Source organism: Parasteatoda tepidariorum, chromosome 4 (genome assembly GCF_982258835.1).
Source record: "Parasteatoda tepidariorum strain Cologne lab strain chromosome 4, Ptep-v5.0, whole genome shotgun sequence".
Taxonomy (NCBI): domain Eukaryota; kingdom Metazoa; phylum Arthropoda; class Arachnida; order Araneae; family Theridiidae; genus Parasteatoda; species Parasteatoda tepidariorum.
This window is the reverse complement of record NC_141758.1, coordinates 59,390,398-59,908,046: the sequence shown is the minus strand read 5'-3', so window position 1 is coordinate 59,908,046 and position 517,649 is coordinate 59,390,398. Positions and strand designations below refer to the sequence as shown.

Genomic DNA, 517,649 nt, shown 5'->3' with positions numbered 1-517,649 from the left:
AACTTAATAAAGTAATTTTTTAATATGTTATGTGTATTTAAAACTTCTCTAAAGTTGTAATGCAAAATTTGTGCATAATGTTTAGATATTATAATACTATGTTACTACATATTACAATCTGGTTTTAATATGTAGGTCTCTCTCTTTTTTTTTAAATTTTTTTTTATTGTTATATATCATTGTTTCTTGTTTTTGCATGTATTTTAATTTTGAAATGCAATTATGTACATTGTATATATATGTATATATATATATATATATATATATATATATATATATATATATATATATATATATATATATATATATATATATATATATATATATATATATATATATATATTGATTGTGTGTTCTAATGTTCTTGATATTTAAATTTTTTTTAGAAAATAATAAACACTAAGCACATGTTTGAAACATTGGCATTTAAAATTATTTTACAGCATTAAGATTGATCTACTCCAGATTTACTTTATGATATATGATGTGTATTATTTTATGATGTATATGTTACCGGCAAAGTATGAAATCCGGCATTGTATAGAATGACTAGACATTATATAGAATGCCTAAAATTATGCTTAAAATTACCGTCAAAATGTTATTCAATAATGACAAATTCAAAACGTCATCCGATTTGATATTAATTTATTCATGGATATAATTACATTCATTCGTAATTTTAATAATTACTGATGATCAATTACATTTATTTGATATTTTAATACTTATACTGACGATAGATTAGAAGAAACATCAGTGTTTGGAGTATCGATCAAATATATACCGGGCAATGGCACTTGACCTTAAAAAAGCATCAGTGTAGGGTATACCGGGCAAATGTATACCGGACAGTGGCACTGAACCTTTAAAAAAACCTCAGTGTAGGGTAAACCGGGCAAATGTATACCCGGGCAAAGGCACTGAACCTTAAAAAAACATCAGTGTAGGGTATACCGGGCAGTGACACTTGACCTTAAAAAAACATCAGTGTAGGGTATACCGGGCAATGTCACTTAACTAGACCTAGTATATATTTCGGACATTTACCAAAGGCCTAGTTATACTAGGTCTAGTTAAGTGCCATTGCCTGGTATAAATTTGCCCGGTATATCCTACACTGATGTTTTTTTAAGGTTCAGTGCCATTGCCCGGTTTACCCTACACTGATGTTTTTTTTAAGGTCAAGTGCCACTGCCCGGTATACCCTACACTGATGTTTTTTTAAGATCAAGTGCCATTGCCCGTTTATATTTGCCTGATACTCCAAAAACTGATGTTTCTTCTAATTTATCGTCAGTAAGTATTAAAATATCGAATAATTTATTGAGAGATTATTTCTTATTCTTATGTTTACAGAGATATTTATCTCTTTATTGATTTCTAAAATGCTATGTTTTCAATTTATGTGTTGCGTTGTAGCTACAACATAATTTATTGTTATATACAAATACTGAAAGAAATAAAGCTGCATGAGTTTGCATTTGTTTATAATATGGAAGAAAGCTAGTTTGAAAGACAAGGTCTTTTCCGGTAAAAGTAGATATTACCAATCTTAGCTGGTTAAAACCTAAACAATCTCAAAAACTTTGACCTCTAATTGACTAAAATTATGTTAAAATAATAATAATTGATTAGAGCCTGAAGTTGTGTTATATGCTGATAAAATAATATGTTATTAAGTAATGCATAAACAGCCCCTGTCCTGTATAGTACCCATGAGTCTTGTTAAAATTTTGGATTCTCTACATGGCTTTATTTCATCATTTTTTTTCAAGGTTAAGAACTATGGCTCAGTCAATTATGTGTATTGTAGATATTTGCTTTGGGCTTTAATCAACAAGGATGGTTTGACCCACTTTTAGCTGGTTAAATGTGGAAGCTTTTGTGATTTTGTGGCTTTATGATACTAGGAGGATCTGTAATCCCAAACTTTAACTGGAAACCTAAGTTAGTCTTCCATTCTTACTTTATCCACTTATTATGAATCCTTAGTTTATGTTAAGGAACTTTTAAATAGTCAAGTTATAAAATATAGCAAAGCGAATTTGCAATGATTGTCTATGAAAAAGGGATGAGTAATAATTATTATTTTTGTCTCTTTTTATAAATGTTTCTTAATGAATTAGTTTTTACTGTTTTAATAGCTATATATATTTTTGATTACGTTAAAAGACTATTTTTTGTTTCAGATAATCAAAGTTTAGGTATGGCCAACAGTTTTACAGATTACCAACAACTACCTGGTTTTATGTATGCTTGCTCCTATTGCGCTTACAAAACAAGATATAAGGGCAACTTTAAAAACCACTTAAATATCCATTTAAATGAGAGTCCTTTTCAATGTTCTATATGTGGCAAGCGATGCAATTTTAAACACAATTTGAAAAAACATATGCTTACTCATCAAAAATAGATTTATTTTACTTAATTTCCAGCATACAAGTAAACAAGATATCAGTTGCTATATGATTACAATGATTGTTACGCGTAAATTATAACATTCAGGCTCTCTTGAATCAGAAAAGTAATTATACTTCCTTTGTGTTAACCTATGAAAAATACACGAACATAACTATTATTATTTACTAAGTAACAAATTAATATATTTGGATAATATTTTTTTCTATTGAGCCTAATTATGAAATTTTAAGTTTTCAGATTGTAATTTTTTTAAAAAACTTTTTCAATAATTTTTCTACATTCAAGTTTTAAAAGTAACTATGTAAAATAAACTCAGTGGCGCAACAGCCCATAGAAGGCCTAGGCCTACTGTGCTCATCTCAGTTTTCTTGACCTTTGGACTCTGAGGTGCAAGAGCAGATGTTCCGGTTGAATGATCAGCCCAACGCAGTACCCCCAGTGTTTAGCTCCCAAGCATGCTTGGTACTCATTTTATTGACCCACTGAAGGGATGTAAGGCTGAGTCAACTTTGCCTGGCTCAAGGATCGAACCAGGGACCTGTGGCACGGCAGCGCAAAGCGCTACCTCTCAGTCACCAAGCGTTAAATAGTAATAATAATAATTATGTAGAATACTAAAATTTAAATTTGGTAACTAAGTTCAGTTGAACAATAAATATTCGAAAATGTTTATTGTTACTTGTAAATAAACAAATGTAAAATGTCAATCATAATATTGATTGTTAGAGGTAAGAACAGCATTAAAGTAACAACAGAATTATTTCCTTTATGTTAACTACTTTGTGTTAACTTTATTTTTAATTTTTTTCCAAGTTTAAAAACAAATTTATAATCTTTATGTAATTTTCCCTAGCTTAACATGGAGAAAGTAGAATCTCTTTTCTTTTTGTAAAGATCCTTTAAAATAGTTTACTTTTTTCTCTGTGTATGAGAACACATTTGACACAAATTTAAATGGAAAATTTGTATCATTTGTGTTAAAGGTATTTCCTAGAAGCATTGAAATGTGTCTACTGCTTATATAATAACAAATTTTAGAGTTTATATACACTGTATTTTATTTTTTGAAATACTTTTCTTTTTGATCAATCTTGAAACATAAGTTATACAATGTAAAAGCAGTCTATTTATTTCATTTTGTGTGTCATTTTCTGATTGTGTAATTTGTGTGTTAGGTTTTTTAATAAAGAAATAAATTAGCCATATTTTTATGCATTATTTTACTAATCAACTTAATATTTATCCTTATCATTTGTTTTATTTATTCTATTCCTTCTTTAACCTACAATATCAAATATATTTTACTGACTTAACCCTGTAATTGATATCATTAATTACTGCACTCTTACGCAATTTTATTATATTATTATTATTTATTAACTAATTTTATTTATTAATTTTGGTTTCTTTTCCATCTAGTGTCAAATATATATTTGATTGACTTCTTTAAATGATACCTTTATCTATCACTGATTATTTGTTGCATTTCTTAATTTTATTTGTTAACTTCAATTCACTCTCAAATTCAATTCAAAGATTATACTTTACTAATTTGCTGCTCCATAATGATGCAATTATCAATGAACAAATACAGCATTTTTAATTGTTATATTATTATTAGTCATATACTAAAATTATTCCTTAATTGGGATTTACTTTTTCTTCTGCCAAAATTTCACTCATATCAATATCAGTGTTCTATTAATACACTTTCACTAAATTGTACTATCATTGCAATCACTGAGAAGACTCCAAGGTTTCCATTATGTACCAAATTTTATTTTTCATAGTACTATTTTTTCTCTTATTTAAATGAACTTCGTCTTAATTTTGTTTCATTTTTAATTTTATTTTAACCAAATTATGATAATACTTCACTTTTATACGCCATTTTAACATTTAATTTTGTTTAATTTCTATTTTCTCAGTATTGTTGTATCAGGCTTAGTTTAATACATTTTTTAATTTCTTTACCTTGAGCTGAGTTAGGTATAGCATATTGGCTTTGTACCATTAAATTATACATTCCATCTGTATACCACTTTCTTACAAGTAAAATAAATTAAACTTTTTTTTTGTTGGGAAGATAGACAAAGGTAAAAGACAAAATTCTATGTGAAGGCCACCAGGGAGTTAAATTAATGTAAGTTGTTTTTTTAAACTACAAATGCATTTAAAACCTTTTAATGTTTATGTTTCTTTGTAGTATCTTCAATAGGATTTGTATGTGTTTTGTATTAAAATAATTTGTTAAATAATTTAAATCTGAAAATGGTATTTAAAATTTAAAAATCATTTTTATTATTTAAAAATGGGAAATTTAATCTGACCTGAGGAAATTTTAGGTCTGATTAAATATAAAAAAAATTTTACAAAATGTTTTATTACACAAATTATTTTGTATGTCAATTTATTTAATAGTCTGAAATCTGTAAGTTAATAAGTGGGAACTTAGTTTAATAAATTATTACTGTTTCAATATATTTTGATTTCTTTTATTTTTAGCGCATTTGCTAGCTTATTGAAGAATTGTGTGTAAAATCAAGTGATTTTTTCAGTTCATGAGAAAATTATCAAAAGCTTTTTTTCTATTAACAAACTTTACTTTGTAAAAATGTTTTAGATAAATTTATTGTAACTAACGAAGAAAAGCAATCTGGGGGGAATTTCAAACCAAAAGACTGTGTTCTGGGGATATTTTAAGTTCTGAGATTTTTCTGCACCCCTGAAAAGCTGTACTGTTAAATTTTTAAACTGAGACTTTAGTTTAATTTGCTTATTTTTACTAGTTTTATTTAATTTTCCCCATGCAGTGAAAATTAATGAATTTTTATTATTAATCTTTTAAACGTTAGTCCTGGCTTTTTCTGAACTTTTAAATGCAGGCTTTTCTGCATCAAAAAACCGGTATTCCCCATGTTTTTTAATGGGAGAGAGTAGTGCGTAGGAGGGAAGTTTCTGTGCAATTTTACCAATGGACTCAACGCTTGCAGGGTTACAAAGTATTTTTAACAACTCATTAATCAATATTCCAGACATGGGGTTTAGAAATTATTAGTGTTATTTTTTCATGCATTTTAAATGCTGTTTATTGGTTTTTCTTATACTGAATATACTATTCTTTATTTCAGATAATCAAAATGTGATTATGTCAAGTGGTTTTTCAGAGATGAAGCAGCAATTAGATTCTATTTATTCTTGTCCCCATTGTTCTTACATAACCAAATATAAACACAACTACAAAAACCATTTAAATATCCATGCAAACCAAAAACCTTTCCAATGTTCTGTATGTGGCAAACGATGTAACTTTAAACACAATTTGAAAAAACATATGCGGATTCATCTGAAATTCAATCAATTCTAACTGACTCTTTGCTGATTTTTCAGTATTCTTTTTTTTGTCAAACAGTGAAGTACAAGCTCAGCATACAAATGTGTTTTCATTTTGTGTGCATTTAACCTCTTGATGTATTTATTTTATGTGAAATAGTTTGATTAAATAATTAAGCAGCTATATTTGATGGCAATATTTCTTTGTAAACAATAATAAATATTGTAAAATTATGGTTGTTTATAGAAAATTGAAGTAAGAAAATTCATCTCCATTTCTACACTAAGAGAAGCATTTATTTATAAAATAGTAAAAAATGGTTATCTGGTAATGCTTGAATAAACCATGAGTCATTTTATTTAATTTCAGCCATTTTATGTATTAAATTAGTTTGCATCTTCTATATTTTCTAATGTTAACTACTCTGTGTAATCCCACTTTCCACCATGTTAGCTATTTTTTGTTAAATTTAAGTTTTCTTCTCTTTTTCATTAGAAACATTTCTCGAATTTATAAATGACATCCATCAATATAAGATTCCCCATTATTATTTTATTTAACGAATTCTATGTTTTAAAATATCTTGCATCCTTTAGGCTTTCTAATGATAGTCTATCTAAGCCTACTTTTTCTCATGCTTATTACATTTTTATTAATTTTGTTTTTTCGCATACTATTGGAAAAATCTTTTACCTATATAAATGACATTCCAAAGAAAGATTTTCTATTTTTATTCAATATCACGAATTCTGTGTTCTATAGTAGCTTATTTATTTTAGGTCTTCTATAGTAGCTTATTTATTTTAGGTCTTTTAATATTAGCTACCCTGTTTGAATCCACTTTTCCTTATACTAATTACATTTTTGTTAAATTTAGTTTTTCTTCCCTATACCATTATTAACAAGTTTCATGTAAGTAAATCCTATTCAACACTGTAAGATTTCTCATCTCCTTTCCTATTTCTATTAAATTTGGAAACATCTTTTGCATATATAAATGACATTCCACAAAGTAAGATTTCCCACTTCTATTCAATTTCACGAATTCTGTGTTCTATAGTAGTTTGTGTCTTTTCGGTCTTCTAATTGCCTAACCCAACTTACCTGTGTGCGTATTACATTTTTGTTAATTTTACGTTTTCTTCACTATACCATTATAAAAAAATTTCATACAATTAAATGATATTTTACACCACATGATTTCCAATCTCATTTCCCATTTTTATTCAATTTAATGAATTCTATGTTATATTAAAACAGCTTGCATCCTTTTGGCCTTATTATAAGAGCTATCCTATTTTACTTAAATTTCTCCTATGCTTATTACATTTTCGTTACTATTAGGTTTTCTTTCCCATATGATTAGCTACATTATATTAGTGATATTCTATGAAGTGAGATTTCCCAACTTGTACAGATTTAATCATAAGCAAAATCCCTTTTGAACAAAATTTTGAGAATGTTTTCTTCTTATGAGTCATTTTCTTGTAAATTAAAAATTGAGTGTTAGGATTAGTTAAAAGCAGAATATTGTTTGCCGAATTATCAGCATTTCAAATGATTGATAGCACTAAATTAAAAAAATTAGAATATGTTTTACCATTTAATTATTTATATATAAGGTGTTTTAAGATATAATTATTTATATATAAGGTGTTTTAAGATTTAATTATTTATATATGATGTTTAAATAATTTTTTCTTCTTCCAGCAACTCAATATTTTAAAACATTTCAAAGTAAGTGCGTAAGGTAACGGTAAATGGAAAACCTGTTTCCTCTCTGTAGCATTTCCTAAACTTCAAAGTAAATGCGTAAGGTAGCGGTAAATGAAAAACTTTTTCCTCACTGTAGCATTTCCTAAATTTCCTTGAAAATAATGATACAAAAAAGTATTACCCTCTACCCTATTAAAATATCTACCTCCCAGAGTTATTAAGATGCCTGCTATTTGTTTCAATATGTGTATCACAATTTTTATAATCAATTAACAATTTATGTAAGCAATGTCATATTGATTAAACTGGATATTAAATTTCTTTCTTTGTGCGTTCATAGTTAAAATATATTTCATCTATATATCTTATATCACTGTGAAGTGTTAACAAATAAACATTTGCAGGCATATCAACTTATTCTGTGATGTTGGTAAATTTTTTTAGTTGTAGCTAAATTTGTACTTTTTTTGTATGATTTGCAGTTTAATAAATCTAATTGACAGTTACTTTGCCTCTATTACATATACAGCGAATAAATTATTCAAACATGCGTATAAAATGCCTCTATGTTCCTGTTATTCTGTTGTGAGGCTTTAGTCTCCAATTCTTTAAAAAATATTTTGCAGAAAACAGAATATCTGGCATGCCTGCATTTGTTCAAAACATTTACAAAAGTTTGTGCTCAAATATTAAAATTTTTTTCATCGTGTCCTGTTTCATACAGAAATTTTTAATTTTATTTTAGGTTTTCAAACTTTGACTGCCAGATATCCAACTCTTCGACCACCGCCTTTACAAGTTTGCCAGTTTTGTTCTTATTCCACGCCTGATAGAAGTAATTTTAGGAGACACTTGGTGATACACACTCATGATCGTCCATTTGAGTGTCCTGTCTGTGGCAAACGCTGTAATTTCAAACAGAATTTAAAAAAACACATGATTGTGCATATGAAATAACCTTATTGATACAGGATCATTCCTTGTCAGTTTAATCAAACTTGCTTTTTAATGAAACTCATTTAGTTAATGTTAAAATTTCTTGAGTTGTTTTATAATGTCTTGCATCCTTAAGGCTTTATGCTTAGAATTATTGATGTTTTTGTTTCAATATAGTAAGTTTCTGTTTTTCCAATTATATCATATTTTGTCATCAATCTGTCTTGACTTTAGTGTAAGTATGTATAATTCATCCTATGCAATAATTTTTTGGTATAGTCTTGCGTCTTGATTGTTTTTAGACTTCTCATAAGTTTAAAAATTTATCTTCATATTTTTTAAAAAAAAAACTTTGTGCTTTTGTTTCTTTTATTGGTAAGATTTCTTCTCTTAACTTTTTATTTGTTGTGGTAAAAAAAATGTTTTTCCTTTTCTGTGTAATTATATTAATGCTCAATTTGTTTGATTTTTTAATAATTACTAGCAAGAATAAAATGTAAGTTTGGTTTAACTGGTTAAAGTTGAGTAATTCTGATTGTAGTTGGTTAAAGCCTGAAGAATTCCCAATTTTCCACTTTTTTAACTAACTAAATCTGGGCTCAACTGGTTCTGTCAGTTTAAGTTGGAAACCAACATTTACAATACACATTATGTATATGGGTAATGGATCTTAACTTTAAAAAAGATCAGTTCAGGGAATATTTAACAAGTGCCTGGCAAAAAGGCTTTTAACCTTAAAAAACATCAGTGGAATTTCAATGTGCAAAGCTCTTGAGCAGTATTCCGTTTAAAAGGTTGCTTTTGTGTAACCTAATAATATATTGCTTCATCAATATTTGTAATGTAACTTCACACTTAAAGAAACTAATATTGGTTAGATGCAGATTTAGCTAGTTCATGGTGTGAAGCGTTTAGATTTCCGTGAGCTGAAGTTATTGTGCCTGGTTACACTAAGGTTTATCTTCCATTTTGTTTTCTGTATTTTTGTTTGCAACATATACTCATAATATATGACGCAATTTATTTTACAAATTTATTTAAATTATGTAATTTAATTACGAATTATTTAAAATGCATAGTAAAAAAATAAAAATAAAAAATATATGCAGTTATTTAAAGTATTCATTTGCTCTTTTAAATTTGAAAATAATAAGAGTTTTATTTATTTTATGAGTCATTATTTATGAATTCTTAAAACCTTTTAAGGTATGTTGGTTTGTCATATATTTGTACCAAGTTTCTTTATTATAGGTTTTCAAAGTACCATCACAAGAAGTTCATCTAAGTCCTCACTTCTGCGTACACCTTTACAAATTTGCCCATATTGTTCATATTCCACGACTGATCGAAGTAATTTTAAGAGACATTTAGTGACACATACTGACGAGCGCCCATTTCAGTGTCCTTTGTGTGACAAACGATGCAAATTAAAACAAAATTTAAAAAAACATATGCAAGTACATATGAAATTTATTTAAAAATCTGCTTAAAATAACACTTGTAACTTATTTTCTTTTTCAATGCTACTTTATGTTATGTATGAAAAACTTAGTGAAGCAACATGTTAAATGATTTTTTCAAAACAGCTTAATTCCCAGGCGGCCCTTGCGTATTTTTGTGAAGGATAAATTTTTTTAAAGTATTCTTGATCTGTGCAATGATTTTCTTTGTAAAAATGTGGAAAAAAATAGTTTCATAGATTTTCAAGCAAATTCATCGAAATGTGAATGTGTTTGACTGCTTGCAGGTTTATCAAATGATTAAATTTCACTCCTTTTATATATATATATATTAAAGGAGTGAAACTGAAATCTAATGAGCGAAATGCATGTCTAGCTGCGTATTAATGAACTTTGATCCCTAAGTATGTTTTGAAAAAATGTTAGCATGTCTTTTCTCTAAACTTTTCATCTATGCTAATAATTAAAACTTTTTATTTTGTGGAGTGTTATAGACTATTATCATGTTTTTAGGTATTTTTTTTCTCTGTGATAACATTGTTTATCGGATTTTTATGTTCTTGCCTAATTTTTTATTATCTTAAAGTTGTTTTTCCAGGGTATTAATTTTTTAATCTAACTTGTGTGAAATATGACAAATTATTATTTTGAAACAACTATTATATCACAATGTAATGTTGTACTTAGTAAGAAATTTAAGTCTGTTGTAAATTTATCATGCTTTCAATCATACAAGTATCTTAATTTTTTTTTGTTATGATAATTGTGACTGAAGTAATGTACATAAGAGAAATTAATTATTCAATTTAAAATCTCATGAAACTGTGTTAGTATGCCAAAAATGGTGATTAACTCAAGTTCAATATTGATCAATTATTGCTTTTGCCATCTAAGCTTAATGCTTGATCAGTAAGATTTCAGTAAGTCTTCCATTGGAGTGTTTTTTTTTAAATCTATATTTTATAAGAAATAAAATATTTAAAGTTACCATTTTCTAAAAGGACTATATTTTAGAAGTCATCGAAGCTTGAAACATTCCCATAAAAAGATATTGTTTTCAAAATTAGTTTGTTTGATATAGTCTTAAATTTGTTTAAAAAAAGCAAAAAAAGAAGAAAAATATTAAGAGCGATGGAGGGGAAGAAAAGATTAAAACATTGACAAAATACTAGTATTTAACTTGTTTCCAAGCTTAATTTTGAGTAATTTGAGATTTTTTAAAAATACCTCAAATTAAATTAAAAGAAAACAATTAAAATGAAGAAATATATTTTGTTTCTAGTCTTCCTCCTTTCTTATCATTTGTTATTTTCCCCTACTTTTAATTCTTATAACTTGGTTTATTTTATAATGTTGCTGTTTGCTATTTTCTGTTAGCTCTGTGTCTAAGCTGTGATAATTGTAGTAGTTACAAGTCCAAAACAGACCTCACCAAGATAATGATACTGAGTAAAATTAAATTGTTTGCGAAAAATCATGTACCTTTGGTAGCATTTTGAAGTCAATAAAGATAACCCCTAAGAACAACCAACCTTCACCAAGGACCATTCTACTGTGGAACAGAGAATGGTCACTCCCGGAAGGTTTCGCTGTAGTTACAAGTCCTTACAAACTTCACTTTACATTTGTTAAATTTTTTGTTGTAGTTCTACTTTATTAAAAACTTTAACATAAATATGTTATTTGTTCTTTAGATATTTTAATTTTATTTGTAATAGGGTAAACTAGAATAAAAATTCTTTCTATTTAAGCAAAAATTTATCATCACTTATTTGTTTTCTGCATATTTTCAAGCATATTAAAAATTTTACTTTTAATTCTATTTCATGCTGTGCATTAAGGGAAATTTTTAGAACATTGTAAATCATAATTTTTGTATGTAGTGATTTTTATTAAGCTATTCGAATATTTTAAGCTATTCAAAGTATTTTATTCCCGGTGTAAGAAATAAAATTCAAGTTCAAAATCTTCCAATCCGAAATCTTACAATGTTTTTTGTTCATTAAAAATTTATATATTAAGGAAAAACCTTCTCTGTTAAATAATTTCTTGGTACATTTGAAAGCAAAAAATTACAAGACTGTGAGCAAGATAATGTTTTGTTGCTAGAGTAAAACGAAAAGACTAATGTGTAAAAAAAATAAGGTGCTCTTATGAAATTTTTATTTCCCTTGCTTAGAAAATAAATCTGTACAAGTAATGTATTATTTATACTGTATATGAAGAAACATTTTTTGAGAAAAGATTTTATTGTGATTATAAAACTCATTGTAATGTTGAAAGGAGACAATGTAGACAAAACTGAGTGCAATTTTTATATGATATAAAATAAAAAAAATTGTTATTATATGATATAGAGTCTATTTATTAATATTTTAAAATATGTAATGATGAAGTTATGTCCCAAATTAAATTTGGTTGACTTTTTACAACTTCTGAATGTATTATGCTTATAAAAGTTTTACAATGCATATGTTTCATTTAAAGTTTATTATGTTTGTAAGGTATGTTATTTACATATATTCTTAAAAAAAAAAATTTTTTTAATACTTTTAAATTTTTTTAAAGGAAGATAAATATACATCTTTCACCTTATTGTCTATCCTTTTTAAAAATATTTATTACTGTAGTATTTATCAATTAATTTTATTATAATTAAACTGACTAGACATTTTCTAATTTCAACTATTCTTTTAAATTGACAAGTGCTACAAGTGTAGTCTTTTTTTACTCTTATGCCAAAATTTAATTAAGAAAATTAGCAAATTTTTAAAGAAATGCTCTTAATTTTTTTTATTTATTATTAAAATATAAATAAGTTGTAAAATGTAATATCTGCAGTTTTGGAAATTTTAAAGTATTAAGGTAACATCTTAACTTCACGAAACTGGTGAAAGTTTGCAGTGTATTTCACATGTTTATCTAATGTATTATGTGGGTGTATTATGTATATTTACTATTATTAATTCCATCTTTTCAACTCTTAAAAATTATTTTTGACGAAGTTTCATTTTGAATTTGTATATTTGTGTTAAATTTTTATTTTTCATTTATAATTTTAAATATTGAGATATTTGTTTTTAGGTGCCTGTAAAATACGTGGTCGACCTTCAAAACCGAACCCTACAATTCACATGTGCTTTTATTGTGATTATAAAACAAGACAAGCTACTCATTTTAAAGATCATATGCTGACTCATACAGGAGAGCGACCATATCTTTGTGAAGTTTGTTACAAATCATTTACTCAAAAATCAAATCTGAAATCACATATTAAGGTCCATTTAAAATCAATGAGAATGTAATGAAAGTGAAAATTTTCTTGTGAGTTTTTATTTTAATTTATTTTTTAACTATACTCCAAAACGTAGTGTAACTTAATTTTATGTTTATGCAACTACAGTGAAATCTCAGGTCATGAACACTACTGCAAAAACTAACACCTCTCATTGGAGACATATTTTTGTAATTCCCTTTGAATCTTATTTGAATAAATCATTATGTGTAAACCATTATTCTGCAAAGTGGATACTCCCTTAACCGGATGTGGACAGTCCTTTATGCCCCCAAACGTTATTTTCTATCTCTTCAAACTGGACACCATTTTTTCAAAATTTGAAAGGAAAAAAATCTTTTTTGCTTTAAATTAAAAAAAAATATATGTATGCATCTTTCTACCATTTTTAAAGCATAAAAATGTTTTGCTTTATTGATAACTAAAAGTATTGTTAAGCTATTTCACTATTAAAGAATTAATCATTCTCTTGTCACTTTCTTTTATCTTTGCAAAGGAAGGAGAGAAAATGATATAAGCTCATGTGAAATATTTTGAACAGCAGTATCTTTTTATCTGGATAACACAAATGGTGATGATATCCCAAAAATTAAAATGACGCTTTAAATCTTCTCAATTCACCTTCCCCACTAAAAATGCCTTTCTACTTCTAATTAATTTGACTCCTGTAATTAATACAGCTGTTTAAAAAATAAGATTCAAGTTATTGACATGCTCATATGAATCAAACGTTACTGCAGACACTTGACAAATGATCAACTGTGAGTAGAACAACTCTATAAGACCTTATGCCTTACAGGTAGGAATTTCGCTTATTTTTTTCTATGCATCACGTGAAATTTATCTTCACCTTCAAGGAGGTATTTCCAGGTTTTAAATCAAGTGATGACTAGGTGTTAGGGGTATAAACCTAATAATTTGAACCGATTGAAAAAGTAACATAAAACTAAAAGCATCTATTTGGTATCATATGAGTAACTTAAATACCTGAACTTAAACTTTTGATCATAAAGTAAATTTCAACGAATAACGTAACTTAAAAAACCTTTTCTGTAACTGCCTTTTCTGTAGCTATATATATCTTATTGTAAAAATTATAATTTTTAAAGTTTAAATAAATATCAAAATTGATAGCCATTATACATTATTTGCAATTATATTAAAAACAATTAGCAACAAACTTTGTAATTAGTTTAATTTTTTTCGATTCCAAGAGCATCCTCATAACCAGAGGTTTCACTGTAATATTCGTTTCATTTTTCCGAATTTCATTAACAAATACGAATGCTACCACATGTCACTGGCCAATTTAATCTTAAATTTTATGCACAAATGCGTTTTAAGGCTTACAAATTACGTATGAAAACTTATTTATTAATTTTTATTTTATCTGTATTGTTATAAAATTATAGTTATATTAAATATGTTCATAATTCCTTTTTTTTTTAACCAGTATACACAAATCATTTTGATAGTTTTAAAGCTTGAGTGTTTTCTTTAAAAGGATACTTCAAGGATATTTTTCATTAAAATGGATGCAATAAAATAAGTGTTTTTTAATTTTTAAGAATTTACAAACTGTTTTTCTAAAATAGTTTTTATTACAAAAATTGTTTTATGTTTACAAATTTTATACTTTTGTTATATGTTATAGATAAAAAGTTTAGATAACGCTTATATTAAAAAAATAAAAATTAATAGTTTCTGAGAAAATAATCATACACATTTCATCATATACATTATGGACAGCCAGCAACCTTTTTAATTTGTTTTCTTTTCTCTACTCCCAAACACTTCCCATAATGTAAAAATGATATTTGTGAATTAGTTCGTTTGGATGGTGCGTGCTACAAATTTTACAAACTTTAACTGGTATATATTTATAGAAAAATTTTCAGAATTAAACTTCATTTTGTACATTTGACAGTTTTAAAGATGTATTTATTCTTTTATTTATGCAACATTATGGTTTTATGTATATTCTAAAAATAAAGTTTTATAGTAAAAACAACATTGATCTGTGGTTGAATATTAGAACAACCGAAATTTTGCACTATCGGTTAAAGAAAATCCCATTTTTAAAATGCAAAAATGAAAGGACAAAAATTGCTTTCATCAAATTAGTTAAATATTCTGAATAGAAAATTATTTACTGAAAAAGTTATTGAAGAAATTGAATAAATTAAGTCAAGTATTCAATAATTGTATAAATAAGTTAAGTTTAATTTTAAAATTATTATTAATATATTAACTAAAATATTAGTTAATATATAATAAACACCTACTTATTTATTTTATTAAATGCTTAAAATATACTGTAGGAATCTTTTCAGTGTGTCTCATTATCCTTTTTTATCTTTCTACATATTATTTATTTTTCTTCCCTATGTTAAGGTTATATATTCCGTTGTTTAATTTTTAATGAATTATCTGAGTGATTAAATTCTTCACCTACCTATTTACTTCTAATGAATGATCAAATTGTACTGCAGGAATTCTTTTAATTTTTATATATGTGGTATGTTATTTATTTACCTTCCCTATGTGAAAGTTGTATATTTCATTATATAATTTAAAAAAAAAACATTTTTTCAAAATACAAATCAAAATTTAAATTTATATATAATTAATAGAGCCTGGATTTTGATGACCAAAAAAATCTCAATTAATGCCCTTAAAAAGTGCAAAAAATGCCCTTATGGACTGCAAAAAATGCCCTTAAAAGTGCAAAAAATGTCCTTAAAACGCGAAAATTGTGCTAAAAATGCCTTATGACATGACTTAAATAGAAGTAAAAATATTGAACTAAAACAATGTTTTACTCTTTAAAATTATTATGAGTCGTTTCAAAAAATATAAAGCAATGCAATACTTGTTCTACGTTCATTAAAGTTTGACAAATATGTTTTATATCCAAAAATAACAACAAAAAAAGGAAAATATATTGACTCCAAAACATTTTCATTTTGTACAGAAACTTAAATGAATATAACAACTTCCATCTCGTAATATTACTAAATATCAGAATTACAGTGGATTAGAAATTTTTTTTTTAATATTTTGAAATGTAAACGAGCGTCTTTTGTCTGAAAGCAAATTTTTATACCAGGAGAAGTTTGTTTCAACGTCTACTGATGTTATTGGTGCGTACTTGAAAAGGACGGTCACACTTACTGACAATTCTTCTTCAATTTGAAAAGATGTTGCTTCACCTGTTAATATCTTAAAAATTTTCTTCATTGTTTGGAAGCCAGTGTAATAATAAAAAATTATAAAAAATAATAAAAATTAGAAAAATTTAACAAAAAATTTAAAAAATGCTTTAAAATGCAAAATACGCCCCAAAATTTTAAAGAAAATGCCCTATAAATCTCAAAAAATGCTCTAAAGGACAAAAAATGTCCAAAAATGCAAAAAAATGCAAATGTCATAAAAATCCGGGCCTTAATAATTAATAATATTTTTTTGTAATAATAATAATAAATAATTGACTTTTTGTAGAAATGACAAAATTGACTCACTGTTTTATGTTCTTTTTGCACTAATGAGGACATATAGTTATAACAACAATTTGCCGCATGATGTTGGGTATGAAAGCGAAAGAGGAGTACTGTGAGAGTATGCCTGCTTGGTGAAACTGAAGAATACAATTATATAATTATAACAATTTGTATAATTCATGGCAATTATAATTTTGCTATTTTTTAGCTCTAAAATATTACAATTAAACATATTTTATAATGTATGCAAAGAAAAGGGGGAAAAATTTCTTTTTCATAGAAACTTATTCTGATAATGTATCTTAATACGGTGTATAGGATAAGCACATATCATATGAAACTTGCATATTTAAATAACAGCATTACATTAAAATAACATCACCAAATTATTTTTAAGGAAAAGCTGTCTTTTTGTTTATCCAAACTTATTCCATCAGTATATGTTTTAACCATCAGCATATGGGATAAATGTTAAGATGGGATAAAACTTAGAATTTTTTTATTTTAAATAATTGTAAAATAAATTTTCACTTTTAAAATTGTAGAAATTTATTTTGAAATGATTCTTTTACTTTGAAATGATTTTTCCCTACATTATTTAAAATTTATTTAGAGTTTGAATAGCCTTAATATTTTGTTTTCATGAGAATAATTTAAATAAATTATTTTTTAAAATATCAAGTAATTAAAAGGATTTAAATAATCAATTTTTAACCTTTGATTTAAATCCTTTTATCATCCTGATTCAATATAAGTAAAACTTTATCTAAAAAATATTGAATGGAGTAGTTTTTCACTTGACAAACAGCCACTGCTTTGGAGTGCAGTGTAGATCTACCTCCTCGTGGTGCACTCTGGACAACGTCTAGTACGGCAAAATGATCTACAAATGTGTCACACATTTGAGTTTATAATTCAGCAATTTTTTCTTTTGATGCATTCAAATTTTTTTTTCAATCATAGCTCTATAAATATTTCTATGTCAATAATGCATTGTGAGCAGTAAAGGAACATCTAAGGATAGTTTTTGATAAAATGATCAGATGCTCATCTTCTACTATCACCTGATCTTACTGTTTTATGAATTAGAACTTAAATATGCTGATGATTTAATCACCAAAAGGGAATAAAGAAGCCCAAAACAAAATACCAATGAAAAACTGTATTTTGAATTTATATACATTTCTTTTTTTATATATTCATTTTCTTTGTTAATTTTCCGAATTTTCACTATGAAATTTAAGCGCTTTTAACCGTTTCTCACTAACCGTTTTCTCACTCTTTAATTATTTACTGTATTCTATTTGTGGGACTCAAATGTTATGTTTTCATTCAAATTCATGTCAAATAAATTCTATTTTTATATTTCATTAGAATGATTATATTTTGGAGAATTTAATTCCCTTAGTTAATTTTTGAACATACTGTGATTTATTCACTCTTAAGTATTTTTAGAACATTATGCTCTATCTTAAGTTTATTTTTTACATAACGCTTGCATTGAATAAATCAAACAGAAAAAGAATTATTTGTTATGCAGAAAATCAGTCAAGCTCCTATTTCATGCCCTGAGGGATAATAGTTGTGAATGAGTCTTTCCCCCCTTTTTTTACAGTGAAGGCAAAAACAAATATTTTCTTATAGCATCATCATCGAAATCACGACAACCCAGGAATTCAATTTTTTCTTCTGCATGACAATGGTCCTCAAGTTTTTTAATGTTTATTATATCTTTTTATTTTTATCATGTAATTTTTATCTAAAGCTCTATATTTTTCAATAATTTCAAGGAAGAAAGTTAGTATTTCTTCATGTATTATTCTTATAATTTATATTCTTTTATTTTGTATTTTCTTTTAATTTACTCTCAAATTTCATTGAATCTAATTATGTCTATTGATTTATATGTAAGTTTTTCAAGGCATTGTAAAAAAATTTTTTTGCAGGGTTATCTGTGATCATCTTTTTCATCAGTAATTTGTTTATTCTTTAAATTAAATTTATTTAAAGTTAAGCCTGCTTCGATTCTAACAGTTGATAAATTTACATAGAGTAACAAATTAATGGTTACAGTAAAGTATGATAGACCATGGCAAAACAAACAATTTATGCCATATGATGTTGGGTAAGATAGTGAAAGGGGAACTGTGAGAGTATGCCTGCTTGGTGAAAATGAAGAATACAATAAAGACAAAATATAAACAATCCTTATTATTAAAAGTTTTTCAAAAAGTGTTTACATGAACAAATACTAATTGCAATACAATCTTTATATTGGTCGAAAATAACTGTCGAAACTTTAATCGTAACAATAACTGTCAAAAGTTTAATCGTAACACTATGGATTTACGAAGCAAAATTTTTTACTTCACAAAAGTACCACTGGAATCAAAAGATTCAAGAGGCGAAGAAACACGCCCATCCTGGATTTTTCCTTTGTTCGCGAGGCAATATCTATGTAGTTTTACTTCCCACGGCATGCCCTTTACTTTCCAACACTGCATTGTTAGGCATTGAAGTTGTTTGTTTCCGCTAGTTCTTCAAGCTTTACAGCAGGGATCATTTGTTTTTTACATCTTGCATTACTTCAGTAACTCATTATTTTTTAGCTGTTGCTTTTGGGAACTGAGAAGTTGATGATTTTAATTCATTCTTTTATCTCTGAGTCATTAGTTAAATTATTGCTGAATTACATTTTAGTAATATCTGTATTCAGATGAGCAAGAAAAATGTTTTTGTTAAATTTAAGCATATAAAACTCTTTGCAGGTGCTTTCTCACATTCTGCACAAATTTGGAAACCGGCAGTAAGGCGATTTCATTTATGTCCTTTTTGTAACTATTCAACGATGAAGAAGAGTCATTTACGGGATCATATATTTACTCATACTGGAGAACGTCCATTTACTTGTGAAGTGTGCGGTAAAAGTTTTACTCAGAAATCAAGCTTGAAAACTCATTCTATAGTACACAATAAACATATCACAATCTAATTGTCGCAATATGTTGTTTGGATAATGGGGAAAAAAACTCATTTTTGTTAATGTTATTTCAATCTGAATGTGGAACATGCCAGCAAAATTAAATATAAAACATATTTAAACAACTCATGTACAATGTGTAAAGCATATACTGTATGTTATAAAAATAAATGATTAAAATAATTATTTAGGAAATGTACCGGTATGAGATAAATTACAATTTGCTGTTTCTGTTTTAGAAATTAGATCATTTTTTATCTTCCAAACTCCAAAATCAACTTCAGTTTGTCAACAAATAGTGTTGCTGACTGTACTAATTGTTGACAACGGAATATATCAGTTGGACTATTTAAACTGAAATATTTGCAAGGACATGTGATAATTTTGCCCTCAGTTCTAATTCATTTATAAATTTGCGCCCCACATTGTTGCTATAAATAACATACCTGCCAAGTCTTCTGTTTTTTTAAAGAGGACTACTGTATTTTAGGACTATCTCCTGTTTACTCATATATTCTCAAATTTCTCCGTATTTCTTAAAGAAATTAAAAAAAAAAAAAAAAAAAAAAAAAAAGACTTTTGGCGATAAATATCCGCTGATGGCAAAAATACTTTTTTATTCCTCAATACTTGGCTCTTTGCCAGTACTGCAGTATGTTGAGTATTTATAGTTTAAGTAATTATATTTTATGGTTTAAAAAAATCTTCTTTAGATTAAGATTTATATAAATATTTTTTCTTTGCTAAGTGTGAGTGCTTATATTATTTCTAATTTTGACTTACATGATTATGCATAATGTATCAAAACTTTACTTATAGGCCAATAAATGGCGTTAGTAAAATCTCCGTCTATTTATTTCTCCAAAGTTGGCAGGTATGAAAGTGTTATTTTGAAAATACTGTTGTGTAGATTTCTCAACTCAACAGTACCATGTGTTGATGAACTTTGTACTTATTTTTGAAAATAATGACATAATCATTAATTTGAAATAATATAGTTTCCTAAGCGGAATGCAGCAAAATATGATTTTTTTTGTCTCCTTCCATTTTTGTTTAAATTATTTTTCAAACCCTTGGTCATTTTTAAGGTGCCTGGTGATAGATAATATTTAAATTTTGTTGTAATCTCTGATTGTTTTAAATGGTTTTGATAAGTTAAACAGTTTTTAAATGTTTTCATTTGTTATTTAATATTTTAAAGATAAAATGAAAATTATTATAAATATATGTTTTGTATTAAATTGTTTTAGGTAAATCAAATTTATAGCTCTATTTTATGTCAATAAAATATAAATTAAAAAATTTAAACATTTTTAATTTTCAACTAGTATTGTTTTAGTATACTCATTCCATAAAAAAGAAACACATTCATATATGCAAAGTGTTTATTAGTCATAACACTTTGGATTCTGTGTTCATTTTTTTGTGTATTTTATTTATTGTAAAGAAGTTTCAATAATAATTTTTTATAATATATTTGTTTCTCACGTTATTAAAATTTCATTTAATAAAATATGTATTACTTATTTGAACAGTTATTTTTCTTTTAAACTACATTTATTCTTTAATACTTTTAACTTCTAGGTTATAAGACTAAATATTCTAAAAGTAAGTATGTACTTTCATTAATATTAAAATCCTATTGTTTTATGCTTGTTAATACTAAATTTTATGTTTCTTCCTAAAACCTCTTGAGGTTGAGCATTTCAGTGCTTTTTATTCCTTCCAGAATGTACTTGCCTAATGATATAGCTGTGTCTTCAAACTTGCTAATTTTAAGTTGCACACAGTCCCCCACCTGTTATTTATCTCTCACAACACTGTGAAAAGCTAGTTTAGTTTTTTAATGTAAATACTCCTTAGTTTAATAAGAATTTTTTCACTTTGTCCAACGAATTAAAAGCAAAGTAGAGGAATTTATACAGGGTTTAAAAAAAGTTTGGAAACAGTCAAATATCTTGAAAACTGTACATCACATCAAAAAGTGAAATTAGACACATTCAATGTTTTTTGAAAGCTATCTGATGATACTAAACTTGATTTTCAATCTCACCTCCCGGAGCTGGGAAGGAGGGTAACTTTTAAATCTTAAATAAGAAAAAACAACCCTTATTTTTTTATTACAGATTCAGATTCTCCAGAAAAAAGGTAACCCTATTTGAGTTTTAAGTTCATCCATTTGCTTCACAGATGGCGCTGTAACTGAGAAATGAAATAGTGGTAACTTGAGAGCTGTCAGATTAAAAATAAAGAGTAAAACTAAAAGTGTTTCTGGATTTAAAAAAAATTGAAGTAAACTTGTCCATTTTAAACAGCTTGTACCCCATTTAATTTCTCTCAGTTGCAGCCCAACCTGTGAAGCAAAATGCATAAACCTGTGCTCAAATTGGGTTACTTTTTTCTGGAGAAGCGCAATCTGCAATAAAAAATTGAGGATTTCAGTGTTGTCGCATCCTGTCCCCAGGGAGTGGAGGTGTATGATTAAGTTTGGTATCATTGGATAGCTTTTAAAAAATATTGAATGTGACTATTTTCACTTTTTAGGTCCAATGTATATTTCTCAAGATATTTTCCAAGGTTTTTTTCCACTCTGTATATATATTTACGAAGAGTATGTATGATATTTTTTAAATGAAAAAAGTTAGCAGTTTCAAGAACTCTTTATATTTTACTTCCTTATCTCTTATTCACGTCTTATTTATTATGTTTATTAAATTTGTATGTCATTAACTTTATTATATGTAGAGATATATGTGTCTTCTTTACATATAATAAAATTAAGAATTTGTCATCAATGTAAGTAAATTTTAACAAGTTTTTGACGTTTTCCAAAGGAGAAAAAAAGTTGTTTGTATGTTTCTGTTTATTAAAAAACCTATATGTTTGAATTTTCAATAAGTCTTTCTACTACATTTGTATTAAACATACTTTGACTCATATTTATTGTTCAGGTTTTTAAAAAAATTATGCAAAAGGAGAAAAAGAGTAAAGATTTATATCTTTTAACTCTCACAGTGGTATTTCTGCATTTTGAAATTTTAATATTAATTTCTGTAGTGCTTATTTTCCATAGTATTTAATTTTTGTAGCGTAATTTTTGAGTAGTTTTTAATTTTTGTAGCAGAATTTTTGAATAGTTTTTAATTTTTAAGCAAATATTTGAACTACACGTTAATTAAACCTGTTTTGGTCAGATTTTGGTTAACAAGCCATAATAAAATGCATGATATTACAATTTTCTTTAAATGCTCTAGTTGGTATTTTTGTACATTGAATTTTTAATGTGATCATTTATTTTTTTTCTTCCATTTACTGAAATGAATTTCAAAAATTAAAAATTTTTTCTATGTACATTTTTCTATATTTTTTTTCCTGGTAGGCTTAAAAAATTTTTATGCCCTATTGGTCACGTACTTTTATTGGAAAGCCTTATACTGAATTCCACAATCAATTGAGAAAATTTTTCTTGTTTAATTAGTTTTTTCCTTCATCATAGTTTCATACTTCTCTTCATGTATTTAGGCTCATCTTAAAAAATATTAAAAAAAGGTGTAGTATTATTAAATATATTTACTAGTTACTAATTGATTGTAATTGTATAATTTTAATTATTTATTAGTTTTAGCAGTTTTTCTTTGAATTTAAAAATATTTCCTTTGAATAAAGGGTGATGGGAACTGAAGGGATACAACAGAATTCTATTATAATTTCTAATTTTTTACTTCCAGGTGAATCTCTAACTTTTAATACTTCTGCAATATTTCATGCTCCAACTACTCCATATTTTGTCTGTCGAATTTGTGAATATTGCACCACAGTTAAAACTAATTACAATAGGCACATGTTAGTTCATACAGGTGAACGTCCACATGTTTGTGCATTGTGTGGAAAAGGTTTTATACAAAAGTGGAATTTGAAAATTCACATGCTTGTTCATTCTAAAAAATAACTTGTTTCAAATCAGATTTTATTTTGCTGAATATGTTATTGAAAATGTTAGCACATGTCATTGATATCTTTATACAGTTTCTTGTCTTTGTTTTTTAAAAATTTAAAGTTATTTAAACTTGAGTGTACAGTAATGTTAATTGCTTTTCCTTTTAATTTAAGTTTATATTTAATTAAGCTATAAAAATGCTTTTGTGTTGAGTAAGAAATATCTAGGTGATCCCCAAATAAAAAATATACCATTAACCTGATTAGTGGGGAAAATTTCTAAATACTCCACCATGTGTAATATACCTTCTTATACTGCTGTGCACACACTAATAGTATACTTACTTACTTTGCTTTGGAGAGGGTCCATATCTTTTATTTGTGTAATGTGATATTTTTAAATAATGACTGCTGATTATTATAAATAGCAATAAGCTAGCGAATTAAAATAAAAATAAATGCAGCTTTTAAAAGGGTAATCAACACTGTACTTTTTGAAATGAAACAAAAATGAACAATAAAAAAGTACAGTAGAGCAGTGATTATCTGGTATGGCTAAACCGAAAGCTATTCATTTAACAAAATATCCAGATAGTTGGTAAACTCTAAAGAACAGCCTTCATGTTTTTTGGGTAACTTAGCTCTTTTTTTCAAGCCTAAGGCTAGCAATTGTAATGATACATGTTTTTAGTATATTATAAATGGTATAAATTATTTGGGCCCACTTTCATCTACATTCCTATTTTTAATCTGAAGAATATCTATTTATTTTTTATTTGTCTATAATGATGTTTCAAATTGACATTTAAACTTCATTTAATTTTTTAAACCTATTTTCTGACTTCTTTTCTTTATTTATCATTATTTTATAAATTTTTCGTTAAGGTACTATTCGGGATTTTTTTATTAAACACTATTTTGGATTTCATTATTTTCATTCTAAAATGCTTTTTTCTATTTTTTTATAGTTTGTATATTTATTCCAATGACTGTATGAATATTATTAAAACCTTTTGTATTGTTTATTACTGAACATTCAGTTATAATTACCTAACCATTTAACAATTTTCATGTTTTATAATTTTTATCTTCATATTTTCATATTTGTTTGGATTGCAAAAAATTCTATTTCCCATTTTTATAAACTATAAATAATCAAATTCATTTTTCTTATAGTACTATTGAATAAGTATGAATTTTTAAAATTATTTTTGTATTATTGAGGCACTTGTGTAAAAATTATAATGTATTAGCTTTTTATGATTATTTTTCAGTTACAGTTTTAAATTGTTTCAATTGTAACATTGAAAATATCTTCATTGTTTGGTTATTATTTACTTTTATAGATTTAATTACATATCTTATATATATTATTATCTATCTGACTATTGTTCTGTACTATTACAGATAATTTAAAAAAGAACAAGAATTTTTAATTCAATTTTATTTACTTTAAATCTGATGCTCAAATCACTTGCCTGGAAAAGTTTATACTATTGAATTTTGGTAATCCGAATTACAGATTATGCTAACCAATAGAACTTTTCAAAAATTATAAATAAAAAGATTCATATAATAAATACAAAAAAATAACCAACCATTTGGTGAATAATACAATGAGAAGGCAAAATAGGAATTTTAAATAGGTATTTTAATCGACAATTAAATTAGTTCCCATACTTTCCACAAGTACTCTAGTAATTATTTATCACATAAATAAGAGGGGTGGTTTGGTTGAATATTGAAAAATGATCAGACAGTAACACAATTTGCTTCCATCTTAAAAATAATTAGCATTGGAAACAAAAACACTAAATGCATCATGATAAAACTCTGTTTTAAGACAAAGTTTTGCTTCTGACACAAAAATAGAATGAAAAATCAAAAAGTATCAAAATTTTGGAAAATCTTATTAGGCTATGGTTCCTATTAATGAATTCTACTATATAAATATTTTTTTTATTAATATAATTATAAAACTTCAGTACTATATATTTAATAGTGCTTCTTCTACATTTGTTGCTTAAAATCATGTATTAAAAACAATAAAGTTTCTTGTATTTTTCTGTTTATAATTTTCTGAGTTATTGTATTAATATCAATGCAGTTAAAAACTTTTTATAAATTATGATTAATTATCATTGACTTTTCTTTGTGGTAAATCCTGTATTTTATTCTTAAAGTTGTTGTATTTTAAAGTTTTAAAGCAAAATTATACATTCATATTCATCCTCAGGGAATTTAAAATTTACTTTCACTTTAAGCCTGCATCCATATTTATAAAAAAGGCATTTAATTAATCCTTCAAGTTGGACTCAATTGGAATTAATGTTGTAAAATAAGTTGTTTTCTCTCACTTTTATGATGTGTCTGATTTATTTTAAAAATCTAAAGTTTAAAAAGGTTTTTGAAAATCTGCATTTATAGAATTATTTAATGGAATTAAATTTTTTTAAATAAAATTTAGTATATTATTTTATATTATATAATATTATTAATTATTCAAAAACAACACTTTGTAAATTTCGTTAAATTAGTTTTAAGATAAACCTTGTAGAAAATATGAATACAGAATTTTAAGCCTTTTTTACTAAGTTTAACAATGTGTCATGCATATATCTGTTAATTGCTGATAAACTCTTTCAGAGGTTGTAAATTTATTTGAACACCTTGTTGAATTTTTAAAATTCTATCATTCTATGAGATAAATTTTTTTTTTTCAATACTGATAATTTTTTATCTGTTGCATTTCTATGAAATTAAATAAAGAAGAAAAAATATTGAATTCATGTTTAAATTAATCACTAATGTGTGCCCAGAAAATTTATATAAATGATTCAAAAGCTTAAAATATTTACTAGTTACTACTTTAGTTTGGTATACTATTTGAAGGAAAAAATGAAACACATTTTGTTTGTGCAAAACTTTAATATTGAATTGAAAGTCTATTTTACACCTTGTTTGACTCATCATTTTATAAGATAGCCAATTATTTATAATTATCTTGTTAAATAACTTTGTTAAAAAGTTCATTTAAATAAATGATTAATTATGTGGAAAAAAAACTAATAACTAATTTATATTTAATTTATTTTTATGTGTTCCCTTGAACATATATGTAAATGTTAAAATAGGTTTTATTATCTATAACTTCTACCCAAAATAACTAAACGTTTGTCAAATAAATTTGGAAAGTCAGGTGTTACTGTAAAGCTTTTATGTATTAAAGATCGTACACATTAAATTTTATCTCTTAACCTTTTTATTATTTAATAAAAAAAGGTATTTTGATTAAATTAAGCTAATGGACATAAATAAAAAAATATGAAAATAAGCAAGTTTTTAATTCATTTTGTTGGAGTTTATGGATTTACTTTTAATTTTCTAGGGTTAGTTTTCATTGTAAAATTTGTTGTATATGTTTTTATTGTTCATAAACATCTTTTTCTATAAAATTAAATTTATTATTTAAATAGATTAGAATATTTATTTATAATTTCTTTATTATGTTTATACAGTGCAAATCTTAGTTTCTGAACAGTAAAATATTTTAAGAAACTTTCATTTAAAAAAATATTTGCGCTAGTTGTATATATTTTGCTATTTAATGATGCCAAATAGTTCCTATCACTAACCCTTTAGGGCAAGGGATTAAAATTAGCTGTGATTATTTAAATCCTATGTTTTTTTACAAATGTCAATATTTTTTTATTGAAGTTTTCGGAAATGTTATCAATATTTTCCAACTTAAATATTAATGTTATTTTCTTAGAAAATATTGATTTCTTCATTGCAATTTTTGATCATGTTTGCTGAAATTTTAATTTTATTTTATATTAAATTTATGACATATTATTCATAAAACACCATTGGTCAAAAGCATGATTTTTAAATTATATATTCTAAAACAATCCTGCTGTTGATACATCATAATATTTCTAAGTTTTGCTTCATTTCTACACAAGGGGTAAAGAATTTGGAAAATTTTGGCACTGTTGAATAGTTACTATACTTGTATAATCCATTTTATTTGTATTTTTGAAAAATTAGATTTTTACAGGACTTTTTATTATCTATGAATATAAAGTGCACGATATATTAAATCTTTCATCCAAAACTCCTTTTTTTCCCCATATTTTTTTAAATAGACTTAATTAAAATTCTTTTATGTCAGTCAAGCAATCATTATAAAATTCTTAAAATTAGTCACAAAATAAAATGTGAAGATTTAGGCCGCCATTAATTTCCTAATCCATCATTTCTAATTCGCTTTTCAATTTATTTTGACTTCGTTGTAATTGCTATATTAGAACATTTATGCTATTAAATTGTTGATAAATAGGCAGCAGATTTAGAGAGTACATTATTCACTTGAATATGTCCAATTTCAAGTCTTGTTTATTTCTTTCTTTTTTGATAAGCTATTGATAGCTCTGATAAGCCATTAATCTATTGCTACTCAAGAATTTTAAATTTTTTTCTCTCAATTTTTATTTTTGGTAAAGATATATTTTTAAGCATGTTAATTTAAATTTTTACTGATTACTACTTATATCAGCTTTTAAAATGAAATATAAAAGTTATACTGCATAAAAATGCCATGCATATATCTAGTAATCACAATTATTTTTTTTCTTCCTAAATTAGTTATTTTATTAAAATTGTAAGCCGTTGTAAAAAGGAACATTTTGGATCAAGGATCTAATTTACTATTAATTATTATTTTATAAATATTATAATTTTTAGATTTTATTGCTCCTAAATAAACTTGAAGGTGTTCTTCAAAGCTCTCTGGTTACAGAAAATTAAAAAAACAGCAGTTTGAGTGGCATAAACTTGAAGAAAAGCTTGAAATTATAATTTATATATATTATCTTGTTGATAAAAATTATCTATTAAATAAATGATCCCAAGAAACTGAAGCTGTAATATATTACTTAATTGAAAACTTCAAAAATATGCTAAGCAAATAATAGTATCAGGCCTGCTTACCACTACACTTGTAGCAAAATATTTTATAGAGTGGTAGATAATTAAAAACCAAAGCTTTCAGAAATTTTGGTAATTTTGCTAACATATTTAAAGCCTCACCACGAAAGAAGTAGACCAAAGTGGCGTTGCACATGAACTTTTAAATCATTTATATGTAGTGGTGTGGAAAATAAGTTTAAATGAATAAAAAATAATGCATTTAAACATATACTTAGCTACCACTCGAATAAATTTTGACAAAAAGAGTAGGAAGTTTGCAGTAGGCATGTTTCAAACATTCAAAGACAGGGACTTATTCTCAAGAATTGCCAGACATGATTATGTCACATCTGGTAAGTCTTGAAAATGGGAACCTATTTTCGAGCCCTTGAAACATGCTGACTGTTTTTTGCAATTTGCATATTTTTGAAGCAGCTGAAGTTTTTATCAAGTAAGAATTATCTATACTTTAAAAGAAACAATTTGCTTGAATATTTGGAAAAAAAAAACTATTTAACTTTCTAAAAAATTACCAGTTTGGTTAGACGTTTCCACCTAGGAGAAAGTCAATAAACTCAATATATGCATGTTTTTTTTTTTGTCCAATCCATGCAGCATTAAAGTTGTGCAAAAATTAGATCACTTACTATTTTCATTTCACTAAACTAAAGCTTTTCTTCATATTGCCATTTTGCGCTATTTTCATAATTATTATAGATAGTGATGATGAATATGGACAAAAACTAACCTGTCAGTGACAAGCTCGCAAATGTTATAAAAATAAGCATATTATTTTCTAAAAAATATTTTGCGTGACCACAGAGTCTTTGAAGAAAGTCCTTAACTTTTGATTTGTTCATAATTTTAATGAAGTTTTAAAAAAAGTATTTATATTTTTTAAAAAAAATTTCTTTTTCATTCTAGGATACAAAATTGTAAACTCTAAAATTTCTTCAATATCATTTCTAAAACCTCGCCGGACCACTACGCATCAGTGTTCAACGTGTGGATTTTCCACCACTTATAAACATGCTTTTAAGCGGCATATGTATCTTCATACTGGTGAGCGTCCATATGTTTGTAATGTTTGTGGCAAAGGCTATACAGAAAAAGGCAATCTGAAAACCCATATGATGATGATTCATGGAGGATATCCCATAAGTACTTAAAGAATAAGTATATATTCTTTGTGTCTTGAGAACTTTTAGTGCCTCCACACTACTATGCAGTGATGTGTAGAGTACATCAATGGTAAATGATTGATTACAATTTCAGTATTTCAGACAGGTACACAGTTAGTTGATAATTTATTTTTGTTTACCAATATCAATATGTTTTAATATTGTATAATATAATGAAAAAAGCAGTCTTAATACTCATATGATAATTCATGGGATGATCATCATATAAATACTTAAAAGTAAAGGTTGTAATCGTGTCTTCAGAACTTATCGTGCCTCCACACTAACTATGCAAATATGTGTACTGTGTATAAATGGTAATATGATTGATTACAATTTCAGTATTTATTTTAAGATAAGTATAAGGTTAGTTACTAGTTTATTGTTGTTTACCAATTAATACTGTTCTTCTCTCTTTCATTTTAAAGTTTGTGAACATTACAAGTGAATATTTACAGGGTTTTGCTATTCATGTGATGTTATTTGAAATTGTAAACATTTTGTGTTTACTTTCATTAATGATTTTTAATCATTATAGTTATTTTATTAGGAGAGTGGCTACGGTTTCATTTTAGTGTGACAAAGTATCTTGTGATTATACATATTTATTACTTTGTATGTAGTACGTAGCATAAGTTGTAAGCATTTACTTGATTGTACAGAAGCAAATTATTCTAATGATTTATTTTGTAGTGCCTATAACTATATTTGGTAATGATTATTTTCTCTGCCGTTTTAATTGAAAAAAAAAAGCTCACATGCTAAAAATATAGAGTAATTTTGGAGTATTCTGAAACATATTGTGTTAAATATTATAGGTTTCTATAATTATGAATCAGATTGAAATTAATTTTAGCTTAATGCTCTATTTGTTTTTAAAATTAAATTTTTTATCTAAAGAAACAAAGAAAAAGTGTTTCTTTAAGTTTTAAAACTTAAAAAGCACTTATACAATGCTCTATTTTATTTGGGCAGGTGCATTAAATTAACTTTCTTTTTTGAAGAAATAAGCAAAAAAAATGTTTACCAAGAACTTAAGATTAAAGCTCAAAAAGCAGTTTAAAATGCTTTCAAGTTTAAAATTACTAAAGTTAAGAATCAAAAAGCTTTATTGTAAACTAATTAATGCATTAAATTCAAAAAGCAGTTAACACGAAAAAGAAGTATTTGAAATTTCTTCTTGACTGGAATGTTAATTAAATTGAGAGTGTTAATTTTGTTTTTCTGTTAGCAAACATTAACAATATGCGTTTGTTTTTTTAAAATGCATTTAAAAAATTTCCCATCTAGTTTATACTGCGATTGTTATATTGTTTTAAAAATCAGTTAGAAATCCTTTCATAAAGAAAAATATACTCAATAGGTTTATTTTTTAATTGTTAAAGTTTCTTTGTATTCAACTGTTTTATAAACTATCTAACTCTGCGCAATTTTTATGTATATTTCTGACTGACACATGAAAACTTCCTTCCCCATATATTATTTTTTGTCACAAAATGTTTTATCTAATAATTTTTCATTTTGAAATGAAAGCTGCTATGTCATGTTTTGTCACATTTTTTTTATAGAATTTTTGTGGTTTTCCAGAGATAATTACCCAGAAGATAGATACATAGACTAATTATTATTAACTATTATTGTTCATAACAACTTTGCTTCTTGTGATGACTTCATTTTTTTCCTTTTCAGTCGCCTGAAATTAATACGATATAATTATTTCACCTTTCTCTTTATGTTATTTGGCATATATATTAGGTAGATAAATGAAATCTGAAATAGGATTCGATAATTATTACTTTACTTTGTTTTGTAGTAAAATGAATAGATTCAATTATTGGCATTTCTAAAAAACTGTTAAAAAAAAGGTTTATTAATTTTATACAAATTTAATTTTATTAGTTATTAACTTTTCAGTGTCTCCCAATCAATTTTTAAAACTGGTATTATGAAATTTCAAATGTAAATGGTTTGACCTATATCTGTGAACACAAAAACATTTGCAAAATAAACATATTAACATAGTCATACCCAAAAACATTTTTTGTTAAGTATTTGGTGTTAGTTGGTTAATCATCAAATATGGAATTATATAAACCTCACTTTTCCATCACCAGGACTTCATAGAATATCTATATATTGTTGTATAGTTACTATTTAAATAAATTTAGTTGAAAAAATAAAAATATAATAGGAGTGATCGTATCAGTAACAAAACATTGTTCAAATTAATTACCTGATCCTTCGTTCCAGAAGGATCTCCAGGTTTCGTAACTGGTCGATTAGTGCATTTGAGATGAAGTTAAAGAGGGCACACCACACAGTTCATTAGGAAGTGCTAGGAAACTTTTATTTTATTCATCAGACATACTGCTGGTTCACTTTGATGGAGCTGGCTCTCCTTTCACCATTTCTAATCATTCTATTAGAGCACACAGTTTCAAATTTCCATTCGAACGAGGCTTCCTTTTTATCTCCTTTACAAGGAATTATTCTCGCATAGACGATTCGTAAACACCTGGATTGTAGAGTTGGTAATTGTTATCATGGAAACTCGTCAACCATTGGCGACACTGCACACGTGCTGCTCATCTTAATTTTGCCAAAGATTAAATTAAATTAAATATGCTTTTCCTTTAAGAATTTAGTTTATTTGAGAGACTTTAAAATTTAAATATTGATTTACATCTTACACCTTATAAGGGGTGAAGCATTTGAAAATCTTATTGGGAGGAGAACTTGAAAATATCAAAAAAAGACCGTTGTTTCTCTCACGTTGCGGCTTCCTCAACTGCCGCCAAGAAGGCACACGGAAAAGAGCAAAGCGGTATACGGTTAAAGTTAGGGTGGGGGAAATCGATAAGAAAAATTAGTTGATCAAGTTAAATGTAGTGAAAGGCTATTGCGGTTAAAAGAACGAAAACTGCAAAAAACTATTGAGAAGTAGAAAAACAACGCACGTGTGATGTAGCAACATCACATATATCTATGAAGTGCTTGTGCCAATATTGAAATAAATCTCATTTCTTAATTGTTTAGGAGAGTATTTGATGTATACCATGATATTGTGAAGGCAGAAAGGTATTTCTACGCATTGTGCTGCTATCTAGTGAGAATTTCTAGTACTTGTTAAATACCTATCTAGGAACAATATTTTGAAAGAATTTAATACCTGTCGGAAAAAAATGTAGCTTATCACCCTACTATTTTCAGCCCTTTGTATATATTTTTAAAAATATTTCTTTTTTTAATGATTTATTAATTTAATGTGTAACTGCAACAAACACAGTACTGCAATATTAGTATTATAAAATATTATTTAATAATATTTGTTTACAAAAATTTCCTTATTGCTAAAAATTATCTTCATTGAATTGTAAAGAATAAGTTTTATTAAAAATTTTATTTCCTGTGTTTTTTGAAGTATTATGTTTTTAGCAATGTAAGTTCATTAATTATAAGAATATTTTTAAAAAAAATAAATTTGTAAAAGAATTCTTATTTATTTAGTCATGGAAACCACAACACCAGCTATCTCATTTCTATTCATATTTCCATCTCTCAAATTCTAAGATAACTTTATTCGTGTGTTAGGCAGATTCTATGATTTTCAAAATAAATTATAATAAATTTTTCGATCAATTAAAGAAAAAAAAGTTGAATCATTGAGTTAGGAAAAAAGTGACACATTGATTAAATTAAATTCTTAGTATTCACCAACAAATAAAACTCAGTTGATACCTAAACAATAATATTGTAAATTCTTTCATTTTATAATAAGGTGCAATAGATTTTATTCTATCAAACAAAGAGTGCTTGTATTACTGTTATTTGTAAAACATTGAAATAATCTATAGTCCAGTTGTGTGTTTTTCACTGTCCATCTTCTCCAGGTTTTATAAGTCTTCTGTAAAAATTTTCGCATTTGAATTACTGAGGGGGTGAATAATCAAATTACTTTTTTACGATTTGCAAGCATGAGATTCTTCTGACTTTTTTTTCAGAATTTCAGACTTTTCTTGATCAGAATACTTGTACAAATATGTATTAAAAATTACTATGAAGATTTCTTGAGGGAAAGTAACTAATTCGGTAGTTAATTATGTAATATTATCATAGTAATATTTCAACATCATTTTGTTGCTTTATTTTAATTATTATTTTTATCTGAAGCTTATCAATTTGTTGGACTGTAAATGTACACACGTAGTTGGGAAAAAAAATTCAAATAATTATGTAAATAATTTAAATATTTTCTTTTTGTGCAGAACAGTTTTTTAATTATATTTTCAAAAGTAGGGTTGATAAGTATTAAGTATTGTTCTTATGCCTGGTAATCGAACTTTGAAGCTTATACCTTGACTGTAGAAAATAGAAACTATACATTGCCTTTATTTCTTACTCACAAACTACCATTGGCGAAATCTTGTAAGCGAAATGTTGTAATATGTCATTTGCATTCTTGGCAATTTAATTTGCTGCTAAAAGCAAGTCTACAGTTACTCATTGACTGTGTGTTGCCAAATGCACTTGTATTGTTCTTCCACTTCTAAAACACTCAATGTTATTTCAAAATTGTAAGTTTTAGCAAATTAATGAATGCTGTATTGTTAAATAAGTTCAAAGTATGAATTTTCCATAGTAAATCTCAATTTTTTTCTATGTCATTTATACCCTTCATTCACTTAGCTCATCATTTATTTTGTAATTTTTAAGAGACCTTTGAAAGTATATGAAATAGAAATGTTTAATATCTTTTATATTTAACTATAATTTTACTGTGTGATGATTTTTGAAAATGAAATGGTATCTGTCGACTTATATTGTAATTTTGTTTCATTATGTTTTCATCCTGATAAACTAGTAAGTATTTTAAATATGTTAATATAATAGTAGTTAGAAAAGGACATGATTTAAATGTTAGTTTTTTTAAAAACTTTTATTAATATTTACTTCCAGTAGTTATTTTGGACACATTTATCATATTTTTCTTATCTGTATTTCCTAATCTGTATTAAGTGATGCAATTGCTTTTATATAAACTGTACATTTTCTGAATAAATTACAATATCACTTTGATTTAGTTTTTTTCATATTCATTAAGTTATAAAAATGGAAAGCTTTATTTTCTTGTAAAAATTACCATTTTAAGTTTTTAAAAATTTACATAAAAATCATTTTGAGATTTCTTGACTAATCTTATAAAAGAAAAGTATGTGTGCTATAATTTTATGTGAAAGGTGAAGCTTTTTTTCTTCTTCTTTTTCTGCTTTATCTTTCTAATAACACAGAATTATTTTGACCAAAATATTAAAGACAAATATAGATTACTTAATTAGAAGATTTAGTTAAAATATTTTGTTCTGAAATTTAAAGCCATCTCAGCATGTTCTATAATTAAAGTATTAGTCTGGATTCAACAAAATTCTGTTATGAAAATTCAATTAAAATTTCACTTTTGGTAAGCTGAGGTTTAAAATTATAAAAAAAGATAGAATAAAAAGATCTATAAATTTTTCCTTTCTCACTAACAACTCTATAACAAATTGTAGTGCATAAATATCAAAATATTTTTTTCTTAATCAATAATGTGGTTACCTTGTTCTGAGCTAAAATCTTTAAAAAATTTTAATATACTATGAAATTGAATTGAACATGATGTTCAATATTGATATTTTAAAGAAAAATTCTAAATAATCTTTCTTAAAGCTTGATAAAAATAATAAATTCACCTTAGCTTTTATCTACATCACAAGGTTTCAAAAAATTCTGTTATAAATCCTTTTTGGCATGTGTGTTAACATAAAGAAATTTTCTCAAAGTCAACATTTTTTTTAAAAAAAAAGCATTTAAAATACAAAAAAAAATCTGATGACAAAAAATTTAATTTTTTAAAAATTAATTTCTGAAAATGAATTATATTTGTGTCAAAAATATAATTTAGTTAAATAAAAAAGGATTAAAATACTCAGAGTATAATAAAAAACATTATTGGCTTCATTTTCTGAAGTTTACTTCCGTAACACTTCGCCTATGACTGGGGAGCATCTTTTTGATTGCCCCTCTCTTCTTGACATTCGTTCCTGTGATGACTTTTCTGCCCTCTCACCTTCTGGAGCTACTTCAGTGTTGTATTGGACTGCAAGACGCTTTATGTCTGAGAAGACGATGGTGGGCGTAATTTTAAAAAAAAAAAAATAATAAATTTATGACTTCCGTTTTCAGTTTAGTTTGCCAGCATACGAAAAAAACAACAACTATGTGTTGGACAGCATATGATCTAAAGTGGAAATATAGATATTAAAAAATAAAATGAATTTAAATTTTGCTTCCAAATTGCCGATTTTCTCTCAGTAGGATACCTTAAAGTTTAATTTTGTTTGATTGGCTTATGCTTGTATTTAAATAATTAACTGAATACACTTTTGAATTTACAGTACTGTATTAACAGGAAGTAATAAACTATATTAACTAAAAGTAGTAAACTATATTAACCAGAAATTTTTATTTTTTCTTGAAAGCTAATAGCTTTAAATCTAGTAAACACATTGTTATACATTTTTAAATTCTTTAATAACTTTGATAGAGTTCTGCAATTTCACACTTTTATTATAATATTTCTTAGAAATAATTTTTTTAATGAAATTTTAAACTGTACCACCAAAATTATCCTAACTTAATATAGAAGTCTTTGCTATTCACAAAGTATTTCACTCATTTATTTTAGATACAACCTTATATTATGATGCATCTGCTGTACTAACCAAAAGTTAAGAATTAAATTTTAGACTGTAACGATAAGAACAAGATTTGCATTACAAATAATGACTGCAATATAGCGTTTGTTGTTTTTTGTATGTTTTTTAAAATTTATTATTTTTATAAAACCATCTGAGCTCTTAGAAATGTAACTATCTTGTAAGCTATAATTTTTAACTTTGTAATCACATTAAATAACTAACTCCAAGAAACTAAAGTAATAAGATATTATTTGATTAAAAGACTTCATTTGCTTCAATATTATCTGATGTCTGGTAAGTCTGGAGAATGGATGCCTTTTTGAGGTCTTGAAAGATGTGGACTTAAATTTCCATCCATATAGTTTTGAAGCCAATAAAGTTAAGTAATATGAAAACACATTTTTGTATAGTTTCGTAATACTTATATGATTTTAATACATTCTATTTTAATTTTTGGTTTTTATTATATATATTTTTTTAAATTGTTAACAATTGCACTAAAGTTATCAACATTTTATTTAGAAGTTTTAGCTGTTAAAAAAAATGTCGTTTTAGTTTATTATCTGATGCTTATTATCTGATAAGCTTATATTCTGATGCCTGTCTTGCATGAGTCAAAAGTATAGAATTAAATCTTAGACTGTAACAAAAAAAAATTATTTTTTGGGTTAAAATAATATGAACAATATATCTATATGAACAATATATCTACAAAAAATATGAATAATGCATCATTTGTTATCTCTCTCTGTTTTTTTAATACTCTCTTATTGTTATTTTAAAAAATCATCTGAGACCATAAAAGTATAGCTTTCTTTATTTTAGGACAAATACAAATGAAACAAGGAATTGTTTCTGATGGAGTACACCAAAGAGAGGTAACATTCCACTCTTGTGCGCTTTGTGAATATGTTACTGCGAGGAAAAGTGATATGAAAAGACATATGCGAGTGCATAGTGAAGTGCGCCTTTACGGTTGCCCTTTTTGTGAGAAACGTTTCAAGCACAATTTTTCTTTAACTACTCACATAGGATTGCTGCATTCAAATGCAACGAATGATTGAAGTGTTACAAAATTTGCTAATTTCTGTTTTGATTTTAAATAACATTCATGTTACTTCCTTTATGATTATATTCAATGATTATATTTTAGCAAAAAATTTAAATATTGTATGTTGAATAGATATTTATACAAGGTTGTGCAATGTTGCATTAATTGTGAGTTCAGTTCATTTGTGATCATAAAAATTACTTGCATTAACTGCCCTTTAAATCCATCCTCTTTTTTTACAAAGTATAACAAAAGTTTTAATATTTTATTGTAGCTAGATATAGATATATATACTACAGTATTATGTACTAACTACGTGAATGGTCAGTAGTTAATATGCAATAGAAATACTATATGCAATCTTTGCATAATTTTTCAGTTCAATGAATGCTATCATTTGAGTAACTCACTATTATTCTATAGTTTATATCTCTAATTTAAGGGATATTCTTTTATTATGTATGAAATATCTTTATTCAACATTGTTCGATACAAAATTTAGTAATTAAGGAATGTTATCAATATAATTTACATTTGCCATTCTATAAGTTTTTTTTAGTTTTTACTAATAAATGTTAAGAGTTACAAGTTGTGTTATTTTTTTCTTTTGCCTGTTAATCAGTTTCTCAGACATAGATTCATTTAACATTATAGTCCTTTAACTGAAGATTCGAGATAAGATATTTGTTATTTCATCTATTTTATAGAAATGCCATTTTTATTATGTTAGATTATCCATTTTAAAATATTGTTTGTAAGTGTAAGTTGTTATTTTTTTTTTTTTAATTTTACGTGAAAGGGACTTATCTTAATGGTTAGTATTTCAAATCCTTTAAATAACATTAAAGAATTTGTATTCATTTATATTTCCTGCATAGAAATAAGAGTTTTGTGATTATTTCTTTCTTCTTCTCTAAATGTTTAACTTTAAAAATTGTAATTTGGTCCAGATAAAACATTAATTCTCTTACTTTAACCCTTTTGGACCTGTTTGTTTTATTTGAACATATGGGATATTCATATTACGTACAGGTGTAAAAATCGTGTTGAAAACTTTTCTTTTTATTCTTTTCTTCATAGCAAATAAATTTGTCATCTATTCTAAAGCAGTTTTCCCACTTAGAAATTCATCAAATTATTTCAGTCATTTTCCTGTTCCAAAAAATTTCCAGAAACTAGCTTTGTTGCTGTTACTTTAGTGTTAAAATTTAGTTTCAAGATATAAATATTTAAACATTTAAAAACCACATTCATAATCCAGCATTCACAAAGAAGTGGTATAATTTTCATTGCATATAACCAGTCACATAAATGAACAGAAAGTTGGATTTCCAATTATTAAAACGATTGGATTTTATTTGATTGTAAATAAATGAAAGCTCAACTATCTTGCAGCCAGTAAGAAACATAGCAAAATTTTTTCTTCTTCATGCAATTAGTATTATGAAATGCTCATAGAATAAGGCTTTGAATATTAATTATTTTTTAATTCTAATTGGTAAGTAAATGAAAGCTTAACTATCTTGTATTCATTATAAAGAAAGCATAAGTTTCAATAACATTGTCATGAAATACTCATATTTTTGAAATTTATTCAAATTCAACTGAGGAGAATTAAGTTAATTCTCATAATTTAAATTATGGCTACAATTGATTTGTAGTATCAGTTTTTAAAGGCATGATAAAATCTAAAGCTATTTTTTTCTCAATTTAGGTATTTCATCGTGCTTTATTTTTGATATCAAATCTTTTGTAAGGTATATGCATAAAAACATACAGGGAGGTGATTGTAGGAAGCTCAAATTAACATGAATTAAGTGTGGTATTTTGAGATTTCAGTCAAATTGAAGATTCAAATTATAAGATTAGTTTTACAATGTCAACCAAAAACAGTCAGTTTTTCAATTCATTAGTTTGGGATCTGCAGTGTGAAGTTGCCCTTGTATTCTTTCCTTCCTTTTATCTTAATTTTGTTTCTTATGTTCTATTATTTTGCATCATGTGTAGCATTATTTAATTCTGTTACCATAAAAAAGAAATATTGTTCATCTTTATCATTTGCACGTAGGACTTCAATCATTAAGGGACGTGATGTAATATTATAATTTTTCAAGTAAACATTTTTCTGAAATTAGAAAGAAAAAAAAATTCATTAGCGTTTAAGAGTTGTTTTTTTGGGGGGGGGGGGAATAAAATATTTTCTTATTGTTAAAAAACTATAGAATAAAATTTTTAATTCATATTTTATCGTTCAGCAGCACAGCAGCTAAATTGTTTACAATTTTTTATTGTTTCGGCTAACCAAAAATGCATTCTGTTTGTATATAATTTGCAATTTCTTGTCCCTTTTAAACTAATATCAGGAACGATTATCATTCAGAGAGACCTTAATTTTCCATGATTTTCATTACAATTAACACAATACTTTATGACATTGCTATGATACTGTATAACATTGCTGATATTATGTTGTCTTTGTATAATTTAATTTGTTTAATCATTTCTTTTTTGTATTACATTTGAGTCAATGATGATATTTTTCTGAGACTCAACAATTTTATTTATAAATACATTTTTTTAAAAGTATAGGTTAAAATTTCCTTTTTTATGTATAGTTTATTTTTTATGCACCTTCTATTTAGTATTTGTGGAAAGTTTTTGTCTTAACTTATTTTGTTTTATTTATTTTATGCTATTATTTTTTACAAATGTGGTGTTTTATGTTCCTTTATTTATGTTTATTATGTTTTTTATTATCTATAGTTTTTTATTATATGTAGCTTTTCATGTTTATTATGTTATAATGCATGATCATAGTAATTATCAATTTGAAAACAATTGAAAATTAGTTAGAAATCTTCATGTAGAGTTATGCAACTTTTTTCACAAGAGGATGCCAGGAAAATGAATTTAGACTACATATTAATCGGTGTTCATTTAAATACACCTTAGTATATTCTGAACAATATCAATATGGATTAAAAGTTACGTGACGAAGTATATATGAGCATTTTTTAATTAGGAAATATTCTGAAATGAAATTAAATTATAGCTGGTCTTGAGTTTTCTTTGAAGAAAAATCAATTTTATCATTTTTTTACTGCATATAAATTGTTTACCATATAAATTTTCATATTTTTTTTAAAACTTTATGTAAGAACTTGGTTCAGTTAAAGAAAATTCTCTACAAAAAACAAAAATATATATGTAAACATCAAAATGACAAAAGATTTAAGCTGTACACCTTTAAGCCAAGCCATTATATTTATTATAACAATTACAAATCAAAATTATAAAATTTTGAATATATATATATATATAAAATTAATTGAAAATAGTTTACACATCTATTATTAATGATAATAACTTTCAATAACATTAATTATCAAATACACTTTTGTTTTTAATACGGATAAAATTTATTTGTTTTTAAAAAAATATTTTTACTATTCATCCGGAAGTAAAGATAATTCCAGTGTATTGAATCTCTGAATATTAAAATTCTGATTAAAATTGTATATTGTTTGAAAATGCATATAAATCTAAATTTTGTTTTAATTTTTTGACTGTCTTTGTTTACGTAAAGAACTTTTAATTAAATATTATACAATTGAATTTTTTTTCTAGGTCTCTCACCAATCAATAAGACATTCTTAAACTTTAAGTCTGGGCTAAGAATTCATCAATGCTCAGTGTGCAGTTTTTCGACAATCAGAAAAGCTGATTTAAAAAGGCATTTTTTGACTCATTCAGGGAAACGTCCATTTGAGTGTTCTGTGTGTGGTAAACGTTTCAATCAAAAGTCACATTTGAAGTCACATTTATTCATAATTCACGCTTCTAAACAATTAAAATAATGCATCAAGGCTCATTTGTGTGTTATTGTTAAGAGTTGTAAGATTCCAAGATGTGTTTACATAATTATTTATGTGGATGTGTATACAAAGAATGAATTTAGAATATTTGTATTAAAATTTTTGGTGTTTTGTTTTTCGATTATGTTTTGTCCAAAAAAATTTTTGCACATATGTTCAATAATTTTATGATTTTATTTTTAATAAAAAAAAATCGCAATTTATAAATCAATTAGATTTGTAGAGTCTAAAAACTTAAACTATATTTAGATTTCTGAAGAGTCTTCATGATATTTACTATAGCTGAAGGCAAATAAATTATTGCTTTTCAATCCAATATCTTTTATCCGAACATTTTTAATTAGTTCAGAAAAATATTCTTTTATAAACCAATTGGACTTCTAGTTTTAAAATTCTTCTCACAATATAATTTGAGTTATAAAAATTTTTTTGCCATAGTTGGTGACAACATTTTTTTAAAAATAAACCAATCATAAATTTACTTTTGTTCATCTAATGGCTAGCTTTCAAGAAATAATCATAATTAATTTTATTATTTGTATCTAGAAACAGCAAAAAATCTAACATTTTTTTTAATGTCTGATTCATGACCTTTTTATTAATCTAAATTTTTGTGGTTGATATATAGTATATTTAATGTACCATCCATTTAAGATTGTTGTATATGTTGAGTGAAAAGTCACAAGTAGTGTTACTATTTAAATTTATATATCTTATCATATTTATGTTTTAACTAAATTCACAGTTCAAAAATTAATTAGATTATTTTTCTTCTGTGCACTGTTTTTGTAGAAAAATGAAAACCACTTCTCTATTCTGCAAAGTTCATATGTATTACAAAATGAAATTATGTATGCAAAGCTATCGAATTTAGTTAAAATAAATAAATATTTTTATACTTTATGTTACATTATTTTATGTTATGAAAACTGTTATAAAGACCACTGCTTTAACTAATAAAAATATTTTAATGATAATTTTCTTTTACAGATAAATCCTTTTGTACCAATACTCCTCCAAAATATAGACCTCAGCCAAAAGTACTTCATCAATGCCCTATTTGTGAGTTTAGTACTCATAGGAGGTCGGATTTTACAAGACATATGCTAATTCATACTGGAGAGCGCCCATACAAATGTGTGCAGTGTGGTAAATGTTTTAATCAAAAGTCGCATCTGAAAATGCATACTATAGTTCATTCTGTTAAATACTCATTACTAAAGTAATGAAGGGGAGTTATATGTTCAATATTTTAAAACACTAAATAGTACTTGAATCAATCATGTTTTCACTAAAATTGTCTTAGTGCAGTATTTTAAGGGGAGAAAAAATTACCATTCAAATTTCTCTCTTTTTACTTTAGGTCCCTTTTTAAACATGTGACCTTAGAAAATCGTATTGAAGTTAATCAATATTAAAAATTGTGTTAAGTATAAATTTTCTAAGTTTCAAGCTCTTCCAGGAAATCAGCAGGAAAATAAACTGCCCATTTTTTTTAATTAAGAAAGTTTTTATGTGTTACTATAGACATATATATATATAAATTGATACTTTTATTCCGTAAATTCATTAAAATTTCTATGAAATATTTTGTCAAAATTGTAAGATAAAATTAAAGCTGAAAATTTCAACGCCATATTTTCCTTTTTTTTTCTTTCAAGATGAGATAAGGTATATACCGAGTAAAATAAATTTTTTATTGCTGTAACTATTACATAACACAGTTTTTTCTTTTGTTAATTGTTATCATTTAATCATTTAAAATTCCATAATACAGATAATGTATTTCATTAAAAATACAGTAATTTACAGTTCTCTTGGAAATTAAAATGACAAATATTCTGTAATGTATACAAATAGTTTTAGTTGTAAAGGAATATAGATAAATCCTGAATGTTTAATTTGCTAAATTGTGTCTGTTAAATTAGTATATAAACTTTTTCACTGTTTTATGTAATATCAAATATAATAGGAATGTTATACTTTATAAAGATTTAATAAGAGTTGAAGAATACTGGTGCTTAAATGTTATACTTTTTTTGGAATAGTTATCCAAAAATGTCAGTTTTGTGAATGAAATAATGTCTTAATTTAATGTGTTTTTTTGTTACAATGTATCTTGCTTATGTTAATTAGTAAAGCGTAATTTTTTTTCATTATCTTTTACAGAATTTTCTAATGTTCATATTTAATGTGTAAGTTTAAATAAGATATGACTTGTTCTGGTCTTTGAGTGTTGTCTTCACTTCTTTAAACAGGTGTTGCTTCAAGTTTAATCAGTTTAATGATATCTTATAATATCTTAATTTCAAGTGCTATTTTGTGCAAATAAAAAATCAGTATTCGTTATAATTTTATTATCTTTTACAAATGTTAAAGAAATTCTAGAAAAAATGGTCTAATGTGTATTGAATTTCATTTTTCATATGTGTGTTGTTTTAATTACATAACCTGAAAAATTTTGTTTAAGTTAAAAAAGCAGTTAAGCCACATTAAAGAACTGAAAAATGTCTTATCTTGTTGGAGAATGCTAATTAACCGTTCAAAATGGTTCTGCATGTGGAAAACCATACTCAAACGATCTTGCACATAGAAAATGTCAATTTTTTTTGCGCTGAAACATCCATGCAACTAGAATTTTAAAAAAAGAAGAAAAATCATACTACAATTTTTTTAATGAATAATGGGGAGGGAGAGGAGAAATAAACCACTACAGTTGTTTAAAAAAATGTGCACTTTTGGTAGCAGTGAAAAATATATCAAAACAGTCAGTGGGGTAATAATCGGCTACATTTTCTTTGTAGCTGTATTTTTGATGATAAAAATTTAAATCTTGTTTATTTATCTTTTTATTGCTGTCAGACAATATAACTATTAATCAGAAATTATTGCTATTTTGAATTTAAAAAAATAGTGTTTTACGATAAAGTTGTTCAATGTATATGCATAATGATTCAACCAAATGCTAACCTATTACCAACATCAAAATTGTCATGTATGATGTTATAGATTTGAAAAACAAGTGTTTATTTTCATGAAAGTGGGAACTTTTTTGGAGGAGTAAAAAATTAGATTTCTTAAAATAATTAATAATTTTTCATTGCAAAGTTCAATTGATATATTTATAAAAAGTTACTCACAGTTTCAAAATATTTGGGAGAAAACTAATTTCATGAAGTGAATTCTGTCTCTGCCATTTTTATAATTTCATTGGACATTTTTTTTAAGCTTTTCTGACAATGCCTTGTAATTTGGTCTAGATTTCATTCAGCTTCATGTGCATCTATAAAATAACACTCTTCAACTGAAAATACTATGCATATCAGCATAATTTTACAGTTGTTAATTAAGTAGACCAGACCAGAAGCTTTCTGTGTAAATCTTTAAAAATTCGTATAATACAAATTTTGGGAAAGATTTCCTGTTATTTGGCTGTTTAATCTTTATTTTCACTTTCCAAGTAATCACAGCTCTCAAAATAATTTACATTTAAAATATCAGCTGTCATAAATGTATATTTGTTTATATTATGAATAAATTTGTAATCATGTAATTACTGTACTAAATAAATGTTTATTATGAGAAAATGTTTTTATTTTTAAATCTCTATTGTGCTTAATTAAATATAATCATTCCTTTTAAATATAATGATCCATTGTATAATGATCCTTTCTTAATCATACCTTTAAAACCATTGTATAATCATCTTTTCATGACACTCCCTATTCATTCCTTTAAATCAATTATACTGATTCAACTAAGTTTTATTTATTTATTGCTTTAAAATAGTTAATTTCTTACATTCATTGTCACTAAATCTATTTAGAAAATTTGAATCCTTGTTATTATATTTGTGAATTTTAGGGGGGGGGGGGTGGAGGAAGGCTTCCAGACAGTTTTTTTTTTAAATTTTAAAATTGAGTTTTTTTTAGATAAAATTTAGATCTTTTGCAGCATATATTTTTGGTCAAAGCAAAAGATATTGATGCTGATTAGTTTAAAAGCAATTATTTATTTTAAAGAAATGTTTAAAAAATTAATTAACATATAAAAACATATATTATAAACATATATTATAATTATATAATATTAACATATATAAGTCACTATACATATAAAACGGAATTTCTAATATTTGAACCTAAATTTTTTCTTAACTTGAAAATCTCAATTTTACTTACCGTATATTCCGGCGTATAACGCTCACTTTTAATGCAAAAAATAACATTGGAATTTACGGATGCGCGGTATACGCCGAATATAAAAAATTATAGATTAAAAAAATTTCAATTTAGAAAAATACTTTTATTTTAAAGAAATAACATACCTATATACTTTATTGATTTTCGTTATTACATAAATAGTTCATTATATTCGTCTTCCGTTATTTCTTCAGGCACGTCATCACAATCTGTTTCGTCTTCATCATCTGTGTTACCTTCATCCATGAATTAACAGTCATCTTCTGATCCGTCAAGATTATTTGAAATGCTGCATTTTTTAATGATTTTCTAACCATCTCAGGCTTAATTTCATCCCATGCTTTTAATATCCATTCGCACACTGTTTCTAAACTTGCATGACGCATGCATATGCCCTCCTTTCTTAAAGGTTTTCTCGCCCTCCAACATCCAAGTGTTCCACTGTTTTTTTAAATTGGCTTTAAAAGCAGAAGTCCAATGGCTGAACTAATGGTGTCAATCCGCCCGTAATAACTGCCACATCGGTGTTACATTCTTTTAACAATTTTTTTTGCATTATCTGTAAGGTGGGACCTAAACATGTCCCACACTAAAAGGCTTTCTGGTTTTCTATAGATACTAGATGAGATATTGCACATGTACAATCCAAATTTTCATGCTCGTTATACGAAGAGTATATCTTAAAATTTAAAAAAAAGTTATTAGAAATTACGGGTGCGCGTTATACGCCGGGACGCGATATGCGCCGGAATATACGGTAGTAAGATTTGATATTATTACTACTTTAAGATTTTTAAATAGAAATTCAGTTTTTGGAAAATGTAATTAATTGAAAACTTGCTAAAAAGCAGAGTTTAAAAAAAGGAATACCCTATCTCAAGTAAATAGTGCATAAAATTCTTTTTCAATAATTTTTTACAAAATATCTGACCTACTAAATCTTAATTATTCGCTTTCAATTTATTAAGAATAAAAACCTTGTTGATAAAAAGGAAAAAAAGAAAACTAATGTATAGATTCAAATATATTATTTTAAAATAGTTAAAAATTATATACAAGTTTCAATTCCTCATTAGAACATCAACTTCAATGTAGAAATATGGTTATGAAAATATGAGTCGAAGGGTATGAAGTACAAGTGAGTTGTATTAACTCTATTATATTTTTTTCAGCTGACTACTGGATTTTGCTAGTTTATTCATGTCTACTCTTGCTTTTGAAATTTCGAGTCAAAAAAGTTTGAGAAATTCCCTAATAGCAAATTTTCTGACAAAAATATCAATGTAGATTTTTGAAGTTTATTTGCTGTCTGAGCATTTAAATAAACATTAGTACTTAATAACTGTAATGATGTAATTATTTACAGTAAACAACTTGATGTTTTCCTCTGAAAAATATTCTGACATTTAAAGTTATTTTTTGTTTAGAATTCCCTCATTTTAAATTAATTAAAAATTCTTGAAACCATCAATTACATATCTATTGCTATTCAAAATTTCAAATTCAGCATTTTAGATTTCAGAATTTTGAAAGCATTTCATAATTAAGTTCATTCATTTTCTATTATAATTGGAAAATATTTCAGTCTCTTAAAACTTATAAAGTGTAATTAAGTTTTTGTATATTGACTATGTCTAAAATATTTCGTATATTATGCAATAGTCACAATAAAAGGATTTTGTGCTGTAAAATTTATTAAATTTTTCCTTTCTATGTTTACAGTTATGCTTAATATCTGAGCAGCTGTTTTTAAGAATGTTTAACACAAGCTTAAAACTTACAAAATTTACTATTTTAAATTTTGTAATTTGAAAGTTTATGTTCAATGTTTAAAGAAATAAATTTATTATTATTTATGCTTTAAAGATTGATCATTATTATGTAATCTGTTTATTATTTACAGATTAAATAATGTATCATTCGAGTCTAAGATAGAACAAAGAAATATTTCACCCGCTTTAAAAAAAGTTAGCTATAACAATAAATTAAATTTATTTTTCATTTAACGTTGCTAGTAATAATTTTTTTCAGGGTTTCTTAAACATTTTCTATTAAGGAACGTTTTTTATTACTTACACTGCAATGATTTGTTGAAAACACAGATGAAGATCATATGTTCAAGAAAGTTATATTATAAAGAAAATTTTACTATAAAGGCTTTATCAATCTCCAAATAATCAGCATTTTTATATTTTCTGTGTGACCGTATTTGTGGTCACAATTTACAGTTTAGGAAACTCTAAACAGTTTTTCTGAACAAGAAGGGAAAGTTGAATCTTTAGTAGTTAATGTTACACGTCGAAAGAATTTTTTGTTTGTTCACAAATAAATGGATAAATTTCTTAAATTAAACTTACCAAGTTTTTTAAATCTTTTTTTCGTTTTTGTTAATGATATTTTTTCACTGTAATAATTTTTTTTAGTTGCTCTTAACTTTTTAATTTTTTTAAAATTGTTTCTAAGTTTAAGAAAGTTATTCTATTTTATTTGCAATTGGTAGTTAAGCTATTAAGTATAGATTAAAAGCTGGATATTAATGAGATTACTGTATAATATATTTTGATTACCATATTTAATCATTTCAAACTCTTAATATATTTATATATTCAAGTATTTTATTTATTTAATTCAAGTAATTTTTTAAAAAAAATTCTATTGAGTTACTTTTTATTTTGCTAATTTTTTTTATTTTAGTATTTTATTACCTAATTCTTGTACTTTATTTTTGTATTCTACTATTTTATCTTGTATTCTACCATTTTATTTTCTTATTTTACCATTTTATTTTTATATTCAACCATTTAATTTCTTATTTTACTACAGTACAGAACCCGTTATCCGGAAATCAGAAAACCAGAAAACCGGAACGAAATTCGATAAATTTTCCCGCCATTTTTTAAACAAAATTTTTTTTTCCTTATAAGATTTTAGGATTTTTCTTTCTTTTTTGAAAGATGTTCACCTTACCATCATTTTGGAAATAATCATTAGTGTATTACTTCATCGTTTTTTCTTCTTTTCAAGATTATTTCCTAAAAAAATTTTTTTTTTAGTTGGGTTTAACAATAAAAAAACGGCTTTTTGTAGCGATTCAGAAAACCGGAAAAATCAGTTATCCGGAATAGTGATGGTCCCGATCGTTCCGGATAATCGGTTCCCTACTGTATTTTATATTTAAATTTTTCTGTTCTGTTTTTTATTCTACTATTTTGTTTTGTTTTCTACTGTTTTATTTTCTTATTCTACATTTTATTTCCTTATTCCATCATATTATTTTGAAATTCTTCTGTGTTATATTTTTATTCTACTATTTCGTTTTCTTATTCTACTTTTTTTTTTTGTTCGACCATTTTATTTTCTCATCTACTAATTTACTTTTTAGTTCTACTATTTGATTTTCACCTTCTCCTATTTAATTTTCTACCATTTTGTTTTCTTATTCTACCATTTTATTTTCTTATCTACTAATTTTTTTGTTTTACTATTTGATTTTCACCTTCACCTATTTAATTTTCTGATTCTATTAGTTTATTTTCTAATTGAATAAGTTTTATTTATTTTTTCTATTTTCTTCTCCCAGTTTTTTAACTTTCTTTTGTTGGCATGTAATACAATTTTGTCTTTTGTCTCTTTATAGGAATGGGAGACACATTTCCCAGAAATGCACCTTTTCTGTCTTTGAATCTTTATTTTTGTGACTTCTGTAAATTTTCAACACCTAAAAAGAATGATTTAGGAAGACATTTGTTAATTCATACAGGTGAACGTCCATTTCAATGTGAAATATGCCAGAAAAAATTTGTTAGAAAAACACATTTGACGAGACATGTGAGTCAAGTGCATGCTGATTATTTAAAACAATTCTAATATACAGCTATTAATTTAATAATTTATTGGTGAAAAATGAAGTTTTGAGCTCATCAAAGCAGCCAAATGTCAATAAGAAGAAAATCTATTACTGTGCTTAACTACTACAAATTCTGAAGTCGCTGTGTATTGTATACATATGATTGGTATGCAATAACTGGATATAAGCTGCAGCTAATGAACTATTAATTGATGGAGGTCAAAATTGGATTGTATATTGAATATGTTTAGCAGTTTTTGAGTCGGGTTTGGGTAAAAATAGATAAGCAATTGACAAAATAAGGTTGTTGTTAAATATGTAAATATTGAATTTTGAGACTTTTTCATTAGTTTTGCATTCAAATAAATCCCTGAGATTGAACATAGCAATTGAAAACTCTACAAAGCAGTGCAATATTATTTCAAGTGTCCCTCAGTGATAAATACTTTAAAATTAAGTTTTCTAGTGTATAATACATTCTGTATGATTTCTGGGATGAAAAGAAAGCTAAAATTTTATAAATATTTATAATGCTTTTAATTTTCTCATTTTTGCTAATGTGACCACACATTTTTAGGGAAAAAATTGTATATTTTTTTCATGCAAATCTGTGTAGAACAGTTTTAAAAATTAATACAATAAATGCAATTTATGACAAATGCAAAAGTACAACTTTGACTTTATTGTTAATAAACCTTTTTAAAGGTTCAATCAATTAAGTTATCTATAAAATAAAAATGAATAACTTGCAACATGTATTTCTGAAGATATAGACAGTCAGCACTTAATTAATGCAGTTTTTTAATGTTTTTTTTTTTTTAAACCAAAACTTGAAAATTTTGATTAGTTTTTGAAAATTTAAAAAAAAATTAGATGTTTTGAATGCATCTAAGTTTATCTAGAATGATATTTTGGTTTTAATTATAGTAATAATATAACGCATTTCTTCATGAACATGCATTGACCCAAACATGGAATCTTAAAACCAAATCATATAAATTTAGAAAATTGCTTATTGGTACAAACTTTAATTTTAATTTGGTTTATGGATTTTGCCAATGTAGGTTTGTGTATTCTGTATGTGTAAGAAACATATTTCTTATGTTAATATAAGTTGAAAGGAATTAAGACGTCAAATTTGTGGTATATTAATTTGAATAGTAAAATTTAGTGGTATATTTTTATTTTTATCATACATAAAAATTTTGTTAATTGTAATTTTTTTATTTTTTTATTTAATATTCCATATGTATGTGTACTATTTTACATAAAATGGAATTTTTGTTTAAAATTTTATAAAAGATGCAATAAAATACAAATATTTGTGTCAATGTTTAACCTATAATACCGTGTAGAATAATTTTTAGATTAAAATTGGTTTAATTTTGTATAGTGAAAATATGTATTATTAAAGTATAGAATAAATATGTGCTCAGTATTAAAGCTGTTGTTGCCCAATGTTAAAATATTGAAGTACTAAGTATGCTATTTTACTAATAGATATACTACTTGTTCTTAAATTCTAAAGATTGTAAAGAATGTGCAACAAAATATAAATATTAAAATTCAAAATAAAATTAATTAAAAAAAATTAATTCAGAATTTTATTATCTTAAGCTAACATGTTGCTATCATGTAAGAACGAATGTTTCTATTATACCCTTATCAGATTTGTTATTTCAGTTGTACTTTATATATATTCTTTTAATGACATTTTCAGTTGCTGTTTGCCATAATTGTGGCTATATTTAAGTGACAGTGTTTAATAATCTCCCTTAAAGCCTTTTATTTTAAAGACTCAATTAAATGGAGCTCAACAAATATGATAATTTTCTTAACAATTTTGGTGTGCAATGACATGGAATAAGTAAGATAGCTAAGTTTTACTTAAACATGTCTTGGTAGCTGTTTATATGTTGTTCATGTATAAAATATTGAAATCAATAATCCAATTCTAAGCTTTCAGATTGTAACTTATCTGATGGCAAGTTCAAAGCTGGTTTTTGTCTTCCCCTGACTGTGACAGAAAAAAGCCTATTTTAAGTCCAAAAATACAGACATAGAAAGAAACAGTACGCAAAAAAGATACTTCTGCTCTTTTCTCAGTTGTATTATTAGTGGACGAGCAATCTGCCATCATATCTTATAATTTGTTATTGCGTGTCAAAGTTATAACGAGGATTTTTATTGAAAAGGTGTCTTTAATAATATCTAATATACATAATAATAAATATTAATACAATAGAGTCCCGATTATCCGAGTTAATGTGGACTATGACTTACTTGGGTAACCGAAAAACTCTGATAGAATGAAGAGTATGAAAAAGGAAATAAAAAAGAGTATGTATAAATGTATTATAATTAGCAAGTACAAAATTTATACAAGTGCACCATTTACAATTCATAATATAATTAAAACACTTATAGAGCATATTTTAGGGGAATGAACGAGTTTTTACTTAAAATGTCCCTAATCGTTTTTTGTTTTACATTACTTTGGTGCTTTTCTGCAGCAATTTTTTGCTATTTTTTAGGGATAACATTATTGCTGATGTAGTCTCTTCTTGTTGTTCTATGTTCTCAATAGCTTTTAGTCCATTTTTTATATGTTGCTTTACGTCGTCACTGTCTTCATCATCTTTGCTAGATTAATTTTCATTATTGACAATATTAACGATCATTTCATCGGATCAAGTTGTTAGATTTCGTTTTCCTGAGTGTTTGGAAGATAAAATCCAAAACTTTTTTTGGCGGTAGTTCTAAAAATAAAAAATCTAGAACAAGAAAAGTCAGTGAATTATTAGATAGCTTGGTTAAAGCGGAAACTCGGATAATCAGGGCTCTACTGTCTATCTAATAAATATAGCTGATAAATATTCTAATCAATGGAAATATACCCAATACCTGTAGAAATAAGATACAAAAAACGTCTCAATTAATTTAAAGTTATTTAGATATATTTAAAATTAGTTTTAATATTTTTCACCTGCAATTATTTAAAAAAAAAAATTCGTTAAAATTCTAATTTGCGTAGAAGTTTAAAAAAGCATGTTTTTTCAAGAAATGCCAGGAATCTTGCATCACACAAATTAAGTAAGCTTTTCGAAATGTGAAACATATTTTTAATTATCGCAGTTTTATTTATTCTTAATGAAATGGATTGTTTATTTTAGCATTTATTAGTTTTACATACAGATAGCCTGTAATTTCTTTTTTTAAATTTTTTTTATAGATACATGAGATTTTTTTTATTGCTTGACATTTATTGTTTCAAAAAATATCAAGTTTAATTTAAAATCATATGTTCTTTTTTATTAATGCTTTCTGGTTTTTATATAAATTACTTTTTGTCTTTAATCTTTACTATATTTTAAAAAATCTTGTTCATTTTACTCAATGCTTTTTGTTTAAACCAATACAGTTTTACGAATAAACATGCATAATGTAGCGTAAAAGTGCTGCAAGGTTTTTCCGACTGCAAGTTTCTCTCCCCATTGACTGTACTAAAAGTATTATAAATAGTGCCAGCCTGGTTCTAGCCTTTAAAGAATTATAACTAGTGCTTATAAATTTCAATACCTTTTTTGGAAGGTGGAACACTTTTAGTTGATTTTTTAATGTAAGGTGCATTGCTGAATTGGGCAATAAACTTTATTTTTTACTAAATATTCTTTTTCTTTGCATTGAACACCTTTTTTTTTCTTATCCCAAATCATGTTATTTCTTACATTTTGCTTGTTTCATATATTGAGATATAAAATTCTTTATTGTAGATTAATTACACACGATTAGTTAGTCATAAATCATTTTAAATGTTAAACTAATGTCTACTAATATGTCATTTTTTAAAATTAAATACTGTTTGTTTAATTTTATTTTCTTCTATTTAGCTTTTTGTTTGTTGCAATAATTTTTATTTTGTCTCTTGTTTCCTTGTAGGAAGGGGATGCATACTTTAAAAAAATTCACCATTTTATCCTTTGAAAGCATATTTTTGTAACTTGTAAGTTTACTACACCTAGAAGAAATGATTTAGAAAGACATGTGCTAATTCACACAGGAGAACGCCCATTTCAGTGCAAAATATGCCATAAAAAATTTGTCTGAAAAAAACATTTGACGAGACACGTAAAGCTACTAGAATTTTTTGGAATGAAATAATGCACAGTTATTTACAGAATTTGCCGACTAACCTTTATTGTAAGATGAAAACCAATGCTATATGAAATTCGGAATTATCAAAAATTCAAAGTTACAGTTGCTTGCAAATTTTAATCTCACATTATTAAGAGTTATAGTTATTATAAATTTAAGGCTGATGATGCTATTTTTTCCAAAGCTGCTGTTTATGGTATCTGATATATATATTAAATCAGTTATGACTGGATGCAATTTAGCTGAAATTTGTAAAGCCAAACATAGCATCTAGAAAATCTTATTGTATGTTGAATTAAAAATAACATAAATAAAAAACATACATAAATAAAATGGGGATGTCAATTGTACATTTATTATTCTTTATTATCTCTTTACCTATTTTTTGTGCTTTTTTAATGTATTTGGCTATATTTTTAATATTTCAAGTGCATTTTTTGTGCCTTAAATTTCTTGTCTTTCAATAGCATGTTTATTTATTTTAAATGCATGATAATTTTCTTTGATTAATAAATAGCTTTCAATTCATATTTTAATTGGTTTGTTTACTATTTTAATTTAAATGTAATTTAGAATTATTTAATATTTTTATTTGATGACTTTTATAATATATAATATTTCATAATATAGAATATAGTTTATGCTTTGTTATTATTCTTTTATAGTTTAATGAAATGTCTTCAGATAAGAAAAAAAACTTAATGTATACTTTATTTAAAATAAATTTTGTAGCATTTACTTATTGAATTGCTTATTGATGCTAAATACAAAGCTTGGTAACTTCATTATTACAATTCATGCAGAGAAGTGTATGATCTCAAGAAACTGAAGTGAAATGTGTATTTGTTAATGGAAAAACTTCTTTGGTTTAAATATTAAGGTGAAAAAAGGCCAGCTTTTGAGCACCCGAAAAAAAGCTGCCCATTCTCAAGACTCAACAGCTGTGAATGTAGAAAGTACAATTTTTTTATTTATGTTTGTTGAATCTTGAGAATGGGCACATTTGATTTGAGCCCTCAAAACATGTCAACCTTATTCACTTCAATATTTTGAAAGTACAGTAGGGAACCGATTATCCGGAACGATCGGGACCATCGATATTCCGGATAACTGATTTTTCCGGTTTTCTGAATCGCTACAAAAAGCTGTTTTTTTATAGTTAAACCCAACTAAAAAAAAAATGGAAATAATCTTAAAAAGAAGAAAAAACGATGAAGTAATACACTAATGATTATTTCCAAAATGATTGTAAGGTAAACATCTTTCAAAAAAGAACGAAAAATTCTAAAATCTTATGAGGAAAAAAAATTTTTTTTTTAAAAAAATGACGGAAAAACTCATTGAATTTCGTTCCGGTTTTCTGATTTCCGGATAACGGGTTCTGTACTGTATAAAGTTTTCCCGTTATCAAGTATTACTGATTTTTTTAACCAGTTTTTAATAAATATTTGAAGTTTTTTCATGTTATTTTTATTGCAGTCCCATAGCTCAGATCCATAGATTAGGACAGATTTAACATTAGTATTAAAAATTCTAATTCCCCCCCCCCTTCTTTTTTCTGAAATTCATTGAGAATAGCGTAACTGTAACAGGCTTTGTTTAAAATCTATTTAATATATCTTCATCAGTTCTCTCTTTGTTGTTAATTATACTTTTAAGAAATGTGAAACTGGTAACTCGTATATTGTAACTTTTATGTATATTTCTGATAACTTTCTAACTGAATACTTCCTCAAGAATAAAAATGTTTATACATTACCTCAAAAATTTTCAGTTATCATATTCAAGGCCTTTATATTTTTGAATCCAAACTTTTTTGTTGATCCTCAAAATTTACTGACGGTAGATAAGTAGCAATGTTTTGAATTTTTTTTCTAACAAATGCTTCATTCTTAGGTGTTTTATAACAATACCCTTTCACTTAAGTATCTAATTATTTTCCATTATTCTTGGAATTATTTGCAATGTTAGAGTCATGTTCAGTTTGTAGGGGGAGAAGCATTTTCTTACCATAAAAAAACAACTTACTTTGTTGTAAATTGATACATAGTATAGGTCAGGGATGGCGAACCAATGGCACGAGTGCCATTTATGGCACGTGACACAATATTTTGAGCACGCCACCGATCACAAAGTTCACTATGAAGCATATTAACAATTAAATTATAATTCGCAAAAAGCAAACAAAAAAAAACAATTATTAACAAAAAAGTTAACAATTAATGCCAAAAAAAACCCCCAATTAATAGTCCTAAAAAACAAGCTAACAATAAATGACAAGCAAAAAAAATTGACAGTCCTGCTTAAACTAACATGTTACAACTTAATATAAGTTATTTGTCATCTAATCTGCAACAATAGAAGTCATACTGATGTTACTTTAAGTTGAATTACGCGTATAACTGAGACATTGCAAAATGTGTTTTCTTCTTCATAATAAATAGTTTTGAGTTGATACTATTTTGTATTATTATTTCTTCAATAATCGCGAAGTCAAAATTATTTGACGGCACGTCTATGACCTCATTAAACAATTTTTTTTAGAAAAAATGGCACGTTGGTGCATAAAAGTTCGCCACCCCTGGTATAGGTTATCTTTCACTTTAAATTAAGAAATCAATGAAAATAATGATGATAATTTCTTCTGATGAATTATACTAAATGCTATTAGAAATTAATTTTGTAGGTTATCTTTAAAATAATGCTTCAATTTGTATAACTTAACTAACTTAAGATTTAACTTCATAAGATAAATAATATAGGTCTTTCACTTTTAAATGAAATAAAGATAAGAATAATTTCTTCTTTAGTAATAATGCATTGTAGTAAATATGATGAGTTTATCATCTGCATTGTCAATTTTTCCTTTCAGTTCTTATAGCTCCATGTTATTTATCACAGCTTTAATTTAAATCATTTTCTTTTCTCTAGAAGGATATGATTCAAGATTGATTCCAGAAGAAGGTTATGATTCAAGAAGCTCAAGCATCTCCAAGTCAAGAAATATTATTCACTTTTGCCATTTCTGTGATTATACTTCAGTTAGAAAAAATGATATGGAAAGACATTTGCTCATACACACAGGAGAGCGTCCATTTTCGTGTCTACGATGCCCCAAGAGTTTCAACCGAAAGTCTCATTTGAAAAGACATTATATTACCGTTCATTTTATAAATGAGGAATGAATTTGTTAATATTTTACATTATGGATATCAAAGTGCCTCTTATAATATAGAATAGTGTTTACTGTGATAATGCAGAACAGTGGAATACTATTGGATTGAATCAGAGATGTATTAATACTCTCTTTCATTTATGGTGGTAATGTTCTTTTTTTTACTTGTTCATTTGCTATGAGAAAGCTCTGAATTTGGCTAGGAAATTTTTTTTCTCCTAAGGTTTGATATTCAGATGGTTACGACAACAAAATTATAAATTTTTAATTTCAAAATAGTTGGATAAAAATGAGTAACTACTAAATGAAACTGTTAATTTATAAAACCAAAGAAGAATTGATAGAAATATATTCAAAATTTGTCCTTAGATGGCACTAATAACTGAAAAAGCTATATAAAATTATCTTTTAGCTGCATATCAAATCATACTACCTGAAATATTTGAAAAGACACCTGTTAGATTTATCCCCATATTGCGCCACATTGTAGCTTCAAGTTTTGTTATTTTTAAAACATGCTTATTCTCCGGATATTATATTTCATTATTATATTGTTATTTTTTTGCCAAGATTTTTATAGTTTTTCTCAATTAGCAATGCCATCTGTTGACTAACTCTGTAACTAACTTTGAAGGTTGCTGAGAGAAAAAAAAACTAATATTTAAGTTCAATGTAGCATGTTTTATATTTCCTTTTCTTCAATTCATTTTATGAATGGTCTGTCAATTTATCAACAACTGGTACACTCTACTTTTTATAAAGGGAAATGTATTGTATTATTTTTATTGTAACTATTTTCAATTTGAAACTCTTAACATGTAGAAAAAGTCCTGACAATGTATGAAAGCTCTTTGGCATTTTTTCTGCTAGCTTATTAATTGCACCTATTATTATTTGACCAGAATTTCCCTCGATATTTTTATTCATGAAGAAAAGCTGGTGTTCTGTTTTGCATTGTAGCCAGGTTCTCAATTAAAATATAACAATTAAAACATTGGTGAATGAATGAATTATATGTTTTAAAAAGAAAAATTCTTACAAATATGCTCTTTTTCAAAAGTATTAAACTTTTTAAATTTTATGTTTCTTGTGTAGAAAGTTTGCAAGGGGAAAAATAAATGTACTCAAGTTTGTACGTCTTAATGCTTCAAAATAACAAATAGATGTGATAATGAAATTTTGCTGAAAAATAATGATGATCATTTAGCATTTTTTTTTACCTTCAACCTTAAATTCTCTGAAATATAGAAATGTTTCAGCACTTTTTATAATAAATAATTTTTAAAAAAGTCTCATTTCAATGTCTTTTTATCTCCTGAATGTTTATATTGAATTTTTTCTTCCATTCCACTTGCTTTTTGTTAACCGCACAAACTGGTTACACTTAAGACAGTTTAAATTATTTCTTTCCCATGTATGACATTCAATATAAAAATAGCCCCATGAAAATTTTTCCAATGTGTTCTTTTGAACTTGTTTTGATGCATAATATATAGAATATTCATAATAGTTTATATTAATTCTTTTGCAACATCGTAATTTATTTTTTAGTATTTATATATTATTCAATGTGGGATAACTTAATTGTGAAATATATCAAAGTTTGCACATTAAATGCTATAATAATACTGTTATTATCTAATAGGGTGTATTACAAAAAACTTTTTTTTGAAAAATTAAATTACAAGTTCATTAAAATTTGTTTATGTGCCCCTATGTCTGCCTTTTTTTTCAAATTGAAAGACACTTAGGTTTTCTAAAATAAGCCTAATTTTTTTTGTGGGTCCTAAGCATAAGTTTTATTTTTTAAAAAGCATAAATATAAAACTAATTTTCGTTTTAAAGAGAATATAATATGAAGAACCGAAAGAAAGAAAAAACATGAAATGTATTATTCATTGCCTTATATATTGGATGCAATATTTAGGTCTCCCAGAATCTTCATGAAAATCTTATATACTAAGTTTTATTAACCGATGCACATTTCTCTCAACCTCATCTTTTGGTGTTATGTAGCTCACAATACATGTGCAATCAAAATTTTCTTGTCGATTTAGGAAAACCTAACTGCTACTTTTTACACTTAAAATTTGCTTTCGGTTTCGTAAAATTAAATTTTTTAAAATTGTAACTTTACTTTTTTGATCTTGAAAAATAAGGTTTGTATTACATTTATGCTTTTAAAAAAATTCAAAATTAAAGTTTGTGATTGTGTGATGTAAAAAAAAAAATTAGTTCATTCCAAAAGGCTGAAATATTTTTCAATTTTACAATAAAGTTTTTTAGTAAATATGTGGTAACAGGAAAAGCTTTTTATCAACCTGAAATTTCAAACTTATGAAAAAAAAAAGTTTTCAATCCCTATTATGTATGTTTGTTATGTTTAACTACATTTAGTCATCTTGATTACATTAATGACTGGTGAATTTGGTTATGCATGCCCATAGGGGTACACATAAGCTTAAGGCAAGTGGTCCTATTGGATGATGTCACACTTAAAAAGTGAAAAGCAATACAAGTTTTTGTTACTAAAACGCTAGGAACATATTCCACATTTTAAAACTATACATTTTAAGCTACATTCTATTAACTACACATTTAATGTAGGTTATAGAATGTTTATAATTACAACGTGATAAATTGTTTAATTCTGTTGCTGATTATTTAAATATTTATGTACAATGGAAAATTGTGTTGAGTAATTCTTTATTCATTTGTTTGTTTATTTTGCCATAAATATATTTTATAAACATGTCAGCACTTTAGGCATTTGCATATATTTAATATAAACTTTTCTAAAATATTCCCATTTTAAATTTATAAGTTTTTTCTAATATTTTAATTTGAAAAATCCTATTGAACTAATTTATTTCATTAATTTTCATACATATGTTTATTTGAAAATAATTTAAGTATTCATATATTTTTACTGTGTGTTGTGCTTTAATTTTAAATGAAAGTTGTAATTAACACTTTTTATGTATTTGAAATCAATGAAAAATTAACAATGTTGAATATTTATTGAAAATGGCATTTACTTAAAACTAATGTATTTCATTATAATATTTTGTGTACTCAAAGTATTAAAATTATTGTTTTACTGTGTGCCACAAAAAATTCTTGTTTTTAAACATGTTTAATAAACGTTTGAATGATAAGCATAGACGTTTGATTGATTGATAAGAATGGATTAGACTGATAAGTTTGATTGCTAATGCTTAATAAAGACAATGCAACACATTATTGTTTTGTTTTTCCAATTTTGATCTATGTTATTTCTTACAGTAATTTTTACTGACTTTCAAATAATTCTCATTATTTGGATTTTATATAATTATGCATAGGTTTTTTTAAAAAAATTATAAGTATTTATTAATTGTTATTACAAGTATTAATTAGAGATGTAACGGATTTAAAATTTTGCCTATTTCCAGGTGCGCTATCCCCAGTGAAAATTCAATATTTTATCCAACTTGCTTTGGGTACTGCACTAAAATTTTATTCGTCCTAGGCCGTTCCCAGGTAACCGGTAAAATTTGGATTTATTACCCAGTCTGGTAATGTAACATTTCAGAAGAAGATTATTAAACCATATAATTTTCTGTCTATCATATTTTATAAAATATAGTTCTAAACAAATATATTGCTTGCTTGAAATACATTTCTTTAGAAAATGTACTGTAGAATGTTTCCCCTCAGGGTAAAATACTTATTAGCACAATCTCTTTAAATTTTGATACTCGGTGAGAAATTTTATCTTATTACCAATGTTGAACAGAAGACTCATAAAATGGTTTTGCTACCGCTAATGTTTTTGCCCTACATCTGTATTCTAGCATTTTATACAAAAATATTTCTGTTTTACAGAATATTGCAAATTTATATTTTAATTTATTACCATTCATTTGTGCTATGTAATTTCCCATTTATGGCTTATTTGTTTTTAGCAACTAATTTTAATTTTCTTTAAAACTGTTACTGTGTTTTGATTGCATTGCATAAAATAATGTTTTAAAATCATATTTTCTTCATTTGAAATCGGCACTACCTGTTTATCGGCAAAATAATTTTCAAATTCAAAACAGTCATTTTCTTTTTGTTGAATCACTGAGTTAATCAATTCAGGAAAACTGATTATCAGATATAATTCATTCTGAGATAAGTTAATTCATTCTGAAGATTCACCATCTGGGTGTGCATTTGTTGTAAACACTTTTGTCCAACTTCTGTTAAATGCAGATAAAGGTTAATTAAAAAAGTATTTAATTTAATTTTAAAAACTCAAGTTAAGATACTTTAATTTCACTTCATTTCAAACATTACATACTTAGCAGCAATTTGTGGTTCATTTTTTTTCAGGTATGATTATATTTATAATTTATGTAAGGTAATATTGTTATAGCTTATATTTGTTTTTGACATAATATGCCCCAAAAATATTTTAAAATTGTCCTATTTTCTCTTTTTTTAATAGCTACTGAATGTGATTATTCATCTGTTGGGAAAGCTGATTATCAGCGACACTGGAGAACAATCATTTGGGTGTGATTTTTGTGGTAAACATTTCAATCGAAAATGTCTCCTGATAAGCCACATGAAGGTGCATAAAAGGAAAATGAAGGTTTTTTATCAATGCACTGAATGTGATTATTCATCTGTTAGGAAAGCTGATTATCAGCGACATATGCTAACTCATACTGGAGTGCGACCATTTGGGTGTGATTTTTGTGGTAAACATTTCAATCGAAAATATACCTTGACAAACCACATGAAGGGTCATAAAAACAGAATGAAGTTCTTTATTTAATATTGAAAATTTGTGCTATTAAGATAATTTGGTTTAATTTCTATGTATGTGTACTTAGCAACCATTTGTGATTGATTTTTCAGGCATAATTTATGTAATTTATTCATTTATTTAAAGTATATTTTTGTTATGACTTATTTTAAAACAGGGTGCATAGCGTTTTTAAAAAGTGCTTAAAGGTGCTTATTTTCGTTTTTTAAAAGCCCTTAAAAGTGCTTTTTTCATTGGGTGTTTTTAAAAAGTGCTTAATTTTATCATTTTCAAAATGAGATTTTTCCTTTACTATGTTGATTTTTGCTTCGAATAATGCAGAAAGAGAGGGCTCACATTGTTCTGTTCTACGTTTTCACAATTAACAACCCCAGTCTATATCGGCGTATTGTCAGTCCGTAGCATATTAAAACAACATTCGTTTAACATGATTCAAAATTTCATGATTTTTGACAATTGTAAAAAACAATGCCAAAAGGTTTTTTTTGATGTGACGGTTAAAAGAAGATAAAACCGTTAATTGTCAAAAACTTTCCAACCCTGCCTAATTATGATATTTTTTAAGGTGCTTAAAAATATTTTTTGAGTGCTTAAAAGGTGCTTATTTTTTGTTGAATAATTTGGCTACGCACCCTGTAATATCAATTAATTGTTGTAGCCTGTAATTGTCAAATTTTTCAAAGTAATTACTACTAATAAAATGTATTTTAAAATTATCCTTTCTTTTCTGTAATAGGAACTACATGTTTATCTACAAAATCATCAGCAAATTCAAAATGGTTATATGCTTTTTATCAATGCTCTGAGTGTGATTATTCATCGATTCGAAAAACTGATTATCAGAGACATAAGCTAATTCATACTGGAGAGCGCCCATTTGGGTGTGAGTTATGTGGTAAACGTTTCAATCGAAAATCTAATTTGAAGACTCATATGATCGTTCATTTAAGTAAAAAATAACATTATTTGTGTTAAAATTTTGAATTTAAAACTACAAAGCACAGGATGTTTTTTTACCAAAACATGGGTCATTTTAGCTATGTTTAAAAACATATGATTTATTGATTGATTTATACACTGTAATGTTATTCTTATTATTTTCTCTACTACTAATTGCTACTTGAATATTATTTTCTTGTAACTTTACTTACGACGTCAACTATTATTTTCTCTAAGCTAATTGATACTTGTTATATTATTTTTTTGTAACTTATTTACTTTAGGCATCAATTATAATTTTCTCTAAATTAATTACTAACTGTTATATTATTTCCTGCAAACTTATTCATTTTAGTCATAAATTATCATTTTCTACAAATAAATTACTAACTGTTATATTATTTTCTTGTGACTTATATATTTTGTCTATCTATAATCACTTTCTCTCAGCTAATTGTCATATCATTGCATATGAAGTAATTTTATAGACGAAAACTTATCACAGGCAGAAATGTAATGTGTTTTTAAAATTTTATTCTTTGAATTGGATAAAGTGTATCGTTATGCACATGATTTTGACGTTTTCTTTGAAAAATTATAATTAATACTAATATTGTCAGAAAACAGTGTGTTTTTCAATGGTATACCAAAATATCTGAACCATGAAAAGGTTGATGTATTATGAAATGTAAGCAATCAAATCCTTCATTTGAGTTAAAAATGGAAAAAAATAATGCACTTAATATTTAAAAAAATTAACTTTTTAATTTTAATTATAAGTTTGTTTGCAAATTATTTATTTTGGGTATTTATAAAGTATTGAAAATTAATATGCTACAACAGAAACAGGTTAGATTTATGGTGCAATTGAAAATTGGTCATCTGAAATTTTAAGGAAACGTGTATCTAACATGTATATTTACTTATTTTAAGGGGCAACTTGGGTTACTTTTATTCTTTCATATTTTAAAATCTCTTGTCGTAATGACACAAATCTATGCTTTCAAATAAAACAAGTAAAAATCAAAGTTTTGCCTGCTATGATTAAATTTAATACTGTTTAAAAATACAGTAGAAGTCCGATAACCCGGCACGTTTGGGACCGGCTCAGTGCCGGACTACCGAAAATTCCGGTCTATCGGGTGGTAATTATACGAACAATTAGGTTAATAATTAAACTAGCAAATACATACAACAAAGTTTATTTTACATTTAATATAATTTATGTATGCGTACTGTAAAACATATTTCACTTAGATTTAAAAAAGTCACGAATGTCTTTTTGTTTTCTTGACTTTTGGCATTTTTGGAGTGTTGTATTTTTTACCTGGTTCCAAGACAGTGCAATAGCATAGACGGCATCTTTTACTGTAAACTTTTTTTGAAAATCAGTCACGTCACAGTCGGCATTTAACAGGCCTTGAATAAAAGACCTTCTTTAAAAACATTTAAAATTTTGAATAACCCATGGGTTGAATCAAAGATGCAAAGATGTTAGGTGGGAGCAGAGTAGCAACAATATTTCCAGAAACTGACTCATCTACTGGCGGGTGGGCTTTGCAATTGTCCAAAAGAAGGATGGCTTTAGTACCGAGCGCTTCCGGATGATCCCGAACTACCCCAAAAACTTCCGAATAGCTCTCGAGCGTTTTTATTTGCTTTAAAGACACACTTTTGGAGAAAACCAAAATTTTTACAATTTTCCGGAGCGATGCCGGACTATCGGGCATTCCGGACTGTTGGATGCCGGACTAATGGACTTCTACTGTATCACTGATATTAATATTGCAGATTCTTATTTTTTTTAAATAATAATTTCTTTATTTTAGTTAGGTTTTATGCAAGTAACAGTTATATAGCTAAAAAATCTTTCTAAAAGATGCTTTAAACTTCAGAAGTATGTTTTTTTCTAAAGAACTTAGAGGAAAACATGTTATGTGAAATAAACCTGTTATTATACTTGAATGATTTCTTCATTTTTTCCATAATATATGTATTTATAACACTATTTTTGTGCATATAATCATGTGAGCTGATGACAAGATTATTTCTTTTTGTTTTTTCTAATAGATTTTTTTGAAATTTTCATAGTTATTTCATATTATATTTAAAATTATTCCTTTTTTTGTCAATTTTTTTCTTTCTTTTTTTCATTTGTACAGTGTTTTTTTCTCCCTTAAACCATTGCTTTAATTGTACTACTGCTTATATTGTGGCATCCATAACATCCGAGGCATGTCATTTATCAATTAAAACGTGATCGATTTGATTTTTAGTTTCCCCGTCCGGGAAGTCCATGTTTCCTTATGAATCCTCTTATGATCAAAACATGTACCTCTAATAATCACATTGTTGCTAGTTGCAAAATCTACCGTTCTTACTCCATTTTCGTTTCTGGTTTCATGCAGGCTAAACCAGCCTGTAGTTGGTCTAAACCAGGGATCTCTTCATATTTTAGCATTTAAGTCTCTTAACAATATCTTTACATCATGTCTTGGTACCTTTGAAATTTCTTTATTGAGTTCTTGATAGAACTCATTCTTTTGTTCTTCCTCAGCATCTTCGGTAGGAGCATGCACACTAAACAAGTTAATGTTGAAGAATTTAGCTCTCAACCTTAATATACACATTCTTTCATTAACTGCTCTAAAATCAATTACTTCACTCTTTACTTCTTTTCTCACAATGAATCCTGTGCCGTGAGAGTTCCTAGAAGAGCTGGAACTGTTGAAAATAGTATGATTTCTAAGATCAGTTATATTGCTCTCTTTCCATCTGACCTCTTGAATTGCTAAAACGTCAAATCTATATTTATCACAATGCCTCTGCAGTTGTTTCACTGCACCCGTTCGAAATACATATTCCAAGTTCCAAATCTCTGTCTGTTTCTGTTATCCTTCATAGCAGTCCGGCTTTTTCGCATTGTTAGTGCTTTCAGAACAATGGATTTTTTACAGGCTTTATTTTTAATTGTAATTTTAGCTTTATTTCTAATGCTAAAAATTAAAACTAATACAGTTCGATTACTCGTAAACCACAATGCATGTATTAAGCTTTCAAAATATGTACTTGTTGTCAATGCTCAGTTATTACAGAATTTCATATAGGTACAGCAAAAAAATATATGTATGAAAAGTTAAAAGATATTTATGCATTCATTCATTTGTTTATTTGTATCACCTTTAGTATATACATTGTAATGTAAAAAATTGATAAATATTAATTACACATTACTAGTAACTTGTATTTAAATTTAAGAAATCTATTTCTTGTTTATTGAATTTCTCTGAATCTGGGAAATAATTTCATCTTTTAAAAATAATGGCAATTTTCAACCTTTATGATTCATCATTAATAGAATTATTATTTGTATAAAAATCATTTCATCGGTAATTTGTGGAGTTATTGTTTTGTTATATGCTTTATTTTGTACTTCAATTTATTAAATTTATGTTCTTTATTTAACTTCTGTTTTTTATTTTGCATTTTCTGTAAACACAAAACTAATGTGTAGTGTTCAGAAAAATAACACCCCAAATAACTTTTAATCTAACAATTGGATTTTAACTTACAAGGTCTCAATCTTAACGGTTCAAGAGAGTTATCTCATCTATATTAAATAATTAGTGCAGTCGATATTTTAGGTTACAAAATCTGACACAAAAACGTACTTCATCTGAGTAAACATACCTTTTTTTGGCAAATGATTCCTCACCCCAAAAATGTATGGGGAAGCCGCAATCTAGGAAATATGTTACTTATGGTTTGGTGAGGAAAGCTGCTTAAAGATTGAACCCCTTATTTTAAGTATTTGACTTTGTAAAAATGCTGTTACTCATTAACTATTTGTTCGATTTTGTTTAAATTTTGTATTTTGAAGTATAAAATTACATTCTTTAAAATTATGCAAAAATTTGTATACTTTGTAATTCATAAATTTTTCAACATAAAATAATAATAAAAAGTTATTAAAGTTTACTTTTTGTGTGGAAATATCTTTGGAAAAATGATTTTTATAATTGTGAGCAGAAATTTTTTAGTTTGCTTAAAAAGTTCTCGAGATATAGCAAAATGCAACAAGAGTAAAATTAACATTAAAGGGTCCAAACTAGAGACTGCTCACCTGAACAAACTATTAGGACTATATTTCCAAGATTGTAATTATTCCCTATACTTTGTGGTTAAAAATCGTTATCCTTCGAAAAAATGCATGTTTATGAATTATGATGTTATGAGAAAATATGATTTTGTAACTTAAAATATTGTCTGCACTAATTAACATATTTGAGATTACCGGCTCGAACCATTGAGTCCTAATATGTGGTCATTGGATTAAAAGTTATTCAAAGTGTTTGTTTTATATTCTTCTCTTTTCACATGCTGTTTATTATTTTTGTTTCAATTAAAACATTATTTATGAAATTTCTATGTTGCTTCAGTGTTGCTTTGTTAGACTTAGTAAATTTTAAGTATTAATAAGCCTGGATTAAATTTTAGAATTTCGTTAGTGTTAATTGGTTAGTGATTTTTTTATAAATTGAAAATCTATTAAATAAATTTTAATTCTTGTTATTATCAATAAATTTTCAAAACTAAAAATTCTCAATTTAAATTATGTGTATTTTCAAACTTATTAAAATTTGCATTAGCATCTACACTTATGTATGATATTCTACATAATTCATTTACTATGCTTTTTGAATGTAAAATAAAATGTTCAATTGTTTCAATTTTTTTTATCATCTTGCATTTGGTGAATGGAGGAGACATTGGACACATGGTAGAATTCTCTTATAGTTGAATAGAGTTTAGCGTTTGAATGAACAATTCTTGCATGATGTATAGAGAAGTAACTAATATTCTGCATTTGTAAAGTTTTATTACCAAATTATCACAAATAGGCATGCACTAAACATAATACAAATGATGTTCCACTTTTTTAATGTTTGCAAATACATATTTTAGTTATAGTGCAAGCTATTGAGGAATTTTTTTACTAAAACTATTTATTTAATAGACCTCAAGTGCAGCTTTTATCTCATTTGGACCAGTACACATTCTAGTGTCCTTTGAAGTTGTAAATTAGTTCTTGCTAACCCTGTATTTTAAGGTATCCTTTCTTTTCTTTACTACTATTATGTCTTAAAAATTCTAGATATTTTTCAAAGACATTAGTCCAAAATCTCTTTCCAAATATCATTGTCTCATTCATAAGCTGTCAGCAATTTTGCTTATAGCTGTTATATCAGGTGCATTCTGCCGTGCAATTAAAAAAACAAACAATGTAAGTGCTTCATGACCGATTCCGAGAAAAATGGCTTGACAACTATATTTTAATGCTACAAATACTCAAATATAATTTGAAAAAACTGATAAAGCAAAATTTATGCTTGAAAATTTGTAGCTTATTATTCAAAAATAAATGCCAAATGTATAAAAATCTAAATTTTGAATTTTTTGTTAGTTACACATTGGTTTTTCTATTGAACAGCAGTATTACAGTAATATGTGGTAAGTTGTTCAGGTACACCAAGGAATTGAGAATGAAACATAGACTTTAAGGTACTATTTCTTAGAAAGATTTAAAATTGTAAAATAAATTACTTTTTGAATTACTAGTGAAGGGTATTTTAATTAATACTGGAGAATGAATTTTATTCCACAAGGAAGCAGGCTTTTAAAAGAATATTATAGTATGCAACAAAATTTAGGTTAGGTTTTTAGGGGTTTTTTTGTTGATAATATTCATCAAATATAAATTTTTAGCTACCGTTAGTGTTGACATTTAAAATATAGGCTAGTAAAACTTTTTTTCTTATGTAATTGGAAAAAGTCTATGATTAGGAGTCTATCTATGAATCTTGTTTGAAGGAAGCAAGATTTTTTTACCAAGGACAGGTGACACTGAAGAGAGATGCTTGAGGCCTTCAATGCCCCCTAAAGAAGATAAGTAAGTAAAAAAGTATACTTACAATTTTAAATAAAGTGTGTGCTTGGTTACCTATTTTTAAAAAAATTTATAAAATAATGTTGAAAGTTCATTTCTTAAAACTTTTCTTGCAGTATTTTTATGTCAAAATTCCTGGTATTTGTAAGTGGCAAAAATGATTGTCAATGTGTTTTGTAGATTCGCTCTCTTTAAAGTTTTCAAACTTTTATTCACAGCCATAACTTTTTTAAATACATGGCAAGCAAAATTCATAATCCTTAATATTTGATTGAACATGTGTTTGTTCTATGTTTTTTTTTTCATAATTTATTTTAAATTAATTTTTAAAAATAGTAAATTAGGCAAGTTTTGCTTAATACTAATTATATTTATTGGTTTCTCTGTAAAAGAAAGTTTACGAAAAAAGTTCCTTAATTATTTTGAATTAGAAAAGAATGAGTTTAAATAATTAAAAATAAATATAATTTCAATTTTTTCTACGTATTTTTAGTTATATCATGATTTTTTTTAAGTTTGATTTTATCATTCATCTATTTACTATGCTTTCTCCAATGCTTAGCTAAGTAACACTCTACTTTCATTTGTTTAGTGTTGTTTGTGATAAGCAGACATCATCAATATCATTGTATAAGCATGTAAATAGTATGTTTGATTGAGTTTTCCAATTAAACTTGTTAATGCTTATATCTTATATTATTCATATTATTCTTCATATAATTATTTTTATTCATATTATTTAATTTTTTCCAGTTGATTAATTTTCTACTATAAAATAGATATATATTATTACAATTAATCTATATATATTATTACAACTAATCTAAAATTTTATTGTTTCATAACCCCCCAACAGTTTAAAAGTACAAGTTTTCTTTCTGTGCATAATTTTCTTATCTTATCTAAAAATATTTTGGGAACCTATAGTAACTAATTGTGTCTGTTTTTAAAGAAGTATACATTATTATGTTTCTGCTTATTTTACATTATTTCTGCTCAAAAAAAAATGAAAAAACTAAATTAAATTTAGTGTAAAAGCATTCTTCCATTGTTTAAATTATTATTTTTATACTTTTTTTGTATTATATGATTTTCTTTATCTTATTTTACTTATACTTCTTAAAATAAATTATTATTTAAGAATTATTAATAATTTGAAAATAGTTATTATGTAGTAATATAGTATGTACATTATGTTAACGAGCAATAGTATCAATTAAGCATAGTAATTACCATGGGATTAAATTCTAAAGTCTATGTAATTTAAGTTAATAAAAAGGGAAAAAAAGGCATTTAACATTAGAAGGACGGAATGTGAAAAAAACAGCCCTTTTAAAAGTTCTAAAAAATACTCAATTCTTAATACTTATCATTGATACTTATCATTAGAGTGATTTACATTCATCTTACAATGCATACTAAAATTATTAATGAGAAAATTATTTATCGTTAATTTTTTAAAAGTTTGAGCTTTTAAAGGGAACAATTTGGTCTTCTCTGTCTTTCTTGTGTTAAATAATACCTTGACATATTTTATTTAAATAATCCCGAGAAACTGAAGTGGTAAGCTGATACTTAATTAAAAACTTCACGTGCTCCTAAAATATGCAAGTTAGAAATAACAGTCGACACGTTTCAAGCGCTCAAAAATAGTCGCCCATTTTCAAGACTAGATGTGAATATTCACGTCTGGCAATTCTTGAAAATGAGTGCCTGTTTTTAGAGCTCATGAAACATGTTATTTCCAATTTGGATATTTGTGAATCGAATGAATTTTTTTTTATCAAGTAACTCTATAGATTTTTTCTTGTAAATTAAATTGATGAATGTATTATGATAAATGATTTTATTTAATTCACTTCAAATTAATGACAAATATTTTTGCATTATGTTTATCTAGGTATTTGCGATCCATATATCAAGAGACTAGTACCCAAAACATTCTATATGTGCTCATATTGTGACTTTTCATCACCTAAAAAGTCTAATCTTCAGAGACATGAATTGATTCACTCTGGTTTACGTCCATATGTTTGTAAGGTTTGTGGTATGGCTTTTAACAGGCAAGATAGATTGAGACATCATCAAATTTTGTCTCATTCAAGAAACGTGTTTAATCTCATGTAGTTCTATAGGATAAAGAAAAATGTAAAAATCGCAGCATATTTATTCAAAATTTGTGATTGATTGTTAACTAACATTGAAGAAAGCAATATTTTCAGGAAAAAAAAGTTTATACATTTTGGAAATGTTGATTATTTTATGGATGTATTTCTATTATTTCTATGTTTATTTTGTTTTATGCTGTTTAGTTTCATGAACTAATATCAGTACTCTATCAAAAGAAATTTTAAACTTGTTTTTTTTTTATGATTTAGGTTTTGTTTTTTCCTTAATCTTTTGTTTCTTCATATTATATAAGAAAATATCAGAGGGATAAAAAAGATCTTTTAAGAGTTTTTAAAATTTATTCATAAAATTATTTTTAAATTTTTTTTAGTACAAATTGCAGCTTCTTCAGGTTGCATAAAAAATAGATATTTTGTTGTTTTAATGTTATAAAGAAATTGACATAAATTTGTCTTTTTTCTCCATAATATCAACATAATGTTTTTTTAATCATTATTAATATTTTAGTTAAGGATACTAGGTTTTTTAAAAAATAAATTGTTATTAAAATGTATTTTTTTTTTTTGAAATAGTATTAAAAAGTGCAAAATTTGATGAATGATACTCTATCTAAAATTTTAATAAATCTTAGCAAATTTTCCATTGTATAACAAAGTAAACTTTACACCTGTAAAGAATTGATAGAAAAAACTTTGAAAATTTGAATATATATATGTCTTTATAAAGGTGGTTTTTTGTTTTAATTTGTTTTTAGATTCATGTGTAGTATTTGTCATTTTCATGAACTTGTTTATTGTTTTAGATTTTTTTTTTGAGTGTACACACTTATTAATGTCAAAAAAACTTTTTTTTCTCATTCAAAAACTAGATTCTCTTCATCCTGATTAATAATTACTTGATAAACTGGTTTATCAAGCCTACTTTTCTTAATAATTATGATCAATAATTTATGTGTGTTCATTTTGTTAATTGCTTAAAAAGTACCACATGATCAAAGTTTTACATACTGAGACAAAATCTTAAAATTTCATGAGACAAATTCAGTTTTAATTATTAAAAAAAGATTTAACGTGCAGATTTAATTATTATTATCATAATTATAAAAATTTAATTGATTATTAAATCAGACACAAAAGATATTTTAAATTTATAGATATTTTTATGACATCAGACGCAAAAATGTCTTTAAATAAGCAAAACATTTTTGCTACACATTGTGTTTTCTAAGTCTAAAAATATGGCTCTAAAATAGAGTAATTACCGGTTAGTGGAATGGTCGAACGTTTGAATGATATTAATGTTATTTTCAGTTTTTCTGTATTTATTCTTATATAATTGCACAAATCAATAAATTTTAATCGAAAAATTTAAATGTCGCACAGCTTAATGCAAAAGATAAGTTTTAAAATTACGTATGTTTTTTTTATCATTTAATCTAATAATGTTTGTATTATTTTGAATATTGGCAATTAAAATGATGTGACTTCTGTATTTAAACAGAAAATTAGTTGAAATGATTATTTTAATAATGTTTTATTGTCTTTTTAACTTGTAAATATAAGTTTGAGTTGCTTTTTGTTGGTAAAATGTTTTGTGTTTAAAAAATTTTATGCTTGGAACTGAACAAATTTTATGCTCAGTAATGGTTATATTATTAATATATATTTGTAAACCACTTTGTTATTCCTAAGGCAATTGTGTTATTTAATAAAAAAATTATTTATGAAAGACTGTTACTAATGTGTTTTTCTTTTTTATTTTCTTTTTCTTTTTTTTTCAAAAATGTAATGTAAAACAATTATAATGATTTGAAACATTTTCCTAATGATGTTAAACTGATTCCAAATTAATGTTAAACCAATTATAAATTAATATTAAATTTTTTAAACCATTTTATATCAGCATTTGATTTTAATTTCTCTATTAATAGCTAACACATTGACTTTTTAGTTTACTTTCATTGTTAATTAAATTATTAGAATTAATATAATTTTTTTATTTGCTAAATTTTGAATTCAAGTTTTGCTTTGAAAAAAATAAGTAAATATTAAAATAAAATGAGTTTTAATGTATTCATCAATCAACAATGACTGTTTTGTCTACCCAAGTTTTCTTTTATGAAATAATGTCTCTTTGAAATATTTCTTTAACCTTTGTGCAATGAAGTCAGACATGATAATTTTTTTTCCAAGTTCAAATTTGACAAAGATAAATAATTCGCTAGAAAAAAAGGAAATTATTATTTGACTTAATGACTCTTGTTTTCAAGAGAATTTATATATATATGTTGAAAAAAAAACTTTTAAAGGTGTTTGCCCATGAAATTACGAAGATATTTTTTTATTTTTTTTAGTTTGGGAAAAAGAAATTAATTTTGAAAAAATATTTTTCTTTTTTGTTCAAATATTTATTTTGATTACATATATAACTATGATAATAAATCTATAATTGTATGTATTGAGTATGTTTCAGTGTGTACATAACTGCTAATTTATACCCTATTTGTCAAAATTTTTCCACAGTGCTAATGAAATAATAAAGTAGGTAGGATGCCAGCACTTCAAGAAACTTATTTAAAAAAAATGTTGTGTATGTGAGTTATTAGTTTATTGTGGTGTTCAATATAACTTAAAACAAATAGATTAAAATAAATATAAAATTTATATAATATATTAAAATAAATGTTGCTTGCTACTATTAAGAACACTCTTTTCATAAAGCATAGAAGCTGGCAACTACATGGTGCGAGTATATATATATATATATATATATATATATATATATATATATATATATATATTTAATATTTTACAAATACTACAGAATACTTAAGGAATATGCGCTAAGTAAGAAAGCATAGCAAAGCAATTTCCATCCCCACTAGTAGGTACACATGAAAAGTTTTTAGCAATATTACAATAAACTACACTTTTAGTAAATTGTGACATTTTAATGTAAAACTGTTTTTTAGTATTGTTTCCATATAGGTATTTTCAAAGTTTTATAATACTATATGGCAATAATGCTACATCGCAATATTTTATGACTATAATACTTTATGGCAATATACTGTATGGAGCAACATACTATACTATATGGCAATGCAATGCACAGAAACACGTTATTACACGTATACAAATGTTGATGTTTTCATCAAAAATGCTCTCCTTAATAATTTGGAAATATGGCTTATCATTGTAGTTTCATTTTAAAGGCATTTAGCCTTTCAATTTCAAGAGCTTCAATTCTTTCATTTAAAGGGCTTCAAATGAATCTCCCTTTATTTGAAAGACTCTTGCCCTTTAAATGAAAAGAGATTTTTTGTAGCATAAGTGCAAGTCATTTAGAGTAATGATGCAGCTAGCAGGAGGTTCTCCAATTTTGTAGTTTTATTAGAAAAGTTGGAATACAATGTGAAAAGCTTATTACTACAGAGCCATGTAAAGTCATAAATTTTAGTGTTGCTTTATAAAAATTATTTTCGAAGATTTCAATATTTTCCATTAAAAATACCCTTTAAAGAATTAAAAAAAAACACTAATTATTTATTTGAGTTTTTATGTATTTTCTTTTTAAATCTTTCGTTAAGTTTCCCAACTTTTCTTTTTTTATTATTATTGATAGTTATTATTTTTTGCAATAATCTCTTCATATAATATTAATAAATATTTCGTTATAATAATATGATATGTCAAATAATCCAAATTGTTAAGTAAATTTTTATTTCTTAACATTTATGTGTGTAACATAATTTTTCTCTCTTCCTAGATTCTGTTTCACCAGGCAAGAGAAGCTCTCCTAAATCAACTAAAATTTTCTCCTGTGAATGGTGCGATTATTCTACAATTATAAGATCTCATTTAAAAAGGCACATACTGATACACACGGGGGAAAAACCTTTTCAATGTTCAGTGTGTGGAAAGTGTTTTAATCAAAAATCCATTCTTCAACGACATTATGTTGTGCATATGAGAGAAGTTGAGGTAAATTGGTAAAAGGATTGTATTCAAAGAAAAAAAGTTTTTTTTAAAAGGTTTTAAACTAGTCACTTCAGAAGGGTAATGCTTACTTTCATGATTTTACCTAAAGATTTCTCAGGTATTTAAAAAATTATACTTTTGTTTTCTGCTTTGATTCTTTCAAATAAACTTTTGTGTTTAAATTAAATGTTAGTTAAGTTTTGTGTAAAAACAATACGACAGGGGGCGTTGCGTTTTTAAAAAGTGCTTATTTTCGTTTTTTATTTTTCATTGGGTATTTTAAAAAAAGTACTTAATTTTCCCTTTTTCAAAATGAGATTTTTCCTTTACTATGTTGATTTTCTCTTCGAATTCTGCAAAAAGACACGCATTTCACATTGTTCTATTCAACGTTTTCACAATTAATTCAACCCCAATCTATTTCGGTGTATTGTCAGTCCGCAGCGTATGAAAACTCCACTCGTTTTACATGATTCAAAATTTCATGATTTTTGACAATTGTCAAAAACAATGCCAGAAGTCTTTTTTTTTTTTTTTTTTTTTGACCTGACGAAACAAGAGAAAACCGTCAATTGTTAAAAACTTTCCAACCCTGCCTAATTGTGATATTTTTTTTAAAGTCAAATATTTTTTGTTAATAAGTTTTTATATAAAGTTAAATATTTTTTGAGTGCTTAAAAGGTGCTTATTTTTTGTTAAATAATTTGCCTACGCACCCCGATAAAAGAATATATTTTTTTCAGTTCTACCTAAACTTGCAAATATAATTCAGACATGAATTTGTAATAATATATATGGTGGCACAACTCAGTGGTACAAAATAAAGTGTAAAAATGTCTTCAAAATTTATCTCAAGCATTTTATTTTACAACTGCCGTTGAAAAGTCGACCCGATTCTGAGTTTGCAGCTATCAATGTTCAACTCTGTAGCCATGTTTTTTAAAACCAACCCAGAAGACAAAGGAACTCCTGGATTAAGCATTGGGGGAAACTAGTAAAATGAATTTACCTAATTTTGAGAATTAGCAGTACCCGCAAAAATAATTTTGTGTCCAAAAGTGTTTCAACAATATTTATGTGTTGAAATCTGATAAACTTTGAAAAGGAATAATGCCAAAAGGAAATAAATAAACTGCACATATGTGTCACAGCCACATGGTGTTTTATGAAAATACAGTTCCTTTTGTATTGTCTCATAAATTTTATGTATTCATTCATGCAATTTTAAATTTGTTTTGTGATTTTATTTACTATGTTTCCTGCTAATTTATTTATGTGTCATTATTCTTTTAAACAAACTAATGATGTAGTATTCTTGAAGAAATATTATTTATATGGATGTTTTTAAAATAGTACTGAAATTTAAAAACTATTAAAACAGAGAGGATTGCTTGATAATTACGTCAGTTGAATTAAATGTAAAACAATTAAACAACATTTATTAAAGGCCATGTTGTGAAACTATGAATTTAGAAAATGCTTGTGAACCTTTTATGTTTGAAAATTAGTCCTGTTAAACTGTTTAAGACTACTGTTTAGGAATAAAAATAAAAATTATAATTGTCAACAATCTAAGTCTCTTTATTGCTTTACTAACTAACCTAATAAATATTGCTTTTTATATAAATAAACGTGTGTGAAGGTTTATGAGGAAAATGAGTATTTCTTTATGAAAGGTTTTATAAAGGGGTATCAGGAAAAAAAAGCATACTGATTTAAAAGTCGAAGAATCTGTCATAGTAAATTATTCCTTCCTCTTACATGTGCTTTCATTTGTCACAAAATTGTACTTGTAGCTCCATGACCTCCTGCCCACACAGGGCTGTTGCTTTGCTTTACTTACATATACTTATAATAGAATAATTCTTACAAATATTGATAACCTACTTATCAGCTGTGGCTTAATAGCTGAAAAATACTATTTAAGCAAAAAAAAACACATTTTTTCCTATGTTTGTATCAACATGCCATGATGTTATTAAAGTAAATAACTGTAGCTCTTCTGCTATAACCTTATTTGCGAAAAGATATTTTCAAGTTTTGGAATATAGGATAAAATTTCTTTATTATTTTTAATGTTTAAGTACATGACAATGTAAAATTTCTGAAACTTATCTGTTTATTTAAAATGGAAAACAAGAATATTTTGTAAAAAAAAAACATTCTCACTAAGTTTAATATTTCCTAAAGCTTATTTATTCAAAAATACAAACAATTTGTCTTTAAAAATTCAAATTTGTTATTAAAGTTCAAAGTACTGTACTGTCATGTTTTTTCTTTATAGCTATTATATTGTAACAGCAGTTAGTAATTATCCCTTAATAACCATTATGCTGCAGATAAAATGAGCTATTGTAAAATTTCATTAACCAATTGTCTTTTTTTTCTCATAAATTCTCCTTATTTATGCATAAGTATGCTTTCTGTTATATAATAAAAGTAAACTTTTTTTTGGTGACAGGTTTCCAAGGCCTACTGTGGGAAAATAATCAGAATTTTAAGAAAAATTGGAAGACTTACTCTTGTGAATATTGTGACTATACCACCTCAAGAATTGGGAATTTCAAACGTCACAATTTGATTCACACTGGAGGAAAACCATTCTCTTGTCATACATGTGGAAAACGTTTTTCACAAAAGTCTAATCTTAAAGTCCACATGATTGTGCACTTGAAGAAAAAATTAACTGACTATTAAAAAAGAAGCTTTTGTAATTTATGCTACTGAGTTGAAAGCGTATGGAGTTCTTAATAAAACAACGTAACTTAACTTTAAAAAAATCTTTTCCTATGTTGTCTTTCCTTGGTAATTGTAATTGTATAATTTTTTATTTAAAGCAATAAATTTCATGTAATGTTCTGCCACAAGTTTTATATTATGACATCTTAATTATTTTGCTGTGTTATATTAAGTAATTGATGTATGATATATTAATGAGTATGTAAATTTGATACATGATTAAATGTTCCCTTTAGTTAAAAAGAAAAGGGAAAAAATGCAAGATAACTATATTGTGAGTGATTAAAAATAACACAAGCATTAATTTATAACTTGGGAAACGTGAAAAAATTTTAATTAATGTGTTCATATAATAATTTTTTTAAATACTTAAATTGGTAGTTTTGCTAACAGCATAATAAACAAATTGACCACAGGTTAATAAGTAGCATTGTTATACTTCATTTAAATGTACAGTGCTAAAAAAAAAAAACGCGGACCACCCTGAGTAACTTTTGATCTAATTATCGGATATTCACATTCTAGGACTCAATCTTAATGGATTGAGAGGGTGACTTTAAATATGTTAATTAATTAGTGCAGACAATATTTTAAGTTACGAAAATAGGCACATAAATGAACTTTCTCTGAATAAATGTACCATTTTTTCAAAAGACTCGGATTTTTTAGCTTCAAAATATAAGGGGTAGCCGCAATCTGGGAAATATGGTCCCAATAGTTTGGTGAGGAAAGCGCTCCTATGTTTGAACATCTTAATGTTGATTTTACTTTTTGCGTATTTCGCTATATCTCGAGAAATTTTTAAGCGAATTGAAACATTTTTGCTCTCAATTATAAAATTCGTTTATCCAAAGATAATTCCATGCAAAAAATAACTTTTAGTATATGATTATTATTTTATTTAGTTTCTAAAAAATTAGTAATAAAAATTGTAAGGTATACAATTTTTTGCCTAATTTAAAAGAATGTAATTTTATATGATAAAATACAAAATTTGAGCCAAATCAGTTAAGTAGTTCTTGAGAAATTAAATTTCAAAAACGTCAAATATTTAAAATTCGATTTCTCAGGAACTATTCAACCGATTTTGCACAAATTTTGTATTTTGCCATGTAAAATTACGTTCTTAAAAATGTTGCTAAACCTTACAATTCAAATTTTTTTTTGACTATTATTAAATGAAGTAATAAATATTTACTAAGTTATATTTTGCATGGAATTATCTTTCGATAAACGAAATTTAAAATTGCGTGCAAAAATTTTTCAATTCGCTTAAGTACTGAGATATAGAAAAGTACGCAAAAAATTAAAATTGGCATTAAGGGGTTCAAAACTTAGGAGCGCTCTTCTGACCAAACTATGGGGACCATATTTCCCAATTAGCGACTACATTTTGGGGGTTAGAAATCTGAATCCATCGAAAAAATTGCATGTTTTTTTTCAGAGAACGTACTTTAGATTTCGTAACTTAAAATATCGTTTGCATTAATTAATTAGCCTATTTGAGGTCATCCCCTCTCACCATTAAGACAGTCATAGAACGTGAAGTTCCAATCATTAGATCAAAAGTTATTCAGAGTGGTCCTTTTTTTTGTGTTTTTTTCACACTGTACAATAATTTGTGCCCATCTTATATTTAGCAGTACGATATTTCCGCTAAGATTACATAAAAATGTGTGCCAAAGAAAAACGCTATATTCATTTACTAAGCATTTGTAAGTATATTATTGTTATATCTTCTTACAATAATATTTAATGTGAATACTAAATAGCTTGTGTGTGACGAACATGATTAAAATTTTCTAAAAAATTCTTTTAAGATAGCATTCTTAATTACTCAATGTTTGTAAATTGATGGCTATTTTTTATTCTCTTTAAACATGCCTGTACTGAATAACAACTTCACTATTATTTTATGGCAGGTTTGCGAGGTATGAATCTGGAAAAAAGACCGGTTGTTGGAAAAGGTTGTAAGATTTACGTTTGTGAATATTGCAACTACAGCACTCTCAGAATCGGGCATTTCAAGCGCCACATTCTAATCCACACTGGAGAGCGACCGTTTTCCTGTGATCTGTGCGGTAAAACCTTCACCCAGAAGTGTAATCTCAAAGTTCATATGCTTGTGCATATAGCCAAAAAATGACTGAGAGTAGGCTGTTGTGTTATCATGTTCCAAGATATTTCTCTAACAAAGATTTTGTTATAATTGTGATTAATCAAATAAATTCTATTAATTTTTATTATTGTCTCAGTATGTATTTTTTTATAAACATGATTGCTTTTTTTCCATTTCTGGTTTATTTTAATAATAGCGTTGAACATACAACTCATTTTTGAGTTCACGGCTATCAATACTCAATTCCGTGGCCTTGTAATTTTGAATTTAACCCAGAAGACGAGAACTCCTACACTGTAAAAAAAAAAAAAAAAAAAAAAAAAATTTCGAGCTATGCTGCACCGTACATTGGTATTCATTTGCTGGCTACATAAAGTCGTGCTCAGTTTTACTAAATATTGGTGCTTTTACTAGCTCCAAACAACGAGAGAAGGTTGCACCAAAAATCGGAATTTTGAAAAAGCCTAAAAGCGGCAAAAAGTTGCAACAAAAATATGTGTTTCGAAGGGAACTAAAAATGGAGGTAGGTTGCACCATGATTCGGTATTTTTGAAGGGAACTGAAAGCGAGGAAGGTTGCACCATTATTAAATATTTTTAAAGCGCCAAAAAGCAGAAAAAGATAGCATTATTAAATATCTATTAGAAAAAGAGGAGATTATTTAAATCTATAAAAATTAATAAAACTATTTTTATTTTAGATATGTTATGTAATATATATTATGTAATATATATATTAAATAATACATCTAAAATAAGAATAGTTTTTTTAATTTTATATATTTAAATAATTAAATTATAATTTGATTTAAATTATCGTCTCTTTTTCTTATAAATATTTATTAATAATGCTAGCTTTATCTGCTTTTTGGCGCTTTAAAAATATTTTCGTTCATATAAAAACTTTCTTTCTTCAAATTGATATATGTAAAATTTGAATTATTTTTTACGTTTCATTTAAAGCACCAACAGATGCTCTAGAGTTAATACCGCTAATGTTTTAAAGAGAAAATAAAAAAGAATTTTAATTTTAGACTGAATCAAATTCTTATTACTATGTATTTTGAAATTATTTTATTATTTAAAAATGAAAATATTAATTTCACAAATAAAATTGTATATAAAAAAGTAGACAAATATTGTATTGGTCAACCCCCAATCTCTAATTCAGGAAACATTCTAATATTAATTACATTGGTGTATGGAAATATTAAATTTGAAGTAAATTAAGAAATGTAAAAATAATGAAATAACTTGGAAATATTAACAAAAAATATGCAGATCAATATTTAAACATAATTTATTCATTTACAATCACTTTGATATTTGTGTACATAGACAGAATGTAATAATTGCAAAATCTTAAAATTTAAATATACTTTTTATACATATCACAGCATTCATTAAAAAATACAAAATATTCACTCAAAAATATGATAGATAGTATGTTTTTGCTACTAAGAAAGGGCATTCAATTCAAACTTATTTTAAATTCACAGTAATTTAAATAAAAATTATCGTTATGCCGCAATGTTTAGAGGTTTGAAATTTGGGATCATCAATATTTAAACATAATTTATTCACTTACAATCACTTTGATATTTGTATACATAGACAGAATGTAATAATTTTTAAGCAAAATCTTAAAATTTAAATGTATTATACTTTTTATACATATCACAGCATTCATTGAAAAAAAAATATTCACTCAAAAATGTGATAGATAGTATGTTTTTATTACTCAGAGAGTGCATTCAATTCAAACATATTTTAAATTTACAGTAATTAGAAATAAAAATTATCGTTATGCCTCAATGTTTAGAGTTTTGACATTTGGGTTCATCTGAAAATAATTTTCTATATTTTAATAAGATACTAAATATCTTGATGCTTTCTGCCTCATCTGAATTTTAATCTACAATATAGCTAAATTGCTTTTTTACAAGCATAATTTACTGCTTGATAAAAAAAGTAAAATTTCACACAGTTTGGAAAAAAAATACTGTAATTTTTTTTTACAAATTAATAAATGATGGTGAGTATTTGAGAAAAACCAATATTTTTATTACATATTCATTATTATAGCATTTCTGGTGCTATTACTTTAACTATATCACATTTTTCAGTTGATTGTAAAAAACACAACAAGATTTAAAAAGATTACACACAAATCAAATTTTGGAGCTTATTGACAAAAGAATAATTGTTTTTTCAAACACAGGTTCTTCATTCTCAAAACTTGAAACTATACAAATTCCTTGTTTGTAAGCTGTTCTTGAAACTAGTACTTTTCAAGTGTGAAAAAGCTGTTTATAACCTTCTGGAATTCTGGTAATTTTGGCAGAATAAATATTGTTATCAATAGGTTCGGCACTGGGTATAACAATATTTTTTCCTGTGTCTCTTTCTCAATTAAAATCATTGAAGTTGTTGGTGCCTTTGTGCTAATGGAAGAAGATTAAAAATAATGTAATTTATGCAAATAAAACGTGCAGAAGAAACAAAATTTGAATCCTTACTATTTTAAAACATAAAAAGATCAATCAAAGCAAGTCATATTTTAATTACTGTTTTTAAAATGCAATATAAAAAAAATTGAGAAATTGTAGTTCTCATGTTAAAAAATGTTAACATTTCACTACCTAAAAAAAATTTAGAGACCAACTATTTATACAGGGGGGGGGGGATTTTATCTTAAGCCTCCTTTCACCCACAAAGATCCCGGAAAGGAAAGAAAGATATTGATATTTTAAAATATTATTAGGGTAAACTAACCAGTGAAGGAACACAAGCTTCGCTTGCCTTTTAAAAAATCATATTAATTTCAAAATTCGTAATTTCAGTTAAATGACAGTGTCAACATATTTGTTACTAATTGCAAACTATGCAAAAAAATTGTAGAGAACTTACATAATATTGTTTTAAAGTTTTGGAGGTTCAAATAACAAGTAGTAAGAAGACCCAGTGAAGGAACAGCTCTACCCAGTGAAAGAACACAAAATTGCCCAGTAAAGGAACACTTAATTTTGGTTATTTTTTAATGCTCTTTATGAATTTTTTAGGCATACAAATACATAAAAACAAGACTATTTGTGAAATTATAACATACAAGTACTTGTAAAATGCTAACTTTTTTCTGTAATCATGAACTAGAAATTAAAGTGATGTTAAATACAAAATAAATATAAAAAAAAATCATTCTTTCTTATAATTTGACAGTCAAATCTAAATCATTATGTCATCCGATGCTGTTTATTATCATTATTATTTTATCACCTTTTTGTTTACTCTTTTTCCTCTTATTTCTTGAAGCTTTTTTTCTTTTTTAAGTATTTTTTCTTTCTTTTTCTTTTCCATGTTCTCTTGTTTTAACTTTTTTTAGATCTTTCAGCCTCTTGAAATTTTTGCCATTTCTCTGAAATTAGTGCAAAAGGTAATTTATTCGTTTTTCTTCTTATTTGACCTTTCTTTCTATCATCAATATTTGGCCAATGTAAATGGTTCTTCCAAACTTCTTCTGATTTTTCAGCAACATTTCTAGAATGCCTTTCTCGAAAATAGGCGGGGGAAAGGTGTCTTGAAGTTTGAGGCTAATCCATCTCTTGTTGACTTACATCTAGAGGATCTTTAGAAGTACTGATTTTACTTCTAGAATCATTTCTTTTTTCAACTAAGAGAGAATTAGCATGAGGACTCATTTCAAATTCGATATCTAAGATGCATTCATTATCAATACTAGCTTCAGTTCCTAAGTTTGAGTTAACCAAGTGGTCTTCTTTTAATACGTACTTCTTCCATACTGAAAAAAGTACAGACTCTTGGATATTTTCGATATTAGACTCTTCAGTCAATGCTGCGTTAAAAATTTGCACCATATCTTGAGGGATTTTCCTCTCAAGCTTCTGAAGAAATTGAGTATCGTTTCTGTTTAACTCTGTTTTTTGTTGAGGAGCTTGCTTCTAAATTCTAACATTGTAAAGTCGTTTTTATAAATTATATAATCACTTTGCTATCCTATAATGATAGCATATTAGGAGTTCTTGGTGCAAAAGCCAGCGAAAAAATGTTCTATTCAAATTTTTATGATTATATTTAATTAGTTTTCGATTTGTAAACATAGTTTATTAAGTTGCCTAACATTTGATGTAACTACACCCCCCATTAATAAATATAAATTATAATGTTTTCATAAATTTAGCTATTAAATTAACATTTTGAACTGAAATTATTTCAGGAATTATTCATACAATTTTTAACAAAATTTCGGTTGTCATCTATATAGCAGAATTACTTATCATGTCATATCTATATAGCAAAATTACTGTCATGTAAAATCATATTTCAAACATTACTGTTATTCCCAGTGAAGGAACATGCCTGTTACAAGTGAAAATTTTCACCGTCAGTAAATTTGGCAGAAAGCTATGCTCCTTTATCCAAATAAACTGTAAATGCACTTTCTGTGCACTTAAAATCGTTGTATCTTCTTATTTACTGAAAAAGAGCTAATGTAGATTTTAAAATATTTAATTATTCATGCAACGAATACAGTTTCCTAGAAGAAATATGAAGCTAGCACTTTCAGAACAGACAACAAAATTTTTAAAGTTGATATGAAAGAAATGAACTGTAATTAATGCAAATAATTAAGAAAAGTTTACTTACCTTCAAAAGAAATTGACAATTTCAAAGACAACTTGTATGACATGATTGCAAGCTTCAACAACAAAATCGTCCATCTTGTCAACAGCTACAAAATAAGTTGTCGGTCACGTGCCTGTCACAGTACGAAAGTTTGGTGCAATCGATTGCGCCATAAACGCATTTCTTGATCATATTTTCCAATTTATAGTGCAACCTAGATAAAATATTTTTTTTATTTATCCAATTTATGGTGCAATTGGAAACTTTGCACCAAGTATTGGATAAACATTAACTGAGATTTTTTACAGTGTAGATCATGTATATTATTTTATTGCATAACCGTCGTTGAACAGCCGACCCAATTTTTTGTTTACTACTACCAATGTTGAACTCTGTAGCCTTGTAATTTTGAACCTAATCCAGAAGACAAGGGAACTCCTGAAACAAGTATTTTGAGAAATTTTGCCTTCGTGGACTACTTTTTGATGGAATTAACCAACTTTTGTGATGCATGGAAAGGAAAACTTCCCACGGTTAGACTGACGGCAAGGGGACTCTAACCCATGATCCTTCTACCACTGAGAATATTTTAGGTCAGCACTGCAGATTGTGCAAGCCGGGTGCGGAATTCGTATCTACCAGCCATCGTGGGGAGGCGAACACTTTATCCCCTGAGCCACACTACACGTATTTTCTGATTTGTAAATAAAAAAATTTTTATTATATTTTTAAAATTATTTATGAAATTAAGGTTGAGGCCATGCTGAAATATAGAAGTTCTATGCGAAGTTCTTAAAAGAAAACTCGCTTGACCGTTCTGACTTCACAACTATTAAGAATATGCTTGTTATTAAACAGCCTTTTACTGTATTTCATGATTTTAGAACCTTGTCAAAAAATATATACATTGGAACTATCAAATCAATATTTATGATACACGTTTATCAAATCAATAAATCTATACACGTTTAAAAAAATTATTAATATTATGGCAGCAAGATTAAACAGAAAAAAAATTCTTTAAATGCTGGTGAAAAATAAGAGAAGTTGAAATTCAAATATTAGAAACACTTGTTAGTTTCATACAGTAATCAAATTGAATTTGATGTTTTTAATCCCACTTAATAACTTTCCCTACTTAATTTCTTAATAATGTTTATGAAACATTTAGAACGTTTTATTTTTTTTATTTCATTATTTTATTGGGATTTTCAAAGTATACATTGGTATACAATTAGTTTAAAAGTATACATTGGTATTGGTGATAATTTGCATTATGAAAAATTAAATATAATATTTTCTAAGAAAACTTATAAAACTATTATTAAGATTTTCCAGCAAATATAATAATGAAATTCTTAAGCTTTGAAGAGCCGTGATTAGAGAATTAGATTCCCTCCCGGAAGGGTTAAAGTTCGATCCTCGACTCTGCTAAGACTCAGCGAGTACATGCGGTACACGTAGTGCGGTCGGTCGCTGAACAGTACCATGGGTACAAAGATCTGAAGATTTCCTTCCCCTTCAAATATATGTCTAAATTGAGAAAGGGGCCTCGCAAATGAAATCCCCAGTGCAGAGGATCAAAAATTGTGATGTCTCCATTGTGTCAGCATGTCTTCGGATCATCCTCATCGATGCTTTCCAAACCATCGCCTAAAGCTCACTGTGCAGCTCTAATGCAACGTAAATAAAGTACCTACCTAATATTTTAAAATACTAAAGGATCACTTATAAAATTTAATATTATATGCACGTAAGGACAAAAATTAAAAATATTTTATTAGAATTACATATTTTTTTTCTCGCAATTAAATAATTTCTCTTTACGTTTATACAAAATATATTAACTTTTTTTTTTTTTTAATGGTGGGCACTTGGGGTTTGTCCCATTGGCCACAGGAATGCCGGAACTGCTACTCTCTTCTCGTTACCCAGTGGGCACCTGTGGCGAAGCCAAGGCGGTGGAGCAGCGTCGCCCACGTCACACAACCACAAACCCGTTTATAGGGCGGGTCACATTCACACAAAGAGGAAAGGACATAGAACACAGAGAGAGAAAGAAACATCCATGCCCTGAGCAGGTATTCGAAACCGCGGCCAATGGCTCCTCAGTCAGACACGCTAACCACTCGGCCACCTGGTTGGCAAAATAAATTAACTTAAAATATGGATTTCAATTTTTATAAGTATATGTCTTTTCAATGTGCTTTCTTTTGTCTTGAAATTAAGATATTTTTTTGTAAGTTATAAGTTGGTAAATTATTATTATTAATGATTTTACGAGCATTAAAAGAAATGAAAGAATTTCTTTTTCAATTTTTTTTTCTTCAAAATTTAAAGTTTTGAGAAATATTTGTAACTATGTATTTTAATATTGCCAGAGTAATACATTGCGTTTCATTTATACTTACTTCCAGACCGAATACAAATATCGCAATAATTAGTAAACATCTGCGTTTTCCTGTTCATTAAAAATCTTGCTTTACAATTAAATAACCGTAAAACAAAAATTAACAACAAAGTTGCTTTTTGCAAAAAAAAAAAAAAAAAAAAAAAAAAAAAAAAAAAAAGATTTTCATACATCTAAGGATAAAGGTATTAACTGATAGCTAGAGTAAACCAAGTTTTTAAAACACCATTGACAACAAATTTTTTAAACATTTCATAAATTTGAACATTAATTAACTTTCCCTTGTAAATAATATTCGGATTATTAAAATAGACAATAATATAATCTTAATTTCAAATGCAAGGTTTAAGATATTAACCTACTTTTTGCTTATACCGACCATATCAGGAAACAAGGTTTTAATAGGGCTCCGAAACATAATTTTTTTTTTATACTAACTGATGCTCTTAATCTCTACTTAACCTCAGTTTAACAATAGTAGTCTATATGACGTCATATAGTATTGCTGACAGCTAAAAAATGGTGCATTTGCAGCCTGCATTATGTAGGGGTAGATTTTTTATTATTTGTTAAGAAATGAATTAAGGAAGTGAACTTGGTATTTCCGCATGTTAATTGCAATAAACATTCTTAGAAACATGCATAAAATTTTTATTGCTCGTTCAATTTATCACTTGATTTTCATAAATAATCGTTTAACTTAGAAAATAAAAATAAAAGATGTAGTAGTACTTTGATTATTAGAAGTAATTCTTATAATTTTAATTATAATGTACCAAAATGGAATGATTTGTTCACAAGGCTGAACTCCGGAATAAAATTCATTGGTAAATCCTACCTTAAGAAAAAAAAATAATGCCTTAGTTGGTAAACTATTTTAAAATCGTTATTTAAACAGTTGAGCTCCATTTGATTTTTAAAAAAGGGAAAAAAATTTTTTTCATAAACATACTAAATTTATAACTTAAATTTTTTTATTACTGTTTATCTTTGCAGAAATCCTATAGCGTTTACATTATTATTATTTTACATTATTATTTTATTTGTAGATTTTTTATTTAATATTATAACCGGCATTGAACAGTTGACTCAATTCTGAGTGTACGACTATCATTGTTCTACTTCGTAGCCTTGTAATTTTGTACCAAACCCGGAAGACAGGGGAACTCAAGTATCAATCATTTTATATCTGTCGTTGAACAACCGACCCAATTTTCGGTTTACGACTACTTATGTTCAACTTCGTAACCTTGTAATTTTGAACCAATCCAGAAGACAAGGAAACTCCTAGATCAGTACCTCCAGTGGTATTGATTTCTTATGGGAACATGGAGGACTTAGCGTCTCGACAGATTTAACGTGCATCAGTCACCATTTACTACACGGGGAGTCTTTGACCGGCGAGGATCGAACCCACGAACACCTGGACATGGGCCCAACGCCCTACCAAGGAGGCTATCCCGGCCTTTGTTTCAGTCATTGGAATGAACGAGCCTTTGTGGTGAACTTTATGATGGAATTAACCTGCATTTGCGATATATGGAGAGGAAATTCTCAATTGCGATAATTGGAGAGGAAGCCCGGAAGCAAAAGGATTCTAACCCATGATCTGTCTACCACTGAGGATATCTTACTTCATTGCGGTCGATACGAACCGGTAACAGAATTAGTGTCAACCAACCCCCGTTGGGATTTGAACCTAAGTCATTTCATAGGAAGTCGAACGTTCTATCCTCTGAGCCACAGCAGTTCCATTCTTTCTAACTTGATGAAATTTGGCCAATTCTGATCAAGATCATAACAGCCCCCACCCCCTCGAACAAATGTTCTGGATATCAACTTGGATATTAAGCGGGTCGCCACTAGGTGGAGGTTTTCGATTACAGGCATCGAACATATATGAATTGGAAATCTGTGTTCTGGAACATAAGATAAGTAACGGGTTCGATTCTAATTGTAACCATAGACATTTCCTCCAATCATCAGCTAATCGCCATGTATCTTCTTCTGCCCATGTAATGTTTTTCATTTTGACGAGTTTTTTCAAAGTAGTTTATCAATTAATTATACAAGTCTTGATTTGAGAATTGACTCGAATTTAATGGATTCGTGGAAGTAGTTATGGTTTGATTCCTGTTACAATTTGAGACACTTTCCTTGTGTCGTTAAGTCCAATTAAATTTGAGTACATATTATCCTATTAAATACTTATTTGAAGATTTCCCTGGCCCACAGTGGATTGACTGATCGTTAAGAAGCGGCTCCCAGTAGAACACCGAAGTCAAGTATCGCTGGATGAGGTCAGTGTGCGGGTGGGGAACCACTTTGATCAGGCTGCGAAGGAACCGAGGTTGCTCGGTATCGGTCCTCGTTAAACTGTTCTACCGTGAAGTGCTAGACTTCACGCGCAGGTCATTGAGCTACTAAAGCTGGGGGAGCCATTCCCTCTGCAAGAGATCAAAATTGTGATGGCATGTCTGCGGATCATCCTCAGGTCCCGCAGTGGACTGGTCGTTAAGACACGGTTCCCAGCAAATCACCGAAGTCAAGCATCACTGGCCACGGTCAGTGTGCGGGTGGGTGACCACTTGGATCAGTCTGCGTAGGGACCGAGGGTGTGCGGTATTGGTCCTCGTTAAACTGTTCTACCGTAAAGTGCTCGACTTCGCTTGCAGGTCGTTGGGATACCGAAGCGGGGGTGCCATCCCCTCTACAGAGGATCAAAATTGTGATGGCATGTCTTCGGATCATTCACAGGGATGTTTCTCAGACCATCTCCAATAGGCCATTGTGCAGTCCTGGTGCGACGTAAATAAGCAACAAAAGATTTGCCTGAACATTAGAGAGCATGAAAGTTGCGAGTTCAATTATTGTCATAATCTTTGTTTGCACCTTCTTTGGTGTTTCAGGAAATTGTATTATTTGACTTCAACTTGTCAAGGCTTTCGAAATCATACAGATGTTTGCACATTTATGCAAGCCAGAGAAAAAGCAGTTTGAATTTCTAGTTTTGGTTCGTAATTTTTATTATTGATATGTCTTGTAGCTAATTTCTTTTGAAACCTAAACTGACATTAGTTTCTTTCACGATCTAAAATTAAAAAAGAAGAATAAAGCATTTTTAACTTGTACAAATAAATTTAGAGGGAAAAGAAAGAGTATTTACGTATATAAATGAATTTAATTTTATATTTTTTTCTTAATAAGTATGCAATCGAACTTTTAGTATGTCTTATTTTTTCTCGGAAGAAAAAATACAGAAATTCGATTTCAAGTCAGCCTTTCGTCTGCTTCGTTTTATATTTAAAATCAATACTCCAATATTATCTTTTGTACCGATATTTTGATGTGAAAGCACATTCTTCAAACTTCTTATCAGTAATTTTTATTTTTTAAACTTGCTCCTTTTTATCAGATTGAGTTGTGGTATTAGAAGCAAAAAATTACGTAATGGCGTCAAGAAATACTGAAAAGAGAAGAAAAAAAAGTTCGAAACTTGTAACAATAGAATAGTAGCCAGAAGCTTGATGTTCCAGAATGATTCAAGAACGTGACGTAGCATTGATGTCTTTTCTAATATCCCAGAATCCCCTTTTGTACCAGGTGGGAAAGGACCTTTTATCAGACTAAGTAATGCTACAAGATGGCGTACAAACAGACATTTAGAGCGAAGAAATATTTGCTGCTGGGCTTTTGAATAGTTGAGAAATGCGAGACGTGATATCATCGCAATTCTTAGGCTTAAATGTGGTCATTATTGTTTAACCGAATGTCTTTATTGATGACTGTTAATAACGTTTGCTTTTTGAGTCATTGTTAAATGTTTTCAGTACTTCATATTTCCCTTAGACATTTCTTCAAAGGTTTAAAAAGGAGCTTAATTGATTCATTGACCCTTTGAAGAGTGGATAATTGAAAATTTAAAAAGGTAGCCTGGTGAAGAAGTAATTGCTCGCTTAAGAATACTATTTATTTAATATGTTATCTGTTACTATTAAGTTTTTATTAATATGACAAATTACAGAATTTTAGGATTTATAATTATCCACTCTTCATTTAGTGTAACTCAATAATTCGATCGTCCTTTAAGTTATGACCCCGCTATTTCTACCGAATTTTGTGATGACTGTTAATATCATTAGCTTTTTGAGTCATTTTAATAATTTAGTACCCTCACGACACATTACTTAAAATATTTAATTCCCTCAGAGAATTTGCCTCGTTTAGGCAAAAACTGAAGCCTGATGAGCTTCTGTAATATTTACACTTTTTTCTTTTTTTGCGCCATATACAGGTATGCCAACTTTCTTCGGACAGCGAATAAATATTTTCGAGTGGTAGTTTATTAATTGTGATTCTTGGATAAATAAATTCAATTTATTAGGTTTTTATCCACCACTATTTCTAAATAATTTGTAGGCTTATATAATTCGCCACTTTGTTATGGTTAAGTCTTGCTATACCTTTTAAAAAGTAAGCAAAATTAGTCAAATATTTAAAAATTTTAGCTTGTAGTTATTTACCGTTTTTTAGAAGTATTATGGCGTGTCCGGAGCAGTTGGCATCTCTGCATATAGCATTCTTTGATAACTTGCCAGCAATTTCGTAATACTATATTCGCTTGGTGCAAAGCAGTTGATTCCGATACTTTATTTAACCTTACATTCAATTCAAACTAAAGTGTTTAATAAAACAATTGAATAGCTGAAACTGTAATATGAAATCCAAATGAAGAACATTAAACACTAGATAAAGTTTTTTAAAAAAGAAAGAAATAGGTAACAAAAGTCCCAACAATACTTTTTAATAATTGAAGAAAGTTATAACAGATTACTTTTTTTTCAATTTAAGTAGCGCGCATACCAATTGAGATGTAGAACTAAGCATATGTAAGCGAAAAATAAAAAGCAAAATTTAATTACCTGAAAAGGGGAAACGAATTTGGGATCGCAATTATTTTATTTTAGTAAGTCAGTTAACATGATAACAAAACAGAAAAATAAGGATTAATGTGATAATCATGTAACATTAGCAAAATTAAAATAAAGTTTTCTTTATACATTTTAAAAATATGTAACATAAAATATGTTCAAAACAAGTAAAATAAATCAAAGTATTTTATTTTATATTATTTTATTACCGGCTTTAAAAAACCGATTGCACTCTGAGTTTACGACAATCAATGTTCAACTCCGTGACCTTGTAATTTTTAACCCAATCCAGACGACAAGCGTACTCCTGTAATGAGGTGAACCGGGTTCGATTCCCAGCAATGGCTGGTTGATACGAATTCTGCACCCGGCTCGCATCGACCAGAGTGCTGACGAAAAATATTCTCAGTGGTAGACGGATCATGGGTTAGAGTCCCATTGCCGTCAGGTCCTCCAGGAAGACAAATTTCTCCCAATACTTGATCCAGGAGTTCCCTTGTCTTTTGGATTGGGTTTAAAATTACAAGGTTTAAAATTACAGAGTTGAGCGTTAGTAGTCGTAAACCCAAAATCCGGTTGGCCGTTTAACCACGGTTATAAAATTAAATAAAAGGGTACTCCTGTATCAAGTATTGGGACAAACTAGCCTTACTGTTGAACTTTTTGAAAAGAAAATTAAATGCAAATTCAATCGTCCCCGCTGGGATTTGAACCCAGGACTTCTCTGGCAGAAGGTGGACAATCTAACCGTTACACAGAAGTATAAAAAAAAGTTTGAAATTTGTAACAGTCATTTAAAGGTTTAAAATACGTGCATCATACCCTTTCATAGATAAATCCCTGAGTGTCGCCTGTTTATTATAATAGCAGTTACCTTAAGTGCCATTTTTTTTTCTTTTTTAAATTTTAGTTAAACAATATTTTTCCATTAGGTATTGAAAAATTATTTTGTTACTAGAGAATTAATCTTCAACGTTGTAGTTAGCTCAATTAGTTGTTAAAACTGCTGTTAAAATTATTTGTGCACGTTGAATAAAATTGTGAAGATTCGGTGTAAACTTCGTTAAGAAAGGTTGTAAGGGAAACTTTATTGCATAAATGAATCGTTTTTATACTTGAGGGCACAATATTACATTGTTTAACATTTTACCTTATTGCTATAATAATAATAACAATAATAATAATAATAATAAAGAATTATTTTAAGGCTGAAAGTTATTGTTTCGACCTTCAACAATTTTTCTTGATTTTCAACTGTTCTGATTCATTATCGTTTGACAATAATATGTATATTATTGAAATTTTCATATAATCAATGTTTTAGCTTTGATAGAGTGAGAAATTTCGAACTATAAAATTGAATTCTAATAAAATAGAAAGACGGCAAAGATGTAGGCCTTTTTAAGGAGGAGATGATCACTAAAAAATTTTTTATCAATCATTTAAAAAAAAATGATTAAGATCTGATGATGAGAACGGGGGAAAATAAATCCTACCGCATGCTCGCTTACTTTAAAAAATGGAGTCATATTCTTCAATGAAAATACTCATGACCCTGTCCGACGCTCGATTTCACTTTTCATGAAATTCATCCCCCTTCCTTTTCATCCCCACAAAAGGTGTTTTTCCCGTACGATTTTCCTCTGCTTTTTTCTCTAGTGATTAACAAAAAAATTTATATCCTTGCGTTTACTCGATTTGGCGATTTATCATATTATTGGCTGGATTAAAAACAATTCTAACACCACGTGAGCGAGGAGTAGAAGTTGGACTATTTAAATTCGTATTATATGTGGCAGCTCACGCAGATATGTCTCTCAAATAATAACTCGGAAATTATTATCATAAAAAAAGAGAACAATTTAAATGTATAATATTTTTTTTAACAAATAGGTAATTTTCAAGTATATTTTTTATTTGATTTGAGAATTTTTTAATTAATTTCGAGAAGAACATGCAAATACTGTTTCATTAAAAATAATTGTGCTTGTTACATCGAATACTACAACAAATTAATACCTTTTTTAATGTACAAATTCTAAATGTATTGTATGCAGATAAAATAAAATATCGTTTATTAAAATACAATTTATAACTTTTATTATTGCGTTTTGATGACTCATTTTCATGAGGGTGAAAACTTTTAGTCAAAATTTTAACCATCTTCCTATTTGCTAGAGTACTTCACTTTCTTTTGATGCTCTATGCCTAGTTTTAATAATTTCCTAATGAATTTATAAAAGAAAATACATCGTTAATTAAAGTTTGACTACTACCCGACTAGTTATTAGGCTTAAATTGAATTTGAAGTCTGTGCTAGATGACAATATGAGTTCCAATCATTTCCTGACAGTAAAAATCAGAACTTATCACCAATTTGAATTTATCGTTAATCAAAATGAAATACTTTCCTACTAGCTAAAATGCTCAAATTTAAACTGGTCCCGACGATATTACAAGTTTCAATTTCTTCTTGCAGAATTTATATCGCCATTTTATTGCCAAATGGAATTTATCCATCCATCGAAAATTCGACCACTTTCCGACTAGATTATTCGCATTCTATTTGCAAATTTTATTTTCATTGTACAAATTTAATTTTGTACTTGATGTCAATGCAAGTTGCAATCATTTTCTAATTGATGTAAGCGATACATCATTTTATCGCCAATCGAAATGTAGACTTCTTATACTTATGAACTAATTTTCACTTATGAAACAAACAGCTACAGAACTAAACTGAAGAAAATAACAAGTGAATTTAAGAACTGTGTTTCCCAATAGATTGAAGAAAATTATTTTATTCTGTAAAGAAAAAAAAAACATGGTGCGTAGCGTTTTTAAAAAATGTTTAAAGGTACTTATTTTTGATTTTCGTTTTTTAAACGCACTTAAAGGTGCTTTTTTATTTAGGTGTTTTTAAAAAGTGCTTAATTTTCCCTTTCCAAAAATGAGATTTTTTTCTTTACCATGTCAATTTTCGCCATGTATTCTGAAAAAGCGTGCTTTTTACATTTTTCTATTAAACGTTTTCACAATTCATTCAGCCACAATCGATTTTAGCGATTATAGCGTCTGAAAGCGCCAATCATTTTACAAGTTTGATGAAATACTTGTGAGTCCGCATGTGCGTCTATTGAGCTGGGTTCAGTAAGATAATTGCACTATCATGTGCAATTCTGCTGCATTTTACAAGATATTCTTAATTCCACCCTCTGATATTGAACCGAAAAATCTCTTGATCATTTTATAATGGCTAATATAATCAAGAAAAAAGTTCTTTGTCAGAAACTAGCTATTTTATCATGATCATGTAAAGTCTTTTAAAATTATTTTGTATTTTGTTATTGTATATAGTGCTTAAAAATATTTTTGACTGCTCAAAAAGTACTTAAAAGGTGCTTATTTTTGTTGAAAGATTTGGCTACGCACCCTGGAAAAAGAGGCACATTACTTTTGTAACTATTTTATGAACATCAAAATTTCTCTTTACTTCTTCCTAATGGATCTATCCTATGGTTTTCGTTTTAGATTTGACCAGATTAAATTATCTTCCCTACTTAAACAAGTTTTAAATTTTTTATTTTATTATTATAGATAGCTTATTTATAGCATTTTCCCCATAATTTCATATAGTTAAAATCTAACAATAAATATAGTTATTTTTTTATTGTTTTTTGAATCATTTTTCCCACAATTACACAAAGTTAATATATAACAATAAAACTTTATTTGGCGCTATAGCAAAATATTTAATGCAGTCGCTTTCTGTTAGTAGTAGACAAAATAACCGCATCTCTCACGTTTGTACAAAGCAAGCGCCTTTTATCAAGGTCTCTTTACGAGGCGAAAGGTTAACATTTGTTATGGTTTTTTGCTGAGAACAGATGCTTTTCACACATGCTTGAGTGTTTAATTGTATATAGATGTTGATACATTGCGAAGTAAAATAGAGCCTCTGTGTGAGATGTTAAGGATTTATCTGGTGAAAAAATGTATACTGAGTGATTTTTATTGAAATAATGTTTTAGTACATTCTTTCATGGATTGATAAAGTTGATGAAGTATTGTGGAAATGCTTAATTGTGATTAAACTGATGATGCAATAAATAAAACAAGGTTGTTGCTCTGCAGAGTTAGTGGTTGTTCTTTTCTAATATTAAAATATAAGGAAAACTCATGAGGCAAAAATTTGTCCGGTTTGCTATTTTTTTACAACACATACGCATTGCTGCCAACATGAGAGGGAAAAAATTCATTACGAATATAAAACAGATTTACTGCTAACATAACATCTGCGATTGTTGCATAACATTTCACATATTGTGAGTTTAATTGTATATCGATGTTAAAAGCTTACGAAGGAAAATAGAAACTCTGTTTGAGATGTTAAGCATTTAGGAATTATCTGGAGAAAAAATGTATGCTGAGTGATTTTTTTTGAAATAATGTTTTAGTACATTCTTTCATGAATTGATGAAATATTGTGGAAATGCTTAATTATGAACAGTCATGATTAAACTGATGATACAATCAAGAAAACAAGGTTGTTGCTCTGCTGAGTTACTTGTTCTTCTCTTATATGAAAATAAAATACGAACGATTTAGACAAAAAAGTTGCATACACATAGCTGGCAAAATGAAGTGAAGAAAAATTCAGTAGATGTTTAGAACGTAATATAGATTTCCTGCTAAATATTGAATAACATCTAAAATATTTTAGACACAACGGGGAATTATTAGAATTTTTAAAAGTTATGAAAACCTATAAAGCAGTGTTAACTATGAATTTAAATTGACTGCAATATGATTAACATTATCTATGATTAACATTAATAAATGGTTATAAATTAAGATTAACATTAAATATTTTTGGTACTTTTAGGTTAGCCGGGTGCGAGCGAATAGTTGCCAAAAAGTGTAGACCTCCGCCATCTTTTTATTTATTTTCTTAAACACGAAAAAATAAAATAAATAAATTTTTCATTTTTAAAAAAAAGTTGAATTTCTCTACATCCGGCTAATCAAAATGTATCATATTTTTATTATGCAATTGTTCTTCAAATTCTTAATTTTAAACAGTAATAAACATTTAATTTGTTATAGTTTCTAATAAAATTTTCTTAAGTTTTAACACAAAGTTTCATAAATTAACAAAAAAAAATTTTTTTAAATTTTAGAATATAAAAATAGTAATAAAAACTTCAAACGGATTATTATAAGTGACATCTACAACATTATGTAACAGTAATGCTGATAAAATAAGCAACTCATACATTGATATAATCATACATACAAGTAATAAAGCTATTAAAAAATTCATTCTAATATGGATTTTTCTTTGCAGAAACTATTCCAATCTTTAAGAATTTTTTAAAATATATCAAAGCTAGGAATATATTTTTTGATTAAACCTGGAGACTAGGACAATGGTAAATAATCTACTGGAAAATCCAGTAGAGTTGGAAGCAACGCATGCCATGCACCAGTTCAGACGCAAACGATTCTTTGAACAATCCAGAGTTAATTTAGTTGTAAAGAGTGATTACTCAAATATTCATTTTTTCCCCATCATCAACGACGAAACAGGAACACCGATATTGAAAGACACCAATAATGAATGTTTGTTTAATAAACATTATTATCGTACAAAAATAATTACTGCTCCCAGATCATCACTCATTTAAATGTATTAGCATTATTCAAACGCTGTTACATTCATTAATTATACGAATGCATAATCTGCAGTTTTAATAGCATTTCCCAATCTTGATTGCTTTTGAAAAGAAAAATACCTCTAATTGATCAAAGAAATTTAGAAACTAATTTTTGCAGTTAAAAAAAAAAAGGTTGAAATACCATCCAAAATGAAACTTTTAATCTCTTAATTGAATTTCTAGATACTAATATGATATGTTTCAAAATACTTTTTATCGTGATAAGAGATAATAAGAAGTAATTTAAGAAGTTAGATTTTTCTGGGTTAATACACTAGCATAGTTCAATGCGGAATTTATTCATAACTCAACGAAATAATTATAATAACCAATAAAAAAGGTAATTAATAATGAATTAATAAACATCAAATTTATTTCGCATTTTCTGTCGGTAAACAGGTTTTATAATTAATTTGAAAACCATTTTTTTTATTCGTTTCGAGCAAAAGATTTTAAAGATAATTTAAAGTATTGAGATTTTACATCTGTTATTATTTTTATCTCTCTATATAGGGTAAGTCTATGATAGATCACCATAGTTTTCCCAATCGAAATAAAAGTACTAAGTATAACGATAAAAGAAATATTTTTGCTCATATTAAATTCTTAAACATTTATTTACTGAACCTATTTTGTGCAAAAAATAGTGAAATATTATAAACAAAATCAGTGAGTCGTGATGGCTCAGGGGATAGAGCACTTGAGCACTTGCCACCCAATGAAGTTGATCTCCAGCGATGACTAGTCCATACACCGACCACACTGCTGACGGAAAATATCCTCAGTGGTTGACGGTCACGGGTTAGAGTCCCCTTGCCGCCAGGCTAACCGTGGAAGGTTTTCCTCTTCATGTAACGCAAATGCGGGTTAATTCCATCAAAAATTTTTCTCCCAATACTTAATCCAGGAGTTCCCTTGTCTTCCGAATTGAGCTCAAAATTGCAAGTCTGCGAAGTTGAACATTTGTATCAGTGACGGGTAAGAAGGGACCCTTGTCCCCGGGGGGCGGCTTTAGTAAATCACCAAATTTAAAAATGAATTCGAAAATAAATATTTTTGTTTATTAAACACCCCCAGTTTTATTAGCAATTACTTGACCCCTAACTTCTTTAAATTATTATCCGATTTACTTGAAAATGAATAGGATGTTTATTATTATTTTAGTTTGCTTTGAACGCAGTTATGGGTTCGCAGAAGGAATCCACAAAATATAGACTTTATTTTTGAAAAAATAATGGAGAGCTAAGTTTTTTTTTACCTATCAGACACATTTTTATTTAATAAATGAATTAAATCTAAGCCTTCAAGGCAAAAATAATACCGTTCCTTGCATTTTTATACAGGAGAATACCTGTGAAATATAGCATTCTTTCTACGATTTTATAAATACTGAAGACATTGATATGAAAAGCGTTATCAGCGTAATTTCGGAGCATTTAAATGAATTTACTTTGCCTTTTGATCAATATTATCTTCTGGAAAAGGATGTACGTGCAGGGAATTTATAAATAATAAATTCATTTATTGAAAACCCAAATAAAAATCTCACTACCACAGAAGCAGAACTTAGCATTGTTGAACTATCTGTTTGTATTAGAATCTGAAGACAGAATTGAACTATCACCAAATCTAGAATTTAAATCACCATTCAATTCAATGAACATGCATCAGTTCTTGACAAAATTTAGAAAAGATCCATCTTATTGCAAAAGCAATTAAGAATTTATTACACTTTTCTTCAAATTATTTATGTAAAATTATATTTTTGTTTATGAGTGCTATTAAAACAAAACATCAAAATGGACTTAACCTTGAGCCTCCCCTACGCTCTGCTGTAATTGGTTTGACACCCACAATTGACATGTTAGTCAGAAACAAACAACAACAGAAATCACAATATATTCAGTAACTAATTTTTTGAATGTTTATAATTTCCTTCTAACTTATTTCGCATGTACTTGTAATCTTATGCTGCTTAGATATGGTTACATAATTTGTTTTCGAATTTTTGATATTTGAATAGTAAAATTAATAATTTTATTAGAGTATTAGTATTTGGTTTAGGTTCAAAATATTTTTGCTTGTAGAGAGTATGTGAATGATCAAAAACAAACTCGTCAAAAATTGTTTAAGTGACTCAATTTTGTATACAAAAATAATTATGCCAATAAACCAAATTTATAACCTTACCGATCCGCGATAAAATCTGAAATATTTCACCGGGCCTTCAAGAAACACTGCTCTAAAGTATCATGATAATTGTTGTTGTTAATTTACGTCGCACTAGAGCTGCACAATGGGCTATTGGCGACGGTCTGGGACACATCCCGGAGGATGATCCAAAGACATGCCATCACAATTTTGATCCTCTGCGGAGGGGATGGCACCCCCGCTTCGGTAGCCCGACGACCTGCGCGCGAAGTCGAGCACTTTACGGTAGCACAGTTTAACGAGGACCAATACCGCACACCCTCGGTCCCTACGCAGACTGATCCAAGTGGTCACCCACCCGCACACTGACCGTAGCCAGTGATGCTTGACTTCGGCGATCTGCTGGGAACCGTGTCTTAACGATCAGTCCACTGCGGGACGTATCATGATAAAATTACCCAAATTTTACCACACATCAAATTTTGACACATATTATATAAAACAATATTTTATTGTTAATTTTACCAAAATCATTATCAAAGCGTTTTGAAATCATTACCGAACTTTTTGTTGTTCCCATAGAGCCAGAAAAACTACAAATTTTACCATATTCTAGTAATTCCAACCATACTTTTTCCCCCAGTGTATATTTTCAATTTATTCAATCTATTTTATATTTATACTGAAAATTAGGGCAAGGAAAAATTTTCTTCTAGCATTATTTATTTTTCAGAATACCTATAACAAGCCCCAAAATACAATACCGTAATCCGTTGTCGATACAAATAGAAATCTTGCTAAACTTTTATGTTGTCCCAACACTGTTGTAAAACTGTGTGCAAACATTCTGGTTCAGTAATTAAACTTAAATATTCTCTCTACAATCACATGAACCATTTTAAAATAGTTCATGACAATTCTAAAAAATTGCAATTGTAAGTAAAAAGTTAAGGAAAATAAATCAAACCATTATAATTATTTAGTCAGAGTGTTTTATCTTTCATCTGCGAGAACTTAGATGTCTAAATTTAAAGGGGTGGGAATTAAAAATATTATATAGATGTATAGGTATACATATACTTGTTTTTTTTTCAATTAAAAAAATTATTTTTGATATTTTTAAATATACATCAGTTGTTATAGTTAACTATAAATTTGTGCAGTTCAAAAAGTAGATAAATTTTGCTTAAATCTTGAATAGTTTTACAATTTATTACTTTTTGTATTATTTCATATTTATATTTTATTAAAATGTTTATTAGGTATAGATATATAATAGAATTTTCTAATAAATTATAAATTTATTTTTTTCACTCTGAAAACCAAAGAGGTTCCAGCATAATCTCATCGTTATTGATCATTTTTTAATCCCTTGACCCATATGGGACGTCGGTGTACCTTTTATATATTTTTCTATGACGTCCTAAATAAAAGCAAAAATATAGTTTGGTATTTTTCACTTATAAAACGCAATCCGATAATTACTAAAAAAAATATGTTAGATTATATGAATTAAATTCTTCTAAATTACAAAATCCTATTTTTTCCCATTCGTATTCAAAAAAGTATTAATTGATTTTTTAAATGAAAGAAATTTAAATGATTAATAACTATTTCTCTTTGATCTAAATAACTTCAAATAAGGGCAAATGTAAACAAACTACTGTTCGGAAGTGGGCAGCGTTTGGAAGATTTTACCTTTAACATCGTGCCGACCGGACTGTGTAGGGTCAGGGAACTGGCCTTGCATCAGAAAGGTTCTGGGTTCGAATCCCGGTCAAGACATGGGTATTTTTTCATTCTCTGTACTATGTGTCCTTACTATGGGAGCAACGTTGGCCCACCTAATATGGTACCCCTGAAAGAGTGGCCATCAAATCTGCTGGCATTGACGAAAGTTGGGCATTGGAGAAAGAAAAAAAACATGCTGCATTTCATGACCACGAATAATTAAACAGCTAAATATAATATTTTTCACTTATTTCGATCAAAATAAATACAAAATAATGAGAAAAAGTATTGAAAAATATGTTTGATTAAAAAATTCTGCGTCAAAGGGTTGTATTATAAAACAGAATCTAGTAAAAAACTATACATTTATTTTAAGAACCAGAGAAGTTTCAATGTAAATTCTGCTCTTATGAAAAATGCAGGAGTTCATTCATAAAATATTTTAGCCTTTTACAAATGGTTTATAGAAATAAAGACGAATAAAAGAAGAGAAAAAACGAAGCAAATGAAAAGATTTAATAGATGGGATCGGAAATGAAGCGGAAATTCAATATTCGAACAAAAGCGGCCCACATCGATTTGATCCAAATAGCTTCAGCACGATTTAGAGAATGCATAAAATTTATCATTTCTGAAAACGCACCAGTTGGTCATAAAAAACAATCGAATACATAATTTCCCAATTCGAATACTAGAATAAGTCTTAGCGTAATAAAAATGTATTGACTCAATATTTATACTCGGATTTCAAATAGATGCTGATTTTTTTTCTTTCCAAAATGTAATATGGGCTAACATAAGCGTTTAGGCTTAAAAATTCTGTGTAAGTATATTTGATTATTGAATTGGAACAAAAAAGAATAATTCTTTGTATAGATTTCAGCGGCTATTTAAGTAATTAGAATAGAAAATGAATTAAGAATTGCAAACATTATTTAACTGATTAATTTATTGATCATCATAAATTATACTCACGAAATATTACAATTAAGTAAACTCACGGAAATAGTGACATTTAAAGCTTAATTCATTACCATGAAGAAAAATAAAATGATTTTGAAACTGACTGCTAGTACTATTAATTCTCTTAAAAATAGTTTTACCTACTAACTTGATGTTAAAATTTAACTATGCATCCCCATTTGAAGTCGGAAAAAGTTGATGCTTAACTTCGTAAAGAATCAAATATTTTGTTACTGTCTATCTATCTGTACTATTAATTTTATACAAATGATTTTACCTCATTATTTCATATTAATCATGTAATCCCATTTGAGGTTGGAAAAAATAGATTTTTTTCTTCATAAAGAAACAAATAGTTAAGTTACTAACTCTCGGGACTATTGGGTATTTTACCTCGTACATCAAAATATTAATCATGAGTACTCACACTTTCAGAAATAAAACTCTTACTTTTGACGATTCAGTAATCCTTGAGCTGTATTTCAATAATTTTGAGAATCATTTCGTCGCGAAATCACGTGATTTGTGACGAAAAGCGTACTTTTAAATGTATGAAGATTAATTGAACAATTTTTATTTTTAATGCATCAATCTGTTTTAAGAAACAAGAATGATTGCGAAACAATCGTGGGGATAGGTGGACAAAACAAGCAAGGGACAGACCCCCTAAAATTGAGAATAAAAAGTCAATTAAGGCATATTAGAGCTATCACTTTCTACCAAAAAACTAAGATATAAAGTTAATATCAGAAATTAAATAAGCTTCGTTTTCTTCAAGTGTATTTCAAAATATATATATATATATATATATATATATATATATATATATAGTAATAATAATAATAATGTAAAAGCCCAAGTTCTTTTTTTTCTTCATTTTTTATTTTGTGTCGTAGCAACTTTGTAGCAAAGCTATTTTTTGACTAAAAAGACATAAAAAAAGAATGACTAAACAAAGGTACATCAAGAACAAAAAAGTTGGTTACTTTTAACGAGATCAGAAAGTATCTTTCACCTCATCTAATATTATTTTTTCTAAAGAAATCGGACATGAAACAAAGCGTTATTAGAACAGAACAATAATCCCATTGCCATCGTAAACTAAAAAAAAGAAACTTTCGATTTATCCTCAGCAATTTAATACGTTCTGAAATCGTTTGGTGAAATCATTTTCAAACAAACGATTGCCACATTCACGGAGTAAAAGAAAAAAATTCCAAAAACAAATCTCTTTAAGTTTTTAAACGTGAGTAAAAAAATATCAGTTATTGTTATCACTGCTAAGCCTATATTTTTATTTATATTTTTATAGCATAAAGTTCTTATCGGAATAAATCTGATGCCATTGTATCTGAGTAGATTTGGAATGGGTTTAGATTTCTCTACGCTATCTATCGAACTAAAAAACGTTAATGTGCTGAAGAAAAATGACTTTTTAAGTGACTTGTTTTCGATTTCTCATACTGCGATGAGAATTTTTGACTTGATGTAAAGTGATATAGAAGATATTTATCTCATAGTTTTTCGAAAAATTGTGAAACTTAAATATCATATAAGATAATGCTTAATCGATTTCAAATAAAAGTGCTGTGAAAAGTATTGTTTCAAAGGATTGATTTCATCGGATTGATTCCATCGAATTATTTAATCGATTTTAAAATTCTAACATAATGCGAAATAACTTTTAATTAAATTACGTCTTGTGTGATTATTTCATTAAATAATATTTTCATAAATCTATTTAGCAATTTATTAGCTTATTTTTCTGCAGTGCATCATATTTTAATTTATATACTTTAAAAAGAAAGGAATTTTTGTTAGGCTCTATGCATTATTTAGGATATCTGGATTAACTGGTATACTAACCTGACAAGGATGTGTGAGCCATTGCACGGTATTCTTTACGCAAAATTTTTTTAAAAAAATTTATTCATTGCTTAATACTTACTTCCTGATTTACCATACCTTTTTTAAATAAAGTTTAAGGGCCATTGTCCAGCATTTCCACCATTTGTTTTTCCTAATTGGATATTATTAAAATTAACAACAACAAAAAAACATTCAAAGTAACCATAATGTTTCAAGAAATTGGTTTATTAAATAATTTTTTTCTTTGGTTACCATTTTTGTTTAAAAAGTGAAGAAAAGTAATTCCCTGGTTTTTTCTATATGATTTGCATCCGACAAAACATACACTCATACTTTGCTTAGCAACTGTTATTGTATACAATACCCATATTTCGTACATTGCCTATTACATATAAAACACACATTGCTCAGTTGAGAAGAAGCAAAGAATAATAGTTTTAAAATGTAATTAATGAAAAGCTCTGAAACACAATTAAATTTTAATCGGTTTATTTCTTACAAAAAGTTTAAACTTTTTTATTATATGTAATCTGTAATTATTTAATACTGTATAGCAAAATTGATTGTAATTATCTCGGCCAAAAAATACGCAAGTTAGAAAATGCCTAAAATTACATTCTTTCCAATGAGTCCTGTTTTATTTTGTAGCGGTTGTAAAAAAATTAAACTTTTAAATGCTGTTAAAATAAAAATTAATTAAAAACAACTTTTTCATTGTTATTAGATTGTGTGAATTAATATTAAACTAGGGAGGTATTTTTTTTTCTCCCTTAAATTCGCTTGGTTTTTGAATTTTAATAAAATAAGCCTTTTAGATGATAATTTAAACCAATGGAATAATTAAGTTTAAGTAAAGTATTAAGTAAAAAGTGATTATTTGAAACAAAACAATTTTGAGTAGAATATTCATTACTTTTATTTTTATTTTTTTAATGTGAGTTTTGACACTGTTTTCAAAAAGAAGAATCCGATTTAGTATAATTAATTTGGTTACAAATAGCAATTCTGAGAAAATAATAAAACAAAAAGAATGAAGTCAATCAATTTTAAATATGTATAGAAGGCAAGATAAAAAAATAAAAAAAATGAATACCTTAATAGCTTATGATCTAATGATGAAATATTTGTGTAGTACAACTCAATTTTAATTATTCGAGGGCCCAGCAATAAATATGCTAGCTTATTCGTGCAGACGATATTTTAAGTTATGAAATCAGACGAAAAAACGTACTTTCTCTGAATAAGGAAACAATTTTATTTTTTAACGATGGGGGAAATATTGTCTTTATAGTTGAATCAAGAGAGCGGTCGAAAGTTAGTGCCTCTTAATTTCACTTTTTGCATATTTCGCTATGTCTTATGAACGAAATATTTTTGAATACAATTGTAAAATTTGTTTATTTGTTTATTCAAAGACTATTCCACGTCAAAACAATTTTTCATAATTGTTCATTATTATTTGATTTGCTAATGGCCCAAAAAATTTTAATTGTAAAGTATACAAATTTTAACACCCATTTAATCTGGTAAATTTAAACGACAAAAATCCAAAATTTGTAAGAAATTGGCCAAATAGTTCTTGAGAAGCAAAAATTTAAAATTAAGACTACTTTCAGATAGCTAAATATGCAAAAAGGTAAAATAACATTAAGGATCCTAAACATTTATATTGCCTAAATTATTGAGACCAATTTTCCAGATTACACTTAGCTTCTCTATTTTGTGGGTCAGGAATTAGATTCCATCAGAAAAAGGTTACGTTCTTTCAGAGAAATTACATTTCTCTGACCTATATTGTGTCTTAAATTATCATATGCACTAAGGAATTAGCATATTTAAAGTTATGTTTTCGAGCTGTTAAGATTGAGTCCTAGTGCGTGGTAATTAGATGAAGAGACATTGAGTTATTAACTCTTTTTTTAATAATTTTGTACACTGTACATATTTGTGTCGATATGCATTCTAACACTTAATTTATATATAAAAGATAATCAGTATTCCTGATATTCCGATTAAAAAAGAATGCTTATTATTTTTCCAGTGTATTACTGCAATTTTAGAAGCCTAAATTTGCATGCAATCATACATTACAAAGATTGTAGTAATTGGTATAAATTTGAGAAGATTAAAATCATAACAATTTAAAATTTAGGTTTAAAAATACTTAAATTCAAGATGAAACTAAATTTTTTAAAATTTCAATCTGTGCTGCTCACACCTGGGCCCAGTGGGTCATCTTTTACACTTTTGAAATGCAACTAATTATTCTTTCAAATAATTTTCTTACGATTTACTCTTTGAGAATTAACGTATTGAGAAGAATTAACGTATAAATGGAAACCTAATCACGAATTCTTTTTTTTTATTTTTACTGTTAGGAAAATTAGTTCAATGGTTTATCATATTATCGGTATTTTGAGCACCTAAACTTCAAAAAAGTCTTTAATTGAACCATGCTATCATTCAAAATAAACCGAAATATCATGTAATCAATTTTAAGAAACATGATAGTATGGTTTAAAAGCAGGTTGTGACAAATTTGAATGATATTATGGTTCAATGCGCTCTCATGTACCAAATTTTGTGCAATTCGGATAAAAATTGCGACTTTGTATACAAATCATATATACATTCAGACTAGCAAGCAGACAACTGTAAGGATTTTTATCAATTAAAGCATTTATTTCTGCGATGATTCTAATAATTAATTTACTAAATAACTAATAATTAGGTTTATGCTCTTATCTAAAACAGAGCATATTAATTTACTTTTACTGGGTCTAAAAATTTTGCTGAAATGTAATTCTCAGAGATTGGAGTAGCTGCACTAGTTTGATAACTGAAAATAATAATTAGCATGCACATTTTAATTCATTGAAGTGAAATATTATGTACCTATTCCATTTCGAAATTTAATTTATTTACTTTCCTTTTATCAATTAGGCTCTGAACAAATATGTATAATTCTCATAATGAGTAGAAAATTCATTTTATAAATAAATATAAAAGTTACGCTTCTGTGTAATGAAGAGAAGTTTCAAATATCTCATGATATTAAATTTGTAACAAATGAGATGTACTAACCAAATAATATTAACAACCAAATGCTTTTAATGGGTATTATTTTAACTTTATTCAAATATTCGAAGCATGGAAATTTACTTTATAAAATTGAATAAAGTACTTGATTTATAATAACGGGGTTTTCATTATAATAATGGATTTATAATAATTATAATGGTTTTTAAATTAATAACTCAGAAGGAAGCATTACTGAATTTTACCAGTTAAAGTAAAGGACAGCAATTTTTAATTAGACGCAGGATTTTCAAAAAAAAAAAAAAAGCGCAATTTTTATTCGATCATTTTCAAATTTTAACAGAATATTGGTAGCATTAGTCTGTCTACAAAGTTTTTTAAAAAATAATAATTAGTTTTAGTGTTATAGGTGAAAGTATGGTTTCTAACTGTTGGTAATTAAAAAGTTCCCTGCGAACGTCGGTTTTTCCTTACTTAACAAACCACTGCCAGTTTTACTAATATAAGTAGTAGTGTTCTGGAAAATTTGTTACAATTTGGGATTATAATTGAAATTTGCTGTAGAAGTTAAGTCAGTTTCAAGATACCACATATACTCACTGTCGCATATTCGAAGGCTGTTTCTACAGATAAACTCCTGTTTGTGAAAATTGCAACACCATGAAGGAATCGTCATAATTGAATGAAATTTACTACACGGTTGAGTGGTAGTGGTACAAATAAATGATTGAACTTTCAAAGCAAACAAACAATAACAAGAGATCGAAATCAGTATTTTGTGTAGCCACCACGCTCCGCAATAAGCGCTGTTACACGGCGTGGTATGGAGTCAAGTAAATTTTGTATGTCTCTCTGAGGAAGAACATTCCATATAGTTTGCATGCGTATCCAAAGTTCGTCTGTAGAAGTAACAGGACGAGGATCACGAGCGAGGCACCGACCAACGAATTGACACACATGTTCAATCGGTGACGTATCTGGGGAATACGCAGGCCAAGGAAGAAGCTGTACCTGCCGCAATGCAAGGAAGGATTGAACAGTCCTAGCAATATGAGGGCGGGCATTGTCTTGTTGAAATACAGCACCTGGCAAGGCTTGAAGGAAGGGAACAGCTTGGGGTTGTAAAACTTCACTGATGTACCGGTTGTTGTTCAGATTACCCACAATTCGTAACAATTGAGATCGTCCATGATATGCTATGGCACCCCAGACCATAACTCCGGGTGTTTGTCCACTGTGGCGTTCGATAATGCACTCCGGAAGGTGGCGTTAACAGGCATAGCGTCTGACACGAATGCGGCCATTATGGTACCATAAATTTAAGCGGGATTCGTCAGAAAACACGATATGCTGCCAATCAGCACGCCAGTCCTTATGTTGATTGGCCCATTGTAGCCGCAGGCGGCTATGGTTTAGCGTGAGGGTGATCCTGTATAAAGGAGTCCTTGCGCGCAGTCCACGCTGCAGTTGACGTCTACGAATTGATGAAGCACACAATGAAACACCTGTAGCTATGGACCACTGTGCTGCCAGTTGTCTAGAGGGAGCCGTACGGTCTGTCAGCGCCATGCGGACCAGGTGTCTATCATCGCGAGCTGACGTGACATTTCGGGGTCCACTCCCGGATTTCCGAGTTGTCTGACACTCATCCGTCCACTGCTTCCAAACACGCATCACTGTGCTGCTGTTACGCTGCACACGAGCGGCTACTGCACGATGAGACCAACCAGCTTCACGAAGGCCGATGATTCTCATCCTTTCAAACTCCGTAAGTTGTTGAAATATCGCTCTCTTTCATCAAAGAGGCATAAGTAACGTCTGAGCTAACGTTTACCACTAGCAGATAACCACCGATAACCATACACGCTCGTTCGTTCGTTGTAGTGGAACTGGGCGTCTGAGGCCTTACGGCCCTTTATAACCATACACGCCTCGCTACAGCCGTCTATTTATTCGGATCCATCCGCCGTTCAGAGGGCGCTGCTCAGCATACACATGCGCTACGGGTCTGAAATTCTAATCATTTGAATATTATGCTCTACTTTGCATTTCCTGAAAATTTCAACTCACTCGCGTAAGTCCTTCATGGTGTTGCAATTTTCACAAACATGAGTTTAACTTCACTATCACTTAATATAATTATTAATCTTAATGTAATTAAATACAATTGTTTTAAAAGAGGAGGAGAAGCAAAAAATGCTTCTTAGCTTTTTCGAAATTTAGTAAATAGGGCTGAAGTTTTTTCTACGATTCAATTCTGGTTCTCACAATAATGTCTGGAAATTAAAATTTGTCTATAAGCGTTTCGTTCAATTCATTCTTTTATTTGATCCTTAGAACTGGTGGTACAGTAATAAACATTTAAGTTCTTTCCATTAGAATCATTTCTAAATATGCTTTCATTTTCAAGTTCAGCTGCGGATTGATGTAGACATTAACCTCGTCTTGTTTATATCCTCGTCTCTAGTTTATATAGTCTCGTCTATCGTTGTTATTACGTCGTCTTGTTTATAACCTCGTCTTGTTGTGTTGCGGACTTGCAGCTTTAAATCTTACTGGCCACATTTTGGCCATCAGCGAGTCAAAAATCAGTAATCCTGGTGAGAAGAATATCTTCTGGATGTACGAGGTATGTATTTGTCTGAATGGACCATGGGGTGATATTTATTTCTTTATGATCTAAAGTATTGAACTTTAGTTTGAAATATAATATATTGAACTATAATTTGAATTTGAAGTATAATTTGAAACCAATGCAAACTTCAGTTTGAAGTACAGTCTAAAAGCTTTGTAAATTTGAGTTCGAATTTCAGTTAAAAACGCATTGTAAATTTAAATTCAAAACGTAGTTTAATAAAATTTTAAATTTCAATTCACACTATAGTTTGAATGCAATGCAAATTTCAGTTCGAAGTACAGTTTAAAAGCATTGTAAACTTCCAACTCGAAGTACAGTTTAAAAGAATTGTAAACTTCCAACTCGAAGTACAGTTTAAAAGCATTGTAAACTTCCAACTCGAAGTACAGTTTAAAAGAATTGTAAATTTAATTTCGTAGTTTCATGGCAATTTAAATTTCAATTCGAAGGAATTCAAATTTAACTTCGAAACATTTTTTCATTTCTTTGTCATTTTAAACTAAAGTTTATTAGCATTATAAAATTTAGCACATAGCTCTAATCATCTAATTAAAGTTATTCAAAACGTTATTCTACACTCAAGTAATTAGTAGACAGCTTTTACTATTTTCTCAATTATTACATAAACTTCAAAGCATATATTTTAAAATCAAGTTACTGTCTAAGTTTATCCCCTTTCTCCATCATAAATATTGCAATAAATGGAGATTTAAGTGACTTGCGTTCGCGTAAATCACACTACAGAATAGTAAATGAAATTTTCATGTTCCCTCTTTATCGTCAAATCTCGTCATTTATTTAATCTTAACGGTCTCTCTCAGTTAACTTGACATCAAACATAAAGATAAGATGAGACCATCATAAATTACCTCTAGCGCGACACCAATCATTTAAGAAATTAACAACATGTCGCTTGTTGGGGAAACTAACAGTACAAAGACGCGACGTTATTGTTATTGTTCTGGCGATAAATTTTATTCTTTATGTAGCAGTTTCGTTATTATAGATTTGGTTTTGGTATTTAATGCCAAGCAATAAAAACCATTAAAATTTGTTCCATGGGGCACTAAAAGAATTAATTTTTAATTGATTTTATTTTATTATTGTTCGTGATAAAGTATTACAATTTTAAGAAAGATATCAGAAATAAGTAATGGTATGCGATTAATCGTAAGATTTTATTTTTTATTTGTAAGAGATAAATGTTTTTAATGGTGGATAGAAAATTGGTTTTTAACTTTTTAAAAATCTTTTGCTCAAAATGGAATGAATTATTTATCTAAATTTGACACCCAATAAACATCAAATGAAATAAAGAAAACTAAATTATATTAATTGTACAGGGGTAAAGAATGATAGGATCAGAAATCAAATCAAATGACTTTATTTTTATCAAGTAAATTGCAATATTATTTTCTAATTTATACTTTATTCATTTATATTTTTAATGTTTCTTCATACATGTTCATGTGATACTCTACATTTCTTATAAGCATGGTTTTTCATGACTTTCCTGTTTATTTGTATACAAATGTTTTTATTTTAAAATTATGATTTATTGATTCTTTTGGAATGGGCTGGTTTGATCTTGAATGATTTGATAATACTTTCATAGAGGGTTGGTTTGATCTTGAATGATTTGTTAATATTTTCATAGTGGGTTGGTTTGATCTTGAATGATTTGTTTATAATTTTAAAGATGGGTAGGTTTGATTTTGAATGATCTCTTAAAATATCATTTGTTGTTTTTAAAATAATTTAGTTGTCGGACTTCTAAGTTCAAGTTAGCTAGTTAATACTTATTCACGTTGTAATTTAAGTAAGCAAAAATATAAGCTTTTGAAATAATTTGAATAATTTGAAATTTTTTATTTATTTATAATAAAAAAAGCATTTATTTATAAAAAAGAACTTTAAATAAATGTGATTTTTTTTACTGAAATTATTCTGTCTACAATTAAAATAATCTCTCTTATTTCTTCTGATCTGAGACGGAAAATTTGAGTGAGACACATGATTTTGAGGTGGGCAATTGAACTTTAACTGTCAGATTTTTTTTTCAAGTTAGTTTGTATTCTAATTTTATATATCGTGAATGCTTCACTAAATTTTTTAAACACGAGAGATTCTGGTTACGATGAAAAAAATTCCGATTCTAAATAAGTTACTATCATAATGTAAAATATGATATAAGCTTACTTAGAAGATAGAAGTTAACATAATATAGAGTAAAAATCTAAATTACTGTAACCAAATTCAACTTGAACTTTCAGGTCTATTTCTTTTAACACTTTTCCATTTTTCTCTACAATGCTTAAATACCAAATATAAATAAAAAATCAGCGTTTTGAAGGCAAACTATAAATTTAAAAGAAGAAAAAGTAAAAAAAAAAAACAATCAAAATTAAATCGAAATTCGTGATGCCTTTCCAATTCTTGGTAAGTTGCCATCATTAGGTAGAAGCAGGGGAAGTTTTCCGACACATTTCCGTGAAAAAGAGTTTAAATTACAATGGTCATATCCAACTTCATCTTCTAGATTTATTTTTTGAAACACATTTCCATCTTCTTACAATGCTTGCATATCAAACTTAAATAAAAAACAGAGTTTTGAAAGAAAAAATGAACTTAAAAACTTATAACTTAAAAAATGAAAAGAAAAAAAAAAGAAAAAAAAAAACACAATCAGAATGTGAATGTCAGAATGAAAACAACACTTAAAAAATGTTTGAATTTTGATGAGTTCCGATTCTAGGTAAGTTTCCATTGTAAAGTAAGATTTTCGGTAAATTTCTGAGAGCGAAATCTAAATTACAATTGCCGAATCCACCTTGAACTTTCAGGTATAATTTTTTTAAAACTATTTTCCAACTTTCTACAATGCTTACATATCAAATCCAAATAAAACTCCGCCTTTTGAAAGCAGACTATAGATTTTAAAGAATTAACAGAAAAAAGAAAATATCCAATTAGAACGAAAACAAAACTCATCATATCTTTTTGAATTTTGGCGAAGCTATTAGAACAATTGAGTTTCCGTGCAAAGAATACACGTCAAATAGCAAAATATGAAGAAAAAAAATTAAGGTTATCTAATGGACGCGTAACATAAAAAAGGACAATCATCAAGTGCTTTCGAAATTTGAAAAGGGAAAAAAAGTGATTGCACTGCCCACTGGCGAGGCAATTTTGCAATGTCTAATTAGTGTGGGCCTCTTGTAAGCATCGAGTAAATGGCAATCGGCATGTCGGCATCCATTTAAAGTTCTAAGTGCACGTAACCCCAGTCCATTTTAGAATGTCAGTACTTGCCTACGCTTATAGATTGGAGCAAAGAAGAATATGCTTAAGTACTTAGGGCTTGTGTCAAAATGGGAATTGCACAGGTGTTAATGATTTCGAACTTTCATATTAATCGTCTTTGATTTAGTTTGCTGGTTGATTGGTTCTTAATGGAATTCTTATGGAGAGTAAATTGTTCGAATGAGTTTTGAAGTGTGGTATTTATTCAGTGAAATATTTGGAAAGTTTGAAGAAAGCTAATAAAAATCTATTTCTTACTTAAGCAGTTTTCAGAATTATTATTCTTTTGGGTAACTTGTGCCGAATATGAGTCATATATTCAAATTTTCTGCATTTAAATTTAAATTTGGCATTTTTTCGTAAAATTGTTACTAGGAAAATTATTGTCTTTTCTTGCATCCTTTGGCAATATATATCTAGTTAAATGTTCCCTATGAAAAATATATAAATAAATTTCATCTGTACATACGATATAGAACGTGATCTAAAGCATTACTAAAACAAGAAATTTGTGACAAAAAAATTTATAATCACAGTCAAGACAGTGTGGATAAAATAAGGTAAGGAAATTTACCTATCAGAATAGTTCAAGTTTCTCTTGATGATATTAAAGTAGAAAAACTATGCAATACCATTTAATATCATTAAAATAGCGCAAATGAATAATTTACTACGAATAAAAAAATATTCTATTTTAAAGTTTAAAAAATGAATTTCATTTTTTTAATTACAATTTGTAAAATTTAATAAGAAAAGTAGAGAAAGCTTTATAATGGCGCAATTTTAATAATTTCAGATAATGGAATACCATTGGAATTATGGAAGCAATGGAATACCATTTAATACCATTAAAATAGCGCAAATGAATAATTTACGACGAATAAAAAATATTTTATTATAAAGTTTAAGAAATGAATTTCATTTTTTTTAATTTCAATTTTAAAATTTAATAAGAAAAGTAGAGAAAACTTTATAATGATGCAATTTTAATAATTTCAGGTAAGGGGGAATATTTAAGTTTTATGCTTAAAAAAATGAATTTCAATTTCGTACTTACTGAAAAAATAAATATTTTAATCATGAAAAAAATTTACACAAAACTTGTAAGGACCCATTTGTTACAAATTTATAAACGAAATTTTGCTTCGATAACGTTAGATTAATTAAAATATTCATCTAAAATTCATTAAATAAGTAAATTTGATTTTGAAAGATTGTATAAGATTTTAGCTCTCTTAAAAACTTTAAACTAAAAAAAATAAAAGTACACCAGAGTTTTTTAAATTTTTTTTTAAATTCTCTAAATGCGTTTTCCGTCATGAGAGCAGTACTTACAGTGTTAGGATATGGTGCTTGCGAACTTTTCATAAATTTTTCTTCTCTTTATTCACTTTTGTGAGGACAACTATAAATATAGAAAAAGGTGAAGCAATTGAACATTATAAAGACGGAGGGAAATATAATTGAACTTCGGTAAACGGTGCAATTTTGTCAATTTCACAAATGAACAAACCTCGAAAATTCTTTATTTTACTTTTATTCGTTTAATCTTGTGATATTAGAATCTGGAGTCCTTATCATAATAATAAAAAAACATTATATCAAAAGGATTTAAAATAATTTTCTGTGGTTTATTTACTAGACTAAACATCATCTTGATGTTAAGTCTATCAATGATGTTTCTGTTATTACATCGCATAACATAAAATTGACTTTTCTATTACTTTCCCGTAAAATTCTAAATGTTTTAAGTATAATTCAGTTTTCGCAATGAAAAATTATTTGTTGATTCGTTTTGTAAATATATTTGCCTAAAATATTTTTCTTCAGCATGCAAATTTTGCAAAATTCTTAACGGACTCGCTAGAGGTGTTGATATTTTTAATATTTGTCTACTAATATTTTTACAAATTTATGTTTAAATGTTTAAATGTACAATTTTCTTTTTTCTATTGTACACTACTGTAATTGAAATTTTACTTTATAATATGTGTTTCCTCAATGAATTAATTTTGATTTTTCTTCACTTAAATATTTGAGACCTAGGTATACCTTTTTGCTTTCATTTCTTATTCCGAAAATATTTATTAAGGACAGTCTTTACGGAACACCCTGCATTTATCAAGTGTAGACTTAAATTTACTGCCTTCTAGTGATTTTGTAGAAAATTCAAATAAACAATTCCTGTCGATAAAAAATCGAAACGTAGAAGTATACAGAGAGGTAAAGCAAAGAGAACAATGTCAAACAAAAAGCTCGATCTTGTCTCATCCCTGAAACACAAATAAACTAGTGATAGTTAAGATTCGAACTTAGGTTGCTTTGTTGGAAGCAACCCAGATGATAGTCTATCCTTTGAACCTTCTTGGTAGAGTCAATGTTTTTTCAGAAATATCCAGCTTTGGTGAAAATTTATTAATCATTATTGTTCAGTACTTATACCTTGGTCATGGATTTTAGAATGTTTTGTTCTCAACGGATAAATCAGTTGCTTCCCTATGAGGTGACTAAACTTCGAATCTCAACGATGAGTGGTTGATATGAATTCTTCTTCTGGCTCACTCATACCACAGTGCTGACGCTAAAATATCCTTACACCGATAATGAATTTTTAAAAAAAATTATATTATTTGTAACCGTCGTTAAGCAACGGACCCAATTTTGAGCTAACGACTACCAATGTTAACCTCTGCAGCCTTGTAATTTTGATCTCAATCCAGAATACAAGGGAACTCCTGGAACTATTGGGAGAAATTTCCCTTCATGCAGGACTTTTTTGAGCGAACTAGCCCACATTTGCATCACATGGAAAGGAAAATCACGTAAACCTCACACGGTTAGCGTGACGACAAGGGGATTCTAACCCGTGATCTGTCTACCACTGAGGATATTACGTCAGCACTATGGTCGATGTAAGCCAGGTGCAGAATTCGTATCGACCAACTATCGTTGGGATTTGAACCTGGTTCACCTCATTGCGAGGTGAGCGCTGTATCACCTGAGCCACCATGGCTACAGGTCATCGCATCTTTTTACCAGTATCTTTCAAACCGTGGGAAATCTTTATGGTTTTCCTCTCTGCAAATGCCGGTTAGTTCCATCAAAATGTAAGTGAAAAAGGTTAATTTGTTCTAATGCTTGATCCAGGAGTTCCCTTGTTTTCTGTGTTGGGTTCAAAATTACAAGGCTACGGAGTTCATTATTGGTGATATTGGTAGTCGAAAATCCAGAAATGGTCATAAATTATAAAGAATTATATACTTCTAAAAATATAATCCATCAATTGATTTATATTTTTCAAGGAATCTAGAAGGTTTTGAATTCGGTTTTGCGAAATAATTCTCAAAATACAGCCATTCCGTCATATTTAGAACATTTCATAAAAAACTGCAGAAAAATGTTTAAAAAGAGTCCATAACATATAATATTTAGACATAGAGTTATTTATTCAAAGAATACATTTGAGACAGTTTCGAATTTACGTCACCAACCCTACTTAGCGATCACTAGAAATTCTTAAGTTTCATAAATTCAGAATATTTTTCTTCTAGTTTCGTTTCAGCTTAACTCAGAACGAATTTCGAACTTTAAGTCGTACCATAAGAGAAAATATGAGATGAAAAAGAGGAATATTTGGGAAGAACTTTAAGTGCATTTCTGAATGCGAATCATTGGAATTGCAAATAGGAACGACTTCAAAGCAAACGAGCTCCTTGAATGAAGTTCCTGTTGATACGAGATTAAATTTTTCCTGAACCAACTTCGAATCGCCATTTTATCTTCGAACACAGCAGGACGTACGGAAAATCTCCACAGCTTAAATAGATCTTTTGTATTAGCTGCTTGGCTTATTTGCTCATTTATGTTTTTTTTTTTTTAGAACGTTGGTGCTATAATTCCAGAATAAAGAAAAAACAAGATTCTTTAGCCTCTAACAAATATATAGTTGGAAAGAAATGCTATTAAAATGTTAGTTCGTTGCTAGCTGCTTGATTAAGAAAGTTCTTAGAGTATATATGTTTAGCATTAATAGAAATCTTTTCTTAATTTTATTGGTGAAATGTCAAGAACAAGGAGATAACTGGTAGATTTATTGGCAGTTGTTGGAAAATGTTAACGCCAAGATTGTTGGTGTTCTGATAAGTTACGCGTGGGTGTCACAACAGGGGAGCTAAACTTAGAAGGGCCCTGAAAAGCAACAGCTAACTATTATTGACATATTGTATATATCTTTTCGCGGAAGTACTTTTTAAAACTTTCAGTGAACTTATTACATAAGGGAATGTTAATGATAAATTCATTTTTTTTCATTTTCCGTTTTTTTTTCTGAATAATACCGGGGAAATTTTTTTCTTTCTGTTTTTGTTTTCAGTTGCATGAAATTCTTTAAGAGATACTTTCGTTCTGATTTAAAATCTGCAAAAGGTTTCTCTTTCCAAGCTACAGTTTTTTTAAAATGACATTTTTAGTCTATTTTTTGTGAGTTTTGTCTGTTCAGAAACACACGGAGAAACAATTCATAATAGGGGAAGTGCCCTTAGCGGCGTATGACGGCATGTCCGGGTGGTGATTTTCCATTTTAGCGATCTTTAACGAAGAGCTCTCCTGTTTGGCATTTTCTTAAATAAAACTTGATCCTAGACTTTTTTTCAGTTTAGGAAGCAAATTTTGAAGGAAATTAAATCTTGTTTTATAATTGGGACCAACTACAGTCACGATGAAAATATCTAAAAAAAAAAAAAATCATTAAAGGTCGCTGGATTGTAAATTAGTTACCGGGAATTCACGGTAATTTTTGTGTAATAATTCCTACGTAATTTTAATTCTGATGATGTGCCCTAACTCCTTTAGAAGATTGTCGCAGCATATACGTAGCACCCAGTGATATATACGTTTTTAAATGCACATGTTTCGACAAAAAACAGAATAAAAATGTTATTTAAAAAAATTTATAACTTTGGACCAAAACAATTTTCTGATTTAAAATCCTCGCACCCGAATTAGGCAAGACCAAGTATTTGTATAAATGCAACAAACAATTTGTTCCTCAGTATAAATCAGTCCCGCAGTGGACTGATCGATAAGACACGGTTCCCAGCAGATCACCGAAGTCAAGCATCACTGGCTGCGTTCAGTGTGCGGGTGGGTGACCACTTGGATCAGTCTGCGTAGGGACCGAGGGTGTGCGGTATTGGTCCTCGTTAAACTGTGCTTCCGTAAAGTGCTCGACTTCGCGCGCAGGTCGTCGGGCTACCGAAGCGGGGGTGCCATCCCCTCCGCAGAGGATCAAAATTGTGATGGCATGTCTTCGGATCATCCTCCGGGATGTTTCCCAGACCGTCGCCAATAGCCCATTGTGCAGCTCTAGTGCGACGTAAATTAACAATAACAATAATAACAGTATAAATCACTTTTTTTAGGTCATTTCTTCCTTTTTAGATTTTTTTTTAATTTTTAAACCCTTTTTTTAAATATTTTCAATGATGTTTATCACTTTAAAAGAATTTCGCTTAACTAATTTTTAAATTTTTTTTTTATATAATTTAGTGTAAAATTTGCATTGAAGCTTGATATTTTAAATTTCCTCCAATAACGAATGTTAACATTAAACAGAGTTTTCCAATAGTATGATAATTTGCAGGCAATCCTTCAATTTTAAGAATATAAAAAATGATTTGATAATACAATGCAATTCTGATGTTTTTCAAGATTGTAAAAAAAAAAAAAAAAAAAAAAAAAATATATATATATATATATTTTTATTTATCTTCATCAGATATTTGTGTACATTCTACTTAATTCATGAATTGCATATTTATTTAAATTACTTGCCTATTTTTTATTTAATTTGTAAATACAAGTCCCGATTTATAATTTTATTTAAAAGTTTATCTTGATGATTTCGAAAGTATTTAAGGGTATAGTTTTTTCTATTTAAGCCCATTTTGAGGTCCTTTTTTAAAGACCTCTTTTGCCTCTTTTTAAGATTTCTTTACGTTATCAACATCCTAGCCCAGATAATAATTATTTCATAATATTTTTATTTTTATTTTTTTAGCAACAAAGGAATGGATATAAATTTATTAACTGCTGCATACATCAATGCTGTAAAGTCAGAATTGGAAATATTTCCTCGTCTCCGACTCAGAAAATTGAAATAAAGTTAGTTTTAAATAAAATTAAAGGAGTTTGTTGTGATTTTATGAAATTTATTTTTTTTCCAATGCCCACCTGGAGAATGACCTTTCGTCATACAAGCATCTGAAGGGCAGATTTGTTGAGATAGGGCAACGTTGCTTCCACAGTAAGGACAGATAGTAGAGAGAATGAAAGAACATCCATGCCTTGCCCGGTATTTGAGCCCAGAACCTTTCTGATGCAATCTATAAGGATAAATATTTATGATTATGAATTGCCAGCAAAAGAGTGAACTGGAAAAATTTTCTAAAGAAGAGCAAGGGTCACCCTGGACTGTCGTGACAGTTTATTATATTTAATTTTTTTTTTGAATTTGTGTTTGATTGAACCATTCAGAAGTAGCGTAAAATATTAAAAATTACTATAAATTATCGAAAGTTCCGCAGTGGACTGATATCATTAAGACACGATTCCCAGCAGATCACCGAAGTCAAACATCACTGGCTGCGGTCAGTGTGCGGAAGGGTGATTACTTGAATCAGTTTGCGTAGGGACCGAGGGTGTGCGGTATTGGTCCTCGTTAAACTGCTCTACCGTAAAGTACTCGACTTCGCGTGCTGGTCGTCGGGCTACCGAAGCGAAGGTGCCATCCCCTCTGCAGAGGATCAAAATTGTGATGGCATGTGTTTGGATCAACCTCAGGGATGTTTCCCAGACCGTCGCCAATAGCCCATTGTGCAGCTCTAGTGCAACGTAGATGAACAACAACAACAAATTATCGAAAAATCCATATTCATAAATAAATTACCTTATGTTTCATAAATTCTAAAATGAAATTCATTTACCTACTTTGCCAAAAAAATCATGAGTAGATCGGCTGTAAAGGTGGTACGTGCCAAGAGCTCCACATTCCTAGGTTGCAAGTGAACCAGCGCCGGTGATATTTGAAAAAATATTTTAATTATTTTAAAAAAATTAAATTCGCTCAAAAATTTATTTTTTGTATTGAAAACTCAAAAACCTTGTTTATTTTTTTGTTACGTAAATGGTATAGAATGGAAGGTGATAGTTTCCATATTTTTTAAGTTCCCACAAAAAAAGTGAAAAAAGCCTTTTACTAAATTAAAATTTGGAAAATACAAATTTTTTTTTAAATATTTCAAATTGATTACCTAAGAAAGGTCTATAAAGACGAAAATTTTCACTTCAAAGGGCCAATAAAGTGGTTTACATAAAATATAACTTAATATGTAATTTATTTCAAATTTTTCTTTTATTAAGTTGTTCATTTTTGGAAATAAAATTCGAAAAAGAAAAAACACATTTATTTGAGTTCCTGATTCATTTTCCAAGGGGCACCGCAAAATGATTTACTTAGAGTTCGCAAAGTTAAGCAACGGTTCGGTTCATGTATAAGTAATTTTTCTAATAAATAAATAAATAAATAAAAATAAAGAAAGAAAGAAAGAAAGAAAAGAAATTCACAATATGATAATGCATCAATAAAAATTATGATTCAAAAAAATAAAATTTTCTTTTCTAAATTTTCACCAGTGAATCTCTAACTTATTCAGGCTGAACTTTTTACCTCTGAAGACTATACATTATTCTCTTGTTCTGAAAAAATCATCTGATAATTTCGAGGTGTTAAAATTGATGACTTTCTAACTAGAGTATTGAAGACTGGTGGAGGTGTGTCTCTATTTTTGTTTATTTTTTTCATTTTCTTACTCCAATTAGTTTATTTTAGTTATTATGAAACATAACAACTTGGTCTAAAAATCTTACATTAAGTATTGTTGGGTTCTTCTAAATGCTTAAGTGAGAAACGCAAAATATCTGTTACAACTTGTTCACCACTCCGAGGGTGAATTTTCTATTCATTCATTATTTATTCATAATTTTCCATTTATTCAATTTCATTTATTCATTATTCCATTTATCCATCAACAGTATGCAAAAAAAAAAAAAAAAAGCGAACATTTTAATAACTTTTGATCTAATAATATGTATTCACATTCTAAGACTCCAAGCTAGGGAACCCAACCTTAAATATGCTATTTAATTTGTGCACTTGATGCTCCACGAAATCAGACAGAAAAAAAGTACTTTCTTTGAATAAAATTACCATTTTTTTCGACGGACAGATTTTTGACTCTGAAAATATGAGGGATAGATGTAATAATAATTATCCCAATAGTTAAGGTCAGAAGGTGTTTGTTAGTTTATACCACTTATTGTTAATTTCACTTTTTGCTCATTTCGTCATCTCAAAGCAGTCGTATTTTTAAATTTCAAATTCTCAAGAACTGTTTGATTGATTTGCTTCAAAGTTTGAATTCTGTCTTTTAAGAAAACACCGATTATTTTGGTGTTAAAATTTGTATACCTTACAATTCAAAAAGTATTTCGACCAATAGCAAAATAAATAACAGCTAATGATCAATAATAATGAACAATAGATTTTTACTTAATTTATTGTAGTTTGATAAGCAAGTTTAATTATTGTGTGCGAAAATATTTTGATTCACTGCATTAGTTCTCAAAATACGACGAAGTACACAAAAAGTATTCACAGTATTGCGTAATACACGTTAAGAAGTACAATTGTATGGTTTAACTGAGTACCATATTATGGTTGCAGCGAATTTGAGCTATAATATGGTTCAACATGCACCCCACTTTCACAGAGCCGAACTTTCTTTAATTATATCATCGTAAATATAAGTACTCAAAATACTCAACAAATTAATATCTTACAACATTTATCGTATGTCTTAAAAACTATATTGTTCCTTAGAAATTTTTGAAACTATTTGATTGGCATTTTGTATTTAAAAGAAACTTAGCCTGTCAAATTTTTTCAACGTACCGTTTAAAATTTAAATAGAAATAGAATTAAATGAAAATTTAAATAGAATCGCCATCATCTTACGTTCTCATAAAAGGACTGTGTTCTAACACTTTTCTTATGCATGCAATTGAAGCTTGTACTAAATATTGAAAGTTATAAGACAGTTTTAACACTTTATAAGATCGTGGGGAGTATACTTCCCACCTAATTTATTAATTTTTAAATATGACTGGGAAGCCATTTTTCCACTTAAGTCCATTGTGATGCCGTCCATTAATAACTTCAAAAAATAGAAAAACATTTCAATGAAGAGGGCTTTGTTTTCATAAATGTGGGTAACAGTAAAGGTTTGCGTTGGGCCAAGAAGAGAGGTTGACTTTAGGGAGCTATTTTCTTTGGTGCGTTATACATTCGGGCATTTGATCTTTTCTCATCAATTTTATTTTCATTTATAAACGCAGAATTCATAAATTCGGTTATTTATAAAAACAAAAGTTTAAGTTTATGGTGAATTCTACACAGTAGGTAAAATTTTGAAAAGTCATCACACACCTTTCCACTAAAAAAAATTGTTTTAAAAATCTAATTAATTTTAAAAAATAAGCTGAATGAATTTCTTTTTATAAATCCATCTCAATTCCAAATTTTTTTTTAGTAAAACTAGAAAAGAGTGGCCGTATAAAGGCAAAATAAGAGAATTGAAATTGACAAAAGAATTGAAAACTAGTTTCAAAAACAACATTCTAAAACATGCGTAAAAAAATCGCGTAATTTCTACTAAAATCTGCTCACAATTTCCTGATTTTCAGATTTCTATGATTGGTGTGTGCCAAACAATCTATTAGTTTAGGTCTAAATAATTGAACTAGACTTAACGAAATTAAAAATAAATAAAAAATCTGAAAAAAAAAAAACCCCGTTGTTCAATAGAATATTTTATGGAAAGAAAATATTTAAAGGCATAACATTAATGGATGGTTTTATGTACATGAATATTTTTCATCCATCATATTAATAACAATTCAAATATTCAGCTTATTTATTCAAAATCAATTATGTGAAAAATAAATGATCTTGCAGAAGAAGTTTAATTTATATTTGTCTTAAAGTTACATTATACTGCTTATCATGCCTTAAATCAGATGTTCTTAGTAACATAATTGCTTATCAGGCACGATATGTGATGTACAAAGGAAAAAAAATGGAGAGAAAAAAAAACTAACAGCACTTCGAAATGAAACAATTATCTCAAGTGGAACACGCTTCCGCTGCTTCCACCCTGATACAATATTTCTGATAACACCAGGTAAGATAATAGTTCGGCTTTTCCGAATACTCTTTTGGCGAGAAGGAAAACTAACATTGGCGACTGAGTAGTTCTGAAGTAAGAGCTTTACAACCCTAAGCCACGGTTTACAATCAGTCGAAAGCAAATCTTCGTTGTGAATGGGAGAGTTGAGCGCTCTCCATCTTTCCCGGTTATCGTCTGCTAGTGTCAACCGTTCTGTGGGAGCTGTATTGTTTAGTGTTCGGGGATTTTCCTTCCATCAGTTTCTAAAAAATATTTGAATTTTTTTTTTCGTTACTTGAAATACTGTACTTGGATTAAACACTATCATCAAATTTGTTTTAATTTTTTTTTCTCATGAGAATTATTGAATTGAAAATACTATAGTTATTTAAAAAAACAGATACAATATTTGTGTGAAAATTTTCCCTCATCAGGTGTTTTAGCTAGAAAGTGACATTATACATTGGAATAAATATTATATTGTTTTGGCAACATTGAAATAAAATATTCAGACAAAAATCGTCTGAAATTCAGGAAAATTTGAATCATCGTCTGTTTTTTAAGAAAGCCTGAAAATATCGTCTGATTATTCACAAAATCTGAAACATCTCTCCGACAAACGGAAAACTGCTTGTTAAAATTTTCAGCAGAGGAAATTTTTGCAAAAACCAATAAATGAAAGAATCAAAAATGAAACGACGGTTTGATCCGATATACACCTTACATCAAACGTGAGGCTGTAAAAGTAACTACAAAACTCAAATCTGATTTCGAGTTCTTTACGTTTATTCATTTCTAGTTCGGAAAAAAAAAAGTTTTTTGACTGCATTCAGCAGCGAACACCCGTCAATCAATCAAAATTTATTGAGTAAGAATGGTTGCATCTGTCACAACAGAGATTATTGTGAACAAGAAGTAAATATTATAAAGATTTAAAAAGATTTTTACTCTGCTTAAGCCTAACAGTTTTTGTGTATAAAAAAAAAAGATCATTTTTTTATCAACGATGAACTGGATGATTTTCGTGGTGTTTTTATTGGGGTACAGCATGGGGGAGGAATCCCGCCTCTCAGTCTGTCCTCAAGTGTGTGATTGCAAAGGATTGACCGTGGACTGTGGAAACCGACAATTGAAATCTGTTCCCAGGCCTTTACCAAAAGAAGCTAAAAGGATGTAAGTACCTTTTTTTTTTACTTTGTTACCTAATTTTTTCAATTTTTTAGAAAATATACTAACTCTTATAGTTTAAATAAACAGCATCAGTGAGCAATTTGAATATTCTAAGGGACAGCGAATTTAGATTAAAATGCAAACAATGATTTAAAACAAATTTTTTTTTTAACAATGTACACTGTTATGCATATTTTGATTTAACAGGGAAAATTTCACACTAAATTTGATTGACTTAAAGATAATTTAAGTTTAATAATTCGATCAAATTAATTAGATAATTAGATCAAACTTTATTATTGGTTTCACTAAATATGTTTAATTATTTATCTACTTTTCCGCATTATATTTTATTATGAGGATCAACAAGTTTCGTCATTGACTCATATTCACGTTCTATTTGTTTTTATATACACAGAAAATACCATTAGTACCCAATATCATATTTGATTTAAAAAAAAGTCTGATTTTTTAAACTCTAATCAAGTTAAAAATTTATAAGCAATTATTGTAATTGCATAATTGGATTATTAAAGAAATTGCGATTTGTTCGATAGAATATAGACATTAATCAGCAATTTGTGAAAAGTTAAATGCCTTTGAGAGAAATTCTGAATTATTTAAATTAAATTAAAGAAAAATTCTCGATAGATAATAAGGAAGAAATGTTTTTGACGCTAATTAATTTTTATCGCCAAGAGTTCTAAATTATTAATTTCAGTATAAAAAAAAAATCGTTTTTAAAGTATTATTAACTCCAACTTCGCATATGTAGTTGAAAAAATACAAATTATTTGCATAATATTTGAACTTCAAGTCAAGTGCAATTGAACGGGTATTCGTTTTATTAAATTCATTCAGAAATTAAGATTATTCATTTATAAATGTCGAGATTTTATTCTAAATATTGACCGCTAACGTGAATTTTCTGTTACCATGAATCAACTTCGTGCTTGAAAACATATTGAAATTGAATAATATAATTCTTTAAGGGATATATTGTTATAACAGTTTTTGAAGTATGCATATAGTTAAATAAAATATAATTTTTGTAAACTTACTTACCCCCTCAAAAAAAAAAAATTTTTTTTTTTTGATCAGAGAAAAATGAAATATTTGATGTAAAATCTCGAAAAGACATATGTATTGTAGTTAAAAACTGGTTAAGATATAACAGTAAAATCACCAGTTTATTAAACAGTGTCATCTCATAAATAATCAGCAATTTTTGAAGTTTCTTATTAAATCTAAATAAAATCTTTTTTTTGTAAACTAGTAAACACATAGTTAAATTAACACGTATCTTAGAACAAGGTTTTTCGTAAAATAAAAGCATACTTCTTGTATATTACTTCTAAGAAAAGGTTCTTCAATAATATTGGAATAGAAACTTATTTTTTTCTGTTGTTCGGTGATCAGACAAAAATCACGAACTTATAAGCTGTTTTTCAAATATGCTATTCACAAAATATCTCAACGATCGTTCAGATCTGCTTAACGTATCCGTGCTCTTACGTATCCTTGAGACTACTTGCACGTTCAACTGTCATTTATGTCTGTTCATTGAAATACAAAATCATAATAAAAAGGTTTCAACTCTAAAATGGCTGAAAACCTTGTTTTTCATCAAAGAACACGAATAAATAATTTCACAAAAATTACTTTTTTTTTAACTTTACGGAAAAACTTTTAATTTTTAAGATATGATCAAACGAAATAGTTATTATTAATGTTTTGTGCTATTGCATATCAAAGTTTTAAAATTAACCTTGAATCTCTCCTTGTGTTTATCAGATCTACCACGAACGATATTTTCTGATCTATGTTGTGTCTGAACCTTTTGTCTGTTCCTTTATAATTTCACTAAATATAGTATAAAAACCCACTTGAGTTGCTCCATCAAGCGTTTTTTGCCGTGCAAACGCACTGTTGAGCAAAGGAGTCTGGCAAACGCACTTGTTGGAGAAATAGGCTATAGGGCTAATCCTCAATGCTTCATAAAAAATGAAAATAATTTCATAGCCTCAAAATAAGGGTTTTTTTTCTTAAAAAAAAAGACTAGAAAATAAAGATTTATCTCTTGCTATGCCAGCATCGAATTGCTAATGTTTCCTCCAATGTAACAACGGAATAGCAAAAGTGTATCGAAAAACATATTTTTTGTTCGTTAAAAACACGAGAATCCCATGAAAATCATCTTTCCAACTTTGATGTGTTATTACATCTAACCTAAACATTTTCTATTATTTTCAATATTATAGATAAAATTACTCTTTTTTGTCAGAAGTTTACACAGATTTCGGAAATTAACAAAATGTAATTAAATTGACAATTATGCATTTTTATTGTTAAGTGAAAGGAAATTTTTATCGATAGAATCGAACGATAATGTTTCGAACATTAGTTATTTAAGCATGTAGACTTTTTTTACGCTTTTAAATAAATAATTTTTCTTTATCACGAAGTTGAAGAAAATTATTGCATTGTTAATGACTTCATCTTTTATTTTTTGGAAAGAGATGACTTTCACGGTTAGGGTCACCGGATGGTCGCGCCGTAGTTAGCCGTGACCGATACGATACGATGAAAATCAGCGTGATAAAAAGAATCAATTTTTATTTTCGCCGCTTTTTAATTTATGATTCTTAATTTTAATACATATTGATACAAATTATGTATTGCATATAACTTCAATTCATATATTGTAAAAAAATACAAAATATATATTGTAAATAACTTCAATTTTACATTTTTAAATGAAATCTCAAGATAGTATTAAAAATATTCGGAGCATACAGACATATGTTTGACTTAAACCTGTTAAAGAACAACATGTTTAAGTTCATAGTAAAAAAATGTTGTTAAATTGATATAGTTGTATTTTGCTTAGCGACATTTTCAAGTTAAGATAATGGGTCTAAAATAGGCATTTTTAAAATCCTTTTTTCCCCCAGAAATTATTGAAAGATTTCAGTCCCCCGCGAAGGTCCCAATGCTTGACCCAGGTGGTTTCTTGTCGTCCGGGTTAGGCTCAGAATTACAAGACTAAGGTGTTGAACAATGATAGTCGCAAATTTCCCATAATGTGTTGGCTGTTTAAAGCCGTTTCTGAAATGAAATTAATAGTTATTACAGTATAATGTTATAAATTTTGGAGTGTATTGACCCATAATATAACCAAACGCCGAGTGACGAGATCGCAAAATTTGGCCGTTTTCCAACGTATATATCGGACTAGGACGAACTCCGGCTCTCAGTTATCCTATGTATCACGAACTCTGATTAAAATTCTTTGGGCTCGGACCCCCAAAAGCTCATTTCTAGATGAACTCACTGATCTATAATGAGAAGTCTACGTGTAGTTTGACAATTTCAACTGACTAAATAATTTTTGAAAAAAAAAATTATTATACATTATTTGCATAGTAAAGTTTGAGTTATATCTTACAAAGATGCGTATTTTCGAAGCTTTCATTTTAAAAATTGCAGTTCGAAAATTGTAGCAACAGCAGTAAACTATTGCACTAAAAAAAGTATAATATTTATCTTATCTTACGGCAGGATGAGGATTCTTATCACACTTATTTGCTTTTGATCATTCTATTCAAGGCAAAAAGCAAACGATAAAAAAAAATGTAAATAAATAAAACTATCGTCTTGTGTTGAGGGGAAATGGCATTCATTCTTAACACTCCGGCAGTCGCGCGTTATCTGTCAGATGCAGGTAGGCTGCGAATTACGGGTTTCCGCTTTTACTACGACACTACGGAAAACTCTAAAAGCATTTAATTTTACGATTTATTCTAATAACCCTTATTTTTAAATATTATTTTTTTGTTTTCAAATCGAGAACAATCTTTCAATTTCATTTTTTTTTTCGTGATACCCAGACAACATTTGTCTTATTATATTTCTCATGGGCTGCAATGACGGCACAACTCAAAAAATCAAGTTTTGAGATAAGTAGATTTAAAGTTTCATTGCTAAGCAAAATGCATAATAAATGCTTTAGTTAGTTTAAACGAAGATTACCTTCAAGTTGAATTATGAGTTGTGCTAGTATTGCTGCTGAAAGATAATGTATTTTCATATTTACACCTGTTCTTAGTCCAAAACGCATGTTTTTTGAGTTGTGCCGCTATTGCAGCCTATGAGCGATATATTTATCTACATTATTAGTTTATTTTATTTACAAAATTTTTTTTTGTTGGGTTACTAAATTTAAAGCAATTTTTTAGATTCTAATAAACTGTAAGCCACGAAGTATGCAGTCAAATGCTATATGTATCATTTATTTATTCCATTTAAGAAACAAAAGAGCTTATTTAAAACTTACATTGCAGTCATCAGAATAAAAAAAAAATTCCGAAAAACTGAAACTAAAAATTAAGGAATGTTTCTTTTTTTTAACGGTATATAAAAACTTCTAAACGTTATAATACGATCGTCATAAAAATTCTTTCTTGTATCTTTTAAAAATAAAATAAACGAAATTGTGGCCTTAGATTGCCATACCAGCGACTCTTGTATTAGTATCATTTTATTATCTGTCTCATTTTTTACTCATTTAACCATAATCACTTAATACTTATCACAATTTTTTAAAGAACACTTCATAACAAGGTGTCTGCAGCAGCATATTTCACCAATTCAACCCTAGATGACTGATAATTCGTCAAATTTTATATCGACTTTTATCAGTTTTGCGGAAGTCTGGCTGCTCTAACACTTTAACATCTTCAAATATGATTTTTATCATTTACATATACTATCCTAAACTACGCTTTTTTTTATCTAAGCAAAATAACTTGATTTAATTTTATAGTTCATGAACAGATTGATTAGTTTCCCTGATTTATGTAAGATTTAATAAATTGAATTTTAAACAGCTCATTGAGGCTAAAAAATAAATCCCTAGGGCCAAAGTAACTGACTAAGGGATACATATGCAAAGTCGTAACAGTCGCATAAAGCTCATAACACTCTTTCAACGTTTAAATTTTTTTTTTATTAACGAGCATGAAACATTTATTCTAAATATTTACAACAATTAGAATGCGATAACATCATTTTGGAACTAACGAGCACGCTTTGAAGCTTTGACGTCATTTCTTCCGCTTCGAATTCAGAAATTCAATATCGAGAGTCGCACGCGAATGATGGAAGGTGAAACTGAATATTCCAAAAATAAAAGCCGCCATTCATGAAACAGATTAGCGCGCTTAACCTATGGCTTAACGCTCACTTTGCGCACAATCAGCGCAAATGTCATTCACAGATCTTGGCTCACTGTTTTAAACTTCAGGATTAACAATGAACATCTCCTATTTCACTTGGAAATCCCCTTCCTTTTTTCTGTTTTTTGACTTCTAAGTGTCACAGAAGTTAAATCTGGTGACTAAAAGTTTATTAGTTGCAAATTTGGAGATATTAATTAAATATTGTTATTAATCGGAAGTACTTTGTGATTCAGGATAAATTTTTTTAGGTTGGGTTAGGGGTTTCCAGAAATTTTCCAAGTTGTAGCAACCTTACACTGTAAAAATGGATTCTCAAATATCAAGAGACTTTCTTCGTTTTTGATGAAACAATTTCCTGGAATATGCTGCGAGCAAAATTTTTATCGAAGTGACAAAAATAATCGATTTCGTGGAGTCGAATTTCGTCAAAATTAAAGAAATATTTTATCATTCACTTTTTTTCTCCAAAAAAAAAAAAAAAAAACTCAAAAGGCCTAATAAATCTAGCAATTTATCTTGGGCTCTATGTAGCCCCCCTTCCCACCTAAAAAAAGAACAGAGAGATTACACTCAACTGAAACAGGATTCGAGCCGTGGATCTTCCTGGTACTAAGCCAACTCCTTGACCGTTATATGGCCAGTCGGCTTAATTCGTCACTTTATTTTTGATTGTCTATTTTTATTCTAGTTTCGTCATTCCAGTTAAACTCCCACAATGCACTACGATAAAGTTTGAGTTGAAGAAACATTTTCTTCATATATTTGAGAGTTCACGTTTCGTCACAAATCATATGATTTCGTGACTAAATGATTTTCATAAAAATCGAAATACTGCTCAGGGATTGATTTAGTAGCGGGTATTATTAGTACCTTTAAGGCATTAGATTTTATTTTAAGAATCATAAATTATCAAAATTTTAGATTCCAAAAATATCTAAAAGAACGAATCCTAAATTATCTGAATGTAAGAATCAGTGAATCTCAAGTATAAAGATCCGAAATTCTCTGAAGTTAAGATTCCCAAAATTACCTGAGTGTAAGAGTACCAAAATTACCTTTCAAGAGATCAATACAAAACAGCAGTAATATAATTAAAACTGATAAAAAAAACTTCTAATTTCCTAATATGTTCGAGGAACATGGTGATGACATTTTTATCATTCCTATACATTCTCCAGCTTCAGAGTTTCTTTGATTTCAAAGTGGATGTTATTATTAACTTTTAGGACATTAGCTTTTATTTTAAGAATCATAAATTGTCAAAATATAAGAATCGAAAACTATCTGAATGTATGAATCCTAAATTATCTGAATATAAGAATTTTAAATTAAGTATAAATATCCGAACAATAAAGAACAGAACTAATATAATTAAAACTGATTTAAAAAAAATGTACTAGTTCAAAATCTCGGTAGCATGTTCATTAAACATGGCGATTATATTTTTATCATTCATATTCAGCCTCCAAGTTCCTTTGGTTCAGAAGCGAGTGTTATTAGTAGCTTTAGGACATTAGCTTTTAATTTTAAAATCATAAATTATAAAAATTTAAGAGTCCAAAAATATCTGAATGTAAAAATCCTAAATTATCAGAATCTAAGAATCTTAAATTAAGTATAAATATCCGAAATTCTACAAAATAAAGAAACCCAAATTATCTGAAAATAATAATACCAAATTACTTTCCTAAATTATTTTTATTACATCAATTCTAAATTATCTAAATGTGCATAAAAACCTAAATTCTGAAAAAAAATTGTAAATCAAAAATTTTATTCAAATTTTTTTACTTCCATATCTTTTTAAGAGTTCAATACAAAACGGCACTAATATAATTAAAACTGATAAAAGAAACATCTACGTTTCGAATGTAGGTAGCATGTTCATTGAACATGGCGATGACATTTTTATCATCCCTGTCATTCCTTCAAGTTCCTTTGATTCCAAAGCAGGTGTTATTAGTAGCTTTAGCACATAAGCTTTTAATTTAAGAATCCTAAAATATCTGAATGTATGAATCCCAAATTATCTAAATGTGAGAATCCTAAATTTTTAACAGATTTTTATAACTAAAACTTTTCATACTTTTGTTATCTTTTTAAGAGATCAATACAAAACAGCATTAATATAATTAAAACTGATTTTAAAAAAAAAACGTTCGAGTTTCGAATCTTGGTAGCATGTTCCATGAACATGGCGATGACATTTTTATCATCTCTATCCATCCTCCAAGTTTCTTTGATTCCTAAGCGGGTGTTATTAGTAGCGTGATTAATAGCAATATCATGTCTAGCGCGTGATGGCATGCGACAATGTGTTCGAAAGACTGGAGGAGGGGTGTGGGCATAATCGTCCAGATTGTGCAATCGAAACCTTGTATCTTGTGACAGTTTTGGGAATAGAATATTTTATCAGTTTGCGTGCCGGGAAATTAATTATTTTACTGGGCAGGAGAAATACGTGAATGAGCGTAGTACAGTGAAAAGCTTGTTAAAATATTAAGTTTTACTTTTTTATGTTTTTATTATTGGATTTTTGCCTATGTAGTTCTACATTTTTGTAAACAAGTAGATAGTAGTTCATTGTGTGAACGTAAAAATGGCTCGCTGTTTTTTTGTTTGCTTTTTCAAAATCGGTTAGTGTTCTATCAGTTCCTTCGTAGTTAAAATCCATTTTGTTTTTAGGGAAACTTTTTATTTCAGATTTATTGGAACTAGTACTTTTTTAAGCTGAGTTATAAAGTAAACTCGTTTTCCGGGATTAAGTTATCGGTGATTAGTTCTGAGTGATATCGGAATTTTAATATCACGATAGGCTATCAATATATATCAGTATTTAACGATAAATCACGGTTTTTTTTCGACTTTTAAGTAAAAACGTCAATACCTTGGGAAAAAAATTTGCAACCCAAACAAATAAAGAAAAATGTAGTTATTTTACAAAATTGTCTTAAAAAAGGTAGCTGAAAAATTAACACACTGATGAGAAATTTAGAAATCGATAATTTTCAATATTATCATTGTTCGCTATAATTACTTTTTCAGCTGGGTTGTAAAGTATGCTCGCTTTCGGTGATTAAGTTATCGGCTAGTACTGGGTAATCGGAATTTGAATATCACGATAGGCTAGCAAAAAAATATCAATATTTTAACGATAAATCACGATTTTCTTTCGATTTTACGAATCGACATTATTTTTACCTTGAAAATTTTTTTTCAACTCAAAGAAAAAAACCCCACTTATTTTACAAAATTGACTTAAATTAAAGTAGTAGTGAAACTAACATACTCACGAGAAATTTCGTAGTGGACAATTTTTAATATTATCGTATTCGATTATTATCACGATATTGCCATTATCAACATTTATTGCGATATCACAGCATTGGAAATTTTTCGTTGAGGAACATTGTTGTATACTTTACTTCAGTATTGTATCCCACATGATTGTATATTGATAAAATAAATAGAATTTTTTAAATATATAGCAAGCATATGTTTTTTGAAGTATTAAAGTGAAAAATACTCTATTTATTTTCATCCTTTTTTTTCTATGATGCCTAAAACACCTGCTTTAGAACTAAACAAAACCTTATTTCAATTTTGTCTTTTTGTGAAAAAAAAACTTCCCCAAAATATTGGCGAAACGGTTTTTCAGAAATTCTTTTGGCCTTCTTAAATTCCAGTTTAAACAGGAAAGAAGGGATATTTTCTTAGATTATTTTATTCACGATGTTGTTGTTTTTTTAAAATCCTTTTGGTATCGATTGACTTTCACTTTTTTGCATTCAATTAGAATACTTCCTAGCTTTCTTCTTTCTTTATGCAGCATAACTTCTTTATGTTGTTATCAACACACGAATCGGAAAAAAAAAATAATAGTATTTTGCTTACTTTTTCTTTCATCTCTGGGGCTATAATATATTTATGGCAGGCGGAAGGTGTTATTACAGTGTCTACGGGGAGTGTTAAAGAAAATTAGGGGTGTGTACGGAGAATAAAAGAATTTGTGAGTGAATTTATATTGCACGCGAAAAGGTGGATACTTTTGGAGGGATACTTTTTTTTCAATATATTATTGAGGAATTACATTTTTTACTTTTTCCGTTTTTTTCTGCTTTGGTAGCACATTTTCTTGAAAATTGATTCTGCTATTCCATCTAGTGAGTGATAGGATGAAATTGCAGTATTTCAATTTACTAAACATTCTATAAGTCTAAAAATAAAACGCTGTGAAAGACGATTTCATCTGTCAATTTTATAAGTGTTAAAATTTCATCCCTTTTAATTTTGGTTTATAGTATGATTAAAAGGAGTTTAAAAGAGTGGGAGTTAAAATAAAGGAGTTAAAAAAATTAAAATTTTAATGGAGTTAGGAGAAATAGATTTACAATGAAAAAAAAACCATCAACTGGCTTTGAACAGCAGTCCCAATTCTGAGTTTACGACTACCAATTTCCAACTCCGGAGACTTGCAATTTTGATCCCAACCCAGAAGACAAAGGAACTTTTGAATCAAGCTTTGGGACTAATTAGATTTCGGGGAATACTTTTTCGATAAAACTAAACAGCATTTGCGTTAAAGTGATAAAAGCCTTCCATGGTTAGCCCGACGGTAAGGGGATTCTAATCCATGATCGGTCTACTACTAAAGATATTTTACCTTTGCGCTGTGGTAGGTGCGAGCCGGGAGCAGAATTTGTATCAACCAGCCATCACTGGGTTTCGAACCAATAAAGGAGATATTAACAAAATCACACGTACATCACCGAGCTATAGCCAAGCACCTAGCCACCTTTTTATAGCTCAATATCTTTTAATAGCTGCTATGTTAGGAATACTATGTAATTTAGATCCTGGTCAGATGACGTGGGCAGCGCCTGATCTGGTATCCCTCTCTCCAAACTTCCTCACCACAACCAACGAGAGGACTTTAGCCACGATAGATTTAACGTGCACTTGAAATAATTTATAATATTTTTAAAATTCTTATTTAAGTAATTAATTTCTTTTTTACATTAAAAGTAGTAGCTCCCAGTAGAAAAATATCAGTTCAACAGCGGCCTTTTAAAGCATTCTCACTTCAATTAATTAATTAATTCCTAATTGAGTTTAAATTAAATATTGTCATGTTTTTTAGTGCATGAATCTGAATTGAACAACCTGATAATGCTCACTCTGGTTATTGTTATCTGGTTGCTCACTACGTGCTCTTGCGCGCCGAATCCAATCAATTAAAAATGAAAACTGTTGCCAGCGCGAGAAAGGAAATATCATCGGTTTTATTGATACACACATACATACGTACGTATTAGCGTTTTATATAATATAGATGACGGACAATAACACTACAGTGTCTGAATGAAATCTAAATAATAATCAATAATACATCACTGCTTATAGCGCCATCTGTGAGGAATATTATTAACACGCACTGTGGTTCGTAAAGCACAGCACACTTAGCAAAGCACACTTAGCACAGCATCGGATAGATAGGATTTAGCTTGCCTAAAGAGTAAAGACTGCTGATGCGCAATGCTGACCACATTGTTATCGTCATGCCGCTTATCACGAAATTGTGGAAACTAACTTTTCCTGATCCTCTTGGCTAACAACTGGAGGGTACTTTTTGGTTTAGAAAAATAAACTATTGTTCTGTATTTAATATGATTTATTGCAAAATGTTACTAAAAAAATCGAGGTTTTTAGTAGAAATATTTGCTTTGACTAAAGTGTTAATTTTTATAGTTTCATATATATAAAATTTAAAAATATTTTCTTAGCTTATATTTACTTCAAAATTGGTTAAAATAAATATTATCTAATTCAGTCAAATTTATTGAAATTAAAATGTATTCGCGTTACCATATGCTTTTACAACTTTGTCTTTAAAATCTTGAAACAATCATTTCATTTGAGCATTGTTGCTAAATGATTTCTCAACTTTGCATTTAAAATCTTGAAACAATCGTTTTATTTGAACATTTACTAAATGTTTTCTCAACTTTACCTTAAAAAAGTGAAACAATCGTTTTATTTGAACATTGTTACTAAATGGTTCCTTAACTTTGTCTTTAAAATATTGAAACAATCGTTTTATATGAACATTGTTTCCAAATGGTTCGTATATTTAATTTAAAAATCTTGAAACGATCTTATTTTTATTTAAACATTGTTACCAAATCATCCCATTGAAACTATCGCTTTATTTAAGCATTGTTAAAAAATAATTCCTCAACTGTGCTTTTAAAATTTTAGAACAGCAGTTATATTTAAGGATTGATTCTCACAAATCGGTTGTTCAAAGCCAGTTTTAAAATAACAAATGCAATAATATTACAGCAGCCACTGGTTGAATACGGACCTTTGTACAGTCACGTACTATTTTTGAGAAATTGGTAAATAATTTTAAAAAAAATAAATATTGCATCTAAACACCTTTTTTAAATGCATTTCGTCACAAAAACAGTTCTGATAAATTATAAGTCAAATACTGTTATTTCATAGGTATTTAACTGAAACTGATTTGCTGAATCTTTCTTATAAAATTTTTTCTTTCCTTAACTCATTAGATATTTCCTTGCTCTTCAAAACATTTCTTTCAAATGAAAATATTTTTCTTACTTGAAATGAAAAACCACCAAAAATGTCCACAAAATAATTACTTTTAAATTATAGTCTTCGCAATACTAAACATCAAAAATAACATTTTCAAGTTTGCCTTTTTTTTATTTAAAAAGAAATCTCCTACAAAATAAGGCATTGTTTCTGCAGACAGCTACCGGTATCTCTGTTTTTAATTTGCCGCAGCGGAAAGTTCCTAAATAATAGATTACGGGCTGTATAAGTATTGTGTATCAACAGGTTTTTTACTCATTTTTTACTTGGAAACAGGTTAATAATGACGTTAGAAAATAGACTTAAAATTAAATGAAAGCGAGAGGTGAAGGACTTCATATTGTCATCCATTTTTCTTTTTTTAAATCAGTAGAAAGTAATTCTAAGTCTTTTTTTCCATAGTGAAGTTGAGCTAGAAATATTTTCTGGTGTTTTATATTTTTCCTAAAAGTAAACTATAAATTAAAAAATTATTTATGGATATTTTTAAATTCCGATGGCGGAATACCCCCCACAGGCAGCTTGCTGTAAAAAATTACAGTAAAGAGTACCGGCAATTGGCTCCAAAGCCTTGCCATAAAATTTAGCTTTAGACTTGTAACAAATCTTATCAAAAAGCGCTCGAACTACTAAAATTTATTTATTTTTTAAAACAATTTGTCGATATGTGCCAAAATAAAATATTGATCATTTTGATTTCAATACTTCTAAAAAACTTACTTTTAAAATAACTTTCAATTCGTTATTTTAAAAGTAAGTTTTGAGATAAATAAAAATGGTGTTTTATTTCTTTTATAATATTTAGAAAAAAAGCTTGTGATGTTCTGAGGTAAACTTCAGCTAGATACACTGTAAAAAATTCCGGTATACACAAAGTACCGGCACTTACTTTTTACCGTATTTTTTTTTACCGGAACAATCTGGTATACCGTAATTTTTACATTAATAATTAGCGTAAAATAACGGAATCACTCTAATGAAATAAATATTACTGTAAAAATTACGGTGTAAGATTTTACGATAAAAATGGATTTTACGGATGACGCACTGAAAGTGCCAGCACTTTATACAGTGATTTGATCCGGAATTTTTTTATGGTGCGGGCGTTGCGGATGATTTCAGCAGCTGCAGATTATTTTTAATGTAAAATTTATTTTTAAAAAATAAAATTCATTTTTACTGGAACATGTTACGGAACAAAAAAATCTGATATACCGCAATTTTTATTGTAAAAATTACCATAAAATCACGGAATCAAATAAATATTACTGTAAAAATTACGGTATAGTATTTTACGATGAAAATAGATTTTACGGACCACGCACCGGAAGGCCGAGGTTTTATTCAGTAATTTGATCCGGAATTTTTTATGGTGCGGGCGTTGTGGATGATTTCAGCCGCTGTAGATTATTTTTAATGTAAAATTTATTTTTAAAAACAAACAATTGAGGGGAAATTCGTGATACTCTTTTTTTTAATAGCATCTTTAAACTTGTTTTACACAAACAACTAAAAAATTGAATCGATAGAACTTCACTAAGAAAAAAATGTAAAGCATTTTTCCTGTTACTTGATTACAGGCTTAACCGTAAAGGCATTTATATTAGTAAATTTTGCTACATGCATGTTTGATGAATCTGAATGAAAAAAGTACTGCAGATTTTCATCTACTGGGGTTATGACAAATTCTGTAGATCTTTAAAATCACTAAAATTTTTTGTTAGGAATAATTGATATATTGTTTTAAATGTTCTATAATTATTTCGTATGCAGGGTAAAAATGGTGTTTAAATGTGAAATAGAAAAGAAACTGAAAAAAAAAAAATGAAATATTAGATTTTAGTAGAAAAGGAGTATATATCCAATTTTTGCAAATTGAGTGAGATATAATACAACGAAGTGCAAAACTGTGGCATTTTATGCATAAATAATCAGAATGAATTTCGTAATTTTTTGAAGTCATTAACATATTTTCTCTATAAACCCAATATATACGTAACTATATATTTAGAATATTAAGCGATGATCTTTATGATTTTTTGACGCTATATAGCTCATATTTCTTTTATATATAATTTTTTTAAATAATAGAAATATAAAATTAGGTATATATTTTATGTTTGATGTGGCGTTATTCTTTACCATTCCATCTGCTGTCATAAACAATCAATTGTGTACACAGACCAGCAGAACGCTGGTCCCTGACTACATGAATTAATTTACTTCACCGAACAAAATAAGGATGCATTAATGTATAATGAGAAAACGTACATTATGTTTCTCACAATTATTATTTTTTAAATAATTCTACAATCTGTTATTTAGAGGTAATAACCATTGTTACGTACTGTTGGAATTTTCATTCTAAAATTATAGTGAAATAACCGGCAGCAATCTGTCCATCCAATTGACCGTAAAGTTTACGGCAAAAAACGTTTTTTATTTTTATGGTTTTGAAACCGTTTACAACTAGTGTGGTTATAAAACCATTAATGCAAAACTATACTGTTTTTGTTAACCATTTACAACTAGCATGGTTTAAAAACCGTAAGGCTTTTCTGTAGGTAATGGGCATTGAAGACTGCGGGGCACAAATTTTCTGAGTATAGAACACTGGAAACTCTTCATGTGTAGAAGGGAATGGAGGAAATATTGTGGTGTCATCACTGGGCTTCGAACTAAGGGGCTTAGTTGGTGCGATAAAAATGCGGTTGTTTAACCGTATGAGGTGAAAGCAGTAAGTTTTTTTTCGCAGTTAACAGTTTGAATACCATCTTATTTTTGGTTGTTTCACTGTTTTGATTGAATATGGTAAAATAACAAGTTAATAAATTGTTGTTTAGCCACTTTTTCCAAAAAATTTCAACAAGTGTGGAAAATATATTATCTATATAAAAGCTAAAACAGAATCAAATGTTTTGTCCTTTAAATTTAAAACTATTTAAAAAGTGAAATCAGTAAATTTGTATTAATAGATCGTCAGTTCATTCATTCATCGAAAACTGGAAAAAATTTTCACAAATTGATAAGTTTTCATAGTACGGCAAAAGTAATTTTTGTATCATTTTAACTATTTGCCCTCGTTAAATAATTACTCTGGAAAAACTAAAGAGGTAAGATATTACTGGATTGAAAACTTCATTCTCTACGAAAATAAACTAATTACATAACAGTCGACTTGTTTCAAACGCTTCAAAAATAGGCGCCATCAAGACTGGCGAGACGTGTAAAGAAAACAAAAATGATTTGAAATAAAAAATAAAAATTTTTGTTGGCAACTTTACGTTATTGATTTCAAATCAATTTTGTTTTCCTTACATTCACGTCTGGCAAGTCTTGAAAATGGGCGTCTACTTTTGAAGTGCTTGAAATATGTCGACTGTTAAACCATATTTGTTTATTTTTGGAGCGAATGAAGTTTCCAATCAGGTAATACTTGCCATTATTTTGAATGACAAAATACGTCACCTATTAAAACTCCAAAGTATCCCAATCTGTTCTCCAAAACACGAATTGTCCTTTTTTTTCCTGCACAAAAAGCTATCGTTATCGAATATTTCGGATTCCTAAAAGATTTATGGCTTAGATTACAGAAGAGCACGTTCTATATACATATATGCTCCGCAACCGTAACTTTACCATGCTCTTCTCATAAAACCTGACTATAAATAAAAATAAACATCGCAGACACCTAAGTTACTGCAGAATCCCGCTACTAAATCAAATTTTATCTCAGTTAATTGTCGTTTTACCGTCGCTATAGCCGTGCCGTCCATCGCGACAATCTATTTTATGGTAAACAGCCTGTAAAAGCAAAAGGTGGTGTTTCTATTTTCAAAGCATTCTCCCTGGGGGTTACTTCAAGTAATGAGATACTATGTGTAAAGTGCAATGTTATGTTTCAATTAGGGAGTTGGACTGAACTATGTCTGTTCTATAAGCAATCGTTGAGCCTTTTCTAAACTGTTGAGCATATTTGGAAGATTGGTGTTCAGTATGAAGCTTAGATTTGATTAAATATATTATTTATTTTTCTCATGAGATTTCAAGTAAAACAATGAAATGAAACATTTAATGATGGTGTAAATGATTGCCCACGAGATTTCAAGTAAATCAATGAAAGGAAACATTTAATTATTATTCGTTATTATGTCGGTGTAAATGATTGTATGATCTATGTTATCAATATCAAGCGTAAATTTGATTAAAATACTTTATTTACTTTTCTCACGAGATTTCAAGTAAAACAATGAAACGAAGCATTTAATTATTATTCGTTATAATGTCGGTGTAAATGATTGTATGATCTATGTTTTCAATATCAAACTTAAATTTGATTAAAATACTTTATTTTTCTCACGAGATTTCAAGTAAAGCAATGAAAAGAAACATTTAATTATTATTCGTTATAATGTCGATGTAAATGATTGTATGATCTTTGTTTTCAATATCAAGCTTAAATTTGATTTAAATACTTTATTTTTCTCACGAGATTTCAAGTAAAGCAATGAAACGAAGCATTTAATTATTATTCGTTATAATGCCGGTGTAAATGATTGTATGATCTTTGTTTTCAATATCAAGCTTAAATTTGATTTAAATACTTTATTTTTCTCACGAGATTTCAAGTAAAGCAATGAAACGAAGCATTTAATTATTATTCGTTATAATGCCGGTGTAAATGATTGTATGATCTCTGTTATTAATATCTAGCTTAAATTTGATTTAAATACTTTATTTTTCTCACGAGATTTCAAGTAAAACAATGAAACGAAGCATTTAATTATTATTCGTTATAATGTCGGTGTAAATGATTGTATGATCTATGTTTTCAATATCAAACTTAAATTTGATTAAAATACTTTATTTTTCTCACGAGATTTCAAGTAAAGCACTGAAAAGAAACATTTAATTATTATTCGTTATAATGTCGATGTAAATGATTGTATGATCTTTGTTTTCAATATCAAGCTTAAATTTGATTTAAATACTTTATTTTTCTCATGAGATTTCAAGTAAAGCAATGAAACGAAGCATTTAATTATTATTCGTTATAATGCCGGTGTAAATGATTGTATGATCTCTGTTATTAATATCTAGCTTAAATTTGATTTAAATACTTTATTTTTCTCACGAGATTTCAAGTAAAACAATGAAACGAAGCATTTAATTATTATTCGTTATAATGTCGGTGTAAATGATTGTATGATCTATGTTTTCAATATCAAACTTAAATTTGATTAAAATACTTTATTTTTCTCACGAGATTTCAAGTAAAGCACTGAAAAGAAACATTTAATTATTATTCGTTATAATGTCGATGTAAATGATTGTATGATCTTTGTTTTCAATATCAAGCTTAAATTTGATTTAAATACTTTATTTTTCTCATGAGATTTCAAGTAAGGCAATGAAACGAAGCATTTAATTATTATTCGTTATAATGCCGGTGTAAATGATTGTATGATCTCTGTTATTAATATCTAGCTTAAATTTGATTTAAATACTTTATTTTTCTCACGAGATTTCAAGTAAAGCAATGAAACGAAGCATTTAATTATTATTCGTTATAATGTCGGTGTAAATGATTGTATGATCTATGTTTTCAATATCAAGCTTAAATTTGGTTAAAATGTCTTACTTATTTTCTCATGAGGGCTCGAGTAAAACAAGGAAACTAAATATTTATTTATTATTTGCTATAATTATGCTAATAATGATTGCATGATATATGTTATCAGTATCTAGTGTGAATTTAACTAAAATGTCTTATTTATATTCTTATGGCGGTTCGAGTTAAGTAAGTAAACCAAATATTTCATTATTATTCGATACATGGATAGTGATTATGATTGTATGATCTATGTTATTAATATCAAGAGTGAATTTGATCAAAATGCATTGTTTATTTTCTCATGAGAGTTCGAGTAATACTAGGTAGCTAAATATTCGTTATAATTATGGTAGTAATGATTGTATGATGTATGCTATTAATATCAAGCGTGAATTTGATGAAAGTGTATTGTTTATTTTCCTTCGAGGATTCGAATAGAACATGATAAGTAAATACTTCATTATTATTTGTTGCAGTGATGGTAATAATGATAGTATGATAAATGTTAACAAAACCAAGCGTGAATTTGATTTAAATGAATTATTTATTTTCCCACGAGGATTCTAATAAAACTTGAAAACTTTATAAGTAATTCATTATTAATCATTATAATGATGTTAAAAATGATTGTATGATATATGTTATAAATGTCGAACATGAGTTTTTTTTAAAATTCATTATTTTCCCCACGTGAGATTTCGAGCTTTAAGGAAACTAAATATTTAATTATTACTCGTTTTAATGATAATAATAACTGAATGCTATATGTCGCCAATGTAAAGTGGCATCTATTATTAAAATCTTCTCATAAGAGTTCAAAATAATTAAGGAGCAAATTATTTAAATATTATTCGTTATAATGATGGTAATAATGAGTGTTAGAATTAAGATATCAATATCAAGCGCCAGTATGATCAAAATGAATTTTTCATGGTTGGCATATTGATTAATAATGTCTTTTTAAAAAGTTATGTTAAAAAATTGAATTTAAGATTATAGATATTTACCGAATGAACAGATTGATACATCATATCTAAAGTATCTGTGAATGGGAATTTTTTAAAATTATTTTGTCTTGGTGAAAAGGAAATTTTTATGGAACTTAAATAATATATTCCCCAATTTGTCCTAACACTAATACAACATACACTACTTTCAGAAACATTACAATATTTCTTGTGGCTTTTTGGGTAAAAACTATTTTGTGAAAGATCTTGATTTAAAAGAAAGTTGAAAAGATTCACGATGCATAAATATGTATGGCAAATTAAAAAAAAATATTCATTCGTCAAAACTTAATTTATTATTTTTGTCATGAAAACTTTTTAAAATCGCAATAAACATAATTATATACAATGCATTTTTAGCTTTACAGAATAATTTTCCATGAAACATTTCCCAACTCGCAACCACAACTCAATCTGAGTAAGTTTTCATTCATTATTCCAATCTCTCCTCTGCCCCGCCACATCTGCTGCCAATCTCACCGAATCCTCTCAAAACCCCTCAACTCAACTCGATGTGATTAACCATCAAATTCCCGTGACGTAATGCCTATCACAATAACTTCAGGCCAAAAACTTCCAAGCTACATGGAATCATCCATCTCAACTGGTTCCCCGTCCACAGGATTGACATAACTTGGCGTTTATTTGACCGGATTCGGCGAGGTTAATAGTTGGCAGGCTTTTTTAGCCCTGGAGGATCTCGTCTTTCCTTTTTGGACATCTCGCAGGTGTAATTTTATTTTTATTTATTTATAGATGGATTTCTTTTTCTTGAGCACACCTGGGGAGACAAGGTCGCAACAAGAGGAAGAAATGAATGAATTACGAGTTTTTTTTTTATTTGAGTTTTGTTGGAATGCTTGATTCACTGACTTTGCTTGTTATTTACCTTGTCCATTTTGGTTTATGTTCTTTTTTGTGCATGTTTCGTGGTTTAAATATTAAAGCTTAAAATGTCTAAAATTGCTCGCAAGTATTTCTTTATAAGTGAGATGAGAAAAAATATGTTTTTGTAAATAAAATGAGTTATATTCTTAAAACTTTTTATATTTTCGACCTTTTTATTTATAAAGAAAACTTTTTTCTTTTTTGTGCTACCTGACTGCGTCTTTAAATGAAATGACTCAACTTTTTCGCAAATGTTTTTTTTGTTGTGTTTTCGAATTCAAATTTACGCTTTTATACTACTACGATTTTCAATACAAAAGCATAGTTTCGACAACTTTTTCTGTAACGAGCAATTTTTGAAAAGCAAGCATTTTTTTTGTTGTAAGATTGATTATTAAGTTGATCCCATGTTACCTATCTAGCATTTTGTCACTGATGTTAGTTTTATTGAAAAAAAAGTCTGGTACGAATAGTTATAAGTTATGAACAGATTTGAATCTTTTTATATTTGACACAAGTTGATTTATCAATATAAAAAGGTACAATTTTCTTAATGGTCGTTTTTTTAAAATTTTAATAAGCGCTTTTAAAATAATTCTTTTTGCCTAATATCATACATTAAATGCTATATACACTACCCTACTATAATAGAAGAGGCACTTTGAGTTTTTGAAATTTTTTTAAATTTCTCAAAAAATACTTAACTAATTATTTTTCTAACTTTAGAGATGTTCATGCGATTTTTCATACTTAGCAATAAGATTTAAAACTTTCAGAGGTTTGGGGAACCGACAATAAATTACTAAAGAAATTTTTCAACACCCTGTACTAGGAAATCGAGCAGTAAGCTTGTAACTTGTATCGATTACTTTAGTTGTTATTTCTAATAACCTCATAAAATTTCGTAAACCTAGAGTAAATATTTACGGATGTATGGACATTTTTGTAAAGAAAAAGTTTTTTTGTTGTTACTTTATGTTTTTTTTTTGCTATAACTTTATGAATATTCAATGGAATCAAAAAAAATTTCTGAGGAGCAATTTGAAATTAATTACAAAATAATTATTTAAAATTTAAAAAAAAAATCATTAAAAACTGCGCAAGATATAACTTTTCAAGGTAGTTCTTTTACACTGCGAATGCGTGGGAAATTATAAAAAAAAATTATTTCTTCATTTTGTAGTGAATCGTATTTGGCAACTAATGAAAAAAATTTGATTTGAATATCTTAAAAATTTAAAAAGTTCCAAGCCATTTCCTAAGTCGTTTTTCTACTTTTTAAAAGAAAGCTGAAAACGATCAGGGATTTTCCAGAAATTTCATTTTGTACTGTTAAATAAGATTTATTACAAATAAAACCGGCATTGTGGGGGATCATCCCCATAAAAGCATGTTTTCTTTCCTCACACCATCACGGACAATTATTGTAAGGTATTATCATTGGTTATTAATTTTGCCTTATGATACGAAAAAAAAATTATGGAAAACCTCTGATCGTTTCTTTTGAAAAGCATTCTTTTAATATATTTTTCTTTGTATTATTTAATAGGTTCCATTAATTCTTTTTGTCTCTTTACTCAGTTATGGTAAGTAATTAAAAAACAGTGGCAGAAAATGTGAAAATTCACATCTTTTTAAAATAATCGTGTGAAAAATTATTTTCCGCAAGAAAATCGGTCATGCATTCCACTTTTAAGCTCGCTTCTCCCAAAACCCTTCATCTCTTATTGCACAATTCTATCTTTGTGACTTTTAAAAAATACAAATGTAAATCAACCTAATTAATTTAAATTAATCCAACTGAGCACATGTCTCACCGTGATATACCAAAAGAAAAAAAAAAAATAAATAAACTGATTCAATGTATGACATCAGCTGCCTGGATAAGCCAAGAGCGTTATTTTTTCTCGCCATTTCCTTGAATAAAATGCTATTTTTAGAGGATCTGTTGCGAAAAAGGTGATGAGACACACTAATAAGAGGGGAATATCACTTATTAAATATCCCACAAAATTCCCCGCAGGGGAAAAAAATAAACAATTCCATGCGAGCTGTTTTTACCGTACGGCTGTGGAATATAACTCTACTTGTTACAGCGCTCAATGTTGAATGACGGTTGACAATATTGTGTTTGCTTTAGTGCCGCCTGATAGATTGCGGAATCGCTGTTTATACTGAGCTGTCAAGATACATTAAATATAAAAATAAAAAAAAAATCTTTTTGTTTTTATTTTACCCTATTTCAATCCCTTTTATTCTTTGAGTGAGTTAATTTTTTTTAAATAAAAGTTAACAGGGAAAGATTGAAATTGAAAATTGATTCACTGACATTTCTCGCTAAATCGTAATCGTCGCCTCTTCTTTGGGTGTTTAACTTATTGTTACAGTTCGTTTTACTGCGCAAAAACTAAACGACTAAGAAACGAGAAATTACGATGGTGTATTGGAAAATGTATGAGCAGTACGATGAAATATGAAAAAAGTTAATATTCGTGTAATTTTTCAAGAATTAGCAACTGTTTAAACTTATAAAAATTTAATTAAAATTTTTTAAATGAGGCGATTTTTTTAAGTTCTAAATAGTTATTTGACGTTTCTTTACACTCTTAAATGATATTTTCTCAAACTCACTAAATGTCACGTGATATGTTCTTCCGATATTCTATCGAACTATGTTCTTTCTCAATAGTTGCTAGATGTTATGATGGCAAAAACGGTATTCTACCAAACTATATTTTTTCCTCAGTAGTGGAAAGATATTATACCAAACGTTGCTATCTACCTCAATAGTGACATAATGTTATGATTGAAAAAAATTATATTCTCCATCAATCGTGAAAAGATGTTACGACCAATCGTTATTACAAAAAAAATATTCTACCCATTCAATTTTTTCAAAATATAATTTGTTACGAAAATAAAATGGCGTTTAATGGAAAAGTTATTGCCTGGTAGAGTAATTTGAACCATAATTTTAGTTACGTAGAGCCATAAGAATGGCTATCATTATATGCACATTCGAAATGAAGACATCTTTATAATTTTCAAAATTTTAAGTGGTTGATTAAAAACCGCGTAGTTTTAGAAGTAGAAACTATAACACTCTTATGGTGCCGATAATTCCCTCATTCCTCGAATTATCTAAGTAATTTTCACATTACCTAAATAATCTGCAGTTTACCTATATGATGTGCTCATTACCCACATGATGTGCACATTACCCACATGATGTGCACATTACCCACTTGATGTGCACATTACCTACATGATCTGCACATTACCCATATGATCTGTACATTACCCATTACCTCGATAATCTGTACATTAACTTCTAGACTCTTGTTAAAGTGAAAATAATCTAGATCTTAGCTTGTACAGCAGCAATGTTTTTGTGCGTTTAAATTAGTATTATGTTATTTAATTTTCGATAACTAAAGATCAGGGCAATACAATCAATTAATAAACAAATTTAGTTAAAAAAAATCAATCATCATTCAATTAAATAACAATAATACAAGGAATCAAGCGGTTCAAAAATTTATTACACTTAAGGAAACTACCATAACGGTATTTACTTATATTTCAATATCTAAAAAAATCAAGTAAATACAATCAACTAATCAACAGCGGTGCCTTTTTAACTTTAACGATACGGAAGCCGTTAATGTTCACATTACCTAAATAAAATGCGGAAAACTCTTGATTCCGCACTTTAATGAAGTAAATCAGTTAATCTGTAGATTGGCTAGGTAATGTGTCATTGACGGCTTTGGAGCTTTAGCGATAACACATTAATGATATCCTTCTCAAACTTACTAAATGTCACTTTAACATGCTCTTCCACAAAGCACCTAAATTTTTATCAATTTAATGATGATAGGAGAATTTAAATAAGGAATGATTTAATGTAAATATTTCTGCTATTTAATAATTTGTTTTCTGGTGTCATCTTTATTGCCTTAAACGAACTATCAAACCAAAACTATAAGATTTTAAACAAATCAAAACTTTAAAATAAGCATTATAATCTTAAAATAATGAATAACTGTAATTGTAATTTATTTCTTAAAGAAAGTAGCAAATGGAATGCATAAGTGGGTTAGTTGAACATTTAATGAAGAATTGCACAAATTGTTACGTTCATCAATAACCTCAACAATGGCTCTAAATTTTGTCTTTATGAACTACTTTTACGCATCATTATTTAATTTTTGACTGTTAATTATAATAAGGTAATTAAATGGTTACATTATATAAGCAAACTTGCTTTATCAGATCAAACAATAAGTATGCAAATTAATATAAAACTGCATATCTTTTAATTTTCTTACATCTTTGTAAGATTTCGAAATGACAAATGTGAATCTCTTATTGCAAATAATACATTTAATTACGAGCTTATGCAAAATTATTGCTCACTTAATTAGAAAAGCAATCATAAATGCGAATTGTTTGCCCAGCCCATCAGGCTATTAAGATAATTACGTAAGAGATTTGTAGTTTTAGTTATCACAAATTATACCTAAACCTCCATTAGGAAAAGGCGAAATTATGACAATTATCATCATTACATCGTCGACAAATTGTCATAAGTAGCTTACGTTGTTGAAAAGCGTTTACAACTTTGATGGCCTCGGGCATATTTCTAATGAAGTTCATTTTTCTTGTTATTAACTTTTAAAAGAACGTAAACATGTGTTTTGCGTTCTAATAAAAACTATGATCTCGGAGTTCAAATCATTACAAAACGCCTTTAACAGAAAATATTTTTAATAACAAAAAGGGAATAGTGTTAATACTATAGTGTCAGAGAGGAATCTGAATAACAATTCACTTTACATTGCTGCTCAGAGCGCCATTTGTTGGAGTTTAGAAATATTATTATAACACTTCCCCTCGATGAACTTGAAGTTGATTACAAATTAAAAGTTTTAAATATGTATCTAGAGCAGAGGTCACCAAAGTGGTCTATATAGAGCTCCAGCAAAGGCGGGGGTCGATCTGAGCCAGGGGGTCGAATGGGGATCTATCCGAATCGGAAGGGTCGATTGGGGGTCTATGAAAAAACAGTTCTTAATACGCAAATCACACATTCCTAATTAAGTATGTAAAATTTGTGAATTTTTTTATAACTGACTTAATATCAGTTTCTTTATAGAACATAAATTAATAAACGTATATTTATTAGGGTGAAACAAGTAATTACGTACCAGCGCTCAGTGGCACGAACTCTGCACTTCTGGTTTATAAGTCATATGCATATGTGCCATAAAATTGACCAATTTTGAACCCAATATAGCGAACCTTGCAAAAAAACACCAATCACACCCATCTCATTGATTAAGAAGCAATAAATCTGTAGTTACTTTACTTATTATTTCTACTTATTTATAATTACTTATTATTTAATAAATAATAAGGTATTTAAATTTCATTAATATATTTTTCATAAAACTACTGTTACACAATGTACTATTACTTTAATAAATGTTTAAAATCATAAAATAAATGTACAAACACAGTATCTAATAGAGTTTTATGACAGAACAGTTTATTAACAGAAAACTACTTTTATGGGGGTCGATGGAGATTTCGAAAAATTATATAGGGGTCGATGATCAAAAAAGTTTGGCAACCCATGATCTAGAGCCTCGATGGCTCAGGGGATAGGGTGTTCTCCTTCCTGTTCGAATCCCAGTCGATACGAATTCCGCATCCGGCTTGCGCTGACCATAGTGCTCTCGTGAAATATCCTCAGTGGTGGACGGATCATAGGTTAGAGTCCCCTTGCCCTCAGGCTAACCGTGGGAGGTTCTCGTGGTCTTCCTCCCCATGTAACGCAAATGCGGGTTAGCTCCATCAAAAAGTCCTCCACGAAAGCAAAATTTCTCCCAATACTCGGTCCAGGAGTTCCCTTGTCTTCTGGATTGGGTTCCAAATTACAAGGCTGCGGAGTTGAACATTGGTAGTCATAAATCCATAAAATTGGGTCGGCTGTTCAACGACTGTTATAAAAAAATATTTATCTAAGTTATATTTCTCAAATGTGAAGTAGCAATATTTTTAAAAAATAATATAAATTAAAATTTTTTATCTTATGAACGATTCTCAATTATATAACGATTATAAATCAGTAATGTTAATCGAGTTCACAAAATACGTTTTATAACCATTAGTTCTAACTACTTATTAAATATTTTGCTTTTACTTTCTACTAGACAGTCAATTTTTTGATTATTCTGATAGGATTTTCTTTTTTGTCATAGCTTAATAAGTCCGACTAATTTCGTGCAAAGTTGTCCTTCATTATATATAAGTGAAAGTGTTTCATAAAAATCAAAATTTTTTGTACTTTTTGCAATAATTTATTAGGTATTACCTATCTCCTTTGAGCAACATCACTTTAAAGAATTCCCCACAAATTGCCTATTTCCTCGAGTTTTTTTTTTCAATTAACAAGACAACACTGTCTTTCTGTTAGCTGTCTATATCATTTTGTTTTTATGCTGATTTATTTGAAAAGTAACTATAAATTGTTTATAGGTTTATTAGTGATATAAATATAAGATTTTATTATTATTATTATTCAATATTGTGTTTTTTTTTATTTACTCACGAAAAATGCACAAATTGTTTCAATTTAAAGTGATGACACAAACTTTCAAGATGTGTCCTCCTGTCATTAACTTCATGCTGCGTCTTAGTGGACACTACTTTCAAGATGTGTCCTCCTGTCAGTAACTTCATGCTGCGTCTTAGAGGACACTACTTTCAAGATGTGTTCTCACGTCATTAAATTCACGTTGCGTCTTAGAGAACACTACTTTCAAGATGTGTCCTCCTGTCATTAACTTCACGCTACTTTTAATGTCCTCTTATCATGCAGGAAGTAAATGCAGGTTCCATAACCCAGAAGTTTTTCTGGTATTTTCTTTTTTTCCCTTTAACTTTTTGTTTTTGAGTCAGACGTAGTTAATAATAATGTGTAATTTCGTAGCATTGGGCACATAATACCGTTTATGTTTGGCATAGCCGTATCCGAATACTGTATCATGCATCTGAACATTCAATTGAGTTCATGAAAATAATTTATTGAATTTAGTTGCTTAACAAAACAATGATCAAAATAGTTTTCAAGTTTTAAGTTGTACCAATGCATTAATGTGAAATGGTGTCTGAATTGGTATAGTATATTTGTTAAAATATCGCCGAGTTATTTTAAGATCGCTTTTCATGTACCTAAAAAGATAAAATAAAAATCATTTTATAAGAGATCTCACTACACAAAGGAAAATGTTACTATAAAATGTACCGAATCTACTTTTACATTCAAATTGCTGCATTTGCTTTTCAGAAGAATAATTTAATTTGATAATAAGTGTACACTAAAAATAATGATCTAGCTGTAAATTGGTCTTTTATCTTATTGAAATTAGGCCAAGCCTTTTTGCAAGGTTAATTCGTATCTCTACGCCAACACACACGATCCCATTGAACTACAACGGCGATGACAAGAAATCGCCAATTAAAAACTAAGCCGACTTCTGGCGATGAAGGAAGACACAAGATGAAAAAGAGGAAAACTAAAACATACACAAGGCCGTTTGTTTTCTTCATCACCACATGCTATTTGAAACAATAGGGCAAGCGAAAAGAAGCATTGCTAATTGATTCGCGTGTTTTATTAAAACCGTTTGTTAACTCTTTTACAACTTGTTTAAGTTTGTTTGTGGGAAAGCTTTATGGAGTGGGTGTTGAAAATAAGTTTTTTTTTTGTTAAAAGATCAAGGCAGGCGACTCCATGAAGTTGTTCTTATAATTGCTTTCAACTTCTTGATAGAAATTTTGCCTTTAATAAAATACAGTTTTATTACTGATACTGAGATAAAATTAATTATGACCGTGAAATGTTAGTGGGATAGATAATAATGAGAAATGGGTTATAGTGCTGGTACTATTTTTTGAATAGCTCTTGTAGTTCTTTTTTGATAAATTATTTTTTTTACTCAGTTTTAAGTTTGTAGATACAGGTTCCAGTTATATGAAGCAGAAACCAATGTTATCCTGTGCAATACAAGAGACACTGTGTTATGAAGCAGGTTATAAAGACATAATTTAGTCTTTAAAATACAATTGATATTTTTTCTCTATTATCAATTACATGTTTGTGTTTGAGCAATAACTCCTAGAATAAAGAATGTATCAGCACGGGTTACCATTAACGAGAAATTTGATCCTTTAGTAGCCCGAACATAGTGACATCTTTCTTATTTTTCCTCCACTGCCCAGTTTATGTTCGTTACTTCGGACTGCTAAATTAATCAGTGCTGAGGCCTTCTCTTTTCTAGGAGATGTTGGATAGATACGTGTTTTTTTTTCCTGAAACAAAAACCTGCATATTCTAATGTTTTTAAACAGAAACTTGCCTTGGCAGTGGTATGATCTGTAATACTCTCTGTATAAGTAGTATGTATGATATGTTGTATGAACGATATGGTCAGTCTTGCATACGAGGGGTAAAAGACGCGAGCATAAGGGCTGTTTACCTAACTGTTTTCTATTAAAAGAATGGGAATGTTTAAAACGAATTTTTGAATGAATTCTTTATTTGAAACTGCAGATTTATGCAAAAAATGGAACATCACTTTTTGACGATTAAACTTGGTTAAAAAAAAACTCAACAAAAAAAAAGTTGAGCCGCACTTCTGTAAAATCATGCTACTCTATGAATCTATCTATGAATTTTTCTCATTCAATCAGACACATAACTTCAGATTTAAGAATTCGAATTGAATAAATAATGATTCATTTTTTTATTTTATTCATATTGTAAATAGCTCTCTTTTAAACAGTTTTATTTTTATTCTTTTTAGATTTAGGAATATTTCAAGCTAAAAAATTGTTTTTGCAAAATTATTGTTTTTATATGAACATAGTTTGTTTATGTAAATAAACGATCAATATACTAAAAGTTGGTTTATTTTCAATTTATTTTCAAGTTAAGTATGCCTTTAAGTACGTTGAAGATATTTACGTTTGATTAAGTACGTTTTATTCAAATATATAATTGGCAGAATTTACTTTGAACTATAAAATGTTCTTATAATTTTCCATTTATTATTAGTTATTTCAATGATTAGAATTCATGAAACTTTGAGATTTATGTAATTGTTGTTGACAATGTTAGTAAAAGAAACATTTTCAGTTTTTGCTTGCATTATGATGAGTGATTGAGAGGCCAAATTTTTTTGGGTGGGAAACTATATTACTAACTAATTATTAAATATTCTTTTAAAATTAAACAAAATAAGTAAAATGTTTCACGAAGAAAAAAACAGGAATTTTATTTCATGAAAATGTATGACTTCAATTCATATTATTTCATGCAAATGTCTCTATTAGTCAATAATGCTATATAACTATATCAATTAACGCTATTATTTTGAAATGTATCATCTCAGTTGACTGATATAATACATTATTACAGGCAACAATGTTAACTGAAATAATACATATGGAAATAACAATGTTAACTTAGATAAAACATTTCCAATACATGTTAATCGAGATGACACATTTCCAAGCAACAAAGTTAACTAGGATGATACATTTCCAAATAACATTGTTAACTGAGTTAATGCATTTCTAAGTAACAATGTTAACTGAGATGATACATCTCCAAGTAACAATGTTACCTGAGATAATAAATTTCTTAATAATATTGTTAACTGAGGTAATACATTTCTAAGTAACAATGTTAACTGAGATGACACCTTTTCAAATAACAATGTTAACTAAGATAATTCATTTCCAAGTAATAATTATAACTGACATAATACATTTCCAAGTAACAATGTTAACAGCGATGATACGTTTCTAAGTAACAACATTAACTGAGATATTACATTTCCAAGTAACAACGTTAACATTGATAAGGGAATAATCTCAGTTCCCTAACATTGTTTCTTGACCATGCACCATTTCAGTTCACATCGTTTCTCGGAAATGCATGGTTTCAGTTAGCATAGTTTCTTGTAACTGTTATTGTTTGTTGTAAATGTCGCTTCTCAAAGATACTATGTTAACTTCACCAACTTTTAAGTAAACTACGGCTATACAAATGTTAAGCGGCTTAAAATTTCAAGTGTTTTGTTTTAATTTTACGAGTTCACTAATTTATTCTCCGTTATATGTAATAGAAGTGCATCAAACCGTAATCGTCTTTTTGCAGAAAAATATTTTATTTTATCTATACATCTGCCATAACATATATATAGAATATCATAATTAAAATGCATCTTTTATACTCATCCTGGTTATGTACACAAAGAAGTATTTTACACAAAAAATGTACTGATATGTACCTTATGCCTCTAAAAATGCTGCTTAAATATCATTTAACATTGTTGAATACATTGTAATATAAAATTGCAAAATACACTTCATGATTTTAGGAAACTTTTAATGTAACATAAAATAAAAAGCGAGATATTTCCGAAGTTTAGGCGTAACAGTTAAAGAAATGGAAGCGAATACTTTTAATTTATAGCAGTTTCAGTCAGCAACATTTAGTGTGAAATAAAATCATTTATACTGTTTCACTTCTGTTATTCATGTGTTCAATATAAAATACGAACGCATATTCATGAAATACCATGAAATAAAAAAAAAAAAATTGAGGTTAGATGTCAATGTTGCTGGCAAGATTCTTCAAGCAGCTACTAAAAAAAAATATCGTTAACAACCGTATTCTTTTATTACCAACCAAACGATAAACGCAGTTGCTTCTAAGTCATATATATTCATTCTAAACAGAATTCATATTTTGATTCTTTTTTACGTTTAACAGCACCTCCTTTTTTACGTTAACAGTTTATAAAAAAACATAATTGGAAAGTTCCAAAAGCCGAATATATATATTTTTTTATAATCAGCCCGTTATTTGAAGTCATCAACTGTTCAAATTGCAGTTCTAAACCCAAATGTGTTGGGCGTGAAGTTCCACGAGGCTTGCATAATGGCAAAACTGTTCCCTCATTCCTGCTTAGAGATTTATTTCTTCCAGCTTTCATGGCGGTTTTCCATCTTCTACTCTTTTGTTTTATTTATTTGTATAATGCTTCTTCTCTATTGCTGTTGGTGATATACTTCGACAAGAATTGTGAAAAGGTGTAACCTTTTTGAAGTCGTAAAAAGCGTATTAACAGTTCCACATCGTAAAAAGTTATTGGTTCCCGATTTATGAAATGTCATTTTATCTCTAGTTCCGGTTTTGTTCATAGCTAGTTAAAAAAAAAAAAAAAGAATTTTTTGGTGGATTTATGTTTTTATGTTCTTCAGCGTTTTTTTTTTCAGCCTTAGTTTTATTTATTTATTTATTTATTTAATGCTAACACGCACAATATTCTGTTACGCAGTTTTGCTGGGCGTTTTTTGACGAGTTAGTTTTGATCGACGATCTCACGTTTCATCCAATAGTTTTACGACGTTTAAATAAAAATAGAAACCTGACGTTTTTTATAGACTGTCTTATAATGCTTACCGAAATGTTTACAAACTTTAATTTAGCATTTTTCTTTTCTTTTTTAAAGCTTTTTGAAGCATTTCAAACATTTATCTAGAAAGCTGTTTGTTAATAAACTTTTGTTGTTTCACTTAAAGCACTGACATTTTATTTGATATAATGTCAGTTATACTTTTTATACAATGGGCTTACTTTGCTGAGTTAAACTAGGGAAAAGAAGCGTGGTTAAAATTATTTTTCATTCTATAAATAGTATAAATACATAAAATTTGAAAAGTTAACTCTTACGCTATTAAATGACAAACTAACTCCTTATTCCAGCTCAGAGATTTTTTACTTTTAGCTTTCATGGTGGTTTTCCATCTTCAACTCTTCTGTTCTACTTATTTGTATAACGCTTCTTCTCTATTACTATTATTGATATACTTTGACAAAAATAGTGAAAAGCTGTAACTTTTTTATGTCGTAAAACTGGTATTAACACTTCTGCACCGTAAAAAGTTATTGGTTCCTAATTTATGAAATATCCTTTAATCTCCAGTTCCAGTTTTGTTCATAGCCAGTGAAAAAGGCAGAATTTTTTTAGCAGATTTATGTTCTTTATCGTCCTTTCAAACCTTTTATTTATTTATTTAATATTAACACACAGAATATTCTGTTACACTGTTTTGAAGGACGTTTTTTGATGAGTAAGTTTTGATCGACTATCTTACTTTCCACCCAATAGTTTTACGACGTTTAAATAAATATGTAACCTAATATTTTATAGACTGTCTTACGACTCTTAACGACATATTTGCAAACTTTAATGTAGCAATTGTTTCCTTTTTTTAAGTCTTTCGAAGCATTTCAAATATTTATCTAGAAAGCTGTTCGTTTACTAACTTTCGCTTAAGGCACTGACATTTTGTTTGATACTTTGGCATTTATATTTTTTATGTAATAAGCTTACTTTTTTTTCATTAAGTAAAACTAGGGAAAAGAAACTTGAATAAAAGTGTATTTTTTTTTCAAAATTAAATGCATAAATAATATAAATACATTAAATTTCAAAAAGTTTCCTCCTACGCCATGAAAGTTGCTTAATGACAAACTAATTCCTATTTACAAACTATTTACAGAGTTTAAGGTTGTAATTGTTTCCTTTTTAGGCCTTTCGAAGCACTTCAAATATTTATCTAGAAAGCAGTTCGTTTATATACTTTCGCCTAAAGCACTGACATATTGTTTGATTCATTCGCATTTATACTTCTTATGCAATAAGCTTACTCTTTTTCATTTAGTAAAACTAGGGAAAAGAAATGTGAATAAAAGTTTTTTTTAAAAATTAAATGTATAAATAATCTAAATATTTTAAATTTAAAAAGTTTCCTCTTACGCCTTGTGATTTGCTTAATAACAAACTAATTCCTTATTCCATCTCAGAGATTTCTTGCTTTCAGCTTTCATGGCGGTTTTTCGTCTTCCACTCCTTTGTTTTATTTATTTGTACAATGCTTCTTCTCTATTGCTGTCGGCGATTTATCTCATCAAGAATATATAAAAAATATAACCTTTTAAAATTCGTAAAAGAATGTGTTAACATTTCCACATCGTGAAAACTTACTGGTTCTCGATTTATGCAATGTTATTTCATCTCTAGTTCCTACTTTATTGAGTATCTAGTGATAAGAACGAAAAAAAAAAAGTTTTCTTTTTGAATTTATGTTGAAATTTTTTCCCCTCTTTAAGGCTTGTTTTATTTTTATTTTATATTGGCACGAACTTTCGTTTAGAATATTCGGCAATGGTTGTTTTGAATGACTCTTTTGCCCCATTAGTGAGCCACGCTGGTTTTGGTCGCTGAGTTCACATTCTATCCAACTGTTTTATGATGCTTAAATGAGTGTACTACCCGATGTTTTATCGGCTGTTTTTTTGGTACTTACCGAAAAAGAGTACGAACTTTAATGTTCCAAAAAGTGTTCGTTCTTGAAAAGTTTGAAAGCATTTCCAATAATATTTTAGAAAACTTACATTTTAGGATTCTGCGCAAATATTTTGACTTTTAGAAAAATGTTTACTTTAAGCATTGAAATGTCATTGTTGTTTGTACATCTATATTAATATTTTTCTTCTTCCGAAGTACGCAATAGAGTCAATGGATTAAAGGAATTAGCAGAATTTTTCTTCTCGATTATTTTGTAAACATATAGACTGTTTTGTTAAGCTTTTATTATTATGAATGGCTTTTTGGAAGAAGAATATGAAACATCAGACTTTAATTGAGAAGATTTTGATCTTAGTTATTGTTATGCACTTTAATTGAGAAAATTTTGATTTTAGTTATTGTTATGTAATTAATTACTTTTTTGTGCTTTTGTAATTTAATTTTTGTGTTTCAATCTCATGCTTCTTTGCATGTTGGTAAAATAAAGTGCTTTTCAATTCTAACTTTTGGTGTAAGATAAAGAAGCGCAAATAATAAAAATATTTTCCAATTTAATTGTTTTAATGATGTGGTATCAGAAATTTTTTTAATTGCATTTTAAGATTATTTTCTTTGGTTTTTGGGATCAACAGTTTTTTTTGTTGGTAACTCTAAATATAAACATGTTTGCTACAAGAAATTTCATTTTAAATCCAGCTTGAAACCTTAATAATATTTGCACGACGCTATTCGTATTTGAATTCGAAACTTTATTTTATTTTCGACTAAAGTATAATTTTACTTGGAATTGGAACTCAGAACTTCCATTTCAACTAGATATATAACTTTATTTGGAATTCAAAACTACATTTTCTTTTTCTTTGACCTGTTTTCATACATCTTCCACTTGCTTTTCAGTCTTTTTACTCTTCTTTTGCGAAGTATTTTCAAATATTCTTTTCTTCGACTTTTTATAATTCTTAAGGTTTGTTTTTTTATTATTATAAAAAAATAAATCTTAAAAATTTGCTCTGTCGTGCCACAGGTCTGAGGTTCTATCTTCGGTTCGGGGGAGGTTGACTCAGCTTTTCATCCATCTAGTGCAGCGGTTCCCAAATTGTGCTCTGCGGAACCCTAGCGTTCCGTGAAAAAGTCCGAGTTCCGAGAGTTTGGATATTTGGTTTAACCATTAGTAACGTTTGAAAAATTTAACAACTGTCCAGTTAACAATCTGTTATTTTATTTCATATTTCGGTAATTGTCCTTATGAAATTATTTAAAATAAAATGTCATTTCAAAAGAAACGGATAATTTTTTTAATAAATATAATTTTCAAATAACGAGTTTCTTAAATATTTAAAATATCGTGCTTTTATAAAACTTTCATAATTTTTTCCAGTCGCGATTTTTAAATGTAAATTAAATTGCCAAATTTAGTAATAAAGAAATATGCTTCCGTAATAACAATCTTCAACGTTTACAGTATTAGTTTTCCTTTCGAAGAAAACGATATTTCTGCTTGTTTCATTCATTTTCAGCTACAAGCATACATTACATCAAAAAACATATTTATAACTAGACTAGATACAGCTCCATGACATAAAAACCGACTTAAAATTATTCCTCCTATTAAGAGTTTTTAAAAGTAAGTCTATTATTGCTAAATACGTTCGCCAATTGTCTTTATTTACTTTATCTATGAAATTGAGGTTCCGCCAAAAAAAAAATGGGGTTCTGATCTTGTGGGTGTATAAAATGAGTACCAAGCATGCTTGGGGACTATACACTGGGGGTTCCACATGCAGTTGACCACCAGGGCCCGATTATAGCCTAGGCCCAATAGGCATGGGCCTTGGGCCCACAATTTCTTAGGGGCCTCTAAAATTAGTAAAAAGTCCAATGGAAGGTGGGCTAGTTATGTGTTGGTTTAAGTACTAAATAAAAAATAATTACAGCTTACAATAAAAATAATTCAGCTAATCAGTGACTTTTAGCAAAAATCACTGATTTCAATTGTTTGTGGTCACCAAACTATATTTTATTTTGACAAAACATTGTTTTGTTGTTTTATATTTTGCTTTAATTTATAGATGCGTAAACTTTATCTTAAAAAATAATCTTCAATTGTCTGCTTTCAAAATTTTTTAGAATGTTTCTCTTGAATCATGCAGTTTAATGGATTTTTTCATGATTAGGACTACTCTTCAGTAATTTAATTTTAAAATATTTTGTAAAGGGCCCAGAAAATTTGGTGGGCCTTAGGCCTGAATTTGTCTTGATCGGTCCCTGATGACCACCCAATTGGAACATCTGCTCCTGCACCCGGGACCCCAAGATCAAGAAAACTGGGATTGGCACAGTAAGCCTTGACCCTCCATGGGCTGTAGAGCCACTAAGTAAAGTATAATTCTATTTGGAATTGGAACACGAAACTTCGTTTTCAGCTGGACGCGTAACAGGATGCGTAGCGTTTTTAAAAAGTGCCTAAAGGTGCTTATTTTCGATTTTCGTTTCTTAAAAGCCCTTAAAAGTACTTTTTTCATTGGATGTTTTTAAAAAGTGCTTAATTTTTCCTTTTTCAAAATGAGATTCTTCCTTTACCATGTTGATTTTCGCTACGAATTATGCAAAATGGCACAGTTCACATTGTTCTATTCAGCGTTTTCACAATTATCTCAACTCCAATCTATTTCGGCTTTTTGTCAGTTCATAGCGCATGAAAACGCCATTCGTTTCACGTGATTCAAAATTTCATGATTTTTGACAATAGTCTAAAACAATGCCATAAGTTTTTTTTTGACATGACGGTTAAAACAAGATAAAACCGTCAATTGTCAAAAACTTTCCAACCCTGCCTAATTATGATATTTTTTTAAAGTGCTTAAAAATATTTTTTGAGTGCTTGAAAAGTGCTTGAAAGGTGCTTATTTTTTGTTGAATAATTATGCTACGCACCCTGTATAACTTTATTTGAAGTTCAAAACTACACTTTTTTTTCTTCATTGATTTGTTTCCATACACCTTCCATTTCCTTTTGGTTCTTTTTACTCATCTTTTGCAAAGTATTTTGAAGTATTTTTCCTTTTATTTTTTTTACCGTTTTTAAGATTTTTTTATTACTTTTTTTATATACTTTTATGTAGCTGTCAGATATACACTCCATTCAGAATTTCACGGAATTCGAAAAAGAAATGGTGCTCTTAAAAAAGAAAAAGGGAAAAAAAAGCAATACCGTTCGCGCTTATTTCTAAAAGCAATCAGTAAACGCAGAGTAGCGAAACCCCAGAGTTCACAACCACTGCTTACAACTGCAGCTAATGACGGGGCTAAAAGTAACAGAGTGGAAAAAAAGCAAATTCCGATTTGTGGGGGTGTCAGAAAAAAAGAACATTACCGCGAAGAAAAAGAGGAATGGAATTTCTTTAGGTGACAAACATGCCATTTGTCTCTGTCTACGGTTTACGTTGAAAAATATACTCCTATTCCTTGAACTTGCTAGTAAGTTTTTTTTCAACTCAAAAAACGGAAACAGCGTTAGAAATTGCTCGGAATATGTTTTCTGCAGGAATGCGAAATCAAGAGGGATTTTTTTTCCCTACCCTGTCAACGGTCTCATGAATTTTAATCTTTCTTTTTTTATGTTTAAAACTCTGAAATAAAGTTTGAATACGTAAGTAGTGTTTTAAAACTGTACTAATATCGATTTTAGAGCTAAATGTTTTAATAGTCGTATAAAATCAATCGAGTTTTTGGGAAAGATTCACTAGTAATTTTATGAATTTGTGGTATCAGGGTCCTGATTTTGAGGGGGAAAAAATCACAAAAAGTGTCATTAGACTTCTTGAGAAAGGCTCGTTTTTGTGATATTGTGAAAAATCTCTCAATTTTAGGAATGTAGAAAAATAAGGCACTGTTTTTGAGGAAAAAAAGACAGCCATATCAATGTTTTAAAATTATAAATTATAGACTTTGTTGACTTCATTTTTCAAAAGAAAAGTTTTGTGAAGGATAAATTTTTTTGCAATAAAATATATTTTGTCATGAGTACCTTTTTGTGGTAAAATATTTTTAAGATGACAGGGATTTTGAAACTGGACAATAAAATATTTCGTGATGGGTAACCTTTTGTGGTAAAATATATTTAAGATAACAGGGATTTTGAAACTAGACAATAAAATATTTCGTGATGGGTAACCTTTTGTGATAAAATATTTTTAAGATAACAGGGATTTTGAAACTGGAAAATAAAATATTTTGTGATGGGTAACTTTTTGTGGTAAAATATATTTAAGATAACAGGGGTTTTGAAACTGGAAAATAAAATATTTCGTGATGGGTACCTTTTTGTGATAAAATATTTTCAAGATAACAGGGATTTTGAAACTGGACAATAAAATATTTTGTGATGGGTACCTTTTTGTGATAGAATATTTTTTATATATTTTTTATTTTGTATATATAAGTGTATCAATAGTCACTTGTCACGTAAAATGCATAATTTAAAATGTAGTTACAAATGTATTTGCCGTTCACAAAATGAAGTAAAATTAATTAATAAGTATAAATATTATTAAGCTGTTTAAATTTTTGAGCTCTTTGGAACAAACTATAGTAGTTGATGCGGTTTCTTCTTTATTTTGAGGGTTAGAAAACCGAATTCTCTACAAAAATAGTATGTTTGTTCAGAATGCATTTTTTCTGTATCTAGAGCAGACAGTAATTAGAACACATTTATTAGAACAGACGATATGTTTCTTTCGTAGCTAAAATTATCGTTTGTTCTAATAAATTACCATATTAAGCAAAATATTAATGTCGTTTGCTTATAACTTTGACTACGCATAATGTGTTATTTTGTTATTTTATGCTGCTGCAACACACAGAAAAAGATCATATTTTTCTCTCTCTAAATTTAATCTTCAAGAATTTTTTTTTGCTTAATCAAATTCTTAAATTTTTTTTTAAAAAAAATGAATAAAATAAAAAAATAAATAAATAAGAAATTAAAATTTTTTTTTATTGAGTTTATAAACTTTATTTCATTTAATATATGTTGTTGCTAAATCTTGATTTTCAAATTAAATTATAATAATACCTTAGGTTCTGTTAAAAAATTAATAATTTAAATAAAATAAGATGCGTTTAATTTGTTTTATACACATCATTTAGTTTAGAATTCATTTCAATCTAAGCATCTTTCGATTGTTTTTTCAGTTAATATAAGAAATCTAATCCAAACCGTAATAAATTATTCACTCGAAAATTTTAAAAATCTGTTTTGAGTTATATCTTTTTAATTCGGTGAAATTAAAGCGATTATTTACTTCCTATTAAATTGCTCCATGCATCAGTAAGCTTAGAACTCGACATTTGTTTTGAATGTTGCATTCAATTAAACTTTTATTTTGAAGTTGGTTTCTATAAAACTTGAAAGCACTCCATGTCTTTTTGAGAATTTTAAATATTTATTAATTTTTATGCGACGACTTTCCGAATTTTTTTAGATATAAAAATGATTATATGTAGTTTAATTTCTCTAATTAAAATGGGGAATTTAACCATGAAAATCGTACATATCAATTAAAATTTATTTATATCGACACAGGAGTTCACAGGATTTATGAAGAAAAAAAACGTTAAAATGATTGTGGAAGACAGCAAAATAACTTTGAAGAATAATACAGTAAAGTATGTTTTCAAAAAGAAATAATCAAAAATGTAAAACGCATATCTCAACCGAAAACTCGTTTACGCTACCTAAACTCTTAAATTAATATTATTTATAATTAGAATAATTTTATACTTCTGTTTTTGTCTATAGGAAGCAAAAATCTTGCTTTTGGTTTTGCAAAAAAATTTGTTAATATTAGATTTTATTACAATTTAAATTAATGATAAGAAAAACTGAACAGTAAAAAAAAAAAAAAAAAAAAGCCTTGTACTTTTGAACCCAATGCAGTAGACAGGGGAACTCTTGGATCAAGTATTGGGAGAAATTTGCCTTTGTGGAGTACATTTTGATAGAACTAACCAGCATTTGCGTTACATGGAGAGGAAAACCCCGAAAACTTCCCACGGTTAGCCTGAAAGCAAGGGGACTTCTAACCCATGATTCGTCTACCACTGAAGATATTTTACGTCAGCACTGTGGTCGCTGCTAGCCGGAGGCGGAATTCGTATCGACCAACCATCGCTGGGATTCGAACCCGGTTCACCATTGTAAGGCGAACGTTCTATCCACTGAGGCATCACGGCTCTCCTATGATATATTTTTTAATTTTATTTTATCCGTCGATGAACAGTGGACCTAATTTTGAGTTTACGACTACTAATGTTCAACTCCGTAGCCTTGTAATTTCGAACAAATCCAGAAGACAAGGAAACTACTGGATCTATACCCCCCTGCTGTATTTATTTGTTATGGGAACATGGAGGTCTTTACGACTCGACAGATTTAACGGTGCACTCACCATTTTAGTAAATGGTGAGTGATCTTCTTCAGTCTTCGGCCGGCAGGAATCGAACCCACGAACTCTTAGACATGGGTCCAGTGCCCTACCAACCAGGCTATCCCGGCCTTTCCTACGATATATTGCGAAATTAAAATTTCAATACTGCCCAGCCTTGCGAAAGTCTCAAATGAAACGTCGACTCTGCAAGCAACGCCAAAAGCACGCCAGTTTCATCAGCTTAGTTAATAGTGTCAGTTGTATTTCTGTTCTTCAAAGCAAACACATTAGCGAAATCATCTTATCAAAAAATGTCCCCACTTTACCTCGAGGTTCTAGAATTGAAAAACCTTGATGAAAACAGACAAGAGACTTCGACACAGGATGCGGGATATATTCAATTGGCATCTTTTACTCAGCCAACTCCTTTCCCAATATCTCTCTTGCCTTTAAGACCGGAAATATTTCATTAGATTATCTTCCCTTTGTTAACTTTGCCTTCCATCTTGTTTCTTCTTGCCTTCTGCCATGTTAGCTAAAGCTTAGATGTAATCGAGATTTATGGCATAATTTTTTACTTTACGGCTTTTTTTTTTTTTCTTTTCCCCTTCTCAAACAGAAGCAGTTTGGAATGTAATAAAACCGCTTGAGTTGGTATTTTTGGAATGGGATTTTTTTCCTCTTCTTCTTCTGTTATTTGAGGACACCGAAAAGATCTAGATTGCCGAATTTTTATATGATTTTAGAGTTAAAATGCTTTTTTTCTTTAGGAAGTATCTTACTATCTATGATTTATTTGGAATTCTCGATGTAGTGAATCAAATAGATTTCGTTATCTATTTCCTCGAGATAGTCTTTTTGATCTACAAAAATATTGCAAATCTTTCTCTTTTTTTTCAAAAAAGGATACGATTTATCATAGTTTATACCGTTTATCATGTCTTTTGAAATGGCTCTGGCAGCGATTATTAATTCACTAGATCTATTATTTAATCATAAACTCACCTAGAAGATAAATCAGATTAAAGATATTGTGCAACTTGAACTATATATATCTGAAAAATCTGCTGTTTTTTTTAACCCACTGGCGGTTCAGCAAACGGGCAAAATTGGGATTATTTTTCTCCCCAATATACTATTTCCCTATCAACTAACGTAGAAAAACCGGTTTTGCCATGTTTAGAAAAATTCAGGACTTTTTTACATGCATAACCGTCAGTAGGTTAATGTATTTTTTATTTAATCCGTGTTTTCTTTTCAACATAAGGATATTTTCACTAATGCTAAAATGGAGGAAAACTCCACATTCACATTTTTTAATGTTAAAATAAAGATTTAAAGTGTGTTAAAATGTATAAAATGCTAAAACTAGCAGGAAATGTTAATTTCAGTAGCGTCTTAAATTATATGTTCTGGTTAAAGATCGTCTGCAATCATATTTAGGCATATTTTAAATTTTGCTCAACTTATGATGGGTTAGATTTTCTTATTTTTCGAAACGAAAATTTAGATTGAAATTTAATACACCAATTCACAATAATATACATGATACATTTTCATGATACATTTTCATGATACAATGCTTATATTAAGAAACATGCCTTTCAATTTATTAAAAAATCTAATAAATTAATATAATGCATCTACTTAAATGCATTTATCTACATCTTTTACCATTTTCTTTCGAATAAAATTTTTGGCCGTAGTCGTTTATTATTAATTTCATTTTATAACTGTCGTTTAATAGCCGTCCCAATTTCTGGGTTTACGACTACTAATGTTCAACTCCGTAACCTTGTAATTTTGAACTCAATCCAGAAGACAAAGGGAACTCCAGAACCAAGTCATGGGAGAAATGTGCCTTCATGGAGGACTTTTTGATATAACTAACCAGCATTTGCGTTTACATGGAGAGGAAAACCACGAAAATCTCTCCCGGTTAGCCTGACCACAAGAGGACTACTACTAATCCGTCTACTACTAAGGAGATTTTAAATCAGCACTGTGGACTGTGTGAGCCGGATGCGGAATTCGAATCGACCAGCCAAAGCTGGGATTCGAACTCGGTTTACCTCATTGGGAGGCGAGCGCTCTATCCCCTAAGCCTCCATGGTTCACAGTCGTTATTTAGGAACTTTTCGAGAAGAAATGAAGTGGTTATGCCTAACCATGTGATTTAAATCAGATCTAATTGGATACCTGAAAGCGACGTCAGGCGTGTGTGTCGAACCCGATTGGATTCTGAATCCACAAATGCCACGATTTACCTACGATGATGTCATTTACAAGGAGTTTTATCCAGTTGGTAGGATTCACATAGATCAAATACGGAGTATTGTATTGGTGTTGCTATTGGGTGAGGGTTGATCGAAAAAGCATGAATACAGAAAAGGAAGGAAGGAGGGAAATAAGAACAAAATAAATCGGAAAGCTAATTATCAAGGGACAAATTTAATGAGTTAATTTGGCAAGTAGATTGTAAAAAAAAAACTAAAGATAGGTTAACAATATTTGGATCTATTAAAGATGATCAAATGCAAGAGTCCGGTTAATGATGAACTAATACTTTAAAGAAGGAAATCGAACAAGTTTATTAAGTCTGTTAAAGGTAGTGATTAAAAGGCAAGTTCAATCTGTTAAAGGATCTGTTAAGCTGATAAGTCAGATCTCAAACCATGAGTAGCAACTTATGCATGCGTTTCGATATATGTCCCCAAAGCTTCCTGGGAAAATAAAAATGAAAACACAAATCTTTTTTATTTTAAACTTTGAATACCTTTTATGTTCGTACTGAGTAAAACTCAAAAAGATCTAAGACTTATTTCCAAAGATAGAATCAATTAATTATTGAGTAAAACAGAGAAATGCAGACCCAAGACTAATTTATAATGATAGAATTGATTAACTATTATTTACTCAGTTCTATTTTACAGATCCTCTTACTTAATCATTTATTAATCTGTTTATTTTTCTTACTTAGAAAGACTGAGTTTATGTTATACTGAATATTTAATGAATACTGTTAATTTTCCTAGAGATCTTTTGGTTATGGGGAACAGTTAATTTTAAACTGTAGCTGAAATCGGTGAGTACGCTTCGAAACTTATTTGGATGTTAGTTGCAAGTCGTGATTCAAAGTCGATTGATCGTACACTGTAAAAATATTCCAGATTAAATTACGGTAAAAAGTACCAGCACTCAGGGTGCCCATACTTTAATTCGTAAAATTAATTTTTGCCAGAATATGTTACGGAACAATACATCTGATATACTGTAATTTTTACAGTAATAATTACAGAAAAATCACTGAATCACTCTAATTGAATAAATATTACTGTAAAATTCGGATTACTGTTACTGTTGAATTTTACGGATGATGCACTCAAAGTGCCGGTACTTTGTACAGTAACGTCCTGAATTTCTTACAGTGTACTTCTAAGCAGATTTAGTTGTAGATTTTAATGAGGTTAAAATCGATTGATCACACATCAAATCGGATTTGTCTGTTGATTATTGGTTGGAGCTAGCATTCGATGAACAGTACTTTTGCTCACCTAATAAGTAATATTTGTGCAGTTTTTTTTTTTTTTTTTTTTTTTTTAATTTTTTTTTACAGAATTTTTTTTTTCGCTTTGAAACAACTGATAAGAATTTCCAATCTACATAGTCCCTAATAAATATGTTACAATTTTACGTTAAAAGCATATAAATTGAGTTTTAAGCTCAATTTTATTTCGGAATAATTTATCAATAAATAATCTTTTAATGAAATGAAATGAGTACCTACATTAATTTTGCGAAGCAAAACCAGATGTTTCAATACTTTGGACTAGATTAAGATTTTAATAGAATTACATGCTCCTATGCTGATGTCTCCCACACATTGTTCCGATGTGACGTTACGGTTGTAAGTTATACTGTAGTTGAACCAACCACATTGGATCAAGATTATTTTAAGCAGGGTGGGGAGATTGATTGAATAAAAAAAGTATTATGGGGTGGCGTACCTCTCTTTTTCACCATCTGATGGCCCCCATAGTCCCCCCCCCAAAAGGTTTTTTTGACAAGTGGTGATTAATTTTATTCTCTTTCTTAAGATTATGATTAAAAAGCGTAACGGTAGTATAATGAAACGCTGTTTTTGGAGTGTATTTAATTTATTAATGCTTTGAAATATAGATGAGTTAATTTAATTTCAATAAGACTTTTATATAAAGTTTTTTTTATTATAATTATTTTATTGAGCGTTTGCTTTTTAGGAAAATTTTCTTAAGATTTTAAAAATATTTTAAGTATGTTATCAAATTAATAATGAGAAAAGGTCTTTCTATTGTATCATTATTTTTTTATTGTTTTTCGGAAGATAGTATAATCAAAAGCTTTTTTTAGAGTAGAGAAAAAAGTAAGGCCAAAATTACCCGTATATGGAAAAATTTACCATATTTCTGACTCTATGAGAATACCAAAAAACTTGGCAATTTTTATCGAAGCTCTTTGGTAATGAGTTTGATAAAATTATTAATTAAATATAGTTTTATAATGGGTGATAAAGTTTAGTAATTTTATCACGATACCCTAGAGAGAATGGTTTAAAAGCCATTTTATTCGGTTAAATTTGTTTTCCAGTTTTGTATTTTTTGTTAAATATATGGTAAAAAATAACTATAGTTTTAAAAATCAAATTTTTCTGTTAAATGCTACCATTATGAACAGAAAAATTACCAAATGAATGGTTTAAATACTGTATATTTTGGTTTTTATTACCAGAATTATTATTATTTTTTAACAAAAAAATGTCATTACCACATAGTATAGTAATTTTACCAGAATTTTTTCTCCGTGTACCTCATATTCCCCTACGAATTAGAATGTACCATTAATCGGTATGACATTTATCCCACCAACTGGTGTTTGCGTTATTTTTCTTTATTTATATTTCTTTATTTATATTTATATATCAAAATTGTTTATTTTACTGAATTGGCTATTTTCATATACTATTACAAATGTCAGAAACACTTTACTTCTATGGTATAGTCAGTGTAAGTAAACTTGGAACAGATTTGTTTGAAAAGCTCTATTTTCTTTTCATTACTTTTGATTATTTTTTATTTATAAAAAGAAGTTAAAAAAACGCAATATTTGTTAACTACATCAGCTCTTTTCAAATCTATTATATAACTTTTAAAGATAAATGATCGTCGTTTACAACACAGTTGTTAACGAACTTCATAATTTTTTTTAAATGATTTTTTCTTTATTATTCTTTATATTTTGGAAATTAATGCTATTTTCGAATGAATAGGGATCTCTATTCCCTGCTCTCTATTGCCCACTGCCCTTCATTTAACGATAAGCTACTTTATTTGGTAACTTTTGCGAATCAATGGAATCAATCTCTATTTTCACTCTATTTAGCTAACAGTGTGCGTTAAGAAATTTATATAATTATCTTGCTTTTTTTTTTAAAGAATCTATAAAAATTTAATTTATGGTTAATAAATTGGCATTTTAGTAAAAATGTGTGTATTTTATGCAAATGACTATTATATTAATCTTACATTGTTTAATTCCGAATCATGCTTGCACCGACCACAACGCTAACTTAAAATATCCTGAGTGGTAGACGGATCATGGGTTAGAACAGCGGTTCCTCAAATGGTGTTCCGCAGACCCTTAGGGTTCCGTGGAAAAGTCGAAAGAGTTCCGTGAATTGGGACTGTTTTTCTAAACCAGTAAAGATTTTTTAAACCTGCAATACATTTGTATCAAACCTATAATCCATTAATAATCATATTAAGGTTATTTTTATTAAATTATTTTTATAAAAATGTACTAAAAACATTTTTTGAAATTTTCAATATTTAAAAAATAAATATATTTTTTCCAATAACAATGTTTGATTACATTTCTAAAAAAACCAGAATTTGCAAATGATCGTCTCAGTATTTCTCATCGAACTTTGAAATTCGAAGTAAAATAAACGAGTTTTAGAATAAGAATTTTTTTTCTCTGATGACCAGTCATACAAAAGTTATTTTTCAAAAACCATAATTGAGCTTATTTTATTCAATTTCAACTTATTTAGGGTTGCGAAGCTGAAAGAAATTGAGAACCGATGAGTCAGAGTACCCTTGCCATCAGGCTATGGTGGTTTTCGTGGTTTCTCTCACCATGTAACGCAAATGCGGGTTAGTTCCATAAAAATGTCATCCACGAAGGTTAATATTCATACTATAAAATAAAATATTAATTGTAAAGAATAAAATATTTATTATAAATCTGTTCTTAGTGTAAGCATTCGTTGAAAATGAATTTCAAGAGAAAAAAAATCGTTATTTTATTTTGAAATGAAAAGCTTTTTGAGAAATACTTAACTTTTTATAAACGTACACCATTTTCATAATTTTTTCGGTATGTTGCAGTTCAATTTTTAAAAAAAAAGTTTGCTACTTTTTTTTCATTTGCATTTTACACAAATAATTTCATATAAACATCCAAAATATTAAGTAAACTATTAATTCTCGATTGGATATGAATATAATTGTTGCTGGTTAAAAAAAAAACTATAACTTTTGGAACCTCTGTAATCATTCTATGGAACCCCAGGGTTCCGCGGAACACCTTTTGGGAACCGCTGTTCTAGGTCTGCAACAATTGCCGTTATGAATATCTTAACTTCTTACATATATTTTTTACAATTTAAAAAAAAATAATAATAATAATTTTCTTCTCAATTTATTCAAGATGTTCATTTGTTTTACTATTAAGAAAAGTCTTTTTTTTTTCTGAATCATGTGTCCATACTTGTGGTTGTCAAATATCTTTGACAAATTTATGACTGCGTGAAGAAAAGCGTATTTTTTCTATTAAACCAAATTTGACGAATAGTTTAAGAGCGAAATTTTTACCTCTTTAAGAAACTAGTTGTAATCAAAATGATTCAAAGTTGCTGTAAGTATTAATACTTGTACAAAATCTGCTTAAAATTTATATATATTTGTACAGAATAAAAGTTTTGGTTTTGAAAATTATAGAGTACATTTTCATAGTATGTACATAAATGATGTTAAATATTTATTTGCATAATTATATTATATTATTAAATAGAATTACTTTAAAAAAATTTCCATTAATTATTTTTAAACAAGCTTTTCAAATTTTTACTTTTTAAAAGTATAATATAAGAAAGGAAAACCGAACAATTAAAACTTTTTAAATTTATGTTTATAATCTTGATTTTATTAAAACTAAATAAACGAAAGTGGTGATGCTTTTAATATATAATAAACTTAAAATTCGATCTAGTAATCATTCTTTAATTTGGTAAGATATTTTTTATAATTTTTATGCATGTTTTACTACAGTTTTTACATAGTTTCTGCAGAATATTTAAAATCTGTTTCATATTAACAATTAGCAAAGAGGAAACATTTATTGTTTTAAACATTAAAATAAGATTATTTTCTTGTTTATTAATTATTCAGGGGAAATAATTTAAATTTGCATCAATTTGAATCGTTTTCTAATTTAAATATTAATTGTAAGACCTTAATAATAATTAATAATTAACTACTTTTAAAGCTTGATGTTTCAAAACTAAATTACGTGTTTCATGTTTTAATTAATAAATCAAAATGAAAATATTAAATTAAAAAATTAACTTTTTGAAATACTCATGAAACAAAATAGATAAAGGAAAATAAATATCCTTTTATGCAATCTATTAATTTTCATTTTCATTTAAAAATAATTAAGAAGGAATAAAAAAAAGTAAAATAAAAAGTAAAAAGTAAATATTTTTCTAATTATTAAACGAAACATTAAATAATAATATTAAAAATAAGCATGCATTTATAATTATATCTTTTGGATGTTTTATATTTAAATTACTTATATATTTAATTTTTTTGAAAGACATCTTTAAAAAAAAAACACGAGAGCAGAAATTCTATTTACTGCATTGAAATTTAAATATAAAAAGAAACGGCTCTATGGCGAATATTTGCTCATTTCATTTAAGGACAAAACAAATATTTTGTTAAGAAAATCAACGCCGTTCATTGCTTTAAAAACATTTACTTTTAGTTTCAACTAAATCATCTCCACCCGATATGAAATAAACAAACCAGGAACTAAACTTTAAAAACGGAGAAAACCCGCTGAACTGGTTTTAAAACTATTTTACTCAATAAGTTAAGAGTCATTATTAAAACTTATTAAAGTTTTTATTGCAAATTCAAAAATTCCTTTCTTATTTCATCACGGCTACATTCCCTTCTAAGTAAAAGTCATAATCGTTTCAGAAAATATTCAACATATTGGATCAAATTTCGAAGCATCTCTTCTAGAGCTCCAGTTTGATTTATATCAAAACATTTACTTTTCCGAAAATAGAAATATGTCTTAGAAATTTCCAAATTCTAAATTAAGATTATTGTTTAGAAAATGTCAAATCAAGTGATGGTTATGTTATCTTGGTTTGGGATTTTGATGTATCACCAACTAATGGTCTATTAAGTTGTCCATCTTGTAAATGATGGATTAGCTTCTAATTTGGCTTAATGTGCTGAAAGGCGTCTTCTTGGAAAGGTGGTTTCTATTTGGCGATGGTAGTTGTTTATTTTTACCACAACCGATCATGAAGATAGTCACCATGTTTGATTTTATTGTTAACTTGTTTTCACTTTTAATCAAAGCTTCAATCATCAAGTTAGTAAGTTTAGATGAAAAACTTATAGTTGGATAAAAATTTGAAGAGCCTGTCAAATAATCTTGCCATTGCTCAGCTTGAATTTAAAGATTAAGAGCAAAGTTGTCTTTTTTTTCTTCTTCAAATAATATATACGTGTTCTTAATGTATGGGTGATCTTTATTTGCTTTAAGTTCTTCTTCTTTATTTATTTCCTCCAAATTTATTTCTTGAAATTTATAACTATTATTTTGCACGAATATTATAACTTTTCTACCACAATTAACTTTAGAAATCAAGTACTTAAATATTAAAAAATTAAAAGTGGCAAAAAATAGAATTACTTGTATTAGTTATCAGTATTATTCTCTTTCCGAGAGCTGTAAAAACTTATTTCTACAGTTCCTTTATTTTTACATGAAGTACGTTTTTCTACAGTACCTATTGCCGCAGTTTTATTATGCATCATATGTTACAGTAATTATGAAGAGTTCCCCAAAACATAATAGGGTTTTACTTTCCAATATGAAACTTATTTACTATTCTATAAAATGTATACTTTTCACTACAAAATAGTTATTCTTTACAATTTGCTGGTTAATTTTCTTTACAAAAATTAAGTAATGAGGCTGATGTGATGTTATCTTGGTTTTGATGCATCACCCACTGATGATCTATTAAGTTGTCCATTCAGTAAATGATGGATTGGCTTCTAATGCGACTTAATGTGCTGAAAGGCGTCGCCCTCGAAAGGTGGTTTCCATTTGGTGATAATAGTTGTTTATTTTTTTACCACAGCAAAACTCATAAACATAGTCGCCATGTTTGATTTCATTGTTAACTTGTCTTCACATTTAATCACAGCTTCAATCATCAAGCAAATAAGTTTGTATAAAAAAACTTTAATTTGGATAAAATTAGAAGAACCAGTCAAATAATCTTGCCACTGCTGAACGGTGAGGTTGAACTTAAAGGTTGAGGACAAAGTGTTTCTTTAAAAAATTTATAAGTATTCTTAATATTTGTTTGTTCGCTTGAAGTTTGATTATTTCCTCTTAAGAAAGAATTTGTTACCATTATAGTTATTTTACATGAATAGTAAAATTTTTCTAGTATAATTAAATTTAGAAATCAAATACTTTATAGCAAATTAAAAGCGACAAAAATAGAGTGACTTGTATTAATTAGCGATGCTATTTTGTTTCAGGATGCTTTATAAAGTTATTTCCACCGTACCTATATTGGTACATTAGGTACCTATTGCCTTAATTTTTTATGATCCCCATAGCAAAATTGGGTTTTACTTTTCACTATAAAATATATGTACTGTTTTATACATAATGGATACGTTGCAATGAATAGCTTGCGCTATAACTTTTCTTCTATGAAAGGGATATTTTGTTCCTTAAAATGGATACTTTGTATTATTAAACTTATATTTAACTTGATAAAAGGGATACTTTACTCTACAAAATAGTTATTTTTTACGATTCGAGGGATAATTTTCTTTATGAAATTTAAGTAACGTAGCAGCCACAATATTATCTTGGATTGGGATTTTAAAGCATTAAGTTGTCCAAATCGTAAATGATGGATTGGCTTCTAATTTGGCTTAATGTGCTGAAAGGCGTCGCTTTTGAAAGGTGGTTCCCATCTGGCGATGTTAGTTGTTTATTATTAACCCAGCCGCTCATAAAAATCTTCTCTGTTTGATTTCATTGTTAACTTGTTTTCACTTTTAATCACAGCTTTAATCATATGTTTGGATGAAGAATTTAAAGAAGGAAAGAAATTAAAGGTTCCTATTAAACCTATCAGGTCTGTTGAAAGATGAGCCTGAACTTGGTTGAAATGAAGTATGAAATTGCTTATACTAATTTTTTTATTCTTAATACTTCTTTGAAAAATTAAAATACTAAGTAGAAGTATTTCAAATAAAGTATTTTGCTTATAAAGATGCATTTGTTAAATTTTTAAAAAGAAAAAAAAAGAAAAAGGAATATTTAAGTATTATCAAACAAAAAATATGAAAGATAATGTGCTACAAGTCCGCTTTCTTGGTTAGATGATGGGAAAGAGATGATCAAATGATGGAACAAAAGATTAAACTATAAAAAATATTTCAGATTGAAAATTCAGTGCTATAAGCACAAAGATTTTAATGCGATTGTCATATTAAATAAAAAAAAGTTTCGGAGTTTTAGAAATTACAACAAAAAAAGCATTTTTTATTATGACGGTGATTTTAATCAACTTAAAATTACCATTACTATAAACGAAAATCATAAATTAATTTGGAAACATGCAAAGAAAGATTAAATTTGTGACACTTAAATATAGAAGCAAAGGAAGGGATATATTTTTTTAAAAGAAACTCTATAATGACAAAAAGCTGATATTTTTTTGTTGATAGATTGAATTTGTTTTAGAAAAATGCGGTCTTACTTGTTGCACGCGTTTTGAACGTTTCTGCAAAATAGCTGAAATTCGCCCTCATATCGTCTTAATGTTGTTCATTCATAAAGAAAATTAAATTTAAGAGTACTAGTCAATGATGGATATGACAAATTAAGATTCTTACTAGTATTTAAAATAAAATTTATAGCACAATTTTTCAAAAATAAATAAATAAAAAAAATAAAAAACGGACCATTTGGAATAACTTTTGATCTAATGGTCGAATCGTCACGCTCTTGAACTCATTCTTTATGATTTGAAGGAGTGACTTCAAATATGCTAGTTAACTAATGCAGGCAATATTACAATTTCATGTCAAAATTTAAAATTCATATAGTTCAAAAAAAAAAAGTTCCTGAGTAGATACAGAGTGGAACTAACCATTTTAACAATGTAAATTAAATGTATTTGGAGTTCTTGTTTCAAAAAATCTATTCCAATCTTTGCGGAAACTGCTACTGTCCCACGCATGTTAAAAACCTCTCTTATTATTAACACCCCCAAGTACCTTTGTCCGTTAATTCCGACTGATTTAGTGTGCACACTATTCTTTATGTTACACTAAAAATTTTGACAAAAGGCGACCAGTTAGCAACGGAAAAAAAAATAGGGAATATGGTGGGGTGATCACAAAACGATTTCTAAAAGTTGTATTCACCTCCTTCCCCTCTCAATCCCCTTATTTTTTAGACGTACTGAAAAGATTTGTCAAATTCGATTGTCAAACACTTCGGGTGGACACGTGACTTAAGCGCCACCTCGCGGTGGGAGAGTAAAACACACGACTGTTGCTATATAAGACACAGAATGGAATGCTTTTTTTTTTTTTTAGTTATAATCATAAGTGAAGGAGGAAATAGGGGTTAACGGGATTTATATATGGGAGCTATCAACAATGAAGTAACCCCCTTCTTTTTTCCCCCCTATTACCCCTTACCCTGGTATACCCCGAGGCCATGTTAAATTTTGGGAATAAAAGTTTTGTGGGTTGAATTGATCAGTTTATTCCTTTATATATTTTACCCGATCTCTTTTTGTATTGGTGAGTAAATATTTGAATTTGGCGACAAAGACGAATGAAATAAATAGGGGTATTTTATTTCACTTTTTTGCGGCTATTGTTATCCGTTATTTCTTACTTGGATGTATAAAGTAATTCGAGTTTTGAGAAATATCAAATATCATATTTTAGAGTTTAGCTTTTTTACTTGTGTTTGGAGATGAATTTAATAATAACTTATTGTAAAAGCGGGGACATTTTATTTTTCAGTTGCTAGCTTGTGAAAAGAGAAAGGTGTGGTTAAGGGGGGAATTCGTTAGGGTAATGTGAAGTTTGAAATATTTATATTTCTTTCAGCATTATTTGATGCTGAATTTTGAATAATGGCATTTAAGATGTCTGAAATGTTTAGTACTACAAATATTGATTATGTTTATAAATATAATTGCCCCCCTCCAAAAAAAAAAAAAAAAATGCCTGATCAGCTTTTTGGCCTTTTTTTTTCTTTCAAACGTATAACTAATATCCAACAATGTATGGGGTATTAAGAAAAGCTTTGTGAAAAGTACACTAAAGTAAAAATAGCGTTAATAAAACACAAATGAAAGTACATAAATGGGCAGTTCTATAGTTAAATACAATGGGGAATGTTTATCAATGGGGAATCTAGGGCGGAATGTTTTCGAGCTATCTGCGACAAAACTGTCTAGCACTAAAAATCTTTCTGCAAGATACTTTTAATAATGACAAACATATATGTTGCTAATTTAATTAATAACTACTAATTAACTATTAATAATTACTAGTTTAATTTAATAAATAATTAACAAAAGCGCCGTGTTTACAAAAAAAAAACTTTTTTTTAACTGAACATGTAATAATTTTCTATTTTAATATTATGGGTGATATTTTCGCATTTTGTAGAGGGGGGGGGGGTAATGCACAAGTTATTTCCCTCGCATTTTGTAAATAATCAAAAAATAATTAAAAATCATGAAATCCTTTTTCGAAAAAAAAAGGAAAAAAAAATGACGACGAAATCACGCGAATTGGACTCCACAAAAAGGGGTTACTCAAATGCAATAATAAATAATTGTAATATCGCATAAAAATATCTTATTAAAAAACTATTGAGAAATCAATTGCAAAACTGCCAAAAATTCGATAGAATCATTGCCTTAAAACGTAAATACTCAAATGCACAATTCGAATTTTCCACATTGTTTTAAATATATCAAGACATTTGAAAACCACGTGAAAATCCAACTGCTGAAAACACAATCGAAACATTACATCGATTTACGATACTATCGGCTTAAATTAAGTGCGTCAAAAAAGTGATAATGTAAATGCATGATTCAAATATTACGAGTAAACTGCTGTAGAAAAGAAAACTAAATTTTTTTACTCTTCAAAAGAACTCTGTAACGTTCTGCGACAATGTCGCCGTGTCGCTGCGATTCTGCCACGGGACCAGCCTTATAGGTTAAACTACTTTGCACGCCTTTGTCACTTCACTTTCTCTATCATCATTCGGTGCTTAGACAGACACTGAGGAGGGTTCTGGTTTATAGAACTGAAAATTTTTTCTATGCTAAAGATGTTATTTTCGTTAAAAAAAATTTCCGTGCAAAATTCTAAAAGTGACTTAATTGTAAAAACTGAAACTTTGAAATTCTTTATATGATTGTAATCATAAAACACAACTTGTAATATTGGGAGATAAATTTTTGTTCCATAGACTGCTTCAATAATAAAAGGGAATGACCTGTAGTACGTAAGGAGATTTTTTTTTATATGTTGATTTCAATATCTAAACACTTCAAAGTTCAACTCTTTGAATACAGAATACGACCTTGTTCCCAATAATAGAATAATGCGTAGAGAGTGTGCACAAAGGCACATCTCACCCTTATGGACAAAAGCGAAGAGGATAAGAACTTTGAAAAGCTTGGAGAGGGTAGCTATTATGAATTTTCAATACACTCTTCAAAAGTGTTTGGTAGTAAAAAAAATATGATTGGAAAGGACAAAGGATTAGAACTGGAAATTGTTTAGTTACATTTGAAGCTGAATGGTTGCCAAATTTTCAAAAAGTAAATTTTAACTTTGAAGGTAAAAAAAAAAAAAACGTACTAACAAAAGTAATAGAATTTTGTTATAAGGAAACAATTGACTTTCAAAACAAAAATATCTATCCTTTTCAAATTTTATAAGAATATTTGTAGCATTAAGTAATAGTCTTTGTACGAAGTTTTTGAAAGAAATATTAATCAGTTTTAAAGTTACAGCTGAAAGTGAGGTTTTTAATTGTTGATAATTGCAAACAAATCCTTCCTTGCAAACGAATTTCAAATTTTTAAATAAATTTTTTAAATAAATACTTTGTTTATAGGTATTTAAATAAAGTTCAGTGTTTATGGTAACTGTATTTAGTTATAACGTGCCTAGGGGAATTTTTTGTTATGCTTTCACCAAAAATTTCTTTGAAAAGCACACCTCAATAATATATGTTTCATTATTAAAAGTTTAAATTCAAGTATTGAGTTAATCAAATGGATTTAAAATTAAACAAGACACAAAGAACATCTGAAAAAAATTTATTACAATAAAACAAAAACTAATGTGTAAGGAACTTTTTAAATTTGCGAAAATATTGAAAAATTCCATAACGGGAAAAAAAAAACTTAGTCTACGAGTTTAAATTTTCACAATATCGAACTTCTTTTTTTTTTTTTTTTTAACTCGAAAAGGAAAACTCTGATTTGAAAGCGATTGGTTGCATGCACTTAATGAAATGTGAAGTTTACTAACATCTCAACCAAATACTGGACTTTTAAAGATTTTTCTGAGTCTTAACATCCATTGAATAAAGTTAGAAGAAATCGTTTATATATACGAGTAATTTTTGAAATACTTAGTTGTTAATAGAGTTGGCTTCACAGCAATTTTTTTTTTAACACAGCCATAATTTTTAATGGATTTATACAATATAATTCTATGCTGTTCTTTATCGAAGCTGGCATTTTTGCATGTAAGTGTTTCATTGTTTCATTTTTCTAGATAAGTACTTAAAAGTTTTTCGGAATTCTCAAAAGATAAAAGCACAATGCCCCAAAACATTTTATTGCGTTCTTCGAAGTCGTTGTGTTTTTTCACCCACTCTTCTTTCATGAACAATTTTAAAATGTGGCTTATCATTATATTAACCCAAGCCATTCATTTTGGTCCTCAAACCATCCACTTAAGGGAAGGTACCGTTATGCAAATTTGAAATTTGCAAACAAAATTAATTGTAAAAAATTTCTTCCAGAAGTGAGACATTTTCAGAATGTAGAGTAATGTAGCAATAGTTATGTTAAGTTTTTTTTTTATTATAGTTGAACTTCGATATCACGAGATCTAACGGAGAAATTAAACATTTCATGTTGTTCAAAATCGTATGTTTCTTAATACTTTAATCAAAATAATAACTGTGCTGACATTTTAAAAATTGCAAAACAACTAACTCCAAATAAATTCAATATTTCAATAACTTCTGCTTTTTCATTTGATTTTATTTTTATTTTTTAAATACTTATGATTTTGCCATTTCCTGGTCTGTCAAATCGCAAACTGCTGTTACCTCTTCTAACAATTCTGTTTTAACCAGATCACTACAGAAACTGAAACCTTAATTTTTACTGTAACTATTTCTTCATAAATTTCTTTATATTGGAAAGTTCTTCCGAATGTTATTAACCGATATTCTTATATATTCACACTGCACGTTTACTGCTTTAGGAATAGGCAACAACAAACATTGCAATCTCTTTCTTTCTGTGGGTTCAAGAAATGATTTATAAAATTTTTCAAGAAAAGTGTTCAAGAATTGAAACTCATAAAAACATTTCAAACTCTCCAGAAATTTGGAAAAAAAAAATTGAGAATTAAAAATACATAAGAGTTCATTGAGAAATGAATTGTGATAAGAGTTTTTTTCTTCATTTTATTAACATAACGCATAAGGAATTTAGATCTTTGCATGCTATCAAAAAATTCGTGTTATCGAAGTTCGTGATATAAAGGTTCGTGATATCAAGGTTAGTTCAATAAGTACATTTATACATCTATATAAGTCATTTTAGAGGAAATCACAATAGGGTTATCCCTTATTGGCGCTATTAGAAATTAAATTGAAATTTAATGTACTATTATCATACTATCGAATCAAATTAACCATTAAATTATATTTTCGAACTTTATTTTAATCACATAATACTACAGTTCTACTTGAACGTGGTTCAATTTTCGACATGGTTCAAGGTGTTAAAGTGCTCAACACTGCTCAATTTAACATCTTATTGAAGTTGAAACAAATTTAAACTGTATTGATAGTTGTACGATAAGCCAATTTTTATGAGAATCAAGAATCACCCTTTTTCTCATCGCCCGGAATGATGCGAAATGAAAATTCAGGTCTTGGAAAGGAGCTAAAAAAAGCGTTTCCATCTTCGACAACCTGTTATCTCGAACTTCAAGTATTTCCCACAGATACCCTATCCACACTCAAATTCTCTGAAGTTTCTAAAAGCAACTCACCCTTAATATTATTATTCCAAGAAGCCTGGAAGTAAGATTTCTCTAAAGAGGGTAAGAAAAGTTCCATACCTGGAATGTCTGGTGTGACACGATTATTAGCCTTGTCTACTGATCTTGAATGGGCAAATCTGCAGGTTGCCTGGTCTTCAGTATTTTCACGATTCTTAAGAGGCACTTGCGATTTGAAGTGGATAGTTTCAAACTGAGACTTGGCTGGCAAGGTGAGAAGATGTCACCGTGGCGTCAGTTGGCGATGTTATTTATATTATGATTCTATCTTAGCATTATTCTGTATCGTGGATTCAAAGAGAACAGAAGGTATTATAAAGTTAATATATCCTTGAAAACAAGGCAGTAACCAGGTTATTTTTTCGGGGGGGGGCGAAGGGATATGGTAAGAAGCAAGGACAGTTTCAGACCTGCAAAGTAGGGGAAAACATTGTAACAAATATCGTTTATTCTGTTGTTTGTAAAAGTTATACTAGTAATTAAAAAATATTACATAATTATTTTTCAATTAATATTGCATAATAATTATAATCAATTTGTAAACAAAGTTTACAAAGACATGCGACGGGGAATTGAAGAAAATTTTTCGATTACTTTTTTAAGACAAATCGGAATATCCCGAAATATGCTTAATAAAGTTAGTCCTGTTAGCCTTTCTTCTTTAGTAGCATTTCTTGTTGCTGTTTTTACGCGTTTAAGAGTAGAAAAAGTTCTTTCTGCAGTTGCTGTGGTGATTGGCAACGTAGCCAATACTGATAACAAGCAACAAATGTTTGGGAAAACTATACTGTCACATTCTTCCATCTCTTAAAGTGCCGTGTCTCGTCTACTAAGGGGTTCACGCAGGTTCCACTTTGATGCCCATACTTCCATTTCTCCCATGAGGTTTTCGATGTCAATGAAATCTGCGTAGATTCAGAAATTGCATAAATTAATATGCTGAAAAAGAATTGATTTCGGGGGAGGAGTCTAACCGAAGGAAAGATGAGCCACAAGGTCAAGTGAAGATGATGCACTAGCAAAGGTGGTGTACTGGGAAAAGGTTTTTCTTTTTACTGAGAGGCTCAAAGAAAGACTAAAAAGTTTGAATCCCAGAATTTCGGGGGGGGGGGATTTGTCCCGACGGTCCCCCCTCCTGGCTACGGGCCTGCTTGAAAAGCTCTCAACGACATAGTGATATAGCACATTCCTGCAAAGATGAAGTTTTTACATCAAACTGTTCCTTAGTTTTTTCCAGTGGGACACTTGCAAGCTTCTGTAATTTTCATAATATAATAACACTTAAAAATCTTATTGCTTATGTGGAAATCGTGGTGTTTTTCCCAAAACACTCTCCTGAAAAATTTGAAAAGATCGCTTTATTATTCATTTCATTATAATTCTCCAAGTTCTTAATTTTCGTAGTTGCAGTACGTGAAAATCGTGTGTATTACAGAAAAACGCTCTCCTGAAAAATTTGAAAATGCTATTATATTTTCAAAAATTCTTCTTTTTTCATAACAGTAATACTCATTATAGTTGGCAATGTTGCTATCTGGCGTGAAAATATATTTCAATGAAATTTGTATAAACTTTGTTCCAATTGCATTAAACTATTCTGATTCCTTTCAAATTGTTCCGTTATGCTTCGAAGAGAAGCAGATTTGCACAGCTTATTCTACTTTACTCTTAATGTGTGCCTAAATATGATTGTTTAAAACAAGATTTATTAAATCAGCCTCAAGAGTTACGATAAAAGTTTGTTACAAAATTATAAGATTTGAAAAATATGCTGATTCAAAATTGTTTGCTGAAAAGTTAAGATAGGATCAGTCAGACAGTCGTCAATTGGCTATTATTTATAATGATTCTATCTTGTATCTAGTATTTTAAGAAATATGAAAGATATAATAAACAAATGTATGTTTTTCTAACAGCTTAAATCATCATAGTAGGTTTGAGTGCATTTAGACGTGGTTGTTATGGTTTTAATTTTTTAATATCACTAAAATAAATTTATTTGCTTGTTAATTTTTTAGCTCTTTTTCTCTTTTTGGATATGCTTGCAGATTTCAATTTAACATTTTCAATGACATATTCAGTTTGATTTTGTTATATAAATTTTTTATATATTTTTACAATTATAATTTGTCAAAAATATAAAAGAAATTTATAGTTTTTTTCAGTACCGAATGAAGAAATTCTTTTTACTCTCTGTGAACTATAAACATACATACTCTACAATAATTATCTGAATCAAATAGGAGTTATCATTAGAATCTTGGCTATTTTATTCTCGTTAAAGCAATGATGATAGAGGTTCCTCCGTTGGAAGCTATAAAACCAAAAAAACCCTAAGATTTAAAGCCTTTTTACGATGTATAATGTACCATAATTATTACTCATGTCAGTACTGTAATTGTTACATTTACAACACCAGCTGCTCTAAGAGCACCCCCTTTCTTATGTTTGCTATGAAATCTTTCCACATTTTTTCCGTTTTAAAAAAATAGGATATTGTAAATGATACATCGAAAAGTTAGTGAATTCCAAATTTACCATTATTATTTTGCAAAAATGGAAGAAAAAAAAGTAGAATTCATACTATCCCTAAGTGCTCATGAAATATCAATAATTTTTTTTGTTACGATAACGGTATTTTCAAATTTATTTCTTCATATGCTAAGTACTATGCATAAGTACTAAGTACTATATAAGTACTATGCTTTAAAATGTCACGGATAATATCGCGATAATTTTCAAACGCAATTTTATCATAAATGTCTTAAATAAATTTATATCATAATTTAAAATAATTAAGACAATTTTGATGTGTTATTCATCAGTTGGATAATGAAAATATTGTTCGAAGTAAGAATATAAATCTGCAAAATTATGGTAAAATATCGCAATATATCGTAAAATATCAATATTGTCTCCCGATATATCGTGATATTAAAATTGCGATTTCTTCCAACATCTGTAGCTATCTGCAAATTTGAAATACAGAATAGATTTTTTGTTGTATTTTATAGATTTATAATACATAAAAAACATAAACAGCAACAACAGTACACTGTACAATACATACATGAGAAGATAAAGTGAAAAAAAATTATCGAACACTTTTGGTTCACGATCTTAATCACCCTTTAAAATGTTTTTAAAATTTCTATGTTTTTTTTAACTTTACTGCATTATTATTGTACATGAACAAAAAAGGCAATTAATTGATTAAAAACTTCATTTGCTTCAAAAATGAACATATATGAAATAACAGTCGACGTATGTTTCAAGCGCGCTTGAAATGTCGACTGTTATTTCATGTCTGTTCATTTTTGAAGAGAATGAAGTTTTTAATCAGGATATATCTTACAGTTTCAGTTTCTTGTTTTTTTTTTTTAATTAAAAGCAATTGTTTGGACTACGGAATTCGTATGTGAAATATAAAAATATTAAAACAGCTAACTTCTTTTTGAGGCTGTCTATGTTCTCAATTTCTGAAAGAAGCTGTAATCATTCTAATCATTCAATATAAATTGCTGGTCTTTCCCTGGGGATAAATTCAAGGCAAGATTTTACTTATATATTTCCTGAAACCGACAATGAAAAGTTTTTCAAAAGAAAAAAAAATCTTATCAACAAAAATTATAGGTTTGTACGTTTTACACCCTGCTAGGCCGAAAAATATAATTTTCAAGTCATTCCATCTAATTACTTAATTATATTTTCCCGCAAACACTCTATTTAGAAAATACGGGGAATAAAGGAAAACGAAGTAAATAAAGTTATTCGAAAAATGATTAATCGATAGCATTCAGAAAGTAATCTTCAAGTTACGATAAATCGTCAATCGGCGAATCAAAAGCAATATAATATGACTTCTCCGTTGGCCCCAAACGATTGATTACTTAGAAACCTCAAAAACTGAGAAACGTGGAATAAAATGTACCTTTTTACCTAATGGAACTACTTTTTTTTCTAAAAGTCTTATCTTCTAATGCTTTTTCTTCCAAAAGAATGAAAAGAAAGAAAGAAAAAAAGAGAACATTTAAAAAAATGAAAACGATTTTTTATGCGTCCCGTTGAGCCACATTAGTTCCATTTGTCGGTTTCTCAAAATGGCAACAGCTCCGCAGCGGTTCCTGGTGTTGGCCTCATACACTAACGCTATGGTGGTCTTTTCAAATGAGTTGATGAAGGTGGAATAAGTTTTGCTTTTGATATTCTCTTTTTTCGCTCCACACCCATCGCCTCTTCAGATTTGGTTTGGGTGCTTTCGGAACAGCTTTTTTGTTGTTTATTTTGCGATTTTCTATTCCCACCATTTTTATTTATTTTTTGTTATTGTCAGAACTAAGTCTTTTTCCTGGCATATTGATTTTGGTAGTTGTTTCTTCATTTTCTTTGAAAAGAAACTTATTGATAGAAATGTTACTTTTTTTCATGTTCAGTGTTATTCACCTTTAGTATTGGATGTTTCTAAAGTTACATTGAATTGGTCTTTTTGAGCTTTATTTTTAATGAAACCTTTTCCTTTCATCATCAAAATATTTCTTCTTTCAATTTCATTTTTATTTCGAATAAATGCTTACAGTTTAATTAATAGAATAAAAAATTGGCTTATTTACTAAATATAATTTTATAATTTCTATTTAAACATTCGGTACAGTTTAAACAAAATAATTAAAAACTATTACATTAAAACAAAGATACAATTAAACACTTTTAAAATATTAAAGCACACTATAATCATCTCCTTTAATTAAATTTTTTACGCGGAATTTCCTCACTAAGAAGCTAACAATCATTTATAAATCCTAAATGATTAATTAAAATTTGAAAATAAAATTTAAAAAAATAATTATCGAAAAAATGTCCGTTTTTAAGAATGAAATTCAAATAACAATTATATGAACTGAAATAAAAAAATCCCATGAAACTGAAGCAGTAAAATATTACTAGGTTAAAAACTTAATTCGTTTCAAAAATATACAAATTGGAAATAACTGTCGACAAGTTTCAAGCTCTCAAAAGTAGGCTCCAATCTTCAAGACTTGCCAGACGTGAATGAAAAGAAACTTGTTTTGTTTAGTTCTTCAGAGCTCTTGAAACATGTCGACTGTTATTTTCAATTTGAATATTTTTGAAGCGAATAAAGTTTTTAATCAAGTAAAATCATGGAAATATATATATATATATATATATATATATATATATATATATATATATATATATATATATATATATATATATATATATATATATATATAGCGATCTTCGCGATTTTTGTTAACTGTTTTATTATTGTACTTTTAAACCTAAACCGCGTTTTAATTCACGCCGGTAAGTTTGATTTCTTTTTACATTTTTCTTTTATTTCATGATTTTTTACAACATAAGGTTTTTTGCGATATCGACACATATAAAGAATAATTTTTATCTTAGGATAATTATTCTTTATTCAGAAATATCGCATTTATAGCAATAGATGTGTCTTGATAACGACTATTTGCTTTTACCATTCTTGTTTCTCTATTTATTTTATTCATGTTTTTCATGTTAATTTGTGTATATATATATATATATATATATATATATATATATATATATATATATATATATATATATATATATATATATGGATGATACAGAAGTCAATAGAAACAGATCAAATTAAACCTTTAAAATCAACTTACTTTAGAATTTCCTTTTTTGAGGAAAACAATTCTTATTAATTGTCAGCTTTCCGCACACTCCAAAACCATTTTTGAAACTCCCCGTCCGTACATTTTATCATTTCTAAGTATTCAATTTCATTTCACTGGTGAATAATTTATCATGCAATAACAAAAGGGAATCAGGAAAAAAAAATCCCTTTTTATCCCTAACACTGTTTCCAATCAACTTCAAAATATATTACTCGAAGGTATTGTTTTAATGGCAATGTGGAAATGATATAACGGCGGGGAAGATAAACAATCATTCTTATTCAAATATATCCCTTTTATAACAACATATTTGCAAGACATCCAGTAAATGAGTTGGCTCTAATTTTATTCTTTACCCTTAAGGGTTATTAGGTGCTTGAGTTTTCCATATGGTTGGATTCTATGTTTTCATTTTAGATGATCTATTGGTGATTATAGTATGCTTAGTTGTTTTTGGAATGTGTGATGATTTTCGAAATTTCTACCTATTTGGAATTTTTATTTGTTTCCAATTATAGCCATCTATGAATAATTATGGTGTACTTAGCTGTTTTTGGAATATGCGATGGTGTATATAGATATTTATTTCATTGATATTTTCATTTGTTTTCTATTATGACGATCTTAGGATGATTATAGTGGGCTTAATTGCTTATGAAATATGCGATAGCTTTTGAATTTATTTTTTATCTCATTGATAGTTTTAATTAAGATTGGATTATAACGTGTTGATTTTTTTTTCGAATGTGCGATGGCTTTTGAAATTTTTACTTCCTTAATATTTTAGTTTTCTTTAAATCACGACGATTTATGAATGATTTTAGGATGGGTAGTTGTTTTGGGAATTTACGAAGGAATTGAAATTTTTACCTCATTGATATTATTATTATTTACCTTTTAAATGCCTTTATATATATAATTATAAAGTGCTTAGTTATTATTAAAATGAATAGTTTTTGAAACTTTTGCCTATTTGACATTTTTATTGCTCTAAATTATTTTAATTTATGGATGATTATAGTGTGCTTAGTTGTTTTTGGAATATGCGATGATTTTAAAATTTTTTTATCTCATCTATATATTTATCTGCTTTCAATAATCTACATCTATGGGCAATTATAGTATGTTTAGTTGTTTTTGGAATACGTGATGGCATTTTTTTTGCCGTTGATATTTTAATTTGATTGAAATTATGATAATTTATGGATAATTATAGTGTGCATGGTTGTGGACTATGTGATGAATTTTGAAAATTTTACCTTATTGATATTTTTTAAATGCAAAGCATCTGAGAAGTTTTTACATAAAAATGAGCAATTTTGTTTAAAGAAGGATATTTCTTTTCTAAGTTATTGTCCTCAAATTAAAATTTCTGAAATATAATATTAATTTCAAATATTTAAAAAAATATTTTTCTACTCTTAAGGGCCGAAACAGTGCTAGTAGTCTTTTAAATTTGCAAAGGGCTCAAATAATTCTGAATAATGATATTTTGGAATAATAACTTCTATTGCAACATCTTTTAATACGAAGATAAGGTTTCAATTTCAGTTAACAGTGCATTTAAATTGATGTTAACTGTCTTGTTTAGAACGCTCCAATTCATCATTTTTGTTCTTTCTCAAGCAACTTAGGCATTGCAATAAATAACTCCAAACCGACAAAACAGAAGCTCAGCATTTATATTTCATTCCACTTTTTTTCATTCCTATTACATTTTTAAAAACTGCATCTTCCCATCGTTTTCATTTGACTAGCTTCAGACTAAAGGAAGAGAAAGTATATATTTTTTTTGCGAGATAAGCTTCAAAATATTTGACTAATTACATGACTTTACCAAGAGGTCATGGGTAATGAGGGATAAAAAAAAATGTAAAACGAAAGAAACAAATGAAGGGGAACGCTGCGAAGGCGAGAAACAAAAAAATCAGGGGAAAATAAACGGAATAAAAAAAAAATCGGATGCTATTTCAGTTTCTCTGAGTTGTTTCATTGCCTCAGCTTCGTTGGTGGCATTATAATTCTTCAAATTAACTTTTTCTCGTTTGCCACTCAGCCATTTATGAATGCAATCGTTTTCAGTTTACTTAGGTACGAACTAGATAATTTTCAATCTCACTAACGCGTTGCAATTTGCGTTGTAATTTGCTTGTAACACGCTCACTTTGTCTCTATCGTAAAATCTGCAGGTACATCTCCCTTATTTATCGTCTGAAATAGAATAAAGTGTTCTTTGATTGAAGCAACTAACGTATTAACTCTCATAATTGTTCTTTAAATCATTTGGATTATGAGAGAAATGCTTGTTGACACTAACTGTTTGAAAGAACCAGGAAGTTGGCAGTTAAAAAATAATCGTGGTCTTATTTTTTTTACTGTGGTCGAAAGGTTGGCACGCGCTGTCAATCATAATTCGGTAGACACTGAATTTCTTTCATTTCTTTTTAAAGTCTTTACATGGGTGGTCTTTCGTATGAAATCACATATCCGAGTCAAATTTTCACTGAAATAACTGTGGTTGGTTATCAATTTTTTTAGTAAATAGATTAAACGATGTTTAGTTTACTTCGTTGATAATTTATTATAAAACTATTTAGGATAATAATCCTTAACCATTACCATTTCAAATTCTAAAAGAGTTTTTGAAATTAAATAAAACTAAACAAACTGCGTAACTAAGGAACTATTCACAATACAATACAAAAATTAAAGCCTGAAAAAATCGATAAGGGAATCCAAAAGAGTGAAATAAAAATGACGAAACAATATAATTGGGGGCCTTAACATTTTGTCTAAGCATTGCTGGTGATAGACTGATAAACATATTTGTGATATATGTTTATATCACATACTATATACATACAGTATACTTGTGATGCAATTTGAAGTGGCCAAGGTTTCAGCTAACTCAAATCGTACTAGGCAGTAATAGAGTTATACCGATATTATACATACTAAGTTTAAATTAAACTAAATTTTTAAACAATTCATGCCATAAAGCAGAAAATTAAGCATTTTCGGTGATAGTTTGAAAAAAAAATTTTTTAAAAATATTTTATAGCAACATGCATTGGATATGAATGTTCTTTTATTGTAGAAAAATTCAACTTGGTTACTGACCAAGGTTTCAACAAATATGATTGTTACGAGGCAGCAATGTAATTAAACGCATCTGTATTATTTCATACGGAGCCAACTTTTTCAAACAATGCGTGTCAAAAATCTCGAAACCAAAACTAAATACTTCTTGTGATAAGTAGAAAAGCATGTATTTTCGTCATGTTTTTTGTCCAAAAATTAGCAAAAAGGAATTTCTTTGGTACTTACTACTTAAACATTCACATACAGAAACGAACTTTTTGTGAAACTTTATAATTAGATTTGTAGCAAAGTCTTGTCATCAAATTATAATTGATGGGGACTGGAGGAAGTGTTGTAAAACGAAACTATTCAATCCATCATGTCTGACAGATTTTGGTATCTGATGGGCGGATAGTAAAAAAAACTGTACTGCACTGGATTTTTTTTAAACGACTTTTGCAGAGATTGCTCGAATGTTTAAGGACAATGCTGTCACCGGCTACCTTTCAGTCATTCTAAAGACACACCCATTGAATTTTCAGATCGAAAAAAAAATATATATAAATTACTTTTTCTCAATTATTGACACCACCTTTATCTTCATTGTAGGAATTGAACTCACTGTTAATTTAATAACTGTGAAGTTGGCGATATGTTTGTTTTTCTGTTCCATCAAAGTAAAGCTAATTTTTTGACATCTTAATTACATTTTTGTTAAGCTGTCAAACTAAAATTCTGAAAGTTTCCTAGAAAATATCTTAATCCCCCTTTCAAATATGAATTGAATAAGAGTATTCATTGTCTAATAGTCAGGACCTGACGTAGCCTAATTGGGGCCTGGGACAAAACTTTTTTTGGCCCTCCCCCCCTGCTTCAGTAATGAAGAACCGAACATTGAGGAGGTGTTTAAATTTTTCACTTAATTATAGATAACAAGAAAATTGACTAAAACCTAAAATAGCTATAAAGTCCCCCCCCCACATCTTCCAGTGGTTTGTTCTGTCTTCTGAAATATTGTTCTGTTCATTTTATTGATTTTCTGACAATTCGATGTCCATAATGCCGAATGCAGTTTTCTGATTGTTAACTATCCAGCAGCGAAAAATTCATATCCTTGCTGACATTAAGACGAAATTCAGCTGAATTTTCAAAATTATGATGACCCAATTAAGCCAATCAGAAGCCTGTATTTTTGTAAACATATCGCATTTTGCGATATGTAAAAATTCACGCTTTTGATTAGCCAAATTTGTCCATATTAATTTCGAAAATTAAGCTAAATTTCGCCCTAAAAATCCATGGATTTACAAAATGTAGATAGTGTTCATACGATAGATTAATGAAGAAGCCAACATAAAACTGACGGATTTTACACTGTAGTGATATTTTGTTTAAAAAAAAGTTCATTAAAGAAGGAAACGTAAAATAAACTTTCTATTCGAATTTGGGGCCCCCTCTGAGGTGGGGCACGGGGCAACTGCCCCGTATGCCCCTGCCCTAGTTTGGCTCTGCTAATAGTATACTGATTCGTAACTGTTTTTCTTGCTCATAAAATATGTTAATGCTGTTTTTTGAAGGCTCTTTTCCAGCATGCGATGTTTTTATGCGAATAATATGCTATTTTCATAACAATTTTGAGCTTGTAACACTTACTCATGCCTATTAGCATAGTCTATTTACAACCAGTGCCCTCTATATAATTATGATATTGAAAATATTATAAAACGTCGATATGGAGAAAAGTCACAGTTTTATGAAGACGAAAAGCGTTTTTGGTCTAATTTTTTAATAAGTAAAAACAACAACTCCATTGCTGCATTATCTGGTCTTATAAAAATTTGCAAAAAAATAAGAATGAGGCAGTGATTTTGATAACTTTAATCTATGTGAAAAAAATGTCGACACATTGGCTATTATTAAAAAAGTTTAATAATTTAAAGAAATTTTTAAGTTATTTCTCCGTTTTAAAGCCCAGATAATTCTCTATGGCAAGATGGTATATATAGTTTAATATTATAGATTTGCTTCGAGTTTAAGGTACTTAAAGTGTGGCTTTTTTTTCCTTTGCGAAAGAGTTTCGAAAAACCATGTTAATGTTCTTATATTTCAAATCTCCTAATAATAACATAAACAATATACAGTGAATACTCAATATAAAGACCCTTTTTGCCAAAGGGAAACAGGCGTTATAATGCCAGATCGTATCGTAAATAAATAAAAAAAAAATACCGGATCAACACTTACTTATAACTAAAAAATACTTGACTTGACCACCTAGGTTAAGAATCTCAGATATAATACTCATGTCACTCTTATTTCATTCAGAAAATTTGGTTTAAAAAATTTCTGATCTTCTAGCTAATTTGAATATCTTCTAAATAATTTTTTCTTTTAAATAATAGCTCAGAAGCTTGTGACAAAATCAAAAAAATTTTTTTTGCTTAAAATGACTTACTGATTTTGCCCTCGAAATTTCTTAATTAGGAAAGGAAATACTATACACTTAAAATTATCACAATTTGTAAATTTTTTATGCATTAATTTAAAAAACTAAACGAAGTGTAAGGATTATTTTGGTTACACATATTTTATTACTTTAAGATTATATTATAAATACAATATAAATATTTTAATTGCAGTAATTTTTTAAAAATCTCGTGTATTAATCAGAAAATTATTTGATAAAAACTGTATTACTAATTTTTCCTTCGAAATCTTGATGCGAAGGGGTTATACTACGCACTAAACACTTAAAATTATCAATAGGTTTTGCGTACCAAAACAATAATGCAAATGTTTACATTTTTAAATGTTCTTCATAGCAATATATTTGAAGTACTCCTAGTATTTTTTTATCAAAAGTGTTTTATAATTTGAATAAAGCGAAAATTTTTTAGAAAGGGTAAAATTAAATTAAATTAAGTAATATTAAATTAAATTACATTAAATTAAGTTATATTAAATTAAATTTAACGTTAAAAAAATCTTAACATTGCATCATAAGTTTTTAAAAGTTACTCATTGCTTTCCTTTTTTTCCATCCTATATAGAACTATAAATGCATGAAAAAAATTCGATATCAAACACACCCATGTAATTGCATTTGTTGCCATTCAAATTCTTAGAAATTAGCTTACATAAATATGTTTCTTCAGCGCTTCTGCGTTCCATCAAAAACTACGGCACTATAGATTAGAAGGTCAGCGGGATTCATTTAAGTCTGTGCTCTGCAGATCTCACAAGTTGAAGTGATTACTTTAGAATGTGAGAAGAACAATTTATATCAATTGAAAGTTAAAAACATTTATTTCTTTTTCCTCAAAGATATTTTTTTAAAGCAGATTTCGTGATTTCCTTTTAAGAAGATGGGTGAAAAATTATGTTTTGCGTCCGAGTAGCAGTTTTTGAAGATGCTTATTCCGTGAATTTTAAAATAAAAATTATGATAATAATATAATTATTATATTATTGTTTACAAAGAATTGATGATGTTTATTTTGAAGTAAAAAAAAGTGAAAGAGATTAAAAACTTTGAAGCATTGTAACTCAAAAAAAAGTCTAGCTAAAAATTAAAACGGTAACTTGTTTCCTTTACAAATGGATAATTCACCAGAAAATTATTATAGTTTATTTTGACAACTTTTTCAATTTTTTTTTAAATATTAAATTTGCTATTGCTTTAGTTATTTGAGTAAAAAATAATGATTCTCATTATTTTGTTCATTTTCATCTTTCACTACCTATTATGTCAATTCATATTAACATAAAAACTAAAATAATAATAAAAATATTGAACTATTTAATTATATAAATAATGTTAAAAATATTACGCTATAATAAGTTTTTCAGCTTTTGGTATTTCATATTTGAATTTGTAACTAAAATTGTGCTCTCCAAACCTTGTCAAGTTCAACGAAGTTTTGAATTAATAAGGAAAACATTTTTAAAACATGTATAATTGGACTAGTAAGTCATTAGTCTTTACAAATAACATGGAAGTTATAAACATATAGTTTATCAACTTGTTAATACGTTTCTTTTTTGAAAATTGCAGACAAATTTTTCAGAGACAGATTTATTAAAATAATTTTTTATGTGTATTTCATTTTGACTTTCATGTGAAGTTTTAAAACTTACCTTTTCAATAGTAACTCTACATGTAGGAATGCTGTCTTTAGGTTTCGATAATTTGGTTTAAAAAATAATGAGAAAGGTTAGAGACTCGTTCAAATAGCAGTGGAATATTTACTCCTCCTTTGTTTCCTGGACTTGGTTCTAAACACTAGTTCTTGGATAAATTCTTTTTCCTCTCTTAATTTGGCTGAATAGATAATTTTCATAGCTCTTCTTTTCTGAAAACTACACTGTTTTCGCTCTCATTTGCTTACTTATTGATTGATTTTTATGTTCTCTATTACAATAGGTAGAAGATATTTAAATTTGGGGTTAACTCTTAAAATTGTGACTAAGATTTTAAGTCTTGTCTACTTTGCATAATCATCTATTTACCATAGATGAGTACTGATATCTGACATATATCAAAATTATTTTGTAGAAATTAAAATAAATTATCGTAGTTCAATTTTTTTCAACTCATCATCTTTAAAATAATAGAGATGATGAAGATATAAAGTCTTGTTTACTTTACGTTTAACTTGGTGAGGCGGTGTCTGATGTCCATACAAATTTTTTGAAGCAATTAAAAAAGCAATCTTAGCTCAGCTTAACTTTTTTTATTAATATGTATCTTTCCACTGACAAATATCTTAATTTATGTATAATTTCGACCTTTTTTATATCTTCTTACACTTCTTTTTATGTTAAAATTATTATTTTTTTACTTTTTTCTCTTTTACGCTTGGCATTAATAACGAGATTCATAATTCATTTGTCAAAGAACAGTCACCAACGGAATAAAAAACTCCAATTAATGGTTGTTCTCTGATCCAGTTGAAAACTACTACTTCTGGTGGGATGACTACCATGGTAATTATAAAAGTCACGCAATGGGAAAATATTGTAATTTGTGCATATGACTTCAAGTTTAGCAATCAAAGGAGTTATCGTCTATAATTTTTTTTGTATCGTGTCACTAAATGTGTATATATCTGAATGAAAGATGTTTCTTCGACCTACACTACGGATCAAAGTGGTATTACTGCGAAATAAATGTACGACACCAGCCTACTCAGGAATAAATAATGGTATTTTCTGGAGCCTGGGCTTTACATTAGATGCTTTAATCCCCAAAAGACAGGGTCGATAACATTTTGAAGGCTTAATGGGAAGGCTGGTAAGGAACTAATTCGGGCCCAAATTCTGTGGATGAAGACAGTATTCAGGATCTGGCTACCACAAGCATCTCTCAGGCTCCATCCTCTCAGGTTGTTGTACTTGTATTGTACAGTTTGTGAAAAAAATAGAAATTGTTTGTTTATGTATAATGAGCTCACCGGACAAAAAATTTGTTATCCTTAGAGAAATCACGAAAAACATCATTTAATAACGTGTAACATCGCCTTTGGATTTGATAACCGCCTGGATTCGGTTAGGAAGTGAGTTCGCAAGATTTTGCTGGTACGTCGAATCCAGTTTAAGCCACTCGCTCAGGATTGGGATCTGGCAAATCCAAGATATAGAGAGGATGCTGATTTCGGCTTTTTACCCGTTGTTCCAACAGGTTCCACAAATTTTCAATGGGGTTCAAGCCAGGTGATTTTGCTCGCCAGTTGGTTGAGATGTAATTGAGTGTCATAGTGCTCATAAAACCAGTCACATATTCTTTTAGTCTGATGAACTTTGCTGTTGTCATCTTGAGAAATAGGATATAGACAGCATACTCTTCATGATGATGTTGACTGACAGACAATACCTGATCATCCAGAATGTTCAAATAAACATGTCCGTTCATTTTAGTGACAACGTCAGTGAGTGGGCCCAATCCATAATAAGAATAACATCCCCAAAACATGACGGACCCACCACTGGTTTCAACCTGACCATGCACACGTGCGTCGTTTGATTCAAGGTAAAAACGTGATTCGTCAGACCATATTACATTCCGCCAGTCAGTAACTGTCCGCGTTCGGGGACTTCAAGCCCACTGAAGTAGCGCAGCTTTATGTGCCTGTGTGAGCAATGGCCTCTTACGAGGTATTCGACTTCAAATGATCATTGCATTGCATTTGTTGGGTTCCGTCTTCCAGGTTATTGTAGAGTTTGTGAAATTGAATAAAAATAGAAATTGCTTGTTTAAGTATAAAATATCATGGTTAAAAAGTTATACATGGTTACTGATGGGATCGTTTTTATTTTGAAGGCATACTGACAAAGCTCGTAATGAATTAATTCAGTTCCAAAAAAGTATTACAGGATTTTCTATCAAATGCTAGCGAGTAAGCTAAGAGAGCCATTGTAAAAACTTATTTTAAAGAACTAAATTTTATGAAATTTATGATTTTGATTTCACAGGATTTATACATAGTATATTTTCAGAAATTCATTTCCAAAAAAGAGTATCAGATTATATTAATACAAAAAAACAGCGAAAACAGTTCTGAGAGTTGGCTGGTGGAGCAAGCAGGGCCTTCCCAATGCAGTGTGCCAGGTTCGAAACAAAGCGATGGCTGGATGTTACGAATTCTGCTCCCTGTCCCTGCTTATACCGATCACTGTGCTGGCGTAAAACATCTTCAGTGATAGACGATCATGAGTTAGAATTCCCTTGCCTTTGGGTTAATCATCGGAGGGTTTCGTTGTTTTCCTCTTCATGTAACACAAATGCAGCATAGTTCCATCAAAAAGTCCACCATGAAGGCTAGTTTGGTTCATTGCTTGATCCACAAATTCTCTTGTCTTCGGCATTCAGTTCAAAATTACAAGACTACGGAGTTGAAAATTGATAGTCGTAAACTCAGAATTGAATCAGCTATTCAACGCCGGTTATAATCTAAAGTATAAAATTCTTAGCAGTACAGAAATGCGTAAATATAGGACATTATTCGAAATATTTAAAAAAAGCATTTCATGGTAATATAATCTGCCTGCATATAAAATCAAATTGAAAAGCCCTGCATATGAATGCTTGCTCAACTTTAACCTAGAACAACAATTAATAGTTAAAAAAAAACATTTTTATCGAATCACTAAAACCCCAATTATTTTTGGAATAGTTTGTGCCGTAAAAAAGTAATTTACATTTGAACTTGTTGAATCAATTTCAGTGACTATCAACTACAAACGTTGAAGATACCTTTTAGGCATCATTAGACGCCTATTAAATACAATAGGGCCCTAACAATCACAGTTACTGGCAATGGCCATTCGTACCATCTTCCCCTCCATATGGAAAGAGCATGAATTATGTAAATCTGTAGCGACGACTGAGTAAACGATCCCTTCGCGGCTACAGTGAAATATTGAAGCCAGTTTTCGCAACCGCCCTTCCAATTTACGGCTACATCATAATTACAATCTTGGGATTGTGTAGATATTATCATCAAAACGCTTTAAATGTGCGTATCCAATGCCCCTATAGGAATGGGAATTCACGTTTCGAATAAAAAATAAGAACAGTTGCATTCATTTTCGGTGTTGGCCAGAATTAACAAATTTGCTTTTGAATCTTAGTTTATTATTATGGTATATAAATATTTAGGCGTGAAAACTGACACATGGCATCTACATTAATTTCGAACTGTTCGAATCTGAAATGTACTTTACTGTGATTAGAATTAGACTTAATGGATTTCATATTGAATGCCATTAGAACTAGTTTTATTCACTGTAATGTATATTTAATTGTTTGTTATGAATATAAAAATTGTTATGTCACTGTAATTGTATGTTGAATGATATTGATAAATACAGTAGAGAATAATATTTTAAGCTATTGAAAGTTGAGCGGATAAAAGTTCTAAGCGTCAATTCATTGAATTTGATGAAATGAGCTTAAATTTTATACGTTCAAAATAGAAATTAAAGATGATACATTGCTTTTATTTCTTGTCAGCAAAGCTCTTAATTAACAAAATCTATAAACCACTGACACTTATTTACGATTCGCACTCTTGGAGTTTAAATTTGTTGTCAAAATGGAGATTTTAAGATCGCCATTTGTTGATAACCAAATGCACTTGACACCTTCATACATTCCAAAAGCATTTAAAGATTGTCACTACTTTCATCAATTAAAATAAGCAAAATTTAGAATTAGCAAAATTAATTAATGTTTTATATTTAAATGGGATTGTAATAAGATCTTCCCCCCAAAAATCTCAATAAATGGGATTATAATAAGATCTTTCCCCGAAAAATCTCAATAAATGGGAATATAATAAGATCTTTCTCCGAAAAATCTCAATAAATGGGATTATAATAAGATCTTTCCCCGAAAAATCTCAATAAATGGGAATATAATAAGATCTTTCTCCGAAAAATCTCAATAAATGGGATTATAATAAGATCTTTCCCCGAAAAATCTCAATAAATGGGAATATAATAAGATCTTTCCCCGAAAATTCTCAATAAATGGGACTATAATAAGATCTTTCCCCAAAAAATCTCAATAAATGGGGTTATAATATCTTTCCCCGAAAAATCTCAATAAATGGGATTATAATAAGATCTTTCCCTGAAAAATCTGATTTTTTTTAAAAGTGTCATTTATAATCTTCTTTCACTAAGCTCTTCAGTTATTTAATGTATTGTTCGTAAAATTTCTTTTATTACCTGCTCTTTTATAACCTGCTCTTTTATTACCTGATATTTTGTCCATCGAAGCTGCTCGAATACCACTTCTTTCTGTTTATTTAACATTCTCTTTGCAAACGTTTAAAACCGTATAATCACTAAATTCTATTGCCATACGCATCGCTTAAATGATAAAAATAAAACAGTTGCATAATAGTAGATTCAGTTACAACATCATGTCACAGCACATAAAATCGTAGAAACCCTGCCACGAGATGACGTACTTATTAGAATACTAACCGGATAGCCTCACCGTGACATCCATTCCTAAGGCTACTAACACACCTGGATGAAAAAAGATAGTTTTTTCTTCACGGCTTTTAAAGTAAGAACAATTAGGTGCTTAATCCGTTTTTTTTTTACATCGTTTCTGATCAATTAGCATATTCCGTGCTTCCTAATTTGAATACATGCTAATCAAGTGGGATGGTCAGTCTTTGCAACAAAAAAACCGCGTGGGATATCCATTAACAAGACCATGACCCCTAGGGAGTTCTAATTAGGCAAAAAAGAGGAATATTTAATTTATGTAATTAACTCTGAAGTATTCTGGGTTACGTAATGATATAGCTGAGACAATGTCTGGAATTGGCGGTTCCGGTAATTTCTCATGTTTAACCCAATAATCACGAATTAGGATTAACTTCAACAACAAAAAAGGGGTGAAGTAAGCAGGTGAATAACCAGGAGATATTTAATCATATGAAGTTTATGTTTGAAGAAGATACGTAAATAATGCTCCTTTGAATTCGTGAGAAATATATATTCATTTTAATATTACTGATTTTTTTTTAGTTAGACAATTTTTCGCTGTATTAAAATTGAGGTTATTGTCCTAGTTGTATTTAAATTTTTTCTTGGAGTGTTTTTTTTATATTTAAATTTTTTTTTACCCTTTTGAATTACATGAGTGTTAATATTTTGTGTTCTTTAAAAGAATATCTATTTTTTCGACCATTAATATTTCTTACAGTACACATAAGAAAAATTAATAGACAATTTTTCTTACAGATTAATTTATTAATTTTTTATAAATTTTTCTTACAAATTTTAGAAAAAATTAATATTTCTTACAGTACACATAAGTGTCTTACATTGAGTTATGATGTGTACTTTTTGATGTCTTATAGTTCTAAATTTTTTAATCATTATTGAATTAAACAAAAATATCTTTTTTATTTAAAGTTATTAAAATGATTTTTGGGTGAGAAAGTTTTTATAAATGTGTCCAAATAAGATTTAATTTTTTATTAATTCCCGACGTATGACTTAGCATAAAGGTATCCGAATATTGACCACTCACTTGACTTCGCGGGGTCACATTTCTTTAAATTTTGTCAATAATTTTTAAATCAGGAAAATCCCAACTGTTAGAAAAGTTAGCGTGAATCCTAACTGTTATTCAGAAAAGGTTCTCTGATATAATAAATTAATTAATAGCATTTATTATTTATAATTAAGATTTGTTCCTCGAATTATTAAGATTGCATCTCGGTACATGAGATCAATTTATATTTATGTGTGTATATTATGTATATATGCGTAAATTATATATATTTATGTGTGTATATATATATTTTATAATGAATATATATATTATGTATGTTCACTATAAATTAGGAAATGAATTTTTTATTATTAATTTATTCATTTACTAAAATGATTCTATTCTGTAAACTTACTGAATAGAATTTAATTAAATATAATCGGAATAATTAAATAATGTAGTAATGAAATATTTTGACCATTCAGAATTCCACGTTTCATTAAGATATATAAAAAGGGGTTAATAGAGAAACATAAATGAAGAAAAATTTGCAGTGCAGTTTAATTAAATAAATTTTTATTAGAAATTCGTATGATTGCCTTGATTATTTGTAAATTGTAGTTAGAAAAAGTGGTAACGAACGCTAATATTGTTTCAATAAAATACTTTAGTCATCGAAAATTTGATGTTTCAATAAAATGCACAAATAAAGGACAAAATTAAGAAAACCCACAAGTGTGTAATATGTGCTTAAATAAGTTAATGTTGAATGCTATACAAAGCACTTAAAATGTTGAGGAAAAAAGTTGATCGTTTTTCGTACCATATTAGTTATTATTCAAAGATCTAATTTATTCAAAATATAAATTAAGCAGTTTAAAGTATTACAGTGTGTTTATTTAATTAATTAATTAAAATCTTTCTGAAACTTGATGAGGGAAAAATAATACGTTATGCTTTTGAAGAAACAGAATTCTCAAAACTAACTCAGAATATTTAATTTGAATCAATATTTAAATTATTCTAAACATTTATCCCTTACTCTTTTCCCTTCACTTCATTTACGAGGTCGTCCCGATAAGAGCGAAATAATCGTCTGCTTCTCATTCCACTTCAGTAAAGCTTCCACTTGAAATTCAAACTGGGAAACACTGATTTAGAATACCTGTTGATAATTTTATTTTCGTCTGAAGAATACATTTCACTTCAAGGTCTTTCTCTCGGGAATTACAGAAAATATTCTCAGTTTTGGTTCGCTTTAGAAACAGTGACTAAATAACCTTTTGCTCTTTGAATCGGCGCGATAAGCGTTGTAACACTCTCGCTTCTTAATTATTTATTTAAACCTAGCATTGCCATCGGTGCAGAAAAGCTCTTGATTTATTCAAATTACAAAAGTTTATGTTGTATGATATAGAGAATGAGATTAATTCTTAATACTTTGTATTTCTGGAAATTTGAGGCAGTTAAAAGAGCCTGTTTAATATCATAAAGCTCTACGTTTAGAATTGTGTTTCATTTTACATCTATGTGAAAATAAAACTATGTTAAATTTAGATACTTTTGAATTGAAAGCGCTGAATAACTTAATGTATATTTATTAGCAATTATGTGTTTTTTTTAAGCATGATAATGTTACTATTTAATAAAAAAAGCAAATACAACATTTATAATTGAATTTTTCTTTTCGCTTAAGTTAAATTAAAATCTAAATAAATTATTTTAAGTGAATATGATGCATTAAGAATTTAAAGATAGAATACCATTTAGTACCTAGATGCCGTTGAAGTTGTTGATAAATATATATTCTATTAAAATGAATGTATAGACATTGGACATTTGTTTAATGTTATATATTTCTATACGACACAGAAGTATATTTTGCTGTTAAATAATGATAATATTTAAAAAAAACTCCATGTACTCTTTTGTTCCAAAATATTTGATTTAACAGGAGTAATTTTCTTAGCAATGTGATAGAATCTAAGAAAACATTGTTTAGAATAATATTTAAACTTATTTTTTGTGTTGACTTTAGAACTATTTTTGTTATGTTATTTAATAGTGTATAAATCGTACAATAATGAAGTAATAAGCGAAGTAATTAGTATAAAAATACATTATAATTGCAGAATCGTAGTAATAATAGTATATTTTGGTTGCTTTGAATGTTCTCTCATTAATTTCAAATTAATATTAACAGCAAATCCATTATTAAAAGTGGTGATTTTTTTATGGTGATTTTCGCTTGGATCTATTTCAGTACTAATTCACTGTTTAAACTTCCAATTAATATTAACAGCAAATTTCTTAAGCGTTGATTTTTTTCTTTTTTTCTTTTTTTTAAGCATAGGCACTTTTCGTTTTGGTCTATTTCAATACTAATTCACTGTTTATAATCGAAATTTATATGGTGATTTAGATATTTTTTTAAAAAACTTTTTACAGTAGACAAACTCTATATTATCAGTTTATAAAAGTTATAATGAATCAATATACTAACCCAAAAAATTGGGTCGGCTGTTCGACAGTTATAAAATAAATAAAAAATAAATATACTAGATATTTACTACCTTCAAATATTTACTAGCTTCACAATTTATGAGTCAAAATTAGTCTTTGCATAATATAAATTATCCAGTAAAATTTAAAAGAAAAACGTAGAAAAAGATTTAAAAAAAAAACTTCATTTACGAAATAATTCGGTTTCTATTTTAAATCGATATTATAACAGAAGACAACATTAAAATATTAATTCAGAGCCCTAGTTTGTTAGTTGCGCGCAATGTTGAAACAAATTGTACACTACTTCTTGAACTGAGAAAATGAGAATTTTTGTACACTTTGTATTAAAGAAACAAAGATCTTACTTGACATTCATTGTTAATGAGCATCCTAAAATGCCACAATTAATAAGTTTTTGTTTTATACGTGCTCCAAAACTATATGCAAATTTTATAAATTACAATGACTTACCTACAAAATAACTGTTAAATGAATGCTTATAAATATTCTACCACAATATACTTAATATTTTCTGTACTTCAAGTAAACATATTACCCCTGTGCAATATATAAATTACTATAACAGTTATTACATTAATAAAACTATTTCTTCTGTAGAGTTTTTTTGTTGTAAGGGTTACGGAGATGATTGGCCTATTCTTAAGGATGCGACAGGAAAATGCAGCTGTCGTAGTTTCCGGAATAAAATATTTAAAAAAAAGAAATAATAATAACGAATATAGGGAAAGGTATTGAGTAAAATCCGGCACTTTAGATGCATCATCCGTAAAATCCATTTTACCGTATAATCCATTTTTACCGTAAAATATCACACCGTAATTTTTACAGTAATATTTATTTGATTACAGTGATTTTACTGTAATTATTACTGTAAAATTACGGTATATCAGATTTTTTATTTCGTAACATGTTCCGGTAATAATTAATTTTACGGTAAAGAGTACCATAATTTGAATCTGGAATTTTTCGCAGTGCACTTAGTTGAGGCTAACCACACATCATCGGGAATTTTTTTTAAATTGTTATAAAAGAAATAAAATACCATTTTCATTTTGCTCAAAACCTACTTTTAACATTATTTATAGGAAGTATTTTTTTTAGAAGTATTGAAATCAAAATGATCACTATTTTATTTTATGATGTACCATGCAATTATTTTAAAGATAAATTATAGTGGTTCACTTTTTGATAAGGCTTGTTTGTTACAAGTCTGTAAATAAGTTTATGGTAGAGCCAATTGGCGTAGACTATGTTTTTCTAAATTGAGAACCAATTAAATGCCATGTAATCTGTACTCAAAAATAGCCAGCGAACAATGCATGGATTAACACAAAGGTAAAATACTGTCACTGTAAAAAGTTTTGGCTGTTAAAACCAATTCAAAACAATCTTGGTCAACGATTTTTTTCCAAAAACATCTGCCTGATTTAAATGCCTGCCTAAATGATACAGCTTTTGCTTTTGGGTAAATTGTTAAAAAGTGAATTCAGCCAGAGTTTTGAGTCCTCGTGTATGTTTAAACCAAATAGCAAAGAGTGTTAACTAAGAAGTTCTTGTTATCGAACTTTAAAGAATGACTCTTGGGAGAAAATTTATCAGGAAGTCTGGCATTATTCATTACGTCATCTACTCTTCTTTGTTAAGCAAAACATGAAAAACTCCATTATTCTAGGTTGTGGAGTAGATTTACTATCTGAACATTTGTTTATAAGCATGCAAGTGGTTTTTTCTCTAAGAGTGACTTTGTTCCGGCAGTTCCTAAGTGGTTTCTTTGGATTCTCGTAAAGAAACGGCATTAGTCTATTGTTTTATCTTCGCTTCCCGAAGATAAGTTAAATGTATCTAAGATAGAATTTTGTGTTCCTTTTGAAGAAAATAAAATTGTTTTACATAGTTAACATAAATATTAAAATTTCAATTTCACATATATAAATACTATGTACTATTTATATACACGGTGTACCGTATGTAACAGGAAATATTAATGTGTTGTTACAAGAAAACCACTTAATCAAATTAGACGTCATTTATCTCAGAGCAAACTTCGGTAAATAAAATAAAATATTAATACTACTTTTTAGAAAGCATATAAGAAACTTTTTTAAAAAAATATAAGATAGAAAAATGCATGTAATTTTGTCTGGTATTTGCTTATGAATGAGTGCCCGATTTTAAGTGCTCATTATCAAGTGCGAAATCAGCGATTTGAAAATTTTCTAAATTGCTACTTAATTAGAAAATAAAATAATGAAAATTAAATAGCAAATTAGGAACATTAACAAATGATAGAAAGAAATATGTAGTGATATTTAAGTCCTTCATTTAAAGAATGAGGGACGTACGCTGATTTACAGTCCCCGTACTCCCCGTACGCTAATTTACAATCCAGCGATCTTTAATGACTAGCTCTTTTTTGAATATTTTCCTCTTTGACAGTAGCTGGTCCCAATTATGATGCAAGGTTTTATTGCTTTTGAAATTTATTACCTGAAATTAAGAAAAGGTAAAGAATCAAGCTTTCTCTTATTAAAGATTGTGATAAACAGGAGAGTAATTCGTTAAAAGCCGCTGGATTAGAAAATCGCTTTTATTATTAAATGAACTAATTCTTTGATTTTATGGCTTTATATCTTAACCCCTAAACCGAAAAATCAAAATCCCTCGTATGTCTTAGACCAAGTTCTTTAGTTTAAATTAGGCATCCTCGCAATAGGAAATTTTACAAAATCATACTTCCATCGCTTTAAACGCCCAAAAAACCAAACGTTACATTATCATGACTATAATTTAAAATTCAAATATAAACATGACATAAATTAAAAGTATAAAACCATAACCTCAAATTCAATGTTTTAATTTAAACATAAACATAATATATATTAAAATTTTAAACACATAACCTAACATTTATTGCTTAAATTGAAACATAAATAAAATATAAATTAAAAGTTTAAAACAAATATTCTGAAGTTTATTGCTTCAATTTAAATAATCGCAATATAAATTCAAAATTTAAAGTCATAACCTCAAATTCATTGTTTCAATTTAAATAATAACACAATATAAATTTAAACACATAACCTAAAATTCAATGCTTCCTTTAGAAACAAGTTTAGTATTTCGTTTCACTGCAATTTTCTGACTGTTAATCATTCAACTTAAATTAACGACTTGAAATAACAGTTTAAGAATATTGGCACGCGCCTTTCAAACTTCTGTTTAACGTTAATAACTTAATTCCTCTGCCGCTGGTTTTTAAACCCATTATTCCATTAATTTAATTAGTAACTATGATTAGTGAAGAGGAATGTTTCCATATCTGTTTTAAAACCACGTTAAGCTCTTTAACAGCCCTCGTTACAAGTAGTTGTTATTGCCAACATTACGGGAAATGTTTCCTTAATAAATAGATTAGTCGGCATTTGTTGCCCGACGCGGAGCTAATAGAGAATTACCATCAGTAAATTTAAGTAGTGGAAATAAGTTAATATTTTACTCTTAAGAATAATGTATTTATTATCAGTTGGTTTTTGACTATTTTGATTTGGTATATTTTTTTTAAAAATTTCATTAAAATAAATATTATGCTTTGTGTTTAAAATACTGAAAAAAAAAATTATTAATCAATATTTTATAAAACTAATGCTCATTTTTAAATAGTCATAGTCATTTTAAGTAGTATTTTATATTTTAAAATATTTTATAACTGAATATTGCTTACGATTAATATTTCAGAGTCATATTTATAAATAATAATAATTCATTGATTTCATTATATTTAGCTCCGAGCATAGTAAATATTTTGAAGCATTATTTACTTCCGTGTTTAGCAAAAGTTTGCTATAAAAAAGACTTGATCCTGAAAAAGATAAAAATTCTATTATTGTTACAGTTCTGTATCGAAAAGACATTGCTGGTAAAAAAAAAAAATAAAACGTAATTCTGGTTAATTACTGCATTTAAACGGCAAAATATACGGCATAATCCGGCAAAATATACGGAATAATGCGGCATAATACCGCAAAATATACGACATTCTATTTGGTCACTTTTCTGTTCATATGGTAATGGTTTTTCGGAAACACTGGTTTATTACCACGCATGTTCTAAAAAAAAGCTTAACTCAAAAGTTAATATAACTGAATAAACTGTTTTTATGTCATGATGAAATTATCAAATTTATTATATTAAAATTTATCACATATTACAAAACTGTATTTTATTGTTAATTTTAGCAAAATCATTACCAAAGAGCTTCTGTAAAAATTGCCAAGCGTTTTGGTGTTCTCATACATCCAAAAACACGGTAAACTTTACCATGTTCTGGTTGTTTTGACCCATATTTGTTTTCTCAGTGCTCGTAGCCTTAGACAGATAATTATTGTGTCAATAATTTTGTGATTCGGAGCCCTCAATGTTAATTTCTTTGTTACTTCGCCATTTCTACATTTTTAACGAATTAAAATCTTTCTGCACCTAGTTACAAAACACCTTTCTCCAAAGACAACTTTTATAATTATTAACAACTTTTTATTATAAGCTTTAATATGAGACGAAAAAAAAACTACGCAATTTTAATTGAAAAAATAGCAACTTATGATTACGAGTTCTGTCTGCAATCAAAACTAAGGACACAAATATCAATCTACAACATGAACCGAAAAGTGACCAAATAGAATGTTATATATTTTGAGGTATTATGCCGCATTATTCCGTATATTTTGCCGTTTAAATGCCGTCATTAACTAGATATACGTTTTATCTTTTTTTTTTTTACCAGCAATGTCATTACAGAACTGTAACATTAATAGAATATATCTCTTTTCAGGATCAAGAAAAACAAATTATCAAAAAAAGACATGTTTATTAAGAGAAAATGCGTTTTTGTATCAGTAAAAATATCGACACCACTAATTAAATAACATATTTCAGGCCAATCTCTCGAACTATCAAAATTGTACCCAAGCATTAGATCAAAAGTGATGCGTTTTTTTTTATTTCGCGTACCTATTCTTATAGTCTGTAAGTAAGATCAATCTCTGTGCAGTAACTTTTGATTACGAATTCTGTCGGCAATCAAAACTAAGGACACAAATATCAATCAGTCGTAAAAAAATACATTTTAATTCAGGGAAAGTACGTTTGTGTCACATCATGTGTTGTGTATATCAGTTTCATATCTTAAAATATCGTTTGCTCTTATTAATTAGTGCAATTTAATTCCTCGAATCATGAACATTGCATTTTAATGCGCAAAAATCCATTCATTATAACAAGTTATAAATCTTTTCAGTTTATTTTATTTTGCCCAACGTACAGGTATAGCTTCCTATTTCTTTTCTGTTTGAGTTCGACAATGGAGTATTAAATGTCTACCTTCACAGATAATATTCTAAGTCATCAAAGATAGAATTGTTTTTCACTTCTGTCTGATAGGATAATGGCCATTTTTTTCAATACTTTAATATGGTTTATTACAGTGTTTTATCTCTTTGATTCTTGAGATACGTTCTGAGTCACCAGCTGCATTTTAAATTTTTGAATTACAGTGTGAATCGAGGTCACCATTTTTTAGGAAAAAAAAGAGAACATTTTATGATTCTGCACCTGAAAGAAAGATGCCGAGAAGTTCACAGTTTTCTTTAACTGTTCTAAAATGGATCAACTTTATTCATTTTATTAACTTTTTTCAGGGGCCGATCAAGACAAATTCAGGTCTAAGGCCCACCAAATTTTCCGGGCTTCTTACAAAATATTTTGAAATTAAATTACTGAACAGTAGTCCTAACAATGAAAAAGAATCTATTGAACTGCATGATTCAAGAGAAACATTCTAAAAAATTTTGAAAGCAGACAATTGCAGATTATTTTTCTAAGATAAAGTTAACGTATCTATAAATTTAAGCAAAGTATAAAACAACAAAACAATGTTATGCCAAAATAAAAATAGTTTTGTGGTCACAAAGAATTGAAATCAGTGATTTTTGTTAAAAGTCACTGATTAGCTGAATTATTTTTTTTATTTAATACTTAAACCAACACAAAGCTAGCCCATCTTTCATTAAACTTTTTACTAATTTTTGAGGCCCCTCAGAAATTGCCCATGCCTATTGGGCCTAGGCGATAATCAGGCCCTGATTTAATTATTCACAAAATTAAAGCTATTTAACAATTTTAATTGAATTATGCTAACAATAGTCATTTAAGTGTTAATAAATAAAAACCGTTGCTTTTCGTTTTCAGGGAAGTGTTTTCAAAATGCCCTTTATAATGTTTCTCCGTTAAGTTGTAGCAAAGTTAAAATTATTTAATGATCTAAACTGTGTAATTATTATTCTAGCAGTATTTAAATTGTGATAAAATTAACACTAGAAAGACTGAAACTTAGTAAATACCTATATTGCCCAAAAGCAGTCAAAATGACTGGATTGTAAAAGAATAAATAATGTGTAAAGAAATTTGTTTAAAATTAATTTTTAATATTTTTTACATTATTTACAGTTATATAACAAGTTATTAGTAAATATTAACAATAAAAAATCATATGTTGTCAAAAATTCTAAGAAATTATGTCATTATATACATCATTGTTTTTCTAATGGAAATTAAAAGCAGTCAAAATGTCCTTAGACAATCTAGTGTTAAAAACATTACATTACGTTTTCATGTTTTGATGGAGAAAAGAGTGTTTTTAAAGTGCTTGTTGTCATACAATTCTAAGTTTCAAGTCCCCGATGATATGGTTTTCTATTAATTTAATTGTCTTTTCTGTTCAAATTTACTATGACAATTAAAATAAATTATCCTTTTTTTAATTTTTTAATATAAATTTCAATTTTATTTTCTGCTGAATCTCAAAGTTAACTGCTGTATTTATCATGACCTTAACATGCTTAAATTTATTTCGTATGACATGCTAATAATAATAGAACTCCAGAGTTGGTTAACGTAACCTTTAAATTGTGCTTCATAAAACTAGATCTTGCATTTTAATAATTTCTTCCTCTTCATAAATATAATTGAAACCAAAGAAACGAGTCTGTGTAGACATCAGAGAAAATATTTAATGGAAAAATAATTCCATTAATGCTACACCTAGAACTGTAATTTCAATTTTTAATTTTGAAGGTTACGAATTCATTTACTTCTCGGTCAAATTTACTATTTTTATGGAAAATAAATGAGCATTTGTTAACAATGGAGATGCTTTTTTAATTGATTTTTATTATTAGTTTCTGCTTTGGCATTCGTAATTACTTTAAATGAAGATTCTAAAATAAGTTTTCGAGATTTTAGTCACATTGTTCAGACAAAAAAATTATCTGAGGTTAACCTATTTAAATGTCTCTGAACTTTGTCTTAAAGCATTTTATTGGGTTATTCGGTAATTTCTATTTTTCTCAACAAAGGACATTATTGTAATTTATTACAGCCAACTTCATACTCAAGTCAAGTCGTTTGAAAGCTGATCTATGGCTGTTTGATTTTAAGCATTAGTTTTTGGTTGGTGCCCTCTCAAATGTAGAAAAGAAGCTTTTTTCGGTTTAATTTACTTTTTTGCTATCAGAAAAGGGAAAAATGCTAGTCAAGAAAAAAATTATCGGATTTGTAAGTAGATGTGCCAAAAACTAGTTTGTAAAATTTCGATCCGGCAAAATTTCGATTGAGACGCACGGAGATGCTCTACCCTAGTTTAGGCTGATGAAGGCACAATAAAGCCATGAATTACTTAAAATTTCGATTGAGACGCACGGAGATGCTCTACCATAGTTTAGGCTGATGAAGGCACAATAAAGCCATTAATTACTTAAAATTTCGATTGAGACGCACGGAGATGCTCTACCCTAGTTTAAGCTTATGAAGGCACAATAAAGGCATTACTTACTTAAAATTTCGATTGAGACGCACGGAGATGCTCTACCCTAGCTTAGGCTGATGAAAGCACAATAAAGGCATTAATTACTGCAAACTGCAGAATAACAACTCGTGAAAACGTTGAGAAAATAAATTTGCCAACCGTTCATGATCATTTGAAACGCCTAGGTTTATTCTCAAAGCTCGACATATGGGTTCTTCATGTCCTTCAGGAAAGATATTTGTGCTGTCGCATTAGACGTCTGTGATTTGCTTCTCAACTCTATCCATTTTCGCAGCGCATTATCACAGAGGGCGATTAAATGGGTAATCATATCTCTGAGAGTACTGAAATTGATCATTCTCTGGTTCAGGTCAAAATTATAATTTGTGGATGAATGAATGTATATATGAATGCGCTCAGTCTATAAACTAGTTGTGACGTATGTGTGTGGTTGAAGTTAGCCATAGATGGCGCCACTGGAAAACAAGAAGCTCACCCCTTTGACTTAATGGTATATGACAACAACAACAACAACGTGATATCTCTACAGAAGCTTTTAGGCTGTAATACCATTTTAAATCATGAACTTCGAACCAGAAGGTCAAAAATGAGTTGGATCAGTGTTTTTGCCAGTAAAGAACAAAAATTTTATAAACTAAGAATCATGCTATTGCCAGAAAGATCGCCAATATATATATATGTTACCGTTAAAGTATGAAATCCGTTATTTTATAGAATACCTAGTTATTCCATGAAATAACTGATCGTGTCAGTTAAAGTGTAAAACTCTCTTGTATTTCATGGTTTAACTAGTTATTTCATAGAATAACGATCTGCAGCCCGTTAAAGTGTAAAATAATCCATATCATATATCTCGTATGACAAATACATGTACCTTCCACCCCTACTGTATTTATCTATTTTAGCTATCGTCATAAAAATAACCGAAGAAGGATTTTTCCAATTGGGCTCAAGAAACGGCCGCATAAAACAATAATATTCCCAATCCCAGTTCAGTGTCTGCGAAAAAATATTAATTAAAATCGAAGAAGTACCGGATGTAGAAATATCGCTCCGGTCGGTTGCTACTGCTCAAAGTTTAGGTACTGGTCAGGGATTTAAAAAATGTTCGTATAAAACCCAGTGTGTCAGCAATAAATGTTTTTGTTTCAGAAATAATGTTCTTTGTAATTCCAAGTGTCATTTTAGTAATCCTTGTTGTAACAAATGATTTTATGGTACGTTTCAATAAATACCATTTATACGCTGCATAAATTAGATAAATTGCTTCTTTTTCAATTAATTGTCTATCATTAGTTTATTTATAGAATACCTAGTTATTTCATTTTAGATAAATTATTTATTTTACACTTTAACTGTCTCTCATTAGTTAATTTATAGAATACCTAGTTATTTCATAGAATAACTAGTTAAAGTGTCAAATTAATAACATATTACACACTTTAACGGACACGATCAGTTATTTCATGGAGTAACTAGGTATTCTATGAAATAACTGCATTATATACTTTAACGGTAACATATATATATATATATATATATATATATATATATATATATATATATATATATATATATATATATATATATATATATATATATATATATATATATATATATATATATATATATATTAGTCAATAAAATATTTTTTCTCTTTAAAAAAATCGTCTTTCATTTTCATACAGAAAAAGCGAAATTACTTTCCGAGCAACTCAATATCCAGTGTTTGTTCCATTTTTTATTATATCTTTCAACTGGATCTTATTGAAGCATTTGAAAAATAAAATATTGCTGTGAGTTCGAGAGAAAATGTTCAATGTTGAGCTAAGATTTATGGTAAATGAAAATACTTTTAAAACTGGCGAATTTAAAATTTATTGTATTTAAATTACATTTATAAATTTTTGTAACTTTTTTTAAACATCTAACTCAATTATTTGTAACTAAAACTGCATGTAAATATTAACACTTACTGCATTAAAAATTAGCAACTAACTTTAAAACTGTAAATAATAATTTTGAGCTTTTGTTTTGAGTTTTATTCAAGCTTGTTAATATTTTCAAAACATTAAAACAAAAAGTGAGGGTTTTTCTAAATTACATTTATGGTATCACTTTGGTATATGTTATAGCTATATCCTTCAAAAACCATGTTGAAATCAAATATATATTTTGTTATTGCTTTTAAATCAGATCATTAGAACTAAAGTTACTCAGAGTTATCATCCGTATTGAATTAGGAAAGCTGAAAGCCTACTGTCTTAAATACAAGTTGTAAAAATATAAAAATTAAATTTTCTCTGAGCAAAGAAAGTGTTATTTAAGTATGAAATTCATCGAATTTTTTATCGATTTGAAATTAAAAATAATATTTTTTTTTACAATAACTACACTAAAAGTAATTAAATTGTAGATTTTAAAAGGTCAAAACTTGTTGAACTGTTTAAATTTTAATCCTTGCCCTCATCCTAGTTTGATTTATATGGATTTCTTTAAAAAAACTTAAGTATTTGAGTGTTCATTTTTGTGAAAGAATTTGAAAAAAAATATTGAAATATTTCATAATTTTCTTCGATCAAAAGTATTCTAAAACTTTTTCGTAATGACATATTCATTCGTTACATTACATTTTAAAAAAACTTCTAAAAAAACCCTGAAATTTCGAAAGGAATCAATTTATATGTAAATTAAAAAAAGGGGACATATTTTAGTTTCAATATCCGATTAAAATTATCCAATTTCTTTCGTCACAGTTTGGCGCTATCTTTTCTCCTCTTCATCTGTTCAACCAGAATGAATCTTAAATGTTATATGCAAATGTTTCTAAACTAATTAATTTCTTTTTTTAAAAAAATAGTGCTCATGAAAAAAAAAAAAATGCGCTGAAAATTTCAACTGTGAGCTATGATTCAATTTTCAGACTTGGCAACGAGCTGGTACACTAACCCCAGTTTTTATTTTCTCGTATATTGAGTTAATTTAAGAAGGCCTTTTTATATGCATCATCTCACATTATCCTCGAATTTGGCCCAGAAAGTCATGAATAAATTAATTAAAAAATTAATCTAAAAGCGTATTTTCAATTTACTTTTTTTTACCGTTTCGAGAGTATCAGAAATTAGATTTTTAGATTAAGTTTATGAATTTACAGTTGTATCTATTTTGGAAACATTTTCCAGAATATTTTTCTGCTTAAATAACAAGTATTCAGTTAAATTGTTTAAAATGCAACGGAATTCATGGTTATTCAAGTATTAGTTTAATTGAATAAATTTTAATTTTTGAACACCGAGAAGAAAAGCATGATCAAAACTACCAGGACACGGTAAAATGTGCCGTGTTTTTGGCTGTATGGGAGTACCAAAAAGCATAGCCATTTTTACTGAAGTACTTTGGTAATGATTTGGGTAAAATTAACAATAAAATATGGTTCTATAGTATGTGATAAAACTTGTATGAATGTGTGGAAAATTTGGTAACTTTATATCAAGATGCCTTTGAGCATGGTATAAAAAACCATTTATTCGGTTAAATTTACTTTTCAGTATTATATGCTTTACTAAATGTGCGGTAATAAGATCTATAATTTTGAAAATTAGAATTTCCGGCAAATCGCTACCGTATGAACGGAAAATTTTCCAAATGAATGGTTTAAATACAGTATATTTTGTTTTCAATAACTACATTTGTGGCTTTTTTTAACAGAAATATCATGACCATGCTGTACTGTAGTCTTTCCAGAATTTTTTTTCTCCTCGAAAAGTTTTTTTTTTTAATGTTGATTGTTTTCTGCTATCAATAAAAAAACAGAAAATTTGATAAGTACTTTTTTTAAAAAAGAAATTATGATTTAAAACTTAACTGAGTTATATTTCTTAACTAGGTTTTAATTTTTAAGGGAATCTAAAATGTTATACTACTGCTTTAATGTAACTCAAAAAATATATGATATACTCTCTATATTGTATATCCTTTTTCAAGATTTTGTCTTTAAAATTTTCTGACAATAGCTTTACATAAAGGGAATTCATTTGTTAACGTTATTTTTATCATCGTTAGCGTTTTCACTTTAGAAAAACTTAAGGAATTATATGGAATGTGTATTTAAAACCTGATTATGTTAAAGGTTTGATTATGCGGATTCGATATTTTTTTAAAAATCACTCGAAGTAATAAATGAACTTAATCGCGTGAGGTGGATATGTCTGTTTTAAAGCGCATTTATATCGTTCTATGTAGTTACGAGAATTTTCAAACATATTTACATAATTTTCACATATCTTACACGTGATTTAAAACATATTTACGTTATTTTAGCATGGTTACATGTACTTTAGGAAATATTTAAGTTATTTCCATACTGTTGAAGCTAATTCTTTTATTGTACACGAAACTAATATGAATTTAAAAATTTATTTAAATAGATATTCACTATTTTAATTCTTAGTTAATTAAGTTTCCGAAAAACTGAGATTTTATAAATATAAACGACATTTGACTTTGTGTTTTAAGATTTCACTAGCAAAAGTTGAAAGATTGTTTTAAACATTAACTGATTCTAAAATATTTATGCATTTTTATCATTATTTATTCATTCTTATCTCAATTTCTCAACAATCATGATTGGAATCATGTATATTTTTACAACAGCATATGAATTAAACTCTGGTTTAAAATCCTTTGTTGTTGAATATTCATAAATAGACGATTTAAATTTCCACGGGAATTTGAAATATTAACTTACATCTTTTACATGAATGTGAACTTCTACTTTTTATTGAATTCTAAGAAATATTTTTGAGCATGTAATGTATAAAAGGGCATGTAAATTGCACTTCAAATTAAAATATTTTTATTAAATATTCTTTAATTATTTGAAATTCCAAAGCAATTTAAAATGTCAAGTTATTTTACATAACTTTGAAAGTCAACTTCTTATTAGATTCTAAGAAATATTATTAAGTACGTAATATAAAAGAACTTTTTTTTTAGTTTTATCACTGGCGTTGAACAGATGATTTTACGACTATCACTGTTCAACTCCGTAACCTTGCAATTTTGAACTTAATCCAGAAGACAAGGTAACTCAATCAAGTATAGGTTAAAAATTTGCCTTCGTGGAAAACTTTTTCATGGAACTAACCGGCATTTGCGTGGCATGGAGAGGAAAACCGTGAAAACCCCCATAGTTAGCATGACGGTAGGGGGACTCTAATCCGTGATCCGTCTACCACTGAGGATATTTTTTACGTCAGTACTGGGGTTGGTGCGAGCTGGGTGCGGAATTCGTATCGACCAGTCATCCCTGGGATTCGAACCCAGTTTAACTAATCAGGAGGTGAGTGCTTTATGCCCTGATCCACCTAAAGGGATTAATCCGAACAATGGAAACACTTTTACATTTATTCTACGTAAATAATTTTTCCTTGAGCAGCAAAAATTTTAAGGTTTTTATGTGTTAAAACTGCTAACACAGCATTTAGAAATGGCGTCTTTTTTTATCTGAGCAAAATTCGCATTGAACAAAATGAAAGAAAAAAGTTTAAAGCTGATTTCTTTTTTCAATATCTCAATAATTAAAAAAGGATTCTTACATGAAATTCGCAATCCAAGCAATTGTTAGCGTTTCAAAATTGTTGGTGTTAATGCTAGACAGAAATTTCTTTACTTCCTCTTCTCATTTATGCCGATACGTATTTCGCCTTGGTAAAAATGACATTATTTCTATGGGTTCTATGGGCAGCATTTCTATGGGTAAAAATGACATTATCGGTAAAAATGACATGGTCTTCCAAGTTGTGGCAACAGTTGTGTCATGATAAATCTTTCAAAACATTTACCTTAAAAATATCCTGGTACTGCCATCTGGTGTGTAAAATGAGAAATAAAATGTTTTCCCCGCAAAAGAAATGAATTAGTTTTATTCTTATTGGCGCGTTACTACTGAACACTATATCACGCCCGTCAATATCACGGGAGCGAGAAATAGAGGGCGAAACCTCACCCCGTCATTTTCACGGGAGCGAGAAGGAAATGGTTAAAACAGCATATGAATTGCACTCTAATAAAAAAACCGTTTTTATTAAAGGTGTGTTGTTAAATATTTATGTATTAATAATTTAAATTATCGAGGGAATTTAAAATATTAATTTTAAACTTTTGCATAAGTTTGAAATAGAACTTATATTGAATTATTATTATATATTGATTTATTACTTTATATTATGAATTATTAATATTAAGAAATATTATGAATAATGTAATATATAAAAAATAAGGCAAGACATTGAAGTTTTTGGATTTTGAAAATTAATATGGAAATATTTCTTGATTGAGTTTTTCAGAATTAAACAGATCCGAATAAAATTTTCTCTTATTTTTTTCATTATCTTTGTTTGGAGTATTCATTTCGGAAGTTGATAAAAATATAAAAAGAATAAGAAATATAAAAAAAATATAACAAATAATTAAAATAACGAGAAAACAGATTTCTAAATAATTAAAATACCTATCTAGTCAAAAAGTCTATCATTTTTATGAGAAATAATATTTCGTTTTATTCGCCTTGAGGTTTCAAATTGTAAATGGAGAAAACAAAATTAATTATCTTGAACTAGTAGGAAGAAAAAAAAATCATTAAAATTAAATAAATAGCCTTTTATTTTTCGTAACTCAATTAGTGAAAGTAACTTTAAAAAATAAGAACATTTTTCTGATAAGATAATATTGTCAAGAGAATTATTTCAAATTAGTTTCTTGCTGCTTTCACTTGTTTTAGAATGTTTTACGAAAATTAGATTTAAATGTATTTCCTTTGTTTTGTGATTAGAATTCAATTTCTTTCGGAGTGTTTTACTTAATTAAAAATGCGAATTATTCAACGTAAGCTTTTATTTGTTTCGATTTTGAGTGACTCTTATTATATGCCGAATTGAATTATTTTCAATTAAATACATTTAAAATGTATCGGAGTTATGACGTAAACTATTTCCCTTTGCTTTTACATTAAAATTTTTCTATATATTAATGTTTAGAAAGTTAATATTTTAAAGCTTGTTTCACAGAAAAATAACTAATACAGCTGTTACACAGTAAGAAAATCCGGTTAAAATTACAGTAGAAAGTACCGGTTTTTTGGTTGAATTATCTGTAAAATCTATTTTACAGTTAGATATTATATCGTAATTTTTACAGTAATATTTATTTAATTAAAGTGATTTTACTGTAATTATTACTGCAAAAATTACTGTATACCGTAAAAATCTGATATACTGTAATTTTTACAGTAATATTTATTTAATTAAAGTGATTTTACGGTTATTATTACTGTAAAAATTTACGCATACCGTAAAAATCTAATATACCATTTACGGTATATCAGAATTTTCTGTCTGTAACATGTTTCGGTAAAAATTAATTTTAAGGTAAAAAGTACCACCACTCAGAGTGACGGTACTTTATGCAATGTTTTGGTGAAATTTTTTACAGTGTTATGCTATTGAACTACACTCTATAACAAAAAAATCGACGCACCAAGAAGGAGTTGTCCGATTGAAACGAAAATTGGTGGATAGGAAGACAATGTACAGAATTGTAAATGATTAAAATTTCAGAACAATTGAAAAATTTATTGCAGAGCTACAGTAACAAGTTCAATAAGGTGTTGACCCGCCTCTAGCCTGGATACAAGCGGCCACACGGCGTGGCATAGACCGATAAAGCTCCCGGATGGTTTCTTGCTGTATTTCCTGCCAAATTCGATCCAATTGTCGAACGAGGTCATCAACATTCTGTGCCAGATGCAATCGACTACCCATCATATCCCAGACATGCTCGATGGGAGAGAGATCTGGTGATCTGGCAGGCCAAGGAAGAGTTTGACAAGCTTGCAGACAATTCATAACAACATGTGCCGTATGTGGTCTGGCATTGTCCTGCTGAAAAACCAGCCCAGGGCGCTGCGAAAGGAACGGTAGCAAAACAGGTCTTAGGATGTCGTCGACGTACCGCTGTGCAGTAAGTGTACCTCTAATGACGATCAAAGGGGTCCGGCTGTCAAAGGAAATGGCACCCCAGACCATAATGTCTTGTTGAGGGCCGGTATGGCGTGCAATAGTGAAGGCAGGATCCCCCCTCTGCCCTGTGCGTCTCCAAACACGTCTTCGATGATCGTCAGGACACAGTTGGAAGCGGGATCGTCGCTAAAGACTATACGTCCCCAGTCGGCATCATTCCAGCCTGATCGAGCGTCTATTTTGCGCGTCTTAGTGCGTTCTTGGTGCGTCGATTTTTTTGTTATAGAGTGTATATAAGACATTTTTAAAAATTATATATCAAGTGTATTTTAGTGAATCAGATATCTATACTAATACTAATTTTGAAATATGTTGTTAGGGTCTATATTGTAATTTTTAATTTAAAATAAGTCACTTTTTATGTTTTTTTTAATGTCACAATTGATATTATTCTATTATATAATGTATGCATTCTTACAACGTCCAAGACTGGTGTGTCATAAGAATTAAGGGTTTGCAATCTCATGACCAATGGCATTGTTTGTTAGCATTGTGCAACGACCGCCTTTACTTTCCTAGCAAGCTGGTACCCGTTTGACTAAAACTGGACGGACTTCAAGTATAGCCACTGAGGGTAGAATCTCTGTACTCCATTATAATAGCCCAGAGCCTTAGCCTCTGTTCCAGGGTGTTCAATGGTTAGTGCCATAGCTTAGTTGGTAGGGCGCTGGGCCCATGTCCAAGAGTTCGTGGGTTCTATAGGCTCTCCGTGTAGTAAATGGTGAAAAATGCACGTTAAATCTGTCAAATCGCAAAGTCCTCCTTGTTCCCATAACAAATCAATACGTCTAGGGGTACTGATCCATGAGTTTCATTGTCTTCTGGATTGGTTTAAAATTGCAAGTCTACGGAGTTGAACATTAGTAGTCGTAAACCCGAAATTGGGTCGGTTGTTCAACGACGGATATAAAATGAAATAAAATGGTTCAAACATCGGACTTCGAAAAATAGAGTTAATAAAACAGTTTCAAGTTTAATAACATCAAATCTCCAAACTCATATCTGCAGATCATAATTAATTACTGTCGTATTTAAAACTCTCCATTCAGCTCCAAATTCATGACTGAAACTCGTTTCTCGCCATCATTGCATCTCATGATTCGTACCTGACACTCATTACGGACCAGAATCGTAACTGAAATGTATTGCTCATCATCACTATGTTTTAAGACTTGTGTCTGAAACTTCTTACTCATGTCTCAAAAGTCTTATGTACTTAAATTCCTTACTTTTCTTTATTAATTCTAAATCTTACACGTCACTATATTTATATTTTTTACATTCGTTACATATTTTAAAGTTACATCCTATAAATAAATGTATCATTTGTTTTTAAATTCGTTATACCATGGGTCTAAAGAATGTGAAAATTTATAGTCAGTCTGTTATGGAATGGATAAAAAAGTATTGGGTGTCACTTATTATGGTTTAGGCACCGTGGTGGCCTAATACTCAAGAGTTTTACATCCCTGCATTACACCTAAAATGACGTCACATTACTAGCATACAATTATTAAATTTTTATAATTTTTTAACAATTGTTTAAAAGTATTTTTGACGTAATGTACGTATATCGGTTGAGATAAAAGGTACCTTATACTTTAGAGCAGAATTTTTTACATTAGCTTTTTTCATTACATTTCTTTTTTACATTGGCATTTCAAAACAAAGGCAAAATAGAAACTATTATTCCTTTATAGTTATAACATAAAAATTACCGTTATAAACAATTTAAAAACAAAATCATTTGATAGAGTAAAGACATCGTTCAAATGATTTTTAACAAATAAATTAATATAATTGTATATTTAAGACACCGTAAATTAAAAAAGTTATAAAAACTGTTTTTCGATTAAAAGGAGATAATGTTTTCGAAATACGGTAACTAAAATCTAATTTAATCAAGGCAAGTGGGAATTTTTATCAAGTCTTAAGGCCGTCGAGATTTAAACTCTTTTATAAAAGAGTTTTAACTTACTTAAAGGCGAAAAAAAAATTCTTCCTCTCGTTTAGAATGTTCATAGAAAATGGCTGAAGTATGCTTACTTTTTCCCTTTTTTTTCCCCAACAAATATTTTTAACATTTTTAGTTATCCTTTACTTTTCGCGAAATTCTTCTAATCAATTTATACTTTCTTACCGTTAGGCGTTCCTTGAGGAATGCAATTAAATTTAACGCTTAAAGAATTTAACGAATGTTGTCGGTAAGTAAGAAAAAAATATCAAAGAGAAAAAAAAAATCCCTTTACCTTTTAAGCCTAACATGGCGGCAGGTTTCAGAAAAAAGAGCATCTCTGAATTGTCGACGCTATGAGAGAAAAAATATCACTACTTAAAAGAAAAACCATTCAAAATATAAGAAGAAGAAAAAAAGACAGAAAAATTATGAAACAGAAATTAGGAACAAAATTCCAATTATGTAGTTTCTAAGAAGTGTCCCATTAAAAGTTAACCCCAGGGAAGTTTGTTTTACTAATTTAATAACTAATTCTTTTCTATTTTCTTCGTTTTTAAGTCAAAGAAGGTACTTTTCCTTAAGATTTAAGAATAAATGCACTAGAGAAAAAAAATTCTCTTTGTCTAAGATATTAACAAATCAGTTAGAAGTAAGGAAAAAAAATTAGGTACATATTACTTGTTTTTAATGAGTCAGTTGTAAGTTTTATTACTTTTTATTACAAAATCGTGTTTTGTTTAACAGTACATTTCATTTTATTGTTAATTGTGATTCTATTTTATCCTGATATTATGGCATATTTGAGAAAGAATGCGACGTATCTATTTAAAATAATATCACGTGTTTCATAAAAATTCATAAATTTATTAATATTTTGTTTCACGCATGCAATTAAATGTTTTGTATCGAAAAAAAACACATCAATAAGTTTAATAGTTTTTCCTCACTTAGACCATTAAAATTACTTTTTAGCAATTTAAATACTTCTGTAGGAAACAAAAAAATGAAAATAAATTTTTGCACACATGTTATTAAGCGTTTGGTAAAACGATGCAATAGAAGATGATGGTTCAGACATCTGTTTAGATCTGTAAAATCCTGTAAAAAAGCACACTTTTACTTATCCCATGAGACACAGAATCGTGACCACTAGAACATGAACCATGAGAAAGAACAGAGACTGCAAATTAGGTGGCTTGATTCGGTGAAGAAGGACTTTTGTATAGTAAATTAGGGAAATTTCAAAAGCTTTGCCGCGGATAGGACCAGATGTCAAAGAATACTTGGGATGGTCTTGGCCTGTTACAGGCTGTAGTGCCTTTAAAGAAGAATAAAACCTTAAGTAGCTGATGATTTGAGTACAGACACACATAAGAGAAACTGATAAATTCTTCAATGATTCTTAAAGATTTGAGAGTTACATTTTCCAAAATAATGACTAATTTCTTTCTTTTTTTAAGCATCCTTCCTCTTTTATTACAATTTTAAAAATAAATATGTAGGGAAAAAATTTCATGAGTAAAATATACAAATAACTTATAGTAATAAAACATTACGTCATAATAAATAAAACATTATCTAACATTATGTAAAAAATTACGTATATTTTTAAGTTTTATTAAACTGGTTATAATTATATATTTTCTGTATTTTTGATTATTACTTTCTTAAAAAGGGCACGTTTTTAAGTTAACAATGCTTAACTTTTTTATGAGTTTACAATAAAATACACAAAACTTTTCCACCATGATTCATAAGACCAAAATAAAGACATAGTTCTTTATTATGCTTTTAAATATTTTCTTTAAAGTATTAATAATTTTAGTATATTTACTTCAATCTTGTTATTTTTAGGAAATTAGGTTTTTGCACCTACTGTTTACTACTTTCTACTTCTTTCTTTACTACTTCTTTCTTTACTACTTCTCCCGTCCTTATTTATAAATTTTTATGAAATAATTTTTATCCCGTACTATTAGACTACTAAGTTAGATATAGTATAAACAAATTAATAAATAGTTTTATACTGAAAATAAAGTCAGGCAGATGATATTGATTGCGATAATTTTGGCAATATCAGTTATACAATTTTATACAGTTTTTATACAGTTATACTTGAAAACTGTATAATATATATAAAAGCTGTACTTCTATGTAATAATAGCTGCTTGGATATATAATAGCTGTTCTTTTAATATATATAATAGCTGTTCTTAGTAATAAAAGTAAAGATTATAACAATTCAATTAGATGTAAAAATCTTGTTCTTTTTTCAATTAGCTTAATGAAACAGATTAAATAAGGGATATGATAGTTGTTTTTTTTAATTCTTTTTTAATTTAAAGCGCAATTTTAAATAAAATTTCGAGGAAAGTTCCTTTTAGTTAATTCTTTATATGTTACTTGACATTATAATATATTCTGTGTATTTGTCAAAGGGATTCGAGTTAATGCTTTTTAATTCCAGTTTAAAAGTTTTTTTTAAAGTTTTAACTATTAATTTTTTTGCCATCTAAGTTGTAAAAATGTTCAATTTTTACCTAAAAAATTCTAATCGTTTTAAATGATAATTTTATGGCTCTTATTCAACAAATTATGTTTTTAACAATTTAATAAAATGAAGCATCTTTTTACTTCGGACAGCTTAATAAAACGAATTACACAATAAATAAGAAAGTTGCATTTGATTTTTTTCTTAAACTTTAACACAATTTGAATTCAAAAATTTGATGCTAATTTCTGTTAGTAATTTTAATTAAAATTTATATAATGACAACATTTTCTTATGCGTATATTTCACTGAGTTATTTGAGTTGATGTTTTTTTTTTTTTTTGATTCCGTCTCTAAATGTTGGAAATCTGAGGAAGGAAAAAAATGTCAAGGCCCTATTAATCTGCTTGGAGTAGTTCCTTCCCTTTTTTGTTAGTCTAGTTACGCCACTTTAATCTAAGGCAGTGACCTTTTCTAAGTGCCTATTAAGTTATGTTTTATGCTTTATTTATTCATATTTTCTTTTAACACGCCTCCACTTTTCTCCTTGATGTGATTAATAAATGTACATAAATAAATAAAGCAGTCATATAATCGATAAACTACTTTTATATGTAACAAGCATAAATTAGTTATTAATGCGAAATACTCATATCTTTTCTCCACAATTATTGATGCGTCAAAATATTTTTGTTTTCCTTCACATTTGTTAAAACTAGCGTGATAATTAGGAAATTGTTTGTAAGCATTTAGTGATAGTTTTTAGTAAATGAAAAGTTTTTTAACTATAGCTTTTTCAATAGACATACAATACAATAAAATATCATGAAATTCCCTTTGTTTTTATAACTAAAAGCATTACCGGAAAGCATGTCCCGATTTAAAATTTTTACAGTTCTAATTCGTAAATATTATTACTGACTAAAAAACTGTTTTTTTTCTTATTTTAACAATTTGAACTCTTTAAAAAGTTAATGATTTGAAACTTTGTTAAAAAGTTTTTTTCTTTTATACGGCACCTCCACTTCCCTTGCTGTCATGATTAATAAATGTAAAAAAAAAAATAAAACGTACCATAAATGTTATATTACTTTTATACGTAAAGATGTATAGATTAAATACTGATTTGTAAATAGCATATTTTTTTTTCTGAAATAACTGATATGTATAGGGATTGACCTGTCATCCTTGAACTTGGGTCGATTTATTACCAGGCGAGTGCTCTATTCCATCAACTATAGTAGTTATACCAAAGTTTTTGATTACAGTAGAGCGTTTGTCAGATTAAAATCATTATTTGCTTCATAGCTACAAAAATATATGAGTCATTAAAGGTGTTGTCATGCTGCAACTAACAAAACGTCCCAAGCAAAACTTTTATAATTAAAAAAACTTTTTCCAATAAAAGATTTATTTAAAAGCTATCGTTTTACTTATTTCTTAAATACATAATGATGTGATTTATTAATGTATGTTAAAGCCTTATTAAGCATCTATAACAACGAACCCATTGAATATCAATTACCTTAGAAATCTCTAATTATTAAAGACTCAAACAATCCTAAAAAAGAAACTAATTAAATACTTCGATTTAAATATACATGCGCACTACACCCTGTTTTTAAATTACGGCAAATCATGCAATGCGTTAACAAACTTATATCTTCATTGCTGTGTGGTCCACCAACCGCAACTAATGATGTTTACAGTAAAGGATAATAAAAGCCTATAATGCCAATGCTTACCTCTTCCTTAGGTGGAAGTGGTTTATCTCAATTTTCCTATTGCTCAATTATCATTTCTTGATGTCTTTATCGAATGATTTAATTCATAGTTTATGGTATATTTTTGACTGGTAGGCCATAAGGGCCTTGAGAAGGAGTGTCATACTTAGTTAGATGTTATCGTCCAGTTAGGCCAATTAGTTTCAATCGTAACGGCCGTATGTTGCACCCTAGCATTACCCTGGAACGTTATTATGGCAAGCATGTCCCTTTGTTGCAACCATTTAATGGAATAAAGAACTACTGGAGGGTTTTTTCTTGTCATAATGTTATGAGTCCCGCAGTGGACTGATCGTTAAGACACGGTTCCCAGCAGATCACCGAAGTCAAGCATCACTGGCTGCGGTCAGTGTGCGGGTGGGTGACCCACTTGGATCAGTCTGCGTAGGGACCGAGGGTGTGCGGTATTGGTCCTCGTTAAACTGTGCTACCGTAAAGTGCTCGACTTCGCGTGCAGGTCGTTGGGCTACCGAAGCGAGGGTGCCATCCCCTCTGCAGAGGATCAAAATTGTGATGGCATGTCTTCGGATCATCCTCAGGGATGTTTCCCAGACCGTCGCCAATAGCCCATTGTGCAGCTCTAGTGCGACGTAAATGAACTACAACAACAACAACTACAACAACAACATAATGTTATGACAGGATGATGTTAACATTTGACTTCAAATAGAGTGGTAGATTTTTAATTGACTTTCATTTTATTTATTTATTTTTATATTGTCTAAGGCATGTTATGTGCTTGATTTTATAATTTTTTTCCAGATAACTTAGATCAACGCTAATTAGAACAAGAATTTACTTTATTAAAGTAGTTCAAGTTATATAAGCTTTCATAAACTTCTCCAATGTAAAAGAATTGCTTAAAAATTTTATCATAATTATTTCCTAAACACATTACTAAAATGGAATATATTACGAAGTTGCGAGAAGAATCATTTTTGTTACATTTAAGTTGATATCTATTCATCTTCTAAAAAAACTAAAATATTAAGTAATTTTTGAATGTTAAAACATAATTTGGTGGTAACCAGAGCTTGCCCAATTCCTTTTTTAACCCTAATCATTTGGTGACAAGAGCTTGAATTTCTAAAGTTTTTTAATCCTAAATCTATTGGTAATAAAGCTGAAATTTTATTATTTCTATACCATTTGAAAATTAAGGCTTGAGTTTTTTCCACCTAAAATCCCTTAGAACAGGTAATAGAACATTTCCATAACCATATATCTTGTGGTGATTAGAGTTTGAATTTTTTTAACACTAAATCTAGTGATGTCTATAGAGCTGGAATTTCCTCAATTCGAAATACTTCTGAGAAAAAAAGTCTGAATTTATTTAAACTTGAGTTCTTTGATAATCAAACCCTGAATCTTTTATTAAAAATTCAAAATTATTTTAGTTTTTTTTCTTACAAAAAGAAACTATCAAGTTTTTTTTCTCTTCAAAACTGCTTGATCCATTTTCAGAAATTTTACTATGAAGAAAACAGCTTCACATTCACGCAATTTAAGCTTGTGTTTTTTGTATAGATTCAAGTTAATGAATATGTAAAAAAATAAAATATTTTAGTGTTTTTCGTAAATATTATTAAAAGTTTTGAAAAAAATTAACTAAAGTTTTTTTTCAAACATCAATAAATTATTGTTATTGGTTTAATTTCATTTTTCAAAACACCAGTTCAATATTCTTAATCGAATTATTTTCTTGGTAGTAACATGTCAAGATTAGATTGTTATTTTCTTTATATTTTTGCTAAAAATGAAATAAAATTTTCCCAACGAAGCTGAATTTCATCGCGGCATTCAACGTATTTATTTGCAGCTAATTTGCTAGCGATAAATCCGTGATATCATTATATAAAAGTCATTAAATCGATAATAATTTGAATCATAATATTGCTAAAAACAATGCATGTCAGTGATTTTTACAAGATTGAAAAAAAGAGACAGTTACTAAAAAAAAATAAATTCTGACTTTACTGCTCTTTTTTGTTGATTTGAATCAGTTAATTCGTATCAAATTTCGTTCGAATTCTCTCTAATAAATTGCATTGTTTCTAATATATCAAGTCGAATATTCGAATAAATTGGGTGGAAATTGTTTGCTTGAACAAATTGAGTTGTTTCAACTTCTGTTTATTCAACCATATCGATTCGGGCAAGATTTATGTACTAGTATTATTTGATCATATTGTTTAAGGTCTGTCAACAGACCTTTTACTAAAAATTTTTATCTTTGAAACGTTATTCTTCTCCAAATATTTTAGTGCGAAAACGTTCTCTCCACAAAATTTTTCTTTTGAGAAACTGAGTCTATGACGTCTTAATTTCATAATTTTAAAACTAAAACTCCTTGAGAGCATAGTTTTTGTTCCCACAAAAAGTAGAATTTTTTCCCCCGAATTTACGCAATTATGAATTTTTTTTCTTTCACTATTTCACTTTAACATGAATTTCCATAAAAAATCTGAGTGAACCACTGATTTTTAATAAAATCAATTTTGTGATTTAAAAACCAGTCATGGTTTCACAAAAGCAGACAATTGAACGGAAATTTGAATTGAGTTGTTGCGAATAAAATTCATCCACTGATTAGAATAAAAGCTGTTGATAAGAACATATGAAGTGGGGCATTCAATTCACTGATTCGAGTAAGTGGATCAAAACCACTGATATTCGAATCTGTTATTCAAATAACTTAAGCAAATTTATTCTTTCAATTATTTGGATATATTAAGTGTCCAACAAACCGATATTAATTTTTACTCCACCCCCATGTGAGACACTGACGATATGGCTGTCAAAGATTCTTCATGAGGTACTATCAGAGAACAACACAGCGCAGTCCTTGTTGACGAATTCTTGAAGGGGAAGAAAGTAATATTATAGCCTAATATTTACTCAAAACTGCAACCGCAGAGTAAACACTGGGCCATCCCTCACTGCTTTGTCTGCTTTATAAATGGCGGATTCTTCTTTATCTGCCACTTAACCCTAGACTCAAACAAACCACAAATTGGGCGTTTTTCTTGATGACGGCTCCTTTTCTCATCCATGGACAAAAAGCTCGCCAAACAATGCAACAGGTGTCTTTTTTATTCTTATGACTTCTTCATTCTTTCCCATTGCGACATATTTTATACACCCACGATCTCTTGGCGAAAAAAAATTATACAGTTTTGTTTTCCAACTTTTGTTTAAAAAAAAAACGTATATTGTGATACTTTTAGGGTATATTTGGAAGTAACACACAAAAATGGCCCGTTTTGTCCGTCTTTTGTTAGTACAGAGATTGATGCCAACATTTTCATAATAAAAGCATTCATTTTTCGCCACGCTCCGATGTTTGAGCTGAAGTATCAGTGAATGGAAAATAACTGATAATTACTTAAAGACTTATTACGGGCGTTTCTCGTAAAGTTACATCTTGTCATGTATAATTAGCAATGAGGTCATAGAGGATATCGCAGCTCCGCCTTCAATAAAACTACTAGTATTAATAATTATCCATAAAAAGTAGGCTAATTAGGCTTAATAAATTACATTGATTTTCTAATTCCTCATAGTTATACAGGTAATTCATTAAAGAAAACACTTTTAATCTTAATTTATTATAGATTGATTGTTCAAAAAAAATTTATTTTACTGCTTCTAATTTTTTCTTTACTTTAATTTAATTTAAATTATAATTTTCAACCAAGGTCTACATTACATATCATTCACATAATTTTTTTCTATCCTTTAATTTTTTAATGAGTAGAATTATATTTAATTTTATTTATAATCATTTTTAATCAAATGAATTTTTTTTAAAACACAGCTAGTTTTAAACATCTTTCATGCAAAAATTAAAAAAAAAAAGAAAAAGAAAAGAAACTGTGGAATAGGAAATTAAAGCTAACGCGGGGAGAAAACTCAGCTTTTTCATGCATTTATTACCGAACATAAATTTGAACACACAAAACAATGGCACCGCTTCCTATTTTCTTATTTGTACACTTAAAGAGGTTTTCAGTCACGTATTTAGTCAAATATAAAGAGATATTTAGTAAAACATACATTCTACACACATGTAGTATGCTACTTCACATTGTTCATTAGGAACTATTGCATGTATATACCTATATGCATAACCTCATTTTTATACCTATACGTATAAGGAATAATCGTGCAATTTTTCAATTGTCCTGTGGCCAGTTGCAGTATTTTTATCAGAGGTCACATTTTAAGGAAATTGAAAATTTTAAACAAGTAGAAAAACTGTAGATAATTAATTCTTTCGAAGCAATTCTTTTGAAGCATTTCTCAATTTCTCAAAAAAAAAAGCATTACAAAGTTCTTAATTGATTTAAAACTTCATACGATTCAAAAATATATAAAAGGAAGAAAAAAAAAACAGTCCATGTTTCAAGCGCCCAAAAACAGACTCCCATTTTCCAGACTTGCCAGACGTGAATGAGAAGAAATAAAAGTGATTGGGATTATCTATTTAATTACAAGGTTCATTTCTAAAGTGAAAAAAAAAATTACGAAACACGCGTGAAATGAGTAATTTTTAAAATACTATAAAAAAAACTCTATTTCAATGTTTATTAAAAAAATATATATATATATGGTTCATTTTCGACAAAAAAAGTGGCAAACTGGTGAAAGATTTTTAATTCGCCATTTGTAATATTTAGTTTGCTCTGTGGCCGTTGTTAATTTTTCTCTACACTTACAAGCCAAACAATTACATATTGGTATTGTACAATATTAAATTATTACATTAACTAATTATTATTGCATATATTAATTAATTAACATTAAGTTCTATATAACAATTTGATTTAAAGTTTTTGCTTGATTATAAAAAGAAATATATCAAGGATTTTCGCAATAGTTTATATTTTAATTCATTTTGTGCTTTTAAGAACTTAACTGAAATCAGTACCCCCTATATCGCTGCTCTCCCCCATCCCTTAATCGTCTCCGGCAGCATTTCTCGAATTAACACCCATTACTTTTTTATCTTTTTATTTTTCTCCTCTGTCAGAAACGGTCACGAATCTGACGTCACGAACAGGATAGACGTCTTCCCATCAGCAGGTGTAACTCGTGACTTTTTACCACGATTTTATGCTTATACACCCCCTCACGAAATTCCTTTAAAATCTTCTCAATTTAAAAATGCATATTATAGAATTTCTTTGCATTTATAACCAAGGAGAAAAAATTCAATTTTTCTGAAAGTCAATTTCGTTATTTTTATGTTATTGTAGCATTTGTATAGTTAAGTTAAATTTATTCTTATCAATGAGCCAAGGTCATTTTTATTTTAAATTTTTCGTCTAATACTCAGTTATTTAACGTAGTTCAAAGAAACTTAATGTATATTTGAGGATTTCAAATTTAAATTTATATTCAAAATTTAAAAAAAAATTCTTTATCCTCAGTAGCACAAGATATGTCAAGGCCGTCCTTTGAAGAGATTTCTATGCCTATTTCTGGATGACAATAGCCCTTAAGTTCATCATCCTTAGCATTAATAACTCTAGTTCAACAGCATCTAAGAACAGTTGTAAAGAGGTGAAGAAAGGGTTAACTTTGAATATTATTCAAACAATGTGAAGGCAAGCACAAATAACACCTTATAATCGAATACGTTATAGTTTCGATTCTGTGGAGAGAAGAAAAAAAAGAATCTTGATCTGTGACCAAACACAAAAATTAAGAGGAAAACACGGAGATGCAGAGAAAAATTTTAAACTTTAAGTTGGTAACTATCTCCGTGTTTCCTTCTTTCATTCTATCTATAATTTGTCGCTGATGTTGGTTTTTCATTATAGAACCAAAACAAAAATAAGTTGCTTTTTTGTGTTGTAACATTTGTGATTTTTGCGACATTGAGAACTTGTGCATTTTGGCAAAAACAGATTAAAATTGCCATTTTTTTAAGTATTTCCATAAATGCAATAAGAAAATTGTTCCCCAGTTTAATCAATCAGTTACTAATAGCAAACAATTGGAATATCTCCCGTTTTAATTTCAACGCAAAATATTTTATTTTTTATTTTATAACCATCATTGAACAGCGGACCCAATTTTTGAGTTTTACTAATGTTCAACTCCGTAGCCTTGTAATTTTGAACCAATCCAGAAAACAAGGAAACTCCCGGATCAATACCCCCTGAGATATGTTTTGTTACGAGAATATGGAGGACTTTATGACCCGACAGATTAGCGTGCATTAGTCACCGTCTACTATACTGGGAGTTTTCAGCGCGTCGGGGATCGAATCTACGAACTCTTGGACATGGGCCCAGTGCCGTACCAACCAGGCTATCCCAGCCCTTGACGCAAAATATTATGAAAAACAGGTTCCCATTAAAAACCACAATATTAATGCATTTGATTAAATGAATATAAGCCATATAATATAATTCAAGCCCTAGCTCACACATCTCTACTGTGTTAATATATTTACATTTATAAATATTATATTATAAATGTTATTTTTTATTTCATTGAGTTTATTGATTTGTAACTTTTGGATATCTTTTTCAGAAATCTGGAAGGAAACAATATAACTGTGATCAGAGCTGATGATTTCGAAGGACTGAATCAAGTACAAATAATGTATGTATATTTCCTTTTACGTATTTTTAGTTATTTAAATTTACTATGAAAGTATGAAAAAAATAAATAAGTATTTTTAAAAACTTCTTTATTAATATTTTTTATGTAATATTTTGTTCGTATTTATTAATATGAAAAATATTAATACCTTATATATAGTCGAATTCGTTTATTTTAAACCAAAAATTAACAAAACACAGTGTTTAACGAGCAGGTTTTAATAAAAAGTTTTGTTTAAGATTAAATGTAAGAATTTTGTAGAGAATAGTATTTGGCTGTTAGTGGAATTAATGAGGTTCTAATTATTGATATAATAAACATATTAATTTTATAAAACAATTAGGGAAGAAAAAAATCGATATTTTTCTTTTGCTCTAGATTATATTAAAATTGTCTCGGTGCATCCATAGCCTGCCTTCTAAAATGTAATAATAATTTTACTTAGAATTATAACAATTTTCTCATGAACTGATTACCCGATTGACTTCAAAATCAATTCAAATTAAACGTTTTTAATTTGCTATAGATCTGTGCAGAATAGCAGTGACTGAATCACAGACACAAAGAATGGTAGTTTCACTTTAAAACCTGAGTACGTTTATATTTTTAATGCATGTGACAAAAAATATCGATTTTTTAATTCAGCTTTTAACCTTTTGCGCGACAGAAAATTTTGAACCAAAATATCAGCCGTAAGACCCTTAAAAGTTATAATCTTCGTATGCTAGTCTGAAGTAAGATATAAGAAAACACCTGATCTCCAAATTTTCAAAATTTAAAGTGGTTGATAAAAAACTCTAAGCTAAGTGATTAAAACTTTTGGATTTTCAATGGCTCAATCAATTGTGAAATACGTTTATTTCGGGTTAATATCGTTCGTTTCTTTCTTGAATTAATAAGTGAATCTTCGTTTGAGTGAGTTGCATTAGGCGTTACAAACAAGCTCTATAATATAAATATTTTTAATAACAATAAAATTATGTTTATCCTATAATGCCTGAATCGAATCTGATCACGCAACCAATATATGCGGATTATGCTTCTCGTAGGTGGCACTCTACACAATTTTGTATTGGTTGCATGATCAGATTCGATTCAGCCATTATAGGATAAACATAAATTTTTTAACTTGAAATATTTTCAATTACAAAAACAATTATGTAACAAATGAAATATTTTTAATTACAAAACAATTATGTAACAAATGAAATATTTTTAATTACAAAACAATTGTATAACAAATGAAATATTTTTAACTACAAAAACAATTATATAACAAATGAAATATTTTTAATTACAAAAACAATTATCTTACTAAAAAAATTATGTAAGTATTTTCGGAATAAGAAAAATTTAAATAAGGTTTCTGGAGGATATTTAATGCATTAAGGATGTTAAAAATTGATGAGCATAGTTATTTTAACCCCTCATGAAGCCCCCACGAATAGATTTTGAAGCCATATTCTGATTACCTCGAAAATACAAAAAATAATGCTAATAAAGGACTTCATTTATATAAATGGGGATAACAGTAAAGGTTAGTGTAGGATCAAGAAGTGATACCTTCACTGGAGATATTTTCTCTTGTGCTTTATGAATTTATTATTTTCTTACCAAGTTTAATTTTATTTTTAAACGCAGAATTTATTAGTACAGGAGTTCAAACCTGTGACCGATTCCTTACAATTGGTAAAATTATAAAAAGTCTCACCTTTCTTTTCTCCAAAAAAATGGTCTTTCAAATTATTTTAAGGTAATCAACTGAATGGATTTATTTTTTATCAATCATTCTTAATCCTAAAATTGTCTTAACGTAACATTACTAGAAAAGAAATAACCCTATAAAGGTTAATTTTAGTAAAAATTAAAACTGTAAAATGAAGTTTTACGCTTAATAAAAACAAAATAATAATAATTAAATAAAAATTAATCATGTTCGAGATAAGTTTGTTAATTTCATCACGAAAAAGTGCTTTTATGTATTTTTAATTAAAATGATAATACAGATATAAGCCGTTCTCTTTTTTTCATCGATTTCAATCGCAGTAATTCACTTTACTTACTGATAAAACAATCAGCCAAGGACATCTCTGTGTGCATAGCGATTCGAGAGGTAAATATGGTAAGCATGAGACCTCTCCATTCAACTCTTCTTTTACAGGTATGTTAGGTAAGAGATAAGATTGTTCGAGTGTTTGAGTTAAAATATTACACAGCTGGTGGGAGAACAGTTTAAGTAGAAGAGCCTTAGAATACTAATTACGTCACTGGGACGTACTTATCATTCATATTTGTACTCGCTTTTTCCTGAACTGTGATGGAATTTGTAAGTTACAAATAGTAGTCGGTATTTTTGATATAAATGTCATTTTAATGAGAGCTGGTTACCATAATGACCCAGACAGAAAGCTGGTTTTTGGGAATTAAAATGAGAAGAATAAGTATGGTGTAAAATAAAGTGATGGGCAATTGAGTTGTAAAAGCTTCAACGCAGTAAATTACGTCGCGTGCTGTAATATATATTTATTACTGAACGGTATAGTGGAATACTAATGTCACTGCTAGGTTCGAATTTGATGTCCGAATGAATTTTAGATAACGTTTTGTTTGTCTTGAGGAATAAAATTTCTTGAGAATAAAGTGTCATGTCAGCATAATATCGATGGAACAATAGTGTACAGTGTCTATACTCTGTAGAAATGATTTGAAATATTAATATATCTTCCACTTATTCGAAATATTTTATAAATGAATTTAGTTTAAGAGTATTTAAAGTTTCATGGGCGTTTTTCGCAAGAAGAAATAAAGACAGTTTGATACTAGCATACAGTTGAAGTAAAGTTTTACAAAATGACAAAAGAAAGGATAAACATTAAGACTAAACATCAATCACCAAAGTTTATTTATTGTATTTATTAATTTGTTCATATTTTTATTTTTTTATTAAATATTGCTCGAACAGCGCATCCAAACATGAATATGAAAAAAAGGTTGTGTATCCAAAGTTATCCATTTTGCTACTCCAGAACATAAATATAAGTGCATTGGCGAAAAAATGCAGTGGCCAGCTTATTCACCAAACTCGAATCCAAAGGGTTTTCTGTTTAGTCCATTTTGGAGACAAGGATTTGCACTATTGTTCATAAGAAGGGCCGAAATAGCCTGTTGGTAGGGCGCTGGGCCCATATCCGAGAGTTCGTGGGTTCGAGCCCCGCCGGTCAAAGACTCCCCGTGTAGTAAATGGTGACTGATGCATGTTAAATCTGTCGAGTCGCAAAGTCCTCCATGTTCCCATAACAAATTAATACCTCTGGGGGTACTGATACAGGAGTTTCCTTGTCTTCTGGACTGGTTCAAAAATTACAAGGCTACGGAGTTGAACATTAGTAGTCGTAAACCCAAAGTGGGCTCGGTTGTTCAACGACGAATTAAATAAAAATAAAATAAAGCTGATAAGAATTTTTGTATCTCTTAAACAATCTCTGTACCAGGAATATGCAGTTCTGCAGTTGAGTTGCGATCTATAGGAAGAAATTTTGTGGAACGTCAACAGTTCGCCATTTAGTTCTAAGTGCAACGATTTAAGTCTGCATTCAAGTCAAACCACTTTGAGTTTATAATATATTGCATGCAGTCTACCACGATTTTTATAACTGTCCATGATTTTAATATTTAAGCAATAAAATTATTGATACATTCCGGAATCGAACGCTTCCATCAGCTTCCTCTTTTACGGAAAAGGGATCTGCTTTTACCATTCGACAACCATAAATCACTCCACTTATTTGTTTCACAATTCCGTGTCTTCCTCTTACACGCAATAGTACTTCTCTCATTTCTCTTGTAAGTGGCTTATCCATCAAGAGTGAGAAGGAGAGGCATTTATCAACCTCGTCTTCCATCTCTGATGGTCACCTCTCTGTAATTCGAAACCCTGTGGTGGTCGAGAGATGGCTTGTGAGAGATTCTTGTGTAATAAGATGGAACGGTGAAACAGACTCGGATTCGTTGCATGAGGCGAATCACTTTGAAACCTAATTCTAACTTGCAGAGATTTTAATCACATTTTCATACATTATGGCAAAATGGGAAGCATAAAAGGGTGTAAAGGATTTTAAAATTGTACTTTCTGTTACAGAAGGTTTATAAATAAATCAGTTTAGGTAGCTGTTATGTTAATGAACTGAGGTCTTAGAAATATTTGGGTTATTTATCCGATGCATATTTTTGTAAAGTAGATTTTTCATTCAAGATTAAATAAGTACTTATGTTTAATATTGGTATTACGTTACTTGAAGCAATAGGAACAACGCACGCAGCGTATTGAATGTATTTTTGAGAAAAAAGATAAAGCGGTGCACAAGACTGAAAATTGCACAAAACTGAAATTAGTTGAATGAAACATATTACCTATTGAGACGTCTATCACTTTGAAGCCTAATTCTAATTTGATAAGTTAGCTTGCAAATATTTTAATCACAGTTTTATTCACGGTGGTAAGTAGGAAGAATAAAATATTATTATTATTATTATTTTGCAATGCCCACCTGGAGAATGACCTGGGTCATACAGGCATCTGAAGGGCAGATTTGTTGACCACTCTTTCAGGGGCACCATATTAGGTGGGCCAACGATGCTCCCACAGTGAGGACAGATAGTACGGAGAAGGAAAGTACATCCATGCCTTACCCGGGGTTCGAACCCAGAGCCTTTCTGATGCAAGGGCAGTTCCCTAACCCCTCCACAGGCCGATCGGCTTAGAATAAAAGATTATAAAAGTGCATTTCCCGCTACAGGAGATCTATATATAAGTTAGTTTAGATGACTTACGTTGAAGAACTGAGGCTTTGGAAATCTATTGAGATATTTGAAATCTATTGAGATATATGATTTTCTTTTCATAGATTCCATTTAAAATTATTTAAATATTTCTTTTTCGCATTACTGTTACTTAACTTCAAGTAAAATAAATAACGTAGGCGGCGAATAGTATGAAACATTTTAAAAATTTCACTGACTTGTTAAAACATCTAAGATTTAATATTTTAAGTATCATTTTTATGTTGCAGTTCATGAAAACTAAATAAGCGAGAAAAATACTGTACGTATAATATAACCGTATATTCAAAAAAGAGATTCTAAGAGAAATTAGTTGAAATACGTAATTCTCTTCTTGAAGCTTAAGCCAATTTTTATACTTTCTTTTTTATTTAATCACAGTTTTTTTATTTTTATTATTGAGTTTGATTACGGTTTTACATTGCTAGTTTATTCTTTCTGTTTTGTTCCTTTATAGGTGCATAATAAACGGTATTTATGTATATGAATAAGCGCGCATTTTTCACTTCTAATGATATCTATCAGAGTTGGCCAAAAATGTAATCGATTACATTTTTTGATTACAGTAATCAATTACTTGTAATCATGATTACAATTTTCAAAAATTTTGATTACAGCTGTAATCATGATTACAATATTGATTACAGTAATCAATTACTTGTAATCGTGATTACAAAGTTTGATTACAGCTGTAATCATGATTACATAGTCGATTACAGTAATCAATTACTTGTAATCATGATTACAATTTTCAAAAAATTTTGATTACAGCTGTAATCATGATTACAATTTTGATTACAGTAATCAATTACTTGTAATCATGATTACAAGTAATTGCGATTACAAGTAATCACAACAAAAACGATTACAAGTAATTATGATTACAAGTAATCAAAATATATGATTACATGTAATTTGATTACATGTAATTTGATTACTTGTAATTATGATTACATGTAATCTAATTACACGATTACAAGAATATTGTATTCTTATAAATGATTATATTTTACAGTAGATAGTAGAATGTATTTTATAATGATACATTTTGCACGTATTAACATGTACTGCATTTTGTACGAATTTGTATACGTACAAATGAATGTAACTGAAATGTATGTACATATGATTTTATCTAGTGCATATGTTCAGACATTTTAGTATCACACACATGTACATACACTTATATTGTAGGTATAAAATATATGTACGTATGTATATAGATAATAATTACGTATGTATGTGCATACAATGTAGGCATGTACATTTATACACAATGAATATATGCATTTTATGCAAATATTTGTGTATGTAAAATGTATATCTATGTTCATGTACGCATGTATATACAAGTACTTGTGTTTGTACGAGCATACATACATTGTCTGTACAATGTATGTCCCATGCATGTATGTGCAATTTATTTATGAACAGTACAATATATGTATGCATGTACAATATAGGTATATCTGTAGGATGTACAATATATGTATGTATACATGTACATGATATGCATGTCCAGTGTATTTATGTACATGTACATAATATGTTCATGCTCAATGTAAGTATCCAAATATGCATAATACATTTGTGAACTATTGTACGTACATTGGGCGTATTTATATTTCACATATATTCATACATGTATTCGACATGCATAACGTACGTACATACACACATTTGAGATGCATATATTGTACAGATGTATATACATATAGCGTACAGATGTATATACATATAGCGTACAGATGTATATTCATATAATGTACATATGATGAAATGAACATATAATGTTCATATAATGTACATATGTGTGTACATATACAGTACGTATGTGCATAAATATATTGGGCATAATTCTTTCGTACAAATTTTACATGTGTACATGCATGCTATCCCTATCTATGCATATGGTGCAATGTATATATGTACAATGAATGTATCCACACATGTACAATACACCTATGTTCCATGTATGCATATCAATATGTTCTATATATGCACGTACAATACATGAATGTATGTACATACATTGTACATGCGTACATACATTACACGTATACATATGTACATTACATTTATGTCTAAATATGTGTACAATGCAATAAATAAAATGCATGTAAGTTAACTTTTAATGACTCAAGCAAGTTAAATGACAAAATCAAACGATATTTAAATTTAGTTTTCAGCTTTAATTGTTCTATATCATTTTGAAATTCTCTGAATAAAAAATTATTTTCAGGTATTTTCATGAAATGATTGACAATACAGATTTATTTTTTTTATAACATCATGCATGATTCATAGAAATTTTTTAAATGGTAAGAAAAACGGTAAATTTTATGTGTGGAATTAATATTTAGAAATTCCAAATAAAATTATCGTTTGCTTTCTAAAAAAAATGAGGTCGAGTTTCATATACCTTAGAATAATTTTAAAACAAATTTTAATAACTTTACTCATATAAATTTTTTTAATGTATACACAATGTATGTGTATATTGTAATTACATATATTTAAATGTACGCACGTATTTGTACATTACTTGTAATTATGTACATGTATACGTTGTATGCACATGCATACATTGTGCATATAACTATTTTTTTGTACATCCATGCATTACATGCGCATAAGTATTAACAAAGTATGTAGTTATACAAGTACATACGTAAGTTGTACATAAGTACATACTTTGCGTGCACATATATCGATGTACATATAAATATGCATGTATACATGTACGCATTTTATTTACGCAACTATGTGCATATATTGTACCTTTAAATAACATTTTTACATATTGTACGCAAATACGTAAAATTTTATATACAAACGTACATTGTATATACGTGCTATTATCGTAAATTTATACAATATATGCACTTAAGTACATAAAAGCATGCAAACGCATAAACATTATTTTCATATACGTTCATACATACATTGTCTATGTATACAAAGATACAAAGCATTGCCTTTTTGTACAAACTAACATACATGCGTACATGTATCATAAATGCATAATTATATGTACTAAGCATATGCGCATTGCATTAAGTATATTACAATATAATTATGAATATTGTACGTACAAACAACGTTTGTGCATACATTGTATGTATAGGAATCGCAAATTGTACGTTCATGCGTGCGTACATTCTATGTACATAAAAATATGTAAACACATGAATACTTACATAAAAAATTTGACTATAGTATACAATCGTAATAACTTGTAATCGTATAGTTTGATTACAAGTAATCACAATTACATGTAATCAAATTACATGTAATCATGATTACATGTAATCATATATTTTGATTACTTGTAATCATAATTACTTGTAATCGTTTTTGTTGTGATTACTTGTAATCGCAATTACTTGTAATCATGATTACAAGTAATTGATTACTGTAATCAAAATTGTAATCATGATTACAGCTGTAATCAAAATTTTTTGAAAGTTGTAATCACGATTACAAGTAATTGATTACTTGTAATCGTGATTACAAGTAATTGATTACTGTAATCAAAATTGTAATCATGATTACAGCTGTAATCAAAATTTTTTGAAAGTTGTAATCACGATTACAAGTAATTGATTACTTGTAATCGTGATTACAAGTAATTGATTACATAGCTGTAATTATCTGTAATCAATTACAGTTGTAATCGATTACTGTAATCAACGGCCAACTCTGATATCTATATTCCCCAGTTCTTATTCATATATAGTCATCCTCCAATTCCTGTTTCACGTTTGGGAGATATTATTGCTGTATTGAACAATAATACAGCTAAATCAATCATGATATCGTTCAAATTAGCTGAAACTATATAAAATGTTAAGGGTATTCTGGAATTATATTCTGCTTCTTTTAAGACTGTTTTTCGAAGGCTCATTCATAATATTAAATGATGCTTTTTTGAGAATAATATAATATTTTTATAACTGCTATGAGTTTACAACTGTTACTCATTACTGTTAAGTCAAGTTTAGCCTATCTAAAGTCAGCACTACCTACGATTATTTTGAAAATGGCGCAAAATGCCAATATTGAGAAAAACCACTGTTTTGTGAAAATGAAAAGCGTTTGTGGTTTAATTTTTTAATATTCAAAAACTTACTCCAATGTTGCATTACTTGGACTCATAAAAATTTGCAAAAACTGAAAATAAGGCAGTGTTTTTGACAATTTTCATCTAGGTGGAAAAATGCCGCCAAATTGGCGATTTTTAAAAAAGTTTTATAACTTTTAAAGTATTTAAGTAATTTGTCTGTTCTAAAGCCCAGATAATTCTTCAATGCAAAATTATAAATAAAGTCTAAAATCATCACATTGCTTCAAGTGTAAGGCACTTAAACTATGGATATTTTTCATTTTCCTTGGCGACAGAGCTTCGAAAAACAGCGTTTAGTTCACTAAAAGAAAATCCTGCATAAAGGCGATTTTTTCCAGACTATAGAGAGATTACGCATATTATTTGTCTTGAATTGCATACAAGCAAAAATAGAAAAGCTCGTCCCGTAAATAGAAATAGAAAAACAAAAATAGAAAAACGCTTATTACGCTATACCCGTAACTCCAACCTCTTTTTTTTCTTATTCCTTCTTGATACTGCGATACTGTGATTCTTGATACTTTGAAACTTGAGCGCATGCTCCGTGAATCTCAAATAGCATTAGAGTTAGGGAAAACCATAATATTTTGCATAGCTCTATTATCTTTATAGCTACTCTCGAAATTAGACAAAAAAGAGTGAAAACATTTGCCTTAAATATACTACTTTAAAAGTTGTTCGCTGACGTTAAAAAAAAAATATCTCTTATCTTTCTACCTAAGCATCAAACTTTCATGATGAACTTTGTGACTTATGGAATGAATGATTATCCCTTGAAAAGAGTAGTTATGTTATTAGTCACATCTTCACCTGCTCGAACTCGTGAGGAATCCAAATTTAGCTCCAGAATAATAAAAAAACTAAAACTTACTATGATGATATTTCTTTTACTCATAAAAACTCTTTTAAAGAGCAATGATTTATTGCTAAATGCAGTTACTGACAGTATGTCATGTTTCCCGAACACAATCCTTCCAAATCAGACATGTAAGCCTAGTTTTATTGCTCTTTTTCTTCTATCGACAGAATTCTCAGTTTTAGTGTTCTGTATGCGAAGTTGATTGAAGTTCTACATATCGTGCCGAGACAACGTTATGATCAACCTCAATCAACTCCGTGATGGCAAATAGTGCTGTTCAGGAACTAGAAAGGATTTATTCATTTGTTTTGAATGATTTGGGGGAACTCTAATGCTAATAGGGAATTTTTATGGTTTGAATTATTTACCTGTTTTAGAATGATTTATTTATTATTATTTTTTAAATAAAACTTTTCTCTGTGGAACCCTAAATGATCGACTTAATGAATAAATTTCTTCAGCAATTGCGAACATATAAATTAATGAAAGATTTTTAATTATTTTGAAAATATGCAATGATCTAAATTTTTTAAAAATTGTCTTGAAAGTATTTAAGTGAAAGAATGAAGAACGAATTTTTTTTCTTGTTGTTGTTTCTAATGCTACTTGCCGATATCAGCAAGTCTGCTTGGTGATACTCTAGCGAATTTAAGGCAGAAGGTGCGCTTCATCTTTTTCAGTGACGCTATCTATGACCAAAAATACGACTTCGGTCACACACACGTCACAGCCCGTTTATAGTGCGGACCCATTCATGTATCCCAAAATCATAATTTTGATCTGAACCAGAAAACGACCAATCTTCAATTCAGTATCCACTGAGGTATTGGTTTGTTATGGGAACTTGGAGGATTTTGTGATCCGACAGATTTAACGTGCACCAGTCACCGTTTACTACGCCATTTACTACACGGGAAGTCTTCGTAATCGAACTCGCGACCTTTTGGACATGGGCCTAACGCCCTACCAAGCAGGCTGCTACGGCCCTAATTTTTTTCATCATATTTTAGTCTTAAAATCTGCTCCTACTTCAGACAGTTGAATTTGCTAGTCTGGGGAGGCATTTAGGTTGGTTCTAAATTTGATTTTAATGCATGCATAAACTGAAAATTAATAAGCTGAAATATAATTTCCTTTGAAACTAAAACGGTAAAGGAAGAAAATATATGTTGAAAATGATTATCAGACAAACTTAATTCTTCATTGTTGAGTGTGGTTATTTTTATCGGATGATAAATACCAACTTAATTTTTCATAAATGCCTATCCTTTCCGTAATTCATTTATTATAATGTTATTAGAAAAGCGTTGTTCTGAAATTTTTTTCTTCACACGCAGTATAATTAAATACCTTCATAAGAACAGAGGAAATATTAAATAAATATTTGATTATTAACTGGATACAAATGTAATTACAAGTTTCGAAAATCATTACTACCCCTTGCGACCCTTGCAAGGAACCCCTGCTACCCTTGCAAGGAACCTTAGGGTACTGCGGAACACCATTTGGGAGCCACTGCTGTAGATTATTATCGAAGCGTCATTTAAATTTTTTTTGTGTGATTTAAAAGACAAATATTAGCATCTTATTTGTATTTATTGCTTAAAAAGTATCATTTATAAGCAGTGGTTAGTGATGATGTGGCTTAAGTTTTAAATAAATACACAAGAACAAATTAGCTTTTGCGGCCATAAGAGTAAATGTTTCATAACCACTCTCTTTGGCAGTACTTTAAAAGAGCTTAACTTTTTGGAAAGTGGGTCTGTCTGTTCAAAATTCAATTTTGTACCTGTAAGAATTTGTTCTTTAATTTTTTGTTACCCAAGAATCCAATTATAAACTAATTAATTATACTAATTAAGCTATTTAAGTTATCTTCCCTCGTATTAAGTAACTTCCCTCGGAATATTTCATTTTTCACGATAAAAGAAAATTTCCCAACATTAGTCTTGTCTTGCTGCCTCTGATAATTATCCATCATTATAACTTTTGTGCTGATTAATATACATCTCCTTTATTATTTTTATGAATCTCAGTTTTATTTTGAACTGGAAAAAAAAAACTTTAAAGATTTAAAAACTTAAAGGCGAAAATTGTGATAAAATTGCGGATACGATTCTTAGCCAGAGTAAGCATTCTTTAAGTTCCGTAAAGATATAAAGCATTAAAAAGTATATTGAACCGAAATAAAAGAATTTTTTTTTTTTTAGTTTGTTGCATTAGTTATCGGTTTTTTTTCATTTGGGATGAATTTTAGAAACCATTTGAGCTTATTGAGGTTACAGAAAATTTGCACTATAGTATGAACGTTATGTTTCAACCTTTTCTCCTTTTTTTAAGAGTAAATAACTGTACAGAATATCATTGAAATGGCATAATCCGTAACTCCCAATAATGCCGAGAAAATCTAAAATCTAGTCATCTGAAGATATTCCGACTAGTTTAAATCACTTTTCCTCTCAATCACGTTTTCTTAAGCTTCCCTTTTATTATCCATCTGTAAATGTGCAAAACCAAATACAACCACAAGATGCATGTAGGCAGTAACAATCCGGATTTACGATTCCTCGTCGTCGTAAAAACTCTGAAAAGAAAAAAACCTTTCAAGTTTCGACGAAGCAGAAATAAAACATTTCGCTTTAAATGGCCAACTGAAGCAAATAAAAAGAATTCTTTCATTGCTATCGAAACCTCAAATCTTTCCTGGACAGCCCCTAAAATGAAAAGTAGTAAAAAAAAATAAAATCATTCTACTTCCAGAACAGTAAGATACGCAGGCCTGGGACAGTCGTGTTCGTGAGGCCCTTCAGAAAAAACTTGGAAAATTACTAGTATTCCATTTTGTTCGGGCCTTTCTTCTCGCAAAAGGTTCTGGGTTTTGTGAGATCAAGCAATCAAGGCTGCTGGCAAGCGGTCACGCCTACGACATTTACCCGGGCATTTCAGTTTTAAACCAACATGCAATTTGCCCCGAATGGAATAACAGAGAGTGTTCCGGCGGTTTAGGAAATGAGGGGGTGGAAATAGAATGGGGGTGGTAGTTTTGGGTACATTCCAAAATCTAATGTACGTGATCCGCTGTCATGTTTGGAGTAGCCATTCATTAAAGATGATGAAGTCAATTGTACATTGGAAGATGAGAAAGTAACGAAGGTAATTGACATTCCTCTTAAAGAACAAATTTATGATATAAAACTATTGATGGTAACGATGTATTGCTGCCTGAATAATATATATCCAGAGGAAATGTCGATAACAGTAGATGATAGCCCAAAAGATATCGGAGGTAATGTTAAGTTGGCGAGATTTGATGGAATGATGCCAAAGAGGATCTCCATTTGAAGTTAATAACATACTATTAAATAGAATGGCATCTGAAATACAATGATTTCGTTCTGAAAACTAAGAAGAAAAAGTTCAATTTTTTATTAAACCAAATTTAGAATTGACCATTCATTAAACTATAATTAAAAAATAGCTTTTTCTCTGAAATCTTTACTGTTTACCATCTACAAGATATTTCCATCATTATAATTATGCACAGACTGAATGGCTGAATGAATAAAACAGACTGAATGAATAAAACAGTCTCCAGCTCAAGCAATCCAGATAGAGTTATTTTCTTAAACTGCTCTTGAATTGCATTGACCATAGCGGTTGTAGGATCACAGGTTTGTGTCCAGCATCTGCCGGGCTAACAGAAATTGAGAGAGTCGCGAAGTTGAACATTAAGTTTCCCATATACTGTTATGGCTGTTAGAAACCAGAAATTAAAATTAAGTTACATATTGTCTTGACTATGGTGTTTGGCTAACCTATGTAAAATATAAGTTTGTACAATTCGTATAGGTTAGAGTATGGCATATATATCATAACATATACTATATCGGATTAAAGTAGATACTTTTATAGGCTTAATTTATATGGTAATTCATAATTGTAATAACACATGGAACTGTCAAAGATGGTACAGAGTCATGTTTTTACTCTTGCGCTCTGAACTCAATTATAAGTTAATGAATTTATCACTGTTGAGTACTTATTTTAATAAAAACATATTGTTTTTAATGCCATTAAAAGTCTAAAAACGTAATTGACTTCCTAACATTTCATATGTAAAGCAACATTTCTAAGGCAGTTAATTATAAAACTAAATTGATAAAACTTTTGCTGATTATTATCTGTTATGTATTTTAAACATCTTCTTAAAGGCGAGGATATAATTATTTAATCTTTTTGAAATTTTAAAACGCGAAAATATCCAATTACTTTTCTGCTGATTTGAGATTGATAAGAAGATTCTGAAATAATTATACCTATGGGGTAGATCTTATCAGTTAATATCATCATTTTCATCGATTTAACATGTGAGATTTTTTTTTAATTAATACATTTATCTGATTATTAATTTGATAAAAATAAATCTTATTTAATTATGACTTCTACGATACGCAATCTTCATTTTGATTTCTGTTACACACAAATCTCCATTTTTTCCCTTCTAATAAACGTAGTTTTCGTTTTAATCAGATCAGAATTTTTCTAATTATTTTTCTTTGGAAATATTTAATTAGTTTCGAATTCCTTTTTGGATGTTATTCTAATTTTTTGAAGCAAGAAAACATTTCTTGTATCATATCAGCTCCTTTTCCTTTCATATTGTATTATCTAGCAAAGACGTATATGATTAATCTAAAACGTGATTAGCTTATGTGATAAAATTAATCCAATGTATAAAAAGAAACTAATTTGAATGTTAAAATGAAGTTGCTTGTAGCAAAATTCCATACGATGCTTCTTAATGTGTAAATGCTGTTCAGTTTTTTATTTATTTATTTTACCCAAACACTACAAGCTCCCTAACTAAGGATTTGCTAGACAAAATGATAAAGTACCAAATTTGTTTTATTTTATAACCAGCGTTGTGCAGCCGACCCAATTTTGAGCTTGCGACGATGAAGGTTAAACTCCGGTATCTTGTAATTATGAATCCAACCTAGAAAAAAAGTTATTCCTGGATCAAGTATAGGATGAAACTAGACCTATTAATGGAACTAACCCCGCAATTGCGCTACTTGAAGGGAAAACTTTCACGATTAGCCCGACGTAGAGGTGATTATAACCCATGATCCATTTACCATTGAGGATATTTTACGTTTGTGCTGTGATCGGTGAGAACCAGGTGCAGAGTTCATTCAGTGAATCTGGGTTATTTTATGTGGCTTACCAATTGCTGTTGTAATTATCACAAAACGTTACAAAAGCCTTAACCATAAACCGATGGAGTTAAATGTTGGAGTGTGTAGTGACTTACCATTTGTGTTTTAGCTTTATCTAAGAAATTGAATAGAGCTAGTTCAGCAGCGTTGCTGGATTTAAGCCGGGCTAAAAAAAAAAGTTTTTTTCTTTGGAGGGGGAGGGTTTAATCAACCTGAGAAAGACCGACTAAAATTAGAAAAGACGGCTTTTATTAGAACTAATGTTTTCAAAATCTGTAAAATTATAAAAGGGTATAAAATTGTTATTTAATTGCTATTTTGATGTGATTGTACGTTAGGAAAATTTTGGAGCATCAACTTTGCACTTTCGAAGCAACAACTGTAACTTTAGCAGCATTAAGAACATTAATTTAAACCTACTTAAAACAACAATTAGAAAACAACTTATTCGATACAGCATGAGTATATAAATAAGTATATATAATACAAGTAAATATAGTACGAAATATAATAATTATTTCAATTAAATTGTGTAATTTTATAGAAAATGCCTAATTTATAGAATTCAATTTTGAAAAAAAAATTATTCTGAATTTGTTTAGAGCACAGTTAGGATTAATCAGAGCATGATTGAAATTGGTTTAAAACAATTTAAGTCAAAAATGTATGGTTTGGAAGCAAGAATGGAATAACAATTACGTCAATAAAATTAATGACGTCTTATCTATTTATGGAATAAATGCCCTTAAGAGAAAGTAAAATTAATATTATATCACATGTATCACATTTTACCTATTTTACTGAATAAATATTAATAAAATTAATTTAAAATTTGCATATTAATTTCGATTATTAAAATATTAAAAAAGCCAATAAAGACCTATTTTTCAAGTAAAAACCAGTCTGCCTGGCCGTTTTCAGAAAAGGCAGGTTTTTTCTGCTACCCTACAATTCAGTAAGGGAAATAATTTTTCTTCTTTAAACTATTTCTTACCAAGCAACCACAATTTGTAAAGTTGTAGTTAAGCTAGAAAAAGAAATAAATTTAAGTTCATAAAATTACAAAGAAATAGTTGTCTTTCTGGAAATTATTCTGCAAGAAAATCAACAACTAACCATTTGTATGGCAAAATGTCGAATTGAAAGTAGTGTGTTTTATTTTTACCTGAAACAAGAAAAGAATAGAATCTGTTCATTAAGAAAAATAATACTTTTATTGTGATAACTGATGATTTTTGTGGAAGATGGCAGATTGAACTTGTTGTGGTTTATCAGAAAAAATCAATAATCAATTCAATATGAGAAATAATAAATTTTTATTCACTGTAATTAATTCCGAATCTAATTACGATAAAAAGCGTTGGCACTCAGGGTGCTGGTACTTTTTTACCGAAAAATTCATTTTTACTAGAACCTGTTACGGAACAAAAAAATCTGATATACGTAATTTTTACAGTTATAATTACCATGAAATCACTGAATCACTATAAATATTACTGTAAAAATTTTGGTATAATATTTTTCGGTAAAAGTTTTACGGAAGAATGGATTTCACGGATGGATGCATCCTAAGTGCCAGTTTCTTATACCGCAATTTGATCTGGAATTTTTTACAGTGTAATTGCATGAATTTCTTTATTTCGTCACGAGGTTTAATGAAAAAAACAACAACACTAGTTTCTTTAATGAAAACCTACCATTTCTTCAGGGATTTTTTTATTTACATAATTTTTTTATCGAGTATTATTTAAGAAAGTTTATTGGTGGACCAAGTTGAGAAAAGTAAATAAAAACACATTCTTTACAAAATTTTTTAAGTATGAAAATTTCCACGAAATCGTATATGAAAGACGATGAAAATAAATTATATGAATAATAAGAAAAAAAAACAGTTTTATTTTAAATATTCATTTTTGAATCATTCTAATTATCTTTAACACGTGGAATGCCATGGGGGTCACAGGTGACCGTCACTGGTTTGTTTGTAGTGCCAGGGGGTCACCGGTTACAGGCGAAGCCAAGGTTATTAGAAATACATAATTCGAGTAAATTTTAAATTTTTTTTTATTATTATCGTTATTAAAATGGTTTGAAGAAATTAATGCAATATAGAATACACAAAAATAGTTTTATTTATATACACAGAGATGCCAACTTGCTCCGGACAGCGAATAAATATTTTCAAGTAGTAGTTTATTTATTGTGATTCTTGGTTTAATAAATCCAATTTAGTAGATTTTTATCCCCCACTATTTCTAAACAATTCGTAGGCTTATATAATTCACCACGTTTTTAGATTTGTCATGCTAAACCTTTTAAGAAACTGGCAAAATCTGTCTAATATTTGCAAATTCAGTTTGTAGCTATTTACCGTTTTGCCGGACGGGCAAGCCATGTAAAATTAGCGTGGCATTCAACTTGTTAATAATAACTCAATAACTTTTTTTCACAGACTGGTGGACAAAACTAATTTATGTAACAATCCTTAATTTTCTTCTTCTTTTTATTTTCAGGCAGCTAATGGAAAATCAGATTCACTTAATAGAAAAAGGAGCTTTTCAAGACCTTGTAAATATGGAACGACTGTAAGTGTTATTTCTAGACCTTGTGTTTTCTATCTATAAGGAATTATCTTATACTCAGAGAGATTATTTGCACCACGCAATATATTATTTGCATCAGTCATGACCCTAAGTTCAAATTTTTAATTACATCTCGAGTACACGAAAATATAATTTTATTTATTGCTACTTTCAAAGCTTATCTCCAAAATAAGTGATGGATTGAAAGTTATTAATTCTGAGAAAAAGGTGAAAGAATGAAAGAGTGAGAAAGTTGAAAACTTTGTTTAGAAACGTACGTTTGCGGATCGACGTGCCACGATCCGCAAAGTGCTCTTTATACGGGACACTGCGATATTCCATAAAGCCGCAATAACACAACAAAAGTTAAAGGCATTACTCTGGAAAGCAGTTGAGCATCCTCCAGAATTTGGCCCCTTCTGACTACCATTTGTTTGGACCCCTTAAACAAGCCTTGGGGGAGGAAAATGAATTTTCATCCAATAATGTGGTAGAAGACTTAGTGCGCAAATGGTTCACTACATGGCAAATCTTTCTACGCCACCAGGATTCAAAAAGTTTTGAAAAAGTGTGTAGAAGTTCACGGAAATTATGTGGAAAAATAACATTTTTGTATTTTTTGAAAGTAATATTTTAATATTTAGTAATTAAAATAAGTCTCATTTATATTTGATCAAAGTTCCGTGCGATATTGTCAAAGTTCTTTATGTATTGAATTTTAGTAATATACTTTTAGTTCTGTCAGACAGACAAGAAATCACAAAAACCACTAAGTAAGAGTTCGGGATATTTCAGCAGAAATATTAAAATTATTTGCATCGTGAGATAATATAAAACTCAAACCGATACTCCATTACGTGCTGTACTACTTCCTCACGCACTCCTCGAGTCTTAACTCGATTATCGTATAATATATTTATGTTATTGCTCGAAAAAAGCTAACCCCGTCACCAATAATTTATATGACAGAGTATAGCACCATAGCACTGTTTGTGTTTTAAATTCGTACAACCATTTTAGAAAGCATCAAAAATAAATTTGAATAAATACTTCGTAGCTAAGTTTTTATAAAAATACAAAATGAATCTAAAAAAAAAAAAGAAATACTTAACACCTTAAATACCATGGGGGTCACCGGTGATCGGCAACGAGTTTGTTCGTAGCTCCACGAGGGTCACAGGAGACCGACGAAGCCAAGATTGTTAGAAACACATAATTCGAGTAAATTTTTATTTTTTTATATAATTATGCTTTTAATTAATGCGTTTAATTTTTTTATATAATTATCGTTTCTAAAATTATTTGAAGAAATTAATGCATTATAGAACACACAAAAATCATTTTGGCCAGACGGGCAAGCCATGTAAAATTATCGTGTCATTCAACGTGTTAACGTAAAAATAATTACTCAGCACTACTTAAATTATTACTAAAGGCAATCTAACGAAATAAATGCAAATAAATACTTAATGTCTAACTATTTTTGTACGGTACTTTCATTGTTAATAATAGTTATAGTATTGCCAACAGATAAGGAAATACCCGAGTTTATGGTGCTACATAAGAGACAGCTTAACTATTGAAATGCCTCATATAGTCTAGCGATGGCTCTGTAACGCATTACAGAAATAAGTCCTCTTTTTGGTAAAGATGCAAAAGCAAAAATATCATAAAATAAAGTGAGGTGTAATGTCCATGAGAATCGTGAAACTACCATTTCCTTTAGACTTTGCAATTAGAAGAATCCATCATCATTCTCTATTGACGATTGTACCTATCTTCATAGGTTAGGCCTTTCACCACCCAAAAGGCAAGGTTATGTCAATGATCAAGATTATAAAAAACAATCAACCATTTTTTCCTACGTAAATGAATGGCTTGTTAAATGGTAGCCCACGTTGACCTTGAAAAGGACTTCTTTGAATATTCGTTGAACGTTAGCGTACATTTTGCAAGATTCCATTTTTTATCGATTAATTATAAGTCAAGATATTACGACTCTTAAATAATGTATGCTTATCAGGCATTTTATATTCCAATTCTTCCTTGAAGAGATGATAAAAAGTTACTACTGTTATTATCGTTTTTTATTTTGTTGCTGGCTATTTAAAATCTAAGGTTTTGTCTACTGTCTGAGGAGTATGCATGCCGACAAAGTCCGATTCTCAACTCAAACTTCGGTTTAGCACGAAACGAAATGTGATGAATATATCTCTGCTTTTGTGGCAAATGTCTCCGCAACTACTCTGTATTCATATTTCATGTATTCATATTCAATCTAACATGCAATAGAAAAATCAACGTAAGCGACAAAAAATTCTATATTGAGATTTTTTATACATTTGTCATTATTGTTAAAATAAACTACAAAAATTGAAAAAAAAATTTTTTACAAAAAATTAGTTTTTTAAAATCAGTTTTATGAAATTAGGAAATAGATTCCAAGCGAGCCGCGATGGCTCAGGGGATAGAGCGTTCGCCTGCCAATGAGGTGAACCGTGTTTCGATCCCGGCGATACGATATCCGCATCCGGCTTGCATCGACCACAGTGCTGACGTGAAATACCCTCAGTGGTAGACAGATCATGGGTTAGAGTCCACTTGCCGTCAGGCTATACGTGGAAGGGTTCTCGTGGTCTTCCTCTCCATGTAACGCAAATTTGGGTTCGTTCCATCATAAAGTCCTCCGCGAAAGCAAAATTTCTCCCAATACTTGATCCAGGAGTTCCCTTGTTTTCTGGATTGGGTTCAAAATTATAAGGCTATGGAGTTGAACATTAGTAGTCGTAAACCCATAAAATGGATCGGCTGTTCAACGACGGTTATAAAATAAAAATAAAAAAGATTCCAAGCGACTTTCCCCGAAATCTATCGTGTATCACTGACGTGGTTTTTCTTCTTAATTGCATGGCATTAATAATAATAATTAGTAGTACCGTGGCTCAAGTTACAAAGCGCTAGTCTCCTATGAGTTGACCCGGGTTAGAAACCAGCGATGACTATTAGATTCGAATTCCGCACCCGTCTCACACCGACCACAGTGCAGACATAAACTATCCTTAGTGGTAGACGGATCATGGGTTAGACTCCCCTTACCGTCAGTCTGTTCAATGACGGTTATAAAATAAAATGATTATATTCAGTGGCGTGCAGAGGCGTTGTTTCCTCCTTGTTTTTTACACGTTTAATCGAATCCTAGTCAATAAGAACAATAGTTAAGAAGTAAAAAATGTTTTCATGTAATGGAAGCAATTTGCAATTTAGTCTGATTTATTTATCCTGTAGAGAGAGAGAGATTGAAAAAAAGCAATTATTTTTTTTAAACATAAAAACACTTTTGAACTTTTAGTTCTCTATATTACTATATTTTGTCTCATTAGATGCAGCTTAAAAATATACACAGGAAACTATACTTTATGAGCCTAAATAGCACTGTCAAATGCGTAGATGGAGAGGCTTTTTGTTCATAAAACCATTAAAACTTCTAAACTGTAAGTCTTATTTTCTTTCTTGAATTCCAGTTCCGTGTACTCACTTGAAAAGGAAAAGTTTCTCGCTGTTTTATTGATCAATTTCGTGTTACAACTAATCATCTTATTTCTAAAAGCTACAACTAAACCATTCAATTGCTCTCTGATCCTCGAACTTAACCTTTCCAGAGAAGTAACATGTTCCAGAACTCTCTTTTCGAAAGCGCCAAGAAAGTGAAAAAAAATCTTACCACCTTGTGTTTGAGGAAGAAGAAAAAAAAAATCATATACTTTTCAATTTTTTTTTCTACCCCCAATTCCTCAATAACATTGTATCTTTTTTCGGTAGGGACTATTTTTCGCCACGGAGTACGGCGGATGACAGAAAAGGATGATTCATGCGATTTGCCGGATGTTTCCTGTTAGAAAATACCAGGGATTTCCTCAGGGATAACTGTGATTGATGAAGTAAAGTTCGGGTATGAGGTGTGGATCATTTTTCCGGCAAATAAATTACGTAGTTTAGAAGTGGGAAAGGGGGGCTTTACGTATTCTGAAAGGGCCCTTCTTTACCTGTTCTTCAAAAGAAAAATGTTCGAAATAGAACAGGCTGTTAACTTGAGCGTTTTTTTTTTAACGCGAATAAAGGGGGGATGGAGTGAAAGTTTCGATATTTTTGGAAGTTACTTAAACAGTTTAATTCTATTTATGTTCGGCTATGAAGCCTATTCTAAAAATGTTCTAAATTTTGTTTATTATTTTAAAAGAAAATGCCAAAGTGCTATTTCAGGATGTATCTTTTATATTTTTTGGTATTTTTAATTGTCAGAGTTTAAATTTTCATTTAATTATTTAATTTTGCTTGTGGATCGGTTGTTGGTTATAGTTTTGTTCTCCCCATCTGTTAAAGCTTTTTAAATTAGAAAATTAATTGCTTTATTTCCACGGGATATTGGAATTTTTTTTCCACATGAGGTAAACATGTTGCAGAACAGGTCCAGTTTCACTTGCTGAGCGAGACCTGTTATCAGGATATATCTTCTGGATAGATCTATTTCTCATGGTATTTAATTGTCTAATGAATATTTAATAACTATAATTTTTATTATTAAAATTAAAGTTAAATATTTAATTATTTTTAAAGATTGATATATACAACAAGAGCTACAACGTATGTTAACAAGTGTTACAATGAGTTAATAAAATGTGACATTATATAAAGGATTTTTCCCCTTTCTTGATAAATGAATATGGAAAACGAATGGTCAACTGGTCATTGCACACGAAAATACATGAAACAAAACTCATGTAGAATATCCGTTACACGTATAATAAACACGAATAATAATTATGTAAAATTAACACAAATAATTAAAAAAAAACATAAAATTAAAATTAACACAAAATTAACATTATTAATAGTAACTTAAAATTAGCTCAACTATAATTACTCTTAAAACAATACTACAAAAAATAGAAATGAAAAAGTAGTCTTTGAAAATAGTGACTTTTCAATGAAAACGAAAAGAACGATTATTCGTTTCATTAAAATATTGTTCATTTAATTCATTGTTGTCATTTTACTTCATCCATGGGGGGGGGCATGTGGAATGACAACAACTGGGTGAAATTTCGTATAAATTGATTTCCTAGTTTCTTATAGATTTCTTTTCGTGTTAGTGTTATTTTCAACGTATTAATCAAGCATTTCATAACCGTACCCCGTGGTAGGATGGTCTGATTGCTTCGATATTTCGACTATATATTTTCCAATTTGTAATATTTTGAAGCATATGAATGATATATAGTATGAAAATTCTTTGTTTTCGTAAATGGTATATGAGGGAAAATAAATTCTTTCCAAACAAGAATAATTACAAATTATCAATAACTACAGTTTACACACTGCAAGTTTGAAATATGTCGTAAATATTAAAACATCCATAGAAAAAAGAAAAACATAAATTTTAAAACTTTTAAATACAACATGAAATGGGTCTTTTACACTTATTGTTTGCTTGTTACCTTGATTGTATGTGCAATTACAAATTATATTTTTTTAGATAATACAATATAGTTTAGTAAATTATTTTTTAAAAGCTTATTTAGAATTGAAAAAGTAAAATAATGAGCATTTAATAATTTACTACTAACTTTTAATATTTTTTTTAAAAAATGTAATTTTTCCATTTTGGAAATAATTTAAAAGATTTAAGTTGCAATTTTGTATTCGTTTTAAACTAAAAGATGCATTTAAAAATTCAAAATAAATAAAAATTGTTAATTTTTCTCGCATTTTTCCAGTCCCCAAATAATGAAATGGTTAACAGAAATTTAAATTGCAAAATATTTATTCCAGCTGAATTATTTCAGTTCTTAAATTAAGCTGCTTTATGTACCTCAAATTACCAAATAACGTGCCCTACTCTTTTAATGTAGAACATATTCCTAAATTTTTACCCCTTAATTTGCTAACTTTTTTTCCCCTTCAAAATTCCCTCTGTTTATTTTCCGCTGTAATTATCATTCAACACCTTTGACAGAATTTCCCCGTAAATTAATGATTGCCCGTGAAATATGGGGGAAAATAATCCAGTCTTTATGCATTGTGCAATTTATGTTTCTGTCGTTAAAAATAATTAAGGATTCAGTGTAAGCTTAGTATATCGCAAAATGGTTTTACTTTACCAGGACAATGATAATTATTAGGTTATTTATCATCATATTTCTAATTCTATAGTTTTAATTAGAAATTTGTATTGGTAAAAATCCTTGTTGAATGTTTTAGAGATCTATTAACACTAATTAAACAGGGTTAATTTTTCTTCCTCTCAGTTTTGATTAATTACTTTTCCCCCCATTCTTAGAGGCATTGTTGAGCTTTTAAACAAGAAAAAAAATTCTACATTTTCATTTTCTTTCTGTGCATTGCTCGTGTTTTTATTTTATCCAAATTCAGTAGTATAATGCACTATTTAAGCTTTTTTAATTTTAAGTAATTAATAATACTCTATTAATTAATCTTATTAATTAAACTATTTACTTATCTTATTAATTAAACTATTAACTTATCTTATTAATTAAACTATTAACTTAAATTATTAACTTATAACTAAACTTGTCTCTATTAATTAAACTATTTAAGCTTTCTTAATTAATTTGAGTGAATTAGCCTAAGTTAGTTTTTGTGCCAAAGAAAAAAGAATACAATGATTTTTTTTTTTACAATTGCTTAACATCGATTTCTTTTTCTTTTTTTTTAAATCTACTTCTGTAAATATAGTTTTATTTGTAAAAAACGTATAATTTGAAATCTTTTTATTTAAAATTGATAACAATGATTCGTAATTTTTATACACTTTTTTGCAAATAACTGTTTTATGATTTTTATATTAGGATGTTCAATGCTTTATATAGAACAATTTATGTTTATGTGGTTAAAAATAATTAATCTTATAGTGAAAGCATAATATAAAATATGGCTTTACTTTCCCTTTTTTATTTTCCTACTTCATTCGAATTATATTCTTTGCTTTAAATTTCTAAGTTTCCAGCATATTCTTCAGCAGATTCTTTTGCAAATATTTTCGAAATTTTTGTTCTATTATGAGGTTGAATTTCTTCAACTTTACACTGTTAACTCTTCAAAATATTGTATTTCTTGGTAGTAGTTCTGCTATATTCTTTATATTCTGCTATATTCTATGTTCAATTATATTCTTTACTTCAAACTTCTAAATTTCCAGCATATTCTTCAGCAGATTCTTTTGCAAATATTTTCGAAATTGTTATTCTATTATGAGGTTGAATTTCTTCAACTTTTATACTGTTAACTCTTCAAAATATTATATTTCTTGGTAGTATGAGCATGGTTATTATCTTATATACTTTCAGTGTTCATATGCCTAAGTTTTCTATGCTTCGAATTTGCATGCATAAAGCATCTTTTCATCCATTTAATTTTACTTCATATATCCCGGGATTATTCCTTTAATCTTCTAAAGTAACGTTTATTTCTTTAAAAATTCTGTGGCATCAACCGACAGCAAAACTTTACTCAAGTCCAGTACATAAAATATTTTTTAAAATGCAGCTTCCGGACTCAAAGCACTGTAAAAAGAAACTTACATTTTCGGAAGAAAAAAAAACTATCTGCTGGTGTGCCAGTATAAAACCGTTTACTTTACTGTTAAATTACTGTTATTTAAAAAAAATACTGTTATTTAAAAATAAAAGCCTGTTTTTAAAGCAGAAAGTATTGTTATTTTACTTAACAAACTTCGTTATAGTAGCAAACTTTGCTATTTCAGCAAAAAATTCTAAAAAATAACTGTGTCAGCATTGTTGTCGGTGGGAGCCGAAAGCAGTTTTCGTAATGCTTGTCGACGGTGGGATTCGAACCTGGAGCACTTCATTGGCAACACCTCATTATACGAGCGAATCGTCATCTGAGCTACCATAGCTCTCGTGTCTCAGTATTTTATTTCATAACCGCCGTTGAAAAGCCGACTCAATTCTGAGTTTACGACTATCAGTGTTCAACTCTGAAGCCTTGTATTTTTGAAACCAACCCAGAAGACAAGAAAAATCCTGCATCAAGCGTTGGGTCAAACTAGCCTTCATGTGGAACCCTTTTTGCGTTACACGGAGAGGAAACCTCGAAAACCAACCACGGTTAGCCTGATGTCAAGGTGATTCTAACCCATAATCCGTCTACCACTGAGGATAGTTTACGTCAGCACTGCGGAGCCGGGAGCAGAAATCGCATCAACCAGTTACCGTCGGGATTTGAACCTGAGTCTGATCTTTGGGAAGCGAACATTGTATCTCTTGAGCCTCTGTGGCTCTCGTGCCTTGTATGGAGAAAAATCTTAAACTGTTTTTATGTTAAAAGTGTTACTTGTAGAAATAATATTTAAGTGTAAAAAAAGTTTAAAACTACAGTGGCCTACTCGTATAGAAACATCTGCCGACTTAATTTACCGAAAAATTATACCAAAAGAAATATAAGAATTAGGTAGAGTGTCATTTTGACAACAAAATCGAATCTCAGTTTTCACCATTTTCAAAACCATTAAAATAATTGTTGAGAAATCAAAGCAGATATAGAAAATAATCGTAAAATGATTTGAAAAAGGGTTGGGTTGAGTTATCGTACGGTAAGCGTAATTGAATGGCAAAAAATAGAATTTGAACTGATGTTGCTAATTCATTTACGATTTAGGATGAAAAACAGAGAAAAACCGTTTTGTTAACAGAATAACTTTAAATTGTCAAATATACAGGAAAGTCTTTAAAAAGAACGGGAATTTTTTATAGGGTACCTCCTCTACATTCACTTTTTGTAACTTCAGATTTCTTTGCCAAGTCAATCTCTTGCAAAATTAACTCAAAAATTTAATAAAATGAATTGAAAAAAAAAGTATTTCAAATTATATCACTAAAACTATTAAGGATAATTTAGTTTATATATTTTTGCTTTAACTGTTATAAAAATGTTTAGGTATCACTTAAATATTCAAAACTTAAATATTATTACTTTTAAAGTATCTTAAAATTCTTATTACTTGTATCTTTTGAAAAAGTTCTATTTCAGGGTTTAAAACTTTTTTTATTTTATTGAAAAAATGTGTGCAGTCTAAAATCTTCTTTATAACTTAAAATCACGATAGATTAATTATAAGATCTTAATTTATACCTCCATCATCATAGAAAATGATATTAATTTAGCTTCTTTTTTTAAAGTAAAACCGTTAAAAATTGGGGATTTTATGAGGAGGGTTTATTTCTTTCAACTTACTACGTGTTTAAAAGAATTTTTAACATGTATTCTTACGATTAGGAGTGTAAAAATTTGTCATATTTAAATGATATTATTTGCAATTGGATCAATTGCAAGAAACGTCATCGTATTTAAATCGTATCATCTGTCGACTCAGAAGCCAATCAGGTTCAACACACACGCGTGACGTCGCTTACATGTATTCAATTAAATTTAATTTAAATCATCTGGTTAGACATAATCACTTAACTTCTTCTGGAGTTACAAGTAGCCAATCAAAAGTGTTTTTATTTTATAAATGACGGGAAACAGACATACATAGTAGATATATAAAGTTAGTTTTCAAGAACATTTTATTAATCTATTTGATCTGCAAACATTTTCTACATTCAACTATGATTGTTTCAATATTTCTATTGATTCTCGTTTCACTATGTACTAGGGTTTTTGCCATTTAAAAGCTGCATTATTTCCTCTTTTAAAAGTATAATAAAAGCAGCTGCATTGAGATTGGAAAAATAATGAAAAGTGATTATAAGACATTTTAATTAAAGATTTATTCGTAATACTTTTTTCTGTTCCTAAACAATATGAATCTTCTTTTTCAGTTACACGTTTTTTTCCCCTTTTTGCGGGATTATTTCTTACGTTTCTGTTAAAATTTGATGATTTGACGCTTATAAAATAATTTAAATAACTTTAATTTTAATCTGTTAATGAACATCAGTTCCACATATTAGGAAAAAAGAAATTTTAATTTATTATAAAATACAAAAGAGATAAAAATGAACTTCAGCCAAAAACTGTTTCAAGATATGTGTTTCTTTTTTTTTAATTTTGGTAAATAATATTTAAAAAAATAATTTTTATGTATTTTTGGAATATTTAAAAAATTAATTATATTGTGTACATCAAACAATAAAAAAGTAAGTCTAGTTTGTTATCTTTTGTTTGTATGATTATATAATATTGCATCTTAAAAACACTATATTAGTTTCTTAACTTAATTAGTATAACAGTCGTTTTTAAGACAATTTTTAACTTTATTTTTTGCTTAGATTCAATTTATAATTTATAACTGTATATTGCAATGTAAGACTTTGATGTTTCTTTATTTTTTATCAGCAAAATTCACTATTTTTCGGGGAAAATATCGCTTTTCTAATAAAAAAAGTATCAATTGATGCATATAATATTAACCCCATCAACTCTTCGATGAATATTATTTTTATTAGAATAATTACGATTATCATTAAAAAAATAGTTAATCAAACAAAAAGAATCATTTCAAGAAATATACTTGTCTAGTCACTTATTAAATGCCTCCTAACCTAACCTATATTAATATCTACTTTGGGAACATGAAAAGCCATTAAATAGGAATTTATAGCCTCATCCCTTTTTAGAAACTCATCTGTCGATGACATGGATGATGGATTGATTGTTCGGACTCAAGGGTATCATCAATTCAATCAATTGATCTTTCTCCTTTTAAATGATGAGTAAGTGGTCGATTGCTTGTACTCTTTCATAATTGTTTGCGCATGCATTGGGGTGAATGCGAGGTGACACAGAAAATTACGCAAGAAATTCGTAAATGCTATCTTTTCTGTAATGTATGGTTATACTGCAACCTCATTAAAATGTATCTTCCTTGAATAGTTGTTTAGAAAGTGCTGATTTAAAGATCTTCTATAATGGAGTTTATTGTATCTTCCATGAATAGTTTTTAAGAAAGTGCTGATTTAAAGATCTTCTATTACGGAGTTTATAAATTGCGCAGAGAAAAAAATATGGTTATTTAAAAATAAAATTAATAAATTTAAAAAAAATTGTACGGTTAATGATAGTTTTGGTTAATAAAACTGAAATCTAGGGAATTTAAATCATTCATTTTATAACCGTCGTTGAACAGCCGACCCAATTTTTTTGGTTTACGACTACTAATGTTCAATTCCGTAGCCTTGTAATTTTGAACCCAATCCAGAAGACAAGGGAACTCCTGGATCAAGTATTGGGAGAAGTTTCGCCTTCGTGGAGGACTTTTTGATGGAGCTAACCAGAATTCGCGCTACATGGAGAGGAAGACCACGAGAACCTCCCACGGCCTGATGGCAAAAGGACTCCAACCCAAAGTTGTCTGATATAAAGATTGGAGAGCACTGCTCTAAGATACGAAATTTTACCACATTTGTCGCATACCAGATTTATAAAATATTATAAAAACATATTTTATTGCTTGTTTTAACAAAATTATTATTAAAGCGTTTAGGAAAAAATTAAAAGCTTTTTGATGTTCCTATAGAGCCAGAAGCACGATAAATTTTACCATATTCTAGTAGTTTAGACCGTACTTTTTTTCACAGTTTTGCTTTCGGTTGTTTTTTAATTTTCATTATTTCGATTGCATTTATCTGCAAAAAGACCTCCTGTGATGGTGAAAGAAACTGTTTTGAATCGTTTTTTTTTTGTTTTCAATATTTGATTGCATTGTTTTAAGAATATAGACCTAAAAACTGCTTTAAATTATTTTTCTAATTCCCATCATTTGATATAGAGTACAGATAGATTTTTTACTCCAAAATGTAGAGTAAGAAACGTTTCCGAGATGTTTTTTTTTTAATTTCCCAATTTTTTTAAAAACATAAAAATTTTTTAAAAACATGTAGTACGGAACATCGTCTATATTTTTAAAATTTTCCATATTTACAAATATAACTATATTTAAAAATATATATCATAAATAAAGTGAGAAACTACTTTGAATTCTTTTCTGATCTTTTTTATAGCATTTATTTGTAATGATAACTAAATTACTATTACAAATAGTTTATTTCATTGATTTAATAACCATTTAAGAAATTTGTATTTTGCGTATTGAAATTCATGCAATATTTTCTCATGCTTTATCATTTTCTTGTTAAATTAAATTAATTTACTTTTCAAAGTAAAATAAATACCTCTAAAAACTACTATTTCTCTTATCATTAGAATTGCAATGAATTTTTTAGTGCATATTTTCATTAAAATTCACTTCATAATTTTTTTCAGAAAAATACTTTGAAAACTTAATGCGTAAACTTTCAGAAATAAACAACCGAGTATTTTTTTATTCAGTTAATCAGCTTTCTGTGTTTATAAAATAAATATATATATAAAAAGTCTGATATATTTAATCCAGAGCTGGAGTTAAACTACTAAGGTGTTTGAAATGATATTTTAGTTTTGTTTAAGTTTTTTCCTGCGATAACATATATCTACTATCATAACATCGATAACATATATCATAACTTTTGGTTTATGATATTTAGTGCTTCATATATTCGTTATTAGCTTAATTACTGCGAATGAATTTCTCAGCATGTGGTTGATTTAGAAAGTTTATATGCTGTACGTGATCACTGCTATCTATCAAGTTTTATTATGAGTATTTATCTTAATTCATTAACTGTGATGCGCATTATGAGCTCATCTAATAAAATTCCTGTATTCCATTCGTCAGTGATGTTATGTTTGAGATTAAATAGAAAATAATATCTATATGTACCTTGTTTTATAAGCGAGGATAACGTATATAATAACAATAGTTTTAATATTTAGTTTAGTTTTAACTGGCGTTTTTTTTTCTTTTACGACATTTTTCTTTTATTAATATAGTATTTTTTAAATTTCAGGTATGCGGTATTCAGTTAGATCGATAAAGATAGATTAATCCTACCGTAATCATCAAAATTTTTCTCCTTTCAAAAAAGGAGAAACACTTTTTTGGATTATGAAAATATTATAATTTAGACCTAAAATCAAAAATATAAATTATGGAATAAAAAACATTCTCCATGCAATCAAGTTCCATGTAGAGCGTATAACCTTTAATTCCCGTCATAATTCATTATAATAAGGTTACTTTGTACAGTATTTAGTTCGATCAATAGAGATAGATTAATCGTAACTTAATCATCAAAGAGTTTTTCATATTTCAACGGAAAGAAATTTTTTTTTTTGAATGATGGAAATATTATAATTTAGACCTAAAATTAAAAAAAAAAATATGGAATAAAAAACATTCTCCATGCAATCAAGTGCCATGTAGAATGTATAACATTTAATTTCCGTCGTGATTCATTATAATAAGTTTATATAACATAGTATTCAGTGCAATCGATAGAGTTATAATAATCGTAAAATAGTCATCAAAGAGCTTTTCGTCACTCAAAAAAAGGAAAAACAATTTTTTGAATTATGAAAATATTATAGTTTAGACCTAAAATAAAAAAATAAAGAATATAAAAAATTCTCCATGCAATCAAGTGCCATGTAGAACGTATAACATTTAATTTCCGTCGTGATTCATTATAATAAGTTTATATAACATAGTATTCAGTGCAATCGATAGAATTATAATAATCGTAAAGTAGTCATCAAAGAGCTTTTCGTCACTCAAAAAAAGGAAAAACATTTTTTAGAATTTTGAGAATATCATAATTTAGACGTAAAATTAAAAAATGGAATAGAAACATTCTCTATGCAATCAAGTGCCATGTAGAACGTATAACATTTAATTTCCGTCGTAATTCATTATAATAAGTTTATATTACACAGTATTCAGAGTCATCAAAGAGCTTTTCGTCATTCGAAAAAAGGAAAAACAATTTTTTGAATTATGAAAATATTATAATTTAGACCTAAAATTAAAAAATGGAATAAAAACATTCTCCATGCAATCAAGTGCTATGTGGAATGTATAACATTTAATTTCCGTCATGATTCATTATAATAAGGTTACTTTGTACACTATTCAGTTCGATTGATAGAGATAGATTAATCATAACGTAATCATCAAAAAGTTTTTCACATTCGAAAGAAAAGAAAAAAAAAATTTAAATGATGAAAATATCATAATTTAGAACATGAAATAAAAAATAATTAAGAAATAAAAAACATTCTTCATGCATTCAATTGCCATGTAGAACGTATAACATTTAATTTCTGTCGTGATTCCTTATAATAAGTTTATATTACACAGTATTTAGTGCAATCGATAGAGTTGTAATAATCGTTACGTAGTCCTCAAAGAGTTTTTCATCTTTCGAAAAAAATACAAACAATTTTTTGAATTATGAAAATATTATAATTTAGACCTAAAATTTAAAAAAAAAGAATAAAAAACATTCTCCATGCAATCAAGTGCCATGTATAACGTATAACATTTAACTCCCGATTTAATTCATTGTAATAAGGTTACTTTGTACAGTATTTAGTTCGATCAATAGCGATAGATTAATCATAACGTAATCATCAGAGAGTTTTTCATATTTCAAAGGAAAGAAAAGCAATTTTTTGAATGATGAAAATATTATAATTTAGAATAAGAAATAAAAAGTAAAAATAATTAAGGAATAAAACACATTCTTCACGCATTCAATTGCCTTATAGAACGTATAACATTTGATTTCCGTCGTGATTCATTATAATAAATTTACATTGCAAAGTATTCAGAGTTTATATTGCACAGTATAGAGTTACATTAATCGTAACATAGTCATCAAAGAGCTTTTCGTCATTCGAAAAAAGGAAAAACAATTTTTTGAATTATGAAAATATTATAATTTAGACCTAAAATTAAAAATAAAGAATAAAAAAATTCTCCATGCAATCAAGTGCCATGTAGAATTTTAACATTTAATTTTCGTCATAGTTCATTATAATAAGGTTAGTTTGTACAGTATTCAGTTCGATCGATGGAGATAGATTAATCATAACGTAATCATCAAAAAGTTTTTCATATTTGAAAGAAAAGAAATTTTTTTTTTAAATGATGAAAATATCATAATTTAGAACAAGAAATAAAAAATAATTAAGGAATAGAACACATTTTTCATGAATTCAACTGCCATGTAGAACGTATAACATTTAATTTCCGTCGTGATTCATTATAATAAATTTATATTACACAGTATTCAGTGTAATCGATAGAGTTATAATAAGCGTAACGTAGTCATCAAAGAGTTTTCGCCATTCGAAAAAAGGAAAAACAATTTTTTGAATTATGAAAATATTATAATTTAGACCTAAAATTAAAAATAAAGAATAAAAAAATTCTCCATGCAATCAAGTGCCATGTAGAATTTTAACATTTAATTTTCGTCATAGTTCATTATAATAAGGTTAGTTTGTACAGTATTCAGTTCGATCGATGGAGATAGATTAATCATAACGTAATCATCAAAAAGTTTTTCATATTTGAAAGAAAAGAAATTTTTTTTTTAAATGATGAAAATATCATAATTTAGAACAAGAAATAAAAAATAATTAAGGAATAGAACACATTTTTCATGAATTCAACTGCCATGTAGAACGTATAACATTTAATTTCCGTCGTGATTCATTATAATAAATTTATATTACACAGTATTCAGTGTAATCGATAGAGTTATAATAAGCGTAACGTAGTCATCAAAGAGTTTTCGCCATTCGAAAAAAGGAAAAACAATTTTTTGAATTATGAAAATATTATAATTTAGACCTAAAATTAAAAATAAAGAATAAAAAAATTCTCCATGCAATCAAGTGCCATGTAGAATTTTAACATTTAATTTTCGTCATAGTTCATTATAATAAGGTTAGTTTGTACAGTATTCAGTTCGATCGATGGAGATAGATTAATCATAACGTAATCATCAAAAAGTTTTTCATATTTGAAAGAAAAGAAATTTTTTTTTTAAATGATGAAAATATCATAATTTAGAACAAGAAATAAAAAATAATTAAGGAATAGAACACATTTTTCATGAATTCAACTGCCATGTAGAACGTATAACATTTAATTTCCGTCGTGATTCATTATAATAAATTTATATTACACAGTATTCAGTGTAATCGATAGAGTTATAATAAGCGTAACGTAGTCATCAAAGAGTTTTCGCCATTCGAAAAAAGGAAAAACAATTTTTTGAATTATGAAAATATTATAATTTAGACCTAAAATTAAAAATAAAGAATAAAAAAATTCTCCATGCAATCAAGTGCCATGTAGAATTTTAACATTTAATTTTCGTCATAGTTCATTATAATAAGGTTAGTTTGTACAGTATTCAGTTCGATCGATGGAGATAGATTAATCATAACGTAATCATCAAAAAGTTTTTCATATTTGAAAGAAAAGAAATTTTTTTTTTAAATGATGAAAATATCATAATTTAGAACAAGAAATAAAAAATAATTAAGGAATAGAACACATTTTTCATGAATTCAACTGCCATGTAGAACGTATAACATTTAATTTCCGTCGTGATTCATTATAATAAATTTATATTACACAGTATTCAGTGTAATCGATAGAGTTATAATAAGCGTAACGTAGTCATCAAAGAGTTTTCGCCATTCGAAAAAAGGAAAAACTATTTTTTGAATTATGAAAATATTATAATTTAGACCTAAAATTTAAAAAAAATAAGGAATAAAAAAAAATTCTCCATGCAATCAAGTGCCATGTAGAATGTATAACATTTAATTTCCGTCATGATTCATTATAATAAGGTTACTTTGTACAGTATTCAGTTCGATCGATAGAGATAGACTAATCGTAACTTAATCATCAAAAGTTTTTCGTTTTTCAAAGAAAAAAACAATTTTTGAATTATGAAAAGATTATAATTTAGAACAAAAAATAAAAAATAATGAAAGAAAAAAACAAAACGTTCTTCATATAATCAACTGCCACGTACAATGTTTAACGCATAATATTTAATTTCCGTTGTAATTCAATATAGTAAGTTTACTTAGTACAGTATTCAGTTCGATCAATAGAGATGCATTAATCATAACGTGTAATCATCAAATAAATTTTCGTCTTTCGAAGAAAAGAAAAGCAGTTTTTTTTTGAATTATGAAAATATTATAATTAAGACCTGGAACTAAAAAAAGAAAATTAAGGAATAAAAAACATTCTTCATGCATTCAAATGCCATGTAGAACATATAACATTTTATTTCCGTCGTAATTCTTTATAATAAGTTTACTTTGTCACCACAAAATGATTTTCCCATTTCTTTTTATACTTTTTTAATTAATTTTTTTCCGTTTGAAATTTTCGTAACACTTTAAAAACGACTTATTATGACAGATTTCTTATTAATATTGCACACGAATATCCTGTTAAATGTTATTAATGGTATTAAGATGAATGAACTGTCACACTTTTCTACCGGTAACTGAAAAAAATATAAAAATATTTTTTTCCAATGTTTTGTTAATGAGTATTTGATGCTTATTCTACGTTATTTTCAACATCTGTGTAAGGTAAATTCTTTTATGTTTCTCGCAGTGAAGAATGCTCCATTTATTATTTAAGGATTAGGTTAAATTTTTCGTCGCTTTGCAATAATTAAGAACGATTGTTTTTATCGCCGGTTGTATTTCCTATGTAAAAGAACAATTTGTTTTTCAATATTTATCTTCCATAATAAAAACTTTTTTTTTCTTTTTTTTTTTTCAAAACAAAAGCAAAATTTTACTTCAACCATTTTTTGTTTTGTGTAATACGGGTGAGCGATTGTTACAAATTTTGAGCAATGTAAAATAAGTTTGCCTTAATTTTGCTTTATTTATTTCTTTTTAATCCAACTATAAGCATTTTGTGAAATTTTTATTTTTATTTTGGAATAAATTGGAAAGTCTCGGTATAGAGTTCTGCATTTAGCATAGTTAAAAGAGTTACGGCATATGGGCGTTAGCTCCCCCCCCCCCTCGAGAAAAAAAAACAGATGTTCACCTAAAACAAGCTAATTCTGAAAATCTATTTCTTCTTAACTCTCTACTTTAAATATAAGAAAAGGCAAATTAAATAAACAGCTAAACTGGAAAAAATATATAAATTATGCTCCGATACAATTAAAGATATCGTATTAGTATACTGCATTTTACACAGCCGCAAAAATACCAAGGTAAACTGTAAATCCATTGTTAAAGTTTTAAGTTAAGTAGATGGCTTTCCTCCAATATAAATGAAACTTTATTTCTGTAAGTGCTTTTTCAGACAAATAAACAATCACCAAGCGGAACTGTGAGTTCAGATTTTATACGTAATGACAACTTAACACATGCATTGTGTCTATGACGCACCTTTCGTCTTTTTCAATTCTAAATTTAAATTAAAAAAAAAAAAACTTTTGTTACATACATTTTTACTTGTTGTTAAGAGATGAAATAAGGTAGGGAGGGAAAGGCATAGAAAACCCTTAATGCACAGAAAATATTCTGGAAGACATTTTATAATCTTATATAGAAAATTCCGGAAGACGATCTATCTCGCAATTATCGCATTAAAAAAGAATAAAAATACGACATATCTCGTTTTTATCGTGTGCAGAATATTACGTAACTATTTTTTTCTCTCACATCGTGTACAGAAAAACTCGAAAGGACGAAATATCTCGTGCAAGCATTGGGTTGACCTTGATATATCGCTTATTTTTGAAAGAGTTTAAAATTATTATGTGTCAAAAACTTTTTTTAATGACACTGGTTTTTCACTACTTTTATTTGCAAGTTAGAAACAAACTATTATCCATATATTACCCCACATGCGTGTTTTAATTTTTAGGGTCTAAATTCGAAACAATGTTTCTGATTCTTTTTTATATACTTTTATCAAAAAACATTATACAATTAATTATATTGTCGTGTATTCTATAACTTAAAAGTAACTTGTGGAATGCTATTGAAACGTTCCATTTGGAATTTCATATCAATACGGGAAAAATTTCTCTTAAGAGAGAAAAAAAATAGTTCGTCTACGGAAGCGCATTGCTACGGATATAACTTGGTATATTGCCTATTTTTAAAAAAGTTAATTAATTAACTTCTTTATTATAATTATAATAAAAAATTTATAACATTATAATTATAATGTGTCAAAAATTTTTATTATTATTATTATTTATTTTTATTATTTATTATTTTTTTTTATTATATATTATTATTTTTATTATTTATTATTATTTTTTATTATTTTTTATTTTTATTTTATTTTTATTATTTATTTTAATTTTATTATTTATTTTATTATTTATTATCAAAAAGTTTTTTTTATATCACTCTGATTTTAATTATTTTTCTGCAAGTTGATGACAAACTATATTTTCACTCTTGATAGCTTGAAAAAAAAATAGAATTGAGGAAGATTAATTAAGTGTTTTAATTTATCTCTTCATTACTAGCAAGCAAAATTCTGTCTCTTACTGCTATAAAAATTAGTTCTTGACTACGAAAAAACTTTGCTGCACACAGATTTAGGCACACTTAGAATTAATATAGTTTTCTGTTTCAATTATGCATTTTTTTTCAGTTATAAATTAGCATATGTGACTGATACATTCAGATTAATAAAATTTCTTATTTAGAACGCAAATATGTTATTACGTATTCAGTATGAGAATGTATTTTTAAAACAATCAAGTTTTTAAGTGTGCATCCTTTTTCTATCGCTGTAAGTTATTTCAAATTACAAATTTCATATTTAATAAAAACTAATAAAGTATCTAAAGTCTTTAAAGTTATCTTTTTTGTTCTCCATATGAAATTAAAACTACCCTGAATTGAAACTATTTTCTGAAGGATCTTATATTCTTCAAGTCGCCAAGATCTTGACAAGATACACGACAAAATTCGTGCGAGAATTGTGAAATGACTTCTTCTGCTCAGCCTGTGCTCATAAAATTCTTCGCCATTTCACAAGAAGACGTCTAAAGCCCACTTTGTCCTGATTGTTGTGTGAGTTTAGATATGTGAGGCCGGGCCAAATGCTGACAGTTATTAAGATTTATTAGGTAACAAGATGGGATCGGTTGAACCAGACTCATTTTTTCGTTTTCTTTTTCTCTAATTTTGAGCTATGTGAGCTAGGATTACGGAAATAAAATACGGACTCAATCCCCTTTGGTGGTCCCTGAAGTTGTTGATGAGTTTATAACCCCCCAACTCTCGATACCTTATTTACTTGCATTTGTTGCTGATTGGGTTTAAGCTTAGTGGATTGACTTCCACAATGAAGATGATATTATTTATCTTCCACATATGGCATTTATAAAATACGCAAGGCCGTATTAAGAGGATGCCTGTAGCCACAGGCCCTAAAATATTTTAGGGGCCCTTTTTTCAAGCTTTATATTTTATAATCTTTATTTCGAATCATTCAGAAAGTAATATGATTGCAGAATAGAAAAAAAGGAAAATCTGTTATCTTTTGTTTTAAACTAGAAGTAATTAATTTTTAATTAATTTTCAGTAAGCATCTGCATCACGTTTAAATTTTTCTAGCTGTATTATATGGACAAAAATTTAACAAGTTTAGTAAAGACGGAAAATTCTATTATGTTTCTTTAAACTTTGTACGTTTGATAGTTCTTAGTACTACCTTCATTTAGAATTCTATGCATGGTGTTTTTGTTGATATAGACACTTAACTGCACTTTAGTGTAGGTTGCAATTATTTTTGAAAAAAATTAAGAACTTTTTTTTTTTCAAATTTTTATAAGGCAAGCTTAAATTAAATTCAATTTCATAAAAAGTTCCAATCTTTCTGAATATAAATAAATTTTGGCTTATTTGGTATTGCTAGGGAGCCAAGTTACATACCTCAGGCTCTAACACACCTTAATCTAATCCTGATAATACGGTATTTGTATATGTACGCACGACATTTATAAAATAAGGCATTTGTATGTTTCCATGCGCATTTTTTTAATTTGAACCTGACTGAGAAAACAAATTATCGAGGCAAATATGCTAGTAATAGCTCAAAAAATATTTGAAAATTATTTTCTTGATTATTTTTTTTATAGTTAGGCTTTTTAAATTTGTTTCTGAATCTAATAAACAGTTTTTAAACGATATTTCTTTTAGTAACTTAAAAACAAAAAAGTTTTTTTAAAAAAAATAACATTCAAAATTGGCTAAGTTTTAACATGCGCTTACTGCTTACGGGAAAATTAAACTAGTGATTTACTAGAAAATTAAATTAGTGATTTACTAGAAAATTAAATTAGTGATTTACTAGGAAATTAAACTAGTGATTTACTAGGAGATATAACTTTAGAACAATTAATGTGTCATTTGCAAGGAAAAAAATTGTTTCATTTGCTACTGCTCTCCATTATACTTCTGTAAAATGCTAAGTCGGCAAACTCAAATAATATTAAAAAACATATTATTGCATTTACTCATTTGCTGAAAGCAAATTTTGTATAAGAGTAATACCCATACATCGTATATTTCTATAGATATCTTTGAATTTTATTCATTATGATTTTATTAACTTTAAATAAGTATGAATGTAATTCCCATCACCTAATGCTGTATGTATTTAACTATCATATTAATTTAGTTAAAAAGTTTTCAGTTTTATACTTCATAATTTGCATGTCCTTCTCGTAAACAGAGACCTCTCTTCTCTGTTCCAAGGTTACTAATTCATCGTAAAACTTCCCAAGAGAGTAAAATATGTCATGTTTTAATCTTTTGACGCATATGGAATACCGGTGACCCTTTTACCTGTATATTTTTTCTGACGCTCTAACTACAAGTAAAATATATTTTGGCATTTTTTAGTAATAAAATTCTAATATGTTACTAAAAACGTCTGTTGGATTATCGGAAATAAATTTTTACTAAAGTACACAAGAAATAAAAATATATTTTGGTATTTTTCAGTTATAAAAAAAGAGTTCAATGGTGAGTAAAAAAATCTGTTAAGTTATCGGAATTATGTTTGTACTAACGGTCTCTTAGTGCGAATTTGAAAAATTTTTGTTTGAAGATACCTTTAAAGAAGATGCATTTAAAGCAGAAAAGAGCACCGGTGTCTCAGGCTGTGTTTCATAACCGTGAATTAAAGTACTAAAGATAATATTTTTCACTTATTTTAACTTAAATTAATACAAAATAATAAAAAAAGTTACGAAAAATATATTAAAAATTTCTGCGTCAGAGAGTTAAACAGTTATTTCAAATTGAGCATTAAGAAACTAATGGAATACAAGGATTTCTAGAACTACAATTATTTTTTAAGAATAGTTTTAAATTTATTATAAATCTAACTATGGTTGCGTCTAACATATATTGTTATTGTTACCTGGTACTGGATATTTCGTAAATTTACTCTGGTCCGCGGGTAGTGGTACAAGGTTTTGGGACAAAAAACAGGGCCTACGTACCGGGTAGTGAAATTATTTTATCAGGTCCGGGTAATAACCGGGCAAAGAAAATCTGGCCGGTTATTTGCCAGGTCCCCGGTACATCCCTATTTTTTTTTTTACTCTAAATTCTTCCAATTCTATTACAATTCATCTTAGCATCTCATTATTAATTGCTCTAAAATTGGCATATTTAAGAAAAAATGCCAAAACTGCTTGTAATTTATTATAACCCTACATTGATTTTCCATAAACGATTACAATTGATAAATTATTGCTGTTGTATTAAATAAAATTTATTTTCCAATTGCTATTTCAAGCTGAAATAAATCCTCCAAACGGATTATTGTTCTAATATTACTTCAAACATGAAAAAAAATACTGCTTCGAAATGCTCCAAACAAAACAGATTTCTTATACGAACGGCTTAAAAACCGATTATATTTCCTGCTTTATATTGCTATAAAAACTGCCCCAAATCAACCAAGAGTCAATCACCAATGCATTAAATTTAAAACTCTATCAATTAATCAAAAAGTCCAATAATTCATTTTTACAATTTTATTTTTTCAGGTAGAAATTATTCCGACTGCCGCTTTTCCAAGTCAATTGCAAAAAAAATGTGAAATCAAAACAATAATTCTAAAAAGTTAAAAAAATAATGGTCGAATAACAATAAAAGTACGATAAAAAAGCCCATCGATATATTTCAAACAGAATTGTCCCCCCCCCCCCCTCTGTTATGATCTGATTTCATTTCAAGTATTTTTTTTCTTCACATTATGATTGATGTACGCTACTAATTTCAACATTCTTTTCAAATCACTTAACCATAAATAAAAAAAGGAATCCCCCTTTCTAAACATAAATAGCAATTATGTGCGTCAGCAAACTTATAAAACTAATCTTTTATCCACCGCACGATTTTAGAAAACAAATCAAATGTTTTTATTGAAAGAAAGGGGTAATATTTCAAAGCTACTAGCACGATCTAACTTCTAAATCCTTCAAAATAAAGAGGAAAAAAAAAAGAATATGAATTCTATTGTCTGAAACCTTAAGGTTAAAAAACATATCTCAAACGAAAAATAAGCATCGTGAAAGTTGCATAAGAAAAATCGTTTGGCGATTGTGTGCTGCCATAAATTTATATATAATGATTTGAGAAAATCCGTTGAAAGAAGTATTATACGCTACCTGAGTTTTCTGAGTGTCAAAAGTCATTTTAGCAAAAAGATTTATCGTATAGCAAAAAAAATCGCTGTTTCAATTTTAATATCTCAACACTTAACTGGATTGACTCATAATTCCTTTATTATGAGACACTATGCATGAAACTCTTTCAAATATAATGAGTTGTTTTGTAGTTAGATAACATGATTTCGACATAAATCAATTTTTTCTTATATAAAGTCATTAAACTCTGAATATCTCTTCATTGAATATCATTTATCATTACTATGGATATCACTTTTTCTTTTATTATTCACGTATATTCTCTTATTTTCTTTATCTCTTATATCAGAAATCGTAACTTTAATCCTAGAACAATCAACGTTTTGATATTGAAAAGTTGATTGCTGTGTTTTTAATGAGTGTTATTGTCAGAAATTTTAAAGTTCAAAAGCATTAATCAAACAAAAAATAGATTCTTTTTTAGGTGCTAAAAGTTATTTTAGTAAATACGATTTGTCATATTGTAAGGAAATCACTATTTTAATTTTAGTATTTTGACTGGACACTTGGCAGATCTGAACATATTTTTTTTCTTTCGAGAATGCATGAAATTATTTATTATACGATATTGTTTATAATTATTTATTTTTCTATATATGAAATTATTTATTTTTACTTCTAAACACGATAAGTAAATTCGTAGCATAAGGGTTTGATTACATTTTAAATCAGTTTGATCTTCTGATGAAGTCATTAAATTCTGATCATTTCTTTATTGTTAAACATCTTTTTTTTTCTTTAGTTACTCATCTGTATTTCTTTATTTTCATCTACTTATATATAGAGAATTGAGGTTAAATAAAGGAAAAACCTGGATTTAAATTTTGAAATAATGAAATGTATTTTTTAAGTCTTCGAAAAAATACTGTAATATGACTTAAGCGTAGGTCTGTTTTTATTGTGTAGCTTAAAACTTTCTCAAATATTGTTTTTAACTGTTCTTGAATTAAACCAGCATTATTTCATGCGTACGAAGTTTATTTCGGTAAATATTGTGATTGAATCAAGTTACAGATATTTAATTTACACGATTCGATTTCTATGCCGAGTACAGTTTATAACACATTCTAGACTTATACTATATGAATACATTAAAAATTAAGTTTACACGTGTAGATACTCCACATTTAATTAAATATTACTCTTTAAATAAATGTGATGTTATGGAACTATTTATATTACAAGAAAATTTAAACTATTGATGTGTAATTAAAAATTAACAATGACTAAAATATTTAAAAAATACCATTTTTAATATGTTATTAAGATATAAAAATGGTAGGTCACGATTTGGCAATGTCGATAATGTTTTTAATTACAACAAATTCTTCAGTTTAATTTCAAACATAGTGTAGTTCTTTCTTATTAAATGTTTCTTAGCAAATAATGTTAGAGACAGAATAATATATAAGCGTAAGACACCTCAGTGATAAGCCATATTAAACTTTAATATTTTTCTCGATAGGGACTTCCAGTAGATGGTAGAATAATACACATTATCTACAAATAAAATCACGTTTTACACTAAGGAACTCGTAATGCTGTATTTGTCATAATGATTGTATTTGTCATATTGAATAATTGGAAGATTATGGTATTTGGTCTCTATCTAACGATATTGTCTTTAAATTGTAATATTACCTGAGGTTTAACTTTTGATCAATAATATTCCATAGAAAAGCTAAATCTTCAAAAACATAAAAATTGCTAAATGAAAAAAATATTTGACTATTTAATCTATTTAGCATTGAAGTAAATTAATAAGTGGAGTAATTTACAAACGAAAATAAAATTATTGTATTTCAGTACTAAACGTTTTAAAAAATTTCTCAAATACAAGGAACATAAACGGTGAGACGGTATCAATTTTATTATCTGCCAATCTCAATTTCAAACTAAATCTTACAATTCCCTTTTTATTTTCCCCCATAAAACTCGAAATCCCTCACTAAATAAATAAAACCTTCCTCCCCCTTCTAAAGGTGGCTTGACGAATGATTATAAAATAAAGTTCCCCTGAAATATCAATGCATATAAGAAAAGCAGCAGATCTACCGTTTTTTAAAAATGCGATCTACTTTATGTCTGGACTTCGATTCCGTATTGTGCCGTATATTTTACCGTAGGCCATCAAATTTATGTCCCATACGGCGGGCGAGGAAAGAGAACTTTAGCAAATTACCCGTGAGGTATACAAAGGTTGATATATGTTTTCTTGCTTTGCCCCTCCCCAGAAATCGACTTTATTTACACTTGGAGGGGCTTATACTGTTGTTTTTACCGAATTCCATTAGATAGGATGTACCAGGGGTGTATACTTTGTGTACCCTAGGTGGTCAGATGATTCCTTGGGGGTTCCAGGGTATAAGAAATATTTTTTATTTGCTCGGAAGGTGGTGATAAATGCGATTTCCTTTTTGTTTTATTTCTTAGATGTATGGGCCACGTCTGGACGTCTTATCTGTCACGTTATCTAATGATGCTAAAACTTTTCAAGCTATTGCAACAGATCAACTGCTGTGTTTTCGGTCATTTTTAGTTGTTTTTTTTTCTTCTTAAACTTCTTTTACAAATTGGTTCATCTATAAATAAAAGTCTGGAAAAAATTGTAGAGGTTTCTGAAAGAAGACATTTTGGAAAACCTTTATTTTTTAAATATAAGTTGGTTGCAATTACCAAACTTTTTTTCTTCTTCATAAAAATGGTTTTGATTGCATATTGTTGTTTTGTAATCAAGCTTAAAAAAATAAAAATAAAGAAAATGTCAATTTTAGTGAAGTTACCTAGATACCGTTTTTATGTTTCAAAAAAAAAATTTTTTTTTTTAAAAAATTCAACAAAGTTAACTCTACATGCTAGAAAAAAATCTGTATTTCGCTTGTTTATCTAAAAATAAAAAATGAATCGTTGAAAAATTACAAAGTACTGTTTGTTCTATTTTAACCGACTGAACGTTTGCGGTGCTTATAGACGCCTTTTCACCTTTTGTTTTTCTTTCCAAAAAGGTTACCTTTTCTGGTTCATATCAGACGGGGTTTTTTTCCAGGTAAATATGGATATTATCCCCCCAAAAAAAATCCTTTGACGAACTTTTCCTTTTTTATTTTGTTAGCTGCCTTCTTTTTTTTTTTAACGTCTAATTTGAACACAAACATCACTTTCTTTCATTTAATAATACTTGAATACTTGAATAATAATACTTGTGTAATAATACTTGAATTTTGCATTATAATAGCCGCTTCCGGCTTTTGTGCCTATAATTCTTCATTGAATCACGCAATCATCAACTAACTTAATGTATTTCGACATCATAGTCTGGATTATTTTGTATCCCCATCTCTAGACCAAGTATTTCGCATGTATGCAAGTTTATTTGAAACTTTCTCCTTAACACACATTTTTTTCCTAAATAACAAGAGGGAAAGATGTGTTTTTGGAAGGAAAAACAATGCGTGAAAAGGTGTCTTTACGTATCACAAACGATCAATCGGTTAAGATGAAATAACACTGTGGGATGTTCCAAAAATTCCTTCTTTCATTTTCACACAAAGAAGGGAAGTGCTATCCCCCCAGCCAATTGTTAGTTAAAGAGATTATGGAGATCCCAACCTTCCAAAAGTTTAGTATATGGGAATTAAAATACAAGTTTATATAAAGGATTTTTAGGTGACAGATTCTTACATAAATTGATCTGCATTCACATGAACTCACTATGGATTAATGAAAACGGTCTGGGAAACATCCTTGAAGGATGATCCAAAGACATGCCATCACAATTTTGTAAGGCCACTTCCTTAATTTAGACATAGGTCTCAAGGGGAAGGAAATTTTCTCCAGATCCCTGTACCCATGGCACTGTTCAGCGACATTCGACAGATCGTACGAGGGCGTACATCGCACGTACTCGGTGGGTCTTAACGGAGTCGAGGATCAAACTCCAGACAAGGACTCCGATTCTTTAACCACTGGGCTACCACGGCTATGATAAAATCAAATAAAATCAAAATGTCATTCAGGATTAAGTGATATTATACCTAAAATTACTTATTTTTTCTAACATTTTTAAATATAAAGCTTAACATAGTTGACTTAGAGAAGTAAAACCACAAACTAAAAAAGCACACTTTAAATACTGACTATTTAATAATTATGTCGAATCAAATCATTATCATTATATTCATACTATTTATTTTAATTTATACGTAACCTAACTGACTGAACTTTTAAATATGTTTAGTAACACTAAATAAGCACTTAATTTTGTGCTTTTTTATTTATTGCGTAATTTTGTAATCTCTATTCAGACTTTTAAAAAAAATTGGCTATATTTATAAAAATTCTACAATCAACCTATAAAAAAAAAAACTTTCTTTTTTTCTATATTTTGTGATATTTCAGAAATGTTCAAATGCTTTTTTTTCCTTTGGCCACCTTTGTACTCAACTAATTTTAATTTATTATAACTTTTTAAGAAATTGATACTTATCAACTTAAATATTAAGCTTGGGCTGAAACTTCAATGAGTCTATAATATTGGCATCTATTTGTAATAAACATTAAATTTTTCTACCTTCTCTCAAATCACGAGAAATTTATAAAACATTTCAAATCAATCATTTCACCAACTATAAACATGATAACCTCGTATGAAATATTATTTTTGCTAGAAATGTAGAATTAACTAGAATAAACATACTTTTAAGAAAGTTCTCCGAATGAATTTCTAAGAAGAACCAGGAGAAGGAGTTAACCAATTGTAAATTTCTCGTAAATTAAACGGAATTTCTGGAAAACATGTTTATATTTGCTTAAATCAAATAAAGTAAAAAGTTTAACTTTATGGAAGCGAGTGTAATATTGTTTCTTTAAGTGGAACAGATATTTTCTAAAATTTTTGAGTTTTTATTTTGGATGTTTTAAATGTAATCTCAGTTTAATTATTCATTTATATAATTTAAAATCTTTTGCTAATAAAGTTTAATCATTTAACTGGGCATTACGTATTAACAATAATTCAGCTATGAGGAAAAAGTTAAGGTAAAATTTATCGTGTTTCTGGCTCTATGATAGCACCCAAAAGCTTGGTAATTATTATCGAAGCGCTTTAGTAAAGATTTGTTAAAATTAGCAATAAAATATGAATTTATTACCATTTTGTGATAAAATTCGGTATTGTAGTTGTGATAATTATACATTTCAGCAATGATACCTTAGAGCATGGCATAAAAACCATTTATTCGGTTAAGACAACTTTCCTGTTTTGTATTTTTTCACTAAATGAGTGGTAATAAGAACTTTTAATTTTTAAAATCAGAATTTCTGGTAGACCGTTATCATATGAACGAAAAAATTAATAATTAAATGGTTTGAATATCGCATAGTTTTATTTTTTGAATTGAATAATTATTATTTTCTTACGAGCAGTGTTATTATCATATAGCACAGTAATTTTACTAGAATTTTATCATCTGTGCGTCTTAGTATATATTTTTTTAAAAAATGGTTTCGAAGCATCGAATTTTAACTCCTCTGAGTTTCCTTCAACAGTCAAGCACGTTTTGATGCTTCTAGTTCCACTTTCCTCTTTAGTGATTCGTTAGAAGTTAATAGTATTTTTTAGTTTTTTTTCAGTTAAATATTAATTTTATTTTCCTCTTGTGGATAATTTACTGACAATGACTCTAAAAATATGTATTAAGTGTGAAGATTATTGGAGATGCTAGAATTTTCATACTCTACTTACTCAAAATGTTTAAAAACTTCATAATTTTGAAATTATTCCAAAGATGTGAATTTATGAGGTTTTTAATATTTGAGGGTCGCAGAAGTAGTAAATTTAGATTCGCACTGGTAACTTAAATATTAATCTCTACTTTTTGTACTCGACGTTAAATAGATGAAATGGCACTCAGCCTTTAGTTGTTGACAGGAGTTAATACCATATAATATTAAAACCGTCAACAAAAAAGAAAAGATTCAATGACTAATTCAAATAATTAGAGCCCGGTGCTTAATATTTTCAAAATTTTAATGATTGTAATATGTTGATAAATTGTTTGATAAATTGTTGATAAATTGATTGATTGTTGATAAACTAAACAACATTGCATTCTTTTTTTTACTGCATTTTTACTAATTCTTTGGCGTGTTTGCGATGGTGGATCAAATCAATCTTAGTAATTTTTACCTAGCTTCGGTAAAAAATACTAAGCTATTTGGGTTTCCCATAGAGTTAGAAACGCCGTAAATTTTACCTTATTCTGGTAGTTTTGACCTTACTTATTTTATCGGGGTATAAAGAACATTTCCTTTTTACCTTCTTTTTGAATGAAATGATCATTCTGGATTATAAATTCTTTATTCAAATTAAATTTGAATAAAGAATATTTTTAATTTTCATATTTAATTAATTTGTTAATCTATACAGTGAAACCTCCAAGAAAGATTACCTCTGAGTAGCGACCTTCTCTATGTACGACCACATTTTAGACACGGAGATTTTAGAAAACAACTAAGCATTTGAAACAAACAAACCTCTTCTCATTTTTTTAAGTAAACTAATTTTTATGACATACAATTAAATGCTATCTTAAACAAAAAAAACACAATTGTTTATTCATTTAAAATAGTTTTATTATTCGTAATTGGCAAGTGTGTTTTTATATGTAATTACATCAGTAGGGGTCATTTTTATTGACTCTAAATTTTATTCCTTGATCTGGTTTTCACGACACCAACACAAGTGACATTTCTGCACCAAGAAAATGACGCTGAGTAAAATCAAAGTCACTTGTGATAAATCATGTACCTTCGATACCATTTTGAAGTTAATGGAGGTAACTCCTAAGAACAACCAACCTCCATTAACGGCCAGTTAACTGTGGAACAGAAAAATGGTCGCTCTAGAGAGGTTTAACTGTATATGCTATAATTGTAACAAAATAGTGATAGTTATGAATTATTCACCACTACTTCTGCATAAAATGTAGAATTAAAATGATATTACCACCAGTATTTTCTAGCAGATTTGTTTTTATATAATTTTTAAAATCCGTTTTCCATTTTCTTTACAAAACCTATTGATATTTAAGGAGTATTTTTGAAGCTGCTTTCGATTTTGTAGACTTATTTACTATTTCAATATCAACTAATTTATACTTACTATTGGGTTGGCAACTAAGTTCCCCCCCCCCCCCCCAGTTTTAAAATTTAAAGTATGGAGCCATTTCCTTTTTCTCAGTCAGTTCTCTTGTCGTTTGATGGGAATTAGCGTGCAATTGTGATGGCATGTCTTCGGATCATCCTCCAGGATGTTTCCCAGACCGTCGCCAATAGCCCATTGTGCAGCTCTAGTGCTACGTAAATTAGCAACAATAACAATAACAATTGGCGTGCGAACGTAACTTCAATCGCTCTTCATTGAACTCACGTGAAGGGCCAAAATGAGATGCGAATTGAAGTCTAAATTCAACTATTTCACACTCTCCATACATAACACATATGTCACAAAAGCTTTTGCAGCCCTTGATTACCTTTATTACCTTGACCAAAAGCAGAATGAATGTGTTGAAAATGCTTATTTTTCTCCAACTTGGTCCGGTCGAACATGATATCCTCGTATGCGAAAACGGAATAAGAAATAAAAATGGCTGGAACTTAGTTGCCTATTTACTTTTATGCACCACAAATAATTTTTACGTACCTTTTTAAAATCCATTTTCTTTATACACTTTCGGTGCAAAACCCTATTGATATCTGATGAGTTTTTCTGATGCTGCTAGCAAAGTGTTGTCTAATTAAATATTTACTCACTAGCGTGATTTGAAAGTAAAACTGAGGGTATCAATCCCATATGCTTGGGTACAATCCTCAACAAAACCCTCAATCCCTCTCCTGTAATCCGGAAAATACCTTAGCTTAATCAGATTTATGCTTTCATCAGACAGAAGTAACAAATGATACTGCATTCATATTAATTAGCCTGTCCCCCCCCCTACTTTCCTCGCCTTTCCCTTGCATTTGACAAATTGAGCCACTCCGGGAAATTAACCGTAAGTTTCCCCCCTTTTCCAGGAGCATAGCTCTTCACTTCGAATTCCATTACGTCATTCAGGTGGACAATTCCCCCCGGAAAGGGGGATAGAACTAGTGTTTTTATTACATCGTGTTCTAAGCCCCTTGTGGCATGGCGTCCTGGAGCGATGCTTCTGCTGTGTATGTCCTTGTTTTTTGATCGCCAAGATATCCATCGAATTGGGCAACCACCGTTTGGTAATTCTTGGGGGTCGACAATGATAAATCTGGAGTGTGATTACGGGTGCCGAAGTAGTAGCGAATGCCCCATAGTTTCTACAGGATGTATGTTTGTAGATCTTATCTTTTCGATGTTAAACAAATCAGATATGAGCGTACCATGTATGTTACGAGAATAAAATAGAGTGTTTGTACTGGGAAGAATAAAGGGCAATTTGTTATGCGTGTTGGTTGTGATTGCTTTTCGGGTGTTTAATGTTGTTGTGTCTGGAGCAATAAATAGTATCCAAAAAAAAAAGATAAGTCTTGCTTCAGTTTTTTTTTTTGGTCCATCCATAAGACTGTTGGGAATTTTATAAGGGATCGTCAAAACATTTAACTATTACAAACTAGTAACTCTTTTAAAACGTATAATGTCGCATATTTTTAGAGCCTTCTAAATTTCCCATCGAGTTGATAACTAGTGTTTAGTAATATTTGGGGATCAGCAATGAAAAATCTAGAGTATGATTACGAATCTCAAAGGTAGAGAATGCCCCATAGTTTCTACAGGATCACTTTTTAATGTTGAACAAATCAGATATGAAATAGAGTGTTCGTACTGAGAAGAATAAAGGGCAATTTGTTATGCGTGTTGGTTGTGATTGCTTTTCGGGTGTTTAATGTTGTTGTGTCTGGAGCAATAAATAGCATCCAGCAAAACGATAAGTCTTGCTTCAGTTTTTTTTTTGTCCATCCATAAGACAGTCGGTTATTTTATAAGGGATCGTCAAAACATTTAACTATTACAAACTAGTAACTCTTCTGAAACTTGTAATTTCGCAGATTTTTAGCTCCTTGTAAATTTTCCATCGTGTTGATAACTAGTGTTTGGTAATATTTGGGGATCGGCAATGAAAAATTTAAGAGTATGATTACGAATGTTAAAGGTAGAGAATGTCCCATAGCTTCTACAGGATCACTTTTTATTGTTAAACAAATTAGATATGAGAGTCCCATGAATGTTAAGGGAATCAAATAAAGAATTTTTATTGGGTAGGAAATGGGACAGTTTGTAATGCATTTCGGTTCTGATTGTTCTTTTGATGTTTTGATGTTACTGTGTCTAAAGCAATAAATAGTATGTAACAAAGTGATATGTTTTGTTTTAGCTCTGTTATTCATCAATAAATCCTACTCAAAATTTATGAGGGCACGTCTTAACATCTATTTATTTAAATTTAGTAAAACTTATTGAGATGGATAATTTTACCATTATGACTATATAATATCAATGATACTATTAGCTGTATTTTACTTGTAAATTTAAAGCAATGATCAGGCTTAAAGCAAAACTATCTTAAACTATTTTTATGTAGTTCAATGAAATGTTTGTTTAAGTGATATTTTTGTATAGTAAAAAAAAAAGAATCAATTGCATTTCTAATTAACTTCCATCTTTAAATTAAGAAATTTTTCAAATTTCAAAACATAGTATTTATTTCAAATTTTTATTTCCGTTAATTTACTGCATAGAGGATGAATCATTATTTATTTCATTAAAAATAAAAACTACTTAAAATAGCATTTAATGAAATTTTATTCTTCCGTTCGTGGGAATTGACCAGCGAGTGCCCACTTCAGCCAACCTTGTCAAGTAAAGCACTGTTTTTCTTAAAAAAAAAATTATTTATTATTATTATTACTAAGGAAAACTAATGTACGCTTTTCAAATTAGATTACAGTGGACATTATTAGAGACAGTATTTTTTAAAACTGCCACAGGAATTCGAATATTTATATCGTCCTGATATCTTTGACTATTATATATTTATGATTTTTTTAATGTTTTTAAAATCCTCCTAAGTAATGTTTAAAAAAAAGTCTACACATCACACATGGGGCCAAAAATAAATTCGAGGAAAAAAATGCTAGTGTCTATACATTAGTAAAAGGGACAGGGCTAACGACATAAAAACCAGTTTGATTGCCTGAGATTTTTCATAATCATCTTTTAACTTTTTTCGGTTTTTTCCAGCAATCAAATAAGATTTTATATTTCCAATCCCACGTTTTCAGTCTAGGATTTGCCAGTTCATAAAATATGATGTTCACATCTAAGGGGGAAAAATTTGGACATACTTCAATTATCCTATTTTTTCGTTCCATAATTCAAATTTTTCTATTAATTCTTACTTAACTTAAACTTTGCAACGTAAAATATGTACTCATTTTAAACCGAATTTTTTTTTTCCTTTTTGTAATGAAAGTTTATTTCAAGAATTGACAATGAAAATTATTTTTAGATGTACTGCACTTACGTGTAAAAATTATGATAAGTTACGTGTTTTAAACATCAAATAAATTATAATTAAGTTTTTATTATAAGGTTTCATTATAAAATTGTGTAACTAAATATCCTTACTCTTTTTTTCAGGAGATTAAACAACAATAAATTGAGAAGCTTACCTGACCTCTTATTTTCTACGATGCCGAATTTATTAAGATTGTAAGTAGATTACATTTTATTATTTTAACATTTGATATTTCCTAAGGTTAGTTAATATTTTTTTAAAACTAAGTTTCTCAAACTAACTTAAGTAATCGTTATATTGAAAAACAATAAATCATTTGAGTTCCTTTTATTACTTTCTTGCATCTATCAAATATCGCTCAATAGTTTAAAAGATCGAAGTTAAATTTTAAAAGTTTTGAAAGTTGACGGAAAGTTAATTAAAGAATTTGATTTTTAAAAAAAGTAATGATTAAATTGTGTTAGAAGGATTGTATATGATTGTTCTTCTTCAGTCTCATGCCCATAAAGAAAACAATAAAATAGAAATTTATTTTCTTTATATTTTAACTGGATTCTATCAGGGTGGGAGAATAATTTAGCTACAAGTATTCAATTCCCATTCATTAATAAAAAAGACATGTTAATTCTATTAGAGGTACCGCCGACCGTCCTGTGTAGGGGCAGAGAACTGTCCTTGCATCAGAAAGGTCCTGGGTTCGAATCCCGGGCAAGGCATGGATGTTTCTTTCTCTCTCTGTGTGTTCAATGTCCTTTCTTCTTTATGTGTGAATGTGACCCGCCCTATAAACGGGTTGTGGTTTTGTGAATGGCGTGGCAGAAGTCGAATTCCTGGTCATAGATGGCGCCACTGAAAAACAGAAACAATCGCTGCCTAAACAGGCATACGACAAAAAAAATAAATAAATAAAATAAATAAGCGGTACCTTTTGATAGATGAAGGTTGACATTGCCGATAGCAAAGGGTGACTCTCAGACGTGTTCTGAACACGCTTGTCGCGTCCAACACACCTACCTCGACTGAAACGCGCTCTTCAATTTGAAAACGCCTAGTTCGATGGATGGTTCACAGTGAACCATCTATTCCTAACTATTTCTGACTGTGTCATTGACTACTGCTCATTCTCGATCACACACAACGGTGGCCTGTACATACTCGACTGTTAATTGCAACTCAGGACCGATCATATCCACAAGTTACCCTAATACAGCTCTCACGACCAGCAGTCAGAGCCCCGATCTTAATACAGCTTTCCCGCCTTCTCGTAAAACAGAAATGAATCAACTAGTGGTATCCATTCATCGAATTCTATTGCAGGTAGAATTTTGGTGGAGGAGTAATGTAGCGTAGCTAACACTACAGTTGTTACACGTTAACTCGATTCCATCTTTAGGTAACTTTTGACAGATGACGGTTGACATTGTTGTTGACTTAGCCTTACAGAAAGTTTCCGAAATATTAAGAATCGTTTTTCAAAACTATATGTACTGGTAGTTGCATCATATATTCAGAAACATTTTACAATTTTTTCGCAGTGTGGTTCTTCATCTCATGCTCTAAGGTTTTTTTAGACCATTTTGGCATTTTGGAGCACTTATCACTGTTTATAGCTCTGTATTGTTATTCATCGAATTCTAAAATAAACTATAAATATTACTCTTTTTTTGTTTTTGCAAAACTTTTGCCTTAATAATGCCTTTATAATAACAATTCTATGTACTCGTATATATATTTTACTATGAATAATATTTAGTTATTATTTTAAGAAAAAAAAAGTAATTTAGTAAGAATGTTAAGATCTATCATTATTTAATAATGTGCCTTATACTATGCATTCATATATACATTTTAATATGAATAATATTTTGTTAATATTTTAATAAAAAATTATCCATTCTAATAAAATAACATTGCTAAGGTCAAATATTAACAAGCTATATCATCGAGGTATGTATTTATCATGTTTAAAAAAAACAAAGAAATTGCATAATTTTCTGCTTCCTTAGATTGTGATAATCGATATTTTCTTTTAAGTGAAGGTGAAAAAGAACTCTAAAAATAGAAGTATTAAAGAGTTAACGCTCTTTTAAGCTGATAAAACTATTTTATCACGCAAGATGCATGTTCAATGATTAAATAATCAATGTATTACAGTTCAAAGCACATACTTCAGTAACGCGTCATTGATAAAATACTCTGAAATATAAAAGACTTTTCTTTTTTTAAGCGGGAAATCGCTTTGAGTGCAATAGGTAAAAACTGGTATTAGGATTTGTTTTCATTTGATTAAAAGCTAACTAAACATTTTGTTAACTTTTATTGTCATTAAAACAGTTAAGTATTTTTTTAAAGCTCGTGAATTTTTCTGAGTTTTTAAACATTAACATTTGATATACGACATATGCTTTAGGCAATGTAGTAAAAAGCCACACTTTTTTCATAGCTGGAATTTTTTTTAATCGAATTGTTTCCTCGCATTGTTTCCAGATGTGTACTTCACAATATTCTGCAATTTGCTCACAATTGTCACAGATGTTTTCATGTGTTTTTATTGCGCCTTTTTTATACATCACTCCCGAAAACTAGACGTAGCTATTAAAATATATAATGTTAATAAAGTGTTGTTTTTTTATAGGGGAATATATTGAAATTTTAAACAGTTAAAAAATTTTTGATATCAATAATGTAAAAATGTTTTGAAGCGTTTATCAACATATTTACTAGGTTAATATCTAAAATGAAGAAAAGTTTTAAGGACAGTTGTGAAATAAATTAATTTTCAGAATGTCATATAATATTTACAATAATTCCATACTTATTTTCTCAAAGTATCAATTAATATGCGCATGTGCTGCATTTTCGACACATAAAAGGTATTGATCAGGTGGCGAATGACATACAATGTTTAAATCGCCATGTGGCTGGTGGCAAACGTACATTTTACCCACCATCAAAATGTTACTGTTCAAAACAAATATTTATGAAATACTCAAACAAATCTTAGCATTTCAACTTCTTTTTAAACTAGATTAAATTGTTAAAAAGCGTCAGAGAGAAATTAATACTCAGCGGTAAACACATTTTTAGAATTACTTTGTGAATGTTATTAATGTATAATTTGCATTTATTTAAAAAGCCGTTGAGGAAATAAACTTTTAGCTAGACAGCAGCCATTTAGTTGTAACTTTCTATCAATTGCGTAACATGTCAAAATAACACAAGTTTACCTTAAAACAGTGGTAGGCAATTTAATGAAGGTTGCCACTATTTGAAAAACAAAAATGCGCGTCAATTGCAACCTTTCCTACAACTAAATAATTTAAAAAAAGATAATTTTTTTAAATATTTATTATGACTTGTGGTTTTATGCTGTTAGGAAATTTTTATATGAAGTCTGAGCAATAGAGATTTGAAAATATTAATATTTAAGATAAAACAAAAAGACAAACTAAAGCTTAATTGTTATTTGATATTTTAAAAGCTTAGACAGTTTATCTTCGTGAAATACAATTTAATAACTTGAAATAAAGGAATATGAATAAATTTTAAAAATTCCCATATTTGCTAAATGTGACTTTTAAATTTGTACTCATGTATTTTAAACAAGGATTGATTAATTCTTGAAGATGTTAACAAAACTATGAATTTAAGGTGCATATCAATTAATTTAATAGGATATATTGAATTGATTTTTTAAAAAAAATAATAGATAAAATTGATTCACAAACAAATGTCAACTCTCGTCAATTTTGGTCGCGATTCGGCGTAGCAGTATTTGGTACCAAATAAATATGGTTTTAATCAAATTCCTGAAGCATTGTTATTTTTTAAGAAATTCCTGAAGCATTGAAAAGCCCTGTTATTTTTTAAAAACTTTTTTCTAATTTTTTTTTTTAAATGCCATCAGGTGTCACTGTTAAATCTCCACAGAACAGTTAAGCACATCCATAGTAAAGAATATTTATCTCTAAGACCATTCATTAAATAAAAAATAAACTTTTGGGGAACTGTAAACTTACCAAGTTCTCTTAAAAAAAATCCTAAAATATGTATTTGCAATGTTATTGAAAAAGCTTCTTGGGTGTGACTTAAAATTTCTTCAAGAAATGATTTATTTTTTGACTTTCTATCACAATAGAGAATTTTTATGATTTATTCATTAATTCACTTTTTCTCCACTTTTCTCTGTATAAACACACAATCACTTTTCGCCGTTAGGTTTGAAAAATATAGACTTCGGCACTGCTATTTTTCACGGTACATTACCCCTCTTCTTTGTTCAGAAGATAAAAAAAATGATTATTAGTCTTAAGGATGTTTGTAGTCTTTGAAAGAATAAGAAACATGCGTGTGTGTCTGCGTATAGGATACTCGTTTATTTCCATTAATGATTCTAAAAAACGCAATAAACAAAATCATTTACAGACACTTTAAAAGCTGATTCTTTCTTTCGTTTCTTTTTCAAACCACGTGCACTTTCTTAAAATTATTCGTTTACTTGATACACCCTAGATTCCAGTTTATTTTGTCTAATTTTTAGTTTATATAATTGTAGCTTATATATATACGCCGAAGAACCATTACAGTATGACCACCCTCCATCTATAACAATGGGCTCGCCCAGGTTTACATGGTTTCTCGCCCTGGAACAATGTTTTCATGGGGCACATTAGGACCCATAATCCTCATAGAACAATCCCTGACTTCTGTAAGCTACTTGAACATAGTTGCAGACCAGGTTCACCCATTCATGGCAACAGTTTTTCCTGCGGGGGATGGTGTTTACCAACAGGATAATGCACCATGTTATAAGGGTTGAATCGTCATGGATTGGTTCGAGGAACATTCCAGTGACTTTCAAGTCATTTCTTGGCCCCCAAATTCATCTGACCTTAATCCAATAGAGCATTTGTGGTCCTATTTGGAAAATCAAATTTGTGATGCCACGCTACCCCCTCGCAATGTGAGGGAATTGCAGGACCAGTTGGTGAACGCTTGGTACCAGATACCTCAGACTACCTATTAGCACCTTGTGGAATCAATGCCACGACTGGTGCTAGCAACTTTGAGGGCTAAAGGTGGTCCTACATGTTATTAGCAGTGTGGTCATAATGTAATGGCTCTTCGGTGTATGTATATATATATATATATATATATATATATATATATATATATATATATATATATATATATATATATATATATATATATATATATATATATATATATATATATATATATATATATATATATATATATATATATATATATATATATATGTGTGTGTGTGTATGACAAAAAGAAAATTAAGAAAAACAATAAGTTTTATTTACTGCGCACAAGCTGCAAGTAAATATAACTCATAAAATAAGTTCAAAATGTAAAGAAAACATGGACAAAATTACAGAACAATGAAAAGAGGGGAGAAAGAAAAATAATAATAAAAATAATAAGAATCCGGGGAAAAAAATCCAAAAAAAAAGAAAAAAATTGATTAAAATCCAGAAAATAAAAGATGTAATCTTTTAATCGGCTCACACGATTATATCCGCAAATAGGAGTGCTTTCTAATATTGTATTAATATAGCCGAAGCAAAATATATCCTTTTTGCGGACATAATCGTGTGAAAAAAGATTATATTTTTTATTTTCCAGATTTTTATTAATTTTTTCCTTTTTTTGGGATTTTTCCGGATTCTCATTTTTATTATTCTTTTTCCCCTTTTTTCATTGTTCTGTAATTTTATCCATGTTTTCTCTACATTTTGAACTGAGGACCTACAATAAATTACGAAAGAAAGTATTTTCGAACACCCTGTGCCAGAAAATCAAGCAAAAAAAACTTTTAACTTGTATTGATTACTTTAGTTGTTATTTTTAATAACGGCATAAAGTTTTGCAAACCTAGAGTAAATATTTATGGAAATATGGACATTTTTATAAAAAATTATTATTATTTTTTTTTTTTTGCCTTGCGCATTTTTGCTATAACTTCATAAATATTCAATGGATATTCATAACCATTCAATAAATTACAAAAATGAAATATTGTAGATGTTAATATTTATCTACTAGTATTCAATCTTTTAAAATCTATTTTTTTTTTTTTTAAATTATGAGGCATTTCTACTAGGGCCATTAAAGATTGAGCCCTAAAAGTAGTACCGTGCTTGGCTATGGTTAAATGATGATCAAATTGTGTATATTGTTAAATTATGTAAACTTAAGGTTTTTTAAATGTATTCTTCCTAAATTCAAAACATTTATTCTTAAACGTAAATGTTTCCCGTAACTTACATTAAACACATTTTATTTACCTATTGACAGAAATCGTAGACTAAAGAGCTTTGGTTTACTCTTCTCCTTATTTATTTTCGCATCTAAGAGAATTTACTAGAATACCGAAAGAAAAAAAATCAAAATAAAAAGTACAGAAGCTTCAAAATAAATTAAAATATTCAGCGAGAAAACTTTTCCAGAAAGTCCATACAAGCTGCTTTCAATTTCTGCTGTCACATCATTTTCAAGGAAATCGTGTTATCGATGCTTTTAAAATATGAAACTTCGTTTGAATTTGAAAATGTATTTTTCTAAAGAATTATCATGATGTTTCTCAGATATGCTTTAGAGAATAAATGGCAGCTCTTTTGCGAGTACAATAGAAGACTTTTTTTATAAGACGTATCAAATGTGACTATTATATTATGAGTCAATACAGTTGCATAAAACATTTTTTATCGTCTTATGAATTATTTATTTTTAAACTCTTACTGGCAATTCGAAGTTTTACTTTGTACTTGAAATATGCCCATGTGTGCATAGCTTTTGCAAATTTATAAAAAGTTATAATTATAAATTATAATTTTTTTTAAATTTTCGCTGGATGATAGTTAAATTTTATTAAGTTTGAAAATCAATTGTTTTTCTAATGAAACTAAATTTTAAATTCTTTTAAATTATTTTATAAAAAAGTTATTTTCTAAATTAATTGTTAAAAGAAATAGATATCTGTAAATTATTCAAATACATATCATGATTTAAATGGGTAAACTGTTAAAGGATACTATTTTTTAACAATAGAATAATTTTTTGACCATTATCCTTTTTCTAAATTATTCCTTAACAGTTAATATAAGTTAATATTTTTTAACAATTAAATAATTCATAAAAAGTTATAATTTTTGCTTATTATTTTTTAATTTAAATATAGGATGTTAATGTAGATTGTTATTAGAGGATAATATTTAATCACAATAAATTTGAATATTATAATTTTTCAAAATTATTCCTTAGCAGTTATTATTAGACAATGCAACATAAGAGTTCAAAACTTCTATATTATCTTTATCATATTAATATTATTGTTTTTTAAGTATTCTTTAAAAATTGAATAATTATTTGAATATTATAATGTTTTGAACAGTTAATATAAGATAAGGTTCCTTAAAAACGGAAAAATTTCTCACTAATTACCATTTCTGTAAAGAAATAATGCAGTCCTAATAATTAATAATAATGCCTAATAATTAATCTTTAACAGTTCAATTATTCATGGAATATTTAGTATATTAATAAATTTTTTGAATATTTTCTAACTTTTTAACAACTGGTACGAGATTTTATTCCTTCAAAGATTAAATTACTCTTCGAATATTTAACATTTTCATAACTCGAATATTCAATATTTCGCTAGTTCATTTAAATAAATAAATAATTTTTAAATTTATTGAAAGAACATAATTACATGAGATTAATAAATTCATTAGGAGTTTTGTGAATAACAGCTTTTTTTGTATAATCTGTTCAAAATATTTAATACATTAACCTGTTATATAATTTATTTAAACTAAATAAAATTATTGCTAGCAAAATTTCATCAATATTTTTTAAACAATTAAAGGAAATAATTTAAACACGTTGATAGATCTAGTCATTAATTTAACGCTAGAGGCAAACTATCTTGTATTTATTCCGTTGATTATTAATGATTGAGAAAATAAATTGATGTTGATCTGGTTATTAGAAACTTCAAACCAAGTAATTGTTAGTGAAAAATATATGACACAAACACGGTAATAGATAATAAATCTTGTATGATTATATACAATAGGTGTTAAGGTGAAAACAAAGATTGATTATTGTTTTTATTGCAATATGAAAGTGATCTGGTTTATTTTTTAGACAGCCCGAAAAAATTTATTATTTTACAAACTCCTTTCATCCTATAATAACTCGCGTACACACTATAAATTCATAACACGTATACACCTCAACACCATCTTATGAACTTAAAATGTTAGTTACTATTGATGGCGATAACTAGATTCGCACCCGCCAATTAACGCCAAATGAAATGCCAACGGTGATTTCCTTTAATAACACCTCGTGTCTGACTTCACGGGGTAAAGGTTACTTTTTTTTGCAATTTTTGTGCTCAATTTTGAAATTTATCTTCCTCAAAATATTAAAAAAAAAAAGAAAACTATTTTTACGGGTAAAAAATAGATCTTTCGTTCAGTGGAAAAGAGATACATTTCGTTCCATAATTGCGTTAATTCCGTTCCGTTAATTGCGAAAGGTCTGATAATTAAATTGCTAACATTTGTGAAAGAATTTTGATGCTTTAATAGAGAATTATCGATTTTTCACAGACTGGTTTCCGATGACAAAAAAATTAATGGGAGGGGGGAGGGAAATACGAGAAAACGATTTCGTTTGATATTTTGGGGTTTCCAATTTAAACCATAATTAGTTATCTGTAGTAATTAGAGAATTGATGTCAGAGGAAAGTAATGGGTGAAATGCGTAATTGCCACTTGTTTAATGATTTTGGAAATCTAAGTTTCAGATTCCCTATGGCTATGAAGGAAATCAATTTAAATATTAAGTTGCAATGAATTAAAAGCTGCGTTAATATAGAAAGTTGCAATTAGCTGTTTATATTTGATAAACAACTTTGATTCTATTAATTTTGGCGGCAATTATTTGAATTAAAATAAGTGGTAAGATGAATTCCTTGTATTTTATTAATTGTATCAGAGAGGGAAATATAAAGAATATTTATTCGAATCGTAGTTATTATAGGATTCCTTTCAAACAGAAAAGGAATTCTACTCTTTTCATATTAACCTAAGGAAAATTATATGACCGCAATTTCCTTAGTTATTAAATAACTAATTGCAATTTCTTTTTAGCATTTTTTGTTATTAATATATACTTATAACTTATACTTATAACTTATACTTATAACTTATACTTATAACTTATACTCATAACTTATACTTATAACTTATACTTATAACTTATACTTATAACTTATACTTATAACTTATACTTATAACTTATACTTATAACTTATACTTATAACTTATAACTTATACTTATAACTTATACTTATAACTTATACTTATAACTTATACTTATAACTTATACTTATAACTTATACTTATAACTTATACTTATAACTTATACTTATAACTTATACTTATAACTTATACTTATAACTTATACTTATAACTTATACTTATAATTTTAAAACTTTGAAATTTGTTAACTATTAGTTTAGTAAAACACATTTTATTGTATAAAAAGAAATCAAATTTTCTCTTAGTCATTTTGTTTCGTTGTAGAAAATCGTTTAAGTTTAGTAATAAGCAAGCGTGTTCGAAATTAATGTTTATTATTTTTAACGTAATGATTTATAGTTTTTTTTTTGTAAGAAAATGTGTAATATTTTGTAATATAAATTTCGTTAAGATAAATTTCTTTAGACTGTTATTTTAAAATTACTGTTGATTTATCAAACCAAATTTTCAAAGAATCTCTTGCTTCACAAGCAGTGTAATAAATGTAGCTTTCCTTGTAATCTACACTGTAGTAATACGAAATATTGCTATTCAAACTATCACGATACCAAATGTAAATTAATATTTTTCGAGAATATAATTAAAAAAAAGTATGATTTATTTTATTAAATGCAATAACATGTCAATTGGTATTTGACAAAAGTGTAATGATGCTCTTGAAATAAAAATAAACTATTGTAATATTTAAAAAAAAGTAGTTTATCTCAAAATGGTGGTTTACTGAAAAAAGAATTAAATACGTAAGCTGTTAGCTAAAATGCTCAAATATATGATATATGATGATTTGTGTTAGCAGCATTTGGAAAATAATATTTCATAGAAATCATTGATAATTAACGTATCTTAACAAAGTACGGGAATAGCCCCCCCCCCAAAAAAAAAAAAATAACCGAATAAATCTTCAGTTCTAGTCGGTCAATATTCATTTACCCATATATTTATTGATTAAGGATTGAAACATATACTCTTATACAATTTTACTCTGAATTGATAATTTAGTATAGAAAAGTTAACTACAATAACAAATGTGCTGTAACTTTGTAAGTTAGTGTAAAAACATTAAATCCAATTTCTATTGTGCTATGTCGCATATGAATTAAAACATAATTTCAGCATTAATTGCAGTAAAAATTCATTATTTACTAGTTATATAGAATTATCAACTCTATTATCCGTTGTTTTAAGAATTAATAGGTAGCGATAAAAACAGCTATTTCAATACCGAGTGCGCTTTGAATTTACAATTTATAAAAAAAAATATCTATTCGATTATCAATTGCGCTATAAATTTTTACATTTGGATTGAAGCGGTATTTCCTATATCAGTTGCTCTATAATTTTTAATTCAAGACAGAATTATTAGTAAAAGCATTGCAACTAAAGTTTTTATTTAACTAATTTATCAGTGCAATACTTTTCATTTTAAGTTTTAGTTGCTCTATTAAGATTAACATTGTGACCATAGAAATTTATCAAATTAAAACAGAATCAACAAGCCTGGAGCGAGTGGATCGAATTTATTTCTTATTCTCATCACTCTTACGAGGAATATTTAGTTATTAATTCTCATTTATTTAATATGCTCTTTCGGTTTTAGATTGTATATATGGTGCCTTAATGTATTTTAAAACGTTCATAATCCAAACATCAACAAATCGCTGAATATTCACCCAATTTCTAAAAATTATTCCAGTCACATTCTATCATTTCTGTCTTTTTTTCCTAAATTCTATATGACAAGGTAAAAAGAAACTCTTTAATCTTCTTGCTTCTCAGGTGCTAAATACATATTCCCGACAGCTAAAAAGCTGGTACGCCAAGTCCCCCGCCAACTCACCATTCTTAGCCAATTTAGTCACGTAGAAGACAATAAGGCGGGCCACCATTTTTCAAATCTAGGATTAACTGTTGCAAAGGAATGGCCCGATTATGAGCGGGCTCAGCTAATAATACGCAGCGTGAGGTCGGAAAAATTCACATAGGCAAAGAAAACTATTGTGCTTTAAGTTTAGCAGTGATCCTTGAATTGTTTCCTCCAGTTTCTCCATAATTTATTTATTTATCTCGCCCACTTTATTTTGAATTAATTTTGTTAAACTATTTTAATTAAGTTTATACAGGAAGGGAGGGGTTGTTTGTGTGCATTTCATTAAGGTTTTTATTGAGTTTGAAAGTTGACTAAATCGGAAATAAGTTTAGACTAGATAACTATTGTACTATGCCCTTTCTTTCTATGGGTTAGATACTTATGTGGATTAACTTATAGTAAATGGCTATTTAAAAGTCAAACAAATATCGGAACTTAATTTATCAATAGCACAGCAAATATTTTAGAAATAGTAATTAGGAATATTAGTATGTTGATTTTTGTACGTTTCTCTTAAGTGAATTAGTACCATTTTCTCTTTAATTTTGCTTTTTAGAATATAAGTACTAATAATTGAATGTAAGTTTTTTTTCAGAATATTAATACATTTTCATTTCAAATAAAATTAACTTTAAAATCTTTGGTTTTATGGTAATACGTTTTAAAAGAATTATTTTCGAATCCTATCTTTTTATGGGTTCGATAATTCTGTGGATTAGCTAATATTTATTTCCAGTTTCAGCAAACTGTATTTTAAGTCTAAAAAATATCTAACCTTATTTTAGAAATGACTTAGCGTATAAAAAATAATTACGTATTAAAGTACGTGCAATGAACTATTTTTTTTTTTTAAAAATCAAATAAAGCGATAAGCTAGCAAACATCACTGATGCTATTCATAAAATATTTTAATAAATTGAGTTGTCTGTAGTTTAATTTAAAATAATGGCTAATGCTTGAGAAATAAATTTAGAAAATTTCATTTTTCAAACAGCCCTTCTGAACGATCTAATTGAAAATTTCGATAGAAATTTTGGATCGGTGTCTTAAATTGTCCCTTGCAGCTACTGCCCAAAATTATATACATATTCTGGATTTATAAGAGAGACATACTAGAGATGAGATCGGGTTCGCTTTTGGAAGTCCAAACCCACCCTAGTTCGAAGAATTTTAATCCGAGCTCACCCAAGCCCGAGATATATCAAAATACATAAAATTATTTAAGAATCCTCCCGGGATATACGTCGGATAAAGGCCAAATTTTGCGGTCTCGCCATTAGACCTTTGCTATCTAAACTAGAAAAATAACCATTAAAACCTTTTTATCCTAATTAATAAATTTAACATTTAATAACATTACCAAACATTTGCAAGTGAAAAATGTGTGACAATTTTATCCTTAGTTCGAGCCCGTTCGAATCTGAAAACTTTTTTAAGTAAGCGAATCCTGAGCACATCTCATCTCTAAGCCTCAGAAACTCTTTATTTTATTATATATAAATAATTGTTAGTTTTATTATTATTATCGGCATTTTTATTACGAATTTATTTTTGTTAAATGATATTATAAGTATTTACCAGTGTTATGACCTTTAAATCTTAATGTATCTCAATATAGTTTAAAAAAAATATTTTCATTGATAATTAAGCATTTCCTGCATGCAAGAAGAAAAAAACCTTAATTTATTTTTATTCTGAAGAAACTTTTATTCTTTTTCATTCTTAAGTTGATAAGTTTCAGATTTTATCTTGTTCCTAAACGAATAAGTAGCTAAGTGCATGCTTTCTTAAACCATCATCCATTTTTAGATGACTAAAATGAGATAATGTAAATGACTCTTATAATATGCGTACTTTTCATACCAGTTCTTTTTTTACAAGATTTTTAAGTGAGCTTTTAACATTTTTTATAGTGGAATTCAGAAGCCGGAAGAGTTTATTTGCATAAGTATAAATACATTCCGGTAAATGCGATTCTGGATACAGTGCTGTTATTTCAAAAAGCAAAGCACTTATCTTTCTTTTTAATATTTTCGCAGGAGTTTCTCTTTCTTGCTCTTTGAAGAGTTTTAAAAGCTTCATACTTATCGCTTTATTTGTTCATATATTGCTTTGCAAATACGTTTTTAGTTTTCGACCGACACACGTTTTACATATGATGTTAGTTTAATGTAAGTCCTTCTAGGCACAAATGTTTAAAAAGCACATTTGTAAAATCCTGAATTAGTTTTTAATTTGGAAAGCTGCATAACATATTGAAAGTTCAGGCTTTTCTAATTACAAATACTTTTCTTAAGTATGTTATTTCATATTTTTTCTGTGTACTTAAGCTAAATTTTAATTTTAAAAATTTCCGTAAGGTTTCGCAAATTTCACTATCTCAGTTTAGGACACATTTTTCTAATTGGCAAAACTGCCATGTTATGTTTTTATTTTAAAAAGATGCAAAGCAATTAACTAATTCAGACTATTCATATTTTCCAAACTTTTTCTGTATGGTACACAAGCCCTATTTTTAATTTTAGAAAGCTACATAAAAGTGAGACAAATTCATATATATATATTTTTTTTTTTGCAAACTGTCAGTTAATTTTAAATTTGACGCATGACTCTTTTACCATATGAATTTTGAACAATAAGAAGATTGAACAATAAGAAGATTGTGGGAAAAAATAGTTGCTTTTCAAATTTCTACATTCAGCACACATTTTATGTTTTAACAAATTCATTAAAATGGCATTAAACGCGTTCTCTCTCTAAGCTATTTGATTCACCTAAGATTAGTGATTTAATTAAATGTTAAGGGTCTTAGAGTGTTTGAAAAATGTAGTAGAAAGCGGTTCTGCGAGACATTTTAGAAAAAGTTAATATTTCTCGGGGAAGATCTAATTTTAATCTTATATTACTATATATACCATTATTTTTTCTCAAACTCATTAAATAACCGTAACAATGATAAAAGCAAATAGCAATAATAATAATAACTGACGAAAAGCATAATAACAAAAGATAATAATGATGGATCCTAACAACAGGTATTAGTGATCGATAATAATAACAGATAAAGGTACTGAACTACAGTTTTTGAAATTTTTTTTAGAGTGGAAGAAGATTCCAAGTGCATTTGGTAGCAATTAACCAGCGACAACCTAAGAAAGCCTAGCTTTTGATAACATTAAACAAACATCATGAGTAATTTCAAGAGTAAATATTAAAACATCACGAGTAACACGAAGATATGAACAGTTTTATTAATTTTGAAGATTTCGCCAATCAGAATTTCTCAGAAAATGGATGAAGACAATGCATAATCTTTTTTTTTTTCCTTCCTTCGCTGTATAAACTTAAAGATAATTCACTGAAATATCCCTCCAAAACTTTATCTACTCAACTTTTCATTTAACATCTAAAACACAGCTAAAATTGGTTTATGCAATTAGTTTTTATTTGAAGCTAAATTACTTATTTACACAAACGAAATAAATTGATTCGATATAAACTTATTAACACTGTAAAAAAAAAGAGATCTTTGTACCAGATGGCACACTTAAATACGTCCCTGCACCCTCTTTTTCTTGATGCGTACTCTCAGGAAAACTGAACATGACACCTAATTTCAGGAGCGAGCGAGCGATTTTCCGCGTCGGTAGCCGCATTCCTAAACTCTCTCCTATTCCGAACTGACACCCCCATTTCCTTTTTCGATATTTCCGCCCCCTAGAACACTAATGTGATGGAAATGATTCCGAATGAGTCAAACTCTATCTGTGCTGCACCCCCTCTCTAGAAGCTTGTGCTTTTTCTCTTCCCCCCCATCTTGGTTAGAGCATCCTTTCTTTACTTTTCCTCATTCTCAGTTAGGAAAATTATTTCCACGCCAAACCTTTGTTTTTAAACTTATGTTTCTTTTCCTTTACCCTTCATTGCACTGATACTTATTCAAATAAGAAGAAATGCATTGATTGAAAATGTTATTGAAACGGAATGGCATTAAAGAAAAGATTCGGAATGTCGTTAGGAAAATTCGGAATGTCGCTCAGAAAGTTAAATGCGTCACTTATTTGGTTTATACGGCAATTAGCTATAAAAGCAAATAAAATTTAGAAAATCTATTAAAATAAAAATTAAACATTTAATTAAAGCATATTTAATATTACTATGTATAAATCTTGCAACTCTTTGCAAGTTTCACCATAATTTTGCAGCGCACAAGACAAACGGGAAAAGCCTCCAGTATTTTCCAATCTGCCATATATACGTTTCTTGCAATCAGCCCATATATCTTTAGGCTAATTAGGATGTATTAGAAAAGAAATCAGACTTGATTTTCACAGGGCAATAAACCTGTATTTAAGTTATTTATAATAAATCTTAACTACTCTTGGCTTATTGTTCACTGCGTGAAGCAGAAATGGCTAATTAATCTAAGAATGATGCATTTTTTAATTGCTTAAAATGTTATCAATTCACTGCAATAAGCAAAAAAGTGTTAGGCTTTTTAAATTTTAGAGTTTTCTAATAAGCCCGGCTCATTGCAAAATAATGACAACGGATTGCAAAAAGCCGAATTTTTGCAAACCGTTAACCGTTGTCGTTATTATTATTAGGTTACCTAGATTTAGCTTTGAAATGTCTTAACTAGATAATTTCACAACTAATCATATTTGAAATTTAAAAGAAGATTTTAAAACTGAAGAATTCTTAAACTAAGACAACCTCAATTTAAATTATTAACCTTCTCATAACTGGTTTTATAGAGTAATTTGGTTTCGGTACTCTAATCATTATTTAAATTTAAACTATTTTTATTGTCATGAATTTTAAAAGCAACCCAGATACAAACTCTATTATTGCCATTAATTGGTTTCTGCTCAATATTCTCACCTGCTTAAACTGTTATTAGTTTTCAGACTAACCTACTTTAACCAAATAACTGATTTAAAAATACTCATTCTGGTAAAATATCAAGAAATAAACACTTGTTGTCGTCGAACGAAGAAAGATTTTATTGTGTTTTTAAATTTTATTTATTCAATAAGTGTGATAAATAAATTCTCTCAAGAAGTTGTCCCTTAAGTTCCGTCCCTAACTCAAAGCATTGTTGTATTAGCACTACTTGGCAAGGAAAAGAAAAAAGAAGAGTTGCACTAAACGCGGAGAAAATATTTAGTAGGATATTTTACCTTTTAAAAAATGAAGCGAGAAGTTAAAATGAAGCGAGTGGCAACTATGTTGCCACTCGCTTCATTTTAACTTCAATGGACAAAACGAATTTGGCAATTGAGTTTTGTTCCCAAGGTGTTTAAAAAACTCCGAAAAGGATTCTTTGAACGTTGCTGCTAAATTAGGGAGACCAAAGCTAAAATTGGAATTGTCATGCAACCGAAAAGTTCAAAACAAATTAACTTATGTGAGTAAATGACCAGAAAAGTTCGTAAACTTACTTCATTGCTGGTTACTAATCCCATGTTTTCTAAGATTGGTTCCCTTTTGATTTCAAAATCGTCTCATAGCACCGTACTGCGTGGACAACAGTAAACTCCAAGTAAAGTAAGCATCTACTTCCTTAAAACCCTTTCAGTAACGGGATATCTTCCATAACTTCCTTATCTCAGTATTGAAACAACTAGCGAAGAGTTCCAAAAATGTCGTCTGCATTTTCACTTTCGCAATCTATCTCTTGGTGCTGCACTTTGTTATTGCTTAGGTTAGCCTTTGTTTTTGATGATTCTTGCAACACAAATGAAAATGAAAGTTGTTATTGCATGCATCATTATTATTCAAAATTAACTGTTGTGATATTTGACTTAATGGTTATTTATATTTTAAGTTCAGCTGGACATTTCTAGGTTGCATATTTAAAAATTAAATGTTCTACAACTTAAATAAATTCTTTAGCGGGTGATAATATAAACTTAAAGTACGAGTAATCCAATAGTGGAATAAATGTATTAAAACCGATGAACTTTTTTAAAAAATAATATTATGTACATTAACTTAATAACTATTAAGAAACATCTTAAGAGTATTTTTTGAAGCTCTTTCTTCGAGGAAGATGAAGAAAAACTACTGCATACGTTCCTTAAACTCAAGCAAAACTATAGTATATTACGATTTTTAATTGTACATTCTTGCCAAAACAAATTATCTGGGCTTTAAAAAACTTATAAATATTAAACTGAGAAAACAGTTTATTAAACGTTTTTAAAAATCGTCAATTAGGCGAAATTTTTCCTATCCAAATAAAAGCAATAAAATTAATTCTTTTTGAACTTTTTCCGATTTCAGCAAGTTTCTACGAGTTAAGACACTGTATCGTTAGAGTATCTTTTTAAATATTAAGAAATTAGATCGTTAACGCTTTTCAGTTTCCATAAAACTGTAGCTTTTCTTCAAACTAGCATTTTGCGCTCTTTTCATTACTAGCGTAGAGGGCGCCAACTAAGTAAAAAAAAAAACGGGTAAAAAGTTAACCCAATAATCATGAATAGTTATTAAAAACTCAGAACAGTTACGAAAATAGACAAATATTCATCAAAAAGCGTTATTTTATGAGATGACAGAGCTTTTAAAAATATTAAGAATTATGTTTGTGCAATATTACAATAAAGCAGTTACATTGCAAGTGCATTAACTAAAAGTATAAGTTAGTCAAAATTGAAGCAATAATAGGGACAAAATTGCTTTAGCTACCTTAGCCGATTTCTGTACATTCTCAACTATTGTGACAAATTTAATTTACACTACTGCGCACATTTGTTTAATTCTATTTCTGTCATAACCGATTTCTAAACTTTTGTAGTTACTTTTGTCAATACCTTTACTCTTATTTCTATTATCAAACCTACAGCTACCATGAATAAAATTTAATGTTGTATCTCATGTAATACATTTCTTTATTCCTACACATATCCGCCATAATCAATTTCTAAACTTTACTAGCTACTTTCGTCAATTTCTTCCTGCATCTACAACTGTTCGCTATTTCGATCTACATCTACAACTGTTCGCTATTTCTTCTACAACTGTCATGACAAATTTAATTAATGTTGCATCTCATGTAATACATTACTTCAATTATGTATCTTCCATAGCAAATTTTTACATTTTAGTTGAGAATTTCGTCAGTTTCTTTACTTATTTATACCTACATCTACAACTATCGTGACAAATTTAATTAATGTTGTATCTCATGTAATACTTTTCTTTAATTCTACGCATATGTGCCAAAACTAATTTCTAAACTTTAGTAGTTGCTTTTGTCAATTCCTTTGCTCTTATTTTTATTATAAAACCTACAGCTACCATGAATAAAATTAATGTTGTATCTCATGTAATTCATTTCTCTATTCCTTCATATATCTGCCATAATCAATTTCTAAACTTTAGTATCTACTTTCATCAATTTCTTCACTATTTCTATCTACATCATCAAACTGTTCGCTATTTCTATCTACATCGACAACTGTCACCACAAAATTAATTAATGTTGTATCTAATATAATAAATTACTTTAATTCTACAGACATCTGCCAAAACTAATTTCTAAACTTTAGTAGTTGCTTTTGTCAATTCCTTTGCTCTTATTTTTATTATAAAACCTACAGCTACCATGAATAAAATTTAATGTTGTATCTCATGTAATACATTTCTTTATTCCTACACATATCCGCCATAATCAATTTCTAAACTTTAGTAGCTACTTTCGTCAATTTCTTCCTGCATCTACAACTGTTCGCTATTTCGATCTACATCTACAACTGTTCGCTATTTCTTCTACAACTGTCATGACAAATTTAATTAATGTTGCATCTCATGTAATACATTACTTCAATTATGTATCTTCCATAGCAAATTTTTACACATTTTAGTTGAGAATTTCGTCAGTTTCTTTACTTATTTATACCTACATCTACAACTATCGTGACAAATTTAATTAATGTTGTATCTCATGTAATACTTTTCTTTAATTCTACGCATATGTGCCAAAACTAATTTCTAAACTTTAGTAGTTGCTTTTGTCAATTCCTTTGCTCTTATTTTTATTATAAAACCTACAGCTACCATGAATAAAATTAATGTTGTATCTCATGTAATTCATTTCTCTATTCCTTCATATATCTGCCATAATCAATTTCTAAACTTTAGTATCTACTTTCGTCAATTTCTTCACTATTTCTATCTACATCATCAAACTGTTCGCTATTTCTATCTACATCGACAACTGTCACCACAAAATTAATTAATGTTGTATCTAATATAATAAATTACTTTAATTCTACAGACATCTGCCAAAACTAATTTCTAAACTTTAGTAGTTGCTTTTGTCAATTCCTTTGCTCTTATTTTTATTATAAAACCTACAGCTACCATGAATAAAATTAATGTTGTATCTCATGTAATTCATTTCTCTATTCCTTCATATATCTGCCGTAATCAATTTCTAAACTTCAGTAGCTACTTTCGTCAATTTCTTCACTATTTCTACCTACATCTACAACTGTTAGCTATTCCTATCTACAACTGTCATGACAAATTTGTGTAATGTTATATATCATGTAATACATTACTTCAATTTCTACCATAACAAATTCTCTTCTAAAATTTCGTCAGTATCTTTACTACAGTCAGTATCTTTACTTTACTATATTTCTACCTACATCTACAACTATCATCATGAATTTAATTAATGTTGTATCTCAATTATACTTCAATTATATTTCTACCATAACAAATTCTCTTCTAATATTTCGTCAGTATCTTTACTTTACTATCTTTCTACCTACATCTACAACTATCATCATGAATTTAATTAATATTGTATCTCCTGTAATACAGTTCTTTAAATCTATATATATATATCTGTCATAACCAATTTCTAAACTTTAATAGTTACTTTAGTCAATTCCTTTACTCCTATTTCCACTATTACACCTACAACTACCGTGACAAATTTAATTAATGTTGCAATTCAATTTCTGTCATAACCGATTTCTGAACTTGTTTAGCTTTTTCCATCAATTTAGTCCTATTTTTATCTTAACCTATTTTTTTCCTTTAAGCCGAATGTCTTATGATTGATGAAATTGATTTAGTAGATAAATATTAACCAGTGATAGAGAGCTTGATATATTTTTAAAATATGATTTTATTCCATGTCTTGTAGTATATATCAGATAGAAAACATATTAACATCACATTACGACCAAATAGAACATGCACTCAAATTGCCATATCCAAATATGTTTAAAACATGCAGCTGTCTGATTTTTTTAAGGTCATACTATTCAAAATATTTGTTGAATTGGTGTTGAACTTACAAAAAGGAAAATATAGACTTAACTCTCATTAAGAACGAGTATTTTTTTTGCCAGCTTCTAATAATTCTTATTCTTTGAACGATTTCGAATCTTTATCTTCAGATACTTTTATTTAAACTTTTAGCTTGTCTTTCCGTAAATTTTTATCCCTTCTTGAAAAGGAAAACAGTTTTTCGCTTAAATCTTATAACGGTAGAAAAACACCTCATATTTTACTAGTTTCTATTTTTTCTGCGCATGAACTTCTAAAGAGTGTTAGATTGATTTTACGGAGAATTCCTAAATTGTTTTTTTTTAATCCCTTGCCATAACGTGGTAAAAGCAAAAAAAAAGAAAAGTGAAAAGAAAGGAAAGCTGTAAAAATCTCACAAGAAGTTAAAAATGAAGTATAAAAGAAATTTCCTACATAATAAAAAGAGTTGAATCGTCGATTTTGCTTCTTTTGTTTGAACAAAACATCGATCGGATGTGAAAGAAAGCAAACCGAGGAGAAAATTCGAAAACCTGTTGCGAAAAAAGGAATAACATTTTCTTTTTAAAAACGTAGCAATACTTGAATGTCTTCTTTATTGTTATTATTGCTTTTACGAACGTACTTACATTTAACATAACAGCTAATATGTTTTTTGTTAACTAGTTAATCAGAATTCTCAATAACCCGAGTAAAATTAAATTAAATGCTTGCATGGTTGCGAAAAAATTTAGAACATTGAAAGGTACATTGTTTTCAACCATACATACATTTTTTTTTAATATATTGAATTACATTTTATAAATAATTCTTTTTCATTTGAATAAATTCTTTTGATTCCTGTATCTTAATTTCATTTATGTAGAAATGATAGCGATATAATTAAGTGCAAGGCTGTTTTCTTTTAGTACAATATTATAATGAATTTACAATTTAATAAATTTACAACTACATGCAATTGTCCACGATCTGACCACACTTCTGTAAGAAGGTTTAAGTACGGAGAATTTTTTTTAGAAATCCTTTGCATGTACTTTGTACTGGAAGAAGAAAGTACTTGGAAAGTATTTTGCACTTGGGTGAACATCCACCACCTGGTGCATTTCCTAGTTATGACGTCATCAAAGATGGCGATCGCCCGATTACAATGCTAATATTTATGCTTGTACTTGGTTGATTTGCCTAATAAATGAGTTAGTATGCTACAAATAGTGTATGTATATAATAGTGAACGTAAAATCATTAACAATGTATAGGTGTAAAAAAATATCTAGACATACTGGTCGCCATGGCGCCTAAATAATCTTATCTGGTTCTCAAAGTTTTAATATTTTAAAACTGTTTCGTCAACTCAAAACTCTAAGAAACGGCTTCAAAAAGAATTAAAATTTTGCGCCCCTTCTAAAGTTTTTTAGGCGCCTTGGCGACCAGAACCTCATGATGTGGATTTTCCTTCACATACAACTACATGTTGGTGAACTCATAAATAGTGATTAAAGTATATTAACTCAGTTTTTATGCTGATAAGTCAAGTATAAACATAAATGTTAGTATTTTTGTGACTGACCGTCCCCTATCTTTGATGTCGCCCTAACTGGAATTGTACCAGGTGGGTGATGTCATCCCTAGTTTCTGAGACACCAACTTAACACATTTCGGAAAAGAAAAAAGTTCTCCATACTTAAACCTTCCAACAGAAGTGATTAAGTCAAAGTCCAGGACTACAATTGGGAACATTGAAAAGGGTATTATTTTTCAACCATGTCTATTTTTTTTCTCAAATTTTTTTATTGAATAATAATTAATTTGTGTTTCTACTTTAAACAAATCCTTCTAATTTGCATCGTAATTATAATAATGAGATAATAATAGTGTGATAAAAGTTGTTTTTTGAAGTTGTTTATTAAATAATTTTCTGAAAAATATTTTTGTGGTTTTGTTAAAAAAAAAACTTGCGTTATAAATTATTTTGCATCATTTAATAATATTCGGTAGATTTTTGCTAATTGATTCGAACAAATTATTAAAAATATCATCAATGATATTCCACAACGTTTTCAATTGGAAATGTTTATGTTAATCCGATATTTATTTAATTTTCAGTAAAATAGTGCTGTTGTTATTTTAAAGCATTTGAGCTATAAATAAGTTTATATTATTTAACAATAGTTCGAAGATTATTCAAAATATAAAAGTACATTTTTAAAATATTTTTATGTAAATAATGGCAACTTATTTCATGCTATCTTATTTATGGCTACTTAATCATGCAATTTTTTTTTACTCTCCTTATTTTTTTATTCAGAGATTTTCTATGATTTTAAATGTTTTTTAAGCTCATTTTAAAAATTTAAATTGTGTATCTTCTCTAGTTATAAAAATTGACCACCCGTAATTTCTTTATGAATATGGTTTAATCCCCTGTATAAAGTTTTTTTTCTTTCTTACTTTTTCGATCCTTTTTACTCCATTCTTTATCTTTCCGCTGTTTTTTACGAGTTTTGTTTCGTATGGCGAAACTTTTCTTGTTTATTTGCTATCCTGCATTCCAAAACTATATTTCGAATACATTTTTAAATTTTTTACCCACAGCTAGTTTAAAACTAAGAGTTTAAACATAAAAATCCAGTTTTATGAAATTTGTTCTATCCATTTATTTATACACACTTTAAAACTGTATGTAATTCTTCTTGTAACCCCAGGAAAAAGTATCTAACCACAATTCAGTAAAGTCAAAAACAAACACAAAAAACCATACATTATGTATGCCGTCGTACTGTCGGCCACTATAAGCAGTACCAACCTCCTCCCCCAAGCTATCTTTTCTTTAAAAATGCATATTTTTCCACTCCACGATGTCTTTTCATTCATTTTTTATCTCCATAGCCCTCCTTTCTTGAAATCTTTTCGAATATGGGGCACAGAACGAAAAATATCTTCAAATATTATGTTATTTTATTCTTGGTCCATTTTTTCTGGTCTTCTTGGAACAACTTGATAACGTTTTCGGTGCGATTTGGCGAGTTTTTTTATGTTTTTATTTTTTAACTTCAAGTGCTTATGTATGTAAAAAATTGAGGAAAAGTGTTCGGATGTTTATATTTCACTTTTCGGTTGAGTTTCTTTTTTTTCCGACTATATTTCTCTTCGTGTTCCAAAGATCTAGAAAATACCGAATATTAGATTTAGAGAGGATCTGAGTTTTATTTTTATTTTCAAGAGTATGAGTTTCTAATGCAGCGCTGCGAAAAAGTTTTGAAAGTGGGAGTTTATTTTTTAAACTTATTGTTGGCTGAATTCACCGATGTCTGAAATAGTGTTGGTTTATCCTAGGATTTAAATCGAGGAAATATGAGTTAAAAGAATAATTAAAAAAACTGTTTGCAATTTTTATAATATTTATTTTTAGGCTTATCCGTGAATATTCCATGAAAGTTTATTAATTTTCTTAAGGTTTAATTTTTTGAAAATTTTAAACATAGAAGTGTTGTTATTGTTGTGTAATTAAAATTTACACAGTTTCAATTTACTTAATTTATTTGAAACTCCCTTTGTTAAATTTCAATAAAATTTTTTTATTTCAATTCCATTTATCTTACTTTCATTTCATTTTTTAAAGTAGGAGTTAAGTAAATATCGCGAAAAAATTTTAATATAGAAGTTTTTTTTGGGGCTTATTAGGATCACCAGCTGGCTGGAATAGTAATGGTTTATCCTACGATTTAAATCGAGGAAATATATGAGTTTAGCAATATTTAAAAGAAATGTTTGCAATTTTTATAATATTTTTAGGCTTATTCGTGAATGTTGCGTATTTTAAACGTTCTTAAGGATTAAATTTTATATATCTTCAGCTGAGGAATGTTGTCATTGTTGCTGTTAAAATTAACACCGTTTCATTTTTTAAAATTTATTTTAAACTCTTTTTTGCTAAATTTTATCAAGAGTGTTTTATTTTAATACTAAGTATTAATTAGAGAATATTTTGCACTTGCAATGCTTTGCTCCTTGAAATTTTGTCCTCTTAAAAGGGTTTTTATTTCATACAGGAATTATAAGGTTTTTTTTTCAGTGCAGCTAAAATGTGTTTAAAATTTTCTAAAACCAACCATTATCACGATAAGAATGTTTTCTTTTTCAAGAAAATTTTGTATTTTAAGATTGTAAAGACCTGTTTTTACACGTTCACATTAGTGTTTACCACCATTTTCATAATTGGCATAGAATTTTCTGAGGCAAGATAGGCAGAATTTGACCTAACAGTCATTAATAAACTGTTGCAACTGTTATTCATGAATAAACTGTTGCAACTGTTATTCATGAATAAACTGTTGCAACTGTTATTCATGAATAAACTGTTGCAACTGTTGTTCATGAATAAACTGCTGCAACTATTATTTATGAATAAACTGTTGCAACTGTTGTTCATGAATAAACTGTTGCAACTGTTATTCATGAATAAACTGCTGACTGTATTCAAACACAGTCGTAACAGTTATGACTGTATTCAAACACAGTCATAACTGTTGCAACAGTTGTGTTATAAATAGTCCATTATTTGCAAAAGAAAAAAACGTTGTTTAATACAACAGAACTTTTTAAAAATACAGTATCCATTTAAATCATATAATAAATCGTATAATCTAATTTGAACTTAGTTTGAACTTTAATCTGTTAGATACATAATCATTGTTCGTATAAAAAATGTTCAAGAATAAGAAAAAAATTTTATTAAATATTTATATTTCGATGAATGAAAGTGTCAATAAGTTGAAAATGAGGGCGTTAAAGACGACAGAAAATCCTTTAAACCTTAATTCGTTTCTTAATTTTTTTTAAATATCACTTCTTCGAGGAAATTGCATTATCTTAGTTAAAAATTTTTTCCTAAATTCGTAAAGTAACTAGAAAATGTTTTAAAATATGCATTTAAATATTTAAAGTCTTGAATTCTTTTCTTCTACAGCAAACAACTTTCCTTATTGTTACGATGACATAACTTGGATAAAATATACGAAAATCTTTTCTTAACAAGAATTTTCTTCATTCTTTTTCTTTATAATCTATGCATTATCCAATTATTTACAAAGCCACAACTGAAATTGAAACCTCCAGGTATATTTTACTGATAAAATTATACAACTCAGTTGAAAAAATTTTAGCTTATTTATTATTCAGATTTAATCTTTGTTTGATCTGAGTGGTGTATCTTATTTTTAGGCTTTAGTTTTAAGAACTTGAACTGAAACAACTGTTCCATTCCAAACTGGTTTTTTCTTCCATTTATTTTCACTTATAATTTAGTGAAGAGAATGTAAACTTCTATTAATTTATTTTTAATCGCCATATTGAACTTAATGTTATTTTTTTTAAAGTATTATTTCAATAATATTGATATGAACAGTAAAAACTGTTGCGAATCGTAGTAATAAACTGCATATTCATTTAACTTTTTCTAATTAATTGAGTTTGGCTTCTTTTAAGAATAAAAAAACACACCACATAACAGTCTATATTTACGATTTTCAAGAAAAATAATGTATTTTTCCCTTGGTCATTTAAAACTTAAGATCTAGAACTTAAGAGCTTAGAAACTCAACTCGTGATTCGGAATGCTCAATTTAAAATGAATTTTATCAAAGTTACTCATAAAGCGTTCAATTAATTACAAAGTATTTATGAAACGTTCTTTAATGAAGAATTTACATTGTTTTATCTTAATGATTTATACATAGGTAATTCAAATAATTGAAAAATATTTATTTAACATTTTTAAATGAAGAATATACATTATTTTAACGCAAGGACACGTACATAAATATCTATATAAAAATTCTTAAATGAAGAATGTGTACTATGACAACAATCAAAAAAATAATTCATGAAATTTTCAACTAAAGAATATATTTCATTTTCATAGTCTGAACCAGTTGAGGTCAGTAAGAAAGCGAACAGTTACGAATAATTCTGACAATGAGACTTAATTGCTGTTTAAAAAAATTAACTTTTAAGTTTGGTTTTTGTGCTGATGATAAAAATATTAATGGACATTTTTTAATCAAAAGTGTATAAAAATATAAAGTAAAGCAATTTATCTCCAAGTTCTCACTTAGTTTTCATGCCACGCTCTTTTTGAACCTGCGTTGAAAACAGAAGTCTAAGCTCACTCCTTCTGTATTAACTTAATTGAGTGTACATGCAAAGAACACGCAGTCATTGAATTGAGGTTTAATAGAAAAATGATGGACATATTTAAATTTATTATTTTATTTATACAATGTTTATGCTAAAATTACTATGTTTAAAACACTAAATTGTCCAGTTCCTGGTGAGGTAGTAGAGGACGTGAAGTCAACTCAACTGCAGATCATTGGATACCCATATGTCTGGGAGTGATGGGTTCGGCGTACTATGGTGATTCCATTGCCCCCAGCATGTTTTTATCTCGAAATTTTGGGTGAACCTTATCCACATGACCCTTTGACCTACATTAATTACGAGAGTGCTTAACTTTTACTATGTTCAAAATGCACAAAAAATCTAACTTGATGTTTAAGTGTAATATTTTCGTGGATATAACTGCGTTTGACAAAATACGTATCCCCAACACTGTAGTTTGTATCGTCAACTTGAGCAATTGGAGCAACTTGTCAAATCGACAACAACTGTAGTGGCGGTCAAATTTTTCTGTTAATGGTCGAGAAAGAATTAGTTTTACTTCATCAACAGCTCATTTAACGCTATTTGAGTTGTTATTGTCAAAATAAGAATAATAATAATCGCATCAACAGCAACGTTCAAAACTGTTAGATTATTTCTTGGTCATTTTTTGATGGTCATAGAAATGATGGTTTTAAAAGCGACGCTTCGAAATGTCTATTTCTTTCTCGGTCATTTGACTGGATATAGTCAGGAAAATGATAGCGCTAACTATAGTATTGCAATTTTTATAACCGTCGTTGAACATTCGACCCAATTTTGGGTTTAAGATTACTAATGTTGACCTCCGTAGCTTTGTAATTTTGAACTAATCCAGATGACGAAGAAACTCCTGGATCAGTACCCCCAGAGGTATAATTTGTAATGAGAACATGGAGGATTTCGAGACTCTACCGATTTAACGTGAATCAGTCACCATACGGCGAGTCTTCTGCCGGCGAGGATCGAACCCACAACCTCTTGGACATGGGCCCAATGCTATTCCAGCCACGCTATCCCGGCCCCTGACTATAGTATTCCAAATTCTCGTCAGTGTATGGAGAAATATATTACGATTGTGACGCTTCACACTATCAATTTATTTCTTGGTTATTTTTATTGACCGCCATAGAAATGATAGCTTTAATAGTGACGCTACAAGCAAGTCATTTGCCTGAATATAGTCAGGAAAGCGATTGCGTTTATTCTTGCATTCCAAACACTCAGTTTTCCTCAGACCAAAATTTTTCCAAGTAATAGAATTATAAAATATTTGGTCTTGATTAATATGATGCGTATGGTAATGGCTACTCCAAATGAATGAAACGTATTACAGCCATTGCCTCTGAATTATACGTAGAATTTGTATGTTCCCACCATTGAAGGTGATTAAGTCTTCTTTTAAAGTTTATGAATATGTAAAATCTAAATTTAATTTTTTTTTATTTATCAAGTAGATTACAAATTACACAGAACAAAAACTCTACATTCAATCGAAGATAAGAAGCCAAAGCTTGCTTTATCATTGTGGTAATATTTATGGTAATAGCTACTCCAAATGCCTGGAACGTATTACAGCCATTGCCTCTGAATCATGAGTAGAATTTGTATGTTCCCACCGTTGAAGGTGATTAAGTCTTCCTTTAAGTTTTATAAATATGTACAATCTAAATTTATAGTATTTTTTATTTATAAAGTAGATTACAAATTACACAGAACAAAAACTCTACGTTCAATCGAAGATAAGAAGCCAAAGCTTGCTTTATCATTCAAAATAGCATATGCCTCCTCCAACAAAACTCATTACTTTCTCAATCCCCTGTACGCCCCTTTTTTCCACTCTCAAAGGGACCAACCTTCGTTTCTCAATATATTATAACACCCCCTCTTTCTTCTTTTCCAAATCCAGCTCATCTATCGTGACCGACCCCTTTCCAAAAATTAATCCTTGCGGTCTTAAGAGGAACGGGACCTAGTAGGGGATCGTCCAAACACATTATATAAACACGAAATGCAGGGGCTGAACACACATGTGCCCCTGCTCTCACTGTGTGTCTCGATTACGGTATGCCGGTTCGAGGTTATATCACCCTCGTGAGTCATTGGCAAGTAGGGTTGCTGATTTTTACAATTAAGAATTTCTCATCTTGTGTATGCCAAACATGAGAATGCCTATGTGCCCATCGGAATGAGCAACATGGGGCGCAAAAATTAGCCCCCAAGGAAAATCCATGGCGTTGTATGAAGCGTGATTTTTACGTTTTCGAATTTAACTCTTTTTTTTTTCTTCTTCAGTTTAACCGTTTGAGGTAATCTTTATTTCTCTTTTTCATGAATCGTATATAAAATTTTATGAATCATTCTTAAAGTTTTTTATCTTTTTGTTTCTGCAATTTTTTTTTCGTGCTAGATGCCAAATGAGAAATCACAGAGAAATTTAAAATCAATGGGCAATGACATAAAGTTATGGCCTTAAAATTTTACATAAAAATCTTGCCACAGAAAAAAAAACCTTTCTTGAATGAAGCATTTTCTTTAAAATGCAATTTCGTTGCTTAAATAAAACCTTAGCTGCTGAGTAATTATTCAGATTAATTTTTAATCCTCTCTAAAATGACTGTAGCAATTTTAAACATAAACGGAGCGATGATGCAGCATATTGTCATACCAATCACTAGCGACAGAACATGCCTTCATCCAGCAGTAGCATACTTGTTATACGAGGTGCGCGAGGAAGTAGTACAGCAAGTAATAGAGAATTAGGATAAGTTCTCTATCTTATCTCACGACGGAGATGGAAATAATTTTAATATTTTTGCTGCTTATACTATGCTGATATGTCCTAAATATGATGGTTTCTTTGATTTAATGACAGATTTTAAATTATTACTAGAATTCAATACAACGAGAAATTTTATAATAACGCGGATATCACTTAAGAAATTGTTAAAATCGAAATCAAAATTCTACCGCTCAGGCAAAGCGGTAGGCAACAGCTAGTCTACACAATTAAGTATATGCAGATATTTATCTGAAATATAAAAATATGTTACAAAATTGCTTAGGAAAATAATTTATTTGAAGATTTGTTTAAAATTTTAAAATGTTAAATTTTCGTAAATTCGTTACAGGTTAATTTTTATTTTACACATAAATTAATTTTTATTATTCCATCCGCGCATGGCTTATGGAAAATGGATTACAATGCAATTCAGTAAACGGTTATATAATATTATGTCATTCATATCAGTCAACGCAAAAATCATGCTGTGCGTTGCATCTGCCTTTAAATGTTACCTCACTTTTCAGGTAAATACGGGATCTGTGATTTTTTTTATAGTCGTCATTGAACAGTCAACCTAATTTTGAGTTTACGACAACCAATGTTCAACTCCATAATCTTGTAATTTTGAACCCAATCCAGACGATAAAGAACCTCCTGGATCAAGTATTGGGGGAAATTTGCCTTTGCGCGTGACTTATTGAGGAAACTAACCTGCATTTGCGTTATATGGAGAGAAAGAACCAAAAAAACCTCCCACGGTTAGCCTGATGACCAGGGGATTCTAACTCATGATCCGTCTACCACTGAGGATGTCTTACATAAGCACTGTGGTCGGTGCGAGCCGGGTGCGGAATTCGTATTGACCAACCATTGCTGAGATTCGATCCATCACCTTCGAACTCAACCATCGCCTCCGATCTCGGGGTGCATCATTGAGAGGCGAGTACTCTATCTCCAAAACCACCACGGCTAGATCAATGATATTGTGGTATATTGATCTTTCCCCTTAGGAAAATTTGCCATAGAGAAGCCTATGGTAATCTATGGCAACCTATGGCTACCATAGAAATTTGTATGGCAAGATACCATACGCCTATGGTTACCATAGAGATTTGTATGGCACAACCCCATAAGCCTATGGCTACCATAGAAATTTATATGGCAAGATACCATACGCCTATGGTTACCATACAGATTTGTATGACAAAACCCCCAAAAGCCTATGGCTACCATAAAGATTTGTATGGCAGTATACCATAGACCAATGGTAACCATAAGGATTTGTATGGCACGTCACCATTGGCATATGGCAACCACAGAAATTCGTATGGCAGTATACCATAGGCCAATGGTAACCTTAAAGATTTGTATGGCAGTATACCATAGAGAAAAGCTGATCTAGATCTCCACCAACGAAACAACAACTTCTATGGAGTCCTCAAAAACATCTTATAAAAGAAATAAATATCCATTATTTCACCCTGAAGTTAATTAAATTCAACATGTAATCCCGCAACGCATTCCTGGTGAGTCTTTTCCGGCTTCCGGGTGGCCAATTTTCCTATTTTTGAGTGTCTGAAATCCGATGTTCCGTTCTTTTAGGCTTAGAGTATCAGACCGCCATGTTAACGTGTCATCCACTTCAAGTGGAATCTTTCGCTAACTTTGGCGACTTATTTTAATATTTTTTCAATATCATTCTTGGTCAAAAACATTTTATTGCAAACGCCTATGCGATTATTTTTCTGAATTTATTAAGTTTTTAATTTCCGGCAGTCTGGTACTTTTATTATCTGTATCTTTTTAAAATATGTCGCGATTGGGTATAGGTTTTCGCTATGTTAAATTTTGCTATTTGTTGACTTTGTACACTTTAATTAATATCTTGCTGTTTATATATTTATCTAAATTTTTTATATTTCTTTCCCCCAACTGTTTCTGATTAAACGACATCTTTCTTTTTATTTTATCCCCTCCCTCTGATTTTATATAAATTTTTAAAGTCACATCACTTTTCCATTATTAATGGTGTTCTATTCCCCATAGCAATTTGTAAACTATCTTCATGATGAAAAACGCGGTTAAGTGCTTATGATCAAGTCAGATCATCATTTCTTTAATAATTAAAATTTTTTAATTCTTTTAACTTGTTCGGTGATAATTTCATTTTATTGCTGTCATATATCAATATCAAAGTCAGTGTTTACATTCTTATTAGTTTTTGATTTTAATTCCACTTAGGTTCTTGCAATGCTATTTTACATTATCTTACATACGTTAGGGCTTCATATTTTTATTTCGGGTTTAATTTTTGCTTGCCATTAAATTGTTTTTATCATGTCTCTGTGTTTTACTATCTTACAACTAATATTTCTTAACTATCCACATATATTTGTACAATGTTCTGTTACATATTTATACATAGCTTAGGGTCATCACTTAACTAGATTTGCTGGATTACTGGTTGAAAATTATTTTGCTGCAATATTATCAACGGGACAGTCCCTGGCCATATCATCTGCTGCTGTTACCAAAAATGCGTTTAACAATTAAATCTTTTCTAAAGTTTACAACTTTTTCGTCATAGCGATTCCCTATACCCAATTAATTTTTATTTACTATCCCTGACCAAGCGTCAATTTGTCAATAGCAATTATTAATTTTACCAATTTCAATCATGTCTTAAACATGTTTAGTATTTACCAATGTTTCTATTTTGCTTTCTCTTTTCTAACTGTGCTTAACACAACTCAACATAAATTTTCTGAGTTTTATATCCCTCACTAGTAGGGGATCAACTAATTTAGCCTGTTCTCTATTCTTAGCTTTTCATATTCTAATACCATCTTTTTTATAGTTAAAATTTTGTTCACATGCCATCACTGGTAGCACCGTTACATATTCGGCTTTTGTCCCGTTTGGTCTATTTTAAACTAATTTCGCTTCGACCACCGGCCCCACTCTTTATCTTTCGAGTTTTCATAGTATTTTATTGCTTTAGTTGTCTGTTTAATTTTTAGCTTAGTATCACATATCAAAATTTAAAAAAATTTCATACTCGCTGCGACCATCGGACCATCATTTAAATTTGCTTTCTTTTAGGTTCCTCTAATATCTGACGCTTATCTAACTAATTATGATACCAATCAATCAAATTAACGTTTTTTATACTCGCTCCGACCTCCAGACTCACTTTCTATTTTCTTGTTTTTTACAGTTTTAACAAATATTGGTTGCCTGTACTCAATATATTTTGTTCCTAATCAACATAACCAATACTTTCCCGACTCGCTCCGACGGCCGTACCCATTTTCTAACGGTTAGTACTAACCATTTAAAATTTATTTGAATAAGAACAGCATTCAGAAAGGATTCTGCAAGTGAAACAGGAGAAGTTTATCAAAGAAATTTAAAAAAAAAAAGCTTTCTGGATATATATATATTCTACAATTATTAAGTTTTGCATTTTTAATATCCATTGCGAAAGATTCTTGTAAGCAACTATTTTTTGATGTATGATAAAATATCAACGAGAAATGTTGCCATAGCTGTATGGCAGAGGTGTACCATAGCCTATGGAAAAATATTTCGTCATAAGCTGTAGCACATCTTAGTTTTATGGCAAAAATTTGCCATATAAAAAAATGCAATAGGATATTCCTATGGGGTTTTGCCTATGGCAAAATTTTGCCATACACTTTTGCCATATACGTAGGGCAAAATTTTGCCATATAAAAAATGCCATAGGATATTCCTATGGGGTTTTGCCTATGGCAAAATTTTGCCATACATGTATGGCAAAAATTTGCCATAGGATATTCCTATGGGGTTTTGCTTATGGTAAAATTTTGCCATGCACTTTTGCCATATACGTATGGCAAAACCCCATAGGAATATCCTATGGCATTTTTTATGGCAAACCTATGGCAAATTTTCCTAAGGGTCTTCATTTTTTTAAAACTTTCTATGAATTTTATAGCGCAATGTTTTGTTAACAGCCTTGAGTGAGTAATATAGTTCTTCGTTTTCATTGACTTTAACTCAGTAAAACCACATCCGGCTATTAGGCAACACACTAGCAACAAGTCACAAGTCAATAAATCAAACAATAAGTCAAATGAACTAAATTAAACAAGTAACAAGTCAAATTAACTAAATTAAAGTTTAAAAATAACCCAAAATCCTTCATCCAATTAACACTATGATTCGATTATTATAGTTTAAAATTTAATAGTTAAATCAGTTATAATTACCAATCAGTTGTAATTAGTTATGAAAATCATGCATTCACAATGCAGTGTTTTATATTATAACGCAACCTAACATAATTTATTATAACATATATAAATATACCAAAAACAAATGATGAACAAAATATTTCTTTAGTTTTTATTACCTCTCGTTTACAGTTTGTGAATTATCATAGTTTTTATAATATGTAAAATAAAATTTAAAATTTAGTGACTCTGTATAAAACATATACATTCTTCAAAACCCTTATCAAAAACATTTTATATAGATAATTCCACTTCTTTAATATTTATATATATTTGTTAAATTACTTTGATCATCTTATCAAAACAGTAGGCCAATTCCACACGTGATTTATTATCCAGTGCCAGCCTCTCACAACCACATTCCTGAATCCAATTGTCTCCAAAGTTTGGCGATAGTTGCCCAGTTCACTATTGTATTAAAATATTAAGTTTATAGTCGGAGGATCAGGAGATGCACAATTTGCATTGAGCAGTTTGGCGAGTGGCTATGACAACGATGCACTAGATTATTAAGTCACTAAACATTGTTACCATGTGTACATTGTACTATTCTAGAAGCTTTGGTATCCTTCAGTCCAAATGTCATTGTAATTTGCTATGCGTCTCTGGTCTTTAAGAGAATTCTTGGTGTCATTGTAGTTGCAGTTAATACTTAACTGGTGGACTACTAAAGAATGATTTAATTATATGCTAATAAGATTCAGAATGTTTTTTTATTCAGCTAAAGTGTATTTTGTAACAATTAATATATATATTTTTAGAATTCTGTAACAAAATACAAAAAGGAGGATTATAAACCAGCGGCATTTTTTTCTTTCTTTTAGGATGAATGATTAGAATAATTGCCTTAAGTGTTCACTGAACCACTTTTAGTAGCAGTTTTTGTACTATGTACAGCAATCGTGCAATTAAAATATTTACTTTCTTTCTTCTTAAATTTAATTTGTTAAAATGTGTTGACACGTAGAGGTTACGGAAATTGCATTCCCTTTCTGCTGTCGTACACTGTAAAAAAAAATAGATACTCAAATAGCGCGGAATTTCCTTCGTTTTTGACAACATAGTTTTCTGGCATGTGCTCTTAGCATTCTCTGGTAGCGTAGCTTAGCATTCTTTGCTCTTAGCATTCTCTGGCTGCGTAGCTTAGCATTCTTTGCTCTTAGCATTCTGAGCTAGCACTCTTTCTTAATTATTTCTTAGTTTCATTCCCCCCCCCCCAAAAAAAAAGAAACCTTGTAGTGCCTAAAGTATCTAACTATTCTAATAATCAGTTTATCGCGGACACTATACAGATGGATCAAAGTCTCCCTAACAGCACAAGAAAGACGTATAGAACAGAGAGTAAAATTTCACCCATGCCGGAAGCGGGGTTTGAACCCAGGATCTCCCTGGTACGAGGCCAACTCATTGACCACCGCACTGTGCAGTCGGCTGTTTAAGTCATTTTATTTTCGGTCGTCTAGTCTTCAACCTAGTTACGTCATTTTAGTTAGAAATCTTCCATAATGCACTACGATGAGGTTTCGAGTTGAGGAAGCATTTTCGTCATATATTTGAGAGTTCGCTTTTTGTCACAAATCACGTGGTTTCGTGACGAAATGACTCTCAAAATTAACGAAATACAGTTCAAAGATTGCTTCTTAATTGTCAAAAGTGAGAGTATCTTATTTATAGAGTTGCAATTTTTGTATCGACAACTTTTCAGAGACAATTCAATATTTAAATGTTTTAAAATTCCAAAATGTATAAAAACATAACGAATTTTTTTTTTAAATTTTATATTCTTTATGCCAGATAAATGCTCACATGGTCTTAATAAAGATTATTTTCCGCATAGAAAAAAAATTTCAATTTTGTCAAAAGTTATTGCAGTTTGAAGTGCTTTCTTTGTGGATATTTCCCCTTGATTATTGCATCGTTTTCATTTTAGAGATTGCCTTAAGAATTTTTTAAGCTCTTTTCCTTCTACAACAGGTTGCCATGGTATGACCAAAATTCACCATGATTAAAACTTCTTTTATTTCTATTGGCAAGTAAAGCACTTCTAAGATTGAAGTATGCATTGAAATATTCACTCCGATTTCAAACTCACTTATTGTAAATACGAATATAAGTATTTTTATGTAATAATATCATATTTTTATTAAATATATTGAATATTCTGCCATTTCTTCAAGAAAAAAATACTAGGGAAAATTAGATACAACAATTTTGATATTTTTGATGGAAGTTGTCTGCTTTTATTTCGCGCGTGGATAAATTCTTGAGGAAAAAAAAGATAAAAAGTGTATATATTTTTTTTTTTACAAATGAAATTTCTTGGAAAAATAAGCAAACATCTGCAACTAAGGAATTGGTAAATTCCTTTAACATTAATTCAACAATTTTAAAAATCTTTTTTGAATCAGTTTTTTATTTAAAAAACAAACTTTTTTTGCTTTGCTACTAGAAATCGAAGATTATTTTGAGATAATGCGAAAGTTTCTGAACTAATTTCAACAATTAGAGTTTGTCTAATTTCAAAAGTTTTTATATTAACCAATTGGCAAATTTCAGTGCTTCAGGTATCATCGTGACCAAATAAATACGTATGAAAAATTAAAAAATAAGGAAAATAATTCTAAAATATATTTTTAAAATGCACAATTTTATATTATACTAACAGAATATCCGTTTCCCTATTTTTATTATTTTTTCCTCGCTGGGACTTAACGATACTAGATTTAGCAAAACACGTTTTCGGTAGAACAGTGAGTTAAAAAAAAAAGAGAACATGGGCCACCCTCAGTAACTTTTGATCTAATGATCGGATCTTTACGTTCTATGACTCAATCTTAATGGTTTGAGGGAGTAACGATCAAATAGTTCCTGAGAAATCAAATTTTAAAAACAAGTAATTTAGTTAAAATTTGTTAAGATTCAACCAATTTCGTCTATTCAACCGATTTCTCTAAAATTTTGTATTCTGCTGCGTAAAATTACATACTTTAAAATGTATACCTTACGATTCAAAATGGTTTCGACTGTAAATAAATAAAATAGTAAAGAATTATAAATATATACTAAAATTTATATTTTGCATGAAATTATCTTTGGACAAATGAATTTTATAAATGTGTGCAAAAATGCTTCAATTCACTTAAAAAGTTCTCGAGATCAGGCGATCATAATTTTGACCTAAACCAGAGAAGGATCAATTTCCAATTCAATATCCCATAGGTATTGACTTGCTATAAGAACTTTATGATCCGCTAGATTTAACGTGCACCAGTCACCATTAACTACACGCTGAATCTTCTCCGGCTGGGATCGAACTCACAACGTTTTGACACTGGGCCAAACGCCTTACCAACCAGGCCATCACGGTTATATTTCATTTTACCGATATATGAACAATATAAAGTAATTTACATACAAAATTTAAAAAAATTAATTTATAAAACACAGTCAAAACTTGTTTACTTAGAACAGAGGTCCCCAACTATATTCCAATGCACACTGTGGCGCCCTCTGATCTTCTGCCCGCCATTGTGCGACTACGATAATAATGTTTCAGATTTCACAGAATGCTATGTAAAAGTATGAAGTTCGAATTCCAGTATTAAATTTACCTTCAAAATATAAATGGTACCCACTATCCGACCTGTATTCTAAAATATTCTTTTAGGTGCAAAATGGTTGGAGAAACCTGCACCCCTGGTTCAACATATCACCCTACCATGGCTAAGCATCTAGCCGTATGGCTAAGTATCTAGCCGGTCTCAAACATTTAACAGCCATGATAGACCCTTCGTCTTACATGATCAAAGTTTGCTTACTCTGGGACAGGGGCTTCCAAATCTATGAGGACACCTTGGTGCCCGCCAATATTTTTATACCACTGTGCGATGTGAATATTTTAGATTTCAATGAAGTGTAATATGGAAGTATGGATTCAAACTTTAAATTCATTTTAAAATGATAACGGGTCTCCACCTTCCGATTGGTATTCTGAATTGTTCTTTTAAATACAAAAAGATAGGGGATGGCTGCTCACGAAATATTCTATACTTTATGTAATAATTTGAATATTTTTAAAACGCATTAGCATTTAACTGAACTTCTAATAAGTTGCTCTGAAAAAAATTCTTTTTTTAATATTTTGGTTAAAAAAAAGAATCTAACGATAAAATCAAAATGTATCGTGAAAAAACTGGACCAAATTGGAACACAATCACCTCATTTGCGGGTTCTGGCAAGATTTACTCGGAAAATCATTATTTTTATGAGAAAAAACATTTATTCTGAACGCCTAACAACGAATCTCAGTAAGGAATGTTCCAAAACAGAATAGAAATTTTCCCTATGGGGAAACAAGACGAAATCTTTTTAGAAATTAGGGGGACTTTTGTCTGTCCCGGATTTTGGAACAGGAACGGCAACAGGCGAGCATTACAGTTCCCCTGAGATCATTGCACCCCTTAATGCAGAGCCCCAATTAGAGGAAGTAGTTGAATTAGAACTTACGGCTTTTATCTAAGATCCCATGACACTTTTTCTTAGTTCTAGGGACAGTGGTAATAGAAGACGTGGGAGTTAACTAATTGGTTGTAGAATGCATTGAGATTTAACGTTATAAAACGTTACATTTTTAGTGAAAAAAAACGCGCTTTTTTTGTTTATGATTTGCATGACAATTTTATTTCTATTTTAAGGAATCTAAGAAGAAAGTAATAGAATTGGGTCTGGAAAATAATATGGAAAATAAAGAATATCTTTCTTTGAATCAAATATCAGGAGGAATGAATCTTTGTCATAAATGCCAGACTATATTTCATATAATTGAAGAAAATATGAGTGCTATTTTGATTCAAACAATTATAAATTATTATATGATAAATTATAGCCATAAATTATTAAAATGCTAAATATGATATTTTTTCATTTGTTTTGACCTAAACTAAGGGGCCGTTCAAAAAGTACGTACATCCCGAGGCGGGGGAGGGGATTTGCTATTTTGTACGGTTTTGTACGATGGGGAGGGGGGGAGGTATTATACAAAGTACGTACATTATAAGCATACACCAAATTTAAATTTGACTTTGATGAATTAATTATTTTAAATAAATATTTAATTTTATTTAAAACATAATTATTTTAAATAAATATTTAATTTTATTTAAAACATAATTATTTTAAATAAATATTTAATTTTATTTAAAACATAATTATTTTAAATAAATATTTAATTTTATTTAAAACATAATTATTTTAATTTTTATGAAAAAGGGGGGTAGACTAATAAAATGCACATACTCTAAGAGGGGGGGGGAGTAAGACCTTATGTACGATAATGTTCGGTTTTGTAGGGGGGGGGGAGGGTATTAAAATTTCGCCATTTTTGTGTACGTACTTTTTGAACAAAATAACGAAAAAAGTATGAAAAATAAGTTTAATAAAAATTCTACGTCACAAGGTTAACTAAAAAAATAATAAAATGAATAGATGAAAAACATTATAAGATAATGAAAAGTATGAGCCAATAGATTTCATAACAGTTAAAAAAATGAGAAAAATATTTTTGTAAATAGCGGATTAAACCGCAAATGATTCCTGTTCAAATTTTTTTTTCTTTAAATTATTAGAATATTCTGCAATATTTCGCTATTTTTCCCCCTCTAAAAGAAGTTTACCCAGCGAGTAATAGCCAAATTAAAGTAACCCTTCCCTTCCATTAGATAGGTCTTGTCCATTTCCATCGACGAATCCTCATGACTTCCGACTCCGCATACTCAAAGCATTAATCACGTTGCCTCTCGGAATTGCGTGTATTTACATATTGATGCCCCCCATAGATCTCCCCCCCCCCCTTGTACCCTCAATAAGTGTCCTGCGATTTGTAAAAGATTTGTCAGAAAGGAAAATTCAGATTGAAAAAGTAACGCTATTTTCTACGCTTTTTCTCGGGGTTGGTATTTTGGTTCCGCTGAGATATTACTCTAAGGGGGAAAGCACAATATTGAATGATTTTTCTTAGTTCTTAATTTAATTAAGGGTATGTGACGGATATTTCCTCGCACGCGATAGTTTGCCCCTCCCCCCTTCTCTGTGAAGTTTCACGCACTCTGCAGAATCATTAAATATGAATTATGTCGCATTAGGAGATGCAGTGTTAGAAGAATTTGCTGGGTGACAACAGAAGTCATGGTTGCAAACATAGTTTATTATTGACATTTTGTTTTGTTACTTTATGTCGACCATCTTTTAGTGCAGCAAACAGCTTTATTTAATTTTTCACAGTGTTTTTTTATTTTTTTGCTTGAGGTTCATGTCCCTTAATGTTGGCATCTGAATAAGATGTTTCCGGTCTAGATGGAACGCTTAAAAATTATCGTTTTTTTCGAGTTTGTGTAAGTTGAAGATTTGTATGCAATTTTATTAAGGTTCTACTTGAAAGGACTTTCAGTTATATTTTCAAAACATTGAAAGGTCTTATCTGTCTGAGAAGCATAGAACGTTTATTTATGGTTAAAATAACATCATTAAATCTCCAACGAATGATCCGTGTCTTACTGCATTGAATGATTTTTTTTTATGGTTAGAACAAAATAATTTAACCTCTAACCAATGATGAGTCTATCAGTGCATCGGATGTTTTTTTTTATGGTTAGAACAACATCGTTAAATATCTAATGATGCGCCTCGAGCATAGTCAAGCAACGAAATGCTAAGTAATTTTGTATAAATCGTTGTCTTGTTGAAAAATCCGGTTATTTGAAAGTGTCTCATTTATTTTGCAATACACCAGGAAAGACAAATCTTGATAGCTGCCATACTTATTACAATTGGTCTTTGTGTCTTAAGCTTATTAGGAAATGTGCAAAGAAATGTGAGACAAATAAAGAAATGCAAAAACCCTATAATTGTCGAAGCAGATCAGACTAATTGAGCGACTAATCTATTTTCTATTTGACCAAAATGACTAACTTCAATACAATGTAAAATGTTTGGCTGATTAGATAATAAGAAGGACTTTTCTAATGAGTCTGGCAAGATGCAAATAGCCATATTATTCCACAACGCACAGTTTCTTATTGGCTATGATGTGTCTTTATAAAAACTATCAAATCTCTCGCATTTACTTATGTTGTTCATTCATTGTGGTAGAGTTGGGCAAAAATGTAATCGATTACAGCAATTAATTACTTGTAGTCATGATTATGATGTATAGCAATTTTGATTACAGCTGCAATCATGATTACAACAATCAATTACAGTAATCAATAACTTGTAATCGTGATTACAACTTTGATTTCAGCTGTAATTGTGATTATAATAGTCGATTGTAGTAATCAATTGCTTGTAATCGTGATTACAATTCATCATAATTTTGATTACAGCTGTAATCATGATTACAATAATTAATTACTGTAATAAATTATTTGTAATCTTGGTTGCAATTCGCCATAATTTTGATTACAACTTTAATCGACAGCAAAAAGCAGGACATAAAAAGTAAACTCCGAACAGAGTATTCCGAGTATAAAACAAACATGAAACGCCCAAAAATAAAATAGTGACGTCAATGATATGACGTCAGAAGAGGACCTCAAGACTTCCGGTAGGGTTCTTTTTTTTTTTTTTTTTTTTTTTTTTTTTTTTTAGTATAGATGGTGAATAAATGCAAACGACGTAATTGTGAGTATTGGTCCTGATTGGCTATTGAAACGTGGCATTTACTTATGTAAACAACTGTTCTTTCGATTCTATTTTGAGTAAGCCTTGCCCGTCAAATATCGATTATCGTATTGTGTTTAAAATCTCGCAACTAGTGAATTCTTCTTGTAAATTAATGAAATACTTAGCAAATTAATACTTAGCAAAACAAAATAAAGGAGGTATTAATTTTCCTTATTAACGAAAGAAGCCGATTATAAAACAAGCCAAACAGCAGTGACTTTAACACGTCATCTTATTTATAAACAACCAGCTGACATTGAGGTTATATGGTTGTGTATCAGCGGTGTTCTTCTGCTTGCGTTAAGAGTATCTCTTTGCTGCAACTTGTGTATTAATTTACAATGGGAAACGGTGAGTACCCCATCTCGTAATTAATTACAAATTTGATTATTATTAATATATTAAATAAATATTCTAAAAATTATTAAAGATGTACTTAAAATGTTTAATACATAATATTTGTACAGTCATAACTTATAATATACGATAACTTTAAATAATACTAAAAAAAGTCCTTCACATACATCTTTAAGCATAACCAAATTATACATGATTATGCTATTTTTAATGTTAATTAAATTATGCTATTTTTAATTTTCATCTAATAATACACTAGCGTGCGTTATTAAACCATTGTGACTATTATTTTAAATGCATAATAACCCACAAGTCCAAACATTAGTCTCGCGGTCAATATCGTTTATTCGGACCAAGATTTCGTACAAACTAATTTATTTCCCAACTATCTACTGCTGACAGTATTATTGTGTCCTTACAAAAGATCTCTAAATCTTCTCTTAATTGCTTGGACTTTGCCTATGAATTGATATTTCTTGAAGGGTTAGATAAAATATCATAGACTAAGTTCCTCATCAATTAAACATACATTCATGAAACAAATAAGCTCTTATGAAAGTATCATTTACCTGATAAAACTTATTCAAAAAACGGTGAACTATTCATATAGTTATTTATTTAATAAGCATATAATATTTAGATTATGTTATTCATTTTATTAAATATTATATATGAATAACTTATCTGTGCAATTATTCATACATTTGGTAGTAATTAAATGTATATGATTTTCCTAATAATACTATAGCGCTAATAATACCAATCATAAAGTTAATAAATTTCTAATACACTGTTAGAATTTTCAATCTGAAATTACCGTAAAATGACTGGAAGCAGTTTATGGTTGGAATTTTAATAATACTAAAAAAACCCGTGAATACGAAACTATGCAGATTGTAACCATTTACAACTAGCATAGTTTATAAACCGCTCTGTGGGTACTGCGCTATTTATGCGCGAATGATAATTTCGTATTCTAATAATCCAAAGACACCGATCGTAGAGTGCAGGACATTGTCTCTTCATGTATTAAAGAAATAAAAGATATTGTAACATCAATGCCCGTTCAGTCGGTCATGTAATTGACCGATTAGCCTTCTCTGCGTCAGTACGGAACAAAATGGCATTATAAAGTAGGCCTAACTGGAACGGATAGAATTCTGGTTATTTAACCGTATAAGGAAAAAACAATCAATAAACGTTTTTTCTCACACTTATATTTTTTTACGGTTAATTGACTCTTTTATTTGAATATGGTAAAATGGCAAATAAATTGCTTTTAACTGTTTTTGCCTTGGAATTTCTAACATTGTATTGAAAATTCAATTGTTAAGCCTTACTAACGTTAATAAAGTTCTAATAATAAGATCAATATAATAATAAGAATAAAGTTCTAATAATAAGACCAATATAATAATAAGAATAAAGCTCTGATAATAAGACCAATATAATAATAAGAATAAAGTTCTAATAATAATATCAATTATAACCACTTTCTAATATTAAATACCTAGAATGCGTTTGAAGACCTTATTCTTCAAAATACAGAGTAACTAATTGTAGAAACATTAGTCCTGCACTTAAAATCGTTTCCGCTGAAATTCGCTTCTAAGATTTCGAACAAAACTAATTTATTCCCCGGCTATCATCTGTTGCTGGGAGAATTATTGTGTCTTTACAAAAGATTCTAAGTAGTCTCTTAATTGCTGGAACTCGCCTATGAATAGACATCGCTTGAAGGGTTAAATCAAATACCGTAGACTAAGTTCCCCATCAATTAAACCTCCATTCAGGAGAGATGAGTTCGAGCAATTTACTTTCGTTTACTCCAAACAAACAAGTTTGTTAGAAAGTATCATTTACCAAAAGGAAAGTTCCTTGATAAAGCTTCTTATTCAAAGAACGATGAACTATTCACAAGGTTTTGATGATGAACGTGACGTTACTATGGTAACTGTACTAAGGCTTCCGTGGTGGATGATGCTTGGCGGGGAAAAAAACTTTTTTTTCCCTTCATTTTTAGATTTATACGCCAAAGATGCATTTTGATGTTTTAAAGAAAAAAGAAGCAGCTTTTAAAGTTGAAGATGCATGTTTTTCCAAGGAAAGATACATTTTGACAAGTTTCTTTCTTTTATTTTTTTGAATACTTTATTTTCTATTATTTGCATATATGTAAATTCCGGCGTGCACTACGAGTTAGAAATGGAAAGTTATTGAGCAATAATTTTTCATCTATGTTTGTATAAAGTTGGAAATAGTTGTGTATGGAAATTTTAAATCGTAAATTTAGAATCTGAAAAGTTGGACTACTTTTTAAAATCTAAGTCCAAACATTTCCGTATTTATAATACTCATAGCATTTGTTTAGTATTTATGTGAATTTTCTGCAAAATGACATACATTGGCATTCACATAGAAAGTTTTCAATCAGAAAACTATGTTTTATATAAATCATTTTTTGTTTTATGCGTTTTCTCATGAAAAAAGATTATTAACTTTAAAAAAAACATTTGTTTGTCTAAAAGTGCTGGAATCTAATATACTTGTCTAGCATTGGAATTTAAAATTAAAAAAAAAAAAAAAAAAAAACTAAATCCTATTAATGATGAAGAGTTGAAAAGAATAAATCTGTTGTTTTCATCATTGCCGGAAAAATTAGCCAAAAATATTTTTACCCATTATTGTACCACTATTATCGTATAAAATTTTTTATTCCAGACAAAATTAAACACATTTTATATTTTATAGAAAAGTATTTGTCTGAAAATGAAAGCAAATATATAATGTACATAATTCTTAAGACATAATTTTTCTAAAAAAAGGATTTAAATATTAATAAAAACGAATTCATATAAAATATTTCATTGAGTCAAACGTCCAGTGAAATTTAATACACTTGTTTATGTTATGAAAAATTATTCAGAATAATTTTACTCACTCTGGACCCAAATGATTCTATAAGAATTGTGCCTTCCCGAAACTTGATGTTTCTTATATTTTGTAAAAATATATTTGCTTATAAAAGAATTTTGTATATTATTATTCATATACTTTTTAGTTTTTATTGTTGCTTGAAAATTTATCCAAAAATATTTTTACGCATTATTGTACCACTATTATCGTATAAGAATTTTTATTCTCGGCAAAATAAAACGCATTTTATATTTTATCGAAAGGTATTTGTCTTAAAATAAAAGTAAAAATAAATTTAAGTATATATAATTAATTCGATATATATTATATACATAGCTCTAAGAATGCATAATTTTTTTTAAGAAAAGATTTTAAATGTTAAGAAAAAGGAATTCATGTAAAATATTTTATGGAATCACTCGTCTAGAGTAATTTAATACAATTATTTAGGTTATGAAAAATTATTCAGAATAATTTTACACACTCTTGAAACAAAATTATTCTATAAAAATTGTGCCCCCCCTCCCGAAACTGGATGTTCCTTATATTTCGTAAAAATATATTTGCTTATAAATAGAAAATAATTTAGAAATAGAATTTTGCATATTATTATTCGTATATTTTGTTTTTATTGTTGATCGAAAAATTATCCAAAAATATGTTTACGCATTATTGTACCACTATTATCGTGTAAGAATTTCTATTTTCGAAAAAATTAAACGCATTTTATATTTTATAGAAAGGTGTTTGTCTTAAAATAAAAGCAAATATAATTTTAAGTATGAATAATAAATTTGGAATAAATAATATACATAATTCTAAGCATACATAATTTTTCTGAGAAAAGGTTTTATTAAAAATAAAAGAATTCATATAAAATATTTTATGAAGTCACACGTCCGGCGAAATTTAATACACTTGTTTATGTTATAAAAAATAATTCAGAATAATTTTACGACTCTTGACCCAAAATTATCATTACAGTAAAAATAGCTCAAAATCGTTGCATTAAAAATAGCTCAAAAATCACCCTGACATAATAAGCCTGATTTATAACCCTGATAACAAAAAGAAGGGAAAAAAATGTACCTATGGCAAGCTGTTACATAATTAAAAAGCTACACGACTTCGCATGTCGGGTCGGCAGCAAGGGAAGGCGTGAAACTCAAGCAGAGCTATCTAGACAGATGAGGTATTATTTCCAATGTAATACTTTAAGCATAATTGAATGAGACCAAATTCAAGACAATAAGATTATAAGTTTGGACGGTGTAATGGCTTTATGTACAGAAAGTACACTCTTTGTCATGTTTTTATTTTAGTACGTGACACGGCTTACTACATTAGGCGATTAATGTTTCAATATGATATAACTAACATAATTTTTTGGAAACTAATTTCTTACAATCACTTTAAATAAAAATTTAAAAAAATATCTAATTCTTTTATTTATTTAAAAAATTACTTTAAAATTATTAGAATTATTTTAATAAGAGAATTAATTAAATATTATTTTTGAGTACTTTTAAAGAATTAATTTTGTTATTTATGAGATATACCTATTTCATAATTTTGATTCCATCTATAGTACACAATCAGTGAAATCCGTTTTTTATTAAATATTTACTTCCTAAATCTACGTAAAAAAAAAAAAAAAAACTATTTTATTAGATCTGTCAGAAATTTTATCTTTTTCTATATATATAATCAAATTATTTACTGGTTATAAATATTGCGTTACAAGATCACTAAATGTCATAATTTCTGAAATGTTATCCAATAAAAAATATAACTTCGATAAATCTAAAAATATTACATCACTACTATAAACCTATCATTTAAGCATTCAACTTGATTTATGTCTTATCTTATGTCTAAACTTGATTAATTCTTTTACAATCCAAGTTAAGAATTATTTTTTACTATTTCTTTTCGCAAAATTTTAAAAACCAGTAGCGCACAAAACTTTCCAGTAATAAACATAGATTTAAAAATTAGTTTTGTTAATTAATATCCGTATTTTGAATCAGCCATAAATATAGTGATTAAGTTTTAATTTTGATTCAAACGCTAATTCAATGTTATGTTTCAATGTTTTAGAGTAAATCTAAAAATCTAATGAATACCATGAGTCATGGTGGCTCAGGGGATGGAGCGCTCGCCTCTCAATGAGGTGAACCTGGTTCGAATCTCAGCGATGACTGGTTAATACTAATTCCGTTCCCTGCTCGCACAGACCACAGTGACGGTTCATGGGATAGAGTCCCCTGGCCATCTGACTAACCATGGGACATTCTCGTGGTTTTCCTCTCCTTTTAACGCAAATGCGGACTAGTTGCATCAAAAATTCCTCCACGATGGCAAATTTTTACCAATGATTCATCCCGCAGTTTCCTTGTCTTCTGGATTGAGTTCAAAATTACAAGCTACTGATTTGAACATTGGAAATCGTAAAGTCATAATTGGGTCGACTGTTCAATGACGGTTATAAAATGAAATATAAAATAAAATGAATGCCATGGACGGAGCCGCGATGGCTCAGGGGATAGAGCGTTCGCCTTCCAATGTGGCGAACCGGGTTCGAATCCCTGTCGATACGAATTCCGCATCTGGCTTGCTCCGACCACAGTGCAGACGTGAAATATCCTCAGTGGTAGACGGATTATGGGTCAGAGTCCCCTCCCGTCAGGCTAACCGTGTGAGGTTCTCGAAGTTTTCTTCTCCATGTGACGCAAATGTCCTCGAAGGCAAATGTCTTCTAATACTCGATCCCTTGTTCCCTTGTCTTCTGGATTGGGTTCAAAATTACAAGGTTACGGAGTTGAACATTAGTAGTCGTAAACCCATAAAATTGAGTCGGCTGTTCAACGACGGTTTTAAAATAATATACCATGGAAGGCTATTTTCTTAAACTCTACTAAAAATCCTTTTTTTTATTTATGAATCAAACCAAATTGTTTTTTAATAATCAAATATTAAGCAAAAAGGCCACTAAATGCCACAACATATCTAAAATGTCATCATTTTTAGCGGTCCGATTAAAAATAAAACTTAGATGCGGCTGGAAAATGTAATATACTTTATGATTTATTGTCACAATCTTACATCAACTACCATAAACATATCATTTCAGCATACAACTTGATTTATGTCATCCAACTTACATAAAGCATCAAGTTTTGATTACTTGGGCATTTCAAAACGACACTGCGTTTCGCCCAGGCAATTTTCTTTCCGATGTTTGCTGGAGATGAGAGTCTTGAGTCGCAATTATGTGACCACCTTACCTCGGTAACCATGGTGATGTCTCGAGAATTTATTGACTTCAGTTAATAGGGAAGTTTTGGGTGGACATGTTGTTTGCGAAGGGAAAAGCTAATGACCCGAGGAAGCTATCACCGATGCTCACCTTTTGCCCAAGTGTGGGTGGAAAGGAGGGATTTTGTCCTTATCAAATAACGAACTGTCTCTTTCAATTTTGCTTCTTCCCACCGTCAGATGGACATAACTTGACCACATAGCAACAGGATGGAGCAACAATGCTGCCCGGTTATTTATTTGTGGGTAGTTATTAGTATTTGCACTTAATCACTTTTTTATTACCTTTAATTCGAAAATAAGTGAATGTGGTGTTTGTTCGTTCTTTAATATAAGCACGGAATTTAATATTAGAAATCTGGTCCTTTGTGTAGAATTAAAATCACGCAATGACATATAAACAAGACGACTCTATGGCGAACGGTTTTATTATAATTTTTGCGAAAAACGAGAATGGATTATGTTTAATTGATAAAAACTTGAATCAATTCTGAAAAGATTACTGCTTTATGAAACTTGTTAAACAATTGTCAAAAAATTAGACATAAGGTATAATATATGTATCCAAGGTGAAAGTTGGAGGAGAGAGGTTTTGGATCGAATGTTTTGGATTCTTGTATAAATTTCGAGAATGTCTAGGACTCTGCTTCGTAGAGTAAGAGTCAGTATTGGCGCTGCTTTAAGATTTATAACTGGCATTGAACAACCTACACAATTCTGAGTTTATGACAATCAATACTTAATTCCGTATTTTTGTAATTTTGAGTACTACCCAGAAAACTAGGGAATTCCTGGATCAAGCATTGGGACAAACCATCTAGAAGGATTTTTTTTAATGGAACTAACCTGCATCTGCGTTACATGAAGAGGAAAACCACGAAAAAAATTACACAATAAGCCCGACGGAAAAGGATTCTAACTCATGATTTGTCCACCGCTGAAGATATTTGACGTCATCACAAAGATCGGTGCTAGCCGGGAGCAAAATTCATATTAACCAGTCACTCTGGGATTCGAACCTGGGACACCTAATCAGGAAGTGAAACCTCTATCCCCTGTCAACACTCCATTCCGTGGCTTACATGTGTGATTAATTTCTGACCGCGAGCCCCCTTACCGCCCTGCAATGTGAAATGCTTAGTCCTATTGGAAATATGAAGCAAACATGTTGCAAAAAAATATTCTTATTGTACTTTGTTGAAATTTTGAGAGTAAATGGTAGTTTTTTATTTTATGTGACAAATATACTTATCATACGCACTGCAATAGAGATTTGGTCTAACGTGTATGCATGTTAAAATAGAATTGCTTTAAAAAAAAACCCTATCATTACAAGGTTCTTTTATAACTTTCATATTTAATTGTGATGGTATTCTCATTGGCGAAGCATAACTAAATCTTAGTTTAGTGCTTGTTGTTATAATATTGAAATCAAACAACCTTAATTTATTTTTCAAAGTAATTTTGTAATTTTTCACATTAATTATCATTACTTTAATATGATAATCCAAACGTAGTGTTTGCTTACATTTCTTTCAATAAAGTCTAATAGCTATCTTAATTTACTTTTTAATATTCTCTAAAGATTGGAACCAGTTGAGCGAGTAAAAAATATTGTGATTCGTGAATGGTTGATATATAAATAGTTTTAAATGATTTTTCAGGGAACACTCGCGATAGCTCATGTTATTCAACAGAAAAAGATTAATTAATAATTTGAAAACTGCTTATAAAAAGTGTCTTTTATAGAAACGTCTTAATAAATATTTCATTCTCTTCCTCATTTCCTCGAGTTATTTTTTATTGAATTTATACTAAACACTTAACAAAGGCGCCAATTAAGACGCTAACAAAGTCAATTTATACAAGAGACTTAACAAAGACGTTAATCAAGAATATAATGTCACTTTTATTGGTTAAAAAAATATAAGACACTTTTAAAGGTTAGTCAAGAATATCTTGTACTCTTATAAGTTAATGAAAAACATCAAAGAACAAGTAAGTTAAACAAGAAAATCGCGGATATTTTTAACAAGAATATCAAAATATATTTTTAAAGTAATCAAGATTATCATTAAACTTTTATAAGATATTATACACTTTCACAAGATAATCAAAGATATCATAAAATTTAATCAAGAATATCAAAAAAATTTATAAGTAACGAATTTAATTTTTTAAATCACATTATAAGGTTGAATAGGTTAATTTAAAATTTTTCTTTCATAGAATATAAAAACAGTCATCTTAGATTCTGAAATTAGAATACAACATTCTTAAATCCCTTAAAAATTATACTTGTTCTGAATTATTCTTAAGAATTTCTTTCTTTCTTCCATTTCAATCGTTAGAAATTGCAGGTTAGAGCAAAAACTATAAAAAAAATAAATCGTGAGAACATTTTATGTTTTGTTTTTGGTTCTGCATTTAGAATGCACATCAATTCAGTTTCCTTTTATCTATTTCGTGAACCATTTTATCTTAGTACTTTTACAACGAGTTTCTTTATACTATTTTACTTTTTACTTTTTCATCGCTAAAATCAAATCAACTTGTTAGTCGCTTAACGATACTTAAATATTTTCTTTCTTTTAACTGTATCTGGAAATAAATGTTAGTTCGTGATATACTTCAAACATTTTAACCTGCAGACGATAAAAAAAGTATAGAGGGAAAAAGTAAAATAAATAATGTTAAGAACGGAGGATATGAAAATATTGTTGCCATTCACTTGAAGTAAAATTTTTTTCGTAGAACATTTTTTTTCCCACGAGGAATTTTGATGCGTTTGGAATTTGTATCGTCTGCAAAAATGTTGCCAAATCGAACACTTGTCAAACGGAGAAGTGAAAAAAGTATTTTATCATTTTACTTATTTCTAAGATATTTCTCCGGGCAAAAAGGAAGAAACGTTAAATTATGTTAAGGATCTTATATATCGTATATTGTTGATTTTAGAAAACGTGAAATAGATAAGCAGATTATTGTTTCAAAGATAGTTCTAACGGAAAAAAAATAATTAAATAAAACTTGGTTAAAATTCAAGAGACAAATAAATTTTTTGAATCAAAGATATCTTCTTCCTTACTTTTCTTTACCCTTTCTTCTCTTACCTTTTTTTGGCTTTTAGATGAAAATTGTCGTGTTTTCATTTTTTTTAATAATATGCCTTTATATTTTGTATTTCTCAATATTGATTGCACCATTTTTGTTCATCGTTAACCTTTTTTGCAACTGTAACGCCAATTACTTTATTTGTTATTAAGTTAAAACGTGGAAGAAACAGTGTTAATTCTGAGACAAAAAAATTATCATATAGTGTTTGGAATTTTAATAGAAAATCTATTTATAAAAGAATTCCGTGATTTATTAGAATAAACAAGCATTGATATTATATTTTTTTTCGCTAATAACTATCACTTAATATTTTAAATTTTTGTTACAATTTATGTGATCAAGCATTGAATTACTTATTTATTTTATTTGTGCTTTTGTACTTAAATCTGATACTTTTTTTTAAAATTATTTTAAATTTTTTCAATTGTTATTATTTGAGAAACTTCATAGTTTATCCAAAAAGGATGTTTTCTTTTATTTGAATTTAGAATGGTGATTTTAAATTCATAGAAACGCATTTTTATGTAATTGACATTCATTCAACGCTCCTATTTTTAAATTTTAAATATCGCTTTTTCATATTCAAAATATAAAAAAATTTTAAATTTCCTGTACATTGTATTTTTTTTTTAAATTTCTGAATGTCTAGTTTTGTTAATGATATTTTACTGTGCTATTAATGTTATTTTCTAACTTTTTTAATTATAACGGCCATTTTATAAAATACATACTTTCTACTTTTTATTTTTGTAATAATTATGATATTCTTCCAGAAAAAATGCAGAATTTTAAGCAATTTTACATCTCCAAATATTGCTGAATATTACTCCAAATATTACTTTAGCTTACAATATTGCGCAGCTAAATATTGTTAACTAATGTAAATACAAATTAAACCTGGCCACATCTCAGTAAATTATTTTCCTCGCAAATTAATAATTTTCTTAAATCGTCTAAAACTCTAGAAAACACAACCCACCCCTTTAAAAATTATTCTAACCCCAGAACATTCACCTCTATAATTCATGGCGAGCATAAATTCTTTTAAATCGCCAAAATTGTGCAGTTGCTTGTACTCCTTTCACTCTTTCAAAGTTTAGGAAGTATCTCATTTCCGGAAGCTGTAAAAAATCTTATTAAAGATCCTCTCTAAAAGGGAAGAGTCGTTATATTACATTTATCTTCGAATATCTTCCCAAACCTTTTTTTGATCTTCCTTATCATGTTTGAGTATGTTTATACTAATTTTGCGGGTCTGTAAAAGGAATTTATTTTTAAAAGTAGTGATAGTATATTTAATAGACGTTTTATTACTGCTCTTTTTTTAATATATGAAATTTGATATGTTGTTATTTGGTCATAAATTTCTCACGGGAAGCGTAGGCTGTATTATATACGCTTTGCGTTATAACTATGAAAAGTAATTTAAAAGAACTAAATTTAAACCTATATTTATAACTGAGTGATAGATAAGTGGTGAAATATATAGTATAGTACAAGCACGGAAAACATTATTTTAACTATTGACTTTTGTTTTTAATTAATATATATATATATATATATATATATATATATATATTAATAGAAAATAATAGTTTTGTTTTAATTGGTATTTTTTAACTATAAAACATAGTCTAATAGCTACTAAGAAAAATCTGCTAGATTATAGGAATTATTTTTGTACTGAAATATAATGTACATAAAAAGTAGTTAAATTTTTTTGCACTTATATTCAAAAATTTGTCAGTAATAGATTTTGCAAATTAAGGAAATTTAAATGTGGTATAACTGTTTCTCTTAGATCTAAATAACTTTAAATTTGAAACATTATTGTTTAGAGTTATTATTTTTAATTATTAAATTAGTGTTTGGAATATTTTGCCTTTATCACAGAAAAAGGCACCTTTGTTTTATGCTGTGTTTCATAACTATCAATTATTAAAATGTTTAATTCTGTAATAAAATGTTAATATTTTTCATTTATTTTGACTTAAATTTATACAAAATAATAAAAAAATATGAAAAAATATTTTTTTTTAAAATTCTACATCAAAGAGTTAATAAATACATGAAACTCACAAATAGAATAGAATAGAATATTATTCTTTAATCATTATTTCATAAGGCAATTAAATCATCAATAAACAGCTTTAACCCACTGATTTAAGATTAAGATTAAAAAAAATGAGTCAATATAATCTTCTAAGTTTTGCATTTATAAATTGCTTTTGTAATTTACATAAATGAACCAAATTTTAATAAACACCAGACAAACCTCAATTTAGCGCGAGAAAAAATGTGAGATCAAATGAAAAAAATGCGGTGTCCTCAAAAAAGGAAGGGGAAAAAAATAGCTTCTTAGTATTCTTCAAATTGCTAAATTAGTTCTAATAATGCAATCAATCCCTTATTAGATTACGCCTAAACATCAAAGTATGTAATTACTAGTTGACAGCATTATTGAAAAGACGAGTCAATGCTTAAAAAATTGCTTGAATTAGGAAATCTGGTCATTAATCCTAAAATAGGAAAGCTATTTCTTACTGCATAAATCTAGACTATGTAATAAGGTTGCAGGCCTCCTAATAGCAGCCCATTGTTAACGCATGCTTCGAGCTTTGACACCGACTAACACCATCAGCAAAACGGGTACCTGCCTGTAAAACCGTCTTTTGGTCTAGTCTACTGACTGGGGGGGGGGCAAATTGTTATGTAATTTGCATTATTTTATAGGAAAAAGTGGCAAATAAATATAGGATATTCTGGTTGTGCAGTATTAATTATTTTAGAGATTGGAATATATTTATTATGATTGCATTATTATTGGAATATATTTATTATTGGAATATATTATTTATATGTAATACGTTATATGCTTGTATTTAAGCGATTTATAAATTAAAAATTTGGTTTTTGAAATTTCAAACAATTTTCATTTTGTAAAATAATAGAACTTAAGATTATGTACTAGATTTTCAAATTTGATTTTAGTTTTTTGTCTTTAATATCACACTCTGAAAAAAAAAATTCTGGTAAAATTGCCGTAATGTATGGAAATGACATTACTGATAAAAACAAATAAATTAAACTGATAAAACGGACAATACTGATAAAAACAAATAAATTAACTGACAAAACGGACAATACTGATAAAAACAAATAAATTAAACTGATAAAACGGACAATACTGATAAAAAAAGATAAATTAAACTGATTAAACGTACAATACTGATTAAAAAAAATAAAAAAAATTCTGGTAAAATTGCCGTAATGTATGGAAATGACAATACTGATAAAAACAAATAAATTAAACTGATAAAACGGACAATACTGATAAAAACGAATGGTAAAATTGCCGTAATGTATGGAAATGACATTACTGATAAAAACAAATAAATTAAACTGATAAAATGGACAATACTAATAAAAACAAATAAAAAAATTTTGGTAAAATTGCTGTAATGTATGGAAATGACATTACTGATAAAAACAAATAAAATAAACTGATAAAACGTACAATACTGATAAAAACAAATAAAATAAAATTCTGGTAAAATTGCCGTAATGTATGGAAATGACATTACTGATAAAAACAACATAATTCTGGTTTTAAAAAAATTCTGGTAAAATTGCCGTAATGTATGGAAATGACATTACTGATAAAAACAAATATATTAAACTGATAAAACGGACAATACTGATAAAAACAAATAAATTAACTGACAAAACGGACAATACTGATAAAAACAAATAAATTAAACTGATAAAACGGACAATACTGATAAAAAAAGATAAATTAAACTGATTAAACGGACAATACTGATAAAAATAAATAAAAAAAAATTCTGGTAAAATTGCCGTAATGTATGGAAATGACAATACTGATAAAAACAAATAAATTAAACTGATAAAACGGACAATACTGATAAAAACGAATGGTAAAATTGCCGTAATGTATGGAAATGACATTACTGATAAAAACAACATAATTCTGGTTTTAAAAAAATTCTGGTAAAATTGCCGTAATGTATGGAAATGACATTACTGATAAAAACAAATAAATTAAACTGATAAAACGGACAATACTGATAAAAACAAATAAATTAACTGACAAAACGGACAATACTGATAAAAACAAATAAATTAAACTGATAAAACGGACAATACTGATAAAAAAAGATAAATTAAACTGATTAAACGGACAATACTGATAAAAATAAATTTAAAAAAATTCTGGTAAAATTGCCGTAATGTATGGAAATATCAATACTGATAAAAACAAATAAATTAAACTGATAAAACAGACAATACTGATAAAAACGAATGGTAAAATTGCCGTAATGTATGGAAATGACATTACTGATAAAAACAAATAAATTAAACTGATAAAATGGACAATACTAATAAAAACAAATAAAATAAAATTCTGGTAAAATTGCTGTAATGTATGGAAATGACATTACTGATAAAAACAAATAAAATAAACCGATAAAACGTACAATACTGATAAAAACAAATAAAATAAAATTCTGGTAAAATTGCCGTAATGTATGGAAATGACATTACTGATAAAAACAACATAATTCTGGTTTTAAAAAAATTCTGGTAAAATTGCCGTAATGTATGGAAATGACATTACTGATAAAAACAAATAAATTAAACTGATAAAACGGACAATACTGATAAAAACAAATAAATTAACTGACAAAACGGACAATACTGATAAAAACAAATAAATTAAACTGATAAAACGGACAATACTGATAAAAAAGGATAAATTAAACTGATTAAACGGACAATACTGATAAAAATAAATTAAAAAAAATTCTGGTAAAATTGCCGTAATGTATGGAAATATCAATACTGATAAAAACAAATAAATTAAACTGATAAAACAGACAATACTGATAAAAACGAATATTAAAATTGCCGTAATGTATGGAAATGACATTACTGATAAAAACAAATAAATTAAACTGATAAAATGGACAATACTAATAAAAACAAATAAAATAAAATTCTGGTAAAATTGCTGTAATGTATGGAAATGACATTACTGATAAAAACAACATAATTCTGGTTTTAAAAAAATTCTGGTAAAATTGCCGTAATGTATGGAAATGACATTACTGATAAAAACAACATAATTCTGGTTTAAAAAAAATTCTGGTAAAATTGCCGTAATATATGGAAATGACCATTACTGATAAAAACAGAATAATTCTGGTTTAAAAAAAATTCTGGTAAAATTGCCGTAATATATGGAAATGACATTACTGATAAGAACAACATATTTCTGGTTAATAAAACCAAAATATACGGTATTTAAACCATTCATTTTGGAATATTTCTGTTCATAATGTTACGGATTTGCCTGAAATTCGTACGAAATGTAAAATAACTGAAAAGTAAATTTAACCGAATAAATGTTTTTTATGCCTTGCTCTAAGGTATCATGACAATAATACTAAATTTTATTACACATTATAAAACTATATTTTATTATTAATTTTACCAAAGTACTCCGGTAAAAACTACCGAGATTTTTGGTGTTCCCACAGAGCCAGAAACATGGTAAATTTTACCATATTCTGGTAGTTTTAAACATACTTTTTTTTCTCAGTGCAGAATGTAAATTTGTTCTCATTTATTCTCATGGGTGTTTTTTTAATAATTTTTTAACCTGTGAAGTAATGTGTTAAATATTTTAATTTGTACATATTTACATACTGATTGAGCATGCAAAACTACAACAAATTTTACACTAAAAAACTAGCGTTAAGGAAGAAAAAAGTCCTAAAAAAGCATTAAAATTCGCAAATAAAAAAAAATTCGACTCGAGTTAAGTTTCAGATATTGTTTCGATATGGGAATTTTTTATTCATTTATTAACCGAAAAGATAAAAAATAAAAATGTTTTGAAATCAGGTTAAAATTTAAAAAGTTAATTTTTTAACAGTTTGATCATTTCTCAAACAAAAAATCATTTTTATTTAATTTTTAACAGTTTAACATTTTAATAAAAATTCTCAATTTTGAGTTTACTTATGACATTTAAGCATTTTTCAGCAGTAAAGAAAAGAAGTATTTTTGCCTGATTTTGAGTTTATTTTTCACAATTGACCATTAAAAAACTTTTACTCAATTTCGATCTTACTTTTTTACAATAAAGAATTTTTCAAGAGAAATATTTCATTTTCTTACCATAGCTAGGTCTTGAATTCTAAGAATATTTTTACATAAATTTAATTTTAAAATAATTCAGCCTTAAAAATTATTAGGTTAAGATCAGCCAATTACTTTTAAGCAATAATATTAACAACGTTTGAAAGCAGGTGACTTTAATGGGTTTTTATTTTATTTTCACATGTTATTTAAATAATATGTAATCAAAATCACCAGTGTCAATAATTTTATGTCATTCTATGTCATTTTATGTCATTATGGTGAGCTATGGATCTAGCCTCACCTAACTTTATTTAAAGCTTTAAGTTTATTTAACACCGTTGGCAACGTTCGGTTGACAACTGTAGTTGTAATTTGGTTTTCATTTTTTCAACTTTACTTTTCATTCAGATCAGATGGTTGTGTTCTTGTTTTAGTTAATAAATTTAGTTTATGTATGAATGATATTTATTTCTTTATGCATAACGTTCAATAGACCCTCGAAGACTCGGGGGCCTAAAGTCATATTGTCATAATATGTATACCTTTAAACTTTCTCTATATCATTAATCTTTTCTTTTCTTCTTTTTCTCTAGAGATTTAAGTAATAACAGACTGATAATGATTGGAAAGAAAACTCTAAGAGGAGCACCCCTTTTGAAAAATTTGTAAGTAAATAAAAAAAATTAAATACAACTTATTTAATTATTAAATTAGATATGTCAATGTTACTTCAACTACAGTGTTTCAAGCAAAATTAAATGACTACCTTGGTTTTTATTATAAGTTATATATAAATCTTCCGAAATTAAATTTAATTGAAGAAAAGGGAAGGAAAGACAAAATATCTGCATATAATTTTTAAGAGATATATTTAAATATAAATAGTCTACAATATCAAAATTTCCTCTCAAAAATCTGTTACAAAATTATAAGACCACCAGTTAAAATGAGCTTTTTTACAAAACTAAATAGATTATGATCCATCATTTTTCAGGATAACTTAAAATATTCAATTTTCCATCAAGTTTTCTGGCTAAGTTTTAGGAATTCTGTCCCATTCATCTGTGATACATCCAAAATCTCATTTGTGATTATTTGCATACTCTTGTCTTTCCGAGTAACCCACTAGTTTTCTCTATTTAATTTTATTTTATAATCGTTGTTGAGCAGTCAATCCAAATTTTTGAGTTTACGTCTACCAATGTTCAACTCTGTAGCCTTGTAATTTTGAATCTACTCCAGAAGACGAGGGAACTTCAGGGTCAAGTATTGGAAGAAATTTTTCCTTCATGGAGGACTTTTTGATAAAATTGACCCGTATTCGTGTTACATGGAGAGAAAAACTTCCCCACGGTTAGTCTGACGGCAAGGGGACTCTAACCCATGATTCGTCTTCCACTGAGGATAGTTTACGTCAGCACTGTGGTTGGTGCGAGGCAGGTGTGGAATTCGTAACGACCACCATTGCTGGGATTCGAACCCAGTTCACCTCATTGGGAGTCGAGCGCTTTATCACCTGAGCCATCACGACTCCAAGACTGTGGCGGTGCCAGGTATCCATCCTTTTTTCCTAAGATAAGGACTAGGGTCTAGCCAGCTTAGAACTTCGAATTTTTTTTCTTTCTGAAACTCATTTTTAGTTCATTGGGCCACATGGTATGGCCCATTGTTCTGCTTAAATTTCCAGTCTGACCCACCTAGATGTAGACCTAAAAGTATAAGGGATAGTAGGTAGTAGTAAGGGGGTAGTAATAAGTGAAGAATATTTGATAACATCTAGAGTCTATTTCTTCCAGAAATTTGCTGCAAGTCGAATATACCACGATACGCAAAAGCTCCCCACACCATCATTGAGCTATCACCTATCTGTTTACTGAAGAAATCATGAAGTTCAGCTTGCAAATCATGGAATTTGTAATTATTACCATCCGAGCTGTCCAAATTGAACTTCTTTTCGTCGAAAAAATAGTTTTCTAAACAGCAATATAGGTCATGACCTCCCTTGACCACTTCAGCTTCTCTTCTTTATGAGGTTTTAATGGTCTTGACTTTCTTTCAATTCTCGAATAACAACATTCAAGTTTAATATAAATTTCTTCTGTTTGGGAGATTGCTTTACTTGTCTGTTGAGTTATTTTGCAAGCAGACAAGTTCTGTTTCGTTGCAAGTATAAAAATGTATCTATTACTCCGAGCTGATAATTTACGCTTCCTACCAGATCTTTTAAACTTACCATAAGAATCTCTTTTGCTTAAAACATTATGAACAGCACATAATTTAGAACATTTAATTAACTTAAATATTTCTCATCCCGACTTTACAAATCCTTTAAAATCAAAATATTTCGAACTAACTCAGATAATTCTTTTTCGCGTGTTAAATAAATTAAACTCTATTGCGTTTTTGCAGTATAAAGTCAGGGTTTGCATACGATTTTCAAGGAAAAAATAAAAAGATTTTGAGACCTCAAACGATTTTAAACGAAATAGGTGGTCTTATACTTTCGTAACACCTAGATTTAAAAAATCGTTTACTATGGGAAAATAAATCAATTTATTTTCATTCTTTGATTTATTTCAGAAAATATAACTTTTTTCAGATGTTTCACTATTTTAAAATTATTTATTTTATCAGTGTACAATAAAAATAAGTTATATTTGAGGTAGTCTTTTAATTTTGTAACACGCCATAAATATTTTCCAATATATTTAGTTCATCATTGTTCTTTTTTAGTTATGTTCTTTTAATTAGAATTCTTAACTTATTACTCAAATTCAATCTCTGAATGACATTCGAAAGAATGAACAATTAACGAGAATTCTTCCAAATTGTGCACATTGATTATATTTCTTTGACTACAAATTAATATGTTACATATTACTGCAAAAGAAAAAGGATTCGAAATACATGAATGATGGTTCAATAACTCTTTTGTGCATCACATAAGATGACATTTAAATGTAAAAGATAGACTGTCGAAATGCAAGGTTTGTCATTTTCCTAAGTATAAAGGCTACTCGGGATGTTATATGAAATGATAGATGACAGTTACTACCTCCCATTTGTATTTATGGGCCTCCCATTGGTTTTTGTTGTTGTTTATATATTGTTTTCAATTTCCTTAATTGGGATTTTGCTTTTTATACATTCGTTTTGGTAAATTATATGATTGAAATAGAAGAGCAAGTTTTATTGATATTGTAAAAACAAATAACCTTCGATTTATTCTTAAATAAAAAATATAGTAAAGTACTGTAAACACTATTTTTGAATTTTCTTTTTTAGTAAGGTTATGCATTTTACTAAAGCATAGTTTTGTTATTTGAATACCATTTTAAAACACATATAAGTTTTCACGAGGAAAATTCTGACTGAAATTTTGAATCATTTTATGAATTAATAAAACTAATGAAAAAACTAAATTTATGAAAAAAATTAACTTATTGCAGAAAAATGCTTTAACTAAAATTCTGAGTAATTTTACTCGGAGAAAAAAAGTCAAGTCAAAATTATAAGAGTATGCTAAGACTTACTGTGTTTGTTGCGCTCATGAAACACCAAAAAGCTCGGTTGTTTTAACCAAAACGGTAATTATTTTGGTAAAATTAATAATTAACTGAATTAAATAGTATTAATTTATTAAATTTCAGTTAATTTATTAAATTTCAATTAATTTAATAAATTTGAATTAATTTATAAAATTAATTTATTAAATTAATTTATTAAATTTGAATTAATTTATAAAATTAATTTATTAAATTAATTTATTAAATTTGAATTAGTTAATTTATTAAATTTAAATTAATTTATTTAATAAATTTGAATTAAGCAATTTATTAAATTTGAATTAATTTATTAAATTTGAATTAATTAATTTATTAAATTAATATATTAAATATGAATCCATCATGATACCTTAGAGCAGTGCTTAAAAGCGATTTATTTAGTAAAATTGTGGTAGGTAGTAAGACTATAATTTTTAAAACCAGAGTTTTCGGCTAACTGTTACTATATGAATGGAAGAATTACCAAACGAATGGTTTAATACAGTGTATTTTGGTTCTATTGACTAGAGTTATAGTTTTTTTCTTTTATTATAAATATAATTATCATACTGATTGATAATTTTATAAAAGACAATTTCGGTGAGGAAAAAGGATTTAAAAAAAAAACATATAAATTTTTGCTCTAGAATATAATTCTTTTTATCAATTTTAGTAATATCAAGACATCTATTTAAATAAAGTAATGTAATCAAATAAAGTAATGTAATCAAATAAAGTAATATAATCAAATTAAGTAATGTAATCAAAGTAATGTAATCAAATAATACTTTGCCGCGAAACGAGCTTGAGACAAAAATTATCTTGACAGTTTTGTAAAAGAAATTAATGTATAATCGAAAATTAAATGGAATTAGATTTTCTAATGATTGTAAAATTTTATTAATTAATAATAATTTCACTAAAAAAGGAAAAGAAATGAGAATTCTAATTTTAAATCCACTTTTTCTTTAAATATTGAAGAACTTATACTCGTTGTTAAGGAAATAGCATTTTGATTATAAATAATTTTCATAAACTTCTAGAGTTTTACTCGAATAAAAATTATTTTAATAACAAAAACGTCTCGCAACTATTATATTATTTTACTTTTCAATTTTAATGTCTAAATATTTTAATGAAATAGATTTTTCTCAAATATATACATAATTTTAAATAAACAGAGAGGATTCAAAAAATAAAATTTTTATTAAAGAAAATAAGTTTCTTGTCATAATCTGGTAATTCTAAAACGTTTACTATAATAAAATAATATAAATTAATAGAACTTCATCTAAACAAAACACTGTTTCACATAAAACAACTATCAGCTAAATTACAATTTTTCATACTGTTATCAACAATGAACTTGTTGTAGCATATCTTATTAGTTATTAAAATGAACAAAATTCTCTTTTTTTTTTCTCCAGAAAAATGCTTTCAAAGATTCGATATACAAAAGAAGCAATCTTATATAATTATACATATTTAAATTTTCTGACATTATTTAAAAATCGTAATTTGATACTATAATTGAATGTAAATATTTTATTTTTTCTAGTTGAAAATGTGATAGAGCGTAACCCACATTCTTTCAAAGAACCGAAATTTAATTAATTTATTATTTATTCTAACAAAATCCGATCATGTTTTTGAATGTAAATAATGGAACAAATAAAATTAAATTACACTGATTAAAATAAAAATAGTATCTTCTTTCAATTTAGTAATGCATAACAATTTAAATCCTCAGTTATCTAGAATCGACTTAAAATCATTCTTCCGTTTAGACAGAGTTTATATTTTTAAAACTCCCCCTTATACTATTTTCTCCGAAAGTGAATAATTTAACAATTTTACTGCTCGAAAAAAAATTATATTTTTCGAAGTAGAAATAAATGTTTCTTAACAAATTATTTCAAAACGTAGAACAGAGTTGAAAGCGTATAATGTAATTTAATCTCATTATTTATTCAATTTTCCTCCCGGAAGCAGAAAATAAATCTAAATTAAATAAAATGCCTCCGTAACGTTATTCATGATTTTTCATAGAATCTATTACAACTATTTATGTCTAATAATCAAATAAAAGAAGTATCGTTGCGTTCGTATTTGTTTTAAATTTTATAAAGTTTAAGTACCAATAAAAATCTCATTCGAATAAAAATATAACGCATGCAAGTAAATAAATGTTTAAATGCGTATATCCCATTTTTTTAAAATATTTAAATTTGATTTATTTTTCTGTAATGAGCTTTAAATTTATTTTCTAGACAAATGGATAACAATGAAATTACGTGCGTGGATGATGTCTCAATAAGAATGCTGAAAGATATGGAAATTTTGTAAGTATTTTTAGAATATTTCTAGAATTCATAATTGCGTTTCTTAGATTTTTCTTTGAGCTTAGAATTAAAAAGTAGTTTTACGTTTGAATAGATTTTATTTTAATTTTCACCAGAATTTAAATGAGATGTGATTTGGACAAATTTGTTTTGATCTACGAAAACCGAAACATTATATAGTACAGATAATATAAATTATTTTTCTCCTTTTGTTTGCTCTGCTTAAAATACAGAATATTAAATTTATTTTAAATGCTAAAGAATCTGTAATTTTTTTAATGATATAAGGGCACTAAACAACACAGAATCTGTATTTTTAAAACAGTGTGACACTTGGGTGGCTTAAAAAAATTGGAATATCTTAATTTTTTTGGTGATGGTGAGGAAAAGTTGACATCATTACCCATTGATATAAAATCTTATATCTCTGAATTCGTATCTTTTGCTGCCTCAAAAAATTTCTTAAGTTGACTAAAAATGCTTGAAATTCCAAAACTTAATTAAAAAATGCATTGAGAAAGAAGATAAAATTTTGAATAAGAAACACCCTGTTATCATCCATAAAACTATAACTAGGGAAAATATAACCCAAAAAATAATGGTATATAGAAAAGTAATGGAAAACTCTGTTACAAACTTATACATGCTATTCCACTAACTCTTAAAAGATTCTTTCATTTGCATGTTTGTTCTGTTTTGAGTGAATAAGCTCAAAACACCCTGTTATCATCCATAAAGCTATAAATAAGGAAAATATAACCCAAAGAATAGTGGTATATAGAAAAGTAATGGAAAATTCTGTTACAAACTTATACGTGCTATTCCACTAACTCTTAAAAGATTCTTTCATTTGCATGTTTGTTGGGTTTTGAGTTTTGTCGTGTGAAAGCAAAGAAGGTTTTTACCTAAATATTTATTTTTCATTTAATTTTGCAACAAATTCATATCTTGTTATTTGTTTCCAGGCAAGATTTCCCGGCAAAAATTTGTAAACCTCTTTATCGTAGTTCGGCGGGGAAAAAAATTTTGAAACTTTGTTTTGACGCTTTTCTTGACACGCAACTAACATGAAAAATAATTCCTAAAAAATTGCTCAGTATGCATGGTACTAATTTATAAACAATCAAGAAAGAATAATTATCTTATTTATTTGATGTGTTATTGCTTCAAAAGTTTAACGCATAATTTTCATTTACACTACATTAAAAAAATCATTATAGTTTTAAGAATTTTCTGATTTTTCAATATTTCCTATCTAATAAATGCAGAAAAATCAAAAGGAAGCATATTTTTTTTCCATATAAATCTACTTTCTTTGATCTTTCCAAAATCCGTAACTTGTAGATACCATACCATACAATAACTTAAAAGCACGTGGGTAGCTATTACAGAACCAAACATTCATGAGAACGTGCTTAGAAAGAAAGCTCTGCTTTTTCACTCCCATCTAACTGTAACTGTGGTTGCTTTCCTTTAGTACGATCACGTACTTTTTCCAAAAGATTCTTATGAATTATTTATCGATATTCGGTTGCATCGGTACTCAGTGTGGGTTGCGTGTGCTTGCCCCATTCCGGTAAGCGGCCTTCCTTTAATTTTGCAGATTACGCTATTTTTAACGCTTTGTAACTTCCAACGAACGTTTTGGCCGGCTTCGTTCACTTTCGCTCCATTAATCCAGATTTATGCTTTCGGATTGTACTACGTTTTGTCCATGATTTATTTCCTTTTAAGCGTGAATCTGACCTTAATGTTTATTTATTACTAATGAATTTAGCTAAGTATTTATAGGTTCTAATAAAAGTATTAATGTTCTAGAGGTAAATGCTAGAAAAATATCTGGTTTTGATTTAGAAGGCGGTGACGGTTCTCTTTTGATTTTTGTGAATGTTTTTCCTGAGATTTTAAGATAAAATGATTATGCATATGAATGTGTATAAAGTGTTTCAAAATTTTCTCAAAAAGTAACTCTGATAAAAAAAACATAAACCATTAATTAAAAATTTCAAACTTTTATTGTCTTTTTAAGTATAAAGTTTACAAAAACGCAATGTGGGTTGCTATGTCACATATGTATTCTTTTGTCGAATTTTTTTTCCTGTCGTTTTGTATACAGGGAACTGAATTTTGTTCATCAAAATATAATTATATCTTTGAAAGTGTACTTTTGGTATATACTAAAATGCCTCATATTTTCAACTTTTTTGGAACAAAATGTAAAACCCGCCAAAAGTGACCAAGTAAACATTACAGATATATCTACATATATATTTCTTTAAATCAAATAATATCTTCTTTGAGAAGTATGCCCTTTAGATTACAAAATTTGAATGAATAAGCACCACTGAAATTTCGAAATCTTAAGGCCATATTTTTTGTTAGATTAGGACGGTGAACGGTCATATAATTGAGTTAGGAAATACACCTTGCGTTAAAAACTTCCTCCTAATCCTCAAAATTTAAGTCAGAATATCCTTAAAGGGACAGATATACCTCCCGTGGAAGTCGAAATGGAGCGCTAATTTAGTACAGATGGCAAATTTGGTAGCCACACTTGGCTAGTGAAGTGATTCAAGACCCACCACGTGAAGGTGGCTGCACCTAAGGGTTCTCCATTATCTTTGCCGTACCGACTTACCATAACTATAACCGGCTTTAGCAATTTTCTGTCAATTTTCAGGAATTTGGATTTTGATTTTAATTTTAGCAGAGTTTGTCTAGAAAGTAAATCCAGTCTTATGATACCATCTCTAACGTCACAATCGCATAATCGAAAGTCATCTTCTGTAATCAAATTCATGTCTTACTTTGGCCCCGCGGCATGGAATTGCGTTGAATTGCTATTCTGGTTCTCGCACTATTGTCGTAAAACTAAAGTTTGTCGTTTGTCAATGAGTTAATCATTTAACACATTCTTACATTAATGCTTAAGAATGGTGGTACAGCAACAAAAACTTATGTGATTTCTCATTGGATTCGGTAGTCCTTCGCTTCAAAGTTTACATGAGGACTGTCATTACATGAAATATAATGATAAATATATCAAAATCTCGATTGTTAAAGTGCAATTCGGTGTATCTTGACGGACAGCATGAAGAAAATCGATTATCATGGCGAGTAGAGTATCGCCTGTGTGGACGAAGTACTTATTTGTTTTAATGGAGTTACTTATTTCCTTGCTAAATGTCCGTGACGAGACCATAAGCATTGGGTATACAGAGCTTCAAGCGGACGAAAATACATCGACTCACCGTTCTTAACTGATTCTCGCTTGCTCAAATAGGTTTAGAACTATTTGCTTCTGAAAAGATTCCAGCAGCATCGTTTTTAAATGTAACTTGCTTCAGTCGTGATGATCTTGTAAACTCAGTAAAAACTTTGTGAGCTTGCTGCTGATGCCATTAGTTTCGGTGAAAGGCCTCCAGGAGCGCTAAAAACTGCACATAACTAATATGCTGATCAGTGCGAACAGAATTCTAAGACTGTGTATAGAATTTAGTAGGAATCCGAAAAAAATTCTTAGAGAATGTGATACCCATTACAGTTTTTATGAGAGCACCGTTTTCCATAGCTAATCTGATCAAGTGTTCGAAATTCTCTTGTATCCATAAATTTATTAATGGATTATCAGACAGTAGTCTATTCTTACATTCAGATGAATGCTTATGTAGTTTTCCCAGAATAGATTGTATTTTACTCGCCATAATGGCTGATATTCGTTTTATTGTTCATCAAGTTTCTCTAATACTCGATAATACTCGTTTAATGCTCGATAAGGCAAGTTTAACACTAAGCATACCATAACAGGTCAAAGGTCCGGTTATTATATGTTGTATTGTAAAGTGTTGGTATGTTTAGTGTTGAGAATCTTCTGCATTACATTTGATGAAGTGACATTCCTCAGCTGAACTTTAAAGCGAAAATTACGCTGCATGATTCACATGTAAATCATTCAAGTGTCTATTACCTATATACCTATTATCCAATAAATCAAATTAAAGAATGTTTTAATAAGTGGAAAACATTGAGAAACTTTCACCTCTCAGTAATACTGCACTAAAATGGTCTTTCACCACATTTTGGTGTAACTACGAATTCTAAATTTGGTGGAGTTAACAGTTTGTGCAACACGGATTAGAGCGGGCAATAAATTTGGTTCCAGAAGCAGTCTCTCGTGTATACTGATGTGATTTTAGAAGTAGCATCATTAAAAGGCTGACTTAATTTTCTTGGCAAGTCGTACCGCAGTTTTTATCAAAATTCTACTTTGTGACCATTTTGCAAAAAATTGAAAATTACAATTAGCAGTCAAATCCGAGGATTCAGTAACCAAGCATATCCTCTTTGGCGTTAGTTCGCTGCGTAGAATTAACACTAGAAAGACGGATGGGAACCAATTTAATCTTTTTCGTTGCCCTGAAATTCGAAAAGTAACTTATTGAAATTGTGGAGTATTTTTGACTTTTCATAATTTGATCGAATTTAAGTGTCTATTTAATCATTCACGTGTTAGCCTTATAGATAAGTACACATAGAACCTGGAATGATGAAAGGGGCCAGAGTGGCTCCTTTAGCATTTTGTTAAGTACCCCATTACTACAGGTAATTTTGGGTTTAAGGTACCCTTTGGATGTATATAAGGCACCCCAGTTTCGTAAAAAACCATATCTATAATTACTATTTATAGAGAAATGGAAACTCAATTATGTAAGAAACAATGTATAAGTTAAATTGAAAAAACCTGGTTTCGTTTAATCAAATATTTCACTTAACCAAATCGAATAAAATACCATAGAAGTTCGAAGATCAATTCTACGTTTTTATGAAATTAATGATGATTATATTTTAAGATTTTAGATGTCTAATTGATCTACACTCAAACAATCTGGGAAAGACAGAACTGGTTCCTTCAGTCTTTATTGGTATACAGAAATGTTTAGTCTTTCTAGTGTTAATAAAAGGAGTCTTAGGTGTAGTCCTCTTGCATCGCTGTCAAATTAGGCCGAAAGCGGCATCTGTACCAAATTTTTGCTTCATTTTAACTTCCGCTGGAAGTATTTTAATCCACTTAAGGATATTTCACTTAAATTTTACGGATTAAAAGTAAGATGTAATTAATGTAAGGAGCATTTCTTAACTAAATTATAAGACAGTTTCAATCTAACTAAAATTTGAAAATTTTGGTGTTTTAATAAACCTTTCAAAATTTTGATGCCATACATATCATTTGATTTGAAAAATTTTTTTTCTCTCTAATATCCACATTGATTGGGCACTTTTGCCGGGTATTAACATTTTGTTCCGAAAAAAAAAATTAGAAAAACGAGGCTCCCTAGTATAAACCTTAGACTTCGAAACTGATAAATAAATAAAAAAATGTTAAAATAAACATTTTCATGCTTGAGTGTTTTGAATACAACACTATTTATTATTGTCCTTTATAAAAATTGACGTTATTTTCTATTGTCATTTATGAAAAGCAAACACTTATTTGTAATTTAGCTCAAAAATTGTTATTACTATTATTTATAATAATAAATAACTCTACATTAACTCTACCGACAAATATCCATTTACAGTTGTGTAAGGGGAAAAATACGAAACAAATAAAATAAGTTAATATTAAAATTTTATGTATAAAAAATAACTGACGAAACAAATCACGACGTCTCATAACACGTTGTCTATTATATGAATAGATATACCCTGAAGATAATAATAAGTTTTTCTATAACATGCGAAAAGTTAAAAATTATTTATAATGCTACACTAATCAAAAGCTAACCAAATAAATGTAAAATAAATTCCAAAACTTGCTCATTTTTAAAATTTTAGTTTTGCTTTTGAAAAATTATTATTTTAACAAATCAAACTTATTTAAAAATCGAGATATCAAAGTAGTGCAACTATTAATATAGTATGCATATTTTAAATTACGCAAGACAAAAAAAATATGATATTGTAATTTCTAATTTAGTCTTGGGCAAACATAAACCTCAAAGCAAAAACATAAACCTCATTGAACAAATTTCAAAACATTACATTGATAAAAAATAAATTTTAAAAAATCATAATAATTACAAAATTTTCATCACAATAAAGAAAGACTTTATTTTCTACCATACTAAGTGTTGAAAAAATAAATTAAGAAATTATTTTATTTATTAGTAATAATTATAATTAATATTTTTCATAATTCAAAATAAATAAAATGAAGAATTTGTTGTTTTTAACTGAGTTTTGCACGCTTTGCATGATTTGCTTCGTTTAAATCCGAAATTATGTCTAATAATTTTTTTTAAATATTAAAAATATTCATGTTTGTAAATTTTTTAGATAAAAACATATGCTTCAAAAATACAAAATTAGAATATAAATAAATTTCGAAAAAAATTTTGCTGTCGCTTTATACAATATCACAAGCCAAATTTTGGATATTTTGAGAAGCATTTTTCCAAGCCAAGATATAACTATTTCAACTTTCTTTTTGGTCTTTCTAATACTTTTAATCAGCGATTTAATCAATGAACTTTATTCAACAAAAAATAAAATCATTCTGAAACATTTTATTAAACTAAAATAAAAAAATTCAATCAAATTTTGCATGATTTGTTTTTGAACCACCGATGGAGGATGGAATATAATTCCATTTTAAGATCTAAGAAAATAAGGGTTTATGAGAGTTACTTATGGATGTAAATATGAATTTTACTATTCTTAATCTCATAAATATGTCAGTACCGATAGAGCTATACATAATTTGCCATAGCTTATGATTACTGGGGAGCATGTTTACATTTTCGCTTTCATTCAAAATCTGGTTCAGCTATTTTTGAACCAATTGTGTTACGTTCAAAGTGCTTGAAGAAATAAAAAAAATGCCACATTACCAAATCATTTAAAATAGAATTTTAGCAAAAAACGACGATTTAGATTTATTTAATTGATTCTGCGTATAAAACAGATACTAATTAAAAATTTACAAAAATAATTATTTAGAAAAGTATTCCAAGAACTTGTTAAGTACTTCTCTGAAAGCAATAACAAATAATAGTTCTATATTCCTATTGAAAACGTGAAGTATATCAGGATATTTCTCTTTGTACCATTTTCTACAGAGCCTTTCTATCAAAGGTACATAATTAAGAATTCCTTTTCTTGTTTTTATTTATTTTTTAATCATTTGTCGATTGCCGATATAACTAACTCTTCATATACCAACTGTAAATATCGTAGGATTCAAATTCGATTGTTGGATTCAAATATGTTAGATTCAAATATTTTAGTATTCATCGTTAGAGAATTTTAGTTGTAGTGCAAGATCAATATGATTATGCCTTACTATTTATATGAAATAAACATACTTTAAATTGCTTCATGTACCTAACATGTATGAAAGATTTATTGTATTAGCTTGATGTTATGAAATATATTTTTTCTCTTGCAGAACGTTAAACAAGAATAACATAACAACTCTTGGAAAAGATTTATTTGAAGGAATGAAAAAATTGCGAGTGTTGTAAGTATTGTTTTTTTTTAATCTTCTAAATTGCTTGTCTGTTACTAATTTGCAATTTAATACATCTTCTAAATTGCTTGTCTGTTAATAATTTGAAATTTAATACACCTTCTAAATTGCTTGTCTGTTATTAATTTTTGCAATTTAATACTATGTTATTTTCCCATTAATATCTTTCTCGTATCAAAACTTTGAGCTTGAAAAATATTTTTTTTAAGAATAATATTATAATTTTGGTAATGAACAACGAATGGAACTTAAGAAATAGAACTTGGTGAGAAAAATCAAAATCTAAATTAAATTATGAAATAAGTAACACTAAAATAACATGATTATAAAATGACATGTAAAATTGTAAACCGTAGAAAGTGATCACCATTTTTAATCTCACTAGTTTTTTTTATCTAATGATTCAATTATCATACGATGACAATTATTAATAAAGGTGACGCCAATTACAATAGCATTTTTATCATCAAAATAGATCATTTGTTTAATGCCAATTTTATTATTGATTATAAAGGGAGAATAATTTGAGATCATCAAAAAAATTTTATTGTAATTATTGGGTGAAATTAAATTTGACAAGAAGAAAAATTTTCCATTCAGCGCAAACGTTGTTTTGCGTATCCAATGTTTTTCCTCACAGTGATTTCTAAAAATAAATTATCAAAATTTTTACTGAATATAAAATTAAGCATTATAAATAAGCAGCAATCCAGATTTTGAATTAAAATAGAGCTAAACAATTTTTTTTAATTATTTACATCGTAAATGTAGAGCACTATAGCGAATTTACAAGAAAATTAAAATGAGAGTAAAATGAATAGATTGTATTTTATATATATGATTCTACGCTTTTGTGTATTTTAATTAGATTACAGTAGATTAGATTAGATTTACGGTATAAAATTTTACTGTAAAAATGGATTTTACGGATGCTACTCTCAGGGTGCCAGTATGTTTTACGGTAATTGTATTCGTAATTTTTGACAGTGTACACCGAAGCGAATTAAATTTGTTTAAAATATTTTACACTATTATTTTTGAGTTAGATTCTAGTTACTCTTGTTTGATAAAGAAATAAGAAAAATTAAGAAAACTCAGATGCTTATACAAATTTATGGGCATCGGAAAAAAAATTATCCAATTTCGATGTAACTCAGTTTGACTACCAACACTGTAAAAAATTCCGGATCAAATTACGATATAAAATGCTGGCTGCGCCATCCATGAAATAAATTTTTACTGTAAAATATTAAATCGTAATTTTTACAGCAATATTTATTTAATTGGAATGATTCAGTAATTTTAAGGGGATATTGCTGTAAAAATTGCGCTACATCAGATAGTTTATTCTATAACATGTTCCGGGGAAAGTGGATTTTATCGTGAAAAATCCTGTGTACTGTTATTATTTTTATTTATTATTCGTTATTTGACTAATTGAAGTCTTGCATGTGGTCATTATTTTTATTTATTATTCGTTATTTGACTAATTGAAGTCTTGCATGTGGTCATTATTTTTATTTATTATTCGTTATTTGACTAATTGAAGTCTTGCATGTGGTCATTATTTTTATTTATTATTCGTTATTTGACTAATTGAAGTCTTGCATGTGGTCATTATTTTTATTTATTATTCGTTATTTGACTAATTGAAGTCTTGCATGTGGTCATTATTTTTATTTATTATTCGTTATTTGACTAATTGAAGTCTTGCATGAAACAACCCTGTCAAAATTCTTTCAAAATTCCGTAAGCTTTTACAATGACATCATGCTGTCCTTCCGCATCGTATTTCAAATGGAAAAATTTAGGGGAAGAAATTTGTAAAACAAAAAAAAGAATATATATTACTTTTGGGTTAAGTATCCATAGCGAATTGAATTAGTTCGAATCTTCTTACGCTATCTTTTTCAAGTTAATGCGTGCATTTTTCTTCGGCTATTATTCATTATAGAGTAATTTATCTGGCTAAAATCTCATGTTATGTGGAAACATATTGAGACTTTCTGTCAACCCAGCACCACCATCCGGTCTTTTAACACACTTCTTCAATTCCAACTAAATGCTCTCTCAATCAAAGTGAAGCATCTACACAGTGTGGTCTTATCATCTCTACAAATGGACGCGTGTAACCATTTTTTTTTTTAAAGAACTAAATGGATTTTACTGTCGGTGTCCGGTCACGTGATCGAGAGAGTATAACGGTACAGTATTTTTCTTTTACGAAAACCAATTGTGGCGCTTTTTTCAATGCTTTTGTTTTTATCTTGTTATATTTCTACAACGGTTCAGGGTTATCGCGGGTTAACAGTTGGTTTTTGTTTTATCGTCCCTATAGTAAATCACCGCCGATCTTTTTCCTGCTGGGCAATGTTGTGAGAGGCCTGCTTACTCTTGTAGAAGGTTTGATTTACTTTTATGGCCAAAGATTAAGGGGATTTTATTTCTTGAACTTTTAATCTTTTTAAACATTGTTTATTTTTGAAATTTTGGACGGGCGTAATAGGGTTTAATAGATATAAAACAAATACTGGTGTGGGTTTAATCAATTTGAACTATCGTTTGTCTCTCTTTGGATAGCTATATATTTGTAAGAAAAATGCTTTCAAATATTTCTGGAACTTCTTTGAAGTATATTTTGGAACAAAATTGTTCTGATTTTTATTGAGATTAACCTTTAATTCAGTATTAAGTAAACGAAAAATCAAGTAAAAATTGCATATAAATGCAGAACATTTGAAAATTGATAAATAAATTATCAAAGCAACATAAGAAAAATGCTTATTATATTTAACTGGTGTAAAAGAAATGATCCAAGATTGAAGATTTGAATAATTCTAGAACTTCTTTAAAGTATTTCTTATGAATAAATTCTGATTTTTTTTTAAGATTCACCTTAAATTCAATATTGACTAAACGAAAAATGAAGTAAAAACTCCATAAAAATGCGGAACATTTGAAACAATATTATTACATTATCTGAGCACCATCAGAAAAATGCTTACTATGGAAGAGAAATGATTCGAAAGAAAAGAAAATTCAAATATTTCTAAAACTTCTTTCAAGTATTTCTTTTAAATAAATTGCTCTGATTTTTATTGTGATTCGCCTTAAATTTAATACAAAAAAATGAAGCAAAATTTCAATAAAGATGCAGAATACTTGAAACCTTGGGAATAAACTATATTAAAATGCTATAAAAATTCTTAGTGTTCTTAACTGATGGAAAAGCTTAATCATGTATTTAGTACCTTTGTTATTAACACTAGAAGGACTGAAACTTAGTATATACCTATATAGCCCAAAAGTAGTCAAAATGACTGCTTTGTGAAAGAATAATGTGTAAAGAAATTTGTTTAATTTATTTTTAATATTTTTTATATTATTTTCAGTTATATAACAAGTTATAAGTAAATATTAACAATAAAAAAATTACTTAACTTGGAAAAAAAATAATTTATGCATTATTATTTGTACATTTTTTGCAAATGAAAAAGCAGTTAAAAAGCAGCCAAAATGACTTCCATGGGCAATCTGTTAAAGAAAATTAATAAAATAATGCTCACAATATGAATTAGCTAAAATTAGTTTTAAATTATTTATGTACTTCAAAATTTTAAAAACTTACTTAGTTTTCCAGAAATTAGAAAAAATATTCATTCTTTTAAAAAAATATTTTTAGTTTTTTTTTTTTTTAATTCGAGAATTTTTTTTCGTTGCATTTTAATGTATATAAATTCTTTGTATTATTCCTGATATGATATACTACAGTATAGCTAACATTTAAAAGTAATAAAAGGCTTCCGATTAATAAAACTAATTTTTATATTGAAAGATAAGAGAATAAGGTCAAAATTTAAATAGATAGAATTTGTATCAGCTGTTAATTATATTGATGTTAGGCATATAATGATCAAATTCTGTTGGAATGAACTTGATGAATGCTTCATTCTGCTTAATATGAATGAAAAACAATATGGATTAATTCATATTGTGCTTTTATGCTTTATAGTGCTGCCATCTATGCGTGAATGAGCGTATCTTATTCTAATTGTCCAGGGTCACAAATTGGCGAATGCAGGATGCTGGAAATTCTTCATTCTGCGTTGAAGGAAATGGAAGAAATATTATGACATCAACGCTAGAACTCGTTCTGTTGGTAATGAGTTTGACAGATTAACCCTCTCGGCTATAATATGTACTGAGCTATAATATGTACTGTATAAGGAATTAAGTGGCTTCATTAATTTGGCCTAGTTAGTGCGATAAGAATCTGGTCGTTTAACCGTATTAGGTATAAAGTAGTTAATAAACGGTTTTCTCACAGTTAACAGTTTGAATAGCATCTTATTTATAGTTATTTAACTGTTTTGTTTGAATATGGTAAAATAACAATTAAATTATTTGTTATTTAACCATTTTTGCAACTAATTTCTAACAGCGTGGCCAATTATTAAAAGAAGTTGATAGAATTAGCGTTTTAGGTCTGAAACAAAGTTTTTTTATTAAAGAAACATTTTCTTTGATGTTAATAAAACTTACTAGTTAACTTTTTTTTTTGTTTTTTTCTCCCGAATATTCAGCTATTTATTGTAGTTTTATTATGATTGAGTATCCAAAGATTTGTTTTCATAAAATATATTCTTAATTTTAGGAGGATATCAGACAATCCATTTACTTGCGATTGCCATTTGTCGTGGTTGGCGGGTTGGTTACGACGCAATCCTAGATTGGGTCTATTTTCAAAGTGCAATCTACCTCTCTATCTCAAGAATAAAGCCATCGCTGAGCTACATGAATTCGATTTCAGATGCACAGGTAAAATTAATTCAATCTACTTTAATGTGACTTATTACTTGATCTATGATAATTTATTATAATTCGAATTAACAGGTAAAATAAATTCAATCCATTTAATGTGAACTATTACTTGATCTATGATAATTTATAATAATTCGAATTAACAGGTAAATTAAATTAAATCTACTTTAATGTGACTTATTACTTGATCTATGATAATTTATTATAATTCGAATTAACAGGTAAAATAAATTCATTCCATTTCATGTGAACTATTACTTGATCTATGATAATTTATAATAATTCGAATTAACAGGTAAATTAAATTAAATCTACTTTAATGTGACTTATTACTTGATCTATGATAATTTATTATAATTCGAATTAACAGGTAAAATAAATTCATTCCATTTAATGTGAACTATTACTCGATCTATCATAATTTATTATAATTCGAATTAATAGGTAAAGAAAATTAAATCTATTTAATGTGAACTATTACTTGATCTCTAATAATTTATTATGATTCAGATGAAGCGGTAAATTGTTATTTTTGATAATTAAAAAAAATCTATTAAAATTAAAAAAATAATAAATTAAAAAATTAATGATAAATCAATAAATTAAAAAATTAATGATAAATCAATAAATTAAAAAAACAAGATCTTCTAAACAAGCATAATTGTTTTCAAAATGTTTCGTGTAGTAACAGTTAATGTCATTGATTTTCCCATTGTTATTCTGAATAGATTAAAAACAGAAAGAACTCTACTATATTTAGTTAAAATGTTTCTTTTTTATTTGTCATAATTTGTTTTGAGAGAAATGTATTCCTTCATTTAAAATTAGTATAAGTCGCTTTATATGAATTGTTAATTTAGATTGTATAAAATAAATTCACATGAGAATTTTTCCTTTGAAAAAAGGAAAAGCCTACCTTTAAGAAATTAAAATAAAATTTTAATTCTTTATGAAACGTTTCTTGAAAAACAGCCTAAAATGAAAGCTGATTTATTTCCACCATTTTAAAAGTGGAAACATTTTCTCCGTTTCAGTGTTTTCTTTATTCAGTATAAAAATGATTTATTCTTTATTGAAATAAGAACATAAATCTTCGTTTTTTTGTTAAATGCTAGTGTATCATTTGTTGTTTGAGTTAAATATATCTGTTTATTGCAAGGGAGTATGTTACTTTATTCGAAGTGTTATTATAGAATGTATAGAATAAAAAAATAATTGACGAACGAATTTTTGTATGAAAAAAATAAACAAATAAAATTCGACTTCTTTAAGAGACGATAAAAAATGAAAAACAATATAAAATGAAAGCTTTTTTATTACCGCCATTCTAAAAAAGAAACATCTTCACCGTTTTTATCAGTGTTTCCTTTTTTTATAGTAAACGGATTTATTTTCTTATTGAAATAAAACATAATTCTACATTTCTTTTCGTAAAATTCTAATTTCTGACATCTTACACATTTTCGATAGAGATTCTTCTACCCTCAAGCAACTACGTGATTTTCGTAGCTTTAAAAAATATTTTTCTTTGTGGCAGTCAAAATATTCTGTTACAAATTTAATAAATTTAAATTTGATGAAATTTGTTAAACAAATATATATAATATTTGCTGGACATATGGTCATGTTCTTATCTGTCAATTTTTTTATGTACAACCGTTGTTGAACAGCTGACCCAATTTTTGGGTTTACTACTACTAACGCTCAACTCCGTAACCTTGTTGTTTTAAACCAATCTAGGAGACAATCAAATCCTGAATCAAGTACTGGGAGAAATCTACCTTCGTCAAGGACTTTTTGATGGAACTAACCCACATTTGCGTTAAGTAGAGAGGAAAATCGCGAAAAACTCCCACGTTCAGTTTGACGTCAATGAGACTCCAACGCATGATCCGTCTACCACTGCGGATATTTTGCGTCTGCACTTCGTAGGTTCAAGCCGGATGCGGAATTCGTATCCACCAGCCATCACTGGGATTCGAACCCGGTACCTCATTGGAAGGTGAACGCCCTATCCCCTGAATCACCACAGTTCTGTCAAATATTTTGTGAGAAATTCTGTTTTTGAAGCTGTAGCCATTAAAAAAATACTTCTCAGAATCATATTAAAAGCAATGATTACAGAACGCCCTGTGCATTATAAATCTGGTTCAATTTATTGAAATATTCTTAAAACATTTTTCGTCTTTTAAAATCTGTACTCTTTGTATATGCAAACAAACACTACACCTGCCAATTAATCCGCTTCAATCAATTTCTGACAACCTGAAGCAACTTCTTTATTTTTAGATCCTTCAGCAAACTCAAAAGCTTTTACTTCAGGTAATCTAAGTGCATACAAAGAGCCGATATTAAAAATTGAAAATTCCTTTTCAAGTGACAGGCTTCCCAGTTTGGCACTATCATTTGTGATAAACTTATGGAGAATGTCTGGAGAACTCTTTTTTTTTTCCAAGTACGCTTCGCGCGTGTACTTTTTTGTCTTCACCGCGGCGCTAGGCTGCAGGCGTCTACACTCGACTTATCAATGTTTCCCAAGTACTTTTTTCTTCCCCAGTGTGTCTGTTATTTCCTTTTTTTAAAGCCCCCAGAGACTATTTTCTGTTATTTTTTGTCCAGATATTCGTCTTCCAGATATTTCTTTGATGCGTGATTCTATATCGTTGGTTTCTACATCACTTTATGGCGGAAGATATTAGTATCAGAAGAAAATTGAGAAACATATACTATATATCTTTTTTTCTTGATATGGATTTTTCTTCCTTTGTATTTCGTTCTGACATGTGTTTTTCTATCCGGAGTTTCATTCTTTTGTTTTTAAAGATATTACAACCTTTTTAGAGATATTTTTTGTCTCAGCATTTTTATAACTAGTTACATAACATCTTACTCGCTCTTTTATTGTAGCAACTATTGTCATAAATCGAAAGCTACGAAAGACAAAGGTTATATTATTGCAACTGCATAAAAAATTTTTAAAGCAAAATTATCTTTGTATTAGTTTTAGATATTGGTAATATACTTTAGCATGTTTTTTATGCATATATTAAAATGTATATTAATGAAAATGTACAAAATTTTAAATTAAAATAGCCTCAGTTAAGTTATTATTATAAAATGTGTTGAACTTACTTTCTTTACTTTGTTATAACGGTTTTACAACCAGCTATTTTAATAAAATAAAGCCACCTTTTTTGTTCACTTTATTGTAACTGTTTTCATCTATATTTATTTTCCCATCTGAGCATTAAGATAATAATGTAAAATATTTTAAAATTTAAGATAATAATGCTAAATGTAAATGTTCGTTTGAATTGTAAGAAAATAATGTAAATTGCTTGATCCGTTTGTTAGCTGTAAGAAAACAATGTAAAATGTTTGATCCGTTTGAGTTGTAAGACAATAAGGTAAAATACTCGATATGTCTGTTAGTTGTAAGAAAATATTGTAAAATGTTTCACCCATTTGAGTTGTAAGAAAATAATGTAAAATGCTTGATCCAAATGTGAATTGTAAAATGCTTAATCTGTTTGTTAGCTAAGAGAAAGTAATATGTGATACCCAAAAAATTTCTCCAATAAAGGTTCGAAAAAAATTTTTACATAATTTTTTATCTTATTACCCAAATTCGCCTCTTGTCCGGGCTAGTTCAAATCTGAAGAATGCGAATTAATGTCTTGATAATAAGAATTTATATTCCCTACATTTCAAAGCTAATTATCAAAGTACATCAGCAAAATTGCTCATGGGACTTTTTACTGCGGCTAAACAATTTCCAAGTGTGCTTTTAGCTCTATAAGCATGCTTAACACGTAACAGCAGGTCGTCAACTAATGAGTTTCTAATGAAGCAATTATTCAAATACACCTCCCAAAACAATTCCAAGAACCTTCATGCTCGGTACAGCACCCCCAACGGGTACAAAGCAATCTCGACATTGATGTTCCCTACAGTAGACAGTTGTTGTGTAGCCCTAGATTAAGTTAAGAGACCCCTAACCTTGTTAGGATTGACCCCCGTCCTATTTTTTATGAGTGTCTCCTCCTGTTTTATCCTTATCTTCTGAGATTGCTATTACATTCTTTTTGGAAGTGTGTACTTAGATGTTGAGGGGAGGGGATAAAGGGTGCTCTGGGGGTGTGTAAAGAGATTTTCGAATGACTAGGTTAGTCAGGAACGGCTGGTGTGAGAGGATGAGAAAAAGTGAATAGTTGTTAGAAAAAAGAAGCTTCTTTCATTGGTTTCTAGTAAAAATTTTAAAATTCCTTTGTGGTATAAAATAATAAATTTAGTTTTAAGAGGGTAGAAGTATTAGAAAATATCCTTTCTTAATTATACTTCCGAAAAATAATGTGGCATTAAATTTTAGGGAAATAATAAAGACCATATTTCACATCTTTAGGAGATGGCAACTTCCCGGTTTATACTTGCCCAATTTTCTCTTCAATGATAAAATTTTATGGTTGTTAGCTATTGCTCGGTATACATTTCCGGCTATTGCCTGCATTGATGTTTTTTTTTGTTGAAGTTAACAGCCATTACCTGGAATATTTTTACCACTTCGCTGTTAAATTTAACTAAAAGACTAATGTTAAGATTTCAGTATTTGTAGTTTTGCCCAGTCTGCAGAACTGTCAGTCGCGAAAGTGATTTTGATAATCGCGTTTTAGTCTGGTAACCCATATTTTTTTTAATTTGTATGCTACAATTATAATTGTTATATTACGATCAATTATTATTAATATTCATATTTTCACTGTACTTGCATTTAAATGTAGCATTTGAGCTAAAACTTTGACAAATATTTTGAAAGCTTTAACCTTAATAGTTTAACAATTTATAAACATAGAAAGTTAGAGTTCCCAGTATGAAATAGGCTAACATATTAAGACAAGACAATATAGCTTACTCCCTCCGTGGTAGACCGGGTTAATTTAGGATGTATTTCTTTACTAAAATGGTTATAAATTCTATTTTATTGATCATACGAGGTTTGAATTTTCAATATCTCTTCTTCAGACTTTCTAATTGCTCTAAAATGTATGATACATTTTGAATCACTACTGGATTTAATAATCCTCAGTGTTCAATCATCAATGCACTTAATACAATGTACTGGTTATCGATGTATAAGTGTACTACTTGATGATCAGGCATCAATGTAAAAATAATAACTTTCCAATTTTGCATACAATTGTAAAATTACTTGTTGAATCCCTAAACATAGAATTTATGAATCTAAAATTTATTATTTATTTATCTGACGTTTCAAAATTATCTTTTTACTACTTTTAAGGCTGTTTTTCAAAAGCTCCGTCGTAACATGAAATGGTGCTTTTTTGAGAACAATATTCAATTTTTATAATTGTTATGAGTTTGCAACTGTTAATTATGACTGTTAGGTCAAGTTTAGCCTATCTGTCTACGTTTATTTTGAAAATGGCGCAAAACGTCAACATGGAGAAAAGCAACAGTTTTATGAAAATGAAAAATAAAATAAAAATTTGCAAGAACTAAGAATAAGGCAGTGATTTTGATAATTTTCATCTAGGTGGGAAAATGTTGCCAAATTGGCGATATTTTAAAAGAAATTAATAAGTTTTAAAATATTTAAGTCATTTGCTTGTTCTAAAGCCCAGATAATTCTTAATGGCTAGATTATGTACATAGTTTAAAATCATTGCATTACTTCAAGTGCAAGGCACTTAATCTAATGGCTTTTTTATTTTCCTTTCCGTCAGAGCTTCGAAAAATAGCATTTAAACGAAAGGTCAATCAACATTTCTAAAAACTTTTGTGAAATATTGAAAGAATAGGTTTTTACTATTTATCAATGCATTTTATGTCAACACAAATCCTCATATACCCCACAAGGAACAGTTAAAAGCTTTTACAAAGTAAAAATTTCTCTTTGTAAACAAAGTTAGGACAGCTATATTTCCTTAATCAAACAACAAAAGTTGCATATCATACACAGAACTTATACATAAATTATTCTATTCCATTCATTTGAAACAGCAAGCTGTCTCATTTGGTATTCCTCTTCATTGAATTCAATGAAAAGGGTCAAAGAATATTCTCGCCAAATGGCGCCAGTCCGAGAAAAAGTGAATTGATCTTGGCACGTCCGGTGCTAGACAAGCAAAGGAAGAAAATAATAAGCGCAATACTCTCTATTTCTACAAAAGAATCTACAGCAAAGAATGAGATGGAGAGCATAACAGGAAAGGAAAAGAGAGGAGAATTCCATTGAAAGTGATAGAATAGAAACTAACAAGGTTAGTTGAGCGATCCAAAAGAAGCCAAATGCAGTCTCTAATGGCTTTCTTTTGTACACCGTGGAAATTCTACGAAGAAAACACTATGGTATCATGATAAGTCAAAGGCTGGTTTGCTCAAACTATCAGTTGCTTTTTTCTTTTCTTCTTTCATTATGTATTGTTCTTTATAAATTTGAACTTACAGAAGTTGACCATTTGAAGGTATCACAAAGAGAAAAAAATTAGTTATTTTTAGATGTATTTGGTCATTTTATATTTCACTACAGTGGAGTTTCTTTCTCTCTTTAAACATATTATATAATTTTAAACATCTTGAAAAACTTATTTTTAAAAAATATAATAATCAAAACGCAATCTTTATGCTCATAAGAAATTAAGCACATTCATTAAGCACTCGCAGAACAAATTATGATTTTTAATTAATTTTTTAATGTACGACTTATTCATATCGATTCTATTCATCTGTTCTAAAATGTTTTTTCGCCTGTAACGAAACGTTCTTTCTGAAAAATATTATTTTTTTTAAAAATATAAAGATTAAAAAATGTGATTATAAAATATCTTACCTCAAATTGTTGAGGTTTGCACACTTTTTATGTATTTATGAACAGATTTATTGGTTAACTAATTTTCCTTTATTTGGATTTTGTTTTCTTTCTCTGATTTATTCATTCACTAACTATCGGATTCAATAATATGCCAACTCACAGATTAACCAAGACAGTAGTTTACCCTCTCAATGATTATCAGATTACTAACATGTCGATTCACTGACGAGCTGAACCACACGTTCATTGACTTGTTATTTTCTTCTTTTATTTTTTCGATATTTACTCGCTATAATTTAATTATAAATGCATAGTTTACATAGCGTAGCTAATCTAAAGTAATATATCTTGTAAATTGAAAGTAAAAAGTCTTGAAAATAGCCTTCTGTTAAAAATTTAATTGGGTATAATATAGCCTACGTCACAGGTTGTGTTGTTCCTACTAAATTTAACCCATGAACGGCATTTTCTGCGAGCCTAACTTCAAGCCACAAATAAACAAACGAAGTGTTCGATCGTTTAAATAGCTGCTCGCCAGATTTTATTGCATTATAAAGAAAAGTTATTGAAACTAAATACAACTAAATAAACAACAACAACTAAAACAAATAACAACAACTACTAATAACAATAACTAAATAAACAACAACTAAATTCCATTCGTTTAGCATTGCGTCATATGTTGTTCCTACTAAATCGAAGTAGTTGTGTTTTTTTCATATTATACCCAATTGTACAAGCACGTAAAAGCAATCAGAAAAATAACATCGTATAATTTTTTTCCCGATGCCCACCTGATTGGCACTTGTCATTCAGATATCAGTAGGGTAGATTTGTTGGCCACTCACAGGGCGCCATATTAAGTAGGCCAACGTTGCTCTCACAATAAGGACAGATAATACAAAGAATACCAGAACATTCGTGCCTTGTCCAGGATTCGAACCCAAGTCCTTCCTGGTGTGAGATCAGGTGAGGTGTTGTGAGGTCCGGTCGGCACATCGCATAAAATAATATAATGATAATTAAATGATTCATGGCATAAGTGACGCTTTCAAAAACCAATATTATTTTTCTCGAGACTAGCACGGGCTTATAAATTTATAAAAATAGGTAGTTATTGTATTAAACCGTCTAAATGATATTCCTCAAACTCGAAAACTAACAAAACTCTGATATACAACACGATTTGAATTATTCAACAAATTCACGGCACTTTTTGTCGTTTAGAAAACTAAGTTTCGTAGATAAACGTGCCTCGAATATACATTAACCTTTTATTACTCTTTACCTGGTATAATTTTTTTTTTATTTGATGTTATGTTAAACCACAGCCACCTCCATCTAAATTAGTCGCATTTTGCTCTTGTAACCGGCGAAAAGTGTTTCAGCCAATCAACCCTTTAATTTTGAAGATCTTTTATTGATCCACGTGCGGTACGTAAAAGAAGTTCGATTTGTTTAATCGAACTTTATATTGTATTCCAAAGTATTTTTTTCCCTAGTAACGTTTTTGTTTCTCATGATCTGAGCAGATTGTCACATTTCCTCTGTACATGTATCAATGATACGTGCTTTAAATAGAAAAATTCCGATAGGTTTGATCAAACTCTACATTGGAAGGCACTAAAGTATTTTTTTTTTGTAGTAATGATTTGTTTTTGACTGTCTGATTTAATTACCTGGCCACTTTTGTGCATACATTAATGACACATGCATTACATGAAAGAGGACTCGTAGGTTAAACTAAACTATATATATTGCAGTAGTTTTTTTCTGTAGTACTGATTTGTTTCTGGTTTCAATTGCGAGACCACATTTGTACGTTATTTAATTATACATGCATTACATAAAAAAAACGTTCGACAAGTATAATCAAATTCTATATTGTATGTCAAAATGTTTCTTTTTACCCAAAGCAGCGTTTTGTTTTCCAAGATCTTAGCTGTATGCCAGGCCACATTTGCACATCTATTTACACGGTGCGTAGAGTTTTTAAAAAGTGTTTATTTTTGATTTTCGCTTTTTGAAAGCTCTTAAAGGTGCTTTTTACATTGGGTGTCTTAAAAAAGGGCTTAATTTTCCATTTTCGAAAATGAGATTTTTTTCCCTTTACCTTGGCGATTTTCGCCACGTATTATGCAAAAGCACGGTTTTCTCATAATTCTATTCAAAGTTTTCACAATTAATTCAAACAATCCATTTTAGTGTACCGTCGGTTCGTAGCGTATGAAAGATCCAATCATTTCACGTGGTTCCGCATGTGCGTATATATTGAGCTAGGTTGGGTGAGATTCTTGTACTCTCATGTGCAACTCAACTGCATTCTGCAAGATACTCTCAAATTCATGCTTCATTTTCCACCCTCTGAAACCGAGCCAAAAAATCTCTCGATTTCTTTATGCTGGCTAATATGTAGGCTCAAGAAAAGAGTTCTTTGTCAAAAACTAATTATTTTTATCATGATCATGTGAAGTCTTTGAAAGCTATTTTGCATTTTGTTAATGTATACAGTGCTTCGAAATATTTTTAAAATCTTAAAAAGTACTTAAAAGGTGCTTATTTTTTGTTGAAAGATTTGGGCTACTCACCTTGATTTATGATGCATGCACTACATAAAAGGCTTATAAGTTATCTCTAACTCTATATTGTATGGCACTAAAGCAATTTTTGATTTCGAAATAGTGTTTTGATTATCTACTATGAAGTGATTGTTAAAAAGTTTTACTTCTCATTGGCTAGGCAATGAAGAAGAACCTCCGGCAGGTTGCTCTCGAGAACCAATGTGCCCTCATCCTTGCTCATGTTATGATGGAGTTGTTGATTGCCGGGACAAAGGTCTCAGTCGTTTGCCAGACCACATTCCAGAAACAGCCACTGAACTGTGAGTATATAAATTTATAAATCGTTTGAATATTTTAAAAATATTTTAAAATTTAACCGTACAATACAATAAGTCATATTTATAATTTAAAAAAAATTCTAAAACGTTAACTGCCTTATAAAAGTTGCTCTTAAATCTATTTATATTTTTCTAAGCAAAAGAACACTACAGCATTTATTAAAATCTAGCATCGTTGCTGGAATTTTACTTTACAACAGTTAAACAATTAAAGACATCATTGACTTTTTAATTGCTTGTGATGTAAAATTGTAAAGCCTAAAGTTTTACTAAATCCATTTAAGTTTATCTAATTTACTTAAGAATTTATAGATAATGTAGTCTTTTCATTTTTAAATTTGAGTCGAAAGTAGAACACATCAACTTTCAATTCCGCTAGTTGAGGTTTTTAGTAACATTTTAGAAAATAAGAATAACTTAGCTTTCAAGATTAGTGGTTGATATAAAGATGTGAAGTTAATAAAAATAATGCATTGCCTTTATTTCTTATCTATAACAAACAATTGGAGAAGTCTGTAAATCCCAAACAATCATTTAAAATGTTCTGGCCTCATAGTGTTTTAATTTGCTGCCAAAAGAAAGACTTTTTAAGTGGTTATTCGCCAGATTCTTGTTCATTTGGTGCTAAATGCACTTGGAACCTTTTTCGAATTCAAAGAAAGACGCTCAAAAATCGCCACTTATATCCATCATATTTATTGAACATCCTTCGAAATTTAAAGATTTTGCGTACTAAATTTATGTTGTTACATCAAAAAAGAATTTTAAAAAGAATTTTTCCTTGAGATGTCTCAATTTTTTTTAGCACTACTTAGAACTTTCTTTCATTAAAATCTACAGTCGTAAAACCATTGTTCTTCTTGAAAGCCTACAAACTTTTAGATGATAATAATTCTTTTTAAGGATAATTCTTCAGAGATTTTTTTCAAATAATTTTGGCAGTTGATTTCAAGGTATTTAACATATCATTAATTAATTATTCATATTATTAATTATTATATTAATTAATTATTCTAATATTAATTAATTGTTATATTATTTAACTATTATTATTATATTAATTATTATTATTATATTAAGTATTCATGATATTTTTAAAAAAATGTTATTTTGCTCTTAACGAAAAAAAATTAAGAAACATTTAATTTCGCTCTAGGTAACACCACGCAAGACATTTTTCAATTTACTCAATAAAACCAATATTTAAGTCCAGAATGTCAGAAATAATTCATCCTACACTAACATAAGTTGGACAAACTTACAGTGTCATTACTTAACACCCTGCTTACAAATAAGCACCATCATTGAAGACGGCGAAGGAAACCTAAACATCCTTTCCAGAATCTGACGAGATCTAAATTATTTATAACTCATCCTCTCTAGGGCATTTCCTAGCGAAGAAGGTAAATTAGTCCGCGGTTGACACTGTCGACTTCATTATCAGTAATTTACTGCTAAGAATTTGCCTAGCTGTCCAATATCACCCTTATTTTCGAGAATATTAACGTCACCTTCACTTGGCAACTAAAATTGGCGAATTCGGATGAAGGAGGTGCTTTGAAAATTTTTCTGAAAAGCTGAAATTTTTTTAAAGATGTTAAATACAAGAGACCGCTTCATGTTCTATTTTTAAGTCTCGTTAATGAATATTTATGACAGGGTGTGGAATTTTTGAGATGGGTAAAAAATAAAATGGGATTTATATGGGGATATTTTATTCTTCTTTTAACTTAAATTATTAGATGCACAATAAGATTCTATTCAAAATTTTAATTATCAGGTGATACTATAAAGCTTTATTGTTTTGACGCGGCTGAAATTGGTTTGCACTTGTTTACGTTCGTGTATCAATTGGCTAAATTGGACGATATATGATATAAAATCGACGATTGGATAAATAAGACGAAATTTTATATGAATATAGAATATTTATTATATCAGGTATTATATTAGTATGATACCAAATTATAAAACGCACTGTAGTGTTTTAATAATATCATGTTTAGCACGAGTTTATAAGCAATACTTTTATAGTTAAACATACATGTAATGGGTTTTTATTCAGGAAATTTTTTATATACGTCCTATTTGTATTTATTTTTTACGCATTGCATCACAATATTAACCAATTGATACACGACCATAAACAAGTGCAAACCGCTTTCAGCCGCGTAAAAACTATAATATTGTATAGTATCACCAGATAATTAAGATTTTACATAGAATCTTTTAGTTCCTCTAATAATTTGTCCAGAGACTGTAGATGATGAAAAATGCTATAAATTTCAAGGCAATTTCTTTTTTTTTATTTTTGCTATGCATGATATAAACTATACTGTGATGCAAAAGTTTTATTTGTGGTAAATGTAGGACATAGTTTTTATCATAGAAATTATTCTGTGATACAAAATTTTACTTATGATAACTATAAGGCAAATTTTTTTTATGATATAAATTATTCTGTGATACAAAATTTTACAAATGATAACTATAGGGCAAAGTTTTTTATGATATAAATTATTCTGCGATACAAAATTTTACTTATGATAACTATAGGGCAAAAAGTTTTTTATGACGTAAATTATTCTGTGATACAAAATTCTACTTATGATAACTATAGGGCAAAGTTTTTTTTATGATATAAATTATTATGTGATACAAAATTTTACAAATGGTAACTATAGGGCAAAAAGTTTTTTATGACGTAAATTATTCTGTGATACAAAATTTTACTTATGATAACTATAGGGCAAAGTTTTTTATGATATAAATTATTCTGTAATACAAAATTTTACAAATGATAACTATAGGGCCAAAAGTTTTTTATGACGTAAATCATTCTGAGATACAAAATTTTACTTACGATAACTATAGGGCATAGTTTTAATATTTCTGATCGTAGAGTTACTTTGATTTCTTCCGCGCATGCGTATAACTCTGAGCAAAGAAAATTCTTATAGTAGTTACTTAAAACTCTATTAGATAAAAAAAAAAATTTTATTTTTACTTTTTTAAACTTTTGATAAAAACACTATCAAATGTCACTAAACCACACCATTAAAACGTATTGAGTATGCAAGTTCAAAGAGAAAATAATAATAAAATTCTCTTGGATGGTAATATTTAACATGGTACTTCATTAAACTGTAATATCGACGACTTCCGTAACAATAAATGATGTATTTAAACCTGAATCGACATGCTTATTACAGATCTTTATTAGATCAAAGCTCATATCAAATTTGAACTGAAACAAAGACATCTAACAATAAGCTTCAACTTGAATGGCAGTATTTAATCTAGCAACTTATAAGATCGAAGTTAACATAAACGTTGATCTGAATTAAGGAATAGACAAGAATAAGGTTCAACCTGAATGGACATGCCTAATGTAGCACTTAATTAGTTGAAACTACCGTCCAAGTTGAATTGAAACAAAGAAAGACAACTGGTAAGTTAAATGGTAGTAATTAATCTATCAACTTATTAATATGAAGTTAACATCAACGTTGAACTGAAACTATTGCCAAATAACAATAGGTTCAACCTGAAAGATATTTTTTATTTAACACTTCAATAGATTGAAAATACTATCAGCGTTAAACTGAAAAAGTTTTTATAAATTGCTCAGAGGGACAATTGTCCGTAGCATTGTGTCCTGAGCTAATATTTCTGTTAAGTACAGTTTATAGGGGTTTTCATTGTAAAATATTTTTTTCAGTGAATGTATCTGAAAAATATATTTTTGGAAAATATTTGCGTTTATTGTATTTCTCAGTTAATTTTTTTAACGCACATTTTTAGTGACTTATTTCTGTAAGATAAACTTCACATTTATTAGCAAACATTTACGCACTCCAGTTCTTTAAAAAGACAAAACATTAATCTAGCATTTCTATTAATCATGCTCTTTCAGGTGGTATATATTTTTCAGAATATAATTAATCATTTTTTTTAAGAGTCAAAAGAAAAAAACTGAGTTTTCACATCTAATTCAATAATTTGCTTTCAGACGTCTAGAACAAAACCAAATTCGTGAAATTCCACCAAAAGCCTTTTCATCTTTCAAGAGGTTAAAAAGAATGTAAGTACAAAAAGATATAATTTTATTTTTATTTATTGGAAATTTTGAGAATAATTGAGATGCTATCCAAATTTGATGTTGAACAACACTAACAATTGTGTAATGGAACACTTAATTTAAAGTTAACACCCATTCAAACATTTCATTATACCTCAAAGAATGTAGTTAAATCTAAACATGAATAAAGAAGAATGCTTACATCAAACTCTCGCGCATTCACACCATTCGTAAATTATTAACTACCTTAAAAATAATTACTTCTCTAATTAACGACCTTAGAAGACTTCTTTTCTACATTTACTAATTTATTGTTGACTATTTTTTTTAAAATCACAGCAATAGAAAATGATTACTTCTTTCGATTACATCATTGAATTTTCAAACAGCAAATAGTATTTTGTCAACTACTTCTCTGAATATATAAAAACCTTAAAAAAAGACTACTTCTCTAACTAACGATCTTAGATAATGACTATTTCTTTGCAATTTTTAATATGTTTTTGATTATTTTTCTAAATTGCAGCATCAGAAAATCTCTGCTTCTCTAGATCACAACATTGAAGTTTCAAAAAGTTTCAAACAGTTAATAGTGGTCACTACTTCTCTGAATAACAACCTTAAAAATGACTATTTCCTTAACTAACAATCTAAGAAAATGACTACTTCTCTAACTAACGATCTAAGAAAATGACTATTTCTCCAACCAATGATCTAAGAAAATGAAATCTTCTCTAAATTATGCTACTATGTTTTTAACTACTTTTCTAAATCACATCATCAAAAAACGACAACTATATTAAGATCACAATACTGAAGAAGTTTCAAACAGCAAGTTCCACAAATATATATGATGATCAAATGTTCTTGACATTGATGCTCTTTGATGTAAATTTTCTCTGATTGTATTTCCTTTCTGAATTTATAAATTCTTATGAACATGCTTGACTGTGACACATGATGAACGAGAGCAGGGATGGAACGTTTTGGGTGGCATGTCTCTTTTTGTTTCACTTCACTCTATTCTAAACATCCCTCTCTACCCTCATGATGGATATTCTTTTCCTCGTTTTCAGTGCTCCTCCACCCCCGAGGGGGTGATTCTGCACGTCTTTCTTGATCTGAAGAATTTACTGCTGGAACCTTCAGTTTTATTCTTCCCTCCAATGGTTATGAATTAGAATGTTGTTTGGAGATTTGTTTGCCGGTCTTTCGTCCTTTTTTTAAAACTTTTTTTTTAATATTTTATGATTTTTTTATGTTTTAGGATTGTTTTCGTGATTTGGATTTTTTTTTAAATATGTATTATCTTTTAGAAATGCGGGGAATAGGTATTGTCTTTATGGATCCTTTCATATAACTTTTGACATATAACGTAAAAGATTGTCTGAGAAAAATATTTTACAAGCTGTGAATTAAAGCAACACAACAGGAATATTTTCTCATGTAACTGTTTTAATAAATTATATGCGCTAATAATGATTCAAATATTTTGAGAAAAAGAAACATTTCTTTTTTACTTTATTTAGTGTTTTAAAATTAAAACTAATCTTTATATCAAAATACAATTATATTCCTTCACTAAAAATTTTACTCTTTCTTCTCGAAACTTATGTAGCTATATTTTTTAATGGATTTCACTACAAATGTAGCGAAAAACTTTGTTTTTCATTTTTATTATTTTTTCGTAGTTAGCTTTCCAAAAAGTATTTTTAAAAAACTTCTTTAACCAGTTTGTATTATCAAATTTTTCGTATTAGTATTGAGATGTAAAGGGTACCAGAAATAGGTATTTGTGGTTGTTAAAACTTAGAAATAATAAATTATTTACATTTTTATAAATTTTAATCTGTATTCGATAGATTTTATTGATAAAAAGTAAATATCATTTTAACTTGTTTAAACTAAAGATTAAGCATTTTTCAAATTCGGTAATGAGATATAACAGGTACCAGAAAAAAAAACTTTTAATCAATCTAATATATCAATGGAAACTTAACGTAAAATAAAGCTAAGAGAGATTACATTGAGTATCGATTCCAAGCGTGACGACCCAAAAGGTGTTCCGTGGAACCCTAGGTTTCGGTGGAAGGATTACATCCAATCTCTAAACAATTTTTTTTTTTTTTTGCACTTCAGTTGTCTACATGAAATTATTTTTGTATTGCAAAGTACAAAAAGTATCAAAATTTGAAAAAAATATTTTCTTAGCAATAATACGTAATAATAATACATAATAATAGTACATAATAATACATAATAATACATAACAATACATAATGATACATAATAATAATACATAATAATAATACATAATAATAATACATAATACATAATAATACATAATACATAATGATACATAATAATAATACATAATACAAAATATGTGCATGCATTAAAAATTCATAAATATTTCTCATCCAGTTCTTCAATTCAAATTAAAATAACTAAAATCAAGATAAAAGAATTACGTTTCTATTCTCTATTCTATTACGTTTCTATTCAGTTCTTTTTTTAAAAAACCGTAATTCAGCTGACTTATGTCATTTTCAGCAAATGCATACACGAATAGCAAATTCATAATTTGAAATATTTTATTTTTCACACAAAATATTTTCGCATTAAATATTTTCCAAATAATTAGTAGTCTTTTTTTTTTTGTTATTATATTCACAGCTGCTAGTTAACTTTTTTTTTATAATACCGGGGTTCCATCTAAAGAAGCCCCATCACTTAGGGTTCCATAGCCTATATAAAATTGCGAACCGCTGACATTGAGATTGTTGAGGAAACCGATTACAGTACACGAGTACGAGTACAGGTAAATATATATTATCAGTACTGGAGTGGCAACTTGGATGAGATTAATTGGGTTTATTTACAAAAGAAAGCATATTAAAGCAAAGATTAATGTTTCAACAATATTTGTGGATAGTTTACCTGAAAATTACTATTTATATATGTTTTTACTATTTACTTTATTTGTTTATTTATTTTTTTATTTATGCACTGACCCTTCTATTTATCTAGGATTACTACTTCGAACAAATTGAATTGATTGCACAATTTGAAAGAAGTAGGCCTACTGAGAAAGATATTGTTTTCTTTTAACTAATTTTAATTCAAATAAATTACATTTACACTTAAATATTTTTTTTACCTTCTAGAGATCTCAGTAACAATGAAATTTCAAAAATAGCAGGAGATGCTTTCAGCGGATTAAAGACTCTTACGTCCTTGTAAGTACATAAGTTCCATTCAGAATTAACTGTTGCTTGTTTTCTTGTACAGAAAAATTTAGTTTTCTATATTTACCCTAAAATATTTAGTAAATATTATTATTCTTTTTGAATTAATTTCAATAAATGACCGTGGATTCACTTAGAAATATTTTTAGACATAAAAATTAAATAAAGTAAATCATAATAAACTCTGGTTAATCATTCTGTTTCCTGTATAAATTAATTTGCATATTTTTTATAGAGTTCTGTATGGCAACAAGGTAACTGACTTAACAAATGGAATATTTAAAGGATTATCTTCTTTACAACTATTGTAAGTAGTCTTTTTCTTATCAATTCGATTCTCTTCAATTTGAATTTATCTATATTTTTTTATCATAGCCACCAAAAAATATTATTTAATGAATGATTAATTTTTAGAACATTTAAATATCAGTATATTAAAAAAAGTTTGCTAATTACGTATCGTTTGTAAAAATTATATATTGCCAACCGCTACAATGTGGCTTTACGGTGCACCCACTATTAAAATCTTTAATTTACGTTTCTGAAAGGGCTTTTCCTAAACGTTGTAAATATGTTTTAAATTTTAAAAAAGTCAAATGACGTAGAAAATAATGTGCTGCCATCTATTCATAAAAGAGGAAACTAAATTATTATTATAAGACAATTTGACAAATTATATAATAAATTTTGATTATTTTTTTGCTCTTAAAAAATTGCAAAATATATTAACGTCTAAGTTTCTTTACATCATGATTAATACTCAGATTACTTTTATTCTGAGTTTTAATCCTTATATATAATTCTAAGAATCACCTTCTTTTCTTAATAATACACTAACCAAGACCTAGATTATAATTTTCAACGTGTATAAAAATAACTTTCTTGATGATGTTTTTTAAGCAATCTGTTAGAAATTTTTAATAAATATTATATTTAAAACAAGCTAAATTATTTCAAAGAAAATGTTCCAAAAATGCTTAATATTTGACCTAAATGTTCTATTTCCATCATGGAAAACATTTTTTTGCAAAAAAACGTAGCATTTAATATGCTTTTTTTAGATATCAAAAATATTTCAGAAAATAAATGGAGAATTTTGTCTATATATGTTGCTACTAATCTATACAGAATCGAGATTGTACCATAACAAATCTTAAACAAAAAGCCATCTGGGTTAAATTTTCTAAACCAAAATCTAACGGGTTTATCATTTATTCATTTTCTGTATTTATGAAGAATGATAAAGTATTTATTAAGTTAATAGAAAATTTATGGAGCTAAGTAAATAAAAATATTGGACAGAATCCAAATGATATTTGTCCTATTTTATTATTAAAATATTTATAGCTCATTTTTGGATTATATTTTATGCATTAAGCCAGATGCTGTTGCTGAAAGCATAAGATAAAAATAATTGATTGCGTAGGATTTGGAAAATATATATACCTATAATAAATATAAATTTCTTGTTTCACAAAACTAAACTATGATTAAAATTCAGCTCTAGGAGGTTATAATAAAGTAATTTATTTATGTATAAATATTTGAAGACACCAAGCATTAAAAATATAAAAAAATTACTATTTAGGTACGTAACTATGTTTAAAATGAAAATGTATTAGAATTGGTTAGTTTTGAGTTTATTCTTTCAGTTTAACATATAAATATATAGTCAAGAATTAATTTTTCTGCAAACTATTTAAAATAGTTTTGTGTTATAAGAAAATTAATTGAATTATTTTTAATATAAAAATTAAGCAACTTCCATGAAGCCCATCTATATATATATTTCTCTTACACGGCGACAAAAGAAAAGCCTCATTACAACTCCCCGAATGGCAACGCTAGATAATCGACCAATGATTGCCTCTAAAAATGTCACATGCCAAATCTAGCTGAGATGGCTCAACATATAGCGCTTTTAAAAACGGAAACTGAAATAAGCAAAGAGAGCATAAGTTAGACAGAAGTGAGTAGTCTTTGTCGATAGATCTCTATTTTAGTATTTTGTCGAAAGCGCTTTTTTTTTACGAATTTATATATTACGAATTTATTTGACGATTTTTGATTTATATCACGAATTTATTTGTTTTACTAGAATTTATTTGTTTATGCAGGTTTTTTCATTGCAATTCACTTATTTAAATTTTTAATAGACTTAATTAAAGCCAAAATTTTAACCTTTTTAAAGAGATATCAGTTTTAGAAATTTTATCTTAAGATTTTATACTATAGCACATTTCTAATAGGTTTAACGAATTACATGTCATTTATTTGAATTCAAATTTATTTTAATGACTTAGTATTTACTAAAAAGATGTAATTTTTTTTTTAAAAAAAGTTTTTATATGAATTTGAAGGATTCTTTTGAATTCTTAGAATTTTGTGCATTTGCAATGTACCTAAGTTAGTAGCGAGCGAAGCAAACCATATAAGATTTCGTAGCAATTTTCGGGGGTTGGCGAGCGTTAGCGAGCGGGGGGCGCAGCCCACTAGTTTTAAATAAAAGCTTATATTTTTACATATTTTACTATCTACTTTATATTTTTGATTTATCAATATAGCACGATTAAGTAAGGGATTAGTAGAAAAATTAATCGAATCTATAAATTTTTATTTAAAGTATATTTGAAGGAAGGTATCCTTGCAGTGTAATACAATAAGATAGTACACATGGTAACAGTACACAATACACAATTTAAATAATATACCTTACGAAGATAGGCGGTCTTTTTAGTGTTTTGAATGGCTCCATGAACAGTGTCGAGGCAAACACATATTCTGTGTACCTCGTCATTGATGATGGCTCAGCATGTCCTTATTTGGACTTAGTGCCATTAAACCCTACATTCAATCAATCGATCAATCTCGACATTGAGGATGGTGCTTCTCATAGATTGGATCTTAGTTAAGATTTTATAGCTGTGTTCAAAAAATATCCCACAGAGGAAAATTTAAAAAGCCAAAGTGATTTACAAATGGTTGGAGCATCGTTAAAATTGTTTTTATCTATGATCCATATACAAAATAAAAATAGTAAATAAAAGTATCAATTGAAACTAAAATTCTTTAATTTTACTGCCATGATAAAATAAATATGATGAGAATATTTGGGGGTAGTGAGTTCAATCCGAACGGCCGACAAAACAACCGTCGTGCATACACAACAAGGTGTAATTTAAAACTACCGTGGCTGAAAATCCTCTCGTTGGTTGTTGTGTGAAATTGGGAAAAGGGGTACCAACTCAGGCCTTGTCCACGTCGTCTGACAAAGGTCAAAATTACGTGGCATTCCGACCATGGCCGTTAAAAGATAGTCCTAAAAATTTGGACAAGGTGCTTGGCTATGGTTGGGTGATGATGATGATGAGAATGATAAATACTACGAGTAATTCTTTTTCGGAATTACGGTATCTAACGATAATATCTAGAAGTCCTCTTGTGCTGGGGATCCAAAGGCTGATCATCAGCTTCTTAAACTGCTCACTCTTTCATTCCATTAAAGATCAGTCTTTTTTTGTATCTTAATGCCAGGTTCAATAGTTAGTATACTACCACCTTAACATGATAAATTACTTAAATATTTAGATTTCTATCCAGTATATAGTAAATAATAGAAATTCCTTTCAAAAAACTGACGAAATTGCTACAGTTTCAACAAAAATCTCTTATCGACAATGCACAAAAAAGGATCTGATACGAAAATAGTGTAAACATATCTATAATATAACTCAATCTTGTAATAAATCCCTTGTCTTTTATGATCTCTTTTAAAATATTTGATATTCATTTAGAGAAGACCTCCAACGATTTAACAGAATAATTCACCTTTTCAAATGTGATTTGATACACAGTAGGCCGCTTAAGATAAATCAAGTATTAAGATTAATCAAATTATTACCCTCTTTCAATGTAATTAAGGTTGACCCCTTTATTAACATATTAACACGAATTAACATGTCTATATTATGGGTTAAAAAACTAGTATACTATCACTATATAACGAGATAAATTGATTTAAACGATGGTATAGAATTACTCTAACTCCATTAGTTGGGTAATATTTAGTATGCTATGCTAATAACTTGATAAATTGGTTTATAAGTTAATATGCTATCCTAATAACTTGATAAATTGGTTTATAAGTTAGTATGCTATTATCGTAACAGTTATTTATCAGTTGATTTAAAAGTTGGTAACATATCTCTATAACTTGTAAAATAAGTTTAATAGCTCGCAAACTATCAATAGAACATAGTGGCTAATAGAAATTAAATATTTCATTCCTGCAACAACAGCAAAATTATTGCGGATTCAAAACACAAGTTTAATCAAAAATCTGTTTCCGACGACGCACGTGAAAGAAAAAAAAATGCCATAAAAATAAAAACTAATTCGATGTAAAATGTTTAAATTTCAAGAAACTGCAAAGAATAAACATATCGATGCTTGCAGACGATAAATCTTTGCTGTAACTTCTCATTATCACTTTAAAAAGATTCGAGATGCGTTTAGAGAAAGCCTCCAGCGAAGCGTTATCTCTTTAATAGAGTAATTCACCTTCGAAAATATGACTTACTACACAGATGCCCAGCAGGCCACCTTGGCACGGGCCCAAAGATTGATCAGCATTTCAAACTCTTCCCCTCCTTCAATGTAATTAAGGTCGGCCCCTTTATTACCTGGATGCCCGGACAACTCTTAACTTAATAAATCCCCCTACTTCCCCCTCTGATGTTCCACTCAAGATTTTGTCCGTTCCGCAAATGGGCCGAGAGCCGGCCGACAGGAAAATGCCATAATTCCCATGGACAATGCATTAATGTAATTGCCTCATCTGTTATTGCATAACCTTTCGGCAATATTTTGGGCGAACTTAACGAGCTTTTTTGAATTAAGTGGTGTATATGTATGATCTTTAGGTTCTGTTTGATTGTGCTAGTAATTCCTGAAAGTTTAAAAGCAAAATTATTGGATTTTTTTAAAAATTTAATTTAAATGAAAAATGTTGGATATTTATTTTTTTTTAATGTGTTTTAAGTTATTTGTTGGAAAAGTAAATTATTGTTACGAAGAAAAAAATATTTGCTGAAAGAAGTATGAATTTAAAAAAAACATTATTAGATCTTTTAACACTATCAAAAATACATAAACGCGAGAAATTATTGCAATTTAATTGCAATTGAATTTGAAATTTTTAAAATAATTTAAAATCAAACTTTTGGTGTTCAGAAAATCTGATGTTATGTCTAGAAAAAGGGTATTAATATTAAAATTTTCCTTTTATTCTAATTCTGTTTAACATGTTGAGAGCTGCACGTATTTTTAAGGAAGCGCGGACCAAGTGTATTGTTTAATAGCGATTGCACTGTGGTATAAAAAAGCGAAGCGGACTACTAACAGATTGAAATAAATAAAAATTTGACTTGTAGTAAGTAAAAATTAAGCAAATTTTAAATAAACTATCAATAATTAATTTAAACAACAAGCATTGCACAGAAAATGGGCCACTCTGAATAACTTTTGATTTAATCATCAGCTCTTCACATTCTAGAACGCAATCTTAATGGTTCGAAGAAGTGACTTCAAATATGTTAGTTAATTAGCGCGGACGATATTTTAAGTTACGAAATCAGACACAAAAACATACTTTCTCTGACTGAACATGCCTTTTTCGACGGATTATGATTTCTGACCTCCAAAATATAGGGGGTATCGGCAATCTCGGAAATATGCTCCCTCTAGTTTGGCTAGGAAAGAAATTTAAAGTTTGAACCCCTTAATTGTAATTTTACCTTTTGCGTATTTCGCCATATCTTGAGAATTTTTTAAGAGAGCTGATTGCCCTCAAGTATAGAATTCGTTTATACAAAAATAATTCCATGCAGAAGATAACTTATAGTATATATTTATTATTATTTTATGTAATAACAGTCGAAAAATATTTAATTGTAAGGTAATACAATTTACATCATTTTAAAGAATGTAGTTTTACCTGGCAAAATACAGAATTTGAACTAAATCGGTCGAATAGTTCCTGAGAAGTCGAGTTTTGAATTTACGACTTTTTCAAAATTTGATTTCTCAAAAGATATTGGACCGACCACATTTTGTATTTCGCCATGTAAAATCATATTCTATAAAATGATATAAAAATTATATACTTTACAATTCAGTGTTGAAAAATGAAAAAAGGAAGGAAAATTTACTAAAAGTTATTTTTTGCCTGGAATTATCTTTCTATAAACGAATTCTATATTTGTGTGCAAAAATTTTTCGATTCGCTTAAAAAGTTCTCGAGATATGGCGAAAAAGGCAAAAAGTAAAATGAACATTTAGGGGTCCAAACTTTGAGTAGCTTTTCTGACCAAATTATGAGGGCCATATTTCCCAGATTGCTGCTACCCCCTATCTCGAGAGATAGGATAGGGTTCAATATATTCCTATATATTGAGGGTCTGAAATCTGAATCCGTCGAAAAAAGGGATTCAGAGAAAATAGATTTTTGTGAGAGAAAGTACTTTTTTCTCATTAACTAATATATTTGAATTCTCCCCCTAGAACCATTAAGATTATGACTTAGAATGTGAAAATCCCATCATTAGATCAAAAGTTATTCAGAGTGGTCCACCTTTTGCGCAGTGTACATGTTTCTAGTTTTATATCTGTCTCCGATGGCCGTAAACGGAAAGTTCAGTGTCAATCCTTGATGACTGATTTGTGCCAAAAAATAACTCCTGTCTAACTTATGATGCATTTTTAGAAGTATTTCTGTAAATAGACTGTGAGTGTTGATGAAGGCATTATTATGCAGAAATTTTTTAATTTTTAACTGTTCCAAATTTCTCAATTTTTATTGCATGGATCCTAAACAATATTGTAAACGAGCACTAAAATATTGATCAGTTTTTTTAAAAAAATATTCTTGAAATGTCATTAAATTATTGCATTGTTCATAATGCCTTTTGTCGTTCTTTTAAAGTTTCCGGATGTTCAGAATTGTACATAAAATATTTATTTCTTCAAATTGTGTTTAACATTAATGTTATTTTTTTCTTAGATTGTTGAATGCCAACAAAATATCTTGTCTTAGAAAAGATACCTTCAACGATCTACATAACTTAAATCTATTGTAAGTACCCTTTGTTATCCCTTCTTATATTTTATTGTGAATGTAAACTTCATTAATTAAAAAGAATTTTGATGTAACATAATAAGTAAGCAATTAAAAAATTTTACTGAAATCAATTAACTGTACATAATTCCTCATGTTATATTTTAAGTTTAATTGGATACTTGCAAGTGATATCATCGTTGATAACTCATTGTAGGATTCAGAAGCCAATCAGGCTTGACACACACGCGTGACGTCGCTTACAGGTATCCAATTAAATCTTATTTAAATCACATGGTTAGGCATAATCACGTCACTTCTTCTCTAGTTTCCTTTACCCCATTATACTCTCAATTTGTTATTATACTCCCAATTATATTCTCAATTTTTTATTGTACTCCCAATTATATTCTCAATTTTTTATTTTACTCCCAATTATATTCTCAATTTCTTATTATACTCCCAATTGTACTCTCCAGGTTTGTAAGTAACTTAAATTAGATTAGGTTCCAATTTAACAATTTTTTAGAAAATTTATGCAATATTGTTGAGAGGTTGTAAAGATTTTTCTTAGAATGTTAGTATATTTTTAAAGATCGTAAAAATATAGTGATACATAAATTTTTATAATATCTTAAATTTCAAGTTGATTTCATAAGTATGCATTTTAATAATGTCATAAAATTATTTTAATATTTTCATAGGATGAAATAATTACGTAAATATAATTTAATCGTTTAATAAATCAACTAATTAAATAAAAAATTCATTTAATAATTTTAACTTGTACAATTTCCACACCGAAAAAAAAAAACTATGGTCAAAACTACCAGAATATGGTAAAATATGCTGTGTTTTTTATTCTGTATCAAAAATCTTGGTACCAAAGCGCTTTGGTAATGATTTTCGTAAAATTAACAATAAAATACGGTTTTATAATCTGTGACTAAATTTGTTAAATGTAATAAAATTTGATAATTTTATCATGATACCTTAGAGTAGGAGTGCACAACCTTTTTGAGTGAAGGGCCACTTGCACAGGAGGTTGGCTAACGAAGGGCCGCACATGTATTTAGACATGTTAATGACAAATGTAATAATGTTTATTTAAACATTATAGTTCCATTTTTTTATCAATAAAAAAAACTTGCTATTGCTATCATATGAACAATAGATTTATCAAAATAAATAAACATTGAAGAAAAGAAAAAAAAATTTTTATCACATGCAATATGAAAACTCATTTTAGAATTAAATTCTAATAAATTTTAAAAAAACTGCAATTCCCACTGAAGGAAAGTAGGAAAAAGTTTAGTCGTAATTAAGTAATATAAATTCAAATTGAATATTTTAATTGAAGAAAATTTATAGGTTTTAAACAAAAGCCTAAAATAAAAACAAAACAGAGATAGTTCAAAATAAAATTCAATGCTTATTTTGTAATGTACTTTATTATTTTATTTTATTAATTATTAGATTTTTTATATCGTAAACATTTTCCTTTTTTTTATCGAAAAAGTTCACTTAAACAACAAAAAATTGAAATCTAAACTACAAACAGTGAGCAGTTTAAAAATTCACGTTTTCCGCCATTTTATGAATTTCTCAAGTTGCAATAACATTGCATTTAAATTAAGGAGGGATGTAACGAGTATTTGGCAGAATATTTTTTAGAAATGTATTTTTCTAACTTTTTTTTATTTCTGAATTTTTATAGATATTACTTATATAGAAAAGTGTGATTTTCAGTATTAAAGTTTTGTTTCAGGAACTGAGAAAAATTTGTTTTTTCTGTTTTTCTTTTTTTAGGCATTCTTATTATGACTCAGCATTTTTTTTAAAAATAAAGTTACAAATAAAATTTATTTTATAGCAATTTTTTTTCTTCTAAAATTAAGGCAATGAGAAAAATTTAAATTGAGATTTTTGGCATAAGATTTTCACTTAACTACATTTTTGAACTACATTAAGAACATTTTTTCTATCTTTTTATTTTCTTTAAATAAAAAAAAAACTTTTTTCAGACGTTTTCATTATAACTCAGTAATTTTTAATAGCATTTCTGTTGACTTAATTCTTTTTTCTTGGCTTTTTCTGGTAATTGAAAAACTGAGATGTTCAGCTTTAAGAAAATTTTTCAAAAATTAAGATTGATTTTTATGTTTTCTGTTTCGCTTTTCGACATTTTCAAAAACGTTCTCGATTAGCCTTATTTTTTAGAGTTAATTTATGAATGCGTTTTCCAGGAAATATTATTCTCAGTCACAAATAAAGTGCACAAAAAGTGATTATTTAAATTTGCGATCTGAAACTCGCGTCGCAATAAAAATTTGGAATTTTCAAAATTACGTAGAAAAGCGGAAATAACTGTTTAAAAAAAATCATTTATATTTACGATAAATTCGGCTTCAAGAAAGCGCGTTAAACGTACATTTACTAAAGAATCTGTTAAAATTGATTGTGTCAAAACGTGATGACTTAAAAGTGCGATTAAAAATTGCCATTTTTAAAAAATTTTTTTAATTGTGTTTAGAAGCTCTCGCGGGCCGCACTTCAGTAGTCGAAGGGCCGCATTTGGCCCGCGGGCCACAGGTTGTGCACCCCTACCTTAGAGCATGGCATAAAAGCCATTTATTCGATAAAATTTTCTTTTTATTTTTAGATTTTTTACTAAATGTTTGGTAATATGAAACATAATTTTAAAAACCGGAATTTTCGGTAAACAGTTACTATACGAATGGTTTAAATGCCGTATATTTCGGTTTTATTACCAGAATAATAATTTTTGTACCAGAAATATCTTTTACTTAAAGTACGTTAATTTTACCAGAATTTCCTTCTTTCTGTTTCTGTATTGAGTTCAGTTGATTATTTTTTACAGGTCCTTGTATGACAACAATATCCAGTCGCTAGCAAATGGAACTTTCAATGCGTTACACAATATTCAAACTTTGTAAGTAAAAATTTTTATTTCTTTTATATGTAATATATCACGTGGATGGTCAACCAGTGGTAAGGTAAAATTTTAAAAGTGGCAAGCGCAACTTATTGATTACTACAAAATTACCAAATCATAGTGTTTTCCTAGGGAACATTTCATGACCGTCATTGAACAGACGACCCAATTTTCTGGTTTTACGACTACGTATGTTCAATTCCGCAGCCTTGTAATTTTGAACCTAATCCAAAAGACAAGGGAACTCATGGATCAATTATTGGGAGAAATTTTGCCATCGTGGAGGACTTTTTTTGATGGAACTAACCCGCATTTACGTTACACGGAGAGGAAAACCTCCCGCGGATAGCCTGACGACTAGGAGACTCTAACCTATGATCCATCTATCACTGAGGATATTTTGCGTTAGCACTGCGGTGCGAGCTCGATGCGGCATTCGTATCGACTTAATTCATCGTAATTAAAAATATCATCTGCAGTAATTAATTAGCATATTTGATGTCACCCCTTCAAACCATTGAGATTGAGTTCTGAAAAACGTGAAGATCCAATCATTAGATCAAAAGTTATTCAGGGTGGTCTGTTTGAATTCTTTTGAATATTGTACATTACTTTAATAATAGAGAATAAATAGATTCAGATCCTAGAAGCAACGTTAAATTGCAAAGTCTTCAGATTTTTATGTTACAAATGTCTTTCTTACATTATATATATATATATATATATTTTTTTTTTTTCATTTTCCAAAAAAAATATTTTATTGAAGTTTAATAACGTCGTGTGAAATTGTAAAAATTTTTTAAATTACTTTTTCGAATGTAAAGTCTTCCTTTTAATGATTAAGTACATAAAGATAGAATCGCATGTGTATTCTTCACATTCATTATTCATTTTCCTTTCTACCTTATTTGAGACCTTGTTAGCATACTGGAGGTCACCCTCTTGAATCATTTAAATTGGGTCCTAGAACGTAAAGATCCGATCATTTATTTTCACTGTGCCTTTAATGAATCATATCTTTAAATACTAACTGAATCTTTTAAAATTGATTATTAACATTAAAAGTTCTTTCGTTTTAATTATTACATTGTCACTAAATTGTCACTGCTCAGACTTAGATTTTCATATTTTTTTATTTTTATAGCCGTCGTTAAACAGCTGAACGAATTTTTAGTTTACGACTACCTTTGTAATTAGCTTTGTAATTTTAAACCCAATTCAGAAGACAAGGAAACTCCAGGACCAAGTATTTGGAGAAATTTGCCTTCGTGAAGGACGTTTTGGTGGAACTAACCCGCATTTGCGTTACATGGAGAGGAAGACCACGAGAACCTCCCGCGGTTAGCCTGATGGCAAGGGGACTCTAACCCATGATCCGTCTACCAATGAGGCTATTTCACGTCAGCACCGTGATCGGTACAAACCGGATGCGAAATTCGTATCGACCGGCCATTGCTGGGATTCGAACCTGGTTCACCTCATTTGTAGGCGAACGCTGTATCTCCTGAGCCATCACGTCTCACAGACCAAAATTGAAAAAGTGTGTTTCAGTGACAATACCACAATCAGCCTATAAGTAATATTTTACATATTTTAGTTCATTGGAAGTACCACGCATGTTTCTTTTCTTCTTAAAGTGGAACTTTTAATCCACCGCTCATAAAATATAGACACGAGAAGAAGCATAACATCAGAGATGATATATTTTATGTATGATATTCTGCTTCATTTCAATTGACTTGCCAGAAAATTAAATCAAAAAATTTGTTTGTTTCAAAAAACTGGTTTTTATGGATTTCGTTAAAAAGAGAATTAGAACGTATATTTAAAACCTATCGATCACACTTATTTAACCAATAGCTGACAAACTGTCGAAAGTTTTTTTTATTTTTTCATTTTATTTTTTAAAGTAATAGGCGTCTTAAAACTGGTTGTTTTTTTAATAGCTTCATACCCGTTTTCTTCGTATAAAGGAAAAAATTATTTGGAAATAATCACTAAATAATTCTATACCAGAAATTGGGTCTGCTGTTCAACGACATTTATAAAATAAGGTAAATATTCTTTCGTGCAATAGAAAAATCAACGTAAGCAATAATAATTTTAAAATTGGAATTTTTTTCATATAATAGTTTTTCCCATAAATTGGCCTTGGTATTTTAAGCATTAAAACTTGGCATTTTAAGCATTAAAACTTGGCATTTTAAGCTACATATTTCCGGAAATATTTTCAAAAATTAGTTTTTAAACAATTTATTTAAAATTTACTTTCACGTTGCGTTAGCAATAAAAAGAAAATAGTTGTCAAGTCGCTTTTCTAGAAACCTATTGTGAAGCACTTACGATGTTTTTTCAATAGCAGTAGTATTTTCAACCCGAAATCATGCTGGAAACTTGAAAGGCATTAATGGATACAGTTAAAAAATATAAACCAATTATTATTTGTTTATTTTTATGGTAACATTATTACGCAAACCCCATTTTTAAAAGTTCCACTCATCCATAAAAATATTAACTATAGAGATGTTTAAGTCAGAGGATAAACTGTATCACTTGAGTGGAATATATCAATTGTCGTTTGCGCCATTCCTATTGGGCAATTCATATTCTTATCCCAATAGAAACGTGTTCCTATTGGTTGCGTAGTACGTAAGTTAATTTTTATTTCATTTTAAGTACCGTTGACATTACATAATTTAGATTTATAGGAATATGTTTGAAGGGTGTAACTGTAGACAAATATTAAATACTAGGTTTCATTATTAAATTGCATTCAAAATACTGCTTTGGTGCCCGCTTTTCTTCACACGACATTCACGTTGATTGTACTTGAGCTTATGACATAAGGAATGGAGGAAAAATAACTATTAAAGAACATGCCATAAATTCCCTGTGAAACTTGTTTTTTATTAAATGGAGCTGTAAGATTACAAAAATGACTGGGGTTTTCGTATAAATAATTAAAAAGAAGAAAGAAAAAGTCTGTAGTTGAAGGCAAAAATGTGTAATGCTAATATTGTGAGAAAAATTCGCTTTTCATACATTCCTTCAGAGCAGAACAATTAAAATTTTTGAAAGATTTTTAGAATTGGAGCTAAAGCTAAAATTACTCTTTGCACTGGCTGTGCAGATTTCAGGATATTTTCACAAACTATTTTGGAGTTATGAGACTATCCTTTCTTACAACTCATCTTTTAATTTGAGAAATTTCTCAATTTTGCGTATCATCCTTCACATTCTCAATACGTAGGTTTCAAGTAACTGCGCATGCGCACCTAAAGTGAAACTGCACCAGTGTCTGTGAAATGCGCTCTTTAAACGTTCAAAAAAACATAACTTAATTAACAAGAATGTGTAGTTATTTAAAATTTACGTGCATGAACATGCATAATGATAGGTATAACTGCGAATTCTCTCTATTATTATTTTTCACTCACTTGTCAACAAACGATAAAACTATTAACTTTGTCTTACTTTGAAATAACTGCTTGTAAACAAAAATCTGCTTTTAATTACTCACTCGTTGCTAACTTTTCAATTCGCGATCGCAACGAACTATAGGGGGCGTTGTTGTATGAGACGCTTACCTGCGATTTCCATATGAACCGTCATTCAGTTACTCTGGAGACGTCGTTAATGTAGCGTGTAGCATTGCAACGTTCCTTCTTTAATGTGGCTTATTAAATTTAAAAAAGAAAAATGCTTGATCTTCTTTCTTGTACAACCGAAAACAAAATGGTATCTCTTTTTATTAGAGAAGGAATATCCAAAACACATCGGAAAAATATTTGTACATTAACAGAAAAAAATATGTATATTCTTATAAGAGTTAAAACCTAATGCCCGAGAAATAGTATTACTAAATGTAATGATATAACATGAAAGGCCCATTTAAACTTTACATTCTATAGTTTTAAGAATCATATTACTTCAAAAATTAAAATGAACAAAAAGTATACATAAGCCTCATAATTTTATGAAATTTAATTTTGTAAACAACGTTTTTTGACAACAATTTTTATCAAAAAATTTCAAGTTTCAATAAAAATCATTATTTAGAAACTAAGAAACGTAAAATAAAGAATGCTGACGAAACAAAAACAAAAAAACAATTCTTTTTTGTCGCCATTTTTAGTGCTACAAAAATTCGTCTTTGGGATTTGCCAAAAACAAAACAAGATGCAATTGTATTTTTTTAGGAGGGAAATATTTTACCGAAAAAACGAAAATGTACCAATTCCCACCACATAAAACTTTATCTTGGTAAACGTACGTTTTGGAAATGTTATTTCATTTGGAATCTTATTTATCAGAGTTCATATGGCGATATGATTGTTTTGAATCTATGCTAAACTCTATTTCGGCTCATTTTCCACCGAAATCCGATTGACTATTTTTATTTTAAATAAAGTGTTTTATTTTATGAACTGTCGCAAAAATTTTAAGTGTAGATTGGCGGCACTTAAAAACCGCCAAATCTGTAGCGGCGGTGGCGTTAATACGTCGTAAGTACCGAATTTTTATTCCATACTTTTCTGAATCATATTATTTCAAACATTGGAATATACAAGAAGTATACATAAACACATAATGTTATACCATTTAATTTTTCAAAAGTATTTTGAGAAAAATTTTTATCAAAAAATTATAAACTAAAAAACGGAAAATAAAGAATTCTTAGGATAAAAAAAACGATTTTAAGAATTATTAACATTGAAATAAAAACTTTCATATTGTTTCTTTTTTTATTATTCTTATAGTTCTTAATCAGACGTAAAAAACCATTCTGTAGAGAACCATCATCAAATGAAAAAAAAATATTTACAAGCAAATTTTTTATTGTAAAAATCATTGCACTTACCTGATTTATGATTCCCGGAGAATTCCAAAATGATAAGTTCCTTGTTTGAAAACTTTATTCTCAAATAATAGATACATAGTTTATACCTTCATTACTTTTAGATAACATACTACACAGCAAAATTTTATAATTGATATGAATTTGAATATGTAGCTAAAAACAGAATAGCTGAATTCTAGTTGAACTTATTCTTTCAAAATTAAAAAAAACTTACCAAGAAAACGATTTAAATTAATTAAGAATCAGCACAAATGGCACTATTTCAAGTAACTTGGATAATTTTTTATTGTTGTTTTCCGAATTATATGGATACAGAAATATATACTATTCTATAACGAAGAAGAATATGCTATAACTATTACAATCCTGTATGTTCTGAATTCATATTTATTCACTGGAATGACGAAAGCAATGTTGACTTCACTTTAATTCGTAATGAATTGAAGACAGAAGAAATGCATTTTACCTTAATACACACATCTGTAACAGTATCCGAAATCGGAAGTCATCAGTTGCAAGTTTGTTGATAATAGAAATTCAAAATTATTGAGGAATTTTTCTTCAAATGTTTGGCGTGTTCTGTTCCTGAAAGATTTACTAATATTCTGGAGATTTTTTTCAAGTTCTTCGGCCTTTTCCTTAGGGAAATTTTGTTTCTTATTTGCTGCTAAAAAATGGCGTCTGATTCAGTCAATGACTTTGATGGAACTAAATGAAAACGTGATAAATTAATGTCCGATATTTACAGGCTTCCGCTAGACGGCGTACTCGAGCGTTGCGATCGCGAATTGTAGAAATGTAACAAAAATAATCCATTTCGCTCATGTTAACCGTTTTCATACATCGTTTTTCATTTTCAGCTGTAGGTTTACTTACTAAATTTTATAAGCACTATGTATGCTTTTTTAGCCGAACTCAGATAGGAAGTATTTGGTTAAAAGGGTTTTGCTTCATCAAAATTGCATCATGTATTATTAATTGTCGAATTTTGATAACGATTTTCTTTTTCCTTCAGGTAAATAATTAAAGATTTCATGTTCATAATAAATGTATTGTAATTGACAATTATTGACAATTAAAAGTATTTATAATTGTCAAATTCTGATAACGATTATCTTTTTCTTTCACGTTAATAATAGATTTTCACGTTCATAGTAAAAGTATTATAACTGTTAATTTTGATAACGTTTTTCTTTTTCCTTCACATAATAGATTTTCACGTTCATAGTAAAAGTGTTAACACAGTTTTTAATGTTCGTGTATATATTTTTTTTAAAAAAATTGTAGAAATCTATTTTAAATTTTGGTGATTATGGTACATTTTACATATTCTAATTATTTTAAATTAGTTTTGTTAGAATCAGATACTGAATTCTTAAATTTGAATCAATTAAACAAGTTTACACTTTCTTCCAAATCAACACTTGACAATTATCACTTCACTTAATAAGAATCGTTAAAGTTGTTAGATGACATGAAGAAAAGAAGAAAGGAAAAACGATTACATATCAAATATCAAGACAGGATTTTTTTCTATTTAACTTTTTACCAAATTACTGAGAACTTTTTTTTTCTCCAGATTTCTTAATCTTTCGCCTGGTGGGATTTAATTTTCTTTATTTAGTTACTTTATTTCTAAATATCATATTCTAACTATTTTAAATGAATTTTTTAAAATCGGATATTGAATAGAATGTGCAAATTTTAAAAGCTTTCACTTCATCAAAAATCAACATCTATGTTAAGTTGTTGCTATGATAAGTTATTAGAATTGGGTATTAAATTTCTCAGGAATAAATGTAACTTTGTCAACTTAACAAACTTGCACTTAGTAGCAAATGAACACCTTACTTGTGTGTTCTAAAGTTGCATTATTTAAGTTGTTTGGTGACAGATTTAAAGAAAAATAAAATAAATGGAATATTATTCTATTTAATATATCAAAACAAGGAATTCTTGAGATAACGAAATTCGGATTTTACGATTTTTGCGTATTCGTAAAGACACTCAAGAATTCCATGAATTCCTTATACAAATTATCATACTTTAATTATTTGAAATTAGTTTTCTTTGAATCAGATATTAAATTTCCCAGGAATAAATATTTATTTTCAAACAAAACAAATTTTGCACATTCTCGAAAATCTACACCTTATTTCTATTCTGAGTTGCAGCGTTGATGTTGTTTGAATCAGATATTAAATTTCCCAGGAATAAATATTTATTTTCAAACAAAACTAATTTAGCACATTCTCGAAAATCAACACCTTATTTCTATTCTGAGTTACAGCTTTAATGTTGTTTGAATCAGATATTAGTTTTATTTGAATCAGATATTAAATTTCCCAGGAATAAATATAACTTTTCAAACTTAACAAATTAAGCACATTCTCGAAAATCAACACCTTATTTGTATTCTGAGTTACAGCGTTGATGTTGTTTGAATCAGATATTAGTTTTATTTGATTTAAACTTCCCAGGAATAAATATAATTTTTCAATTTTGCACATTATCGAAAATCAACACCTTATTTTTATACTGAGTTACAGCGTTAATGTTGCTTGATAACAGTTTTGTTAAAAAAGAAAAAGGGGAAAAAAACGCTACCATTTCAAAATACGAAGACAAGAAATTCGTGAGGGAAAATGATTCATATTTCTTACTAGGAACTGCTTTTTTTCCGATTTCTTAACCTCGCTTCCGAAAGGAATTAGATATTCTTTTTTCATGCAATATAATTCTGCTGAGATGAGCGAATTTCGAATGTCGTCGGCTCTGAGCCAAAGACTCAGAGCCACCCCCACGGTTTTCTACCGAACTTCACATTGGAGTAAAGTTGTTAGTTATAAGAAAAATGGTAGTTGTGACATTCATATTTATTCTTTCTTTTCTATTTTCTTTAAGTTGTTTGCTTTTGTTTGTTAAGCCAGAAAAATAAATCACTTTTGTGGAAAATATTTCATTTTCAGGGTTTGGCATCTCGTTGTTTGTCAGGCTTATATACCAGTGGGGGCATTTTTTGAGGTTTTATCGGAGGTTTTGAGGTTTTTGTAATAAACAGCATAAGTTACATCACATGTAAAATGTCTTCAGTTATGATTGTATCATAATTTTTCTATAGGGTCATGCTCGCAAAGTGAACCTTTTCTTATTTTTTTTCCGTTTATTTATTTTACAAAATTTAATACGAAGGTACCTTGACAAATTTAGTATAAAAAGCAGGCTTTTCAATCAGTAAATATTGAAAAGTCTTGAGATATGATTTTGTTTATGAGTCATCCATTTCAAATGTACCAGACAATTTGTATTCACAACTGTTTTTTTTTTTTTTTTTTTTTTTTTTTAATTTAGTACAAAAGTACTTGATTTACTTCAAATTTTAAAAGAGGTTTTTCCCCCCGCATGAATTGTATTATCGAAATCAAAACGAGTTTGTTGTTGGATTATCCACATCAAGTAGATTAAGGATCATAATCATTTTCTTACTTTTCTCAATTTCTTATAAATTTTGGTACAAAGGTACTTGGTCGACTTTAAATGTAAGAAGAGGTTTCATCATACAAAATTACACCAATGTCCTTGAAGAAGTTTTTATTACTGGACGAATCATACAAAATAGAACTAAAGTTCTTATCTTACTATTTAAATTTTTTTTTAAAATTTGTCACAAACATGCTTGGTCTACTTCAAACGCAAAATTAAGCTTTTCACGTGTTAATAAGACCTAATACAAAAGAAAATAATATCTTCTGTTATCTTAATGACTTTTTGAACCAAAATTTTGTGAATCCAAAAACTGTATGTAAAATGAAAACCGATTTACTTATTCAAAAGATGTGAAGGTTTCTTGATTTTAATATAACTAAAGTTTAAATATTTTTTTTCCAATGCCGGCCTGGGGAATGACGTTTCGTCATAAAGGCATCTGAGGGGCAAATTTGTTGGCCACTTTTCCAGGGGCACCATGTTAGGTGGGCCAACGTTGCTCCCACAGTAAGGACAGATAGTACAGAGAATGAAAGAACATCCATGCCTTGCCCGGAATTCGAACCCAGAACCTTTCTGGTGCAAGGCCAGTTACCTGACCCCTACACAGACCGGTCTGCCAAGGCTTAAACATAACTTAGGTTTCTTGATTTAAGTTTCTCGAAATCAAAAAGAACTTCTTTGTAAACCCTCAAATTCTTATAATATTGCCTGCGTTGAGAGCGAAATATTTTATTTTCAGAAAATTATAGCTGCATTTATGTTGAACTTAGCTACATGGCATTCTCAAGCTCAGCTAGCATCGAACTTAAGAAATTTTTAGTCCATCAATCTGAAATTTCGGAAAACTTAGTTTGACAAGTACATACTTTTCTTGAAATTCTAAAACATTTTTAGAAACCTGGATATTTTTAAGCAAATTCAATTTGAAAATCATCTTATCAGGATAGATCTAAAAGCTATCTCACTTGTCATTGAATAACTCTGTTGAAGAATAATAAATTCATTTTTCTATAATTACTTAGTTAGTCCATTTGACAAATTTATGATAGTTGATTGACATGTTTTGACCTATATTCTTATAACATGAATAATTTATTATTGAAGGAAAGTTTTTCGAAGTATTTCACTTAACGTGGGTAGCAGGAAGCTATTGAGTTAGTCAAAGCATAAAATGAAAAAAAATTTCCTCAGGTAATTCGAATCAAGCACGAAATCAACCATTTCGAATCAATGGATTCAAATGAAAGAGTTACCATCAGGTGAAATGCTTCAATTCACTTCATATCAGCTTATTCGAACCAACATGCTGAAATCATTAACTTGATTCAGTGTCTACATGAATACACGAAATCAACTGAAATCTGATAAATAATTTAATTCGAATCAATAAATTAAATGGTTAAAAGTTTGATCGAACCAACTTAGTCGTTCATTCTCAACAAATTTTGTCATACACATATCCTTCAATTGTTGTTACTTTTCTTTTTCCTATCAATCTGTTGCCACTATCACTACATCAATCTCTGAAGCAGTCGTTAGTAGCTTGACAGCTGGTTCTAGTTTTGGCGAAAATCGAGTATTTTTTTTATAATTGTTATTTTGTTAAGTGTCATTCTTTGACCTCATTTAACGATGTTATTCCAAATAACATTCTTAATCCCCAGAGGAATAAGTAAGTACTTATTCTCGAGGTTTCCTTAAACTCGAATTTCGAAAGTATTGTTTTGAACTTGCTTGTTCTGAAAATGCCATATTTTTCTGATGATCAGTATGTTATTTGTTGGTATTTAAGTGACATCCTCATGATCAGAATGTTATTTGAATTTTAATTTAATAATTATTATATTTTTGTACACTATTTTCGATAAATTTGTTTTAAGAAACGTATGAGTTTAAAAAATTTTTATAAAAATTTATTATTTTAAAACCTGTCGAGAAAAAATATTTATTTTGAAAGAGTGGATATATTAAGATAAATATGTCTTCTAAGACCCTATCTTTACATTTCTGCAATTATTTCCGTTTCCTTTTCAAATCACAAGCTCTTTGTTGTATTCACTAGTTTCTGATAGCTAAAATTGTATCGATTCTTTAGGCAACTTTAACTATCTTTTTCCTACCGTATGCTTCAATCTTAAATATGAATATGAAAATCTCAAACTTTATTGTACCATACCAACAGCTGTAACAAAACCAAGAAACCTCTTTAAGGTAATCAGTATTAACAGGGTAGGAAAGATAGTTATTAATAATAACCATATTTAAATCGTATCAATAATGAATGCACTTATATGACATTTTTGCAAAGTTTCTTTTAATATTAACCACTAATCAGATATGCGGTATTTGGCATAATCTTGGCGGAAATCAGCCAAATGTAAGGTCAGGTTTCAAGCTGTTTTGTTTGCTTTCACTATCAATTATTTTTGAACAAAGTATCTAACTTTTAAGTTTCCAGATAACCATGGACATTATCTACAACTTTAACTTGTTGAGCTGGAAAGCATTTTAGTTCAAATTGAACCATAATATCGGTACCTCCAACCTCAGTGCTGTAGTCAATTCCTGAAACTTTAATAACCTCTTTTTAAAGTTTGACCACTTTTCGGCTTTTGTATCGTTTAATAAAATTCAAATTTAAAACTTCAACTGGGTAATTTGAATAATGCTATGGTTGAATTTTGCACTATATTATGGTTACAACCAGAAATGGTTTAAATTTACTAACATTGCAGAGAAGAAAAATCCATTTTTTGTAAAATAAAGAAATACTGCCACGTGCAAATGAAACATTAGTTTTAAATGATGTTTTACTTCTCTTTTTCCATATCTTTTTATAATATACTTTACCAAACTATTTTTGTTTCTGATCAAAAGTTTAGTTTTTAGTTCAGTTTTAGTTAGTAAGAGTTTAGTCCATTCAGCTAAATTGAAGCCACTATCTTTTAAATTTAAAAGCTGTATTCTTTGGACACTAAACCAGAGAGCTTTAAAAGCACTAATCACTCTAAAACTTTAAAGACGTGCTGACATCACTTTTTACTTTATTCTCACGAAACAAGGATTCCGTTTTCGCACCACTGCGTAAAAGACAAGAATACCTACCATTTATTCGCCACCTGAACGCCCCAGAGGTTAAAGGCGCCTTATCTCCTACAAGAAAGTCGGAAATAAAAACCGAATTCCAAGACTCTTTACGATTTCGCGAACAAACCTGAGCGATTAGATAAGAACTTTGTAGCTATCTATCCCTTCGAAAACGACAGTTTGCAGGGGAAAAAAAGGAATTATAAGGTATGATTAAAAGATGGCCCCTGGGTAATTGTTCTTCCCATATTTTTTTTCTCTCTCCACAAATACGGATAATGAAAAATTCCATGGCTGCTGCGTTTTGTTTATTTATTTCATGGATATCATTCATTTAGAGCATTGGTTCTCAACGGGGGCGGTACCGCCCCCCTGGGGGCGTTGGGGGTATGCTGAGGGGCGGTGAACTTGTTTTGGGCGGTAAGGGGGCGTTGGATATGTATTGGGCGATAAGGGGGCGATGAGCATGTTTTGTCATTTAAATTAAATTTTGAAACAAAAAAAGTTATTAAACTAAGATTTATTTAATAAATAAAATTAATCTAAAATTAATATTAAAGAAAAAAAGATTAAATTAATATAATAAATAAAGATTATCCGATACACCATTTGTACCATCAATAAAACGAACTTATACAACTCCTATTCTCCGATCCAAGTCAACACAGTTTAGCGCATGAGTCAGTAGTTTTTACCGCTGACTCATTCAAGTCATTTGGTGGAAATTGAAGTGCATGCGCTTTCGGTATGAATTTTTGATTTGACCCGTATTTCTTATGATGGTTTTTGTTATCTTCCCTACGGTTTTCTCTCCTGTTTCGATTAGATCTCATAGTTTACTTGGCCAGGTACGTGCGCGAATTAGTTTTTATCATAAATTATTTATTAATTTTGAGAAATAGTTGATTTTCTTTTATGCTTTGTATTTTGCTGCCACCAACAATGTCGGTTAACAAAAAGAAGTGTCATCAATGCAGTGCCACGTTCCTGAAGTTGGGATTTGTTCAATCATTGTTGAACTCTCAACTACCCATGTGTTTACTTTGTACCCATATGTTTACTTTGTGTTAAGTTTTGTCTAATGAGGTAATGAAATCTTACCGTTAGCAGGAGCATTTGAAAAAAACGCATCCTGACAAACAAAATAAAGATTTGTCATTTTTCATGAACATCTTTTTCCATGTTTCTGAAGGCATCTTCGGTCTCAGGGTTACTAGTAACCTCATCACAAAAATGCGACGATGGTTTGATAGCTTCTTATAATATATCAAAATTTATTGCTAAATCTGGGAAAACTCATACCATCGGAGCAGAGTTGATACTGCCGGTTTAGAAATAGTTTTACACCATCCAGCTGCATCCACTGTGATAAAAAAATATCCCATAAGCAACGATACAGTGCAGCGACGAAATGTTGAGATGGCTGAAGACGTTGAAATTTCCTTATGCAAACTTTTGATATCCAACGAATTTTCCCTTCAAGTTGATGAATCGACCTTGCCAGGTAATGTAGGCTCTACTGTAGGCATAGGTCCGGTTTGTAAATGTAGGAAAAATTATTCAAGATATGCTTTTTGCTAGAAGCTTGATTGCAGATATCAAAGGTAAATCTATTTTTAATACTGTCAAAGACCATTTTAAAGAGAAAAACATTCCTCTTGCGAATATTACGTCTATTGCCACTGATGGGCTCCTGCAATGGGGGCCGACATCGCCCTTTTGGAAAGATAGGTACCAGATATTTTTATCTGTTTACTGCGTGATTCACAGATAGCATATTTAGTAGGAAAAAATCTCAGCGACCGTTCGCATAAATCATTGCAATATGCCATGTCTGCTGTGAACAAAATTCATAGTAATGCTCTCTACGATTGATTATTCAGACAGCTGTGTAAGAAGAACAATGAAGAATTCAATCGCTTGCTACTATACACCGAGATTCGCTGGTTTTCCAAAAGCTTCTGTTTCAATAGGCATTGGAATCTTTTCGACTCTATGCTTGAGTTCCTCGGAAACAGAGATGTATCTCTGAGAGACAGATTGCTGGAATTTAAGAAAGACTTTGGCAGATTTATCTGTAAAATTTCAGGGTAATAATTTACATCTTCAAAACAACGAGCTCAATTTAATCCCTACAAAATCAGTTATTTCTGCCTTCTTAAAAAAGCTCATTTTGTGGAAGCAGAACTTTGGTTAGGATGAGTTCAGCCAAGCAGGAGAAATTCGCTCTGATGATGCACAAGAATATTGTCAACACCGTGACTCTTTGCACATGGACTTTTCCGACCGTTTTAAAGATGTTTTGTTCCTTAGAAGTGCCTCAATGATTTTATGGGTTCTAAACACTTTTGTGATTATTGAAACAGCAGAGGTTCAGATTTGGTCGAACTTTTTACTAATGAAACTTTGAAATGGTGATCGTCTCACAGAATCTTGCGTTAGTCGTCTCTATCCTGGACAGTAGACTACCATTAAATTTTTTTTAATTGCCATTCCTTCCTCCTAACTTGTCGAACGTAAATTCAGTGCTGTTACAGATCTTGTCACAAAAAGGAGAAATCGACTCGAAATTGTGCAGCGAGTGTATTTGCGTCTTCATCTAAAAGTATTGAACCGACTGTTAAGAAATTGGTTCTGAACCATTAAGTGCAATCATCCCACCAACATAATTACTTGAATGTTTAGTTGATACTTCTTTTTACTGTTAAAAAATTATTTTGGGTGATTTTTTTATGTATCGAATTAAAAATAAATCATTTTTTAAGCATAGGTTTCTTTGTTGTATTTTTTCTTCTTCCTTAAACATATTTATTTTGATCATAACAAATAGACTGCGTTTACCTGCCATGAGAAAATTATCGAGTTAATGTACACATTATTTAAAAAAAATAAATAAATTTAAAGGGTAAAAAAATTGCTTAAAGATGTTGCTTCTCATAATTCAACACACCTCCCTCCGTCCCCATGCTCTAAATAACTAGATTTTCACGAAGGGGGGCGTTGAAAAGCTTTTTGCTCCTTAAGGGGGCGGCAACGTTAAAAGGTTGAGAATCTATGATTTAGAGAATTGTGATGAATTTAATTAAATATTTCTTATTATTTCTCTTTGTCTATATTATTTTGGAAAAAGAAACATCTTTGTTATTTTATAAAACACCAATTAATTTTGTTAAAAAAAAGTGAATGTTTTTTTCTTTTTTTTGCTTTGGCAGCAAGGGACTGAAATATTAAGCGATCGAGCAGTCAAAAGCATGAAAGAAAAAACATTTAATAATAAAAAAAGCATTAACAAAATAACAATATCTACAAAATTAAATAACACTAGTTTAAGCGTTGAGACAGGTCTTTTCAATTACCATAAATTAAACTTTAATCTATGCCTCTTTCTATAATATGCTTTAACTCTTTAGTTTAGTATAGGTTAGTTTAGTTTAATTCCTATTGGCTGCCTATTTAAACTGATTTAAAAATTACTTTTGTGCATGTCAGTTTTCAGAACAGTCCACTTTTTTCAACAAACCTATTTTTATTCCATAGATATTTATTTAGAGATTTGTGATGAATCTTTATCTATTATTATCTCTTTATTTATTATTATCGTAGGGATTTAAGACTAAACGTAGCATTTTACATTGTACTTAATTTAGGAGAATTAGTATTTGACAGCGGAAACCTACTTTCGAAAATCTTTTCTCCATTTAAAACCGTCTTATTTGACCCTTTAACGCAAAAATTTTATTTAAAATATTTTTTATTTTTTCATTATTTAGTGTTAATTTAGGTCAAAATAAGTAAAAAATGCTATTATTTAATATTTTAATAATTTATGGTTATGAAATAGTGTATGAAACACTGGTGTCTTTTTCTGCATTAAAGGTAAAATCTTCCAAACAATAATTTTTCAAATTTGCGCTTATTTACAGTCATTTAGATCTAAGAGAAACAGTTATTTATCATTAAAATTCTTGTTGTGCAATACTTTATTAACTCAGGTTATAATTCTCTGTTAGTTTCATTCAAACAGCATTTAAAACTTGATATCTGTTAACGTTAATAATATTTTTTCTATGAAAGTTTTACAAACATGTTCTACCTTATCTCAATTTAATCTGCGTGGGAAAATTTTACAACCATTTCTATAAATACTAGCTTGGCATCACAATTCATTGGTTATTTCCACAACAGTAAAACGATGGCCGAGGAAGCATTGTCTATGGCCTTTTACACCAACTGCGTTTGATTGCATTAAAGCTTTAACTCCCACCCCCTGAGTTTGCCGATCCGTGAGCACGAAATGAGGTCACGAAATCAAACAAATTTTTCATTTCGCACACCCCCAACACATTCTTTTTGATCTCGCCAAAACGATTATGTTTCTTCATTTATTTGATTATCACATTTTTTTTCGTATCTTGTGGCGTGTGCATAGAGCGAACCCCAAATTTTTTTTTTAAGAAGAAATATAAATATCCCAGTCGTTTGACCCCAAGTGCCACCCTATAGCCGTGAGGTGTGTAACAGGGGGTTCCGTATGGGAAAAGGTTTATGGAATTTTCGAGAAGAGTATATTATGGCTAAAATAATGCCAAAGAAAAATAGTTCAGCTTTTATTATTGTCGTTATTTGAGCGAAAACGGAGATTGAGTGAAAGATATATTGTTTCTGATAATAGTAGTATCTAATTTCAATTTGCTAGAAATAATTTTTTAAAAAAACAATAAAATTAACTTTTAAATGTTGTTCTCAGAAAAACACGCTGTGAAAGTTAAGTTCAGTGAATAATAATGCATTTAAAAGGTCAATACTTTTTACATAAAATAGGCATTTACTTATAGACAAATTAGACTTTTCTACAAAAATATTATGATTTAAACTTTGCAAAATCAGAAAACCACTGTTAGGAAATTAATTCAAACAAATAATAGCAAACTTAATTGAGTAAATATTTTTTTAATATATAAAATAGCAGGAGATTAAAAATGATAAGAATAAAAAAATGTCTTAAACGTGCTATTTAAAAATCGTTTTGCTTCAAACTATTTACTTCTTTATTTGTTCATTTATATGTTTGTTTTCCTAATTAAATACTTTTAAAAGTGTAGAAACATATGAACAGACCTAAGAATCATCAATATTCAAGAAATCAGTATTAAGTATTACTTCTTCAAATAAATGAATAATTTGTATTAAGAAAAGTAAGACTTTTTTAATAAAAAATAAAGTGTTAAAATTTTAATTTTTCAAGCATTAATTAGCAAACTACCATGATAAATTTAATTCTAACATATTACAGAATTAAAGTAAATATTATTTATTTCTCCTCTATAAATAAAGAACAAAAGTTAAATAAAAACTATAAGAAAAAAAATGATTTCGTAAAATAGAATCGTTTGTTTTAAAAAATTAACTGATTTATTTATTAAAAATTGTGCAAAATTGTGAGGAAAAAAGATTAAGGACTGCACAGATTTGACTAGATAATTTATTTTTAATTACTTTAAGTAGTTACAAAATATACAGTGTAAAAATATTCAAACTTTCGTAAACTCTAAGTTCTATAAGATATAAAGACTCGTTGCCATTGTTCAATACGTAATATTATTGAACTGCAATATAAATTTCTGTTCTACGATATACAGAAGTATTACAATACATAAATATATAATGTACTACAATGACGTCATCGTACATGTGACGTCATCGTAGGTAAATTATGGCATTTGTCAGTTCAAAAGCCAATCAGGTTCGATACTCATTTGTGACGTCGTTTACAAATATCTAATTAAATGCGATACAAATGATCAGGGCCGGCTTATGCACGTCGCGGCCCCTAGGCAATGCTCGTCTCGGCCCCCCCCCTTACCGTCTTCTAACTTCCTAATATATTTTTTCGCTAACACAACACTTTATTCATAATTACGCTGTTTTTTACTACATAGGTATATTATCACATTATTCAATAAAAATATTGAATCAAACGAAAAGAATATGAGTAATTAATATATGCATTTAAAAAAAATCATACAATAAGCTTAAATATTGACTCTTCTAACTTTTTTTGTTACAAAATCGTTCAAGACATCCTGAAAGTTAACCTTTTCCAATACATCATTTTCAATTGCCATTATGGCCAATGATTTAAACGGTTTTGAGACATAGTTGAACGAAGACAGTTTTTAATTAATTTCAATTTGGAAAAGTTTCGTTCACCAGTGGCGTTTGTAATCATTAGACTTCTATATATTTGCAAAGCTGTCATTACATTCGGGAAAGTTGATTGTGCCATGTTACCAATAATCAGTTTGTAATCTCTTCGGCAGGCACAATCTTTTTCCGGCGTCTTCTAATTGTAAGATGAGGTATTTATACTGCACCATTTCGTCTACAAACTCAGGCTCAATGTCCTCGAAATAATGTTCCTTAAACTTTGTGCAAGCCTGTCTAATTTCAGCGTCGGATTTTGTCGAGAAATCTGTTAGAAACCCAAACAGATAATTTATTTCCCGGTAAGCTTCTAGGCGCCGCGACAGTTCTGTACACAACATGTCTAGTACTGGCAAATATGTATCAACTTTTAATTTCTCTTTTCCTCTGAGCACAATTTCTTTTGCAGGTCCGTCATCGTTTTGCGCGTTTTTCAAGCGTGTTGTGTTAAAAAAGCTGCTCTTGCTGCATAGTCATCTGATAATGCGTTCAGAAATGTACTAAAATAGCGACGATGTAATGTACAGAGCAAGACAATCGTCATTGAAATTTCGAATTAAATTTTTACTGTTTAAGAAACATTGTAAATTTTTTTTTCCTGTAGCACAGGGCCCCTGAACGTGGCAGGGCCCCTAGGCAGTTGCCTACAGTGCCTAATGGATAAAACGGCCCTGCAAATGATATGATTAGACATGATCACTTCATCTCTTCTCGGGTACCAATCATGATTGTAAAAATGGAATTATGAATGTGCAATAAATTTAGAAACAGAATGAGTATCTGAAATCAAAATTTTAGGTAAAAAGAAAAATGAATGTGAAGAATCCCATCTTTATATACTTAATTATTAAAAGGAAAACTTTACATTCGAAAAAGTAATTTTAAAAGAATCTTATAATTGCAAAAGACATTATAAAGAATCAATAAAATAATTTTTGGAAAATGAAAAAAAAAATATAATAAAAAAGGCACTCAAGACATAAAAATATGAAGACTTCGCAATTTAATGCTGCTTCTAGGATTTGAATGTATTTCCTCTTAATTATTTAAGTAACGTACATCATCATAACAACGAGGAGTGTAACCGAAGAAGACCTTCATTATCTAAATTGATGGCATATTCTATTTCTGTAATATCGTAATGGAAATTACTAGTTTCTTCGACCCAATGGAGAAAAAAAAGAAGCTAAACAGCATCTCAAATGTCAACACATCTAAAAGAGAAACTACAATCACTCTCCGCCCATAAGGGAAAAAATTCTCTTTTTTATGATTCAATGCTAAAACATAGTCCGGAGAAGAAACAAAAGAATGACACAATATTCCATTTTTCGAACAGAGAAGGAAAAAAAAAAAGTTTTTCTTTCCCCTTTATATACAACTAGTATTTTTCTTTTATCTTTTAAGGTTTTAAAAACACACGGTCACATTGGTACAAACCCTAGAGAATCCGAAAAAGAACCATTTTTTTCGCTAACAATAAAAGTGACAAAATAATAATGACACTCGATAAAAAAAAGGAAAGTAGAAATCATTTATGGCTGTGCATCGAGTGAAGAAATATCTTGGAAAAATCATCACCGTGTTGAACTGTAATAAAAAATGGATATGGTGGAAGGAAAAATCAATAAAAAAATATATATATCTAAACCTGCTAGAGCTACTTCTAAGAATATCTTTTATATTGTGCGATAGGATTTGTGAGAGAAAGTAGTATCGAGTTATTATGTTTCCCACATTTGGCTGTGTTTCTTGAAGTTGGCGAAGTTTAATAATGAGATTTATCGCATGGAATAATGGCGAAATTTTTTGCTTCAATCTCACATGGTGCGTAGCGTTTTTAAAAAGTGCAAATAGTGCTTTTTTCCGATTTTTAAAAGCCCTTCATGATGCTCTTTTAGTGGGTGTTATTAAAAAGTGCTTAATTTTTCCTTTTCGATTTTTTTTTCTTTTCCATGTCGGTTTTCACATTGTTCTGTTGTTTATTCAAACGCATTTCGGCTTACCGTTGGTCCGTAGCATATGAAAGCGCAAATCATTTCACACGTTTGATGCAATACTTGCACGTCCGCATGTGCATATACCGAGATGGGTTCGGAAAGATTCTTGCACTCTCATGTGCAACTCTGCTGCATTTTGCGAGATATTCTCAATTTCAGGCTTCATTTTCCACTCTCTGAAATTGAACCGAAAAATCTATCCATCTTTTTATGGTGGCTAATATAATTAAGAAAAAAGTTCTCTGTCAGAAACTAATTTTTTATAAAGATCATGTAAAGTCTTTGAAAATTATTTTGCCTTTTAAAGATGTATATAGTGCTTATAAATATTTTTAATGCTTAAGAAGTAATTAAAAGGTGCTTATTTTTTGTTGAAAGATTTGGCTACTCACCCAGTCTCAAAGTGTGAATGAAGGACAACTTCTGAAAACTTTATTCCACGATATAACTTAAAAATCTTCTAGTTTATACATAAAACATAGCAATAAAAATATTAAGAAGGATTATACATCTGCTTGCACTAAAAATCTTCATAGATAAAATTTTCATCATTTATGCATCATCATTTGCTTCACATAAAAAAAGAACGTAAAAATTAAAACTTTAAAATAGCGTTTTCAAAAGTTTTAGAAAAACATACAGGTTTAGCTTTAACATGCAGATTAACTCAAAACTTTTATAATAAAATATTCCATCATAATTTTTGCTTGGTTGTTTTTTTAAAATGTTCGGTCTTTTAATAAAGTAAAACAAAATATTTTTTAAATAGTAAACAAAACAACAACAAAAAAAAACACTCCCAAAAACGTCTTTCTATTTTAAATATATAGGCTAATCTTTAGAATTTTATTGAATTAAATTTAAATCATGCCGATATAATTTATGTATAATTGGTTTTAGGATATTTTTAAGTGTGGAATAAAATCAGTAAAACAATTGCACTATAAGTTTCAGCATTGTACCAACAAATTAATTAACTACCTAGCTTTAATGATAAAATATGCCACATTTAACTATGTATACAATTTTTTTGAAAAAGTTAAACAAAAAATGATTGAAGTTAAGTTAATAAAAACTGAGAAGTTACTAAGTTCTAGCATTCTCTTTGATGTAGTTTCAATTTCAGTAAATAAGCTAACTTCAAGATTTTAGGAAATAAAATATTAAACAAGTTTAAAAAAAGCTTCAACTGAATAAAAACCAACTTTAAGTGCTTTTTAAAGAAGAAAAAATATGTATCTCAGAATCATAAAGCTTTTCGAAAAGTAAAGTAGATGAGTTACAATAAAAGTGTAAACAATAAATGCTAGAAACTTTGAAAAATTGAACATTTCTCCTTTCTGAAATCGTTCTGGCTAGTTTGTTTCATTATTATTTAATGTGAAAATGTCAAAAGCCGATGCATGATAGTTTGATATGAGCACTTTAAAAGTTCTTTACAGACAATTTAATTTGATGGATGGCTTCCAACGTTGTTTCAATCGCATATACAAACAATTCCATCAAAGTTAGCAAAAAGTCTACTAAAAAAAAATCATTCTTCAAATCTACAATTTGAAGAAATTTGGCATTATTCCTATTTTCAATTCAAACGAAGTAATCCAAAGAAACACTTACGAACCCAATGGAAGAGGAATTTCTCATACCTGTGGTAATAACTCGAAATATTTTGCTCGGACTGTTTTCTACTTCAAATTTTGACTTTGGCCTATCCAGCTGATATATTCTCATATATACTGAAAATAACTTTAACTATTCAACATTAAATAAATAGTGCCAAGAAACTGAAGCGGTGGGATATTACTTACTTAAAAACTTCATTCGCTTTAAAAATACATAAAAAAGAATCAACAATCGACATGTTTTAAGCTCTTCAAAAATAGGCGCCCATTTTCAAGACTTGCCAGTCGTGAATGAGAATCAATAAGAAGAAAGAATTTCTTCTCATTAACGTCTGGCAAGTCTTGAAAATGCGACTTTATTTTTGAAACGCTTCAAACAAGTGGACTGATATTATTACTTTTTAATGCATTTTTAAAGCGAATGAAGTTTTTAATCAGATAATATTAAACATTGCTTTAAAATGAAAGGTAACTTTAAATATTTAAAAAACGAAATATTAAATTTATAACCTATGTGTTATAGTATTTTTCAAAAAGTTAAGGTACACGAAATACAGTGCTCCCCCCCCCCCCAAAAAAAAACGAACCAACCTGGATAACTTTTGATCCTAATGATCAGATTTTTACGTTCAAGGACTCAATCTTAAGGGATAGAGGAGGTGACCTCAAATATGCTATTTAATTAGTGCAGACGATATTTTAGGTTACGAAATCAGACACAAAAACGTACTTTCTCTGAATAAACATACCTCTTTTGCGACGGATTCGGATTTCTGACCCCCAAAATATGAGGCATAGCCGCAATCTGGGAAATATGGTCCCAATAATTTGGTCAGGAGATTTCTCGAAAATTTGGTCCCATAAATGTTAATTTTACCTTTTGAGCATTTCGCTATATCTCGAGAACTTTTTAAGCAAATTAAAAAAAATTTGCACACAATTATAAAATTTGTTTATCTAAAGATAATTTCATACAAAAAATAACTGTTCTGTCCATTCTATTTCGGGTAAACCAAGCCAGCCAAGTATCAATTCTCTTAAGTGACACATTTTATATTCTTTCGGAAAGATTCTTTCACAAAGATTTAAATTTTTTTTTCTCTATATGTTTCTTACTTAATTCAAAGACAGGCACGGAGCTATGTCGAACATAAACAAATTAATTATGAGTACGAAGTTACCAGGTACTCGAAACAAAAATATACCAATTAGAATAAAAGATATAAACAAATACTAAATCTAAGTTAAGTAAAAGACGTAGACGAGCAAGAATTATATTTCAACGAATTGGATGTACTTTGCAGCACTGTATTTAATTAACTTCACGTTAATTAGCATTCTAACTTATGTGGAGAAACTTAGCCTAACCTAAACACGTCATTTTTTTTTTATAAACGGTCAGCTGGCACCAAAATATGCACAAAAAAGTGGCATTCGAGGTGGTCCGTCTATTTTTTTCCGTGCACTGTACAACTTAAGTGCTATAAATAAAATATTGTAATTTTTAAAAGTTCAACATTACTGGATTTTAAAACCTTTCTAGCCAGATTTGTTTCATTATTATTCGGTGCCAAAGTGTCAAAACACGATACATGATAGTTTGATACGAGCACCTTACATGTTCTATACAGGCAATTTTGTTTCCGAATTCCAATCACAAGTTACCAAGAAGTCTACGAAAAAATCCTTTCCCTAGTTGTATGATTCCAAGAACATCTATTACGCAATAGCTTTCTCAATTCCAGGGAAGAAATCCAAGCAAACAAAAAATAGCAAAATGGAAGAGAATTATTTCGTATCTGGTTAAAACTCCCAACATTTTGCTTGGACTGTTCAATTATAAAGTAAGATTCTGATGTCCAACTAAAATCCTCTCATACTGAAAATAGCTTTTACTATTCAACATAGTTTTAGAATATAAGGTAACTTCATATAGTTAGAAGAAATAGAAAATATCTATTTCTTCTAAATCTATAGGGTCTTTTGTCTTCTGGAAAAGTAGAGAAAACTGCAGCAAAAATCTAAAGAAAAAAGGGATAAAATTTTCAAAAATTGTACAACACACTATTCTAAACAATTTTTGATTTTTTTTGTATATTATATGTTGATATAAAAGAGCTCAAAGTCAATACGTAATAGCTTTATAAAAGCAATTTACAAGTTCTTGACGAAGAATTTAATATGGTTTCCAACACAGTTTCAAACATGTATACAATACCATACCTTCCAACATCTGAAGTCTGTGAAGTATTTTTACCTGTGGTGGGGAACCACAGCAGAACGTTTTCCAACAAATAAAATTCTTATCACAATTTAAGAACTTTTCCATTTATCTATGTGACCTTTTACACACGTCTTTATATTGTTTATATGCAGGGGTCATGGAGAACAGGGAAAACCAGGAATTGTCAGGGGATTTTATTTTGACTCTAAAAAGCAGGGAATAGTCAGGGAAAGTTTCCATGTTTTACAAAAAACCTGAAAAATTCCTATATTATACCTGGAAAATAACCATTCTTAGAATAGTCAGTAACAGTAATCAGTTTGAGGTTCGAGTTAAATAATTCTAACATCCATTACAATTATGTTATAAAATTCCACTTTTTAGTGAAACTTTTCCCTGTTTCTATTCTCATTCTTTTATGTTTTTGCTAACAAAATCTAATATTTGACATGATACATGAAAAAAAATCAGAGTTTTCTGCTGAAAAATTGCATGGCATTAATAAAATATGGTATGGATTTTCATTGCAATTTGCCTGATACACCAGAAAAAGTTAGGTTTTTTTTTCTTCTGAAATTGAGTGGGAACCCTGTAAAGGTGGAAAAATTCTTTTAATTCTAATTTGTTAAAATCTTAACACATATTAACTTTGCTACAGCTAGAAAAGATATTTTTCAAAACTACGGAAATTTTTCGGTTGTTGAAGGATATGGTAAATCTCAAAAAAGTTTACTATAATCCCAAAAAATTTAGCGTTGTGTGTTTTCATCCACAATCCATACGAAACCTCGGAAACAAAAAATAAATAAATTTGGTCAATATGGAAGAGGAGTGCTATGCAGTAATGACTCCAAACATTTTGTTCGGACCCTTTCCCTGTCTAAGTAGGATTTTGATGTAGGGGGTGCCCAGCTGATATCCTCCCATGCATCGGAATTCATTCGCAATTTGTCAGACCATTGTGGTATACTGGGGGGAATTCTTCCATTATACTTGATCCCTGCTTCTCACTTCTTCCCTTGGGGTGATCAGGTAATGGCAACGATGGTAGACTCTGATTCGAAGTACGGATCACCGAACGGTAATGCGAATTGAAGTTTTTTTTGCTTTTTCCCCCCCTTAACCATCGCTCCTTTGTATTAGAAAAACTTCGTCAATATAACATGAAGATGGTTGACTCGAAACTAGCAAGATCTAATATTTTATTATTAATTAATATTATACAAATTGAAAAATTCTGTGTCAGGGTGCGTAGCGTTTTTAAAAAGCGCTTAAAGGTGCTTATTTTATTTGGTGTTTGTAAAGAGAGCTTAATTTTTTATCTTCTAAGCAGAGATTTTTTTCTTTACCGTATCGATTGTCGTTTTAAATTACAAAAAATTCATGATTTTCATAATTTTCTCTGCAATATTTATCAGAAACTAGTTATTTTATCATGATTATGTAAGGTTTTTGAATTTTATTGATTTTATGTTTATAAATTAAGAACTTTAAAAGGATAGAAGAAAAAAATTTTTGTTACTGCACAGATCCTTGCTATGATTTTTTTTTTTGGGGGGGGGGAGTGATTAAAAATATTTTTTGAGTGCTTATAAAGTACTTAAAAGGTGCTTATTTTTGATGAAAAATCTGGCTACGCTTCCTGTGTGTCTATTTTCTGATATTAAGCTACTTCGGTGTTTCCGGTTTAATGTTTTTTTTCCATGTTTTGATTTTATTTCTTCAATTTTTAAATAAAAAAATTATTTTTTCTCATTTTGATTGATTTTAGTTTCATTTTTTCTTTCTTCATGATCTGCTTGTTAATAGGACAATTCCAAATGAGCCATATTGATCGTCATAAAAAAAGGTGAAAGTTCCTTTAAGAATTTTAAAATTCTAATCCAATTTTACGAATAATTCCTAGCTTACTTTATTTTTTTTAACTTCAAAATTTCTTATGCATGGAAAACTTGCAACAGATTCGATGGTAATGTTACTAAAATAGGAACAAATATTATTCAACAGAAATTTGTATCAATAAAATGAGAAATCACTCGAAGATATACGGGGGTGTAATTTTGTAAATTCATTATTCATTCAGAACACTAACCAAAACACTTAAATATTTTTCAGAAATTACGTGTAAAAATCATTGAAATTTGAGAAAAGTAAAAATATTTTTTTTTTAAAAATGTATTAAAAATTTTATTTTTAAAAAGAACAAAAAGTACCATAAAAGAAGATAACTAAGAAAAATCTAAGAAAGTTCTATATTATAAAGAAATTTCGTGTGCAGAGCGCTAAGTGAAAAATGGAACTTATAAACTAATTTAAATTAAATAATTGGATTTTCTCGTATTAACATGAATTTTAATGGTTCGAGGTTTTAACTTGAAGTACGTAATTAATACAAACATTATATTTAGTTTCGAAATCAGATACAAAATCTTACTTTCACTTAATAAACATTCTTTTTATTCTACAGATCCATATTCTTGACGATCAAAACAATGGGGTGGGGTACTAGACATTTCGAAAATGTCGTTTGATTACTTAAGCCAGGAGAGCTGTCGAAAGCTTGGATCCCTAAATGCTATTTTCCCTTTTTACTTATTTCGTCATATCTCTTGAGCTATTTAAGTGAATTAAAATTTTATTACATTTCCAGTTTCTATAAATATGAGTTAAAATAAGAAATTAGAGAAGGAAATGAAACAAAAGAGAGTAAATACTTCGTTGGAACTTTAAAAATGTTTACGTAATTCGATATTTACATTCAAAAACGAAAATATTATCTTAAATTTATAAATAAGCAAAACATTTATACATTAACTAATAGATATGAAATTTAAGTAATAAAAATCTACAAAAAATGAAAAAAAAGCGGAAACATGTTTGTGAAATTTTTAAGAACCTAAACTTGGATTTCTTATTCCTAGGCTATAAGTTTCATCCGAATAACTTCCTTTAACAGCATTTATATTACAATGTGTAGTATATGTTGCAAGTGAACTTTTTATTACTTTTGCATTTGATTGTTAATTTGATTACTTCAAATTGCTCAATCAAGCATCTAGAGCATCTCTGATTCAATTGTTTCCAATACATTTATTAAAATGTAAAAATGTTAAAAAAATGATACAGTGGAAACTTCATCAATGATTGATTACAAGATTTTCTAACTTTTTTTTATCAAGTTGAATCCCGACAACTTTTAAATATCATCATTGAAAAATCCAAAAAAAGAATTAATTATAGCATATGTGCAAATACTTTTTTTCTTTCTATAATTGTTCTTATCAAACCAGTAAATCAGATAGTTAATCTCTCATTCTCATGTGGTGAATATATTTTAACTGTTTTCTTTTATGAAAGGAGAAGTTGATTTACTTTAACTCGAATGAACAGGATTTTAAACAGGAAGTTAAAAATTATGACTTCAGAAGTTTTGTAAACAGAAACTGTGGCCCTTGCTAGATCTCGGGGGGTTTAAAATAAGGGAAAAAGCTTAGTGCCAAATATTTTATTAGTACACAAATAGCACACGGACAAACACACATAAATTTAATTACTTAAGAAAAGAGAAATAAGAGGAAGGTCCATTCAGTTCGATGTCTGAGCATCCACTGCCTTGTACATGGTGGCGCTGTTGTAGCTTAGTTATGCGGTTGCTACAGTCTCCCCCTCTGGCTCCGACGACGTCCCGGCGAGGAGACAGAAAGAGCAACACTTGGATGTGGATTTTGGGAAAGGGTATTAATTTGGGGTCTTTTTGGTCGACCTCGCTTACGAAGCGGATATATTGGCTGAGTGTCAGTATCAGGAGTTTGAACGTAAGGACTCAAGGAAGAGGTATGATAAGTTCCGACACAAACATTGGGTTCATTAGGAGTTGAAACTTCATAACTTGTTGGTGAACGTTGGGAAAGTATTATATAAGGACCGTCACGACGAGGTGCAAATTTAGCTGATTTTTGTTTAGCTTTGTTACTTACAGGGTGTGAAGCAACCCACACGCGATCACCAGGTGCATATTGAGCAACTTGTCTTTTTCTTTTATCGGCATATATTTTTCTTCGATCTTGCTTCTTTTCAATAAAATCCTTAATTTGTGTCGAATATTTCGAAAATCTTTTTAAGTATGGTGTAATTTCTTCAACAAAATTGTCATTGTGAATAACTGGTCTAAGGTCATGTTTTATGTCATCGAGAGTTCGTAGTTCTCTGCCGAACTGCAGAAATGCTGCAGTTTGTCCTGTAGTTTCGCACTTTGTAGTATTAAGCGCAAAACGTATCATAGGAAGTTTCTCTGACCACATGGCATGATCATCACCCACAAGAATAGAAAGTCTGGGTTTCAAATCTCGATTCTTGCGTTCAACTGGATTGGCTTGTGGATAATATACAGGAGTTAGTATTTGTGTAATGTCAAGTAAATAACAAAGTTGTTGGAGTACGGCACTTACGAACTGAGTTCCATTATCACTAATAAGTCTACGGGGAAGGCCATAGCGTAGAAAAACTTCTCCTAAAAGTGTCATGGCACATTCTCGAGCAGTGGCAGATTTGAGAGAAAATAGTTCAACCCATTTTGTAGTTGGGTCTTCGATAATGAAAATCCATTTTTTACCGTCAGCGGTTTCAGGCAAGGGACCGAAAAGATCGATCGACAATGTTTCGAATCTTTGGGAATAAATTGGAGTTCTTAGAAGACCGGCAGGTTTTTGGTTACTTGGTTTGTATCTATTGCAATCTTTACAGTTTTTAACATAATCCGTGATGTACTTGCGCATTCCAGGAAAGTAATATCTGGTTGAAATTCTGTGAAATGTGCCCTCTGCACCATAGTGTCCTGCGGTTGGGGCATCATGATGTTCCTTCATCACTCTTTCTCGTTCGTGAATGGGGACGACTAACTGCGCTTCTTCTGAATCAGAATCTGGAGCGTAACGGTATAAGACACCTTGGTTCATGACATAACCTCTTTGAGTCCAATTTGCAAAATTTTCGTCTCTTGAACCACTTTCAAAGCTGTCTATTATTTTCTTCACATCTTCATCCTTCAACTGTTCTGCTCGAACATCACTGGCTCTTTTAGATGGTAAGTCCACGATGATTGTGCAGATTTCACAGGTCGCTTTTTCATGCACACAATTAGGACGGGAAAGCATATCCGCAATGACATTCGCTTTACCAGGGATGTATTCAACTTTTAAGTTGTAGGATTGTAGCTGTAATGCCCATCTTGCAAGACGACCTGTAGGGGATTTAAGGCTCAGAAGCCATTTCAAGGGTTGGTGATCAGATGCCACAGTAACTTCCGCTCCTTCGATATATCCTCTAAACTTTTCGAGTGCCCAGACCACAGCAAGTGCTTCCCTTTCAGTTGTGGAATAATTTCGTTCTGCTGGGGTTAGCAAACGGCTTGCATACTCTAACGGATGCTCATCTGGACCGTGTCCCTGAAGAAGAACAGCACCTAATGCATAATTGGATGCATCGGATCGTATGACAAAAGGTTGTGACTCATCAAGTTGCTTGAGAACTGGTGGAGAAATTAAACATTTCTTAAGGAATTCAAATGCAGACTGTTCCTCTTTACCCCACTTCCACGTGGTCCGCTTTTTGGTAAGATTGCTCAAAGGACAAGAAATCGCAGCAAATTGAGGAATGAATCTTCGATACCAGCTGCATGTTTGTAGGAAGGATTGAATCTGTTTCACATTCTTTGGTGGCGGGATACTAGCAATGGCCTCAACTTTGGCAGGGTCTACTTCGATACCGGAGTTGGTAATATAATGTCCGAGGTATTTGACTTTGGAACAAGAGAAATTGCACTTTTCTCGGTTAGCATACAAGTTGAAGTGTTGAAGACGTTCAAACACTAAACGTAGATCTTCGAGATGATCTTCAAGTGTGGGTGACATTACTATGATATCATCTAAATAAGCAAGGGTGTTTACCTTTAAGCCATTTCGAAAAATGTCCATAAGCCTCTGAAATGTTGCAGGGGCATTCTTTAGACCAAAGGGCATTCTTTTGAATCGGAAAACCCCAAACTGGCATACAAAGGCAGTTTTATCTTTGTCTGGTTGATGCATGTTTATCTGATAGTAACCGGAACTCAAATCAATAGTTGACATGTATGATGTATGTTTGGCTTTATGGAGAAGGTCGTCCATACGAGGTAATGGGTATGGATCTGCTTTGGTGACCGCATTAAGCTTGCGGTAATCGATGCATAAACGGAATTCTCCATTTGGTTTTGGAATGAGAACTGCAGGTGAGGCATATGGAGAGTCACATTCCTCGATAACTCCTGTAGCAAGGAGTTTTTCAATTTCTTTTCTTAAGATTTCTTTTCTGGCAGGAGAGAGTCTATAGGGTGTCGATGCAACTGGAGCTGCATTTCCTGTTTCGATTCGGTGTTCGATATATGGTGTAGCATCTCCCCCTGGACGGAAGATATGCTCGTAGTCATTCAATAAAGCATTGAGTCGTCTTCTCTGGTTAGAGTTAAGATTTTTCCCTTCATGTGGTTGAAGAAAAATAGAATTCTTTGCCTTACTGGTCTCAACAGAATCGGCAAACTGTTCTATAACCTCTCGTTGGAGTGGAAAACTTTCTGCTGGTGTAGCGTTATTCGTAACTTCAGAGAAAGGGTCTTCAGCTTCTGGCAGGCTTTTGCAGAGATTCGCTGGGGTAGCGTCGTCCACAATTCCAGATAGATGATTTTTGACTTCCGGTTGAAGTACATCAGGATTTTCTGAAATATCGAGTTTCACAAATGGGAAAGTTTTATATGGCCTATTACTGAAGTACCACAAGTGTTCTTTGAGATTTAGAACGATTCCTGCTTTTTCTATAAAGTCAATTCCAAGCAGAGTATTATTTCTTTGGGCCTCCGGAATGGCGAAAATTGGCATTGAAAATCTTCTTCTTTCCAGATAGATATTTACATAGGTTTTGAAAACTTCCTTTTTTGGCTGGCTACCGTCGGCCAGAGTCATGGTAAGGTTTGACTTTTCGAAACGAGTCCCTTGTTCTCTGAGGAGGTGATAGAGGCTTTCCCCAGCTATGGTATGAGTTGCAGCAGTATCTGCGTATGCTGTTCCCCACATTCCATTGATGTTTACTTCGAGGATTGCCATCTGGCTGGATGTTGACATACTGTTCAGCTGAATGCTATGGAAACGAGTTGAAATCTTCTTTTCAGTTTTAGGACAATTTGGACAGTTCGACTTGATAAATCCTGGCGTGCCACAATTATAGCAATAAACAGAGGAGTGTTCTTCTTGCTTGGGCTTCTCGAATTTTCTGACCAAGACCTCTTTCTTCGCAGAATTGAATCTGGGATAGTCTTCTCTTGCTTTTGTGAATGGTCTCTTAGTGGTAACCACTGGTCCTTCTCTTTTTGTTTTATGACGAAGATTGTCGTATGCGTCTAATTTTTGAACAAGTTCAATTGGCGAGATGATTTCACTCCAATCATCCAAAAAATGTTCCTTGAAGTCTGGTGGACATTTCTTTTTTATCTGGTCAGTTATTATGAGTTCTTTTAGCTTTTCAAACGTATTAACATTAACCTCCTTAATCCAATTTTCGAAATAGCTTCGAAGTTCAAAATAAAAATCATTCCATGTGCAATCAGGGTTTTTCTTATGAGTTGCAAATGACTGTCGAAAACGCTCGGCACTTAACTTGAATCTTTTCAGTAAGATATCTTTTATAAAGTTGTAATCTTGAGCCTTTTCATCTGGTTCTCGAGCGATGATCTTTGCAACGTCACTGGGTAGGACTCCTACCAAATATGCAACCCACTGTTTTTCTGGAACTTTTAGAAACTTTAGTTGCCTTTCAAAGAGATTGAGAAACAATGAAATGTCATCCTCTTTTGCATTAAAGTTGGGGATCAACTTTTTCAATTCAAGTTTTGGTGAATCGGCGTTCAGAACGGGTGATGCCGGTGAAAGTGAAGACAACTTTTGGGCTTCAAGTTGTAGCTTAAGAGTTTCAAGTTCATGAGCTCTTGCTTTTTCTATTCTCTCATCTTCAATTTCTTTTTCTTTGGCGATTCGCTCCTGCTCCATTTCCCTTTGTTTAGAGATTTGAGCTTGCTCATTTGCCTTTTGTGTAGCGATATCTTGTAATTCAGATGCCTTTTCAAAGGAAATTCTCTCTTCTATTAAAGTGGTTAATAAATTTTTTGTTAACTCTTCGTCGTATCCCTCAGACTCGACAATTAAGTCCTTTAGTTGGATGACTTTTAGATTTTCACCTACGTTCAAACCCAATTCTTGTGCCAATCGTCGTAAGTCTTCTTTTCGACCTTTCGCAAGGTAAGCCATTTTGTAGAATAGTTCGAAATTTTCGTAATAGTTGTAATGTCTATTAAAGTTTCATATTCTAAATAACAGTTTGTAAAAGTTCGTGTTTTTATAGTGTCCTATAAATCCTAATATAAGTACCACCTATTTATTTTAAAATCAGTTAAAATACCTCAAATTAAATTTACCTTCACTTCCAATTTGATATAGGAAATTTTAATATGAAAACATGTAATAAATTCACATTGTCTGAAGAGTTTTAAAATTGCAAAAATGTTTAAAAAAATATTGTATTTACCACATAAAATATTCAATGATAGAAATAAAGTTATATTTACTTAGAACAATGAATTAAAATTCTATGATGAATAATATATTCTAAAATGAATAATATTATTTTTAACTGTAGTAACAAATCAACCTTCACTTTTATGCACGAATACTGATTCAAGATAATTTATTATAAAATTATTCATTCTTAAACACAGAAATCACTACTATACGAAAATAAAACTAAAATAAAAGTTCTAATAATCTTCTTTAAAAGCTAAACAAGATTGCAAAATAATAAATTGCTATTCTGAAGATTCAAAAAAAAAAAATCATTAAAAGAAGCAATAGAGAACATGACTTGAAAACCAAATTATAATACTTCTACAGTTTTATAAAATTTATAACTTTTAAAACATTTATTTATTTCGCAAAAATTAAACAGTGTGTTAATATGTAAAATATTTGTTCAAAAAAAAATATAAAGCTCAATTTAATAGATGACACTAAATGTTTGCATCATAACACGTAATTTTATTAACAATACGCAAAATTATTGCGATGAATAATATTTTAACATGTATCTTTTTCATAATTATTAAATATAATCACAAAAAAAATAAGGAACTGATTTCTTCTTTTAATACTTTTGAGGAATCCAAACATCCAATTTATTTCAATAAATGTTACGAGAGCTTAGTATAAATGACATCTTAAACCACCAAATAAAATAAAATAAAATACTCATTTCATAAACCTTCTACTGGGATAACATTTTTTCAAAATAACAGTAATAAATAAGCTATTCTCATTTATTCATGAATTAAATAGTAATTTTAATCCAAAACTTCCTGGTTGGAATGAATTAATATACTTCTTAAGAATTATTGCGTGGGCGATTGAAAGTGAAACTGAAACTTTCTAACTTTACGTCGCCATCTTTAATAAACATTCAATAAATATAAAAATGTTTTATGAAACTAAATATTTGCTTTTATCACTTTCATGAAACAAAATAAATCAGTTGTTACGTAACTTAACTAAAATTATAGAATTCTGGGTGAATTCTGAAATACTTTTATACATTTTATGATTAAAATAATGAACTTATATTCAGAAATGCGTAAACAAATCTCAATCGTGCAAAAAGCAACTGTGCAATAACAACAAAATAAAGCTCGGATGAGCTTTCGCAATTTACTATCTTATTTTTCTTCAAAGTAATACACATATTATATAGCTTTGGATAAGCTCTTTAGAAAGTACTAAATATATATAACTCAAATAAGACATTAGTTTTTGATAATCATCAACATAAGTTTCCCTTACGATAACATTGTATAAACACTCTTTTATGAAGAAAAATTCAATGCTTAAATATTTAGAATGCAGTTTCTAAGCTTTTGCACAATATATACACTTTAAAACATAACACTAATATTTTCATTAAGTTTCAATAGTTTGTAAATATTTAACTTAATATTTTACTGTAAAAAGTATACTTATCAACGGATGCGGGACTCCGTACAGTATCTTTATGAAAACCAGTACCACTGGTACATATCAAATCGTATGATTTCTTGCAGGAAAAGGATTTTCCAAAAACAATGATGAACGGGAAAGGGTTTCCCTGGTTTTCTACCTGAAAAATTATTGAGCAGACGCTCAGACTATTTCGAACAGAAGACGTTGGGCGCCAGTGTGGTCCTTGCTAGATCTCGGGGGGTTTAAAATAAGGGAAAAAGCTTAGTGCCAAATATTTTATTAGTACACAAATAGCACACGGACAAACACACATAAATTTAATTACTTAAGAAAAGAGAAATAAGAGGAAGGTCCATTCAGTTCGATGTCTGAGCATCCACTGCCTTGTACATGGTGGCGCTGTTGTAGCTTAGTTATGCGGTTGCTACAAAACTCAATTTGTGGAATGTTTACAAAAGAACTTAGATTTTTAGCATAAAATTTTAAATGCTTTTAAACTATGAGATTTCTATTCAATATCTGAAGTTTTGTTTATAATAAAAATAAATATGAGTGCATTCTATTTTATTAACAAATATTCGCTATCTTAAAATATAAATAAAATTTATCCAGTTTTATTTTTAAAATAGATAAAGAACTTCTTTTTTTTTACATTTCTAGAATATGATTTTGTAAATCTTTTTCATTCATAGAATGAAGAGATCGGAATTGTTTTTGTTTTTTTTTGTAAACCATAACGTTTTTTTTTTTTTTTTTTTTTGGAACTTGTTTTTTTAAATTCTGTATTTTTTTTTTCTGCATCGCTTGCTTGTTTAAAAAGCTGTCCTCTTCAACATTCTTATAAACATTCGTGTCGTTAAAGGTTTTAAAAATAAATCCATCTTCCATTCTCTAAGCTTAAGCGGAAATCCTCAACATTCTCCATACGACATTATAAAAATAGTTAATAGACGTGTTTATTTTTTTGTATGATTCAGAATAAACACGTGGAAAAAAATTCATGTCAATCATTAAATTTCCTTCCATACGTTCTTTCTTTAAAAATATATCTCTACAAATGAGCACATTCAACTCAACTCCCCTTAACGAGAACAGTTTCCTGCTCGTAAACGTTATTGGTCGATAATTAACTTCAAAATCTTAGAATTTTAAAAGCGCGCTGAAATCGTTTTCCAGCTATTGCCAGGTTCATCAATTATTAGTATGAAGAAAGCAGACGATCTTTAAAATCTTTACTTTGCTTAATGAGTTTCGGCTAGTCTAGTTGAAAGGAAGTTACTCTATCAAGTACTGAATAGGGTCGTTTCCCTCGTTTGCAGGAATTCGCTTTTAAATCTGCGAAATTTTTATTGATGAGTTTTTCGAAAATGGGTGGGGAGAATTTTCTTCATTTCGTCCATACTTTGGAAAGTGTTTACACGAAAATGACGCTTCTGTTTGAAAAGTTTTATGTTTGAGTGAAACTGTTTTCGAATAATTTAAGATAAGAAAGAACGATATGTAACAAAATTATCTTTTCTTAGAAGTAAAAATTTGCATATTTTAAAATTATATATATATATATATATATATATATATATATATATATATATATATATATATATATATATATATATATATATATATATATATATATATATATATATATATATATATATATATATATATATAACTTCTATGGGTCGCCAAATTATTTCCCAAAAGAAATCATTATTTCTAGGAAGGTTTTTTATTTTAATACAATATTTCATTGACCCTTTTAGGACTCATATTATTATTACTTATGCAAATCAATTTAATGAATGGGACTTCTAAATACATCATTCATTTCAGTGTTTCTTATAATAAAGGAAAATAAATAAACAGCTAATACTTATCACCATTATATAAATGGTATTAACATATTCATTAATCGCACAGCTTCGAACATGAAATTTTTACACCAAACTGTTAAATAGTACTGTTTCCAGAGGTGTTCTTTACAAATGTACTTCATTTTTATGAAAAAATTTTCTATTCATACACAATGGCAATAAAAAAAATCGTGTTTTTCCCAACAAAAAAACTCTCTCCTGAAAATTTTTTAATGCACTAAAGTTTGTACGAGGCTTGTTTGAAAGGCAAAGATGATTGGATTTAGATAGAAAGAGCATATTTTGGCAAACTGTTGCTTTTCCTTGAAAATGGGCTTTCCCTTGCTGCTAATCTAGCAAGTTTAATCTAGTCATTATTTAGTTTAGTTCATTCTTTATTTAGTCTAGTAAGAGTAGGTCATTTTTTAATAAGTAAATCGATTCTGTATTCTGATAAATGGGCCTAACAAACTGGCGCTCGAAAATGTTCCCTCACAAATGACTGATCCAAGCAGTTTCCTATATTAGTAAATGTTTTTCATTACTTTTACAATAATTTAGAACTAGAGTCGTAGTGACTCAGGGGATAGAGCGCTAGCCTACCAATGAGGTCAATTGTTTTGGAATCCCAGCGATGGCTGGTCGATACGAATTCCGCACCCGTCTTGCACCGACCTGTGTGAGTGCTGACGTAAAATATCGGCAGTGGTAGACTGATCATGGGTTAGAGTCCCTTTGCCGAGGAAGGTTTTCGTGTTTTCCTTCTCTATGTAACGCAAATGCGGTCTAGTTTCATCTAAATGTCCTCCACGAAGGCAAATTTCTCCCTATACTTAATCCCGGAGTTCCCTTGTCTTCTGTATTAGGTTCAAAATTACAGGACTACGATGTTTATCATAGGTAGCCGTGTGTTCAAAATTTGGTTGTTCAATGACGGTTATAAAATAAAGTAAAACACTTTAGAACTGCATTGAATGATATAATTGCCAGGCATTTTATGAGAAAACTTTAGTTCATAAACATCCGGATACCTCACTTAACAATTTCCATGAAATAATCACTGTTTATCTTTCCTCCTTTCGTACTCTTTTACATTTATTACTTCGTCATAATAAGAACCACATACACACCGGTATTAAACTATTTCGAAGATATATAGTGATTTCATTCTGGCTATGAAAATCAAGTAATAAATGACAGGTCAAAGTTTCTGATTAAATATTTATTTTATAAATGAGATATTACATTAATCATATACCCACTTCTACACAAATCTTTTGCGAATCATCTATGTATATATTCCGCTTGCGTTTCAACATATAATTAAATGCAAATATGTGCTCCAAATATAATTCACTTAGTTGCGCTAATTTAATGTCAGCATTAAATGTACTCGAGCCATGTCAACAGAGATAAATAGATTTTCCTACTGTTTAAGCCTATTATAAAGATTCTTTTCAAGCCATAGGGCTTTCTGTCAAATTAACCATTCGTCTCTGGTGTTAATTGCAACTAATGAAGCGCATAATTAATTTACCCTGCTTGGCATCAATTCAATTACTCCTAGGTATCATCAATTTCATTTTGGTAAGAAGAGACTGATAAAAATTCGACGAGCTTTTGACGCTTCTACCCATACTTTATTATCGTCTGCAGCTCACAAACCCCGGTTGCAGGGAAAAATAAATAGAAGAGCGATACTTCCTAAATTAAATTTTTGTTTTCGCTGTTGCTCTACAAGGCGTTTTATTTGTTTTTCTCCTGTCACGCGTTTTTCTTTTTTTCCGTTCGCGAAATGCGAGAAAACTTGTAGCGAAGATTGCCATTAAATGTCGCACTGGCGTGAAAATCTGTTCGAAGCAAATTTGTTAGATTGTCGCGGATGGGTAAAAGAAAAAAGAGTTGCGGGGAATGCATGCAAATTGAGAAGGCGTTTCTTTTCAAAGAGAATGAATGATAAATAGTTCAATAATGAAGGAAAATTTTAAATGGCTTCAGTAAATCAATTGAAAGCTAAAAAATTTCTTTTTGAAAGCTTTTTATTGGTTCCTACGAATTTATCTATTTTATTATCATTTATTAAATTTAAACAAGTTATAGAATCATTCATGTTTAGTTTCACTTACTAAATTTTATTTATTTATTTATTTTTGTAGACTAATTTAATACTTATTGAGGACTAAAATTTTAATTGCATAAATTTGTTCTTTAAATATTTTATTTTGCTTAAAAAACAAATAAAGAAGTTTTTATAGTTCTGGGAAAACACAACCTCAAAAGAATATATTTTCTAAATTTTAATGTGGAATTCTCATTTTTAATACATTTAAAATTAGCTAAGAATTTAATACTGCTGTGCGGAATTGCTGTTTATTAGCATAATGCTTCAGTTCTCATTTTTATTGAAACAAATTTGGTAAAATTTTGGTTGTACGCCGGTACGATTGATTTGATTTATATTCAGTGAAATAATTTTTCTTCAAATTTATACGAACAATATTTAAGACTTTTCAGAAATAGTTAAAACGAGCCAACTGTTATTTAAATGCTCTAACAGCCGCAGTTTTGTCAAATAGTAACATTTTATGTCATATCTTGTATTAGCTCCTTATTGATTAACCAATATCTCTGAAAGCATATTTAATTCTAGAATGAAAAAAACAACATGTGTCGATTTTACTTGTCTTTTTTATTACCAGACTAACCAAAATATGAACACGTTAGCTAAAAAAGAAATCTAATTTGCTTTTGGAAAAACTTTTCACGATATCGATTACAACATATTAGAAAACTGGCTATTGGTAAAATACACAAAATAAAACAATGAATTAAGGTACCCGAATAAAATCTATTTTAAGCCATTTATGACCAAATTGGCACATTTTTTTCAAAAAATAAAAGATATTATTGCTATGTCACTCAAAGCATTTGAATCATTATTCTTTTTTAACTAGAACAGATGTTATGATAATTTAAAAAAAAAAAACATTTACTCTTTTAGTGTAGTACCATGGCCCTTCTATTTAGCCATATACCTCAAACCGTTACCCATATATATCTAAATCTTATATGTATATCTTTCACCTATATATATCTAAAAATCTGATCAATTAGATCAAAAGTTATTCAAGGTGGCAGCTGTTTTTTAACGCTTTAGTGTACATTATTAAATGTAACTTATAAAGCATATTATGGAGAACATTATGTTTCCCGCTTACAAACACATACATATTCCTCTTCACTCCAAATTGAAGCATTGGGTGTCGATCATAGTTTACCATTTCACTCTATTTATGACTAGATATTTCACTTTATTTATGACTAGATTCACTCTATTTATGACTAGATTATTCTCCATGTCTTTTCTATTGTTTTTAATTCGTTTACAATCGTCCTGCCCCAAATATTTTTAGGTCTTCCGGTTTTTCTATTTCCATGATGGTTTCACTCAAAAACTTGTTTTACATTAAATGTTTCTGGTTTACGTAGAACATGCCCAATCTATTTCAATTTAGGTTTTTTTTTAAATTTCCCGATCAATCGGTTTCTGTTTTGCTTTTCTAAGTATTTCTGCATAACACATTTTATGGAACCACTTTGATACGCAAGATTCTTCTTAAACAGTTGTTAATGAATCCTTGCAGTTTTTTCATGTTATTTTTATCGCAATTTCTCAGATCCATAGAAAAGGGCAGATTTAACATGAATGTTGGAAATTCTAATTTTTGTTGAACTAGTTGTCAACAAAAATTCGCTTATAATATCGAGATTCGCTCTAGACGATCCGAAAATCACTCTTTGTTTCTCTCTTCTAAAATTAAAACATAATGTTTACGTCCATCAACAACCGAGCGAGAAACTTGGCAAGTGGCATCAAGGAAAAAAGTAAAACTGACACTTCATTTTCAAATAGACACATTGACAAAATTCAGTTAAAAGAACCTTCTTTTCTTCCTCGGTTAACTTTTACATCATCAGTAACTCCAGAATTTATGCTTTACGGAAAGAATAATTCGTCTTTTTTTAACCAATAATCGTTATCAGCAACTCATTTGGAGTGGTACTTAAGTTGAGTTCAAGAAACCAGTAATAATGTCATCAGCGGCCAGCTTAATTATCTTTACTTAATTAACTTCGTTCACATAGGGTTCCGAGAGGAAGTTTTCCAGATTTTTTTATCAAAGATTTATGCTTTCTTCTTCGCCACCTACTTAAGTTTAAAAAAAAAAAATCTTTCAAAAGAACCATTTTTTCTGGCATCGGTCTCCTAAGAAAATACATTGTTAGTCCGAATTTTTTGATGAAAGTTTCAGTTTTTTAGATTTTGCCAAATCATTGTTGTTTTAATAATTTAAATAGTTTAAATTTTCTTTCGTTTACTTAATAGAAATATTTATGATGATGCAATATTACTTATTTTGTAGTGAGTGCTATCAAATTTTTAATACTTAGCCGCTGCTATTTATGATGTTTTGTTCATATTGAAAAACCCTTTCTCTCAATAACAAAAAAAAGAAGAAAAAAAGAACTAGGCACCGTCATTGCTTTGGGAGTTCAGCTTTACACAAAAACTATGAAACTTGAAATTACGAAGGTACTTAGAGAAATATACTGGAAACACGATGGAAAAAAATTAAGCATTCGATAATTCGTTGGAGAATTATTGACTGCTGAACTTGTAATAAAAAATAACCTGCGGACCACTCATCAGCTAACAGGAATGCAATTAAAGAGTTGAAATTTTGCGTGTTTAAAGAATCATTTTTATTGACATGAGCTCTTTTTCTAAAATTCCAATTTGTTGGACGAATTTGAGTTACTTTTTTGGGCCAGAATAGCCTAGTTGGTAGGGTGATGGGACTAGTGTTCGACAGAACGGGAGTTCGAATCCAGCCGGCCGAAGAATCCCAGTGTATTAAATGGTGACTGGTGCACGTTAAATCTGCCGGGGTCACAAAGTACTCCTAGATCCCATAACAAATCAGTACCTCAGGGGGTACTTATCTAGGAGTTCCCTTGTCTTCTGGATTGGGTTCAAAATTACAGCACTTCGGAGGTGAACATTGGTAAACGTAAACTCTAATTTGGTAGGCTGTTTAACGACGGTTATAAAATAATATTTGTTGGACAGTTTCTACAGTTTTGAGTTTTTGTTTTTTGTGAATCTTCGCTCTTTTTTTTAGCTTTAAATGAGTATTTATTCATTGTTGTAAGAAACTCGTGATCAGTATTTTATAAGACCCCATTGAAAAAATAAAGGTTAATTTTATTTTGTTTGATAAATTCTAAAATCGGTGAATTATTAATAAAATAATCCAAGAGAAATTTTCTTTAATAAGATTGTTAATAATTTCATTTAAGTAGTTAGAGAACCGGTACGTGTAAGTTCATTTGAATTCGCTACTTTATAGATTACGTTTTCTGTTTTGTCTATTTTTTCATTTTTTTGTTTTCCGGATCCCTAATAATTTTTTTAAATAAAAAGTTCTTTTTAAATATTTTTAAAAATGTTTTATTTTAATAATTTTTAAAAATGTTTTATTTTAATAATTTTTTTCTTCTCTTTTCATTAATCTTTATTATTTCCCATATTTTCAATATATATATGATATCCCATATTTTCAATATATAATGAGTGATTAAAGGACTAATATATTATTAGTCTTTTATAACTATAATTCAAAATTGGTATATTTCGGATATAAACTATATACCATATAGTGATGGCAGATATTATTATCGAACATCCTGTAACTCTGTATATTTTTACTCTAGTGTTGAAAAACACGATATTAAATAATTTTTATTTGATCATTTAATTGTAATAAAATTTCACTAATGAGCAATTGGCGACGGTTCCGAACTTATTCCAGAGAACTGTTTGAGTGCTAAGACAATGGTTAATTACTTGCATCCGGTATATAAAATAAATTTGTTGGATTTAAGCATCGAGGGCATTTATTTAAAAAAAAGTTAACAAAACCCGCTTTACATTTCCGCTCTATCCACGTTTAAAAACAGAGAAAAATTAAACTCTCGAGGTCTTTTGTTCCCAAGTTTTTTTAATCTCTTTTTATAACCACAACTTTTTTTTTAATAGACACCTTTAAAAAAAAGTATTTTTTATAAACTTCATTCATCATTATTTGTTCTATAAAGGGATTATTAATGTTATCGAGCACACTGAAAAAGGGAGAAAAAAAATGCATAGAGACCAGCCACGAAATCCTATCACTCAACATCTTTACAAAGACCCCGATCCGGCCCAAGATAGGGCAAACAATTAGTCAGGGAAGAGTGTTTTTTTTTTCTTCCCCTACATCTTTCCCTATCTTTCATTTTTCTATTTGCTTTATAGTATCGGAAAGATAACGGTATACAATAGAAATCTTCCTTCTTTTTTTTAGCACTTGCAGAGAGAACGGCTCCTTAGAAAGTATTGGGTATTAATTCAGAGGTGGAGCTTGTGGGTGGAGCTGATGAAAATGGAATTTGCCGTCACAAATACACTTTGATAAATGAGTTTTTTTCTGCATTAGAGCCATATCGTTAAACATATTTATAGCATTAGAGAGTGTCAGTTGTTATTTTGGATATAATCATATAATTATATATACACTGGTGGACAAAATTAAGAGATGGAAGACGTTTTCCCAAATATCTCAAAAAATACTGAATATATAAATAAATGAAATTTGCTATGGATATAGCTTATTCCATGATAATAAAGTATGCAAACAAAAATGAAAGTGCCATTCACTGGCAAGACCTATTGCCAATAAATCCAGTCTGAACTTAAGGATAAAAGATGACAACAGGCTTGTACAGTGTGTGTTGCCTCTAGTATGGTGCATGGTCACCCCTGACAGACAGACAGCATGCACAACGAGTATGCATGCTCTTAATAAGGGAGTTAAGGAGGACTTGTGGAAGACCCTCCCATTCTTCCACCAGAGCAATTTTTAACTCCAGAATGGTTCTGGGGGGAGGTTGGCGCATCGCAATAGCTCTCCCAAGAGCATCCCAAGCATGTTCAATAGGATTCAGGTCAGGGGATTTGGCTGGCCAATCCATTCGTTGAATATCCTCGCTTTCCAGATACTCATCAACCATGAGAGCCCTATGTGGTAGTCGCCCATTGTCGTCCATAAAAATGAACTCAGGACCAACAGCGCCCCTGAAAAGACGCACATAGGCTCTAGGACCTCTTGCCTGTACCTCTGGGCATTCACGGAACCGTTGTCAAACACATGGAGCGGTGTGCGGGTATCTTTCATGTGCGAATGAATGTGCGAAAATGCTTTCCATCTCTTAATTTTGTCCACCAGTGTATATATAAATATGTATATATTGCATTTTGGTGCTCTTCTCTCTATTGTATTGATATATTTTACTTTGGCCATATTAATGTATCGCGCAAATTTTTGTTAATATAACTGTGGGTTGAAAATGTAGTTATATCTAATCGTTGTTAATTGTTATCGTTGCTGTTGTTTCTATTGCCTACTTACCACGCCAGCTTGGGAAACCAAGCTGGCAGAGGTTGCGTTTCCTGTTTTTCAGTGACACCATCAATGGCCGAGAATACTATTTCAGCCATACACACACACGCGTCACAGCCTATTTTACATGGTGAACTCATTCATTCTTCCATCTTCAGAACGTAATTTTGGCCTGAAATAGACAACGATCAATCTCTAATTCCAGTGGTATCAATTTGTTATGGGAACATGAAGGACTTTGTGACACCGACATATTTAGCGTCCACCAGTCACCATTTAATCCATTCGACCGGCTGGATTCGAACTCCCACTCTTACGAACACGAGTCCAATGTCCTACCAACCAGGCTATCTCGGCCCTTGTTATCGTTGTAATAGTAATGATGGGATGTAATTTTAATTCGATGTCATCGCCCAGTTTAATTTTATTCCGAAGTAAACACACATTTTTACTACATAAATTTCAAAGTAGCAGAAGACAAGTCTCAATCGAAACTTTTGCTTCAACAGTTCAGGGAGAATTACATAGACAATGATAATACCTTAAAATTCCTTTGCGTGCTTAAATGAAAGAATAGTTCTATGAATAGTTTAATGAAGTTCAACAGAATGTATACTGTAAGCATAAAATATTAAGTTATGGTCTCTTTTCGCTTCTCTTAACTTCAAAATGCAATGGAATTAAGTTTTGTTTATTCTCGGAAAGTAAATTCACTTCGTAATTGTGAAACGGAAAAGAAACTTTTTATTCCATTCGGCTTCTTCCATCTGAGATTGTAAAGAAGATATCTATGTCGCCATTTTAGATGGGCACGTGTTTTCGAACAAACAAGAAAACTTCGATGATATTAAATTTGTCGCTTGAAAGGAGAAAAGTTGGTGAAATGAATTTAGAGGGGTTTTCTGTAAATTGAATGCATTTCAACTGAAGAACTCTGAACTTTAACTTTTAGGAACTTTAATTTTCTAAACTAAGGAATTCTGAAATGTCATTTTGAAGTATTAATATTAATAAAATCACCGTTTATTTTCTTCTTAACAATGACTTCCATTAAAATGTAACTGCAAACTTATCAAAGTGGCAGGATAAACTATGACTCCGTTTAAGCGAACACCTCATAGAATAATTGAGAACGATGCAAATAGAATAAAATTTTGGGTTTGCTTTCGTAACTTAATTAACACTTGTTGTTGTTGCTGTCGTCGGCCACTGCTGTCACTCTGCTTTAAGGCAGAGTGGGTGTGTTTGCTCTTGTTTTCCAATGGCGCCATCTATGCCCAAGAATCCGACTTCTGCCCACCGATACGTCACACTCGTTTATAGGGCGGACTCATTCATTCATCTTTCAATTCCGCCACAGATCGTAATTTTGACCTGAAGCAGAGAACGATCAATCTCCAATTCAGTACCCCCAGAGTTATTGATTTGTTATTGGAACATAGAGGACTTCGTAACTCGATAGATTTAACGTGCACCAGTAACCATTTACTACACGGAGAGTTTTCGGCCGACTAGATCCGAACTCCCGTTCTCACAAACGCGAGTCCAGTGCCCTGCCAACCAGGCTATGCCTGCCATTAACACAAATTAGTTAGAATAATTAAACTCACGAAGACTACTACAGTTAACGATGCGAAAATCCCTGTCATAAGATCAAAAGTTACTGGTATCAACGCTTCCAAAAAAAACTTATTCAACATTTATCTGTGATGGCGTGCAATTTTGCTGCAATCTTAAGTGTTAAGTTACGCAATATTTCCGTTCAATGTAAACTAGTATCATTTAATTTATTTTGCAAAGGCGTAAATAGCACTTAAAAAAAGGTTCGACATAGGACGATAGTAAGATTGTAGCAAATTGCAAGATTGTTCGAAAATGTTTAATGTGCGCGAGAACTTTCACGTTCTATGATCTGCGCAAGTTCTATTGAGATTTGTTCCGTTGTAACTGTGTTGCACAGAACATACGTACCTGAAAGTGCGTAAATTTCCCAACGCTTAAACTTAGGTGGTTCCAGGAAGCTATCTGGAAAATATAAATTTCAAAGAAAATCGAATTGCAAATATTATTTAAAATAATCTTCAACTCACGTTTACAAATTCCCAAAGGCACAATCAGGAAAAATGTTATTAAAAATTGGATCATGCCTTGCTAAATTATCACATCGCGCCTTTAAACTTACTCATTTAATGACGTCTGCAAATTTGCTTAGCAAACTTCACAATAACACCACTTACGAAATCTGTGTATCATTTTTCGATGTAGCACCACTGAGGTTGCAGCAACCTTGCACGATTTTATGTCTCAACAACGTTTTACAGCGTAGTTTACCAGAACTGTTTTACTTTTAACACATAACAGTTCGCTTGCCAGAGATTCATTGTTTTAAAGCTAATCACATTTAGGCTAATGACAAAAATTCTTCATTTATACAAATAAGTATTTGGAACTAAATAATTGACTATCAAAAAATGGAGGTATTTGTTCATTGACGGTATAAAACAAATACGACGGATAACCTTTTGATGTGCAGAACTTTTATTAAACATATTTTTCATACTTCGTTTCATTACTTAAATAATTTGTACTAAAATGATACATTTGTATTAATTTAGGTCAAAATAAGTAAATAATATTATATTCAGCATTTTAATAATTTATGGTTATGAAAGACAGCATGAAACACCGATGGCTTTTGAAAAATCACTGTAATATGGTACGATTAGGCAGCATATTAAGGTTGCAAGCATTATACTTTCCTTGTATGACATAATACTTCAACAATGCCCCAAAGTTTTTAACAGCGTATGTTGTAAGTACTATACGTTCGATAAAGCAACCTTCTGCTTCTGAGTATAGGGTAAAAAGTAAAAGTGACTTAGACGGCAATAAATGATTTTTCCATTTTCACTGTAAAAAAATTAATATCAATTGGCAAATTCGATACAAAATGTTAAAATACTATCTGCAATTGAACTTCTTTATAAAATTGTAAATAGCTGTGTGATTTATAAATATGTAGTCGGACTTCTATTTAACGAACTTCCATTTTGCGAATTTCTCTATTTTGCGATTTTTTTCGAGGAGCCAGAAACATTCTAAAATGACATGGTAAAATAACTTCCAAATAGCGAAGTAAATTTCCTTTTTAACGAACTTTTCTTTGAGATCCACTTTTCCCATTCCCCAAAATATTTCAGAATATTTTAAACTTGTTAACGCATTTTTGGGGGGAAATGACATTGAATTGATTTTCGACAGCTACTCAACTTTTAGAGAAAGCAGTAAAGTCCCTTTCCCTTTTTGTTTGCATTTCATACAGAAATTCATGCCAAAAATCAATTTGCGAGAAAGCATAGCAGAATTTTCTGAAGCATGGAACTATGATGTTACAGATCGTACCATTCGTAACAGTTTTGCTAATCCTGGATTCTTAGTCAGCACGGAGGACAAGGATGATATTCCTTTAGAAGAACTTAACGATGATGTACTGATTAATGATTTTCTTTTTATTGATTCTGAAGCTGCAACCACAGAAACATTAGCAGAATCGGATAATTTAGACAGTGTGAAAAATAAAAACAATACAGCAATAAATTGGGATGAAGACAAAGAAGACAGAAATGATGAAGAAATCAATTGAAACAATTCAATAGTCGATAATAATTTACAAGATAAAGGTGTATCAATTGCAATTTTAATTATGTCCAGTGTTTATGAATTTAAAACCTGTTTTGTGTTGTTTATGTAAATGGTGATTTTCTATTCAACGAATTTTCCATATGACGAACTTTTCATCGGGGTTTAGTGACTTCGTTAAATAGAGGTCCAACTGCATTTTACTGAATAGGTTAAAACATTATCCATAACAATATATCCTAAAATCCTCTTTACATAATTTTTACGAGCATTTGAAAGTAAAAACGGAAACACAATTTGTTCAAAATTAGAACAAGTCTTGCAAAAGCAGTTATATCGCTTTCCAAATTTTCCGCAGGAAATTACAGTTTTAATACCACCATTTTCTCTGTTCCCCCCACCTGTAGATGTATGCGTTATAACTGAGATTTAACATATCGAACTTCACCGCTTCCACGTATGAACGATGGCTTTCGAAATCGAGTCTTCGCTCTCAAAGTTCCTTTTAATTAAGCGTGAGCTATTAATAATAATCCTGGCCTCCTGTGCCGTCAAGATAGGGTATCGCTCACCCTGCCATTCTTGTGAGGGTGTTTCTAGCACGATTCGCGGTTTACAGTTTCAGTAATTAACTGTGACGTGAGAGGGGTGGAAGGTGTTGCATTTAGCAGTTGACTGTTGCATAAAGAAACAAGTCGTTCGAAGTAAGGTGATACAGTAGAGTGTGGGGGGTTGGTAACTGGGTGTTGGTTAAGAATTAATTGCAGCATCTTTCCTAGTGCTCTGATTTGATACATAGATGATACAAGTTACTAAAGCAAATTTTCAAACAAATTCATTTTTAAGTTATTTGGATGGTGTTCAGAACATGGTATATTAAGGTTGTTTTCTGGGTTTGAGATAAGTCTGATATAAACCTCATTTTTAATATTTTTTTCGGTGCCATGAAATTATATATTGATTTCATGGTTTCATTTTGTCTCCTTTCAGCAACATTTCAAATTCTTCAAATCCGAAATAGTAGTTGTAAATTAACATATAAAAAATTATGACAGTGCACGCCGAGAATTGATCGACGGTTGTAGATCTATCTCTGTACTGTATAGTCTGAACAGACGGGATCAAAAATTAAAGATTATGTATGAGAATAGCTATGGTTCGAACCAAAACAATAAAAAAAATGTCATTTTTCCACAAAATGGTGGCCATTTGGAAAAAAGTAACCAAAAATTGACTTTTTTGACATTTAAGCATACACAAAAGTTTCGAAATTTTGGGAAATGTTCGATTTTTGTTGGTTTCAACCATAGCCACATGAATTATCTACAAAATTTCTAAATTAACATCAAAATCGATCGAGTATTTTTTTTTTTTTTTTTTTGCAATCCAAACGTCAAAAAAAAAAGAATAAGAAAAAAGAATAATTTTTGGAGATAGTATTAAAAGTTTTTCTCCGTTTTGTGGGAGGGGGAACTGACCATCAATTGGCGACACCTGGACCATACAGAACGCCTTCCTTGAACTCATGCATTTCGTCAGCGCGAATTACTTCCTCCCGGGCCGCAAATAATCTTAATCCTTGTACACTTTTCTATGCACTTTAGTAATTCTATTTTATTTTACAACCGTCGTTGAACAGCCAACCCAACTTTTTGGGTTTACGAGTACTAAATGTTCAATTCCGTAGCCTTGTAATTTTGAACCCAATCCGGAAGACAAGGAAACTCCTGAATCAAGTATTGGAAGAATTTTGCCTTCGTTGAGAACTTTTTGATGGAACGAAATCGCATTTACATGCAGAGTAAAAACCACGAAAACCTCCTACGGTTAGCCTAACGGCTAAGTTTCTATGTCTCATAGTTTTTACGCAGTGGGACAAATTATAACGTTAGCGTGAGCACCCAAAACAGGAACGGCGTGGGCAGTCCTCTCGATTTTTTTAATACAGAGTGATATAAAAATAGATCTTGGTAAAAAAAAAAACTATATTATCACACATATTTTTAATTGATTGATAAGAGTCGTGGAGGCTCGGGGTATAGGGAGTTCTCCTCCTTATGAGGTGACCCAGGTTAGAATCCCAACCGTGGTTTATTGATATGACTTTCGCGCCTGGTTCGCACCACAGTGGTTGACGGATCATGGGGTAGAATTCCCTTATCTTCGGGCTATCCATGGTAGATTTTCACTATTTTCGTCTCCATGGTACGCAAATACTGGTTAGTTCCATTAAAAAGTCCTCCTTAAACGCTTGTTTGTCCCAATGCTTGATTCAAGAGCTCATTGTCTTCTGGTTGTGATTCAAAATTACAAGTCTTCGAAGTTGAACATTGTTAGTCATATACTCAGAATTGGTCCAACTGTTCAAATCCGGTTATATAATGGATAGATAGTTAGAAAATCATGGATTTATTTTTTAGAAAGATGTAGTTTTCCTTCGATAAATCTAGAAAATCCATTAAAATAAAAACTACTTTAGCTTCATAAAATGTTTTTACTAATAGAGAAGTATATTTTTTTATTCTTAAACCAAAGAAACTTTTGAAACTACTTCGTTAACTATTTCCTTTCTTCGAGCTGCTTAATTAGAAATTCGTAAATTCTAAGAAACGCTTCAATTAATTCTACAGAGAATAAAATGAATTAGAAGCACAATGTTTGGGCTCTAAAATTACACTACACGTATCTTTGTAATTTTTGTCAGCTTAAAGTGGTTTAACTATGTCTTTTGAAAGTTTACAGAATAGTAACAAGAACAATTCTTTTTTTTAATTAGTTAAATTTTTGTACAAATGTAGTTGTCAAGAAATGTAGCCTTAATTAAATTTAATGGTGAAATGTGCTTACACATTTGAGCCTTTTTACGTATATTTTTAAAAATAATATATATTTGCTTTTAACTAAATACAGGATGGGTTAAGTAATTTATTCGGTTTTTAAGCCTTGGTTATTCTAACTGCGTGAGAATTATCGACTGAAACATTTTAAATGAAAAACATCACTGAGAATTTAGGGTAAAATGTATTAGCATGAAAAAGAGCAGTTACTTTTATGTAAATTCAATATTTACGTACATAAAAAGAAACGATCGTCATGTCATAGAGGATGAGAAGAAAGCTGCTATGACCCTCAATTGATATTAATTTATATCCCAGTACAGTATAGTACAAGTTAAATAGTAGTTAATAGACAGCTGTATAGTAGAAGTTGGATAGTACTGCAGAGGCTACTTTTTTCTGCAATATTTACCCTAAACGTTTACTGAATTGGTAAAATTGTATTTTTCTCATCGCAGACCAGAAATTTCCTTTAAAAATCACTCAATCAAAAAAAAAAGCCCAAAAATCTGCTCAAATGCTAAAAGGAAAGCGTTATTTACTAATTCCAAAAATCAAAATCTGCTACTAAATTTGCCACATTTTTGAATGACACATTATCTAATTTGAATCGAAGTTTCTGCCACACATTGCAAGTGCACAATTGAAAATGTGTAAACAAATTCTCAATTATGTATTTCAAACTTGAACTTGATGTGCTGCTTTTTAAAATGATCTTAAATTTTTAGTTTAATTTCAATTCACTACGCCATCAAATAAACAAAGCTGTTTTCGTTTTGTTAAACTGACATAAAAATTTTTAAGCTTTTTGTACCATAATATCGTTCAAATTTCCTTCAGTCTCGAATATGGTGCTAAGTTGATCCATAACATTGTACATGCTATAACTCAACTTGGGTTAAAAAAAAATGCTTCAATTTAATATCGTATTATGATTGCTGAGTATGGTTCAGGTACTGATATTATGGTTAAGCTTTAAACTTGTTTTAGCTATGTGAAGCCTCTTAAGTCGTTGTCGAAATTGCGGTTTAAAACATATCTTTTTTTTCAATAATCCCTTCTAATAATGAAACTTGGGCTGTTGTTGCTCAGGGAAAAGAGCGTATACCTCCAAATGAGGTAACCCAAGTTCAAATCCCAACGGAGGCTGGTTGAAACGAATTCTGCCTCCGACTCGCACCAACAACTCTGATGACGAAAAATATTCTAGTAGAGTCATGAGTTAGAATTTCCTTGCCATCGGGCTAACCGTGGGAGGTTTCCGTGGTTTTCCTTTCCGTATAACACAAATGTTGGTTAGTTCCATCAAAAAAATCCTCCATGAACACTAGTTTGTTCTATTGCTTGATCCGAAAGTTCCTTTGTCTTCTGGGTTGGGTTTTAAATTATAAGGCTATGGAATTGAACATGTTAATCATAAACTCATAATTGGGTCTGCTGTTCAGTTCAATTCCCAGTGGAGGCTGGTTGATACGAATTCTGCTTCCGGCTAGTTATGACGAAAAATATCCTAGTTGAGTTATGAGTTGGAATTTCTTTGCCATCGGGATAACCGTGGGATGTTTTCGTGGTATTCTTTCCGTGTAACACAGATGCGGGTTAATTCCATCAAAAAGTCCTCCATGAAGGATAGCATGTTCCAATGCTTGTCCAGTCCTTTTGTTTTCTGAGTTGGGTTTAAAATTACAAGGCTATGGAATTGAACATTGTTTGTCATAAACTCAGAATTAATTCTGCTGTCCATCGCCAGCTATAAAATGTAAAATAGTAATAAAACTTAAACTTTCTTAATGCAATAAATATAATTTTTTCTTTCATTTCGTATGATTAATCAATTTTTGTTTTCTCTTACAGACATTTGGCGAGAAATCCTTTTATATGTGACTGTAATCTGCGATGGTTGGCAGAATATTTGCATGCCAATCCGATCGAAACCAGTGGTGCTAGATGCGAAACTCCACGAAGGATGCACCGTCGACGGATTAGTCAAATGCGAGAGACTAAATACAAATGTAAAGGTACATTTCGTATTTTTGGTGGTGGAACATCAATTTTTGTAACTTTTGGCTGTAGTGAGTTAAACCTAAAAAAATGTTCTTAATAGATCGAATTAACAGAAAATTGAAGACTTGAATTATCTCAAAATGCCATTATAAAAGAAAGAGTGTAAGTTCCAACAAATATAATAAGATTGAAGGTCTATATTACTGCCGTTCTAAGAAAGAGCGCAGTATATTTGTTAGGTAAAAATCAGTTATTCTGCTAATTATCTAGGGTAATCCGTTAAAGTGCTTAAAAAAAATTTTAATTTCTCAAATACTTAGGTAATCTGCAAACTACCTATATAATCTGCAAATTAACGACTAGGCGTTTATTAAAAAGTAAATAAGATATATGCTGGAACAACAACAACGGTTCAATTCACTTAAATTCACATAATGTTATTCATTTATTTTTCGCTGTGTGAAAAATAAAGCTACTACAATCAAAATATTAGTTGATAGGGAGGAAAATAAAATTCAAAAATTCAAAAGGTTTAAAATATCGGTACAATTAAGGAAACTAAAATAATATCATTTATTTATTTTTCAGTTTTGAAAAAATCAAGTCATTTCAATTGGATACCAGCAAGTGACGTCATCGTAGGTAGATCGTGACATGTGACGATTCAGAAGCCATTCAGGCTCGACACACACGCGTAGACATCGCTTACAGATTAAATCTGATCAGGTCAAATTAAATATAATTTGAATCACGCAGTTATACATAATAACATTATTTCTTCTCGAATTGCAAGTACCCAATTAAATAATCAACAAATTAACTACAGAATGAGAGAAACAAACATTTGAACTTTAACGATATGAAAACCGTTAAAGCACAAATTACCTAGATTGACGGCGGAAACACTTGATTCCGCATTTTAAGGAATTACCCTAGTCATTCTTGCCGGAAGTCTAGGTAATGTGCGAATTACCCTAGATATTCTGCGGGAAATTTAGGTAATGTGCGAATTACCCTAGTTATTCTGCAGAAAATCTAGGTAATGTGCGAATTACCCTAGTTATTCTGCAGAAAATCTAGGTAATGTGCGTATTAATATTTTCCAGTGGTAACATATTCACAAATGTAAATTTCGAGGTAATGCAGATGTAGATTTTGGCAGTGGTGGGCCACCATGAAAATATTTATGGCTTCTGGAATTGTTTAACTGCATTATAGATACTCAAAGTAGGTTGTAGTAACATACACTAAGAATTAAAGACTCGATAAAGTAGAAAACCGAAAATGGCAGAGATAAAGAATACTACTTTCATGCATATCGTAGCAGATTAGCTGGCTGTAGTTACTGAAGTGGTTGTATTTAGTATTTTGTAGTTACTGCTTTGCTTCTCTCATAATTTTATTATTTAGCTCATATATCTTGCCTTTAATATGTTCCTTGTACAATTAAGAAAATGAAAAATTATGATTGAAGAAGAATGTAAGTTCTCAAATAAATCAGTTTTGTTATATTTTACATAATTCAAATGCATGTATATGCAATAATATTTTCTTAAAATAAGTTTAAAATCATATAAATAAGAAAAATATTATCCCTTCTATATATGTAGACGCGCATATAGATGAAAAAAGCTTTCGAAATTTTAAATACCCTTTTTCATAAGTATTGAGGGAAATTTGCTTTCGTGAAAGACTTTTTGATGCAACTAACCCGCATTTGCGTTACATGGAGAAATAACTACAAAAACCTTTTATGGTTAGCATGACGCTAGGGGACTCTAACCCATTATCCGTCCGCCACTGAGTATATTTTACGCCGGTGCGAACCGGGTGCGGAATCCGAATCGACCAGCTATCGCTGGGATCGAACCCGGGTCACCTCATTGGGAGGCGAGCGCTCTATCCCCTGAGCCACCACGGTTCTATATCTAGTTATTGTTCGAAAAAGGCAAGTTCCGTCACCAGTAATTGGTATGACAGTATGCGGCGCCATAGCATCGTGTGTGTTTAGAATTTCTACAACCATTTTAAGATAACCAATAATAAATCTAAATAATTACTTCGTAACTATGTATACTACTTCGTAACTATGTATACTACTTCGGAATTAAGTATAAAAATGCACCAATTGCATTTTTATAAAAATACCGAATTATTCTAAATAAATACTTAACGTATAACAAACTATTCAACACTACCTTAATTATTTCTTAAGACAGCCTAACAAAAATAATTAGCGTATGACTATTTAACACTACATAAATTTATTACTCAAGATAACCTAATGAAACGAATAATAATTATAGTGTTGCCAATAGATAGAGTAATACCTGAGTTTATGGCACCACATAAGAGAAATCTATACATAGATCAAAACTAATACGAAATCATTCGTCAGCAGCATTTTTGTTAGTGACAAGTTTATGTAATTACCGCTTTATATCTAGAAGCATGAAATGAATCGGAAATAAGAGGAAAAATTATCTTTATTGCTGTAATCCTCTTAAAAGTTGTTCTTACCTAATTAGTAGAAGACTAATTAGAACATCTTTCATCAAAGGATAATGGCTGCGAAGATTAAGAAAGTTTGGAACATCATTTCAAGACTTAATCTTACTGATCTCTAGTTAGAATGTTAAGCATCTATAAAGCGGATTGCTCTATCATCCAATACTAGTAGTAGTAGAATGTTTTAACAAGGTAAATCCCCTGCGCGAAATTAATCCTCCTAACATATTTTGATTGTTAAAAGATTGTCTAGGAATCTGTTGGTTTCCAATTTTTTCTGTATTTCTTGTTGTTTCTTTAGAACCTGTCAAATTGTTTCTTAAGTTATAATAGAATAAATTTGATCTCAAGTTGTGCCCAGTTATATGTATACAAAACAGCTCAGGTAATTTTATGATATCTATTATTTCATCTTTAAATTATAGATTGCTAGAGGTTGCCATTCTGTCAAAGTGGCGGGTAAAGTTTTCGCCCACCATGCCTTGGGTTTGATTCCCCTGCTTACAGTTAGGGTGGGCAATTGGACTGCACTTATTACGATCATATTTTAGTGGTTTAGTATCCACTTTTAATGTAACATCTTCGACGAATTCAGATTTGAAAAAATTTGGGTGGTTTTAGAACGTGGTGCGGAGGCCGGGTAGTTAACACCACCGTCTGTTCTTTAGTTCAAATAATGGTAGTAATTACCCTTGGATATAAGTATAGGTTGCATATTTGCCAGAAGAATGCAAAACATATTTTCGGATCATCATTGAAAATTAATTCGAGAATATCGCTAATGGCCACATATCTACCTAGTGCAATGTAAACAACAACAACAACAACAAAAAAAGAGTTCTTTAGCTATTTTTAAAATTCCTGATGAGGTCTCCAAACGAATGCACCTTTTGTTTACCACGTATTTTTCATATATCTACACATCTTTCTAGAGCAGCGGTGGCACAGGGGATAGAACTTTCGCCTCCCAATAAAGTGAACCCAGGTATGAATCCAATCGATGGCTATTTGATACGAATATTGCTCCCAGATCGCATCGACCACAGTGCTAATGTAAATGACTTCGTGGTTTTTTTCTCCGTGTAATGCAAATGTGGGTTAAGGGAAGATTTCCATATCGTGTGATCTGTGGCAGAATAATCGCTAAGTCCTCCATTCCCTTCTAGACATGAAGAGTTTTCAGTGTCTTGGACTCCCCAATGTATGACCCTGGAATATTACAATATGATACTCTCATTCACGCATAGATAGCAGCGCCACATAAAACTGCTTAACAAAAAAAAGTCTATTATTTCCCATCTCCTTCGACAGGTGAAACAACCAGAAAAACTAATTAAACCACTTTCCACGGTTCATTTGACAAAACACAACCTAACTTCGATGCCCATTACCTAACGAAAAACCTAGCTCCAATGTGCACTTAATTTCTTTCTTATGGTTTTGAAACCATGCTAGTTCTAAATGGTTAAAAAAAACGTATAGTTTTGTATTCATGGTATTTTATCAATACTAGTTGTAAACGATTTCAAAACCTGAAAGGTAAAAATGTTCCTTACTTAAACTTTATGGTTAACACGTTGAATGCCATGGGGGTCACCGGTGATCGGCACTGAGTTTGATCGTAGCGCCACGGTGGTCACCGGTTACTGGCGAAGCCAAGATTATTAGGAACACATAATTCGAATACATTTTTAAATGCTTTTAATTTTTTTAAATATTATTATCGTTACTAAAATGGTTTGAAGAAATTAATGCAATCCATACTGAGAAAATCATTTTGGCAGACGGGCAAGCCATGTAAAATAAGCGTGGCATTCAACGTGTTAATTAGTTGCACAGACTGCTACCCGTCATTTTACCGTAATTTTAGAAGGGAAATTTAAACAGTGTATAACGATAATTTCATCTGAATTGTCACTATGATTGACTTATGCAATTTTCCTTTTTTACCTCATGAAAATTGAGATTTGTTTACAATTTAAGGTTTCTGTTCCAGGTACGGAAGCGTATCGCACAAGAGGAGCTGGTGAATGCGCATCTGTTCATGACTGCCCTGATCCTTGCGTATGTGAAGGGACAATGGTGGATTGTTCAGGAAAGCGATTAAGAGATATACCTGAAAATATACCATCTTTTACCACTGAACTGTAAGTTGTGGCACAAATAATTTTTATAGATTTTTCATTCTATATTACAAAATGTATTTCATGAAAAGAGTAATATCGATTCATTTTGAGTTAGTAGTCGTACTTCACTTTTTAATACTTCGTTTCTAAAGATGCACTATGGGATATTGGCGACTCTTTGGAAACATCCCTGAAGTTTGCCATTGCAATTTTGATTTTCTGCAAAGGGGATGGCTTCCCCATTTTGGTATTTTGACAACCTTCGATGCAAAAATTTTAAGTTAGCAATTTTTTTCGGAGCTACAGAAAAATTTCGATATAATGCATATTACAAGAAGTCTGATGTTTAAGTTTACCTCATAATGATAATATAGATACAAAAAGTTATGACAAATGTTACAACAAAAAGTTATAATATTATAGTTAGATACAAAAGTTATAACCGGTTTAAAAAAATAGCCCTCTACTATTACTTCAAATTCTTTTGAAGGAATAAGACTTTTCTAATGTTTATGTTTAAGTTGGCAATGTTATACGAAAAATGGCAAAATAGGAGACATTTTTTACTTATATCAATACATAAAGAGGAAAAACAGACATACTTAACAACTTAACATACTTACAAACTTAATTATTTATGTTTGTAGAGCAAAGATGCGTGAGCGACTACCGGCTAAGTATTTTTGGTTACAAAAGAAGAAAAATTATAATTTTTAAGAATCCTGTTTAACACTTCCTATTGATAACCCAATATTTACCATGCCCCTTATTTCTCTTCTTGACTATTTATTGAAATAACCATTCAGAGTTATCAATGACTTAAAAAGTTACTACACTCTAGTACTAGAGTATAATAACTTTTTTTGCTATTTAAACATTAAATATGTGTATTAGCTTAAAACGACAAGCTCGCTATAACGACAATCTTATCTGATATTCTTTAATCATCGTTATAAGAGACTTTTACTGTTCTTCTAGTATTGCGTATAAAATTGTTTTGAATCCAGATATTTTTTTTAAAGGAATACAGAATTTATTTCTGAAAATCTCTTTAATTTTCATTTTTATTGCAAAAAGTCTGTTTATTTAAAAGAGAATAAATAATAGAACATTTCAAAAACGTTTCATCAAAGTGGCGTCAACAATACAGAAATTTCCTTTAAAATAATTTCACTTGTTTTCATATTTTAGTATTAAACTTGTTTTAACAAGGAATTAAATGTTATTACATTGGATGTATTTGTTCTTTTTCAGACGATTGAATAACAATGTAATCCCTAAAATAAAGGCTAATGGTATCTTCAAAAAACTACAAAATTTGGCGAAATTGTAAGTATATACACATACAGAAAAATCTTTCTCAAAAACATCTTTTTTTTACGTTATAAACTTTTTAGAAAATCACGCTAAGCTCTAATACTATCTATATACATTGTTGACAATTGCTAAGGAAGTGTTCTTTGTGAAACACGTCTGCCAAGGGCAACCTAGGCACGCTCTATAAGATTTAGGTCAGAAAAGTACGTAGGTCATTGTGTACGGTCAATATCTTTACTTTTAGCGCACTTGAGTTTCCGCTCAATGTCGTCCATATAAACAGACCTACCACGACCCTAAAGAGACAAACATGATCCAGAATAATTTCTCTGCAGTATCGCTGTGATGTAACGTTACCTCGCTCAACGATGTGAAGTGGTGTTCAACATGTGAGTTTGATGCCAGCCTATACCGGCACGTCTGGGCCATACCGATCAGCCGATCACCTTTATGAACCTATTGTTGTGCACAACGTGTTCCTCTCTCTCTCAACACTAACTGGTAGCCAGAATCAATTTTCATAATGAATCAGGATTCGTTGGAAAACATCCCTCTGGACAACTTTTGGTTACCACAACCAATACGTCCCTTAAACCAACGTAATCTTCCTCATGGTTAGAGCGAGATGCATTCAACTTGATTTTATCGCCGTGAGATGACATGTGTACCAGTAGTGGTTGCAAGATTTGCAGCTATCTGTCTGGGAGTGACATTTCTGTTCTTTTTCGCTACTGGGGATACACACAGTTACTCTTGAAGTGTGGTGTACCTACAACGACCACCGGCATGCTATCGTCTAGCATCTCCACCTTCAGCGGTCTTTTTTCCGATACTGCGGCCTCAGTCGAACTCAAATGATGCATTGCCAACATTTTGCACCTAATTATTGCAACACCACACTGAATTTCATAGCAACCTATGGTGCTATTTTGGTAGAGTACCTAACATTATGAATTTTCGAATGAATGAAGACATTGTGTGCGCTGCCTATTATACAGATAACGGGTACTGATCTCCATCCAGGATCGTAGCCAGGGGGGGGGGGACTGTCGGGAGAAATCCTCCCCCCCCCCCGAAATTCTGGGATTCAAACTTTTTAGTCTTTCTTTGAGCCTCTCAGTAAAAAGAAAAACAAAAACTGTCGAATCAAATCTTTTATTAACTAACTTTATTAAGCATATTTCGGGATATTCCGGTTCGTCCTAAAAAAGTAATCGAAAAATTTTCGTCAAATCCCCGTCGCATATCTTTGTAAACTTTGTTTACAAATTGATTATAACTATTATTTAATAATAAATGAAAAATAATTATTATGTAATATTTTTTAATTACTAGTTTAACGTTTGCAAACAACAGAATAAACAATATTTGTTATAATGTTTTTCCCCTACTTTGCACGTCTGAAACCGTCCTTGCTTCTTACCATATCACCCCCCCCCCCGAAAAATTATCCTGGCTACGGTCTTGTCTCCATCTACACTTAAATTTTACTGTTATTAGTCGGCTGTCAAGAACAATGCTTTGCATAAATTAGTTGTTCCTTAGCAATTGTCAAGCAGCGTAGAAAAATTTGGTTCAAGTTAACATCAAAAATGAGAATTTGTAAAAAAAATAAATAAATAAATAAAATATTTTATGTTAAATGTACATCTGTTACAATATATTTTTCCGTTAAAATTATTAACTTGTGTTTATTTTTTATTTTGAGGGATTTGAGTAACAATGAAATTTCTGAAATTGATGATGGTGCTTTTCACGGAGCCAATCAGCTTACTGATTTGTAAGTATTTATTTTTGAACAATTTATTAAACTGCCATTAATCATTCAAAATTAAATAACAATAGAGGTTTCAACGCTATATTGGAACCTTTTGAAAACCATTGGTCCTACATATTTTTCAGAGGAAGAAAAATTCTATTTTATTCTTTATTCTATTTCCATAAGACTACACAAAAATAGGTAGCTATAGTTTGAAACAATTTAACTAAATGTTACTTATCGATTTCGGAGGCTATTACCATATTACCATGACCTATTACCTCAAAATTTCTATTAAGACCCTATATTGATGTATTAGTTAAACATTACTAAAATACTAGAAATAATTATTGACGTAAATAACATTCACAATACTAGAAGTAATTATCTACGCAAATAACATGCACAATACTGGAAGTAATTATCAACACAAATAACATCTACTATACTAGAAGTAATTATTATCACAATTAGCTATAATGATAGTTTGGCGATTGTTTACGAGACCCAAAACGGATATTTGCCAATTCACTCAACATTATTTAAACCGATTTTTCTCAAAATAATAATATATTTAACAAATCCTGCTTTTAACTAACAATTATTATCTTTCTTATAATTGTATTAATTAAAAAGTATAAAATTAAAAGATATCTTTCCTACACTAAAATTACAAAAACAGTCGAATATTAACTGCAAAATTAATTCTAAAAAAAGAAATTCCGGAAAGTATTGAATTTTAATTAGTTTTAAACAAATTATTTTATAATAATTAGCGCAAATACATATACTAATACAATAATTTGACTTCAATGATTTTTCTTTTAGTTTTAGTTTTTGCCTATTTGCATTATTTTGTTTATTTAATTTTGACTTCATACATTTTTTGCACTATTTTAATAGATGGTAAGATTTATTAGGAGTTTCCTTTTTGAACTTTCAGAAACGTATGTTATTCTCTAATTAGTTTTTTAATAAATTTATGAAACATGCAGTTTATAACAGAAATTTAATTACTGAAGATGTTTAAATATATGAATTTTGGTATTAAAGTATTAGATTCAGTATTTAATAATCAATTCTAATCTTAATTCGTTTTAACTATATTCATAATGTGGCCATAATATGCATTTGTTTACTCATTAGCCAAAATGAAGAGAAAAAAATAAGCATTAGAAGACTCAAATTAACATTTCAGAGTGAAAAAAAGAGTCTAATATACTTCAACGAATTTGTCAACCCAATCCAAATGTGAAATTAAAAGCATCTTAACTATTTAGATTGTCGGATAAACAAGGTCGTTATCAGGGGGGGGGGTAATTGTCTAGTTAAAACCAATGGAAATTCCTTAAAAGGAATAAAATGCTTTTTACCTTTTTAAATTTTTTATGCTATATTTTTTGCCAAAATAGCACTTTGTTAAAATAACAATACTTATCTGCTTAAAAAACAGGTGTTCGTTTTTAAATAACAGTATTTTTCTGTGAAATAAATTGCTTTATACTGACACACTAGCTGACTGTTTTTTTTTCTCCGTAAATTTAACAGATTTTCTTGCAGTGTAGGTTGCCTAAAACCAAATATTTTATTTCTATTTTTAGATTATTAACTGAAAACAAATTGAAAGAAGTCACTGCTAAAATGTTCAACGGTATTTCAAATCTGAAAACACTGTAAGTATGATTATTCTCTTTAATAAGAGAATAATTAACACTCTTTTTCCTCGTTATCTCTAATCTGAATATTGCGTGATACATTTTTCCTGTTGCTTTATGTAGCTATTCGAAAAACTGTTTGCGTGGTTTTGGTGTATATTAAGGTAACAAATGATTTGGGGTTGAATTTTTTTTATATATACGTGGATGATTCTTCAAAAAGTGCCATATTGAAGAGTATAAAGCATAATTGTATTAAAATAATTTTTAAAGTATTCTTTTTTAACTAAGTATTAGTTGTATTAATAAAATCTAATGATTATAGAAATAAAAATCTAATAATTAGTAGTCTAATAATTAATAAATAAAATCTAATAATGAGTAGTCTAATAATTAGAAAATAAAATATAATAATTAGTAGTATTAATAAAATCTATTAATCTACATAGAATTGACTCTCATGAAAATACATTAGCAGCTCACTTTGAATAAACTTTGCAAAAATTTCATTTTTTTGATGTTTTGCCAAGTGGCTCATAGGGTGCCTTGAAACGTTAACTAATTAAAAATGCTATTTGTTTCTTTTTTTAAAATAATAATAAATAATAATAATTTCTTTTTTTAAATAATAATTTTTTTTAAATAATGTAATAATCACCATACATCTCTGACATTTTTGAACGGAGACTAAATTAATATGTTTAAATATGTTTTATATGCTTTTAAAATAATTTTATATAAAAATATAACATTTTCATTTTTTCAAATTAATAGTTAATAAATATGATTTAAACGTTTCTAAAATAAAACGGCAGCAAGTTATATACATATTTTCTCCTATCCCAGTTTCTTCTAAGAATTTTGTCTGAAAAAATAAATAAAAATAAAAATTAAAATATATATAAATAATAAAAATGAAATATAAAAATAAATTCGAGAAAATATCACAATTCATTTTTATGTTTTTTTGCTATCAATTTTATCTGTACTAGAGTAAAACTCTCATATCGAGTACATAGTTTGAACATGTAATGTACATAAGATCATTCTCGCAACAGCCCATTGTGGGCCAGGGGGTGATGAAGATTCGACAATTTTTACACAATTTCGAGACCAACGGTGTTATTGTGGCAGTGTGGCTTAAATTGCGCGCCAATCGCCTTTACTTCTCTGACATGTTTCGTACCTATGGATCTGAAGCTGGGTGAGTTTCCAACCACCGCCAATCGAACCCCCGTTCTTCATGATAACAGTCCAGCACATTAACCACTGAACCATCGTGGTTCATGTAATGCAAATATAGGACAATAATTTAATTTTAAAATTTACTAATTTATATACACAAATTTTTTTAAATATATTTCATAGTCTTATATAGTGGGGCAAGTGCTTATAGTAGACTGTTAGTAAAATGTGGTTTCGGTCAAATAATGATTCTATAAGTTGAAATTTCTTAGCTGTTATAAAATAAAATAATCTACCTCTGTTAACATAAATATTAACTCATTCCATGTAATATAAATAATTCTATTTTTTATGAAATTCACAACATAAATATTCACTCATAACGCATGATATAAATCATACCATTAGCAGAATATGAAGAATTTTAAATCACTTGGATTCATAATAACAATAATGTATCCATTTATAATTAATATTTTCTCGCTCTTACTAAATTTGGTGAAGAAAAACTTAATATCTCTAACTTAATGTAACATTTCTATTAATTACTATCTCTAACGAATATCTCTTTACTTTCTACTTTCAGGATGCTGAGAACAAATTTGCTGACTTGCGTCTCTAATGATACATTCACCAGTTTGGGTTCTCTGCAATTACTGTAAGTGCCATTAACTCTTAATCATTATTGAAGTATGCTCTTTCGTTATGGCCGCAAATCTCTTCGGTTACCCAATCTTTCGATAATTATTCATTTTAATGAACTCGGGGACCATTGGAAAAAGGATGAAATATTAATAGATAGAAATGTTCTTCGAAGATTTTGTCGATAGTGGTCGTCGATCGATGTTTTGAGGGTATTATTTATGTATAAGTAAAAGTATGTTTCCGAAGGTGAATATTTGCTGTCATTTTAAGTTGAGGGGAAACTTTAAAATGCATTATTCATCATTGCGATTAGTTTTGTTCTAAACTTAATTAATCAAATTTTTGAATATTTTTAAGTTTTGGCTGTCTTTGAAGCTAGAAAAGTTTAAGGATAACACACAAGTAGAAAGTTGTTAATCTTTCTAATCTTTCTTTCTTGTATTTGTAAAAGTAAAAAAATGCAAAGTGAATCAAAATTTTCCTTATTTTAAATTATTGTAGAGGTTTTTTAAATAATATTTTGCTCATTAGGTAAAATGTTGTGAAATAAAGTAGAAATTGCAATAAAAAAATCTTATGTAAAGGTTTTTTGTTTTTTGATGAAAAACTCGTTAAATTTTGGAATGCACTGCAAAATGTAAAATTCTATACAAAAATTAAAGACAAAGAAGTATTCTTATAATAATATTTGTGAAAATAACTTACTTATAATTTATATCTAAAGGAAACTTTCATTATTTTGATGTTACAACAACTTTCTGGATATAAATTAATTAATATCTGGAGAAAACTTTAATTATTTTAATATTTAATGTTCAAAACACTTTTTGGATATAAATTAATTAATATCTAAAGTAACCTTTCCGCATTTTAATATTTAATGTTAAAAGAAACTTGCTGGTTATAAATTCATTAATATCTAAACAAAACCTAACACTTTTCGATTCAAATCTGAAATAAAAAAGGAAATATTTTCATGAAATTCAAATTTAATTTTTATGTAAAGAATAGTTTCCTTGAGAAGATTAATTCTAAAAGGCAATTTTAGGTCATCAATTAATTAATTGATAAGACATTAATTAGGCTGCAAGGTTTAAACGACGTTTACGATGCAACGTCGATTAAGGCATTGGTTAAGGACAAAGATAAGTTACGCGGTTGCGGGGTAAATGAAGTAAAACAAAAACAGAAAACACAAGTAGTTCTCTTGTTAAATTCACAGTAGACTGTTTTTGCTAAATATATACATATATACACATATATTATTTCTTTTGCTTATTTTTATTTCAAAGTCAATAATGGTAATCATAATAAACTTGACTAAAAGTAAAATTTAGAGTCGGATGCGGTTCCCTGTTAATTAAAAATGTTCTTTTTTCTGAAATTGAAACGGATTTAAATATCTATGACGGTTTCTATATTTTTATTTTTTTTTTAATTATTTTTTTTAGATCTTTGTATGATAATCGAATCACTCACATTATGGCTGGTGCATTTGATAAGATGCCTGCTTTAACAACATTGTAAGTATATTTTAATTGAACAATCTATGTATTTTGTTACAATAGAAAAAAAATATTAATTCAAACAAACATTCAAGTTGTTTTCAAAAACTGGTTTTTGTAACTGTAGCAATACCGATATAACAGTAGCAAAAAAAGTTTAAAAAAATAAATTTTTAGATTTCTAGAAATGTTGTAATTTTTATAACGTGGGAAAAACTCGTACACAATATACAGTGCTCAAAATAAAAAAGTGAACTTCCTGAATAAACTTATATCTACAGATCGAATTATGACTCAATCTTAATGGTTTGGGGGCCTCACCATATATCGTGGTGACTCAGTTTTCATGGTTTTCCTCTCCCTGTAACGCAAATGCGGGTTAGTTCCACCCGCAAAGACATCCACGAAGGCAAATTTCTCCTAATACTTGATCCAGGAGTTCTCTTGTCTTGATTGGGTTCAAAATTACAAGGCTACGAGTTGAACATTAGGAGTCGTAAACTCAGAATTGGGTCAGCTGTTCATCACCTGTTATGAAATAAAATATACATGAGGATAGTTTAAGTTGCAAAATCAAACACAAGAACGTACTTTTGCTAAATAATCACACTTTTTTATTATTTCTCAAGAACTAATCGATCCATTCTCTTCAAATTTCAGATATTTTTCTTTTAAAATTGCGTAGAATAAAATAGTTAAAAATGTCATGCTTTAAAATTCAAATTTTTTAGCTCAACGATAAAAAAAACTAATAAATAATTGCTTAATGTACAGAACTAACTTTGGACACGCATGTTTTACAGTCACGTTCTGACACATTTTGATTTGCTTTCTTTAATCCAGGGAATATGGCCAAAATACACAAAAGGTGAAATTAACATTTACAGGTTCAAAATTTCAACCAAATACCACACCAGATTGCGACTTTGAGGGTCAAGAAGCCAGTTTCGTTTTTTTTCGGGGGGGGGGAGTATCTTTATTCAGAGAAAGTACGTATTGCCATACGTTAAGCCCTCTAACTATTAAAACTGAGCACCAGAAGGTGAAAAATCCAATGAATAGACCAAAAACTATTCAATGTACTCGTATTTTTTCGCACTGTTTATAAAGTTGCCAGCTGGCATCTTAAAAACACATGAACTACGAAAATCGATTGCTGTTTTATGAAATTTAAACAAATCTCCTTCTCTTTTACAGGAACCTCCTAGCAAATCCTTTGAAGTGTACGTGTAGACTGAGGTGGCTCAGTGATTGGTTGAAGAGATCGAATATAGTCAATGGGAATCCACGCTGCCAAGCACCCATGTCTCTCAAAGATATTCCCATTAAGGACGTAGAGAAAAAAGAATTTGAGTGTGACAGTGAGTCAGTTTCATTTACAATTTTTAACTATACGAAAGCTCAAAGCTAACTTAAGTCGCTGAGCAAGTGGAAAAAACTAAGTATCTAAATCGAAGATAATGATAATTGAGATATCGAAACAGTTTTGAAAATATATTTTATTCATTGAATGTTAGTTTTAGAAAATTTAAACACTTTTTAGAATTATGATTATAAACTTTTTTGAGACATATACGCAGTTTCTTGTAGTTTTGATCCAAAATAATAAAATCGCTGTTCCTCGTTTAATTATGACGGATCTATCTATCGCTCATGGGCTGCAATAGAGGCACAACTAAAAAAACACGCGTTTTGGACTTAGAACACGTGTAAATATGAAAATACGCATTCTTTTTAGCAGCAGTAATAGCACAACTCATAATTCAACTTGAAGGTAATCTTCGTTTAAGCAAACTAAAGCATTTCCTATGCATTTTCACTAGTAATGAAAACTTTAAACCCACTTATCTCAAAACATGATTTTTTGAGTTGTGCCGCTATAGCAGCTCATGAGCGATATAATCTTTATATTTATTTACAAATATAAAATTAATCTTTATATATATAAAAATTAAGTATTATAATCCAATATCAAGAAGAAAAATAGCAAAATATTGGAACTAGTGCCTGATTAATCAGAAGACCTGACAGACTTAACCTAAAGCCCCCAATTTCTAAAGGTCACATAAAATTAGAAGAAAAAAAATTTTTTTTGAGAAGTAAACTAGAATTATAAGTTCAAAAATTGAAATAAATAAGAGCTTTAATTATGTTAATCCATCGTAATTCTCTTTTGTCATAAATCATACAAAAGCATTTTGTTCACAAATATTTGGTTCAAGATTACGATCATCAGACGAGCCTTTGGTAGTTCTGCATTTGCAACTCTAGATTTTTTATTCAGATTCCTGATTAGATCGATATCAGGTCTTTATACTTTATAAATCAAATTCAAGAATATATCAAAAATTTGAACTACAGTTCAAGTCTTTATATTATATATATATCAACATCAAAAAGAAGACAACTAAAATTTAACGCTACTGTCTATCTAACTAAAGAACTCCCACCAGAGAGTCTTGGCCGAAAACAAGAAAATACGCAATTCAAAGAAAGAAGCTTTTGATACTTTTCTCGCTGACAAAAAGTCAAAATTTGCCCTTAATGTTTACCTCAGAGCCCTATTTAAAAATAATTTAACCTCCCAACAATATCGCTAACAATCCAGTAGATGACAGGCTGAAGGAGTTCTTTAATTAGACATCGAGTCATCTTACTATATAAATCAACATCAAAAAGAAGATATCAAAGGTTTGGAAAATAAATAATCTCCATAATTCATACATCAACAGAATGCATAACCATTTTGTTATGTTAAATCTAAAATTCTAATCTGTAATTGAGGTTTGAAATTTAACAACTATGACCAACTCTTAGTAATCAATTCTAAAAATGCTATCTCAGCCAATATTTTTTTAAAAAAAAGAATTCTCGTTTACATACAACAATTAGATCTTAGTAATAGGACATGAAACAAATTACAGATTACTAGATGCTGATACCAGATGGACGCGACCTACTTGCTCATAGTAGTATATCGCTCATGGGCTGCAATAGTTGCACAACTCAAAAACCATGCGTTTTGGACTAAGAACAGGTGTAAATATGAAAATACGCATTCTTTTCAGCAGCAATACTAGCACAACTCATAATTCAACTTGAAGGTAATCTTCGTTTAAGCAAGCTAAAGCATTTCTTATGCATTTTCCTTCGCAATGAAAATTTTAAACCCACTTATCTCAAAACAAGATTTTTTGAGCTGTGCCGCTATTGCAGCCCATGAGCGATACGATCTTTTAACAGTAGTTACAATCTGAAGAAGGTTATTCCATTAATTTTCCCTTTTTTACATTGCAAGGCCTCATGATAATTCCATTTCGTTGTCTTAAACAAAAAATCTTCGGGGCATTTTTTTTTAATTCCAAGAAGCTAAATTCATTTTCATTAAACATCAATGGAGAATGTTGATGATAATCAAGATATCCCATAAAACACCAACCTACCTTTTTTGTCGATTTTTCTTTGCACGCCCGACTAATTCCGTGACTGCTTACTTTTAATATATTTTTCTTCTTTTTTTAATCTTTCCTTCCAGTCGGCATGGAAGAAGAAGAAGGCTGTGGAGCTACATTGACCTGCCCCCTGGGGTGTACCTGTACCGGTACAGTGGTTCACTGTAGCAGAAGGAAACTTAAGGCCTCCCCAAGAAATATCCCTCCCACTACTACGGAACTGTAAGTAGCTTCCACCTCCGTCATCACCTGTACTTCCAATTTTTTTTTCTAATTTTATTTTTTTAAATAGCAATTATTGTTTGCTGTTTGCCGACGCCCTTTGGCGTATTGAGGGTGTAGCGCGTCGTCAGATATTTGATTGATCTAGACCGAGTTGATTAATTGGGGGTGTTACGCCTTAGAGGTGATACTTCAAATTTACTACTGCTGATCATCCCCCGCACCATAAGAAACAATTCATATCTTTCTGTTCGATTTTTTTTTCTCGTCACTAAACTTACCACTCTAAAGTTTTCTATGAGATATTTTGTGTAGTCAACTCTTCTTCATATGACGAATATGACTTCATATTCGACAAACTCTTCTTCATATGACGAAACATTAAAACTCCTGAAATAGAAACACAAGGACATTTTCAATACTTTTTGTAGACTTCAGGGGTCTGTTTAGACGAAATTTGGGTTCGTCAACGGACCCTTCACAAAATATCTTTTCATAAAAACGAACCCTTCACAAAATATTTTGACTTAAAAACAGACCCTTCACAAAATGATTTTTCACACTTTATCTTCATTATTGTTTTGTTAATCGAATAAACCCTTCCCAGTGGGGAAAACAAGAAAGATGGATGTAAACGAATTAAGTTTTGTCTTCGGCAGACGCTTCTTCCTTTATTCGTCCGAAATGAATATTCTGCGTTCAGCAGTATAGGCTAAATACCAAATATTTGTATGTTGCATCTCTAATTTAGTAGCAGCAATGGCTGTTTATTTTTTAAAATAAAAATTTTTTAATTATAATTTTACAGCGTTGAGCATAATCTTGTATCTCTTTACAATTTACAAACTCCTTGAAAAAGTTTTTTGCAATAATAAGACCCTATTTGCACAAATTCGCAAAAGCTGGACCCTGGTTGAAAGAATGTGACTTAACGTTTATTTTATATTCTCAAATTACGAGTAATTTTTTCACAATTTTACAAAAACGGACCTTTGACAAAATGTCTGGACAGACCCCTGGACTTTTTATTAAGATTTTATTTAATTTTTTTCTGTAAATAAAAATGTTCTTATTTTTCCGCCCTTTTAAACATTTGAACATTTATTATTTTTTTAAAAAATTAGAGATTACTCCCTTTCTAAAACTAATAAAATTAAATAAAAATTTTAAATTCCGCTTCAAACACAAAAAAAAAAATGCTTTTATGAACCTTAAAACTTTACAGCTACAAAATCACCTAAAATTTCTCAAAATATTTGACTTTTTATTCTTAAAGCCAGATCATGCATTATTTCTTAAGAAAACAGTTTATTGATAAACTTCTTTAGAATTGATTGAAGGATCATGAAGATGTTCTTTAACACCTTCATTAGCGTTAAAAAGCTTAATATTTTTTTTAAATTATTGATTTAAAAATAAAAATGGCTTTAAGAAATATATTCCAAAACTTTCCTAGAACGAATTCACTTGAAGTTTCTCAAGACAGTTAACTTTTTTTATTCTTAGAAAGAAGATTGTGTATTATTTCTTACGAAAGCAATTTAAGAGTGTTTTTGAAAACTCACCAAAATAAATAAATAAATAAAACAAGACCAATTTAAATACCTTACACTTGAAAAAACAATTTAGGGAAATTTTTCCACCTATACGAAAATTATCAAGAACAACTTTTAAATTGGTCTGAAGGTAATTTCGTTTTTTTTTCTAATGAAAATAAAAGACGATTTTCTTATTGTGAATAAATATTTTATTGAATCAAAAATTGTCCATTCTGGTTCATTACCTTCAGCTATCTTCTTGGTAATCGTAACATGATTCCAGGCACATAAAATTTCTGTTCTTTGCTGTCAAAATACTAAATCATATGGTTTTTGAAGTAAAAGTTTTAACCATTTAAAATAATTAGTAACTAGAACATTATTGTCGACAATCCATTTTTCGTAAACAGTGATGATGCGCTTTAAAAATTCTTGACGTTTGAAAAAATTAGATGTCAACGCGACGGTTCTTTCCGTAAGAACATAAAAAATCCATATATCGAGTTTTGAGATTAAAATTTAGGCTTTGCAAATTATTATAAACGGTCTAATTCGATAAATTTAATATCTCACGACTTGTTATTCGCAGGTTTGAATCAATTAACGCTTTTATTGCGTCCTCATTGGCTTACACTGTGATGCATCATCTTGCTTCTTAATCGAAATGTCGTTGAATCAAAATTACAGTTTCTGCACTGGCGTATGGCCAATGCATCTTCTCTACACATCAGAATTTTTTTTCTAGCTTGGGCAACATTTCGCCGCAAAAGTAAAGTATGCTGAAAATTCGGCTTTTCACTTTTTATATTTGAAAGGTTACCGATCAAAAACTATTGCATAGAATCAGGCGAACGTTTTGCTATACCATCTGTCAAAATAAATGATTTTGCGACCTCACAGTCATGAATAACTGTTGTAAACGCACAGCAGTTATGAAATCAGCATATTAAAACAACAGGATCTTCAAAAGAAAAGAAAAAAAAAGCCTCAATGATGACCTTCTACTGAATCTCAAGTTTGAAATTATGTTTGCGAAGATGTGTCAAAGGAATTCTTTAAACCTCACGCAGAATTTTTTTAAGCAAATTTTTCATACTTTTTTAATTATTTTGTATTAATTTTGGCGAACAATAAGTAAAAAAATATTACATTTTGTGTTTTTATAATTTATAGTTATGAAATACACCATAAAACACTGGTGTCTCGTTTTGACTTAAGGCAAAATCCTCCAAACATAGCTCACTTCCAAACAATAATTTTTCAAATTGGCACTTTTTTACAGTTATTTAGATTTAAGAGAAATAGTTATTTAATTATCAATGAAATTTCCTTAATTTTCAAAATAAATTATTGAATTGACTGAAAAAAATGGTTTTTCAAAATACTTTTTTGGATTGTGTATGTTAGTACAAATGTAATTCTGATAATTCAACAGATTTTTTTAGTTATTATTAAACTGTTTTTTATAATTAAAAAACACCCTAATATATTTTTGTTCGTAATTAAAGCTTTCGAAAAAATATTTAAAAAGAATAGCTCTGGACCATGTATATACTGTTTTTAGGTAAAAAATTAAATTAAAATTTTCAATCGTCGCTTTAAAAATCTAAACAAAAACATCTTTCTAAATCTGTCAAAAACTTTATTCCAAAACTTTTCCAGACCGAATTCACTTGAAGTTTCTCACGCCAGCAAACTTTTCATTCTTAGAATCAAAATCGCGCATTATTTCTTACGAAAACAATTTAATAATAACCTTCTATTGAATCTCAAGTTTGAGATCAGTGAACAGCTAAAAATTAAACCTATTTAATCCGTCAAGACTTTTCACGGGTCACTGAATATGCGGGGGTGTGCTAAGGTGCAGTTAATTCCATCTTCACGCAGTCTCGACACCATCAGAATATGAAATGAACCCTTTCTTGATGGTTTGTGTTATCAGATAAGGATCTAAATTTTAGGTTGCATTGCAATATAATTGGCGATGGGAAGTTTTTGGTAATAAATTTGAAAAGAATACTTTAGCTGATGGTTATCAACAATATCATGTCTGCCTTGCACTGATTGAGTTTTCGTATAGATTAGGTTGACTTTTACGTCAAGGTGTGATGAATTATGGAATACAATTATGCTATAATTGACATTTAATGTTTTAATTCTATTTTAAAAAATTTATTTTTAAAAAGATCAGAATGCAGTAAAACTTGTTTACTATAAATCCAGATTTAACGATGAATTTTTAATAAATTGTTGGCTTGATGTTCTAATTATTTTTACAAATGATTATTATTCAACAATTCTTAACCTAAATAATTATATTTGCTGTACATTTTTCAACATCAAAAACTTTAGCAAGATTGAAAATCTTACTTTAATGCAGAGTTTTCTATTCTTTAAATTTATGAGACAAAACCTTAAGCTAAATAAGAATTTTAAGAGATGAAGAAAGAAAACCGTAACCCAATTCGTTATCCAAAAAATTTTATTTGTAATATCTTATTTAACATCAAATATTTGAGCAAGATTAAACTTCTAACTTTAATGCAGAGTTTTCTATTCTTTAAATTTATGAGACAAAACCTTAAACTAAATAAGAATTTTAACTTTAATGCAGAGTTTTCTATTCTTTAAATTTATGAGACAAAACCTTATACTAAATAAGAATTTTAAGAGATGAAGAAAGAAAACCGTAACCCAATTCGTTATCCAAAAAATTTTATTTGTAATATCTTATTTAACATCAAATATTTGAGCAAGATTAAACTTCTAACTTAAATGCAGAGTTTTCTATTCTTTAAATTTAAGAGACTTAAGAGACCTTAAACTGAATAATAATTTTAAGAGATGAAGAAACAAAACCGTAACCCAATTCGTTATCCAAAAAATTATATTTGTAATATCTTATTTAATATCAAATACTTGAGCAATGTCGTTGATAAGTGAAAATAAATAATGCGGACGCCTTTTAAATAAAATCAATCAAATGAACTACAAGTTCTACAGATGAATGACAACAAATACAAAACTTTAATCTTTTAATAACTAATAATTTAGCATCAAAAACGGATTCTAAAAAATTATAATTCTAAATTACAACGAAAAAGAACAACAACAAAACTATCTCAGGTTGCCACGCAACCTAAAGTGAAATATTAAAACAAATAAATCTAAAGAAAATTAAAGGTGGCGCTTCGGTCAAATATACATACGCTAATGACTTAAAATCTTAAACATACTCCCACCTTGCAAAGTGATATTATAAATAGCACTTTGGAACAAACAGTTAGCATTTCTTTAAAATACAAACTAACTCATGTATATTGGTCACCTTTATATGAAACGAATTAAAAAAAATATTCAGTCATTATATAAATAACAAAAAGTTCATAAATCTAAACGTTGTGGAATTTTTATGATTCTTCCCAATCTGCCTTTGATAGGAGAATTCACTTCCAAATTATCAGGCACATCAACGGACTTGGGAATATTATCAACTTCCAAGTTAAGTTTCTTTGAAGACTTTTCCAGAACATCCATATCGTTCTTTGCTGATAACTCTAAAGGATAAAGTCTTTGGAAAGGTCGGATCCTTTCTCCTTGAGAGGTTCTTAATCTGGCTACTCTAGGAATATTGTCCTTTCCAGGATAAAGCTCCAAGACAATTCCAAGAGGCCAATCTATGCGTCGAGCATTATCTTGTCCTATTAAAACAATATCACCGATGTTTATAACATCATTCCTTCTTATTCCCTTGTGCACTAGCTGAGCAAGATATTCATTTCTAAATCTTTGTTTGAGATCTTCACGTAATTTTTGCAAAAATTTCACACGTTTCAACATAGAGGTTCGATTCACAAGGTCTAGATCGGGAGTTTCGTTGCTGTTGCTACCTTCCCCGTATATAAATGTTGCCGGAGTTAAAGGCACTAATTCAGATGGATTATCGTGAATGTAGGTCAATGGTCTGCTATTTATAACCGATTCACAGTCACATAAAATTGTAGTTAGTTCTTCATAATCCACAACAGATTTACCTAACACACGACGCAGAAGAGTCTTAAGCATTCCAACTATCCGCTCCCACCATCCACCCCACCATGCTGCTGTGGGTGGAATAAATTTCCAAATTATTTTCTGAGCGGTTGAGTACACAGCAATCTTGTCCCAATCTAAATTCTTTAAATAATTGTTTGCTCCTACAAAGTTCTTTCCATTATCCGAGTAAATGACCGATATTCTACCTCTTCTTGCGATAAATCGTCTGAATGCTTGAATGAAAGCATCTGTGGTGAGAGACCGTACTAATTCAAAGTGAACTGCTCGGTACACAGCACAGGCAAACAAAACGATCCAAGCTTTTTCATTCGATTTTAGAAACAGAGGACCGGCATAGTCCACACCAGACACTTGGAAAACTTTTGTCTGAGTAACTCTTTCTCTTGGAAGGGGCGCAAAAGGAACTTCTACTGGTTTAGCTTGATGACGCTTACAAGTCACACACTGGGAAATAACTTTATTTACTAACTTTTTAGCTTTAAGAATCCAGTATCGCTCTCTGAGTCTTGAGAGCAAGATGGAACGACCTGCATGCATCGCTTTTATATGCTCTTCACGGATTAATTCTAACACAACACTGTTAGCAGGTAAAAGGATTGGACATCTGAAATTCTCATTCTCATCACTATGTACAAGTTTGGTCTTTACTCTCAGAATATCACTTTTATCTCGAAAAGCTTGTATTTTGGCGAGAAATTTATCATCTTGGAAATGCGTTGTTTGCATTGACTTAAAAATCACACTTTCGGCCTTTGTTAACTCCTCACAGACTAAATTTCCCTTCAACTTATCCTGATGTGAAACGTTGTGGACAAAACGTAGAATCCAAGCTACTACTCTTACATTTCTGCTATATGTTGAAAAGTAATTACACCATATTTCCGATACTTCAATATTTACCATGGAAATAACTACTTGTTTTCTTTTTTTCAAATTTACCTCTTCTTCATTAACGGATATTTCGTCAGCTGCTGCAGGCCATTGTGTGTGGGAAAGATATAGCCAGCTGGGGCCCTCCCACCACTTCGAATTGCCAAGTTGTTGAGCAGAGCAACCTCTACTTGGTAAGTCTGCGGGATTCATAGATCCGGGCAAATGCCTCCATGCTTTTACTGGAGTCAATTTCCTGATTTCTTGAACTCGATTTTCCACAAATACACCCCATGTGTCTTCTCTTTTAAGCCAAGCTAATACAGTTGTTGAGTCTGTCCAGAATTGAACTTTGTCCGTCTGAAACTGTTTTACTATTTCAATAGATAGACGAGCTGCAATTGTGGCACCAAGAAGTTCAAGTCGAGCAATCGTTGTTTCCTTTTTCCCGCTAGGTGCGATTCTTGCTTTACTCTGTATCAGGTGAACTTGAACATTGTTTTCATCTTCTATTCTCAGGAAAACTACTGTGGAATACGCAAATTTACTGGCATCACAAAAGAAATGTAATGAAATGCGTTCGTAACCTTTGTCACAATGTAACCACCTTGGGATTTCTATGTGCTTCAGATATTCAAGCTGACTTAGCCACTTTGTAAAATCTTCTCGTGTTTTTGTGTCAACTTCATCGTCCCAACCAATTTTAGCTTTCCACAAATTTTGTAACCATAATTTTGGTCGTAGCGATACCGGGCTAGTTATCCCCATAGGATCGAAAACTCTGTGTGAGGCAGCTAAAATGCTTCTTTTGGTGATTTTTTCAAGTTTTGTGTCTTTCATATCAGGAATATTAATTAACAGAGTATCACTTTGTCTATTCCACTTCATTCCCAGAATATTGGTCTCACTAGAATTAGGTTCTGATGGGTTAGTAGACTCCCACCCTCGTAAATCAAATTGTCTTTCAGCCATAATATTAGTAGCAACTTCTATGAATTGTTTCAGCTCTAATTCAGTTTTCACGCTTGTGAGGCAATTATCTACATAAAAACTGCATATTAGTTCCTGTATAATCTCTTTAGGGTATTTTTCATTCCCTCCCATTGCTTCCTCTAGTTTATTATTCAAATGGTATTGAATAGTGGCTCCTAGCAAAAACGGACTACAAGAAACACCAAACACAACTCTTCGATGACGAAAATGTTTCAGCTGTCCATCCTCTCCATACCATAAGAATCGCAAGAAATTTCTATCATTTTCATAAAGACTTATTTGCAAAAAAGCCTTACGTATATCAGCTGTTACGCCAAATTGATATCTCCGAAATTTATTTATCATTGAGGGAATTACTTCTATCAAATTTAACCCTTTTTCTACACAATCATTTAAACTAGGAACTCCTTTTCTCTTGGAAGAAGCATTGAACACGGGCCTGATTTTAGTTGTGCTGCTCTCCTTTATCACAGGTCGATGAGGTAAGTAATGACAAGGTATCCCCATGTCTTCTTTTGGAACCTCTTCAATTATTTCCTCTTTCTCCCAGTCCTTGAACACTTCTCCATAGGCATCATACAATTTTTCGGTTTTCAACTTGCGTGTTGTCATTTGCAATCTCTTTAACGCCAAATCATAATTATCTGGCAAAGGCAAATGCCCATCAAGCCATGGCAGACTAACTATAAAACGGTCATCTCCTTCAACTTTCACTGTATTTAAGAAATGTTCCATTGAGGCTTCTTGCAGTTCCTCTCTAGATTTTTGTTCTGAAGGATCTTTTATTCCTAAAGAATCTAATCTCCACAGCTCAGAAATATCCATTTCTTTTACTAAAAGTGAAGTAACCAACATTGCATTGCTTGACGATAAATCATTTTCAGGTGCTTTCCCTGTTAAAGTCCATCCCAATAGTGTCTCTATTGCTACTAATCCACTTGCCAAAACTCTTCGTTTTCCTGTCATAAGTTTTCCTATTACGTCAGCTCCAATCAGAATTTGAACTGGTTGTGAGTCATTTCCGACGTCTGACAACTTTATATTCATTTCTTCAAGCTCTTTTAACCAGGGTCCAAAGCTAACAGGTGTTATAGTATCACAAATAGATGCTTGATCTAAAGCTTCCATGTTACAAGTCAAGTTATTCTCTGGATTCCTTAACCTAATTCTATAACACGTGTGTTCAAATTCATCTGATTTATGACCACCAAACAAAGAGTGTATGAGAGTTTCTTTTCTCAAGGGAACATATTCCATCTTTTCCGCCAAATTTTTTAAAATATATGTTCTTTGTGATCCAGAATCTAAAACTGCTCTCACCACAATTTCTTTTCTATCAGATATCAGCTTTAGTTTCATAGTTTGAAGGAACACTTTCGGACCGTACGTGATGTTGGACATGTTTATTTCAGAACTTTCACTTTTCTGCCCAGATTTATCGGGTTCACGATTTTTTGCCGCTAAAGATTCACACATTAGTACCACATGTCTTTTACCGCATATGACACATTTTATAAAAGCTTTGCACTTACGAACTGGATGTCCTTGCATTAAACAGGCAAAACAACATTGACTTTCTCTTACTATGTTCTCTCTTTCAGCTAAAGTCATATTTCGAGCGGAAAAGCAATCTGAACTTTTATGTTTCCCTGAACAAAACACACACACTTTCTTCAAATCTTTTACATCTGTAGTCAATAGATTTGCCGCTGTTGGAAATCTTTTTGTTGGCAAATCTCTTGCTTTCTTTTTAAAGGGTAGGCGTTTTTCATCAGATCCCAAGCCAAAACCTGACATGGCCAAATTAATTCTTTCTTCACCTTCCGTTTCTGCCTTCAGAAAAGCCATGATGTTTGTTAATCGCTCTTTGGCGTCAACTGAAGCAACGCGCGAAGAACTTCGGTTCCAGGCTTTTAGAAACTCTTCTTGGAAACAAGATTCTACCATAGGGAATAGTATTGAAGCGCATTTCTCGGTCGTAACACCTAACGTTTCTAAAGCTCTAAGATATGACTCTAGTTTGTCATAAAGGGACGTCATAGATATCTTTTCATGCTTTTGAACGGAAACAATGAGCTTCAACAATTCCCTAACATAAACTTCGACCAAAAGGTCATCCTTGCCAAATCGGGCTTTGAGGCTATCTACTGCTTTGGTATAGTTTGCAGCTGTTGGAGGAAAGCTTTCTACAACTTCTCTAGCTCTAGATCCAACAGTTGTAGCCTGAATCAGGTATTGAAATTTGTTTTCAGGGGCAATATCTGTATCGTTATTAATTTGTTCAAATTGTCCCCAAAATGGTAGCCAATCTTTTAAATCTCCACTAAATTGCCTAAGTTCTAATTTTGGCAAATTAAACTGCTTTCTGGCACTGGCACTAATAATATTTGGCGGAGACTCACCGGTTCTTTGCGATGTAGCTTGAATTCTCGCCAACTCCAGTTCATGTTTTCTTATACTTTCTCTCTCTTCATATTCTCTTTGTTTCTCTTCATATTCTCTTTGTTTCTCTGTTTCTTCATATTCTCTTTGTCTCTCTTTTTCTTCATATTCTCTTTGTCTCTCTTTTTCTTCATATTCCTCCTTTTGTCGTCGATCATTGACAGTAGCTACCAATACACTTGTTACAAAATCTGGATCAGCTAAATATTCTTTACTTTTCAAAATGATCGTTTTCAGATCCGCTACAGTAGCTTTTTGAGGTAATACTTCGCCAATTTCTTGGGCAACAATAATAAGATCTTCCCTTTTAAATCCTTTTGATGCTAAAAACATTTTTCAAATCAGAAGTAGCGTATCAACCGTCCTGTCGCGGACGCCACAAAATGTCGTTGATAAGTGAAAATAAATAATGCGGACGCCTTTTAAATAAAATCAATCAAATGAACTACAAGTTCTACAGATGAATGACAACAAATACAAAACTTTAATCTTTTAATAACTAATAATTTAGCATCAAAAACGGATTCTAAAAAATTATAATTCTAAATTACAACGAAAAAGAACAACAACAAAACTATCTCAGGTTGCCACGCAACCTAAAGTGAAATATTAAAACAAATAAATCTAAAGAAAATTAAAGGTGGCGCTTCGGTCAAATATACATACGCTAATGACTTAAAATCTTAAACAAGCAAGATTGAACTTCTTACTTTAATGTAGAGTTTTCTATTCTTTAATTTTAAGAGACAAAATCTTAAACTAAATAAGAATTTTAAGGGAGAAAAAAAAAACCGTAACCCAATTCTTAATACAAAAAATTATATTTGTAATATCTTATTCAAGATTAAATACTTGAACAAGATTGAAAATCGAGCTTTAATGCAGAGTTTTCTGTTCTTTAAATTTATGAGACAAAACCTTAAACTAAATAAGAATTTTAAGAGATGAAGAAAGAAAGCCGTAATCAAATTCAAACACATCTCGGAATTCTTAAAACCAAAAGTTATATTCGCAATATTTTATTTAATATCAAAAACTTAAGCAAGATCGAAAATTTAACTTTATTTCAAAGTTTTCTGTTATTTGAATTTAGGAGGCAGACTAAATAAGAATTTAAAGAGATGGAGAGAGAAAACCGTAACCCAATTCGTAATCCAAAAAATATATATGTATATATTTGTAATATTTTATTCAATATCAAATGCTTGAGCAAGAATAAACTTCTATCTTTAATGCAGAGTTTTCTATTCTTCAAATTTAAGAGACTGTTGACGCCAGAAGCGCCATCTATGAAAAATTAGTGTATCTTATGAATCCGAAGAGCTCGGATGTGTGAAAACAGCGTTTCTCTAATTGACTTGTGTTAATAAAGTGGTGTTTAATTATTACAGTCCGCTCATGAGATTTTTGAGAACTTTTATTTTTATTATATTGAGAATTTTGTGACTCTGAGTTATCGTCGGACCCAGAGACAAAACCTTAAACTAAATAAGAATTTAAGGAAATGAAGGAAATAAATTGTAATATAATTTAAACCAAATTTTTAATTCTTAACGCTAAATGTTATAGTCGCAATATTTTATTCAATATCAAAAACTTATGCAAGATTGAAAATCTAACTTTAATTCATAGTTTTCTTCCCTTTAAATTAATATTTTCTTAATTTTTAGCCTTAAACTAAATACAAATTTAAAGAAATGAAGAAAAATAATGCTAGAAATTTATACTTTTATAACATTTAATCTTGAAACCAAATCTAAAAAGCAGGAAAAAAATAGCTAGTTGATTAATGAACTATTTTAACATTGTGGATTACAATATGAAAAAAGATGGATGCGTACTGAAGTCGATAAATTTTTATTCCTCAAACATTGATTACGCAAAAATAAACACATGTTCGAAGAAAATATGCTATTGATTTTCAATCTTTTATAGCCTAAGTTTTTTTTCCTTTCAATAAAGTTATCAATCCATCACAAAACATTATTTAAAAAACTAACGAACACCAAAAGAAATGTCATCGATTCTAAATATTTATTAGCTGCTGCTTTTGAGTAAACTTCTTAACTCCAACATACTATAAAAGCATTAATCTAATATAAGTTTTCCAAATCATGGCGAAAAACAAAAGCATCCATATTTTTTAACAAGTATATTGAGTTAAGAAAAAGATCAATCATAATTTATCATCTTTATTTTAAGCAATGCACCGTTTTATTTTAGAATAAAAACTATCTTTCGTTACTCTCATCATGAATCTTTAGGTTTGTTTTTTTTATTCTTGAATTACAAAATTGTATATGGTATACACATAATTTTTATTCGATGCCTAGTAATATACACTTTACACTTATATTTGTGAAGTAATGGTTAAAAATTAACCTCTTTATAAGTGTATGTTTATCAGCTTTCGTAAAAAAACTGAAAATATATACTATAAATATTTAGTTTGTTTTAAGAAACTGTAAATTTTGTGCCAAAATTTTTTTTAAAAACTCTAATTTTTTCAATAAGTTAAAACTTTATCTGTAATAAGAAGTTTAATTTTCCATCTTTTGATTCTTGAAATTCAACAATAAAAAGTTTTTTTCAACTACGAACGAAAAAAAAGGAAAAAAAGAAGAAGAAAAAAGAGCATAATCTACTAATTATTGGAAACAAAAATAAATTTTGTTTTTCAATGAAATTTCAGTTTCACATAATTCAAGCGAAAAACTGCGATGAGAAACATAAGGAAAAACTGCAAAGCGATCATGGGGTTGGGGAGCAAAGGGAGAAGGTGGTCAGTTTAATTAATTAAAACTTTAAAAGTTTAGCAACCTAGTTCAATAATTTTAAAATCCCCTTAGTTTTTATTTAATTAAAAACCTAATTAATTAAAATTCAATGTATTAAAAACTCAAATTAATTTCACACAATTTCCACAGAATCTGCCAGTGTAAACTATTTTAAAACTTTTAAGATTCAACAATCTCAGGTAAATAAACAAAGATCAATCATTTCTCTATATTTTGGGTGTGCGGTAATCACCACCCTTAAAGGTTATTTTTATATTTCTTGTAAGGGTTAGTGATTTTCAAATTATAGTTTCTTTTAAAACTTTATGTTTAAAGTTGCAAAAACTATTTAAAAACTACACGTCATAACAGCAGCCATTTTGATTTACTTTAAATACTTTTTAAAAAAAGGAAAACTATTAAATTGTCTTACATTTTGCGTTGCTGCTTTTCGGACTCACAAAAGGGAATCTTTTGCTATTTAATACTAAATTTTTGCCTTTTTTTAAAAACATATATATATTTTTTTAATGTATGAGACGTTTTTAAAGATTTAATACAGTTTAATATAAACATTTAATTATCATGCAGGTATTTAGATGTAAATGATATTTCAAGAATGCCGGAAGATTTGAATATATTCAAAGATTTAGAACGATTGTAAGTATTTTTTTGATGTTTATTAGTTTTAATAAAAGTTCTAACCGATTGCATTTTATTTAATGAACTACCTAATATTTTTTACAAGCTTATCGAAATAACACTATCTTAAGCTGCAGCTATTTAATATGGTAATCATAATAACACTATCTTAAACTGCAGCCATGTCACAGGCTAATCGTAATAACACTTTGTTAAACTGCAGCTAGTCACAAGCTTATCGTAATAACACTATTTTAAACTGCAGCTAAGTCACAAGTTTATCGTAATAACACTATTTTAAACTGCAGCTAAGTCACAAGCTTATCGTAATAACACTATCTTAAACTGCAGCTAGTCACAAGCTTATCGTAACAACACTATTTTAAACTATAGCTATGTCCTTTTAAGTATATAATAAAGCTTTTTATTGTGTTAAGTAGGTTAAACAATTCTGTAGCATTTAGTGTGCTGACGAAGTATTTTTGTATAAATATCGGCTTTTGTAAATCATATATCATGTTATCTGATTTGATTATCATAATACATGTTCTCTAATTAAGATTTTATTTAATTGATTTTGCAATATGCAAATTCTGCATAATGAAACATTATGCAGAATTTCTTCAAATTTGCTATTTTCATATTTTACACTGATTCATATTTTATACATATTTCATATTTGTTACATATTCATATTTTATGCATATTCACATTTATTCATATTTTATACATATTTCATTTTATTCATATTTCATACTGATTTTATTTAATAAGATAAAAATGGAAATCTTAAAATATCTTTACATTTTCAGGGATCTTAGCAATAATCAGATAACGGTCTTGCCAAATAATATTGTATCGAATTTGAGCAAATTATCAACACTGTAAGTATTCATCATATAATAATCATTTCTCTAGATTATTAATCAGTTATTTTTACACATTTAATTGAATATGAATTATGAATGTATTTATACTTTATTGAACTCATTCAATCTTTAAAGCAGCTTATAAGAATTTACTTTGCTTAAATTACCTATTTTAAATTTATTGGTTCACTATTTACAAATAAAACTAATTCTGATTTTTTAAAAAAAATTTTTGCAGGATTCTAAGTTACAACAAATTACAATGCATCCAGGTTGATAGTTTATTAGGATTAAAGTCACTAAGAATTTTGTAAGTTTGTTTTCTGTTTATTACGTGACAAAAAGTTTCAGTATAATTTTTGGGTACTCTTCGGTTAGCCGGCCGCAAGTGAAAAGTCGCCAAGAAATGATAAACTTGGCTAACTTTTTTTAAATTTATTTTTTGAACACATCAAAATTAAACAATTTTCTTTTAAAAAAAATAGTGTAATTTCCTTGCGCCCCGCTAATTGAAAAGTAGCACATTTTGCTTAAATTTGAAGTTTAAGAAGCTATTATCGTTTTTTAACGAATTTTAAATTTTGATTTTCTGGCATAATGAATTATTAATCTTTCTATATTCACAGATAAAATGTTCATTTAAAAGACAAAAAACATTAAAGTTATCAAAAATTATTTTTATTCGAAAATTTAAAAAAAAATTAATTAAATGAATAAAAAAATATGTTTGCCATTTGAAATTGCTATTCTTTTCAATAAAATATTTTTTTAAGACTTAATAATTATGTTGGCAATTTCAAGTGAATTGTTACAAAAATTCGATTTTTTAAGTTATATAACTTTTTTTCATGTGTCGCAATTTTTTAAATAAATATTCCTGAAAGTTGATCATAAGCATTATCTAATGATTTAAAAAAAATTTTTGTTGAAATAATCTTTAAAAAAACATTTTGAAACGTATAATCTTGCATCAAAAATGTTTTTCCACAAACGCTGTTAAAGTTATAAAAAACCTGATATATGTACAGTGCGGAAAAAAAAACTGATCACCCTGAATAACTTTTGATCTAATGACCTGATCTTCACGTTCTAGGATTCCCTCTTAATGATTCGATGGAGAGACCTCAACTAGGCTAATAATTACCGTATTTTAAGTTATGAACTCAGGTGCAAAAATGTACTTTCTCTGAATAAACATAATTTTTTTTCCGACGGATTCGGATTTGTGACAGTCAAAATATAGGGGGTAGCCGCAATCTGGGAAGTATGGTCCCCATAGTTTAATCAGGAGAGCAATCCAAAATTTAATCAAAATTCAGAATGATCTATTTTTTTTGGGGGGGGGGAGCACTGTACACCTTTGAAATATATGACTAAAAAATAATTACTTTTATATTAGGGGGACCAGAAAGCAATGTCGTTTCGGCGCTTTAAATATTCGTTAGTCTTAAAAACCAATTCATTTTCTTCGATCCGGCATTGGATGGTTGTTGCTAACGAAGGTGAATACATTATTGATTAATAATAAAATCTTGATAACGAATATCAAATGCACCGAGACGACATTACTTTCCGATCCCCCTAGTATAACAGCTCCCGTGCAACTTTTCTTATAATTAAACTTTGAATCTAGCAAAATTATTCACTTGTAACCGCGTTTAGAAGCCAGTGCACTGATAGAGTCGTGTTTGCAAAAATACTTGGGAATACATGTAAACTCAAAATCTTTTTTATGGAAAACGCATTTAGATTACTAACTAAACAAATTAGGTTTCATCTTAAGCAGAGATGTTACTGTTTGAAATTAACTGTAAATTTTTGTCTTATTTATATTATGCATGAGTACATTCTTACATTCACTATGGTTCTTATTACAAATGTTCACTTTTGTATTCAATGTTTTATATTCAATGCGTATTCAATGTATATTAAAAAAACTTAAATTTATTTAATGGAATATGCATTTTCTATTTTTATTGGCACGCTCTGTATTAATTGCGTAGAGTGTTTAATATTCGATTATTAATTTTTAAATTTGGCTTTTATAAATAATAACTACTTAAATGGCATTAATATTCTTCTAGTTTAATAAATTATGTCAAGTTTTTTTTAAATCTGATAACTTTTGTTTTAGGTCCTTACAAGGCAATGACATATCCATGATTCCAGACGGCGCATTTCGAGAATTAGTATCCATAACGCACATGTAATTCATATTTACAATTCATATTATTTTATATAAGTATTGAATAGTTATTGTAACACTGAAATCTATTTGAATATCGTATAGTTTCCTTTATTTGGAATATAGATTTTATATATGCATAAAAAAATATGAAAAAAAAGTCAATAATGAAAACTCACTAAAAATAATATTCGCAAATACATTTATTATAATTCATTGGTACATACGTATCTACGAAGTCCTGGATGTTTTACAACCTTTGTGTATTGAGACAAAAATGATGTCACAGACTATTGTATCAATTTAACGTGCTGAGTACCGAGTCACCCATATTCGGGCGACAGCAAAGTTTCTGATTGGGCCTCATCACCCATACTCGGGTGACAGCAAAGTTTCTGATTGGGTCTCATCACCCATATTCGGGTGACAGCAAAGTTTCTGATCGGGCCGCATCACACATATTCGGGTGACAGCAAAGTTTCTGATTGGGCCTCATCACCCATATTCGGGTGACAGCAAAGTTTCTGATTGGGCCTCATCACCCATATTCGGGTTACAGCAAAGTTTCTGATTGGGCCTCATCACCCATATTCGGGTGACATCAAAGTTTCTGACCAGGCCGCGTCACTCCTATTCGGGAGAAAGCAGAGTTTCTGATGTGGCCGCGTCACCCATATTCGGGAGACAGCAAAGTTTCTGATCTGGCCGCATCACCTGGAGTTTCTGATTTGGGTGACAGCAAGTTTCTTATCGGGCATCGATCGAGTTTCGGATCGATTAATAAATCATACAGAAATGATTTATTAGGAAAATTATTGTGAGCCTCGTAAAAGCTTTCTTGTTCACTGATACACTAAGAAATAAGTTTTCCATTTTTCTTTTCGAAATTTCAACGAATTAGGGTTGCGATTTTAAGTCCTTTTCAGTCGGCAAAGATTCAAACTGATCGTATAAAGTAGTGAGAAACAGATGCGAAGCAACGGACACAAATAAACAGACATGATACCATGAAAACAAACAGAGCGAAATATTATTCTTGTGACCACCAGAGACTCGCATTATTAAAATATCGGTGGGAGTACTTAGCAGAATACGCTTCGTACAGCGGTACTCGTGGCCTGAAGGAGATTTCATTGTAAACGCTTGCAGCAGTCAACGTGTTAAAGCAATATACTTACTTTAATACTAAATACATTTTTTAGATAAATAATTATAAGAGTTTCATTTTTATCTTACAAAAAAAATCATAAAAAGAGGATGAATTTTGTTAGTATAATATCATTAATTGATTAAAAAAGATCATAAAAAGATTATGCATTTCATAAGATATAGCATAATATTATTTGATAAAGAAAGATCAAAAAATGAATTTCGAAAGAAATCATGGTATAATATCATTATTTGATTAAGAAATGATCATAAATAAAGAATGGATTTTTTAAGATATCTTAGTATAACATCATTATTTAAATAAGAAAGATCATAAAAAGAGGATATATTTTGTAAGAAATCATAGTATAATGTTAAGATCATAAATGGAAGAGGAATTTAATAAGATATAGTATAATATTATTATTTGATTAAGTAAGATAAAATATTCTGATGTAATTATTTATCTGATGTAAAGTAAGATTAATTTTTCTGGTGTGTAATATGTATTTAATCTATAAAATAAAATAAAATATCAGAAAATAATTTCCACAGTATCACATTATGAGCCAGGAGAATCATGGAGTTTAAAAGTCCACAATTTCTGACCAACGTCATTTTGGTGGTATTGTGCACCGACCGCCTTTATTTCCCAGACAAGCAGGTACCCATCAATCTAAAACCGTGAGCTTCAAGCCGTCACAATGACAATTCAATGCTTTAATCACTTTGCCCTCGTTTAAACGTTATTTTATTTAACGATAAAGATCAATAAAAATATAGAAGATTAATTTTGTTAATCCTTAAATTCGTAATTTTATTTATATTTTAATTCGATTTTGAACCTTTTTTGTGTCTCGTGCATTTAATTTTGATTAATTGGTTCTACTGACTTTTTAGTTAAAAATAAAATTAAAATATCATTTTTCTTAAAACATTCTTATGGAAGTCTTATTTCTGCTGCATTCTTCGAATTAGGGTTAGTGAAAGTTCACGATATTTCTTGTTGAAATGAATTCATTTATAGACTTAGATAAACGCTGTTTCAGAGCCTTGGGCGCCAATCCGCTGTACTGTGATTGTAACTTACGCTGGCTTTCTGAGTGGATAAAGCAGGATTATATTGAACCTGGAATTGCTAGATGTGCTGAACCTCGATCCATGAAAGACAAGCTCGTTCTAACAGCCGATTCTAATGGCTTTGTTTGCACAGGTAAGTGTATTTTCAGATGAACATCTAAATATATCCTGAAAAGTTTATCTAAATTGCATGGAAAAAAATTTTTATTCGCTGTGGTAGACACTTCGCCGAGTCACTTGAAAATTCATAGCTGGCACTCAACATATTAGTAAAATTCAACACAAAAGCATAAAGGTGTTAAGGAATAAATTAGTAAAATTCAACGCAAAAGCATAAAGGTGTTAATTTACAAGGAGGAATAAATTAGTAAAATTCAACGCAAAAGCATAAAGGTGTTAATTTACAAGGAGGAATAAATTAGTAAAATTCAACGCAAAAGCATAAAGGTGTTAATTTACAACGAGGAATAAATTAGTAAAATTCAATGCGAAAGCATAAAGGTGTTAATTTACAAGGACGAATAGATTAGTAAAATTCAATGCAAAAGCATAAAGGTGTCAATTTACAAGGAGGAATAAATTTTTCTTTGTTTTTTGCATGAGAGTTTTAAGACAGATCTTAGATACTTACGTATCGCTGATTTCGAATCTGCAATCGGTTTCGCTTTCCAAGCTACAGTATTTATTTTTTTTAAAAATGACAGTTTTAGTCTTATTTTTTGACGAAATGTAAAAGTTTAAAAAGGTTTTATGTAACAGGAAGTCGATTAAATGTTGCGACAAACTTCTGGGAAAGTTAGGGTACATCAACAGGATTAAAATTGCATTAGAATCCATGCCCGCAAATGTCATCATACGCCGCTAGGAGCACTTCCCCATTACGAACTGTTTCTTCGTATCTGAACATACGCATAATAAGAAAATGCCCTAGCTGCTGACTGCGGCATTCCCGGGGATGGATTCCTATGCAGTTTTATCCCTATGATGTGCCCTAACTCACGTAGAAGTTTATTGCAACATTACGTGATCCACTGTTATATATAACGCTTTAGACTCTATAAAAAATGTTTCAGTATAATAAACGATGTTTGAAACGTTAATTTGTATTTACTAATTTTAAGGAAAACCTGAACCTGAGGTACTTGCCAAATGTGATGCGTGCTACACATTTCCCTGCCAAAACGGCGCTACATGTAAGCCAAAGCCACTACGAGACTATGAATGCATATGCGCACCAGGCTACCATGGTGTCAACTGCGAATACGTCATTGATGCCTGCTACGGTAATCCTTGTGAAAACAGTGGTACTTGCAAAGTTATGGAGGCTGGACGCTTTAGGTAAGCTTTTGATTTTGTCACGATGAAAACTATTTTTTTTAACAATAGTGCGTGGATTAGCAATATTTACCACAATTAACCCATTAAAGCCTGAATTTTTTAAAATGCCGTGACGCAAAAAAAAGCTCCTATTAATCATATTTTTTTAACTAAATGAATATTTTCTTCTGTTAGCTACTACTTGATTTTTGAAAAGAATAAACATTTGCTTCATGTGAAAACAGTCATTTTTCAAATTCGAAGAAGTCGCATAGAATTCTTACAATTTCCGTGACGTATATGTCACACTACGTCAAAATGGATTTTAAGGGACAAAAGTGAGAAGTGAAACCGAAAATGCAGTGACGTATTAAAGAACTGTTGTTGTTACAAATACCACTTGCCAATACCAGCAAACCTTGCTTCTGTAGTACCAAGCGAATAAAATGCTGAGTGGCGCACTTCTTGTTTAAAACGGCATCATTTATGGCCAAGGATACGACTTTGCCACACGCATACGTCACAACCTGTTTTACAGGGAGGACTTATTCATAAATCGTTATTTTGACCCAAATCAGAGAAGGATCAATCTCCGATCCAGTACTATTGACTTCTTATAAGAACTTGGAGGACTTAAAAGATCCCGACGGATTTAACGTGCTCCAGTCTTCGACCGGCGAGATTCGAATTCACGACCTATCGGACATGGGGCCAGCGCCCTAATAGCCAGGCAATCTAGGTCACACCTAACTTGAGGCTAATTCAAAATGTCTTCAGACAATTAACAATTTCCTTTGGAAAAATTATCATTGCTGCTATCTCATCTCTTTACTACCACTCTACATCAAAGGAAGAGAATTCAGACTCCACAGATCCCGTGGTGGAACTACAGACCCCTAATCCCCATTAGGGAAGCATGCAGTGCTGTAATGGATAGCGTTATCAGTGTCAGGGGTACAGACTTTTCATTAGTAAGTAATACAGTTCTTGGTTACAAGCTTATAATATACAGGGAAGTCCATAAGTACGCCCTTAATATTCACTGGCGTTTAAAATTTAAAGAAATCACAGGTTTGGCGAATTATTTCTAAAAGTACAATACAGATTTTAAAAAAGTTTGGTATGAACATAGGTTGATTTAATATAAACATAATACAATAGTTATAATAAACAAATGTTTTTCCCCCCAATGGCAGGCACTGAATTTGAATCTTTGCCTATACTATGTCAGAATTGTTGCTCATTTCGCGTTACCCAGTGGGCACCTGTAAACCAAAGTCACGGAGGCGAGCAACATTGCCCACTCCACACTGCCACAAACCCGTTTATAGGGTGGGCCATATTCACACATCATACGCACACACACAACAGAAGACAGCACAGAGAGAGAAACATCCATGCCCAGAGAGGGATTCGAACCCGCAGCCTATGGCTTCGCAGTCAGGCACGCTAACCGCTCGGCCACCTGGCCGGCAATAAGCAAATGTAATCGTTTGTAATCCTTAGAGTTATCTTTGGCGCAATTCAAGAAAGGGGATGCTAGCGAACCAGATATAACTTCGAGCTCTACCGTCTATACAAGCAGCCCCAAATTTCACAAATGATTTGCAGTAATAGGCTGACATAGCTGGGCCATCTATGGAGAAATCCTGAAAATAGCTCCATGAGAATAGTCACTTTTAAGAACCCCGAGGGGTCAAGTCCCAGATGGCTCAACGACATCAAGAATGATTTAAAAACCTTAAAGATTAGAAATTGGAAGGGAGTTGCCATAGATAGGAGGCGCTGGGGTTCATCATCTGTTGAGGCAGCCAAGGCCTGGAACTGGCTGCTGCGCTGACAAAGAAGAATCGTTTGTAATACCTGGGAAACAAAAGTTCCAGAATATAACAATTAGGTTCATAGAAGGTATAGTCCTCTCTTACTATTATTTAGGCTTCCCGTCGAGTTTCGGTAAGAATTGGTCACACTCTTTCAGCAACGCTGTTTTCAGATCCTGTAGGGTTGCTGAAGGGAGAGATGCTTTATATGACCAGGCGCTTCATTCCTGTACTTGACTGTAATCTAAGTACCTCTTTCGAAGATATGGAGAGATCTGTGACCATTATGATGCTTGCCTAGACCCAGGGCTAAAGAGAATACAAGGGCTAGTTCACTCCGCTCTTAGAGCTGAAGCTACGATTTCCCTCCTCATGACGTCACTGTGTCTACAGATCTCGGAGATCGCAAGCAAAGATTTGATAACTTTGCATCTTTCTCTTGTAAAAATAAGTTAGACTTTTTCTGGTTATTAGCCTTCAAACTTTACGAAATTAACACATTATTTCCGTTCATAAACATAGTTCAAAAAAAACTTTCCTGGTTATTATATTAAAAAAATACCATTTTAAACTTATAAAAATGTTTTGCTAGTTGGTGAAAATGACACGATAAATACTTTATTTTAAAAAGTTCAGTTTTAACTTTAACTATTAAGAAAAATGGAGGCATATATCGACACTTTTTTTATCTACATATTCTTTTATAAAGATAAGTTAAGTTAAATTTAGAATCCCTGATTTTAAAATATGTCGTTAATAGCAATTTGTTCATACTTAATCATTAGGAAACATCAACCTTAAACGCTAATTACTGAAACAAAATAATAATTTAGGTTCATAATGACATCAGAAATTTTACAATTGTTTATAGACATTTAAATTTACGATGATATAATATATAGATATTTAAATTGAAGAGAATATAATTTTTTAAAAAAATCATAAATATTTAGAATAACTACATTAAAAAATATGTTATGAAATTAGGAGAATTTCAACTATATACTATATATTTCATTTATACTTTTTACTTACATTTTAATTTTCTTTGACTTTATCTATTTTTTAATTCCTTTCACCTGCCTTTCTTTATGAAGTAGCGAGGCGGTTTCTATTTAGATAATGAATTTTTATAAAAGTTCTTTACGACAGAATAAACGTATTGCGGTTTTATATTAACTGTGTCATTTCGGAATCCATTCCTTACATAGTTGTTCATTTACTTTAGGGAACAAGCGGAAAATTATATTTTTTCCTTTTGTTTTTATATCAGAATTTTTGCAAGTTGCAATCGCGCAAACTGGCATTTCGATAATAGTTTTAAATTCTTGTAAATTCACTGCAAAAACTGAGGAAAGTCATTATAGAAAATAACAAATGTCTTAGAATATCTCGCAAAAAGAAATGATCCAATATTAGTTAGAGCTAGTTAGACCAAACGCTCCGTTCTTGAAGTAAAAGTGCGAGCTTTGCGCCAAAGTGACGTCACTAGAGTGACGTCGGAGGATCGGCGCGGCAAGAGATACTTCAAAGGAGTGAACCAGCCCTTCTATTCTCTTTAGCCCTGGCCTAGACCACGAAATCTCAGTTATCATAATATCCACAGTGGGTCTTTGGTTCAAGGTTTTTATGAAGGGGAAAACCATGGAACTGCTACAGGGTCTTCAATAATTTTAAAAATCGACCGTAGTTTTAGTATGACATCGGCAGGCAATTTCATTGCTTATTGGAGGAGTTTCTATTAATTTGAGGACTTTAGGTGCAATAACAAGGTAAGTCCAGATACAATGATTGTCAGTGTGTGCCAAAAGGCTTACATAACTTTCTCTAACAGAATTTACCGGAGGAGTGGACTGATTTTAAATTCGTGCACAAATCGAAGCAACTATGCCCATAATCTAAAAATTTTTTGACTTACCCTTAAAATTGAACAGAGCCTGTCAACTGCCTTACAAGTTCCCTGTTTCCTTTTAAGGGTGGTTATTACGGAACCTCCTATGTACGATGCTTCGTTGTAATGAATGGAACTTTTTACTTTCATTTCAGTTGTCACTGCCCTTCAGGATATGAAGGTGACAGATGTGAAACTAATATTGACGATTGCATGGACAACAAATGTGAAAACAATGCCACCTGCATCGATCTTATTGAAGAATATGAATGCCGATGCAATCCTGGCTATACTGGTAAGTTTTTTAACAAAGGAAAGGAAATTAAAATTAATTTTCTAGTAAATTAATGTAATGCAAGTTAGTTACTTGAGTTTTGTTTATAAACAGGTGTATTATAAAATAACTTTGCCGACAAGTAACCCTCTAGGGAGCATATTGCTTGAGTGAAAGGGAATAAAATTTGGTACACGTTTATTATGTTTATTGCGCTGAAGAATGCTGGTTATAAACGATTGCGCAGTTCTTGCGGTTACAGTGATAAAAATTTGAAATGGCAATACCCACTTATTTTGATGGGAGCGTAATCCTTGCATTGAGAAACTTAAAATGAAGCTGGAACGACATTTTTAGCACAAGAAATTGCGCAATCGTTTATAACAGCATTCTTGAACGCAACGATCTTATTACCTATGTACAAAATTTTACTCCATTCAATCAAACAGTATACTCTCTAGAGCGTTTTATGTCGGTAATGTTATTTTATAAAGAGGGTTTATATGTCGGCAATGTTATTTTATAAACTCCCTGTATATATTTTTAAAACATAACAATATGAGAAACTATTTATGTACAAAATGCTGACTACTATCAATATTAAAAATCACTCTATACTCTATGTAATTCTTTAATTTGTAACTAACTATAAATGAAAGTAATAGTAACAATGGCTTCGTACGTATGTTTCAGGAAATTATTGTGAAAAGAAAATAAATTTCTGTACAAAAGAATTCAACCCTTGCAAAAATGGTGCCACCTGCATCGATGAAAACTATTCTTATAGGTAAAATAGTAATAAGAGTTTGTACATGATTCAGCACGTAATTATTGATCACATTCTAAACATATTCTCTCTTTTTTTCACAATTACAGTTGTGCATGTTCACTTGGGTTCACCGGCGAAAATTGCACTATTAACATCAATGACTGTTTAGATCATCTATGCCAAAATGGCGGCACCTGCATCGACGGCATTAACACTTACAGATGCCAGTGCCAGGATGGATTCTCGGGAGCCTTTTGCGAATTGGAAAACATGGTTGACCTACTGTACCCTCAAACTAGTCCTTGTCAACACCATGATTGCAAACATGGTGTCTGTTTCATGCCAAGCAACGCAAAAGACTATATCTGTAAATGCTCGCACGGTTTCACAGGTAAGCGTTGTGAATCGCTTTCCAGCATTAGTTTTCACGAGGGATCTTACGTGGAGTTGGATCCACTGCTTACTAAACCAGACGCCAAAATCTCGATAACTTTTGCAACTCAGCAAAGTTACGGGGTAATGCTGTACAATGGTGAAGCCCAGCATTTGGCTGTAGAGCTGTTTAGAGGCAGAATTAGAGTCAGCTACGATGTTGGTAACTACCCTGTGTCGACTATGTTTAGTTACGAAACGGTCAGTGACGGCGAACCCCATGTTGTAGAACTTTCCCTTATAAAAAAGAACTTCACTATGAGGGTTGATAATGGCACATCCAGAACTATTGTTAACGAAGGACCTAAAGATTACCTGGAGGTATCGTCACCTTTGTATATGGGCGGTGTTTCTGATGAGGCTGCTAGCAGTGCTCTTCGTCAGTGGCACCTAAGGAATGCATCAAGCTTTGAAGGTAAGAGTTGGTTTTTATTATAATTTTTATATAGGAGCTGTGGCGGCCATGGGGACAAAGTGCTCACCTCCCGATGAGGTGAGCAAGGTTAAAATACCAACTATGGCTGGCCGATAAGACTTCCGCGCATGGTTCGCACTGATCATAGTGCTGACGTAAAATTTACTCAATAGCTCGACGGATCATGGGTTAGAGGTCCCTTGCCCTCAGGCTTCGTGGTTTTTCTCGCCATGTAACGCAAACGTGGGTTAGTCTCATCAAAGAATCCTACACGAAGGCTAGTTTGTCCCGATGTTTGACGCATGAGTTTTCTAGATTGAGTTTAAAATAACAAGAGTGTGGAGTTGAACATTGGTAGTCGTAAATCGACTGTTCAACTATCGTTACATTATAATTCTGTCAATCTAATTAAAAAACTTCACTTGCAAAAAAGAGTCTCGTGCTGTATGCTGTTATGGAAATAAGAAAACGTGCATTTAAAAAGGGGAGTTTTTGATAATTTTCTTGGAAACCCGTGTCAAAATTTGTCCGAAATGTTTACCTCCACACCCTACTTGACATATGTAGTTTAAACTTGTAATCATAGACATCAGACAAGGGGAATTTATGTGTTATATTGCCAGTATGAAGCTACGAATCAGAGTTTGGAACTGTTTGTATTGTTGGAAACATCATATAAGCTTAAAAATAAGAAATCGGAAAATTATTTTGAGCACAAGATACTATTTTGATTTAGATTAGCACAAGATACTATCTTGAAGTCTAACTGCTAGGAAGACCATGGTCTAACATGAATTGTCAGAAAGCAAGAAGTAAGCAATTCAAAACATTCTTACTCTAAAGACGTTACAAACTCAACCGAAACATAGCAGCAAATTTAAAACGTCAAAATGAAGATATAACTGCGAACCAAACACTAGATAGATAAAAACAATCGCAGTACATTAATGGTTGTAACGTTTTTACATTAGGTGTATCGTGGTCTCAAACACTACACAAGTCCTTTTAGTTTTTATAATAATGTAATTAATGAGGCATATTTTTTCAAGAATTTTCTTTCTTATCGAGTACATTAAAGCAGTTACTGGACAATGTGTTAAACTTGATTACTCTGAAAATAGTTGAATGCAACTTCTAGTTACTTATACAAATTTTCTAAGAAACGCGAATTATTCATTATATATAACAGCAATACTCTTTAATCTTGTATCCAAACAGGTTGCATGAAGGATGTGCGACTGAATGGCAAATTGCTCGATTTCATGGTGGCCAGGAAGCAACAACGCGTGACACCGGGATGCGCAGAGCTCGAAGATCCGAAACCCTGCAAAGAGCATCTCTGCCAGAAAGGAAAATGTGTACCAACTGATAAAAACAGTTACGAGTGCCAGTGTAGGAAAGGATGGAGTGGGAGACATTGTGACCAAGGTATGCCACTTTTATACGATTAAAAATATTCTTAAAATTCCATATAGCTAGGAAATCTATTAAATAGATGTTACCAAATTTGTAAAAGATATATTTAGAATTATAGAATCTTAAGAACTTGACACCATTTTGGAACAAATCGGTGTTAAGTTTCACTAAATGAAACTCAAAATATGAAAAGAAAAAAGGGTCACCCAAAGATATTCAAATTTTCCAGTCTACAGCTATGAAGTCAAAACGTTTAACACATTTGGGGTTGCAAATTAATATTTAAATAAAAGCGATAAACCATAACAAATCAGTTTTTTTTTATGGAACTAAATACATTCCCTGAACTTCATCCTGAAATGAATTAGCTCCATGCCGGCCAGATGGCCGAGCGGTTAGCGTGCCTGACTGCGAAGCCATAGGCTGCGAGTACGAATCCCGCTCTGGGCATGAATGTTTCTCTCTCTCTTTGTGCTGTCCTCTGTTGTGTGAATGTGGCCCACCCTATAAACGGGTTTGTGGCAGTGCGGCGTGGGCAATGTTGCTCGCCTCCGAGACTTTGGTTCACAGGTGCCCACTGGGTAACGCGAAATGAGCAACAATTCTGGCATAGTATAGGCAAAGATTCAAATTCAGTGCCTGCCATTGGAAAAAAGAAAAAAAATAATTAGCTCCATGTGAATTTTAATTCCACCTCTTTCTCTAATTAACTGATAAGGCGGGTCAGGATAGCCCGGAAGAGAACCAGGTTCAAATCCCATCGGATATTGTTCGATCTGTATACTGCCTCCAGCTATGCCCAACCACAACGACATAAACTATCTTCTCTGGTGGACGTATGGTCGATTAGAATTCCCTTGCCATCAGGCTAACAGTGGGAAATTTTCGGGTTTGCCTCGTGTGACGCAAATGTGGTTCCATCAAAAAAAAATTGGGGAAGTTAAGTTCAATGCTTGATCTAGGAGTTTCTTTGGTTGGGATCCAAATTACACGGCTAATGATTGGAACATTGATAGCAGCAAATTGATTGAGCAGGCTATTCAACGACGGAAATAAATAAGTTGAGATTTCCTAAAATACGTCACTAATGGGACTCAAAATGTCTCGCTTAAATGTTAACAAGGAATCTAAGATTATATATAGATTAAGAAAGACAATTGCAGAACAGCCTGCGTGTAAAATCCATGCTGTTCTGTAAAAAACGAAATTACCTATTCTTTCACGATGACAGCATGAATGAATTGGGTGATATCAATGGGTCGAATTGCAGGTAAACGCGGTTAAACTTCATGTTCTCCAAAGATTTAAGTAATAGTCATGAAGTTTTCATTAAACTTTGCCAACATTTTTATCCAAGGGCAGACATACACTAAGATGCAGAACTCTCTTTTTCAGCTCCATCTTGCCAGAAGGAACAATACAGAGAGTACCTGGAAGAAAATGGCTGCCGTTCAACAAAAATGATCAAAATGGCTAACTGCGTCGGATCCTGTGGAGACCAATGCTGTAGACCACAGAGGATAAAGCGCAGAAGCGTTCGCATGACATGCCCGAACGGCACAAAATATTCAACACAAGTTGATGTCATCAGAAAATGTAAATGTGTTCAAAAATGTTAAAATATTTAACACCGAATTACAAATTTCGGTCCCCGCGGACAAATGAACTTCATATGCAAAAAAAAAAGGACTTAACTCATCGTTTTTTTTTTATTTTGAAAAAGGATGATTATCTTTTTCCTGTTAACCAATTGACAGCTAAGAAAATCGACGTTGCGTTTGCGGCCAGATAATGCAAGGCGTGCCAACGCAAATGCCCACCAAGCGCGCCATCAAAAAATTAGAGGTAAAGCAAAGACACATTTTTTTCGTGCAAATGCCCACTAGATGTTAAGTTGAAAACACCACTCAGTCAAGCTGAAGCATTAGATGTCATGGCTTATTCACATTTGTAATGCGCAAAGCTCTTAGGTATCAGGCTATCACTTGCATTTCACAGATGTTTTTAAAACATACAGAAAAACACTTACGTGTGCAGTTATCTATTAGATTTTTGAAAAAAGGAGAATATGTGTTTCAATTCAGAAATTGGTTTACCAATATTGAGTTTCTTTGGAATAGACATTCCAATAAAAAAATGTGGTTTAGATTTAAGTAAAACTATTTTGTTTTCATTTCTGAAAACAGTGAAATTAAACTTTGAACGTCAATCGTTTTTGTTTACTTAGTTTTAAAAACTTAAATGTAATGGAATAAACCTTCAGGCTATAAAATAATGATAGGGTAATTAGTCAACATAATAAAAGAAAATTGTACCATCGTATGAGGTGATCTTGGCCCAATAAACAAAATATTGCACATGCTGTATTTAGACAGAGTGATTATCACTTATTTATTACAATGGTAATTAAATTGCAATAAATAATTGATAACCACTCTACTTGGTCTAGGTACAGCATATATAATCTTTTTGTTTTTTAGGATTAAGTTATCCTAGTTGAATATACATTAAGGTCATCACTGTAGCATTGATATTGCAATAAAATTAAAGAAATATGTTAAGCAATTAACACAAATAAAAAGCTCTAGCTATCAAATTTTAGCATACATATTCTCTGTGTATGTGACTACTCATACTACAGTGAAATGCAGCATGAGTCAAACCTACCAACATACAGAAAACAATAATTTTATAAACTACGGAATAATTAAAGAGGCAAAACATATTAGAAACTTAATTTTGCTGCAATATTAATCATTTTTGGATACTGAACTACACAGATTTTGCTATACCTTCCAGCAAATTATGAATGGAATTACACTATGTTTATAATTTCATATGGCAGATTTAAGGTTGCACTCTTTGTTATCAGCAAATATTTGTAAATTTATAAGTGTTCTTTGCTCTTGTCAATAAAAAAAATTTGTGTATATTTGGTTTCATTAGGCAAATAGTAGCATTCAAGTTAGTAAATTAAGATATGAAGGCATTTTATGTCAATTGACACTAGCTTTTCATGCAACCCATTGATATCATTGTTGATGTATTTTATTAAGGAAAAAATTAGTATAATCCATGCCATATTCATTTTAACCCTAATGTGAAAATATTAGAAACATCAATACTTATGGTGTATTATAATTTAACAATCTATATAATTTCCAGATGCATAACAGACATAGCACTATATAAAACAAATTCCACTAAAATACCTATTTATAAGTAGTGTAAGGTCCATATTCCTCCTCTTAACTTTCAAACAAATGAAGCTTATAATAAAAATCTAGGTTTAGTAAAATGGCTAAGCAATACAGTCAAGCGGACGTAATAGCTCATTTGTTTGCTTGCAATATCCTACACCGTAGCGTAAAAAAAAAGACATTGTTAATTTAGATCATTACTTTTCACCACAATGTAGGAAATCACGTAAGCGTTATTTTTTTTAGCAGTAATGCTCTCAAAATGTTTGTTTTTATTTCATCGATACTGCTCAGCAACTTCATATTTTCCCCTCTCGTTCATTTACTTTTTTCTTCTCTTTATTCACTTTTTTGTATCATTTTCACAATCAAACTGTAATTCTGTACCACTTCTGTAATTTCGCACTAGGTGACATAGTAAACGGTCTCATCTTGTAGCTCTTTTACTACACCTAGACACCACTTTCATAATTATAGTAACAGCTGTTTGAAAGTTAAAAGGGTGGATACGGACTTAAGTGAGCACCCAAATTTTTTACATTGTCTTTTAACCCCATTACTTTTAAACTAGAGCTAATTTACATATAAAGTACACTTATATCTACATATTCCAAAATATGTAAAACTTGATCAAAACACAAATTATTGACTGAAATATAAGTATTTACTTGATACAGTAAACTTTAATATGTGATAAATATTTCTATATATACAAATAATTTGATTTAAGGAACTGTTAAATTTTTGAATACTTACGCCTAAAACGTTAAGCTTTAAATCTGAAAGAAAGATTAATATTGATTTGATAAATATCAACCAGCAAATAACTCATTCTTTAAGCTTAACTATCAACCAGCAAGTAAATCATTCTATAAAGTTAAAAGTCAATTAGCAAGTTAATTCTATGAATTCAAACATTACCCACAGAAAATAAACTCACAATAAAATTATTCACAAAAAATAAAATGTTTTACATTTCAGAAAAATACTTAAATAGTATCAAGGAAAACGTAAAAGCTATGTTTTTTTTTAATGTATTTCTAAGATTTGTGTCTAGTTCTAAGAATATTTCATTTTAAAAAATAAATACTTTTAACATCAATACTTAAAAATTATACTGTTTAAAAATCACATTTTTACCTAGTATAAAACTTTCACTGTATTACAGATTGTGCAACTTTGAATAAATATACAATTTAGCATTTTGAAAATTGAGTTCAATATCTTTAAAATATATAATACCAAAACAAACGTTTACCAACATTAATATAATGTTACAAATTATTTATAATTAACAAAAAATATATAAATTTTTCACTTGTATTACATAAATTGTAGGGTAGATTATCAATGCTTTTGTATGTTGTATAAATGTGTACAAGCCTGTTTGTTATAAATAGGTAGTAAATTTGTAAATTGTTTTTGTGAGAGTCTACAAAATATAACTTGTTTGTTGAGCTAGTGTTATCACTTACAAATTGCTTTGTACATATTTTTGTTTACTTTGTTTTTATTACATTTTAACACATACATACAATGTAGAGCCATTTTCTTTTAAACTAATTATGATATACTCGTATCTTGTATAAAAAAATAATTTGCATCATAATTTACTAAGTAGACATTTTGTCATTCTTTATTATAAAAGCACTTTGAAAATAAATTTTATAAAAACGAAAACATTTAGTGACATCAAGTAATTACTTGCATATAAGAGAAAATATTTAGAAACATTTGCACAAGAAAGTACAAACTTAAAAAAAGAAAAGAAAACATTTTTTCAAGAGATATCTCATTTATACATGCATGGTTTTAACAAACGCTAAACAAAATTTGAAATAAAAATTCCCTGTTTCACATGTATGATTGAATACTCTAATATCTCCTTAATTTAAATTTGTAGATAAATTCCAGAGCTTCATATTTGTATTCATTACATCAGTGTTTCCCAAACTTATGACTTTTGTGTACCCTTTCAAAATTTTTCGTAACGCTGTGTACCACTAATAAAAAAATTAAAGTATTTTTTGACAAATATGTTTATTTAGAATGGAGAATAAAGTTAAAAATCACAACTGACTGTTGACACCACTAAATATTAACTGTTAACTCTGCAAAAAAAGACAATAGAAAAATACGTAATCGTAAATTTTCATGGCTAGCATTGTTTTTAAATATTTTTTTTTTAAATTTTCGTTTGTTGCAAGATATTTCGCTTAAGAACGCGTACCCCCGCTAAACTGCTCCTGTACCCCTGGGGGTACGCGTACCACACTTTGGGAAACACTGCATTACATGACATGACATGATTCTTATTATTTAAAATAAAGTATACTTAAAAATTGAAAAGCCACAGACAAATAACAAAACTATTATAAGTGTCCTGACTTTAAAAAATAAGTAATATCAATACAAAAAGGTACAAACTAAAAAGGGGAAACATTTCAATAGAATTGGTGTTCATATAGAAGTAATATGATGTATAAAGTTTGAAACAAAAACCGCTAGTTTGATCAAATACCCCCAAATTAAGTCAAAATTGATACACAAAAATGTTTACATACACTTCAGCGTGGAATTTAAAACATATGTATTTAAATAACTATTTAATTAGCCTAAATATATTTAAAAAAATTCTTATCATTCAAGACAATAAGTAAATTTTAAATTGAGCAAAACACTAATTGAACAAAGCAAATTAATTTTGGAAATTTCTTTTATAAAAAAATGCTTTGAAAGAATATTTCTTTTATTATAGGATGACTGAAAGAAAGGAGTTCCAGAATTATATAACATCAAATAAAAATCAAATTAATATTTTTCTCTAAATAAATAATTTTAATGGAAAATTACAAATAACAACAGTTACATATCACACAAAATTAACCTTTTATAGGACTATAAGAAGTACAATTCCCATTAACTTCATGAATTTTTAAATGTTGACAGGAAACTATTTTCCCACATAAGATTTAAACAGTCATCTAATTATAACTTCAGAAAATAATAATACTAACAGTAAAGGATTTTGCTCACTTAAATGTAGATAACAGTTAAGAGTTGCCTGGGGTCGGGAACTGAAAAACTGTTATCTTTTGTAACTTATCCGTTCTTTCATTTCATCATCTCTTATCAAGTTTATTAATAGTTATAAACACAGAAATTATAAATTTTGTTATTTATAAACGTATAAAAAAACTTAAGGTAATGTAAAAAATGGCCCCAATAAAGGTTTAAAATAATGAATTGAATTTAAAAAAATTTCACAGACTAGATGACATTGTATGGCAAACCACAAATAGCTACACATTGCACAAAATTAAAAAAGTTAAGAAAAATCTGAGATACAAATATTTTTTTTTTCTTTCCCATACTTAAAACCCATAACTCAAGAAAGAATTACTGTCTATGTTTAAAACAATTTTTTCTTAAATATGTTTTGTGGCAAGTGCCTCGTTTGATAATGATTGAAAGCATGATATTTCTCAATGCTGGGCATTTGTACTGCAGTAGTGTAATTTTATCCAGTTCCAGTTTTTTAGTGTTTAAGTATTTTACTAGTAAAATATTACTTGAATGTTTCTTGTGAATAATTTATAATTATGAACTTCGTTTCAATCAATCTGTATATTTGTGCAGCACTGAAAATATATATTTGTATTTCTGTTCTTTTAATATCTAGAAATTATTCACTTTGCTTCTTATAGAAATAAACTGGTCACGTTTCTATTAACATTCAAAAGATTGTCTTTTTTATGTGTTTCCTTAAAGGACTCATTCTCACATTCATTAAACAATATTGAAGTATAAAACCAGGAACCGTTGTAAGCATTCACCACCTCGCCAAATGCAATACAATCCTAGATATTGCAAATAAGATTGTGTTTTGAATTATGTAGCTATGCAGGGATGATTGTGAGCCCAAGTCAAAATTCCAGAAAATTTCTTGAGTTGAAAAAAAAAAGTTTAAATTGAAAAAAATTTAAACAAGTTTATTTTTCATTTTTCTCAATATTTCTTAGTTTACTTAAAATATATTTACAATTTTACACATACCTATACCATTTACACATACCTATGACCTGGAGAAGTAATTAAAATTTACAAATATGTCTTTTTTTTCTTGAGTTTATGATTATAACAACTATTTACTGATAAAAAATGAATATTAATCATGATTATAAGCTTATATAGTATCTCTCTGGCTCTCCCTTACAAACAAATAAAATAAACTGTGTTTAAGTTCCAACTTTGAAAATTTGATTTCCGGAAACTTCTGTGATCAATGATTTTTTTAAACCTCTGGACCTTCAATCTCCGGAAACTTTCGGATCACTGTTAGCGAAAAATCCGGAAATCCGGATTTTTTCCGGAGCACAATCAGCCCTGGCTATGAGACATTAGTTGAAATGTATACTTTGAAAATATCGATAGGTTTTAGTGGTTTTGCTCTCCATGCAACGCAAATGCGGGTTCGTTCCATCTTAAAGTCCTCCACAAAGGCAAATTTCTTCCAATACTTAACCCAGGGGTTTTTTGGATTGGGTTCAAAATTACAAGGCTACGGAGTTGAAATTTGGTGGTAACAAATTCACAATTGGGTCAGCTGTTCAACAAAGGTTAGAAAATACAATGTAAAAAAGTAGATCCGATTTGATTATTGGTTTTTATAGCTTATGTTTTAAATTTTAATGACATTTTTAATTATTATTATAGGAAATGTTCCGTATAAGTACCAAACAGACAAAATAGTGTAACCAAAGTGTACACAACTCGAGTTATTTTATACTTCATTCTTATTTGTAATACCAACAGAATGCCTCAGTGGTGTAATTTTTCATACTTAAAAACTTATGATTGAACATGAATGACTAAGTTGATAAAGTTTTGCATTATAAACCGAAAAATATATTGCTATTAAAAAGGGGTTCTGCTTGCCTATTTACACTTACAAATATATATGAAAAAATAGCTTCATAGACTTTTCAATAATTTTAAACTACTTTTGTAATTGGTTACTGTTCAATAGACAACCAAATTTGCGTAATTGCAAGCCGTAAATTATCTTAATCGCAGTTATAAAAAATGTTTTTAAAAAATTGTATACTTAATGTTAAAAAAATCTACATAAAATTCTGCTGTCATGTGGGAAATGTGGATTAAGAGAAAAAATATCTGTGAAGCTCTAAAAAATTATTTTATAGCGGCATTAAGAAAAGGAATCTGCTTATTGATGGAAATGGTTATGGAGGATTTAGAATATTTCTTGTCACTTCAAACATTGTACGTGGATAAGCATTTTAGAGTAAGAAGGACACTTTCTTTCTCTGTCTTGTTATAAAAGTTGAGCTATACAGTTATAGGCTATAACAGATGAACAGGAAAGGGTGGATGATTATATATATGAATATTATGTTTAATTGCTAAAGGACTATTGAAGAATAGGCTGTGTTAAACAAATAGTTATGATCCAGATCCAGAGGTGTGCGGAGAAGCAATTTAAAGTTTCAATTAGTACAACTTAAAAAACAACTGTTTTTTTGTGCGTTCAAGAGTGTGCAAAAAATTAGATTTCATACAATAAAATTTGGCAGGTTTGTAAAAAACATTGTGAGAAATGTGGAACATTATTTTATTCCATAGTTCCAGAAATGTTAAAATTATAGTATTACACAAATATTGTCAAAGTGTTCACATTTAGCTATTTGGCAATGGAAAAGCTCACACTGCATTTCATTTAGCTTAAAAATTATTGAATTTTAATACGTTTGAATACTTACATTCTTGCATGCTAAAATTATGAAACATAGCAAGGTATAATACACCTTTAACAAGTTTAGGATTTTCATTATCAGAATATATACTATTTATATATTTGCAGAACATTTAAAAAACATTAACATTTTAACAAAGCTACAAAATTTTTTGACACATTAAATAAAATATTTTATTTATTATTTTTTTTAAAAAAAATACTTTGTTTATAGAACAGAAACAAAGATGGCAGTGAAATAGTCCAGATGACTATTGAACTGCAGACCTCAATCAATTGCTTAATTGTGAGTTGAGCAAGTCTATTTAGCAATTGGCGAAGGTCTGAAGTTTAGATAAATTGCACTTTTAATTGCTTTGCCCTGTGGCAGAATTTTTTTTTGTCTTTCTGCGACAAACCTCTCTAGCACTAATATCTCTCTGCAAGATACTTATAATACCGACAAATGTACATGTTACTAATCACTACATGTTACTAATACATTTCTTTTCCCTCCGATGTGTGTGAAAGGAATCTTTTGAAAAATGAAGTGAAAATTTTGTCATATAATATACGTTGTTAAATAATAGTTCTGGAGGGGAAAAAAATTTTATGAAAATTTCAGTAGAAAAGAAAACCACAATTTATCTTACTTCATTATTCTTTATTTTTCATTATTCCTGGCTAAGAATAGAAAAATCATGAACATTTCTTTCCCCTCCGATGCGCAAAAAAGGCAGCTATTCTAATATAAATTTAGAGAAAATTAATAAAAATGTAGCGAATAAAAATTCGAAAATTTCTGTAGAAAAGAAAACCAAATTTGTTTTACTTCAAATTCTTTCTGCAAGAACTCTGTAACCGTGATTCTGCCACGGGGTTGCTTCGTTAAGTAGATTTAAATATATTGCTATGACTACAATAAAAAGTTCTGACAACAACGAGCTAAAATATTTTCACAAAAAATTTGTTACATAAAAACATTTCATAGTTAAAATCTCTTAGAAAATCTTAACCTGTTAAAATACATTTGTAAAACGAAATTCAAAATACCACATTATCATGGGAGTCTTAATTTTGATTTTACCAACTTGCCAATTCCCTCATCCATTATCAGTTCTTCTAATGACCATCTTTGATGAGGTTTACCAATGGAGTGAACTAATATATACCAATTATTTTTATAGTCTTTATCACCTGACATAAATATATCTTTAACTCCAGACAATTTTTTTAATAAATCAGAAAGTTCGTCCATGTGATGTGTGATAACATCTTCGATTTCTTTTGGTATTGAAACTCTTATTGGGTCTCCTTCTTCACAATCATTAGCAGATTCTAACTCATCATCCTTTTCGTTCGATGTTAAGGTATATATATTCCGTGTCACAGCTAATGTGGCGTAGCTTTGCAGAGCAAGAGATTGCAAATTTAACCCTCTAAAGCCATCGCAGCTGGCTGATTGTTCGCAAACACCAATCTCATCTACAACCTCAGCGGCATAAAACTTCATGAAATCCAGTATTAACTTCGTTGGAGAACAGGATGCCTCACACTCGCAGATACCAATCCTTCGAATAGAGCAACATGTTTTTCCAGATAACTCTCTGAACTTATTGAGGATTCTTTTGTGGCAATGGATGCAAAAGCGTTCTTCTGCAGACATTGTCAAAATTAAAGAAGATTTAGTGATCCAGTTCCCAATTATATTCCTCAGTATGAAATAACAGTGACACTCATCAGACCTTATTTGTATAATTCTAGCAAAGCTCTCATTCAGACTTTCATTAGATGCATCAATAAATGAACTTTTAGGTACGATAGGAGATTCTCTAGTTTTTACAACTTTTTCTCTTAAATCACAAAGAATATCTGAAAGAATCCAGGGAAAGCTCAAAACGGATTTGTCAGGGTTTCTATAAGTGACAACGTACCATGCAGATGCCCTCCGATACCTGATTTCCTTCCAGTCCCGTCTGGGTGTGCGGTTGGTGGCACATTCGCTGTCAAAAGATTTTTCAAATTCATATCGATAACGTTTAATGGCATCCTTAATATATGTTTTAGCAACTGAAAGTGCATTGTCACGATCATAACGGTTTTCATTGTAATCATTCATTCGGCCTATGTAACCAGACAGGACTTCTGCTTCATTTCGCAAACCATACTTTTTCAAAATGTTTTTTATCCGTTTAACATATTCTCGTCGATGAATTTCAGCAGATTCTTCATAATTTTCGTATCCAGGATACACCAAGTCTTCATCAAAGGCAATTTCCTGATTGAATATATCCACTTTACTGATGCAAGCCTCTAAAGAGCGTGTAACTCTGTATAGAAGTCCTAAAGCTCTCTTTGATTTATAACTGTTTCTATTGGAGCCTTTTTCCATGAAATCTGGGTACAATTTAGGCTTCTGATTTGGTGTGAGGTATTCTGTTGTGCCAGACTTTGCAAAATCAAGGGCTCTGGGATATTTTTGAGCAATTTCAGAACAAACTTTAGAGAAAATGCCTCTGTTGTGCCAATCAGCCCAAGCAAGATAAGCATTGGCCATCACACCAATATTGTCATTTTGTATATATTTGGATAAAAAGTTAACCATCTCTCTAACCTAAAAAATTTTAGCATTTTAAGTTTTTCATAGATATAAAACAGAAACATTTACTTTTATCTTTTAGAAAAACTTACTAAATAAATAATAAAATTTTTTGGAAAAAAGCATGATTATTTTCTTAAGCCTGACAGTAAGCATTTCTCTTTGAATATACAAGTTACAAATTTTAGCATTCTTGAAAAGTGGGGGGAAGCTTTATGTCCTTAAAATTTGAGTTCGCCGCGGGCTTAAGGTTGTCAACCCAAGTTATGCTAAAAAAACATTGCTAGGAGCATTGAATAGTCTCCAAAAAGTCTCCTTTTCCTGAAAATAGTATCTTTTACAGCCTTTTCAGGCAAAAAAAAGTAGCCATAGTTGCCTCAGGTCGAAAATAGTTGCAAATAGTCGCATTTTAGTCACCTGTGGCAACCCTGATGATTTTTTCCAGCAGTTATTACAGTAGACTTCCAAATAGTTTTCAAAATCCAAATATTTCTAATATGACATTATTAATGCAAGGGAATTTTTAATCATTAATTTAAGTCATTATACTTTTAAAAGCAACACTACACTTGCGACAGTTTCATTGTAAATTCATGTGGTCTAACCAATCATTCTTCAGCAACAATTGCTAGCTAGTTATTAAAATCTTGAAAAGTAAAATAGTATTAGGAAAAGTGCATTTAAGTAATCTCTCTTCAGGGCTGCCATTGGAAGAAAACAAGAATAATAGTAGCTTTAGTTGCATCATATATGAAAAAAAGTCTCCTAAATAGTCTCCAAGATATATAAAATAGGTGCCAACATCATATCCTCCTCTAACATAATTTTAATTATTTGTGCTATAAAAGTATAAAATTCAAATATTATGCAGTTAGATACTCATATTTTATAAAAAAATGTACGTTTATTTGTGGATTTACCAACAATATATAGAATGCTGAAGGAACTGCTGTAGAAAACTTCCAAAATTTTTGAACATTTTAAAAATATCTATTTTTAGTTTTATTCTTTATGAGGCATAAGGCATCAGATATCATATAATAAACAATAGTTGTAATTAAAAAAAAATATTGAAAAAAAAGCTAGAGACTAAAGATTTTAGGCATTATAAAAAATGAAGTAGATATCACCTTTACTTTCATATATGAATTTTTTTAACCTTACTATAAAATAAAAATTTAGTATAAAATAAACAAAATCTGCATTCTAAAAGTACTTGAATAATTTTCAACAATAATATGAAAGGAAAATTATTACATAGGTACAAATAAATTAAAATTAAGAATTTTATGATTGAAAATGAAGTGGGAGAAAACACACAATGTTGTATAAAATGTAAAATTTATTATTTTTTTAACATTTTCTTGGGGTTTTTAGTATAGATATCAATTAAATTTGCTTTCCTTTTATGAACAAGTTTATCAATTCTAACCGATTCAATTTCATGTTCTCTCTCTGTTACTCATAATTTTTCAGCAGCTTCATGAGTTAAACATGAATTGGCAAGCAGACACAGAAGCTGACGTACTAATAAGAAATCATGTTCTACCGTGTTCTGCTCCTCACACCCCCATTCAAAATGAATGAATTGAAAAACAAGTACAGTTGCAATACTTGACCTTGAGTCATTATTTTGCTTTATTTTGCTGTCACTATGCATTTTAAAAGAGGAATAGCAGAAATTAGAGGATTTAAAAAAAAAAAAAAGAAGGATATAATGGGGGGGGAGGAAGAGTGCAGAAATAATAGAAAAAGTAAGGAAAATATGACGTCTGCGGTCCCTGCAAACTTCAACATTCCAAATCGAACCGAACATCAAAACAAACCGATCCAAAATTTTAATTACTTGTGGACCCTTATTCTGTCACACTACGCATAAAAACAGCGAGTTTTATTTTTATCTGCTACAGAACTTAGGAATTAGGAATTTGAAACTCTAATTTCCTTTCTCGGCTCTAATTTGCAGCTGCTTAGTTTAGACATTTGAAGAAAAGAAATTGAAATATTGCAATTTAATTCATCTATCAAGTTTTTATTTTGTTTACTTTTCCTAACTGAAGCATTTCCAAATTTAAAGCTTATTAAAAAAAATTGCAATCAGAATTCGACAAAACGAATATCACCATTACCTTTTTTCTATTGTAAATAGCTCTAAAAAAATTAACTACCTATTTTGCGTAATCAAAGACAATTCGTTTTTTATTTTGCTACTTCGTTCAAATTAAAAGAGGGGGGGGAAACGTAATCCTCAGAGATATTACATGAGCAGGAGGAGCATTCACGCAGTGTGAATTCCATCAATCTGATTGGTTAAACATGTCTGTCTTGCTTTTGACATCAGTGATGAAGAATAAAGTTTGGATAAAACGAAAACGCGCGGGGGGAAAGAGGGAAACTCAAGTTATTCTTAATTTTAGTCGCTAATTGGCTTAAAAAAGTCGCCAATTTTACGCAACTCATTGCAAATTTAGTTGTTTTTACTCATATTTCTACTATAATAGACGCCCTAGTTGCTATTGCTTGAAAATAGTCGCTTTAGTAGCCTTTTTAGTCGCCAATGGCAGCCCTGTCTCTCTTTGACATACCTGATTGCGGCAATTTTCTGTTTTTTTTTTTTTACAGCAGTTATTGCAACAGATTTCCACATAACTTTTTAAATCAATTATTTAATATGTTATTACAGAATGTGAATTTTCACTTTTTGTTTTAAATTTAAAATACAACGTGTTGAAATAAAAATGCCATATTTTAGCAGATTCACATGATTCTTTCATAGGATTTCCTGTAACTATTAACCTAATAAAATTTTCCTAAACTTACGGTAATAGCTCCGAAGTGTTTCTTTTCTTCATTTGGTGGATAGTTCATTGGCTTACAGTTATCTCGTTGAAATATTAAATCCGGATGCCAAATGATAACGTACTCATCCCCATCCAAATCAGAACCTATAACATTTCAAAAATATATTAGTATTTAAATTTTAAAGAAAATAAAAAACTTTAATATTAAAAAGGAAGTAATTTGAAAATAAAACTAATTTTGCTTTGGTCAAAACTAAAATGGAAGACATAAAACTATTAAAGATGTATTAAAGTCAATTGTCATCTGTTTGCAGTAATAATTTAATTAATGGTCAATATACCTCATCAAAGGTGGAGTAAGCCATATTACCACATCATCCGTTTGCAAGAGAATGAATCTTTATAATGCAAAATTGCAGCCTGCAAGCAGTGTAATGCCACAACAGCATTACGTGTTTGGAAGAAATGGACACAAGACAAAAGCCTCGCAGTGAGGCATGCAACAGCACAACAACACAAGATGAGAAACACCTGCATGTCTGTGACAGACCATACAGCATTCTCTTGTGCAGCACAACATTGGACGTATTTTGTAGTCAAGCTCCACAGTTTGTCGCATTCTGATGCAGTATCAACTGCATACAAGGGTTCCTCTATGCAGGCTTCTTCTCTCTCATAATCATAGATGTCACCGACTTCAAAAGGCTTAGAAATTGTGGCAACAAATTGTTTACTCCAATGAATATTGCTACAATCTGGAGTACAATGATGGAAAAGTACACTTCAGACATTACAGAGGGGAACATCAGCTTTCACCAAGTATTATCCAACGCCATACCACACAAATGCCTAACGTTATGGTGAGAGGAGCAATTTGGTGTAATTGCCGATTCCATAGGGAATTTTTGGCAACTTCAACAGTGATCGCTTCATAAGGGAAATTAAGCAGCCATAGGTTCACTCCATTTTTGATTCGTTATGACTTCTGTATTTCAGCAGGACTCATTCATATTTTATTTTAAAACCTTCGTCAACGAAGGTTTGGAGTCAAAATAAACCCCGAGAAATTTGACTTTCTCCGTGAGTTTCAATTTATGGTCCAGGTAGTATACCTAGATCAAGATGCCTTTTTTGTGTGAAGGCTACATAGCTTATCTTAGATGGATTGACAGATAAATCTGATTTAGAACACCATCTAGCTACTTTTAGAAGTGCATTATTCATGATATCAGAGATTGTTTTACCATGTTTACCTCTGACAACAATGACACCGTCATCAGCGTACCCGATACAGGGTATGCCAAGATCAGTTAACCGAACTAACAAGAAGTCCATAACCATACACCATAGGATAGGGGACAAAACCCCTGCCTGGGGGCACCCTGCGATTGCATGCACTTTCATGCTTGCACCCAATAAAGAGGAACAAATATACCTAGAGGATAGCAAATTAGCTATCCACCTGGTAATTATTGAGTTTATGCCTCTGTTCCTAAGTGCATTGATGATAGGCTCAAGAGGGACTTCATCAAATGCACCTTCAATATCAATGAACTTATTTGTGATTGATTTCTTGATAAACAGGGGTCACTCGGCTGGCTGGATTACAACTGCCGTTCTCATGAACAAGCGTCCAACACCCTACGAAGCAGTCTATTCTGGCCCCATACTCATGCATATTGTTCCAAGACAGCAGAAGTCTTCTTCATTGTACATCAGATTTTGCTTCTTCCCTTCTTTGACTTGTTTATTCTTCTAATATGTCGCCCATTGACCATCTAAGGATTGCATTGCCTAGAGACTCAATCGTAGAGCAGGTGGGGCGCACGGTAAGAATGAAGCTTGACATCAAGTCAAATCCATATGAAATGCAATTTCTCAGGATTACATTCAAAACCTGTATGATTCAATTAACTTACGTGTAACGGGCTTTTATCACTTAGCGTGGTGGACACATAAAACATTGATTTCAGACTTTCTTTTGTTTTGTAAATTTGATCGCTTATTTGTACCGTTATCAATAATATCTTGAATAAATTTCATCAATTTCTTCACATTGTTGTCAAACATTAGTGCATTTTGTGTCTTTATTCCAATTCATTTATGTTAAAAGAGGTCAAAATCACAGTTAGCAATAAAAAGGCAATAAATTTTGCTATTATAATTAAAGAAACAATTATAACTAGCATTGAATCTGACATAGAGCTGCGATTGAAATTTGAGAACTCTAACTGTTCAAGAAGTTCTCTTAACTTTTATTGATGGCAAATTATACAAGTCAATATAAATTCTTTCTGTTGCAGTTAGGATACAATTTAAAGATATATTGTTATCAAGTAAAGAGCTTAGCAACATTTAAACGCTCTTACTGGTTGGACAGTGGTTGAAATCTTGATTGATAATAAATTATATTAGGCTATAATATAAGGATTAATTTTCTTTCTAGTTGTAATGAATAATATTCCCTCAAAGCTGTGTGTATGCCTAGCCATGCTCAATATTGTGAAAAACTGGGCACTAACTTTTGAAATCCACAAATACATTTTTTCATTAATATTAAAAAGGCAATGCTATAAATAATTTATAATTTTTTTTAAAAAAATGAGAAAACAAGTTTTTAAGATACTTTTAAAATGTGTGCTTGCTTACTATATTTGTTGCATTTTTATATGTTTTCCAATTTGATTTCTAAGAAAAATGTAGCTCATTGTAGACGATGTAAAAATTGAATATTCAGGCCTGTTAGGATTATTCTCGACTGTTAAAACTATTATAAGTATCTTTTTTTGGGTAGAGGGGGAATATTAATATAAATTTTATGTGATTTTTAATTTAGAAAATATTTTATTATATAAATACCAGCTTGTCCTTTTTGTAAAAAAAAATTCATTTTGAAATGTTTATTTTCTAATAAATTTCAGTTAAAACTATAGAAAAAAGCTTTTAAGTTGTTTATCAAATTAATCATTTTTTGCTTGTTTGCTTTTTTTGAAAAAGAAATATGCACAGAGGTTGCCTTTTAGCATGCCTTCAATTACTTTTATAAGCTGCAAATCTTTCTCTTACTTCCATAATGAGAGAGAATGCATTTTAAATATACTCATAAAACAGTACGAGAGGATAATTTAAAAATTTTTGAGCATGAAATTCAGTTATTACATAATATTACACATTTTGAGAAATATTTTTGAAGTAAATGCCCTTTCAAAACTCAAAGTGACCTTTTCAGAGAGGCTCCTTTTTATTTTTGCGGAGAATTCAGAGAAAGCGTAAAATTCATTCTTACAGCAAATTACAATAGATTTTTTTTGTATTATGTTTATTGTAATTAAAGTTAGATTTAAGCCAAACGTGGTTGGTGGCATTTCAACTTCATTATTTATTTCTGGGAAAACTAAAGAAAAGGTGAGACAAATATTATTTTTAAATTATAACTTTAAGACAAAATCGAGTAGTCTTTATTAATAATATTTTCTACTATAAATTGCCTGAAATGCCTTTTCTATTATAAATTGCCTTTCATTTTGACTAAAAAGTTCCACTTACAAATATCAGTCTGTAAACTTAGTAATAAATATTAAATATGTAACGTGTATATTGAAAACAATGTCCTAGTCTAATAATCATTCATCTCGAGTTGCATTTAATAACATGAAGAATGATGAAAAAGAGAATAATAATTGTCAGTTACAAACCAGCCATCTCATCAGGATGTGGTCGAGGTCCGTGAGCAGGAAAGACAATGCAATCTTTTATGTGATGCAATTCTGGCACATCAACAGCTTCTAGCTTTCTAACATCTCCAGGATGCATACAAGGATTTTTAGTGACCACAATAGTTTCTAAGAAAGCCAAAGAGGCAATTTTATTAAATGAACATTAAAGAACACATATTTATCTGTCTTGTTCTTTTTGAAGGGAAATTAATGTTAACAAAAATGAAAATAGAAATTTTATGCAAAATAAAACAGTTATTTAAATTATATTTTTAATAATAACTACAGAGTATTATTTTGAATTAACAGAGTGAGAAAAAGACAATTGAAATGAAAAAAGTCTGGACAGAGCAAAATTTTCAGCTATTAGTGATACTTATAAATTAAACTTTTTTTTAATATTCAAACTTACTTTATGGGTAAATTTATAGGGCATCTTTGTGCTATTTTGGTATTACTGAAAATAAAGTACTACAGCATAAAACATCAAGCCATTCCTTATTTTCAGAGAAGCATAAAAAAAAATGATAAGCTTGAAAACAGATATATCTTAAAAACATGTCATAATTCTTCATTAGAAAACAAATATGCTTTTAAAAAAACTAGAATTTAGAGTCTCATAATTATCTATAGTAATAAAATAAAGAGTTTGTATGCGTATGGGTCTCTCTTTTATGACGAGAGAACTGTTAGTGAAATTCGGACATCAGCTGCTAGGGGAAGCTTTAGCCGACAATCCTTGAATTTGTTCACAATTTTAAATTGATTATTTTGTTAGAGCCGCTTAAAAAATAGAATTGTTTTATTAGTTAAGCATCGGCCATTGTTTTAAATTAAAGTAAAAGTTTTATTTTAACAAACATAACAAGAAGTTTTATTTTAACAAACATAAGAGCAGTGATGTTTGCTAGTTTATGGCTGTATTTGTTTAAAAAAAGGAGTAAATTGCAGGTTCTTCTGAATATTTAATTATTTTTCATATGTTATGTCAGATAAACTTAATTAAAAAATTTAACTGGGTAGCATAGGCGATCAACGCCATTAAATTAGAATTTCTAAAGTTAAATGAAACCATGTGCTTATTTTTTTAATACTTATGCTTTTAAAAAATGTTTCAAAAATAATTTAAGCTGCACAATAGTTGAAAGAATAAAATATAAGTTAAGTACTAAAAAGAAAAATTTAAAAATATAATAATAATAAATAACATAATAAAAAGCAAAATTAAAGAAATGTTACAAATCCCTTTTGGAGAAAATGAAAAAATTATCATATTTTTGATACCAATGAAGCTTAATTAATTTTGGAAATAAGTACTAATTGAAATGAAAAAGAGCTATATACTAAAAAGCAAAATTAAAGGAAAAAACCGTAGTAATTTGGTTAGGAGAAACAAGTGCATAATTAAATTTGGTAATTGTTTTTAATAGAAATAAAAAGAACAAAATAAATGAAGAAATGGTACTAATTAAGTTATATAGAATGCATTACTTTAGTCAAATTGTAATATAGAAAAATAAGAAATATAGGCAGAATATTTAGCAGGCAGAAAATATTTCTTCTTCCAAAATGAGCAAAGTCAATTATTATTAAACAGAAGTATGCTTTTTTGTTCAAAATTTAGTTGATAGTTATGAAAACAAATTAAGTTTAAAATCATATGAAAGAAAATCACAGTAAACAAAAGTGAGAATTAGAAGATAAAAAAAAAACAATAATAAAGCAGTAATATGATACATTTTTTATGTTAATTGACACATAGAATTTCTTTGATTTAGATAGCAACTTATTCAAGGTATATATTATAGGCTTTATAGGTCAATCAAACTATCTAGAAAATCAATAAAATTGATCATGTTTTTCGTTTCAAAATTAAATTTAAATTTAATCATCTATTATTGATGTCACAAAAAATACAAACCATCAGCCAGAAAATATTTATTCTGTTGAAATGAGTAAAACTGAAGAATAATAAAGCATTGAACATTTAAGGAAAATAAGGGTTGATGAAATGCGATCGCCTAGTCTCCTCTAGCAAGGAGACTAGGTTGAGAATTGACATTTGAATTGAAAGAATTTTGTTTTAATTAAAACATATTATAAAATATAAGGCAACCTGAAAGCTATGTACAAAAGCTCTATAAAAGTTTTGATTAAATTCGAACGGTTTTAAAAAAGTTTGTTTTAGTTCACTGCCACTAGGTAAAATATTTCAAATAAACTTCAGATGCTGGAAGGTATGGAGTAGTAACAGTTTTGATTTAAAAACATCATGATTTTAAAGCAATGACCACAAAAAAATAGGTTTAAAAGACAATGTGATTTTGTAACAAAATTAGCCAAATCTTAAGTGTGCAACAAAGAGTTCTTATTCAAATGTGCAATTTGAATTAATTTCTGCTGCAGTAAGTAGGATGACAAAAGTTATCAGGATTTTTTAAAAAAAACTATGCAATACTCTGCAATTTTTAATTTCTGAAAAAGCATATGGATTTCAGATGAAATCAAAGCAAAATTGAGCCTGTCAAAAGATTATCACGTAAATGCACGATTTGAAATTACTGTGAAATGCTCATACTCATTTAACAAAAAAATAAGAATTTTTTTTTTTATTCATAGCAATGGTATAATTATCATGCAAAGTCCGTGATTTAGAAATTTCCCATGAAAATTCTTTGGGTCCTGTGGTCTTGAAAATTTTGGCAAAGTTGCATTCCAATTTAAAATTTTTGAAAAAAAAAAAAAAAAACCCCTGCTATAAAAGAATTTATTATGTGAAATCACGAATTCTCGGATAATATACATACATAACTATAAAAAAAATAACACTTTGAAATTACTCAGATTATTATTTTCATATACTTACAATAAAAAAAAAATTCATAATATTTTATTATGTTGTAGTAAGTAATTCATTCATTTGTAATAAGCATTCCATTTGATTTTCATGCATGGATATATTCAATAAAATTTCAAATTTGGCAGAAAAAATGAAAAGAAAAACTAGAGCTGTGGGGGGTGTTAATATTTTTACTGGCTTTTTTAGATTTTTGCAGCCTTCTTTACTTTTTTAGATTTTTGGAGCCCTGAAAAGAAGCATTTCTCTTTTAATAAGTAGTTGATACAAACACATCAGCTTGACATATGTAACATAATTGCTGTACAAAAATGGAAATTTAAAATTTTACAAAAGTAGTTAAATCAATATTTTTTAAATTAATAACCATAACTTTTTATTTAGATTGCAACACTTTGAAAAGCAGAAGCTATGAATGAAAAATCTACCAAAAAAAGTAATGTTTGTCTTTTTAAAATCAATCATAAGCACCAAAACAACATAATAAAATAAAAAATGCCTTTATTACTAGCTTCAAATTGATCTATGCAAAGTAAATCAATCAATGTGATTTCAATTACATTTTTAGTCCCTTTCTTGCTAACTGCATATTTCACAACTAAATTTTATATGATTTCTAAGTGCTACAGCATCCATGGTAGCTATAAGAAAAAAAAGCACTTACTTAACTTATTAAATATATATAAACTTTCTAGCACATTAAAGGACACAATAGGTTTTGTAATTAATAATGTAAAAAATAATTTAAGTTAAAATTATTTTTTTAAAAGATGACTAATTTAATTCCTTAATTTCTGTTTATATTTCTTAGAAAAAATTACAATCAATTAGACAGATCTACAGCTTAAAATTTCTGACATTAATTTTTATTAATTGGTAAAAGATTTTTTGTATTACATTGAAGTGATAATGAGATTTTAGGATGAAAGATTTAGTTCCATATAAAATATTTGTAATGGTAATTTAGAGAATTAAGTGCTATTTACCAGTCAGCACATGAGTAGGTGAGTTCTGATTGCCAATTTCCTCAGAATATTGTACAAATACTTCACCATAATTCAGAGTACCAGTTTCATCAATAACTCCCAACATATTTCTTCCAAACTTGGGTGGAATAAAAATTCTAGCTTTCGAACGCAGTTGATCTAAAAAAAAGTACATAAGTAATAAAAATAATTATTTTTACAGAAAAAGAAAGCTTAATCCTTATTCTGTTTTCATCATCATCTATTATTATTATTCTATATTAGTTCCAAATTCGTCAGTATTTTTTCCTGTTGCTTAAAAGTTTAAAAAGCATTTCTATTTCATTACTTAATTATTAAATTAAGTTAACTAAATTTTATCTAGTTATTATTTTCGGTTGATTAAGTTTTTATTACATTATCGCAATAAATAAGTTAACTTAATATTAATTAACTAAGTTTCGTTAATTAATTTAAAAATTATTATTTACTTAAATTTTAATCTGTTAAATTCATTATTAATGAAGATTGTTTATTCGAAAAAATTTATATCAGAAGGCTACTTAAAGTTGATAATTAAGAATGTTAAAGGCCTGCCAGTGACTAAGACAATGGCGTTTAAACCAGCGATAAAATCAGAGAAATAAAATTATCTTTGCTATTTCCGAAAGAAAATTAAGCCAATTTTAAATTGGTCCTCATGATCAGTAAAATTTCACGAGATTTTTCAGTTCGATTTCAGAGGAGGGAAAATGAAGTCTGAAATTGTGAATCTCTTGCAAACAGGCAGCAGAGTTGCACTGTGAACTACACTGTATAGTAAAAAATACATAGCAGAAAAATTATCTTTAATATCACAATTTTTACATTGGATTAATAATGCACGCCTTGGTTATACATACATTTCATTTTTGATAATAAAAACAATTAAAGATTTAATAATAATAATAAGATTTAATAAAACTAATTTACATGCATATAAAGAAATGTTTTAGAAATAAAAAACAATTTGTAAACTGAAACAAAGTATAAAATTATTTAAAAAAAATACATTGCTACTTTTTTAAATTAAAAACTAAACATGGATTGACTAGAGGCCGAATTCTAAAAAATTAAATTTCGGTATTTTTTAATTACTGTTTACAAAGGACTTCATAAGAAAAAGTATTTTTTTTTAAAATAAAGATTGGGGGAAACAAATTTAATATAATGAAGTAGTTAGTTATTGAAATGCAAATTACAACAGTTAAATAGTTCGGTTTCAAAAGGAATGCTAAAATCACAACCAAATCAACAAAACAAAAAAAACTCTTATTAATATGTCAATATTTTTCCTTAATAGAATGCCTTTAGAACAAACCTAAATGTTTAGCGATCGCAAAAATATTAAAGTCTAAACAAAAATAATTTATAAGAAACAATGTGAATTTGTATTTTAAAAAAACCAAAAGGTGCAAAAATAAAAAGGTTAAATCCCATTCCACATTCTGAAGCTGGCTCCAAACAAAACCTCAATTTCTAATTTAATTCGTTCAAGGCCACTCAATATCACAAAACTGATATCTTCCAGTGTTCAGAGCTAGAGAAAACTAATAACTTATAACACCAGCAGCCTAGATCAAAGTTCTAATGTTTCAGACAGAAAAAAGAAAACACTACACGCCTGTGTGCCGAAGTATGCACCAAACCACTATTTTGCAATATATGTCACAACGCCCTACAGTTAAATGTTTTACATTGCATAAAGTTTAAATAAAATTAACTTTGAGTCTGAACGCAATACTCACCAATAGCAACTGTATATACAGAAAGTAAAAGGCGGCGAAAAAAAGGTTCCTTCGTAAGACAGATGCCAGACTTTAACAGCTTCTTATAAGGAAAATCCAGGCCTGTTCTGTTAGCTAGTAATATATGACTTTTTCTCTCGTAAATGAGAGAATCGGTCAAGTCCATGACCATTTCTTTTTGAAGCTTTAGAAAAACATTAGCTGAAATTCCAAGCTGCTCCAGAAGTGAAATTAAAGGCCGGTTCAGGAAAAGAGCTCCTAATAATGAGAGGAAAAGATTTTAGAAACAATTTTATTGACACTTTTCGAACATATTTTCAAAGTAAATATTTCTTAAAATATGCAATTTTATTATTGTGGCAGGAGCTGTTATAGTTACTTAAATATAGTTTAAATACTATACATTGTTAAAATGATTTTTAAAATACAGTAGAGCGCCGATTATTCGAACTGCTCGGGACTGAATATGGTTCGGATAATGAAAAGTTCGGATAATTGGAAAGTTGTTTAAAATCTAGTTTAAATGATTATTATTTATGCACTAACTTCCTTTCACACTTTTTCCAGGTTTAGGACTGGCAGTACTATCTAAAATAGCTCTGTTTAAAAATTGCTTTTTTTTTTAATTTTTAAATATTTTGTATTTATTTTTTTTAACTTTTTTTTTTCATTTTGAATTTTTTTTAATCATATTTCAGCTTTTATAATTTTTTTTTTGTCAATTACTGATTTTACCACATTTTTCTTTATTTTCCATTGCAAAAGAAATCCAGCAAAGACTTTTGTTTCAAAGAAGATGCTTTTTTTTTTTGAGCAGCCGTATCCCTTATTCTTCTTAAATAAATCAACTGAACTGGATCAACATCATTTTGACGTTCTAGCCAATTCATTGCAATATCTAATGAATTCCATGGTTCTATATGAGAAGGTCCACTATCTTGAACTTGATCACCTACTTCTTCGTCTGTGGAGTTTCAATTTTCTTTCAAAACTCCAGCAACAATTTCATCTTCATTTAAAATTTGAAATCCTCAGACGCTGTCAGTGTCTCGACACCTGTCTTCTATTTATTCTGCTGCATAACCTGGCATCTTTTCTGCCAGAAGATCTACTGGTTCAAAAATTTAGAAAAATTGTTGATAAAGTGAAAAATATTCTAAACTTTAAAAAAAAAAAAAAAAAAAAATTCAGACATAGTTTGGATAATAAGAGTTCGGATAATCGGCGCTCTACTGTATATATAAATTTGTAAATGCTTAAAATATAAAGTTATTTTTTCTCGCAAAAAAATATTAATATTTTATGTTATTTAGAATATTAATAACATTAGAATAAACAAAATATTACATATTCATTTAGAAAAGCTTTTTTTTCTTTGATGCTTCTGTTACTTTAAATTAGTAACATGTATATTTGTTATTTTTAAAAGTATCATGCAGAATCAAAGCGGTATGTTGCAGAAAGACCGAAAAAATTCTGCCACAGGGTAAAGAAGCACTGAGGGACTTCGAGCTTCTGTGCTGCTTAGCATTAACTTTAGACTCTAGAATACCTCAAACACAATAGTCTAAATTATTGAGATCTGGTGAAGAAGGGGGCAATCTTTTTGCTTAATACATTTCGGACAATTGACATGAAACCAAGCCTGTGTTGCTTTGGGTTGGTGTGAAAATGCAGAATCTAGCTGAAATATCCATTCCTTTTTAGGATACAATCTGTCAGCATGTAGCAATAAATGTGTAGCAATACTTCCTTTTTGTAATATTTAGCATGGAGTTTTACCTCTTCATTGATGAATTTCAGAGGAAATTTTCTATTATTTGACACTGCAGCCCAAACCATTACAGAATTCTTGTTCTGAAAGCCTTGTACAGTTCTTACACTTTCAGGTATATCCTCTAAGGTTGCTGAATATACAACATTATTTTTATCATTATAACTGTTTTGTGTAAAATATTTTTTATCAGAAACAATTATTCTGTCAACATTTCTGTTACCGTGCCGGTTCAGAAATTTCTTACATCTTTGTAACCTTTTTAATTTTTTTGCAGTTATCAAGCCTTGAACTTTTTTGTGATAAGGGCGAAAACCCAGATCTTCATTCAATATAACTGACATAGTTCTTCAACTCACCTTCTCCTCAGCAGCTACTTTATTAGCAGAGCACCCTGGATTTCTTCGTATCTTTTCATGAATTCTTTTAATGTCCTTTTTTGTACAAACTGAACCTGAATGATCAGACCTGGGTCCTTGAGAGCTATTAGTATCCAAAAATCAATTTATAGTTCTATATATATATTTTCTATTAAACCTAAGAGATTTTAATTGCTTAAAGATTATAGTAGGATTCAGATTCCACTACCACGCATCTGAATGACCCCTGATCTGTGGGTCAGAGGGTGAGGGACACGGGAAATGTAGTCCTCCTATCATAAGGGAGGAAAGAGTGAGAAGTGAAGGATACTTTTGTGAGGAAGGATTTTCAGTATGGACTTGATGCGGATAGAGTATAGGCGAAGAAGAGAGCAATTGGGCTCCAGATATTGATTTGTTTCTATTTGGTTCAGCATATGTATATTTGTAATTAATTTTAAGCATTAAATAACAAAACATTTTAGATTGTTTTTGTTTTTACAAGCCTCTGTTTTTAATTCGTGTGTAGATCTAATCAGGGGTCATTTGCAGTATCATGAAAGGTTAGTGTGGTCAAGTCATGAAATTTTCTATTTCATTGCTACTTAAGTAAATAAAAGCAAGTTAAGTCCATATGGAACTTAGTTCAGAACAATCATATTATATAATTTAGCTAATTTGTGGGAATTTTTTAAAAATAATATTTTATTTTATTTCATATTTTTAAAAGGTTTGTTTTGTTCAGACTTTATTCTGGACATCCATAAAATTTCTTAATCACTGCTTATGAAAAATTAAGTAGAGTCAAAATAAAAATAATTTAAACCTGTAAAATAAATTCTTAAATGTATTTATAAAAATGTTTTTTTAATTATCTTTAGCCATATCATTAATAATTTATATTTAAAAATTGAACTATAATTCAAGTAGGTATGTGTAAGTATGTTTCAAATATAAATGATCACATTAAAAATTTATTTAGTAGGAAAATTATCAATTAAATGGAAATGAGTCTTGGTTAACAATGTTTAATTGAAAATGTCAGTGTTGCTATTTTTTCTTCTTTTTCAATTACATCACTGCATGATCAAACCAAATCTGACTATCAACTATTTTAAAACTCATTTTTTTATAATCCTATTTATAAAAATACAAACTTAGACTCCCAAGTGGTCCTAATCAGCACACAAATAGTAGCTGAAGAGTTGTTTTACATAAGAATGTGGTAGCTCAGGCTGGATATTGAAAATATTACCATATTTGGTATACATTTTTTAAATCAGGTACAACTTTAATATATGAATATCAGAGCAAAGGCTTATTTAAAACAAGATATAAAATGCTTACTTGGAGCACTTATCTTCACAATTTCCAGCATATTCGAACTTTCACAAAAGAACTTTTCCATACTTGGACGCGTTGCAAGTTTACGTCCATCCAAATCTGGATTTTCAGTAACCATTCCTTTGCATCCTTTGAATCGTATTTGATAAGCAGATGGGTTGTAAGTAGGAATTTCCAAAATATTTAGTGCCACTTTATCACGGAATGCTTTCCGAATCTTAAAAAAATGAGCAAGAAAGAGACATTAGTCTAAAATGATTTTAAATATGTTAAAACAGTAGAAAAATATATTACACAGGTATTTATAAGTAAATTAAATCTTATATAGGTGTTTAGATTAAGGTAAAATGTAATACAGATGTGCATTAAAATTAATTCACAATGCTAGGGATTCAATTTTTAGTCTAGTATCAACTTTTAAAATTCCTTAATTTATAAACAGAATATATGCACAATTACCACACAATAAAATAGATTGAAATAGAATAATGTTAAACAGGATTTCAAAATCTTTATTGTGAGCAATTAACTAAAAATTGCTTTAAGGATCACTTACTATTATAGGTAAAAATGTAAAAATTTTTTTAACATTAATAAGAAGGGGATATTTACATCTATATAGTGCCAAAGTTTACATACCCTAATACTGAAAATTAACTAAAACCTGTAAACTAAAAGAATTTACATGTATATTTTTATAAGTTAGAACGATGAAAGTTTTAACATGGAACACAAGACCAAAATAAAGGTAACCAAAATCGAAAGAAAAGCTTACCTCTTCAGCCAGTTTAGTTGAAATCATACCAACTCCATCAGAAAAAACATATTTCTCATTTTTTATCTCTTCAACATGTATTACTTCCTTAACATCTAACTCTATTTGTACAGCTTCGTCAGAAGTAGAAAAACATTGACCTAAGCGAGCCATATATTTTGCAACACTTTTTATGTGAGAAAAATCTCCCATCCATTTTCTGATACTCTCGGTAGTGTTTCCATTGCAATCATTGGCAAATATATACAAACCATGTTCTCTAAGTTGACTATTCGATGCTGCTAGAACATTATAGTGTCTAGGCCCAATTCTAACACCTTCAATCAGCCGTCCTGTGAATCGTTCCATGAATTTGTCTTTTTGAGTATGATACTGAACAGCAAAAGTTAGTTTTGAAAAATCATCATCTTGAACAGAAACACGCAATATATTTTCTGAACCAAATTCTCGGATAACACGATTATCAAAATGTTCCATTGGCTGAAGGCATATTATACGCGAGGGCATCATAATAAGACGGCGCACAAGGCACATTCCATCAGGTAAATCTATTTTTGCCGGATTTCGTCGATAATGTTCATAAAGCTTTTTAAAAGCCTCTTCAAACACAAAAATATCTTGCCTGGTAATAATGTCACTAATGTGATACAAGGTATTGACAAGAGCATCTTTGTGCTTAACAGTCTTTTGTATTTCCTTCTTTATAGATTCCCAGTGATCTTTTACAGATCTTTCATGAGTTATATATTTAAGTATTACTTGATCTCTAACTTCCAAAGATCTTCCCAACATAACCTCCCAAGCATACTGACAATTAAATTTAATATCAGAGGCGACATTTTTATCAGACACATCTTGAAAAAACTGTTGATCAAAAGGGAAGATATCAAATTTGTATGGTAATTTAGCTCTAGGCACATGAACTCTTTGAACACATGAAAAGTAAAAAGAAGTGTTAGAACTACAACGTTGGATAAGCCGTTCAACTATACCAAAAGCTCTGGTTTTAGGAATGGCTACTTTAAAAACTGGACACCTTCCAACCTTATCGATTTCACAGAGGGAATTATTGCAAGAACAACCAAAAGTCAATGATCGTTCCCACTTTCTCTCCTGGTATTCTTGATCACTTGCTAAGAACTGTTGCCGGTTGCCACTTTTAATTTCATCAACTTCCTTGTCATCTTTGTCGTCCTTTTTCTCCTTATAAATTAGGGGAATATGTTTCATAACAAAATACAATTGTAGGGACTCACTGTCTGGGTCATCATTTATAATTACACGCATCAAAGCATGATACACAATTCGGAACTTATATGTTAAAAACTTATTTTGACACCTTTCTTTATGGCATAGGCACAAATAGATAATGAAGTATCGCTGATTATGAAAAAATGAGCCCATCAACTCTTTTTCAATGTTTTTAGCTTCATAGTGATAATGTTGCATAAATGTTTGTGTATTGGGAGTTGTTCCAAAAGCTATTTCTTTAACATCTACATCACTGTGGAACTGCTTTCCCTTATTTTTAAGCACAGAACGATCTGCCAATCGCAACCATAAGTTGAACAGCGCATTCTTTTCGCTGTCACACCAGTTTTTTACAATGCTTTTGAACTGATCTCCACAATGGAAGCCAGGTTTCTTCTTATACTCTAATAGGACTTCCAGCTCCATTAAACCTGCTTTATATATAAGATCAACATCAATGTTTTTTGATTGGCGGCCTACGTCAACAGTGCATGCCAAATTTTTTTCTGAATTATATCTTTCAAAAAATTTTTTAGCCTCAGATCTCACAAAAGTTAAATCAACATCTACTTTGCGAAAAACTATCAATAATTTTAAATGTGCCATTTCAAAAATCCTGAGAACTCTGTCCAATTTTAATTCTATTTATCATTACAACAGTCCTAAAAAAAACAAAAACATTTAAGTAATAATTGAAATAAGATTTAAAAAAAACTAGTTAACTCTCAAAATGCAATAATTTAACAGTATATCATTATCCTTTTCAGTACTTTTGAACTACTCTACAACATTCAACAACTTCTTTTATTTGGATCATTCATATTGTGGAGAAAAAAATTTGGAAAAAAAAAATATGATACGATCAGACATGAAAAAACTAAGAAAATGAAAATTTTCATGTTTTACAAAAAAATACATGGGTAACAAAACGATATTATTAAACATTAGATAGATGCAATATAACATTGCATTGCTTGAAAACATTCAATTTCTGAATCCTATCTACAAATACTGGAGTCTATGTTATATAAGATAAAATAATGTTCGATCAAACATTAAAACTTTAATGTATACTTTTAGTCTGGCACCTCATATCATTAATATATAAGGATTTATTTATGAAAGAAAACAAAGTAAAATATTCCACAAAATATTTTTTTTTTACCAATGTAATTTCATGTATCTAATTTTACAACTAATTAGTATCTCTAATTAGTTAAAAAGAACAATTTAAACATTTCAACATTTAAAATATCAGTACCCTATTCTCATATGGCAAAGATAGCATAATGATTCTGATTTTTTCCTCAAAATTTTTTTTAATTCTAACATGATATATAACTCTTAATAATAAAATGAAGGTTGTGCATACCTTGTGCTGTAAATACTAAATAATAAGGAAATACTAAAATATACTAAATAATAAAGAAAATACTAAATAATAAGAAATAAATAATTGGCTTGGATTTTTAAATAAATTAATTCCAATTATATTTTAGGTTTAATAATTTCAAATTCAGTGTTTTCAATATAAAATTTTTACTTTTTTTACTAATTTTTGCTTCTGCGTTAACAGTAACATTTCGAGGATTTATGTTAGTAACTTTACTTTTTATTTCATGTATGAGTGTGGCATTACTGAGCAGAATTGTTGTGATTAGTGTCCTCGAGAGTGATTTGTCTTTGCTCTGTACGTTAACGTGGGGCAGTTGCCACGGGCCAACCATCAGAGGGGGCTCCTAAATCGAATGGAAAGTTTATTTTTGGTTTCCTTCTTTAATGAACTTTTTTTTAAAAACAAAATATCAGTACAGTGTATGAACACAAAAATCTATATTTCGTAAATCCACGACTTTCTAGTGCGGAATTAAGCTAAATGTTCACAATTACGATGGAGAAATTTGGCCAATCAAAAGTTCATATTTTTACATAAGCAAAATGCAATATGTTTACAAAAATACAATTTTCTGATTGACTTAAGTGAGCCATCATAATTGCAAAAATTTAGCTGAATTCCCCCCTAATATCAGCAATGTGACCTAATGTCAGTAATGTCATAAGAAAATTTTGCAGCTAGATGACAAAATTAACAATCAGAAATCTGGATTCGGCAAAATGGACATTGTCAGAAAATCAGAAAAATGAACAGAACAATATTTCGTCTGACCATTGGAGGGCGGTACTTTATAGCTATTTTAGGTTCTAGTCAATTCTTCTAGACAATTTCTTGTTATATATGTATAATGTTTGTGCAAATTTAATTTCTAGAAAAAACATAATAATTATTAATTTTTTTTGGTTTTGAAATTTAAATTTTATGCACATTTTTTGTCAGAGATTGTTAGTTTAGTGCCTAGTAGCTGTAAATAATCATAGAATTAATAAAAACTTCAGATTTGCATACTGAAAATTAATTTTACAAAATAAATTGATATAAATTTAAAAAATATTTAATGCTTTCCTGGTTTCACACCCTAAAAAACCTGTATGTTTTTTGGTTTTTGTTTCAGATTCTTTGTTAGATAAAATTTCGGATACTGAAAAATTGCATATGTTCAGTAAAAAAGTGGAGAAATATCACAGAAATAAGTTTATAATTTCGTTATATTTAAATTATTACAAAAATTACAATTTAAAAATCTAAAGAATAATTTTATTTTAACTTTAAATAAAGCTAATTTTATTTGATGGAAATAAATAATGATCTGTATTTAAAAATTGAGTAAGAAAATTTTTTTTTTTTGAAGTTAAAATTTCCATTCTATTCAAATGAAAATATAACTTTACAGCTACCATGTTGTTATTTTTATTATACAACTTCATAACATGATGTGAATAATGTATGATAATTTTGAAGTTATAAATGACTAGAGTAATTACTAAACTAATTAGAGTAATTAATGAAATGTCTAATAAACTAACATATTCAATTGAAATTTTTGATAAAATTGGCTCATTTAAAAAAAAACTAAATAAAAAATAGGAATACATTCAGTTCAACACTTGAAAATAATAAATAACTAGAAATTTATAAGAAAACTCTTCGTACAGAGAGAAAATATTGATAAAAGTTTAGCCACTCCACTCGTGTATTATTTTATAGTTACATTAGAACTTTTTATTCAGAAAAATCAGCTGACAGAAAACAGAATTTTAGTACAAGAAAGAAAAAATTAGATCGTAGCAGAACTTGATTTTTTTATTTAGTATTTCTGTATTGCTCAGTAAATAATGCATGTAATCACCTGAATCTATTGTTCTCTGTTTTATTGCTTCATAACAGTACAGAAAATTAAATAAAATTATGAGGCTGTATTATGCAACCATCATCCAAATCTTCCTCTTGCTTATTCCAAAAATGAAATGTGATACAAGATAATGACAGAAATTATAACATTTATCATTATTTAACATCAAAACCAATGCAAAATAAGACTATTGCAAATGCGAGATATTATGCTGTATAGAATGTAACGTAAGATAATATGTAGAAAACAGTGACTATCTGTATCATTCTAATATTCAAAAGTTGTGCAAAATAATGTTACATTTTCTATTATTTGTGATGTTAATCTAATGTTTTACTTGGGTATTTATTATTCTATTTAGATTTTGCTTTCCTTTTCACTATTTCAAAATATCTTTAAATTTTTACTTACAACTGGCATAACAGACACACCAAAATAACAGAGTCCTGTAAGCATAAATTTAAAAACATGGCAACTAATCTTATTCATTGTTTTTTTATACCTTATTAAATTATTCAAATTCATTATTTTTATTATAAAAATAGACATGAACAAATCATATTGCCTATTTTAATCATTTGATTTAAATCATTGAATTCATCGGGTAATTATGAGTCATTTTATAAAGATAAATCACTTGTCCTAAACAAAACAGTAACAGTTTTGCCATAATGAGAGAGAAGGGCAAATATAACTAAGTTAATACCATTGTTACACTTGTCAAAAAGATTTTACAAGCTTAAATCACTAAAAACCTATAATGAACATCTCAAATAGTACAAAATAAATTATTGAATTAAACTGGTTGCTCAGAGAAAACTGGATATAAATCAGTTGGAACAGAGATTTCCTTATTTTCCCTTTTTCTGAAAAACAGGAACTTAAAATCTTTTCTAAACAAAATATTTCATCAATCAGATAAAAAGTTTCAGCTTGGATTTAATCAGGGCTGGCAAGTTTTTGACATATGACGGTTTTTACCGGTTTATACCGTCATGTCAAAAACGTCAGAAACTGTCAAAAACCCATAGTTTTGATAAAACTGTATTTTAATTTGAGCTTAACTGCTTATGATTTAAAATTAATTCATTTTTGGGCAATAAAATTAGAAAAAAAGTTTTTAAAAGATATTTAAGAACAGATTTTTGCATTTTCCCAACATGATTACATCAAATCATACTATTTGAAGTAAAATATTAGGATACTAAACAAAATTTTCAACATTTCCAAGCATTATTTTGTTTGGCATATTACATTACTGAAGAATGTCAAGTCATTCCTGACTTAGAGTTTGTTAGTAGTTACAAGTTTTGAAAGTTTTGTTTAGCTTAGAATATTTAAGAATTATTAGAATATTTAAGAAATGCCAAATTTTAAATTCTTCTTTTTAATTCTTGAATTTATTAATAGCTGCAAGTTTTTTTGTTTGCTTATTTCTAACAATTAAGAAGTGCAAAATTTAGAATCTTTTGCAAATCAAGCTATAATGATAAAAGTTAAGTATCACTATTTTCAATAAGTATGTTACAATATTTCTGTATGAATGTATATCCTTCTATAAGAATATGTGCATATAGTTGCAAAATCAATAGCAATCATTTACAACATTCATTTATAAAGGCAATTAATTGAAAATAATATATTGTCCGCTATATGCCATAAATTAAAGAAAACGGTAGGTTTTTGACGGTTTTTATCACTGTCATGTCAAAAACCAGTTTTTGACGGCAAAAACCCAACCCTGGATTTAATTAATAGTTTTTTTTAACACATTCACATCCAAGCTTATTAAAAATGAATCAGTTGCCACAAACAAAACAGTAACATTATGTTATGGGAGTCAAGCAGGATTTGTTGATTTAAATCAAATGATTTTTTTAAAAAAATCATTGATTTAAATCAACTGATTTTTTTATATAAATTTAGAAAATTAAAAAAAAACAGTGTTTTAAATTATTGATACTTTTACTATTTTCGTTTCTTAGTTTTAAAATTCTTTTTAAATGAAGTGCTGCATTAATTAATTTTAGTTAATGAAATTACTTTCTTTCTTGATGTATGATAAATTTCAACACATAAGAAATTAAATTTTTAAAAATCTTTTGATTCTTGAAATTCAAAATACAGATTAAAGTAAACATTCAATGCTGTCTTAATATAGACTTGCATAGCTGTAGAAAGTAATTAATAAACATGAATTTTTTCACAAAAAAAATACAAATAATGTTAATTAAAATTCTACCTTTTGATTGAAAAAGCATGGAATTAAAATCTACATTGTATTTTATAGGTGGAAAGTTTATATTTCTAAAGCGTGAGGTTATATTAAAAAGAAATTGCCCTAATATGCCAAAAAATAGAAAGAAAAAAAAAATGCTGATAAATTCAGATATTTTTTTCCTGATATAGTGTCATTCTTCCCTTTCAAACTCTTTCAAAGTCTATTTAAAGCAGTAGGAATATTAACTGGTAACAGAGTGCATGTTTACAGTATCTTTGTCAGACTTTCTATTTCATTACAGATTTTCTATAAAGAAATTTTGCGAAAAAAAATTCCAATGGGTACATAGAATTTTTTCATTTTTCTTTTTTTAGCTTAACTTATTTATTTTGATATGGGATAAAAAATGAATATTTTACTATAAAAATATATAGATGAAATATTTATATATTTTTTGATGAATGACTACATTTATAAACACAATCTGTTACATTTATTTTGTCTTTTTAAAAATCAAGAGAGAAAAAAAAATCACAATTTTAAATTAAAATGTCGGTTTGGTGATTAAAACCTTGTTTTAATAGTCAAAGTATTCATTAAATAAATTCTCTAGTTCATTTAGTCTTTAAATTTCAATCATGTATATTTTTCAAAACGGTTGCTATGCATTCAAAGCTATGTATTATAATGAAAAATTGTTTTAGGTAGTTAGATCTTCCAAAATATCGTTATAATATAGTTTTAATATTAATTTAATTTTGATTAAACATTTATAACGTTTTTTTAATTATAAATCAAAGTTCTTACAGTGTATTTGAATTAAAATCAAAATAATCTGATTTAAATAAAAAAAATTTGACTTTTTTGATTTTTTTTAAAAAAATCACAAACCCTGGAGTCAAGGCAAGCAAACATACTTAATCTTAGTTGCTATCGTTTACAATATTTCACTAACTGATGTCTTAAAAAAACTACCATAAATGGCTGGATTTACACAAAAGTGATTGAATTGAATAAGTTAGCTAGCACAAAAATATATTTGTGCTGACGAACTAGGTATAAACCTAGGATTCTTTCACATCAAATTTAGCACAGCTAACGTATTTATTGCAGTAGAATAAATTGCCACACAAAATGCATATTGATGTATCTTGAAAAATTAATACATAATAAACACAGAAAGATAGTTGGAAATTTTAACACATTTTATAAAGATGCAAAATAGCAATTGATTTTCAAATTCAGCACAACAAATAAAGTATTTTTGCAAAATAAATTCTTATATAAAATGAATATGGCCTTACTTTAATCAGATAATTCTTCATGTTTAAAAGGATAAGAGGGGTAGACTATACTTGAGGGTGCCCCTTGATTCTCGCCAAGTTGTGATCGCGGTTGATCGCCAAGTTGGGCGATGTTGAAACCCAATCGTGATTCTGATTGGTTTAGATTTTAACGTTATTTTTAAATGTTCAATGGTATATGTAATTTCAAAGGTTCGTTAGTTCTACGTTGGATACCGGCTGGTAAGATTACTTTTGAATCTGGTCTATAAGATGGAAGCTATGTGGGCAGTCATAAAAAAGGATTTAAGAAAAAAATGTGACCGCTAGTACAGGCGCCATTCTTTATTCGTATTTTGTCTAATTTATGTGTCAATGGAGCTGCACAGATTCTATTCATGATAAATTTAAACAGTATCTAACTGTTATTAGATAATTGTGTGCACCTAAATCTGAGAATATTCAAGCTTAATAAAGAAGTGAGTTGTTTTTTACCTTTTCTTTCTGCTCCTACTCCATTAATTTTTGCTTCGATTCAAAATCCTTTTTATTGGGTTTATTAGTTTTGCTTATATTGGGTTCATTGCAAGTTTCGCCGATGTTTTGTTGAAATTTTCCAATGTTTTATTGAAATATCATTATGTTTTGGCCGCCGTTTCTGTTACCAGGATGTCCCGCTCAAACAGGAATAACGCCAAACGTAAGTCGCCAATTTCGCCAAGGGGCACCCTCAAGTATACTTTTCCCGGAAAAGAGATTTCTACATTTTAGCAATAACAAAAGGGTGAAAGTAAACACAAAATAAATAAGGGAAAAATAAGGCAATTTAGTAGTGATGTTTGAAAAATGTTCTTTCGAAACATTATTTCTACAAGGGTTAAATATTCCTTCAGTAAAGCACATTATTTTTACTAATGAATGAAACATATTAAATAAAACTTCTTTAACTTAGGAGAATTTAAATTGAATATCTCAACAAACTAGAATACTTTCATCGAAATTTACAAATTATTGAGCCTACAACTAAATATTTTGAATTTAAAGTGCTCTAGTGTATTCAAATAAATGAATAAACACTTGTCAGACTTTATGCACAGCAGCATATATTACTGTACTGAAACATGCAATAAAAAATAATAATATTTATAAATTAAAAACTAATTGAATAGAAGCTCTTTCAAATATAAAATAACACAAAATATAAAATTTGTCTTACTCAAACTCGTCTATTTGCTTCCAAACTTACATTACAGTAGGTAAATAAGAGAGAGAGAGAGAGAAATAACATTTCAAACATAAACACGAACTTATATTCTAATGTTATTTATTTCTAGAGGGAATTTTCCAAATTGTGACGATCTGAACCTTGACCGGAAACTGTAACTTTTTAGTTTCGGTTTGCAAGTTCGTGCATGTGATTTTCGGGGTCTCTATCTTTTAAGGAATTGGTAACTAATTTTAAACCATAGTTTCTACTACAGAATGGCAACAAGGAAATGATAACGTCGGATCAATGGGCTTTTCGCATTGTGATTGGCTGTTGACTATCACTCATGGTTGCAAGAATTTGGGAAGTTATCGCGTTTATTGTGAATTAAAATAAAAATTTCAATAATTTTGTGCACGCCTGTCTGTGTTCTCGCGTAATCTCGTATTTGGTGTGATGAAACAATTGGTTCATTGATGGATTGTGTTTACATTTATTTCGTAAACAGACACTGGAAAAGAGGAGATTTGTGTTTAAAAAAGATATTAGGCGAAAATGTTTTCGAATTTTTAGATATTTATAAATGTAACAATAAAAATGAATGTTTTCTTTGCTATGTTTATTATTTGATTTTAAATAAAAGTATGTCATTTTGATATTAAGAGTATGTTCTTAATACTTTGCTCTTAATACTTTTAAATTAAGTATTCTCTTATAAAAGCTTAGCTGCAATATTTATATAATTTTCTTACATTCTGTTGTAAGGAAAAGAAAATTCGGATCTAAATTAAAAGAATAATTATGCCATGTAATGTCTAATCATCCTATGCATATTTCCTAAC

At 29.1% G+C, this 517,649-nt stretch overlaps 3 protein-coding genes and 2 long non-coding RNA genes across 10 annotated transcripts; 4 read left to right on the top strand and 1 right to left on the bottom strand.

Annotated features, from left to right (window-relative positions):
* The first annotated feature begins 9,503 nt into the window (after positions 1-9,503).
* LOC139425908 (uncharacterized) lies at positions 9,504-42,292 on the top strand. 2 transcript variants are annotated; one of them, XR_011637007.2, is made up of 3 exons: positions 9,504-9,867; positions 12,955-13,194; positions 19,434-42,292. It is a non-coding gene; the product is annotated as an uncharacterized LOC139425908 (long non-coding RNA). The 2 variants fall into 2 exon arrangements; XR_011637008.2 differs by lacking the exon at positions 9,504-9,867 and adding an exon at positions 11,986-12,374.
* A 5,834-nt stretch (positions 42,293-48,126) lies between these two features.
* On the top strand, positions 48,127-60,016 carry LOC107443291 (zinc finger and BTB domain-containing protein 8A.1-B-like). Of its 2 annotated transcripts, none has more exons than XR_015433080.1 (2): positions 48,127-51,517; positions 56,532-60,016. XR_015433080.1 is itself a non-coding variant. In XM_087161188.1 (2 exons), exons 1-2 carry the CDS (start codon positions 49,238-49,240, stop codon positions 56,550-56,552), a joined length of 210 nt encoding a protein of 69 aa, XP_087017314.1. In that variant the 5' UTR covers positions 48,336-49,237; the 3' UTR covers positions 56,553-60,016. The 2 variants fall into 2 exon arrangements, 1 of the variants encoding a protein (XP_087017314.1); XM_087161188.1 differs by having other exon boundaries at positions 48,336-49,426.
* Positions 60,017-73,427: 13,411 nt separating this feature from the next.
* LOC122269972 (uncharacterized) lies at positions 73,428-79,551 on the top strand. Its single transcript, XR_006225515.3, has 2 exons — positions 73,428-74,687; positions 77,031-79,551. It is a non-coding gene; the product is annotated as an uncharacterized LOC122269972 (long non-coding RNA).
* A 43,671-nt stretch (positions 79,552-123,222) lies between these two features.
* Positions 123,223-482,719, top strand: sli (slit guidance ligand). Of its 4 annotated transcripts, none has more exons than XM_071182345.2 (34): positions 123,223-124,278; positions 230,311-230,382; positions 247,939-248,010; positions 282,355-282,426; positions 340,204-340,275; positions 345,426-345,497; positions 352,945-353,016; positions 357,680-357,843; positions 367,415-367,556; positions 371,587-371,658; positions 374,823-374,894; positions 375,139-375,210; positions 381,964-382,035; positions 384,899-384,970; positions 436,210-436,367; positions 440,864-441,014; positions 442,248-442,322; positions 444,019-444,090; positions 445,671-445,742; positions 447,496-447,567; positions 449,006-449,077; positions 450,257-450,420; positions 452,595-452,733; positions 466,001-466,069; positions 466,864-466,935; positions 467,159-467,230; positions 469,055-469,126; positions 471,304-471,467; positions 472,456-472,672; positions 476,518-476,657; positions 477,330-477,423; positions 477,513-478,252; positions 479,471-479,680; positions 481,064-482,719. In XM_071182345.2, exons 1-34 carry the CDS (start codon positions 124,112-124,114, stop codon positions 481,285-481,287), a joined length of 4,314 nt encoding a protein of 1,437 aa, XP_071038446.1. In that variant the 5' UTR covers positions 123,223-124,111; the 3' UTR covers positions 481,288-482,719. The 4 variants fall into 4 exon arrangements, with proteins under 4 accessions (XP_071038446.1, XP_071038448.1, XP_071038447.1 ...); XM_071182347.1 differs by having other exon boundaries at positions 123,225-124,278; positions 436,210-436,373; XM_071182346.1 differs by having other exon boundaries at positions 123,225-124,278; positions 436,210-436,373; positions 481,049-482,719.
* A 5,325-nt stretch (positions 482,720-488,044) lies between these two features.
* LOC107443305 (uncharacterized) lies at positions 488,045-517,038 on the bottom strand. Its single transcript, XM_016057127.5, has 8 exons — positions 516,817-517,038; positions 507,598-509,510; positions 506,826-507,039; positions 503,346-503,603; positions 501,580-501,738; positions 497,716-497,862; positions 494,040-494,164; positions 488,045-491,234 (listed from the first exon to the last, which is right to left on the bottom strand). The coding sequence occupies exons 2-8, from the start codon at positions 509,452-509,454 to the stop codon at positions 489,681-489,683; spliced, it is 4,314 nt and encodes a 1,437-aa protein (XP_015912613.2). The 5' UTR covers positions 509,455-509,510; positions 516,817-517,038; the 3' UTR covers positions 488,045-489,680.
* Between the last annotated feature and the right edge of the window lie 611 nt (positions 517,039-517,649).

What these genes read in the sequence shown, in the direction of transcription:
- LOC107443291 (XM_087161188.1), top strand. Translation starts at nt 49,238, where the DNA reads ATGGGAGACACATTTCCCAGAAATGCACCTTTTCTGTCTTTGAATCTT. An exon ending in AAACACATTTGACGAGACAT is followed by an intron (nt 49,427 to 56,531) that starts GTGAGTCAAGTG and finishes TCTTTTCTCTAG; the next exon opens with AAGGATATGATTCAAGATTG.
- sli (XM_071182346.1), top strand. Translation starts at nt 124,112, where the DNA reads ATGAACTGGATGATTTTCGTGGTGTTTTTATTGGGGTACAGCATGGGG. An exon ending in CCATCTTTTACCACTGAACT is followed by an intron (nt 441,015 to 442,247) that starts GTAAGTTGTGGC and finishes GTTCTTTTTCAG; the next exon opens with ACGATTGAATAACAATGTAA. An exon ending in TTAAAGTCACTAAGAATTTT is followed by an intron (nt 467,231 to 469,054) that starts GTAAGTTTGTTT and finishes CTTTTGTTTTAG; the next exon opens with GTCCTTACAAGGCAATGACA.
- LOC107443305 (XM_016057127.5), bottom strand. Translation starts at nt 509,454, where the DNA reads ATGGCACATTTAAAATTATTGATAGTTTTTCGCAAAGTAGATGTTGAT. An exon ending in CAACTAAACTGGCTGAAGAG is followed by an intron (nt 507,040 to 507,597) that starts GTAAGCTTTTCT and finishes CATTTTTTTAAG; the next exon opens with ATTCGGAAAGCATTCCGTGA. An exon ending in AACACTTCGGAGCTATTACC is followed by an intron (nt 491,235 to 494,039) that starts GTAAGTTTAGGA and finishes AAAATTTTTTAG; the next exon opens with GTTAGAGAGATGGTTAACTT.